The sequence below is a fragment of the Monodelphis domestica genome, chromosome 3 (genome assembly GCF_027887165.1).
Source record: "Monodelphis domestica isolate mMonDom1 chromosome 3, mMonDom1.pri, whole genome shotgun sequence".
NCBI lineage: Eukaryota > Metazoa > Chordata > Mammalia > Didelphimorphia > Didelphidae > Monodelphis > Monodelphis domestica.
In genome coordinates this window covers 320,912,875-321,485,209 of record NC_077229.1, presented here as the reverse complement: position 1 = coordinate 321,485,209, position 572,335 = coordinate 320,912,875, and the positions used below count along the sequence as shown (strand labels likewise).

The 572,335-nt window shown below is 36.3% G+C and overlaps 4 protein-coding genes across 50 annotated transcripts; 1 reads left to right on the top strand and 3 right to left on the bottom strand.

Moving 5' to 3' along the window:
* Nucleotides 1-49,544: 49,544 nt before the first annotated feature.
* On the bottom strand, nt 49,545-75,535 carry LOC103100925 (C-type lectin domain family 4 member K-like). Its single transcript, XM_056821076.1, has 4 exons — nt 75,482-75,535; nt 53,358-53,440; nt 52,503-52,576; nt 49,545-52,233 (listed from the first exon to the last, which is right to left on the bottom strand). The coding sequence occupies exons 1-4, from the start codon at nt 75,533-75,535 to the stop codon at nt 52,040-52,042; spliced, it is 405 nt and encodes a 134-aa protein (XP_056677054.1). The 3' UTR covers nt 49,545-52,039.
* Nucleotides 75,536-106,301: 30,766 nt separating this feature from the next.
* On the top strand, nt 106,302-548,479 carry NCOA2 (nuclear receptor coactivator 2). 47 transcript variants are annotated; one of them, XM_056824067.1, is made up of 25 exons: nt 106,378-106,507; nt 198,849-198,978; nt 283,261-283,340; nt 365,606-365,662; nt 440,201-440,305; nt 442,099-442,271; nt 478,525-478,628; nt 483,468-483,645; nt 487,343-487,531; nt 489,845-489,946; nt 490,031-490,174; nt 493,309-493,456; nt 495,243-496,512; nt 508,226-508,430; nt 510,582-510,788; nt 513,327-513,542; nt 514,800-514,929; nt 518,960-519,125; nt 527,478-527,756; nt 528,529-528,606; nt 529,388-529,622; nt 531,821-531,998; nt 532,752-532,950; nt 535,144-535,233; nt 544,571-548,479. In XM_056824067.1, exons 5-25 carry the CDS (start codon nt 440,220-440,222, stop codon nt 544,580-544,582), a joined length of 4,389 nt encoding a protein of 1,462 aa, XP_056680045.1. In that variant the 5' UTR covers nt 106,378-106,507; nt 198,849-198,978; nt 283,261-283,340; nt 365,606-365,662; nt 440,201-440,219; the 3' UTR covers nt 544,583-548,479. The 47 variants fall into 47 exon arrangements, with proteins under 47 accessions (XP_056680048.1, XP_056680070.1, XP_056680045.1 ...); XM_056824053.1 differs by having other exon boundaries at nt 106,424-106,507; nt 529,388-529,829; XM_007486989.3 differs by lacking the exon at nt 106,378-106,507 and adding an exon at nt 198,309-198,433.
* On the bottom strand, nt 412,258-412,572 carry LOC100618609 (coiled-coil-helix-coiled-coil-helix domain-containing protein 7-like; the record flags this gene model as incomplete). Its single annotated transcript, XM_056821075.1, has 1 exon — nt 412,258-412,572. A coding segment is annotated over one exon (276 nt), but the record flags the coding sequence as incomplete, so codon positions are not given.
* A 1,767-nt stretch (nt 548,480-550,246) lies between the features above and the next one.
* Nucleotides 550,247-552,260, bottom strand: LOC100618703 (NEDD4-binding protein 2-like 2). The gene is given in 3 exon segments (XM_016431473.2): nt 550,247-550,691; nt 550,693-550,901; nt 550,903-552,260. Coding segments are annotated over 3 exon segments (1,428 nt in total). The 5' UTR covers nt 551,764-552,260; the 3' UTR covers nt 550,247-550,333.
* Between the last annotated feature and the right edge of the window lie 20,075 nt (nt 552,261-572,335).

Genomic DNA, 572,335 nt, shown 5'->3' with positions numbered 1-572,335 from the left:
GGCCAGAAGCACATTCTGTACAAGAAACTTATGGACCACATGTCACCATCTGAGCAAGACATCCCTACACTAGGAGAAAAGGGCCAGTGGATAAAAATCAAAATAGAAGCTTTGCTTGAAGAGGATTCTCTAGGCGAAAGTCGGGCAATGGTTAGAGCAGCAGAGCTGTTCACAAATAAGAAGAAAAGAGAGGCAACAAAGACTTCTCTGGTCCAGACAACCAGCACGGCAGCATGGGGCAGGCTCATGGCAACAGCCAAGGCCAAAGCTATGTGGCCTGCCTCTGCCTCTTCTGAGCCTGCCAGGGCTGGCCAGTCAGATTCCCCACGATGGTGTGTAGTGCATGGTGAATCTTTTCCCAATGATGTCCCTGATTCGGTTCCTCTGGAGTTCCATGCTGGACAGACCTGGGTACCTGAAGACAACATGCTGATCCCTCTCCTATTATTGCCTACCTATTCTTTCCCACCACCTGATGTAGAAGACAATTGGTTGTGCCCCAAATGTGTCTGCAGGAACAAAATCAAGATGTACAATATTCTGTAACTAAAAAGGACCAAGGCTATAAGACTGCTTTTCATTTCCTCCAGATACTGGTTTAAAATGTGAATTTTCTTCCTTTCAACTTAAGAGTTTCATTCCCAATTAATCTGTTTCCACTAGGAAATAATTTCCATCCACCCAGGATTTTGGTAAGGATAGAAAAGTCCTTATATAAGTCAACCAGGTAGGAAGAATCTGACGTTGGCAACCAAGTCCGTGTATGATATTGTCAGTAGCCGAAGAGAGAGAAATGTGAAAAATCTTACAATAAAATTTAAGTCTGTTTACTGTTCTTTAAAAAAAATTTCCACATTGGTCATGTTGTGAGAGAACACTCATATAAAGCCAAAACCCCAAAATAAAAATGCACACACATAAAGTGAAATGTATTATGCTTCGATCTACATTCAGACTCTTATCAGGTCTTTCTCTGGAAATGGATACCATTCTTTGTCATAAGACCTTCAGAATTATCTTGGGTCATTGTATTGCTTGGAATAGCTAAGTCTTTCACAGTTGATCATGATACATTATTGCTGTTGCTGTGTTCAATGTTCTCCTGGATCTGCTCACTTCGCTCTTCGTAGCTCTTTCTGAAAGCATCCTGGTGATAGATTCTTTTAGCATAATAGTATTCCATCACCATCCTGTACCACAATTTGTTCAGCCATTCCCCTATCGAGGGACGCCCCTTCAATTTCCAAATCTTTGCCACTACAAAAAGAGCAGCTATAAGTATTTTTGTACAAGTGGGTCCTTTCCCCTTTTTCATTATCTCTTTGGGATACAGATCTAGTAGTGGTATCAAAGGGTAGGTGCAGTTTTAAACCCTTTGAGCCTAGTTCCAAATTGCTTTTCAGAATGGTTGGATCAATTCATAACTTCACCAACTGTGTTCCAATTTTGCCCTGTCCCCTACAATATTCATCATTTCCCTTTTCTGTCATATTGGCCAATCTGCTAGGTGTTTTAGTACCTCAGAGCAGTTTTAGTTTCCATTTCTCTAATCAGGAGTGATTTAGAATGTTTTTTCATATGACCAGAGATAGCTTTGATTTCTTCATCTGAAAATTACTTGTTCGTATCCTTTGGCCATTTGTCATTGAGGGAATGACTTGGGTTCCTATAAAGTTCACTCAGTTCTCTATTTTTGAGAAATGAGGCTTTTGTCAGAGAAATTTGCTGTGCAAGTTTTCCCCCAGTTTGTTGTTTCCCTTCTAATCTTGGTTGCATTGCTTTGTACAAGCTCATCACTTCTAGTCTAATGCTTTTTACTGAACCTTGATTGACACCACCTCCCTTAGCCTCCACTCCCTTCTAATTGGAGTGTTAGAAGGTGGAGTACCAAACTCCTCCCATTTTCTTCCCATATGCCAGGGATGGACACATAGGTGAGATTGATGCACAAACATTGCCAGAGCTAGCTCAGTATTTTGGGAAGCTTGGAAGGAAAGTGTGGGAGAAAGGGGGTATTAGGTTCCCTACCAAACTGAAGGTATACAGAACTGTCATGTTGGCATACATTGTTGTATGCCTGTGAAACCTGGACAGTATGCCAGCCCCATGCCAAGAAATTAAACTCCTTCCATTTGAATTGTCTTAGGAAGAGTGTTTAGCTCACCTGGCAAGCCTTCAAACTCTATAGCAGACAGTGAAACTCCAATGGGTTGGCCATGTAGTCTGAGAGCTAAAAGATTACTTTAGGGAGAATTCACAAAAGGTAAGCAACCAGAGGAAGGTCAGGTCAGAAGGAGGTTGGAAGAAGCAGGACAAAGACACTTTAAAGGCCTCTCTGAACAATTTTAGCATCAATTGTGAGACATGGGAGACAGTGGCATAGGACTATCCAGCATGGAGAGCCCAAATCAAAGAAGGCACTTTGTTCTGTGAGCAAAGAGACTTGCAGTAGCACAAGGGAAACCTGAGATGTGCAAATCTAGAGACTCCCCATCCCAAATGTTGATACAGGCTATTTGTCTATGACCTATGGTAGAACCTTACAAAGTTCATATTGGACTTGGCCCCAAATACACCATATTGTGACCCCAACATCATGATGTCATTGGTCCTCTTCAAGTGCAAACAACAGAGAGCAGATACTGCACTGTCATATCACTCCACTTTGCATCTGCTTCTCTTCCTGATTTCAATTCCATGGAATAAGATGTCCTTGTACTCCATTGCCTTCCCTCCCTTCCTCACTCCTTTTGCATATTGTCCATTAGATTATAAGATCCTTAACACAGGAACTTTCTTTTTATTAATTGCATCCCCAACTCTTAGCACAGTGCCTGGCACATGATAGAAGCTTAATAAACATTTATTAGATTGGATTTCCATCCAAGTCAAAGATTTGGAATGTGGAAAATTATCATTGCATATGACAAATATTTTGTTGAAAAGGAATTCAGAATCCCTATGGTTCAGCTCAGACCTGTGCAAGAATCCTCTCATATACCTAAAGATATCTATTCTATTTAGAAGGAATTCACTCCATTCCAAGTTTGGACAGCTCTATTTCTTAGAAAGTTTTTCCTTGTGTACAGCCTGTGTTGTGAGGTCCCTGTTGCTAAATTTTTTTAAGTTTAAAGTTATCCTAAAAACCAATGAATGGGATCAGCTAGGTTGCTCAATGGATTGAGACCTAGACCTAGAGATGGGAGGTCCTGGGTTCAAGTCTGGCCTCCATGTGGGCAAGCTACTTAATCCCAATTGCCTAGCTGCTACTGCTCTTTTGCCTTTGAATCAATACACAGCATGGATTCTAAGACAGAAGGAAAGAGCTTTTAAAGAGTCAATAATGAAGAGCTACTTGTGGGCATGACCACAAAGAATAACACAGAATTGAGTTCACTTCACCAAGCATACATTGTCTATTGTTTACAGTGCTATGTATTAGAAGTTAGGGATGAAATAAGTTCAAATGAAACAGTACCTATCCTCAAGGAACTTCCGTTCTATTGGAAGGAAAACATTTATTCATAAAAGCAACTACAAAATATATACAAAGTAAAGAAAAAGTCTTTTGATGAGGGCACCTCTTGGAGGAGGTAACACTAAACTGAGTTTTGAAAAAAGATTGGAAATCTAAGGAATGAAACATGAAGCAGGCACTCAGTGAATGTTGATTTGCATATTGCTTGATAGATTATTTTTTCCAATCGTTTCCCATTTAATCTTAGTTTTATTGGATTTGTTTGTAAAAGCCTTTTAATTTATACAATCAAAATGATCAATTTTATCTCCTTTACTCCTCTTTGCTCCTTTTTTGATCATGAAACTCTCTTCTATCCATAGAACTAATATGCAATATTTCCCTTTATTTGTTTAAATTTATTAATGTGTTTAAATTGTTCAATTTAAAGTGTTTCTTTAATTTGCTTATAAGGTAAGCTTTAAAAAAAATTCTTATCCTTCATCTTATAATCAATACTGTGTATTGGTTGCAAGGTAGAAGCACAGTGAGGAGTAGGCAACAGGGGTTAAGTGACTTGCCCAGAGTCTCAGTCAGGAAATATCTGAGGCCAGATCTGAACAACAAAACCTTTAGGCCTGACGCTAAATCCACTAGGCCACCTAGTAGTCTACTGATGAACTTTTATATCTAGTACATATATCTATTTGAAGGTTATCTTGGAATAAGGTATGAAGTAGTGGTCTAAATCTAATTTCTTCCTTACTGATATCCAGTTTTCTCAGCAGTTTTTTAAAAAATGTTTTATTTTATATTAAAATACTTTTTAGATTTTATTTTATTTAAACTTTTCTTTTCCAAGGTTCATGTGCACAATTTTTAAAATCCTTGCCTTTTCTCAAAATAAATATTAAGTATCGATTTCAAGACCAAAAAAAAAAAGGGGGTAAAGGCTAGGCAATTGGAGTTAGATGACTTGCCCTGGGACACATACCTAGAAAGTGTCTAAGGCCAAATTTGAACCCAAGACCTCCCAACTCCAAGCCTGGCTAACTGCCCTCATATAATTTTTAATAATCATTCTGACATTTTATGATCCATGTTCTTTCCTTCCTTCCCTCTCTTCCCTACTTCCTGAGATGGCAGGTAATATGACACAGATTATATTTCTGCTATCATGCAATATATATTTCCATTTCATGATGTTGTAAAAGAAGACATATGTTAAAAAACTCATGAAGGAAATAAAATGAAAAATGGAATCTTCTATTCTACATTCAGACTTTGTCAGTTCTTTCAATGGTGGCAGAGAGCCTTTTTCATCATGAGTTCTTTGAAGTTGTCTTGGATCCTTGCCAGACTTATAATAGTTGTCATATACAGTTGATCATTGTACATTATTGGTGTTACTGGGGAAAAAAGGTCTCTTGGTTCTGCTCACTTCACTTTGAATCACATCACGTTAAGTCTCTGTTGTTGTTGGTGGTGGTGGTGGTTTTTTTATTGTTCTGTTCATCATTTCTTATGGCCCAATGGTATTCCATTACAGGCACATACACATCTTCTTCAACCATTCCCCAATCAATGGCATCCCCTCAGTTTCCAATTCTTTGCCACCACAAAAAGAGCTGCTATAAATATTTTTGTACTAGTAGGTCCTTTCCCTCAATCTTTGATTTATCTGGGATACAGACCTAGTATTGGAATTACTAGGTCAAGGGGTATGAACAGTTTTATCTCTCAGCAGTTTTTATCAAATAGTGAGTCCTCCCAGTAGCTGGGGTTTTTGTGCTCAAGATTCACTGCCTTCTGCATGTTCTATATCTAATCTAATTCACTGATGGATCTTTTTTTTTTAGCCAGTAACAAATTGTTTTGGGGGCAGCTGGTAGTGCAAAGGATGGGGTGCTGTGCCTGCAGTAAGGAAGTCTAAGTTCAAATCAGACCCTAGACACTTACTGGCTCTGTGACCCTGGTCAAGTCATTTAACCTTGTTTTCCTCAGTTTCCACATCTGTAAAATGAACTTAGAGTAGAAAATAGCAAACCATTCTAGTGTCTCTGCCAAGAAAATCCAAAAAAGGGGTTACTAACAGTTCAACACAACTGAAAAATGACTAAACAACAAATTGTTCTCAGAATCTCTTTTATAGGAAAGTTTGAGATCTGCTATAGCTAGGTATCTTTCTCACTAATTTTTTGAGAATTTTTTTTAAACCCTTACCTTATACCTTGGAGTCAATACTGTGTATTGGTTCCAAGGCAGAAGAGCAGTAAGGGTTAGGCCATGGGGGTTAAGTGACTTGCCCAGGGTCACACAGCTAGAAAGTATCTGAGTTCAAATTTGAACCTAGGACCTCCCATCTCTAGGCTTAGCTCTCAATCCACTGAGCTACTCAGCTGTCCTCCTTTTTTTTTTTTGAGAATTTTAAGCATTGATCCTACATCTCAAATTTATTATTATTTTTTTCTAATTTAATAAAGTAATCATTTGGTAGTATTGAATAAATAAATAAATTTAGGTAGTGTTATTATTATTCTTGTATTGATTTGTCCTATCCCTGTGCGATTCATATTTCCTATTTACATCTGTCTTTCTGAAAACTATAGAATGTAAGTGTGTTTTTGTGTGTATCTTGGAATGTAGTTTTCCAACTATTTTTTTTCCTTCTATAATTATTTAAATTTCTTCTATCTCTTCTCTACTGGCTTTTATTGGTATCATATATAAATGCTAGTGATTTTTATGATTTTACTTTATATCCTATAATTTTGCTGAAATTATTGTTTTAATTAATTTTTAGTTGACTGTCTAAGATTCAAGTTACATATTCGCATCATATCATTGGCAAAAAGTGATAATTGGGCTTTTTTAAATTTACAATACTTTTCCTCAATTAAATAAAAATGGTGACAATGAGCATCTTTGCTTCACTCCTGATTTTACTGGAAAGGATTCCAGGTTTTCTCATTAGATATAATACTAGCTCTTGATTTTAGAAATATACTATTTGTCACTTTAAGGAAAGATCCATTTATGTAGTTCAATATTTCCTAGGGTTTTTAAATTCAAATGGTTATTATATTTTATCAAAAGCCTTTTCTGCATTTATTAACACAATTATGTGATTGTTGTTTTTGTTAATAACATTAACATTTTCAAAAACATGAAATAGGCAAATTATCAGAACAAGAAATTAGGAAAAATAGAACAAACCATTAATGAACTTCCTAAGGTAAAAACCACAGGACCAGATGGATGCACAAGTAAATTCTATCAAAAATTCAAAGAACAATTAATCCATTATTGCATATTTGTAAAAAGAAAAGATCCTACCAAATTCCTTCTATGACACAGATATGGTCATATGTTGATTTTTTAAAACACTTTTTTTCAGTGACTAGTTATTTATTATAATTTTTATATTACATTTTGCTCAGAAGAATGCTTTTCTGCATTTGTTTATGAGGTTTTTGTGTTCAAAGACATGATTAATTTTTGTAAATTAAAGAATACTAATTCAGATAAAACTCTACTCCTCTCTGAATCGTGTTCACCATAGCAACCAGCCAAGGTAGGTCAGAAAGGCATTCCCACAGGGCATAGTGGGAATTATTTGAAAACCTGATACCAATTCCCATTAACTGAGCCTCAGGCAGCAAGGAAGCAAACCAACATGAACCCAAGAATCATATCACCTTCCACTTAAAGAAAAATCAGACCAGCCTATGTAAAATAGGTACCTTTTCTACCACATCACAAAAAGTAAGCAGGAACCACAGAGGTGAGGGCTATCAATGCTAAATGGAGGGGTTTGTATTTCATCCTAGAGAAAATAGGAAGTCACTTAAACTTTTTGAATAGGTAAGTGACATAATCAGATCTATGTGCTAGGAATAAGGATTAAGTGGAGAGGAGAGCCTGGAGAATGGGAGATGGGAGGCCATGGAATTAGCCAGGAAAGAGGACTGAATACCTGAATTAGGACTGAGGTAACCTGAGAGGAGATAAGGGGCAAGAGTTGTTGTGGAACAATCTTACTTATTCAGTAAGACTTGGTAACTCATGGGATATGGAAAATGAGAGAAAGAGTTGAGAATGATTCCAAGGCTATGAAATTAGGTGGCTGGAAGAATGACAGTGAGCTCCAAAGAAATAAGGATGTTAAAGAGAAAGGTGAGTTTAACTGGAGAAATAAGTTCTGCTTTGGATATGTTGAGTTACACATCCAGGTATCTATATCCAGCAGACAGTTGGAGATACAGGACTGAAAGACACAAAGGACTGTGTATATAAATTTGGAAATCATCTGTATGGAGGTGGTAGTTGAACCCATGAAAACCATGAAACCATGATGGCATTGGAAAAAGAGAAAAGAAAAGTGCCCCCAAGACCAACCCCTGGGATGCAAGTAAAATGGAGTAGCAGACTCAAAGACGAAGAAAAAAATGGCAAATAGTTAGGAGGACAACCAGAAGAGAACAGTGTCATGAAAACCCAAGGGGGGAAAGTACAGAAAGAAAGACTTCTTTTTTGATAAGAAGTGCTAGGAAAACTGGGAAGTAGAAATTGGATTTAGGCCAACATTTTATACTATGAATGTATGTCCCAAGATCCTTAAGAAAAGACTGGTCTTATTAGTAGAGATGAATTAGTAGAGAAGGAAGTCACTTAACTTTTTTGAACAGGGAAGTGACACAATCAGATCTATGTATTAGGGATAAGGATTAAGAGGAGGGGAGAGCCTAAAGAAAGAGAGACCAAGGAGGAGGTTTTGGAAAGAGAGCTGAATACCTGAACTAGGATTGTGGTCCTGTGAGAAGATAAGGGGCAAGAGTTGTTGTGGACCAAATCTTAATTATTCAATAAGACTTGCAACTAAGTGAAGATGGACACTACTTCCCTGAGGGGGCAGAGGGATTCAAGATTATACACCTTCAAGACAAAAAGGGGAAATTAGAAAAGTTGAGGAGGGGGCCAAAGAGGAGGATTCTGAGATTTGACTGATGGTCTGTCAATAATCCTGTGTGTGAGCCTTAATGTCTGGGGTATAATCAAAAAGGTAGGCATTATCAGTAATATATTTGGGGTGAGAAGACTTGATGTTTGAGGTGTAAGTAAGATAGGTACATATTGGTGAGGTAAGTTATTATACATCACTGTGAGGAGTCTTCCTGGGATGAAAAGGGGCACACATGCATACATAAATATAAAGGACATGTTGTAAATGAATAGATCTTATCATTTACACAGCTGCCTCTTGTTGTACCTGGGCTCTCTCTGACTGCTCCATATTCCTGAGGTCAGAGGCCAGCCTGTTTACCATACATTCTTTAGGGTTTAAGGGTCTCCAAGATTTCTTGGGGGTCCCATATCCCACCACAAGAGGAGCTGGAATTATCCACCATTTCTCCATCTCTAACTTGTTACTCTAGAGACTGTGAATTTCCTTTGGATGAGATCAAGGACATGCTCTAGTTCAATGATGGTGAACCTTTTAGAGATGAGGTGCTGGGCCCTGACCCCCAGAACAAGTGCCATGCCTATCCCCCCCAGACTTAGTGCCTTGCTCCTTCCCCCCTTACCCCCTGCCCCACCTCACCTTACCCCAAGCAGGGGAGGGAGGACTTGCTCCCATTGACTGCTGGGCAGAGGAGGAGGGGAAGTGAGAAATATCCTCAGATGCATGGAGAAGGGGGAGGGGAACAGCTCCACCCTGAGTCCCTCTGACTTTCTAGTTAAGGAACTCTGGTGGGTGATGGCAGGCTTGCCCATGGAGAATGCTCAACCCTTTTTGGACCCATGCCACAGGTTCACCATCACTGCTCTTAGTTGACCTGAGATACCTGACTCCCAAATGGAGAGCTTTTTCATTCTGTGTTGTCAGGTATATATTCTACCCTACATACCTTCTCTGATTTCTGATTTGCTATGATTTGGTTACTGTATTAGCTAAAATATAGTGCAACATTTTTGCACCCAATATGTACCTTTGAAAATTGCATTTGCTATAATGGACTTCTCTACTAGCAGCAATGCAATGATCCAGGACAATTTGGAGGGACTTGTGAGAAAGAACACTATCCATATCCAGAGAAAGAACTGTGGGAGTAGAAACACAGAAGAAAACCAACTGCTTGGTCACATAGGTCAATGGGGATATGATTGGGGATGTAGACTCTTAAGAGATCACTCTAGTGAAAATATCAATAATATGGAAATAGGTCTTGATTAATGACACAAGTAAAACCCAGTGGAATTGTTCATTGGCTATGGGGGAGGGGGGAAGAGGGGAGGGAAAGAACATGAATCATGTAACCATGGGAAAATATTCAAAATTAATTAATTAAATAAAATTTTCCAATTAAAAAAAAGTTGCATTCGCACTATATTCAAGCACTTCCAGCTTTGAAACCATAAATTGTATATTGTGTGCCTCAGCATGCATTTTAGTGCATCTATTTATAATCACTTCATCGTAAATGAATTGAGAATTCATGTTACGATGCAACATTGTTCAAATGTACTGGAAATGTCTTGAGAAGAACACTGAAAAGAGATTTAGGCTAAATTGTTGCAACTTTATGTACATGTTGTCTGGCAGGAATCGTCTTTCACACACGTGTTGTGGTGGTGATAGATCTAATGCCAGTATTTTGGGTTTTGGTAGCTCTTACTCCAAGGCTCTTGTATTTATAATTTCTGAACACTTAACCATTTTTTAAAATTTGATAATGGATGGGTAGAGAAAATAATATTGACCATGTTGAAAAAGGGGCTTCTTCCAAAAGCCAAGTACTTTTCCTCTTTCTGAGTTGCCCTTCAAAATACTTGGGATTGCACTGTATTAGAGGTCATATTAGATATAATTCTAGTCCTATACCCCCTCCACTTTTGCCTCATAAAACAAGCGGTTTTAATTCTATACAATTGAAAAATGAATCAAATCAATTGACTGAATTAGAAGAGAAATTATATGGAGGAAAAGGTGAATTTTCACTAGCTGAAAAAAATTAATTTAATTTAAAAAACATGGTCTGAATCAACAGAAATGCAAATAAATGAAAGTTGGAGGTTTCACCTCATTCAATGCAAATGATACTTAAAGATGGAAAAAGTCAATGTTGAAGGAAGTATTAGAAAAAAGCCACCCTAAGGCATAAAGCACTTCCTGTTGGTAGATCTGGGAAGTAGTCTAACTGTCCTAGATTTCAAGTTAAAATTCTTCAAGAAAAGTAATTCTTCATACTCCTCAACCCAGCAACCCCAATATTGACTATGTCCTCCAAGGAAACGAAAAACAGAAATAAAGATCTAGTATCCCCAAATACTCATGGGAGCAAAAATTACGTGGTTTGATGGGGATATGATTGGGTTTTTGATGTTAAATGACCGTTCTACTGCAAATATGAATAATATATAGCAGGAAAAGAGCCACTGGATAAAGAGTGGTTCCAGCTGGGGTCAGGGAGACAAAGAAGAGTTACTATAGGGCAAGATCCCAGTGGAAAAGGAGGGAATAGGTTTAAGTGTACCAATCGAGGGGTTGGTCTGGCCAAGGAGAAGGGTCACCTCTTTCTCAGAGCCTAGGATTTGATATTTAGGGAACTGGACAGGTCACAACAGGTGTTATCTATTTATTCTACAAAGCAGGAAGTGAGATCCTCTGTTGAAGAGGACTGAGGAAGGATAGTGTAGGTGGTTTGAGGAAAGAAAGTTTGGAATAGATATTCTAGAGTTCAACAGTCAATTAGGAAAGAGTGAAAAGATGACTGAAAAACAGTAAGTGCCTGTTGAGATTTGATGGCAAAAATATATAATGGATCCAATTTGCAATTTGGGGACTATTTACACTCATATCCAACAGCACTTGAATAGAAGCAAAAAGAAAGAAAGAAACAGAGAGGATAACCAAGGATGTGCTCATAAAATATTTAACAACCAGCTTGGGAAACCGGGTTAGATACCACACACTTTTAAAAAAACACCTTATTTTCTCTCCTAGAAACAACTCTTAAGACAGAGGGGCAAGAGCCAGGCAAACAAGGTTAAAAGGCTTGCCCAGGGTCACACACATAGCTAGGGAATGTGTGAGTTAAGATTTTAATCCAAGGCTTCCTGACTCCAGGCCTGGAGCTCTAACCACTGTGTTACCTAGCTGCCTCCCACAATATACTTTTAAATTTAATCTGTTGTGAACAATTTCTTCATCAAGTTGAAACTGTCAACATAATAATAAATCAAGCCCTGATTTTGAAGCTTTCCGAGGTGTAAGTCTCACAGCAGAAATTAAACCTGTTGGATCTGACTCTAGCACACCCTTGAGAACAATCCAGATTTGTTCTTGGTAAAGGTGCGAGCAATGAAAGCACAAAGGGCAAGGAATTTAAGGGCAGAGTACAGTATAAAGTTCAACCAGTAAACTAGGAAGTAGCATAAAATCAGAGAGGTATATTAGGCTAGAAAAGAAGATGGGCAAGTGATGTAGTAAGAGTCAGGGATATGACTGAGGCAGTGTACATACCTCACTAGTATCTATGTAATATAAGATATAGAGGACGCTCTCTCCAGAATAGTGAGAGACCTTTTGTGCAGGATTTAGGATAGGACATAGACTAAAGATTCACAGGATGACAAGGTATGAAGGTGACAAGATCTGCCATGACTCATAAGGATGAAATCCCAGATCCAATGAAGCAAGAAAACCCAAAACTGATTCTCTATAACTTCTAGGTATTGCTCCCAATTCTAACCTTTGAGGGCAGCAGAAAAAAACCTTATAACGCTTCTATATGAAGACGTTGTTCTCCTTCTCTCTGTCTTCTCTTCTCTAGACCAAATATTCCCAGTTTCTTCGACACATTCTTACACAACATAGCCTTGAGATTTTTTTACCACCCAGCCAGCTTCCTTAGATCATGGTCCCCTTTGGCAGAAAGATCTCCAATTGGAGAAGGAAATGGTAAACCAATCCAATATCTTTGTGAAGAAAACCCCAAATGGGATCACAAAGAGTCAGACTCAATTGAAACAAATAAACAACAACAATAATCCCTTTGACAGTCTGGTAAAGCCTAAAGGAATCTCTTCAACTAGGACCTTCCAGTCTGCTGCATGACAGGGATGAGCACCTCAGATAACCAGAGGTTTCCTTGTTCTATGTTTTATGATATTAATGATCAAAAGGTCATTGAACAAGATTACCTTTGTTTTATCTTTCAAGGAATCTTGTATACATTTCTTGTCTGTTTCACTCCCTTATTTCATAAACTCTATTGACTTCCCCTTTCTTCTAGAATCAAATATAATCTTCTCTATTTGGCATGTGCAATTCTTCATAAACTAGTCCCCTCCCACCTTTTCATTCTTCTTACACATTTTTAAATTTTTATTTATTTGTTCTTTTAAAATACCCAGTTAATGGAGGAATTCCATGGAAACTGGAATGACCTCCAGAGACTGATACAGAGCAAAAGGAGTAGAACCAGGAGAACATTGTTCAGAGACTGATACACTGTGGTACAATCAAATGTAATGGATTTCTCCATCAGCGGCAATGCAGTGATCCTGAACAACTTGAAGGAACCTACAAGAAAAACCACTATCCACATTCAGAGGAAACACTGTGGGAGTAAAAGAAAAACAATGGCTTGAATACATGGATCAAAGGGATATGGTTGGGGACGTAGACTCTGAATGAACATCCTAGTGCAAACAACATCATTGAAATAGGTTCTGATCAAGGACACAAGTAATACCCAGTGAAATTGCACATCAGCTACAGGAAGGAGTTGGGGGGTGGGGAGGGAGGGAAATAATATGATTATTGTAACCAAGGAATAATGTTCTAAATTGACTAAATAAATTAATTTAAATTTAAAAAATAAAATAAAATACCCAGTTAACTTTTCCCCTCCCCTCCTCCATTCTAGAGAAGGCATCATTTGACAAAAAGATATATTTATATATAAAATTTTGTCTTATTTCTCTTATCAGTTCTTTTTCTGGAGGTGGACATATGCTAGTCATTCTTCAAAGAATATCTCTGTTGCTGTATATAATGTTCTCTTGGTTTTGCTCATTTCGTTCTTTATAATCTCATGTAGTTCTTTCCATGTTTTTCCAAAATTAATCTGCCTGTTTGTTTCTTATAGTGTAATAATATTCCATCGTAATCCTATGCCATAACTTGTTTAGCCATTCCCCAAATGATGGACATTTCTCCAATTTCCTGTTCTTTGCCAGCACAAAGAGAGCTGCTCTAAATATCTTAGAATATATAGGTTCTATTCCATTTTCCTTGAAAACCTTAGGAAATAAACTTAATAGTGGAATTGTTGGATCAATAGGTATACACAGTTTTATATCTCTTTGGGCATAATTCCAGATATATTCCTTAATTCCATAATGGTTGTGTCTGACTCGTCAAGGCCTCAAGGACCATGAGTTTTTATCTTATTTTATTTTAGTTTATCATGCAAAATGCACTTCCATATGGGTCATTGTTGTAATAGCACATTCATACATAACCCAAACCCCAAAATAAAACCATAAATACACTAATGTGAAAGATAGTATGCTTTGATTTCCATCCATCTGACTCTAACAGTTCTTTCTCTTGAACCATGGGGTTTTCTTGACAAAGATACTAGAGTGGTTTGACATTTACTTCCAATGGATTAAGTCAAACAGAGATTAAATGACTTGCCCATGGTCACAGAGCTCGTAACTGTGTGAGGAGGAATTTGAACTCCAGTCTTTCTGACTCCAGGCCCAGTGCTCTATACACTGAACCACCTATCTTATTCTCCTCCATACTGGCCTACCTGTAGTTCCATTGCCTACCTTTGTAGCTTTGTACTGGCTTCTTCTCATTCCTGGGAGATCCTCTCTCCTTATATCTTCTGTTTCCAATTCTTAATTTCCTTCAAAACTCAGTTCAAGGACCACCTTCTACATGAAAACTTTCTTCATCCTCCAAGCTACTAATAATGCCTTCCTAACTATCTTGTATTCATTTTGTATTCATTATAAAGATATGATACTGGCGTGGGTGGATGATTAAATTTTCACTATGACCATTTCCTCTTCAAAAGCCAGCAAATGCTACAAATCAAGGCTTAATTTATAGTGGTTTTTTTTTTTTTACTGTCTAGATTTTAAGAAAGTGATGGAGAAAATGTGAATAATGTAGATTAAATGTAATAGTATATTATGCATGGGTTTTTTTTTTTCCTGAAGAGAGAGTTGTTAAACATTTTTGACACATCTTTAAAGAACTGAATTCAAAATCAGACTTTCATATATACTAGCTGTGTGATTTGGGACAGTCACTTAACTTCCATTTGCCTCAGTTTCCTCAGCTGCAAAATGGGAACAATAATTGTATCTCCTTCCCAGGGTTGTGAGGCTCAAGTGAAATACTATTTTTCATAACGTTTAGTACAGTGATCAGCACATCATAAAGTATAAATGCCAGTTATCAACATCATCATTATTGTTGTTATTGTTATTATTGTATAGGTTGTCTACCCCATTAGTGTGTAAGTTCCTTGAGAGTAAGATTTGTTTTGCTTTTGTGTTTTTATTGTGTCTGGCATATAGCAGGAGCTTACTACTTTCTGCTTGATTGAATGATTCCTGCCACTGAACAATAGGATTAGATGATATCAGAGATGTCTTTCAACTCCAGGATCCTTTGACACCAATATTTGCTGGGTTGTCATTTTCTGAAGTTATGTTTTCATTGTCTGTAAGACCCAAAAATGAACTTACAAAGTAAAAATCTTTTGATTAATGTAATCTTGATTACTCTCTTGATAAGAAGAAACTAGGTCTCTACCAGCCTACAGTACTCTAATGACTACGAAATGGTTCCTTTTAGACAAAGTCAACCAGACCCAACTGTATCCTGATGTGGAAAAAATATCCACTAGGGGCCAGATTGCAACCACCAACAAAACATACACATATGAGCTCATCCACATTTCTTCTCAGTCTCCAGAGGGAAGGAGACAATTGTCCTCATTACCTGCTCTCCCTGCTGTCACCTCTCATTCTTTTTTGTCCAGTGGCACAAACCTTGCAGATACGTACATTTGGTGCCTGTAACTTATATGTCTGCTTTCTGCTATTTCAGGCACATGGCCTCACCTTCACAGAAACTGTGCTTCCAACTTTCCTCATCCTAAAAGGTTCAAATTTGGGACCATAAAGGACACCAATGTATCTGTGGTTCAAAAAAAGTGACAAGGGAGAGACTCTAGAACTGGATGGGACTTTTAGAGAACATCCAGTCCAGATCCCTCATTGTAAAAACTGGCAGGTGGGAGAAGTACCCAGCCTCTCCCTAGCTTACCATCTAATAGAGGATACACTACATACATTAAAAATAATAACAAGGACCCTGGGCAAGTCACTTAACCCTGGTTGCCTAGCTATTACTGCTCTTCTGCCTTGGAACCAATATTTAGTATTCATTCTAAAACAGAATGTAAATGTAAAAAACTTTTTTTTTTGTTTTTAAATAATAAGGGTCTGCATGTGATACCCAATGGAATCACATGTGGGCTATGGGAGAGGTGGTGGGAGGGGGGAGGGAAGAAAAGAAAATGATCTTTGTTTCCAATGAATAGTGTTTGGAAATGACCAAATAAAAATTAAAAAATAAAAAATAAAAATAACAAGGGTCTATCTAGCTTGAATCCTTCTTTGTTCTGAAGTAAAATAATTCAGCAAAAACATCTGATAAAAGGTCCAATAGTGTATACAGTATTCTGTCATGATAATTTCCCATCTTTCTGCCATGAGAAGGGAGATATTTTTTGTTATCTGTTCTCTAGGACCAATAGTGGTTTTTCAGCTATTGAAAGTTCCGGTTTCTTTTAGTGATCTTTTCATTTACATGTTTGTAACCAATCTGCACACTGGACTTTTTAAAAATTGTGGTTTTGATTGGAAATGCAAATTAAAAAACTTGAAAGCAAAGAAATTAACCCCCCCAGAAGAAAACCAAATTAGAAATCCAAAAATTAAGGGAGAAATTAATAAAATTGAAAGTGATAGAACTATTGAACTAATAAATAAGACTAGAAGCTGGTACTTTGAAAAAAACAAACAAAATAGACAAATTACTGGTCAATCTAATTAAAAAAAGAAAAGAAGAAAAGAAAATTAACAGCATCAAAGATGAAAAGGGGGACATCACCTCCAATAAAGAGGAAATTAAGGCAATCATTAAAAACTACTTTGCCCAATTATATGGCAATAAATATGCCAATCTAGGCCATATGGATGAATATTTACAAAAATATAAATTGCCTAGAGTAACAGAAGAAGAAATAGAATTCTTAAATAATCCCATATCAGAAAAAGAAATCCAACAGGCCATCAAAGAACTGCCTAAGAAAAAATCCCCAGGGCCTGATGGATTCACAAGTGAATTCTATCAAACATTCAAAGAACAGCTAACCCCAATACTATACAAACTATATGACATAATAAGCAAAGAGGGAATTCTACCAAATTCCCTTTATGACACAAATATGGTACTGATTCCAAAGCCAGGCAGGTCAAAAACAGAGAAAGAAAACTACAGAACAATCGCTTTAATGAACAAAGATGCAAAAATTTGAAATAGAATATAAGCAAAAAGACTCTGGCAAGTGATCACGAGATTCATTCATTATGATCAGGTGGGATTAAACCAGGAATGCAAGGATGGTTTAATATTAGGAAAACCATCCAAATAATTGACCATATCAATAAGCAAACCAACAAAAATCAAATGATTATCTGAATAAATGCAGAAAAAGCCTTTGACAAAATACAACACTCATTCCTATTAAAAACACTAGAAAGCATAGGAATAGAAGGGTCTTTCCTAAAAATAATAAACAGTATATATCTAAAACCATCAGCAAACATCATCTGCAATGGGGATAAACTAGATGCATTCCCAATAAGATCAGGAGTGAAACAAGGATGCCCATTATCACCACTATTATTTAACATGGTACTAGAAACACTAGCAGTAGCAATTAGAGAAGAAAAAGAAATTGAAGGTATTAAAATTGGCAATGAGGAGACTAAGCTATCACTCTTTGCCGATGATATTATGGTCTACTTAAAAAATCCTAGAGAATCAACTAAAAAGCTAGTAGAATCATCAACAACTTTAGCAAAGTAGCAGGATACAAAATAAAGCCACATAAGTCATCAGCATTTCTATATATCTCCAACACATCACAGCAGCAGGAAAAAGAAAGAGAAATCCCATTCAAAATCACCTTAGACAACATAAAATACTTAGGAATCTATCTGCTGAGACAAACACAGGAACTATATGAACACAACTACAAAACATTATCCACACAACTAAAACTAGATCTGAGCAATTGGAAAAATATTAACTGTTCATGGGTGGGATGAGCTAACATAATAAAAATGACCATCCTCCCCAAACTTATCTATTTATTTAGTGCCATACCCATCAAACTTCAAAAAAATTTCTTTACAGAATTAGTAAAAACCATAACAAAATTCATTTGGAAGAACAAAAGATCGAGGATATCCAGGGAAATAATGAAAATAATGTGAAGGAAGGTGGCCTTGCAATCCCAGATCTCAAACTATATTATAAAGCAGTGGTCATCAAAACAATGTGGAACTGGCTAAGAGACAGAAAGGAGGAACAGTGGAATAGACTCGAGGTAAGTGACTTCAGCAAAATAGTCTATGACAAATCTAAAGACACCAGCTTTGGGGACAAAAATCCACTATTTGATAAAAATTGCTGGGAAAATTGGAAGATAGTGTGGGAGAGATTAGGCTTGGACCAACACCTCACACCCTACACAAGATAAACTCAGAATGGGTAAATGACTTGAACATAAAGAAGGTAACTATAAGTAAATTAGGTGAACACAGAATAGTATATTTGTCAGACCTTTGAGAAGGGAAAGATTTTAAAACCAAGCAAGACTTAGAAAGAGTCAGAAAATGTAAAATAAATAACTTTGATTACATCAAATTAAAAAAGTTTTGTACAAATAAAACCAATGTAACCAAAATCAGAAGGGTAATAACAAACTGGGAAACAATCTTCATAACAAAAACCTCTGACAAAGGTGTAATTACTCTAAATCAATGGTACAAAAAATCAAGCCATTCTCCAATTGATAAATGGGCAAGGGACATAAATAGGCAATTTTCAGTTAAAGAAAACAAAACTATTAATAAGCACATGAAAAAGTGCTCTAAATCTCTTATAACCAGAGAGATGCAAATCAAAACAACTCTGAGGTATCACCTCACACCTAGCAGATTGGCTAACATGACAGCAGAAGAAAGCAGTGAATGCTGGAGGGGATGTGGCAAAGTAGGGACATTAATTCATTGCTGGTGGAGTTGTGAATTGATCCAACCATTCTGGAGGGCTATTTGGAACGATGCCTAAAGGGTGATAAAAGACTGTCTGCCCTTTGATCCAGCCATAGCACTGCTGGGTTTGTACCCCAAAGAGATAATAAGGAAAAAGACTTGTACAAGAATATTCATAGCTGCGCTCTTTGTAGTGGCAAAAAATTGGAAACTGAGGGGATGCCCTTCAATTGGGGAATGGCTGAACAAATTGTGGTATATGTTGGTGATGGAATACTATTGTGCTCAAAGGAATAATAAAGTGGAGGAATTCCATGGAGACTGGAATAACCTCCAGGAAGAGATGCAGAGAGAAAGGAGCAGAACCAGGAGAACATTGTACACAGACTGACACATTGTGGTACAATCGAAGGTAATGGACTCCTCCACTGGTGGCAATGCAGTGATCCTGAACAACTCAGAGGGTTACAGGAGAAAAAAACACTATCCACATCCAGACGAAAAACTGTGGGAGTAAAAACACTAAAGAAAAACTACAGCTTAATGACATGGGTCGAAGGAGATATGAATGGGGAAATAGACTCCAAATGAACACCCTATTGCAAATACCAACAACATGGAAAGAGGTTCTGATCAAGAACACAGATGATACCCAGTCAAACTGCGCATCGCCTATGGGAGGGGTGGGAAAGGGGAGGGAGGGAAATAAAATGATTTTTGTAACCAAGGAACAATGTATGAAATTAAAAATAATTTTTTTTTAAATTGTGGTTTTGACTGACTTTCTTACTTCATAAAAATCTTTCTTTGAATTTCCTATATTTGTCATTTCTTATTTCACAAGAATATTTCATTACATCCATATATCTTATAAAAAATAAAGTGAGAAGGAAAAATAGGGAAATAATTTACATAGTAACAGCATCATAAAGAAAGACAGCTCTAGACACTTTAATTCTTCGTGGCTCCACTCCAAATTCTCTGTCCTCTTCTACCTGTTCACCAACAGCCTTCTCACTTTGAAGATACTTCTGACCAAGTAAGACCTCTTTTTATCTGCCAATTCCTTCTTTTTCTCTTCCTTCCTTCCTTCCTTCCTTCCTTCCTTCCTTCCTTCCTTCCTTCCTTCCTTCCTTCCTTCCTTCCTTCCTTCCTTCCTTCCTTCCTTTCTTTCTTTCTTTCTTTCTTTCTTTCTTTCTTTCTTTCTTTCTTTCTTTCTTTCTTTCTTTCTTTCTTTCTTTCTTTCTTTCTTTCTTTTTCTTCCTTTCTTCCTTCCTCCCTCCCTCCCTTCCTTTCTTTCTTCTTTCTTCCTTTCTTCTTTCTTTCTATCTTTTTTTTTTTTAAACCTGTCTCAGAATCAATACTGTGTATGGGTTCCAAGGCAGAACAGTAAGGGCTAGGCAAAGGGGTTTAAGTGACTTGCCCAGGGTCACACACCTAGGAAGTGTCTGAGGCCAGATTTAAACCTAGATCATCCTGATTCCAGGCCTGGTGCTCTATCCACTGAGCAACCTAGCTGCCCCCTAGGATCATATTTCAGAACAGCCCAGGCCATCCATGCTTACTTTGCTCTTATAGCTACTCCTGACTCTTGTCCCTGAGCTGTCTTCCTCTCCCTGAAATTGCCATGCAAAGGAACTATATTTTTCCTTGTATTTGTAACTCCACTATTAACCAAATGTAGTCCATAGAAATGATTAATAAATGCTTACTCACTCACTCTACCTACCTACTTGTCTGTTGTCTGTCAATCTATCTATCTGTCTGTCTATCAGTCTCTGTCTATGTATCTATCTGTCCATTTGTCTATCAGTTTCTCTGTCTATCTGTCTATCTGTCTGTCTATATAGCTTTCTATCTACCTAATGACCAGCAATTCAAGAAGACAGATCATACAAACGTTTTGTTCCTCAGGCACCTTAGATTCTTGTTCAATACACAATTTATTATCGACACCATCATTATAGCTCACCAGCCTCCCAGTCACTCAAGCCCACCACCTTGGAGCTGTCCTCAAGTTTTCATTCTCACTAGCCTCACACATCCAATTCACTGTCAAATCCTATCATTTCTATCCTTACATCAGCTCATATACATATATAGATGTCCCCTTCTCTACATTCTCACAGCCAGACCATAATTCAGACACATGTCACCTCTCACCTACAGCATTACAGTACCACTTTCTAACTGATCTCGCTGCCTCAAGTCTCACCCTATTCCAATCCATTCTCCACTTAGCTGCCAAGCTAATTTTTCTAAGGTATGTTGTTCAGTCATTTTCAATCATGTCTGAGTCTTTGTGACCCCATTTGGCATTTTCTTAGTAAAGATACTGGCATGGCTTGCCTTTTCCATTTCCAGTTCATTTTATAGATGAGGAAACTGAGGAAAATAAGATTAAATGACTTGCCCATAGTCACATAGTTATTAAGTTTTTGAAGCTAGAGTTGAGCTCCTGAAGATTAGTCTTCCTGGCTTCAGATTGAGCACTCTATCCATTGAGCCACCAACATGCCCCAAAGGCTATTATATCCTATAATAAATATAAATTCTTTTGTTTGGCATTTAAATCTTTTCATTACCTGCCCCCTTCCTACTTAACTCCCTCCCTGTAAGGTACTATACAGAAATATACATCTTGCTATTCCTCAAGCGTGACTCTCCATCTTCCATGTCTGTACTTTTGCAGCTCCTATCTCCATGCCCGGAATCCTATGTTCACTTGGATTTCCTTCCATGTATCTCAAGTCCTACTTCCTATAGGAAGCCACTCACAGTCCCCCACTGACCTGCTAGTGGTTTCCCTTTTTATCTTTTTCCATATGTCTTTTCTTACCAGTTGTATGACTTTGGACAAGTCACTTAACCCTGTTTACCTCAGTTTCCTCATCTGTAAAACGAGTTGGAAAAGGAAATGACCAATACCATGCCAGTATCTTTATCAAGAAAGTCCCAAATGGATATTAATGAACTGCTGGTGGAGTTGTGAATTGATCTGATCCTACCTTTCTGGAGGGTGATATGGAACTATGCCCAAAGGGTACTAAAAGACTGTCTGCCCTTTGATCTGGCCATAGCACTGCTGGGTTTATACCTCAAAGAGATAATAAAGAAAAAGACCTGTATAAGAATATTCATAGCTGTGCTCTTTGTGGTGGCAAAAAAAAAATTGGAAACTGAGGGGATGCACTTCAATTGGGGAATGGCGAACAAATTGTGGTGTGTTGGTGATAGAGTACTATTGTGCTCCAAGGAATAATAAAGTGGAGGAATTCCATGGAGACTTGAAAGACCTCCAGGAAGTGATGCAGAGTGAGAGGAGCAGAACCAGGAAAACATTGTACACAGAGACTGTGTACATTGTGGTACAATCGAATGTAATGGTCTTCTCCATGCAGTGATCCTGAACAACATGGAGGGATCTATGAGGAAGAACAATATCCACATCTAGAGGAAAAACTGTGGGAGCAGAAACACAGAAGAAAAACAATACCTTGATACATGAGTCAAGGGGATATGGTTGGGGATGTAGATTCTAAATGATCAGCCTAGTGCAAACATCAACAGGAAACAGGTTCTGATCAAGGACACAGGTAAAACCCAGTAGAATTGCTTGTCAGCTACAGGAAGGGGTGGGGGGAGGGAAGGGAGAGAAAGAATATGATTCTTGTAACCAAGAAATAATGCTCTAAATTGACTAAATAAATTTTTCAAAAAAATAAAGTCCTAAATGACCCAGTGGAATTGCTACTCAGCTCAGGGGAGGGAAGAGGAGAGGGAAAAAACATGAATCATGGAATTATAGAAAAATATTCTAAATAAACTAATTAAAAATTGGAGGGGGGGTCCCAAATCGGGGCTGGGATGTTGGTTTTATATGATTATTCGCTTTCAAAAATGAACAAAATGAAAATATATTTTGCATGATAATACATGTATAACCCAGATTGAATTGTTTGCCAGTTCCAGGAAGGGGGAGGGATGGAGAAAGGGAGACAATTTGGATGGTATAATCAGAAAACTTGTGTGGAAAATTTGTTATTACATGTAATTGGTAAAAAAAAAATAACATTAATAATAAAATAAATTAAGGGGGAGAAGCCCCAAATAAGATCACAAAAAGTCTGATGCTATAACAACAATATAAACGCCCCTGAAGTTAACCTGGGTGTAAGTAACGATCAGACAGGTGATCTCCACCATTAGAATGGGAACTCCTTGACGGCAAGGCTGTTTCTTGGTATGCTGGTAGCTCTGCACACAATCAGGTCCATAGTTGTTCAGTTCTCGTCGACTTGAACCCAGCAGGTCTTCCTGGCTTTAAGACAGTAAATGCAAAGTAAGACTAATTCAAAAGAGCCGATGAAAGGGTGGCGGCTTCCTCTAACCATTAACTTGGAGGTCGGCAGAGTCCTCCCCCATTCCCTGCATCCATCCCTCTGGCAAGCTTCCCTGAAGTCTGCATGGCGGAAGCCCAGACTATGAGACTCCTGGATGGCAGAGAGAACTGCATTAGGACATTAGGTGATAAACTAGCTGACAGGTTTTACCCAGCATGAGTCTTGATTTGATTTGAAATTCACAAAACTGTTGCTGGCAAATCAGGGCCACTGAGAGGTTAAGTGCTATGTACAGTGGCTTAAATGTGTTCAGTTCATCTCCCTTTGCTAGCGTCCACCGGGACAAAAAAGGTTCCCGGATCAAATTGTGTTTATACGGTTACAAATCATGGAGGGAAAAAATCATCAAATGGCAACAATTTTATCTCTAATGAAATGAAATTACAGTGTTCCGAGTAGAAAATGGGCCTTTACAAGGTCACTGCATTCCCTCTATCAGCCTGGTCACTCCTAGAGGCGATGGCCAGACGTCAGCTCGGCTGCAAAACTGATTATTGCCAAGGAGATGGCCCAACAGCCCCAAAGTGGCTGCCGCTCGCGGAGGGTGACAGGCAGGCGCTTGTGCCAGGCTCAACTAGTCTTAGCCGCTTCAGCCCCAACTCCCCACCAGCCCCGACACTTGCCCGGAACTGGAATTAATGCGGGGAAGTGGGGTGGGTAAGAGGTGGAAGGGGGAGGGGCGCGAGGTCTTAACCCTCATTAGGCTGGTAAGGTTCTAGCGAGAGGGAGGGAAAGAATGATTCTCTTCTTCCTTTCTTACTTAACATAAATCGAGTGTAGCCATTAACCAGGAGCCAGCAAGGACCCAGAAAATGTTGACTAACCGGAGAATGCAATGATGCAACTCAAACTGTATGTTTCTTCCCCACCCCATTCTCTCCATTCTCTCTCCTTCCCGCATTGAGTCGTCCAGGTGCTTCCATATTTTAAATGCATCTATTAATTTTTTTTCAGCACATTTTTTGCTCATGGCTTTTTTAAAAAATCCTTACTTTCTAAGTAACCACTCTAAGATAGGAGGGCAAGAGCCAGGAAAATGGGGTTAAGTGACTTGCTCAGGGTCACACAGTTAAAAAGTGTCTGAGGCCACATTTGAACCCAAGTCCTCCTAACTCCAGGCCCAACTCTCTATCCACTGTGCCATCTAGCTTCCCCTTCATGGGGTCTCCTTTTCGCTCAAAAATTTGAAAGTTAAGAAGTTGAAAAAGATGAAAAGTAACAAAAAGTCAAATTTTCTATGTCCAATAATTGTGTTCAGCTGTCTTGAATATCCAAGTAACTTGATTTATTAAAAAAAAAAAAAGAGGGTAGGATCAACTCAAATGAAGCCCCAGCTCTCCTCTAATTTTGGAGAGAGAAAAAAAAAAAACTAAGGAAGTGAGAGCTGTGTGGAATCATCCATAGAGTGGGGTAGGTAGGGCACACTCAACCCACATTTTATCCATGCCCACTATGGACTCCAATGGGCATTGTCTTTCTCCAACCCTTTCTCCTCCCTTTAGACTTCAAGAAATATGTGGAGAGGGCTGCACAAGTAGGAATGGCTCATGATTAGGAATGTGCTGAGTTGCAAAATGGGAGGGTTGGTGATGCCATAGACATAGAGCATCCTGGAGTTCCTCAAACATTCTGGGATGTGTAGCACTCACCTCTATATAGATTTGCTCCTGGGATTCCCCTTACCCACTGTATTTGTATGTGTGTATGTATATGTATGCATTAGGAAGAATAGAAGTCAAATATGGGGAACAGGTATAGAAGAACTTTATCCCAAGCAATTAAATTACTTGTCTATGGCTCCTAATAACTTCTGCCTTTCTCTCACACAATACCTTTTGTTTACTATATGTATATTTTGTATATAACTATGTACTTTCATGCCAACTTTCCCCATTGGACAGCTAGTTGGTGACATATAGAGAACACTGGACTTAAACTTAAAAAGATGAATTCAAATCCTACCCTAGATGCTAGCTATGGGACCTTGGGAAAGTCACTTAAGCTCAGCCTCAATTTCTTCATCTGTAAAATGGAGATAATAATAGCATGCTATTCCCTTACAGAATTATTGTCAGGATTAAGAAATGTCATAAGAGGAGTGGGTAGGTGGCTCAGAGGATAGAGAGATAGGTCTGGAGTGAGGAGAACCTGGTTCAGATTGCAAAAATGGAGATTTGAACCCCAGACTTCAATTCCCAAAAGTCCTTCGTAGCTCCCAGAGTTCCCTGTAATCCCACCTGGGCGAGATCAAATTTTTTTTTAATTTAAACTGGTTGTAAAGCCTACTGAGGTCTCTTCCTGTACTCAGAGATTGCAAAGATGTAGTAAGTGAAATTGAGTGGGCCTTTCGGCTCTCCTATGCACATGCTTTCTTATTTTGTATTTTCTTTATTTCTTAATCTCTAATAAACCTCTAAAAAATATAACACTTTTAGTAGAGAAACTAATTTTAACTGTAACAGTTTATGGCAACCCAGATGGGACAAAAACCTCTCAATTTTTTTTTTTTAAAGATAGCCTAGATAATTTCTAAGCCACGTTTCTCCAAACCTTTTTAGCAAGCCTCTTGACTCATCCCACTCCTGGCTCCAGTGCTGGTCTGGCTCCTGCTCCTGGCTATTGTTCTCACTTGGTCTCAGTCCTGCCCACCCTTCTCGCCTGCCTGGCTAGTCTCTGCTCCTGCCTACCTGCTTCTGTGCCCCAGCAATCTCTTGTTCACCTGGTCCAGCCCCAGCATGGCCTCCGACCCAGATGGCTCATTGCCCCAGGCCCAGCCCCAGGCTGCTGGTAGCAGACCCAATTTCTTCAGGATCAAAAACCAGCTGGTAAAAAACAGGGGTAATTTTCCCTTAAGCTACAATTAGCCTCCACATGGACTGGGGGCAGGGCATCACAGGGAGGGAGTAAGAAAGAAAAGAAGAAAGAGGCTTTTCCAAACAGGAACTTACAAGCATGGCTACTTTAAGAGGATATCTTTTGACTATATTGATTCTTTCATTTATCTCACCTGAGTGCCAGGGGAAAAATTCAGCTCCCTGCAACTCTTTAACCAAATTTGGGGAGGCAGCTGAGCGGCTTAATGAATTGAGAGCCAGGCCTAGAGTCGGGAGGTACTTGGTTGAAATATGGCCTCAGACACTTCCTGGCAGTGTGGCCCTGGGCAAATCACTTGAACCCCATTTCCTACCCTTTACCAATCTTCTGCCTTCTGACAATAGGCATCTAAATGGATAAAAACCCAAGGAACTTTAAAGAGACTGGAGGTTATATTCTTAAGGCATTTCAGATTCCAATGTGTTATAAAAATCTTTGTATTCTATTGCATTTTGCTGATTGTTTTGTTTAATGTTTAACTTTGTGATTTTAAGTTCATATATTACTGCATTCAATACTATTCTGTTACACTGAATCATTTTAATGTACTGGTTTTTAACTATTGTTAATATTCTGTTGCTATTTCCCCTATAACTACACTGAACAAATATTGTTGAGTAAGCCCATACAAAAAACAGCTTTTCTATTTTTGACTTTGTAAATTGTCACATAGAGGATAGATGGACTCCATCAGAAAATTGCTACAACAACCTTTGGAAAATTTAAAGAGCTACATATCTCAAATTGATTTTAAGGGTTCTTTAGACATGATTTTTAGAATTTTTCTTAACAATCTCTGGTCATTTTGCCTGCCCCCTACCACAAGGTAAAGCCCATTTTAGTAGCTGAAGTAAAATACAATTATAATCCCCAGCCTCCCGCATTTATAAAAATGTGAATGGAAGCTGGGCAGTTAATCCTAGGGCATGTGCCCCTAGAAACCTCCCAAAGGAAAAAAAAAGGGAGCATCTCTCATTTATACTCTTCAGCTCATTTTACTTCCACCAGAATATCTAGAATTCTTGATGTTCAAAACCCAAAATAAGTTTTACTTTGTTTAAACATATGCTTATCAAAGTTGAAAGATTTGCTACATTTGTAAAAATTGTGACAAATATCCATCAGTTCATAGGCTTTTAAAAATGCCATACAGCAACTTATGTGAAAAAATGATAGTGGTTTGTTTGTTATTGTAATTAACTGGGCTATTGAGAATTTGGGGGATATTGATAACTACATATTTGCACTACTGTTCAATTCATTTGCTTGTACTCACAATGGATCATGGCCAAATATGAAGAGGAAATGGATCTCATTTTTGGTGAGAAAGCCTTGTATTCTATATTTTCTTAGCTGACACAGTGTGTTAATGATTATAAGCTACATTTTTGAATTTTTAAAACTCTTATCATATTTTTCTTGCATGTGCAATATACTATTTCAGTATTTTTTCTCTCCTTTTTATATTTGAAGCACATGTCACCAGTATTAAGGTTTTCTTTAACTTTTTTGATTTTGCAGTAATATAAGTTTAAAATACATTTGCTATAATGTCGATGCATGCCCCCAAAACTTGAGACTATAAAAATGATGCCACTAATTGTTTAAAAAAATTATGGGACTTTACTTAATGATTCTGTCAGATTCCAGGACAAGACATACAAAAGAGCCATTGCATAGGGCCAAAGATAAACCAATCCAGGATGGATTGATGCACTTCTAAGCCAATACAAAGGACTTGAACCTAGTGTGAAGACTCAAGGTTGAGATTCTTAACATATGTTAAGACATAGGCCTTCCTTGTATCCACACTCACTCTGAAAATACTTACAGACGAGTATGCCTAACTTGGCTCCAACTTAGCTTCTATAATCTAGTCCTTTTTCTGTCTTTCGTAGTGTGGCAACTTTCTGTAGTCCTGGCTACTGACTGGGTAAATGCATCATTGCTTAGATCATTTTAATTGGGCCCTGATTCAAGAACCTGTTATAGATTTACTTTTCCTTTACTTGAAATTTTTACACATAAGACTTTGAGAGTCTATATTTTCATACAGAAATTTTCTTTTTTTATTTGGATTTTCTGATGTCTTTTTAATTTCTCTTGCCAATTGATTCATATACCTCATAACTCAGCCATGCATCCCTAAGGGATCCTGTGTTTTTCAATCACCCTCTGCACGGGGATATGTAAAAAATATTATTATTTTAAATTGCAAAGTTTAAATTCCTTTTAAGAAGAATTTTAGGTAAAGAAAGATGCTACCTCTCCAAATCCAGAAACTGAACTGTTTGGAGAAGACACCATGAAGAAGTCTCCAGACCACAAGCTGCACAAGAAGATCAAGAATGAACTTTGGGTGTGGTTGATTGAACATTTATTTGTATCTATACTTTCATGCCAAAGGGGACTGCCCCCTAACTGGCTTTTTGTCAATGTGTCTAGCAATTATTGGTTTTGTTCTTTTTTCTCTTATCCTCAAATTATTGTAATCTTTAAGTTGATTATGTTTTCATGATTCTTTTGGGGAAAAAACTTTTCCCAAATGATCAAACGGAAATATGTAAAAATGGAAATTTGAACCCGGACTTCAATTCCCAGAAGTCCTTGGCAGCTCCCAGAGTTCCCTGTAATCCCACTGAGATCCCCACCTGGGCAAGATCAAAATTTTTTTATTTAAACTGGCTGTAAAGCTTACTGAGGTCTCTTCCTGTACTCGGAGATTGCAAAGATGTAGTAAGTGAAACTGAGTGGGCCTTTCGGCCCTCCTAGGCACATGCTTTCTTATTTTGTATTTTCTTTATTTCTTAATCTCTAATAAACCCCTAAAAATATAATACTTTTAGTAGAGAAACTAATTTTAACTGTAACAAGATATGAACTCAGATATTTCCTAGCTGTGTGACCATGGGCAAGCCACTTAACTTTATTTGCCTAATTCTTACTGCTCTTCTGTCTTAGAATTGAATACTTAGTATCATATTTAGTATCAATTCTAAGACAGAAGGTAAGGGTTTAAGAGAGACAGAGAGAAAGGGAAAGGGAAAGAGAGAGGGGAGAGGGAGAGAGAAGAAGAAAGAGGAGAGAGAAAGGGAAAGAAAAATGGGGAGGTAGAGAGAGGATCATAAGCAAAGTGCTTTGCATAACTTAAAGTGATATATCAATAATAGATATTATTTATTGGATTGAGTTCCTTGAAAACAGGGATTTTTTTGAATTTCATTTTTTGTATCTCTAAGGGTTTAACACATGACTGGCCTCTTATAAGCAGTTAACAAATGGATAACAACTAAGTAAATGTCATTTCAAAAATCATTTATTAAGCACCTACCATATGCCAGGCACTGTGTTAAACATTAGACATACAAAGACAAATAAATGTAGATGCTTCTGACTTCAAGAAGCTTATAATTTACTAGAGGATATAATGTATAGGTAAAAAAAATAGGGTTAGTGACACATTATCCCTTTGATTTGGAAAGTTGGCATAAAATTTTTTGGCTCCCCCTTCATACTAGAGAAGTCTGAATTTTTTTTCCTTTTCTTTTTAAATGGAGTATTTAAAGAACCTTATTGTAAAATTTGAGTTAAGTATTTGGTCATAGGCTATATGTAGGCCAATGTTAAGTAAAAATACTATTTGAAAAAGAAATTTAAAAAATAAGAAATAAAAATGAAAAAAAAATTTAATGTAACAAATTTACTGAACTTACTGTATGTATAACAAAAGACATTTTAAAAAATAACCTTTGAAATTCCCAACTGGTACCCACCATTAGCCTGTGGAACCATAGTTCTTTTACTAGAAATGTATTTATTTATTTATTTTGATTGTGTAGCTGTTCATTTTTGTTATTAAACATATACAGCTAATATTATATGTAACAGTACATACAGTTTATGCATTTATGAGTTACTAAATTTTTAAGATATCTCTTCATTTCTAGCCTTTTATGTGTTATCTGCTGGTTTTCATATTCTTTTTCATATTCTTTTCACAAACTTAAGGTTTTTTATTTATTTAACTGTTAAAAAGAAATTGTGTATATTTATGGGAATCAAGAAAGACCTCTTGTTTTATTGTTCCATGTCAGGTTTTCTTAGCAAAGATACTTAGGTTTGTTGCTTTCTTCTACAATGGATGGAGGAAAGTAGAGTTAAAGTGACTTTCCCAGGGTAACACAGGTAGCATCAGAGGCCAGATTTGGACTCAGGAAAATGAGTCTTCCTTACTTCAGGCCTTGAACTCTCTCCATGGCATCTAGCTGTCCATTACTTGTCTTACTCTGGGTTTTGGAGTATGCTCAGACATTCTATAACTCATTTCAGTCAACTAAACACAGAAGAAACGTACTGTTGACTGGCTGCTGAAATGAAACTAGGGTGCATTCCAAGTGGCCAAAGTGAATCTATCTTTTTCCCCCATGGCCAGCCTTCCAGAAGATGGGCCTCTGGATAGGGGAGCTGGCATGAAGTCCTCCTTTTGCTTTTATCTCCAATGTATTCCTTTATCCAACTTTTACTTGAAGAGTATTAGAGACAGCTACCCTGTACAAGATTCCAAAAGTCAGGAGAGCAAGTCACCAGGAGTCTGGGAGATGAAGTCCATGCCAGAATTTACTGGAAGCCAGATGGTGAGCAGCAAAGTCCCAAACAACCTATTTGACCCAGCCCAGCAGCAGCTCTTCAGAAATGTTGACTCATTGTTCCATCATCTATGCCACATTTGGAAGTGAACTGGTGGGACAAATGCTGATGAAATTGCCTTAAATTTGAGCCTACTGCCCCAGGGACTAAGGAGGGATAGGGTAGAGAATACACTCAGGTGATGAGGATAAAAGACTTTCTGTTCTATCTCTAAAGTAAATATCCCTTTAAAAAAATCTTAGTGATATGAATTGGTTAAACAGGACAGGAGTTCTAATCATTGATGGTTAACATTGGGGACAACATACTAGCATGGGGACTTGAGTTCAGAGTATCAGAAAAGAATCATCCCAGACCTTCAGAGATGAACTAGAACACTGAGATGGAGATGGAACCAGCCTTACTCTGGGAGAATAAATATGGAGCAGGGGTGAGCAAACTATGGTTTGAGGGCCAAATATAGTCTGCTACCAGTTTTTGTATAGCCCACAAGTTAAGAAGGGCTTTTAAAGTTGTAAATAAAGTTTATATTTTAAAATATAAAAATATTTCTTAGCTCATGGGTTGGTGACTGTCTAGGTTTTGGCCCTCAGGCCATAGTTTGCTGACTCTTGGTCTAGAGCAGTGATGGAGAACCTTTTAGAGGAGTGTATGGAGAGGGAGAGGGGAGAAGCCTGGTTCCAAGACCCTTTGGCTTTCAAGTAATGGAACTCTAGCAAACTCTGTGCTGGAGTGATGGCACGTGTGCCCACAGAGAGGCATGTGTGCCATAGATTTGTCACCACGGAACTAGAATATTAAAACAAAGTTTTCTTGTCGTTTCCAGTTCTTCATATTTTTCCCCTCCTAACTTTCAAATCTTGCATTGTACTTCCCCTACCACCACCCTTGTACAATCTTGCTGTGCTGACCTACTTGCTGTTCCCATTACATGACATTCTTTCTTCTTTCCCTGGATGACTGTAGTATTTTCCTAACTTCCAACTCTTGGGATCTCTGGCTTTGTTTAAGACAAATCAAACACTACTTCTTCCAGGAGGCATTCTGTGGTCCCCCCACATGTAGGTATCATCCCTTCCATAAGGTTACCTTCTATCTGCCCTGTATTTATTGTCTTTCTTTTATGTGTTTATATATATATATATGTTCTCCCCTATTAGAATATAAGCTCCTCAAACACAATAATGTCTTGTTTTTTGCCTTCTCTTTGCATTTCCAGGACTTAGCACAGTCCCTAGCAGTGAGCCAAAAAACATTTATTAAGCACCAATTCTTGTGAATTAATCCAACCATTTTGGAGGCAATTTGGAAATATGCCCCAAGGGCACTAAAAGACTGCCTGCCCTTTGATCCAACCATAGCATTGCTGGGTTTGTACCCCCAAATAGATAATAAGGAAAAAGACTTGTACAAGAATATTCATAGCTGAGCTCTTTGTGGTGGCAAGAAATTGGAAAATGAGGGGATGCCCTTCAATTGGGGAATGGCTGAACAAATTGTGGTATCTGTTGGTGATGGAATACTATTGTGGCCAAAGGAATAATAAACTGGAGGAATTCCATGGAGACTGGAACAACCTCCAGGAAGTGATGCAGAGTGAGAGGAGCAGAACCAGGAGAACATTGTACACAGAGACTAATACACTGTGGTATAATCGAATGTAATGGACTTCTCCATTAGTGGCAATGCAGTGATCCTGAACAACTTGGAGTGATCTATGAGAAAAGACACTATCCACATTCAGAGGAAAAACTGTGGGAGTAGAAACACAGAAGAAAAAACAACTGCTTCAATACATGGGTTGAAGGGATATGGTTGGGGATGTAGACTCTAAATGAACATCCTAATGCAAACACCAACAACATGGAAATAGGTTTTGATCAAGGACACATGTAATACCCAATGAAATTGCCATCAGCTGCAGGAAGGGTAGGTGGGGGGGAGGGAGGGAAATAATATAATTCTTGAAACCAAGGAATAATGTTCTAAATTGATTAAATAAATTCATTTAAATTTTTAAAAAATAAAATAATTTAAAAATTAAATTAAATTAAGCACCAACTCTATGCTAAACACTGCTAAGCACTGGGGATACAAATACAAATGAAAACAAAGAAAACTGCCTTCCAGGAGTTTATAATCTAATGGGGGGGGGGGAACATAACTCACAAAAGACAGCTGAAAAATGAGGAAATGTAGGTAGTATGAAGTTCAAGTATAATAGAATAGTCCAAAGAAGTCCAATAACTAGTGGTAAATTGGGAGAAGAGTGTGCCAAGTCTCCTCCTTAAGTAAGGTCCTGGTGCCCACCATCCTGCCCTCTAGGCAGAAGGTCCAATCAGAGAGACAGAGGGTACTGATGAGATATGAGAACCAGGCAAATTTAGTCTTGCAGGATATCTCAAAGAAGAGTTTCCCAAGGAAGGAGAGCAAGACAGAGGTCCAAAGAATATGAAAGCACTGTAGCTCATGGAAATTGAGAAGACTCTGCTCAGTCCCCCCCTCAAATAGAAGCCTTGGAGCCCATGGCCAGTGTCCTTGCCCTGACCCAGAGTGAAAGCTTAATAAACGAATGTTGTTTGATTGACTGTTCCCACAAAGGGCCAGCAATGCTTAGATGAGAACGGATGTTATTTCTGGGATAGCCTTCACAGAGGCAGGCAGTTTCCCATCAGAGCCTAGACATGTTTTGAATCTCTCTTGATGTGGTAAGCAGCAAATGTTGCCTCCACGTTATCTGTAGCCAGCCTAAAATGCAGAATACATTTGGGAATCTTGTCACAACCTGTTCCAGAATGGGCTTCTACGCACTTGATGATACTCTTGAGATGGCATTTTGAAACATAGTTCCCATAATGAATTCAAACTCTGCAGGATTCATAACACAAAGTACAAAGAAGACTAGGAGCCAATAAAAAGATGATCACAGCCAACTGCTGTTCCATTTCTTTATAAAAGAAATCAAACCTAATGATAATTGGATAATAGGGTAAAAGAAAGGGACTCTATTCAGTCCTTGTCAGTCCCTTCAGTATAATTTTCAGAGAAATTCTTATTTGTAGGGGGAAATAATAGATAATGGTAGAGTGGTACAAAGAAGGTTGGACTGGGACTCAAAAAGACCTGGGTTTGAGTTCTGTCTCTAACATGTTTTCTAGCTTTGTGAACCTGGATAAATAACTTAACTTCTCAGAGTTCACTCAACTCTTTTTTTTTAACCCTGGTCTTCTGTCTTAGTATTAATATTAAGACAGACTTAGTATTAATACTAAGACAGAAGAGCATCAAAGGCTAGGCAATGAGGGTTATGTGACTTGTCCAGGGTCATCTGAAGCCATATTTGAACCAAGGTCCTCTAGATTCCAGGCCTGGTGTTCTGTATACTGAGCTACATAGCTGCCCCTTGTCAACTCTCAAAATCAATAAGTTACAGAAAAGTTACACCCTGCACTCATGGAGGACTATTTGCATGCTAGGAATTGCCATACCAAAATATACTATAAGAAACCAGAAGACCATAATAGGGTTCATGGTATGAAAATAATAACAGTTTCAGAGGGGAAAATACAAATGAAGTTTTAATTAAATGGAAAGTTCTGGTTTAGAATTATGTACTTGTGGGTAGGGAAATTGAGAGTTAGGTAGCATGGTACAATGGGAAAAGAACCAGATTCAAATCCTACCTTCTCCACTTATTACCCTTGTGCTCATAGGAAGTCTCTTCATCTCTCTTGGGTCTCAGCTTCCTTACCTGTAAAATGGAAGAATTAGACTAGATGAACTATTTAGTGTCTTGTAGCTCTGGGTATATATCATCTCAAGGAGTCAGGGTATAGGTAATTTGAGATCTATAACTGGAAATTCCTACCCGTTGGGAGCCTAATATATGACCAATCCTGGGTATGCTTGAAGTAGGCTGGAGATGGAGGCCATCTGATCTGATCTGAAGAGGTTTGAATCTGGAAGGTCCACTTACTCAAAAGGGACAGTGGTTGAGACAGAGAAGATTGTGATTTAGATTCCAAACTTATTGGGATGGAGGGATAATGATCTGGAGGTTCATAGCTGGCACTCTTGAGGATACAGTCAAAAAAGGAGTTTTCCTTAAAGGAAGATAGGTGGTTGTAGAGTGATGGTGACAGGAGTGTCTGAAAGTAACTTTGGGATGAAAAAAGTATGCCAGCTCATTCTAATCTTTGTCAGAGGATGTCAGAGGAGAAACTAGGTTCAGAGAAGGTGCCAAGAGATGTGGTATCTCCTGGAGAAAGCAAGCTTTCAGTGAGCACCAGAAGATCAAAGGAACATAAGAAGACAGATCAAATTTTGTTCTTATGTCAGAGGATCTCAGCTCTCCCACACTGTCCAGCAAAGTTCTAAAAACAATGATAATTAAACCTAAAGAGAAAAACCTCTACCCACTCTAAGAAGACTGCCAGAAGCCAACAGAGACGGGCCAGAGGAGATGGAAGCCAGCTGAAGAAGGGAAGATTAAATATCTACACCCACACCCACACCTTTAGACACACACACACACACACACACACACACACACACACACACACACACACACACAAATTTGGTGTAGAAATACATTAAACTCAACAATAAAACAGGGAGGGAAAAGGATGGAGGACAAAATCAGGGAAAGAATACTTATAAGTAAAACAAGCATCAACTTTGAAAGCAAAATCCTAAAGGGTTTTTTTAACCCTTACCTTCTGTCCTAGAATCAATACTATGTTATTGGTTCCAAGGCAGAAGAGCAGTAAGGGCTGGGCAATGGGGATTAAGTGACTTTCTCCACATCACACAGCTAGGAAGTGTCTGAGACTATATTTGAACTGGGGACCTCTCTTCTCTAGGCCTGGCTCTTCATCCACTGAGCCACCTAGCTTCCCCCTAAAGGGAGATTATAAAGAGAGAAAGCATAAGAACTTGATGGTGAAAATAAGAAGAGCAGGAGAGTAGGAGTAGACTACTTCAATGATAGATGAGCAATACTGAGCAGATTTCTTCCCTTTTTGTATTTCAGCAGTCTGGTGAAGAAGCCTAGGGACACTTTCTTAGGATTTTTGGATGTATAAAATAAAGTATATAGAATTTTTAAAAATATATATTTTTTTAAATTCAGATCTCAGAACTAAGGGTTCTACTTCCTTCTTTGCAAAGAAGAGGTAGGAAGAAAAATGTAAGAGGATATAATGGGGGGGGGGGGAAGGTGTCATTATGTATAGTCATAACCATAGATGTGAATGGGATGAACTCACCCAGAAAATGCAAAGAATGGATTAGAAAGCACAATCAGCATTTGTTGTTGGGTTTTGTTTTGTTTTTTAATAGGTGTAGATGGCTCCTACAGTGTATCATTTCATTCTGGGTAAGTCTCTCTGCACTAGTTTCTTCACTGCATTCATCTTGTACATCTGGATTTTTTAAGGAGGAACTACTACTCAATACTCTTTCAGGTTGCCAGAAGTAACCCTGTCGTGTATGGTAGGGTGAATAAAGTTCCCCTACTTGCCACTGTAGCTCCTGAGCCCCTACTGGTGTGCTTCCTATAGACATAAAATCAATTATTCACAATTATGGAACCATTAATTCTTTAAATATAAAACATTTACTAAATGATAATTAACTTACAAACCTGTGTCATACTCTTACTGATTGATGCACACAATTTTCATGGGAAAAACTAGGCAAAAACTTACAGAAAACTAACAGGGAGGAATATCATTAAAGCCATTTTATCACAGCTCTGGACTGTGCTTGATGTCCTTGGTCCCTTTAAGAATAATCTTTCCTTACAAAGATCCTTACTACTCCTTTTCTAGCCTTCATCAATCTCCTTCTGGACAAATCAGCTCCTCTTATGCTCTGAAGTTCATGAAGTAGTGGCATGCTCTTTTAACTCCTAATCACCCTTTAAAGGGTACTCTTGAACCCTTTACATGCAGTGTAATGCTATTGAGGTGATTAGTCATTTCCTTTAGGCAAAGAACTTCAATAATCCTCAGAGAGACAATCTGGGTAATTACTTAAGGGCATGCTGATTTGTCCGATCGGTTCTCAAACTTACTCTAACAGCAAAGAGAATATATCTTTTACCTTTTATTTCACTCTATCAAACCAGAGATGGCAGTAAAAAGTTACCAATACCTCTGAAAGATTTCATCTCTCAAGCAGTAGATGGTACCAGAGTGCAATAAGGAGAATTTAGGTTTCTTCCAATGAGCTTCAGCTTTTCTCTAGCCAATCAACAACAAGCAGCACTACTGAATTTTTTCTATCAAATGATGCTATTTTTCTTCTAATTGCTTCTTGCTATTTTCCAAACTCAACTCCTTCAGTCTAGATCTTCCACTCTCAATGACTCAAATTAGAGTCTTCTACTGCTCAGTGACTCTTAGTTTAAGTAAAACACAAAAAATCCGCATTTCTATTAGTTCTGAAATGGAATTTAACCATTACATAGTCTCTAAAAAGTTATTTGATTTATCATTTTTTGATTTTCCACCTCTCGAATTTTAAATATAGTAAAATGTACAAATAAAATAAGGGAACAAAGTGCAGTCTCAATAATTTTTCTAGCTTCAAAAAGATACTCTTCGTTTTCTTTTTAGTCCTCCAAATTTTCTGTCTCTTTTTATTTGAAAACTTTCTTCGTGTTTGAATTTCATTTTTCATAAACAAACATTTTTCTGCCCTTTTCCAAAACCAGGTTATTCATATATAAAAGAGAAAACATCAATAATCTTTCAGAAGATGATTTGAGGTTTTTCTTTATGGAAAAGTTCATTCTTACCCTCAAGTTTCATTTCTTCCCCCTTCAACAATCAAATAGCTGACATAGGAAAGAAGCAATCACTTATACAAGAAATATACCTGAAAATAAGTATTTACACAGAAGTAAATTGAGGGCTTGTATAAATGGAGATTTTGAACCCCAGACTTCAATCCCCAGAAGTCCTTGGTGATTCTCAGAATTCCCTATAACCTCACCTGAGTCTCCAAGTTGGCGAGATCACAGTTAGTATTTAACTGGCAGTAACACCTCCTTCTCCCTCTTCCATTCCATTGCAATGATGTAGTAAGTAAGCTAAGCATGTGGATTCTGAATTGGCTAATCAGTCATGGACATGTGGTTATTGTTTTGTGTTTTCTTTATTCCTTGATTTCTAATAATCCTTAATAAACCTCATAAAATATAATACTTTTATTATTAGAGAGATAATTTAATTTTTACAGGCTAGAAAACAATGTATTATGCTTTGGGCAAATTTTTTGATAAAAGAGTAGCAATCATGATATTAGATAAGGCAAAAGTAAAAAACAAGAAAAGATGATTTGAAGAGATAAGCAGAGAAACTACATTTTGTTTAATGATACTATAGATAATGAAATAATATAAATTATATATATATAGGTACACATGTATGTACCCATCTATGCATGACTCTATATATAAATGCACATGTGCGTGTATGCACATACACACACCAACAAATGTAGTGGCCAAGTACTTAAAGGGGCAATTAATTAAGTTACAGGGCAAAATAAACAAAAAACTTGACTAGTTGGAGACTTTAATGTGCCCTTTTAAGACCTGGACAAATCTTGGAAGGAAGGAAGGAAGGAAGGAAGGAAGGAAGGAAGGAAGGAAGGAAGGAAGGAAGGAAGGGAGAGAGAAATGATAGGAAGAAGGAAGGAAAGAAATTAAAACATTAAAGACATGAATATAATTTAGAAAAATTAGATATGATAGATCTTGGGATATTATTCAGTGAGAATAAAAAGAATATGCATATATATGCATGGTTCCTTTATAAAAAGAAATCGCATTAGATCATAAAGCTCTCATAAACAAATGAAGAAAAGCAGAAACATTTAACATATATTAAGTATAAAGAAATCTTAAGTAGTATAATAAGATTATAATTCATGAAGGGCTTTGAAAAAAGCATTTAAACTTTAATGAGAAAGTAATTAAATCCAAAAGAATCGTTGGGTCAAAGAACAAATCATAGAAATAACAGGTAATTTCATCAAGGAAAATAATAATGAGACAACATTCTAAAATTTTTAGGATATAACCAAAGCATTTCTTAGTCCAAAAGGTTTATCTCCTGGGGTACATGAAATTAGTGCATTTTAAAATATTTCAGGAGGCAGCAAGGTTGCTCAGTGGATTGAGAGCCAGGCCTAGAGACAGGAGGTCCTAGGTTCAAATCTGGCCTCAGACACTTCCTAGCTGTGTGACCCTGGGCAAGTCACTTAATCCCCATGGCCCAGGCTTTACCACTCTTTTGCCTTGGAACTAAAACACAGTATCAATTCTAAAATGGAAGGTAAGGGTTTAAAAAATATTTCAATAACTATGTTTTAACATAATCAGTTTCCTTTATAATGCTATATATTCTATTTTATACATTTATGAACATTATTCTGAGGAGGAGGTCTATTAACTTGACCAGACTGCTAAAGGGATCCATGATAGTACCCAAAAAAAAATTTTTTAATTCATTCTTTAAGGAAAATGTATATTTCTAGATACTTTACTTAATAAAAGAGAGAAAGAACAGATCAATGAATTAGACATACAATTGAAAAAACAAAAAGCCTCCAATAAAAAATCTGAAAAATCAAAGAAGAGATAAACAAAATTGAAAGCAAAACAAAAAACACCAAATTGAAAAATTAGAGTATAAGTTATTTTTGGAAACTAATAAGGATAAACTATTTAAAATCAGGATTAAAAAAGAGAGCATATCAAATTATCAATTTTGATATTTTAAGAGAATTCAAAAGAAATGAAGAAATGAAATTATTAGAAACTATTTTGTCCAGTTATATACAAATAAAACTGAAAAGACAATGAAATGGATACTTATTTTCAAAAATAAATACTCAGATTGAAAGAATAAGAAATGAAGTTTTTTAAAAACCCAATTTTAGAAGAGGAAATAAATGTCTTTAAATTTCCAAAGAAAAATAAATTGGAGCCTAGACAGATTTATAATTGAATCCTATCAGTTAAAGAGTAATTGCTTTAAGTATTACATAAGTTGTTCCAAAAATAAGGGAGGAAGGGATATACGAAACTCTTTCTATGAGATAAATATGATCATAATACCTGAACCAGAGAAGGAAAATTATAGACCACTGTGGTCTCTAATGAAATAAGATGCAAACAAGGTACAACAGTATATGTAAAAGCTCTTAAACTTAGGTTAGATTTTTATCAGGTATTTCAGGTTAATTTACTACTAGGAAAACTATAAATATAATATGTCATATCACTAACAAAATAGGGGTAGAGATTAAACCTGTGGTTTCACTGGAATAAGAACAAATCAAAATTGCAGTTATATCAGCACATTCAGAAAAAACTGACAAAATACATTTCTTTAGCATTAAAAATGATATTGATAAATAGATAAAAAATTATCACCTTTTGCCAATGATATGGTGGTTTACTCCAATTAATTAAAACAGTAACTTCATTAAAGAGTCAGCATATGAACAAAACTCATAAAAATCATAAAGCATTGGTGAGATAACCCAACAAAATATAGCAGAAAGATGGAAAAGGGAATCCTATTCAAAATAACTACATAATCTATAAAATATCTTGGAGTCTGCCTACTAAGACATAAAGAAAAATTATATGAACACAACTACAAAGCATTTTTTACTGAAATAAAGATAAATAATTAGAAAGATGTTCATTGTTTGTGGTTGGCTGCTGTGCTAATATAATAAGTCAGAAATGTGACTTGTATACAGTATCAAATTTGAAAATGATGCATGGAAATCCACAGAGCTTGTGATTCCAGGACATGGATTACCCACCTAATATGCTGGATGCTCTATGCTATTTTTGTCTGTAGACAAAATTATAAAAGGGACATGAATGCAAAAATTATAATAGCAGGGAGAAAATAACAAATGCTTGATAAATGATGAAATAAAATTTTAATTTAGAAACTAGGAAAAAATGAATGTAAATGGAAAGGAAGCCTAGAATCAGGTCATGGCTATCAAAGAATCATAAAAGTAGAGATAGAAGAAGGAATCTTTGTTGTTGTTCAGTTATTATTCAGTCCTGACAGACAGACTATTTGTGACCCCACTGGGGATTTTCTTAGCAAAGATATTAGAGTGGTTTGTCATTTCCTTCTCCAGTTCATTTTACAGATGAGGAAACTGAGGCAAATAGGGTTAAGTGACTTGCCCAGGATTACAGAACTTTTAAATGTCTGAGGCCAGATCTGAAATCAGGAAAATAGGTCTTTCTGACTCAATACATGCAATTCTGTCCACTGCAGCACCTAGATGAGAAAATTGAAGCCCAAGAGTTGTGACTTGTCAAAAGTCACTCAGGTATTAAATAACAGAACAAATAGCTAACTTTGAAGCTAGGAAGTTCTTTTCCTTTGACACATGTTGGTTGTGTGGCTCTGGACAAGTCATTTAATTTCCCAGAGCTCTAAGCAACTTTTTAAGCCAAAAAGAAAAGATGGCAGCCTACATGGATGGAGAAAGTTCTCTGTATGAAAGAAGTCACAGGTGGAGTTCTTATCCTTGTCTCTATCTTTCTGAGCAAAATAGGGAGGCACTGAGATTTTTGAATATAGGAATGTTTCATCTTTAAGGCATGTTTAGTATTTTAAAAAGATTATTTTGACAGTTGAATGAAGGTCTAACTGCAAAGGCTAATTAGGATGTTATTATAACAGCATTCTAATAATTCTATCCTAATCATACTCCTAATAACTGGGAGACTAGTTAGGATACCACAAAAATAATTCAGGCCAGAGATATTGACAGTATGAGTAAAAAAGGAGAAAGATTCAAAAATCTCATTATAAAAGATGCCTCAACAACTATGCTGTTGTGTTACAAGCAATCCACAAATGAAAGGTCTTGTCATATTAACTCTCTATTTACAGTAGAAATTCAATCACAGTTCTAGACTGGAACTTCAGAGACCATCTAGTTCTTCAACCCCTTCATTTTACAGATAAGGAAACCAGAGAAAGTCATTCATTAGCCCAAAGTCACCTAGTTAATAGTGATTAAAAGTGGGATTTGAACCCAAGTCCTCTGACTCTGGAGACCTCTTTCTTTCTTCCACCACTCCCACTCCTAATAATAATATTGCTCCAGCATATCCACTCAGGCTCTAACCCCAGGACCATAACTTCAGGCACCAGAGCCTCTGATTCTCCTTCTCCCCGTTGCCTTGTTGCTGAAGGTGTTCCTTTCTTTGCATCTCATCAGCCCTAATCTTACTCCTTAATTCTAACGCAAGCGCTCATTGTCTGGTCTTAGTTGGGAAGAATCTCAGGGTCAAACCATTAAAATGACCCTTAAAGCTTGATTACGGATTGAACAGGCTTTTGTGGGCTAGCCTGGGACGGGAATTGTCATCTGTAGCATTGTTTTTATGAATGCATTCTGATTTACAAACTTTTGGAATGGAACATGATTATAAAAGGGGAGATGACTTGTATAGAATTCATTTAAATATATCATCTTGGAACTAAATACTTTACAAAAAGAATGTTAAAAATTATTTTATATATAATGGGGGATAAAATATGATTTAAAACAATATACCATCATAGTAATTACACAGTAAAGGTGAGAACATGTGAGGCAATGGGGTGACTCAATGGATGGAGAGCCAGGACTAGAGATGTATAGTCCTGGATTCAAATCTAATCTCAGACACTTCCTAGTTGTATGACCCTGGGCAAGTCACTTAACCACCATTGCCCAGCCTTGCTATTCTTCTGTATTGATTTTAAGACAGAAGATAAGGTTTTTTTAAAAGAAGAAAATAAATAAATGTAGGGCACAATCCTGATCACAAGAGGTAGTCATTCTTTTTTCTTTTTTTTTTTCAGGAAAGACAACTCTGGGCAGGGGGCTAATACAGAGGCAGAGAGAGATATAACCCTTGACGAACTGGGAGAATGCAGAACATGATACCAAGTTCTTGCAAAAATGAGTCCATTGTGGGAGCAGCTGGGTGGGTCAGTGGATTGAGAGCCAGGTCTAGAGACAGGAGGTCCTAGGTTCAAATCTGATCTCAGACACTTCCTAGCTATGTGACCCTGGGCAAGTCACTTAACCCCCATTTCCTAGCCCTTACTGATTTCTCTTGGAACCGATACATAGTATTCATTCTAAGATGGAAGGTAAGGGTTTAAAAAAATGAGTCCATTGGCAAAGACTTCAGAGAAGAACTTTGAGAGAAGGTCACAAAAGGAAAACAAACTTATGAAGAGCTTCTGGGACTCAGCCCTAGTGAGATGTAGCAGATGCTGGTGAGCCTACTGAGGCTGACTGTCCTTGGGGAGACCACTTCTTCCTTCCTTGGTTGAGCTGAAGTGTTTTATCTTGCTCCAAGTCAAAAAGAGTTCCTTTCTTATTGATTGGTAATTGGTCTCTTCTAATCCATGTAATGTCCTCAGCTTCTGAGGTAGCCTTTTATGTAGCCAGTGTTTGGGGAGAGGGAACACAGTTGCTTATATTAAGCGAATTATTACCTTCACCTTGAAGACAATCAAGGAAAGCAGTGTTTGTCCTGGGCGCTGAAGTACCCTTATAGACTTAGAGATATTTGAAGTTTAGGGGATGGATATAATTCTAACCCCAATCCCTCTTAGATATAAGTGATTCAAGGAGTAAGAGCACCACCAAAGCCTTCCCTCTATTCCCCTCCAAGGCAGAAATTGCAGTCTTCCTTGGGGAAGTGGGGGCCAAATCCCACCTATCTATCTCTCCCTACCACGTATGAGTCAGTCATCTTTATATTTTATACAGTTCATACATATATTGATGAGGGCAAAGACGGTATATAAATATGTATAGGAAACAAGTGTATATAATATAATCTTAGGGACTTGGGAGCTGGCAGGGAAAGTCATTATCCAATTTTCTCATTTTACAGATGAGGAAATTAAAGCCCAAAGAGATTGAATAACTCGCAGAAGATCATATAGAGAGTACGTGTGAGAGCCAGGATTTAAACCTAGGTCTTCATTCTCTAAATTCAGCTCTCTTTCCACAGCACTCTGCTACCAAAATAACAGATAGCCCATAATAACAGTGCCCTGCTGATGTAGTTGCAATAACCTCTCTATGGTGAATAATCTAACTCTGGCATCTACAGTTTAAGTGGAATTTAGAAAGTTTGGAGAGCATCCAAAGGAGAACCACAAAGATGATTAAAGGATTGGAGAAAAATCCAATGTGGGTCTCCACAGATTAAGAGAATTTAGGCCCTGTCTATATAATAGTCAGTCTTTATTGAAAAAGTACCTGATTGTGTACTGTTTGAAGAACGTGTCTCGCTTGCTAATTCGCCATGAAACCATAGAACTGAAAGAAGTCTTAAGAAAGCTAGTTGATCCTCCAGTCTTCTGGGAGGACTAGAATCTTTACCGGCCAGGGAAAAGGCATCGAATTTTCAGAGTCTGTAGAAGGAGATTGTGCAAGTCTTCTTCCTCAGTCTATTCCAGTGTCTAATAATCCTGCCTTATATCACATCTATGACCCTCGTAAATCCATTTTCTCACACATCCTTAATAGGAAAGCTCCCTTCATAGGGTGAAAATAGTCCTTATATCTAAATAAAGTCTCTGCAGATATTTGTTTCAGACATGACTCTGGCCCCTAAAGTTTCCTCTAATCTAGATCATTTAAGTCCCTTGATCCATAATTTAGTCCCTCCTCCATAATTCATATACTCCAAAACATCAATCTTTTTTAGTGTCTTTACTGAGTTATTTCCATATTCTTCCTCTAAAAAAAAAGAAAGAAAGAAATTCTTACCTTCTGTCTTAGAACTGATATCGGTTTCAAGGCAGAAGAGTGGTAAAGAATAGGCAATTGGACATAAGTGACTTGCCCAGTGTCACACAGCTAGGAAATATCTGAGTCCAAATTTGAATTCAGGACCTCCTGTCTCTACTGAGCCACTTAACTACTCTTCATATTCTTTTAATTAATTTAATTTTAATTAATTAAATTGTGGGGACAAAAATTGGACATGGAACCATACTACATTTTTCACCAGTATGGAACTTAATGTTCCTGTGTGCTATTTATTTGTTCCAATACTTTTTTTTTTTTTGCTATGGGCACTGTAATAATGGGATTTTAAGGGAAAGGGGAAAAGGTTTAGGAAAGCATTGACAATGCCAAGCTGACTCCAAGTGCTGTACTTAGAGTCAGGAAGATGGGTTCAGATCTTACCTCAGATACTCAGGTCTCAGTTTTCTCATCTGTAAAATATGAAACATAGTAGAGCCTACCTCACAGGGTTTATTTTGAAGCTACAATAAGATAATGTAAAGTGCTTTATAAACCTTTAAATGTTACGTAAACATAAATGAGATTTACCTTTTTCCAGATAGTTTCTGAGCTGGACATGTTAATATATACCTGAAGTTACTCTGCTGGGGAAGGTGAGGCAGGTGAATTGCTAGAATTTGGGAGTTCTGAGCTGCAATAGGACTAAAGCTGATTGGGTTTCCTCGCTAAGTCCAGCACCAATATGATAAGCCTCCCAACAATTGGGGGGGGGTGGGAGGGAGGCAGAGCCAAGGTGGAGGCTCAATAGCAGTGAAAGCTGAAATTGCTCTTCCAAACATGGAGAACTACTTGGCTACCTAAGGAGGGAGAAACAAATTGGCTCAGACTAGAAAATGGAGCAAGTTAAAGCTTCTGTGTCCATTAGTATTGGGATTGGCCCATGAGAAGCAACTACACTTCCAATCTAGGCAAGATAGAAGACATCCTCAAAATAGATAGATGAATGAATGAATGAATACACAAATACATTAATAGAACCTGATATTTCGTATGTGTTGGAAACTCCTGGTGAATAGCTTCCTCTGAGAAACTTCTCCACAACTTATATCCTTAGAATCACAGAGAGGTTAAGTGATTTTTAGGGCAACTAGATGGCTCAGTGGATTGAGAGCCAGGTCTAGAGATGAGAGGTCCTGGGTTCAAATGTGACCTCACATACTTCCTACCTGTGTGACTCTGAGTAAGTCACTTAAACCTCCACTGTCTTAGCTATCTCTTTTCACTTTCTGCTTTGGAACCAATATGCAGTATAAGATGGAAGGTAATAGTTTTTTTTTTATTTCCTTTTGTATGTGTTTTATACTGAGTATAATTATATTACTAGGGTAGCATATGTTATAATTTATAAATAAATATGCACATAATGGGAGTACCTCTTCAAATTTTGAATTGAAATTTAATCAACAAAAGATTAAACATCCTTCTTAGTACTAGGTGAGAAGCTAGTCAATTACTTAGAGAATTCACACCCTTAGAAATTCAATCAGCCAGGAATCTGTGAATCTTTTTTTATGAGAACTTAACCTTCAGAAGTTGAGAAGTCAATCCTACAGACACTGCCCCCTGTGCAGTGCTAGACAGTTTGTAAACTGTTATTAGCCCCTGTGAAGAAGGGAAGGCACAAGAAAGTCACCATAAAAGCAAGCCTCGAACTCCTCAGGGCAGATTGTCTTTGAGAAGATAGTCTAAAGATATTGTCTTCTGGAGATAGTCTTAGATAGCCTTCAAGGGAGCTTCACAGGAGACTACAGCTTGGATCATGGCCTTGGAGCTTGACTTCTATTTGGACTCTGACTCTTGGATTATTTCATTGGGTGAGTAAAAGGCTGTCCCCTTTCCCAGCTTCTGGAGAGACTAGCTTCCATCTTAGAGGAGGTTACTCACTACCAACCTTCCTGGTTGAGAGCTAATTAATCTCTGCCTGAACTAAGCAGACCTGGAGCAAAACATTTAAGTTGATAGGATAGATAACTTCTCTATTCCCCTCACATTTCTTTTCTTTATTGTTTCCTCTCTATTTGTAAGTATTGGTAAATAAATTTCTAACTCAAGATATAATAAATACTGGTGACCACATAATTTCATATACTCATCATCCAACCATTAATTTTAATCTTTACAGTTATTTATCCCAACCCAAAATCATATTTGCAGGTCTAAGGGAATTTCTCAGTGGTAGGAGCAAGAGATGGTAAGGGACCAAACACAACCATGACCATACTGTCATAATGATTCTTCAAGGTCCTAAAAATAACCCTGAAGTACTGGGAAAGATACTCCTACTACTTGCCATTAAAGCTTCTGAGCCCCCACCAGTGTGCTTTCCATTTATATAAAATTAGCCACAAAAATATCTTTGACTCTTAAACATGAAATATTTTTTTATTTTTAATATAAAGATTTTTTTGGCAAAAACATAAAATAATGTAATCCAGAAATTTATTTAAATAAAAGGAAGTAATCTTCTTTGTGCCTGAAAAGGCAATGGCTCTGTTGGCAGGAGATTCTGAAAATAGTAGGAAGAGGCTCAATTCTACCAAGCTTAGAAAGTTTCAAATATAGGATCTGGGTTCTTACTATCATTCTACCACTAATAGTTGTATGATCCTAGTAAAGTCCTAACACATGAAACATTTATTGAATAGCAAGACAAAAGCAAGAGACATCACATTTATTGAATAGAATGTAAAAATATATATAATAGTCTGACCATAAATCTGAGTCAAACTCTTCCACTAATGCAAACAATATCTGTGCAAAAGAATGACCAAAGCTTTATATAAACCTGGCAGAAGAGAACCATGAGTAAGGAAAATCATGTGTCTGGGACAACTCCCAACTCTGGACTTCAGGACTTAATATCTTGACCCTTTTAGAGAACTGTGTACCACACATTGCTTACTACCCAAATCTTTTCTCTACTATCGGCTCCTTTATAGCCCTTACAACTCTGCTGATAGTAAAAACTACTTAAAGAGAGTCAAGCCCTTTCAGCACACAGCCCTTATTGTGGTAATGCTGAGGAAACATTGCCCTTTTTAAGAAAATATATTTTAGCATAACTCCAGGAAGACCTTTCTTTCCCATTCCTGCTTTATCTTTTTAAGCCATGAAAAGAAGAAAAGAGCCACACAAGCACCCCTGAGAGGTCTCTTCTCTCTCTTCTCTTCTCTTCTCTTCTCTTCTCTTCTCTTCTCTTCTCTCTCAGACTGTAGATATGCAAAAAAAAAAGTAATAAACAAATATAATTTTCAAATAGCGGAAGATTCTGTTTTCTTCCAATTAAATTTTAGCAGCTGTAATGTTCTTCTCCAATCAAATAGCGCCCTCCTGTCAAATGTTCTGAACTCCTGTCAACTTCAATGTTGGTACTACATGAGCCATTTAGAAGTCATTTTTTTAAAAAAATAGTTTACTTAGCACTAACATAGAAGGGATATTCAATAAGGATAAAATAGCATTTAGCTTTCAAAGATGGAACACCTGAACCCCCACCCATTTGTCTGTATGCAGAAATTTGTCTGTTTTAGCAGTTCATGTTGTGGTGACTCCCAGTGGTCTTCAGACATCCAACAAATCAGAAGGGCCTTGCTCCCATGTGGGTTAGACCTTTAATACCTCCAGGTGACCAGGAAGACACAGAAAGAAGCCATCAGAAAGTTATATCAGAACAAACATAACTTGAAACTTGCCCAGCCCCCTAAGCCAATGAAGTTGTGGCTTTGTTGACTTTTCCTATCCCATGTTGTGTGGGAAGGGTGGGGAGCCTTCAGATATATTGGTTCTATCACAACATGGCTACAAACGACCAGCCCAAATACGTTCTGCAGGTGGCCTTATTCAGTTCCTCTTAATCATAGTGCTTTCCCTCTGAGATGACCTACAATTTAACCTGCATGTAGTCTGCTCATCCACCACTGGTGTCCATTTTCCATCTGACTCTCTCACCTGTGACTCCAAGAAGCATGACACGCCTCTGTAAAACTGGCTCAGCAGATGAGCTAAATCAGATTGAGTGTATCCAACTGACAGTCCTGTTAGGGAATCATGAGCTAGGGAGAATCTACCCAAAGCATGTGAAGACTTCCCCAGGAGGAAAGGGTAGATAAGAATAATTTATTACATTGGCCAGGTAGGTGACTGAAGTAGATGTCATGGAGCTCTAAGAGCCTGGTTAGATATTGAAGATCCCAAAGTCATCCATCACTTCCTGGACCCCGGCCAGTTATCATACTTTTATCTTGCTACTGGATTTGGAAGACTCTGAAAGAGAGTGAAGCTAATGACTTCATACAACTCTGCCGCACTTAAATTTAATTCATATGCAAGTTGAGACATCATCCTGTAATGTCCTTTTTGAATATGAAGACAAACAACCATGCATATATCTTGGTGGAACATAATTGTTTGCATCTTGTTTCTCTCATTAGAATGTAAATTCTGTGAGGGCAGGGAATATTTTTGCCATTTCTTTACATCTCTGAGCATTTAGCATAGTGCCTGGCACATAATGAGTGCTTAATAAATGTTTGTTTACTTGAAATTAAGGTGAATCTAGAAAGCATTGCTAAAAATTCTAATGTCCTGAGCAAAAAAATAATGAAAACTTTAGGGGCTCAAGTAGTGTTTTAAAGAAGATAAATGTAGATTTGGAAAGTGAACAGCTGGTTACAAAAATGGCAGCTGAGATCAGCAGTTGGATTTCTAGATCATAGAGTGAGAGAAGTGCTTCTAACAAGGGTCAGTAAAAATATGTTTCCATGGAATCTTGCAAATTTAAACAGAAGGGATTTTAAAACTGAGAAAGAAAGAGAAGGGATAAAACTGGCTATGAATATCCACTGAACTGGATGCCAGAAAGAGTAACCACAAGTTAGAGTAATGGAAAAATAGTATTAGGGGAATATATAACTCAAAATGGAAGTTGTAATAATGGACATGCTAAAGTTCCATAAGCATACCATTGGCCCTGACTGGACCATTGACTGTGGTGGATCTGACAGCAAAGAATGGCTTAACAAGTACTCTCTATTACATAACATTAGGTCACTGATGGAGATGGAGTCCAGTATCCATCCATGTTACTTCTCATTCCAGATCTTGGAGACCATGTAGTACTCCTTCAGTCCCTGAAGTTCATTGCTACCCTATACCATTGTGGGCCAGAGTAGAAAATACACTAATCCTCTGCTCATTCACACTGATACCAAGGCAGGCCATGGAGCAGGAAAGCCCACTGCTAAAGTTATAGAAGTCTCTTATATGTTTGCATTTGTAGCATGGTGTTTAAATATCAACTGAATTGAATAAATGGAATTCTGAGCTCTCATTGTATCGCCAAAATAAATCTGAAGAGCTTTGAACCACCATGTACCCAGAGAAACCAATACTTACATTTGAATTGTTCCTACACTTCAGAATCACAGTTCATTCTTGCAGTGACCCAAATTGCTGTGTTATCATTGAGATACCTGTCCTCTGGCTCTCTCAAAGCCAGGCTGATATATCTATCACTCACTGGGTCCAAAGAGACACCCTTGAGGAGCTGGGGGAGAAGACTTAAAATTCAGTTCAGTTCCTACATAACATTGGTCCCTCCAAGTTCCTGTCCAGTTGAGCATGATTGCCAGGTGAGTTCACCTGAACTGGATTCCCAAAGGATATGCCCAAATCTTTGCTTCCCAGGGCATCAATGCTATGCCAGCTGCAAAACTTGATTCCAGGACACCCTCCAGACTTGAACTCACAAGGTGCTTTGATGACCCTCTACATATAATGGAAAAGGACAGACAGAAAAGCCAAAATCTGGTCCAATTGGAGTTGAGAAAGGACCTGTGGAGGGAGGACGGATGTCAGAAAAGAAGAAAAGGCCCTAAGGCAGTTCTCCTTTTGAACCTGGTCTCTGAGGGAGAAGAAGAGTCACTGAGATTCCCCATATGGAAATGAATCAAAGAGAAAGTAGCTAAGGTAGACCAAGGTCTTTTTTAAAGACTGATATTCTAATTCTATCTATGTGGGCAGCTAAGTGATTCAGTGGATAGAACTCTAAGCCTGAAATCAGACTCATTTTCTTCAGTTCAAATCTGTCCTCAGACACTTACTAGTTGTGTGGCCCTGGGCAAATCATTTAACCCTGTTTGCCTAAGTTTCTGCATCTGTGAAATGAATTGGAAAAAAAAATGGCAAACCACTCCAATGTACTTTCCACAAAAACCATAAATGGGGTCATGAAGAGTCGGACATGATTGAAACAATTGAACAACAAATAGTTACATCTATAAAACCAATGAAACAAGATTCACACACACATACACACACACAAACACACACACACACACACAATGTGGGAGTTACAGAATGTCTACACATGCTCTAGTCTATCTAAGGAATTTTCCTTATATCTCATCCTGCTTCTTCTCCAAGTCATCTTCCTAGCATCCTCCAAGAGGAGAGGTTGGATAAACTAAGCAAGCTGATAGAGTTTGCTCATGCACTAGGTTACTACTTGGTAATCTCTAAGTTCTCCTTTAGTTCTACAGTTTTCTGATTTAATGAACATATGAAATCAAGATGTCCATAAGTCTTAAGAGTGTAACTTACTTCAGAATAGGGTTCAAAAGATTGAAAAAAAATTTTAACCCTAACTTTCTATCTTAGGAGTAACTCTTAGCATAAGTGCAAGGGCTAGGCAATCAAGGTTAAGTGACTTGCCCAGGGACACACAGCTAGGAAGTGTCAGGGGTCAGATTTGAAGCCAGGTCCTCCTGACTCCAAGCTTGATGCTCTATCCACTGAGCCACCTTACTGCCCCTCAACAGATTGAATATTAATAGAGTTCTGGCCTGAAATGGATATTCCTATGAACTATGACTTGAAGGTAAATTCTCTGATTCAGTCCTCTAGAATGAAAGTTTATGAACTTTGGGGATTACCTGGACATCACACTGAATTATTCTGATCTTCCAGGCTCTGAGATCCCGGCAGCTGCCCAAGGCTGACTGACAGCAGGGCTCTAGACTGGAGACCTGGAAGTGTCTGATGAGGCTGGATCTGGGATGAGGCTTCTGGGTGCCGAACTAGTCCTCATAGCTCTGTTTCAAGCTGCAGGCTGCCCTGCTAGAAGTCTAGTTTTTGAAGACCCAAAAGGCTTCTCACAGATGAATTTGTATTTTAGTTGACAGTTCTCATCATTCCAGGCTGCCAGTGCCTCCATCTTCATCTCCACACAGTCCTCTTTCCCCTGGTAGTTGGTGGGTTATCCTGGAATCCAGAACCCTTTGCTTTGGGCAGCGTCATAAACGGTCCCATCCACCCAGGTCCAGGTGTCTTCTGTGTGTCTGTTGTTCAGTCCAATCCAATGTCTCTCTCCCTTCAATGTCTTGTAAAGAAATTCCTATTCTCCCACAGAAGTCACAGTTGCCAGATGGGAATCCTGGGATACACAGAATTGTTCAGCCTCATCCCAGGACTTAATATCACAGGAGAAATAGTCGAGACTTCCATTGTAAATTTTCCAGTTCTTGGAGACTATCTTTGAGAGACTCTCTTGGGAGGAAGAGGAGAAGACAAGAGAGAAGAGAATTAAATCTTAACAGCAAGGAGCCAAGAAAATAGAAGCTGTGAGTGATCACTGCGTATAAACCCTCACATCTTTGGGGAGAGGAAAGTGGGTCACTGAGTTGACTAAGTAATCATATAGTAAAATGGGTAAATACTGACAGCCTGATGGGCAGTCTTGGCTGTTCTCAGCAATGGTCTGGGATTACAGAAGTGAGTCTGTTCCAGGAGCTTGAGTCAAAAGTACCCAGATAGACAAATTCCAAGTCAGCATGAGGCTATTCTGGTATAGAACATACTCTTTTTAAGGAGATTAAAGATCTTCACCTGGGTAAGGTGGGTTCCAAGCCAGGGTTGCTCTGTCCAAGTTAGTCTGGAAAGAATTCCTTTATATGCAATTCATTGCACCAAATGTTGAGGGTGTGAGGATGGATAACATAGTCAAGGGGTGGTAGGTAGGTACAGATAATGGCATTACAAGTTTAAACATGATTAAGGTCATAGGAGAGGCAAAGTATAGGGGCATGAAAGATACAACTATTTGGTAATATGGGAACATTTCCCTAGGGACAAGAAGTAAATTTGGGTGGTACAAGGTGCCCAGAGCTCTCATCTTCACTTGTTTGCCAATAATGGGGACAAACTGTGATTGAGTCCTGTCTGACTTTTTGTGCACATATCAACATGCCACTCTAGCAGCTCCAGAGTATGCTTGGTGTTCATAAAACATAGCATCATGAGAAATGATAAGCAAGATGATTTCAGAAAAAGCTAGAAAGCCTTGTAGGAACTGATGCAGAGCAAAATATGCAGAACTGGGAGAACCTTGTACACAATAACAGCAATACTGGATGAAGACTATCTGTGGAAACTTGGCTGTTCTCAGCAATGCAATGATCTGGGACAATCCTGAAAGACTTATGATGAGAAATGCTATCCACCTCCAGGGAAAGAATTGTTGGAGTCATCTTCCACATCAGTGGATCTCTGGTTTTATTTGGGGTTTTTGGTTACATATGACTTTGCTCTTACAACAACGACCAATATGGAATTGTGTTTTGCATGAAAATTTAAAAATGAAAAATAAAATAAAATAAAATTGATTTGTCATTCCCACAAAAAAAAAAGAAAAGAAAAGAAACCCATAGTATCACGTCAGGATTGCATACAGTAAGCCAAATACACAGGTCATATACAAACAAGAAGCAACATTGAGGTCTGGTGTATATAATAGGTGCTGGTAAGAGGTAATGAGGTGGTTCAGTGGATAGGGCACCAGCCCTGAAGATGGGAGATCCTGGGTTCAAATATGGCCCTAGATACTTCCCAGCTATGTGATCCTAGACACGTCACTTATTTTTACTTTTTTTAAAAAATAATTTTTATTTACAATTTTCTGCTCTTCTGCCTTGGAACTGATACTTGATATTAATTCTAAGACAGAAGGTAAGAGTTAAAAAAAAAAGAGAGAGGAAGAAATGCTATTTGATTGAGTAACATTATTTCTTAGGTTTGAAGTGTATTGGGGTATTCAAGAAGGACTAGCAACTCAGATGTGAGGATTTGCTGAGCCCCTTCCAGGACTGCTCATCTACCTTTGGTGTCCATCTTGTATTCACCAATCACCTGTGGCTCCAAAAAGCTGTAGCATATGAAGAGGTCACTCCCCAGTAAAACTGCTTCTGTAGGCAAGTTAAACCAGACTAAGGGTAACTAACTGATAGACTTCAAGACCATTGTGAATTATGCGGTGTCAATGCCAAGCATGTGAAGATTTCCCCTACTAGAATGGACAGATGAGAAGTATCCATTCCAAGAGCCATGAAGGCAGCTGAAGCAGGAACCATGGAGCCCCAAGGGCTTGGTCAGACATGGAAGACACCAAAGTCATCCACTGTATCCCAAGCCATCAACAGTCATTCTAACTTTGGTCTTTGCCACAGGACTTGAAAGAGTCTAGAAGAGAAAGTGAGGCTGATGACTTTGTACAACTCTGCCTCACTTAAATCTAATTCATTGTGCAATGCCTTTCGTCCTCTTCTAAAGGAAGGATGAACAACGATTACTTCTCAGGTTTGCATAAAGTACACCAAATACAGAGATATTATAAGCTCCTTGAGGACCAGGATTGCTTTATTTTTCCTTTGCATCTTCAGTGTCGGTCACACCAAGCACATACCAAATGTTTAATAAATGTTTGTTGAATTGAATTGAGTGAAATATATAAGATATAGTGTGGCATTTGGAGTTACATAAAAAGTACATTACACATACTCCACTAGAGGGCACCTTCTGGTTAATATGTGTTACTTCTTTACCTATGTATTTGCACTATAGTATAAAACTTTGCTACAGGGTATTATTATATGTTTTCTACATATGATGTAAACCCATGGTCTACTGGACAAAATTCTGATGAGAATGTTATAATACAATGAACTCATATGTGGCATACGTATTTGAGATTATTGACTATGGCTGCTGTATGTGAATTATAATGTATACCTAATATAATTTGTAGGGGCTTCAAATTTGTTTACTGAAAGGAGGATGTCATATGAACCAAGATTGCCTTTACCCTTCATGCAGTGTGACTTTAAGAATCCAAAATGTATAGGTAAGGCAAGCATTCAAGAAAGGAAATTTCAAGAGTCAGAAAATCCAATAGGATTGGATTCTACACAGAAAAATTGCATCAAAAGGCATCACCTTTTGGAAGTGGAAGTAAGTAGTTATAAGTATATGTAGAAAAGACTACAAAATCTGGGGAGTCCTGGAGCATTCCTGAGCTACCATGGGTGGAGATTCAAACTGTTGGAACATGTTTTATTGAGCAGAATAGGCTACTGATACAGCCTATACCATTGATGGTGAATCTATGGCACAGGTGCCAAAGATGACACTCGGAGGGCTCTCTGTGGGCACACACACCACCCCCTTTTCCTAGTTCATTACTAGAAAGGCAGAGGGACTCGGGTAGAGCTCTTCCCCATCCCTTCTCCACCATGCCTGATGACATTTTTAAACATCCCCTACCCCCTGCCCAGCAGCCCAACAGGAGTGTGGTGGGTGGTAAGGTGGTAAGATGGATGGCTCACATGCAGCAGAGCTGGAGGGGAGCAGAGAGCTTGGGTCACTCCCCTCCCCCTCTCTATACTCACTGAGGACATTCCTCACTTCATCCACCCCTCCACCCAGTAGTCCAATGATATCCTCCCTCTATAGGTTAAGTGCTCAGTGAGTGAAGACAGGTGGAGGTTAGGAGTGGGGGTAAAGGGAGAAAATATGATCTGAATCAGGTAAGCAACAGCAAAGGAGAGCAAAGACAAACTTAACCACTTTCACAATTTTGCCTAACAACTATTCTGTAAACATGGCATTATTTTCTGTTTGATGGCCAACACAAGAACTCAATTGAACAGCTATTTCTGGAGCACCCATTATGTGTGAACTTGAACCTTTAGGGTATACAACAAAGTTTTCTCTAGAAGAAAAAGGAAAATATACAACAACAAAAGGGCATAATTCCCCTGGGTTGCAAATTGAATCATTATGGTTAATTGTTTTCATAGAAATGGTCAATATTCTTCAAGTAAATTATTTTTGCCTCCATATGCAACTAACATGCACAAGGACAACTAGGTGGCACAGTGGATAAAGAACCAAGCCTGGAATCAGGAAGACTCATTTTCTTCAATTCGAATGCAGCCTCTGTTGCTCTCCAGGGCAAATCATTTAATCTTGTTTACCTCAGTTTCCTAATCTGTAAAATGAGCTGAAGAAACTTGAGAAGAAACCCCTGAATGAGGTCACAAAGTGTTGGACAAGACTAAAGATGACTCAACATCAACAACATACACATACAAAACATTAAAGGATTGCGAATTTCTTTACAAATATTATCTTGTTCTGACCTCATAAGAACGCTGGGATGTAGGTGCTATTATTGTCTCTATTTTACACATGAAAAACATGAAGATAAGTGACTTGCCAAGGGTCACACAACTAGTAAGTGTCTGAGGCTGGATTTGAACACAGATCTTCCTGACTAGGCTCAGTAATCAATGCACTGGATCACCTAGTTCCCTTTTTCTGTGGTGTGTGATACCTGTTAAAGCTAGGACCCTCCCTACAGAGACAAAGGAACAAAAAGCCTTGAAAAAATGAACTGGATGTCCCATTAGTGTTCACCTTAGAAAAGAATTTAACTGACAAGCTCATTAATGTTACTCTCAATTACTAGAACTCAAATATGTGACCTGTACGGTCGGTCATGGCCATCATCACCATGAAAAATTGGTCCTCTCTGTGAATATACTTCTTGTTTAAACAAACCTTAGGAAAATGTGTAGTGCCAGATTCTTGGAGCCAGAGGCACAATGCATTTTTTTTCTTAAATGTTTATGTTGCAGAGCCTGTAGAAAGTCATGCAACAAAGATCTTTTAGTGTAAGGTAGCGACATGGATGAATAGGGTTTTTGTATGCTCATCAAATGCTGGCCCTCCAAAGAACAAATCAAAAATCCATTAGGAATAATTCAGCTTTATTCAGTGATGGACAGAAATCATGGAGAGAGGAGAGGAAATTATAAGGGACATTATTCTAAAAAAGTATCAGAATCAAATGTCAAAGGACTCTGCTAAACTAAAACCAGAACCAGATTAGTGGGATTTTAGCTGAGAGCTCCCTACTCCTCCTCCCCTCCCCACCCCCCATTGCCACATACAGTCAAAACTGTTGTAGCAAATGGACATATTGAGTTAAGATTTCGTGAGCTGCAATTCTTGAGGTTAACCAAAAAAAGGGGGGGGGGAATTTCCCCCAAAACTTTGGGATTAAATTCTGAAAGGGTAAAGAAAATAAGCTTTGTTAAGACTGTTCTGTCCTACAATAGTCATCCAAACTGCGAGGTGGGCCTTGTTTAAATTGGGCTGGGTGGAATTTCAGCATTTGCCATGTGGCTATTTTAGGTAATCCCTCTATGTGAATGCATTTTCCCTCCCTACCCCCAGTCAGTACAACGCAGGGATTGATGAGAGGCTACTTTTTTTTAAATCTTACTTCCTCCCTACCTCCCACTCCCCCATTCCGGAATGCACGGTCAAGCTCAAAGAGAAGAAAAACGCATCCTAGATATCAAAGTTGTAGAAGGCCGTTAGCCGTTCATCCGAGAACTTTCAAGCTAGGGAGGGGATGACGTAAAAAAAGAAGAAAGAAGAGGAAAAAGAAGAGAAAGTGCTTCCTCCAGCATCAGCCTCAACCTCAGTGACTCTCTCCACTTAAAGCCAAGCTGGGCTTGGAGGGGAGTGGCTCTTGGAGGGATTGGCAAAAGCCACAGCTGGACCACATAATCAGGGCTTGGGGACGTGCGGGATTACTACTCTTTCTTTATTTTGCTACAAACCTACAATTTTTTTTTCTGAATTGATTTTTTTCACCAAAATATAGTCTTTTTTAAATGGTGAAGAGTTCATGTGTATCTCCCAGCTCATGGGAAGCAGCAATAATGTTGGAAGCAGGGAATGTTCATCACTATACGTGATGGCCAGCAATTGTAGCCATATCCGCCCGCACCCGTCCTCAGCACAATAGTCCTCACTCTTCTCCTAAATACTTTACATTCCATCTCTATTTCTTTACATTCATTCATCCTCAGTTCCGTCACCTGAAACGTTCTGTCCCAGCTCACCCATACACCTTTATCCTCTCTCTCTCACGTAACAACCATACTCTTCCTGTCCCAAAGGGATGTAACAATAGCTACCGCAAGATTGTACAAGTAGGAAGTAAAGCCAGACTCAGCGGTGGATACACCAGGTTCATTATGGCGGTCCTTTTTGGCTAAGCCAGACCTAAAAACAAACTTGTGTCTTTTCCTCTCCTCTCCTCTCCTCTGCTCCTTCTCCCTCTCTTCCTCTCTCACTTTGTCTCTTCTCTATTCCTTTCTTCTGTCTTCCCTCTCATCTTCCCCTTTGTTTTCGCCTTCTCTCTCCTTATTTATTCCTCTGCCTTCTCTATGACCTCTTTTCTTCTTTTTCTCCCTCCCTCTCTCCCTCTCTTTGTGTTGTCTCTCTCCCTCTCTGTCTTTTTGTCTTTCTCTCTTTCTATATCTGTCTTTCTCTCTCTCTGTTTCTCTCCACTGTCTCTGTCTCTATCTCTGTCTCTCTGTCTCTCTCCCTCTCTCCCTCTCCATCTCTTTGCCCTTAACTCCCACCAATGTTTTACCAAGAAAGCATATTTCAATGAAAAATTCATTGTATGGTTATAGCTGATTCATCATTCAATCACTTAGGTAAAAGCCCACATAAAGCTACTAACAAAAGACTCTAAGCCTGACATCTTTGTCAGATAAGAACACCACCATTGATCAACCAATTGAACAATCCAGCACATAGAACTAAATGAAGCAGCCTAGTTAATCCAATTAGAAGGAATAGAATGCTTCTAAATAATGTTTCCCAAGAAACCTATTGGTATTGGCTGCAGAGACTTAAGTCAATGACCTATGGGTTTTGTATGAAGTAGTAAGCCAATTTGTAAGACTGCCTCACTTAAATCCAATTTATGCACTGGAAGTCAAGATATCACAAGTGATGTCATTTTAGTCCTCTTCACTCACCAAGGAAACAGACAAGTTAATATGTAACCTGAGCATTTTCAAGTCCCTCCCAGCTTAGTGATGGAAATCATTCCAGAAAAGTCCCTGAAAGGGATCACTTGAGAAGGGGGGTGGGGTTGAAAGAAAAGCCGCTGCCCCCTTTCCCTTTGAACATAGGAAAACCTTGTGAACCCCAAAAAGTTCCAGAAGACTTGTCACAGCCGTGTCCCTTGAACAGCTGATATTAGTATCAGAATTGGGAGCCAAGGACACAGAAGGAAAATTAAAGAAAGTCAGCTTCAGATCTCCAAAGGATGCCCATTAAAATATGAGCTCCTTGACGACAGGGTCTGTATTTTAGCCATTCTATGTGTCTCCAGTGCATCTTCACACAGAGCCTAACACATAGAAAATATTTAATAAATGTTTGTTGGTTAAATGCAGACCACAACACCATATCAAAGGGAAATTTTATGGGCACCTAACAAAGGAGAGAAAAGGACTTCAAACAAAAGGATGTCTGGGAGCTATATGCTCTAATTTACCACATGAGCTCTAAAATTGAGTCCTAAACATTTCTTCTTACACTCTAAATGTATATGTAAAGGAGTATATCCCAGAATTGAAAAGGGTTTTGTACCAACTGCTCTTACGCTACCACTTTAGTACATACTCCTAACTAAAAGTCATATGAGTCGATTTGGTCAATTTATGTCAACTGATAAACATAAAGGAAGCACACCAGTGGGGGTTCATAAACTCTTGTTGTGATCTGCCCCCCTAACTCACAGATGAGTCTGAGGCTTGTCAAATAACCTCAACTTTAACCTAGTTTGGCCTGTCTGCCATAATTTTACTGGGATGTGGCTACAGGGCATGCTACAGTTTTTTGTAGCTACAGAAAAGTTGGGTGACAGGTAGACAGACACCAGGGGTAGACCAACAGCCCTGAAAAGGACTTGGCAAACGCTGACAAAGTTGGTGCCAGTCCTCTCTGAATACACCCCAACAATAATACAGGAGAAACAACCCTCTCCAACCCCAAAGGGTTAGCCCCTAGAACTCTGAGGGAAGAAGTAGTAACCACCCCCTGGGACCCACATTTCCCAGGTAAATAGGGATTTAAGAGATAGCTCCACAGTCTGTGCTACACCAAAAATTCAATTCAAAAGAATAGAGTATTAATAGCATTTCTGTGAGTCACATTTTAGAGTGTGACTATCACAATTTTACACCTTTCTGGCATGGGTGAGACTGTAGACAAGACAGGCTATGAAGGACAGATCAAAAAGCAGCTAGAATTAGTGGAAAACACTGATGTGCTTAATGAAAAGCAGCAATGTGCTTGTAAGAGAAGGGCACTGGGATGCTGAAGAACCTCAAGACCACCACCATATAGGGATCAATTGAAGTCAAAGGGGCTACTATTCCTCCTAAAAAAGAGAAGACTTACTGAAATATGAGTGTTGCTCTCAGTGATCTAAAAGGTGGTAGCATAGAAGGACCTGATTTCTTCTATTCAACTCCAAAATGAAAAATTAGAAGCAAAGAGTAAGAGAGCAGCTACATAGCTCAGAAGAATTAGGCGTAGTAATAGGGGTTCAAATCTGACCTCAGCCTATGTGACCCTGGACAAGTCACTTAACTCCCATTGCCCAGCTCTTGTCATTCTTCTGCCTTGGAACCAATATACAGTATTGATTCTAAGACGGAGGGTAAGAGTTTAAAAAACAAAACAAAACAAAGAAGAAGAAGCAAAGAGCTTGGTTGTTGGGAGGTTGATTTCAGAATATTTCAAGAAATGAACTTCTTAACAATAAAAGTTCTTTCTAAAGTGGAATGAGTTTCTTTAGGTTTTTACCCTTTCTTCTCCATCTTCAAGCAGAAAGTACAGGACTTCCTAAAAGCAATGTTAAAGAAATAATCCTTGATCGGGAATGGGTTGGATTGAATGTCTCCTGAGGTCCATACCACCTCTGGGATTCTATGACTATGAATTGAAATGAAATCCTATTTCCTATAGGAGAAAGAAAAGGTGTAACATGGAACCCATTTAAAAATAACAATTAGCAAGTTTTTTCCTTGAAACTGTTGAGTATCCCTGAAGAAAAGGAATTTCTCTAGGAAAAACTATTGTTTCTTCTTGTGTATTACAAATTGAACGCTATATAATGTCAAAATACACTCTTCTGTCAGAGAAAGTCTTTTCCACTTTCAAATAATAGATTTTTTAGTGCTGGTAGAACATTAGAGTTTGTCGATTATAATACCCTAATTTAACAATTGAGTAAACTGAGGCCAACAAAGATTTTTTTTTTAATGGCTGTCTGATGTCATGGAAATAAAATCAGCAGGGAGTAAGTCAGATCAACAAATATTTTTGAGCACTTACTATTTGTTCAACATTGTCCAGGGTTTTCATACCTTTTAATATTTGGAATGGATATCATCCTAGGCTTGATCTTCGTTTTAGAAATTTGTCTAGGTCATAGATTAATTCCATAATAGCTAATTGTGTGCTAAGATTAAGCAGACAATGCTGACTATTAGCCAGAGTTATGTTAGTTATGCTATTTGCAAAACTATGACATTTCTGTTATGGAAGTTTGGGGCCTGAAATAGCTTCCCTTCTTCCACTCTCTATTTTTTAAAGGCTTTTAAAAAAATTAAAGAATTAAGAGGAGGTATAGTATAAAGGACAACTAGGCAGTGCAGTGAACAGAGCAATGGGCCTGGAATAAGGAAGTCATCTTCCTAAGTTCAAATCTGACCTCAAACACTTACTGGATGAGCAAATCACTTAACCCTGTTTGCCTTAGTTACCTCATCTGTAAAATGAGCCAGAAAAAGAAATGGCAAATTATTCTGGTATCTTTCTGAGGAAAAGCCCAAAAGGGTTCATGAAGAATTGGACTTGACTAAACACCAATATGAAATATATATCATTTCTATGTTATCATTGCCGCTAATTTTGACATGAATGGTGCTTTGTAACCCAAGAAGGGACTACATATGCAGCAAAACAGAAAGGGGTGTGTTAAGCATCTTCTAAAGATAAATATTTCATTTAGTCCTCAATACTTAAAACATGGCCAATATAAAAAGAAAGAGAATTGTACTTCTGGGTTTAAGAGTCGAATTTGTTAGATTTTTTAAAAGATAAATGGAAAAATAACTTTGTTTAAATATACTAGAAATTCTGTTTCTTAGCTATAGACAGATAAAGCAGTACTTTCAAAAAATATCATTACCTTAATCCTGACATTAGTTGCCATAGTCTTCTCTCCTGCTAAGACCATTATTTTGAGACTTGGAAAGTCAGCATAAAGGCATATAGCAACTCCCCAAGAACTGAAACCTTAAAAAAAAATTTAAAAAAACTTACTCCCCTCAGAAAAATAGTGAAATACAGAGAAATCATTCATAATGGCTCCTCAAGCAAAAATTCTTCAACTTTTCTGACACTGGGGGGGGTTGGGGGGGAGGAAACACAGAGAAACACTGTTCACTGTGGATTCCATCTAGCACTTGGTAGTTGAGTGTTACTACCAAAGCCACTAACAGGTCACAGGCTTCTCTGAATGGTTTTTTGTCCCATTGTGGTGGTGGTGTAGTTGGGGGAGGGAAAGAGTTGGCCCCACCAAAATTCATTCCACTGACTTTTTCAATAGCTGGGCATCTGTGGTGAGGAATAGAAGCTGTCCACATGGCCACTGGAAGAAGCTGGTCAGAAGATAATGGAGGATAAAAATAGAAACCCTAAAGAGTAAGTAAGTTCCTCCATATTAAGTGATCTGGGTGGGTGCAGCCATAGAATGAATCACAAAGTGCCCTGGGGAATAGCTGGATGCCTGATGCATAGGTGAAGCATAGCACCTTTTAGATCTAAGATTGTGAGGAAAATTCATGACCGAACAAGGGACAGAGGAGATTACAAAAGACAAAATCATAGAAAATAAAGTTTTTGCACACACAAAAAAAGCAGTCTTACTAAAGTAAGAAGAGAAAGTATTGATCTGGAAAATATTTTTATATTAAATACCTGATAAAAGTATAAAAGAATGAGTTCATACATGAATATATATCATATATACATAGTAGTATGTTGGTAAATGTTTAACAATTACCTCTAAAATAAGTGACTGAATACATGACACTTTTAATTATTAATATTTTCTCCTTCACTTAAAGTCTAAACAATCAACAAAACAAAAAATCAAGCCCAGTTTTATAGTATTTACCTATTCCTGAAATGTTAATGCTCACACTAAAAATTTAACATCATGAACCAGTATAAGCTGGGTCCAACACTCCCCTAAATATGTAAAACAAGTGGTCAAAGGATACCAGGAAAAGTTTTTCAAAAGAAAAATTATTAACAACCAGAAGAAACAATATTCTGGCTCACAGATAAGAGAAATGAAAACTAAAACAACTCTGATGTTTTACTTCCACTCATCAAAAAGACAAAGTTAAAAAACTGAAATAATCAATACAGAAGGAACTGAGATAAAAAGTTATGCAGTCTTCTCTCAGTATATCATGGTTCACTTATCCAGGCTTCACTGTATTGAGGGTTTTTTAAATATACATATCTAGGAGACAGCTGGGTGGTTCAGTGGATTGAGAGCCAGACCTAGAGACAGGATGGTCCTAGGTTCAAATATGTCCTCAGACACTTCCTAGATGTGTGACCCTGGGCAAGTCACTTGACCCCCATTGCCTAGCCCTTACCACTCTTCTGCCTTGGAGCCAATACACAGTATTGATTCTAAGACAGAAGATAAGGGTTTAAAATAAATAAATAGATAGATATAGATATATGCATATATAAATTCAGTATCACGTGGTTACACTTATCATAGTATACTATTGGCTGATGGAATGAAAGGCAACCAACCACAGTGCTGTGTTCTGTATCCTGGGTGCTGATTAGTTCAGTGACTGTAAGTTAATAAGAGTGTGGAAAAGGTTTATAGGAGAGTGGGAAGTGTTTATAAAGTCTTAAAACATACATAAATAATAAAATAAATATAACACCACTATGCAGACTTTCACAGGGGTGTGATATGGAAATCACATTAAAAGACATATATATTAATTTAAGGTCACCAAGGAATTTAGCTATGTAATTCCTAAATGAAAACTCAAGTCAGCAGTCAACCTTTTATGGAGTTTTTAATTACTAACAGGAGGAAGAAAGGTATTAGAGAGAGACAGAGACAGAGACAGAGACAGAGACAGAGACAGAGACAGAGACAGAGACAGAGACAGAGAGACAGAAAGACAGAGAGACAGAGACAGAGACAGAGACAGAGAGACAGAGAGAGAGGGAAAGAGAAAGGGGAAAAGGGAATAGGGCTTAAATACCCACTCTGCTTAGGCTGGGCCAGAGGCCCAGTCCCTATCACTCAGGTGACCAAAATGGAGAAACAGTTTCAGGGCCTCCACCTCAAGCACCAGCCTCCAACAACCTCCTTTCCTCTACCCAGGAAGTCCCCAGACTCCTCAGCTGTCCTCTACCTCACTTCCTGTGTCTCACCTGTGCCAATGGTGGCTCTAGCTTCACCCAGGACTGCCCAGAGGTCTGTCCCCTTTGCACATGTCTGTTGAAGGTCACATTCTCAAATAATTAAATCTTGAGCTTTACTGCAGCTCTTCCTAAATCCTGTTACCTTTAGTAGGGTGGAGATTGCAGTTTCCAAGACCTGATTCTGTCATTCCAAGTATCTCTATTGTTATTGATCAGGAAATAGCCAAATCCCATCCTCTAAAGAAAGGTTTGAACAGGGTTGAGTAGTTTTGAAATTCACAGGGGTCTCTGGAACATAACTCCCACAAAAGGTGAAGGATCACTGTATTAATAAACCATTAAATTAAATTTTCTAGAAAAAAATTTGCACCAGAAAAAAGACAAAATTGTATACAGAATTTTCACCATTGAAATTATACTCCAAAAAAAATTAAGGATAGCAGAAAAGTGCCAGCATTTGTAAAGTAGTATTTTTATTGAAAGCAAAAAAAGAATTAATAAATTTTTTAAAAAACCCTAGAAACAAAGTGGAAACATTTCTGTTAGGAAATGACTGAACAAATAGTCACATATGAATACGGTATTTTTTTTATGATGTGAGAAACGAAGCAAATGAGGAATTCCAAAAAATTTGGGAAAATTTGAATAAATCAATAAAAATGATCAAAAGGTACAATTAAGTATTATCAAGAAAACAATATGTAATATAAATGTATGTGTATATAATATGGGGATATCATATATGTTATATAATTATATCTATATAATTTTCTTCCTTTGAGACATCCATTTCCTTATTCTGGACTCAACTGTGGGGTCATCTTCCTTCTTTCTAGATCTTAATTCAGTGCTTTATAAAAAGTGAATGCTTAATAAATATTGCCTGGGTACATGTAATCTTCAGATAAGGAAACCTACCTCCTTTTTCCCTACAAAGAGATAGGGGACTGTGAAATGTTGCAAACTTTGAGAGGTGGCTGCTGTATCAATTATTTATGTGTAACTGCTTTTTAATTACAAGGGAAGATTCAATGTTGGATTGGAAAGAAGTAGTATATATGTACAGGGCTATATCCAGATATGAAAACAAAAGTCAGATACATACATAGACAGGTAGGTAGGTAAGCAGACAGGCAGATAGATGATCTATCAGTAGATAGATAAATAGATCAATTGAGAGATCAATAGACTGATAGAGAGAGATGGATGGATAGAGGGGTAGATAGTTGGATGGATAGATGAATAGATGGATGGATAGATGGGTAGATAGATGAATGGATAGATGGATGGATGGATAGATGAATGGATAGAGTGATATAGATAGAGAAATAACATAGATACATAGATGCATAGAGAGATAAGATAGATATAGATATCCCTTTTTATTTCACAATAGATATGAGCATATTATTATACACATGTATTATATACTATTAAATTTTTAGTTGGTCTGAATATTTAATTGGTAGTCACCAGGGATACTAAATCCCAAAATGAATTATTAAAGTAAAATGGAATTTATGGTAGTTTACAATAGAAGGAAGATATTAAGGAAGAGAGAAAAGGGGAGAGAGAGAGCTACGGCTTCCTCTGAATCAGTTAGAAATTCTAAGGCCCTAGCCAGGAGAAAGGAGTCTCAAGACAATGGGCCTTTCCTGGATGCTCATGCCTCCAGAAAGGGCAAAAAAGTCAGCCTCTACACTCACCATGGTGACCATCTAAAAAGAAAGCAGTCTGAGGTCTCCTGCACAAGCTCCTTCAGGGTCGAGTTCCACAGCCAAGTGTCCCTCTTCATTTCAAGTCTGGGTGTCTGTCTTCCAGTCTCCTCAAGTGCCTGTCTTCCCTCCAGCTTCAAGTGACTGTCTTCACTATGAGTCCAAATGTCTGTCCTCCAGTCCAATTCCAAGCGACCAATCCATGTGTGCCTCTGTTTCTACTATTTAAAGACCTTTTTCTCTTGTGTCACCTCCCCTAAATTTTACATCTACCAATCACAGCAGATGCTCCTCTCCAGGACTGCCCACTCTTTCACACAGACCTCCCACTCAATGTATGAAATGGGTGTTCATACCTTTTGTGGTCAGTTCACACCTTTTTGTAGTTAGTCCATACCTTTTTGTGGTTAAAATGGGTAGATCTACTTTAAATACTGGGTTTACACTTTGGGGATTAAAATCTAAAAATAGGTAGGGGATTACAATTTAATCTTCACAATAAAGGAAGAGCTAAGTACCTTCATTGTTACAATCAGGGGAGAGCTAAATCCAATCTTCACAATACACACACATATGAAATATGCAAATACAAATTACACACATATACAATATACATACATAATATAGCTAGCTATATTATGTGTACTATTACATATGTATTATGCAAATATATTATATGTATATATCTGCAAATATTATATAAATATACATTGTATGGCTATAATATAGCTATATTACATAAATACATGTATATGTATATATATGGACACACACACATACATACATCTATATAATTAGCACAATAGAATCAAGGAAAAAAAAATAAGTCACCACCTTAAGAATTTAGATCAAGGCATTTCTCAGTCCAGATTCTGGAGAAGAGTCAGTGACCTATCTATACTTACCTCATGGCAGCAAAAAGAGTATAGAGAAAAGCATTCTCAGACATGGGCAATATACTGACTTGCTTGGCTGAACTGTATTTCTTTGTAAAAACGGAGAGGTCTACAGGAAGAGGCCAAGTATGGCAAAGTGACAGTCTTGTAAAATAAACTACACCAATAAAACAATTTAAGAAGATGATGGAAATCCTGGGAAAGGAGTTTCTACTTGGAGTAAGAAGAAAGAGAATGCAAGTAAGGTAGTATTAGAATAAGGCTAAAGGAAAGAACATAACCCTGAATATTATTATAATTGTCATAATCATGAACATAAGCCAAAGAGAACTAACTTGAGAGAGTAGGCTAACATTTATTTATTTGAAAAGAGAAAGGCCTTTTTGGGATGCTTTTTGTTTTCACATCTGGATATAGCCCCGTACAAACATACTATCCCTCTCCATCCCGACACTGAATCTTCCCTTATAATTAAAAACAAAACAGTTAAGCATAAATAATTGGTACAGTGGTTACCTCTAAAGTATACAACTTTCTAGATCCATAGTCCCTATCTCTCTGCAAAGAAGGGGAAAGATTTTGTTATCCAAAGATTACAAGTACTCAGTCCACATTTATTCAGCATTCACTTTTTACAAAGCACTGTATTAAACTCTATAAAAGAAGGAAGAAACAAATTGATCCCACAGTTCTGAGTCCAAAAACGAGGAAATGGATGTCTCAAAGGAAGAAAATAATGAATTTATGTAAGGCACATAGACCAAAGAAATGGAAAGGAAGAAATAGAGTAATAGCATTTAAATAAGGGGAGAGGGTAGAATTTGGTCCAGAGGAAAAGTTAGATACTATGAATACTATTTTCTAAAAAAAAATACCTACAATAAACAGCCATATATTCCTCTCCCAACCCAGACCTCTATCATGGAGTAAATGAAGGGGAAGTAAGACTAGAGGGGGCAGCGGGGTGGCTCAGTGGATTGAGAGTGTAAACCTTAAAATTTCTTAGACTTATAAATGTTGGAAATTTCACCATTGGGAAATTTCATACTTGAAAAATTTCCTATTGATAGTGGGAACACCATTGGAATGTGAACCCGATTGGCAAGGGAGGTTCCTCCTCCTCTCTTCTTAAGATTACTTTAGGACAGAAACCTTTTGCTGAACAATGGAAAGGGCTTTGACCTATGCTTAAGCATAGAACAGGAATTTCTTTGAGTCGTGATTGATTTTAGAATTTATACAATAGAGATACTTGGAATGACAGAACCAGGTCTTGGAAATTACAATCTCCACCCTACTCAGTCCTAACAGGATTTAGGAAGGGCTGCAGCATAGATCAAAATTTAATTATTCCAATCTCTACCCTACTCAGGGTAACAGGATTTAGGAAGGGCTGTAGCAAAGGATCAAGATTTAATTATTTGAGAATATGACCTTCAACAGACATGTGCAAAGCCACAGACCTCTGGGCGGTCCTGGGTTAAGGTAGAGCCACCATTGGCACAGGGAAGACATGGACAGTGATTGGTAGATGTGAGAACTGAGGGGAGGGAACTTGGATGGTTTGCTTAAAGAGAGAGGGGTCTGAGGACTGAGGGGTGGTTGGTTGGAGAGTTTTGGCTCTGAGTGGTTGGAGAGGTGCTCTGAGAAGCTTGCTCTGAAGGAAGCTGGAGGTGGAGGCCCCTGAGACTGTTTCTCCATTTTGATCACGTGAGTGATAGGGACTGATCTCTTTTCTTTGCCCCAGCTATCTAAGGGCTTGGGCCTTTTGGCCCAGCCTAAACAGAAGGGGTATTTAAGCCCTATTCCCTTCTCCCCTTTCTCTCTCCCTCTCTCTCTCTATCTCTAATACCTTTCTTCATCCTGTTTGTAATTAAACTTTATAAAAGGTTGACTGCTGACTTGAGTTTTCATTTAGGAATTACATAGCTGAATTCCTTGGCGACCTTAAATTAATATATATCAGTCTTTTAAAGTGATTTCCTTGTCACAAGAGCCAGACCTAGACAGGAGCCTGGATTCAAATCTGGTCTCAGACACTTCCTAGCTGTGTGACCCTGGGCAAGTCATTTAACCCCCATTGCCTAACTAATTCTAAGGTAGATGGTAAAGGCTGTGAAACAAAGAAAATTAAGAAGCCTGGAAAGATAGGAAGGAATTTTGAAGGACTTCAAACACCAAGCAAAGGATTCCATATTTGATCCTGGAGGAGATAGGGAGCCTCTGGAGTTAATCAGTAAGGAAGTGGCATGGTCAGACCTGTGCTTTATGATCACTTTGACAGCAAAGTGGAGGATGAACCAAGTATAGACAGATACTTGTGGCAGGCAGACCCACCAGCATAGCATTGTAATCGTGCAAGTGCCAGGAGAAGTTGCCTAAACCAGGGTGGTGACAAGTGTCAGAGAAGAGAAGGGAGTATATGTGAAAGATGTTATAAGAAGAGATCAAATTATCAGGACTTGGTAACAGATAGGATATGAGAGAGGATGATGGTATTTTTTTAGAGCAATAGGAAAGTTAGGAAGAGGAACAAGTTTGAATTAAAATAATGAGTTCAGTTTGGGATATGTTGAATTTAAGATGTGAGCGAGATGTTCTGTCCTAGAACTGATACTGGAGAGGCATGCTGGGAGCTAAGATGGCAGAGTAAAAGACACTCCACTCTCCTGATCCCTTCATACTCACACAATGAGAAAAAATTGCCACAAAATAAAGGAAAGCTGAAGGAATATGTCTCACTGGGGTAAGAGAAGAGAATGGCCCAGGCAGCATCTGTGAGAATGGACAGAACTTGGAGCAGCCCAATTTGTGGTGACTCCTTCAGAGAGAATGATCCCAGCCTGATCCACATTCCACGCAGGTAGAGAAGGTAGGAAACCTATAAACTGTCATTTGGTGACAGATCCCTGGTACTACAAGAGAACAGAGAGGGGAATCTAGAACTCAGGACCCTCTTCACACCCAGTGGCAGCAGAGCCCTGGGGATAAAAGGGAGCAGCGAGGGAAAGCTGCAACTACAGTAACCTACTCACACCCAGGGGCAGCAGAGAGCCTGAGGCAGCAGTGCCCAGAGCAGGGGACCTGCCCAGTTCAGGCCACTTGGCAGGGAAGGGGAAGAAGTAGATCAGGGAATTAACAGCCCCCAAACCACAGGGGAACTGGTAGCACAAGGTGCAGAATATAGCTGGACACAACAGCTACAAACCCTCCCAGAGCAAGATAATGGGGCCACCTCCTCCCCAGACACACTGTGAAGAACAAGAGCAGCCAGGTCTACTCCAAGTACCAGAGAAGAGCACTCCCTCTACCCCAGGAACAGAGAAGAATCTCAAGAAATATATAAGGTGATGTGGAGGAGGGGGAGGGGGGGTTGTCAGAAAAACGAACAAAGGAACAACAACAAAAACCCTTGATCTTGGAAAGTTACTTTAGTGACAGGGAAGATCAAAATTCAAACTCAAAAGAGGATAACAGTACCAAAAAGGAAACATGTAAAGCCTCAAAGGAAAGGGTGAAAGGATGTCAGGCCTCAAAAGAACCCCTGGAAGAACTTGAAAAGAAGTTTAAAAAAAAATAAGAGAATTCACAGAAAAATTCAATAGGTGGGAAAACTTTGAATGAAGAAATCAACTTCCTAAAAATTAGAAGAGGCCAAAAGGAAAGTGAGGCACAAAAATGCCTTGAAGAAAATAACTTCCTAAGACATAAAATAGACAAAGAGAAATAGAGACAAAAAAAAGGTAAAGAAAACAACTCTTTAAAGAAAAGGATTGACCAAATTGAAAAGGAAACACAAAATCTGAAGAAGAAAAAAATAACTCCTTAAAATTTAGAATTGGACAAATTGAAGTTAATGAAGCATTAAGACATCAGAAACAATATGATAAAGTCAAAGAAAAAATGAAGAAAATTAAAATACTTCCTTGGAAAAATGACTTAACTGGAAAATAGATCCAGGAGAGATAATCTAAGAATCATCATAATTTGTAAAAGCCATGATCAAAAAAAGAACCTGACACTATATTACAAGAAACCATCAGGGAAAATTACTCTGATATCATCAAATAAGAAGGGGAAATACAAATAGAATGAATCCATCAATTATCTCCGGAAAGAAATACCAAAATAAAATATCCAAGGACTATTGTAGCCAAATCCCAGAACACCCAGTCAAGAAAAAATTACTACAAGCTGAAGACACAATCAGGATTACATGGGACCTAGCAGCTTCTATGTTAAAGGACTGGAGGGTATGGAATATAATATTCCAAAAATCTAAGGACCTAAGGCTACAACCTATAATTACATACCCAGCAAAACTTAGTAGAGTTTTCCAGGGGAAAATTTTGAAGTTTAATGAAGTAAATGAATTTCAGATTTCCTGACCAAAAAATCAGAGCTGAAAAGAAAATTTAAAGAGCAAACTTGACACTCAAGAAAAGCATAAAAGGTAACACATGATTTCAATAGATGCAGAAAAAAAACCTTTGACAAAACAACAGCCCTTCCTTATAAAGACATTAGAATAAACAGAATCTTCCTTGAAATGATGAATAGTATCTACCAGCAGCAAGCATTATCTGTAACGGGAGTAAACTAAAACCCTTCCCAATAAGATCAAATATAAAGCAAGGATGCCCATTATCACCACTCTTATTTAATATTGAATGGAAATGCTTGCTATAGTAGTAAGAGCAGAAAAATAAATTGAAGGAATTAGGCAGGAAACAGTTATCACTCTTTACAGATAATGTGATGGTTCTAGAGAACCCTAGAGATCAACCAAAAAACCTAATAGAAATAATCAACAATTTCAGCAGTTGCAGGATACAAAATAAAACCACATAAATCATCAGCATGTCGATTTACCACCAACAAAATCCAACAGATAGCAAGATAGAAAAGGAAATCCCATTCAAAATAACTCAAGACAATATAAAATACCTGGGAGTATTCCTCCCAATACAAACCTAGCAACTATTGAACACAATTACAAAACACTCTTCACACAAATAAAGTCAGATCTAAACAACTGGAAAAACATTAATTGTTCATGGAAAGACTGAACCAATATAGTGAAAATGACAATCCCACCTAAATTAATTTACCTATTAAATGTCATACCAATCAAGCTAACCCAAATATTATTTCATAGAACTAAAACAAATAACAACAAAGTTCATCTGGAAGGACAAAAGTACAAGAATATTAAAGGAATTAATTTTAAAAATATGAAAGAAGGAAGCATGGCTATATCAGATCTCAAACTATCTATAAAGTGGTAATCATCAGAACAATCTAGTACTGGTTAAGAAATAGAGTGGTGGATCAATGTAATAGATTAGATAATTAACACATGGCCATTAATGTCCTTAGCAACTTAATATTTGATAAACCCAGAGATTCAAGTTTTGGGAGAAAGAACTCACTGACAAAAACTGCCAGCAGAGATTAGGCATGGACCAACATCTCACACCAGATTCCAAGATAAAATCAAAATGGATACTTCATCTAGACATAAAGGGTGACACCATAAATAAATTAGGGGAACTTAGCAAAGTTTATTTGTCAGACTTATGAATAAGGGAAGAATTTATGACCAAATAAAATATAGAGAAAATTTCCAAAAATTAAATAGGTATTTACACTAAAGTTAAAAGTTTCTGTACAAATAAAACCAATACAACCAAAATTAGAAGGGAAACAACAAATTTTGGGGGAAATCTAATGACAAGTGTCTGAGAAATTAGTTCTCAAATATATAGAGAACTGAACCAAATTTATAAGAATACAAAGCATTCCCCAACTGAAAAATGGACAAAGGGGCAGTTCTTAGAGAATGAAATTAAAACAATCCATAGTCATATCACTATTGGTTAAAGAAATGCAGATTAAAACAAGTCAGAGATACCATTTCACCTACCAGATTGGCCAACATAACTGAAAAGGAAAATGATAAATGTTAGAGGGGATGTAGAAAAACTGGGATGCTAATATACTCTTTGTGGAACTGTGAACTAATACAACCATTTTGGAGAGTAATATGGAACCCGGCTCAAAGAGCTATGAAATTATACATACCCTTTGACCCACCAGCAATACCACTACTGGGTCTGTATTCCAAGGAGATCAGAGATAAGGGAAAAGGACCTACTTGTACCAAAATATTTTTATAGCTCTTTTCATAATAGAAGAATTGGAAACTAAAGGGTTATCCATCACATGGAGAATGGATGAGCAAGTTGTGGCATATGGTTGTAATAAAATATTATTGTGCCAAAAGGAACAATGAACATGATGAATTCAGGAAAACCTGGAAAGACTGACATGAACTGATGCAAAGTAAAGTGAGCAGAACCAGGAAAATAATGTATACAGTAATAGAAATATCATGCTAATCAACTGTAAAGGAATATACAATTATCTACAAAGCGCATCACCAAGATAACCACCAGGAATTCATGATGAAAAATGCTATCCATAACCAAAGAAGGAACTGTTAGAATCTGAGTGCAGACCAAAGCATGCCATCTTACACTATATTTCCCTCATGAGATCTCTATTATATATTTGATATGTCCTCTCTCATGCCATGAGCAATATAGAAATATATATTATGTAAAAATATTGAAATAACTTATATCAGACTGTTCACTGCCTAGATGTGAGGGAGAGGAAGGAGAAAATCTGAATTTTAAAATATCAAAAGCAATTGTCAAAAAGTGTTTCTACATGTAAAGGAAAAAAAATATTTAATTTAATTTAATTTTAAAAATGAAAATATAATTGATACAAAGTCCAGATAAGAATTTTTTAAAATATGCAGGCAATTAGATATACAAGTCTTGAGGAAGGGAGAGAGGAAAAGGCTGGATAAATAGTTTTGAGAATCATTAGCATGGAACTGATAATTGAATTCATGGAAACTGATAAGCTCACCAAGTGAATTAATATAGAGGGATAAAAGAACAGGGTAAAGCGGATGACCCTGGTATCTTTGATATCTGACTGAGCTCTAATCACTCCATAATGCCTGCTTTAGCTGCCTTCAGGGCTCTTAGGACAAATTGTTCTCAGCCAGCCAGTCAGCCAGGGTAAGTCTTCTCATGCGTGGAGTAGATGCCCCACTCGATCACCAATTAGTTTGGAGCCAATGGGTTACCTTCAACCTGGTTTTTAACCCATCCACCAAGATGGCTTTGTTTGAGTGTGGTCACTGTGTATGCTATAGCTTCTTGGAGCCACTGGTGAGAGTTGGATGAAAGCTGGAAACCAAAGGTGAATGAGTATCCCTGTTATTGGTTATCTGGTCTTATAACCCTTGTCAAAAAAAGAAAGCAAAGTTATTACAGCATGACCAGTTCTTGGTGAAGCCTTGTTGGCTCTTAATGATAATTGATTCCCTTTCTAAAAGCTCACAAACCACTCATCTTTTAATATAATCCTGAACTTATGATGAAAAATGCTATCCATCTCCAGAAAAAGAACTAATGAAGTTTGAACACCAAACGACACATATTTTATTTAAACTTTTGTTGTTTTTTTTTATGGGGGGGGTGTTTTCTTTCACAACATAGCTAATATGGAAATAAGTTTTGCGTGACACAACATATATAATCTATATCATACTGCTTACTTCTTAAGGAGGGAGGAAGAGAATTTGGGAATCAAAAAAATTTTAAAGAATGTTAAAAATTATTTTTATATGTAATTAGAAAAAAATTTTTGATAAAAGGAAAATAATATAATCCTTAATTCTGGTAAGTTCCAAAGTCAAGTATGCAGACCTATATTTTGGGGACACCAACTTCTTCCCTTATTTGGAAATTATCACATTTGTGACTACCAGGATTCAGAAAGCAGGGCCTCTAGAAAACAGGTGGCCAGAAGGAGTTATTCTTCTGAAAGCTTCTAAGACCAAACAGAAAAATTGTTTAAGGAAGATAATCAGAAAGTAGGAAAAGAAAATGAAACTATTAAATCTGGAGAAGCCTGCAGCTGAGGCATTCTGTAGACTTTGAAACCATTAGAGTTGAAGATAAGATGATGAGAAAACCAGAAATGTTATCAGTCAATCATCCAGCCCAACATGCCTTCTCTTGGCAATGGACTTTAATTTCTAGCAACTAAATTCCAACACATTTTTTTTAAAAACGCAACAGTGGCTTTGTGTGTTTTTTTAGGATCATAAGTCATAGACATAAGTAAGGAACTTAGAGATCACATAGTCTAGCCCCTTCCAGTTTTTTTGTTTTTGTGGGGTTTTTTTTTTTACAAATAAGGAAAAGTAAACTCAAAGTGCTTAAATGACTCACCCAAGGTCACACAGAGTAAGTGGTGGAGCTGAAATATGAACCCAAGTTTCTCATTTGCAGCTCAGAACCCTTTCACCCCATCATATAATTATTATCTGTCTTATGAAACAATTAGGACTTTGAGGGGAAAAAAATTAAGCCATGAACCTAGAATGAGTAACTCTCTTTTTGCCAGGATAGCAATTAAACATAGTTCTTAAGCACTCAGCACCCTTACCACTGGGGCACAGATTACAAAGCGACAAGTAGGGATTAATTTGCGATTAGCCATGTTTGCAGGAAAGATGTTTCTGTTCATCCCAGGTATTAAAGAGCGGAGGTGGGAGATGGTTCAGTTGTACTCAAAGGAAACTATGAACCAGACAAAAAATGAAAAGCAAGTGGGTTTGAGTTCAATTTAGGTAAAGAGAAATAGCATTTGATGGGAGCAAGATGTGTTTCAAGTTTCTCTGGCTCCTTGCATGTTTCTGTAATTTGTCAGGAAGGTGAAAATGCAGTGATGAATATTCTGTCTGGTAGGAAGGAAGAGAGTCAGATAATGAAGACATGATGGCAAGGGTACCTAGGCAGCCCTCCATGGGTTAATTCAAAAGTTCATTGGTGAAGCCCTATGTGGTAAACTAGCATGTTTGCTATTTAGACAGGTGTAGAAGGGAGGTTTAAACTGAGAGCTGCTTATGCAGATGACATACCACTGTTTGTATGTGCTGATGAGATTGCACAAGCCGTCTCCTGAATTTATGAAACATATGTTAAAGCAGCTGGTTCTAAACTCAGAAGAAGAGTAGCTCTTGGGTTTGATTGAACTGATAAACGGAAACAGGTGATAATCTTGGAGGAGGCTGGTGTTAAAAAAAAGTCTCAGCAACTCAGATTCCAGGAGTCTTATTTTAGCATCAAAACAATGAAAAATTAAACAGAGAGAAAAATAGAAGCAACCGAGATGTTAGGGCCCCTCTGGCAGATTTGGAGGTTATTCTATTGGAAAAAGAGTATTGTTAATTAAACCTTTTTTTTTCCATCTCCTAGAGCCATATGGAAGTGATTTACTATATTTTTCTTGCTGTCCATTTGCAAAACTATGTTTGAGGAAGCTGGCAAAATGCCTGCTTTCGGTTTTTGTTTTCTGTGTGTTTTTGAAAGCTTATCTATATAAAGATGCTATAACAAAACAGTAAAAGAGGAAACTCTTTGCAGAGGTCCTGTGGAGGCTTTGGCAAAAAGGATTTTACAGACAAGAATCTAGAAAAACTTTCTTCTGGGTAATTCTGTTGTTCAAAGACATATTTGGGATAACTGTGCATCAAACATACTGACTTCTTACAGCTCTCTGCAGAACTGTCGATCTATGCAATACAACAGCAAGTGGTATTTTAACAATCTTGTGAAGATTTTAGTATAGGAGAAATATTGTTTGAAATGCAACTGTTGGAAGGGAAAAACCCATATGTACACCAGTATTTATAGCGGCAATTTTTGTAGTAGCAAAGAACTAGGAGGACAGTGAATATACATTGACTGGGAAATGGCTGAACAAATTGTGGAATGTGAATGTAATCGAATATTATTGCATTGCAATAAATAACAAATATGTGGAATTCAGAGAAACTTGAGAACAACTGTATGAACTGATACAGAACAAAATAAGAACAAAAATAGCATTTAACGTGATAACAAGAGGGTAATAATTTTAATAACAATTGAAAAACTTTAGAACTCTGATATTTTTTGTTGTTGTCTGATCATGTCCAACTTTTCTTGACTGTGACTCCATTTGAGGTTTCTTGGCAAACACATAGGAACAATTTGCCATTTTCTTCTCCAGATTATTTTACAGTTTAGGAAACTGAGGCCAACAGAATTAAGTGACTTGTGCAGCATCACACAGCTAGGAAATGTCTGAGGCCAGATGTGAACACAGGAAGACATCTTTCTGACTTTAGGCCCAGACTCTACTCATTTCATCATCTAGCTACCTCCAGATCATTGATAAATTCAGTAACTTATTATAATTTCTGATAACTAATATCTAGGTAGCACACTGGAGAGAATACTAGGCTTGGAATCGGAAAGACCTGAATTCAAATCTAACCTCAAACACTTACTATGTGACCTTGAACAATTGACCTCACCTTTGATTGCCAATGGAGAAAGAAATGGCAAACCAGTATCTTTGCCAAGAAAACTCCAGAGCTTCACAGGGCCATGAAGAGCTGGACATTACTGAGCAACAATAGTCAATCAACAAATATTTATTTAGCAATTACTGTGTTCCAGAAACTGTGCTGAATGCTTGGGATTAAAAAGGAAAAAAAAGTAAAAATACAATCCCTGCTTTCAATGAGCTCACATTCTAATGAGGAAGACAATGTGCAAATAACTATGCAGTTACATATATATATATGTATTTACAGGAGATGCTAAGAACTTTAGACATCATCAAATTCAGTCCTTTTCTCTATAGGAAGTGGCAGAGCTGAGATTTGAACCCAGAACTCCTGACTCCAAATCCAGTATCCTTTTTCCTCCACCATATTGGGACTAGCCATCTCTGAGTAATTTAAATGCTGGAAAGAAAAAAGATGATTGATAATCAATTCAATAGGAGCATTCATTAGTTAATTGGAACGTCTTTTCTCTCTCCATATTTAAAACAGATACAGAGGTATCTCTATAACAGACAGAACTAGTTTCCGTGGAAACTGGTTTTAAATCCCTCAATGTTAAGACTACTTGAATGATTACAAAGTTGATTCGAGGACAAACCCCTTTCTGCTTCCTCTAGATCATGCCAAGAGAAGACCCCATTCAGGGCATGGGAGCCATCTTTGCCTTTTGGCTTTGTCATTCCTAAGCTGATTTGCCTTTGGACAACTTTGGATCTGGTCAAAGAAGGACGCCTCTCCTTGTAAGCACAGACAGCCAGAAGCAGAATCCTTTTAGTCGTGGATGGGAATCTCTCCAGAGTGAAGTCAAAGGTTTCTTCTTGAAGAGTTTTTGTCCTTTGGACCACTGACCTGGGGCTAAGCGTGCAGAGATTGTTTTCCTGGGAGTAGAGAAAGCCTTGGAACAAGAGGGGATCTCTCCATCCTTTCTGTTGCTTCATTCTCTGTCTTTCCTAGCTTCACTAAGGGGACCAAGTGGACAGTGAGCTCACCATTGAAGCATCTAGACCCTGCTTTACCAAAGAATAATCTAGAATACCAACTTCTATAGATGCAAAAAACAAACCAACTTTCCAGTTCTCCCTTCCTTGGGAATGAATGATCTAGGATTTGGCAGCAACAACAATAACCGTAATAATAGCTAACTTTTAAGTAGTACTTTAAGGTTTGAGAAGTGCCTTATAGATATTATCTCATCCATTCCCACAGCAAGGAAGGTGTTATTACTATTCCCATTTTACAGATGAGGAAATTCAGACCCAAAAGTTAAGTGACTTGCCCAGCATCATACAATAAATACTTGTTTTGGACTGTGGGATTTGAACTCAGGTTTTCTTGATTTTGAGTTTAGAACCCTATCTACAGCATCTATCATCTTCTTATCTCTTCTCCAAACTCCATCTGACACATTTATGGAACATTTACTATCCACAGTGACTCAAACCAGATGAAAAAGAAAGAATACCCATACTGACCCTTTGCTGTAGCATTGCAAGGACTAGGCTAACTATGAAAATGTAGGAATCCAACTGTAAAAATTAAAATTAGTCTCAAATGATAAAATGTTGTATTTTAAGGGATTTATTAATGATCACTAGAAATAAAGGAATAAAGGATACAAAAATAAAGACCACATGCCCATGGCTGATGAGCTATTTCAAAATCCCCACACTTAGCTTACCACCACCATCATGTTGGCTGCAAGCCCAAGAAAAAGGCCCAACAGGACCACCCACTTGCTAATATCCTCTGTCTATAGGAAGTACAGAATGACAGGAAGTCAGTGGGCTCCGGGGAAATGTAGTTCTTTTTTAGGGTAATAGATTTTCAATTATACATTCCCCTCTGAGATCTGTGGAAGACTGGTCTCTCCAGTGGATCTTATAAACATAACCAATTTTGAAATTGCAACAATTTTGGGGGGCAGCTGGGTAGCTCAATGGATTGAGAGCCAGGCCTAGAGACTGGAGGTCCTAGGTTCAAATCTGACCTCAGACACTTCCCAGCTGTGTGACCCTGGGCAAGTCACTTGACCCTCATTGCCTAGCCTTTACCACTCTTCTGTCTTGGAGCCAATACACAGTATTGATTTCAAGACAGAAGGTAAGGGTTTAAAAACAAAAGAAACTACAATAATTTTGGGATAAAAGGAAAAGAGACAAAACCATTGATGCTAGGCACTTTGACAAAAAACCAGTTAGGGGGCAGTCCCCTTTGGCTAAGAGTATACATACAAAACAAATGCATTCAACCCCACACAGTTCAAATCACCACATCCCAAAGTTCACTCTGGATCTTCTGGTGCAGCATTTGGTCTGTTCAGGCATCTTAATGGTGTCTTCTCCAAACAGTTCACTTTCTGGATTTGGAGAGATAGCGAGTTTCTTACCCTAAAATTACTCTCAAAAAGAATTTAAACTTTGCAATTTAGAATAATAATAATAATAATACACGACCCATCCCCTAGACCTGGGATTTCATCAAGTTAGGGAGCTCTCAGAAAAGTACTGTCTCTATAAAGAGTGATCAAAAATTGGTACCTTCTCTTTAGTCTTAGAAAAAGGTATGAATAAATATCTCATACATACTGTGTGGATAGAATTTGCACCCAGGACTTTCTTACCCAGCATCCCATTTATATGTTTTTGCTACGTGCTCACATAGGGAGGATATATTTTGGTGTGGCCTTGCCTCTCGCTCTTCTTCATGGAATGCTGCTATGGAGGCTGGGGGAGAGCTTGGCAGGAGAGTTTACTCACAAGGTCATACTTAAGCTTCGTACTTCTATTTTTTATTTCTTCTACTTCGAGTAATTACTAATAAATCTTATAAAATGTAATACTTGGAGTTATTGATATTAATTTAAATCTTACAACATAATGCCAATACAATAAATACCTAAATGAATGGGTATATATGATATATATAAATATAATATAAATATCTAATAAATATACATATTTATCTAACCAAACTCTTTTAATATTAGCACATCCTCAGAGTCAATGGCACATGTAAAACATAATCGATTTGTGAATATTAAATATAGAATAAAGCCAATGGGAAATGAAGATTACACAGCAAAATTCAATACAGTAAGGAATTCCTTGTGGAAATTCTTTAGATTGAGGGAGGGGCTGTGAAGGAGGTGGGATGACCATTTCCATGATATCTACTCCCTGTAAGGCCAAAGATCTCCTGCGTGCCCCATCTGGCCTCCTGCTTCAGCCTCTTCCTTGGCTTCCCCACCCCACCCTTTGGGGAAAGAGAAAATTATATAAGTGAGTCTGCCTAAGTGTTGCCAACTATGAGTAAATGAGATGTCTAGCCTGGGAATATTCAAGAAATGTGGGCCAGCTCTTCCAGGAGGGGTTATTAAGTGCTCCCCTGCCCACCCCCACAAAGTTCCTGACTTCTTCAAATAAACACTTTCTCCACAGGCTCCCAAGCTCCGGTGGAAGTAGGGAGGGGGAGAATGGAGGGAGACAGTGGAGGTGGGCAGGGAAGGGAGCTTGTTTTCCTTTTTAATGTGAGTCTTCCAGTCTATGACACGATCCATGTTCCTGTTAAAATATTTTAAATAAATCTTCCCACTATATACAACGTTCTCCTGCAAGCCTTCTGTCTACACAAACCTCCTCATTAAAATGTACTACAATCCACAGAGCCTGTATTTATAGAATGCAGCCAGCATGCTCACTCCCTTCTCTTTTACATGTACTTGGAAATATTTACAGTAAGTTGGGGTTTTTTTAAGCCTAGTCTATACAACCTTCTCTCTAGTAAGTAGATGTTTGGGGAGAAGATGGGCTAATGAGATAGCAAGTGTTAGGAAGTCGGGAGCAGCGTAAGTCGGAAGCCCTGAGCCCTGGTCCTGCCTGCCTGGTCTCTAGACTAGTCCAGGGCTCCGTTCCTGTCAGCTGTGAAGGGAAGGAAGCTAAAAATTGCTGGCCTACTTCCCTGAGGTGGATCAACTGAGAAAAAAGGCACGAGGGCATTTTGGAAAAGCTAACCGAAAGAATTAGTCTAATGTGCTGCCAAGTAAACAATCACAGGCTGTGCCAAGCGAGCACCAAAACATCCATTTAGGATGCCTGGGTGGGATCCGCAGTAGCTAACTAGGTGGTTTTGCTACTTGAGGTCAAACACTCAGTTTGGCCAAATATTTGACTCAATTAAACGAACCAATTAGATACTCTTGTCAAGAAGACAAACACAATCTAAGTTTATGTGATAGCTTCCCTTCTCACATTGTTCACAGTACTTTGCTTGGACCTCCCCTTTCTCCCTTCCTCCTAGTATTATAATTAGGGGAGAATATGTCTGCTTCTCCTCTCTTAGAAGCAAAGCTCCTTCCTGAGGAATATAAAGCACAGAAGGCTTGGAGGGAGGCTGAATAGACAACTTTCTATCCTCTTTTTTTGCTCCTCTGGGGAATAAAATATCCCTAGCACCATGCCCGGCACATAGGCCAAGTTTAAAAAAACAATGTTCATTTTATTGACTTGTTATTGACTTGAATTGAAGCTCAGACCTTTGCCAGGAAGCAAAGTTAGAAAGTCATAAATTTCTTTGCAAAGCTCCGAGAACAGTGTGGCATGATGAGAAGCACTCAGGCTTTCGAGGCAGAAAGCCTACCATGACTCCAGCCTCTGCCATGCACTAGCTGGATAATCTTTGCTGGACACTTAACCACTTTAGGTCTCAATTTCCTAATCTGTATGTAACACTAGTCCCAAAGCCCATTGGTATACACACTATCCTCTTAGGTGGTGATGGATGCCCTGATTTATGGTGGGAGAATCCCAACCTTCTTGAGTCTTCATTGGAACTCTACAAGCTTTTTTTTTTTTTAAATTTAGTCAATTTAGAACATTATTCTTTGGTTACAAGAATCATATTCTTTCCCTCCCTCCTCTCCACCCACCCTTCTCATAGCCGACATGCAATTCCACTGGGTATTACTTGTGTCCTTGATCAAAATCTATTTCCATGTTGATGGTGTTTGCACTAGGATCTTCATTTAGATTCTACATCCCCAACCATATCCCATCAACCCATGTATTCAAGCAGTTGTTTTTCTTCTGTGTTTCTACTCCCACAGTTTTCCCTCTGAATGTGGATAGTTTTCTTTCTCGTAGATCCCTCTGAATTCTCCTGGATCATTGTATTGCTACTAATAGAGAAGTCCATTACATTCGATTGTGCCACAGTATATCAATCTCTGTGTATAATGTTCTCCTGGTTCTGCTCCTCTCACTGCATCAATTCCTGGAGGTTGTTCCAGTCCCTATGGAATTCATCTACTTTATTATTCCTTTGAGCGCAATAGTATTCCATCACCAATAGATACCACAATATTCTGACAATCCCCAATTGAAGGGCATCTCCTCATTTTCCAAATTTTGCCACCACATGAACACAGATATGAATATTCTTGTCCAAGTCTTTTTCCTTATTACCTCTTTGGGGTACAAACCCAGCAGTTTTATGGCTGGATCAAAGGGCAGACAGTCTTTTATCACCCTTTGGGCATCGTTCCAAATTGCCCTCCAGAATGGTTGGATAGATTCACAACTCCACCAGCAATGAATTAATGTCCCAACTTTGCCACATTCCCTTCACCATTCATTACTTTCCTTTACTGTCATGTTAGCCAATCTGCTAGTTGTGAGGTGAGATACCTCAGAGTTGCTTTGATTTGCATCTCTCTGATTATAAGAGATTTAGAACATTTTTTTTCATGTGCTTATTAATAGTTTTGATTTCTTTAACTGAAAATTGCCTATTCATGTCCCTTGCCCATTTATCAATTGGAAAATGGTTTGATATTTTTTGTACAATTGATTTAGCCCTTCATAAATTTGAGTAATTAGATCTTTGTCAGAGGTTTTTGTTATGAAGATTGTTTCCATATTTGTTGCTTCTCTTCTAATTTTGGTTGCATTGGTTTTGTTTGTACAAAACCTTTTTAATTTGATGTAATCAAAATTATTGATTTTACAATTTGTGACTTTTTCTAACTCTTGCTTGGTTTTAAAATCTTTCCTTTCCCAAAGATCTGACATGTATACTATTCTGTGTTTACCTAATTTACTTATAGTTTCCTTCTTCATATTCAAGTCATTCACCAATTCTGAGTTTATCTTGGTTTAGGGCATGAGATGTTGATCCAAACCTAATCTCTTTCATGCTGTCTTCCAATTTTCCCAGCAGTTTATATCAAATAGTGGATTTTGGCCCCAAAAGCTGGAATCTTTGGGCTTATCATAGACTGTCTTGCCAGAGTCACTTACCTCAAGTCTATTCCACTGATCCTCCTTTCTGTCTCTTAGTCATTACCATATTGTTTTGATGACCACTGCTTTATGGTATAGTTTGAGATCTGGGACTGCAAGGCCACCTTCCTTCACATTTTTTTTCATTATTTCCCCAGATATCCTTGATTTTTTGTTCTTCCAAATGAAGTTTGTTATATTTTTTTCTAATTCAGTAAAAAAGTTTTTTGGTAGTTCAATGGGTATGGCACTAAATAAGTAAATTAATTTGGGTAGGATTGTCATTTTTATTATGCTATCTTGTCCTACCCATGAGCAATTGATGTTTTTCCAATTGTTTGGATCTAGTTTTAATTGTGTGGAGAGTGTTTTGTAGTTGTGTTCATATAGTCCCTGTGTTTGTCTTGGCAGATAGATTCCTAAGTATTTTATATTGTTTAGGGCGATTTTTAAGTGAAATTTCTCTTTCTAATTCTTGCTGCTGAGATGTGTTAGAAATATATAGAAAAGCTGATGACTTATGTAGGTTTATGGAACTCTACAAGCTTTGAGTGACTCTGGGTACCTTCAAGAAACAAGATGGAAGAGTCCAATCCCACTTCAGGATGCTGAAGGAAAAGACTCTGGAAAGACAGGAGAGGAGTCTCTCTCATGTCTCTGTCCCCAGCTAGTTACACAAGAAATTGTGGGGAGTCTCCCTTTGGGTGAAATCTGGGTCTCTCTCAGTTGGTGAAGCTGAGTTATTCCATTCCCAGTGGGAAAGCACCTTCACTCTGTATTGTATGGTTTATTTCTCCTATGTTTACCTTCTCTGATTTCTCTTTTGCTACCAATTTGAATAAGTGGTTTTCTTTGCTATTCATTAGGTGTGTTCATTATGGAACTGACAGGAAGAGAATCAAACTTTGGGTATAAAGTTTGGAGTCCTCCTCAATAATGACATAAAAATTAGAAATTACCTTGAATCTAGTCATATCCCCTAAACCAGTGATGGTAAACCTTTTAGAGATTGAATGGCCAAACTGCAACTATCACACTACATGTAAACCCCCTGCCTTAACCCAGTCAGGGGAAGGAGGAAGTTCTCCCACTGGGCTTCTGGGTAGAAGGGTGGGTGAAGAAGAGGAATGTCCTCAGGTATGGTGGAGAGGAGGAGAGGTGCAGCTTCCTCCTGCACCCTCTGGCATGTGTGCCATAGATTCATCAACACAAACCCAGACTAACAATATTTACGGGAGCAGCTATCTATAACTCTAGCTCTATAATCCTTCCGTCTGAGGAGAGTAGGGTGGCCTCTGGCCTCAACTTCCTGCTTCTTCTCTTGGCAGGAATGAAAGTCTCTCTTGGAGAAGGGTATGGGAAGAAAAAGAAAAATGTGTCTATTTAGTCTCCCTTCAAGTCACATAACACCCTCCATGCTATCTGTGAGAGACAGCTCTTTACTACGATTGTATTACCTCCTGCACAGGGTTGATCATGAAGAAAGTGAATATAAAATTCTATTGTAACAACAAAAACTGGCTCATGGGGCTGGGTACTTTGCCTTTTTGTTCTCCACTAAGGGGCCCCTCAGTTCCCTGGTTCCCATGCATGGGAACCAGGTTTAAGCCTTGGAAATACAGCCTCTGAAGAGAGGGGGAAGGAAGGCCCTTTTTATCTTACACATTCTCAGTCTTGACATCCTCATGCCAGAACTCCAGGGAAAATTACTTAAAACATATGTTGGCTCATATCTAAGTTCTCCCGCACCCACCCCCAAAAGAAAGAAAAGTAAAAATGTTCCTCCATGCACAGTGTAATTCATGTATTCCCTCTACACAAAAGAAATACTTTAGAAGACTCACAAGCCTCAGAAGTGACATAACTACTGTGATACTCTCCTCTGATGTTAAGATTTAAAACCATCAAGCACGAAGCCACTTGTAAGAATGCTGAATAGGCATCTCATATTTAATTTTGGCTCAGCGCTGTCCAAACAATTCCCTTAAGAATGTCTCCTGTCAAGCGGGACCAAAGGTGGAGCTCCTCCACCTGCTGGTGATTATCTTCGCAGAGAAGATTACAGCTGCAGAACACTCCTGCTTGCCAGTCACATTTCCCAACTTCTTACGCTCTTGAGGCTGCCTCCCAGGACGGACAGACACACACAGCTCCACATTCGGTCGCTTCTGTTTGGGGACGGCACGCAGATCAGAAGAGAATGCCAGAGGCTCAGGGCCAAGGTTCAGCCTCACCTAAGCCAAAATAGGTGTGATAGCTGCCACGGGCTCACTGTGAGTTCCACATCTCTGCCAAAGCAAACGAAGGAGGTTTTGAGTGAAAATCCATGTATAACCCAGTGGAATTACTCGTCAATTCCAGGAGGGGAGAGAGAAGAGAGGAGGGAAACAACATGAACCGTGTACCTTTGGAAAACGTATCTGTAAATTTGTTACTGGAATAAAATAAAGACAAAATCAAAGTAAAGGAAGGGCGGAAGCTTTCCTCCCCAAGCCTCCATTCAGAGGCTCCCAAGATTAATAGTTGGGTCAGAAGAGAGAGGAGAAAGTTATTCCCCTTGTAAGGGCCACTCAATCAGCAGCTCTTCCTGCTCAACGGTGAATAAGAGGATTGTTTTGTCACCTTAAAGTCTAGGACCTTGCAGTCTTGAGTCACGTGTCTTAGAAGTTGCCAGGGAAACCGAGGTGCGTATTACATGGGATGGTCCCTATAAGTCCATCCCTCCACATGCTCCAAGGGGTACAACACTCTGCCTCCCCCCACCTCGCTCTTGCTCTCTGTCTCTCTCTCCATCCATCTACACACAAAAATGTATATTATCATACATTATACATGTTTGGTTATACATAATAATATATGTATAAAAGTTTATATATGAACCTATACGTAAAAACTGTACCTCTCGTGTAATGTGGGGTGTTATGTATGACTTGAAGAAAATTTTGTATATACGTGTGCATGTGTGTATACATGTATAAATACATGCATGTCCTGTGTGTGTACATTACTCATATATCAATTGTGTGTGTACACATATCTCAAATCTCTTCCTCCATTCTTTCTCTAAGGGTAAACTGATTCTTCCCAGGAGGGGAAACAGGAAGCAGGAGGTTAGGATCAGAGGCTACCACTTGCTTCTCCTAAGAGAGAAGAGGTACCAGTCTAGAATAAATCTATCTTCTCTGTTTTATATAATTAGTCAAAGGGATATAATTTTATGATTCAAGCTAAATTCCTGAGTACTTCATTGATGGGGAAAGGGAATGCCAAGTTCTCTATCCAAGGCTTGACTCCTTTCCCAACAAATATGAGCTCCACAATGAACCCACATAGCAAACAGGAAAGAAATTTCTTTATCCAAATGGATAGTAAAACAAAAATCAGAGCAAAGATATATAAGAGCATATAGACCAGACAGTACAGAGTGAAGGAGCTCCCATTGAGTGAGGCAGCTCAGTTCAACCAAGAAGACTCCCAGATTTCACTAGAAAGGAAATTCCTCAAAGTCTCTAGTGTAGTAAGCTGAGAATAATTACATGAACACAATTCTATATGTCAGCTTTTCCCAGAATTTTTTTCTCTCTTCCTTGCCCTGAAGAGAAGTGGAAATCCTTCACGTTTTCTTTCTCTAAAAGGGAGGCAAGAAAAACTTGAAGAAACCAATCACTTGGGGGGCAACTGGGTGGCTCAGTAGATAGAGAGCCGGGCCTAGAGATGAGAGGTCCTAGGTTCAAATCTGGCCTCAGACACTTCCCAATTTTGTGACCTTGGGCAAGTCACTTGACCCCCATTGCCTAGCCCTTACCACTCTTCTGCCTTGGAGCCAATACACAGTATTGATTCTAAGATGGAAGGTAAGGGTTAAAATTTTTAAAAAAGAAAGAAACTAGTCTCACCAACCCCCTCACCAACTTTACCCCACCCCTCATAGAAGCAAGGGGCATCCTTTTCAAAAAGTGAGGAAAGAGGCTTGGGTTATACACACACATATGCACATACACACAGATATACGTCTCTTCCTCCCTCTTTCCCTCTTTCCCTCTCTCTCTCTCTCTCTCTCTCTCTCTGTATATATATATATATATATATATATATATATACACACCCACCCACACATGAGTTTGTGTTATTGAAACTAGTGGAGACATGGGAAAGCATAGAAAATAAACAACCAATTAGTAATTTTGCCTAAAGTTGACTTCTGTGAGGAATAACTATTCTCCATAATATGTGTATATTTATATTAGCTTCACTATAAACTAAGTAATCTTATGCATATGTGAGTTGTCTGCATATTTCTTTTAGGATGGGCTACAAGCTAATGACAGGAACAGGATAGCCAATCAGGTCTCTTGCAGCTCCATGATTTTGTGCATCTGAAAATATAGATGGAATGTAAGAAATAGAAGTGAGTACAGGGGACAGTTAGGTGGCTCAGTAGATTGAAAACCAGGCCTAGAGATGGAAGGTCCTGGGTTCAAATGTGCCTCAGATACTTCCTAGCTATGTCACCCTGGACAAGTCATTTAACCCTCATTGCCTAGCTTTTGCTATTCTTCTGCCTTGGAACCAATATGCAGTATTGATAATAAGATGGAGGGTACGGCTTTAAAAAATAATAAAAAATAATAATACAGGGGGAAGCTGGGTGGCTCAGTGGATTGAGAGCCAGGCCTAGAGATGAGAGGTCCTGGGTTCAAATCCGGCCTCAGCCACTTCCTAGCTGTGTGACCCTGGGCAAGTCACTTGACCCCCATTGCCTAGCCCTTACCACTCTTCTGCCTTGGAGCCAATACACAGTATTGACTCCAAGACAGAAGGTAAGGGTTTAAAAAATAATAATAATAATACAAAGGAAGAGGTGACTGAAATAGAGAGGGCAGAAAATATGAACCTGAAAAGAAATGAGATTAAAGGAGGATGAAGGAAACCAAGAGGAGTTGAAACAAGTTGTTGCAGGAAATTGAATTGATAGAGACTAAAAGAATACAGACAACAGAAAACTACAGAAAACTTCCTCTATGAAAGTCACCCTAGGGAGCAACTGGGTGGCTCAGTGGATTGAGAGCCAGGCCTAGAGATGGGAGGTCCCAGGTTCAAATCTGACCTCACACACATCCTAGCTGGGTGACCCTGGGCAAGTCACTTAACCCCCATTGCCTAGACCTTACCACTCTTCTGCCTTAGAACCAATATACAATATTGATTCCAAGAAGGTAAGGGTTTGAAAGAAAGAAGGAAGGAAGGAAGTTGCCCTAAACAGTGGATGAAAAAAGACTAATCGAAGAGGTTATGGTCACAGAAGCAGCAGTGGATAGAGCTCCAGATTTGAAACCAGGAAAACCTAAGTTCAAATCCAAATCCATCTTCAGGTGCTTACTAGCTTTGTGACACTGGGTAAGTCACTTAACCCTTTTTGCCTCAGTTTCCTCACTTATAAAATGAGCTGGAGAAGGAAATAGCAAACCACTCCAGTATCTTTGCCCCAAAAGGGATCACAAAGAGTCAGACACAACTAAATAACAACTAAACAACAACAAATGGTCTCAGAAGACTGGAGACACAAAATATAGACCATCAGTTCATGGCTCTCAGGTTCCAGTTTTGGCCAGGAATATGGGAGTTGCAGCTGGAAATCAGTCAAAAAGGTCCTGGTTTTACCAGTATCTAGGCTCAGAAATAGCCAACCAGCCTAGGGGTGAAACATGTTGAAACAGAAAAGGCCAGACATGTGTTAAACTGTGCCAAGAATCTATGAATAAGCTTAGTGCCTGCAATATAACTATCTGGGTATGCTTTATACCCCTAAATTCCTCTTGTTGTGGTAAAGTATGCTTTACCATCTAAGAAGCTACCTTATTTTAGCATAACATAACATTTACTCACTGAAAATGATGGAGAGATTCATAGTTCTAACACTAGTCTAAAAAAAATCCCTCAATCTCTTGGGTAGAATTAGTAGACAGTAGAATTAGCCCCAGTTAAATGTAGAAGGGATGGGGGTGGGGGGAGTATGCCTGAAGGTATCTTGCATGATTTCAGCATATCTTGGCTGGCTCAGAATCTGAAAATGGTCTTACTTTCAAAATTAAATAAATCCTTGATATGAATTTATTTCCTTATCATTTCTGAAAGGAAGGAAGGAAGGAAGGAAGGAAGGAAGGAAGGAAGGAAGGAAGGAAGGAAGGAAGGAAGGAAGGAAGGAAGGAAGGAAGGAAGGAAGGAAGGAAGGAAGGAAGGAAGGAAGGAAGGAAAAGAAAGAAAGAAAGAAAGAAAGAAAGAAAGAAAGAAAGAAAGAAAGAAAGAAAGAAAGAAAGAAAGAAAGAAAGAAAGAAAGAAAGAAAGAAAGAAAGAAAGAAAGAAAGAAAGAAAGAAAGAAAGAAAGAAAGAAAGAAAGAAAGAAAGAAAGAAAGAAAGAAAGAAAGAAAGAAAGAAAGAAAGAAAGAAAGAAAAGGTTTTTAAAGTAAAAAAACATAAATTAGCTATAGCCATGTAAAAAAAAATTCAAAATCCTTAATGGTCAGGGAAATGCAACTCAAAATGATTCTGAGATTTCATCTAACACCTATCAAACTGGCAGGTCTATCTATTAATCACCAAACATGTATTAAATGCCTACTATCCACCAAGTACTAGAAAATCAAATACTAGGAATGAAATAATGATGGGATTAGACCTCTGATTTTATTGGAGGGAGGAACTCTGGGAAATTCCCTCTAGCAATGCACAAACGACACCTTTTTTGAAATCTAAGCATTGGCCTAGAGCAGAAGAGGGGAAGCTTTTTCTATAAAAGAGTAGATGGTAAATATATTAGGTTTTGTAGACCTGGCAAAATTGAGGACATTAGGTAGGTAGGTATTTATAGAATTAGACAAAAAACAAATTTCTACAATTTTTTTGACAAATTTCATAATATAGTAATAATAATTTTATTTTTTTGGTAATACAAGTCTACTAATGAAGAGAACTATGTTCTGTTTTTGAGAATAACATTTCACTTAACTGATATTCAAAGTTAATGCTTAGATCAAAATTGATTGCAAATGTTCATCTGTTAATGTTCATGTATAATGAGATTTTATGTATTTTATCCCTGAAAATGTCTTTTCACACAGGCAGGTACTGCCAAAGACTGATATCATTCCATGGACTATAATTTTAATTGAGTATATTTGCTGTTTGGAAGACATTTTTAGAATTCTATTATATTCTTCTCTTCACATTTACCTTTCAGCACATTGTTATAGTGTAGATTAATCACTTCCAATTGAAAATTAGATAGAAGCTCTTCATTTGTGCCATTGAATCTATTTTGAAATAAGGAAATATCTTTTGCACTTGCGTTGAGATGTCAAAAATGTTACTGAAACTGTAGTTTGAGTTCAGAAAGTTTATCTACTGCAAATTTGTGTGGGAATTGTGGTGTTGCTCACTTGTTTCAGTCATGTCTGACTAGTCATAACCCCATCCTGGATTTTCTTGGCAAGCATACTGGAGTGGTTTGCCATTTCCTTCTCCAGCTCATTTTACAGAAACTGAGGCAAATAGGATTAAGTAAATTATTCAGAGTCACACAGCTAATAAATGTTTGAATCTGGACTTGACTCAAGTCTTCCCGCCTCCAGGTCCAGCTCTACTGCTGCACCACCTAGCTGCCCCTTGTGTGGGAGATATAACTTTTTGTTTTAACTTTGCACAGGATGGAAAGTGCAATTTGACATTAATTATTTGTGATTTAAACATTAGTTGTTTTCTAATTGACCACCAGCATAAGTTTTGCATATAGGCATTGCTTTGCTTTGTAATTTGAGGTTGATTTCATTAAGAAACATTATCCAATCTGCAACAAAAGGTAATTTTCAAAGCATGTTGGTGGTAAGAGTGGCTAAAGGGCAGTCCTTATTCAGAAAAATTTCAATCATGGCCCTGAGTTTAAAAAATCATAATAGGGGCAGTTGGTTAGGTCAGTGGATAGAGAGCCAGGCCTAGACATGGAAGGTTCTGAGTTCAGATGTGACCTCAGACACTTCCTAGCTGTGTGACCCTGGACAAGTCACTTAACCTCCATTGCCTAGCCCTTATCGCTCTTCTGCCTTGGCACCAATACACAGTATTGATTAGGGTTTATTAAAAAAAAAATCACAATGAAACTTTTTTACTTTTTTCAACCCTTTCCTACCATCTTCAAATCAATACTGTGCATTGATTCCAAGACAAAAGAGCAGTGAGGTTAGGACTAGGCAATGAGGGTTAAGTGACTTGTCCAGGGTCACATAGGTAGGAAGTGTCTAAGACCAAATTTAACTCAGGACCTCCCCATCTATAGGCCTGGCTCTCAATCCACTGAGCTACTTAGCTGTCCATTTTTTTCTCTTTTCTTTTCTTGTTTTGACATGATAGGCAGGCCCTAGTATTTTTTTTTTTAATGCCACAGTATGGCAATAAATATGGCCCTTGAGACACTGTAGTTATATAACCCTGACCCTGCTACAACTATAGCCCTGCTCAGCTTTGAGTGCTCTATACCATCTCTGTCAAAACTACCCGTCTGTCCTTGTAGCACAAAAGCAGCAAGAGACAATATATAAACATGGCTGTGCTCCAAAAACACTTTATTTTAAAATGCAAAAAATTTATTCTTAGCTCTCAAGCCGTATAAAAACAGTCACCGTGCTCTGCCCCAGAGCAATGAGAGTTTAAATGGTTTTTGGTTTTTTTAGTTGAGTAGTCATCCCGTCTGACTCTCCATGATCCCACTGGGGATTTTCTGGGTAGAGATGCTAGTGTGGTTTGCCATCTTCTTCTCCAGCTCACTTTACAAATGAAGAAACTAAGGCAGGTATGGTTCAGTGGCTTGCCCTAGCTCTGTGTTGGTGAACCTATGGCAGGCATGCTGGAGGGGGCTTTTGGCTTCCTCCCTCCCCTGTTTGGGGTAAGGCACTGGGTGGAGGGCTCACATCCAGTGTGAGGGTTGCAGTTTGGGCACTCGGTCTCTAAAAGGTTTGCCATCCCTGTTCTAGCTGCTCAAATGGTTTCCTGGTATATGTCAAAGAGGAGATAGATCTCAAAGCAAGAGGCACAGCATCTTTATAGTGTCGGAATCACTTTTCTTCCTCATAGGAATCCAAATTGTTGTAGCAATCTGCTCCCAATTGCTACCTGCAACCCAGTTATCTCTGCCGCATCCATCCATTGCCTTCAGATCTGGCTCCTGCCCCACAAGGGTGCCCAGGCTGTCTATTAAAGACTTAACCTAAGTAAGCAGCTGGAGGGCACGAGCAGCTTGGCTCCAGCCTGATCACTATTCTCTCACATTGCTATTAACCTTCAAAAGTTCCTGTGTTTTTCTAATGACTCACGTTCCTCCCGGTCTGTCTGCACCCACCTCCAGCCACAAACAAGGTAAATGGAATTGACATCAGCAGCTCAGGAGGACCGCCGAGGCTCTTACACTTCTGTCCAAACATTCAGCTTCCCCAGGATAAGATGAGGGAGGCATAGCTTGACAGCAGCTCCACTGAAAAAAGCTTCTGTGGTTTTAATGGAATGCAAGCCCAATATGAGTCAACAGTATGGCATGACAGCCAAGAGGGTTTATGCAACTGGAAGCTGCATTAAGAAAGGAACAGTGTCCCCGACAAGGGGGGTTGGGGGTACTTATGTCCTGATGAGACACACTTCTAGGGTATTGGGCTCCATTCTGGGCACTGTGATTTTAGGAAGGGCATTAGAAGAGGGAATAAAAAAGGAGGGGATGTGGCAAAGTGGGGACATTAATTCATTGCTGGTGGAGTTGTGAATTGATCCAACCATTCTGGAGGCCAATTTGGAACTATGCCCAAAGGGCGATAAAAGACTGTCTACCCTTTGATCCGGCCATAGCACTGCTGGGTCTGTACCCCAAAGAGATAATAAGGAAAAAGACTTGTACAAAAATATTCATAGCTGCACTCTTTGTGGTGGCCAAAAATTGGAAAATGAGGGGATGCCCTTCAATTGGAGAGTGGCTGAGCAAATTGTGGTATATGTTGGTGATGGAATACTATTGTGCTAAAAGGAATAATAAAGTGAAGGAATTCCATGGAGACTGGAACAACCTCCAGGAAGTGATGCAGAGCGAAAGGAGCAGAACCAGGAAAACATTATACACAGACTGATACACTGTGGTACAATCGAAGGTGATGGACTTCTCCATTAGTGGAAATGCAATGACCCTGAACAATCTGCAGGGATCTAAAAAAAATACTACCCACAAGCAGAGGATAAACTGTGGGAGTAAAAACACCGATGAAAAGCAACTGCTTGACTACCGGGTTGGAGGAGATAAGACTGAGGAGAGACTCTAAATGAACACTATAATGCAAATTCCAACAACAGGGAAATGGGTTCGAGTCAAGAACACATGTGATAACCAGTGGAATCATGCGTCGGCTATGGGAGAGGGAAAGGCTGGGGGGGGGGGGGGGGGGGGGAGGAAAAGAAAATGATCTTTGTTTCCAGTGAATAATGTATGAAAACGACCAAATAAAATAATGTTTAAAAAAAAAGAAGAGGGAATAAGCATTTATGTAGTACTAAGTTAAGGGGTTTTTACAAACTTGATCTTGGGGCATCTAGGTGGCTCAGTGGATAGAAAACCACACCTGGAATTGGGAGATCCTGGGTTCAAATGTGACCTCAGATACTTTCTAGCTGTGTGACCCTGAGTAAGTCACTTAACCCCCATTGTGCCTGGCCCTTACCTCTCTTTTGCCTTAGAGCCAATACATATACATAGTATTGATTCTAAGATACAAAGTAAGAGGTTGGTTTTTTTTTAATGATCTTATTTGAGCCTTACAACAATCTTACAAATAAAGTAGGTGTAATGATTGCCTCCATTTTACAGTTAAGGAAACTGAGGCAAACAGGCATCAACTTTGAAAAACATAGAACCAGGACAGAATCAGGACAAGGGAGACAATGCCCTAACAGCCATGCCCAAAATACCACACAGACAAGCTCTGGACTCTGGGAACACTATCTCTGGGAAAATACATCCTGAAAGGGGATCTTCCAATGAACTGAAGAACTTGGGGTCTTAATTACACTTTAGGGAATAAAGGACAGGAAGGACAACTAGTTGGCTTACATGGAGACCAGGGAAGAAGGATTCCAGCCAGTGTCTGGACTACCTGGGAGAGACCTAGATTCAATGGGAGAAACTTCTAAGTCAAAAGGGTACTTAAGATTTGATTATAATTCTATCTAGGCTGAAATCATTGGGTACTTTAAGGTTTAGTGTTCAGTCTAAGACAAGGGTCAGTCTGGGAGTTCCTTGAAGGCAAGTTCCCAGGGGACAAAGGTAAATGTGGGGGGTTCCAGAGAACAAGGCCATAAGGAACTAAGTGATTTGCCCAGGATCACACACACAGCAAGCAGATTTGAACTCAGGTCTTCCTGATTCCAGGTCCAACACTGTATTACTCTGATAAGCTAAAGAATGTCTTAGTTTAGAAGGTAGCTTTCAAAAGACAGTGAAAGGACTTAAGATTTTCCCATATGAAGGGCAGCTGGGTGGACAGAGCACTGGGCTTGGAGTTGTGAGGACCATGGTTCAAAGCCAACCTCATATACTTCCTGGCTGTGTGACCCAAATGTGAGGATTTTATTCTGTTTTGTTCTTTTTTAATCACACCCCGTGAAGATCTGTTGATAGAATTGAAGATGGCAAGCCCAGAGAGGAGAGGACATGAATGGGACATGAGAGTGGTGAGGAATGGTGGAAAGACCCCTGACAGTGGGGTGAAAGGAACTGAATTCAAGTCCTATCCATGATTTTCCTACTTGGCTGACTTTGGACAACTCACTTAACATCGTTTGGACCTACATTTCCTCAGCTGTAAAATGAGGGGATATTGTTCTCTATGGCTTCTTTGGTACACTGTGATGTTATAAAAGCTGCCTTCAAGTATTTGATAGAGCTACTTCTTGGAGGGGGACTAGAATTTTTCCACTTGACCATACAAGACAGAATGAAGAGCAATGAGTAAAAATCTCACTTCTGACAGAAAATAAGGGGAATAGGCAAAATGACCTTTTAGGTATCTTCTATTTTTAGATACTTTGATTTTTTTTATTTGAAAAGCAGGAAATTTAGTCTTGATATAAAGAAAACTTTCCTAATAATTCAATTTGATTCATTTCAACAAAGATTTATTAAGTACAAACCATGAGCAAGGACAGAAATGAAGCAGTCCTTGCCCTCACATAGCTTAGATCTATTTATGTGGATTTCTAAATAATTTATACAGCTAAATAAATAAGAAAATACAAAGTGTATATATAGTAATGTAAACAAAATCATTTCAAACAGGAAAGAGCTCCAACTGAGAGCTCAGAAAAGGACTCCTGAAGGAGTTAGAGCCTAAGCTGGGCTTTGAAGGAAGAGAAGGACTCTATGAGGGGGAAGTAGGGAGGGAGTATATTCCAGACCCAGGCCCAGAAAGAGAAGGTGGCACGTAGAGTATGGTGGCTGAGCATCCTAGTTTGACTTGAATAGTGTAAGACTAAAAATGAATACTCCAAGTATTTAAAGTTTATAAGATTCAGGAACAACAAACTGAGAGAGAGAGAGGTTCCTTTAGCCAAGTGAGCAGAGCAAAGGGCCAGAGACCCAGAAGCCTGCCGTGCTGGAGCCAAAGGGAAAAAAAGCCCCACAGAGTGATTTTCAGCAAATTTATAAACAAACCCATGCCAGGGTGCAACACACAGGGGCGCGACACAAGACAAGGGGACCCCGGGAAGAGTAAAGAATGCTGGGAAATGAAGTCCCCAGGGCACAAATTTTTAAAACACACAACAGAGAGTACCTTGAGAAGAATAGTAAAAAATAAGATGGGAAAGGCAAATAGGTACAATATTGTGAAGAAATAGAAATACCAGATCGGGTCATTTGTATATTATTCTAGATACAAGAAAAAACTACTGAGGGTTTGTGAGTAGTGGTGTGGCATGACCAGATCTGTTTTAGGAATATTCGATTAGCAGCTATGAGGAGTCTATTTTAATGCTCCAGTGAAGAGGGGACAATAGGGTAGGAGAGAAAGAGACAGACATGTCTGACATAGGTAGAGTCAATAAAATTTGGCAAACGATTGGATTTGGGAATTGAAGAATCAGTCAAGGATGACTTCAGGGTTTTGAATCTGGATGACTAGGAGGATAAGAGCATTTTTACAGATAGAGGGAACTTTGGAAGAAGGAAGATTTGACAAATTATACTTGTCAAAAGAAGCTAACATTTAGAGAAAATATATTTATTTATTTGCTTGACAGTCAAGTCAGCAAACATTAAGTACTTACTGTGTGCTGGGCATTGTGGTAAGCCAGTACATACAAAAAAAGCAAGAAACAGCTTCCGCCCTTAACAAGCTCACATTTTAAGGGAGAAACAACTACACCTATAATTATGCATAATATAAGCACAAAGTAGACACAAGATGATCTTAGAAGCAAAAGTCCTAGCAGATGTTTAAGAGGGAAAGGTGACTGGGACAAACCTTTAGAAACAGTTCTTCCAGGTCAGCTAGGTAGCTGGAGTTGGGAGATCCTGGGTTCAAATCCAACCTCAATCACAGCTGTGTGACCCTGGGCAAGTCACTTAAACCCAATTGCCTAGCCCTTGCTGCTCTTCTGTCTTATAATGGATACTAAAGAGGGTAAGGAAAGTTAATCAAGCAAGGAAACCAGGGTCAACAAATACTCAAGCCAAAACCACCTTTCATTGGCTCCTCTATTAGAATGTAAGCTCCCTGAAGACTAGAACTGCCTCACTTTTATATTTACGTCTCTAGTGTCTGAGACAGTGCTTGACACATAAGAACTTAATATATGCTCTTTTGTTCATTCATCCATTGATGGATAATTGTCTGTATGCATGAGTTATTTGTATTGTATGATCACAAGTTTATATATATAATTCTGTATTGCGGAGTTCTCACTATATTGTGGGATTTTGCGGATGAATACTGTACTGTACACAATGGAAATGCAATATGCCACTATCGTTTGTACAAGTTTGCCAACACCAGATTGTACATGGCACACTATTGGCTGATGGAATGAAAGGCGACCAACCACAGTGCTGTGTTCTGTATCCTGGGTATTGATTGGCTTAGTGACTGTAAGTTAACAAGAGTGTGGAAAAGGTTTATAGGAGAGTGGGAAGAGTTTATAAAGCCTTAAAATATATAAAATAATAAAATAAATATAATGCTGCTACTTCACGGATTTTCACCTATGTCTGAAACATAACTTTCCTAATAGGTGAAAGATCACTGTACATGAAAAAATTTGTTCAATCACTCTTCAATTGTGTCCAACTCTTTCTGACCCTATTTTTGGCACAGATAATGGAGGTTTCTTCCATTTTCTTCTCCAACTCATTTTACAGATGAGGAAACAAGGCAGACAGGGTTAAGTGACTTGCCCAAAGTCACATAGTTGGTAAGTGTCTGAAGCCAGATTTGAACTTATGAACATGAATCTTCCTGTCTCCAGGATGAGAGCTCTATCCATTTTATCACCTAACTTCCCCCTATAAGTGGTATTTTACACACACACACACACACACACACACACACACACACACACACACAGAGGTATATATATAATCATATATATGTGCATGTATTTTTATTTTATATATTTAAATTATATATTTATATTTAAATATTAAATCATTTATTTTTGTATATAAACACTTATAGGAATATGGATTTATATACAGAAAGGACCTCAAGAGAGCAAAGAACAGGTATCCCTTCCGTATTCCAACTTTGCCCATTGTGATTTCACTATATCACAGGTCAGCTTAAGAAAATGAATGGGAATTTTGGGGAAGTTTGGAGGAAGCCACAGATAAAATGCAAAGGTCAGATGATGACACAGAAAAAGTTTAGAAACTCAGAAATGCATAGTATATAATATTGTATAATGTCAACATATTTTATTTTTTAATACTATAGACACAATATCTTTTTTTCAGTTAAAATAAGTAAAAAGTTTACGAAAAGAATGTGAAAGCCAACAGATGACACACAAAAGCTAGAAATATAGAGATATCTTTAAAAGTTTAGTAATTCACAAATGCATAAAATGAATGTACTGTCATATAAAATATTACCTATAGTATGCTCAATATCATTCTCCTCAAATTTGTTTCATTTTAATTTTTAAATATTTATTTCATATTAAAATTTTTCTTTTTCAATGAGGGGGCCTTGCAGTCCCAGACCTCAAACTATATTACAAAGCAGCAGTCATCAAAACAATTTGGTACTGGCGAAGAGACAGAAAGGAGGATCAGTGGAATAGACTGGGGGAAAGCGACCTCAGCAAGACAGTATACGATAAACCCAAAGATCCCAGCTTTGGGGACAAAAATCCACTATTTCATAAAAACTGCTGGGAAAACTGGAGGACAGTGTGGGAAAGATTAGGAATAGATCAACACCTCACACCCTACACCAAGATAAATTCAAAATGGGTGAGTGACTTAAACATAAAGAAGGAAACCATAAGTAAATTGGGTAAACACAGAATAGTATATATGTCAGTCCTTTGGGAGGGGAAAGGCTTTAAAACCAAGCAAGACATAGAAAGAATCACAAAATGTAAAATAAATAATTTCGACTACATCAAATTAAAAAGCTTTTGCACAAACAAAACCAATGTAACTAAAATCAGAAGGAAAACAACAAATTGGGAAAAAATCTTCATAGAAACGTCTGACAAAGGTTTAATTACTCAAATTTATAGAGAACTAAATCGACTATACAAAAAACCAAGCCATTCTCCAATTGATAAATGGGCAAGGGACATGGATAGGCAGTTTTCAGATAAAGAAATCAAAACTATTAATAAGCACATGAAGAAGGGCTCTAAATCTCTTATAATCAGAGAGATGCAAATCAAAACAACTCTGAGGTATCACCTCACACCTAGCTGATTGGCTAACATGACAGCAATGGAAAGTAATGAATGCTGGAGGGGATGTGGCAAAGTTGGGACATTAATGCATTGCTGGTGGAGTTGTGAACTGATCCAACCATTCTGGAGGGCAATTTGGAACTATGCCCAAAGGGCAACAAAAGAATATCTACCCTTTGATCCAGCCATAGCACTGCTGGGTCTGTACCCCAAAGAGATAATGGACAAAAAGACTTGTACAAGAATATTCATAGCTGCGCTCTTTGTGGTGGCCAAAAATTGGAAAATGAGGGGATGCCCTTCAATTGGGGAATGGCTGAACAAATTGTGGTATATGTTGGTGATGGAATACTATTGTGCTAAAAGGAATAATAAAGTAGAGGAGTTCCATGGAGACTGGAACGACCTCCAGGAAGTGATGCAGAGCGAGAGGAGCAGAACCAGGAGAACATTGTACACAGAGACTAATACACTGTGGTATAATCCAACGTAATGGACTTCTCCATTAGTGGCGGTGTAATGTCCCTGAACAATCTGCAGGGATCTAGGAGAAAAAACACTATCCATAAGCAGAGGACAAACTGTGGGAGTGGAAACACCGAGGAAAAGCAACTGCCTGACTACAGTGGTTGAGGGGACATGACAGAGGAGAGACTCTAAAGGAAACCCTAATGCAAATATTAACAACATGGCAATGGGTTCGAATCAAGAACACATGTGATACCCAGTGGAATCACGCGTCGGCTACGGGGGGGTGGGGGGGAGGAAAAGAATATGATCTTTGTCTTTAATGAATAATGCATGGAAATGATCAAATAAAATACTATAAAATTTTAAAAAAAATTTTTTTTCTTTTTCATATGGTATTTTTACTTAACATTGACCTACATAGAGCCTATGATGAAATATTTAACCCAGATTTTACAATAAGGGACAGTAAACATGCCATAAAAGAAAAAAGAAAAAAAATCAGATTTCTCTGTGTATCAGAGGGCCAAAAATTTTACAAAGTTTTTCCAGATAGTAGGGGTACCCAGCCCCTAACCCCCACAGTATGGAAGGGATACCTATTGTGAATGTGAAATCCCGTATCCCATCTTATGATTACATCAGTGTTGGCAGTTTTTCTCACAATTTAGTTATTTTGTGACCATAGATCTTAAACTTTTCTGCGAATAATCAAGATAAAATTCTCTCTGGAGTGTTTTCTGTATCTGAATGATATGTGATTTTATATGAAGCATTTTTATTCCTTTAAAAAAAAAAACCCTTACCTTCTGTCTTATAATTAATACTGTATATTTGTTCCAAGGCAGAAGAGTGGTAAGGGCTGGGCAATGGGGGTTGTGACTTGCCCAGGGTTATACAGCTGGGAAGCGTCTGAGGTCAAATTTGAACCTAGGACCTTCTGTCTCTGGACCTGGCTCTCAATCCACTAAACCACCCAGTTGCCCCCTAGCATTTTTATTCTTTTAGAGGTTCAGTATTTTTAGTAGTTTAGTCCTTTTGGAAATGAATCAGCATTCAATTAATAGTTCAGTCCTGTTGAACCCAAACAAGTATTTGATTAGAGGTATTAAACATTTCTAAAAATAGCAATCACTTAATTCTGAAAGAATCATTTCTAAGAAGCACCACACACAGCGGGGATAAAGTTTTCTGTCAGTTCTCCACCCTATATTTGTAAATGGTTCAAACACACCCATGTTATCTGATTTTTCAATCTCCTTTGCTCTAGTTTTTATTTTTATTTCACTTGATTTATTCTTGAGTAACTATAAATATATCTGAAAAATTATCATATCTTTTGTACAGATTTTTGGATATATAAGGAAGCCACTCACAAAGCTCTGGGTCTTTGGTTGCTAACCAGAGTCTGGCTTTATTATGAGACTGGCCCTCTCTCAGTAAACCTATTTCTTTTTTGGCTTGGGAACTGTTTTACTTTTCGGCGTCTCTGCTAATAAATTTTTGCCACACTATCTAACCTCTTTATTTTACAGAAAAGGAAACCAAGGGCCATAGAGAAGAAATAACTTCATAGGATTGTGAAGAACATGGAACCCAGAGAAGTTCACAGGGCCATAGATTTCAAGCAAGCAGAGACTATTGAATCTAAACCCTCCATTTTACAGATGGAGACACCAAGGTCCAGAGAAGTTAAATCAGTTTGCCCAGGGTCATGTAGCTAACAAGTTTCTATGGCAAGATTTGAAGCCAAGTTTTCCTAATATTAATTCAAGAACCCTATTTACTATGCCAAGCCCAAAGCCAAGAAGGTAATGAGTATTAGAGGTGGAATTTTAATCTGGCTACTCCAACATTCTTTTCATTACAAAGTGCTTTCTACAATTTCTGGCTGAGTACATAGTACAGGTATTATCAACCTCATTTTACAGATGAGGAAACTGAGACTCTGAGCTATTACATGACTTATCTATGATGATATAGCTATTAAGTGGCTGAGGCAGGACTTAAACCCTAAAGTCTAGTATGCTTTCTATTATAGCACACTTTATTTCAGCTATACCTTTCTCAGATTTGGGTCATCACATTTGGAATGATGTCTCATATGTAACATCTACATGTTCCTACCAAGCAAAGAAAAAGAAGACTGTCTTTGAATGCATTTCAGTTTTTTGTATTATAAAATGAAGAAATTGGAGGTGTTTTATTGCTTCTGTGTCTAACCAGACTGGAAAGACTGAATTGCAAGGCAAGTTTTTTGCCTTCACCCAGTTTCTCAATTCCTAGTGGCCTCAGAAAAATAACACTGTTCAACAGATATTCTACTGGGCATATTTCCTTTCCACACCTCATCTGCAGAATCTTCCCCATTTCTGTTTACAAAGTGCAGATCCCAGGGTGAATGAGTTGAACCTGTCTCCAGAATTTGTTTGGGGAGTGACCAGGTGTCTCTTTGACTCTCCAGAGCAAATGTGTGACTTGAGATGTTCAAATGAATTTTAATCCTGTTCACCTCTTGCATGGCTCTTCTGTAGATGAAAAATAGACATGATTTTGTTAGGAAATAAGTATGAGGTCCATTATTTCTGGTTTTCTGATCTCTCTCCACAGAATTGCATAAAACAGAGATTTGTAACCTTGCCCCAGTCTTTGGTCAAAATGATATAGACTTGAAATCCAGTAAAAAGAATGCAGGCAGGGGCAGTTCACTCAGTGGCTCTGTGGATTGAGCCAGGCCTAGAGATGGAAAGTCCTGGGTTCAAATGTGACCCCAGATACTTCTGAACTATGTGACCCCGGGCAAGTCACTTAATCCCCATTACCTAACCCAGTGATGGGCAACCTTTTGAGCTTAGTGTGTAAAAATTCACCAAAAAAATGACCATAACTTGGGTGGTGAGTCACCTCAAGTTAAAAAAAATAATTAGTGATATTTATAGTTTAAATAACAAATGTATAATTATAATATATAACTATATTTAATAAACCAAAAACTAATTATTTATCTAACTTACCTGCTTAGTGATTTCTTTGTTCATTTATCAGTCAGTTTATCATTTATCAGAGGTGGATGGGGTGTTCAGGGAGGGGTAGCACCTTGGTATGGAGGGCTTGTCGTGCCCTCCTAGGGCAGCTCTCCAGCCTCTGACCCCCACCTGACACCCAGCTCTCACTTGTGGCTCCCAGTAGCTGCTAGCATGTGGCAGCAGCCACACTCTGAGCAACAGCTTCGACAGGCCAGCTATAAACCTTGTGAGGGTAGCCATCGGGTCGTCAACCCCTGGTGAACCAGGGCTTTGCTCACCCAGCATGTGAAGACTGCTTCAGCGGAACAGGCGGAAGAAACCAATAAGAAGGTTCAACGGCTAAGATGGCGATGCAGCAAAGCACTGTGGAGTGCTTAGGGCGTGTTGGAGCACAAAGGACAACAGGGCCATCTAATGCAGCTGAGGAAGTCTCCAGGTGTAACGACTTTTCGTGCCACTGGACCCAGGCTTCCAACACCGAGAGAGTGGGACTGTCTCTGTGCATCGACTCTTCCACTTAAATCTCCTTCACGCACGAGTGTTTTTGTGCACACTCATCTATCATAGATGAAAACGCACAAAGACAATTGTCATCCTCGGTTACCGAGAGACTACTACTAACTAACTATCAGTCGGTTTCTTTTGTTGGTCTTGATATTATTTAACTTGTGTGGGGTGCTGTGAACTAAGATAAGTGAGGGGGAGGGGGAATTCTTTAACTAACCTGACTGCTAGTGACTTTTTTGTTGCTGAATTTCATTGGCTAAATCTTCAATTGAAGGTTGGTGTTTTGTACACCTCAAGCCCAAGCAGGCACTACTAACTTCATTTATCAATCTCTTTTGTTGGTTTTGATATTATTTAACACTGAGAATAAGGTCTCACAAAAGTATGTAGAGGGAAAAATTGTGAGTAAAGCCATTGCTATATTTTTCAGGGTGCTAAAAGTGTCTGGTAATTGGTTTCAGGCACTCCTCCTTTGCATGTAGGCTGGAGCCCTGCCCCATCCCTCCCCAGCTGGCTAGTCTGGGGGTGCCATGAGATCAGCGGCTGCCATCCACCAGCCTGCTTGCCTGTTTGCACTCCTTCCACATCTGTGCTCCTCCTCCCTGCCCCAGTGGGAGCCCCACGCACCCTAGCCACCTGGTACACCATTCATTGCTTGACATCCACCCATGGCCAGCTAATGGAGCAGCCCTTCTCCTGGGCTGGGCTGGGGCATGGCCACAGCCACAGCTGCGGGAGAGCAGCTCCCAGGGTGGCTTCCAAAATCCAAGACTCACTGAGCCCACAAGCAGCTATGTGTCATTGAAAATGGCTACATGTGTCAGTACTGACATGTGTGTCATAGGTTCACCATCATGGGCCTAACCCTTCCAACTCTTCTGCCTTGGAATCAATATTCCAAGGCAGAAGATAAGGATTTAAAAAAGAAAAAAGGATGCACATGTGTGTCAACTTTTTCTTTCTAGAAGCTTTTGGGACATAAGCAATAAAATGGAATTCAGAGAAGCCTTCTTTTTTGGGGGGGGGGCCTATAGAAGCATATATTTATATTAGGGTTTTTTTCCCTGTCTGTTCCTTTTTTTCAATTGCACATAGAAACAATTTTCAACTATTGTTTTCTGACATTTTGCATTTCAAATTCTCTCACTCCATCCTCCTTACCTCCTTTCCCAGATGGTAAATGTTATAGTTTATATATAGTACTGTCATGCCCTATATATTTCCATATTCTCCATGTCATGAAAGAAGTTATATATCAGAGGCAGCTAGGTGACTCAGGGAATAGAGAGTCAGGCCTGGAGTCAGGAGGCCCTGGGTTCAAATTATGACCTCAGACATTTCTTAGCTATATGATCCTGGGCAAGTCCCTTAACTCTAATTGCCTAGCCCTTTTCACTCTTCTGCCTTAGAACTGATACTCAGTATCCTATCCACTCTAAGCCAGAAGGTAAAGGTTTAAAAAAAGAAAGAAAGAAAGTTACAACCTTCAACCTCTCTGGGAGGCAACTTGGTATACATACATATATATATATATATATATATATGCACATATATATATGTTTATATATATTGTATTTACCTTGGATCAAGTAAGGCATGGATTTAGAGGCTACATTAGATGCTAAGTGCTTCTTAGTGATTTTTCCTTGTTGAGGATCAGTTTCTCCATTTGTAAAATGAGATGAATAATAGCACTTCTCCCACAGAATTTTTGGTGATTTTCAAATGATATGTGGTTTGCCATTATACTAAATTAAGATCCTTATCTTAAGTTTAAGTTCATCTTAAGTTTCTATCTTAAATCTGAAAGGGACTGAGGAAGACAATTCATCTAACTGGTAAATGTCAAGGTATAGATTTTCCAGCTCCAAATCCAGTGTATTTTCCTTTTTTCTTATATTGCACATGCTACACAATATATAATATATAATATTATGTATAATATAATGATATAGTGTAATAGTAATATAATCCTATATAATAATCAATACTATATTAAATCACTATATAATATATTGCATAATTAATATAAACATATTATGTATAATATACTAAAATATATAGTGTATCATGTTATATTAGACAATAACATATAATGTATGGTATTGTTACATAATATAGTGTGTAATCTAATCTAATGTAATATATCATGATATATGATATAATAATATAATATGAACAATAATGCATAAATCAATAATCAATAAATATTTGTAAAAGAGATGGACCACTTCCATTTTACTGATGGAGGTGCGGGGGAGGGGGAAGCACAGAGAGATTACATTGCATCCTATGAAGTAGACTTGGAAGTAGGAAGACCAGAGTTCAAATTCATCTTCGGACACAGGCTGGTATCACTCCACCTGTACCTACCTCCAGTTCCTCATATGTAAAATGGGGATAATTATTGACAGCCCCTTTCTCGCAGGGCTGTTAGGAAGATTAAACCTACCTAATGTTTGGACAGCACGGTGCGAAGCCTGAAACGCTCTGCTCTAAATGCGAGCCTCTGTTATTTTTATTCCCATGGTTCCGAAGGACCGGATTCTTGGGCAGGCTATAGCACCCGCAGCTTCCCAGACTTGCCAGCAGGAGGCGTTGAGCGTTAATTTCAGTCTGAGTATGAGAGTGAGGACGAGAATGACTGCTGAGGCTTTCGTTTTCAGGCTTGGGTGTACTTATATTGCTTGCGTCCATTTTCCCTTCATATTTGAAGGGAAAGGGGGGGAAAAGCTATTGCCGGATAGAGACAGACTGTGTGAAGACGCAGCTAGCACTGGGCACATTTTGTTTTCATAGAACCTTCTGTCTCCTCCAGTTCAAGGTATGTATTTCACAGACATCAAAAGGATTTCTTCCCTTTTTTTTGAAGCTAGTTCATCCATACAGTCCTATGTGAATTTTGTAAAGAACAGGGTATTAATACTTGTATATGCATGAGGGCGCTGAAGCCAGATAGCCTGAGAGTCCAAGGCCATACAAGTCCGTGGGAGAATGGAAGGGAACAGAATGTTTCTACAATATTATCTCTATGTAGCTTTAGCCTGGTACTTTGCACCTAGCGGTATTCTATAAATATTTGTTGAATGAATGAATGAATGAATGAATGAATCCCTGCTCACTGTTAACAAGGAGAAAATAAATGAAGAGAAGTTAAGTGAGATTCCTAGGGTTACTACTTAAAACTGGTAAATCTGAAATACAAACTAAAAATAATATTTATAATTTATTCTTTGTAGTATTATAAGCTTGAGAGCTAAAAGGGAATCTTTTGTAAAAAATCCCTTACCTCCTATCATAGAATTGATACTAAGTATCAGTATCAAGACAGAAGAATGGTAAGGGCCAGGCAAGCAGGGTTAAATGACTTGCCCAGGGTCACATGGCTAGGAAATGTCTAAGACCAGATTTGAACATAGGTCCTACCAACTCCAAGCCTGGCTCTCTATCCACTGAGCCACCAAGTTGCCCCAGAAGGAGGGTTGAGAATTATCCAGCCCAATATAATCTTTCTCCTTTCATCTCTTCCCCAATCCACACACTTGTCTATTGGGGGTTTTCTGTTTATTTTTATTTATTATTTTATTTTCCTTCTATTACATGTAAAAACAATTTTTAACATTAATTTTTTTTTAAGTTTTGAGTTCCAGATTCTCTCCCTTCTTCTGACACTCCGTCCTTCCCTCTCTCCTTCCTTCTCCTCTCCCCGCCCTGAGACTATAAGCAATTTGATATAAATTTTGCATGTGTAATCATGTAAAACAGTTTCCCATATTAGTCATTTTCTGGAAGAGATCTGAAATTTTTTTTAAAACAAAGGAGAAAAAAATGAAATATAGTATGTTTCAGTCTGCATTCAGACTCCAGGTCTTTCCCAGAGGGCTTACTGGGTTTTAGGTTTGTTTTTGCTTTTGGTTTTTTTATGTTCCTTGAAAGCAGGAACTATCTTCTGCATTTCTAGTACTTAACAAAGTGCCTGGTACACTGTCAATGTTTAATAAATGTTTGTTGACTGGCTAACTGACATAGGTAAGGAAATTGAGACCTATAGGAATAAAATGGCTCGCCCAAGGTCATAACAAATGGGAAGTAACAGATCTAGGATTTGAATCCTGATCCCCTCATTTAAAATTCAGTATTTTATTGGGGACAGAAATCCATTGCTAGAACCTAAAGTATCTGCATTTCTGTATACAGAAGAAGGGGAAACTTTTTTCTTTTTTAAATCAAAAGGACTAATCTGGAGGCAGCTGGTGGCTCAGTGGATAGTTAGTCAGGCTGGGAGACAAGAGGTTCTAGTTTCAATATCTGGCCTCTGACATTTCTTAGATGTGTGACTCTGGGCAAGACATTTAATTCTCATTGCCTAGCTCTTACAGCTCTTCTGCCTTGGAGCCAATACACATGATTGGTTCTAAGACAGAAGGTATCCGTTAAAAAAAAAAGTATTAAGCTAGGAACAATGGATGGAAGTCAGAAGGAAGCAAATTTTGGCTTCCATTCAATAATTATTTATTAAGTACCTACTATGTGCAAAGCACTGTATTTGGTAGTCAGGTTACTGAGGGGGGAAATGGAAACACTTCCTGACCTCAAAAAGCTTATATTCTTATGTTTAAAAAAAAAATAAAGGTAGCATTTATTAATGATTATTGTGACTGCTAAGAAAACAACCTAAGACAAAATCGTTGATTGTTCACAGACATAGGTGAGGAAATTTGAGACTCACAGAAGTGAATTGTCCAGAGTACTTTAAGGGGACACCAGCAATAGCAACTGGAGGAATCATGAAAGGTCCTACTTACGTCATGGCACTTTAGCATGGCCTGGAAGAAAGATTCAAAGAAGTGTCAGTGAAAAAAGAAGAGTATTTTAGACCTAGGAGTCAACCTTTGTAAAGACACGGAGGCAGGACATGGATTACTGGGTATAGGGAAAGACTAGAGATGGAGAGTGCAAAGATCAATACATTAGGAGTCATATTATGGCCTTCAAATGCCACCTTTGAAGCCCCAGAGAGCTGTCAAAGGTTTCTGAACAAAGGAGAGATGTGTTGAGATGTGGGCTTTTGGTATGTCCATTTGACATCTGTGTGAAAGATGAACTTGAGGACGGAAAGACTGGAAGCAGAGATGTCCACTAGAAGGCTGTTGCAGCAATACCAATAAGAAGTAATGAGGACCTATAAGAGAGTGACAGCAATGGGACTGTAGACCTAATAGAATCAACAAGATTTCAAAGGTGATAGGTGTGGAGGGGTGGCGAGGGGAGGGCAGAATGAAGGAAGAGTGGAAACAGATGGCAAAGTTACAAACATGATGACTAGAAGGATGGTGTTGCTCTGGAAAGAAATGGGGAAGTGAAGATGAGAAATGGGCTAAGGAGAGAAAGATAATGAATTTTACTTCATTCACATTGATGAGATGGCTGTGGGACATCTGGGTAGAGACGTCTGACAGGTAGTTGTTGATGGGTAATTGGAGAGATGAGAGCTGGGTACAAATATTTTGTCATCTGCATAAGATACCTGATCCTATTTGATATAAGACCACAAAGAAAGAAAGAAGGGGCCCTAAAAGAGAACCTTGAATTACAGCCGTACATAGCAGGCAGGAGTGTGGCATAGGGGATAAAGTGAGTGGTTTTGCAGTCAAGAAGAACCAGGTTCAAATCCTGCCTCATATACTTACTAGCTGTGTGACCCTGAGCAAATCCTTTAACCTCTCTGTGCCTCAGTTACATCATCTGAAAAGTTAGGAGGTAGGACTTAATGACCAAAGTCCCAGTTGTCTCCAAATCTATGATGCTCTGATGATCCAGGAAATTGAAAAGAAGCAGTCAGATGAGCAAGAGAACCAGTAAACAGCAAGGTCACAAACTTGGAGATGAGGGAGTGATCAACAGTTTCACACGCTGCAGAATGATCAAGAAGGAAAAAAAGGAAAACTTCTATAAGGACAAAGGATTTAGTATTTGAGAGATTGTTGGCAACCTTGGAGAAAGCAGTTTTAGAAAGTCAACCTTGGAGAAAGCCAGATTAAATGAAGCTGAGAAGTGAGTAGGGAGTAAGAAAGTGGAGACAATCCAGTACAGATAATTTTTTTTACTCTAGTTTGGCTGTGAAAGGAAAGAGAGATAAAGTATAATAGTTTGAGGAGAAGGGCAGTGATAAGCTGGAAATACTCCAGAGAAGAACAGCCAAGATGATGAAGGGCCTTGAATTTATGCCATTAAGTAGCAGTCCTCAAAGTGTGGAATGGAGACCCCTGAAGTTTCCAGAACTCTTTCAGAGAGGAGTCTGCAGGGTCAAAACTATTGAGAGCAGCAGTAGCTATAGTCCACACAAGCAAAAGCTCCTTGGGGTGTCCTTGGTAATTTTCAAGAGTGTTAAGGGGGGGGGGGGGCCGCTGGGTGGTTCAATGGATTGAGAACCTAGAGACAAGAGGTCCTGGGTTCAAATTTGGCCTCAGACACTTCCCAGCTGTGTGACCCTGGGCAAGTCACTTAAGCTCCATTGCCTAGCCCTTACCACTCTTCTGCCTTGGAACCAACATTTAGTATTGATTCCAAGAAGGAAGGTAAGGGTTAAAAAAAAAAAGAGTGTTAAATGGTCCTGAGACCAAACTTTTGTGAATTATTGCCACAGAGGATCAGTTGAAGAAACTGAGTGATATTTAGCCTGGGGAACAGAAGAGTCAGGTGGCCATGATAACTACTGAGGGTATCTCAAAAGTCTGAAGGCAGTTTTAAACTGTAGTAGCTTTAAAACTTAATAGCTGAAAACTGCCCTAAGACTTTTAGGACACCTTGCATGGGGAAAAAAAAACTTGAAAAGTTGTCATAATTATGAGGGAGCAGACTTTCTCTCTTTGGTCCCAAAGGGCAGAACTCCAAGCAATGGCAAAAAAAAAAGATGCAAAAAGTCTAATTTAAGCTTCATAGAAGAGAGTACTTGCTAATAATTAGAGCTATCTCAGAGTAGACCAAGCTCTCTGAAAAAGTGGTGGGTTTCCCCCTAACTGGTGTTTTTCATCTAAAAACTAGACTGGGGAGCAGCTGGGTGGCACAGTGGATAGAAAGCCAGGCCTAGTGATGGGAGGTCCAGGGTTCAAATTTGACCTCAGACATTTCCAAGCTGTATAACCCTGGGCAAGTCACTTGGCCCCCATTGCCTAGCATTGCCTTACCACTCTTCTGCCACAGAACTAATACACAGTATTGATTCTAAGATAGAAGGTAAGGGTTTAAAACAAAACAAAACTAGACTGCCACTTCGTGGGGGTGTGGTAGAAGGAATCCTTGACAGATCCAGTTTGGAGTGGCTGGTCTCTGAGGCACTTTAGAACTTTGGGATTCTGTATTTCTTTGACCCTGCAACCTGCTGTCTAGATCTTAGTCCTTTGCTACAGTTGTATAAACCTGACCACTGATCATAATGGACCTTTAATGAATTATTAGTAAGATGCTTCTCAGAGGCTGTGGTTTAGGGACTGATCATTTCCTGGATGAAGCATTTGATTTGTTCAATATCACCCATGTATAGAGTGTGTAAGCAGGTTGCAACACAACCAATGAAGGATGCGGGCATGGGGGGGGCGGGGCAGGGGGAAGCCCAGAGTCATCAGGGAAATGTATGATAGGAACAGAAGATGGGCTGATCATAGAGGAAGGAAAAGAATAACAAGTGGACAGCTCAAGAGCTTCACTGGTATCTTCCCAACATTAGGAGAAAAAAATGAAAGGTTTCCAGCATATTAGGTAGACTCTCCTGTGATGAAATTATGGAAAAATATAGACAAGAGGCAGAGGGTGGACAGACCTGGACAGACTGCCATCTACACTGTTGGAGGGAACATCCACATTGATGAGATCATGGATCCATTTGACTGATTGAAGATGATTATCACTGTTTTAGTACATTTATGGTAAAACAAAAAAATCTCAGAGTAGCATCTGGCTTAAAAAATGCACAGTTACCAGCATATGAATGAATTAAATAATTATCACAATTGTTGAATTAAAATAAGTATCCCAAATATAAAAAATAAGAAAATTCTTTGCCCAAAATGGGGCAGCAAGGTGGCACAGTGGATAGAGTGTGGATAGACCCATCTTCCTGAGTTCAAATCTGGCCTCAGACACTTACAGGCTCCATGACCCTACACAAATAATTTAATTCCATTTGTCCCAGTTTTCTCATCTGTAAAATGACCTAGAGAAGGAAATTAATTATAAACTACCCTACAATTGAACACAACTACAAAACTACAAAACAACAAAACAACATACCCAAAATACAAGGATAAATTGGGCAAAAATCGTTTGAAGGATTGGGAAAATTTCTCCAGTCTCCATTTTCTTTTGCTTGTCGTACATTGCCTTCCAGTGTTTACTGTTTTGTTCCAGAATTTAAGTTCAATTCACATCAACAAACATTTATCCAGGATTTACTGGTCTACAAGAATAATGCTTTACCCAAAGTTCCATTGAGTTATGATCCTTCACACATTTTGTAGTTGAAAACTATTAAAACCAGTTAAATCAAGGAGACTTTAATAGGCAGGGTGTCATTTCCATGAAGAAGGGGGAAAAAAGATTCCTTTGGAATGAATTTTTAATTGTATCTACTTTTTCTGTTTTGGACACTTAGGTCCTCTGGGGGCTGGGGAAGGGAGGAGGGGCTGAAAGGAGGAGCAGGCTCTTATAAACAAAGCAGGGGTGGGGAGCCCTACTTCAATCAAGGGTCACCGACCATGGAGAAAAACTACTCCAGGGCTATATAAAAGGCGACTTTTGTTTGCAATAGCTATTTCAAAAGTAAACATACAGAGTTGGAACACTTTTTATCTTCAAGTAACCTGCTGCAACAGGATATGGTCACTGAAGAATAAATTGGGGGGGGGGGGTTAACTCCCTGGGAAATTAAGAACAGGGAACAAAAAATAGGGTCCAATACAGTAACAGCAGTATTACAAAAATAAACAAGAAAACATCTTCACTTCCATATTATGCCCAGTTAAAGTCCCAGAGAATGAAGGAAAAGAGAAAACTGAAGACAGTCTGAGGGAAAGAGAGGAAGACACCCAAAGGAAACCAAAAGAAAAGCCTGAATCAGTACCTACTATAGTTCCCGAGTCCACATCTGGTCAGAAACCTGCTGCCACCCTGGCTAGCATTGGCCAAGACCCAAAACCACCCATTAGCAGGATCTCATTGTCATCTCACATTGAAACTGCCTTAAGTGAGAACCTTCCTCTTTCATACCCTCAAAAATTCTTCCCAGACTGCATAATCTTACTGGTTGGTCTCTGCATTATTTATTTTTAGAAATGAAGTAAAAGTTGTCTTATGTCCTGGACTTAACTCCTAGAAATATCCCCTAATTAAAAATCTCTAAAGGGAGTCGAACCGTAACAGTCATCCCCATGAACTAGAGGTTTCACAAATCCTGAAGGTTAAAGTTTTCTCTGATTACAAATAGCACAGCTAAAAGGCAACAAAACTTCTTCCTCCCAAGCTTCACTCAGAGAAGCCTGAGATAAATGGCAGCTCTCAGTGCAAAGAACCAGTGAGGAGGCAATTAGAAAGAGCTTGCTAAAGCTATCACCAGCCTAACTAAGCTTCCGGATACTCGGTATGTAATCAATCTCTAACATCATGTAGCCCTTTAAGGTTTGCAAAATGCTTCACACACTATTTGACTGAATCCTCATTACAACTCTGAGTGGTATTTTTAATTTTATTGGAAAAGGAAGCTGAGGCCAAGAGAAATTAAATCACATGGCTAATAGGAACATAAAGCATCATTTGAACCCCAGTCTTCCAGACCCCATGGGAACTAGGTGGTGCAATGGTTAGAGTTCCAGGCCTGGAATTGGGAAGACCTGAATTCAAATCCAAGCTCAAACTTTGTGACCCTGGGAAAGTCACCTCAACTTGTTTGTCTTAGTTTCCTCATCTGTAAAATAAGCTGGAGAAGGAAATGCCAAATCACTTCAGTATCTTTGACAGGAAAGTTCCAAATGGGGTCACAAAGAGTTGGACATAACTGAAAATAATGGAACACCAATAACAACTTCCAGACTCCAAGCAATATGGTGGTCTAGCCACTGTATATCAGAGCCTCTAGAAAATAGAAAATAGGTCAGTTAATCTAATACCCCCAATCCAGTGATTAAGTTATTGCCTCTGGAGATGAAAGTTAGCTGACTTAACTGGGACAAGTTGAAGGAGATTACCAGAAAATCTCTTCTAGTTAAAACATTCATTGTTAGGGTCATAATATAGAACCTCCTCTGGGCTCAATCTCCCAAATTCCACTTACCCTGATAGGTTGGGTGTCCAGAAGGCCATTTCTACTACTACTCGGGATTCGAGGGGATAACTAAGAGATTGTGGTCTCTACAACTTTTGACTCACAAATCCTCATCCAGTGTGCTCCCTAAAATTGTTTAGCCAGATCTAAATTATTTTTCAAAAAGGGATATTTGCTCAGAAAGCATAACAATGACCAAAGTACAAAAAAATACCACCCTAAACCAGGATGTACTCTTCCCTCTGCACAAACTTGGTCCTTGGAGAGAGCAGATTCAAACTCATGGTGTTAGGTACAAAGCATTCCCTCAGAGGAGGAGTAGACTCTCTCTCTAGCACATATGCAAGGTCCCTAGCAAGACTGAACTCAAACATGAAGGACAAGGACTGAACACACATGTAGGGAGTATGTGTGACCAAGGATCTCCTCATTATGCGCGCCTCTTCTCCCCCCCCCCCCCTTTTCTCCCTTGAAGGAATCCACCACATTCATGTCTAGTCTCTTTCTCTCAGGATCCAGTGTCTCTAGTATTTCAAATGATGGTCAATAATTCACTGCCAGACTGAGTCAATCCAGCCAGTCCTCAAGTCTTGGCTCTCAGTGACATTGGCTCTGAAACTCCGCTTGTCCATGTGAGTGATCTTAGAGAGTTTAGATGGATCTCCCAGGCTCATAGGTTGCCTGGGTTCTCCATTCTTGAGAGTCAGCCCTTTATGATCAAGAAAGGATGAACATGAAAACAAAAGAAACAGAAGCACGAATCATTCCATTTTGGCTTGGTGGGATATAAGGTAGCCCAAAGTCAGAAGATAGTAGCAGTATTGGAATGGAAATCCAGATCTTCTGACATCCAAGTTTGTACTTGTATAGTAGATGTGCAGCAGTACAAGCAGCCTCAGGGAATGAAAAGAATGGACTAGACATGTCGGTGAAATTTGAAAAAGCATGGAGAATAGGAGAGCAGTGCCACAAGAGTGGAGAAAAGCAAATGTCCTAATTTTTTTAACAAGGATGAGAACAAAGTCTATAAATATTAGAATGGTGGAAATGATTTTAATTTCTGAGAATATTTTAGAATGCATCATTAAAGAGATGGTTGGAGAACATTTAGAAAAGGAGTCAGTAGGGGGCAGCTGGGTGGCTCAGTGGATTGAGAGCCAGCCTAGAGAGGGGAGGTCCTGGGTTCAAATGTGGCCTCAGATACTTCCTAGCTATGTGTTACCCTGAGCAAGTCATTTAACCCCTCTTGCCTAGCTCTTACTGCTCTTCTGGTTCTAAGGTGGAAGGTAAGGGTTAAAAAAAAAGTTACACTAACTATTGTTCTAAATTCTCAGGATTTGTATCCTCCTCAGGGCCTCACACCAACTCCTACACAAAGTCAGCTTTTAATAAGTGTTGATTTGAATTGACTAAATCAAATACATTTATAGTCTAGTTAAAAGAAAAACAAAAGTAACACACTTCTGCCCCAGGGCCCTGCTATTTTGATGGGTGAGAGTCTCACTCACATGGCAGCAAACTCAGCCATGCTTCTATTGGCTCTGTTCTGGCCTGCCTGCATTGTGTTGAACCTGGTTCTTCCCCCACCTTCTTTCCAGTTCTGGAGCCATAATCCAATCCATCCTGCTCCAGCTAGGAAAGGATGTCTCCCTTGATTCTCCAGAGCTCCACTCCGCAGAGATGCAAACCCAAGATTCCTCCCCTGGCCTCCACTTCTCCAGCGTGGATCCCCGCAAATTAGAATGAAACTCTTGTTAAGAGCAGAGCTTGTCTTTTATACGATACGTAACCTCAGGTTTTAGCATTTGGTAAATACTTTTCAAACATTTTTCAGTCTAAAAATGGAATTCAAATGGGATAATGAACAGTCTTACATTTTTCCTCGAAAACTAACTAAACGTCTCACATTTGGGATGACGGGGTTAAAGAGAACGTCCCTGAAGAAGAGCTGGTGTTTTCAGGGATCATGAGCAGTGTGGCAAGGCAACCGAAAAAAGCTGATGGTGTTAAAAGGAAAACTCTTCCTACTTTCACCACAGTTAGTTGTTGTGGGGTGTAGAGGTGTACCCCTGGGGTTCAGAAAGAATACAAGACTCCGGAACTTAGCTTAAAAGTAAAGAGAGAGATTTATTAGTAATGTTAAATCTTAGGCCAGCAAGACAGCATGAGTGGAACAACCTGAGGGGTTGCTCCCAGAATGCCTCTATTCTGGGGATTTTTATATTCTTCTACTGCAGTGAGGTGACTCTGGAGCCAGAGGCTGGGGGAGGAGATTTGCCCGAAGGCATGGGGTGGTTCTCCTGATTTGGAGGACCGGTGGATGAGGTGTGTCTTTATCCATCTCAAATCAATGGGACAATCAAAAGAGGATAATCCTCTCAGGGTCAGATGTTTTGGGTTGGGAAGTCAGAGGGGAAGGGAGCAAAGGAATTCCCTGTTAGTAGTTTGCCTGAGTTTCTAGGGGTACAATGCCCATGCCAGTATGAGGCAAAACTCAGGAAAAGAGAGAGAAAAGTTTACTAAAAGATATATCAAGATAGACATACTGGGTGGCTCAGTGGATTGAGAGCCAGGTCTAGAGACTGGAGGTCCTAGGTTCAAATATGGCCTCAGACACTTCCCAGCTGTGTGACCCTGGGCAAACCCCCATTGCCTAGCCCTTACCACTCTTCTGCCTTGGAACCAATTCACAGTATTGACTCCAAAATGGAAAGTAAGGGCTTAAAAAAAAAAGATAAAAGATAGTCATACATTGATGGGCTCTTCACTAGAGATCAGCCAGAGATTCAAGATGGAACCAGAGTTTATTAATAACTTTAAAAAAAATTAAAACCCCTTACTTTCCATCTTAGAATTAATACTGTACAGGGGTAGGTAATTGGGGTTAAGTGGTTTGCCCAAGGCCACACAGCTGGGAAGTATCTGAGACCCGATTTTAAACCCAGGACATCCCATATCCAGGTCTGCCTCTGTATCACTAACTTTTGTAAAAGATGAATTACTCTGATGGAGGAGTCTGTTCTGCTTAGTCCGAGATCAGAAACAGGAGCAAGGTAGGAAAGGCGTAGAATGACAGATTCTAACTTGAGATCAGGAAGAACTTAATAATTAGAGCTGACTTCTTGGAGGGCTTTAAGCAGTGGCTGGATAAACATTGGTCAGATAAACTATGTTAGAGGAAGGAGGGCTGGAAGGGGATGGATTTGTTTTGATTATTGGTTGGACTGAATGGCCACTGAGCCCCTTCCAACTCTGAAATTTGTCATTAATGATTTTGATTTCCAAAAAAATTGACTAAAGTAAGTGGGGAAGGGTCAGCTAGATGGTTCAGTGTACAGAGAGTCAGACCTGGGGCCAGTAGGTCCTGGGTTCAAGTACAGCTGAAGACATTTCCTAGCTGTATGACCCTGGGCAAGTCACTTAATCCCCATTACCTAGCCTTTACTGCTATTCTGCCTTGGAACCAATACTTAGTACTGATTTTAAGATGGAAGATGTGGGTTTAAAAAAATATTAAGTGGAGAAGAGAAGAGCTTCCAGAAAAGGGGAACAGAGGGCAGAATAAAGTTTAAATGTCACCCAAGTACCTTTTAAAGGATTTCGTTGGGTTTTTTAATTACAAAAGTTCAGACTTTTCTAAACCTGTAGAGCTGTTCTTTCCATTCTGAGGCTAGCTTTAGCATACATACCTCTTTCTCACTTTACTCTCTCCTGGAGTAAGTAGATCTCCACTTCAAGTCAAGCATCATTCAGAATAGAATTTCCTTTCTTCAAAACCCTACTTAAAATGGGCTGCTGGGGCACATCCTTCTCCCCTTGATTTCCTTCTAGCTAAGCCGCCTAAGAAGCTTGTATACCAGAAAGGTAGGGTAAGAGAGGGCTTTCCTAATATGTTTGGGTGAAACTCCTCAGTCCAGGGAAGGCCTGGGACCAGCAGCATCAGAATCCACCAATTCAATCGGAATTCACTGAGTGCCTACCATGGCCTGGCCATTGTGCTGAGACTCCCAGGACACAGAGACAAAAACTGAAACAGACCCTTTCCTCCCGGAGTTGACTTTCTTCTTCTGGTTGGGGGATGGGAATTTTTGGAAGGTAAACATAAAATCAATGCAAAATAATACAAAGGTCAGGTGTCCTTTCCACATTGCAGGTGGATTAGGGGTGTGGTACCCCCATGAGATGGAAAATCTGGGTAAAATGTTTTGTTTTCCCATCCTTTTTTGCAAACGTTAACTTTTTGTTTACTTTCACTTTTTTAAAAAATCATGTATATTTATGGTATTAAAAGATAAACTATGTTGATATTATACAGTACTATACATATGTTTATGCATTTCTGAGTTTCTAAACTTTCTTCTGTATTGTCTGCTGGCCTTTGTGTTTGCAACTTCTTCAAGATTTCCCCAATAACAAAATGTATGGAGGTGGCTAGGTGGTTCAGTGGATAGAATTCTGGACCTGGAGTCAGGAAGACATAAGTTCAAATCCAAACTCAAATATTTAATATCTGTGTGACCCTGGGCAAGTCAAATAATCTCTTCTTGCCTTAATCTACTGTCAAAGGAAATAGTAAACCATTCCAATATCTTTTCCAAGAAAACCCCATGGACAGTTGTACTGGCATGCTATGCCCCACAAAGTTACTAAGAGTTGGATATGACCAAACAACAGTTTTCTAATGTACAAATCATTGCACCTTGCAGGTAATAGGAGCTTTGTTAATGCTTATAGTATTGAATTACTCATTAAATTGAATTACAGCTTAACTGAGCTGATGGTTTTTGTTTCAAAGTGGTGGTCAAGTTGTTTTAATTATAATCTTTTTTCCTATTTTTAAACAAGAACATTCTCCTATCTAGTACATTTTAGGTCCTGGGTCCACAAAGTATGGTCCAAGGACCCCTTTGGGGGAGTCTACAAGGTGAAAATTATTTTCATAATAATGAGAAACTATTAGCTTATCAAAATATCCCTCCCTTTTCCAACTATGTGTCTATACAAGACTGGATTTTATTAATATACTTCAGATAAAGAAATCCCGTTGTCTTATTAAACTATGTGCTAAAGATTTACAAAAATATGTATAAGCTAATGGCAGTCTTTGTACTAATTTTATTTGTTTTTGGAAAATATTTTTCATTTTTAAAATGTCATTTATGTTAACATGTAGTGAGTGTTGATATTATTTTAATGAATTAATAAATATTTTCCAATGTAGGCTTTAATTTCCACTCCAATAAATATTGATAGTGAATCGCAAATATCTAACACAGTAAATAGCAATAACCCATATTAACAAAAGATCTTTGGTCTGCTCAATCATTTTTAAGAGTGTTAAGGGGCCCCAAGACAAAAAAGTTTGAAAACAGTTGTTTTCGGTGATTTTCTAGAATTTAGACCACTGTTTTCTGAGCCTGCTGGGTAAACAACAGTTCTACTTCAAAAGGGAATCATCCTTGACCATCTTGCTCCCTAGGCTCCACCAGATTAGGAAACCAGCAGAGATAAGTACAGATTTGGTAGAAGCTTTGTTAAACTGCAAGGGACAAATAAGTAGTGAATGCTAGTTTCAGTGCTATTCACCAGACAAAATGTTGGTAGGGGCTAAGCCTGAAAGCATAATGGCTCATGCTTCCGGGGTGCTTTAAGATCTACAAAGTACTTCCCTTAGTATAATCACTACAAAGGGAATAGAGCAAGCTCTTTTATTCCCATTTTACAGATGAGGTCATTGAGACCCAGGGAAACTAAATGAATTGCCTAGGTCACATAACTACTAAGTGGTGGAGCAAGGATCCCACGTTATCATAGAAAAGTTTCAGCATAAGTGTATTTTAACACCTAAAAGTTGTTATAAGGACTTTTACCCAGTAGTTGAAATATTTCTTTTTACCCCTTTATCTATACATGGCCTACTTGGACCTAAAAATCACATTGTTTCATACTTTCTGATGCACTCCTTATTGACCTGTGTATATGTCAAATTCCTCTTCTAAACTGAAGTTTTGTGAGGGCTGCTGTCTCAAAAACAATTTCCGTCCCATCCCTTCTCCTAGTGCCTTATGCAGAGCCCCAGAACCCTACATATGGTGACCCTTCAATGTTTGTATAATTAAATTGAACAGACTCCTGGTTTTAAAAAAATAAGCGTGCTGCCAAAATGGTTCCATTTATTTATGTTTATCCTGAATCGTTTTTTACATAGCCCAGGAGTCCCTTGTGGTTCCCCTTCCTCCTCTCCAACTTGAATTGGAACAGGTTGTACTATCTGCTGTGTCCTGTTATAAGGAACAGTTTGACATACAACACAGGATCTTATCAAAGATATGGAGATTAATTGTTAGAATTCCATCTTTCATCCTCAGCTCTATATTTATTAGATTCTTGAAAGATCAATGAGAATTCAGAATTGTAAATTAGCAATCTTTAGTCATTAAGTTGGAGCAAGAGAAAGGAACAGAGATTTTTACCCCAAATCTGGGTCAGAAATCTCTAATTTTCTCATTAATAATAATTGCTCATATTTATATAGTGCTTTGCAATTTATAAAGCCCTTTCTCTCATAACAACCTTCACACTGCACATTTGCACCTTTACTAATTCTATCGAGGTTATTTCTTACAGTGCCACACTCTCAGAGCCAAAAAATAGGACACACAAGCTGATAACGGATATTCTTTTTTCAGCATCTCATTAAATGTCCATTTTCTTTTCTTGAAATCCCTGTTGAAGCAGACAAGTATACAAAGGAGCCTACCTCATATACCAAGCCCATTTGGAAGAAATGGAGTCTCCCCTAAATGCATCAAATATATACCACATGTTCTACTATCTATACTGGTCACAGGAAACCTATTAATTGAACTAAAGGATTTTTTAAAAATTATATTTGGTGAATAGTTCAAGTGATACCTAAATTCTCTTTAGAGACATTTGTCAAATTCCCCACCTCTCAATTCCATGACTCCAAGAAATTGTTTTTACCCTCTGATTTGCTGCAGTGAAAAATACAAAGAAAAGAGAAAGTAAAATGAGATGCTATATGATGTGGAATTCAATTTTAGTGTAATAAGTCTGTCTTGATTTGGTTGGAAAGGTGATAAGAATAGATATTTTTCTATCATTTTTTCCTCCTACCCTTTTCCAATGGACACTTTATTTCCTGCCAGGAGAGGAAGCAGGAGATTGAATCCAAAGAACTGGAAGCCAGCAACTGCTCTGTTCCCATAAGAGCGAGATGCTACTGGGCGACAATAATATCTATCTGTTCCCTTAAATATCATTAGTCTAAGGAATGTTGTTTTCAGCTTTGAATTAAACTCTGAGTTGCGATTTCTTAATGAGGGAAGAACCCCAAGCTTTATATCCAAGGCTTGATTCACTTCCCAACCAATGCCAGTTCCATAATGAACATACACATAGCAAATAGCAAAGTAACCCATTTATCTAAGTAAATAAAACAGAAATCAGAGAAACAAGTATGAAGATGGAATTTAAGAGAACATATAGAAGACAATAAAGAATGAAGGAACTCTCTATATTAGCAGCAAGGTAACTGGGGGAAAGGTAATTGTACAAGGTACATCTAATCCCCCAGGAACTTTATCACCAAAGAGGCTTAAAGAGGGTCAAATTAGAAAGAAGACTTGGATGCTAGTCTATTATATTTGGATGATCTCTAAAGAAGAATAGAAAGGTGGGGAAGAGGATTACTTTTGTGGGGTGGGAGAGGGGAGACAAGAATGGGGGAAATTATCTCACATAAATGGAATGAATTGTTTATTTAGCACATGGGATTGGGAACTGAGTAAGAGACATTTGAACTTCACTCTCATCTGAACTAGTTAAAGGAGGGAAGAATATGCATACACACAATGAGGTACAGAAATTGATCTTACTTAAGAGGGAAGTAGGAGAAAACAGGGTTAGGGAAAAGGAGGGGAGAATAGCTTAAGAGAGTTTTTAGTCAAAAGCAAAAAAGATATAAATGTGGGCAACTAGGTGACTTGGTGGATAGACCTGGAGAGATAGGAGGTCCTGGATTCAAATTTGACCTTAGATACTTCCTACTTGTGTGACCCTGGGCAAGTCACTTAACCACCACCACCCCCAATTGCCTAGCCCTTCTCTTCTGCCTTGGAACCAATACTTAGTATCACTTCTAAGACAAAAGGTAAAAAGTTTACCCAAAAAAAATTTTTAAATATATATGAAGAAGGGACAAGGAGAGAAAATAACATAAGAGTTTGGAGGACAATATACAACAATCATAACTGAAGGTGAATGGGATGAACTCACTCCTCAGAGTGAACAAAAAAAGGATAGCAGAATAGATTAGTAGCCAGAATTCAACAATATGTTTTTTATATCAGAGATGTTAAACATGTGGCCTACATGCTACATTACATCTTATAACACTCATGGATATGGCCCAAACAAAATTAAAATGTAATTGGGAAATATTTAACAAAATAAAATTTAAAAAACATGAATACTGCTGATATGTGGCTTTCTAAGAAGTTAATATGTGCCAACAGAGATTCTCATAGGTGGTTTAATGCCCCAAGTTTTTATGTGGGTTTGACAAAAGTTTAACATGAAGCACACTTGAAATAAAAAGATACTCATGGAGTTAAAAATAATGGGCTGGAACAGAATCTAGTTTGCTTCAGCTGAAGTAAAAAGATATGGATAACAGTCATGACCACAAGCAAAGCAAAAGCAGAAACATTTATATATATATATATATATATATATATATATATATATATATATATATATACATATATATATATATATACATATGAAAACTACATTCTGCTCAAAGGTAGCACAATGAATTAATATCAATATGTTATGAATGACATACCTCTTAAAAGGAAAAAAGTTAAATGAACTATAAAAGGAAATCAACTATGAAACTATAATGGGGGGGGGGGGTGATCTCAGTTTATTGCTATTAGACCTAGATAAACATAACCATAAAATAAACAAGAAAAAAGTTAAAGAGGTGAATAGAATTTTAGAAAAGTTATATATGATAGCTCTGGACAGCATAGAATGGGAATAGTAAGGAATATACCTACTTCCCAGATGTGTTTGGCACCGTCACAAAAATTGACCATGAAATAAGACATAAAAACTTCACTAACAAAAACATGAAAGGAAAAAAATTAAGTGCATTTTTACCATAATACTATAAAATTGCATTTATTAAAGGGTCTTTGAAAATAGTTTAAAAATTGATTGGAGATTAAATAACTTTCTCCTAAAGAATAAGTCGATCAAAGAATAAATCATAGAATTTGATTTAGAATTAGGAATAACAAATCTTATAAACAATCAATAATTTCATTAAAGTTAATGACAATGATGAGAAAATATTTAGAGGATAAAGTCAAAGCTTTACTTATAGTTAAATTTATGTATCTGAACTCTTTCATCAGTAAAAGAGAGAAAGAAATCCAATGAACTAGGAATACAACTAACAAAAAAACTAATAAAACCAGTACATTAAAAAATTTTTTTTGACAGTGTTAAGATTAAAATTTAGGGGAGACTGAGGCAGGTAGAAATTAGTTTCTCTCTGCAAGGAGTATTATATTTTTTAGAGGTTTATTAAGGATTAAGGATTAAAGATAAGGAAAACATGCCTAGGCCAGAGGCCTAGACAAGACCTCACCTACATTATGGAAAGAGCCACGTCTGCTCCAAAACGGAAGTCCAAAAAGAGCCCCAAAAGCCTTTGCAATCAGCTTAAAATCCTTCCTCGATCTCGGCCCACCTCAGAATTGCGTGAGATTACAAAGCATTTTGGGGAAGCGGAGCAAAGGCTTATGGGGATTGTAGTCCTGAGTTCAAATCTCAATTTTACAACGGGAACAGTTAGGTGACTCAGTAACTAGAAAACCAGGGTGAGAGATGGGAGGTCCCAAGTTGAAAATCTGGCCTCAAACACTAACTTCCTAGCTGTGTGACCCTGGATAAGTCACTTAACACTCATTGCCAAATTCTTACCACTCTTCTGCCTTAGAACCAACATACAGAATTGATTCTAAGATGGAAGATAAGGTTAAAAAAAAAAGAAAACACTTAACCATCAAATTAGAAATCCTGAAAATCAAAGGAGAAATTAACAAAATTAAAAACTATAAAAAATTAATAATTAAACTTGGAGCTGTTTTTTTAAGTAATGAATATCTATTGAACTAATTATATCAAGATATGAATCAGAAATCCATAGGGTCAAAATATTCTCTCCTTTTACAATTCCCCAAGATCCATTAGGAAATTAAAGCTTCCCGAGGGGAGAGAAGCTTTAAGGTAGGAAGATAGAGGAAGGATAGAAATTTTGGATACCATGAGGGGGATGGTGGAGCCAAATTAGAGATATGAGGTGGCAGGAATGAGTCAGAAATCCAGGCCTTATTAATTATCAATGAGCCACAGCAATACTCTGATCAGTGGACTACTCAGAAGGCTTGTATCCGCCCAGTGATCCAAACTTAATACCACACAGGTCGGAGAGATGATAGAGAAAAAAAATGCCTGGCCGAAGGCCAGGTTCCAGCTGAGAGAGATAGAAAAGGATTAAAGATGGAGCAGGACAGGCATCAGTGGGAGCTGAGATCCAAGAGGAAGAGAGGAAGAGTGGAAGAGAGAGAGTGGTAGAGCCTGCTGCGGCTATATTTAATCTCTTTGATATGCAAATATACACAATACATAGGGATGATTATCATTGGTTAATGACAAGGTATAGGTGTGGTTTCTCTTAACCAGGTGAACACAAAGAAACCTGTTTTCCCACCTAACCTGGGGGAAGCTGGGGTCAAGGGTCAGAGGCTTTCCTAGCCAAGCACAAGACTGAGCATGCTCAAGACTGAGCATGCTCTCTTCTAAGACAATCTGTACATACTAACTGTTTCCCTTGCCCCTAGACAGGTGTGGACTGCTACAGAAATAATTACTAGTCAGTAGTAACAACCAACTCATTTTCTTTGTTTAAAACTTCTCAGTATTGCTTTAATTTTTCCCAGTTACATATAAAAAAATTTTTGGCATTTGCTTTCTAACATGTTGCATTCTAAATTTTCACTCTTGCTCCCTCATTCCCCCCTCCCTGAGACAATAAGCAATTTGATGTTGATTATAGATGTGCTATCATACAAAACATTTCTATATTTTTCATGTTGTGGAAGATTTTAAAAATACATGAAGAAAATAAAGTGAAAAATCGTATTCTTCTATCTGCATTCATATTCCATCAGTTCCTTCTCTGGAGGTACCTAGCATTTTTGCATTATCAATCCTTTGAGAATGTTTTGGTTCATTATATTGTTGAGAATAACTAAGTCATTCACAGTTGTTAATCAAACAACATTGCTGTTACTGTGTATAATGCTCATGGAGCTGAATTTTTAGGGGGGAAAGATATAAACCATTACTTAATTTGTGTTTTAGAAATAAAGAAGAAAACTGAAGTACTAGTATCAAGAGTGAAAAAGGTGAATGCCCAACCAATGAAGAAGATATAAAAGCAGTTATTAGGGGCTCTTATGCCCAACTATATGCCAACAAAATTAACAATCAAAACTTAAATTGTGAACGTTTATGATAACATAAATTTTCCAGGTTAACAGAATTCAAATCTGAATGCTCAGATAATCCTATCAGAATAAGAAATTAATCAAGCCATAAATGACCTCCAAAAAAAAAAACTCTAGAACTAAATAGATTTACAAGTAATAACTAATTCTTATACTATATAAATTATTTGAAAAAAAAAGTAAAGAATGTATTCTATCAAACTATTTCTATGACAAAAATATGGTCTTGATATCTAAACCAGAGAGAATTACAACAGAAAAGATAAACTATAGACCAATTGTCCTAATGAATATTGATGCAAGAATTTTAAATAAAATATGACCAAGAAGATTACAGCAATATATTACAAAGATCATATACTATGACCAAGGTGATCATATTTATACCTGGAATGCAGTACTAGTTCATTTTTAGGAAAATTATAAGCATACTTGACCATATTAATAACAAAACCAATAAAAATCTTATAATTATTTCAAAGGATGCAGAAAAGCTTTTAACAAAATACAATACCCATTCCTGTTTAAAAGTATAATAATAAGTGGAGCTTTTCTTACTTATCATTTCTTAAAATGATAAGTAGTGTCTATCTAAAACCACGAGCAAGCATTGTCTGTAATGGAGAAGAGCTAGAAGCCTTTCTAATTAGATCAGGGGTTAAGCAAGAATGTCCATTAGCACTATTTCTATTCAATATTATGGTAGAAATGCTAGTATGTCAGTAAGACAAGAAAAAAGAAGTCAAAGGATAAACATAGGCAAGAAAAAAACTGTTACTCTTTGTAGATAATATGATGGCTTAGAGAACCCTGCATAGTTAAACAAAAAAAGAAAAGAAGAAATTAACATCTTCAGCAAAGTTGAAGGATATAAAACAAACTCATACAAATCATCTTCCTTTCTGTGTATTACCAACAAAACCTAGCAGGAAATAATAGAAAGAAAAATTCCATTTAAAATAACTGGATGCAGAGTGAAAGGAGCAGAATCAGGAGAACATTGTACACAGAGACTGATAAACTAGTACAATGGAACGTAATGGACTTCTCTACTAGTAGCAATGCAATGATCTGGAACAATTCTGAGGGACATATGAGAAAGAAAGCTATCCACATTCAGAGGAAGAACTGTGGGAGTAGAAATGCAGAAGAAAAACAACTGCTTGATCGCATGGGTTGATGGGGATATGACTGGGGATGTAGACTCTAAGTGATCACTCTAGTGAAAATATCAATAATATGTAAATAGATCTTGATCAATGATACAAGTAAAACCCAGTGTAATTGTGCATTGGCTATGGGGGGTGGGAGGGAGAGAAGAGGGAAAGAACACGAATCATGTAATCATGGAAAAATATTCTAAATAAAATAAAAATTTTCAATTAAAAAATAACTATAGACAATATAAAATACTTAGGAGTCTACTTTGGAGCAGCTAAATGATGCCATAGATCAAGCATTAGACAAGTTTAGGAAGACTTAAATTCAGATCTAGCCTCAGACTCTTACTAGCTGTGTGACCCTAGGAAAATCTCTTAACTTTTGTTTGCTTCATTTTCCTCATCTTTAAAATGAAAATAATGCCAGAAGGACCAAATTTCAAGCCTCCCAACAAATCTGTAATCATCAAAACAGTCTGGTACTGAGTAAGAAATTGAGAAACTAATCAATGGAACAGATTATAGAGAACACATGAAACACAAAATACAGAAGCAAATGAGTACTGTAGCCTAGTGTTTGATAAATCCCAAGATCCCAGGTAATGGCATAAGAACTCGCTGTTAGGAAAACTGGAAAGTAGCCTGGCAGAAACTAGGTTTAGACCAACATCTGATTTTGTATACAAAGATAAGGTCAAAATGGCTATATAATTTAGACATAAAAAGTGACATATGACAATGAGTGGAGCATGGAAGAAATTTACCTTTCAAATCCACAAATGGGGGTAAGTTTGTGACCAAATAAGAGATAGAGAAGCTCACAGAAGGTCAAATGGATAATTTTTATAACATAAAATAAAAAGGGGTACCATAAACAAAACCAATGCTACTAAAATTAGAAGTAAAACTTGAAAATGGGAAAAAAAGTCTTTGCTACATATCTTTCTGATAAAGGTCTCATTTCTAAAACATAGGGAACAAAGTCAAATTTATGTGAAAAAGAGTAATTTCCCAATGGATAGTCAAAGCATAGGAACATGACCATATCAATAACAAAACTAACAGAAATCACATGATTATCTCAAAAAAACACAGTAAGGCCTTTAACAAAACACAACATCTATTCCTAATAAAAAACATTACAAAGCATAGGAATAAATGGACCTTTCTTTAAAATGACAAGTAGTGGATATAGACTCTAAATGAACATCCTAATGAAAACACCAACAACATGGAAATAGGTTCTGATCAAGGACACATGTAATACCCAGTGGAATTGTGGGTCGGCTATGAGAAGGGTGAGGGAAGGGAGGGAGGGAAAGAATGTGATTCTTGTAACCAAGGAATAATGTTCCAAATTGACTAAATAAAATTTAAAATAAAATAAAATGACAAGTAGTATCTATTTAAAATCATCAGCAAGTATAAAAAAGAAAAGACAATCAAATTACCAGTATCAAAAATGAAAAATGTGAATTTGCTACCAACGAAGAGGAAATTAAAGCAATCATAAAGAGCTATTGGCCCAATTATATGACAATAAATCTGACAATCTAGGTGAAATGAATATTTACCAAAATATAATTGCCCAGATTAACAAAAGAGGAAATAGAATACTTAAATAATCCCATCTCAGAAAAAGAAATTGAACAAGACATCAAAGAACACCATAAGAAAAAAATCCCCAGGACCAGATAGATTCCCAAGTGAATTCCATCAGACATTTAAAGAACTATTAATCCCAATGTTACATAACCTATTTAGTAAAATAAAGAAGGAGACTTGCCAACTTTTTTTTTTTAACCCTTACCTTCCATCTTGGAATCAATACTGTATATTGGTTCCAAGGCAGAAGAGTGGTAAGGGCTGGGTAATGGGGGTTAAGTGACTTGCCCAGGGTCACACAACTAGGAAGTGTCTGAGGCCAGGTTTGAACCCAGGACCTTCTGTCCCTAGGTCTGGCTCTCAATCCACTGAACCACCCAGCTGCCATCCAACCCCGATTCTTTTTTGTGACATAAATATGGTACTGATACCTAAGTTGGGAAGAACAAAAACAGAAAATTATAGGGAAATTTCATTAATAAATCTAGATACAAACATTTTAAACAAAATACTAACAAGGAGACTAGATCAATAAATCAAAAGATCATTCATTATGACCAGGTAGGATTTCTATTAAAAAAAGAAAGAAAATTATCTAAATTACTAATAATCAGAGAAATGCAAATTAAGGTACCAACTTATACCCATAAGATTGACTAACATTGTAGCAGTCCAGCCCATAGGTATTATGGAGAGACAAGGATTGTGAGTGAGCACATGGCCACCCTGCGCATGGCAATGAGCTCTATTCCCAGCGTGACTGAAGTTTAGGCACGAAACCTTGCTTCCCTTTGTCTCACTCACCTGAGGATAATAACCCCACCTTCACCTTGTCATAAGTTGCAATTAGCCAATGGCAATACACCAGGTAACTCATCCATATGTATTGAGGTATCATGTAACTGATCAATATGTATTGAGCTCATTTGTATATCAAAGAGAATAAATGGGACGTGACACAGCCAGCCCGCCCACTTGGAGGACACCGACAGGTTTGCAAAGGAGCAACTTCTCCCCTTTCTCTCTCCTCTCTTTCTCCCTGAGGCCTGGTCTTTAGGCCAGGCCTTCCTCTCTCTCTCTCTCTTCTAATGCTAGTACCTAGCATTATCTACCTCCTTTAGTTTCTGATCTCCTTTCCTTCTGAGCTAGCATTATCCTCTGACCAGTGCAGTGTTAAATTGAGATCATTGGATGGGAATAGCCTGAATAGTAATCTCCAGTGGTTGGAGCAGGCTGTGGCTTCCAAAAATTAATAATTGATTACTGACTCGATTATTTACATCTCTAAAACCGGCTCGTTCATGCCCTTCGCAGAATCCAAAACTTCTATCCTGTTTCTATCCTCTCTCCTTGAAACTTCTTGCGGGCCGGGAGGTTGTAAACATGATAAAAAAGGAAAATGGCCAATGCTGGAGGGCCTGTGGGAACAGTACATTTATGCACTATTGGTGGAGCTATGAACTAGTGCAACAATTCTGTAAAGCAATTTGAAACTATGCCCCCAAATCTCCTAAACTGAGTATACCGTTTGACTCAGCAATTCTAATACTGAATCCATACATCAAAGAGATTAAAGAAAGATGGAATAACCAATATAAAAAATTATAACATCAATTTTTTTAGTGACAAACTGGAAACTAAAGCGATGCCCAAAAATTGATGAATGACCGAAGAAGCTATGGTGCATAAATGTAATGGAATACTATTGTGCTATAAGAAATGATGAAGGAAATGATTTTGGAAAAATCTAGGAAGACTTACCACCTGATAGAAAGTGAAATGAGAAGAACCAAGAGAACAATTAAAATAATGAGAGCAATATTTGTAAAGGTAATCAAGTTTGAGTGACTAACTCTGATTAGTACAATGATCAATCACAATTCTAAGATTCATGATGAAATATATTTGACACTTCCAGAATTGGAATTGATAGATTCTGATTGCACACTGAAATATATTTTCTTTTCTCTCTTTCTTTTTATTTCATTTTATTTTTTGACATGGACTATGTGAGAATTTTTTTTTTTTGGCACAACTACACATTTTGCCTTGGATCTTGTTTCCTTGCCTTTTCAATGGGGAGGGAGGATAAAGAAGGAAGGGAAATAAATTTGGAACTTAAAAATAAGATTGAATTTCACTTGTCTTAGAGGCAGTTAAGTGGTACAGTGAACAGAGAAATGAACTTGGACTCAAGAAATCCTAGGTTTAAACCCAGGCTGAGACACTTTAGCTGTATTATCTGGGAAAGTCATTTAACCTCTCCCTGACTCCATTTTGACATCTATAAAATGAGTATAATAATAGCATCTTCCTCCTAGGATTATAGTGAGAATATAAGAGAGTATTTGTAAAGGGTTTTGGATACTTTAATGTTAACTATTATTATTTTAAAGTAAATTTTTATTATATTTTCTCTTTATGACATTGAGTTTCAATTCCTTATTTTAACTTTTTTTCTTATTAGTCTGAAAATCATTTATATTCCTTGGTAGAGGAAATGAAAATGAACTAGTTATATGCCTAAAGAAGAGTAGTTCTACCTTCTCTCTTTCTTCTATTATTATTTTGCTATCAACAGTAGTTGTATCCTTCCTCTTATCTTCCTCTGGCACTCATCACAAATTTTTAGAAGCCTTTTTTGTCATCCTTAGCGTATATCTCCAGCTGCAAATCATTTTTAGGCTTTAGTCTTTCTAATATTTTAGGAAATAATGAAAAAAACAAGTAAGAAATCATTCCTGTCAGTTGCATTACTGATTATTGTTCCTTGTTAGATGATTTTTGCATTTGAAAAGTTGTATTTTTTTTGTTTATTTCTTTATTGGTTATCATCATAGTGCTGGAGATGAACAGGGCAGCTTCTAGGGATGATACATAATATTAGGGTCTTTCATGGCTCAGTCCTATGGATCCTTTTTACATTTCTAGTGGGGGGGGGGCAGTTGTTTGTTTACCAATTAAAGGAAATTTTCTCCAATCACTCCCCAAACTATAGTCCCAGTTCTTTCATCTTTTCAAAGTTCTGTAGGATGTCAGTAGCCCTGAGATTATTACAATGGGACGTATCATCCAGATTCACCACCTGGCTTTGTACTTTCCAACAATTTGGACAATACACTGATTACTTTCTAATACTCTGCATTGTGTGCATTTCAGTTTTCTGCTGAAGTAAGTCTTCTGTTGGCAGCTTTTTTTCTTTTAATAACAAATTTTCACATAATTATATGATCCATGTTGTTTCCCTCCCTTCTTCCCTCCCCTACTCCTAGAGCTGACAAGCAATTCAATCTGAGTTATGCATGTATTATCATCACACAAAACATTTCCATATTATTCATATTTGTAAGTGAATAACCTTATAAAACCCAAACCCCAAATCATATACCTAAATAAACAAGTGATATGTCATAGATTTTCATCTGCATTGTTGGCAGCTTTAAGGGATTTTAGAGGGTTTCCATTGTAATTGTATTTTCTTCATTAATTCCTTCTGATATTTTGTTTAGCATCTTTTAATTCTAATTTGAATTTAACAAACTGTAATTCTTTACATTCTTCAAGGTCTCCCTTTATTTGATTTTGTGATTTTCTAACCAGTTACAATTTTTGCTTAGCTTCTTGTTGTATCACTTATCCATTAAGTAACATCTCTTAGGGTAGCTTGTGTGGTTCCTTTTTCCATTTCCATTGCTTCTGATACTTTCGCTGATTCAGTAGCTCTATAGTACTTAAAAAATAGTAGCAGCAGCCTACTCTGTTCATTTTAAATTTTGTTTGACATTTATTTTCTGGTGTGTATTTTTTAGCTGATTTTCTTCTCTTTGCTGTTTTTGTTTGTTTAGGGTGGGATATATAAAGACCCTTATACTCTTCAATCTTATTCTAGCACTTAGAACATTTTTTTTCTAAAATATTGAAAACGTAAATTTAAAATTGTTTACACTTTGCTAAAAAAGAATATATGTGTGTGGGGGGGGGTATGCAACATGTCTCAAAAGACTTAGGAGAGTTTTGTTTTAACTATTTCAGAAATCAGAGCAAGCTGGGTGGCTCAGTGGATTAAGAGCCAGGCCTAGAGACAGGAAGTCCTAGGTTCAAATTTGATCTCAGACACTTCTTAGCTGTGTGACCCTGGGCAAGTCACTTAACCCCCATTGCCTAGCCCTTACCACTCTTCTGCCTTGGAACCAATACACAATATTAATTCTAAAATGGAAGGTTAGGGTTTAAAAAGAACAAACTTCAGAAATATAAATAATACAAACTTACAAAAAAGTTGAAACATTATTTAAAATATTTTAACATTTTATTATGTAATTACACATAGATTGTTTATTATTAATTATTAATTTGATATTATATAATATATAATATAAATATTATTCATTCTTATTACTTAATTATTTAATATATTTCTCATTATGATTAAACATAACCACCATTTTGTGTAATATTTAGTTTTAGTTGATTTTCAAACTTCATGAAAATTTCTTTAGCTTCTGCTCAGTGACTGAAAGAATTGCATTTGCAATCTTAGTTTTAAGATCATTAGTGCATAAATGACAGTTTTCATGTATCTCCATAAGAAAAAGTTTGATGAAGACAGGTCAGGTGACTGGTGCAGCAAATCAAGAAGAATCTTCTCTACCATTTTCCTGATCTGAGGAAATATCCTCCAGAAACCATTGTACATGAAACACATAATGATGGGTTGCCTTGACTTTTTTCAAATTAAAATTTTATTATTTAAAATTCACAAAATTAAATAAGTATAAAAAAGATTTCAATAATTAAACTTTCAAAAGATTTTTGCAAATTTGTAGTATGTATTTACATATATATGGGTATACATGTATATCTATTTAACCCTTATCTTCTGTCTAAGCATGAATTCTAAGACAGAAGAGCATCAAGGGCTAGGTAATTAGGGTTACGTGACTTCCCTAGACTGTAAAGGTTAATTTAGGGTTGAGACTGAATGTAATAATTATTTGGTCACCAAGGATTTTATTTATAAAATCCTAAATGAAAAACACGCAAGTCAGAATGGAGTTTTATGGTGATTTAATTACAACAGGAGGAAGAAATTAAGAGAGACAGAGAGAGAGAGAGAGAGGGAGGGAGAGAGGGAAAGGAGTTAACTCAAAACCGCTCTGGCTCAAGCTGAGCCAGGCAGGAGTTTAAGGCCTTGGTGAGCCAAGGGAAAGAAGGAAGTCAGTCCTTATCACTCATGTGACCAATCTGAAGGCAAGCTGTCTGAGGGGCTCCTCCAAGCTGGAGCTCCAGGATCAAACACCCATCTAGACGTCTCCACAGGAAGTGATGAGAACTCCAGAGGCAGTTCTCTACCTCACTTCCTGCATCTCACATGTGCCAATGGTGGCTCAAGCTTGGCTTAGGACAGTCCAGGGGGGCAGTCAGTTGTTTCTGATTTGTCATTTGCTTGCACATACCTGTGTAGTGTGGGTGTGCACATTCCTGGGTGCTAGACCAAGCAAGATGGAGAAAATCTAAAAATCACAATCCCCCCTGATGATGATTGGGGGACTAGTCTCCCCAGTTGATCACTAAACATAAGCATCATGCACCCCAAAAATTCCTAACTGCAGGTGTATACAAAATTTTACCTTCTAAGAGGAAAACTACAATAATTAGAGATAAGGGGGAAATATATGAGAGACAGAAAAACCAATGTTTTGCTGGGCGCATTGACAAAAGCCAATTAGGGGGCAGTCCCCTTTGGCATACGAGTGTTCATTCAAAGTAAATGTTCAATCAACCTTCAATTCAATCAACGGTACCTCAAGGTTCATTCTGGATCTTCCTTTAGTGTAAGGGTTCAGGTATCTTTCTGAAAACAGTTCATTCTCTGGATTTAGGCGTTAGCAAGCTTCTTCTCTGAAGATCTTTCTTGAACAAAAATTTAAATCTTGGATTTATGAAACTAAAATCCCCCCTGAAGAAGATGTTGAAAAAATACCCAGTGCAGCTCAGGATGTAAGGTTTAGTTATGGGGGTGTGTTTCAATTTAAAAAACAAAAAGAAAAAACAAAAGAAAAAATAATGAAAGAAAAATTAAACCCTTTTATTTTGTCTATCTATCTATATGTATATATATACATATATATATATATATATATTTTTTTTTTAAGAATTCAAAGTCAGTATCAAAATATTGAAAACCTATGTATACAAAATTTTGAGTAAGCAAGAATAAATTTCTCACAGGTCCTTATATTAGGGTCCAATTAAGTAATCTCTAATACAACAAGTCTGTAGGACAGAATGCAGTAATATTTCACTTACCCATTTGCAGCCAAGGCTACAGGAAGTTGCCATACTATAGGAGAGAAAAAAGGACCAGATTTTTATTTTGATAGGGAAGTGTCATTCCCTGGTCTGATTTTACCTTCATTCTCAGGGATAGAGGGAGCCAGAATGATAGCCAACTTTTGGTACTTTTCTATAAGTATTTTCTTGAAGAATGTGGATACAAAGAAGGCCTACATCTTAACGTATGTCAAGTGTCGCAACCTTGAGTCTCACATAGGCTCAAGTCCTTAGTATTGGCTTACAAGTGCATCAATTGGTTTTGTTCTCTTTTCCTCTTATCCTCAAATTGTTGTAATTTGAAAGTTGGTATGTTTACAAGACCCAGCGGAGAGACTAGTCTTCCTCGGGCCTCAGGGGGAGATGTAAAATGGAGATTTTGAACCCTAGACTTCAATTCCCAGAAGGCCTTGGTACTTCCCAGAATTCCCTATAATCTCACCTGAGTCCCCACCTGGGCAAGATCACAATTAGTATTTAAACTGGCAGTAACGCCTACCTCGACCTCTTCTATGCTCTTCTATGCTCTCGCTCTCTCTGCTCGGCCATTTGCAAGATGTAGTAAGTAAGTTTTGAATGGGCTAATCAGCTATGGACATGTGGTTTTCTTATTTTGTATTTCTTTATTCCTTGATTTCTAATAATCCTTAATAAACCTTTTAAAATATAATATTTCTATTACTAGAGACTAACTTAATTTTTATAAGAGTCACCTAGCTAGGAAGAGTCTTAAGTCAAATTTGAAAGCAGGTCTTCCTAACTCCAGGACTGACCCTCTGTCCACCGTGCTACCTACTTGTCCCTCATTTATTTATATCTCTAAAAGTTGTTATTAAATTTAATATTAATATGTACATGTTAGTTATTAAATTTAATATTCACTATATATGCCATTATTAAAGTTGCACTAAGAATTCTGGGACTCATATGAAAAAATATATGAGTGTATGTGTATGTGCCATACATACAATACTCCAAAGGAACCAAAATCTTGTCAAAATTGATAGCTCCTCCAATGATGCAGATTGCAACCTGTCCATCCATGCCTTATCATACTATGGAACTCCCAGTCATATCCTCCCATAAATCCTTTCCATAAGAACCTATTCAATATGCAACCACGTGACATTATGTGCAGTATAACTGGCCTCCCGCCTTTTACCTAAAACAAAAGAGAACAGATTTTGAGGCCAAAAACTGAGGCTCATTTCCCAGAGTGACATGGCCTCAGAGAGACGACAGCCCTTAAGGTCTCTTTCCTTAAGAATTATGTTCAAGGGGCAGCTAGATGGCTCAGTGGACAGAGAGCCAGGCCTGGAGATGGGAGGTCCTGGGTTCCAATCTAGCCTCAGATACTTCCTAGCTGTGAGACCCAGAGGGCAAGTCACTTACAGCCCTCTCCCCAATGCCTAGCCCTTAGCACTCTTCTGCCTTGGAACCAATTCCTTAGTATCAATTCTAAGACAGAAGGGAAGAGTTTTAAAGAAAAAAACAAAAAACAAATCATGATTTCCCCACATTACTTGAGAAAGGAACTGGACAAAGAACAGAGCAGTCAAAATAATTGAGACAAAAGAGTCATGGCAAAAGTTGACATATGATCAAAAAGTCTTCAATGAGGAAAATAATTTGGATCTTACAACTTCAGAAAAGTTATGTGAAAATTTATTACATATAAATGGTAAAATATAATATATATTTTTAAAAAATACTCATTTGCTTGATCACATGGATTAATGGGGATATGATTGGGAATGTAGTCTCTAAATGATCATCCTGGTGCAAATATCAGTAATATGGAAATAGGTCTTGATCAATGACACATGTAAAACCCAGAGGAACTACAGGTTGGCTGCAGGAGGGGGGAGGGAGGAAAGGAGGGAAGAACATGAATCATGGAACCATGGAAAAATATTCTCAATTAATTAAATAAATAAATACTTAAAAAGAAAAAGTCTTCCCTCTACCTCATGGTTAGCTGACTAGAAAAGGTTCCAGACAGCCTTCGAATGCTCCAACCTCTCCAAAGCTTTTCTCTTATGTGTCATTCCATTTCTCCACAAAGCAAGGTCTCTAGAACCTACATGTGCACCCGCCTCAAAAGCTGATGGGCTTTTGGCATACATCAAACCCCCATTAGACATATTCTGTACAATCAACAATCTGAAGCCATAAATAATATTATTGTCTCACTGTATGGATATTATAGCCTGTAAATTACTGGCATTTCCTCTGTCATTTTTCTCTTTCTAAGTCATAGCTGCTCTGGGACATGGCGTAGAATGTCGACATGGGTGATTTTTTTTCCTTTCTCCTTCATTTTCAGTTTAAATTACTATTGCTTAAATCTACAGGTTTCCTGGAAAATGTGTTCTTCCTGATCTTTGTTAGATAACAGCAACAATTAAAAATAATAATAATACTCTTATAGTCATTTAGTACTTTAAAGTTTATAATACGTTTTGTTACACTTAGAGATAATCAGTGCAAGCATTTTGTACCATTTTAGAGAGGAAACTGGGACTTACATCAATTAATCAACTTGCCCAGGGTCACATAGCTAGTAAGTGTCAAGAATTAAGTATTCAGTTTTAGTACTCCGGGCTCCTGCTTAAGTGTTCTTTCAGAGATAGGTTTACCAAGCAATTTCCTTCATCAAAAATCCATCATTCCTGTATCTTTAGTTCCATTGTTTCTTATCTTCCAAAATCTCTACCTTCAGTAGGTGGCTATAGTTACTACAGTATCTAATCACTTGTATTCATCTGAATTCAACATTTATCAGTCACACCTGACCTTTTATGTCAAGCCATTAGGCTTAGTTGCTGGTGATGCAAAAATACTTTGGTCCCCACTTTCCAAGAGCATTGTAATGGCGGTGGAGATGGTGGTAGAGATAGAGGCATAATGTGTACTTGAACAAGTATAATACAAAGTAGGAAGTAATGGCAACCAGAGAGAGATTCAGAGAATGTGCTTGAAGAATAACGAATGAGAAACAGAGCATAATTTTAGATGGAAATATCAAGGAAGACTACATGGAAGAAATGGATTCTGAGTTAAGCCTTGAATTAAGAAAGATCTTGGAAAGTGGAGAGAATGGTCAATGTTCAGAGGCTGAAGGTACAATAATAATTTGTCCAGCTTGACTAAAAGATAGCATGTATGAAGAATACTAATGTGATATAAGCACAGAAAAGATAGACATAAGCCAACTGAACTTTACCCCTCAGTTAAGGATGAGTTTAACAAATATCAACAAAAATCAAGGGTTCTTGATAATGGTTTACAAGATATGTTTATAGGGTCTTGAGTCTCTATGGGAAGGAGAGAGTCATTAAAAAAAGAAGTGTGGGGTAAATAGGTAGCACAATGGGTAGAGAGACAGGACTGGAGACAAGAGATCTTGTGTTCAAATGTGGCCCCAGACACTTCCAGCTGTGTGACCTTGGGCAAGTCACTTAATCCCAATTGTCTCTAGGCTTGGCTCTCTAACCACTGATACCTCTAGGTTTTCTAGTTTGTTTGTTTTTTATACATTAGTGACTGAAAGTTAAGTGGGTCATATTTCTGGTTCTCTTTCTCCTATAGGATAATGGAATATAGGCTAGATCTTATATAGAATACTCTAAACTACGACTGCACTAGAATACTTAATGATTCTATTTAGGCATATGATTCACTCATCAATGTTAGATGGTGAAAAAAGGAACTCAAAATAGTTCATATAACAAATGGGAATATCCCACTTACTAATGGTGTTGTGAGAAGGTCATCATAACAATCAAAACACAGGGCTTCTTTGTTCTGCTGCCAAAGCTAATCCCATCAATTGCCTTAGAATTCATGTAGTTGACTCAGAAGGACCAGTCTAGAAAGTCTGGGAGAGTTTAGCATGAATTATTGCTGTAATTGAAAAAAACAAATCAATTAATCTGCTAAACATGGCATCCCCTACATTGAGTAGTCTGTGAATATTATCTAACATTCATAAAGCATCTTATCAAGAGATATAGTGTCCCTCTCAAAACATAGGAAAACGCTGGACTTCTAGAGTAGGCTCCATAATAGAAGGTAATTTTTTTTTTTTCTGATAAAGGATTTTCGATGCTTGATAACCTGCAAAGCCCAAGAGCCATCTTGGACAGTTACACCACTGTGCCTGCTAAGACCAGCATAGAAGGAGGCCAAGAGGAGGGGCCACCCCCTGAGAATCTAATTGCCAAGGGGCAATGCCTTGACCTCTCTGATCAAGGAAGGAATCCTTACTGTCTAATTGCAAGTGACTGAGCCTATAGAAATATATATGGGAGGTTTGGAAAGTATAGTTATTTCCCACAAGCTCAGTTTTATGGGGGGTTTGTTTGTTTGTTTGCTTTCTTCAAACCACAAATAGAAATTTTCTTCTTTCCATTTTGGGACTCATTGGCTTACAATGGGAAATGATAACAATAACTTGGACTTCATTATATACAAGGAGTTTCCCAAATTTTCTAGATGGGAACAATGAGCTAGAGAGATCAACATCCCCTAAAGTATCTTACTCTTTGTGCCACATCAGAGTCCCTGACACAAAGGTTAAAGCAATCCATTTTATATAAAGAAGGAGGAGAAAAGATGGCATTACCGTGTTTAGCACAAAGATAAGCACATTAATTTTTCTGACAAGGAACTTTCAGGCCATTCAGATTTCTCACCTAGAATAGGATATATTTTTTATGATGTGAATACACTTGCTTATACAAATTAGTTCCTAAAACATACCCACATAGACCTCTTGTTTACTTGTTTTATAAATGAAGAAACTAAGGTGTAGTCTTACCTGTGACAATTCAGAAATTCAGCTGCAGTCAGTAGCAAAATGCAGAGGAAGGTCTGAAGGGTTCTGTGTGGGTGCAAGTGAGGATTTGGTCCAATGTTACTAATTTATCAACTCCATTACCAGTTAGTTCATCCAGTCACATTCCAGATCCTTTGGCACCTCTTGGATAGAATTTTCTTTTTCACTATTCTGGAATGGACAATGTGTTTCAAGTAACAGACATAAGAAGTTCTATATAATTAAAGGTAGAACTGTCAGGAGAACTAGAAATAAGATGGACAATGAAAGAAAACTAATTTAGAGAATTAAGAACTAAGAAAATAGGATAAAATTTCAAGAGATAATGGTTTTCATTTAAAATGTTATTTTTAACATTTTTTTCTTTTAAATTTTGCATTCCAGATTCTCTCCCTTCCTCATACCCCTCTCTCACCTACTGAGAAGTCAAACAAAATGATATTAACTATGCATGAAAAATCATATAATACATTTCCATAAAAATCATATCACAAAAAAATGCAAGATAAAATAAAGGGAGCAGGAAAATTAGGCTTTATTTTGCACTCAGAGTTCATTAGTTCTCTTTGAAAGTGTATAGCATTAAAAAAAAAATTTTTTTTGAACCCTTACCTTCCATCTTGGAGTCAATAATGTGTATTGGCTCCAAGGCAGAAGAGCAGTAAGGGCTAGGCAATGGGGGGTTAAGGGACTTGCCCAGGGTCACACAACTAGGAAGTGGCTGAGGCCAGATTTGAACCTAGGACCTCCCATCTCTAGGTCTGGCTCTCAATACACTGATCCACCCAGCTACCCCCTGTATAACATTTTTTTATCATGAGTTTTTTGAAATTGTCTTAGATTATTGTATTTATCAAAGTAGCCAAATCTTTCATAGCTGATCATTTTACAAAATTGCTGTTACTATGCACAATGATCGCCCCATTCTTCTGACTTCCCTTTGCATCAGTTCATATAGGTTTTATCTTTTGCTGAAACCATGCAATTTTTTAAAAAAATATTTTTATTTTGTTACTGTGAACTTGATAATCATTAACAAAAATTATATTTACTTACATATTCAAAGAATAGAAAAAAGCACCACATATGAATTATGAATCTCTATTACATACAGCTTTTAAAACATATATATTTCAAATTCAAGATGATAGCTCCAACACTGCTTTGCTTATCATTTCTTATAGCACAATAGTACTCCATCACACTCATGCACAATTTGTTTGACTACTCTCCAAATGATAAGCATTCCCTCAGTTTTCAATTCTTTACCATTGGCCAAAAGAGCTGCTATATTTTTGTACACTCTACGTCCTTTTCCTTCTTCCTTGCTCCCTTTGGGTTATAGACCTAGTAATGGTATTACTGGGTTAAAGGGTATGCATAGCCCTTTGAGAAATGGTTACAAATTGTTATCCAGAATGGTTGGACCAATTCACAACTTGACCAACAGTTTATTAGTGAACCTATTTTCCCCTCATTCACTCTAAATTTCTCATTTCTGATTGATGTGAGATGGAACCTCAGAATTGTTTTAATTTGTCTCTCTAATCAATAGTGATTTTTTTTATATGACTATAGACAGACTATAAACAAAGACAGCTTTCATTTCTTCATCCAAGAATTTCCTATTTATATCCTTTGACCATTTGCCAATTGGGGAATAGCTCTTATTTTTATAAATTTGGCTCAGTACTATACTAAGTATATAATTGGGAAATGAGACCTTTGTCAGAGAAACTTGCTATGAAAACATTTGCTATTACTTTATTATCTATGGAACCTTTTAGAAAAATGTACTTTACTTGTTTGTCCTTTTTAATTGGGTCTATTTTTGCTTTTGCTTTATTTGAGATCATGATTGTTACCCTCTGACTCTTTTATTTCTGCTGAAGCACAATAGATTCTGTTCTAGCCCTTTATTATTTATATCTGTGTGTATCTTTCTGTTTCAAGTATAACTCTTGCAAAAAAAATATTGTTTGATTCTGCTTTCTAATCTATTCTGCTTTCTGTTTCCATTATAGGGGTGAGTTATCCCATTCACATTCACAGTTATGATGAATAACTGTTTATTTCCCTCTGTTCTATTTTCTTCTGTTTATCCTCTCTTTTGATCCTATCCCTCATCAAAAGTATTTTGTTTCCTATCACTGTCTCCCTTAACCCATTCCCCCTTTCATCATGCCTGTCCCCATATCTCTTTATCCTCTCCCCCTCCTATTTCTATATTGCATAAGATAGATGTCTATACTCAACTATGTATACATATTTTTTTCCCTACCCTATGCCTCTCTTCATTGAAAATAATTACCACTGAAAGTGGAGGGAAGGAGCAGCTAGATGGCATAGTACATTAAGAGCCAGGACTGGGTTCAAATTTGGTCTCATGTAATTATTAGCTGTGTGACCCTGGTGAAGTCACTTAATCCCCAATTCCCAGCTCTTGCCACTCTACTTTTTTGGAACCAATAGATAGTATTGATTCTAAGACAGAAGGGTTAAAAAAACATTTTTTTATTAAAAGAAGAGTGAATAGAATGGGACAACCAAGTGGCACAGTGAATATATAGTGACAGACCTGGAATCAGGAGCACTTGGGTTCAAATGTGGCCTCAGATATTTCCACTGGCAAGTCATTTAGCCCTGTTTGCCTGGCCCTTGGTCTTCTGTCTTAGAATTGTTACTAAGACAGAACATAAGAGTTTTTTTTTAAAAATGGATGGAACTGGATTCTGGGGCCCATACCTGGCCATTCACCTGCACTGGGCAGGCTTTTCCCAAGGGAAGAAAGCAAAAAATCCAAATATCTCCTCGAAAATATGATTTGTATTAATGTATTTAAAATGGGACTCTGAGCATATTGACATAATTTTTTAAAGCAGCCATAGCAATCTGTTTGTAAAAATTGTTAACCAAAGCTCTTTTTATGGTGGCAAAGAACTGAAAACTGACAGGATGTCCATCAATTGGGGAACGGCTAAACAAATTGGAGTATGTTGGTGATGGAATACTTTTGTACTATAAGAAATGATGAACAGGATGATTTCAGAAAAAGTTGGAAAAATCTAAATTAACTGATGCAGAGTGAAATAAATTGTTCGCAGTAACAGCAATATTGTATGATGGTCAACTGTGAAAGACTTAGCTTCTCTCTGCGATGCAATGATCCAGGACAATTCTGAAGGACATGACAAAGGATTCTGGCCAACTCCAGAGAAAGAACTGTTGAAGTCAGATGCTGATAAAGCATACTATTTTCCACATTAGCTTATTAATGGATTTATTTGGGGGTTTTGACTTTGTATGTATATTTTCTCACAGCAATGACCAGTAGAGAAGTATATTTTGCAAGATAACACATATATAATGCAGATGAAATGACTTACTATCTCCAAAAGGAGGGAGAAAATGGAAGGAGGGAGACAATTCAGATCTTTTAATTTCAGAAAATGTGTGTTCAAAATTGTTATTGCATGTAATTGGGAAAATAAAATAACTTTGAAAGACAAAAACAAAAAAAGCTCACCACCAGGGGTCCACTCAATGTATGGAGACCTTCCTTATTTTCTCCACATGCCCTGAGGACACAATAATACCCATAATTGCTTCCAAATGTGTTTGGGATTTATTCAATCCAAAATTTTGAGAGGTTTCTCAAAAGTCTTAGCAGAGTTTTAAGCTACTAAACTTTAAGCTATGAGACTCTGGGAGGCATACATTATAAGGCCCATGTAGTGTTCATTATGATCAACTAAGATAATGTTTGTAAAGTACTTTTCAAAAAATATAAATGCTAGTGATGATCAGTATAAATCAATATCATCATTATTATTATCATTAAGATACTATTTAAATATAAAAAAGATAGAATAAAGATGAAATAATATTTGATCCTAAAAAATAATTGTTAGCCAAGGACAATTTTCTTAATCATAATGGAGAACAAGACATTTCCCCTATTTGGGCTCCATTCCTCCAGGCAAAGAAATGAATGAAATGACATTTTATGTCCTTCCTCCTACTCCTTCTCAAGATCAATAAAACTAAAGTCCCCTTTAACACAACGATTTACCAGAGTAGAAAAGAATTATGAAAAAAAATCTAACCAATAAACAAAGGGGTTTTTTGGTGGAGGAGATTTAGAGCTCCTAAAACTCCTCCTCTGTGCTTTTGACTCACTGTGTATCACTGGAGGAGTTAACCAGTTAGTACAAGCAAAGCCTTCAAACACTCCTGACATTGCATCTGGCTGGGTCTGCACAGTGCTAGAACTTTGGGTCAGTGTGTGGAGTTTAGGTAGTTTCTACATTGTGTCTTGACTTGTATAAATGTTGAAAAGTTTCATCAAGAATACAGATGCTTTTAATATATATTTATCTATTCATTATCAATTGCATGTTATAACAAATTTCCATACAAATTTTCCCAAGTTATGTGATCAAACTTACTTCCCTCTCCTCCCTTCCCATTCCTGGTGCTGGCAGGAGATTCAATCTGGGTTATACATGTATTATCATGCATAGCATATTACCATATTGTTCATTTTTATAAGTGAGTAATCTAATAAAACCAAAACTCCAAAACATAAACCCAAATAAACAAACGAAAAATGTTATGCTCTGATCTGCTTGTCTCCAACAGCTCTCCCACTGGAGGTAGATACCATCCTTAGGCTTAAGTCCCTCAGAACTGTCCTGGATCATCTTATTGCCCGATAATAGCTAAGTCTATCACAGTTGATCTTTCCACAGTATTGCAGTCACTGTGTACAATGTTTTCCCAAGGATCCAGATGCTTTGATAATATGTGTCTAACCCGACTCAAATTGTTGCCACCTCCAAGAGGGAGAAGGGAAGGGAAAGGAAGGGAAGGAGGGAGACAATTTGGATGTCGGAATGTCAGAAAACATATGTTGAAAATTATTATTATATATGACTGGGAAAATAAAAACATTATCACGCTACTGCAAATATAAATAACATGGAAACAGGTTTTGAACAATGATACATGTATAACCTGGTGGAACTTCTTGTCAGCTTCAGGAGGGGGGAGGAAAGAGTGGCATGAGGGGGAATCATGTAACCATGGGGAAATATTCTAAATTTTTAAAAAACTTTTGAAAAGAAAAGAAAATATCTTTGATTTTAAAAGAAGAATCTAGATGCTTTGTGGACACGTTGACAGATCATTTGAAAATATCTAGATAATTGACCATTTTTCAATTTTTACCTAGTTTGTTTGATATCAGAAGGGGGAAAAAAAGCCCACAGCATTTCAACTTCAGTTCTTATCAGGTTTTTTTTGTTGTTGTTTTTTTAAGTTACTCAATTCAGGGTGAGGGGTGGGGGAATGAAAGAGTGAGGAATCTAAGTATGTCATTGAATTAGCCCAGTCAAGTTTAACTTGTTTTGGAAAAGGAAACTAAAAGAAAGCAGGGCCAGAGTAATGCTTGCTCACTTTTATAGGACTCGTTAAGATTTTAAAAGTACTTTATTCAGTGGGGGTAAGTGACCTGCCCTCAGCTAACAAGCCAGGACTTCTGATGGCAAGTCCAAGGCCATTTCCACACTCACATGCTGGCTAAAAAGTCAGCTCTGTGACTGACTAAACTATGTGTACACACAACAGGAAATAGCTCTTTTCACGGACTTTTTTCAGAAAATTGGTTGCTTTTTTTTTGGAGGGTAAACTGTTTTTACTGTTCTTTGAAATATCACAGCTTTGTACAGTTCTGGGCACAGAATAAGCATTTAATGAGTTCTTTTTCATTAATTGGTTGATTTTAAAATTGAATTGGTAGGTTATTTTGGCAGTAAATACAATTTATATTATGAATGTCATTTCTTTACTTATTGGCATAGTTGTTTACATAAAGAGTTTGTGCTATTTATTTGATCTTCAAACGATTATACACCACACACACACACATCTGTGTGTATATGCGTGTGTGTTTATACATCCATAGCCCCCTGGGGTTCCCCTTCTTATACATGAGTTCTTTAGAAAGCAACCCCAGATCTGAGTCAGTCTGGGTCAACACCTACTCTGTACCAGAACTTGAAAGTGCCCTCACATGTGTTTACTTTTACTAACCAATTAGAGGGCACATTATTTCAAATAAAAAAATTCAATCAAATAACATAGTGAATAGAGTGAGAAGAGTCCCTCCCGCACACATGGGGCATGCAGGATAACACCACCAGTGGGTAGGACAGAGAAAAAGAGAATATAAGTAGCCAGGAACCACACTGGAAAGGAACCCATATGACCAGGGTAGCTCAAACCTCTGCTGAGGGCTTCTCTGTTATTCTTTGCTGAGTATCTCTTCTCCCCCTGAACACATCATCTCTGCCGAGTATTGGATGTTTCCACTGGGTAAGTAAGTGGTTGCTAAGATTCTCTCCACCTTTGACATCTAGACTCATCTTTTGTGGGCTATTTACTCTCTATCTCAACTTTTGTCTGCTAGGATTCAGGGACTAGAAAGCTTCCCTTGTGTTTTCCCTATAAGAGGAGACCAACAGCTAGCGGTGATGAGCCGCCATACCTAGCTAAGGCATTGCCCAAGACAAACCAGGCAGGGTGTCCCATGCTAAGATTAAGCCTTTTCTTTTGACTCTTTTTGTCTTGGGTTAAATCGAAATCTATCATCCCAGATCACTCTGGTTTGAGGTTAGCAATTTACAGGATCCTCTCCTTTGCCATGAAAAGGAATCTGAATGAGAGCAGAAGTTAAGCAAAGAAAACAGAATCCTTACTCTCCCTCACCTTCTTTCTGGATTTTTGTAAAACTGCTCTCTTTCGGGGTTCCTCCTACCTCTTTGCCTTTTTCAGTCTCCTTAAGGCCCTTGAAGACAGGAGTTGTCTTTTGTCTACTTTTGTATTCCTAGCACTTTCTACAGTGCCAGGCACATAGTAGGCAGTTAATAAAGACTGATTGATTAATCCTTTGCTAGGAACTCTAATACCTCCTAACGGTGTGTATACCCCAAAGTTCTGTCCTAGACCCTCTTCTCTTTACACTTTAGTGACCTCAGAAGCTTCCATGGGTCAACTGTTATATTTATGTAAATGACTCCTAGATCTTATATAGCCCTGAGCTCTATGCTGACATCTCTAACTCTGTCCTATCCTCTTGTCCTTCAACACACAAATGGCCTATTAGTCATTTTGAAATGATTGTCTTGTAGACATCGACATTGTCTTGTAGGCTCAGCGTATCCAAAATGGAATTTGCTATCTTTTCCCTCTAATTTAGCCCTCTTCTGAACTTCTCTATTACTGGAGGACGGAGTATCATTATCTTTCCAGTCACCCACATGTACAAACTTTTTGTCATCTTTGAGTCTTCCCTTTAATTTATCCCACATATCTAACCAGTTTCTAAATCTTGTCATTTCTACCTACACAGTATCTCTTAAACACTCCCCCTTCTCTCCATTTAAACAGTCATCCCTCTAATTTAGGCTCTCATTACCACCGTCAACTATTATAATAGTTCGCTATAATACCATATAATAGTATGGTCTTCCTGTCTTAAGTCTCTCACCTCTTCCAGCCAACTTCCATGCAATTGCTAAAGTGATTATACTTAAGTTCAGATCTAATCATGTCACTCCACTAGGTGACACTAGGTTTTCCCAACCTGGGTTTTTCCTATTTTCCAGGCTTTTTTTTTTTATGACTTCTCTCCAAATACTACAAACACTACAGTTCAGCTTTACTGGCCTTCTTGTTTTAATCATAGATTTTTTTTATACCAATTACATTTAGATACAATTTTTAATAATCATTTTCTGACATTTTGCCATTTACGTTCTCTCCCGCTTTCCTTCCCTCCCTCTTCTCCGAGACAGCAGGTAATATGTTATGTATGCGCTATCATGCAATACATAATTTCCATGTCCAACATGCTGTGAAAGTAGGCACATATAATTTATATGAGAAAAAAATTAAGAAAGAAATGAAGTGAAAAATAATAATTTTTGATCTGTATTCAGACTCCGTCAGTTCCTTCTACTTACTGGCCTTCTTGTTATTCCTCACACAAGATGTTTAATTCCCATCTCTCTGCCTTTGCATTGGTTCTCCTGTCTTGAATGCTCTTTTTTTCCCCCATCTCTGTCTCCTAGAATCTCTGCTCTCTTTGATGACTCAGCTCTAACATCATCTACTTGTAGTTGACCTTGCCAGTCTCTCCAGCTATTGCCTAATCCTCCAACGATACTTGGTTTTGTATACATTATAGATGTATCTAAAGAGATTTCTTTCCCTCTAGTTATCTAATATATCCATCATCAGATCTACCCCATTAAATATAAGCTACTTGAGGGTAGGGCTTTTTTTGTCTTTGTGTCTCCTGCACCCAGCACAGTGCTTGACACATAGTAGGCATTTAATAAATGCTTGGAGGTCATTGTTCTTCACCCACCTGGTTTATATTCAGGCTTTTATTTTGTATATGTGTGAGTTGCAAAACTTTGTAACCTTGGCAGCTAGGTGGTTCAATGGATAGAATGCTGGAGATCAAGTCAAGAAAACTGTAAAGATTAAAATTTAGGGGAGACTGAGGCAGGTAGAAATTAGTTTCTCTCTGAAAGGAGTATTATATTTTTTAGAGGTTTATTGAAGATTGAGAATTTAGGAATATACAAGTAAGAAAAAACATGTGCCTAGGCCAGAGGCCTAGACAAGACCTCACCTACATTATGGAAAGAGCCAAGTCTGCCCCAAAATGGAAGTCCAAGAGACTCAAAAGCCCTTGCAATCAGGTTAAATACCTTCTCGATCTTGGCCCAGGTGAGATTACAAGGCATTCTGGGGAAGTGGAGCAAAGGCTTGTGGGGGTTGAAGTCCAGGTTCGAGTCTATTTTTTAAATTCCCCCGTTTGAGCGTTTGAAAAAAATTAATTTTTTTCCAAAGGATCATGAAAACATAATCAATTTAAAGATTACAATAATTTGAGGATAAGAGAAGAAGAAAAAAAAAGAACATAACCAATAATTGTTGGACACATTGACAGAAAGCCAGTTAGGGGGCTGTCCCCTTTGGCATGAAATACATACAAATAAACGTTCAATCAACTACACCCAAAGTTCAATTTTGTGCAGCTTGTGGTCTGGAGGCTTCTTCATGGTGCCTTCTCCAACAGTTCAGTTCTGGATTCAAAGAGGTAGCATGTTCTTTACCTAAAATTCTTCTCAAAAGGAATTTAAACTTTGCAATTTAAATAATGATATTTTTACATTTCCCCCGTTAAGAGGGTGATTGAAAAAAAAAGGATCACTTAGGGATGCATGGCTGAAGTATGAGGTATATGAATCAATTGGTAAGAGATTAAAAAGACATCAGAAAAATCAAAAAGAAAAGAAAAATTTCTGGATGAAAATATAGACTATCAAAGTCTTATGTGTAAAAATTCCAAGTAAAAGAAAAATAAATCTATAACAGGTCCTTCTATCAAGGCCCAATCAAAATGATCTAAGCAATGATGCATTTACCCAGTCAATAGCCAGGACTATAGAAAGGTACCACACTATGAAAGACAGAAAAGGGGACCAGATTATATGAGCCAAGGTTTCCAGGGATACTCATCTGTGAGTATTTTCAGAGTGAGTGTGGACACAAGGAAAGCCTATGTCGTAACAATATGTTAAACACAGTAACCTCGAGTCTTCACACTAGGTTCAAGACCTTTGGATTGGCCTAGTAGTGCATCAATCCATCCTGGATTGGCTTTTCTTTGGCTCTGTGCAGTGGCTCTTGTGTGTATATCTTGTCCTGGAATCAGACAGAATCATTAAGCAAAGTCCCATAATTTTTTAAATAATTAGTGGCATCATTTTTATAGTCACAAGCCTTTTTGGGCATGCATTAGTGAATGTATCTTAAACTTGTAGTGCTGAAAATCAAAAGGTTAAAGAAAATCTTAATGCTGGTGACATGTGCTTCAAATATAAAAAGGAGAGAAAAATAATAAAAAAATACTTGAAAAAGTATATTGCACATGCAAGAAAAATATAATAATAAAAGAGCTTTAAAAAATTCAGAAATGTAGCTTATAATCATTGACACTCTGTGTCAGCTAAGAAAATATAAAATACAAGGTTTCTCACCAAAAATGAGATCCATTTCCTCTTAATATCTGGCCATGCTCACTGTGAGTAGAAGGCAAATGAATTGAACAAAGTAACAATTTTTCATTTTTAAAATAAAGAACAGTAGTATAAATAGGTAGATATCAATATCCCCAAAATTCTCAATAGCCCAATTAATTACAATAGCAAACAAACACACTATCATATTTCACATAAATTGCTGTATGGCATTTTTTTAAAAACCTATGAATTGATGGACATTTGTCACAAGTTTTTATAATCATAGCAAATCTTTCAACCTTGGTAATAAACATATGTTTAAACAAAGTAAAACTCATCTTGGGTTAAGAACATAATCAAGAAATCTATATATCATTCTGGTGCAAGTAAAGTAGTGAGCTGAAGAGTATAAATAAAGGGGTGCTCCTTTTTTGGAGGCTTATAGGGATACAAATGCCCTGAGATTAACTGCCCAACTTCCATTCACATGTGGGAAGGTTGGGGTTTATAAAATGTATTTCACTTCAGCTACTAGAATGGGCCTTACCTCGTGGTAGGGGCAGGCAAAAATAACCAGAGATTGTTAAAAAAAATTACAAAAATCATATTTTAAAAACCCTTAAAATCATTTGAGATATTTAGCACATTAAATTTTCCAAAGTTGTTAATACAATTATAACCAGTTCTGAAGACCATCCATCCTCTATATCAATTTACAAAGGCAAAAATAGAAAGGCTGTTTTTTCTTTTCATATGGGCTTAATTACAATAATATTTGTTCAGCACAGTTATAGGGGAAAAACAACAGAATTTCAAAATTCAGTACATTCAAAATAAATTCAATCAACCTTCAGTGTAACAGAATAATATTCAAACCAGTAATATATGAACTTAACATCACAAAGTAACCTTAAACAAAAAATGCAATAGAATACGAGATTTTTATTAACCATTGGAATCTGAAATGCCTCAAAATTTATCCTTTATTCTCTTTGAAGTTCTTTAGGTGTGTTTTTTTTAAGTAATTATCCATTTAAATATCTATTGTCCGAAGGCAGAGTGGTAAGGACTAGGCAATGGGGTCTGAGTGATCTGCTCCAGGCCACACGGCCATGAAGTGTCTCAGGCCAGATTTCAACTAGAGACCTCCCATCTCTGGGCCTGTCTCCCAGTTCGCTGGGCCACCCATTTGCCCCTTCAAAGTTAAAGTTGAATCTTTGGGCTGAGCCTGCTCCCTGACAGGTAGGTGAAGTCAATGAAATTACCACAAGAGTCAAAAGGTATCCTTTTAAACAGCCCGTTGCTATTAAGTTTCTGTTTGAAAAATCTGTTTCTTCTCCTCTCCCTTTTCTCTCTCCCCCTGCTCTGATACCTCCTCCTGCCCCAGTCCAGTGGAGCCAATACCCTCCCCCACCCACCAAGGATCTGGGTTTGTTGGACATGCAGGTCACCAGGTGATTGCAATCTTGGTTGAATCAGGTGGGCCAGATGAGCGAGAGAAAGTCCTCTGGGGTGGGCAGGGCCAGGGCCAGAGCCGGAGCGCAGACAAGCAGGGCCGAGTGGAGTGGGCATCTGGGGTGGGGCCGGGAGAAGCGGCTGTCCAAAGCGGATGGTGGCGGCAGGCAGGCAGGAGCTGATCAACAGCTTTGCGAGGGTAAAAAAAAAGACAAGCAGGGCTGGGAGCTTGGGCACCAGGTGAGAGGCCAGGAGCAGAAGCAGGGCCCCAGGCAGGAGCTGATCAAGATAGTTTTCTAAAAAGCATCCTGGTTTAAAAAAAATTCTAGGCACTGGCTATTAAAAATTAAATCAGAAGATTGAGAGTTTTTTCCCATTAGGTTGCCAACTGTAAAGATTAAAATTTAGGGGAGACTGAGGCAGGTAGAAATTAGTTTCTCTTTGAAAGGAATATTATATTTTTAAGAGGTTTATTGAAGATTGAGAATTTAAGAATATACAAGTAAGAAAAAACATGTGCCTAGGCCAGAGGCCTAGATAAGACCTCACCTACATTATGGAAAGAACCATGTCTGCCCCAAAATGGAAGTCCAAGAGACTCAAAAGCCCTTGCAATCAGGTTAAATACCTTCTCGATCTTGGCCCAGGTGAGATTACAAGGCATTCTGGGGAAATGGAGCAAAGGCTTGTGGGGGTTGAAGTCCAGGTTCGAGTCTATTTTTTATAAAACATGGGTTTGAATTTGACCTCAGATACTTACTAGCTATGTGATCTTGGGCAAGTCACTTAACCCTGTTTGCCTCAGTTTCTTTAACTCATCTATAAAATAAGCTATAGAAGAAAAATGGCAAATCATTCCTGTATCTTTGCCAAGAAAACCCTAAATGGGGTCACAAACAGTTGGACACTACTGAAACAACTCAACAACAGCAACAACATTTTTTACAATAATTATTATTATTGGTGTTATATTTTTTCTAGGCAAATCCTCAGTTTCCCTATATTTTCTCCAAGTGATGAATTCTTGATCCTGAAAAAATACATGGATTATACTCAAACATCTATGAACATACATCATAAGCATTATAACAGCATATAAATATTCACAGAGCATCCCAACTACACAGGATAATGAACATGCAGCACCCAACATGTGTCATTTACATTGAAATTACTCTCAGTTAACAGTGCATGCAATGAACCTAGTACATAGCATATAATTAATAGCATATATAATACAAGTACACAGATTAAACAAAGACACAAGTCTCATGCAGACTATATGCTGAACAAATCATTTAATGGGAGGGTTGGTCTAAATACTCCCTGAGCTGTTTTCCAGCTCTCCATCTTATGAATAAAAAAAGAATTTCACATAATAACATACAAAGGTCACAAAAAAGAAATGTGCTACATATATGTGTATCAAGAATGTACTGTATTTTTCTTTTAAATGTTTATCTTTTGTCTTAGAATCAATACTAAATGTTGATTCCAAGGCAGAAGAATGATAAGGGCTAGGCAATGGGGGTTAAGTGACTTACTCAGGGTCACATAATTAGGAAGTATCAAGTCATTGCAGAACCTTCTGTCTCTAAGCCTGGCTTGCTATTTACTGAGCCACTTAGCTGCCCCAGGAATACTGTATTCTAATGATACTATATTCTAAGATAAATAGCATGACAGCAAGGTAAGCAGATTACATAGCAAAATACATAGGCAATGCCTAATACATAATGGTAGTTATCTACAAAACACAAATCATATGTATTCTAATGATAGTTTTCCTTCAGTGATAATTGATCTGGCATATATGTATGGTGACCTTCTCAACTTAAGGATGGTTCAAGCCAATTATTACTATTTCTAGCCTCCACGATTATTCTCTGACCTCTAGGAATTGGAGTATTAGTTTGAAGAGGAGCTTGCTCTGGGTTTAGCCTTTCACCCCCCTATTCCCTTTAAACAGAGAGTCTCTAAGATTGGAACAACTCCATTGATTTCCTTAAACTTTGGGAGAGTACTAAATCTCTGTTTCTTCCTTATCTGAGTCATTGTCTTTTGAGACTTTATCAAGCTCAGGCAGTCTCTGCAACAGGTGAACAATTGGACTCTGAGTCCATTTGGCTGACCCTCCTATTCTCCTTTCCTCCTTCTTATCAGGAAGTCCAACTATCTCTTCAACAGAAAATGGGTTTTCGCAAAGTATTGTCTTTGCAGGTTGCCAACAGCTCTCTAGCAAGTCATCTTATGTTTTAACCACGGGAAAGCTTTTTATCCATCTGCTATCTTGTATACTCTCCAAACACCAATGTTTCTTAGCAAAACTCTATTATCAAGATTTCTAGTTGATGATCAATCATCATCACTAGGATATTATGTAGGTTTTTCTATCTCCTTCTAGAGCTTCACAAGTCTATATACACAAGCTCCAAAGATTCTCCATGAATACTTAGACACAGCACAAGTTGGTAGCACTTTCCTTTGAACACATCAGATAGAAGTATCAGATTTCTTCTAGATATTTGCTGCCAGTTGGGGCTGTTTCTTTCTGTCACCCATCTCTATAAGACTCAAGTGTCCAAAGTCACTGTATAGTGATTGCAAGACTAGAGAGCAAAATGCCTAGGATGGTACCAACTTCTTCCTAGTACCAAGTGAGAAACCTTTACAATCTAGTGTACATAGTGAATAGAGTACTGGATCTGCACTCAGGAAAGCTTGAGTTCCATGGTAAAATGTGATAGACTTGGCTACTAATAGCAATGCAATGATCTAAGACAATTCTGAGGGAGTTATGACAAAGAATGCTATCCACCTCCAGAAAAAGATCTGTTGGAGTAGAAATGCAGATGAAAACATGATTTATAATTTGTTTATTTGGGTATATGTTTTAAAGTTTTGGATTTACAAGATTATCCATTTACAAAAATGAATAATATGGAAATATTTTGTATGATAATATATGTAGAAACCCCCCCCAAAAAAAAAACAGGAAAAAAAATCTAGAAGACTTGAGTTCCAGTCCTGCCCCAGACAGTTATTAGCTGTATGACCCTGGGCAAGTCATTTAATCTCTGTGAGACTCGGTTTCTTCATCTGTAAAATGATGATAGTAATAGAACTTAATCCAGGATCATTGTAATGATCAAATCGTATTTGTAAAGTGTTTCACAAACCTTAAAGCACTATATAAATGCTATAATATTATTCTTATTAGCTATTAGTACCCTACTTTTAAAATTATTCAGCTTCTGTCATCATTAACAATAAGCCGTCCATTGGGGAACAAAGGTAAATTGGTGTCATTCCATAATTTTTTGTCTTGTATCACTTTTTGTAGCTCTTAACTAACTTAATTACACAGTTACTCCCATTGCCTATCATTCAAGGACAATTGAAAAAAATAATCTGTGTGATGCAACAAAATTCACAAAACCTAAAGTCATATTCTGTGATAAAAGTCTCAAACTCTCAGCTGAATTTTCACATTATAAAATCCTATCCCTCTACAAATCACACACACACACACACACACACACACACACACACACACACATCACATCTCATCACATCACATTTTTTCCTGGAGACTTTTCTTGCTTTACATTCTTAGGGAAAATGGCATCGGAATCTGCATTACTCTTCCTTCGCCTATAGTACACATTGAATTCATAAAGGTTTAGTTCCACAACTGTGAAAATTAAATTTATATCTCTAATATTTTATCTATATTTTATGAGGTTTATTAAGGATCATTAGAAATCAAGGAATAAAGAGGGTACAAAATAAAAATCACATGCCCATGGCTGGTTAGCCATTTCAGCCATCCCCACCTTACCACTGTCACTGCTGATGCTACGTCATGAAAGAAGAGAGCACGCGGTAGGCGTTACTGCCAGTTAAATGCCAATAATGTGATCTCGCCAATGTGAAGACACAGGAGAGATTATAGGGAATTCTGGGAAATACCAAGGACTTTTGGGAAATGAAGTCTAAGGTTCAAAATCTCCATTTATACACTACCCATCTCTGGCAGATATCCTTGGATTTGGTATTAATCAAAATGTAGGAGTTGATTGTTGTCACTTTCAATTTGAAAATGAGCTATATCTTTGATGGGGATATGATTGGGAATGTTGACTCTAAATGATCAGTCTAGTGCAAATATTAATAATATGGAAATAGGTCTTGATCAATGACACATGTAAAACCCAGTGGAATTGCTCATTGGTTATGGGAGGAAGGAGAGAGGGAGAGAGGGAAAGAATATGATTCATGTAACCATGGAAAAATCTTCTAAATTAATTAATTAGATAAATACAATTTTAACAATAAAAATAAAAGAAATAAAAATAAAAAATAAAATAAATTGAGCTATATCTTCATAATGTTAGAATTTATCAGTGATGACCCATTTTAAAAACCAAGCACTTCAATTTATGTATGGTATAACAAGTTTCACTTTCATTAAGTCTTTTATTGGCCAATCTGATAGGTTTCAGTGATCTTCACTCTCTTGATATAAAACTTCCCTTAAATTTTCCAGATTAGCATTAGTGTACCTCACAAAGGGCTTGTTTCTATCCACTTAAACGAGCTTTCTAGATCAGAAAATGAGCTTTTATTTGAACTGGTCAAAAGAGGGAAGATTAGACATACACACACACACACACACACACACACAGAGTAGGGTGCAGAAAATTATTTCATTTTCCTTTTTAAAACCCTTACTTTACATCTTAGAATCAGTACTGTGTACTGGTTCCAAGGCAGAAGAGCAGTAAGAGGTAAGCAATGGGGGTTAAGTGACTTGTCCAAGATCACACAGATAGGAAGTATCTGAGGCCAGATTTGAACCCAGGACCTCCCCTCTCTAAGTCTCCCTCTCTAAGTCTGGCTTTCATCCACTGAGCCATCAAGTTTCTTTGAGAAAGTGATGTTTAGGAGGTGGATTCTTTCTATTTCTACTTTGCCCTCTCCTTTTTGGAATTTACTTCATTACATTAAAATGTCCAGGTAACTGCCTCCTTCCTTCTCCTCCCCCCATGAAAGAAGGCATCATTTTACAAAAAGACATATATATATATATCTATGTGTGTATATATATATATATATTTTTTTTTTTTACAACTATGTCTTGCTTATTTCTATTTCAGTTTTCTCTCTGGAGATGTACATATACAAGTTGTTTTTCAAACAACATTTCTGTTTCTCTATATGTTCTCTTGGGTCTGCTTATATCACTCTTCATAATTGCATATAGGTCTTTCCATGTTTTGTTGTGTTTTTAAATTAACCTGCCTGTCATTTCTTTTAGCTCAGGCAGTATTCTATAACTACCATATATGCCACAGCTTATTTAACCATTCCCTAATTGATGGGCATCCCCTCAGTTTCCAGTTCTTTGCTATCACAATGGGAGTTGGTATAAATATTTTACATAGGGTTTTTTTTGTTGTTGTTTTTTCATTTTCTCTGATCACCTTAGAAAATAAACCTAATAGTGATATTGCTGGGTCAAAAGTTTTATAATTCTTTGAGCATAATTCCAAATTGTTCTCCAAAATGGTTGCATCAGTTCACAGTTCCACCAACAGAATATTGATGTCTCCATTTTTCTATATACCTTCTAGCATTTGTCATTTTGCCTTTTTATCATTTTAGTCACTCTGAGAGTTGTGAGATGATATCTCAGAACTGTTTTATTTGCATTTCTCTAACCAGTAATGATTTAGAGCAGTGGTGACAAACCTTTTAGAGACTGAGTGCCGTGCCCTGCCCCTACCTAGAGATCAAGTGCCCACCCCCATAACTTGGACAGGGGAGGGAGGAAGCACTCTCATTGAGCTGCTGGGTAGAGGGGCAGGTAGAGTAAAAAATTGTCTTCAGGCATGGTGGAGAGAGGGAAGGGAGCAGCTTGGACCCCAAGTCCCTCTGGCTTTCTAGTAATGAACTCTAGCAGGTGATGATATGTGTGCTCTCAGAGAGGACTCTACAATGTCCTCTCTGGCACATATATCATAGGTCCACCACCATGGATTTATTTTTTAATATAGTTACATATAACTGTGATTTCTTCATCCAAAAACTGTCTATTCATACCTTTCAACCACTTGTCGATTGGGGAATGGCACATTTTCTCATAGATTTGACAAAGTTTTCTATAGATTTTAGCTATGAGACCTCTAGCTGAGAAACTCTATAAAATTTTCCCCCCTACTTACTGCTTTCTTTGTAATCTGGGCTACATTAATTTTATTTGTACAAACCTCTTTTAATTTAATGCATTCAAAATTATTCACTTTATATTTCACAATGTTTTCTGTCTCTTGTTTATTCATAAACTCTTCTTGTTTCCATAAATCTGATAGATAATATATTCTCTGTTCTAATTTGCTTATGATATCTCCCTTTATGCCTAGGTCATGTGTTTCCAAGACATATGGGCAGTTTTCTTTTTTGATTTCTTGACATATTAGGTTCTTTTTTGTTCAAGGTTTTCAGGCAATTCAATGAGTCTTAAATTTTTTCTCCTTCATATATATTCCATGTCATCTTTATTTTGTGTTATTGTTGTTTGTTTTGTTTTTGTATGAGAAATCTTATATTCTCTTCTAGTTTTTCAATTTTTGGACTTTGTTTTAATATTTCTTTTGTCTCATAGAGTCATTGACTTCTATTTGGTCCATTATCATTTTCAGGGAGTTTGTTGCTTAAATAAGCTTTTATCCTTCTTGCCAAACTGTTAATTCTCTAATTCTTTCTTCCATAACTCTGTTCTTTTTCAATTTTTACCTAGTGCTCTTTATAGAATCTTTGATTGATCCTTTTCACAGAAAGAAAAAATTCTAAAGCTTTTTTCTCTTTTGTGAATGCTAATTAGCTATAGATTTCTTCCTGGCTCTCCAAGTCACCAAATTGCCTTTATAATCCTTACCCTGACAGTACAACTTCAAAATATGGAATCAAATGCCAGTACCTTGAGACTTTTCATCAACCTCTTCCTTGTCTCTGATTCCATTTTCTGCCTCCTGTTAGAATGAAAGCTTCTTGAGGGCAGAGGCTGTTTTGCTTGTATATTTGCACCCCCCCCCTCCCAACACTATGACAGGGGACTAGCAGCTGTTCAGCAAATGTGTTTCCATTTATTCATGTTGTATCTAATATTTAAACACTAAATCAGTTATTTTATACTAATATTCTAACTCTTGGACAAACAACTTTATTATTGACTGATTTTTTCCATGCTTTCATAATTCTTCCCAATATTTTGGCACTCGGAAGCTATAATCAGAGAAAGTAAATTAAATCCTTCTGTATTTATATTTGTTAGTTTAAAGTCTACATGATATGGGTATGCCTTAAAATGTGTTTTTAAACAGAGCTAAATTGAAGTGCTAATCTTATTACTAATTAAGATTATATCCTCTGATTACTTTCATGCTCCAGTTTTTTTCTTCTTTAAAATAAGAACAAGTGTGTGCAAAGTGCATGGAGCCTCAGAGACAGAAGACATCATGAAACAGTCAGCATAGTCATAGTGAGGAAGCAAGACTCTGGACTTACTCTCCCAAACCACACATCCTTTACTAGACTGAGTGCCCAGAGCATATATCTTCCCTCAGGGTTCTAGGAATAACCTTGCCGGGTCATGGCATCTTTCAAATGCTATTGGTTTGACCATCCATTCAGGTATGTTCTCTCCAATCTAATTTCACCCAATGACAATTAATGTCTTTAATGTCATCAATACCAGTGATTATCAACAACAAGTTAACATCTTTTCAATGTCACAGATAATCAGTTAACATTATTTAGATTTTACAAAGGGGTACTTACTGAAAAGATATAGCAAGAACCCTCTCCCCCAAAGTGCAAAATGTGTCTATGAATTGGGGCATGCTGTATCCTCTACACCTTGGTCTCTGAGGAAAATGGGCTCTTACTTAAAGTGGCATACACAGGGGCAGCTAGGTGGCTCAATGGATAAAGAGCCAGGTCTGAAGACAAGAGGTCTTGGGTTCAAATATGACCTCAGACATTACTTAGCTGTGTGACCTGGGCAAGTCACTTAATCCCACTGTTGCCTGGCCCTTACCACTCTTCTACCTCTGAACTGATACTTAATGTAGATTCTAAGACAGAAACTGAAAGAGTTTTTATTTTTTCAAGTAAAAAATAAAGTAGTATATACAGATAAACCTTTCTGCCACCAAATTCATTTCCAGGTGCCACATATCCAATAAGTAAGATGCTCCCTTGCTTGCACAATATGTCATCCAGTTTCTGTATCTATCCAATGCTGGGCTAGATGAAATGAGTCACTGTTCAGGGCTAGTGGCTTTCCAAATTTGGCTGCTAGCCCTCTGGTGACTCTTCTGATCTTAAGAGGTGTCACAGGGCTGTGTACAAAGGAATAAAGATGCAAACAGGAGAGAGCCCCATACCAGGCACAGGCTAACCTAGAAGGGCTTGTGCTCAAAGGTAGGCACAGTAAAGGAGAAGAGCACAATCTGCTCCTGGACCTTAGGAGCACAGAGAGTTGATCTTCTACCTTTCGGTCAGCACAGAGACTAAAGAATTCTGGCCCGTTGATGCCTTTTGTATGAACTCTCAGTTGTGACTCAATAGCCAACTGAAAAACTTTCATGTGATAAGCCAATCAGAAACAGTAACAGAATATCTGTGCATTCTCTGAAAAGATGGGCAGAGCTCTTCATTCCACTTCTCTGAAAGCCAACTCCCCGTGCATCTATTCAGGGAGCTCCCAGGCAGAACAAACTGTGTTTTCCGAAGACTGGGTTCTTATTAGGCTCCCTATAATTATAAAATTTCTATTTTGGAAATGTGTTTTGGAGTAGTTTTAAACTCTAGAATTCTACTACCTGAAGAAAGTCAGGCAAAGAGAACTTAGTTGGTGTCTCCAGTCAAATCTCAGTAAAAAATGTGGATACACAAAACAGTTGTTCATGATTGTGAAATCATGTACAGTGTCAAAAGCAAGATAAGAAAATACATCTCCTTCCTTTTGAGTGTGGGGTGCTGATATGCTATCTGACATGGTTTATGTTTTGGTTATTTTGTTAAACTAATTTTCTTTTTAATCTTTGTTACAAGGGAAGGTTCACTGAGTAGAGGGAGAATGTAGATTTTAAAATCAATATGATGTAGAAGTAAAAGACATCAATAAAACTTCAAAAATTGGGAGGCACAACCAGAAGTTTTAACTACTTTAATCTTAAGAGAGAAAGAATGGAAAGTTGTCAGCAAAATCTTGATTATAGATATAACCAATATGTTTAAAACAAAAGAACAACAGTACTATCTACAGCCATCTTTTTTTCCCAGCCTTTTGATAGAATAAGCAAAATAAAAGCAACCATGATTCATTTGTGTGTCACTAGTAGGCAGCTGCTATTTGTCTATAAGAAGCTATAAAATAAACAATATTTACAATAAAGAACAACAGTGTACTTTTATTTTAAAGTTCTTTATATAACCAACATAAATAGACTAAGCTCTATAACATTTCCCTTGGTGATCTTATCAGTATCTCTGGATTCAATTATCATTTCTATGCAGAAGATTCTCAGATTTATTTACTCCTAATATCTCTTCTAACCTCCAGTCTCATTTCCTAAACCCATGTTGGCAAACCTATGGCATGCGTGCCAGATCATGCTGGAGGGGGCTGCTCCCCTCCCTCTCTCTGCATGCCTGAGGACATTTCTCCCATGACCTGCCCAATAGGAGTGCTTCTTCCCTCCCCGATATGGGATAAGGGGGAAGCTCACATGAGGTGTGAGCTTTGCAATTTGGGTACTCAGTCTCTAAAAGGCTCCCCATCACTACACTAAATCCTACTGGACAACTCAAACTGGGTATTCTATAGACATCTTAAATTTAAGATGTCCAAAATTGAAGTAATTCAATTTCACCCCAAACTATCCCCTATTCTGAACTTTTCTATTACTGTCAAGTAATCCTCCCTATCACCAAGGCTCACAACCTAGGTGTCACCCTCAGCTCCTCATTCTCTTTTCCCCCTCATATCCAATCTGTCATCAAGGCTTATTGATCCCTCCTTTCCTACATCCCTTATGAATGCCTCTTTATCTCTACTAACACTACCACTAGTCTGGTACAAGCCTTTATCATCTCTCACTTAGCTTATTGCAGTTGTCTACTGCTTGGGCTGCCTGCCACAAGTCTACCCTCTCTAGTGAGTCCTCCACTTAGGTTCTAATCTTCATAAAGTCAGTTCTGGCCAGGTTATTATTCCGCAATTCAATACATTCCAGTAGTTGCCTATCACCTCTAGGATCAGATATAAAATCCTTTGTTTAGCTTTTAAAGTCAATTATAACTGTACCCCTGCCTGCCTTTCCAGTCATAACATCTTCCCTTCATGTAATCTATAATCCAGTGATACTGGCCTCCCTCTTATTCCTAAAACACGGCACTCTGGCTCCCAATTCACTGAATTTTCACTGGTTGTCCTCCATGTCTGTAATGTTCCCCCCTCCTTATCTTGGCCTCCTTCCTAGCTTCTCTGCCTTTCTTCAGGTCTCAACCAAAATCTCAACTTCTGTAAGAAGTCTTTCCTGATGTTCCTTCCTGTTACTAGCATCCCTTTGACACTCTCCAATTTATCCTGTATATATCTTGATATATCTTGTTTGAACATAGTTGTTTGCCAGCACCAGGAATCCTAATGGGAAGAACGGACATATTGGTCCAGTCAGAAGTGGAAAAAGTTAAAATTCCTATGTTGATCAGTAGTGGAATTAGGCACATGAGTGACTGCTACACTTCCAGCTAGGCAAGATAGAGACACCCAACCTAAATTATTTTTCTTAAATACATAGTTCAGGGATGGACAGGTGGCACAACAAATAGAGCTCCAGACCTGGATTTAGGAGGACCTGGATTCAAATTTGACCTCAGAGATTTCCTAGCTATGTGACCTTGGGCAAGTCACTTAACTCCAACTGTCTTACCCATGCCCTTCTGTTTTAGAATTGTTAATGACACAGAAAATAAAGGTTTAAAGAAAAAGTACATGTTCTTTGTATGTTATCCCTTCTCAATAGACTGTGAGCTCTTTGGGGGGAAAGACTGTCTTCTTTTCTTTTCTTTAAGTCCTCAACATTTTTATCATGATACTGTCAACACAGAAATCTAGAGGTCTCCAGTTTATTTAGTTGGGAGGTAGAAACCCCAGGTTTTGACCTTGTCACAGGAGAGGTTTCCCCCTGAGGGAAGATCCCACTTTCCCCAGACAATAAACATCCACTTCAGATGGGAGGCAGACCTCATCTGAAGTCAAGTAGCTCTTTTGTCTCCAGAAGCCTTTCCCAGTATATCACACCCTCCTCCTTCCAGGATCGAACTCAGGACCTTCAGCTTGTGAGACTGACAAGTGGATGTCTATTGTCTGGTGGAGTGGGACCTTCCCTCAGGGGAAAACTCTCCTGTGACAAGGTCAAAAGGTGGGGTTTCTACCTCCCAACTAAATAAACTGGGGACTTCTAGATTTCCACATTGACAGATCCTAACACATAATAGGTGCTTAATAAGCTTGTTGATTTGATTTGACTATTGTGCAGTCTTGTCCAATTCTTCTTCATGGTCTCATTTGAAGTTTTCTTGGCAAAGATACTGGAGGGGTTTGCCATTTCCTTCTCTGTTTCATTTTACAGATGAGGAAACTGAGGCAAGCAGGATCAAGTGGCTTGCCCACAATCACACAGCTAGTAAAGAGTCTGAGTCTACATTTGCTTACCTAATTCCAAGCTCAGTGCTCTATCCACAGTGCCACCTAGTTGTCTCCTGACTTGATTAGAAGTATGTGAATCTTGAAATTTCTCAGACTTGTGAATGTTAAAAAATTCCCCCTTGGGGAATTCTCCATTGGTAAAATTCCCTATTGGGGCCATTCACCATTTGGACAGTGAGAACTCTGCTTAGATCAGGAATGTGAGACCTCTACTCCACCCATACTTAAGCCTACTTTAGGGGAGAAAACTCCTTGCTGAACAATGAAAAATACTTAAACCCATACTTAAGCCATGCCTATTTTTAGAATTAATACAAAGGGGTGCTAAGTACCTATAAAGGTCAAGCAAACTTACATGGGACAAAGAGGTGAGAAACTTGCTCAGAGATTCTAGCCTACTCAGGTGTAGATTACTAAAAGGATTAATCTACTCAGGTGTGAATTCAGAATGGGCTGTCCTTTGGAAAACGTCTACTGTGATTGGTAGATGGAAGAACTTAGGGAGGTGACATAGGAGAAAACCCCCTATATAAGAAAAGGACAGACTGTTGAAAAAAGGCAGTCTCTTGAAAACAATCTCTTGAAAAACAGTCAGCTGGGAAAGGCTGCCTTGAAGGGTCTCTCTCAAGACTCTCTGGGGAACATTTCAGATTGGAGGATTGAGCTGGTAAAGCTGGCCTGGTGTCACTAGAATCCTTGCTTGGACAGATCTTATGGTGAGTGATTAAGGACTGACTGATCTTTCTCTTAAGGGCTTAGGTCTGGGTTGGCCAGGGCTGCCCTGGACCGGTCTATCCTTTTCTCATTATTCCCCTTTTTCTCTCTTTCTCTCCTTTTCTTTAATTCCTCATTTGTATTAATTAAAATTTCTATAAAACCCAGCTGACTTGGGTATATATTTTAATAATTGGGAATATATTCCCTGGCCACCACCTTATATTTGATTTAAAAACAAAACACTGTAGTGAAAACATATTTCCTGCAGTCACAACTTACTCATCCACTCTTATATCTACTACAATTTATATCATCTACTATTTTAATCACTACAGTTTATAACCTCAACCATTTTAAATCTTACAAGTATACAAGATAAGCAAGCAAATGGCTTCCCATTTTGGATTTCCTTTAATATCCCGTGGTTTAAGGAGTATAAGTTGTTCCCACGAATTGTAGAGTCCTTTCTCTAACACCTCCCACCAATGTATGGTACTAATAGAGAAGGAAACAAGGAGAAAAGGAACAACGAATGCCATTTTAGGCATTGGCTCTATTGTTTTCCTCTGGTCAGAACAAATCTGGAGTGTATTTTTCAAGCCTGGGGATTGTATCTTATAAAGGACAATGATAAAGCTAAACACTGTCCAGAGGAGGCCATGCAAGATAGCGAAAGGCTTCAGTAAATGCCATTTAAAGATCAGGTGAAGGAACTGGGCATGCTTAGCCTGGGGGGAAGAAGCTCTGGTAGGGACATGATACCTATCTTCAAGTATTTAAGGCTTTCACATGGAAGAAGGATTAGATTTGATCTGCTTGGCCCCAGAGGGAAGAAGAGGAGCAAAGGGTAGAAGTCCCAAGGAAACAAGTTTGGACTTATATAGGGTTCTTAACCATGTGAAACCATCCAAAAGCAGAATGATCTGCCTTTAGAGGTAATGGACTCCCCTTCCCAGGAGGCCTTCAAGTTAATCACTTAATCAACAAGTATAAAACAGGTAGATAGTCATCTAATATACAAATGGGGATTCGGTGTGTATGGCATGAAGAGAAAGGTATCTGATCTGAGATCTCACTCGCCCTACCTCCAAGGGATATCGAGGTTCCCACCTCTTTGAGAAAGAGAGAACTCTGGATGGGTGTTCACTTCTTCGGTGCCCTATTTCCAGGAGGAGTGTTAGAATTATATCTATCTACCATCCTTTAAATATTTTTAGTCTTAGAGCACCAAACTCCCTTTTAGAAACTCAGAATAAAAGCCATTATCCCCTGGTCACTCTAAAAAAGACAAAAACCACTTACTATTCAACTTAGTTCCCTCCCACCAAATGTTTACTACATAGAAAATGTTCTTGGAGAGAAAGCAAACCCATTTATCCAAGTAAAGAGAAATTGGGGAAACTGCACAGATTAGGTTAGAAGAAAGACTGAGCTCTATAAAAGGGAAATAAAATCTCAGGTCAACCAAAGAGAAAAGGATCTCATCCAGAGAATTCATTCTTTTTTAAAAACTCTTACCTTCCCTCTTAGAATCAATACAGTGTATTGGCTCCAAGGCAGAAGAGTAGTAAGGGCTAGGCAATAGGGGTCAAGTGACTTGCCCAGGGTCACACAGCTGGGAAGTGTCTGTGGTCAGATTTGGACCTAGGACCTCCCATCTGGAAGCTTGGCTCTCAATCCACTGAGCTACCCAGCTGCCCCCCAGTACAAACTTATTTTTAAGAAAGAGAGCTCATTAGTAACCTTGGAAAGAGCAGATTTAATTACAGCATGAAACTAGAAGTCAGATTATAAAGGAAGATTTTGGGGTCTTTGCCACTAAAGGTCTTTAAGCAAAGACTACATGAGGATTTTTCTGAATTTTAGAGAGGATTTTTCTTCCTGCATGGTTTAGATAAGCTGGCCTCTCCGTTTCTTCTAATTCTGTGATACTGTGGTAGAAACAATTCAGGTAGAGAGCCTCAGGGAATCTAGGACCTGAGGCACGTATGACCTGTTCAACTAACCCCTGCAGAGCTCTTCCTTAGAAACATTTCCACATAATAAATTCATAAGAAACATGGGGTCAGCCTGTTCTGGATACTCTCTAACTCTTAAAACTTCTGGGGCTTTTGGGGTTGCTTAAACCAGGATCATTGCGAAAAGTAGGAAGTTAATCTTTAAATACTCAAGATTTTCAACTTCTCTTCAAAAAAAAAAGCCCTCTTTATGAGCTATGGCTTCATGCCAACAGCCTACTAGTCGGCAGGCTCATTACTACTGACTACTTCTGTAACACTTTCTATTTTCAAAGCATTTCACCATCATTAACTTCATGTCAGTGAAGCAGGAGATTGGTCTTGATGGAAAAATGACCTAATCCAGAATGGAAAATTCTGTTCCTACACCCTGCACCTGAGGCTGGAGAGTTTTCTTTTTCCATGTGAGAACTTAAAAAATAAGGGATTGAGTTCATTTGTCTGTCCTCAACCTACAGATTTTATAAGTGAAGCTCGCTTTGTACATTCCCAAGATGAGGGCAAATGCAGAGAACACAGAGAATTTGGGCGACTCGGAAGGGCTTCTTTTCTTTCTTTTTTTTTCTCCAGAAAGGGAAAAAAGGCCTGGTCAAAGAGCAACACTTGGCTAACTGAGAACCACAGCCTGCCAGAATTCTGAGATAATTTAGCTGGTGGCTTAATACTCCCTCAGAACTGAAAGCAGAGTCTTATTAGGAGTGAAGGGAAGGAAGTAGTAGGGATTACAAGGCCAGTGGTCTCCCAGATGAAGGTCAGATACACTCAAGAAAGCCCATTAATAAAGGAAAGCTTAAAAAGCATGCTTTGATTTAAGGAATAAATCAGTTATTTGTATCATTTCTGTTCTGTGACTCTTATCACTTGCTTTCTTTTCCAAGCTAGCTCAGCACTGCTGAGCTGTCATGAGGATGTCCTGGTTCCCAGGAACTGACTGTATTCCAAAACCTCATTATTAGAAATTTTGTATCTTACATAAGCAATGTATTAAGCTGAGCTATAACTAGGGCAAGGCAACCAGAGCCTTGCTTCAGGGCACTGAAATTTAGAAGGCAAAATGCTTTAACACATTCAAATCCTTTAGCAGAATAGAAACCACTACAATAATTACTCCCTCCTTATTCAAGTAAATTTCTCTTAATTACTTCTTGAAAAATTTCCCATCGTGAATGTAAAACTGGTTTGAGGACATGTTTTATACTGTAGTGTTTGAGGTGTCCACGATGATGGTTCTAGTGTTAAAGGTCAAATACAGCTAACACAAATTTGAAGAGGCTCTGTGTATCTTCTGTCCTTGTTTGTAAAAGTATTTTAATTTACCAATTCTTAGCAATAACAATTTTCCACATAAGTTTAATGAAGTAATATGATCCAAACTGTCTTCCTCCCAGCCTCCTTTCCCTCTTCCTGGAGCTAGTAAGCAATTTGATCCAGGTTATTCATGTATTATCATGCAAAATGTATTTCCATATGGTTCATTTCATTGCTGAAAGAGAATTTTCATAGAACCAAAACCCCCATAATAAAAACTAAAGTGAAAATCATATCCTTTGATCTGTATTCCAACTCCAGCAGTTCTTTCTCTGGAGGTAGTTAGCATTCCCCATCATAAGTCCTTCAGGATTGTCCCAGATCGTTTCATTGCTGAGAGTAGCTAAGTCTTTCCCAGGTGATCATTCCCCAATATTGTTACTGTGTACAATGTTCTCCTGGTTCTGCTTATTTCACTCTGCTTCAGTTCACCTAGATCTTTCCAGCTCTTTCTGAAATCATCCTGTTCATCATTTCTTACAGCACAAGATTGTTCCATCACCATCACCTTTTGTTCAACCATTCCCCAATTGACGAATGTCCCCACAATTTCCAATTCTTTGCCACTACAAAAAGAATTGCTATAAATATTTTTTGTACAAATAGGTCCTTTCTGGTTTTTTTATATATATCTTTGTTGTATAGACCTAGTATTGGATCAAAGGATATGCATTGTTTGGGCATAGTTCCAAATTTCCCTCCAGAATATTTGAATTAGTTTATAATTCTACCAGTAATGATTCGTGTTCCAATTTTGCCACAACCCCTCCAACATATATCATTTTCCTTTACTGTCATATTGAACAATCTTATGGGTGTGAAGTGACACTTCAGAGTTGTTTTAATTTGCATTTCTCTTATCAATACTGATTTAGAACCTTTTTTCCATATAATTATTAATAGTTTTGATTTCTTCATTTGAAAACTGCTTATTCATATTTTTTGTCTGTCCCTGTTTGTCTGCCTGTCTCAGTCTTTACTATAGTACTGAATTTTTTGACTTGGGTCAAATATCATTACAAGAAGAAAAAAAAAATTTTCTCCCAGCCCTCATAAGAGGCTTTTGATTTCATTCAGTCAGTCAGTCAGACAACAAGCATTTATTAAGCACTTAATTTTAAACACTTAATTTATTTGTTGGGCACTGTTAACTGCTAAAAATACAAAGAAAAGCAATAATACAAAGAATACAAAAATAATACAAAAAATAAAAAAATACAAAGATCCCTACTTTCTCGTGGGGGAGCTAACAAACAACAGTATACAGACAAGATGCCTAATACAGGAGAGACAGACAGACAGAGAGACAGAGAGAGACAGACAGAGACAGACAGAGACAGAGAGAGAGAGATGGAAGATTATCTGAAAGTAGAAAGTGAAGATGCTGACTGTGGATAGGTTGGAGAGGATGGGAAAGGCCTCTCACAGAAAATGGCATACGAACTGAGGCTGACAGGAAGACAAAAATTGAGGTGAAGGAGAGAGAACATTCAAGGTATAGAGGACAACCAGTAAAAATGTCCTGAGTCAGAGATGATTGTCATGTGCGAAAATCAACAAGAAGATCATTATGGCTATATAGTAGAATAGATAGAAGTGAATAAAGTACAAGACTAGAAAGGTAGGAAGGGGTAGGTTATGAAAGCCATATAGAGGATTTTATATTTTATATTTCATCTTAGAGATGACAGGGAACCACTGGAGTGACTGAAAAGGGGTGGAGGTGACATGATCAGTGTAACATGGTCAGACCTACCCTTTAGGAAAATGACTTTTGTGGTTAATTAGAGGGTGGATGACAGTAGGGAGAGATGTTTTTTATACTTGTTTCTTCAGTTACATGTAGAAATAATTTTTGATAATTGTTTTATGATATTTTAGGATTCAGATTTTCTCCCTCCCTCCCTTCCCCATCCTCCTCACAGTGGGGTGGTCTGATTTAGATTATACCAGTACCTTCACACAATAAGGGAGAGATGTGAGGCAGGGAAAAGGATGGTTTATATTAGGACACACTGAGCACTGGAGAGATTGGAAGCAAAAGTCCAGTATCCATAACTGGGGAGGATAGAATGCATATTGACCCCTCTGCCCAGTCAGTCCCACTGGACAACCATGTGAGCTTTGGGAACATCTGAATATATAGAGGGATGAATTTGGACAACTTAAGGCACCCATCTGAGGCTTGGGTTGGTCTTTATGGACTTATGCAGGAAATGGGACTGGCTTATTCTAATGTAAATCAAACAGCAAAGGAAAAATGTCCTCAGAGTGTTCATGGAGAATTTTAACATCAAGCCACCAAATGGGAAAGTTATAGCACACTGGGCTTAGGTCTGCCTTAGACAAACATGCATATATGCATTATAGGCCAGGGGAGAAAATTTTAGGGGTTGACCTCTGGTCTAAGACTACTCAGTGACCAATCAGCAGGTTATTGCACCAGGATGTTAGCTATGTGAACAGAGAGAAGGGAATATAATTGAGAAATGCTTGGAAGATAGAAATGATACATGACAACAGAATGGACTATGGAGTGAGTATCACTGAGGAATGGAGGAAAGCACCAATGCCACAAACTGTCAATTATAAAATCATTTAGAGTTCATTATGATGAAATTTAACTTGTGCTGAATTTTATCTCAAATAGTGAGCCTAACTGGTAGTATAGTAATGCCTTGAACAGTAAAAAAAAAAATTCAGGAGAGAATTTGGGGAGAAAGATAATGAATTATGTTTTAGACAGAATGAATTTGAAAAGACTATTGGACATCCAGTTAAAAATGTCCAGTAGGTAATTGGTGTTTCCAGACTAGAGGTCAGAGAAGAGGTTAGGGCTAGGTATACAAATCTAGGATTCATCTTCATAGGAATGATCATTGTACTCATGGGAAATCACTGAATAAGAGTATAGAGAAAGAAGAAAAGAAGGCCCAAGACAGAGCACTATGAGATACCCACAGTTAATGGTTATTTGTGGATGAAGATTCAACAAAGGAAACTGAGAAAGTAGTCAGACAGGTAGAAGAGCCAAGAAATACCAGCATCATGAAAACTTTGAGAGGAGATGGTATCCAAAAGAGAAGAATCAACTACATCAAATATTTCAGGGAGTTGTAAGAAGGATGAGGTCTAAGAAAAGGTTATTAGAGTTAAAAAGAGATCATTGGTAACTTTGGAGAGAGTAATTTTAGCTGAATAATGAGGCTGAAAGCCAGATTGCAGAGAGTTTGGAATTCATTAGAGAAGAGGAAGTAGAGGCACTGAGTGTAAATGGTTTTCTCAGAGAGTTTGGCTAATAAAGGGAAGAAAGATAGAACAATAGCTATCAGAGATGATTAAATCATTAAGCTTTTTTTTTTTAAGGATTGGAGTAACATAGGTATATTTGTAGACAGCTAGGAAGCAGCTATTAGATAGGGAGGGGCTAGAGATATTTCAATAACTGATGTAGCAAATTGCCAATACAAAAATTTAGAAAATCATTTGGAGTTAATTATAATTGAACTTAACCTTCATCTAATTTCATTTGAAACTAATGAGCCTCACTCTGGACAAATTATGGAAATATTTTTATCATATAGAGATTTTGATTTAATGAGTCTTTCTGTAACAGAATTTATGCTACAGATAATTACTGAACAAATAGTTATGTCTCTACATTGACAAAACCAATTTAGTCAACTGAGTGAAAAGTTCAGTCAAGCCTGTTTTTTGATGGCATATTGATATAACCACCAGATGCTTGCTTTGAGTTTTCATTTCTCTAAATAATTACTTTGGCATCATACTCTAAGCATATATTTAATTATAATCAATATGATCATAAAAATATAGAGAAGCTTCATTGTCATCATTCTGCTATTTTGACCCATATTGATCCTCTAAGTTTGTGCTTGTTATATTGCATTTGTTTCTCTATTTCCTATTTTCTTTTTTCCCATATTAAGAAGCAACTTTGTTATTTTTTTCTTCTCAAAAACTATTATAAAAATTGAACATATTTGTGAAACAAGAGACTGACAAACTTTAGGTACTAACAATGCATTTTCATTTAAAAACTGTAAAATTCTGGCAAAAACATCAAATCTTACTTTTACTTTTAAAAATTTAGATATTCGCTATTTGTGAAAAATCTAATTGTTAAAAAAATTATTAAATAGATTCCTTGTCAAAGAAGACTATAAATTATTGCCCCATTCATGATTCCTTGGTAGCCCATTTTTTTCTCAATCCAATTTCCATAACTGAGATTCCAAGTTCCTTTGCATTTCTGAGAAATTCTTCTGTGTCTATAGAATTAAGTAGAGACTGAAAAATAAAGTCACTAAATTCCTATGGAAAGTCCCATTTTCCTGACCACTGCTAAAACTGGAGACCTTATCCTAAAATAAAAAGCTAGGGCAACATAATAGAAAATATAGCTATTCTAGGGGCAGATAACTTAGATTTAAATTCTGGTTATTATATTTACCATCCCTATGGTCTTAGGAGAATTACTTGGATGGCACAAAACAGAGGAAGAGCTATGAAAAGAGAGACACATATAAAAGTTTTTCTGGAAAACAACTTGAAATTACATGAGGAAAACTCACAACACTCTTAAATTTGGGCCAGCAATGACACTGTTAGGAATGTGTTCCAAGGTCAAAGGCAGAAAGGAAGGTCCCATTTGTATGAAATATATATGAAAAAATGCCAGGTTTACAACCCTAGAAGGCTAGAACAGTGATGCCTTCAATAAATAAATGAGGAAATCTAGAAGTGTCCTGAGTTTGAGTGAAAAGATATGAATTTGGTTTTTGATGTTGAATTTGAGAGGTCTCCAGGACATCTCAAAAGGCAAATGGTGATACTAGACTGAAGTTCGGCGGTTGAGAGATTAGGGATAGACCTATAGATCTGAGAGACTACACTATAGAGATAATTAGCTCTATAGGAATTTTTTAAAATAATCTTTTATTTTTCCCCTTTAATAACATGAAAAAACAATTTTTAGCTTCCCTTTTAAAAGTTTGAGCCAAATTCTCACTTCTATCTCTGCCCTCCTCCCTCCCTGAGTAGGCAAGCAATCTCATAGAGATTTTACATGTGTGATGGTGTAAAACACATTAGTCATTTTGTGAAACAGGACTCGAACAAACAAGAACAATTAAATAACGTGAAATATAGTACATCTGGGTCTGCATTCAGATTCCCATCAGTTCTTTCTTTGGAGGCAGATGGCATTTAAACTCAGAGGCACTGATGAAGTCACCTAGAGAGAGATTTTAGAAAGAGAATTGTAGAGTCTGGGTGAGAACCTTGGGGAAAATGCATAGGTAGGAAATGTGAGTCAGCAAAGGAGATTAAGAAAGAGGGCTTGTAGAAAGGGAATCAAGAAAGGACAGTGTCAGCAAAGCCAAAGAGAAAGGAAAGTGTAACCAGGAAGAAGGGTGACCAACAGTGTCAAAAGTAGCAAAAAAATTGAGAGAGATTAAACCTAAAGAAAAACCTTTAGATTTGACCATGAAGAGATTGCTAGTAATTTGGGAAAGACTACTTCCAGTTGCGTTAAGCCAAAAGGCAAAGAGTTGAGAGGTAAATGAGTGGAGAAAAAGAGGAGGCAATAATTTATAAACAGCTTTTGCTCAGAGTCTGACTAAGAAAGAAAGGAGAAAGAAAGGACAAAGGCTTGAAATGATGTAAGCTCTAGTGAAGATTTGGGGATGGGGTAAGTAAGAATGTATTTTTCAAAACCCATTCTGATTAATATTAACCTGGAAGGTCCGGACTAAGAGACTGAGTCAATCATCAATCGATCAAAATTATAAACTAAATGCAATCAAGTCTTTAATACTTTGCTGTGATCATTAGATGAGAGCAGACAAGACTCATAGAAAAAATCTCAGTAGTTGATTAAAGATAATCAATCATGCTCTGCAGGATTGTGGATACAACAGCAAGCCAATTTGGAATCCTGTATTCCAGCGGCAAGCCAATGTAACTTTGGAGCCAAGCCCCTTAGAGGGAATTGTTTGGAGAGAGGAAAAGGGAGAGACAAAGATATAATGTCTCTTTTCCTCTTTGTTGCGCTTCTACTTGGGATGTATGGAGTGTTCAGGGAAGACTAGAACCTCTGCTGTGAGGACTTGCCTAGCCCTTTTTAGGGTTGCTCATCCTCCTTTGATATCCACCCGCCACCCCACTCTTGCTTGTGGTTTGAAGAAGCTGTCTCATGCACAGAGGTCATACCCAAGTTAAACCATCTTGGCAGCTGGGCTAAACCAGGTTGAGGGGAACTGACAGTCCTCAAAGCCTTTAATGAGTTAGAGGGTTATCTGCCCCAGGCACGTGTTTTCCCTTGGTAAAAGGGGTAGAGAAAAACAATTTGTTGCAATGGCCTCGAAGACAGCAGAAGTAGGCACTGTGAGTGCTTAGAGCTTGGCTAGATATTAAAGAAGCCAAGGTCATCCAATGCATTCTGAGCCATCACCAGTTATCTGGACTTCTGTCTTACCAGAATCGGAAGAATGAGGTGGGCAACTTTGGCTAATTCTGCCTCAGCAGTCCATACAGGAGTCAAATCATATTATCCATGATTCATTTTGGTCCTCTTCATGTGCAAAAGACAACTACCTGCATACCCCTTCCAATCCCATACCTCCGGAACTATGTGCTGAGGAGATCCATTGGAGTACTTTATGGATCCATGGAAAGGTCCCATCAGCCACTGGTGCTGAAGTAGCAGTTTGTTGGCTGTGTCTACTTTAGAAGCTGAAATACATTTAAAGCAAATTGGATACACCAAGGAAGGCCAGGACTCTATGAAGACATTAACTTTCAGAACTTTACAGATCTAAAGGGAACTTCCTTAGGATTCCATGAAGATTTAAAAAAGGACTTAAAAAAAAAAGATTCCATGAAGGGAGAACAAGGTTTCCCATAACTCAGAGTCATTGCCCCTTTGCTATATGTATTCTTGTTACCATTTTTATACTTTAAGGTTGTGCCAACTCTCCACATGAACCTGAGTGTATTTGTGACTCTGTGTGCTACTAGTTTGGGAGATGCTTTGTATTGATTGTTCTTGCCATATGACAATGGTAAAACTTACTAAAAAGCTAATTAAATCTGTCTGGCTGATAATCTATGGGGAGAACAGCACTTGACTTTGTACATCATACCCCAGATCCTCTGGGTTAACCCTAGAATCCTGAAAGGAGAAGTGGTCAGTCTCTATTTATTATCCACACACACCAAAGTGGAAATTGGGAAAGTAACCTGAAAGGGTTATGACATAAAGATTAGGAAGCCAGGCATATTACAAATTGTAGGGAAGGAACCAGTACACAGTCAGAGGGGTTGGAGATGGAGGAAATGGTTGCTGAAAGACAAGGTTGCAACCTCTCTCAGCTGAGAAAAAAGAGAGGAAGAGGAGGTATGGGAGACTCATAGAGAAAAGATAAATTTGGGAAAAGCCTTTGTGGGACATGAGTTAGGGAGTCAATTAGGAAAAGAATCAAAAGATTGTCTACAGTGAGGGTCCAGGTAAAAATGGATTTCATGGGGGGAAGCTGAGTGGCTCAGTAGATTGAGAGCCAGGCCTAGAGATGGGAGGTCCTAGGTTCAAATCTGACCTCAGACACTTCTCAGCTGTGTGACCCTGGGCAAGTCACTTGACCCCCATTGCCTAGCCCTTACCACTCTTCTGCCTTGGAACCAATACATAGTATAGACTCTAAGACTGAAGGTAAGGGTTTTAAATTTAAAAAAAAAATTTTTTTAATGGATTTCATGAATCCATAATGGACCCAGGCAGGTCTGGTCATGTGACTTTCCTAACTACAATCAGCTGCATCTGAATGAAAGTGGAGGAGATGAATGTGGAAGTAAGCTAAAGCTGAAGGTTAGCCTGTAGATGAGTGAAAAGATAAACAAGAGAAAGCCTTTATGGATTGATAAAGACTGAAAAGAAAAATACTACACACAGTCCTAGATTCATAGAACTTAACATTATAACAGATTTTAGGGACTATCTGGTCCAATCCAGCCTAGAGGAAGAATCCTTTCCACAGTATACCCAACAAATGGTCATCCAGCCTCTGCTTGTACCCCTCACCTCTTGAGAGTGATTACATTGGTAGGAGAACTTAGAGAGATTAGTGTCATGAAAGCCCCAAAAGGCTATCCATTTATGGATAATATTAAATGTTAGAAAGTTTTTTGTGACATAAAATCTAAATGTTTGTTACTTCTAGCCATTTCTTCCTTTTAAGACCAAACAGGATGAATCCAATCCCTATTCCTCATGCCAGCCCTTCAGATTCTTCCTTCTAAGTAGCTTCTTCTCCAGGCTGAACATCAATTCTGTTATATGGAAAAATGTTTTGTATGATGACTGTGACTGCACATGTAAAATCTATATCAAATTACTTGCTTTCTCAAGTAGGGGAGAGGAGAAGGAGGGAGAGAAATTGAAACTCAAATTGTAAAAAAATTATGTTAAAAATTGTTTTTAGGGGGCAGCTAGGTGACTCTGTGGATTCAGAGACAAGCCTACAAATGAGAGGTCCTGGGTTCAAATTTGACCTCAAGATACTTCCTAGCTGTGTGACTTTGGACAAATCACTTAATCTGCTCCTCTGCCTTGGAACCAATATATAGTATTGATTCTAAATCAAAAGGTAAGGGTTTGTTGTCGTGGTGGTTGTTTTATTCCAACTACTTATAACTGGGGGGGAAATGTAAAAATTAAACAGCACTTCTTTCAACTAATCCTGGTATGACATGAACTCAAGGCTCTTCCTCCTTTGGTTATCCTCCTTTAGACAGTCTCATTTATCAATCACTTTTCTAAACTGAGGCTATTAGAACTGACCACCAGCCTCTATCTGCTATCTGAGTGTGGCGAAATATGGGAGGACCATTACTGCCTAAGTCCAGGAAATATTCTCTGTCAATGCTACCAAGATCCCATGTCATATTTTATCTGCCATAGTACATCATTGACTCATACTGAGATTGCAGTACACTAAAATTCTGATTTATTTGTCAGACACAAGACTGCCTAACTATACCTTCTCCATCTTGTATTTATTTTTTATTTTTTTGGCATTGATTTTTTTGAACTCAAATGAAAACTTAACATTTGCCCCTACTAAATTTCACCTTATTAGATCTAGTCCAATTTCTAGTCTCTCAAAGACTAAAAGGACTATAATAACATAAGTGAGAATATTAGAAAGGAGTTGAACTTTTAGCATTTGGAAATCAAAGCTAAAATTGTCTCTTTGTAACTTCTGGTTTTACATTCTGGAGCCAAGCACAACAAGTCTATTCCCTCTTATAAAGACATTGATTAAGAAGTGGAAGGCATTGAGAGGTCACCTATTTGAACTCGTTCCTTTGACCAATGAAATTGAGACCCACAGAAATAGACTGACCCATCCAAGGTCATATATATAGAAACTAGCACAGGCAAAATTTGAGCACAAATCCCATGGCCCTCTATATTGTAGTCCCTGTACTGTAAAGGGTTCAAGTCATGGAGCATTAGTCTCTGAAATATTGAAATTGGCAATATCCCAAAGGGCAATGATACATAGTGGGCAAGCACTTGGAAACACACCACAAAGAAGGAAAGTGGAATAAGGAATGCCATCAAAGAAATTTATAAGCAAAAAGAAAATGGGTTGATCTCTTGGAGAGAGGGAATGAATAGCTGTTAGCCTTTGTTGTTATTGTTATCAAAAGACCTTGATGGGGGGTTGCAGAATATTGGTAGGGCTTAATGTAGCCAATTTATAGGAGACAGACAAAATTTTCATAAAATGAAAAGGGATCTGTAGATATTGGTCTCTGACATTAGGGGAAATATCCAGATAAATGAGATCACAGTTTCACTGTAGTAATAGCTGACATTTTATTGCAGTTCAAAGTTTGCAAAGCACCTTACAAACATTATCTCATTATCGTGCTTCTTCTACATTTTAAGGAAGGAATGAAACTAGAGACAGATTGATAAAAATAAGCAATAGGAGAGCAAATGATTTGGAAATGCCAGTTTCTATAGGACACTACTGGAAGCCAGTTTCTAAACCTCCCATGCAATAACCAATTTTGGTTCTGGAGAATTGAAGATTAAATGCCCTTCCCTCCTCTCCATAGGGTGTGGAATATATCTATTGCAGTCAGCCCTTCTGTCCCTTTTTGCTTACCTCACTTTCTTGGTTGCAAGAAAGGATTCCATGGGAGGGATGGGACTATATTGGGAAATGCCTAAAATGTAAAAACAAACAAACAAGCAAACAAACCCAAACCAAAGGCTTGAATAAAACATTTCTTTAAAAGTCAGTTTTCTTCTTTGGGCCTTGGTTTCTTTATCTTTATTTAGAACTAGAAGAGACCTTAGAGATCAAGTAAAATGGGAACTTGGTGATCTCTAAGGTTCCTTCTAGTTCTAAATCTAATAATCTATTTGTGAAAAAGAAAAAAAAAGAATGTTATGCCTCAGTTCCAAAGAGTTGATCAAAGTACAATCTCTTTCTTTTCTCATAGCTACCATGGAATCTGTGAATTTGGTCCCAGTAACATAGCCAAAAGAATGTGCCCAAGGATTAAGGACTGGAAAGAAATAAATTATTTGGGGCAGCTAGGTAGCTTATTGGATAGATAGAGAGTCAGTTCTAAAGCTAGAAGGATTGGTTCAAATCTGACCTCAGATGATTCCTTATGGCTACCCTAGGCAAGTCTTTTGCCTTGGAACTAATACTTGGGAAATAGAGGGGGGAGGGAGGGAGAGGGAGAGAGACAGATGGACAGACAGAAAGACAGACAGAGACAGAGACACAGAGAGAGACAGAGAGACAGAGAAAAAGAGACAGAGACAGAGACACAGAGAGAGAGACAGAGAGACAGAGAAAGAGAGAGGAGAGAGAGAGAGAAAAGGAGGAAGGGAGGATATGTTCAAAGTCACATAGGAATATACAATAAAGCACTTAGCACAGCATCTGGCATGTAGTAGGTTCTCAGTATATGCTTGCTCCCTACCATCTTTCCCTTCTGCCTCCAAATCGATGCACATTTCTTACTGCTTCTCCCCTTTCCTCTTAACTCAGGTGTGCCTCTCTCTCCCATCATGCTGTGGGTGGACTGAAATATTTTCTACTGATTCTCACCAGGAAGAGGGTGGAGGTAAATAAAAGAATATTGAGTAATCCTATTTGCCATGGCCTTTCAGAATTGTTGACCAATATTTTAGTTTTGGGGAACTGTATCTGACAATACATTCATAATGCATTCCATTAGAATGCTGTTGAGACAGTCTTTGAGAGAGCAAGTTAGATAGAAGGAAGCAGCCCAGATAACTAGTGAGGTAGAGGCACCCAGAAGGCTACAAAAGGCTAAGGAAAGGGACAGAACTCTTCTTGGAACATCTATGCTAAATGAGAAATAAATCAATGGACTTCTTTTAGATTGCCTTCAACACTGTAGAATAGAATAGAAAAAGAGCACCCTCCTGAACCTGAGAGCAGAGAATTGAGGTCACTATGCACAGAGTACCGGATAAGAATCATTAAGCAGATGGAATGAACTTTATACTTTTATCTGGAATAGAAATAAAGTGATCAATATATTTTGCTTCTCTCCCCACCCCCCCCCAAAAAATTAAAGTAGTTATCAAGAACCTTTTATGAGGAGGCAACTAAATGACTCAGAGGATAAAGAGCCAAGTCTGGAGATGGGAAATCCTGGCTTCAAATCTGGCTTCAGACACTTCCTAGCTGTGTGACCCTGGGAGAGTCCCTTAACCCCCATTGCCTAGTCCTTACCACTCTTCTGCCTTGGAACCAATACACAGTATAGATTCTAAGATAAGTTAAGGGGTTAAAAAAAATCTTTTACTACTCAAAGGTACTCTAAACCAACTCTACACAGAGCTACAGGAAAAACTTTTCACATTCCCATAGGATAACCTTTATAAGGGTAAAAGCCATGTGTTAATTTTCTTTGTATCTCCCAAAATGCCTAACAGTGTTTTATATATGCAAACTTAATAAATGAAATAGTTGATGAATTAATGAGTGGATGGATGAATGAATAGATGAAATGAATGTCCTTCATTCTCTACTTTTCTGTCTTTGTGATTTTTTTGCCTTGGGGAATGATATATGTAAAATGGATTACATTTTTAATCAGAAGGATATTCTAATTCTTTTTCCTATCGCTAACTGGCTAAGTAACATTAAACAAATTTTTGCATTTCTCTCGGTTGTTTTCTTCATCTGTAAAACTAGAGGTTGGTAGTGGTAGTGTTGTGGTTGTAGTGGTTGTTTTTGTTATTTTGTCTCTGACTCTTCATGACCTGTAGCTATCTATGAGGTTTTCTTGGCAAGGAAAGAAGAGTAGTTTGCCATTTCCTTCTCCAGTGAATCCTTCTGTCAGGTAATGAGAGATTGTGACTTGCTCCGGGTTGCTAAGAAATGTCTGAGCCTGGATTTGAACAGACTCCAGGCCCATCACTCTATCCACTGAGCAACCTAGTTGCTTCCTAAACATACAGAGATGAAGTGACTTGTTCAAGGTCACATAGCTAAGAAGTGTCTGTGGCTAGATTTCAACCCAGATCTTCCAAACTCCAGGCCCATTGCTCTTAACCACTGAATCACATCTGCCTTCTAAAAATAAAAAAACTAGGGGATTAGAGATAGCAAGGAGGCTCACTGGATAAAGATGGGAGGTCCTAGGTTCAAATCTGGCCTTAGACACTTCCCAGCTGTGTGACCCTGGGCAAATCACTTAATCCCCATCACCTAGCCCTTACCACTCTTCTGCCTTGGAACCAATACTTATACTTAGTGTATTGGTTCTCAGACAAGAGGGTAAGGGTTTAAAAAAAAAATGAGGAGATTCCTCTATATTAAGAGATATAGAATGAAGCATATTTTGTTAGATACTACCAATGAGCTGATTCACTTTGCTTAACTTCCCTTTTTGTTAGAAGAAAGAGTTCTCCTGGGGAAAACAGAGTCAATAGGCAGGTGACAATAATGTAAAAAAAGGATCAAAGAACCTTTAAAATAATAAGATGAGGAGATTCACAAAATTATGCTAACTTTTCTTGGATTTTTTCTTAATTTTTATCTTGTTTCTTCTAGATCATAAGCTCCTTGTGGGCCAGGACTGTGGCTGATGCTTCTTTGTATCTTGTACATAGTAGGAGTTCAGTATCTATTTGTTGAAGTAACCTTAATCACTTCAATGCACTGGGGAGAGGGTAACCCCATTGAAAGTCTGATGGAATCGAAACATTTACTCAGCTGGGCAGAACACAAAGGGTTAACAGACTCATTATTACTAAGTAATTTATTGCCCTTCAAGTAGCAATCTGACCCCAGACCAGGCTCCTTCTGGAGAGTCAGGAGATTTCGGTTTAAGTTCCCACCCGGAGTCTGCCAATAGCTAGCTTTGTGAACTTGTAAAATTCATTTTTCCAGGGTCAGCTGGTGACTCAGTAGATGGGAGAGCCGGGACTAGAGACGGGAGGTCCTGGGTTCAAATCTGGCCTCAGACACTTCTCAGCTGTGTGACCATGGGCAAGTCACTTGGCCTCCATTTTCTAGCCCTTACCACTCTTCTGCTTTGGAACTAATACTATGTATTGATTCCAACATGGAAGGTAAGGTTTACAAAAAAAAAAAAAGATTGTATCTGTGGGGGCTACTAGGTAGCTCAGTGGATTGAGAGTCAGGCCCAAAGTTGGGAGGTCCTGGGTTCAAATCTGGCCTCAGACATTTTCTAGCTGTGTGACCCTGGGCAAGTCACTCGACCCCCATTGCCTAGCCCTTACCACTCTTCTGCCTTGGAATCAATACGTTCCAAGACAGAAGGTAAACGTTTTAAAAAAATTCCTTTTTCCCAGTTTCTTCTCCTCCAACTATAAAATAAGGGCCAAAACACTCTCCCAGCTCTATTAGCTTGTTGGAAAAGAAGATAGCATAGTGGCATGAACTCTAGCATCAGAGGACCAGGGTTCAAATCCTCAAATCTTCTGGTTTATGCTATCTTGGGCAAATCACTTATATTTCCTGTAAAGTAAAGAAGCTGGACTTGATGACTTCTTAGATCACCTTTAGCTCCAGATCTCTAATGTTAAATAGTACATATTCCTTGGAAATAGCCCAATAACCCAACAGCATTATTGTTCACTCTAAATTTCAATGCATATTTATAACCCTTCAATGTTATCATTGAGGTCTTGGCATATATTCACTTTAGTCTTCATTCTCCAATACTGTCTTTGTTCCTGTTCTCATTTGCTCCCTAGTGATTGGCCTATGGATGGTTAAATTAAATACAATTGTTTCAGTGCCTTTTCATTCAAAAAACATTATTTTGAGCACCTGCCATTGCAAATCACTATGAAGGATGCAAAGAGTCATACATAGTTCCCTCTGCACTAAGGAGTTTCCAGCCTAACTGTGAACATGGAACATATAGATAAGAAAATATCACTAAAGAAAATAAAACAGAATACTACACCATTCAGAGGTGCCCTTTCCTTCCTCTAAGCCTTTATAAAAAAAACATTATGCCCTTTTGCTTTAACACAAAGTTATGTGCCTACGACATCTTCTTTCCTTCATCAAACTGTAAACTCCTTGAAGGCAAGGACTCTTATATATTATTATATCCCCGATAGAACCTAGACCCAAGCCTTGGGCATTAGGGGAAACAGTCCGGCATAGTAGAACATTCAACTCTTTTGATCCTGGGCAAGTCATTTGAACCGTCTAAACCACAGTTTTCTCCTCAGTCAATAGGGGATAAGATTTGATTATCAAAGTCATAGGGTTTTTGTGGGAGCCAAATGAGATTTTAAATATATACCTAAATACATATAAACACTACAATGCTGCAATGTAAGTCATTCAATTCCATCAAAAATAATTATAAGTACCTAATCGAAAGGCAGTGTGCTTAGATTCTGAAGTACAAAGATAAAAAAAAAGATGGTCTCTGCTCTCAAGGAGTTTGTAATATAAGAAGGTAAAATATGTGTAAAATGTATAATGTATAAAAAAAGTAAAATGTAAATAAGCATGTAACAAATTAAAATTTGAAAAGTACAGGAAAAATCAAAGAAAGAGACGTGAAAGATTCAAGGAGGAAGGGGTTGCTTTGGGGGAACATGATTAGGAAGAGTATCTGAAATGGTGTCTCAAACATAAAGTAATATTTATTGAATGAATGAATATTTATGGCTGCAGGCAGATAGATCTTTCTCACTTCTAAACTGAATATTTTTCTCTATGGGAAGTTGGTCTAAGGTCAAGATTTTGTGAGGCGATCTTTGAATTAAGTTTCTCATTTATTGACTCTGTTTTCAGATTTTATTTTACACCATAAAAAGTTGGTTTGCACACCACAGCATACAGTAGTTTGTCTTATCTCATGCTTCTGAGTCATAAATGTGTATTTTTCAGAAAGTCAGTGAAGCAGATGTGACTCAGAAGATACAATAGGACTGTAACAAAGTCTCATTTTTATAATCTCTTTTCTAACCAAAGTCATCTGCTAGGAATTTTCTGTACTTCATATCTAGGCTATTTGTTTCAAAGCAGGAAGGAAAGGAAAGCAAGAAAGCAGGAAAGAAAGAAAAGAAAGAAAAGAAAGGAAGGAAGGAAGGAAGGAAGGAAGGAAGGAAGGAAGGAAGGAAGGAAGGAAGGAAGGAAGGAAGGAAGGAAGGAAGGAAGGAAGGAAGGAAAAGAAAGAAAAGAAAAACAAAATGCATGTAAATGATGAGATGCACCTTTTAAAATTTTTTTCTTTGGCTTTTCTTTTGTGATTTTCTTCTTGGTCACTGTCCCAACTCCTTCCCTTGCCAGTTGTCACACTGAATGCTTCTGATCACAGGATGATATTTTAGAAAAAGCCCTGGGGAGAAAGTAAACTAAATGTTAACTTTTATCTCTTTTTACTTTGCCTCTGCTTTGCCCACTCTCTTGTTTGTAGCAAAAATGCATTTAATTTTTTTTAATTGCTTGCCTGTGATCACATATCTATGTATATACATACTTATAATCTGTGTATACATATTTGATTACAGGTAAGAAAGCACCTTCTGAGAGAGAGAGTATGTATTCAGATGTACTCCTCACAGACTGATTGTGAGTCTTCATTTAGCCCCATACCTCTCCTCCACTTGGCCAACAAGGACCAATAAAACTTTAGATCTGCCCACATTGTTAATTCTCTCAGTCTCTTTATTTCCTTTAGATCAAGAATAAATTGTAAGAACATTAGTCTCAGCTTTACCCTTCAATGCCACAGGAATGGTATATTAAGTTGGAAAAATAACCTTTAAAGAAAGCTTTTTCTTGGTAAACAATATATGAATTATAAATTGCAAGAATGTCTAAATAGATCCTCCTAAGTCATTATATGAAAAGGAAGTCCTAAATCACTCTAATCTCTAATTTAATCTCTAGTTTAAAGACTGAGAGGCCAGAAAGATGGAGATCAGCCAACAAGAGAGCAATAGCTGGGGAAGAAAAAGGGAGGAAAGTAATCACTTCAATCCAAAAAGTCAATTCAATTCAGCAAAAGATTTAAAACTTTCAAAGCACTATATTGTTGTTCAGTCAAATCTAACTCTTCATGACCTTATTTTAGGGTTTTCTTGGCAAAGATACTGGAATGTTTTGCCATTTCCTTCTCCAGCTCATTTTACAGATAAAGAAACTGAGACAAACAGGGTTCAGTGACTTGCCCAGGGTCACACAGCTAATAAATTTCTGAGGCCAGATTTGAAATCAGGAAGATAAGTCTTCCTGCACTTTATCAACTGGGCCACTGAGCCTTGAATGATGATGATGATGATGATGATGATGATGATGACTAGCATTTACCTATTTCCCACTTGATCCTCACTACAGCCCAGGGAGGTAGGTACTATTATTGTCACCATTTTATAGGTGAGGAACCTGGGGCTTTCAAGTTAAGTGACTTGCCCAGCATCACACAGCTAGTTAGTATCTGAGATGGAATTTAAAAGGATAAATGTTATACATAATCCTATCCTTATTGAATTTTACACTTTCAAAGGAACTTTCCTCATAACTACCTCCCTATTTTAAAGAAGAGGAAAATGGAACAACTACTTTGCTCAGTGGATAAAGCACTACGCTTGGAGTTAGAAGGACATGGGTTCAAATTTGACTTCAGATACTTCCTAGCTATGCGACTCTGGGAAAGTCACTTAATCCAGTTTGCCTAATCCTTGCTCTTTGGTCCCATTACTAAAACAGAAAGTAAGAGTTTAAATAAATTAATTAAATAAGAGAAACTGAAGTTTCTGTTTCCAAAGGTCCACATTCTTCCATTATGCAGGACTGCCCTGCCCTTAAGTGGTTAACAGGATGGATAATATATAGAGATATCACAATAAAAGTCTGAATGTGAGGAACAAAACCGAGGTACACAGTATTGTGGAAAAGGTTAAGAAGTAAAGATCCCTTCCATTTAGGAGAATTAGGGCAGGTGTTACAAAGGAGGCACAGAGAGGTTTCTTTATGGAGAGAGGAAAGGGAATGGTCCATTCTGGGTATAAGAGACAGTTTGAGCAGCAACAAGAAGATGGGTGAAGTCAGGGTGAAAATGCTGAGTCAATAGTTTTGCTGGAACAAAGAATAAATAAAGGGAAGCAATGATAACAGGAAGCAGAAAGATTATTCAATTCCATTCTTTTCTGGGCTCCACTTCTGACTCTGTGGACTTTTTCTGCAATGCCAAGCAGCCTTTTTATATTGGAAGTATGCTTTTCTCTGAGACCCCTTCTACTGATTAGTTGGTTATAATCCTAGATCCTCCAGATCAGTTATTTCCTCATCCTTTTTTCCAAGCTCCACTCCTAACTCTCCTACTTTCTCTATTATGTCCTTCCCCTATCTAGTTCCTCTGTTTTCCCTCCCTGTCTCTCTCCCTCCCCTCTTGTTTTCCCCTATTAGAAAGTAAGTTCCTTAAAGGTCAGTGGTTTCTAGGGCAGTTGGGTGACACAGTGGAGAGAGTCTTGGGTTTGGAAGACAATGTCTTCCTGAGTTCAAATCCAGCCTCTGACACTTAGCTGTGTGACCCTGAGTAAGTCATTTAACCCTGTTTGTTTCATCTGTAAAATGAGAAGGGAATGGCAAACCACTCCAAAATCTTTACCAAAAAAACCTCACTGGACTCATGAAGAGTCTGAAATGTTTAAACAACAAACCTTTCTGCTTTCTTTCTTTTCCTAAGAATTACCCAGGGAGGGCAACTGGGTGGTTCAGTGGATTGAGAGTCAGGCCCAAAGATGAGAGGTCCTGGGTTCAAATCCAGCCTCAGACACTTCCCAGGTGTGAGACCCTGGACAAGTCACTTAACCCCCATTGCCTAGCCTTTACCACTCTTCTGCCTTGGAACCAATATACAGTGTTGATTCTAAGGCAGAAGGTAAGGGTTTTAAAAGAAAAGTTATCCAGCTCCTTGCACAACATCTGAGGCAAAATAAACACTTAATACTGCTTGCTGACTTTTGAATCAGAGGACCTAGGTTCAAATTCTTGCTCTCCATTTACTGCCTTTGTGACCTTGGGCAAATCCTATTTCAGGTTTTAAGTTCTCACATATAGCTGGGAGCAGCCAGCTCATTATCCAATAGGCCAGGTTCTCTGATGAATTAATATGCAATTAGAAATCAAAAACAAATCAGAAAAAGGAAAAAGATGAAAGACATTGCTTATGATTGCAGCAACTTTAAGTCATTCTAGTCAGACAAATCATTGAGAATCTAAAATGGGACATAAAAAAGGAGATGTAGAATTTTAATAAAAATAAAATAGTAATGAATGATAAGGTTAAAGTTTAAAAAGGGAAAAGCTTTTTTTTTAATCACCTTAAACCAGCAAACACTTGATTCCTCCCTGCCAAGTGGAGAGACCTGGCAGTCAAGTGTAAAACCAGTTTAAAATACCAACTTTTTAAAAGAAGATACTACAGAGGAAGATTATGAACAGAATTGCCTCATAAAACATGAAAAAAAAAAGAAAATAAATCTCCAGATAGCTTGGAATGAATCCAAATAAAGCCACATCATCCCAAGAGCAGTCAGACATAAAAATGGTAGAATGAAGGGGAATAGAAAATAGAACAAATATGTCATTATATATATGTGTGTGTGTGTGTGTGTGTGTGTGTGTGTGTATATATATATAATTATCAATTTTTGTTATCTATGAAGGCATAGCACCTTACATATAGTAGATACTTAGTAAATAAATGTTTGTTGAATGAAATTGAATCAGTAACAGTGGAAATGGCACATTTGTACTCAGATACCGAAGTCCTTGATGTGCCACATGAGGAAGTAAAAATTGAACTAGTAAAAATGGAATCAGTAAGAATAACTTGGCTAGACCACGTACACACCTAGGAAACTGGCACAGGAAATGACATATTTTTTGATGTGTCAAGGGATCATTTCACAACATATGTCAGGGAGGGAAAAATACAAAATAAAAATAAAACAAATGATGGACATGTTACTGTCCCAAAAAGGTCCATTAAAAGGATCCCTATAAACTACTAACCCATGGGTATACTTTTTCATCTTTATAAAGTCTTTATATGAGTAGTCTACACATATATCCTTGATGAAAAAGAAAAGAAGAGATTAGGCAATCTTTTGTAAATGATTTTCTATTGGAGTACACATCTTTCAAGTTTCAAGACTGAAAAGTGCAGAGAAAGCAAAATCCCAATATTTAATGTTTATCAATTATATATTTTAAAAAAGGAATTTGAAGTGGTACAGCAAAAGGCTTTCCCCCATCAAGATGTCTCTGATGTTTGCGATAAAATTATACAAGATTCCTTGATAAATTCATTCACAGAGAATTCTGTTCAACTACCCTTTCATCACTGACATCAAGCAAGGTATAAAACATCAGGAAAATGCCAGACATGTTTGCCTTTGCCAAAGGAGGAAGTCCTATACCAGGTCCAAATGAAATCGATTTTCTTCTGGGAATCTCAGGAGGTATCAAGGTAGTCCATTTGGGGACTGATATTTTATTGTCTACATTAAATTCATACATTAATCCTTCTTAGTGAGATCCATGATTTTTTTAAAACCTTGCCTTCTGTTTTAGAATCAATTCTGTGTTGGTTCTAAGGCAGAAGAGCAATAAGGGCTAGGCAATGAGTGTTAAGTGACTCACCCAGGGTCACACAGCTAGGAAGTGTCTGAGGCCATTTGACCCCTGGACCTCCCATGACTAGGCCTGGCTTTCAAACCACTGAGCCACCCAGATGCCCCCAAATCCATGATTTTTTTAAAAGAGAAGGACCTGGGGCAGCTAGGTGGCTTGGTAAATAGAGCACCAGGCCTAGAGTTTGGGGAGTATTACATTCAAATCTTGCCTGACACTTCTTAGTTATATGACCCTGGGCAAGTCACTTAACTGCATTGCCTAGCCCTTGCCATTCTTCTTTCTTTGAATTGAAATTAAGAGAGAAGGTAGTATTTTTTTAAAAAGAAGAACCTAAAAGTTTATACAGAAAAAAAAAACTCAATTGAAGAAAAATACCTATTATCCACATGTATCTGGATAGTTGATACAATGAATTAGAATACTCTATAGATGAATGCTGACTTATGATCAAAACTAAATAAGAGGAAGAGAAAAGGTTGAATGGTATTTGGGAAATTATGTACTAGCTTTTATTGAGTGGTACAGTACCTGAGAAAAGTCCTGGATTTGGAATCAGTGGCCTAGGTTAAAATACCAACTCTGCCCTTGATGAGCTGTATGACCCAGGTAACTCAAGCTTCCTGAGCCTCAGTTTCCTAAAATGATGGAGTTGGACTAGCTAACTTCTTTGGTCTCTTCCAATTCTATGCCTATCAACTTTAAAATGAGCCCAAACAATTTCCCAATCCCCAAACTCATCATGTTGGCAATGTTTTCAGGTAATACTATATGTTTACAAATCTTGTGACCCCCCCCCATCTCTGAAGGTCCAGGTATCCCAAAGGGGAATGGAAGGAGAGTCTGCAACATATTTCCAACAAGCACCACTTTGAAGGGGTGCTGTGGGCAAATATCATAATGGAAATATATGATTGAAAAGAAGCTATGCCCATCATATCACAGGACCAAGGAATAACAACTGGATGGTACTTATCTGAAACTCATGAAAATGTAAAAGATATGGAAGAAGACCTCAGTTCTAAAAGATATATGGAAGATTATGAACCAGACTCGCAGAGCTGCAGAATACGAGTCTTGGGGAAAACCTCAGTAGTCTTCTATTCCAATTCATCAGATGAGAACATATGTTTGGGTGACAGTCTGCCCCAGTGGAGGGAATACCCATATTGATGAGATTTCTGCCTCACAGAGAGACTGAAGACTAAACAGGTGGAATTTCTTTAGCTTTTTAAGGTTTACAGAGCCCTTTCCTTACAACAATTTTGTGTGCTAAGCAGTATATATGCCAGTCTTCCCCATCTTACAGAACAGGAAACTGAAGCTGATAAAGTTTAGAAGTTTAAATAAGTTTAGATCGGGTTAGTAATATATAATCACTAAGTGTCAGAGGTGTTATTACAACCCAGATCTCTCCAGGTCCGGGTCCTATCCTGCCCCTCTTAGTAATGGAAGATAAGGCTATATAAATGGAGGGGACAAAAGATATAAAAATCTTAATAGATCAAATGACTGGGATTTTGTCAATGTCATAAACTATCTAGAACATTTAGTCTACGAGAGTCACTTGAAGCCTAGGGATCAGCCAGTAAGTGTTTGAGGCAGGAAAGAGCCCACTTCTTCTGGACTCCCAAATCCAACAAGCCATCTATTATGTGCCACACTACCTTGCCAGAACATAAATGTCAAGGAAAATGTTTGTCGAATGGATCCACCAGAATCCAGTGCCTACTCAGTGAGAAGATATGACCATCTGTATTTGCTACCCCCTACATATCAGACTTACTTTCAAATCTTACCCTTGTCCAAGAACAAGTATTAGTGAGTTAGTTAACAAGCATTTACCAAGAACCTACTATGGTCTGGAACTATATTAAACATTGGGAATACAAAGAAAGGAAAAAACAAACAAACAAACAAACAAAAACAGTCCCTGCTGTCAGAATGCTCACAGACTAATGGGGGAGGTAAATATATATATAAACAAAGAAGATATACATACATATGTATGTGTGTGTATATATTTTATATATAATAAAGAGAGGGACTAAATTGGAGATATCAAAGCAAATCAATGCTATCATTGTTAGTAAAAAGTATATGATAATTTACTTCCCTATGATTCCAATAACAGTAACTGAATAAACTCCTTTCCCTGGCCATTATCTCCCTGTGTCTCCCTGGTAGAACGTAAACTCCTTGAGTGCTGAGATCCTAGATTATCTCAGTTTTTTAATGGTGTTCCTAGCACTTAGAACTCTGTCTGGTATAGAATGCTGTTATTGTTGAGTTGTTTCATATTTGTGACCCCATTTGGGGTTTTCTTGGCAAAGGTACTGGAGTGGTTCGCTCTTTCTTTTTCCAGCTCATTTTACAGAGAAGAAAACTAAGGTAAACATGTTAAATGACTTGCTCAGGGTCACATAAGTATCTTAGGTCAGATGAAGATGAGTCTTCCTGATTTTAAGCCCAGTGCTCTATTCACTGTGCCACCTAGCTGCCTGTGGAATAAAGTAGGTGCTAAAAAATGCATGGTGAATGGTGGTTTGATGGTAGGATGCTGTCATAAATATCTGGGTCAGGTGCCTAGAGGCTTTTCATGACTTCATTTCAGCAAACATTTATTAAGCACCTGCTATTTGTCAGGTACTGCGTCAGACACTGGGGATACAAAAACAACAAGGAGTCTGCCCTCCAAGAACTTGCAGGCTGATATAAGAGTATGACATGTATAGGATATAATAATAAGATCAAAGGAAAGACTCTTTCAGCTCCTCCCTGAAGCCTTCTCTGATCCTCCCACTCGCTAGTATTTTTCCGCTCCTTAATTTTCCTTATACTTACAAGCTATGTAACATTGGACAGTCAGTCTCCTCATCTGTAAAATGAGCTAGAAAAGTAAATGACAAACCACTCTAGTATCTTTGCCAAGAAAACCCCAATTGGGGTCATGAAGAGTTGGACACAAATGAAAAAACTACCGACCAACAACAAAATATTTCCTTATATTTAGTTATGTATATGCTGTATCCCCACAACCTGACAATACGAGGGTCTTGAGTGACCATTTCATTTGTGTATATTATCTCCAGTGCCTTGCATACACTGGCTTTTGATAAATAACTTCAGAATTGAACTGAACGGATTCATTGAAAAAAAAAACAACCTCTAAATACTTTACCTATAGAGAAGGTTTAGATGATTATTCCAGTGAACCATGCAATAAAGAATGCTTTAAAATTATTTTATTGATCCCTTTGTTTTTTACATCACACATTTCCCAAATATCACCTCATGTCCACACAACTCTTCCTTTAGCACAAAGAATAATGTTTAAGCAAAAACAACTGTTCTGACAACATGTACAACATGAAGGACCCATAGTCTCTACCTCTCCAGGAAGGAGACAGGGACATGCTTCATTATCTGCCTTTTGGAACCAATATTGGGCATTGTCTTCAAGTGGCATTCATCAACTTTTTGGTGCTGTTTTCATAATGAGACTTGCAGAATTTTTATACATTTTTTAATGTATGTATCCAAGCTCCAAAAATGCAGGGATTATAGAAATGTATACTATACTTCTCCTCCCACCCCCAACAACTTCAGTTCACTTATCCTTTGAAACATTTCACAGAAAAATAACAACAAAAAAACCCTCTTCTTTTAGGAGACCAATTTAAATGATCTATCCCTATAGCTGGAAAAAACTAAGCGAGGTAGGAAAATAGCTAAGTTAATTAGAATATTTCCTGAGGAATCTCTGGGGATGGACAAGGAGAAAGAAACTATGAGATTTTCCATGGATTTAGAAGGAAAAAAACATGATGATAATCAAGGACTTAGAAATGATAGACATTGGACAGAAAACTATAGAGAAAAAATTACAGAAAAGAAGGAAAATAACTAAAGATTAATATTCCTTTAGTTCTTTTCTATAATTTTTGTATATAATTTTGTTATAGAAATAAATAATCACTGAGGTGAGGTAGATAGCTTTTGATTATTTTCTGGATCAAGTAGTCAGAATGTTTTATATCCTTATACTCTTCTAGAAACATCTGTAAAGTACTTAATGGGTTAAGTTAACAATAAAACTATGCCCAACACCAAAGCTATTAAAGGAGCCCATGGTTACATGCTTAATTCTGGTGCAAAACCTTGGATTCACAATTCCACCAAACTGTAAATCTTCCTGAAGAAGACCCTTTGGAGGGAGGGACAGAAATAATCTTGAAAGGAAGGGGGGTTTTGTTCGCCAGTGCTTTCTGTCTGATAATCCCTTATCTGAACTAAAGATAATCTTTGTTTAGCTTGTATGTTTAACTTGTGTCTTGAAAAAAATGTGGAGTTACAAGTAAGTTAGTGAGCAAACCCATGTTATAGGGTATAATTTCACTTCATGGGATGGACAGAAAAGGCCAAATCAGCAGTTAGGGTAGAATATATTTTTTTCTGTGCTCTCTCCAAACCTTTCGGCAGGATAATTTTACAATTAAAATGCTGATTTTCCAGCAGTACTTGATACAAACTTGTTACATCACTTGTGCAAAAAGCAACCTTATTTGAAACACGTTTTTGATTACTGTACATTCTTTGCCGACTTGACTGATAAAAACTACAGGGGGATTCAAGGACTGGGAAGCCCAAGGCTGCAAGGAGGCAGAGAAGGATTTAAATATTTAGTGTCACTCAATCAGTGAAATACGATTAAAGAAGCTCAGGGAGTACACCGGCTTTCATGAGAAAAAGAGGGGGCACCGCAAAGTTCTGGGGGGGGACGCATTCTGGCTCTTTAGTGATAAAAGGCCCAAGCAAATTCCCAGAGTCGAAACTGTCTATTCTATCCCAGTCCCTTATTTCTCCTCAGTGAGATCCAGTCCTCCCATTTCTCTCGTTACAGGCTCAATATTATTGAAGTCAAGCCAACAGCAAGTTAGCAAAGCAGCAGGGGAGCAAATTGATTATACAGTTAACTGTGGAAAAAACTGAAATTCTTTATTAAGGGAAAATGAAATACAGCTAATTTATGCTTCACCCGAGCCCCTCCCCACGTGGCATTTACTCTGCTGGCTCTCTGACTTGACTCCAAAACTGTAAGGCAGCCAAAAAATGACAGGCACTTTACTGATTTAAAAATAAGGCAGGTTTTGAGCTTCCCCCCACCCCTTTGCATGATGATTTTTCCAGCTACAATTACTGTAACTCACTCATTATGGAGGATAAGATGGCAGGCAAACAGGCAAGAGGGGAGGGGGGAAAAGTGTGGTAAAACAGTTGGCAGGATGTAAATTGAAAGACTTTGCCATCTAATTTGAAGCAGTATTTATATAGAGAACCCATAATACAGCATTCAATGTCTGACACAAATCTTTTAGCTTCTCAAGGAAACATTTGCTGAAGTTGTTAACAGAACTAGTGGACGCTTACATGGAAATGAGTAAAATACTGGGCTGCTCCAGATTAAAAAAAAAATATATATATATATATATATGAACAAGTTTATGTTACACACATTCACTGTAATTTGGGGGGAAAGAAACTCAGGCTGGAAGAGCTATGACAAGACCAATAACTTGCTTTCATAGAGTATCATTTTCAGACTCTGTTGGATGGCAGATTTTATCTAATCTCATGTAACAACCATTCAGGCAGGCAACGCTCATAAACTCCTTTTCAAGGAGGGGACAATTGCTGTTTCTATATAATAAAATGTAGAATTTGCCAGCATACTAATGCTAATATAATATATTTCATTCCATTTAACTCAAAGACATTGTGGCAAAGTGGAAAGAGCCTAGAATTTGGGGTCAGAAGACCTAGGTTCAAATCCTGATTCTGTTATTAACTGCTTGTGTCAACAAGGGCCAAGGGGATGGAGCACTGGACTTGGAATCCGGAAAACTCATCTTCCTGATTTCAAATCTGGCCTTAGACACTTGTGATGTGACTCTGGGCAAATCATTTAACCCTGTTTGTCTCCGTTTTCTCATCTGTAAAATGAGCTGGCAAAGGTAAACCACTACAGTATCTTTGCCAAGAAAAACCCAAAATGGGGTCAGGAAGAGTCAGACACAACTGAAACAACTCACCATCAATAATAACAAACTTAACTTGGACAAATCATTCAGGCTCTCTCTGGACCTTTATCTCTCTGGTTTCTTTATCTGCACAATGGGATTAGAGGATCTCTAAAGCTATGTTTACCTACCAATTCTGTGATCCTAGGATGAGCTGAGTGTTCATTCAACCAGAATCCAACAATGAAACAATTATTTTTTTTTCTACAGGAGCTGTTTTTATTAACATTTCTTTTTTTCCCCCATTTGAATAAGTTTATTTAGTCAATTTAGAACATTATTCCTTGGTTACAATCATCACATTATTTCCCTCCCTCCCCTCCACCCATTCTTGAAACAATTATTTTTGAAAAATCATTGCATCTCAGAGTTGGAAAGGACTTCAGAGTTTCATCCAGTTTGATACCCATCTGCAGGAGGAATTTTCTCAACCAAATGCCCAACTGCCCTCCAAGACTTCTAATAAAGGGTAGTAATAATAATGTATATTTATATAAACTATATTATATAACAAATTCTGTAAACTCCTAAAAGATAGGGATCATTTTAATTTTGTTTACATCTCTACCACCTTACACAGTCTCTGGTGCACATTTGCCAGTTCTTTTGCCTCCCTGGTCAACCTCTCCTTCTTTGGTTTATCAGTAGCCTAACATGTGACATCTAGACCTGAACACAGTTATCCAGGTGTCATCTACCAAGACAGAAAGTGATAACATTATGATTTGCCTCATTTTGGATATTATTGTTCTCCTAATGCAGCTGACCCCTCCTTTTTTTTTTGCCTCTCATGTCATACTGTTGACTCATATCTAGTTTTCAGCCCACAAAAAAATCCCAGATCTTTTGCACATGAACTAGCCATATTTTCCTCCTCCTGTACTTGTATTATGTTTTGTTTTATTTTAATTCTAAAGTAGGACTTTTCACTTTAAATTTCATCTTATTAGGTTTAATTCATCATTCCCGTCTGTCCAGGTCTCTTTGGATCCTGACTCTTATCCTTACCTAGCTTCATATTATCAACAAATTGGATAAGCATGCCATTTTTGCCTTCATACATTTGACCAATACAAATATTGCACAACATAGGGTCAAGGTTAGATTTCTGAGGCCTCTCACTAGAGAAATCCTTTTAAGTTTTATTGATCCATTAATGACTAATCTTTGGGTCAAGTCAAGATTTCGTTCTAAACCCACCTAATTGTACAATGATCTGACCAATACCTTTTCATCTTGTCTACAAGTATAGTAAGGCTTGTCAAATACTTCACTAAAATACAGGATTCTGAAATGAATCCAAAGCTCTGTATTTATAATTTAGGAAACTTTTTTCCCCTCATTTCCTTTTTCCAGTTAATTTTGTTTTATTTGGGTTTTTTATACATATCAATGCACTTTTTAATAATCATTTTCTGTCATTTTACTATCCATGTTTTCTACCTCCTTCCTTCTCCTCCCCCTCCTGAAGATGGCAGGTAATGTGATATAGGTTATATGTGTGCTATCATGTAATACATATTCCATGTTTCTCATCTTGTGAAATAAGACACATAGCACTTATAGAAGAAAAAACTCATAAAGGAGATAAAAGGAAAAATAATATGCTTCATGCTAAATTCAGACTCCATCAGTTCTTTCTATGATGGTGGGTAGCTTTTTTTTTATCATGAGTCTCTTGAAGCTGTCTTGGATCTTTGCATCACTGATAATAGTTTACTTATTCCCAGTTGATTACTGTACATTATTGCCGTTATTGTGTATAATGTTTTCCTGGTTCTGCTTACTTCACTTTGCATCACTTCATATAAGACTTTCCAGGTTTTTTTTTTTTTTAATGATCATCTTGTTTATCATTTCTTATGGCAGAACAATATTCCATCACAATCATATACCACAACTTATTCAACCATTCCCTGATTGATGGACATCCCTTTAGTCTCCATTCTTTGCCACCACAAAAAGAGCTACTATAAACATCTTTGTACATGTAGGTCCTTTCCTCCCATATTTGATCTCTTTGAGATACAAATCTGGGGGACTTCTTGCAAGTCATTCCCTTTGACTCATGTCCTCATCCAGAATTTCCCCAGGAAACATCATAATTTAGTTTATATCTAGAACTCCATGAAAAATGAAAAGTACCATCTGTTCCTATGCAAGAACACAGGCTAACATTCAACCAGTGCAGGGTAAGCTTTATGTAACTTGCTCAAAACATAAAACAAAAAAGATTCACAAACCTATGAATAGTTGAAACAACTTTCCTTCCCAGCTTCCTCAGGGACATATACAACCCTCCACACTTAATAGTTGTCTTTTAGATTGTAAACTCCTTGAGGGCAAGGACTGTCTTTTGCCTCTTTTTGTATCCCCAGTGCTTAGTATAGCGTCTGACACAATTCAGGCACTTAATAAATGTTTATTGAATGAATGAAAGTTACCTGCAATAGAAAAAAAAATTGGAATTACTAGGAAGTCAAGAAGCAATCTTCTCTTCCTTCAATGAGACTCACTTCTCCAAGGACCTATAATCCTCCAGATTTAGAATATTCCCTTAGAGATGAAGCCTGCTATTATTGAAAAGGAGTAGTGGATAGAAAGGGAAGTCTGGAGTCAGGAAGACATGAGTTCAAATTCAAACTCAGACACTTACTATGTAAACCTGAGCAAATCATTTAACCCTGTTTGCCTCATGTAAAATAAGCTAGAGAAGGAACTGCTCCAGTATCTTTGCCTAGAAAACCCCAAATGAGGTCACAAAAAATCAGACACAACTGAACATTATTGTAAAGAATTAGAATTCACTACAAAGCTGAATCCTTTTCTTCTCTTCTGTGGTCTTCATCCACCACCCTTTATGGGCATCTTCTCCCCTAGAGCCATGTGGTGACCTGATACATAACGTTTTCTGGTTCAGGCACTTCCCTACAGGGAAAGCCACAGGGTCACCCTGAGACCTGGAGGTTTGTTTTTGTGTATGATTAGATCAAGTTCTTTCCATCCTCCTTTTAAAAGCCAAGTCCATGGTTCTAGCTCAACAATGAGGTATTAACTGAGTGGTAAGTACTCATGAGCCTCATTTTTAAGGAGGGGTTAAGTCCATTATACCCAGGGCAAGGCAAGCTTATACCTTGCCAAAAAAAAGTATCCTAAGTGCCAAAACAAAGACTTCAATTAAGTTAACCTTGTTAACAAGGAATAACTCAACTAGAAGCTTAGCACTCTCTTAGAGAGATAAAAGAGATATACCCTACTATCTGTATTTATAGCATCTCCCTAATTTACCAGTCTGATAACCCTGACAAAAAAGAACATGAGATCATTCTGAGATGCTTTCTTCTTGATGAAACTCTTTTGGTCTTTAGTGATCACCATTTCCTTTTCTAAATGCTCACAAACTATGCCTTTAAAAATGGTTGGGTTTTTTTTTTTCTGGGAATCAATTATTAGACTGTAGTTTGAAGACTCCATTGCCTTCATATTATCATATGAGATAGTATTTAAAAATGTTTAGCAGACTTTGGTTAAATGTTTATTCTTTTCTCTCCCTTTTTTTCTTCTTCCTTTCCTTTTTATGAAAAATGAAGCATTCAACCATTTACTGTCTTCTAGCACCTCTCCAGTTTTCCACATACCTGCACAGATATTTGTCAGAGGCCCAGCAAATGCTGGCCCCCCCCCCCCCCAGATTTATATGTTATAGGGGTAAAGAAGTTTACAGAGTGATTTTCTCTAGCCCCAAGACTGGTCCTGAATTTAAGAGACAGTGCAGACAGGGAAAACAGCAGATTTAAGTCAGTGTACCATCGAAGAACTGCCACTTACTTTTAAGATGACCTTGGGCCCTTCTAGACCTCAGTTTCCTCATCTGTGAAATAAAGGTTTGGGATGATTAGATGCTCTCTAAAACTCCCTTCTCAATTCATATGATTCTATAATCCCTAAAGTACTTTCTGTCCTCAAAGAGTTTGTAATTTAATTGGGGAGAGGGAACAGCTAGGTAGCTCAATGGATAAAGGACCATGTCTGGATTCTGGAGGACCTGTGTTCAAATCTAGCCCCAGGCACATCCTGGCCAGGTGACGCTGGGCAAATCACTTAACCCCAATTGCCTAACCCTTCCTATTCTTCTGTCTTAGAAGTGATTCTAAAGGTAAGGGTTTAAAAAATTATAATTGAAGAGACAAGTACTAGAGTTATGCAAAGATAACTTACTGAATATGCTACTGTATATAATGTTGACGATTACTATTGTATATGCAGTTTTAAGAGACACAAAGCACTTTAAATACATGATTGTAAATTTGATTCTTTCATCAACCCAGTGAAGTAGGACTTATAGTTTCCTTATCCTTATTTTACAGACTAATAAAGTGAGGATGAATGGGAAGTTATTAGGGTCTTCAGAGTTGATTTAAGGAAGAGCTCCTAGGGTTCTCCATCCTTGTTCTGTCCTTGTTCTATCCTCTTCCTCCTCCACAAATAATTTATTGAGCATTTATTGGTAGGTATCGGGGACTCCATGAAGAATAAGAGATGAACCCATCCTTAAAAAGTCTACAGCATTGTTTGTATGGAACTCCTAAATCTGTCCACTGCTTTTGCAACATTGAAATCACTTTAGGTAAAATGCAGCCTGAGATGCCTATTAAGTCCACTGATTAAATGGCGTGACCAGTGTCTAGGCTTGTATGTTGCATGATCAAAGCCTTACTATCCCGATAAATCACGTTTATCAATCAGAGGGAAAGCGCATATGCATAAGGTGATGAAAATAACATAAGGCTGATGAGGGTTAAAGGCATGGGACAGACAGTGCTTCTTTAGGTCAAAGAAGGCTGTAATCAGTGCAGGATGAGATTTGTAGGATGAGTGGAAGAAACAGGACTTGAGCTGAGTAGGAGTCAGATAAGGCAGGGTTGGGGAGGATTATTCAAGGGAACAGCCAGGATAGTGTATGCAAAAAGTATCAAGATAGGAATGCACATGGCCTGTTCCGAGAACAGTGAGTCCATCACTGGTCACAGAAGTGTTTCTGTTCTTTGAGAAAGTATCCAAAAAAAATCAGAATTAGTAACAGAGTTTGATCTTAGCCTATCAGAGCCCTGACAAATATTGTTATAAGAAGTTAGGTTTTCCTCCTGATGCTGCAGTATAGGTGGAAGGTTGATCAGGAGAGCCAGTTCCACTTCTTGACTTTGAAGGGGTGAGGCCATTATTTGGGACTTAGATTATGAGCTAAAGACTCTTCAGATGCCTTTTAGATACAGAGGGTGATTCTCAGCATTAGGATGATTTGACAGGCTCAGGCTACTGGGTGTCAGAGGTAGATGCCCTTTTGGAGTGGGTCTATAAAGGGGGAAAGTAGAGGGTAGCTAGATCTTCCATCAGTCTGAGAAAGTCATGCAACAGAGCAGAATCCAGAGACTTGAGAGTAGATCTAGGTACTTAGGAGGTGGTTTATCCTTCCACATAACTTCCAAAGGGAAGGTCACCCCTCATCTTAGTTCCAGAGTTGGCAGCAATGAGAAAGGAACTACTGAGTCCCTGTGCTTGCATCCCTAGAGTCTGGGCCATAGTTGACAATTAATAACTGCTTTTTCAATTTTATTTAATTCTAGAACAGTACCAAGAGTTCCTGAACACCAAATTTCTGGAGGAGCATCGCATTCCTGCACCTAGGATGGTGCTTGTGGCTGGGGAACTGGATCAAGATGTCTAGGGACCCAACCTTTGTCCTCTGCTAAGACTGTAAGTTACTCTGATAATGAAATTCTGATGGAAAGGGGCTGCTTCTCCAGCAACCTCAAGTTAATTCCTTTCTAAAAAGAGCCAAACCCTTCAAGAAGAATTAAATCTGCATAGTGTGGGATTTTTTTTGGGGGGGGGGTGAGGAAGCAGGGAGGGAATTGGGATATACGGAAATATACAGGTAGACCCTCTAGCAATTCCAACCTTCTGTGGGAGTTCCAGTTCTTAGGGTAGCACTATAAAATGAGGCCAATATAGGTCTCTTGGGTAGAAAGTGGGAGTCTTCTCAGGGAAGGATATTCTTGATTGTTATGGGCTCTGGTGGGTTCTTTGTGTTTCCTGCATTTTCTCTGTGGGATGAAAAAGAAAAAGCTGTCCTGTATCCAATATTATCACTTTGAGCCCTGGCATGGGAGTTAAGATTCTTTTGCACAAATCTGTGGAGACCCAAGTAAGGATTATATTTTGAGATTCCCAGAAGATATTCTGGGTGGTGACAAAATAAGGCAAAGATACATGATTTAGGCGCCGTCCCCCGAGATTGGACCTGATTCCTATTAACTCCAGAAATTGGGGGCGGCTTGGACCCTCAATGATACACAATTTCCATAAAACTAAATAGTTCCCTCTTTGAAGGAGCATGTCTGTCTAAGATTCCCTGACTTAAAATTTCAGCAGTCTGGGTGATTTTTTTTTTCTAACTCACTTGCTACAATTTAGATTCCCACTTCTGTGGTGTACAAGAGTACAACCAAGAATGAGATTACTAGAGGTAGAGTAAATAGGATAGTCCAAGCAGATAATTATACATAACTGCAAATACAACCATGGCTAACTTACCCAAACCAACAACAACAACAACAAAAACAAAAGGAAAAGGTGCCTTCCTTTTGAAGTGTCTGGAGGACCTTTGTGGTGTGGCAAAGTGGATGGAATTCTGCACTTTAAGTCTGGAGATCTGAATTCAAAACCTGCCTATAATGTCACCATAGCTTGCATGACTCTAGGCAAGTCAAATTCCTCACTGAATTCAGTATCACCTATCTAAAATGGAGATATCATCTTACCCCCTCCCCCAGTCGTTGATAGGAATGTATAAATTCTTTGCAATTCTTAAAAGATTATGTAAATTTTAGCTACCATCATTATGATTACACATATCATTAAATGGATTCTCATATTTTATTCTGCTAAGGCTTTGTGAAGGTTGGGAAAATAAGAGAGTATCAAAGGATAAGGAAGATAGATAAAAGGTAGTGAAGTATTAGAAAGCTAACACAAATAGGAAAAGGCCATTAGAGCAAATGTTGCTATTTTAATTGTTTTAAATTTACTTTTTTTGACTTAACTATCTTTTCTCTCCTTCCCACTTCTGCTAAAGAAGAAGAAACAAAACCAAAAATCTTATAACAAATATGCATGGTCAAATGAAACAAATTCCCACACTAGCCTCATCCAAAAATCTATTTTGTTCTGCACCTTTGTCAGATTAAAGGGTAGCACAATTCACCTTCGTCCTCTGAAATCATGGTTAGTCATTGCAAGGGTCAGAGGTTGTTGGGGTTTTTTTAAAGCATTTTGACCATTACTTGTCTTCTTGCCTTTACAATGTTTTTGTTGTTATAAATTATCCTCCTGGTTCTGCTCCTTTCACTTTATAGCAATCCACACAAGTCTTTTTAGGTAACTCTAAAACCATTCTTTTCATCTTTTTTTATATAGCACAATAATATTCCTTACATTGATATACCATAAATTGTCCAGCCATTCGCTAATTCATAGGCATTCTCTTAGTTAATAGTCCTTTGCCATCATAAAAAGCTATAAATATTTTTGTACATGAGTCCTTTTCTCTTTGGATGTGGACCTAGTAAGTAGTACCTCTAGATAAAAGAGTAGGCACAGATTTGTGATTTGTGGGGCATAGTTCCAAATTGCATTCCAGAATTGTTAGACCAGTTCACAGCTCCATGAACAGAGCAATAATGTGCCTATTTTCCCACCATCTTCCAACATTTGTAATTTTCCTTTCTTATCAACTTTGTCAATCTAATGGGTATTAAATGGAACTTCAGAGTTGACTTCATGTGCATTCTTCTAATTATTAGTATCATGGAGCATGTTTTCAAATGATTATGGATAATCTGATTTCTTTCTTGAGAATTTCATATCTTTTGAACACATTATTTGAAGAGTGGCTCTTATTCTTATAAATTTGGATCAATTCCTTACATATCTTGGAAATGAGACCTTTATTAGAGAAACTTCTTATAAATTTTTTTCCAACTAATTGCTTCCCCTCTAATTTTTGTTACATTGGTTTTGTTTGTGCAAAACTATTTCGATTTATGAAATAAAAAAATGTCCCTTTTTCTTTTTTTGATCCTCTTTATTTTGTGTTTGGTTATGTACTATCAAAGAAGTTGTATTTTATTGGAATATAATGAGGGGAACTATTAAGAGCTTGGAAAACAGTTTTTGGTGAGCTTTATCCCCTCTCCACACTGACTCCATTATCTCTAATCCAGAACCCTCCCTTCATTTTTCATGAGTTAACAGGTACAGAAAAAACAAGTGATTTCTCTAAAGACATAGTATGAAACTAGTTGAGGACTGAATTCCAGATTTCTTGACTCTCAATATAGTGTTCTTTCCGTAATACCATAGAATACATGTAACTCTAGTTGTAAAATAAGCATTAATTATATAAAAATAAAAAATGTTAAAGTTAATTGTGTCTTAGGGAGTCAAAATTATTCAGAGACATGGAATTCATACAGGTTCTATTTAGTTCCTCTCACATAGTGCATGTTTAATAAATGCTTATTGATTGACAGACATAAATGATAACACTGTAATAACCACTTTTTGGCAAATAACTAATGAGTAGACAACTTAAACATGAAGGTAGCTAAGTAATATAAGAGGAAGAGATGATATTTAAACAAAAAGGCATGTTCAAGGACAAAAAAACTAGTATATCATATATCATAATGCCTGAGATTAAAAAAACATAATTTATACAAGAAGTAAATTTTAAACTCTAGAAAAATATCATAAAGAATAAAGTGAAACAAACCAACATGAACTTATTATAAAAAGAATTATTCTTTTTATTCATATAACCTGAGGATCTTAGAGTACTTAAATATAAATCTTCATAAAATCTTTTTCTATTCATTTTATAAATGAGTAAACTGAGGCAGAAAAAAAGATCCTTCTTAAAAAGAAAGCAAATGGGTAAAAACTTCAGGCTTCTGTTAACCATTTCATGAAAAGAATGCATTCTTTTAACCAGGCTTTTCAAAAAGAATATTCTTTGCTAAGCTATACACCCATATTTCTAATTTGAAAATATGGTCTCCATTTCTTTATGACTATAGGATTACAAGTTTAACACTGAAAGGGACTCTAGAAGTCACCTAGTTATGCCCTTTCATTTCATTAAAGAGAAATTAAATTATTTGTCTGAGGTTACACAGGAATTAGGTGTCACTACTAGGATTAAATCCCAGGTCATTGGACTCCAAATCCAGTTCTCTATCTACTCTTTCTTCATGGGACTGGGTTCAAAAGGGAATAGAAGGAAGAGAGCAGATTGGATAATAAGGGGCATTCTGCAGCTCTTTCATGATGACATATTGATCCCAACCCAATCTTTTTTTTTTTTCAATTTCTTGTTATATTCCCTTAAATTTTTTTTTAATCCATTTGTTTGTACTCCTCCCTTTCTCCCCTACCTGCACAAGAGAAGGCATTTGATTTTAAAAAGTGTGCATTTAAAACTATGTCATGAATATTTCTGTTCATCAATTCTTTCTCTGGAGATGGGCATTCACTATCATTCTTCAAATGATATTTCCGTTGCTGTATATACAATTTTCTTTTGGTTCTGCTCATTTCACTCTTCTTAATTTCTTGTAGATTAATTTTTTTTAGAAATCAGGTTAGTATTCATGGTAGTATTCCATCACAATCATATGCCATAGCTCATATAGCCATTTCCCAATTGATGGGCACTCCCTCAATTTCCAAAACCAACCTTTTGAAATGATGATAATTTACATTTGATATCAAATAGCTACAAATCTTGAAATACTATAAGCTCCAAATAATCATAATATGGGTAAGTACAAAAGACAATGGCCAGAGGTATGGAGGGAACAAGAAAGCCACAACATGCTATATTACCAACAGTAATTTGTATGCAAAAAGGGGCATGAGGAAAATCATCCAAGAAATGTATAATTGGAAAAGTAGGTGGGTAAAGTAAAAACTGATGTACAACCTTAGTGATCCAACCTTAGTTCTACACTAGAACCCACAAAATGTTAAAGTTGCCGAGGAAGGGCTTCAGTGTGTTGGAAATCGATTGTAGTCTTCCCTCATGTAGGAAATACCCACATCAATAAAATCACATATGCTAAAATATTGAAATATCTCTCTGAACATTAGTAGATTTCTAAATAGCGACCAAGTGAATTGATATTTTTCATTTTTCATACAGATGTTTTATGTCACACAGACATGGCCTAAATGATTTGACATTAATAAGTGACAAGAACAGAAAAGATCTTGGATCATCAAAGCTGTTTTATGCAATGCTACTGCACAGTCTTGTCCAAAGTTGATGTAATTATTTTAGAAATGTTACCTCAATGAAAATTGACTTCTCTATGTGCAGCTCCCCAATCATGCCAAGTTAATCTCTTAAAATTTTCTCAACTCTGACAACTTATAAAACACCTAAGCCAAATGAAATAAATCAAATAAATAGAATGGCATAATGGAGGGTTAAATATAGACCAAGACAAATGAGTAAGATTCAATTAAGTAAATGCTATACATATGTCTAGTTTTGGTGGGCTAAGCTAATACATTTTGAGTTATTTTAATATAAGGCTGAATTGATTCATCTAACAGTGCAATTGAACAAAACAGAATAAAGGAAAGGACTAGAACTAATTTCTTAGAAAAATACAATGGAAAATAATTTCTTTGTCAAAACTAAAGCTTAAGTTATATACTTTAAATAAAAGTAGATGAAGAAGACCTGAATTTAAATCCTGGCTCTGTTATTTATTTCTTATGTGACCTTGGAAAAGTCACTTAATTGCTTTGGATATATACAGATATTTAAACTTGAATATTCCCCCCACAGATGCCCCTTCCAACTTTTCTAGCCTTATTATATCTTACATTCCCTTAGGCATCTTTCAACCAGTAATACTGGCCTCCTGGCTATTCCACAAACAAGACCTTCCACCTCTCTGCTCCAGGCATTTTCTCTAGCTGTTCCTCATGTCTGGAATGCTTGCCCTCCTTATCTCTTCTTCCTGGCTTTGCTGGCTTTCTTCAAGTCCTAAATAAAGTTCCAGTTTCTATAGGAAGTTTTTTCTAATCCTTCTTCATTCTAGTGCCATTCCTCTGTTGATTATTTCCCGTTTATCCTGTATGCATTTTATTTGCACAGTGCTTGTTTGCATGTTGTCTATTTTGTTCAATTGTGGTTATACCTCCCCAGAGCTTAGCACAGTGCCTGGTACATAGTAGGCAGTGAATAAATGCTTATTGACTGACTATATACTGAAAAACATTTCAGATATTTGGAATCATCTGGATGATAGTCTAAAGTTTTCACTTCTCATATCAATGTTTGCATCATTTAGTTTCATTCTTATTCCTGGTATCACTTCTCACATTTTGTCAATGGAAGTTACACATTTAATGATGAGTACCCAAAAAGTGCATTGGACTAGGCAATGTGGGGAATTACAAAGGAAGTAGAAGACATAGCCCCTCTTCCATGCTTACTATTTATCTACATTAAAAAGGCTTCACATGAAAATATGCAATCCTGGGGACATTTTAGGGTTGCTTTGCTTTTGACTAAGACAAAAATTTCCTTTAGAGATGTAGTCCTGTGTCAAAATGATGGCAAGTAGCTGGATTCTTTGATTTTTCTGGTTGTGCATCTATCATGAAAAACTTTGTTAAATGTCTTGCTGAAATCCAGATATAGGATGCTTACAGCATTCCTTTGTTCTATTAATCTAATAACAACATAAAAAATAGGAATTATTATAACGTGATATAACTTTCCAGTGAATCATTGTGATAGTTATATGGAAACACTGATTTTCTAATTATTCCCAAACTATCGCATATAGTCGTCCATATTTAGACAGCCTAAGCCATGTTTCATTCTATTCTTCCCTCCTCATCTTTCTGGTTGCCTTGATGCCTTATCTGTCTTCTGTTTTTCTCCCTCCCCTCTTCATCCTCCTAACCCTCCTTTCCAGTTCTGGAACTGTAATCAAAGAAATACCACCTTTGGTATTGTAAAGGATCTATTGTCTTCTCTGTTACTTCACTCACCATCTCTGTAACTTTCTAACCCCAAATATACCTCTCTAACCACTTCTTCCCAATATGGGCTATCTCCCCCTTTTAGAATGAAAGCAGGAGCCATCTTTGTTTTTGCATTTTGTTCTTAAACCTTTATCTTCCATCTTTGAATCAATTGGTTCTAAGCCAGAAGAGCTGTAAGGGCTAGGCAATGGGAGTTAAATGACTTGCCCAGGATCACATAACTAGAAAGTGTCTGAGGTCAAATTTGAACCTAGGACCTCCCTGCTCAAGGCCCTGCTCTCAATCAGCTGAGTCTCATAGCTGCCCCTTGTTCTTTGCATTTGTATCCTCAATGTTTAGAGTACTTGGCATATAGTAAGCATTTACTAAATACTTTTTCATACCTTCTTCCATCTGTTTAGTGATCTGTTTTAGAATTTTGTCAAAGATTGTAAGACATTTGTTAGTCTTCAACCTATTTTCCCTGTCCCCCATTTTTACAGAAAAAGAATACTAGTTCATCCTTCAAGGCTTTTGTCTTCTTTCATTCTTCCTGGTCACAATCTCTAGAGATTTACATTACTTCTACTTTTCTAACTAGTTATTTTAATTGTTGGATATTGTCAAGTTTAGAGGGGCTATTCTAGTTATACTTATTACTTTCTGAAGTATTTCATGCTTCTAATCAAGATGTTTCCACAGCTTGGACTAAAAATAAAACAATCTATTACAGCATTCTTGTCACATAAGAATCCAGCATCATGAAGAATAGAGACCAAAAATACAAAAATGCTGATGTCTAGGGAAATAATAGCAAAAGATAAAATATGTGTACTATAATCTCTCCGGAATTAAATTTCATTGTAACCTTGTTTCTACTGAAGCCTGGGGTCTTTGCCTCAGGGACACTCCTTTGACATTTTTAAGGGGATGTGCCTTCTGATTGTTGGAGAGAACAGTGTGCCTCACAACTATGTAGGTGGAGAAAGGACGCATTTCCTTCAATCATTTGGATACATTGTTTGAAAGAGCACAGAGTGACAAAATTCAACCTTTCACAGACAGATGGGAAAGCTTGCCCTCCTCAGACCTACAGAGTGGACTCCCTTAGTTGGAATCATTTCCCTCTTCTTTGGGTGAGCTAAACTGTTTATCTTAATCCAAGATTAAGAACTCCTTTAATATTCTAGATTTTGCTACCTAATTGCATAACTACTTGGATTTCTATTTGTTGTTTACTTTGATAAAAAAGAAAAAAAGGTTTATTAGGTATTGGCGATAGTCTTTTGTGAAAACATCATCTTTGAGAGAGATCAGAGATAGTAGTTTGTATTCTGAACCCAGACTCCTGTCTTTAGACTAGAAATATTTGAGAGATGACAGGTAAACATAGCTCTATCCTAATATCTAGCTTGAAAATTGGAGGAAAGATCTTGATCCTGGGTCCTACCTAACTCTTCCCCTAGCTAGGCTGCTGGTGATCCTGGAATGGTCTTTTTTTTCTATTCTGCAAAGGTGGGCTAGATCCCAGCTTATATCTCTTGATGCCACCAACAAACCAAGTTTATATATTAGATAGCTACCCACATACATATATCTAACAAATAGAAAACAACATAAAATAAGATATGTAAAGTACAAACATGAAATTACTGTTCTAACCTTGTCCTGGTAAAACATGAGTTGTTTCTTTTCAAGGGAGGGAAAAGAATCCAAAGTAGCAAAAGGAAATCTAGACTTGAGTGAAGAGTTTTGGAAGGTAAACAAAAGTGATTCAAAGAAGGAAAAGAAGGAGGACCATGGAACTTTTTCACATTGCTTATTCATAGTTCATAGGTTATTCCAGGGAAGATAAAACTATATCCTCTGAATATAAAGCAGCTTCATGTGCTCCACAAAATGATGAGGTTCCTAAGATTCTGACTTGGCAAAGGGTATTTAATATAGTCACTAGAAACTTTTTAAAAGAATCTAGTTGGCCTTTAGGTCCTTGCTGTTCAGCTATTTAGAAAGGAACCATCAAGATCAATGCTTTCTTCGTAGAAGGCATATCTGGACTATGACAAAAATTGTCCCAAGATTTGTCAAATGACCAATGACCTATAATCCACTTCTGATGGTTCAGGTTGGGACAAATAATATTGTCAGAAGAATCCCAGAGAGGATTTCAAAGTCCTGGATTAGTATTGCTTTCATCATAGTTACCAATCAAAGTAGTGTCTTCAGAAAGAAAAGGAAGGTGGAAATAAAGGGGTGGGGAGAATAGCATTTTATATTATGAAGGTGTGTACCTACTCACTTCTTTGTGGAAATCCATGAACCGGATGGGTTAAGTACCAGAGGAACATCTGGGGAAAGACCAGGGATGGGAGAAACAGAAGCAACATTGTGGTGGGAGTATACTACTAACTTCCTGGCTAAAATGAGGAAATGAATGAGGAGTTTCAAAAGCAGATTAGAATATTGGCACAGAATTGTTATAGGGACTTCAACTCCTCTGACATCTGCTTAGAGTTTCTCTGCACAGCAAAGCAGTTGGGAAATTCTTTGCTTGTCCTGCTGATGACAATTACATCCTCCAGAAGGGGGAGGAAATGACTATGAAGACTGTTCTTCTCATCTTGATTCTCACTCATAAGCAAGAATAGGTTGCCAAAGTAGAAATGATAGAAACTTTGGGAGAAGTGATTGTATTATCTTATAGTTCCCAATACTATCAGTGGGAAAGCAGTTTTTTTAGTGGGTTAGGAAAGTAGGACAAAAGTGACCATCTTCATCCTGTTCCCTCTAATACTGCTAAGTGATTGATCCTGGTAATTTGTATGACTCAGGCATTAACAGTCAGGGGCATGATGGAATTTGAAGGGAATTTTCTCATTCCACTCATATCATTATGTAATATGAAAAAAAAGAAGACAGAAGAGGAGGAGGGGAAAAAAGGAAGAGAAATCCAAGAAGACTGAACCCTAAGGTATAAGCAAAGGATTTCAAAAGATAAGCTTGACCTAAGGGTTCTTTTTGTTGGTCTGAATGTCACAAAAGAGCTGGAAGAGCCTTTAGGCTTTGGACTTGATGCAAAGAAAAAGCTATGACAGCTTCCCTGTGGGGAAGAAGCCACATAGTAGCTATAATTCAGAAGAAAACCAGAAGATGTAACAATTCATTAGAGAAACAGCAATAGACAACCACTCACAACTCAATGGAGTCCAACTTTGGTTTGGTAGAGAAAGTAGACCAGCAGGGGACATCAACAACTTTGGAAGCAGATTCCATGAGTGGCAGCCCTAGGACCATGAGTTGTCCTAGTTATGTATTTTCCCTGCATGTGTTTCCTAGCTATATGTGTTCCCTATTCTTGTTCTTTTTCCCAGTGGTAACATAGGAATCTCTGGAAGGGTGTGCCTTTGCTTGTACGACAAAAGATTTTTCTTATTACTTTGTGATTTTACTTAATTAAATGCCTTTTGTTTTGAATTAATATTTCTTCTGGTTTGATCTGGTGAAGAAGAAATATTAGACTCTTCAACTGTTGGGTCTTTTTAATAAATTCATTTTTATTTTTATTCAGAATTTAACAAACATCAAATAGGATGGACATTTGCATATGCCTAGTAGGATAGGAAGAATTGAATATGAACTGTAGGTCTCTAGATTAATCAATTTTCTTTTTTTAAGTATAGAATAAGAACAAAACCTATGGCTTTCAAAGTTTTCTGATTGTCTTGTGTTTCTGGCTTTGTTTTTCTTTTTCTCCCCATATTGAAAAAAAAATGCCCCAAAGAGCCTCTTTTGTTTCTTTTTCTTTCTTTCTTTTTTTTTGGCTACACTATCCCTATCTCTCTGCTCTCCCAGTACTATCCCCATTGGGTAAAAAGAAAGAAGGAAAGCCCTTGTAACAAATACACATTGTTAAGTAAAACAAATTCTCACATTGGCTGGGTCCAAGAATGTATGTTTTATTTTGCATTTGGAGTCAATAATAACCTTTCTGTTAAGAGATGGTTAAAGTTAGTTCTCTCTGGAATAGTGGTCTTTTATTGCATTGATCAGAATTCAAGGCCTTCAGTTGTTTTTCTTTATAATATTAATGAATAAATTATTCTTCAGGTTCTGCTGACTTCATTTTGTATCAATTCATACAAGTTTTCCCAGGTTTCTCTGAAGTAGTCCATTTCATCAATTCTTATGGTGCAACAATATTCTATTATATTCATAGTGTATATAGATACACACATACCATAATTTGCTTAGATATTTCCTTGGTTTCCAGATCTTTTCTAAGCCGTGATTTTGAATAGATGTTGATCCAAAAATTTACCTTAAAGCTATTTAAAGTAGAATTTTAAGGGGACCTTGAAATCTCAAGGTGCACATTCTTTAGACAATATTCAAAAAGATTGAACGAAACTATCTTTAAAATGAAACAGTTATTGAGAAAGAAATGGGAAGCAATGATTCACATTACGGACCCAAGGCAATGTTCCCAATATTTACAGAGAGAAATGTGTGGCCATGTCTCAGGTCATAGACCAGAGACAGACTGACCTCTGGCACAGCCTAATGTGGGGCACCACCTCAAGTCATTGACCCAAGACAAAATGCCCCAAAATTCACAGAAAAAAATCCCTTATTTATAGGAGAATCCTGATTTAGTCAAACCTCCCTGAAGGGATTGAAACAAATTTACTACTGTTGGATACAGGTTTTAATCCAGAAATAAAGGGCAGGAATATTAAATTGTTTAGCTTTAGGTGGATACAAAGAGAGGAGGACCTTAGGGCTGGATTACCTGGGAGGCCTGAACAATGGATACAAGAAGATTATTCTAGCCATTGGGCTTTTACCTCCAGAGAGAAGCCTCCTATACAATGGGAGAGATGTCTGAGACACCTAAAACAAAAGGGGATTTAAGATTTGATCATTGAGTACTTCAGGGTCAATCTGGGATATCTCCCTAAGGCAAGTTCCCAAACTAACTCCAAAGACCCAACCTAAAACACTTAAAGCTGTAAAGCTTTTGTCCTGTTGAGAGAAGGATGGGGATTGGATAATCTTGTCTTGAAGAGAGGATGGGGGGAGGGGCAGGGAAACAACTTCTTGAAGATATTGATAACTATTAATAACTTGAAAATAACATCCCAGTTTCTTACTCCACACAAAGCTGAGGTAACTCTCAGGACTCTACAGTTAAGGAGGACCAGAATTAAATTAATAAATATGTATGGGAGCAGCTGGGTATCTCAGTAGTTGGAGAGCCAGGTCCAGAGACTGGAGGTCCTGGGTTCAAATGTGGCCTCAGACACTTCCTATCTGTGTGACCCTGGGCAAGTCACTTGACCCCCATTGCCTAGCCCTTACCACTCTTCTGCCTTGGAAGCAATATGCAGTATTGGTTCTAAGTTGGAAGGGAAAGGTTTAAAAAAATAAATAAATATGTATAATGCTAAACACAGATTGACACACATCTTAAAAGAGTGGGTTTCAGAGCCATGGTACAATTCTACAAAAAAGATTCTACAGAAAACATATTTATGAATGATATTAAGAAAAAAATTCTGATAACAAAACAAATTATGAAGAAAATTGGCAACTGTCTACAGAGACCCATATGGCTGCATGGGGAAACCTATTGGCCTGCTAGATTTATTTAAAGTAGGTTTTTTAAAAAACATTGAAAATGTTTTAAATTAAAAAATAAGTTTTTGGAAGACTTACTACAGCAAGGAGAAATAAAGAGAGACAACTGGGAATAAATATGAGAGGCAATATAATACTATAAAAAGAAAAAGAATGTCAAGAATGAGAAAAGACTAAATAAATCAAGTTTGCACTGAATGATTAGGAAAACATAAAGGGCTTTTTTGTATCCTAGATCTATCATTCAACTTATTTAATATGCCGAGGTCAAGAAGATGGTTAAAGAAAAGATAGTACAACTAGGAAGTAGAAAGGATCATCAAGGACAATGGAAAGAAAACAGTACTATTCACCTATTTTCCATCTGGTTTGGCTACCAAAGATACACTGGGGGAGCCAGTGAATAGAGAGCCAACCCTAGAGATGAGAGGTCCTAGGTTTCAATCTGGCCTCAGATACTTCCTTAGCTATGGAACCCTGGGCAAGTCACTTGACCCCTATTGCCTAACCCATACTGCTCTTCTGCTTTAGAACCAGTATACAATATTGATTCTAAGGCGGAAGGTAAGGGTTTAAAAAAAAATAGAGGTCTCTGTGACCAGCCTGATAGACCCTCTATCAGCCCCTCTCCTATATTGTACTTTGTCTACTATATTGTGCATTATTATATATAATGTGTGACATTCAGTATCAAAGGATGCTCTGGGGGTATAATCCAAAAGTCGTAAGGCTTCTCAAAATCTCTGCAATATAAAAGACATAACTTGAGATATATATAACTGGAAAAGGAGATGCTCCACTCATAAAACAATTGTAGAGGATAACAGATGGACAACTCCAAGTGTTGCAATAGTATCCATGAAATTTTTTTTTAAACCAGATGAAGCTCTTTAGTGTATTAGGTTGATTATGGGGGAATTATGGAAGATGAAGGACAAGAATTGACTAGTGAAACAAATACTCCACATGATGAAATCATAGATCAGTTGAAGTAAAAGCAAATGCCTACTTTGGGAAGTTCTTCAATCTATTTCAGGAATGGATTTGTACAACTTTGTATTCCTTCTGGTCTCTCTCACTATTCCTTACACATAGTAGATGTACCACAAATATTTGTTGAATGAGTAAGTCAAATTCAGAAATGTTTGTTGTACACAGTTAATGTGGAATTGTTTTATATGATCATACATGTACACCCCAGATGGAGTTGTTGCCGTCCAAGGAGAAAGAAGGGAGGGAAACAAACTTGGATCTCGAAGTTAAAGAAAATGTATGTTGAAAATTGTTATTACATGTAATTGGATAAGAAAAAATCTTAACAAAAGAAAACAAGGAAAAAAAGAAATGTTTATTGTATAAGTTAGTAGGTTGTGATATGCTTTTATCCTGCAGAAATTAAAGGTCATTTTGGTTATTATTTGTTTGACAATATGGATAATATATACAGTTCAAGCAGGGGTGTGCTGGTAAATGTTTATACCTGTTCTCTCTGGGGAGAGGGGGGTGGGGAATGGTGATACACTTTAAAGTTTTATCAGCTTTAACATTTTATCAGTTTCTTAAGTCTAGACAATCAACAAACAATAAATCACACCCTGATTTATAATGTTTTTCCATTTCAAAGATGTAAATGTTCACACTAATAATTTAACAATCAACTCTTGAGCCAATATGAACTGTTATGAGTACATCCCTGAATTCAAGTCAAAGTAAATTTGGGACTGTAAATGATTTTTAAATATTATAAACCTTTGAGTTAACAGTGCAATATAATATCCATGAAAGCTAAAGTGATCTTTCACATTGTGAGAGGTAAAAGTTCCAAGAATTAGGGAGTAGTAACCTCATAGTTCTCTACCCTTTTTAGTCCACATCTAGGGCATTTCCTTTGCTTCCAGGTACCAGATTTTAGGGAGTAATAGAGACTATCCAGAAGAATGTGACCAGGATGGTGAAGGACCTTGAGTTCAGGCCAAATGCAAATCAGCTCAAGGAAATGGAAATGTTTAACCTTGAGAAAAGAAGTTAGTGGAGAGAAAGGTGAAAGAAAGTTGTGTGAAAATATTTGAAGGGCTGTCAAGTGAAAGAAAAATTAGACAATCTGCTTGACTCCTTGAGCTGAATTGGAGCAAGAGGCAGATTTAAACTTTACGTAAAGAAAAAAAAAACCCTCTTAACTGACCAAAGATGGAATGAGGTGCCTAGAGAGGTAGTTGTCTTCAGGCAAGGGCTGGATGATTGCTTTTTGAGTTTGCTATAGAGAATATTCTTATTCAGGTATGCATTGGACTAGACTGTATACACACACACACACACAAACACATAAAAAACACATAAAACCATAACTTTCTTTCTTAGACTCAATACTAAGCCTCTGTTCTAAGGCAGAAAAGTAGCAAGAGCTAGGCAATTGGGTAAGTGATTTGCCGGGGATCATACAGCTGGGAAGTATCTGAGGCTAGATTTGAACTGTCAATGTGTAATCTAGAAGCCCCCAAACTTGTAGCCTAGAAAGATTTAGTGAACCCCAGTTTACTTAGCTTAAAGGTGAAAACCTCAGGCTTGACCTTGTCACATGAGAGTTCCTCCCTGAGGGAAAGTCTTACTTCACCAGTCTCAGACTAACAATAGACTTTAAGGTAGTTTGAGGGGGAATAGCTAATCCCAGCAGATGTTAAGGATCTCTTTTTGTCCCAATGGTTTTCCCCCTTAGGCCAAAGTCCTTTACCCAGATGGTTGTAGCCCTGGCCTGCATCTTTCCCATTTGGGTCCATTGTAAAGCATCAGCCCCTCACTGTTATTCCTGTCTGGAACTCCTCATTTTCCTTTCTTACCATTGTAAAGTCAATCTACTGTCCCTCTCATCCTCAGCCCCCTTATTTCACCTAGAAAGGTATTTAAACTCCCCAACTTTAATGGCTCCTTGAAATTGTCCAATCTAGCTCGGTTTGCTTTCCCAGGGGTCAGTGTCCAGAGCGACCAATGTTCAATCCTGGGACTCAACCCCTTTCCTTTAATTAGAGAGTGTTTTTTCTGACTATTTAGTAGTTTTGGGTTTTTTCTAAGTCAACAGAACCTAAGACATCCTGTCTCTAGACCTGGCCCTCAATCCCCTGAGTCACTTAGGTGTCCCCTACTCTTCTTCACATTTTCTGTGCCAAACTGATCTGCTTATTTTTACAACACCAAGATCTCCATTTAAAGGCTCCAGGCCATAGCCAGGCAGTCCCTCATGCCCAAAATACACCCCTATTTCACCTCCCACTCCAATCACTTCTGCTTCTCAAAATCATTTTGTTGCTTTAAGATTCTACCAAAAAAATATCCCTATGAAGGCTTTCCTGAGCTCACAATTGTTAGGATCCTTCACTTTTCAGATCATGTCATGTTTATTATACCTAACTATGTAAATTGTGTCTTTCAAGTAAAATGTAAGCTCTCTGAGGACAGGGACTACTTCATGATCGCCCTAATTAATGAAAATTAAGGTCCTAAAGGTTTAGCTGTGAATGGAAACTCAGGAAGTCTTGGGCAGGACCATAGAACTTGTTAGGCTTGTTTATGGGTCTGATGGTGGATGAGCTGACTTGTTTGTGGGTCTGGCTATAGATGAGTGACTTGTTCCACCTGTTCCCAGAGTCAGTCATTCTCTTGAAGGGAAACAATCTGCTCTCAGAGGAAGCTTTTTTCCTACCAAGGAATGGCCAGGCTGATGTTGTTGTTGTTCATCCTTCATTTTTGAAGAAGACCAATGATAACACGTTGAAATGAGGGATGTCTTAACTTGCTGTAAATTGGACTTTAGTGAGGCAGAACTGTGCAAAATCTCCAGCCTCCCTGCCTTTTCCAGAGTCACTGAAGTCCAGTGGCAAGACAAAAGTGAGGACAAAAGTCAAAACTGGAGCCCAGAGCCAGTGCTCATATGCCTCCCCCCATCCATCCCATTTTTGACCCTTCTTATTCAGTGTTCCTGCAGCTCCATCACATTCTACTGAAATGCCTGAAAGCCAGCAACCAGGTCTCTATCATTTCTAGGCCACAGAGTCCAAGTTTATAGTCTCCTGTTGTGAAACCCTATGGATGGGACTGGCATGAGTACAGAAGATCAGAGACAGGTCACGTTCCTGGAGAATGAATCAGTCAAAGGCAAAGCAGCAATGGGAATCACCGAGACTGTAGAGGGGAAAGGAGGCCAGGTTACTAGAAGTCCTGGGAGCCAGGATCTGATAGCTGGAAGTATTTGATGCTATGCTGGCATTGTAGCCTTTTACCCTGGGGGACAATTCTTCCCCCTATCCTAGAGTCCTCAAAACGCTGTACAGATCCCCTGTGTGACTCATACATTAATGATTGATAATTTGTCTTCTGAGTTTTCTCCTACACTTGGTCTTGAACTGGGACTTGGATCTAGTTAAAATTTTTATTGTATACACAGAGTATTCTGTCTATATCATTACAACACATTATTCACTTGGAAGAACTTGTTTTTATTTTATTTTAAGAGTAGTTATTATTCTTTCCTTTATTTGGGGGTTTATTTTTTCCCAACATTGTTACTTAATTTTTTTTTTAAACCCTTAACCCTCCGTCTTGGAGTCAATACTGTGTATTGGCAGAAGAGTGGTAAGGGCTAGGCAATGGGGGTCAAGTGACTTGCCCAGGGTCACATAGCTGGGAAGTGTCTGAGGCCAGATTTGAACTTAGGACCTCCCATCTCTAGGCCTGGCTCTCAATCCACTGAGCTATCCAGCTGCCCCCTGTTACTTAATTTTTAAAAATTTAGTAACTTTTTTTCTCAATTGCATGTAGAAACAATTTTAGCATTCATTTTCATACAGTGGGATTCCATCTTCTTTCTCTCTCTCCCTACCATATCCCCTTCTTCAGAGGGAAAGCAATTTGATATAGGGGATACATGTGCTATCATGCAGTACATCTTTCCATATTCATTACAATACTGTGACTTTAAAAGAACCCTAAATCCAGAGGGCTTACTATGGGAATTCAGGGATTTTAGAGTTATGTTTATTATAGAGATCAGTAAATACATTCTTCAGTTGTTTTGTACATGAAATTATGCACTTATCTAAAAAATTTCAGATTTTTCAAAGAGATTAATCTTTTAGGGCAGATTTCTTGAAATATATCAAACTTCTGCCTCCCTTTCACAATGCTTACTTTAGTGCTCCACATACCATCTCTGCTCAATTAAGGTTTTGTTTTTTTTTACTAAAGAACTATTAAGTTCCAGGTATTTATTTTTCCTTTTGGAAATGTGATTTTAGCATAAGTATGAAGAATTTTTACCCATAAAATTTGATGGGAGAAAATATTAAAATAAGCTATAAGTTTAGTTTGCTAACTGTCTTAAAGAAGAAATTGAGATATGGTAAAAACTTTTAAAAGTATAGGCTCAGATTTTTAAAATAAGGAATACAGAAATAAGAATATTTCTTTTTGACCTTTTCATCAGTTAATGTGGAATGTAATTATTAAAGCATGTTTCTTAGTATATGTAAACTACCAAGTTCCCAGTCAAAGACATACATGAGTTTATCATTTTAAAAACACATACCCACCACACATGAATTTCTCAAAAGAAGCTAAGGCAAATTAATTCATATTTTCAGATTGCTTTTTAATTTCCAAGAGATTGAATTAAGTTTTAGGAGAAAAAGGGCACACTGAGCCCTCTCACTGATTATTCTAAAGATATGCAAAGTCAGGAACATAAAGTTGTGTGGGGCAAAGATGTCATAACTTGGGAAAAGTGGTGGTTTGTGTTATAAAATCTTTGTCCTATATCATCCACAGATGTGAATTTAAATAACTTTTCACATATGGTAGGAAGAGAGCACCTTCCAAAGGTTAGGTCATTAATAAATACTTTAATGTTTATAAAATTATTCTTTGGAAGAAATATGTAACATGTTTTAAACTTTAAAAGTCCAAGGGGCTGTTGTTTTGCTTTTTGCAATTTTACTCTTTCTTTTGTAACCGTAGGTAAATTCAAGTTTTACCTGAGTAAGGAGCTGTTAGCACTTATTGGAAACAGGCCTGGTTATTAAATCCCTATCTTCTATTACACATATTAAGGGTGTGTTTGTGTGTGAGAGTGAAAAAAAATGCTTTCTTGGGTTTTTGCTAGCAATATTTAAGTTTTATATTGTGGCATTTTTAGATTACTTGGAAAACTTTTTCATTTTATACTTTGACAACATCAATTTATGTTGATGGATTTATACTCTCAATTGTATTAATACTACCTCCACTTAAGCAAATTGCAAATTGACTATACTTTTGTCATTATCATCCCAGTCTCTCTAGACATTTTCTATGGAGGAGAAGTTCTTAACCTGGTATCTGTGAACTTGTTTTTAAAAATACTGTGATAGCTCTATTTCAGTGTAATTAGTATCCTTTGAAATGCTGTATTTATTTTATTTTATGCACTTAAAAATATGATTCTGAGAAGAGATCTATAAGTTTCACCTAATATCTGCTGCCATGTCTGATTTCAACTGATTTCAAGCTGCCCCTCCTTGGATAAGCTCCTCACCTTTCTGCTAACTCATCTTGATTGACACTACCTCCTTTAGTCTCCTCTCCTCTCTGAAGGAGGGCTAGAGTGGAGTACCAAATTCCTCCCAATGCCTTTCTTTTTTTTTTTTAAACCCTTACCTTCTGTCTTGGAGTCAATACTGTGTATTGGCTCCAAGGCAGAAGAGTGGTAAGGGCTAGGCAATGGGGGTCAAGTGACTTGCCCAGGGTCACACAGCTAGGAAGTGGCTGAGGCCAGATTTGAACCTAGGACCTCCCGTCTCTAGGACTGGCTCTTAATCCACTGAGCTACCCAGCTGCCCCCATGCCTTTCTTTTTAAAGGGCAGAAAATGGATTTTTCAGCGCACTCCACTCTATATCTGCAGCTCTTTTTAGTTACAATTCCACCCATCAATATGACACAGCCTCAGGTACTACTACCTGGTGTCCCCTGCCCCCTTTCCTACTTCCTTTTGTGTATTATCTCTCTCTGTTTAGATTGCAAACTTATTTTTTTTTTAAATATTTTTCCATGATTACAGGACACATTTTCTTTCCCTTCCCTCTTCTCCCCCAACCCCAGAGCCAACAAGGAATTTCACTGAGTTATACAAATGTTATAACTTGATACCTATTTCGATATTATTCATTTTTGCAATAATCTTTTGAAACCAAAACCCCAAATCATCTGCCCATATAAACAAGTGATAATCTTGTTTTTTCTTCTGCGTTTCTACTCCCATAGTTCTTTCTCTGTTACGGATAGCATTCTTTCTCATAAATCCCTCGGGATTATTCTGGATCATTGCATTGCTACTTGTAGCAAAGTCTATTACATTCAATTATTCTACAATGTTTCACTTTCTGTGTACAATGTTCTCTCATCTCAGTCTGCATCATTTCATGGAGGTTCCATTACAAACTTCTTGAGGGCAGGGACTATCTTTTTATTCCCTTTATTTCTATACATCTTCATTCCAACAATGAGAAATAGCACTCCAACCAGGCAATGAAATCAACAGAATATTTGGAAAGTCAGAGAAAGTCCTCTACTATATTGGGTTTTTTGTGTCATCTAGTTGAAAAAAAAAAGACTTAAAAAAGAAAACCCTTACCTTCTGTCTCAGAATCAATAATGTATAGTAGGCAATAGGGGGGTTAAATGACTTGCCCAGGGTCACACAGTTAGGAAGTATGTGATATCATATTTGAAGCCAGGACCTCCCTTTCCTGGCCTAGCTCTCAATCAACTGAGCAACCTATCTACCTACAATCCAATAAACATTTAATAAGTGCTTACTATCAGTCAGACATTTGTGCCAAACCCAGGAATGCAATTAATAAAATTAATAAAAAGAAAAATAATCCCTGGACTCTCCTAACATCTACTATGTGTTTCTCTATTGCCTTTTTTTTTAAACCCTTACCTTCCGTCTTGGAGTCAATACTGTGTATTGGCTCCAAGGCAGAAGAGTGGTAAGGGCTAGGCAATGGGGGTCAAGTGACTTGCCTAGGGTCACACAGCTGGGAAGTGTCTTGAGGCCAGATTTGAACCTAGGACCTCCCATCTCTAGATTTGTCTCTCAATCCACTGAGCTACCTACCCAACTGCCCCTTTATTGCCTTTTGAGACAGATGAAATTTTTATTCTTCTGGGATCACAGGTTTCTACAATTCACAGTCATATGAAAAATAAAAGCATTATTAGAAAGAAGATTCTGTATAGCAGAAGTCAATTTGGGATCATTGAAAGCCCTGAACAATTTCCCAATTAGACCTAGCCCAATTTTCTATGATTGGATTCTGAGCCCAGTTCATTTTCCATCTGCAATATCTCCCCTATATATATATATATACTTGTTGAGTTGTTTTAGTTGTGTCTGACTGTTGGTGGCCCCATTTGTAGTTTTCTTGGAAAAGATAGCAAAGTGCTTTGCCATTTCCTTCTCCAGTTCATTTTACAGATGAGGAAACAGAGGCAAATGAGGTTAAGAGATTTGTCCAAGTTCACAGAGCTAGTAAGTGTGAGATTTAAAATGGTTGAGGTCTTAAACTGTAGTGAGTTAAAATGGTGGAAGATATAAATTGTGATAGATATAAGAGAGGGTGAGTAAATTTGACCACAGAAAATATGTTTCACTACAGTGTCTTGGTTTTAAATCAAATATAAGGTGGTCGCCAGGGAAATATTCCCAATTATTCAAATACCCAAGTCAATTGGGTTTTATAGAGATTTTAATTAACAATACAATGAGTAATCAAAGAAAGAGAGAGAGAGAGAGTAAGAAAGGAATAAGTATGAAGGGCCTCAAGCCAATATGGCCTAGACCTGAGTCTTAAAAGAGAAATCAGTTGGTTTTTTAACACTCACCACAAGGTCTGACTAAACAAGGATTCTAGTGACACCAGGCCAGCTCCATCTCAGCTGACTTCACCAGAGAGCCTTCCAACCAGAGACTGTTCCAAAGGGCCTCTCTCCAGAGCCTCCAGAGGGACAGAGTCCCCTTAGAGAAGCTCCAGGGAGACCTCCTTAGAGATTGTCCTCCAAGAGCTTCCCTTCCCCAGAGCCTCTCTCAAGAGATTCTTCCCAAGCGGTCCTCATCAGAGATCCTCCAAAAGGAATTCCTCCAAAGGGATATCCTCAAGAGATTCTGCTTTTTCTTATATAGGGTTTTTCTCCCATGTCACCTCCCCTAAGTCCCTACATCTACCAATCACTGTAGATGCTTTCCAAAGGACTGCCCATCTGAATTCCTGCTAAGTCGACCAATCTCCTCAGTAAGTCTGAATCAGAAAAAATACTGCTGTGTCCACCAAGATCCTCAGTAAGTCTGAAAGAGAGAAAACACAACTGAGTCAGCTAATCTCATCAAGAGAAAACTTGCCCGACCCTTTTAGGTACCTAGCATCTCATTGTATTGATTCTAAAAACAGGCCTGGCTCAAAGAACTCCCTGCCTCATCATAAGCATGGTCCAAGTACTTTCTTTGTTTAGCAAGGAGTTTTCTCCCTAAAGCAGTCTTAAGTACGGGTGGAGTAGAGGTCCTCCCATTTCTGATCCTAGCGAGTTCTCACATCAAAATGGGGAATGTTTCTCAGTAGGGAATTTGTTCCAATTAAGAATTCCCTGATGGAGAAATTTTTAACATTCACAAGTCTGAGAGATTTCAAGATTTACATAAGTATTTGAGGCCAAAATTTAAATCAGGAAAATGAGTCTTCCTTTTAGTGCCACCTCACTGCCTATATATATAAAATATATATGTACACATATTTATTTATGTGTACACATATTAGACATATGTATATAAGATAAAGTATATATGTATATATATATACATACATACATACATACATACATACACAAATAAACTCTTCTATTCTCATTGATTGCTTAAATAGACTATATCTAACTAGATGTTACAATCCAGGCAATATATCTGATATCAGCCATCCTGAGGGAGTAGAATCTTGGGAGCTCATATTATATAATAATATAGTATTCATCAAAAATATTTGGTGCTAGTTAAGAAATAGAAAAGTATGCCAGTGAATCTGGCCTCAGATATTTCCTTGCTGTGTGACTCTGGGCAAGTCACTTAACCCCCATTGCCTAACCATTATCATTATTCTCCCTGGAACCAATACATAATATGCATTAAAAAAGAAAAAGTAAGCCAGTAGAACAGACTGGATGAAGAAGAAACAGAAACAATAGAACTTCATAATTCAATGTTTGATAAGTCTGAAAACATAAATTTCTGGGGAAGAATTTCTTATTTGACAAGAATTGCTGGGAAAATTGGAAATTGGTTTGGCCTAAATTCAGGTTAGATCAGCATCTTATATACCAAAATGACCTGAAAAATGATAGTGTCTTGAATACTAAAAGTCATATAAAACTTTTAGAAGAGAATCACATTATAGATTCTTCACAGTTATGGCTATAAGGAAAATTGATAGTCAAGTAAGGGGAACTACAAAAATAAATTAATAATTTTTATTTTATGAAACTGAAAGCTTTTGCATGAACAAGTTAATGTAACTAGACTAAAAAAGAGAATTTGTTGAAAAGGAAAAAACAAAACTTAAAATATCTCTGACAAGGGCTTGTTGATATATCATAAGAATACAATATTTAAAATCAAAAGTCATTCCCCTGTAGGCATGTGGTCAAAGCCTAGGAACAGTCTAAAAAACCCCCCACAAACTAATAACCATATGAAAGATTGTTCCCTATTCACTAATGAAAAAAATGCAAATAAAAATAATTATCCTCAGGGACAGCCAGGTGGTTTAGTGGGTTGAGAGCTAGGCTTAGAGATGGGAGATCCAGGGGTCAAATCTGGCCTCAGACACTTCCTAGATGTTTGACACTGGCAAGAACCAAAGACAGAAAGTAAAGATTAAAAAATAATTAACCTCACATCCAACAAAGATTATATAAGAATAAAACAGTCAATCATAGGGTGCCTATAGAATGTTGAGATGAGAGTGAGGCTCATCTTATTCCTATTCTCCCCCACTTCCTCATCCATGTTTGTATACTATTCATATCATGTATGCCAATTAAGAGAAATAGAACATTCCACCCCCTTCTTCCTCTTTTCTATACTAAATGTATTCCTCTTTTTATCCTGCCTTCTCTTTCCCCTCTTGAAACTCTTGTAACTGAACCAATCCACTCCCAGGGCCTTTATTTTTGTTTTTTATTGAACTTCCTCAAAACCATTTTTATTGAGCTTATGAAGGGCCACTTGTTTCCTCTCACTATTAGAATGTTAGGATTACATGATCACACAGCCCCTTCCAAATAAATTTACCTTTCTGGATTTTGCTGGATTTTTGTTTGTTTGTTTTTCCCAAAGTTCCTATTCAGGTCTGGTCTTTTCATAAGAAATGCCAAAAAAATCTCTTATCCTTAAAGATCTATTTTCCCCCAGCAGGATTATAAATTATCCAAGGTTCTTAGGGAATGTTTTTACCTTTTGCTATATTACATTCCAAAATCTCCTCTAGTTAATCTTAGAAGTCAACAGGTCTTGTGTAATCTCATAAAGGTGTTGCATAAACTACCTTCCAACTAATTGCAATCTTTTTGTTTTGGTGTGGAAGCTTAGAATTTGGTACTGCTATTTCTAGGACTTTTCTTTGGGGATTTATTTAAGTAGATGATCAGTGCATACTTTCTGTTTTCATTTGACCCTCTGGCTCCAAAAGATTTGGGTAATTTTTCATTTGTGGTTTCCTGAAATATAAGATCCAGGCTTCCCCAAAAAACAAATATGGTTTTTGTATAGTGATCTCTTATTGACCATTTTCCAGATCAGTTCTTTTAGGAAGTAGATGTCTTAGATTTTCTGCAATTTTTCCTATCTTGATTTTCTTCTACAATTTCTCGCTGTTTCATGGAGTTTTTGACTTTCAGTTGACTTATTCTTTGTGTGTGTCTGTTACTTATGTAAAGTTAATAATTTTCTCTTATGTTGTTTCTTATCCTTCCAATTCTTTCTTCCTCTTAATGCTATTTAAATCTCTTGAATTTCCTTTATGTATTCAAGCAACTTGTGAAAATTCAGTTTTTTGCTGTAAAGATTATTACTTGTATTTGGTATGGAGTCATTTCCTGAGTTTAGGCTGGAGATTTGGGCATTTGAGATCTAGAATAATCTTTTTTATTTTGCTGAATATTTTCTTTGATTTTTTTCATCTCTAGCTTTAATTACTGAATCAAGGGTTTGGGTCATGGCCAGGCTTTGTTCCCAGCTTAGATGCTTGGTATCACATATGAACATCAGTGATGCCAGATGAAAAAATGCTGATAAGTTGCAATGTTCAATGTTAGAGGGAGTATCTACACTGAGTATCCAAGGATCAATTACCAACATCTAATGTATCAATCAATCAACAACCATTTATTTATGATGTGCCAGATTCTATGATATATCCTGGGCATACAAACAGTCCCTGCCTTCAAAGAGTTCAAGAAGATAACACACCAATAGTGTATGAAGGTAATGAGGCGTAACCCATGGGGGAGTATGTGCAGGGAACTCATGTGAATGTTTGATGAATCTTTTTATGGGCATGGGTAATGGAAGACCCTGTTTTTCACTTCTGAGCATACAGAGATATTCTAGGATTGTTTCCAGGTTGCTTACAGTCCTTTTTTGACTGGATGCTGAACTGGGACTGGATATACATCCAAAAGGTTGTCCAGGCAGTAAATCAGTCTCTTTCTTGCCTGTCTGGGTTTGAGTAGGGAGAATGGACTGCATCCAGTTAACATCCAGGTGGGGACTAGCTCTCAAGCCTTGGTCCATGGGCCAAAGCTAGTCCCCTACAATATAAAACATACAAAAATAGATATAAGGTAACATTAGAGGAGAAGGTACTAGTATCTCGAGAGGGGGGGGCCAGGAAAACTCTTATTGGATGATACTTGAATTGAAGCTTTTGAAAGAAACCAGAAATTCTTAGAAGCAGAGGTAGAAATGGAAAACCTCATAAAGAGGGACAGTGAGTGGAAAGGTAGAGAGATGGGAACATGTAGTGGGCATGCATGAGGAAAAAACAAGTTGATTGGTGGATTGGACCACCACAGAGAGCATGCAGGGGAATGATATGCAATAAGCTGTAAAGGTAGAAAGAGGCAGATTATAAAGAGGTTTTTTTTTTCTTTAAACCTTTACCTTCCTCCTAGGAATCAATACTGTGTTTTAGTTTCAAGGCAGAAGAATAGTAAGGACCAGAGAATGGGGGTTAAGTGACTTGTCCAGGGTCACACAGCTGGGAAGTGTCTAATATCTCATTTGAATCCAGAATCATGTCTCCAACCCTGGCTCTCTATCCACTGAGCCATCTAGTTGTTCCCAGCCAATCTCTGCTAATAGAAGCCTTTTGAGATAAAGGAAAAACATAAAGATGAAAATTTGATAATGCTAACATTTCCACATTCAATGAAATTAAAATGATTAAATATTCATATCTACAAAAATAATAAAATAGGTCTTCCCCTACCTCTAATATTCTTGTTCTGGTCGTGAAAACATGTAAAAATGTATACAGAAACTAAATACAGGCAGCTATGTGACATGGTTGATACCATGCTACACTTCTAGTAAAGAAGACAAGTTCAAGACCTTCCTAAGGCATTTATTAGCTATGTAACCCTGGAAAAGCATTATAGAGAGCTTAGTTTTCTCATCTGCAAAATGGGCATAAGAATAGTGCTTGTTTCACAGGGTTGTGGTAAAGTTCAAATGAGACTGTGTGTGTGTGTGTGTGTGTGTGTCTATCTATTTATCTATATTACCTGAACATGGCCCCCTCAGTAGCAACTTTACTAGAAGAGAGAAAACATTCCCTGCTCCTGGGCTGATATACAGGGTGCTTGATAAGACATTTGATCATGCTTTAGGTCAATCACCAAACTGAGTAATTCCCTGATCTTCTTTATTGAAAGCAGACCAGATGGAAATTAAAGCTCTAGAGGCACACTTTACATGAAGAAATAAAAAAGTATTCCTTCCTCTTTCACTGAAATAAGTCAATTTTGTTGATTTCTAGAGCATTTTTGTAATTTGTAACATTAGTGGGGCAAAGAAAAGAACACCAGTTTTGGAGTCAGAAGACTTGGCTATGAATCCTTATACTTCTACTTGTGACTTTGGGCAAGTCACAGCCTCTCTGGTCCTCAGTTTCCTCTTCTGAAAAATGAGGGAGTTAGACTAGATTTCCTCTGATGCCTATTCCAACTTTAAATCCATTATCTCTTTATCTGTGATATCTTATCTATTTTTGAACTTATCTATTATCTTTTTATCTGTGAACCTAAGAATTTATGTCATTAGCTACAAAACCCCCAACTATACCCTTTCTTGGTTCAGCCTTCTTTAACAAATTTACATGGATTGGTGGTTTCGGATGAAATTTCATATAATGTTTCATGAGATTGGATACCCAATCACAGAACACAATGGAAGCCATTTTCAAGGTATTTCCCCCTAAGGATAATCTTTCTACCTTAATAAGGAATTCATATTTCTATGAATTGCTGTTGCTCCAAAGCAATACTCATATCCTGGTCCTTCTATAAAGGGATATTCCTTGTTGTTGAGGAAGTCAGCTGCTACCTCAGTGATAATAGGAAAGCTTTTTGTTCCCAATGAATAGGCAAGTCTGTGGATTTATTTGTGCTATGTGGACATATCATTATTCATAATTTCAATGTGTCTGTTTTCTTTTAAGAGATAGTACAAACTTGCATATAAGTTCAAAGGATCACAAGTTAAATTTTTACTTTGCTATTTTAGATATTTCTAATTTTTTTTCACCTGATTACTTCAGTAACATATTTTTAAACTACTTCCAGATATTTGAAAGTCTGAAATAAGCTATATTACAGCATTTTATAATTTTAAAAATTTCCTGTTATCTAGCTTTGTCAAGAGTTGGAGTAATCTGGCTAATGGAGAGAAATCATGTAATATCACATATAGACGGCTAATCTTCAAAGAATTAAGATACTAGAATATATAATTAACATTGAAATTATATTGAACATAATTTTATTTTTCTCTTATGATTCAGAGGCAATTCAGTATCTCGAAACCTTAAGCAGGGCTATCACTGCGTATATCTGTGATCAGGGTATAGGGGAAGCATGAAAGCACTGATGACTAGAGATTTCTGGTTGATACAATGCTAGATAGCTGAAGTTTATAGTATTAGCTTCTCAGTAGCTTACAGTGTGACTATTTCTTCAGAATAGCCCTTCAGTTAGTTTTTAGTTTACATGACAGTGTTCATATCTAAGTCAATTTAAATTGATTTAGCAAGGGAAATTTCATGTAACTGCATTGAATGCTTTACTAAAATCAGGACATATAAAACCTAATGTATTTGCTTCATGTACTAATCTTATAACTCTATTAAAAAGCAATCAATTTTGCCCAACATAATTTTTAATGTATTACAAATGATTCGTATTGCTCAGGAGTCTAGTATTATGACATTTATACATTTGGTTTATCTTAACATCTATTTCATACTTTTAGTAGGATGCCAGACAGCATGTAAGTGTGTACTGGGATCAGAGTCATCAACTCATTTTCTATATCTTTTATTTCCCACTAGGAAGTGCCAGGTAATTTTTCTTCTCAGAGGGCATAAATTTCTCAAGGGTAGAGGAGGAAAGAGCTTCCTCAGTCCAACTAGGTTCCTAAATGCTTTCTTCCAGCTAGATTTATTCCTAGATGGAGAAGATATTTAATAAGGCACCTTTGTAATACACATTCCTGACTTAGCAGAAGATTCCCCTAAGCAAATTTTTCATTAATAGGAACAATCTATCTCCAAGGGCTGGATAGTACAAAAGAAGATGCTCCAGAGAATCATGGGTGAGTGTGCTCTTCAGTCTCATTCTCACCTACTTTTGAGTCTGTGTTCCTGAAAACCAGGCACAGTTGTAGTGACTGTGAGGTGGTGGGCAAACTGGACCTTCTAAGTAATTCTTATTTCCCTCCTCAGAGTAGAAGGGCTATATTAGAACGAGTTCTCACTAACTCAGGACAAATCAGCATCACAATTTAGTAAGCCTCATTCCCTCTAGGACTCAAGTTATTTCTTTGAAGTAAGTTAGAGACAAATTGACTATTTCATGTCGCTAAGGTACCATTTAATACACTGAAGGAATTCTTAAACAATTATTTCATTTTAACATTATCTCCTTATTTCCAAGATGGATCCCATTAGAAACTGGAAACAGAACACAGACTTCTCAAGGGGCAAGGCAAAGGAAATGCATGGACAATCACTGAATATGGGTAATTGGACAGATACTCAGAAGCATCAGCAAGAGTTCTTTCCAAAGCTAGACAAAACTGAATTAATTCTGTGTCTACCTCTTGGACCTATATTTACATACCTGAATATAGTTTGTTTTCTTATCCTCCAGCCAGAAGTGAGGCTGAATAACAGTGGAGAAAGCAGAAGGTTCTTAGGAGTTTTTGGTGGTTGGTTGTTTTCCCAAATGTCTTACATTGTTTATTTACTTTAGGGGAAAAAACTTAGAATTAGCCTGACAACTAACAAATATGTAAGACCTTCACAAATAGAAAAGTAGTCAAAGGATATGAACAACAGTTCACAATACAAATACAAATACAATACAAAAGACTACTCTAAATCACTAACTGTAAGAGGAGAAATTCAAATCAAATCTGCTCTGAGGTTTCATCTCAGATTAGCAAATTGGCAACAATGGCAACAAATAGTGATAGTCAATGTTGGAGAAGTTGTAGAAGGATAGGCACACTAATGTACTGGATAGAGCTGTGAATTGAATCAACTAATCTGGAAAGCATTTTGAAATTACTCTATTCTATTCTAATTAAGTGACTAAAATTTGTATTCCCTTTGATCCAGAGATCCCATTGCTAGGCATACACCCCAAGGAATTCAGTGACAAAAAGAGACCCTGACATAACAAAATACTTAGAGTAGTACCTTTTTTTTGCAGAAGCAAAGTTAGAAAGAAAGTAGATGCCAATCAATTGAGAAATGTCTCAATATGGGTGGCAAATAAATGTAATGAAATATCATCATGCCTCAAAAAAATGATGACTAAAGAGAATCATGGGAAGACTTATTTGGACTGATACAAAGTGAAACAAGCAAAACCCAAGAAACAGTATACAACATGACCATGGATGGAAAGGAAAACAATTCAAACTGCATTCTATGAAATTAGAATGGTGATGGTTGGCCCTAAAGATGATGTATTCAATAAAAGTGGATTATAAGTACCCCACACCAATCTGTGTGAGATATCAGTGTCCTACTCACTCAAATAAACAAAACCAGAGTCAGAAAGTAGGAGTACAAAGAAGCAGTTGTTTCTTTCCCTTCATGAAAGAGAGCTCTCCACTAATGGGCTAAGAAATACCAACTGACTAGGCAGCCAGCAGGCAATATATACACAAGGCTCCCCCCTCCCCTGTCAGGCCTCCACACTAGGCTTTAACCTACAAATCAAAACACCTGTGCTTTCAACCCAAATCAGGTGAGACAAGGGAAGCAATTGAGCTGTTCATTGCTCCTTCTGTCCTTCATCAGTCTCACTCCCAAGCTTGTCACAGAGTCTTCAACCAACAAAAAGATAGCAAACCAGTTTTTATAAGATAAATGTTCATTCTGAGAATAGCACACTCAATTCTGTCCAACTCAATGAGATATAAGAAGGTACCTCCTCAATTTCTTTGTAGAGGTGGAATTTTCCTTGTTTTTTTTTCTTTGTTAAAATGGACAGTTCTGTGGGGGACTGGGGAAAGGGATATATTGGAAAATATAGGTGATGTAAAAGCAAAAGGTCTCAAAACATTTTAAAGACTATTTTTAAAAATTGGCCTGAGAATGTGTTGTGGTTGCTGTAGCAAGGAGAGGAGAAGATAAGGAGGAACATCATAATCCTAAGGTTATAGAAAAGGCCCTCCAAACCTTGGATAATTCTGTAGCATTCTAGATGTCTACTATGACAACCATCACTTTAAGTAGATATAGGAACTTGAACGAATCCACTGAACCATTTTGGAACAAAAATTTTCACCTTAGTTATACTTTGTAGATCCAGCCTGGGTGAGGCAAAAATTTCTAGTCACCACAGCAACCTAGACCTTCTAATTTTCAACTTTTACCCTATATTTGCTATCCACATAAAAATCTATATAACTCTGCTTTGTTGAGAAGGCAAGAGAAATTCTTCATAAGGAAATTCTGGTAAGGTTAGCATTAACTGACCTACTTAAAAGAGGTTCTGGAGGAGAATGAAAGAGGAAGATAAATTGAGGTGAGAGGCATTGTAGCATCCAAAAGAGGATCTCCACAATTGTTTCTATCTCCATTTCTCCATACTTTCTCCTTGCAGGCTATAACTTTGAGTTCTGCAACTACTATTACTTCTAAGAAAGGTTGACCTGGAACAGCCCCTACCCTCCTTTTATAAAAGCAAATCAGACTGGTTATGACCTTTACGTGCTACTTTTTAATGTAGATCTATATATATATTGCTTCTCCCCTCTTCTTAGCTCTACATGGAGCATTAAGGCAGGGACTTTTTTTTTATACTAACTGGCAGTGAACTATTTTCCATTAAAGAATTAAATAATGATTTCTTTTAATATAATGAGATAGGGAGGAGGGCAGCTACGTGGCTCAGTGAATAGAGAGGTAGGCCTAGAGACAATAAGTCCTAGGTCCAAATCTGACCTCAGACTCTTCCTAGCATTGTGACCCTGGGCAAGTCACTTAACCCTAGCCCTTACTGCTCTTCTGCTTTGAAATTAATACTTAGTATTGATTCTAAGAGGGAAGGGAAGGGGTTAAAAAAAGGATAATGTGATAAGGACTATTAGAACTGAAATTAGATTTATCCAACCTCTAAACAAATTTAATTGGGGGGGGGGGGGTCTGGGGATGGGCACAAAAGTCAGTCCATACTGGAATGCAGTCATTCTGGGAGATAGGATATCCCATCCTCAGAGAATCAATCACTTGTCCCTGTAGCATGGCCAATGATCATTGGTTCTTTAACCCTATCTATCTCCTCTCCTTCCTCCCACTCCAGGGGCTGGCCAGGATAGGGAAAAGAAGAGAACAGGACCCCCCCCCCCCCTTGTTTCCCAAGAGAAATATGCCTTGGGAGAGAGTCACCAAGTGATACCCTGGAAGTCATTGAACCAGCTGAGAGAACAAGAATTTGTCCTGCCAGGTGGGAAGATCAGCAGAGGACAATGAGATACAAAGACAGTGGGTTCAAGGACCATCATGAAGAGAGGGTCTATCCACTAAAAGTTGGTGCCTTGTTGAAAAGTCCTGTCCCCCCCCCCCCAGTTATGGCTTTTGGAACTACTTGATACTGATGGGGTGACTCCTCATGTCAGACTGAAGTATCTAGGTCTTCCATTATCCAGCAGTCCTCTATTAGAAAGTCATTTTTGGAACATGAAGAAGGTATTCAGTATCTAGTATTCCCCAGATAATGTGGAAATTTTAGGAATAATGTATTAAATCATTAACACCTGAGAATCAGTTAATTTCTGAGATTAGTTTCTAAGGTATAGCTGAGTATAGAACTTTGAAGGAATAAGTAATCAGGAAAGTGGGCCTTGATGGGGGGAGGGGAGATAGAAGTGAGGTATTAAGTGAGGGGGAGCAGTGTTGAGTGAGACATTACAGGGTGGGAGGGATATGTGGACAAAAGGGGAAGAATGTTGGAAGAAACATAAGAAGGGTGTCTGGGAAAGGGCATACCAGAAGAAAAAGGGAAGAATAGAAATTAAAAGAGCTTTGCCTATTACACACTTTGGGTTGTTCTAGTCCCTAGGAGCCCCTTTATACTCAGACATGTTTTTCTTATGCTGACAGTTAGTGACAACCAAGTATTTTTTTAAACAGCTGTAACAAAAAAGCTCTTAAAATGTTTATATAAATAATAATAGCATGCAGGTTTTAAATGAATACAGAGAAAAAGTGAAAATTGGTATTACTATTTCATTATGGGATTTAGCATATATAAAACAGTATTTTATTATTATTTTAAAGTGGCTTTTTGCCTGTGAATAGCTAGATTACCCTTTCTTGGAAGCAGACTCTTGCATATTTCTCAATTCTAGGTCATTTCTTAATTTATATTTAACTTTCCTTCTAACTGTAGACCTTGAATACTTTGATAGATGTATGATCTTGGCAATGGGGACAAACTGACTCCAACATAATACACTAAAGGAGATGATCTACTCACAAATCTTATACTTAAATACCATTTACCACTTCAGCCCTAATCTCCTAGATGAAAGGACTCCCTCCTTTGGGATAGATCTCAAGCATCCATGCCTACCCAATCTATAAGCTTCTATTCATGCCTTTCCAAAGATCTTCCAGAAAGGGTCCACTTAGCCTTTAGTGGGGGTGGGGGGGGAGGGGAGGGTTCTACTATCTTGGGACCTTGCATGTTTCATATCTATTTTGCTAGGGCTCTTACAGAGACTCAAGCAGATATCTCAGACTTCACTAGTGGGCGACCATTGAATTTGGATTCTTGGGACTGTGTTGTTGGGGAGCTTCCTGAAGAGAGAAGCTAGAGGAATAGACCACTTGTCCTGTTGTTCACCATGGGAAGAGAAAGGCAGACAGCATCAAATAGGGGCCCTCATCCCTGAGTTCTGGTTCCTCTTCTTTCTCTAAAATCCAGTAAACAGACAATGGAAATTAGATGCCAAGGAACAAAGGATGTTCTCCCCACTGACTTAGAACTGATGAGTATGCATGAGGGAGACTATAGAGGGGCCAGAGGGAAGTGCCCATTTTCTCTTACCTCTCTCTTAGGGATGGGACTGTTCCAAGTTCTTGTCTCTGATAAATGGGTAGATGGTTTTCTCTTCTTTGGGAGAGTGCTGAAGTCAGGGGGAGAAGCCAGTTCAGCCTAGGAAGCCAGCAGCACAAGCTCCTCACTTCTCCCTTTCCAAATGAATGTCCCCTCAATTGTTCACTCTTCTTTCATTGCTTTTGTTTTATAGACCTTTCATGGGAAAGAAAATCTAGTGATTGCTAATCCATATTTGATGTGGGCAGGGGCTGGGTGATAATAGCAATAGCCAGCATTCACAAAACACTTTGAGTTTTGCAAAGCACTTTCCAAATTTCTTATTTGATTTTCACAATCCTAGGAGGTATGTGCTATCATTAGTTCCATTTTACTGGTAAGAAAACTGAGGTAGATAGTTTAAGTGCTTGCCTAGAGTCAGAAAGATAGCCTGAGGAAGTATTTGAACTCAGATCTTCCTGACTCCAGCTCCAGTGCTCCATCTACTATGCCAATCATGTTCATTTTGGTGATATTGAAATTATTGTTCGGTTTCCTGGACAAAGAAACCAGAATGGTTTATCACTTTATTCTTCAGGTAATTTTACAGATGAGGAAAATGAGGCAAGCAGGGTTAAATGATTACCCAGTAGTTCTAAGTTTGAGATAGAACAAAATGAGACACTGGCAGTTCATCTAACAGTTAATAAAAAGAGGTTTATTTAGCCATAATAAGAGAGAAAAGTTCAGCAAGGATGTGCAGAGAGGACAGACACAGTGGTGATTGGGCTGAGCTCAGCACCCCTATCTCTGAGCTGCCCAAGGTGCCCCAAGGTCCAGTATCTATGCAGGGTTTTCTCTAGGCTCCCCCCCCCCCCTTCTTTTTAAGCAACCAGGAAGTAACATCAATGGCCTTGGGCGGATTGAGTTTCTAGAATTGTTTCAATACTTTTGAAGGAAAGGGAGTAGCCCAGCCCCCATGGAGGGGATTCTGGGAGTTATTCCTCCAGCTGCTATCTCTAAGTAAGCACAAGTTTCCTTAAACAGGAAAGTCTATAGGCAAAGAGATATTAATATTATAAATGTAAATGTACCTCTAGATTTAGTCAAGATGAGGCAAAAGTTAGCCAGCTTGCAAATGAGGCTAAAGGTAGGACCCACTTCTAAACCCTCTGTGTGGGAGACAGCCCTCTTCAACTGTGTATATTTTACACATGGTGACCAGTTTATTATTTATACTTGGATGCCAAGAGATGAGTTCTTTTCCATAAGTTATTTAAACTATGGGACAGATTTATTTTTTCCTCAGTTATTTCTCTCTGACAGCATCCTTCATACCAATTTTTGCGTGCAGTTTTCCATTTATATTTATATTTGTTGCTGTCTGCTTATGCCCACCATAGATCTCTCCACTCTTTTTTTTTTAACCCATAACTTTTTCTTAGAATGAGTACTGTATTGGTTCCAAGGCAGAAGAGTGATAAGGGCTAGACAATGGGGGTTAAGTGACTTGTCTAAGGTCATGTGGCTAGGAAGTCTCTGAGGTCACATTTGAACCCAGGACCTCATGTCTCTTGGTCCTTGGCTTTTAATCCACTGAGTCACATTGCTGTTCCATGTCCATTGTTATTTGAATGTTTTTCATTTAAAATTCTTCTTTGGATCAGAGTTATCAACAGAAAATCTCACCAGAAAAATGACTTTATATAGATGGGCCTTGATTTCAGGGAGAAATCTGGGGTCACCAAAAACCCTGTAGTTTTTCAAAGGTCATCTAGCCCTTTCTTCTTGTCTCTTTAATTTCTGATCCCATATCATTGCCCATTTGTGGTCTCCATCCTAGAGAAGGTTCTGAGTAACCACTTCCATGGGTTCCAACTGCACATCCTTATGTGGATTACAGATATAAAATACTTAGGAATCTCTCTGCCGAGACAAACACAGAAACTATATGAACACAACTATAAAACACTCTCCACACAACTAAAACTAGATCTAAACAATTGGAAAAACATTAACTGCTCATGGGTGTAGGACAAGCTAATATAATAAAAATTACCATCCTACCCAAATTAATTTACTTGTTTAGTGCCATACCCATCAAACTACCAAATACCTTTTTTACTAAATTAGAAAAAACCATAACAAATTTCATTTGGAAGAACAAAAGATCAAGGCTATCCTGGGAAATCATGAAAAAAAAATGCGAAGGAAGGTGGCCTTGCAGTCCCAGATCTCATACTATACTATAAAGCAGTGGTCATCAAAACAATATGGTACTGGCTAAGACAGAAAGGAGGATCAGTGGACTTGGGGTAAGTGACCTCAGCAAGACAGTCTATGATAAACCCAAAGACTCCAGCTTTTGGGACCAAAATCCACTATTTGATAAAACCTGCTGGGAAAATTGTAAGACAGTATGGGAGAGATTAGGTTTGGATCAACACCTCACACCCTACACCAAGATAAACTCAGAATGGGTGAATGACTTGAATATAAAGAAGGAAAGTATAAGCAAATTAGGTGAACACAGAATAGTATACATGTCAGACCTTTGGGAAAGATTTTTTCACTTAATCTTGATCATGTCATAGGATTATAGATTTCAAGTCAGAAGGGACTTTAGTCAAGTCAAATATCTTTATTTTATAAATAAGGAAACTGAGGCGTAGAGAGTTTGAGTGATTTATCCAATTTCACACGGCTAATAAGCAGAAGAAGGAAAGTTGAATAGATGTCCTGATGCTGAATGCTATACTGTTTCCACATATCATGCTCTCCTCATATTGGTCTTCTCTTTTAGCATGAATTTAAAAGACAGTGTTTATTTTTGGCTAGAAACTATATTTCTAATTAAGCAAACAACAGCAGGCATTCAGGGGATCCTTTCTTATAGTCTATAAATTTGGCCTGGTTGGCATTCCTTATCAGCATTTTCTATATTGGGGGATGATTCTCATATGGCTATATACTAATTTTTTTTTTAAATAAAAGCTTATGGGGGCAGTCAGGTAGCTCAGTGGATTGAGAGCCAGGCTTAGAGATGAGAGGTTCTAGGTTTAAATCTGGTCTCAGACACTGCCTAGTTGTGTGATCCTGGACAAGTCACTTAATCCCCATTGCTTAGCCCTTATTGCTCTTTCTGCCTTGGAATCATTGTTTCCAAGATAGAAGGTAAGGGTTTAAAAAACAAACAAACAAAAAATAAAATTAAAGCTTACCTTTTTAGGGTAACCTCATAATTTTATAGCTTCTCTATTTTTGCCTCAGTAGTTTCTTTTTGCCATTTGTGATTTCCTATAGTCACTTCTGAATCCAAACTTTTCTCACTTTTATACTTTATATCACTGCCCCTTCTGGTACTCAATGCTTTAACATTCTTTGCTTTTTCTCCTTTCAAATGAATTTGTATTTTATTAATCACAATGGCAGCTACGTGCATTCAAAACTAGTAATGCATTGGTGTCTTGTGAGACATTATTTATTTAGTATGCTGAAAGTATGTTTGCTTACTTATCATAGTGAGCTATACTTTATATGTTGTTTCAGTTTGATTCAAATGACAGTGCTTGGATTCCCTGGCAAATCCATTGCAGAAGAAATTACTCAGGTCCCAAGGGTCTGTGGCACACAGCTAGAAACCACTTTTCTAGGTCATTGTCTAGTGCCAATTATCATTTTAATACCATAAAAATTGTCGAGGTACTGTTTTGAGAGGTAGCAGAGGTGTGTTGGTAAATTTATAACAACTGATGGAAAAAATAATGTACTCACAACACTTCTTTTAGTTTAGTTTGCATTATTAACATTTTTTCAATCACTTTATAAAGTGTAGGCAATCAACAAAGCAATAAATCAAGCCTTGATTTGTAGGTAAATGCTCACACTGTAAATCTAACAATCAGTTTTCAAAAGCTGGTATGAGCTGGTTCCAAAACACTCCTGGCCCAAAAGGCATTTTTATATCCTCCATGATATGTTTTGGAGAAAAAACAATCTTTGTCACTAACTTAATAGATTAATTTCTGAGTTAGAAGAATAGGTCTATAGAATATATTACATATATGTTTAGTTATTTTCAAGTGTGTCCTACTCTTTGTGACTCCATTTGGGGTTTTCTTGGCAAAGATACTGATTTGCCATTTTCTTCTCCAGCTCATTTTATAGATGAGGAAACTAAGGCAAAGAGACTTAAATGGCTTGTCTAGGGTCACATAGCTGATAAGTGTCTGAGGCCAGATTTGAACTCAGGAAGATGAATCTTTCTGAGTCCATGTCTGGGACTCTTATCTACTGTGCCACTAGCTGCCCAATATCATATTTGTATCTCACGTAATTCTGTTGATTGGTTACTAAGCTAACAAACGATTTCATAGTATCATAGCTCATACCATCATAGATGTAGAATGGGAAGAGCTCTAGTTTATTCCCTGCATTTTATGAATGAGCAAACTGAGACCCAGAGAGATTCATTGACCTGCCCAAGATCACACATTCACTTGTGCAGAACATCTTTGTAGGAGTAGGCACTCCCAGAACAAGGATCCCCACTTCCCACCCCTCAAGGATGATATCACAAAAGATATTTACTTCCTGGAGTAGTTGAAATTTGCCTTAGCTAGAAAGGAAACGAAACAGAGCATTGCCTAGCACTTGGGGACTGACTGAACTGACTGAATGATATGAATGCCATAGAATTGTAAAAAATGAAAAATAGGAGGAATCCAATGAAATATGGGAAGGCAATAAACTGAAACGGTGAAGTAAGGCAGAACCAGAAAAATCATCTCTGTGGTGATTATAATAATGTAAATAAAAAGAAAACTAAAATAAAGGCATCAGAGAATATAAAATTACGTAAGTATCCTATGGTATGAACTAGAAACAGAAAACAGCATCATAATAGTATAACTTCATCTTTGTGGAATCCTTAATTTACAGAGTAAATTTTATTTCCTTCATTCCTTTCTTTCTCTTTCTCCCTTTCTCCTTTCTCCCTCTCTCCCTCTCCCTCTCCCTCTCTCTCTCTCTCTCTCTCTCCCCTCTCTCTCTCTCCCCCTCTCTCTGTCTCCCTCTCTCTTCTGTCTTAGTATGAATTCTAAGACATAAGAGTGGTAAGGGCTAGACAATGGGGGTTAAGTGACTTGCCCAGGATCACACAGCTGGGAATTGTCTGAGGTCAGATTTGAACATAGCCTCATCAGTCTCTAGATCTGGCTTCTCAATCCACTGAACCACCTAGCTCCCCCCATTTTCTCATTTATTTCACAACCATCACATGAAATAATTAGGACAGATAGCATTGTTCCTCTTTGACAAATAAAGACATTTACCTGAAAAAAGTTAAATGACTTGTACAGCCTCAAACAGAATGGGCAATCAGGTGTCTGGTGAAGGAGAAGGAGAGCTGGACTTGACTTTAGGAGACTGGAGATCAAATCTCAGTGACAAAGGTGCTTTAACCTGATCACTAGGAATTATGGAATATTATAATTGAATTGAATTAGAAGGATGGAAAAGTAAACGTGAACAAGGAAGTAACTTAAAATCAGTCATCTTCTGGAGATCTTCTATGGCTCAAAATTATTCAACACCCAACTGGCAATGGAAAGATGTATGATGAGTGTAAACAGGCTGCCTCAACTTAACAGTGATGAATTCCAAATGAAAAATTTTGCAAGAAACTGACAAAACAAACTGTTGCATATGACTAGAACAGAATATTATTTTAAGAGATGATAAGGACATGGAATGCAGAGATTTATGCAAACACATGAATAGATTTAGAGTTAAATAAGCAGAACCTGCAACAAAAATAACCAAAACAATGACAATAACAATATAAATGAAAGGAACAATAAGAAGTAGTATTTCTGTGTAATTACTGTGACCAGTCTTGGCCCCAAGGCCCCGGGAAAGAGTATCTCCTTTCTTTAGAGGTGAACCAAAGGTGTGAAATACTGCTTGCTTGACAGATTGATGTTATCAAGTTGATTTCACTTACCTGATTGTTTTTCCTTTATCATAAAGGAAAAATGACTGCTGGGGCAGGAAGTAGTAGTGGTACCGCTAGAGGAGGAGGACTGTGATATAATGCCTGTGGTATAAAAATGAAAGCCTCTTAGTGTTTTACCCCTAAAACTCTAAAAAGAGTAGTCATCTGTTCTCTGGGGATCTACTCTGCCAATTAATTTAAAATGAGAATTGGAGAAATTGCTCTGGATGGGCTATTAAAATAGGATCTTAAGGGGGAAGCTGGGTGGCTCAGTGGATTGAGAATCAGGCCTAGAGACTGGAGGTCCTAGGTTCAAATCTGGCCTGAGACACTTCCCGGCTGTGTGACCCTGGGCAAGTCACTTAACCCCCATTGTCTAGCCCTCACCACTCTTCTGATTGGCTCCAAGACAGAAAGTAAGGGTTTTCTTTAAAAAAAAAAAAAAGATCTTAGATTTAGAATCAGAAGGGATCTCAGAAAACATCAAGTCCAACCCCCTATTATAGATGGGAAACTGAGGCCTGAGGAATTTAAGGACTTGCTTAGAGTCAGAAAGATACTAAGCCTCAGAGGCAGTATTTGAACCAAGGTCCTTTCTCTGATTATGTTCTTCAAATTTTGATCAGTAAACTTTTTGTCTTAAAAAGGGGGAAAAGATGGAAGGCAGCACTTCTGGTTTGGAATATGATTATTCATTATCTTCCTACTTGGTGTGCAAGTTTATTTTTACTCCTAAACTGATTGCTGTGTAGCATTTTGTAACCCCTACTTTTATTTCCCCAAGGTTGATATTACAAATGAAATCTATGTCCTAGAATAGTTTCAACTGATTTTTTTTCCTCCTAGTCATTCATAATGTTCTTTTGGATTATTGACTCCTATGTTCTCCCCTAAACCATGTACAGTATTTGTATTAGAGTTATGAATTGGATCATTCCTTTCAATTTCTGAGTCTGGAAAGTTTTAGTATTCTTTGTGAAATATTTTTAGATTTTGGATGAAAGCCATTATGAAGTAATATTACAATTCTAATTTTGTACAAACCATCGGAAAAACAATTGGTATAGTTTGTATGAGAATGTGCTTAAATAAATCTCTATTTTGGAGGGGTTTGGGGGGGGAATGGTGTTTTGTCATGAGGTCGAAGACATCTCTCAAGGCACTGTTTTGACTTAGACCTCATAATCATTTAGGAGTACAATACAAGGGGCTTAAGCATTCAATTAAAGAAGTTGAAAAATGACACTCATAAATACCAGACCAGTCAAGGTATGATGTTGGCTCACCCTATAAACATTTTCTATAAAAACAGGGCCTTTCTATTTTAAAGCTTAGGAAATACTGCTAGTATGAGTACTCCAACCTGAATAGAAATGTTTGTCGAGTGGTGCACATTTACAAAGGCCCATTACATTAATTTCATAGAAAGCAAAGGGAGTATTAATCTTGAGAAACCAAATCTTCCATTAGGGGGAAAAAAAGGGCTCCAGAAATATTTATTCAGACTGTATGTTTGTTTTGTGAAGACGGCTCTTTCACTCTGGCTACAATTGAGAAGAGGGAATTTTACACAAACCTTGCATTATAGCATAAATGTTCTTTTCCACTTCTAGCAGAATTTTGCTCCCTATTATGCAGTCATAGAATGTTATTGCTGGAAGAGACCCCGTAGATCCCCTAATCCAACCCCCTCGTCTTTCAGGCAAAGAAAAACGTGGTCTAAACAGTGATGGGTCTCAAGGGATATGGCCAAGATCACCAAATTAGTTAGTGGTAGATCTGGGACTAGCACCGAGGACCTTGGTTTCTTGTCCAATGCTCTTTCCATTGCATTTATCAGCCCTGGGGTTTGGTACCTAGTGGGAGGAAAATTTCCCTCATCTTGGGAAGAAGCACAGCTTTTGACTGACCACATGTCTGATGCTCTATCAACACATACTTATAGAGGAGCACCGATATAGTAGCTGTATGATCCTGGGCAAGTCACTGAGCCTCAGTTTCATCTGTAAAACATGGTTAATAATAGTTGTGCTGTCTCCTTCACAGAGTGGTTATGAGGCAGGTCCTTTATAAAAGTGATGTTTATATACTCTGAGTTGTTCTTAGTGAGATGTGAGTTTTTGGTAGTTTAAGACATTAAATCTTCAAGAAGCTATAATTTCACGGGACCATTTCTTCTAGTGATGCTTCCTATGATGTCTCTATATTTTAGTGGATTGGCTTTGAGAACTGCTGCAGCTGTCCTTTACCCAACCTGGTGACCAGGCTCCTGTACTTAATTCTTACTCGGATTACTATAATGGCCTCCTCATTGGTGTCTCTGCTTTAGGTCTCTCCCCTGTCCAATCCATTCATACCGAGCTGCCAGTGATATTCCTAAAGCACAAGTCTGACCATGTCATTCTCCTGCTTGAAGAGTTCCAGTTTCTCCTATGGGCTAGGATACAGCACATATTTTTCCTCTGGCATTTAAAGTCCATCATAATCTGACTCTGGGACAGCAAGGTAGCACAGAAGATAAGAGTGTAGGGCCCAGAGTCAGGAAGACTAATCATCCTGAGTTCAAAATTTGGCCTCAGACACTCTGGCTATATGGCCCTGGGCAAGTCACTTAACCCTATTGACCTCAGTTTCCTTTTCTGTAAAATGAGTGAGAGAAGGCAATAGCAAACTGCTCCAGAATCTTTGCGAAGAAAACCCCAAATGGGGTCCCAAAGAGCCAGACATGCTTGAAGAAAGACTGAACATATTAGAAGAGATATCCTAAAGTATGAATAATTGTGGTTAACCTGTATATTGACAACAGCTGGATTTAGAGCTAGAGAAACTAGTTCAAATCCATCCTAGGTTTTTAATCTACATGACTTTTGGCAAAGTCATTAACTTCTTTTGAGTCTTGGTTTTCCTCATTTATAAAAAGAAAGGATTGATAGAGGTCAGGCTTTCCCATTCTCACATTCATTTGCTTATTAACAAAACTACCATGCTAGTGTCCAGAGACAACGTTAATTATTGTAAATGAAATTATGACTCGAAAGTCCAAGGAACTTAAAAAGAGGAAAGTAAAAAAGGTATACAATGTACAATAGCAATCAAGTATTTGGGCAGGTAATTTATTCTTACAAAAAAAGGAATGCTAAGCATAAAAATAAACACTGTACATTAATAGAATGATCAAAACAGAATTTGTTTATAATCAGCTGAGGCTAATATTTAAACCTTATCTGAACATAAATCAGTTTTGCAATGCTGCTAATTAGCCATGTTACATTTCACCTAGGCTTGGTTTTGTCCAAACCACTCCTAATACTTGTGTTCTGGTAAAAAGTCAATCTTGTTAGTGGCCAGTCCCTAGGAGGAAGAAGCTTCTCAGCTATCAGCTATTGTAGCCTGGGGATCTTGGAGCTGCCGCATTTAACAAGCCTCCCTGGCTATTTGGAATCACAAGGTAAACTGCTGAGGAAAGGAAAGGAAAGGAAATTTGCAAAGGAAGGGATAAACTGGGGCCCAGGTGCAAACTTGCATGGTTGCTCCCCCCATTCCATAAGGAGCTGGCATCTTATGGGGGGCAGAGTCTAGCCTATGGCCTTACCCATAGGTCTCTAGACAGAGTGCACTATTTATCATGCAGAAGAACCCAAGCCCAAAGCTTGAGGACGAAAACTGCCCTGTTGAGTTATAGCCCTTTCTCCTTTGCTGCTGTCACTGGGCTAGGGGAGGACTAAGGAACCACACGTTTCCATGTCACTCTAAAATGCCAAGTTCTTTCAGCACTGGGCCACCACATGGCCAGAAGTAGCCAGGAAGTTAGTCAGCATGCAGAAGCCCAAGCAGTGAGTCACTAGGTCTTTAGAGTCCCCAGAAGTTTCTGGGGGAGTTCTGGGCTCATGCTCCATGGAATATCCCCTATAGATCTACTCAGTTTCCACTCTATTGCTGAACTCACAAACTATTAAAATATTTCAGAGAATGGAGATCAGGTTAAGCTCATAGGGTCATGAAAAAGTGGATGTATTTGAGCTGTATCTTGAAAAATGAATAGATTTGAAAAGAAGTCTATTCATGGAAAGGAGAGGTTAGTTGGCAAGGCATTCTAGGTGGGTTGGACACCACAAGCAAAAGGGCAAGGGGTCTAAGGGACAGTAAAACAGTATATCAGAGGTATAGGGTTCTAGTCCAGAAGGAGTGGAAGATGATGCTGGAAAAATAGGTCAGGGCCAGTCTGCCAAGAGCCTTAACCAGACTTTTTAGATGATGCTGTAGGCACCAGAGTGATTTTAAGCTGCTCTATTGAGTGGGAAGAAACAAAATGAAAATGAAGTTTTAGGAAGATAAATTTGGTAGGGTTCTTCAGGAGAGCCTGAATCCAGGAGAAACAGAAACTGTGGAGATCAGTTTGGAGGCTATTGAAGTGCCAGTGTGTGGGGTAAGGCCTTGAACTAGGTTGGTGGCTTCAAGAATGGAAAAGCAGGGACACTAAGAGAGGTAAAATTTTTTTAATGACCGGATTATGGGGAAGAGTAAAGGGATGAAGAAAAGGGTGGGGTAGGAAATAACTCAGAAGTTTTGAGACTTGGATAATAATAAGCTGCCATTTATATTGTCATTCAGTCCAACTCTTTATGACCTTATTTGGGATTTTCTTGGCCAAAATACTGGGATGGTTTGCCATTTCCTTCTCCAGCTCATTTTATAGTTGAACTGAGACAAACAAGGGTAAGTGACTTGCCCAGGGTCACATAGCTAGTAAATGTAAGAGGTGAAATTTAAATTTATGATTCAAAGTCCAACATTACTATGTTAGAGTATTTCCTGATCTTTTTATTAATTAAAAAAATATTTTAAAAGTCAGGAGAGAAGATCAAGTTTAGAAGAGTAGTTTGCTTAGAGCTACTGAACTTCATGTAATTGAAGTAATTCAAACAAAAATAACCATCTGGAAATGTGGAACTAAAGCTAGAGGTCAAAGTTGAAAGTCTAGATTTTAGGATAATCTATTAAAAGTGAAGGTTGAAGGTGTATGATTAGATGAGATATTCCAAATACTTAAGGATCTTTGAGAGAAAAAAAAGGGAATTAGACAGAGCCGAGGAATAGTAGAAAAGACAAAAATTCAATCACCAGGTTGTTTTTATTAGAAAGATGTCAAACAACTGATTTGACTTAAAAAAAAAACAAACCTTACATAACTGAATTTTTTTAAATGAAAAGACTGGTGTTTTGTGTCATAGGAGACATAGCCAAAGAGGAGAAAAGCCTACTAGAATAGAAAATATCTCATGTAAATTAATTTATAAATTATTTTCTAATAGCATATTTTCCATTTTAATATTCTCCTCCCCCTTCATTAGAACTAGATGGGTAGGCCTTGCATTTCTTGAGCCTTTGGTTTGGGATTAACCTGTTTTCTTCCTACCAGTTCCTTCATGTATAATCTTCTAGGTCATTTCACTTACTCCATTATTTTTCATTACTGCTTGTCAATAAGTTTTTCTTTTACTTGTTTGTCTCTTTGTACACTTGTTCCATAGTCATTCATTTTTCTACTGAATTAGTTTGTCAGTGAGCCAATAAATATTAATTGCCTACTGCTAGGTGCTCAACAATGAAAATTCAAAGAAAGCCAAAGATTCCTTCCTGCCTTCAAGGAGTTTACCATCTAAAAGGAAAAGATAAGATACAAAATGGAAGGTGTGTGTGTGTGTGTGTGTGTGTGTGTGTGTGTGTGTGTGTGTGTGTGTGTGTGTGTGTGTGTGTGCTCAGTGCTTGACTTGAGGGAAGTCTAAAAGTCTAAAAAGTCTAAAGAAGTGTAGCCAGCTGGGAAATGGAGAGAAGATTGTTCTGGGCTCCTTCCTTAAAACTGAGGATCTAGGAACTCTACATCCTCCCCAATTAGAGAGAGGGAGGGGCCCCAAAGGTAAAAGGTAACTGATGAGGTGTGTCTCAGGGTTGAAGTGATTTCAAAAGATGAAGACTTTCCTGGGACTTGAATGGGAAGTGTGGGGGGGGTGTCATTTCATTGGGTGTATTGTGTGCATCTTGTCAATATTCCCAGCCCCATGCCTTTGCTTCCCTTTCTCTTTGCTAACATTATTAATGGCCATAGTAGACCACTTTTACATGGCACTTGCCTCTCAACATTCTGTGAGATAGGTTGTAGTTGTATTATTATTTGACTTAGAGTGAGGGTTGCCAGTTAAGCTATGTGGCTAGGCTCTTATAAAGAAAGGTGGCTCTGTCAGAATTCAAACCCAGGGCTTCTGATTTCAACTCTAGTATTCTTTTCTACACCATTCTGTCAACTATTTGACTACTTCTAGGTTGGTCTTCTTGCATTCATCACATACAACTGGGTCTCAATTAATGTCAATAATGAATCTTGTGAAGTGGTTGCATTTTTGAATTTGTACTGCATTATTTCCATTGGGTTGGAACCAGTTGCCATAGTTTATGATGACATGATGACAGCTTCCAAAAGTGTGAATTTGAATATATGCTGGACTTAGCTGTATTCCCTATTCATCATATTCTCTACTGAAGAAAATTCCCGCCCCCTTATCTCTTGACTTCTGTTTTTTGAGCTCTGATGCAGTTCTTTATCAGTGAGATTGATAATTGTGGCCAGAGCTAGTAAAGTTACTGTTAGGCTTGTGAACCATTCTTGTGTCTTAAGGATGGTTTTGGGGGTCTGGGGAGGGGTTTAGCCCAAAAGGAGGTGGGAGTAGAGGATATGAGAAGTTTTAAAAGGGAATAATAGAATAGGTTTGGTGCTAAGGAGGACCCTCAAATGGTACAAGAGGGAAAAATACACAGGTAAAAAGAACAAGGCATATTCCAAACATGATCATATTTCCTTATGCCTCATAATTCTCACAGTACAATGGATTAATGTTTATGGTTCCTTTTTCCATATTGCTGTCATTTCCCAACATCTCTCCACTCTAACAGAACCTTTTCTTGTAACAAAATACAGCTAAGGAAAAGAGCCAAACATTGGTTATTTCAGACATATTTTTGCCTTCTCTATCAAAAGGCAGGAGGCATATGCTTTCACCACTTGTCCTTTGAAGTAATGTTTAGTCACTTCATTGATCAATTTTGAAGTCTTTAGTGTTGTTTTCTTTTAGGGTCACACATTTAAAACTAAAAGGAACCTCAGAGGCTATCTAGTTCAAACTCCTTATTTCAAAGATGAAGAAACAAGGACCTTGGGAAGTTAAATAACTTTGCCTAAGGTCACACAGGTAGAAAGGTCACACAGGTAGTAAGTACTCTGTGTACTACCTGTGTGACCTGCCAATGTGTCACTGACCTCAAAGCCACTGTTCTTTCCCCTAGACCAGCACTGGTGAACCTTTTAGAGATTGTGTGCCCAAAGGATACTTTCAAGGTGCCTATGAGTCTCCTCACTCCTCCCCCCCTCCCCCATCATTAGCTCAGACAGTAGAGGAAGTGCTTGCATTGAGTGGCTGGGCATGTAAACATTGTCTCCAGGTGTGGTGGAGAGGGGGCACAGAGCAGCCCCTTCTGGCATCCTGGGGCATGTGTGCTATGTCTTCTCCAACACAGCTGGATCATACTACCTGTAGAATTGTTATCCTGCTTTGGCAGTTCTGATCAGACAAGTCTTTGCCAGGTATTATTACTCCTATTTTACAAATGAAGAAACTAAAGCACAAATTTATAGGACTTCTCAGGATTATGAAGCAAGTAACCCACTTTTCCTGACTCTCGCCAGACCACACTACATAAGTTACTTCTTAAGTTTAAATATTTCATTTTTTCCCAATTACATGTAATGACAGTATTTATTTTATTTTTATTATCATGCAAAACACTTCCATATTGGCCATTGTTGTAAAAACATACATACAAATATAATCAAAACTCCAAAATAAAACTATAAATACATTGAAGTCAAAGATAATATGCTCTGATCCACAGCAATTGGATTCCTATAGCTCTTTCTCTGGAGGTGGATAGCATTCTTTGTCATAAGTCTTTCAGAATTGTTCCAGATCGATGTATTGCTGAGTAGCCAAGTTTTCACACTTGATCATCACATAATATTGCTGTTACTGTGTACAATGTTCTCTTAGTTCTGCTTATTTTGCTTTGCATCAGTTCCTACAGAAGTAATTTACCTCTTAAAAAAAAAAGGATTGAAGCCTTTTGAGGCTTAAAAACAATAATCCTTAAGTTATTTCTCAATATCTTTTCTCCATAGTATCTTCCCTTGAAGAAAAATAGCAGTCATCCATTTGTCAGGGCATTGGATAATCAGCATCCATAGCCCCTCATCTCTGAATGGAGAGTGTGTTGTCTCATATTACCTGTGGAACCAGTTAGTAATTTCATTATTTTAGATGCTTTTTAATATTTTTTAATTTATTACTGCCATTGTGTTTAAAATTTTTGATTCTTTATTTTAAATCTTTGTCTTCCAATGTTTCTCTGAATTCCTCATATTACTTGTCTTAAAGCATATTATAACAGGATTCTTTTATATACCATAATTTATTCAGCCATTCACCAATTAATGGGGAACTGACTTTCCAATTTTCATTACTACAAAAAGTGGTGTTATGAATATTTTGGCATGTATGAAATTTTGGAAACATATAGTCATAAGATTGTTCAAATTGTTAGTGACTTAAATGTGCCCTGAACATGTAAACTGAAATTTTCTTACAATAAAACTAATCACCATTACCTAATGGTGACAAGAGTTCAGAGTATAGCAATATGCCAGTATCACCACTATCCATGTTTCATGGATTGCCATGAATTAGAAAAAAACAACAACCATCACCAGGTGGCCAGTCTATTGGTACCTAGGTTATTCTTCTGAAAACAGACTCCATCTGTTACCAGAGCCTTTCCAGCTTGGTAGGATCTGCCAGAGTTTACATTCTGCTGGCACAGCCTTTGAGAACCCAGGGTCACTCCCAGGCCACAATGAGGCACTGGAGAATGTAGAATTACCACAGGACTAGGATTGCTGGAAGTAGGCAGGCTCTGGGTAGGAAAATTGAGGTATTTAATCTTTTTGTCATGTCCTGCTTTGGCAATCTGGTGTAGCCTACTCCTTAGAATATTTGTGCTCTACTTAATAATTGAAGGAAATGTTCAATTCCAATTAAATGTTAGGGAAAAATTGTTTTGAATCTAACTTCTTGTACCCTTGGTTAAGACCCTCTGTTCTTGGAAATGTATCTTTTCTTCAAGGGTCACCAAAGGAACCTTATTTGGCTTGTCTGTGAGTGTCCCACTTTAGTTCTCACCATTCTGAGCTTCTAGAGAAGTGCCCAGGATTCTTCATAAAAAGCATGAAAATTTACAACACAACAAACCTGATGCCCCCTAGGGTTCCTCTCCCCACGACCCCCAAGCCAGTTAGGACAATCTTTTAGCTATGATTTAAATTAAAAGGTGCCAGTCCATTCACTGCACAAGAAAACTCAGAGGTACCTAGTGCCCCTTCTAGGTTCTTCCTTGACCTCTATTTAGCTGTTTTCAGTTTCTATCTTTCTTTACCTTCCTACTTATGGTTAAATAATTTAGTAGATTTCCATATGAAAACCCTGGTGGTTGTGCTAGCTCAGTTCAGGTGGTGGGTGGTTAAATGCTCAGTTTTTGTTTTGTTTTTGCTTTACCCTAATCTGGTGGACTGAACTTCTATTGAAGTTGGCCTCTCCTTTGCTTCCTTCCCCAGCTTTTTTTTTTTTTTTTTTTGCTAAAATGCACGTGCAATTGGGAAGACTCTCTTTTGGAGATGATGAGATGGGAAAGGGTCGTGGCAGCCCAAGGATGTATAGAGGAGGGTTGGCAGGAAGAAGATGGGGGGGGGGGGCACTGAGAGGTTCTGCCAGTGGAATCGATGTTTGGCCCACAAGTGATACAGCCACCCATTTCAAAGGGCCTGAATTACCAAATCTAACGTTTTCTCCATGGGTTGTAGCAACACCCTAACTAGACAGCAGCCCTGAAGTTGCCCATTGTCTTCTAATTGCCATGCAGGCCCTTCCTTAGTTCTCCCTCTCTCTTCTATTTTTTTTTGGCACTGCTTTTTGCCTGGCCGCGGGGTCATCTCTTCACACTATCAGAAGCCCACAGGATCGGCCACCCTTTCTCAGTCCCGTTCTGCGTCCCTCCCCCTTCCCCCTCGCCACCAGCCTTACGCTGCATTTGCCTCCCCCCAACCCTCCCCGGTAGACTTGGCCGCTTCGGACACGTCGACCCTCTCCTGCCCCTTGCCCCCCAAGCCCGGCGATTCCAGTGCCCCTTCTGCCACCTTTGCCCCCTCGCATGGGCGATGTTGCGGAGCTGAGGGAGGAGGGAGGGGAGGGGGAGGGAAGTTTCCTCCTCTCGTCCTTCCCCCAGTGACAGGACTTGGCTGCTGCTCCTGCGCCTGTAGTGGGGGGGAGGAGGAGGAGGAGGAGGAGGAGGAAAGAGGAGGAGGGAGGGAGGGGCTGGCGGCCTTACGGTGCCCCCTCCTCGGCTCACTTGCTCGCTGTCTCCCTCTCTCTGTAAGTGAAGAGAGGAGGAGGAGGGGAGTCGGGGGGAGGATCTCCATTGAAATAAACAACCAGGCAGCAGTTATTAACACGGGAACATGGCGGCCACAGCCTCCGCTCCAGCCGGGAAGGTCAGCGCTGTAGGCAGCCGCCACCTGATTGACTGACTGACCCACCGACTGTCCGGTAAATGCACCTTCCCGGCGGCGGGGGGTGGGGGTGAAGGGGAGGTGCACCATCCCCATCCCCATCTGTGGCGGCGGGGGAGCCCCTGGGAGAGCCATCCGCCCGCCGGTTGCGCGTCTCCTGCTCTCTCCTCTTCCTTGCTCGCCTCGTCTGGGCGGGTGTAGTGCGTGGGGCCCCCGTGGGGTTGCTGCATCCCAGGAAGCTGCGGAGTTAGGGAGTTTTTGTTTTTGGTTGGAGACCGGGGAGGGGGGAGTTCCTGGTAGAGAAAGGAAGGTTCTCCCCACCCCCCTGCACACACATACACACACACGCGCGCGCACACACATGCACTCCCACATATGCACACACACGCGCGCACCTCCCTCCTGTGAACTGGGACAGCGAGTCCCAGAGCGAAAGGCGGGGGGAGCGGCCCCAGCTCGGGAGAGGGGGCGGCGGCGGGGCTGCGAGGGGGAAGCCGCAGCCCCGGGAGAGAAGGAAGAAGAGAGGGAAGGAGGTTCGCGCCTGGGAGGAGGCACCGGGCACTACTGCACGCCGTAATCGGTGGGCAGAGGGAGCTGGAAAAGACGGGAGCCCCGGGGGATGAGGGAGGTGAGATCGCGGAATGGGCTGGCCGGGCGGGTGGGGGAGCCGTCGGGGCGCCGGCGAGGACTCGGGAGAACTGCACCGGGAGGTGTGTAGGGGAAGCCAGGGGTCAGACCGGGGGGCGAGGTCGGGACGCTCTGCCCGGCAGGGGATTGGAGGGAAGGTGAGGCAAGGTTACATGGAGAAGTTGCACCTCGGGGTGGGGGAAGAGGCCGTGGAGCCAGCGGGGAGGAGGGGAAGCTGGAGCACAGGGAGGCTGGAGAGATGGCAAGGGGGAGTGGGTTGGGCTGGGTGAGGGGAGCTCTCCCGATGTACGATGGCAGCTGAGGAAGGAGACAGATGCCCTGTGCTCGCACCCGAGCCCAGCTCGCGCCCTACACTTAACTTTCTGGGTCGGAGCTGGTGGGCTGGCAGCGGGCGCGCCGGGGCCGGGGGCGGCGGCGGCGGCCTGAGAAGGTTCCGGGTTGGCTCGCCAGCGCCCCCTCCCCCTGGTCCTCTGCTTCCCTCCCTTCTCCACGCCCCTGGAGTGACTGGCCTCCGGGCCCCAGGCGGGAAGCGGGGAGGGGCCCTCACCCACACCCCGCCCAGCGCCGGGGGCTCGGCTCTCTCTCTGGGTCGCGGCTGGGGAGGGGCCTGAGCCGCCGGCCTAGTGCTCCCGCCCCTTGGCCATCTCTCCTCCCCCTCCTATTTCTCCTCCCCGAGTCCCGGAGGCGCCTCTCCTCGGATCGGGGGTGGGGCCGGTCTCTGGGTTGATGGCCCCGCCCTCTTTCCCTCCGCCCCTCTGGTTTCCGGGGCCTGTGGGATGCGGGGACCGGAGCCGCCGGCTGTACTGTATGTATGTAGCTCCTTCCTCTGGGCCTTGGGGTTGAGCTGTGATTGCCTTTCCTCATGCACAGCCCCGCCGCTGGGGCAACTTTTTTATTCCGGAGACTCAGACCTGACCACCGACAGACTGACGAACGGACGGACTGACTGACGGACAGACCAACCAACCTCCCTCCTCCTTTAATCTCAATCCCACTCCACCTCCCTCGCTGCCTTCCCCTCCCATCGACCCGGATCGCGCTGTGTCTGAGTGATGGGGCAGCTAGCCAGTCGGAGGAGGGGAATCTGACTGACCGGGTTTTGGTAAGCCAATCGCAGGAGTGGGAGGAGGGAAGGGGCGGGGTTTTCTTTGAGCCTGTTAAAGAGGAGTTGCCTTGGGGCGGGGAGCTATGGAGACGCCAGCTAGAGCCTTCTTGCTCCTCTCCCAGACCAGGCGCCCTACCCTGGCTCTTGTGTTCCTAGCTTTAGCGACAGAGCCCCCTTGTCTTGGGAAAAGGGGTTCGCGTGTGCGAAGCTGAGTGTGCTGCTCTTGGTTAAAGGCATGGGTGCCTTACAATTGTATGATGAAATCTTAAGTCACTTTGGGATGAGGCATCGTTTTTTTGAGGCAAATGTCTAAAATGACATGTTGTGAGGATGCTCTTTATGGGAGAGGTTTTGGATCTGGACTCTCCCTGGATCCTCAAGGGTTCTGTTTATCGACCTGCGTTATATTTCCTAGCAATGCCAGCATATGATCATTGAAACCAGACTTTAAGAGTATTTTGGTATTTAAAAAGCTGTTGGTTATAGGTTTAGGTCAAGATTATCCTAGAAACACAAAGTGAAAAATATTACTACTTTTTCGTGAATCTTAACTTGTTTAATTAGACTTCCAGTTTCCAAAATTTGCCTGAACCTTGGTTATGTGGGGATGAAGCAGAAAATATAGAAGATTGTGGTTTATGGTATGCATTTTCTTTGGCTTCTTGGGTAAACAGAATGTAGTTAGAAACTAAAGCATCACTGTGTGAAACATAAAAGCTTTGGTATTTAAGCTGGTCAAAGAATATTTGTGTGTAGGGGGAGTTTTGAGTAAAATGTAGTTTGACAAATTACTCCCACAATCTTTAAGAAAAGATTCTTAAAAACAAATCTTTTAAAATAGCTTTCTCCTTAAACACTGTTAAAATGTAGATCGAGTGGGTGCTTCCCTAGTTTAAGCAGGGTGAGAGACAACTTTCATGGTGTGATTGTTTGTCAAATAAATGACTTAGTGACTTTTTAAGGGAGAGAGAGAATAGTGGGTCTTATTCTCTATACAGAACACAGGTTACCCTGCAGAAATAACAGTCTTTAAAAAAAGACAGCAGCTGCTGCAATGCTTGGTCTCTTGTGCTCTTGTTCTTTGTTGGTGAGGTTAGTGGCACATTGGTTGAAACTGTATTCTTGTTCTCAACTGGAGTTTGTGAAGACTTTTAATCCCAAATTTCAGGAGTTCAGAGAGTGTATAAAATTAGGTCAAGAATAAATTTATTTTGTGATTAGATTCCTTTAATTTTACTTGAAGACATTCTTTAAAAGTTTTATATTTATATTTTAGTTACCTTTTCTCATTAAACTTTACCATGAAAGAATTGAAGCAAAGCTACAGCTAAAAATAAGGAAAAATACTTGCTAAATTCTATTAATGATACCATTTTATTAGTCCAGTTTCAAATGCAGAGCAAATAACCTAGTGCAATTTTTGCATTTATGTGGAAAAGGTTAGGTCTATTTTGTTTCAGTTTGTTACTTTACATTTTATTGATAGAATAGTTCTTTTCCCTGATTTATAGTTTGGTTTTACTTGCCAACTGCTTACAATAGTGGAGAGCAATCTATAGTATTGCTTCAAATTTATCAACAATCTCCCCCATCCTCCCAACAGTTAATTTAGTTACAGATGGTCACTGACATGTGCCCTCCTCTTTCTTTTTGTATGTTCAAGAATAACACACTATTGTGTTTGATTCACTACGACAATCCTTGAAAATGTTCTCATATTCCTTGTGGCTAATAGAGAGGCAAGTCCCTTAATGCCTAGTTGGGGGGAAGGAACTCTTGAACATATGGAGACATCCAGAAAAGATGTGCATCGTCAGCTGTGATTCCATTGTGTGCTCTTAGACAGGATCTGAACCTTTTTTTCTCCTGGGAATTTGAATCTTAACAGGAGTTCTTTGACTTAAGATGTCAAGATACTGAAGCCAAGGGTAGGAGATATTTCACAAATAATGCGTTTTAATATTTTTCTGAATGCTTTGCATTTTTAACTCTTGTGTTCAGGAAAAATTTCTTTTGCATTGCTTTGAGTAGCATCTACTGAAAATATAACCTCAAATTGTCAAATGGTGCTATGGGCAAATGATAAGTGTGGATAAAGGGATAATATTTGACTTAAACTAGTATTTTTTTATGGCTGTCTACTAACCTCAGTAAACTTGAGGAGCTTCAGGAATGTTTCTGTTACACACCCCATATTTAAGGATTCAATAGCTTAGCTATTTCCTGTCACATCAGCTTGAAATGTGACATATAATTCAGCAGCCTGAATTTTAAAAAATTGTCAGTGTATATGAGGTTTATCAGCAATTCTTTTGAGTGTTCCTTAGTTTTGGTGAAAAAAAAGCTTGTTTAAAACAATTTTTTTGCTGGAAGTTTACTAAAAGGTTAAAAAAACACGAGGGTTTTAGTGAAATTGCCTCTTTTTTGATATTTAGAACTTTATTGTGAGAAAGAAATTTTAAACACCAGATGCCAAGAGCTATGATTAGCATTTGAACAATGACTACTTTTTCCTTTCAATGTTAGGTTTGTTAATGTGAGTTTTGTATGTCAGTTTTTAATCTTCATTTTAATGCATTATTAATTTAGAAAATTTAGCAGATTTTGGATGTTATTTTACCACCAGAAATAACTAGTTCTCATTTTTAAGGCAAGATAATCATTACATGTAATATTTTACAACATAAGCCTACAGAGATATACAAAGATTATAACTAGGATCTTTTCCCCTAGTGGTATAATGATAAGACTGTATTTACATGCCAATTATGGAAGCCATTTCAGGAAAAGCAGGACAAAATCTTTCCTTTTTTCATACCTTTTAATGTGATCTTGAGCTGATTTGACTGCTTTGCCCACTTTACCTTTTTCTGAATGATAGAAAATGTTCTTCCCCAGGACAAAAATTAACCTTTATTGGTTTGTTTATATTTTTAAAGCTCTCTTAAAGGGGTTATGTTTTGCCTAGTATAATGTGAAATATCAAGTCCTATTTATTACATTACTTTTGGATCAATCTGTGAAATCTATTCTTGTAAAAAACTCAATGTGGGCCCTGAAATTTAGAAAATGTAAAGATATAGAATATTTTATAGAGTTTTCTAGACTTTATTTTCTAATAGGGAGTAGAATTTAGCTCTTTTTTTGAAAATCTAGTATTATCTTACTAGCTGTTGTAATGCTGACAAAACTGGTTGTGAGAAGTTGTTAGGAGTTAAATATCGGTTGATAATATAACTGGAAATTGGAAGTAAGTTATACTTTGCACCTTTAGACTAAAGATCACATTTTTTTTGTTGACAAATGACAAAAATTTTTGGTTTCTGATTGTATAGTGAGAACAATGATATTCCCAGGGAAGTGATCAGGAAATACCTGGATCAATAATTCCTGAAGGGAGATTAAGAATTGAGTGGGAACAGTAACTAGTGCAGAATTCCCTTTTAGATATTGTTGAAGTACAAGAGACAAGAGTCCAAATTTTAAGGAAAATATATCAAACCCAAAGTTCATAGCCATTATTAATTTGCTGCTATTTGCAGATTTTGGAGGAAGAAAAGAGGGGGAAAAGCTATTTTCTGACAAATATAGTAGAGAATTGAGGCAGTTAACTGAGGTAGGGTTTTGCAGAAAATTCAGGCAAAAGGTTTTTGTTCCTTTGGTGAGAGGATTTGTCTGTAATGTTGTTTCCCCTCCCAAATCTTTGAATTCCTTCTCATCTTTTAAAAACTGTCTCAAAATGCTACCTCCTTGATTTTTGCACTCATGGTCACTCTTCTGTAAAGATCTTATTACCCTCACTCACTCACAAAACAATTTTACAACTTTCTAATGGTCTCCTTATATATAATTTTCTATTTGTTTTATGTATTTATTTATTTTTTTATGTTTTATGTTATATGTTTTATGTTAATACATAAGCTCTGTTAAAGCAGGAATTATGTTTTTGAAACTTTGGGCCTTCCACAGAGCTTTGCTAAAATAGTTGCTTGGCATACAATTGGTGCATACTAAATGTTTCTCTTTTTTGAAACCTTTACCTTTTGTTTTAGGATTGAAACTAAGTATCAGTACCAAGGTAGACAAATTGTAAGGGTTGGACAGATCGATTAAGTAGTTTGCCCAGAGTTTTGAGGTTAAGTGACTTGTCCAGAGACACAGAGCTAAATGTCTGAGGCCAAATTTGAATCCAGGACCTACTATTTCCAGGCTTGGCTGTCAAACCACTGAGCCAGCTAGCTGCCCCACCAAATGCTTCTTTCTTTCTTTTTAAATAACCCTTACCTTGCTTCTAAGGCAAAAGGGTGGTAAGGGCTAGGCAGTGGGGGTTAAGTGACTTGCTCAGGGTCACACAGCTAGGAAGTGTCTGAGGTCATATTTGAACTCCCATCTCTGGGCCTGGCTTTGAATCTAATGAGCCACTTAGCTGCCTGACCCCCCACCCCCAAATGTTTCTTAAAGGACTGAATGTTTGAGATCTTATCTGAACAAGGAAGATAACAGTCCACATGGGGCTTTATTAGTTGTCTCTAAAGAAGAAAAGGTGACTTGATTCCAAGAGGTGTGTGGTCAGCTTAATTGGAGGGTAGGAAGATGAATGGGTAGTATCTCCTCTTGACAGCCCTTTATGGAGTCTGTTTCCAATATAAGTATACCTACCCTTCACTCAGTTTAGTCTAGAACTCCTTGCCTTCCTCCTTCTGAACTAGGCTTTGGGCTCTCCCAGCAGTTAAAAACTAATCTGGATCTGGTATCTATAGCAGCAACTATGTAGATAGCATTGGGAAATTATTGGCCATTTTCCACCCTCCTTTTTTCTTCCCCATTATATCATCTCCCTCCACCTACACCCCCCCCCCCCCCCCCATGCTCATCAGATTATTGTTGTTTGTTTTTAGATAATAGGGATGCATGATGAAAAAGAAAAAGGTTTGGAGACCACTTATCTAGACACCTAGAGGATCAGAGGACATCAAAACCAATTTATGATACTTTACTTTGTTTCATAGTGTTGGTCTTTTAGGAAGTCTTTTTTGTTTCTGTTTGTGTTTGTATTTGCTTCAATGGGTGATATTCTCAGCTTTTTGTTTTGTTTTGTTTTTTTACTTTGCTATTCATATCCTGGAGCTATATTATACTGGGGAGCCTACAATGGCTATCTAGTTTCAGACCCCGATTTTTTTTTTTAACTCTTTACCTTTTTAGGATCAACACTGTATATTGAATACTGTCACACTGCTAGGAAATGTCTGAAGTCAGATTTGAACCTAGAACCTCTTGTCTCTAGGCCTGGCTGTCAATCCACTGAACCACCCATCTTCTCCCAGACCCCAACTATTTTTAACCCTGACCGTCTTCCTGCCACATTGCTTTGCTCCCTTCGTGGTCCCTTGTAACTATCAAGGATAACTTGACAGTTGGTTGGCTGTGCCTCTATTCCTCATTCCTGTGACTTCCTAGACCAAAACAAATCTAACCTGGCTACCAATATCTCTTTCTATTAGAATGCAAGGACTGACTTTTTTTTGTATTTTGTACTTAATTCACTTTGTACTTAATGCACAATTCCTGGTACAGAGTAAGAATTTAGTATTTAATCATTTCTTCTTAGTAGATATCTAGCTATATGAAACTGATGTTAATAGGAGAAACAATATAATTGGTTTTATTTTTGCTTGATTTATTTGGATGAATGAATGAAAAGTCACTCAAAATCATGAAAAGCTCTTACTGTGTCAAATGACTAGTAAGAGCTGGAGATAGAAAAGAGACAAAGTGAGACCATGAGACAGGTCTCAAGGAACTCATATTCTCCATAGCTCATAGGGAGAGACAAAACATGAGATCAGGTCCAGGACAAATAGAAAGGACCAGAGAAATTTAGAACTCAGTGGTAGATGGTAAAGTCCAATGGTCTCATCTGTGCAAAATAAGTAGCCCTGTCTCTTGCCTATAGGATATCAGAAGTAGACAGAGTAAAAAAGTAAGATGAAAGGAAGGCGAGGACAAAGCGTGACTGCCTTGATTCTAAAATTTGTTTTCCAATGAAAACACAAATCTATTGAAGCTATCTTAATTGTATAATTAAAAAAAGTTTTGATTTTGATTCAAGTTGTGGTATGTTTTTCTTCAGAATTATTTTGCTTATGTTTTTTCTTCTGCATCTTAGAATTAGATTCACATTTGAATAGATTACCCTTAAAACTTACTAAAATTGAATGTTTTTTGCTATAACTTATTTTGGGATTTTGAAATCAGGATGACTTTTGGATGTCCTTTGTTCAGATCTCTTAGTTTTAGGGGACTATCCCTTTCATGAGTCTACCTATTGTGGATTTTAATTGTTCATCATACAGGCTGCACCAGAATGGGGTGGAAGGCCCATCAGGATCCTTTCTCTTGGAGTATCAACCTTTGTGGTATATTTTGTTTATCTATATCCTGAACCTTAGCTTATAATGTATAATATTTAGTACTACAAAGAGGCTTTAAATTTTACAGGATGTATGCCCTTAAAAGGAAGATTCTTTTAAGAGAGTCTAAGAATTATGAACTTCTAAGGAATTTTCAAAATTTGATAGTTACTCAGGAAGAAGAGAAAAAAGCAAGTGCAGAAAAAAATTAAATAGGGTCCTCAGTCTACTTGTACAGGGCATAAAACTGAATATATGCAACACCTGTACAGATTTCATCTGAAAAACTAGAATAGTAGTCCCCTTAAGTCTTAACCCAATAACAATTAGGAAGTTCTTCCTTGCACTTTTGATGTTGAAAAGTTAAAATCAGAACCATAGTATAGTGTGTTAATTTGGTCTTTTGCTATGAAGTGATAGTAAGGTAATAAGTGACATAAAAAATTATGTGATTTAGCTACAAAAGTAAGTAAAGATTTATGTAATAATTACTTTGCAGTTTGGGGTAGGAAACGTATAACTTTATTCTTTAGTAGAGAACAGAAGACTTGGTTGAGTTAGACATTGTACTCTCAAGAAGAGGTTGGTCAATGTATTAATTGACCTCTGCTTCTGCTCTATTACTCAGTGTGGAATTCCTTTGCCTACTCAATTGTTTGCAGTGAGTTTCTAGTGAATCGTTTGGCCTAAACTTTAATAGGAATCAGTTCACTATTTTAATTTTCGGATTTCAGGAGAATGAAGATCTGTTGCCATAGAAAGAAAAGTGTTATTTATTTAAATAAGCTCATTAGAACTATAATTACAAAGACTTGGGCTCAGTTCATAATACATTATTGATGGCTGCTATTCATGCTGATGACCACCTTGCATTCATCCCAGGTACCTGTCAAGTGAGAATTACCTTTTCTGGCTTACTTTGACATCATTAGGGCTAATAAAATGAATCTATTTTCCTCAGTGCTATTTTCCAGGTATATTTGGCCAGGTGGACTATATGTCATTTCTTTGGTTAATTTTTTTGAGCAATTAAACATTAAAATACTTTCCTTATTCCTGTTGAACTAAGATTTGAAACACAAGTATAAAATTGATAAAAAGGTTATCTTTTCTCTGACTTCTCTTTTTAGATAATGTGCTATTGTAGTGTGAGGTGGATTTGGATTTGAAAGATCTGAATTCTAGTCCCAGTTCGGCCACTTACTGATCTTGGGCAAATAAATGGCCTATTCTTTCTGGGGTCTCACTTTTCTACTCTTTAAAATGGAAATGATGGAGACAGTCAGATGGTTCAGTGGATTGAGAGCCAGGCCTAGAGACAGGAGGTCCAGGTTCAAATTTGGCCTCAGACACTTCCTAACTGTTACCCTGGGCAAGTCACTTAACCCCCATTGCCTAATTATATCTCTTCTGCCTTAGAAGACAGAAGGTAAGGCCTTAAAAAAACAACAAAAAACCGGAGATGATAATACTGGCTTTTCCAGGCAACTGATTAGTGTTTCCTAAACCTTAAATACTATGTAAATATCAGTTATTAACTGTAAGAGCTTTATTTTTTTTTGTTACTGTTGTCAAGAAAAATGGTAATTAATGTATCATCACAAATAGAACCAATAACTTACCTCTATAGAAATGTCTGAGGTCTCCAGAGTTAAATACAAAAGGAGACTTTAGACAATTACTTGGATAATTAAAGTTATATGTAAGTTAAACCTTATTCACCTTTTACTCTTTGAAATTACAAATTTTGCAGATGCAATTGTATCTGATACCTTTCCTCATACCATGATGAAGACATCAATTCTGTTTCTTTCCTTGAGTAGGGAAAGTCTTTCCTTTTTCCTGCTTTTCTTCTCTTCTTTTATCCTTCCCTTATGCCTCTAAGAGAACATGGTGGTTGTTGTCTTACTCTTGTTTGGGAAAGAGTAGGAAAATTAATTCTCATTTTTAGTTAATATCACCATACTTTGTCAAGTTTGACAAAGATCTAATCCTTGGCTCACTCATCATACAATTTTGGTACATGAAAAGCTTTTATTTGGTCAATCACCATTCACTTAATAAGCCTATAGGTTGAGTACAGAAAGCTAACATAGGTTTAATCTATTAATTTCCTGATTATTGTTGTTTGCTAGACAACTATGTATCCCAGCAGACACTGGCATTGCTATTCGTTATTTAAAGTGCCTTATGTTCTCTTCTACTTAAAGATATGGTTACAAACTGCATAGTTGTACCTGGACAAAGATATCTGGGAAAAGGCCAGTTGTTTGAAATAACAAGAACAGTATAAAAATAGGAAAAAACAAGAGTTCATAGTGTGAAAGTAGTTTTAGACTGGTGAATACTATAACCAGATTGCTAAGACTTTTGGAATCCCTGCTTCTATAGAATTTTTGGCAATGTGTGTTATATTTTACCTTTCTGTAATTTTGAGTATAGGATCTTAGAAATTATATCATTAGAGGTAGAAGGGAACTTTGAGGTCATCTGGGTTAGTACCCCCTCCCTCTTCATTTTTCAGAAATGAGGAAACTGAGATCCACATAGTGTTAGTGTTATTATTTTAAATAGTCTCAATGTTAGCCTTTTTAGCATGATTTTTAAAATCAGAAAATAATATTCCTTAAAATATTTTAAGACTGATTTAAAAAGTTCATTTTATTGTGTGTAGGGCCTCAAATATTCCCTTGAACAGCATTGGTAAACCTTTTTGAAATCATGTGCCTAAACTGTGTAACTTCTAGCTGCTTATGAGCTCCCAGAGAATTGAGGGAGAAGGTACTCACATTGGACAGCTGGACAGGGGAGTGGGGCATGCAAAAAATGTCCTCAGGCATTCTAGAGAGGGGGAATGGAGTAGCCCCTTCCATGTCACTGGGGCACACTTGCCACACCTGCCAACAGGGCCCTAGATCAACAAAAATTTCATCATCACATGGAAAGAGCAAGATTACCTCAATAGACATTTGTTTTTATATTCGACTTTAATTCATTGCTTTTCTTTTAATTTTTTCCTGTCTCATCACTGAATACATGTGCTGATAAATATACCGGATGATGATTTTCATGTTATTTCATTGTAACGTTGGAAAATAGAATCATAGATTTAGAGATGGAAGGGATTATAGCCATTTGATTCAAATTCACTCATAAGGAAATTGAGGCCCAGAGAGGTTAAGGGATTTGCCCAGAATCATACAGGTCAAAAATTAAATTGGAAGTTAAACTCTGGTTCATAGATTCTGTCTAGTACTCCCATTGCAAATCACCCCCCCCCCCCCCCACACACACACACTTCTGAAGGTATTTCTGTGGTATTATCACTAACCAGAAAATCCAACAACATATTTGGTAGATTCCTGGACTTGGAATGAGAAGATCTGGATTAAGTTCTGATTCTGCTACTTTGCCATGTGGACAAAGCACTTAGTTTCTGAGCTTCGATTTTCTTACTGGTTAAATTGAGACAGTTGTACATTCTACATTATGAGGTTATTTTAAGGCTCAAATGAGATGATTAATGTACGTAAGGGTTTTTTTAAACTTTTAATCTCTATAAAGTGAGAGCCACGATCATCTTTAGCAAGGTTAGTATTAGAAACAAAACCAGAATTTGCCCAATTCTGGTGCAAAACCAAGGTTTAGCCTTATCTTGGAATATTGTGTACTTCTTATGACCTCACTTCAAAAAAAATCTTCCAAGGAACAATAGAAAGACTTTTTAAAGGGACAGGGGACCTCCATTTGAGTTTAGAAGGTTTGTCTAAGTCAATAGATGATGGATTGACAGAGGAATAGGTTAGGAATTGAAAAAGAATATTGCAGGGGAGCATGTTTTGAAGTTTCATTTAATGAAAACAACTATATCTTTCCATAACATTTCTTGATGCCGACTATCAGAAGCAGCCCTACTGCTAAATGGCAAGTGTCCAATTCCATAAACATGGGTATGATCTGTGTATGGAGTATGATCTGTGTATGGAACAATTTCCTGAACATTATTATTATTACAGTGTAGTTTTATGATTTATAGTTATCATATATAAATTTTAAGCTCTGTAGGCAAACAAAGGAAAGAGAACCATAGTGGCATGAGGCCTGGATTTAAAATCTGAGGAGCTGGGTTTTTTTAAAGCTAGTAACAATAGTAACAACTACCATGTATTATTTTAAGGCTTGTCAGTTATCTTGCATAAATTAGATCTCATTTAATCCTCAAAAGCTCTTGAGTTAGGTACTACAGGTATTAGTGTTCTCATTTTACAGAAAGAGTTTAAATGACTTACCCATAGTCTTAACAGGGAATAAAATGGGAGTTGAATCTATATATTCTTGACTTTAAGGCATCAGTTCTATTCCTTTGCTACTTACTAGCTTTGTGACCTTGGACAAGTAAATTAACCTATTAGCATCAGTATTTGTATCTGAAAAACGAGGAAAACCAGGTAATTCTATAAGGTTCCTTCTAGTTCTAAATCTATGATCATATGAAATTTTGACAATCTGCCACATAATGCGAACTGGTTAACAGAGAGAGAGAGGGAGAAGGAGAGGGCAAGTGGTGATACAAAGGAAAAGGAGTTGAGATGTATAGCAGTGTGTATAACAGGGAGGGAGCCAGAACTACTTGTCATTTCTTCTTGACTTTTCCTTCTCTGTATCTTTGCCTGAAATGCTACTCATTTTGAGATATTGACGTCTTTCCTTTTCTTTAAGGCTTAATTCAGATGCCATTTCTTTTGTACAACCTTTTTTGATCCTATTCTTCCTCCATCTCTCTCTTCTCCATCTTTTTCTCAGCTTCTCTCCCCCGCCCCTCCCTGATTTTATTTGCTTTTTGCTTTGCATCTCAACCATTAGGGTGAAATCTTTGTATCCTCCAAGCCTGGCTCTGGCTTTGAACATAATAGTTGCTAATAAATGTTTGTTGAATAGCTAAATAGGCATGGTCTTATAGGGATGGTGGTAATGGTGGTGGTAACTCTCCTACAGTGTTTTCTGGGAGAAAAAGCTTTCAAAGCAAAATTAAAAAGGGTATGTGCATTTGGTGACTCTGCCAACTCCTTTTCTGTTTATCTGAAATTGTCCTTTCCTTCAATATTTGATAATAAAGTGGCCCTTACTGGTAAAGCCAGTGCCTCTCTCTATATGCTCTTGAGCCCATCTCTTTCCTGCTTCTCCAGCAGATAACCCCTATTATCTTTACCATCTTCCTGTTTCAAAATGCCATTCTCTCCGATTCTGAAAAACTCTTTGCTAGATTACCATCAGATCCCTTTTTTGGTTAAATTTATAGAATAAGTGGATTGTCTTCTTACACAAATCTATACAATCTAACTTTTATAATACCCTCCCTACTTTACTGAAGCTGCACTCTTCAGAGTTATCAATGATTTTTAAATTGCTAAATATGTTGACCTTTCTTCAGTCATCTTCTTGACTGTCCTGATGATTTTTATTTCCCAATTGCATTTGGTAATATTGGCCATCCTCTCCTGAGTTTTTATGACACTGTTTTCTTGTAGTTGTCTTATTTGTACTTCTGAATCTCTTTTGCTGGCTTAATCATCCATCCTTCCTCTGCGTAACTTGGGGTTTTTCCCAAGGCTCTTTCCCTCTATTTCCCCCCTCCCCTTCCCCCCTTCTAGTTTCCATGGTGATATTTTCTCTTATTTGTCTAATTCCTTATACTCCTTTGCTGGCTCCTGTATTATCCCCTCCCCCACTCTACAATTGTGCATTTTTCCAAGTCTCTTTCTTGGGCCTTCTTTCCTTATCTTTTTTCCTTTTCTTTTTCCTCTTCTTTCCCTTCCTCCTTCTTCATCAGTTACTTATGAACAGGACACATCCATCATCATCATCACCATCATGAAAATAGCTAACATTAGACCTACTATGTGCCAAGCATCATGCCAAGTAAGCTTACACAACTTTGTGTCATTTGATCCTCACAACCCTGGAGGTAGATGCTAAAATTATCATTTTCTAGGTGAGGAAGCTAAGGTAAACAGAAGTGACTTGCCTAAGTTTACATGACTAGTAAGTGTCTGAGACTGAATTTGAATGCAGATCTTCCTGACTCCAGGCCCATATTACTACCCATTATAATTGAATCTATATATCTTGTTTAGCTTTTCCTCTTCAATCTCAAATTACTAACTTTCTTTAGACATTTCAAACTAGATATTCTGGAGATAGCCCAAACTCAACATATCCAAAACAGAATTATTTATTTTCCCCTTAAAATCCATATCTCATGTAGATTTCTAGATTTCTTCTTGAAGGCACCACCATTTTTTAAGCTATTCAATCATTTCCCAAATTTTGCTATTTCCACTCTATCTTAACACATAGTGTTCTAGTTTTTTGACCCTCATCTCATCTCCTCTTAACTCCTAAATGGCCTCTTAGTTGACTTCTCTACCTTAAATGTCTTCCTACTCCAAAGGACATTCTTCACCCTACTGCCAAAATAATTTTACTTAACTACAGATATGACTGTCATTTCTTTACTCAGTTTGCTCTGTTTTTCTTTTGTCTCTGGTGAAATAGAAACTCTTGACTTGACTTAATTTTTTTTTTCTTTTTAAACCCATACCTTGTGTCTTGGCTTGGTTCCCAGGCAGAAGAGTAGTAAGGGCTAGGCAATAGGGGTTGAGTGACTTGCCCAGGGTCATACAACTGGGAAATCTGATTTGACTTTAAAAGCCCTTTCCAAACTGACTCAAACCTACTTTTCCTACCTTATTTATATTCCTTTTCATGCATTCTTTAGACCATTCTTTAAACTGGCATTCATTCTGTTCCTCATTCAAGTCTCCTTTATTTGAGCCTTTACATTGATTCTTCTCTGGGCTTGTAATACATTCTTTTTCTTCACCTCTGCCTCATAAAATCCCTGGCATCCTAGCTCAAGCACCACCTTTTGCATGATATTTTTCTTAATCCCCCTATCCCCTATTGCATGGGTGCCTTTCCTCCTTAACTTTATTTTGTATTTTGTATATAACTGTAACTTGTATTTAGTATTTGTCTTATGTATATTTGTATAACTACATGACCTCTCCCTTGATAGTTAGGTTTAAACTCTTGAGGGTAGGGATTGTTTAATTCTTTGTATCCTACTGGGTCGTAGCACAGACACTTTATAAATGTGTGTTGAATGATTGAAATATATCTATGGGACCTGCAGTATGTTGGTATATTACTTGAATTATTTAGGTAATTTCATAATTCCTCTCCATTAATATGTAATGCAGGAATTTTTAACCTGTAATCTGTGAGCTTGTATTTTTTTAAAATACCTTGGAAATTTTTAATAAAATTGATTTTCTTTGAAATCTGTGTATTTTATTTTGAGCATTTTATTATATTCTAAGAAGGGGTCCATGTCACGCAAAAAGATTAGCTACCAATTTAATGATTGGGATATTTTTCTTTCTTTAGCACTGTGACATCATCCAGTTTTCCAATTTTAAATATTATTTTAGACTGACACCTGTGAATCATCAGTGATTCACAGACTGGTTCTTACCATGGTATTTGAGAACTTGAAGTATGAGATTCCAATCTAGATTATTTTAATTTAAAATTTTGGGCCTATTTCTCACCATTCCCCAATTCACATTTAACCTCAGCCAAAGTAACCCACTTCTTGATATCTGTACCCCTACCACACACACACTCTTTCTCTTTCTCTCCCCCTACCTCCTTCTCTCCTTTGTGTCTTTGCTTATAGTCTTTCCATTATCAGGTCTGATCATTGCCACTTCTTTGCTCAAGAATCTTTGGTAGTTTTCTGGTGCCTTTAGATTAAATCATAAACGCCTAATCTGACCTTTCTAAATTTAATTCACATTTCTATCCTTTGAGCCAAAACTTGATGTTTTCCTGAATTTGGCATTTCATCTCCTCCTTTGGTGCCTTTTCTGGGTAAATGCCATTTCCTGGAATGGATCCTTCCATTCCTTTCCCTCTTAGAAGTCTTTAGCTTCTTTCATCATTCAAATCAAATGATGATACCTCATACTGGAATCCTTTCCTGGTTGCTCTAGTTGTTCTTTCCTTCTTGCAGTTACCTTTTATTTGTCTCCTCCAACAGAAAGTTAGTTTTTTGAGGACAGAGACTATTTTGTGCTTTTATTTCCAGGCCCCAATATGGTCTTCACAAATAATAGTGTAGGACCTTAACAAGTGTTTGACTTTAACAACTGTTTGTTGTATTGAAATAGTGTATCTCTTCACCTGGTTCTCCCATGCTCCAATGCTAATAACACTTATAATGTACTGTCTAATTGAAATTGCTTGTGTGCATTTCTAGTTCATAAATATCAAAAGTGCAAGAATTGTATTTTCTACAGTTTTGTATAATTCACAGTACCTTTGACATGGAAAGATAAACTTCATTGGCCAAATGAATGCTATTAAATGTAGAATCTTTCATATTGGGAAAATCTTTTGCCATAAACAAAGACTGTCAGGTTCAAAAGATTTTTTATAAGCCTTGAAGGATCACACATTTATTTTCTGAATTAGCTTCTTAGCTGTGAAAAGTAGAATGAGCAAAGAATACATTAGATAGACCTCATGCAAACTGGACTTTGTGCTTGAAAGCCAGATTGATATTGAGATCAAATAGTTGAAACTAGTAGTAGGCAAGGTAGGTATGACATTTATTATTAGTTTTACTTAATAAGACATTCCATAACTAGAAAATTCTTTTTTTCTTAAATAAGTCAAGGCAAGACAAAGAATGTGCTAAATAGTAACATTGTCTCATTTGTAAAATGAACTGGAAAAAGTAGGGCCCAACTACTTCTTTGACAAGAAAATCCAAAAGGGATCACATAAAGAGTTGGACACCACTGAAGCAGTATTTCATTGTATACTATGCTGTGGGTATATAAAAGTGGGTACAGTAGCCATCCATGATCCTTGGCTGCTTCTTGAAGTTCATAATCTTCTCTGTCTGCTACATTAAAGATTATACTCTGGTAGCAGTTATTACACAATCCAGAATCCATTTGTATCATAATGTAAGATATTTTATAAATTCTTCAATGTGAGGAGACAGTTCTTTGAAACAGAATCCAATATATAAAAAGAAGTCAAATTTAGTGGTTTCCACTAACTCCCAAACATGAAGATTTAGCATTTAGCTTTGTAACTCTTTGCTAAAAATTGAGTATCCTTTGGGTCTAGGCCTATTAGGAACACCAGGTTTTTCTTAGCATCCTATTTTGACATTGTGGTGAAAAGAGCGATTAACAATCTCAGTTTATAGTAGAAAGAGGAGAAAAGGGCAAAGAAAACCTTGGGGAAATACAGTAGCTCTGGAAAGGTAATAAAACAACACCAAACCTGAAAAAAGAACTGTATCAGGCTTGGCACTTTAAATACTCCCTTTGAAGAGGTGATAAAAAAAAAAAGAGAATGAAAGCATCACTTGAAGGGCAGATATCTCAATGGGAAAATAATGAAATTTTACAAATACCCAAAGAACAAAGACTTCTACAGTCAACATATTATATAAATGTGGCAACAGCTATAAAAAAATAGGTCAACCTCTAAATTACTATTCCTTAGAGTAACTTCTTTTTGTACAATTATTTTATTTGCAAAATAAGATACCTGTATAAAAGCAGTGTTTTATATTTTCTCATCTGTTCAATGAGGCAGTTGGACTAAATGATTTCTAAGATATGACTCAATATTATATGATTGTTTTAATTAAGTCAGACAGTAGAAGGCCCTATTAGGTTGGAAACTGGAGTGGTTCTTATAGGACTCTTGTGTTTTCGAATTGTTGGGGGAGTGTGATAGCATGTGTCTTTAGCCCTTAGTTGATATTAGCTTCATTAATAAGGCACTGAGATTATATGATATTCCTCATCTCTAAAGAAAGAAATTACTTCTATGTTTTAGGAAGTTTATTGACTGGAACATTGGTTCCTAGGTTATTTTGACCAAGGACACTCTTGACATAATACTAAATTGTTTATCCTTTTCTATTTATATACTAGAGTTTTTCCAAAGGTATTATTAGGTAATGGCCTGTAAATCTGTAAGCTCTAAACATACACTAGAGTATTATTAATAATGATTATTACATGGTAAGGTTATTAGCATTTAATAGTACCTTAGAATTAGCTTGACTTTATGGAACTTTTGTTGTTTGGAAAAGTGCTTTCCTCAAAATAGAATGTAGTGAAAGTTATTTTCATTTTACAAAATTGAGGTTCAGAAAAGCCAAGTGGCTTCCTTAGAATCACAGAGAGTAGGAAGTGGAAGAATCAAGACTTGCATTTTAATCATCACTCTTTTAATTTCAGTGCTCTTAACCAGCTTTATAACATAAAATGGAACCATATTGTAAGAAAAATGTTTTATCCTTATCCGTAGTTTGTTTTCCACCATCCATATTTCCCAATGCATTCCATTCCTCACTCTCCCTCAAGCTATGCATCATCATAAAGAACCAAAAAAGACTTTTAAAAAACAAGTAAAACTATATGGATGTCACCAAAGTCTGGTATTATGTGTAGTATTCCATATGCATCCTCTGTCTCTTGAAAGTACTGGGGAGAGGCGCTTTCTTCTTTATCTTTTCTTTGGAGTTAAGTTTGGTTCTTATAATTTCACAGCTTTCACTTTCACTTTCCATTATTTTGCTGTTCCTTCAGTTTATTTTTTTGGCATTGTATAATGCAAAGGTGTCAAACTTATCCTTGGAGTTCAGCCTGAGCCAGAGTAAAATGCAATTGGGAAATGTTTAATAAAATGAAAATACAGTAAAACACAGATAATATTAATTTGTAGTTTTCTAAACCTATATACTCACACACAGGGATCCATTTCTATTTGAGTTTGACACCACTGGTATAATGCTTCTCTTTATTCTACACAGGCTTCATTTCTTATGGCTTGGGAATGCTTCATTGCACTCATGTTCAGTTTTTAGTCCTGGATTGGTGCACAGTGCCTGGCACATAGTAAACACTATATAAATGTTATCCATTATTATTGTTATTATTAGTGTGAATAATGAATCATCGAAGAGGTACATTATTAGAATCCTTTTTGCCTATTTCCATTGGACTGAAGCTAATAACCATATTGTATACATGATAATTCTGAACACATGCAATAATTCAAAGATTTTTTTTCTCACTAATTAGGACCTAGCTGTATTTCAATTTGTTTAGCTATTCCCTAAGTGATGGTCATTTTCTTTGCTTCCATTTCTTAGCTTTTTAAAAAAAATATTAATTTTACTTTAAATGTGATCAACTTTACTTAATACAGAAGAGCACATAGATTTAGAAAGTATTATCCTTATAAGTTTTCCTGGTATATTTTTAGGCACCCTCACCCCCATTTTATTCAGACTTCAAAAATATCATCTACCATTGTTGGTTAGTCTGAATAAACATTGTATTTGTTCAAGATCTTGTAGTAATAGTAGCTATAGTACTTTGAAGATTTTCGTAGTGCTCTACCTATTTTATTTAATTCTCAGAACAGTCTAGTTAAATAGGTGTTCTTATTTTCTCCATTTTACTAATGGGAAATTTGAGGTTGTAACTTGCCCAATACCACAATATCAAATACCTTGAGGCAATATTTTTCTGATTCCGTGTTCAACACTCTTATCTGTGGTACCACTTACCTGCTTTAATATATTAAGTGCTGGGAGAGCTACAAATGAAATAGCACTTTCTGCTCGCTTTTAAGGAAGGAACTGCTCATGGAAAAACTTATCTTTTCCCTAGGAATAAGATATATTTTCCATTTAGGCATGGAAGATGGAAGTGGGACATGAGGGAGGAGAAAGAGGGGAGAGAGAGAGAGACAGAGAGATTATGGACAACCTTTCCTTGATTTCTTTTTTTCCTTGTCAGCTATAAAAAATATGGTATTGCTGCAGCATTGTGGACACTCTGTGGTTACTAAGCTTTACTTTAGGAAATGCTTTGCTAAAAATCATCTAGAATGTTTCTCTAACTATTAAATGCTAGAGAACTCTCATTGCCTAATAATTCAGTGAAGAAAAGGAGATAAGGAGATTCTTAAAGTTGATACAGAAGTTTCAGTGTGGAGTTGTAGGGTGGGGAAGATTTCTCACATCCAAAAAAAGCAATAAGGAATAACTCATGAGTTCAAATAGTCCCAAATAGCCTTTTCAGTTTGCAACCTTAGTTTCAACCTCATCTTTTTACAAAAGTATGTGTTTGGGACAGAGAAATAGTGTAGACCAAACATCAAGGTTAGAGACTTCCATGGAAAGCTTAGCCTGTGTGAAAAGCAATTTGCTTTTTTAGGAGACATATGGAGATCTAGAATTTTTATTTTCTTGGCAGTTTACTTAATGAAATCTTGCAATAACTATTGATAATGAATATTGCAAATAATTCTTTTTATGGAATCAGTATTTCAAACTAGAAGTTAGGTACGTCTTAAAGCAAAACAAACATCTGGAACAGAAAGAACATTTTTTAGGGTAAATAATAAAATAACAGCAGTTTTATATCTAAAAATCTGAAAGACTTAATATGTAGAATGAATAGACCATAAAACAGTGTGGAATCATTTGAAGAAAAATATTTAGGAATATAGTATATTGGCATTTTGGAATGGTTTCCCAATTGATGGCATCCTATTTTCTTTTTTGGGAGGGAGGGCATAAAGGGAATCTCTCCTCTTCAATCTCTGTGGAGTGCTGGAAGAGGTATTGGTAGATAATCAGCAAATATTTATTAAGTGCCTACTATGTGCCAAGCACTGTTCTTATGCACTAGGAATATGGAGATAATGGAAAAGACAACATGCAAACAAATACATTGAAAGTATATCCAGACTAAATAGGAAATAATTAACAGAGGGAAAGCTCTAGAATTAAGAGATATTGGGAAAGGCTTCCTGTAAAAGATGGACTTTTATTTGGGATTTAAAGGAAGCTAGGGAAGTCAGTAGGCAGAGTTGATGAGGGAGAGCATTCCAGACATGGAGGATGGTTAGAGAAAATTCCCTGGAGCTGAGAGTTGCAGTGGCTTATTTGTGAAACAGGTCGAGGCTAGTGTCACAGAATGAAAGAGAACATGGCAGGGAATAAGATAAGAAGACTGGAAAGATTAGGGGACTAGGTATGAGAGGTTTGGAATGCCAAACAAATCCTGGAGGTAACAAGGAACTAATGGAGGCAAGGGAGTAACAGACCTGTGCTTTAGGAAAATCACTTTGGTGGCTGAATGGAAGATAGATTGGAGTGGAGAGAGACTTGAGAGCAAGTAGACCTACAAGCAGACAGCAACAAAGACTTTTTTATTCATCATTTATTTATTTATTCATTCATTCATTTATTTTTATCCATTCATTTATTTATTTTTGTTCTTGTTTTTATTTGAAAATTTTTATTTAGTTGATTTAGAATATTTTGCCATGGTTACATGATTCGTGTTCTTTCCTTCCCCTGTCCCAAACCCCCTCCCATAGCCAACGAGCAACTCCACTGGTTTTACATGTATCATTGATCAAGACCTATTTCCATATTATTAATATTTGCATTAGGGTGATTGCTTAGTCTACATCCCCAATCATATCCACATTTACCCATGTGATCAAGCAGTTGTGTTTTTTTGTGTGTGTTTCTACTTCCACAGTTCTTTCTCAGGATGTGGATAGTGTTCTTTTTCATAGGTCCCTTAGAATTGTCCTGGATTCTTGCACTGCTGCTAGTAGTAGAGAAGTCCATTACATTTAGTTATACCACAGTGTATCAGTCTCTGTGTCCAATGTTCTGGTTCTGCTCTTTTTACTCTGTATCAATTTCTGGAGTTTGTTCCAGTTCATTTCTTTGAGCACAATCGTATTCCATCACCAACAGATAACACAATTTGTTCAGCCATCCCCTAATTGGAGGACATCCCCTCATTTTCCAATTTTTGGCCACCACAGAGAGTGCACTATAAATATTTTTGTAAAAGTCTTCTTTCTTATTATCTCTTTGAGGTATAAACCCAGCAATGGTATGGCTGGGTCAAAGGGCAAGCCAAAGACTTTATTTTTAAAACATGAGGATGGGTGGAAATAATTTTAGAGTTGTTGGGAGTTCCTAAACATGTAACTAACAAAAGAAATTGGGAATAGTGTAGGGAAAAATTCTATACTAGAATTATAAAATGTAACGTTAGGTAAAACTCAACCATCCATGTTCATAAACTCTCACATTCATCCATCACTATTAACTATTCCACTTCTCCTTTGCATCCCCTAAGCCTATTGTTCCTTCTTATGTGATCTGTTCCTTCCATCACTTAGTTCATTCCTAGCTCATAATCACCCCATTGCTGTTTTTGACCTGCCAAACCTCAACTGCCATCATTTCTTGTCTTTGTTTCCACTCATGATTCTGCCTAGCAAAGATGGAGAAAATAACAAAGTCTTGCTAGGTCCACTAACAAATGTATAGTTATGTGATCTCTGATTGGACCCTTAACTCTGCTATAAGGCAATCCTTTTACACCTCCCTAATTGAATCATCATCCCATTCATTCCAGTGGATTTTCCAAGCCTTTTGATCCTTTCTCAAACCTTCCTCCTTTTTTTTTTTTAAACCCTTACCTTCTGTCTTGGAGTCAATACTGTGTATTGGCTCCAAGGCAGAAGAGTGGTAAGGGCTAGGCAATGGGGGTCAAGTGACTTGCCCAGGGTCACACAGCTGGGAAGTGTCTGAGGCCAGATTTGAACCTAGGACCTCCCATCTCTAGGCCTGGCTCTCAATCCACTGAGCTACCCAGCTGCCCCCTCAAACCTTCCTCTTACCAGAAAACTTTGACTCGTATTTCACTGAAAAAAATTAAAACTATTGGCATCTTCCTCCGCCCCCTCATTTCTAAGTTGTCTTCTTTTATAAATTTCTCCTACCCATTTCATATGAATAAGTTGAGACAAATAGAACAAACCTAGTTACTGTTCCACCTGACAGTCCTTCAAATACTTAGAGACAGCTGTAATGTTCCTCCTGAATGTCTTCTCTCCTACCCAGTTCCTTCCTCATATGACATGAACTGAGACCCTTCGATATCCCTACTGCCTTCCTGCACTCTCTCTGACTTGCCAATGCCTTTCTAACCTGGCACTCAGAACACTACAGTACAGACTAGGTTTAATGAGGGCAAGTTTTTTTGAAGAAGAAATGAAGTTGTAGGCAGGTAGAGATAAAGGAAGACCATGTAGGAAGGTAGTATTTAAATTGGGTATTAAAGGATGAGTGAGAACTTAGTGTTGAAGAGGATAGTCTAAGCCTCTGTGTGTAAAAGTGCAAAAAACAAAGCTGACTTTTGAAGAAATGAAAATAGACCGGTTTGACTAGAGTTTTTGGTTGGGTAAGTGAGGCTGATGCTAGATTGTAGACGGCCTTGAATAGTAATCAAAAGATGAACTTCTTAAACAGGTAATTGGGAGCCCTTGAAGATTTGTGAGGAGAAAAAGCAATATGACCAGATCTTTGTGTTAAAGATCAGTCTAGCTTTGGTATGACAAAGGAATTAGGCCTGACTCAATCCACTGAGCCACTCAGCTGCCCCCTATTTTTTTTTTTTTAATCTTTACCTTCTGTCTTGGAGCCAATACTGTGTATTGGCTCCAAGGCAGAAGAGTGGTAAAGGCTAGGCAATGGGGGTCAGGTGACTTGCCCAGGGTCACACAGCTGGGAAGTGTCTGAGGCCTGTCTCTAGGTCTGGCTCTCAATCCACTGAGCCACCCAGGTAGGTTTCAAAATCTCTCATAATAGTTTTCACATAATAGGACATTATTTGAACTTTCTAAAGTTAAGTGTTCCATTCTAGGATTACTTTTAAGACAGGAATATAACTTCTGTATTTCTCTTAAAAGCTGCTGTTGGGAGGGTGAGGGCTGGTGTTGACAGAATAGCCCCTAACAAAACAACAGGGTTGGGGTAGGGGGTGGCAGTAGAGACTATAACATTAGACTATCAGAACATTTCCTTCTCTTTTCAGAATCCCAGTAATGGACAATGAGGAGATATAATAATGATCAAGCATGATCTTTTGGTCATTGAATTCTATAAAAGTGGAAGATATATGAAACACCTTTGAGGAATTTGTAATTAATTGAAGCAGAGATAGACCAGGTAGGGTATGGTGTTTCATGGAGTGGAAATGAAGCAGAGCTACTGATGTTTTGAACGTGGAGATTTAACCTCAAAAGTTCAGATTCCAATCATCTGAAAAAGGAAGGCTTTGGGGAGAGTTTACTCCTCTGTCCTCAAGCCCTCCAGTCATAGAGAAGAGACTTACTGAGGCAATTGAGTTGTTGAGCATCAAAAACTGAGTCTGGCATGCAGAGAAAATTGCAGGTGATCAATATGTCCTGGGTGGGCCATGATGTTCTGCAGAGACTTAAATAAGCATTTATTTTGTATCAAAAGTGATTATACATAGAATCACAGGATTCTAACTACAAAGGATTGTAGAGGTCTAGTCTAACTCCTTCCTTTTATGTAAGGAAATTGAAGCTCTTGAGAGGTTAGGGGCTTCATGAATAAAGAGAAAGAGTAAACCTGGTCTGCTGCTGGAATCTAGATCTCCTTAATCCTTTCACTATATCACATGATAATGTGGTCAGTCAAAATCATGGTTACCTGCTTATTATGGAACTTAATCACTACATAAAACTTCTAAGGAAAGTCTTTTTACTCTGCAACAAAATGCTTATTGTTTTTGTTTTTAATTTAAATGCCCTGTGGTAATAGCATATAGTAATAGTTCTTTTTTTTTTTAACCCTTACTTTATTAAGTAATTAATTGATTCTTAAAATCAATGCTAAGCATTGGTTCTAAGGCAGAAGAGTGGTAAAGGCTAGGCAATTGGGGTTAAATGACATCCCCAGGGTCATACAGTTAAGGAAATATCTAGGCCTGACTCTTATCTACTGAGCCACCTAGCTTGTCCAGTAATAGTGGATAGAGTAGATAGTAAATGTTAGTTGAAGGAGCAGGATTCAAATACCAGTTTTTCTTTGAATTTCTCTCGTTTCATTTTATAGAAGTCAACTATGGGCCTCAATTTCCTTATTTCTTAAATGAGAGAGTTGGATGAGATGACCACCTTAGTGATAAATAACATATAATCTTAGGTCCAATAATTCTTGATTCTGTGAACTACTGTAAAAATTACCTGCTAGTTGCATTTCCAGGTTAGAATGGAGAAACAAGATACAGAGATTTAGAAGTCATGTCCAATAGATAGAGGGAAAAGTTTCCCAATAATTAAGTTTAACTACTTGAGCAAAGGATAAAGGAAATTTGGAGGTTATGTAGTTTACCTCACAACCTTTAAAATATAATTATTTTATAGTATCTTTAAAAGTAATTAAGTCAATTATGACTTGTTAACCTTTTAACACTGGTGATAACATTTAGATTCCATTTATTTTGTTTAAGTCAGAATTCTATATATTTAATTGAATTAAAACCATGTATAATAGCTAAACAATTCTTAATTTTTAGTCCTTGCTTCATATAAAATCTTTTGTTTCTCCTGTTCATTTGGAATTATTAAATAAGCCTGTTGGCAGAGGCATGTGGAAAATGGTATAATCCTACTGTTTATTTCTCCTATGCCACCTGGCCTATTGGATGGCAGTACAGTGATAGAAGATGCACATATATGAACATTGACACCAATAGTAGCTATTTTTTCCCCCTGTGATGCTCATGCACAATTTATATAATTCAGACTTTTAGGTGCCAGTAACTGGGGTCAGATCACTGATTTGGATTTGAAAATTGTATTACTTTTATGAATTCTCCATATTAATTTTTGTCTCAAAATAGGAACATTTATTAGTAAGTCAAATGAGCTATTCAATCAGAACTATGGAAATTGTGGAGTACCATCTGTGTAGATCTGCAATGTGCCATATCAACTCATATTTGAGCTCTTAGCAGGAGAAGTGATAGAAAAGTGCAAAGTATTATTATTAACAAAGCTGATGAAAATGAGCCCCTGGGGATAAACTGCTTTTCCATGTCAATTAATATGAATTCTTCTGTAGCATATAATAAACTATTTAGTAATTTACCTTTTATGATATACCTTGAATTTAGTACCTTAATGCCTGCCTGATTCTTTAGAATAAATTCATACTAAATTTCTTGGATTAGAGTCATTATTAGGATTAAGGTGTTGAAGATGCTATTAATTTGTAGCAACAATTTTCAAAAGTGTGGTCTATGGGCCCCTCTGGGCCCTTGAGACTTTTTCAGAGGGAGTCTTTGGGGTCAGAACTATTATAATAATACGAAGAAGTTATTTTCCTATCAAAATATTTCTTTCACCAACTATACATATATCTGAATGCTAATTTTTTTCCACTGAAAGCAGTATCACAATAGAGTGAATGCAGAGTAGATACAAGATTCCAGCTATTCTATTAAACCAGTCATTTAAAAAGACTTGTAAAAATAAATAAAAGTTATACTCTTCTCATACTTTGAGGGTTAAACTTTGATGGTAAAACCAGGGTTGATTATTTTTCTTCATCAGAATGAGTTTTTAACATGTATTAGGTTTATTATTATTAAAATGAATATTAATGGGTACAGCCCTCATTAGCAAAAACTCTGGAGTCTTCAATTTTTTTTTTAAACCCTTACCTTCCATCTTGGAATGTGTATTGGTTCTAAGGCAGAACAGTAAGGGCTAGGCAATGGGGATTGAGTGACTTGCCCACTGAGGCCAGTTTTGAACCTGGGACCTCCTGTCTCTAGACCTGACTCTCAATCCACTCTGCCACCCAGCTGCCCCCAGAGTCCTCAGTTTTTAAGGATATAAAGGGGTCTTGAGAAAAAATTTGAGAACCACAGATTAATAGATCATAAGGCATAGATTTGGTTAGGTCCTCAAGAGGTTATCTAGATACTCTCCTCTCTGCCCCTGCCACTTAATTGACTGATGAAGCAACTGAGGTCTAGAGAAAATAAGTGACTTGCTAATAAGATCATTTGGTAACAAGTAGAACCAGGATTTAAATTTTGGTCTCTTGTCTCTAAATCCAGTAGCTCTCTGCACTGCCTTGTGTTTCTTCTTGTTTGAAAATTGCAGAATTTTAGTGTTGAAAAGGACTTCAGTGGCAATCCTACTAATTCATTTTACCTATTTATATACTTCCTTTCATTAAATTGAACTTATATTGTTGTGTGTTTTCCTAAGCAACAGTGTCTGAATAATAGGTCTGGAGCACCAATTATTTAAGGATTTACCATCACAGAATTCTTTATGCACAGATATCGATATTTTAGTTAAAAACGCCTATAACTTTTGAGCTGGAAGGGGCATTAGAGATCATTACCCTGCTAGAAATAGACACTCATGACTTAATTGATGATAATTTATTTTGCACATAGGAACTAAGTAGCATTAGAAAGAAAGGAATCTTCCATAGTGTTTTAGGAAGGCATCATTTGCTGTCATCTATACTTCCTCACAGCCTCCTGTGTTCCAGACCCAGGGATGAAACCTCTGTGAACAATGATAACTATTTTAATTCAGTTTTCAATAATTAACAAACCTGGGGGGCAGTTGAGTGGCTCAGTGGATTGAGAACCAGGTCAAGAGACAAGGTCCTAGGTTCAAATCTGACCTTAGATACTTCCTAGCTGTGTGACCCTGGACAAATCACTTAACCCCCATTGCCTAGTCCTTACTACTCTTCTGCCTTGGAAGCAATACACAATATTGTTTAAAAAAACAAACAAACTGAACTTCTATCTTGCCATACCTTTTCCATCCAATAATTATGAAGCCTAGGCTAACATTCAAGCCTCATTTGCTATTCTCTCCTGACTGCTTATTCCCATCACCCTTAACCTTCCCTTTCCCCAATATCCCACTTTATAGGTACCTACACTGTACCCTGTACTTTTTTGAAATGCCTATTCCATAGGTCACAAACTAGCTTTCATTTTAAAGATTTTCCTTTCTCCTTTCTTATATTCATCTGGCTCCCTTTTGATGACACAGCTTTCCTGGTTACCCTTTATATAAACACTGGTTCACTTTTATTCATTCACCTAGACTCACTGGTCATGGTCTGGGGGTAGGAGTATCACTGTGTATGTTCAAGTCCCTCAAAATGATGTTTACCTAGGAAAAATCATAATTAAAAACCAGGGCTTTCAAATTAAAAAAAAATGCAAGCAGCCAAAAAGAAAGAAGTATTGAAATCAAGTACTGAGAGCCTCAGCCAAGATTATAAAGGATTTATCAGCCATTACTTTAAACGAATGGAGAACTTGGAATACGATATTCCAAAAAGCCAGAAGCATAGGGTTACAGCCAAGTATAACATGCCCAGCAAATCTGAGTATAATGTGTAATGCTACAAGTGAAAAAAAATGGATCTTTAATGAAACAGAGGACTTTGAAGTGTTCCTGATGAAAAGACCTCAGCAGTATAGAAAACTTTTAAATATTTTGTTTTAATCAGTTAAAATCTATTTTCTCATCCTCCCACTCTTATTGTATTCTTTTATCCTTCTCTTTCCATTCTTCTCTTAAGATCCTTAAAGCATGACACAACAACTCCATGTTATTAGATTTCTTCTATAAATTTGATGGCGATGCTAGAGTTCAGAGAAAAAAGAGATATCAAATAATATTTGAATATAAGTAGATTATTTTTGTTTAGTCCTTTATCATTGCATTTTTTAAAAAGCACAGAGCATGGAGCAGCTAGATGGTTCAGAGGATAGAGAGCTAGGCCTGGAGACAGAAGTACTGGATTCATATCTGGCCTCAGATACTTCCCAGCAGTGTGGCCCTGGGCAAGTTACTTAACTCCCATTTCCTAGCCCATGACTTGGAACCAATACACAGTATTGATTCTTTAAAAAAAAAAAAGCATAGAGTATGAGATTAAGTATTATGTACAAGGGACAGTGATGTGTGTGAAGGGGAGTAGTAGTAGTTGTAGTACTATTAGTAGTCACAGGGTAATGATGATACTAGTAGCTAGCATTTACATAGTACATTAAGGTTTATAAAGCCCTTTACATATATTATCTTATTTAATTCTTAGCATAACCCTGGGAGGGAGGTACTGTTGTTATCTCCATTTTGAAGATGAGACAGGCTGAGAGAGGTTAAATGACTTGCCACCTAGTGTCTAAGGAAGGACTTGAACTCAATTTTTCCTGACTTAAAGTGTGCCTAGATACAATAAGTTTAGAAAGGCAGAATGGAATCAGAATATGAAAGATTTTGAAAACTACTGGGGTTTGCTTTATTTTTTCAATCTTTGAAGTAAGTGGTAGCCATTATAACTTCTTGAGTGTAGACATCATCAGATCTATGCCTTAGGAGTATCAATTTCCCAACTATATGAAAAAGGGATTGTTAAGAAGGCAATTTACAGGTTATTATTATTATTTAGGTGAGGGGCAATATAAACCTATACCATTATGGTTATGATGGTAGTGGAGAAAAGGGGGCATATATGCAGGAGATGTTTTAGAGGCAAAAAAAATGACCAGATGAGCCAACTGTTTGTAAATGGGGGCAAGGGAGAGGTAGAGGTAGTGGAAGACCTTGAGTGTTTGGAAAGATACCTTCAACAGAAATAGGGAAGTTTGGGGAAAGGGTGGGTAGTAAGAATTTATAAGATAACAATTTTGAAATTCAGTTCCCCATTTTTTTCCACCCATACCACGTTGCCTTCTGGACAGTCTGTTTCATTTTTGATATGTTAAGTTTGAGAGGGCTATTATGGAACATCTAGGGCGAGATGTCCAACATGTATTTTATGTGAAATTGGGAGGTTGGCAGAATTTCTGTGGTTGTACAGATAGGGTCTGTGAGTTACCTGTATAGAGATGATAAATTATAGTACCATCAGTTTCTCCAAAAAAGTCTATGATGGTCAGTTTAGTCTTAGAGATTAGCTTCATTCTTGATGGCCATTGTCTATAAAAGAAGTTCCTCTTTTTGAATCCTTTGTCATTTTCAGGATGATATTATTAAAACATGTCAAGAAATTGTTTTGCTTCTAGATGATCTAGAGTGTCATGAAAGTCAAAGGATCATGGATCAAAACCTGGAAAGGGTCCTTTTTTATAAAAAAAAAATTTTTTTAAATTTATTTAATTAGTTTAGACTATTTTTTCCATGGTTACAAGATTCATGTTCTTTCCCTCCCCTTTCTCCACCCCCTCCCATAGAAGATATGCAATTCCATTGGGTTTTACATGTATCATTGATCAAGACCTATTTCCATATTATTGATATTTGCACTAGGGTGATCCGCTTAGGATCCCCATCAACTCATGTGTTAAAACAATTGTTTTTCTTCTGTGTTTTTATTCCCACAGTTCTTCCTCTGAATGTGGATAGTGTTCTTTCTCATAGATCCATCAGAATTGTCCTGGATCATTGCACTGCTGCTAGTAGAGAAGTCCATTACATTCGATTGTACCACAGTGTATCAGTCTCTGTGTACAATGTTCTCCTGGTTCTGCTCCTTTCATTCATTCATCCATTCATCCATTCCTGGAGGTCTTTCCAGTTCACATGGAATTCCTTCAGTTCATTATTCCTTGGAGCACAATAGTATTCCATCACCAACAGATAACCACAATTTGTTCAGCCATTCCCCAATTGAAGGGCATCCCCTCATTTTCCAATTTTTGGCCACCACAAAGAGTATGGCTATAAATATTTTTGTGCAGGCCTTTTTCCTTATTATCTCTTTGGAGTATAAACGCAGCAGTGCTATGACTGGATCAAAGGGCAGGCAGTCATTTAGTGCTCTTTGGGCATAGTTCCAAATTGCCATCCAGAATGGTTGGATCAATTCACAACTCTACCAGCAATGTATTAATGTCCCAATTTTGCCACTTTCCCTGGAGAGGGTCCTTTGACACCATTTATAGATGAAAAAACTACTACTCTACGATGGTCACATAGGTAATGGGTATTAATAGGCAGAATTTGATTCCAAGTTCCCTAATTCCAGGTAGGTCTCCTTTTCCTCTCTCACACTGCCTCATCTTACTTTATATTATACACCTGTGTTAGACTTGTGGTCTGTTTTCTGAATTTTGTAATTTTTTCTACCCTCTAGTAGCGTATTGCTTCTGTTTTTGTGCCTATTTTTTTCTCCACTTGCCCTTCACTGCACCCTTTGGGTTCCTGGATTTTCTCTTAGGAACATTAATACTTATTTGATTGGGTCTGTACCATTTTCATTTCACTTCCTCCTTTACCTGCCTTTTGAATAATGTACATACCATTTCAGTCTGGACCCATTCCATCACACTAACTCCTCTTTCTTAATAAAAAATTTCAGGGCTCTTTAAAGGAAGAATTTGGGTGTGTATAGTGAAGAAGAAAGATTAAATTAGTGCTTATATCTTGTTTCTTCTCTAATATCTCCACTTTGGTTCTTCTACTATAACCAACCTAGTTCAGTCAGACATCCATCTCTTCTGTCTTAGAGCATTGTACTATTGGTTGGTCTTCCTGCCTCCATTATTCAATTTAATGCCCAAGTCAGAGACATATCTTTGGTGTTAATTCTCCTGTATTGGAGGTGATAGTCACTTTTCAAGAGTGTTTTTTAGGTTCTATAAAATATAAACAATCAGGCAAAACACTTAGTCTCCATTCGCTTGTTCTCTGACTACTCTCCTCTCATATTACCTGTCTTCATGAATTCTGAGTTCCAGATAAACTGAGATTACTTGATGTCCTTTGTTCTTGTGTCCCTTATTCTCAATCTTCTCTTTGTTATCTCTGATTTTGCTTCCTCTCAGGTTGAGAATGTCTGCTTACTCTTTCCCCACTCTTCCACCTCCTAATCTCTCTTTATTCAAGTTTAGTCAGTCATTGAAAACACAATTCAGGTATCACCACCATAAAAATTTCCTGACCTGCCCTCCAAGTGAAAGCTCTCCTTCAGTAATCTGCTTTGCAGTAATTTAATTTTCTTTTATGGTATAAGCATTTGTGTACTTATGTTGATTCTCTTCATTAGATTGTAAGTTCTTTCTGAGTAGAGATCTTTTGGTATATTTGTGTTCCCATAGTATAGTGCCTTGGATATAGAATTATAGGATCAACATTATGAAAGGGATTTAGCATGTTCAATCTAGAGGTGGAAAGTAGTGTAGAGATCATGTAGTCCAATGTTCTTGTTTTACCCTTGAGATCCCAGAGTGCTGAAAATTTAACTGAGTTGCCCAAGTTTACATTTGTACTTGAGTAGCTAAAACTGGATTTAAACCCATATCTTGACTCTAATCCTATGATGTAATTACTATGTAGTAGGGATGAGACAAGGTTGATTGACCATATGATTTCTTTCCATTTTGGTGCTAGGAAATAGGGTTACCATAAGCATAGTGTGTTGAAAATCATTCTTTTTGGTTGTAGAGTGTTGTTTCCAGTAATAACTGAAAACTCTTCTAGTATTGTCTGAATGTCTTAGACAATTTACTTATTCAGTGCTATACTAAACAAACTTTTATAAAACTTAAAGAGCTAAGGGAAAAACCCAGAATTCACATGGAAGAACAAAAGGTCAAGAATCTGCAGGATAAACGACTTTAAAAAATGGGAAGGAAGAGACAGGGTGGCTTTCAGTACAAGATCTCAAGACTGCTATAAAGTAGTAATCATTACAATGATTTGATGTTTTTTTTTTTTAATGATCACTGGAACAGATGAGGTACAGAATAGATGATACAGAAACAAACAAAGCAGCATAGTATTTGATAAAATAAATGTGCAATAATAAATATATAAATATAAACATAAGGACTCCTTTTAATGAGGGCAAGGCATTTGACAAAAACTTAGAGGAAAACTAGTCATCAGTCTGGCAGAAATTATGTTTAGACTAACACTTCAGACCATATACTAAGTAAGGAAAGATTCAAATCATACATCACTTAGATATTTAAAAAATCATATCCCAAATAAATTAGTTGACAAGAAAGAAATTAAACATTTTATTCATGTATAAGGGCTAAATTGATAACCAGATGAAGATCATATAAGATAAAATGAATAATTTTGATTATTTAAAGTTAAAACATTTTAAAATAAAATATATAATAGTAAAAATTAGAATGGAAACAAGTATAACTGGGAAGAATCTTTGTAACTTTTTCCCAAGTAGAGTCTTATTTCTAATATATATGTAAAGAAACCATTCAAATATATAAGAATAAGAACTACTCTCCAATAGATAAGTGAGCAAAGGATAAAATAGTCAAATTTCAAAGAAAGAAATCCAACCTGTCGATAGTTTTACAAAAAAAATGTTCCTATTCAATAATAATCAGAGAAATGAAAGTTCAATTGCTTCCATTTTTTTCCACATTCCACAAACATTTGAGGATCTATGGGAAAACAAGTACACTAGTATACTTTGAGTAGAATTTTGAATTGGGTCAACTATTCCAGAAAGCAATTTAGAACAATGCCCAGAAATTGACCAGATTGGACTTTAACTCATTTGTGTCACTGGTACAAAGAAGAAAATAATCTATACATTAAAAAAAAAATTGGAAATTTTTTCATGGTAGTTGAAGTTTAGAAATTAAGGATTGTCCCATTGGGGGAATGATATTAGCAAATTGTTGTCAACGAATGTAGTAGAATATTATTGTGCCAAGGGAAATAATGAAATGGACAGTATTAGAGGAAACTCGGAAAACCTTCCAGAACAGAGGAAAGTGAACAGAACTAGAAGAGTAATCTATACATTAATAATAACTGTATAGAGAAAAGACTAGTTTTGAAAGACTTTAGAATTCTGAATAATGAAATGAGAAATCAAGAACCAAACAAATAAACATGAAACATGCTGTTCACTCCTTGCCATTTTTTTGAGGTAATATGGCTGATTTGGGTGTTTATTTTGTCAGACTTTGTTAATTGTATTTTGAGGGATTTGTTTAAAAATTAAAAAAAAAAACATTTTCCATAGTGGGAAGAGTAGTTGAAAGAACAAATTAATTAAAAATCCTTTTTACTTGAAAATTTGAAAAATAGACATCAAGGGCAGAAGAGTCCTGTGAACACAGTATTTAAAAATACAAAGAATGTTCATTAAAATGTAACCAAGTGAATGACAATATAAACTGCCAACCCCAATCCTTTTCAATGTTTTGATGTGCTCTTTAAAGTGGAATTATTGTCACAGTCTGTCAGGTTTTCTACTTGTTTTCAATGTCCCTTAGAAGTTAAACACTATGTGTGGGATACTATTAAAATTTTCCATAAACATCTATTGGCTTTTAAGTACTGCATAGCATTTCATTTAAAAGGTTGTGAGGTGTATGAGGTGGATATAAGACACTTCCAGTGACTTCACTGAGTTTTATACAGTGAACTGAGAAGAACAGATGGTTTTTTAAGTGCGTACATTTAAGCAGTAATTCAGCCTCTAAAAGCTATTATACTACCGCATCATTAATACTTTTCATTTTTCATTTTCACAGTACAAAATTGTTTATACCACTATTTTCTACTTATAGGAGGCTTGAAATGTATCAAAGTACTGAAGGTCATATACGCACAACTGGTAGAACTGATCTGATTACTTATTTGAATCTTGGTGAGTTATCTATAATTTTTATATTGTTTGTACTCTTCTTCCTTCCATGGATAATTTAAAGCAAGGAAGTAAAAGTTTGTTTTCACATAATTTTTAATGGAAACTTTACTACATTTAGTTGATTTTTGCAAGGTAATAACAAGCCAAAAGGAAATTTTCATTGTCATATGTTTACTTGCTTAAAATTGTGTGTATGTATAAGGAAAATTCTTATGTTATTGCTAATTTCTAGTATGGATTATGTAATATTTGATATTTAATAGCAGCCTATTGAAGGTATTTTCTGTTCATTGTAGGTTGTATATAGCAAACTTGTCTAATATAAGTTGTTTTTTCCCTGGCCCTTGTCAGTTTTAAGTTGTTACCAAAATAGATATAATTGTTCTCAAGATTTGAAGATTTACTGTTTGTGCAGGATTGAAAAACTCATGGCTCCATCAGTCAGTGATAAGCCTGTCTTAAACTCATTGATGAAAAAAGATAACTATTTAAGGAGTTCTTGCATTTTATATGAGATTGAGAATACAATTGGTTCATTTTAATAGGCAGAATCAGGTTACATTATGGGACTAGAACATTAAACAGCTAAATTAGGTTTATGTTATTCTGTAAACATTTCTTTCTGAAATTTACTTTCCTAACATAGGATTATTTTTATTTCCCATATCTGTAAAAGAGCTTGTGCCTTTTGTCTTACTTCATATGCTACATAAAATACATTTCTAAAGCACTGGTGGCTTTAGAAAATACTGTATTTGCTTAATGAATGTATACTGCTTGAGTAATAATAAGTGATGTTTTTAAGATCTTTTTTTTTCTTTTCTTTTTTAAATTTTATAATATTTTATTTGCATTTTCTTTTCCTCCTCCCCCCACCACCACCCGTAGCCGATGCGTGATTCCACTGGGTATCACATGTGTTCTTGATTCGAACCCATTGCCATGTTGTTAATATTTGCATTAGAGTGTTTGTTTAGAGTCTCTCCTCTGACATGTCCCCTCAACTGCTGTAGTTGGGCAGTTGCTTTTCCTCAGTGTTTCTACTCCCACAGTTTGTCCTCTGCTTATGAATAGTGTTTTTTCTCCTAGATCCCTGCAGATTGTTCAGGAACATTACACCGCCCCAATGGAGAAGTCCATTACGTTCGATTATACCACAGTGTGTTTGTCTCTGTGTACAATGTTCTCCTGGTTCTGCTCCTCTCGCTCTGCATCACTTCCTGGAGGTTGTTCCAGTCTCCATGGAATTCCTCCACTTTATTATTCCTTTGAGCACAATAGTATTCCATCACCAACATATACCACAATTTGTTCAGATATTCCCCAATTGATGGGCATCCCCTCGTTTTCAAATTTTTGGCCACCATTTAAGATCTTAAAAAAAAATAACCCTTACCTTCTGCCTTAGAACCATTATTGGTTCTAAGGCAGAAGAGCAGTAAGAACTAGGCAATGGGGGCTGTGTCACACAGAGCTAGTAAGCAGATACATTTTTTTTTTTAAACCCTTATCTTCCATGTTGGAATCAATACTGTGTATTGGTTCCAAGGCAGAAGAGTGGTAAGGGCTAAGCAATGGGGGTCAAGTGACTTGCCAAGGGTCACACAGCTGGAAGTGTCTGAGGCCAGATTTGAACCTAGGACCTTCCGTCTCTAGGCCTGGTTCTCAATCCACCGAGCTACCTAGCTACCCCTACAGATACAATCTTAATGGAGGCTCCTAAGCTTCCTCTGAAGTCAGCACACTAGCTATTATTGATATCCCAACTCAAAGAAGTCCCTATCCTCAGGCAGGAGATAAGTAATATATATATCTTGGAACTCTATAGTACTTAGATTCTGGCATTCTGGATTAAACCATGAATAGTTTATTTAGCATTTTTGGAGTGAAGAAACATTTTATCTGAGTGTTTGAAAAGAACACTAGTTAGTTTTGAATATTTAAAGGATCAGAGTGAAACTTAAACCATTGAAGAATTAAACTGGTAAAGAATCAAAAGATCGATTCAGCAAATACTTAATAAGTACTTACTATATGTTTAATAAAAGAATTTTACCTGTCCTCTATTTTTCAAAATTATTTTTGGTTATATTATCCTGCTATTATACTTAAAAAATTATTGATATGACTTCTTTTGTGTTTAATTATTCTTTGGGACTTTATCTCCTTTTGATAAAGCATGTTTTGTTTTAATTCTTTCTTTTGTGGAAGTTGCTAACTTCTTTTCAGGTCTACATACTTTTTAAAGCTTCTAATAATGATTTAGACCAATTAGAAGTGAAATTTTATAAGTCAGTAGTGGGACAATTAATTGAATTGTGAGCAGAGGATCTGGTCATGGTAACTTAGTGATTAAAATAATAGCTCACCAGATTGAAGCCACCATTTTGTCTGGTCTCTGGGGTGGCATCTGTGTCCCAGTTTCAACTTGGGGCTAAACTCCATATTTATTCCAATCTAAACTGTAAATGTGGCATGGCTAATTGGTCCAAAATTAGTGCATGAAGATTAGCCTCAGGCTTATCTTAGTTAATTAAAAAAAGTTGGTATAAAGGCTTTCTGGCATTTCATTTGCTTGAAAAACAAAAGACCAGTTCTTGTTTTTGCCTAATTTATTTAACTTAGATTTATAAGCCTACTGCTAATGAGTTTGTTTTAATACTTTGTGTAAAAAGGCACTTTTTTTTTTGATGTCCAATAAGTGTGTGTGCTTTGTAATTCAAGGATGTGATTTACTGTTGAAAATCTGTTTTATAAAAAGGTATTTATAATACTTTGCAAATTATATCATTCTTTATTTTCACAAAAGGCAATCTACCCTACACTAATAATTAATTTTATGCTAAAAATTTTTTCAGAGTGCCTTTGATAATTCATATAGGATTCTAAATGTAGTTCAAATGAGATAAAATATAGTGATATTTCCGATTATACACATCATCCATTATTATTATCACATAATTACTGATAATGGAAAGAAAAGGAGTTGTCTATGAGATTTGAACCCATGCCACCTGACTTTGAAATTTCTCTCATGTCTTGTTGGTGAATGATAGCCAAGTGTGTGAAAAGGTGTACATCTGAAGTCCATGGTACAGATCCTGGAAAAAGGCTTTTGAGACAAGTATATAGTCTATAAATGCTAGTTATTAGTTATTAAGTTGTTTAATCAAATATCTCTTGATTATTCTTCCTGTGGAGTAATGATAGATTTAATAATAACTAGTAACAAGTATTATTTGAATAAATTCCAAGAGTGTTATTTTACATAGTGCTATAGTTTGTTTTTCTACCTAATAAAATTCCTTCTTTTGGAAAGTATAAATGGCATATTTAATATTAAGGACTAAAGAAAGCATTAATATCTGTGGAGTACACTCTTCTGCCTTGGAGCCAATACACAGTATTGACTCCAAGATGGAAGGTAAGGGTTATTTAAAAAAAAAAATATCTGTGGAGTAATTACTCTTTTAAAGTGACAAGTCTGTCTTTTATACCCTAAATAACTAGATATTAAAGATTGATTTTAATGATTTTTTTAAATGAATGTTTAAAATATCTTTAAACTTTATTTACATTCATTGCCTTTGTCATAATGGTGACTGCAGGAAAAAAAAACAGACTTCTTTTCTCTTTCTGTCTCTCTTTAGAAAATATAGATTGATGACATGGTGCCATCAGTGCTAGGCAAAGCAGACAGTTGCTTGAAGATTCAAAAGCAGGACAGCTAAGCTTGAGTGTCATCAATAAATATCTTTAATTAGTCACATTGTTGTGACTGCTTGCTCTGAGCTCTTTTAGGATATCTAGAGACATACTTGAATAAAATTTTGACAGTTAAATAGTATCAATTAAATACTGAGTCTGTCAATACAACTGATACCTTCGACTAAAGGTGTCAAACTGGGGATAAGGAATAACCAGATTACAGTGTAATTGGGGATATTTAACAAAATAAATAAAAATATAGCAGGACATAGAAAATGTTAATTTGTAGTTTTCTAAATCCGTATGTACTCTGCCAGGGATCCTTTTTTTTTTTGACACTTCTTCCTTTCACTTAGGCCATCATTATCTTTCTTATTAAAAAAATTTAGTTTGTTTCCTTTTTAAGGAAGGTTATGGTAAATTAAAAAAAAATCCAAGCAAAATCCTTAAGCTCTCCCTTTCTGTCATGGAGGTGATTGTCATTGAGTTCTTGAACACTATACCATCATATTGTAAGGTCTGGAAGGTTTTGTTATGGTGGATTGGCTTAAAGTATGATTCCAATAATAGAATACAGAATGAAAGACCAAAGAATTGTAGATTACACCAAAACCTAATGTCAGTCAGCAAACATTAGCAAACTTAGCCCAGTCCACTTGACACAAAAAGTACCTAAGTGCTCTTGGTATAAAGAGGCAAACAAAACAAAGTACAACAGTCCTTGTTTTCAAGGAGCTCACAGTCTAATGGGAGAGACAACCTGTAAACAACTATGTACAAATAATCTATATACAGAATAAATTGGAGAGAATCAACAGATGGATTGGGGAAAGCTTCTTATAGGTGGAATATTAGCTGGAATTTGAAGGAATCCAGATGAGCCAGGAGGCAGAGATTGAGAAAAAAAGAATAGGAATATTCTGAAATATGTTCTGAGTCAGGGAAAGGAATATCTTGTTTGAGGAACAGTAACCAGGTTAGTGTCAGTACATTGAGGGGGCCAGGTTATGATGGACTCTAAATGCCACACAGAGGATTTTTTTATATTTGAGCTTTAAAATAAGCATTGTAGTTATAGAATAAGGGAGGTGACATGGGTCAGGCCTGTGCTTTAGGAATGCCATTTTGCTAGCTGAGCAAGGACTATAGCCGGAGAGACTTTAGGTAAGGAGACTATCTGGCAGGTTATTGAAATGGTCTGAAAGTGAGGGCCAGCACCAGGGTGATGTTATTGTCAGAGGAGAGAAAGTAATATGTAGGAGAGAAGATATAGACATTAAATGGATAAGACTTGGCAACAGATTGAAAATGAGGAAGGAAGGATGAGGATTTAAGGATGACATTTTGTTTGGGAGCCTGAGTGACTCAACAGCATGAGGGAAGTTAAGAAAAGGAGGCTTTGAAGGTAAAAATAAGTTTGAAGGTAAAGATACGATTTTGGACACATTGAGTTTAAGATGTCTGTTGAGGCATCTTGTTTGAGATGTGAGTCTGGAATTAAGCAGAGAATCATTGATGATAATTGAATTAATAGCATCTGATGAGATCACTAGTCTAGAATTTTTTTTAAAGGCTTCTGCAATATTTTGTTTGACAAACTTTTCTTATTTTTACCGAGAATTTTAGTCTTTACATCATAAGTTTCTGGTTCTAGAAAATAATGTATATTTACAGGTTACTTACCATTCATTTTCTTTACCATTCCATTTTTCTCCACTCACCTGACCCTACTGTCCTAGTATCACATCTTGCCTGGACAATTTCAGTAGCCTTCCAGTAGTTGATCTTTCTGCCTCAATTAGGCTCCCATTCCATTCCAATCCTCTTCTCAGCTGCCAAAGTGATTTTCCTACATTGCAATTCTAACAGTGAATCACCTTCCACACAGTAAACCTTAATGGCTTCCTAACTCTTGGATCTGATACAGACTCATGTGCTTGGCAATTAAAGATTTTTATAACCTGATCCCTTTTCACCTTTCCAGTCTTCTGAAAATGTAGCCACTTCCATGTTACAGTAACCTATTTGGCTTTTACTTGCACCTGCTGAATTCCTCTTCTCCCATTTTTGTACTAGTTGTGTTCCAAACCTGGAATACTCTTTCTTAGCTTAGCTTCACTGATTTTCTTCAAAGTTTGATTCAGTAGGCTGTGCTGCTAGTGCTACTGCTTTCCACTCAGATTTCCTCCATCTACTCTGTATTTAATAGGGAGTTTGTGTACTCCCTATTAGAATGTGAGCTCTTTAATGGCAGGGATTGTTTTTAGATTTCTGTAAATCCTCAGTTACTTAGCACAATATAGGGTACAAAGTTAACACTTAATAAACACTTTGTGTTATCAGCCAATTTCTTCTTTAGCATTTTCATTAAAGAGTACAAGAAGCAAAATAAGAGAGCGTATGCAGAATTTTTGGTATACCTTACAGTGCTATGTATGTCAGTTTTTACTCCAATATATTACATTGATCTATGATCTTATTGATGGGGTATTCTTCCCATATATTAATCTCAATGATGATGGGAATATTCCATTTAATAGTAGACTACGATAACCTGTCAGTACTAATTCACCTTGAAATGTACAAGAGGACATTTATGATATGGGATTGAATGAAAAGGGAAAGGCATATTTACAGTGTCCTAATATGTTGCCAGGCACCAGGCTAAGCACTTTGCAAATATTATCTCATTTGATCCTCATAACAACTGTGGAAGTAGGTGCCTTTTTCATCCTCATGTTACAGTTAAGAAAACAGGTAGAGAGATTAAGCGTTCAAGACCACACAGCTAGAAAGTATATGAGGTTGGATTTGAACTCAAGTCTAACAGATTCCAAAGTGAGTGTGCCATTTATAATTATAATTGAATCTATGAGAGTTTGATAAGATCTTTAAGAGATATAGTGGTATCTTGACACATGAGTTTAATTCCATGGCCAAGCTGGTAACTCAATTTGCTCGTCTGTCAAATTGAATTTCCCCATTTAAATTAATGGAAATGCAATTAATCCGTTCCAGCCCAAAAAAACCACATGGATTTTTTGTTTTATATGCTTTTAAAATACGAAAATGTACTTTATCAATAACAAATGTATTTATAGATAATAAGAAAGCATGTAAAGAAATAAACTTGCTTATGAAATGTTATTTACCTTCTAGGTCAGGCGAAGATGCTGGCAGAGGTTTTCATTTCGTGCGCTATATTGCTTAACGTAACTTACTCTCTACATACATAATTCTACATTTAAGTGCATAATTGACCTTACACATTACTTATGATATGTAACTATTGCTAAACTTAATTGCTACTTTTTTACTTTACTTAATTATCATCATTTTCTTCATTAAATTTTGGCTATTTTGCCACACTTTTCTCAATTTTACTTAGAGGTCATTACAACAAAAACCTTTCCATGGAAGTTTGTTTCTTTCTCCCTTTCATAACGTTTCAATAATGTGTGAAATAGCTCCAATGCATGCAACTTTTTCTGGGTGTATCTTTTCAACAAACTTGAATTTTTTCCCCAAATCCTCAACATTTCCTTAATCTTGCTTGTACTGATTACCTCATCCACTTTGGGCTCCTCCCCACTAATTTCCTGCAAAAGCTTTGAATGCTGCTGCTGTAACTCCTTCAACTTCTCTATCATCAGGTCCGTTGGTTAAAAGTTAAGAAAATTGCCCCCAAAACTGATGATAAAGAAAAAAATAAAGAAGAAAGCAAAAACAATTCAATACAGGTGCTCACACAGCCAGATAAACACTGCACAAGATAGTCTCATATAACTTGTGAAACTGAATGTTGGGCACACTATCTAGTAGAGGGGTAGCGGAAGCTTGTGATCCAAATATTTGTTCTTGACTTAAAGCAAAATATGGATTGTGACTGCTTGTATCTCAAATTGTTTGTGACTTAAGGTGCTCATGTATCAAGGTACTACTGTATAGCATAGTTAGGGAAGAATAATGGCTTAGGATAATTAGATATGGATGATCAGTCAGCAAAGTAGACAAAGGAAGATTAGTGAACTGATTCAGGAACGGGATCAGAAAGAATGAATGTTAAGAAAGCCTAGTGAGAAGAAATTAGGAGTTAAGTTAGAAATTATCTAGTTAGATTTTTCAGTTGATGCACAGATTTGCTTGGTTTTTTAGATATTCTTAAATTCTTCTAGTGTTAATTGTTAAACAGCAAATAGGCTGGAACGTATAAGACCTGAAAATAGACCATCATATTTGGCAATTAAGATATCTTAAAGACAATAGCTTCATTTGAGCACCGAGGTTGTAGTCTAGATTGCAAAGCAATGAGAGCTTAGTGGAAAGAGAAAGTGGAGGCAGTGAATGGAGTGTGGCAAAGAGAGAAGAGAGTAATAGGATTGCAAATACAAAAAGTGCTCTTTTTCCCTGAAATACCAAAATCACTAGTTTTTCTAGGTATGGTAGATGGATCATGAAAACTTTTTCAATTTTTCTTTTCACAATTCACACTTTGTGTGAATCTGTTGTTAGAGGCAGCTAATTAATTGGCAAAATGATATAACATTAGGCCTGAGTCAGGAAGACCTGAATTCTAATGTAGCCCATGTCATTTCCTAGTGTATGATCCTAGGTAAGTCAATTGACTTATCACAGGCTCAATTTTCTGAATTGAAAAATGAATATAATAATAGCACCTACTTCATAGGGTTCTCATAAAGATAAAATAAGTAATATTTGAAAAGGACTTAGCACCAGTGTTTGGCATATAGTAGGCACTTAGTAATTCTTATTCCCTTCTCTTTTTGGCCATCTTTAGGCTTCCAAATTTCGTTTTAACTGAGAAGGTATACTTCACCCATTTTTTGGCTTAGGGGTGGAGTACACGTGCAGGGTGGCCTATGTATGGTAGATATACATTCTGACACCTGAGTCTGATTGCTATATCCTGCCAGAGTTTATATTTCTTTGGCATAATCTTTGAGAACCAAGATTACTTCAACCTCACCATAGGACGTAGAAAATATTTTACAAAATAGGTGAAAAGAAATTACTTACTCAGTTTTGTATAGTACATGCCTAAATTTCTTTAAATTTTCCTAGCATAATTATTTTATTTGAATACAGATTTTCTGAAGCAGTTGTATAAATCAAGCTACTTTTTAAATAAGGAATTTGGTATTTCTGCTTTTTGGCATTTCATGGAAAAAGTGAGAATGCTTTTTGTATTTGGAATCAGAATATTCTACGTGGAGGATCCGTTCTACAACTTTTGCTTGAAGTCATCTATTGAAGGGTAACTCTTGAGTTACTGTAAGGCAAGAAATTCTACTTTTAGAAAGTTCTGATTTTTTTAATGGATTCATTGTAAAGGAACTGAATTGGAGATGTGAGGACTTGAAATGAAGGTGAGCTGACGGTTTAGTGGAGAGTAAGGATAGTGCAATGGGTAACCATTTTGTGTGATGAAAGCTCACTCCCATCTGCAGTCAGGATGTGGCCAGTCTAAGGATACCTGAGGAAGGCTTGTAACTTATCTTTGCTGCCAAATGGAGTACTTTTTTTGGGAAAAGATCACAGATCCAGGTGTCCTAACTGTAATGTATAAACTGTTAGGGGAATTGGGAGACACTATCTTCTTGTTTGCTCTGGTGGTTGTTGCTGTTTGAAGCAGTTGGCTGCCAGCTGAGTTTGAGCTGAGTCAAAAAATGGTCAAGTAACACTCCTTGGAGATAGGTTAACAAAATCTAGTTTAACGGACCTTAAAGATTTAAGGTAGGAAAGGATGGGTATGGGTAACAGAGGATGGAGAATTAGTTTCCTAAATCTAAAAGGGCCTAAACTTTCCCCACTCCCTTCTGATTTGTGAGAATCTGCTTCTTGCTTGGGTTTCCCCAAAGCCTCCTTACAACTCCTTACCACTGAACTAAATCCCTGGGTCTATGCTAAATATCCTATTCTAATCAATAATCTCTTTAAATATATATTTTAAAATCATTGCCTCCTTGTATTCTTCCTTCTCACCTCCTCTTCCAACTGTCAGCTCTTTCTGGGCCTAGTCTGGTTTCTGGGTCTGGTAGGCCTAAGAGGCCTGCCCTACTCTGAAGTCACACAGAGAGAACAAAGCAGTTTTTTCTTCCTTCTTGCCTACTGGTCTTGCCTGTTGGTCTTTCTTCAGTTATTTTCTCCTCTCCAACTGCCATTTGGTTTTCCAGTTTTTCCCAGAGAGCCAATTCACAGACTGCCTCCCCAGGCAGACATACCACCAGGAGTGAGTTGTTAGTCCAACAGACTTCGAGTTCCTTCCTTACTAGGAACCCTTTCCGAGATTCTAACTGGACCTTAAAAAGTCATCTGACAGTCGTTAGCTGCTAAGCTCTTACCCCAAAACGCTTATCTTAACCCCAATATAACTAAGCAGGAAGTTTGTACTTGTTGAACTGAAATGTTGGTTTCCTTATAATTTCTAGCTACCTCATCCTCATGCCCCGTGGGGGAAGGATACCACCTTCAAATACTTAGATAGCTTGAGATAGATAGGATAGCTTGTCATTTTCATTATTAAGAAAAAATAAAGATTGTGTATAAAGTGCCGTTAGTTTAGGGTGAGAATCTGAAGGACCAGTCTGATTGTAACTTAGAGCACAAAGCCCATCTTATACTGCCAAATGTACTTTTCTTCATTTTATTGTTATTCAGTTATACATGTATGGGAAACTATATGTATCAGAGAATCCTGAAACTTATTCTTTCTTCCCAATTTGGAAAGCCCCTAAACTTTATTCTAATTAGAAGTTATATTACTTAATTTTGTATCCTGGTTAATTGTTTTTTGTTATAATTAATTCTTTACACAAATTTGATTTGGGGGGGGGTATAATAATTTGCTTTACTCTGTACTTGACATATTTGAACTAACTGGGGAAATCTATTGACCACTGCTTTTTTAACTGTGGTCAATAAATCACTTATAATCAAATTTTGTTCCTGTTATTAAATTTTCCATTACACCGTGATCTTCTCTAGAGTAGATGTACTAGATGTCTTCAAATTGGTCCTTTTTTTGGATTGCTTTTTGAATTCCCTTGGCATTCTGGTAATCTTCCTTCAGCTATTACTCCAGATAGTCAATCTCTCTTTCTTCATTTATTTTTTAAAATTTAAAAATTTTCAAAATCCTCACCTTCTTTCTGGGAACTGTATCAATAATGGCTATGCAATGAGGGTTAAATGACTTCACTGTAGTTTAATATATCCTGGTAAAATAGACATAACAACATTAAATAACTAACATTATTTTTTTGAAAATTTTATTAGTTAATTTAGAATATTTTTCCATGGTTTCAAGATTCATATTCTTTCCCTCCCCCCCTTTCACCCACTTCCCATAGCTGATGTGCAATTCCACTGGGAATAACAAACATTAAACAAAGGGGTGGGGGAGAGATTTAAAATACATCTTATTCAACTCTCAGGTAAATTCATGATGTTTGCTAATTTGATTATTATGACTATATTTACTATCTACTTTCCACATTTTTAATTATATTGATAAAAGATATAGGAAAGACCTATATTCAAATCCTACCACTGCTATTAGTTAGGTTGCTTCTTGGCCTCAGTTGCCTCATCTATAAATTGAGGGAAATGATATAGTAGAGTCCGATCTCTGAGGTTTCCATCCACTGTTTCAGTTATCTCCACTGGGGAAGTCTAAGTCCAGCAATCTCTTCTGCTTTTACTCTCAATTTTTCAAGGTTTTGTGTAAGGTGGGGGAGGAATAGGAGGGAGAGGGAGTACATATGGGTATTCGCTTCTGTCTGCAGTTTCAGCCATCCCTGGTATGTCTTAGAATGTATCCTAATGTATTTGTAATAAGTACTTCATAGAATTCCTGTAAAGCTCATAAAAGATAATGTATATAAATAAATCACTTTGAAAAGACATAGTTATTTTAATAAATGCAAGTTTTTCTGAAACAAAGACTCAACTTTTTGAGAACAATATTATTCCAATGATCACTTGTAAAACATGGAATGCTATAACCTCCAAAGAATTGAAGTTTGTGATCATCCAAAGTGCACTGAAGGCAAACAGTGAATGATAGGCATAAGTACAGTAAAAGCACAGGTAAGGATGAAAAAAATACATTAAAAAGGTATGATGATGGAGCAGCCAGGTGGTTCAGAGGACAGAGTGTCAGGCCTGGAGCCAGAAAGTCCTGGATTCAAGTTTTACCTCAGATACTTACTACCTGTGACATTGCTTACTTTGGCATGAAGGCATTGGGTGGAGTTGGTCTGCCTGCTGCCCCCTACCCCTTCTAATGCCTTTAAAAGTTAAATTTGTACCCCAAAGAGATAATAAGGAAAAAGACTTGTACAAAAATATTCATAGCTGTGCTCTTTGTGGTGGCCAAAAATTGGAAAACGAGGGGATGCCCTTCAATTGGGGAATGGCTGAACAACTTGTGGTATATGTTGTTGATGGAATACTATTGTGCTCAAAGGAATAATAAAGTGGAGGAATTCCATGGCGACTGGAACAACCTCCAGGAAGTGATGCAGAGCAAAAGGAGCAGAACCAGGAAAACATTGTACACAGAGACTGATACACTGTGGTACAATTGAACATAATGGACTTCTCCATTAGTGTCAGTGCAGTGATCCTGAACAATCTGCAGGGATCTAGGAGAAAAAACACTATCCACAAGCAGAGGACAAACTGTGGGAGTAAAAACACCGAGGAAAAGCAACTGCTTGACTACAGGGGTTGAGGGGATATGATTGAGGAGAGACTCTAAATTAACACCCTAATGCAAATACCAACAACATGGAAATGGATTCGAATCTAGGACACATGGGATACCCAGTGGAATCGTGCATTGGCTATGGGAGGGGTGGTGGGAGGGGGAGGAGGAAAAGAAAATGATCTTTGTTTCCAATGAATAATGTTTGAAAATGACCAAATAAAAGAATGTTTAAAAGGAAAAAAAAATAAAAGCTACTCTTATTTTGTAAAAAAAAAAAGTTAAATTTGTTCCAACGATGCCTTAAATGGCTGAAGAGATGGCCTAAAACAATCAAAGCAATCCATGAAACTGATTTATTTCATCTTCACTCATTCAGACTAGATGTATTTCTGTAAAGGGTAAATCCCAAATAATAAAATACCCAAGTCAGCTGCCAAATTTTATGGTGATTTAATTGATATATCAGAGAATAAGGAGGAAAGAAGGGGCTAATACTGGGCAAGAAGATAGGAGATCTAGAAAGTAAGGGTTTGACTGTGAAGGAGGAAAGAATCAGCTTGACCTCTAAAGTGGCTTAGCTAAGATGCCCAAACCTGAAGTCATCTCCAGGGTAAATTCACCATCTAACACTCCAAGATGTTAGAATGCTTAGCACACTGCCAGACAGAGTCTCTCCAGGGAAAGAGGCATGAGGCAGAAAGTGACATCCTTATATGGACGTTTTTACATCATCTTTCTGTGTCTCATCTGTACCAATGAGGACCTAATAGGGCAGCCCAGAGATCTGTCCTTTTTTTTTTTGCACTTGTCTGTTGAAGGCCATCTCCTCACACAAATTAAATCTTGAGTTTGATGCAGACCTTAAAAATCTTGTCAAACTGAGTAGGGTGGAGAATGCAGAGTTTCTAAGACCTGATTCTGTTATTCCAAGTATCTCCATTATTACTGATCAGGAAATAGCTAATTCAGATCTTCTAAAGAATGGTTGATTAGGGTGGAATAGTTTTGAAATTCACATTTCCTGTATTTTAATGGGTATAGTTAAGTGATATTAAAGAATAATTTAATGTGCTGAAAGATTTCAAGGGAGTAAATATTATACATGTAATCTATATCTTTATAGGCAAAGAGGTATGGGGACTTGAGTAGTTTCTTGGTAAATTTGATCAATGTAGATGTCCAGTTGGAATTATTTAGGTCAGAGCTTTGCTTTCTTTGAATTAACTGAGTATTTGCTAGAACTCCTTATACTTTGAATTCTTCAGCATGTCAGCTTTTCTTGGCCTCCCTCTATTTTTCCCTACCTCAGGTTACCATCTTGCTTGCTATCATCGTCTTGTGCAGCATCGTGGCTTAGTGCTAGCACATTGGATGGAGTGTTAAACCTATAACCAAGAAGATTTGAGTTCAAATTCAAACTTTGTTCACCTCAGTTTCTTTAATTGTAAAATGGAGATGATAATAGCATCTCTCAAATAAAATATTTGTATAGTACTTAGCATAGGACCTGGCATATGGTAGGTGCTATATAAATAGCTTCAGAGGGGGCAGCTGGGTAGCTCAGTGCATTGAGAGCCAGGCCTAGAGACTGGAGGTCCTAGGTTCAAATCTGGCCTCAGACACTTCCCAGCTATGTGACCCTGGGCAAGTCACTTGACCCCCATTGCCTAGCCCTTACCACTCTTCTGCCTTGGAGCCAATACACAGTATTGACTCCAAGATGGAAGGTGAGGGTTTAAAACAAACAAACAAATAAATAAATAAATAAATAGCCTCAGAAATCCTTTTGTTTCTGTATTACTTATAAGGCTCACATTAGGTATATATTTCTGATGGGAGTCTTGTTAATTAGTGTCTTTCTATATGGATAATCAGCATTTCTCACTTCTTATGAAAGATTTTTCACTACTTAGAGAATTGTGTTCAAATTCTGCTTATCTTGCTTAGCCCATATGTTTATAGCTTTCCTTTGCCAATCACATGCTGATCTTATGAGTTTTCTTCATTGCTACTTAATTTCTGTGTGTCTTATTTTTCCTAACAGAACTGTTTTTAGAGCAATGACATTGATCCTTATAGTTTTTATAATATAAACCTAACTTTTGTAATTATACCATAGTACCAGGGCAACTAAGCTAGGTGATGCAGTGGATAATGCCAGACAGAGTCAGGAAAATTAATCTGAGTTTAAATCTGGCCCCAAATATTTAAGGTGTGACCCAGGGCAAGTCACTTAATCCTGTGTTCCCCTACCCCCACTGTGTGTGTGTGTGTGTGTGTGTGTGTGTGTGTGTGTGTGTGTGTGTGTTTAGCTGTGCTTTGCATATAGTTAGTAGATTCCCACTCAGTAGTTCACAATCACATAGAATTGGAAAGAGCTTGGTCTAACCTTTTCATTAGACAAAGATACTGAAGCACATGTGTTGATTGTGGACAGGACACTTAAAAACCATCATGATCCAGAAAGATTATTATTATGTCTCATTTTATTTTTAGTATCAAATTTATTCTCTGCCCACATAATACATAAGGTATAATTCTTTTAACTTTCCTTTTTAAATTAGAAACTTAGAAATTTAAAGTTAAGTAGAAACTTAAAGAATTATTTAAAGTTTTTAAAAAGGGGATTACACAATGCATCAAAACTGATAATCAAACATTTACTTTGCAGCTGTTTATACCTGTAAACTTACCTGCCCAAATACAGGAGAACTATGTTTATTGGTTCTTTTGTGTTATAACTTCAGAATCTAAATTATCCTCTCAGCAGTGCTGGTTTTTTTTTTTAATTGGTATAATTATTACCCTGTTGGTAGTCTTTTCACTGTATCTAGAAATGTAGTCTACCTCCTAAGGACCAAAGGGAAAAATGTAGCACTTAATATCATTATTCCCACAGAGCTTGAGAAATGGGGACAGATTTTTTTTTTCCCTAGGTAATCTTACAATTGCTATTATTTTAAATTTATTTTATCTCAAAACATGTTCAGTGTCTGCTTTGGTAAAATGTAGATGCTAAAATAAGGTCGTTCTTTTGGAAGAAAAAGTGGAGAATTGTCTTAATAGTTTTAGTGGATAAAGGTCCAATACTTTTTACTTGATAAAAGTTATCACTATTGGAAGGGAGAAGCTGGGATACCAATATCAACAACTCTCCTTTGTTTTATAGGCTCAAAAAAGAAATATTTTTTTAAACCTGTTCCCCTCTTTTTTCTTTTTGAGTTTTTTTTTTTTAAACCCTTACCTTCTGTCTTGGAGTCAATACTGTGTATTGGCTCCAAGGCAGAAGAGTGGTAAGGGCTAGGCAATGGTGGTCAAGTAACTTGCCCAGGGTCACACAGCTAGGAAGTGCCTGAGGCCAGATTTGAACCTAGGACCTCCCATCTCTAGGCCTAGCTCTCAATCCACTGAGCTACCCAGCTGCCCCCTGAGTTTTATTTTTTAAGAGAGAAAAGGATAGGGACAGCATTATGCTTCTACTTAGTTTTCCTAATAAGGGGCTGAGAGTAGATTTTTATTGTATTTTATTAATTAAAAGTTATTTCTACATAGATTTACTATTTATTACTCTTCTTGCCAATGGTAAAAGCTGTGTTTCTGTCTCTTTTCAGTTTTGAATCACAGAATTTTGTGCCAAAACATGTAAATTATAACATTTACTAATTTCTCTTAAGACTTCATTTTGTGCTTAATTCAGACTCATAGAAAAGTAGCCATTAGTTCTCTATAATCTTAACTATTTTTAAACAAAACCTTTTGACAGCAATTGCTGCTTTCAATAAGTGGAGAAGAGTTTTTCTCCCTAAGTATTTGCTATCTTGACTTTTATGGATATAGTATGTACCCCTCGAGGCATAAGGATACATTCTGAATTGATTATTACTAGAAAAAACTCACTGTAATAGAGCATCAAGAACTCTTTCATCCATAATTTTTTAAATATCCAATATTTGCTTTACTATCTGACTGATTTGTTTTTCATCAATCACATTCTAAATTGCAACCAATGTCATTTGTAGAAGCCAAGTTTATTTGTGAGAAGTAGTTATTATTTCTATTATTACTGTTTCAAATTTGTTGTATTTATTTTCTGTACAGTATGTCATGCTGTGTATTTTATGGAACATAGAAGTTGCTAAACACAGCTGCCTTTTCACTATTCTTTCATTTAGGCTTCTTCCTCTCAAAAATTTAGCTCATTCTCTTAGAATCTGTTGTATCACAGTTGGTTTACCATTTTACAATTCAAAAATATAAAAACCACATTCATAGGTTTAGGGTTGCAATAGGAGTTCTGGTGTAATGTTAATGTGTTTTGTATAGCTCTTGTTTTTCTTTTAAATGTCATTTTGATACCCTCTCTTACCATCTTGTTACTTTTCAAAAACTAGCCCTTGCTCCCTCAAAAAAGAACCTTTTGTCAAAAAGAAATATAATTGTGCAAAAAGAAGTTAATAAATGAATGAAACATTGACCACACTCAAGAATATGAACCTCATCATGCACCAATATATAACGTTCTTTCGAAAGAGCTGCAGGAGTTTGAATAGTTTTCTAAATGCTTTCACATTCATTATCTCTTCAAAACAAATGTAGAGGAAATCCGGAGTCAGCCTTTATTTCTTTTGAGACAAAACTCTGATACTTGGTTGCTAAAAGTATCATTTACAAATATTGGTTGATGCTTCTGTCTCATGTTGGCCAGATCAATTTCTCTCTCTTATCTTTTTTAAACTACCTCCTATTTTGAATGAAAATGGAGAAAAATGTGTTGAGTTGCAGTGTTTTGATTTTTTTGGTGTTGAGGGATGTCTAATTCTCCACAATCCTACCCCCAATCCTTGTTTTGTGTCTTTGAAATAAGAATTTCACTGACAACAGAGGAGAATTAACTTTTCTTTCAGGAAAAGCAGCTTGGTGTAATGGAAAGAGTCAGCCTGGGAGTCAGTAGAAACTAGGATTTGAATCCTGACCCTAGTACTTGTAAGACTGTGAATTGCCAAAACTGTAAAGGTTTCAGCCAAACTGTAAAGATCTTTTTTGTGTCTTGATTTATATTAAAAATAAGTTGTCGCCATGGGAAAATTCCCAAATATGAAAAATACCCAAGTCAGATGAGTTTTATGGAGATTTTAATTAATATAGATGAAGGAATTAAAGGGAGGGGGAGAGAGAGAGAGAGAGAGAGAGAGAGAGACTGACTCTCTCAAATTATTTATAAGTATTATCTTCAACTTGGTTTAATTTTGATCTTTGGATTCAAGGTCAAAACATTTGATTTGTCCTTTCTTGGCCTATGTTAAAATTTTAATATAGGTATACTTGTTTTATTACACTTAGTTTTATAGTGCTTTGCAGGTTCTTTTTTTGTGCTTTATAAATTGAAGGTTTGTACCAATTTTGGGTCAAGAAAGTCTTTATCAACACTTTTTCTATCAGCATGTGTTCACATCTGTGATTCATTTTAATTTTCACAGTATTTCAACCCTTTTCATTATTTTATTTGTCATGGTGATTTGTGATCAGTCGTTTTTACTTATGTTAATATTATAATTGTTTTGGGGTGCCTTGAACCTCACCCATATAAGACTGAATGAACTTAATTGATTAAGGTTATATGTGTTGTTACTCTTCACCAACCTGCTTGGTCTTCACTGTCTTTTTTTTTTTTAAACTCTTACCTTCCTTCTTGGAGTCAATACTGTGTATGAATTCCAAGGCAGAAGAGTGGTAAGGGCTAGGCAATGGGGGTCAAGTGACTTGCACAGGGTCACACAGCTGGGAAGTGTCTGAGGCCAGATTTGAACCTAGGACCTCCTGTCTCTAGGCCTGGCTCTCAATCCACTGAGCTACCCAGCTGCCCCCGGTCTTCACTTTCTTACTCTCTCCCCTCTGTCTTACTCCCTCTCCTCAGGCCTCCTATACCTTGACACATAACAATCATTTGAAAATTAGGCCAATTAATAACCTTCTAATGTAATCTCTTAAGTGTTCAAGTTAAATCAATGAGGCAAACTTCATTGTTGTCTTAATGTAAGAAATTGCCATAGCCATTTCAACTTTAAGCTGCCACCACCCTGATCACTCAGCAGCTGTCAACATGGAGGGAAGACCCTCTACCAACAAAAAGATTATGGCTTACTGAAGGCTCTGATGATGGTTAGCATTTTTTAGCACTAATGTATTTTTAAATTAAGTTAGCTATGATAGTGTTTAAAAATATATTTATTTTACCCCAATATCTTAACATTCATTTTCTGAAATTTTGAATTACAAATTCTGTCATTCCTTTTCCCCTCCCCCATACCTGGGATGGTAAGCAATTTGATGTATGGTATGTTCAGTCATGCAGAACATTCCCATATTGGTCATAAACATAAAACATAAACAAAACGTGAAGAAATTAAAGTAAAAAATAATATGTTTCTATCTGCATTCAGACTCCATCAGTTCTTTCTCTGGAGGAGGACAGCATTTTTTGTCATAGAATCCTTTGGAATTTAGACACAATGCCAATTGCACCCTTAATAGATTACAGTATAATATAAACCTAACTTTTAAAGCCCTGGGAACCCCCAAAATTCATATGACTTTGTTTATTGTGTTTTTCTGGAACTGAACCTCCAAGGTCTGCCTGTATGTATTGAATAGAAATGACATTTTAATATAATTAGAGAAAGATTCTACATCCTGAAGGAGCTGTTTTTGATGAAGCTAATAGCTTGATGTCATCAAGTTATTTTATAAAATGCTTTCATTTAACTTGTTTTTAATTTGGAACTCACATTTCATTATATTTAGATGATATATTGTATTTAAGGTTAGACAGCATCATAGGGAGTTAACTATTTCCTTAAAAATGCTACATTTTACATGAATTGTTCTTAACATTACTGTTTTGGTGATTTTAAAGATAGGTTTTCCATGTAGATATGAAATTCTTTGGCATTCTCATTATGTATTTCAGTCTGCTTATCTATTTGTTTATATATGTGTTTATGTGTGTACTCACACACATGGATAGGCCATGAATGTGAAATGGAGGCATAGGATGGTAATCAATAAAGGCAGTTTAGATGTTATAGCACTTTCATGGAGCTTGTTCAGTAATTACAGAATCAATAACACATTGTACATCTGGGACTTTCTGGGCCACTTTTTGGTCCTCAGCCAATATATTGTTTTCTTGTAAATATTTATAGAATTTTTAGGAAAGTAATATAATGTGTTGTAACATTGTTTTCTTGTAAATATTTATGGATATTTTAGAAAAAGTAATACAATTTGATTTGTATAAAGCAAATAAATATGTAATTGGCCTGTATTTGGAAGAGGTCCTGTTTTGTTTGTTTGTTTGTTTTGTTTGATTTTGTTTTGTTCTTTATAAAACCTGTACCTTTTGTCTTAGTATCAATTCTCAGGCAGAAGAGCTGGAACAGCAAGGAGTAGGCAAATTAAGAGTTTATTATATAATTTATACAGCTAAGAAGTGGTTTGAATTCAAATTTGAGCCCATATTCTTATTCCAGGCCTTGGTGCTCTATTCACCTTGCCACCTAGCCGCCCCTTTTGATACCTTTTGTTAAGAAATACAGGATTAGACTTCTTGCATCTGAGAGAACTCTGTTAAAGTGCTACTAATTCATATACCACTATGAAGCATTTGAAGCAATAATGATGGATATTTTTCTTTTTTTTTAGAGTGGTAAGGGCTAGGCGATGGGGGTCAAGTGACTTGCCCAGGGTCACACAGCTAGGAAGTGGCTGAGGCCGGATTTGAACCTAGGACCTCCCATCTCTAGGCCTGGCTCTCAATCCACTGAGCTACCCAGCTGCCCCCAGGAGAGTGATTTTTAAAGAGGATGTTGATGTACAGTGATCCTTCACCTTTTGCAGGAGTTATGTTCCAGAGATTCCCGCTATAGGTGAAAATCTGCAAAGTAGAGGTGTTATATTTATTTTATTATTTATATATATTTTAAGGCTTTATAAGCCTTTTCCACTTTCCTATAAACCTTTCCCACACTCTTATAGACACGGAGCCAATCATCGCCCAAGATACAGAACACAAGAGCTGTGATTGGTTGCTTTTAATGCCATCAGTCTACACTGCCATGTACAATCTCACTTTGGTAAATTTGTGCAAGCTATAGTGGTGTGTGCTGCATTTCCATTGTGTACAGTATAGTATTCAACCACAAAATCCTGCCATGTAGCAAAAACTCTGATACAGAATTAGATATACATATATATTTTTAAAAACCTGTGACATAGTGGAGCCACAATAAATGAACCACAATATAGCAAGGGTGGACTGTATTTGTGAAACAAAGATTGAGATTTAAATGACTGGTGAGTTGTAGAAAAGAGGGGGAATACATGGCGTTTGCTTGATTTTTTTGAGAGAAGAAAGGAGGCAGATTTCTATGTTGATCATAAACTGATATTGTTGGCTATATAGTTTGAATTTCAGATTAGGGATGAAATGATGTCAGGTGGGCAGATTAGCCATTGGGTAGAGGTTTAAAAAAGGAATTTGGGAGGAAAGAAGACATCCTGTGATTAGTTCATATATGATACTTTTTGACAGTTAAATTCAACAAATATTTATTTTAAATCCCAGTTATGTCCCATCTACTGTGTTTGCATCACAGAGGCAAAACTGGAGGGGTGGTCTGCCCTTTGGGGAAAGGAGACAAGGAGAAAAGACACATAGAAGGATACACAGAGAAGTAAATACAAAATATAAATGAAAAGTAATTTGAGGAGAGGATAGAAGTGTTAACAGTTGGAGTTCACAGTAGTCCTGTAGGATTTGGCATTTAGATTGAACTTTGAATGGAGCCTTGGAATATTAGCTAGTCTCATAGTTCCCTATGTTGGATGATTCAGGTGTGGAGTCTCAGTAGGCCATTGTCTCAGACATAGCTCTATTGTACAAGTATTATCTGACTATCTGTGCTAGTTGCTTCAGTAGATAATACAGTGACTATTTTATTGTCTCAATAGGCTGAACAGACAAGTGAGGGTTCCCTTGAGGGAGATGGAGAAGGAAGAGAAAAGGTCCCTAAGTGAGCTCTATTCTTCCTGAGATAGACAAAATAGCTTTGAATAGTAACTGGGAGTTGGGCCCTAACTATTGACTAGGACATATATTTCATAATTCAGTAAGATCTGAGCTAGATTACCAGGTAGTTGTGAGGAGGAAATTTGTCTATTTCACATAAGGCTGTTCTAAGATTACAGTTGGCTGCTAAATACATAAGCATTAGAAAAGCGCTGGAAGCTTCTAATGTGTGTACAATACATATATATATATATATATTTTTTTTTTAATTCTAAATTAAATAAAGCATTTTTCCCCCCATGGTTACATGATTTGTGTTGTCTCTCTCCCCTCTTCTCTCGCACTCCTGGAATTGATAAAACTTCTAATATTTGGAGACAGCACGAATAATGAAAATCGCTGGTTTGGTTTTTATAGATTTTAGAATGCTTATATTCCATTTAATTCCCTCAGCATGAGTTTGTTTTTCAAGAATTACTGAAACATAGTTTTTGGTAGAAATTTATGTTTTAAGTCTGAGAATTTCTTAAAAGTAACATTCACTAACTTAATAACCAAATAGGTTAAGAGTAAAGCTTTAAGGATTCGGGTTTACAAGTATCTTCATTCTATCTATATCTTATTTCACATTATAGATTTTTATCCAATTCATTTCCATAAAAATTTATTTAAAAGTTAACACTTCATGGAGTTATTTAAAAGTTAACAATGCAAGGAGAGTATTAGTCATAATTTCCTTATTACCTTTGTCTTTATTACTATAAGAGTTCTAATTTTTTTTTGGTGTAATTGTAAGGTTGACCTTTTCTGTAACCCTCCACTTCTCCAAACTCTCTGAATTCTCCCCCATTTGATTACTTTAATGCCTCTTTCTGACCTATTTTTATTAAATCATTATGTGTATGCTTGTGTGAGTGGATTCATGCATACAGACCACCAGAATGCCACACACTTTTTCAGGTGTGGATAAACTATAGTTTTCTTACAATGTAAGACTGCTTCATTTTGTTTCCAAATGCTTTCTGATGATGATAAATATTTTCTTGGCCTTTGTTGTTGGAGTAATAGATATTGGACCAGTGTCTTTACTACTGTCATGGCTCTAATGCACTGTGTAGTAAAGCTGCCAGGAAAAGGAAGACGTTTTTAAATTTTTTAAGGCTCCGTGATTGGAACTCTTGCCTCTTCATCTAGATATGCTGTTTTCTTCCCTTACTTCTTCAAGTCTCTATCCAGTGTCTCTTCTTTGAGAAGCCTTTAATCTTTAGTATCTTCTCTCAAAAATTACTTGCAAATTAGTCTATCAGTCTCTTGTTTATACACAGTTTGCAGGTTGTTTCCTCCATCAATTATTTTCTTAGACTCCCTTTACTCCCTTTATACTCTTCTGTTTGATGTTCCTGGCCTCCTTCTTCATCCTACCACTAGCTATTCTGATCTCTATTCTGAAAATGTTAACTGACTGTTTTATATGCTTCGAACTCTTTCCCTCTTTATCTTGGCCTTTTGGCTTCCTTTCCTTCCTTTAAATCTCTGTTTACGTTCCACCTACAAGAAACCTTTCCTGACACTACCTCCCATCCCCACTGTGTACTTCTGTTAATTATCTCTAATTTTTCTTCCGTGTAGCAATTTGTATGTCTCTCCTGTTAGACCAAATTGCTTGAGGCAGGGGTGGGGGGGTGTATGTGTGTTTTAGGAAGTGTTTTCTTTTTTCTTTTTTTTAAATCTTCTGTCTTATTATCATTTCTAAGACAAGAATGGCAAGGACCAGGCAATTGGGATTAATGATTTGCCCAAGGTCACACAGCTAGGAAGTATCTGAGGCTAGATTTGAACTCCCAAACTTCATGCAGGTGTGGCACTCTATCCACCATGCTACCCAGCTGCCCTGGTTGGGGTCATCTTTTTCTGTAGCCCTGGATATAGTAGGAACTTAATACTTTAACAACTGACTTGATTGTACTACATACCTCTTTTGACAGCATCAAATGAGATAACAGAGGTAAAGTACTTTCTTTGAACTTATGATTTCATTGATGACTGGGAGAACTCCCAGTGTAGCAGTTCATACTACCAGTACAGATCAACTTGAGTGTTTTTGGAGGCAGCTGAGAATTTCAATACATTGCTCTCTGTGTCATGTTTCCCCTCCAGTACATGTGGGTGGGACTTAAACTTAGATTTTCTTGATTCCAAGTCTGGCTGTTTATCTGTTATATTATACTGCCTCTTATTTTTTTATATAAGAATCATTAGAAGTAATTGATAAAAACAGAATTTTTAGTTCCTATTTTAAAAAACCTATACTTAGTGGGCAATGGTAAATCTATTTCAAACCCCTGATTGGGTGGAAAAGAATATATTTGAACTAGCACAATGTTCCACCTCGCATAGTAAATAACATTTTCAGTATAAATAGTCTTCCTGTGACTATTTTCTAGAACTTTTTCAGGGTCTTGATTTAAATAAGGGGGTCTTTTTTGTAATACTATTTAATTTCAGCATCAACAGTGGTAGGACAGCCTTCTGCTATGTGACATTTTATTTTGGGACTTGTGTCTTGGGTGATGATTTAATTGTTTATCTTTAAAATTTCAAAAGAGGACAAAAATCTGAGGCAATTATCAAAACATCTGAAAACCTTATCTTGAGGACAAAAGCTCAAAACAAAATATATATTTCATTTTTTTTATCTATATAGATTCTTGATTAGAAGTCTTGAATTATTTCAAATTGGACTGCTTATCCACAATGAAAATTCATGTGTCTAATTTTTCATTTACTTGAAAGTCTGCTGCTGACATCTTAAAATTTTATAATCTTTAGATCTCGTATTTTTTATTGTCTATTAATAGTTGTAAGCAAAGAGCATTGTCAGGGAAGAGAAAGGAGCTATAGGTATAGAATTAGATATGTTTTAGGTATTCAGGATAAGCTTCTGCTAAACAGGGATTGTTTCATTTTTTTGTATTTATTCCCCAGCACCTGGCACCTAGTAAACACTTAGTTCTTATCATTAATAAGTTTGAGTTAAGAAGATTGATCTTTAATACTGAAATCATCTAGTAGATTGGCTAACATGACAAAGGAAAGTAATAAATGTTAGAGGGGATGTGGCAAAATTGGGACATTAATACATTGCTGGTGGAGTTGTGAATTGATCCAACCATTCTGGATGGCGATTTGGAACTATGCCCAAAGAGATAATAGGGGGAAAGACTTGTACCAAAATATTCATAGCTGCGCTCTTTGTGGTGGCCAAAAATTGGAAAATGAGGGGATGCCCTTTGATTGGGGAATGACTGAACAAATTGTGGTACATGTTGGTGATGGAATACTATTGTGCTAAAAGGAATAATAAACTGGAGGAATTCCATGTTAACTGGAATGACCTCCAGGAATTGATGCAGCGTGAAAGGAGGACATTGTACACAGAGACTGATAGACTGGTACAATTGAACATAATGGGCTTCACTACTAGTAGCAATGAATGATTCAGGACAATTCTGAGTGACTTATGAGAAAGAATACTATCCAAATCCAGAGAAAGAACTGTGGGAGCAGAAACACGGAATGAAAACAACTGCTTGATCACATGGGTTGATGGGAATATAGACTCTTAAATGATCGTGCTAATGCAAATATCAATAATATGGAAATAGTTCTTGATCAATGACATGTAAAACCCAGTGGAATTGTGCGTCGGCTATGGGAGCGTGGTGGGGGTAGGGGAGGGAAAGAACAATAATCTTGTAACCATGGAAAATATTCTAAATTAATTTAATTAATAAAATTTTAAAAAGATATAATCTTTATAGACACTTGCATTTCTGTTATACAGGTAAAATATGTGGTCAGTAAATATTGAGCAAAAGGTAGCGAATATATAGGAATATTTGGTAAGACTAAGTACCTAGTCTCTATTTCTTGATTATGGATACCATACATATTTTTGATACCAGATTTTAGTATCTCCCATTTATTCAGATACCTTAATAAATACTTACTTGACTCTTTGTTGTTTTCTGTAGCTGGGCCCAACCCACATAGGGAGCAATTTTAGAGAAAGAAATGGGAAAGAAGAGATGTTTTTGTCAGCTAACTTTGTAAAAGTTCTACCTAGATACCTGCACTGTATAACAAACACATACATCAGATGCATTAATTCCCCAGTCCTATACACCCCCTCTCAACTAGTTGTCAAGTTGAATCAAATCTGCTTCCATTATATCTCCCATTTCTATCACTTTCTTTCTACTCATATCATTGACTTTAGTTCAGACCTTGATCACTTTTCTTTCTTTTCCCTTAAACTTTTATTCTATCTTAGTATCAGTTCTAAGATAAAAGAGTGGTGAGGGCTAGGCAATTGGTGTTAGGTGATTTGCGAAGGGTCATCCATCTGGGAAGTGTCTGAGGCAGGATTTGAACTCGGTTCTCCCTGGTTCGAGGTCTAGAGCTCTATTAGCTTCCTTAATTGCATATGAAGATGACAGGGAGAAACTGACTCTGTATAGGGACCATGTATCACATTCACACATTTGTGTTTAGCCATTTGTCTATATAAGATTCTCAAAGGATTCTAGGAGGTGAAAATGATTGAACTAAAACTAATCATTGTAAGGATATATAAAAGAGCTTATTATAAAGGAAGAGACTTTTGATCAAGGAAGAATTTATTGAAAAACTAAGGATTGTTGCCATTGTAGGAAGAGTTAGGTAAAACTCTAGCTGACGAACTGAAAATAAAACTCATCTTTCCACTCTCCTATCCAGTGGCTGAAGGTAGGAAAATGGGAAAGTGAGTCAGGGAGCAGCAGGTTCAACTGCTCCAGCAAAGATGAGCACTGAGAAGAGCACAGTTGTTGACTAAGCTGCCTAGCTCAGGCCATGATAATAGCTGCCCTGGTAGGAGCCACTATAAGCTTAATTGATTGATAGCAAGCACATAATATCGTGTTCCAGTTACAATACAAAGCACATATTATATGCACTCCAAAAATGCTTATCTTTCTACTTTTTGGGTTACTGTTTGCCTTTTTTTGTGCTAAAGCAACATAACTATGTTTCATCACTGGTCTAACATGTTTGGTTTTTCTGCCATGATCTTCTGAGCTTCTGCATGGCCCAGTCTCCACACATGTCCCAGTGTATAATTCTATTTCTAGATTGGTGGTTGCTCTTAGCCTGATTTATTAATGTCTTGAGTCTTCCTGGGTTCCCTCTATTCTCTCACTAGGTCTGCTGTTGAAGTCTGTTGCTTGGAAAGGAGATGTCCCTGGGGTCAACCTTACATACTCCACCCATCTTTGGGATTAGACAGCTCTTTCTGCCTTCTGCTTGGTTGATGGTAAACCCCTGGGAGTCATGGCATGATATGCCATTTTGTAATTCCTGGTGAAACTTGAGTTTCTGAGAATCATGTCCTTGCATTCCCCCCCCCCCCCACCCCAACCCATATCTTCCATCTTAGAATCAATACTGTATTGATAACAATACAGTTCCAAGGCAAAGGAGAGGAGGAAGAGCTAGGCAATGTAGGTTAAATGTCTTTCCCAGGGTCTCACAGCTAGGAAGTGTCACAAATGAATCTAGAGCCTCCTGTCTCTAGCTTTGGCTCTCAATCCACTGAGCCATCTTGCAACCCCCCCCTCCCCCAATCACTTTTTATAGTCCCAATTATTATAATTAATCCTAGTGCCAACCATCTAAGGACATCTATGGTAAAATTATCTGCTCCTTTATTCTGTGATACTATTTAAATTTATCTTTCTAAGGTTTTAATTTCCTTCTTTCAGTATGAGTATTACATGTTCAAATGACCAGGTTTCCATAAAGTTATACTCCTTGTTTTCCTTTAGTACCCAGTGAAACCAATTCTACTAACTTCTGTATTCACCTTCTTGAGTTAATTTTTATATAGCTGACTAGCTTGAATGATAGTTTAATAATAGTAAGGTTTGTTAAGTTATTTTAAACTTTACATTTACCTTGTAAGTAGATTCTATAATTATTCTCATTTTTCAGATGGGAAAATGGAGGCCCAGATATGATAAATGATTTGCTCAGGATCATACCGCTACTAAGTATTAGAGGCAGGATTCAAATGAAGGTCCTCCTGACTCCTAAGTCCCAAGCTCTATCCACTGTCCTCTAGCTGTCACTATGTACTTTATACATAAATATAAGAAAATAAGGTCCCTATTTTTTAAAAATTCCCAGGCATCTCCTTACCTTCCCTCTCTGTATTACCTGTATTAGAGAAGTCATCATTTGACTGTCCCTCCCCCCATAGGTGTGAGATACACACACACACACACACACACACACACACACACACACAATGCTGCGCTTGAACGCCAACACCAGGCCACAACTGCACCTCCCGTAACAACTGGCGTCCCATGCCCCGTGTGCCACAAACTGTGCGCCTCAGCCTTTGGACTCCAAAACCACATGAGGGTACACTGTAGATGAAACTGCACAAAGACAATAGTCATTCTTGATCACCGAGAGACTACCACTATATAAAACTATGTCTTAGCATGTTTCTAATTATTATTTCTTTCTCTGGAGACTTCAGAGATGGGAGTGCTGTTTTTAATTTTTTTAGATGGAGAGAGTTGAAATAATGAAGTTCAGTGAACATTTTACAGGATTGGTATGGAGGCCTCCAGGTTGGAGGCTTAACTCTGCTTAACTAGCTATGTGATTTTGGGATATACTATATAAATTTAACTCTCTGATCTACTAGTATCTTCATATTATCAAATTAAGAGAGTTAAGTCTATGGTGTCTTGGGCCTCTTCAGCTATGAAGTTCTCTATTTCTAATAAGATTTGACAGTTTGTTTTTTTTTTCCTACCCCCAAGCAGACATTTCTAATCTCTTGACTTTTGAGAGATTTTAGTCTCCAAAATTCTTTATTCTGGAAAAATGTGATAGCTGCCCTTATATATTTTCATAAAGGTGTTACTTAAGCCAGAGTGGTATTCTTTTTTTTTTTAACTCCTACTTTCTGTCTTAAAATCAGTACAATGTTTTGACTCCCAAGGTAGAAGAGGGCTAGGCAATGGGGGTTAAATGACTAGGGTCACACAGTTAGGATGTATCTAAGACCAGATTTGAACCTAGGTTGTTTCTAGGCCTGAGCCACCCAGCTGTCCCCCAGAGTAGTATTCTTTTAAGTTTAGATTGCTGTATTTTTTTTCTTAGACTTTAAAATAAAGAACTCATTGATTTAAAAAAAAAAAAGGTTAACATCCTAATAACCAATTTTGGGGATGCATGTTGCATCTATAATTTTATAAAAATTTTAAATCCTTTTCTATCGAATATGAGAAGAAATTTAGAATGTTCACCGTTCATAAGACAAGTCTATTTGCCTGCCTTAGGACCCGCCAGCTTTCTAGTATTGGGTATAGTGTTAAAAAACTTCAAAATATATTGGTTCATTTGAATGGATTATAATAGTATTCAAAGACATAAGCGCAAATTAAAATTCTTTGACAGTCTCTCTTAATGTGGTTTCTACAAAATTACCTAGAACTAGATGTCACTTCTGGAGAATGTGAACTTCTTAAGGGCCAGGGCAGCCTTGTTTTTATATCCCTAGCACAGTCCCTGGTGAGTAGTAGGTGCCTGAAAAATGTTTATTGGCTGACTGAATCTGTATAAGACAAGGAACTTTTAGAAAGACTCTTTAAAAATTAAAAGATTAATGTTGCCTATGTACCCCAGCTACCACTGGAAGGCTATTAATAATCTATTCAGAGATAATTTTTTATTTTTAGCAAAAAAATTTGAGACCTATGAATGCTAATGTAGAAATTAATGTTTTTTAAAAGTGAAACCTATGTTGTAACATTCATTTGCCTCATTCTTTGTGGTAAACGTTGTAGAAATGAGATGGTGAGATATAGGAAGAAGCCTTGCTCTGGGGAGCTAAGAGGATTTACTGTTGCAAATTTACCTGGAGACTTTGGGCAATAAGATTACTTATCAGTTTCTTTAACTGCAAAATGAAGGTGTTGAACAGAAGGTAACTGAATTTGTAAAGTTAGGATTATTTAATGATTGATTAGATTTAGATTTGAGCTATGTATTTTTTAAGATAACTTGAGGAGAGAACCATTGAAAATGTTTCATATATTGGTTTTCCTGGAGTTAAATTTATATTGGGGAAATTATTTTTTATTAGCTTGTATGTCTTCTTTTGATAATTGCCTATTCATATCCTCTGAACATTTTTAAATTAGGAAACCATTCCTGGTATGAATCAGTTATGTATATCTTAGAAATGATATTTTTATCAGAGAAACTTGCTTCCAAGATTTTTCCTTCCCTAGTTAATTGTTTCTTTCTTTTTTTTTTTAAACTCTTACCTTCCATCTTGGAGTCAATACTGTGTTGGTTCCAAGGCAGTAGAGTGGTAAGGGCTAGGTAATGGGGCTCAAGTGACTTTCCCAGGGTCACACAGCTGGGAAGTGTCTGAGGCCAGATTTGAACCTAGGACTTCCGGACTCTAGGCCTGGCTCTCAATCCACTGAGCTACCCAGCTGCCCCCACTAATTGTTTCTTTTTAAATTTTGCCTTCATTGAGTTTCTTGAGGCAAAAACTTTTAAATTACCCACAGTTATGATTGTTACTTAAAAAAAAACAAAACAAAACCAAAAAACCTTACCTTCCATTTTAGAATCAATACTATGTATTGGTTTCAAGACAGAAGAGTACTGAGGGCTGGGCAATGGGGGGTTAAGTGACTTGCCCAGGGTCACACCGCTAGGAAGTGTATTAGGCCAGATTTGAAACTAGGATCCTGTCTCTAGGCCTGGCTCTCAATCCACTGAGCCACATTACTGTCCCCTATGATTGTTAATTGTATAATTTCCTTGCTTTCTATTCTCTTATGTTGTATTCCTTTTAATATAAAGAAGAGAATGGTAAATAAAGAATATGCAGGGTAGTGGTATTTTGTATATGATACAGTCTCCAGAAGTAAACTTTAGTAGTAAAGTGTAGAACCCTCCTCCTCTCCTATTCAATTAAAAACATGCCATAGTAAATGCCAGGTGTAACAGTTAAAAGTGTGGTTGCCATAAACTGTGACCACGAAAATATGGTTTCAAGACTTTGAATTGTCAAAAGCATAAAGATAATTTTTTGAGTTTTGATTTTATATTAAAAATAAAGTGGTCGCCATGGGAAAAATTCCCAAATATGAAATCTCCAAGTCAGCTGGGTTTTATGGAGATTTTAATACAAATTAAGGAATTAATGAAAGGGAGAGAGAATAAGAGAAATATAGTATGAAGGGCCTTGGCCAATATAGCCTAGGCCTGAGCCTTAAGAGAGAGATCAGTCAGTCTTTAATCTACTCACCACAAGATCTTTTCCAAGCAAAACTCTAGTGTTCAGAGAGACCCTCCAGTTTAGCTCAGGAAGCTGAACTAAGTTCAGCCACCGAGAGAGTGCCCAGCCTCCAATTCAGCTTTGGCAAGCTGAAATCCCTCAGAGGCCTTTCTGACCTCCTTTTAAAGAGAATTTTCTCCTATGTCCCCTCCCCTAAGTTCTCACATCTAGACGTTTTCACAGGACTGACCATTCTTAATTCACATCTTCTTTAGTTCTCAACTTCTCTGGGTAGACTAAAAATTCTGAGTAAGTTCACACCTCTTTTGTTAAGCTTGTCCCTTGCAAGTTTGCAAGTTGCCTGACCTTTTAGTGATTAATTTGACCTTTTATAGGTACTTAACACCTTTTTGTACTAGATCTAAAAATAGACTTAGCTTTAGGGCTTTTGTCTCACTATAAGTATGAATTAAGTACATTTTCATTGTTCAGTAAGGAGTTTACAAGTTTATCTTCCCCTAAAGTATGCTTAAGTATGGGTGGAGTAATGTTAGAGTTCTCACATTCCTGATCAAGTACCTTCATTGTTTAAAATGGGGAATAGCATTAACCAAATGTTCTAAGGTAGAGTCTGAGAATTTTTAACATTCACAAGTCTGAGAAATTTTAAGATTCACACAGGAATAAGGTGTAAGAAGACTTGAAAGATAGGAGCATGCTAGATTTGTACATGATATGGTCTACTGAAGTAGACTTTATAGTAATATAGAGTAGAATCTTCCTCTGTTCTCTCCTGGTCAGTCAATGAGTTGATCAATTAATAAACATTTATTAAGCACTTAACATGTCAGTGCATGGCAGGGAATAAGGTGTAAGAAAATTAAAAAAAAAGATCAGAGGGTGCTAGATTATGAAGGGCTTTAAATATAAATTAAATATCAAATGGAGCATTTTGTATTTTGTATTTTCCTCTGGAGGTAATAAGGAGTCTGGAGTTTATTGGGTAGGAGTGTGACATCGTTAGAACTGTGCTTTAGGGAAATTACTCTGATGGATGATGATTTGGAGGATGAATTAGAGTGGGGTAGAGACTTGAGACAGACAGACCCATCAGTGGACTATTGCAGTAGGACACATGTGAAATTACACCCTGTCAGAAAAGAAATGGGAGGAGTATTCAAGAGATGTTGATAGCCTTGGTAACAGATTAAATATCTAAGACTTGTGAACATGAGGGATTTGGGCAGATGGTGGCCCCTCAAAGGTAGTAAAGTTACTATATAAGTATTTTAGGACATGTAATGCTTTTCCTTGATCACTTTAAGAAATGAACCAGGTTTGGTGGGGTGTAGTGGTGGAAGGTTTAGGGCAATGATGACTAGCATTTTAGAAATAGAGTACCTGTCTTCATCTCTTTTTACTACTAGACACTGTCTTCATCTTTTTTTAATCCCTTACCTTCTGTCTTGAAATCAATACTGTGTATTGGCTCCAAGGCAGAAGAGTGGTAAGGGCTAGGCAGTGGTGGTTAAGTGACTTGCCCAGGATCACACGTCTAGGAAGTGTCTTAGACCAGATATAAACCCAGGACCTCCAGTCTCTAGGTCTGACCCTCAGTCCAGTGAGCTACTCAGCTGCCCTCTCTTTCCTCATTTTAAAAGTCTTTTTAATTTCTTCCAGGTATTCATGTTATCCTTATGGAAAATATGTTTTCCTCTTCAGTCAATTTTTATATTTGTACTGGGATCCATCTTTTTTAGGATCTCAGGATTTAAAATAATTTTTGATATCTGTCAGTGGTTTTTTTCCCATTACAATATGAACTTTTTGAAGCAGGGAGCATTTTCTTAACTTCCATTGCTTAGCACTGTGCTTTGCAAATATTTAGCATTTAAATGCTCCAGTCATTCATTCTTTGAAGTTTATTCAACTCTTCAGCTTTAGTTCCTGAATTGAGGTTTGGCTACCCACCATGCTTTTTGCTTCTGGAGTGTTAGCCCTCCTCAATCTTGTAGATTCCCTTGGATTATGGTTCTCTTCTCTATCTTTAACTCTGTGGGCTTCAAGGTTCAGAACATCAGATCTGCTGGGCCCTCTCTAGAGACTAAAGAGAAATGTGTAAGACACTTAAACTCTTTGGCCTTATTATATTCCTAACTCAATGGTACCACACTGGCCCCCTGTGCCATTTGTTTGTGGTAGGATGAGGCCTGTGTTTCCTATTACTTTGGGCCTTCTGACTTACTTTTTGTGCAGTTTTGGAGTGGAGCTCCAACTACAGTATTGTTTCTCATTGGATTTCTTGATCATTATTCGGTCTTGGATGAATTTTAGGGTTTTTCTAGAATGGATATGTAAAAACCTGCAAGTCTCTCTTCTTCAGGAAGTCATCTTGCCCTCTAATCTCTCCTTGGATTTCCTAATAATTCCTTAGGCTATTGTTCATTGAACCTTGTAGTTAATTGTATTGCATCCTCTTATTTCACCATATTTTCTGATTTTCGCTTAAATAATTTTTAACAAATGACAAACAAAAGGAAACAGTCTTGTAGGCAGTTGTTTTGTATGTGAATGGATTAATTTTCCTTTACTATGAGTTGCTGTTTTTTTTTTAAGTAACAAGCTTAGAATTAGCCTGCTGTAAATTTTTAGTTCATTTTTGTAACTACAGTGAGTATATTTGTGTTTTAAACTACACTTACACATAATGGAAAGATATTGGTATAATAAATCAGAAAGTATGTATTAGGCACCTATCATGTGCCTGACACTGCTTATAGCCAGAGACATAAAAAGACACAAAAAGCAGTCCATGTCCACATGGAAGTGAGAACATAATGTGGTATAGAATATTATTTTGTCCTTCAAATATAATTCATATGAAATATACTTCAGATATATGGTTGCCTGTTATAGTGGGGGGAGGAACAACATTCTATATTAAGAAAAATTTGTACTTTTATATAATCTTTTCTGAAGTATATTTTATCTGTAGCAAGATGTGAATTGTAACTAGTAATCGTGTAGGAGACAATTTTTATGTCTATATGTCTCTATGGAACTGTGAGACACATATCCCACACCTGATGATGGAGTGTGTCACACTCCTTAGTGGATGAATAAACTGCAGTGAACTTGTGTCTCCCTCTCCCCCCAATAAAAAAGATTGTTAACTACTAAATTAGTCCAGTAGTCTCTTTTATGATGTGATGAGTCAGTTCTTTTAGGAGGGAGTTATGCAAGTACCTTCCACCTGCAGTCTGTCCTAAAACTGACTGTAAATTTCCAGAATTTTTTTCTTAATTGAATCATAGTGTAATGGCAATAAATGTTTCTACGTAATAAAGATGGCTATGTTATAGCGACCAAAGTTTACATACAACCTCTCCTCTGTAATACAGAATGCCTTTTTCTTATTTTGGCTCTGCATAAGGCAAGTATTTCCAAACTGAACTGTATTGTTTGGCCCAAAGCCCAGGCTACATTACTATTTAGAATTAGGGTGTTAATGACAACATAAGAGAGTGAGCAGGCATTTAACTAAACTCAAAAGTGATATACAGACTTAACTGTAAGAACCATGAGGATATAGACTTAAAACACCTTTTTAATTCCCTCATTGCATCAGTGATCAGTATAGAGTAAGTGCTTAGTAAATGATAGCTAATATCATTAGCTTAAAAACATTAAGTGAAAAATAAATTCATTTCTGGATGGAAAAATATTTCTTATAGTGAACAATCCTAATCGATGAGTAGCTTTATTTAACATAAAATCATCAAAAATGTGTTTTGCACTATATAAAACATTCTATTAGGGCCTGAAGCAGATAGATAAATATGACATGATAGCTTACATAGGGTTGTTTGTTGCTTAGTAAATGATGTGAAAAGGAATGCTACATTTCTGAGAGGATGCTTCGTCTAAGTTAGTGAAACCCAGAATCAACTACAGTGGACTTCTTGGAAGCCTCAGAAGGCTCTGTGAATGGTGTGGTCCTATATAAAATAGATGTATTAGATGGTAGTTTCAGAGATAGAGTGCTGGGCCCTGCTCTTCCTCACCATCCTATTACCCCCATGTGCTCCACCCTCTCCTTTTACCTCACATAGGGGAGGGACAAAACTCCCACTGGGCTGCTGGGCTGAGGGACAGGTGAAGTGAAGAATGTCAGTGAGTGGAAAGAGAGGGAGGGGAGCAGCTCCTTTTTTGTAACAAATTGTGGAGGGGCAGGGCAGTGCTCATGCCCATACAGAATGCTCTGTGTGTCATCTTTAGAACTTGTGCCATTTGTTTGCCATCACTGCTCTGGAGTTTTTTTTTCTTTTTTTGATCTTTTAAATGCCATTTAAAAATTCTTAACTTAAACACTTCTTCCAAAGAAAACAGGAAAATGATGGCATAGAAAGCATGAGCCTATATTTCATACTCCTAGCCTTCTTGAAAAGTATATGTTACATGTTCCACACATTACATTCTACTTGTAAAATAACATTTTATTTTCAAATGAAGATCCATTTTATTTCCCTCCAACCTTCCACCCCCCCATTCACATTAAGAAAGTTAGAAAAACAAAACCCCTTTTCATAAATGTTATTTGTCTTTACAATATCATTATTGTGATATCACTTTCAAAATGGTTATGAAGCTTACTTCTAAATTTGCTTCTGTTTGTTTTATCAGTGTTTCAGTGACCCTCCTCCCCCTTTTTTTGTGTGGTATCACTATCACCAATACTTTTCCTCCAATCTTAATATCTTATCCCAAAATTCATTGTAATAGAATGAGCATGGTCAAATAAAATAAATACATATAGTGGCCTTCTTACCCACCCCATCCCCAGGGGGCTTTTATGAGATTTGTGTGTGTGTGTGTGTGTGGCAGAAGTAAAGATTCTAATGGAAAGAGGATCCTTTACCTATAGTCTTTAGTAGTTTTTGTCATAGCAGGTACATCATATTTTGTTTGTGAAATTGAACTGAGGATTCCAACAGAAAGCTGGAAATCCCAGTTCCCATTGACGGGACATATTCCTAACATTCTGTATTGGAACTTGGGTTGTATTTGTTTTTAGGTTTAATTTATTAATGCCTTTTGTCTTTTATACCTACAGTCATTTTCTGTGCCTTTTCTCCTCTCTCCCAGCTAGTTCCTCACAAAAACCTCCTTTTAACAAATAAAAACAAGTATAGTATAGGGATCTTGTCAATATTTGAATATATTTTCTCTTAGAATGTCAAAAGTGATGGTTAAGCCCTAAAGTTTTATCACTGAAGTTCAGCTTCACTGTGGGTTAGATAGACTTTTATGTGTAAGTCTAGGAACAATCTGACTACCGTTTGTGTATCATTATTACTCTGGAAGATATCCTCCAATAAACAACCCATTATTGAGAAACTGGTGGTGACTTATATTTAGGCAAAATAACTTGGTATTGAAACTATTAACTCCAGACTTTCAGTTTTGTTTTTGTTTTTGCCATGTCAGTGTTTAACTGTGTGACTGTTTTCATCAGTTTCTCAATGCCTTAGATTTCCCAGCTGTAAAGTGGAAATAATGTGGTCATTCATTTACTTTCTAAGAATATTCTCTACATAAATGGAATAGTGACATATGAAGTACTTTGGGCCCCTTGTATTAAAGGAACTATGTAATTTGGAGATAGTATTATTACCTGAAACCATAGTTTCATATCTTGGGGATTGGACTAGTGTAGCCCCTTTTCCCTTTAAGATGTCAGAGATTTATATTCCTTGCTTTTATAAAGAGCTTTGTGTAATGTCTTAAAAACCAAAGCAAGGACTTTTGTGAACGGTGAAAGGTATCATTACTTGGACACGTGTCTTAGTTTATGACTGGGATACAGACTAAAGGCAGACTGGCATCCTGCTCGTGAGAGACATATTATGCACTTATTATGTACTGTGTTGTACTCCGGAGATAAAAACACAAGCAGAAAAGACAGTCCCCATCTTTTATAAACTTTACCTTCTATTGAAGGTAAAAACAAGAAGAAAAGTGAATGAGTCTGAGCATGGCCTGGGCATCCTTGGGGATCCTGGTCATGAATTCTCCAATTAGAAGGAAGTGCTGCAAATGAGAGGCACCTCCATGGAGAAGATGGAAAAAATTCTAGAAAATTAAGAGTGAAATCAGGAGTGAACTGAGTATAGCCTAGTATCTATCATTTGTTGTAGAAATGTTTGGTTTTGATTTTATTCTTTGTAAATGGATTTTAAAAAATAATTTAGAAACCTTTTTTTATTAATGGATTTATTTTAAACTTTTACCTTACATTTTAGAATCAATACTGTGTATTGGTTCCAAGGCAGAAAAGCTGTAAGGGCTAGACAGTGGGGTTTCGTGACTTGCCCAGGGTCAGTCACACAGCTAGGAAGTGTCTGAGACTGGGTTTGAACACAAGACCTCTGGTCTCTAGGCCTGGCTCCCAATTCACTGAGCCATCCAGCTGCCCCCTAGTAATGTCTTTTGCTTCTTAGCTCCTCATAGTTTTTTTCAGTATCTTTCCTCTTTCCCCTCCCAGAGATCCATCCAATATGTCAAAGATGAGAAAAAAGAAAAGGAAAAATAAGCACGACTGATGAATAAATTGAAAAATATCTTTAAAACTTGTACAGTGTGCCTCAACTACTAACTTCCCACCTACATCCACTATGGGGGTGTGGTGCTTGGGAATGTCTGTCTTCTCATTTCCTTCTTTAGAAGTGGTGGTGTCTTGCCTGATATAATTTTGGAACATTTACTTTTGATTTTTGTTTTTGTAGTTCTTGCCATTTATGCTTGCGTCATTTTGCTTCAGTTCATATAGGTCTTCCCATGGATCACTGTGTTTATTGAATTTATTTCTTATTGCACAATAACATTCCATCACATTCATGTTCCACAATTTTTTAGTCATTTCCAGCTTAGTGGACTTTGAATCCCCCAAAGTGCTGTTTATAAATTCATTGATATATATAGGGTCTTTTTTCCTTATCAGTGGTTTTCCTTGGGATATAAGCCAAGTAATGGAATCAAACATATCATTTATGATGTTACATCATTAGATCCTACTCTTATTCATTTTTTTTCTCTTTTCATTTTTTAATTTTTATTTGGTCAATTTCAAACATTATTCTGTGTTACAAAAATCATATTCTATCCCTCCCTCCCCTCCCCCTGCCCTTTCCGTTGCTGGTGCAGTTCCACTGGGTATTACATGTGTCCTTGATCAGAAACCATTTCCATGTTGTTGGTGTTTGCACTAGGATGTTCATTTAGAGTCTACATCTGATTCTACATTTCTGATCTGACCAAGGAGCATTGTTTTCTAAATATTCTCTTTAAAGTGTTACATGTAAAGTGGTGTCACATGTAAAGAGGAATACTTTAAGGGAATACTATTCTTTTTCCAGAATACTTTAAGGGAAACTATTCTTTTTCCAGGATCTTTTGTATTCTCTCTTGACACTATAATATCATAGGATGCTTACAAATGAATATATAGGTGTATTTAATGGAGAAAGGACTATATGTGTACACACACACTTTTTTGGTTTTGGATGTTATAGGTGAGTTCATAGGTATAAGAAACTCCTTTTCTGCTAGTACAAATCAGCAGCTCTGCTGCAAATTCATAGAAGCATCTATTCTCACCTTCCCTACTAAGTAAAACTTCTGTGTTTCCCTGTTACTTCTAAGATTAAATATAAATGCTTTGGTTGTGCAAAACAACCCTTTTGTCCCTTTCTAATCTAATTATGCTTTACTCCTGTCATCAGTAATCTAGGGACACTGCATACTAATCATATGACATTCCATCTCAGACTCCATGCATTTACCATAGCTCTTTATGCCTGGAATGCTTTCCTTCCCCACTTCTGCGTCTTGGCTTCCTGACCTCTTTTAAGATTTAATTCATATATGTCCTTTTTAGAAGACCTTTCCTAAACTATCCCTTATTTCCCCTCTTGTGAATTCCTTCTAAGATTATTCACCATCTACTCATTGTATATAGCTTGCATGTGCATCTTTATATATTATTTCCTCCATTGGAATGTGACCTTGAGGTAAAAGACCTTTGATTTTCTTTTATCTATAGTTCCTGTCACAGAGTGTTTAATAAATACATGTACCACTACATTGTGGAGGGTAGGGATGCTGTGCAACATCTTCTCTTCTCCTCCCCCCCCCCCCCCCCAATCTGCAAAATCTATGTAAAGTTTTTTGGCTCTCTTTATATCAGAGAATTCTGAATATTGTCTTTTCCTTTTATGGAATGTTTATAGTACCTTAATGTAAAATTTGGTTTAAGTATTTGGTTACAATGTTGATTTTCTACGTACATTTTATGCATTTCTGAGTTTCTAAACTTTTTCTGTCATATTCTGACCATTGAATATCATCTATAGCTTCTGCAAAACTACCCCTGAAATTCCCATTTACTTTCTTGTGTGGACCCAAGATATATTGAAAATAGTTATAGGGAAAGTTCTGATGTGGAAGAGATAATTGTACCTATTTAGCATTATTAAACTTCAGACAGTTACTCAGCTGTGTGACCCTGACAAGTCATTTTATGTTTTTTGCCTCAGCTTCCTCTTCTGTCAAGTGAAATGGCAAACTACTCTGTAATCTTAAAAAAAACCCCACTCCATCCTTAATGAGGTCATGAATCACAAAACAATAACAGAACTCACTAACTCAAGACACCCAGCCAGTATTTGGCCTGAAGTAATTGAACCTGTGGTCTTTTCCTGGCTACAAGACCTGCTGTCTAGTCACTATGCTCTGCTTACATTAAATTTAAAACTTATTAAATGAATGACGTTGGAAACTTATCTAGATTACCTATTCCTTTTTTACTGATAAGAAAACTGAGGCTCCCAATATAAATGATTTGCCAAGTTTGCCCCTATCCTCTGACTTGAAATTCATTTTTGTTAATGTACTAGTGACCAGTAGGAAAGAAATTTAATGTTGAAATAAAAAATGATAGATATTATTTAGAGTAGGAGTTCTTAGGGATTTGCATAATAGATCTCTTTGACAGTGTGGGGAATCCTAATGGACTTCCCCCTTCTCAGAATGTTTTTAAGTGTATAAAATAAAATACTTAGCTTTATAAAGGAAACCAATTATATTGAATTACAAGTTCTCAAAATACTATTTAAAAATGAATTAGTGTATCCCAGTTTGAGAACTCCTGATGTAGAGTTTCAGAGGATGTAAAAACAATCTGAAATCATTCAGACTTGGAGTTCAATTATAGGTAGACACTTTATTTGGATTCTCACCATTTCTCCAAACTTTTAAAATGTTTACTTGCTTCTCTTTTCATTTTCATTTTCTTTTGTATCACCTCTTAGAATCCCATTATCCTTAAAGATTCAAAGACATGGTTGTTACTTTTAAGATCTAACATTTTTAAAAATTATAATTAAAAATAATTTTTGACAATTTTCTGACATTTTACAATTCAGGTATTCTCTTAACCCAATCCTGGGCCAGTGAATAATATGATATATGTTATATCATTGCTTCATGCAATGCATATTTCCATGTTGCTCATGTTGTGACAAAGATAAAATAAATCACACACAGAATAAAAAACTCATGAAAGAAATAAAGTGGGGCATGCTTTGATTTGTGATAAGGACAGCAGCAGTTCCTTCTTTGGCTATAGATAGCATTTTGGCCATGAGACCCATATTAGAAACTTCCTTTGCTGTTAATAGCTTAGCCCTTCACAGTTGATCATCATATAACAGTTCTATTACTATATACTATATACAGTGCTCACTTGATTCTGTTTATTTCACTTTGCATCAGTTCATAAGTGTTACCAGGTTTTTCTAAAACCATCCCATCCTATTCATTTCTTATGACACAATAATATTACTTTTCAACCACATGCCACTGCTTATTTATTCATTCCTCAATTGATGGACACCCAGTTATTTCTCTTCTAAACTTGGTTTTGTTGTTTTTATTTGCACAGATATTTTTTAATTTAATGTAATCAAAATACTCCCCCCCTTTTTTAATAATGTTTTCTATGTCTTGTTTGGTCATAAGTTCTTCCCTTATCCATAAATCTAGTGAGTAAATTGTTCCCATAATTGTTTAAGGGATTGCTCGTTATTTCTAGATCAAGTATCCATTTTGACTTTATCTTGGTGTATGGTGAGAGATGTTGATCTGTGCCTGGTTTTTGACTTACTGTTTTCCAGTTTTCCCAGAAAAAATTTTTGTCAATGAGGTCTTCCTCCCCCAACTTCCCCTACCCTGCCCTCCCCCCAAAAAAACAAACAAACAAACTTGGATCTTTGCTTTATCAAACACTAGGTTACTATGGGTTTAACTACTGTGTTTATTACCTAACCTATCCCATTGAACCTTTACTGTTTCTTGGCCACTAGCAGATTGTTCTGTTCATTACCACTTTGTAGTATGGTCTGAGATCTGGTATGGCTATGCCGCCTTCCTTCATATTTTTCCTTTTAATTCCCTTGATATTCTTGACCTTTTGTTCTTCCAAATGAATTTTGATATTATTTTTTTCTAGTTCTATAAAATTTGGTAGTTTGGTATGGCACTGAATATAGGTAAATTAATTTGGATAGGATTGTCATTTTTATTATATTGGTTTGGCCTATTTGTGAGCAATTAATATTGTTCCAGTTATTTAGGTCTGACTATTTCTGTGAAAAGTGTTTTGTGATTGTGTTTACATATTTGCTACGTGTGTGGTAGGTATACCTCAAGTTATTTTATATTGTCTACAGTTATTTTTATTTATTTATTTATTTTTAAAGCCTTTACCTTCCGTCTTGGGGTCCAAGGCAGAAAGAGTGGTAAGGGCTAGGCAATGGGGGTCAAGCCCAGGGTCACATAGCTGGGAAGTGTCTGAGGCTAGATTTGAACCTAGGACCTCCTATCTCTAGGCCTGGCTCTCAATCCACTGAGCTACCCAGCTGCCCCCTACAGTTATTTTTAATGGCATTTTTCACCAAGATTTTAAAACCAAATTGATACCTATTAAGGCTGATTCCTGGTTTGCCCTGGTAAAAAGTCCAAGCTAAAAATAGAACAATTTAGACTATATTTTTTCTGTTATTTTTCTATCATAAATAAAAACGATCCACTTTTATTTACCGATTGATCATCTCATTCCCATCATGTCATTATTCCTAAATACCCATGTTTTCTAATAAGGACTTATATAACCAGTAAAGATGTTGTAGCAGTTTTAAGGTATCACATTTCTGCACATGATTCCTGGAAGAGTTAATTTGGCTCAATCTCCTGTAGCCATCTCAATTTAGACATGCCCAATACTAAACTCAGCACTCCCACTCATTGCAACCACACCTCTTCTAAATTTCTTTTCTTTTCTTTTCTTTTTTGGGACAAAGCCTTTTCCAGCTCACAATCTTCTAGGTTTTCATCTTTTGAATTATCTACCTTCTTGCCCACCTTAACATTTCCAGTCCATTAGATTTTATCATTTCTCCTTTTATGCTTTATTTCAGATACACAGTCCCTTCTTTCCACTTAAAAAATTACTACCATAGTACAGGCTCTTACTGTTTCTTGCTTGAACACAATTCCTTCTCATTCTCACAACCCCTTTAGTCAGAGTTTCCAGAGTAGATTTTTCTAAAGCATGTCACCTCTCTTACTCATAGTCTCTGGTGGTTTCCCATTGCCTCAGTTCCTCAATTTGACATTTAAGATTTTTCAAATGTCGGTCTGTTTTAAAGCATTGTTTATATAGACACCCAAGGATCCTGCTGCATTGCCCACTTGCTTTTGTCTGCATACAAATCCTATCGTGTTTTTATTCATTCATTCATTCTTTTATTTATTTTTAAAATTTGGTCAATTTCAAACATTATTCCTTGGTTACAAAAATCATATCTATTCCTCCCTCCCTTTCCCCCCACTGTTTCCATAGCCGACAGGCAATTCCACTGGGTATTACATGTGTCCTTGATCAGAACTTATTTCCACGCTGTTGATGTTTGCAATAGGATGTTCATTTAGGGTCTATATCCCCAGTCATATCCCCCTTGACCAATGTAATCAAGCAGTTGTTTTTCTTATGTGTTTCTGCTTCCACAGTTTTTCCTCTGAGTGTGGATAGTGTTTTCTCATAGATCCCTCTGGGTTGTTAAGATCACTGCATTACCAATAATGGAGAAGTCCATTACATTCGATTGTACCACAATGTCTCAGTCTCTGTGTACAATGTTCTCCTGGTTCTGCTCCTCTCACTCTGCATCAATTCCTGAAGGTTGTTCCAGTCTCCATGGAATTCCTCCAGTTCATTATTTCTTTCAGCACAATAGTATTCCATCACCAACATATACCACAATTTGTTCAGCCATTCCCCAACTGAAGGGCATCCCCTCATTTTCCAATTTTTTGCCACCACAAAGAGCACAGCTATGAATATTCTTGTACATGTCTTTTTCTTTATTACCTCTTTGGGGTACAAACCCAGCAGTGCTGTGGCTGGATCAAAGGGCAGACAGTCATTTAGCGCCCTTTGGGTATAGTTCCAAATTGCCCTCCAGAATGGTTGGATCAATTAACAACTCCACCAGCAATGCATTAATGTCCCTACTTTGCCACATCCCCTCCAGCATTTATTACTTTCCTTTGCTGTCATGTTAGCCAATCTGCTAGGTGTGAGGTGATACCTGAGTTGTTTTGATTTGCATCTCTCTGATTATAAGAGATTTAGAGCACTTTTTCATGTGCTTATTAATAGTTTTGGTTTCTTTAGCTGAAAACTGCCTATTCATGTCCCTTGCCCATTTATCATTTGGAGAATGGCTTGGTTTTTTTGTACAATTGATTTAGCTCTTTATAAATTTGAGTAATTAGACCTTTGTCAGAGGTTTTTGTTATGAAGATTGTTTCCCAATTTGTTATTTCCCTTCTAATTTTGGTTACATTGGTTTTGTTTGTATAAAATCTTTTTAATTTGATGTAGTCAAAATTATTTGTAACTTTTGCTTGGTTTTAAAATCTTTCCCTTCCCAAAAGTCTGACATGTATACTATTCTGTGTTCACATAATTTACTTATAGTTTCCTTCTTTATGTTCATGTCATTCAACCATTCTGGTTTATCTTGGTGTAGGGTGTGAGGTGTTGATCCAAACCTAATCTCTACTGTCTTATAATTTTCCCAGCAGTTTTTTTTTTTATCAAATAGTGGATTTTTGTCCTAAAAGCTGGGATCTTTGGGCTTGTCATATACTGTCTTGCTGAGGTCACTTACCCCAAGTCTATTCCACTGATCCTTCTTTCTGTCTCTTAGCCAGTACCATATTATTTTGATGACCACTGCTTTATAGTATAGTTTAAGATCTGGGACTGCAAGGCCAACTTCCTTTGCATTTTTTTTCATGATTTCCCTGGATATTCTTGATCTTTTGTTCTTCCAAATGAACTTTGTTATGTTTTTTTCTAATTAAGTAAAAAGTTTTAGGTAGTTCAATGGGTACAGCACTAAATAATTACATAAGTTTTGTTAGGATGGTCATTTTTATGATGTTAGCTCGTCCTATCCATGAGCAGTTAATGTTTTTCCAATTGCTCAAGTCTAGTTTTAGTTGTGTGGAAAGTGTTTTGTAGTTGTGTTCATATAGTTCCTGTGTTTGTCTTGGCAGATAGATTCCTACGTATTTTATAATGTCTAGGGTGATTTTAAATGGAATTCCTCTTTCTAGTTCTTGCTGCTGAGATGTGTTGGAGATATATAGAAATGCTAGTCTTAGGCGGTTTATTTTGTATCCTGCAACTTTGCTAAAGTTATTGATTATTTCCACTAGCTTTTTAATTGATTCTCTAGAATTCTTTAAGTAGACCATCATATCATCTGTAAAGAGTGATAGCTTGGTCTTCTCATTGCCAATTTTATTACCTTCAATTTCATTTTCTTCTCTTAATTGCTACTGCTAGTGTTTCTAGTACAATGTTAAATAATAGCAGTGATAATGGGCATCCTTTTTTCACTCCTGATCTTATTGGGAATGCATCTAATTTATCCCCATTGCAGATGATGTTGGCTGATGGTTTTAGATATATACTGTTTATTATTTTTAGTAAATGCCCTTCTATTTCTATACTTTCTATAGGAATGTGTGTTGTATTTTATCAAAGGCTTTTTCTGTGTCTGTTGATAATCATGTGATTTTTTTTTGTTGGTTTTTTTGTTGATATGGTCAATTATGTAGATGGTTTTCCTAATATTGAACCATTCTTGCATTCCTGGTATAAATCCCATCTGATTGTAGTGAATAACCCTCGTGATGACTTGCTGGAGTCTTTTTGCTAGTATCCTATTTAAGATTTTTGCATCTATATCCATTAAGGAGATTGGTCTATAGTTTTCTTTCTCCGTTTTTGATCTGCCTGGTTTTGAAATTAGTACCATATTTGTGTCATAAAAGGAATTTGGTAGAACTCCCTCATTGCTTATTATGTCAAATAGTTTGTATAGTATTGACATTAGCTGTTCTTTGAATGTTTGATAGAATTCACTTGTGAATCCATTAGGCCCTGGGGATTTTTTCTTAGGGAGTTCTTTGATAGCCTGTTGGATTTCTTTTTCTGATATGGGGTTATTTAAGAATTCTATTTCTTCTTCTGTTAATCTAGGTAATTTATATTTTTGTAAATATCCATATCACTTAGATTGACATATTTAGTGCCATATAATTGGGCAAAATAGTTTTTAATGATTGCCTTAATTTCCTCTTCATTGGAGGTGAGGTCTCCCTTTTCATCTTGAATATTGTCAATTTGGTTTTCTTCTTTCCTTTTTTTAATTAGATTGACCAGTACTTTGTCTATTTTGACAAACCTTATCTTCTGATTTTCTGTCTCAAATGCCTGTAATGTTTTTCCCCCTCCCATCTCTGTAGAATCTGTCTTCCTTTAAAACATAGTTCAAAGGCTACTTTCTCTAGGAGGCCTTTTTTCTTTACCCTCTTGTCTGTTCCCTTCCCTTGAAATATATTCTGTTTTTTTCACCTTTATTTTTAATGTAGAAAGGGATGATGTATGAGAGTGTTGGTGTCTTAATTCAAGAGAAAATATCAAGCTGGCTCTCATTGAAGCTAAATGCAGATATCTTTCAGATGCAGATGCAGATAGTTTTCATCTTTGTGTTTTCTCCTTTGTAAATTGGGATAATATAATTTGTGTCCAGTGAGAAATAATTACTGTTTATTGGATACTTTGAGAGGCAGGCCCTAAAGGTGTAAATAGTCATCAAAAAGGCATTGCATCAATTGGAATGCCTAGTTCACACTGCCCCAAAGAGGATGGATGAAGACCAAGAAAGCAAAGATCTTGCATACATGAAGGCTTGAGAGTGTTAAATATTTTATTTATCCGCTTTGATATCACACATCATTCAGAATTTTATTTTTATTATAATTGTGGTATCATAACTTTAAAAATTCAAAAAAAATTTTTTTTAATAATGTGTTTTCATTATACTTTGACACCACAATCAACTCCTAGTACGCTGGCTATTTCACAATTTGCTTCTTTTCTGATGATCATTTTACTTAGAAAAGGGATGCATTTGGTACCTTTGTCTTCTTCACCAGGAAGTCTTATACAACCACTCTACCTTCCTCTTTTTGTAGTACTTTGTTTGAAAAATTCTTCTCCCCCCCCCTTTATGTTTTATTTTGTACTTTGATTATTTGTTTTTTATATATATATATATATATATATACACACACACACATACACTTATATTTATCTATCCCTTTGCCAGACTATAAGCTCCATATGGACAGAGATCCCATTTTATTTAAATTATATTTTGCATAGGGCCTAGCATACCTCTGTGAATAATAGACCCTTAAATATTTTAAAAATGGAATTAAATTCCATATCTACAAGCTTCCAGAGAGTTCATGGAATATATGTCTTTTCTGTTTGTGAAGTACTATATCTTCTATGATGTATTTCTTGTTTACTAGATTTATATGTTTTATAGATAGTAATTTAATATGTTACCTTTAGCACCAAATTCTCTTAGTAATTATTTAATTTGAGAAGACTACCAGTGAGGAAGATCACTACCCATGCATATATTCTTATCCTTTCTTCCTCTTATATTTGTTCCAAATCAGCCACAGAGGACCCAGCCAATTGGCTGTGGTCCTTCCTCTGATCTTTAGTTTTGTTAACCTTTGACAAGTGATTATAAGTAGTTTTTGGTACTTTTTTTAAAACATTGCCCAAAATTTTCCCAACATTCCTTCTCTAAGAATCTATACAACCTAGAATTTTGTTTAAAAATAAAAGTAAGAGAATGAACAGTTAAGAAAATTAATACTACAAAAAACAAATCAGAAGGTATATGCATTGAGCCATGCCTGTGGACCTCTACAGACTGTAGAAGAGTACTCATATCTTTCTTAGTGGCTATGTTTGTTTCATGTAATTTTTAAACATTTACTTTATATCACCCTCATCATACCCAACTTCAGGGGTTATTTTCTCCATTTATTTTTTTGTAGACATTGTTTCTGAGTAATTATTTCTTTCTTTTAAAAAATACATTGTTGGTTTGGTAAGTATTTCCCAATTACATATCAACCTATTTTAACTTATTTAAAAAATTGTGGGTTTCAAATTCCTTTCCTCTCCTCCTCCACCTCTTGAGAAAGGAAGCAATAGGATGTTGATTATACATTTGAAGTCATGCAAAATGTATTTCTATATTAGTTATAATGGGGGGGGGGAATACACACACCAATAAAACCTCCCAGGAAAAGGAATGAAAAAAAAATAGTATGCTTTAATCTGTTAGAGTTCATGAACTCCTACAAACTATCTTGAATTCATTTAATATATATTGTGCATGTGTGTGTGTGTGTGTGTGTGTGTCTGTCTGTCTGTCTGTGTACAAATGAAAGTATTTCCCATTAGACTTGGCTCCTTGAGAAAGTGTTTGACTTTTGAGATAGGTAGGTATAGTTCAAGTGGAGAGAGTGATAGGCCTAGAGGCACAGACAATCTGAGTTCATATTTGACCTCAGATACTTAATTAATAGTCATATGACTGTGGGCAAGCCATGTAACTTGTTTTTTTTTTTAATTAATTTATTTATTCAATTTAGAACATTATTCTTTGGTTACAAGAATCATTATTTCTCTCCCTCCCCTCCCTTCCCCTTTCTCGTAGCCAACGGACAATTTCATTTGATATTACATGTGTCATTGATCAAGAACTATTTCCATATTATTGATATTTTCACTGTTGTGATCATTTAGGGTCTGCATCCTCAATCATCCCCATCAACCCATGTGATGAAGCAGTTGTTTTTCTTAGGTGTTTCTGCTTCCACAATTTTTCCTCTGAATGTCGATAGTGTTCTTTCTCGTAGATCCCTCCAAGTTCAGGATCACTGCACTGCCACTAATGGAGAAGTCCATTACATTCGATTGTACCACAGTGTATTAGTCTCTGTGTACAATGTTCTCCTGGTTCTGCTCCTCTCGCTCTGTATCACTTCCTGGAGGTTGTTCCAGTCTCCATGGAATTCCTCCACTTTATTATTCCTTTTAGCACAATAGTATTCCATCACCAACAGATACCACAATTTGTTTAGCCATTTCCCAATTGAAGCGCATCCCCTCGTTTTCCAATATTTGGCCACCACAAAGATCACAGCTATGAATATTCTTGTACAAGTCTTTTTCCTTATTATCTCTTTAGGGTACAAACCCAGCAGTGCTACAAGCCATGTTACTTTCGCCTTAATTTCCTAACCTCTCATTTGGAGGTAATAGTGACTTCCTTCTAAGGCAATTGTGAGGATCAAATCAAATAATAATCCCAAGGTTCTTAACATAGTATATGGCAGATATTAAATACTATATAAATCCAAATGATGATGATGATGATAATGGTGATGGTGGTTGTGGTGGTAGTAGTGATGATGTTGATGATGATGTCTTTGTATGTCCAGAGCTTATTAAATAGCCTGGCACATACTGTAGTAGATTTTAATGTGTTTGTTCATTTATTGATTCAAATCTAAGCCTTGATATTTGAGGTAACTTGGGCAGCACTTTTGATTTGGAATTTCATAGTTCATCTTTTCAATATTATTAGTGCTATGTAACCCAAAAGTTGGAGCAAAGTGTTTTGTAAATCATAACACTCTCTATATATATCAACTTCATAACTCTGGTTACTTACAGTAATTAAATGCTTTTAAATATTAAATTATTAATTCATTGATTCAAATTAATTAGCAAATACCCTATCTTAGAGCTTGATCTTTTAAGAACAAAACAAAACCAAAAAAAAAACTCCTTACCTTCCTTCTTCAAATCAATATTGTGTATTGGTCCCAAGGCAGAAGAGAGGTAAGGGTTAGGTAATGAGGGTTAAGTGACCTGCCCAGGGTCACATATCTGGGAAGTGTCTGAGGCCAGATTTAAACCTAGGACCTCCCATCTCTAGGCCTGGCTCTCAAACCATTGAGCTACCCAGCTGTCCCCAGCTTGATCTTCTAAATTTGTATATGACTCCCGTGAAGCTGATGACAACCCAAACCATGCCTGTCTATTCTTTATGAGTCTTTTAAATGATCCTTTCAGTTCCATGCCCTCTTGGCTAGAGTGCTTTTTCAAGATCTGGAGACTGCTTTGCTTTTACCACTTGACCAGTAATGTAATACAATTTAAACAGTATCAGATGGCATTTTGATGCCATGACAATGACAAAAATGACATTTTTCCTTGGTTTGGTTCAAAGCTAGCAAAGTTAAATTTTTGATGATTCTTTAAAATTGCTTTTGGCCTCATTTTATTCAAGAGGAAAAATTTTCCGAACACTAGGAGAGGCAAAGCCATAGAACTCTTTTTTTTTTTTTAATTTTATAGTATTTTATTTGATCATTTCCATGCATTTTTCATTAAAGACAAAGATCATTTTCTTTTCCTCCCTCCCACCCCCCGTGGCCGACACGTGATTCCACTGGTATCATATGTGTTCTTGACTTGAACCCATTGCCATGTTGTTAGTATTTGCATCAGAGTGTTCGCTCCGAGTCTTTCCTCTGTCATGTCCCCTCAGCCATTGTAGTCAGGCAGTTGCTTTTCCTTGGTGTTTCTATTCCCTCAGTTTGTCCTCTGCTTTTGGATAGTGTTTTTTTCTCCTTGATCCCTGCAGATTGTGCAGGGACATTACACCACCACTAATGGAGAAGTCCATTATATTCGATTATACCACAGTGTGTTTGTCTCTGTGTACAATGTTCTCCTGGTTCTGCTCCTCTCGCTCTGCATCACTTCCTGGAGGTTGTTCCAGTTCACATGGAAATCCTCCACTTTATTATTCCTTTGAGCACAATAGTATTCCATCACCAACATATACCACAATTTGTTCAGCCATTCCCCAATTGATGGGCATCCCCTCATTTTCCAATTTTTGGCCACCACAAAGAGCGCAGCTATGAATATTTTTGTACAAGTCTTTTTGTCCATTATCTCTTTGGGGTACAGACCCAGCAGTGCTATGGCTGGAGCCATAGAACTCTTAATGAATGCTAAAGGAGACATCTTGGGATTCTAGAGCGAAGCTTAGCCATTAACTTGTACTTTGTGAGAAGTGAAGGAAACCAGACTTGAGATTTATAGCTGGAGGATTTAACACTTGCTCAGTATTTTAGATTTTGTAATGAAAACAATTGAAGAAATATGTCATAATTTTCAGATTTGAAGATATATCTATATCTATAGATAGATAGGTATGTTGAATTATTTTGGGCTCATATTCTGAATTAGAATATACAGAAGGTATTCTAGTTCTGGAGTGTAGAAAAAGTGTAGTCTACCTTTAATTGTATATAACTCCTTACTCAGGAGTTGAGAGAAATGATATAAAATAAGTTCAATACTGTGTATTGGCTCCAAGGCAGAAGAGTAGTAAGGGCTAGGCAAAGGGGGTCAAGTGACTTGCCCAGGGTCACACAGCTGGGAAGTGTCTGAGGCCAGATTTGAACCTAGGACTTCCCGTCTCTAGGACTGGCTCTCAATCCACTGAGCTACCCAGCTGCCCCTTTAAAATAAGTTCTTTTTAATGGAAATTCCTGGTTGGAATTAATTTTTCCACCATAAAAGACAATGCAGCAAGTTTGCATGTAATTTGTTGGGTTTCTTTTACAAGTTTTGCCAGGGTTTTAGTATGCGTAGTTAGTTGTGTTTGTGTGCCCATATATTACCCATTGCCTTGGAATAGCAATGTTTTCCCATGGGACTATCTGTCCTACACCATGCTGCTTTCTTTTTAAATTGCATGAAACAGTTATTTTAATTTTGCACATGTGTCTAATCTGCCGGTCTTATTTTCTGAGTATTAACATATATGTCATGGCAACCTTAAATGTTTCCAGGTGTGACCAAGAACATAGACATAAAATTACTCTTAGATCATCATGGTCCAAAGGAATTACTACAGAATTTCAGATTTCACGTCTTACAGTAATTGGAAAAAGAATGTTTATACTGTACTAACACTGCTTTGTACATATTCTCTCTGTCTTTTAGAGATTTATAAAATTAAAAAAAAAATGTGTAATCTAAACTTCTGATTGAGCATTTTGAGCAATTTGGAAGTAGGCTTCTGTTTCTGTTTGGGAACTATTTTTGAGCTGATTTTTTCTTTTTTCCACTTTGTCTCAGGGCAATTCATAAGCAAAATATGTTCTTTAGATGCCCTTTAGTAAAAGGAGATGTTGAAAACCCTGTGATTAAATTTTCTTATCTATCAACTATTATAAAATGGTATTGGGATGCTTGTTCTTTTGGACAGTCTTCAGCAGTGGAGTTGTGACTTTTTATTGCTAGGGTCAAGGGAAATCCTAGAAAGAAAATTAATATACTAGAACATCCCTTTCAGTTAACACAATTCCTCAAAGTAGAAGAAAGAATGACAATTAAAGTAGAAATCTGATGATAACATCTATGAAGAAGGGAACTTTTGATCCCCCAAAGCAAGTGTCTTTCAGTTTCCAGTAAATAAGTACTGAATGATCATGATTGTAAATATAACTTGCATTTTCTTATAGATTAAATGTTGCCATCAAGTAAAATAATGCCTAAAATGTTAGTGATATTTTCTCTTTAATTTTTAATGAATTTGCATAGAATCCTTAACTATTGGCGCTTGATAATTTTGTAGCATTGGCTGTGACAATTCAGATAAGTTGTGTAACTTCACCTTAAGTCCATAAATATCTAAGGCTGTGACAATTCAGATAAGTTGTGTAACTTCACCTTAAGTCCATAAATATCTAAGAAAACAGTTGTAATTAATATTAATTAATATTTTGGGGGGAGATACAGTGTGGGACATGTACCTAGATGACTAATAATTTTTAACAAACTTGTAGGTTAATGCAATCTATGTGTTAACATTATACTGTATTTTTGATGTAAATACACTATCTAATGTCACAGAATGGTATGAAACAGGCATTATTCTACACTTGATAATATTTAGCAGTCAGGTTGATTTATCATATTGAGATGTATACTCAGTGAACAAATAATTTGCATATGAAGAATCCCAAAATTGACTGAAAAGATAAATAACATTATAGGTTTATCTGACATACTGCTTGCATTAAATTTTAAGTATTGCAATACAAAACTTCATGAATAAAATGGGTTATAAAATTTCTTTAAAAAAACAAATGTAATATTTGAAATGTATTTCATGTGTAGACAGTGATATAATTATGAGTTTTGAGGCAGTAAAGGGCACAGTGGCAGTCAGGATGATCTGAGTTCAAATAAGGCTCCAGAGACTTAGTAGTTTGACTCTAGGGAAATTAATTAACCTCTCTGTAGCTTAGTTTTCTCAACTGTCAAGTGATGATAATACCTACCTCCCAGGTTTATTGTCAGGCTCAAATGAATTAATATTTGTAAGGCTCTTGACAGAATAGTAGATGCTTAATAAATGCTTATTTCCTTCCTTCCTTTTGTAGAAAATTTAGGATAGCATGTGGTTAATTGTGGAATTCGAGTAAGCTGACTCCATTTCATGACTCAGTTCTGGAATTAGGAACTAAGGTTCCTTTTCCATTCAATTATGGGCTTAGTCTAAATTCTGTCCTGTGGTAAAAGTTTATTTAATTGTGGGAAATAGAACATGTTATTTCATTATTTGATCCTAGCCTTGCATGGCTGGGAAAATGGGTCACAAATACCTGCTTTTTAGAGACCTATAAATAAGGTTATCTTGACCAGAAATAGTCAGATCAAAAGATCTTTTCTTTTATTTGTACATCTCAAGCAACTCATAATGTTTCATCTGAAAACTGTTCTTTTGATTATTATAGATGCTTGGGAAGGAGTGGATCATTTCCCCTCTGAATTTAAGGAATTAGTACCTGTTCATTCTTGCCTCTCCCAATTTGAAGTTGTTAATCTTTTCAACCATCTAGAAATCAGATTTCTTAATGTTGTATTGTTATCTTTTAATTAATTTGTCTCATTTGATATTATGTTCAAAGTACAATCCTAAACTGAGAAAGTGTCCTGTTCCAAATGTTAGGCAATTGCCATGCATAGCTTAATCAATATGCTCAGAAGGAGAAACCTTTGTTTCCTCAGTCATTTCATCTTCTCATCACAGTCTCCAGAATTATTGGATCAGTATTTCTCCAATCAATGGTGATTTGGAACATTTTTTCATATTACTTATTTATTGCTTTGATTTTGGCATCTGAAAACTACTTGTTCATATCTTCTGACCATTTATCAATTGGGGAAGAACTTTGTATTCTTAAATTTGATATATTTCTCTATGTATTCACAAAGTTAAACCTTACCTCTAATGTTCACTGCATTGGTTTTGTATGTGCAAAACCTTTTAATTTAATGTAATCGGACTCATCCATTTTGTGTACCCTGTCATGCCCTCTATCTCGTTTAGTTATAAATGTTCCTTATCCATAGATCTGACATGTAAACTATTCCACATTCCCCTGATTTTCTAATTGCTTCACATTTTATGTCTATATCACATACGAGTTTTCAGCATATTTTAATATATAGTGTGAGCTGTTGGGCTATAACTAGTTTCTGCCAAATTGCATTCTAGTTTTCCCAGCAAATTTTGTCAAGTAATGAATTCTTGTCCCCAAAGCTTTGAGCTTTGTATTTGTCAAACACTAGATAACTGTGATTATTTACTAATATTATATACCTAATCATTTCTACTTATCTACCACTCTATTTCTTAACTTATACCAGATTATTTTGGTAATTATCATTTTATAATTAATTTCTATATCTGGTATTGCTAGTCCACATTCCTTCAAACCCCTCCCCCCGTCTCCCCACTACCCTATTTGATTCCCTTAGTATTCTTGACCTTTACATTTGGATGACTTTAATGTATTTTTTTTCTAGCTCTGGAAAATAATTTTCTGGTAGTTTGATTGTTATGGCACTGTATAAGTAACTTAGTTTCTGTAGGATCATTGGTTTTATTATTTTGGCTTACCCTATCTTTGATCAGTTAATATTTTTCCAGTTATTTAAGTCTGACTTACTTTGTAAGGAGAAAAAAATGTTGCAAGTTTTTTCAAATAGTTCATACATTTGTCTTGGGAGATTGATTCCCAAGTAGTTTATATTGTTTGCAATTATTTTAAGTGGTATTTTTTCCTTTTGCTGTTGAACTTTCTATGGTAATATATACAAATATTGGTGATTTATGTGGGTTTATTTTATAACCTGCAATTTTGCTGAAATTGTTAATTGTTTCAGTTAGTATTTTTACTTCATTCTCTAGGATTCTCTACTTATACCATCATATCAATTATAAAGAATGATAGACAACAAGGAAACAAATCTATCATCTTAAATGTTTCAGCCTCTTTTTTCCCACTTACTGCTATAGTTAGCATTTCTATTATAATAGTGAATGATATTGATGATAATAGGCATCCTTACTTCACTTCTGGTCTTATTGTGAATGTTTCCATCTCATCCCCATTACAGAAAATACTTGCTAGTGATTATAGAACAATATGATTTATTATTTTTTTAAAAATCTACATTTATTCCTATGTTCTTTTGTGCTTTTACTGGGAATGAGTATTTTATTTTGTAAAAAACCTTTTTTGAATCTACTAAGATAATTATATGATTTCTGTTGGTTTTGTTTTTGATATGGTAAACTATGTTGATAGTTTTCCTTATACAGAACCAGCCCTACATTCCTGATATAAATTCTACCTGCTCTTATTGTATGATTGTGAAATATTTCTGTCATCTGTGATAGTATTTTATTTAAAACTTTTGTATGAGCATTTGTTAATGTAATTGGTCTAGTTTTTTTAAATCTCTTTTTGCTCTTCTATTTTTCCAAATAATTTATATAAAATTGAAATTGGTTTTTTTTTTTAGGTTTAGAATTCACTTGTGAATCCATTTGATTCTGGTGATTTTTTTTTCAATTTCTTTTTCCACAATAGGGTTCTATAAATGTACTATTCCTTCTGCCAATCTGGACAATTTATATTTTTGTAAATATTTGTAAATTTCACTTAAATTATTTGCTGTAGTGACATATAATTGGGCAAATTAGCTCCTGCTTATTGCTTGAATTTCCTCTTCATTGGTGGTGAAGTATCATTTTTGATGCTAGTAATTTGGGTTTATTTTATTTTATTTTATATTTATTTTTTTTAAAGCCCATACCTTTCATCTTGGAATCAATACTGCGTATTGGTTGCAAGGCAGAAGAGTGGTAAGACCTAGGCAATGGGGGTTAAGTGACTTGCCCAGGGTCACACAATTGGGAAGTGTCTGCGGTCTGATTTGAACCTAGCACCTCCCATCCCTAGGCCTGGCTCTCAATCCACTGAGTTACCCAGCTGCCCCCCGGTTTCTTCCTTTTAAACATTCAAAATAACATATTCTTATAAAAATCGGCTACTATTTCTTTTTATTAGCTTAATGGGTTTTTTTTCCGTTTTATTCATATCTCCTTTGATTTTCTAGATTTTCAACCTATGTTTAACTGGAAATTTATTTTATATCATCTCATTGTCATTCTCTTAAGTGAAATAATTTATTGTTTCCATGATTTGTTCTTTGATTTTTTCATTCTTTTGTTGTAGATTATTTAGTTTACAATTAATTTTTTATCTGTAGCTTCATGGCCTTTATTGAATGTAACTTTTATTTCATTATGATTTGATATTTTTGCATTTAAGTTTTTTGCTTTTCTGCATTTTATTTTTAGGTTTTTGTGCCCTAGTACACAGTCAGTGTTTGTTTAAGTGCTGAGAAAGAAGTATATTTTTTTCTATTCTCATTCAGTTTTCTACAGAGGTCTAGCATATCTAGATTTTCTAAAAATATATTAATCTCCTTTATTTCATGTATGTGTGTGAGAAATTTGTTTCAAATGTTTATTAGTGTTCATAAACTGGTACTTAACAAGATAATATGTTAGATGAAATGGAATAGTCATGGATTGCTTCTGAATTTCTATCCTGAATGACTTGAGAGAATGAATGGGAATGCCTTTAATAGGAATCAATAAATGAGACTTTAGAAAAGATGATGAATTCAATTTGAGATACCTCAAATTTGTGGCAGGATTAGGTATAAATGTACCAAAAGGTTTTGGAGGTGCAGCTTGGAACTTACAACATAAAAACCTGGCAGTAATAAACAAGAGATGTGATAATGGAACAATGCATAAACTCCTTAAGGGAGGAAATGTCTATACTTTTGATAGCAGTGTGCTGTTGGCTCCATGCAGGAGGCAGGGATAAGAGAAAGTACACCTGTCCTACACACATTCACTGAAGTTATTTGACAGGAGGAAATCATTCCCTAGAATGAAGGAGAATACTTCCTCATGGATTATCAGAGGAGGAAGTTGGTATAATCTCCTGTAAGATGCTACACACAGGCTTCTCTGAAATGAAGACCATAGAATCTTGGGAAAGACTGTTCAGTGTTCATGTAAGAGACTCATCTAATCATGAGAGTATAACCCAACAGAGCCCTTGATAGAAAGAGGGCAAGACAGTGGAATTGCAAGTCAGCTCTGGGAAGGGGTGGGGAGAGGGGAGGGAAAGAATATGATTCTTGTAACCAAGGAATAACGTTCTAAATTGACTAATTAAGTAAAATTTTCAAAAAAAAAATTAAAAAGAAAAGAGGGCAAGAAGCTGAAAGGGGAAGGTGTAGTCTGAAGCTAGAATGAAAGCAGATAACACTTTGTTTCTTTATGACAGACAGCCTTGATCCCAAAAAGCCAAATGACAAACTTGCTCTTATTCTGCCAATCTAGCCCAACCTCTTGCCTTTGCTTTGGCAAGGAAGATTTGTAGTTTATTCCATAGTAAAGGTAGGATTTTGGGATCTGAGAATCTCTACTGCTTTGGGAAACTTTTTTTGTGTTAAGTCAACATAGTTTCTGTGACACCTACTCATTTGGATCCTCCTCATTTTATATCCAGTGTATTTCTTTTCTTGAGAGAATGGGAATTGATTGGAAGGAGATTTCTTTATTTGGGATAGTTAATGAGACCTAGGGGGCTTGTCTGAAAAAATTTTTTGAGAAGAATATCACCTCTGATAATCAATCAGTACTAAACATTTATTCATTGCTCTTGTGTTTCAGGCACTGTGTTAAGTGCTCTAAAAGTTCTGGTAAATCATGGTATCTTAGTATGCCAAATTGACTTTTGATAAAAGGACTGGCCTTGGCGTACCCCCTTAGTTAATTTTTTAGTTTATTAACTGAGAAGTAAGAAACCTGCACTTAGAAACAGCCTACCAAGAACATACGATGATCTTTTTTAAAGAAGAACGAGTGATGAGAGAGGCAGAAAGACAAACAGAACAATTCTTGGAAGCCAGGGAGCTATGTCAAATGTTACATAGAGGTCAAGGATGAATTGTTAAGGAATTGATATTGAGGACATGTCAGATTAGGCAAAGATTTCAGAGGCAAAGTAATTTCAGTAGGTAAGATTTGTATGCCACGTTTGGGGGTATATATATAACAATGTGTATGCCTAACTAAAAATTTAAGCAATAGCCACATAGGTTTATAGTTCATATTCTGGGTTCACTCTTCCAGCTTCCAGTCCCAGTGGTCCCTGGCTACTCTTCCCTGGAGAATTTTAAGGATACCAGGTTATATAGTACCTAATACTATTTATTGCCTCTGAGTCTGCATTCGGTATTCTCTCTGTTATCAGTCAACCTGTAATCTCTTAGTTTTTAGTAAGGAGTTTTTACTGAGAAGTTACAGACAAAATAGTCCTTAGAAAAAAATGTTCCCTCCATCCAAAAGGGCACATTTTCTACTTGTATACAGAAAGTCTCTATAGAATTGGCTCAAATTTGTACACTGGATATGAGGCAGCTATGTACTGAACATATATGTTTGAGAGGTAATTAGAGTCATCTGGAGACACAATGTAGAGAACACTGTGTTGAAAGTTAGGAAGATCTGAGTTCAGATTTAGCTTCTTGGCTCCTTCTTTGGAGGTGAGAGTAGCGCCTGTTTATCTCCATGTGGAAGTGCCTCCTGTATTATTTTCCATTGATCTGTCAGGCTCTGCTACTGACTTTGTTGGTGGGACCTTTGATGACTTTGGTGAACATCTTAGTCAGCTCCCTCCTCCTCCTCAATTATAATTGTAATTATTAGTGCTGAACATCTTAATTAAAATAAGCCAACAAATAAAAGACAGTGAACAAAAAAAACGCTTTGGGGGGTGGGTTGGTTATGACACAGTAATGGAAGCAACATGTCCAAAGTACCCAAGTATATCATCCTCTGTTTTCAAATAGGGCATTCAGTAAAAGTTTATTTAATAAATAAATAAAACTCATTTCTTGTGGTAGGGCTTGGGCGGGAACATATTCTCATTCTTCTAAGTAAACTTTCAGAAGAATTATTCACTCTCTGCTCTGTCAGAAAATAAAACGTGATTTAGATATTGGTTGAGGAGGTGTTAAGGGAAGAATTACTGGAGAGGGCAAAGAGATTAAAAAGGAGAAATTGTTTCTTTGGATTTCAAATTGTGTTCTCTTCTCCATTAACACTTGTGATCACAAATTATCTTTATGCATACTTGAAAATATATTCTTTTGTCATCATATAAAACTATGTGATATTTAAATGTGGAAGAAATTTAAATAAATACATTAAAATTAATTTAATTAATTAATTTATTTTATGATTTAAATTACACATAAAAATTAATAAATAAATAATAACCAACCAAAATATTATTAATTATTAATTTAATCATTGACATTAATTTAATTATTAATATTAAATAAATATAGTTTGAAATAATAAATAGAAGATTATTGACTTTAATTTTTCCTTGTGTTCTGAATCTGTATCAAGCAGTTATTTCTCAGCTTTTGAAAAGCATGTCTTTCTGTGGACTATGGATCTGTGAAGTTTGAACTTTTAAAATGAAACAAGAGCAATCAAAACAAGAAACTATCCACATTTTAATTATCAAAGGAATGTCAAATAGTGTTCTCAATGAAATTAATATTTACATCTACGTTGGCTGTGATATATAGCAAATAATCTACAAAGTTTATGGCATTAAAATTATAGCCTCAAATTTTCAGAAAAAATTTGCTTTTATATTTATTTAATTTCTTATTCAGGAACATGAAAGATCCAAGATAAATTTTCAGAGGCAGAAGCGTTTAAAACCAGCCCTGAGGGGGCAGCTGAGTGGCTCAGTGCATTGAGAGCCAGGTCCTAGGTTCAAATGTGACCTCAGACACTTCCCAGCTGTGTGACTCTGGGCAAGTCACTTGACCCCCATTGCCTAGCCCTTACCACTCTTCTGCCTTGGAGCCAATACACAGTATTGATTCCAAGACGGAAGGTAAGGGTTTAAAAAAAAAACAAAACAAAACCAGCCTTGAAAATGAGTGTTGAAATCTTTTAGAATGAGTATGTTTATAGGTAGGTGTTTTTCTTTAATTATTAAGGATAGTTTTAAACTTTCATAGACATTTTAATTCCCAGTGGCATAAACTTGACACCAAAGTCCTGCCTAAACACATTTGTTTCATAAATGGGAAAAAAAATTTACTTAAGCTAGTTTTATTAATTCCTATGAAATTAAAAAATCCTGGAGCATTTATTTTGTACTGTTCTTGTGACAAAGGGTTAAGTGGGCTTTTTACTTAACCACATCTAATTCCATTTTGTCTCTTAAGTTACATATTTGATTTACATTATCTTTAAAACGGTTTCCATTCAGACAGTAGCGATTTTTCAACATTAAAAAAAAGATACTACTAATAAAATACATTCAATACAGTTAGATGTAGGAGTAGTCCCAGTGACCTTAATGGGACTTTGTTCTAAAATTTTCTGTACTTCTATTCAAGACATACCTATTGTTTCAAAATGTAGTTTTAGTCAGTGTGTGTGAAGACTGCACTTTACACCCTCTTCTGTTTTTGCCAGGCTTTTAACATATTAATGCAATTGTTCATCTTAGATTTAATGGCTGCCTTTTCAGAGTCAGAATTTTACAATAGTCTTCATAAAACTCACTGTATTTTTTTTTTAATTTTTAAAAAATTTTATTTGGTCAATTTTATTCCTTGGTTCCAAAAATCATATTTTATTCCTCCCTCCCCTCCTCCCACCCTTCCCAGAGCGGATACGAAATTCCACTGGGCATTACATGTGTCCTTGATCAGAACCTATTTCCATGCTGTTGATGTTTGCACTAGGATGTTCCTTTAGGGTCTATATCCCCAATCATACCCCTCTCTACCCATGTAATCACATATGTTTTTACACACACACACACACACACACACACATACACACACACACACACACACACACACACACACACACCCATTGTAGGTAGAACAAAACAAAAGAAATACAGTGAAGAAATACATTTCACTTGATTGCTGCAAATCAGTATGTGATAGGACATACTCCGTTTTGATGCTTCAGTTAAAGCATAATTGTAGATTGTGAAATGAAAAAAAGTATACGAATTAAATAATATGCCTTACATAATATGAAATTCTAGATTCATAAAAATTCATAGCTTGAAATACTTTTATGTTACTGGGTTTTATGTATTTGGTTATGAAAGTTGTAAAAGAGAAGTTTTTAGTAGGGGTTAGGGTGTGTGTGTGTGCATGTTTACATATATTTGGTATTTACTTTTGATTTGAAATTCTATTGGCATGTTAGAGTAAATTTCAGTTTGTTACATTGAAATGTTAGATTGTTCTGGGAAAGAATATTTATTAAATATTCTGAAAATGTCATGCTTATTTAAGTTATAAAATGGAAACAACATACTTTTTACTCATAGCATTTAAAAGTAATGTTCGCAACATTACATAGTTTTTCTTTTTTAAAAAACCCTTTCCTTTTGTTTTAGAATGAATAATAATTAGTATCAGTTCCAAGGCTGAAGAGTAGTAAGGACTAGGCAATTAGGGTTTAGTGGCACCGAGGTCACACAGGTAGTAAGTGTCTGAATCCAGATTTGAACCTAGGCTTGGCTCTATTCCCTGAGCTATCTTGCTGTCCCTCTATCATTATATTTCAATTTAATAAGATTATTTTATTGGCCAAAGAATTAGGTCATTGAAATTTTAATTGACAACTCACATAAATGTAGCATTTTAAGGGTTGGTAAAGCATTTTTGTTATAACAACACTCTGTGATATTTTGGGCAATATTATTATCATTTTATAGATGAAGAAACTGTGACCATGAGCAATTAATTGAATTGACTATGATCTTATAGCTAATAAATGCGCTAGTTAAGTAATCAGTTTGCGGCATTTTGCTTAGCAGTCATCTTTGCCACATTGCCCACAGTTTGAGAAAAGTAGATAAGAAAGAGCCTTATTTATTTGTTGTTACAGTAATTTAGCAAAAATTCAGCCATAAAACCAGTGCTTTCTTAAGTAAATTTTGCATTATGCTTAGCAATTTTAGACGAAGAAATTTTTTTAGTCTATACTTTTTTAAATGAAAAATTTTCTTTAAAATATTATGTGCCACTGTTTTTGTGAATAGCATGTGGATCATAATTGTTATTATTGATGATGATTTGGAATTATTTGGTACAAGTTAATAAAAAATAGGTGAGGTCTTAGAGATGATTGAAATTCAATTGAACAATTGCTGTGTTTCTACCCAGTGTAGGGGACTCAGAATTCAAAGAGAAAAAGAAATACATCATATTTACATGCAATGTACCTTTTCCCCTCTGTTGGGGAAAATGTGTACAAAAATAAGTATAATATAAAGTAAATTCAGTTGAAATATTATTTATTAAAAATAAATCATTACCTAAACTTTCCTCTATAATTCTTCCCCTTTACTTCCTGCCCCAAGAGTCGTTCCATATAACAAAAGTTTTCTCCCCTAGAAAAAGAAAGACCGACAATAACATGGAGAGAAGAATCTTGCAATATATACAAAATTACACATCTGTGGACATGGGAGGAGGGAGAGTGTGGCTCCTCTGCAAAGGAGTGGGAAGACAGATGCATTTTCTCAAATCTCTTTTTGGAGCCAAGGTTGTTCACTTTGCATTTTCTATTCTATTGCTTGGTGATAGTTCTTTCCCCTTACATCATTGAAGTATGCTGTCTTTTTTGTCTACTTCACTTTGGAGTATGTCATTTAAATCTTTACATTTTTCATTATTGTCGTCATATTTGTTGATTATTATTGTATGTTTGTCCTTCCATATTTACTTACCATAATTTGTTTAGCTGTTCTGTAATCAATGGGCAATTAATTACTTGTTTTCATTTCTTTGCTACTACAAAAAGTGCTGGGCTAACTGTTGAATATAGGGACTTTATTTTAATCGGATTATATGCCTAACAGTGGAATGATATTGGCCATTTTAGTTATTTCATTTGCATAATTCTAAATTTGCATCCTAAGTTGTACAGTTTCACCAACAACACCTTAGCTTTGGCCATATTTCCACACCTCCTCTAGGAATGACTTCTGATCCCATGCTAGAAGATAGTTTGTTTAGCCTCACATTTTATTTGATTTCATGTTGGTTTATTGTATTTTGCTTTACGGGTTCATCAAGATACATATGGAGCCATTTATTACCTGTACAGAACATTAAATCTTTTCATGCTTTTGGCACTTTCATGCTTTTTCATGCTTCATACTTTTTAGTAATTTCTTATTTCTTCTTCTGACTTCTAGTTCTTTTGTAATACGGTAGTCTACCTCTTTATTGTGACTATGTATTGGGCTTGTATTTATAGTAAGAGTAAATAGTCCTTAACTGTAATAGCCTGAGGGGCTGCCTAAAATGTAGAGCCATGCATCTTTATTTAATGACTTTGCATCATCTATTTTGTCACTTCTATGAAATCTTACTTTTCTTATGTCCTTGACTGTTTTTGATTTAAGCTTCATGTTAATATATAGTATACTTTTTTACTTCATTAAATAAAATGTAATATTTGCACATATATCATATTTCTGTTCATTTGTAGATGAGTAATAGAATCTATATGTATCTATACAGTCAACTTCTTAACTAAGTACTCCTGTTGTTTATTTGTCAGTCTTGGTTGCTTAATCCTTAAGCACACACATTAACAATGTCCTTCATGTAGCAAACATTCTGTTGTTTGATTTAGAATTAATTACTGTCATTCACTGATAACATCTAACTTCAGAGGCTAAAACATTTCATATTAGAGAGTGTTGTTTTGAAAGGGTCTTATATATTTGAGAAACAAAGTTCATAAGTGAAATCTATAGAAGAGGGAAAAAATTTGAGATTTCTGGGCACTAGGAAGCTCATAGCTTTGAGTTATACTAGCTTTTGCTTAGAGAATTTTATGACTTTTAAAACATTTTTGCATTTTTTGCTTTGAATTTCAAGTCATGTGTAATCTACAGAAAGCAATTTAATTTTTGATGGTAATTTATGCTTTTGAATAATTCTTGAATTGATTAGATGTTCTTTTTATAAGTTAAGTTCCGTATACTATATTATTAGCCTTTTTTTTTTCCCCCTCTTCCATGTCTTCAGGTACGATGATTAGTTGGGCAGGCTCATTTGAAACTAATGGATAATAGCTTTTAGTTGTATAACTTGCTATACCAGTTTTACAATGTTTTTGTTTTGCTTGAAGTAGATGAAAGGTTTATTTAAGTATGGCCACACTAGTACTGCATTCCTGATGATCTTGGTAGGTTAATGACAATCTTTGTCATCGAAATCAGGAAATGTGGGTTGAGCTTCTGGGATACTTATATGGTTGGTTCATTAAAATGCTTTCTACAGAAGGACAGGGATTGTTGGAAGCACTTGATAGGTAATGCTACCTTTTATGTATCTAACTTGATCCTGATTTCTGTTTATTTGATCTTTTAATACTGAAATGTTTTCTGATATGCTCTGAGGGTCTAGATTTTTAGATAAAAGTTATTTCAGAAAATTTAGTTACAGCTTTGTCTGAGCTTTAGTTTCTTTTAAAAGTGTATGTTTTGGCTAGTCGGTGGTTTTGTTACACTGTCAAATTGTATACTTCCTCTTCTGAAAATACATTCCACATCAACTGTATTATCTTGATTTAAATGAAGCAGTTTTGGTAGGCATCCTTATTGTTAACGAAGTTGTTGATTTTTAACTTGGATTGAATTGAAAAGTTGCTAGAAATGAACCTGAGAGATGTTACCAAGTTTGAGTATTTAAAACAACTGAAACATCTGGTAAACTCAAGGTTTTTTTTTTTTTAAGGTATAGATTTTTTGTTTCCTAGTCATTTTTGAAGGGCATATATAATAATGTATATACTTAAATTGAAGAATAGTTTTGCATCAGTAGTCCTTTGGGGCCTCCTTTAAAATGTATGTCCTTTTTAATACTTAGAAATTTACTAAAAATGAGCTTAAATAATTAAAGTCAAACTTATGGTTCATTTAAAGAAATGTATCAATGGAAGAGAGTAAAGACTTAAAGAAATATTTTAGTCCATTATAGCAGAGTAGTTAGATATATTTGTAAGAAATCAGTGGCATAAATATAAGGGTAAAGTAATTGTGATCTTTGGCAAGCTATACTTAAAAAGGGGGGAAACAGTAAAAGTACCTTCTTTTCAGCAAAGGCTTTTGAAGGGTCTGTCAAAGGAGGTAAACGTGGTTTATGATCTCCTTCCTTTTCTATTAAATATCTAGTAGTAGTGTTGACCCCACTGCTGCAGTAATTTGAATCTAATGAAGTTGCTAATTTAAAATGTTCATTTTACTGCTATTGTTTTTAAGATATTGTGTTGAATTCAGATTTGTTTTTGAGGTGCTTTATACATGTTATCTCATTTGATTTAAAAAATAAGCCTGAGGTGGGTAGTAGACACATTATTCCCATTTAAATGATGGAGCATCTGTTTGTGATTATTTCATAGCTAGTTAATTGTCATGTATAAGATTTGAACCCAGGTTTCTCCTCGCTATCTGATATCTTTCCCATTATTTCATAACTGAATCCCTTAGGATATTGAATGGGATAAAGATTTTCTTTTTAAGAGAGCAGATATATGGATGGCATAAACACTCTTCTAATAGTATTGTTGTATACTATGTATATGCTTATTCTCACCATGATCTTAAAGAGTTGAAAATTGCTTCAAAAAGTAGACATAATGTGACCAGTTTTGGCTTGAAGAGACTATATAATAGGCTTAAAAGGTATAATGGATATAGTGTTGAAATACAGTCTCTTTTATCTTCATTTCACTTATCCATGCTCAACCCCCGGGCTCTACCTGCAAAGTGCTACCACCTATGAATCACTTAGAAGGTTCTTCAGTATAGTTGTCTTCCTGTGACTGATGTCTCTTGGGTTTTCACTTCCATCCCTTACCCTCCCCCCCTTACCCCACATAAACATTTTTTTACTTTTTAAAAGTGTTTTTGTTGGGGGGGGATGGGAGGGCATGGAGCACCAAGATGAGGGGCAGAAGTGAGGGGTAAGAGCACATCTAATTAGCATGAAATAATTTCTTTAAACATTTAAAACTTTCTGTCTTAGTAACAATTCTAGGTAATTGAGATTAAGTGAATCACAATTCACAAGGAATGTCTGAGGTTAGATTTGAACCCAGGTTGTGCCACCTAGCTACACCTAAATGCTTTTATATATCTGCAGTTTCAGCCATTTGTGGTAGGTGTTGGAAATTATTATATTCGGAACCCCTACTATGTTTATTTTATTATGACTATTGCATTTTGTAGTTCACCACTGTTGAATAACATAAAAAGTTTGAAAAATCAGTAACATAGCTTTCAGTTATGACCTCTCCCATTTGTGTACTATATTTCCCTTTGAGAATTATTTTAGAAACATTTTTCTCATTCTAAACTTATAATTTTCCTTATTTTTTAAATTAATACTAGTTTCCCCCATCTTGTTTTTTGTAATAGTCATGGTGGTTTTTGCTATGTCCATTCATGTTTAGAGTGAATTTAAAGTATATATCCATATACATATATGTTATTAACTATACTGTCTATCGTAATGAGAAACACTAATCACAGTTGCTTTTGAATGTTTCAGAAAAAACATTTAATTGAACCATAGGAATTTCTATGGAACAATCTAATGATATCTTAGGCTAGTTATTAGCAACTTGCTTTGGTTATGTCTAATTGATCAGGGTCGGAGGGGCCAAGGATGAGAGAGGGTAAAATTCAAAAGTTTCTGTAATTTCTGTAAATCTATTTCAAGTGCAATATGTCCTATAACAGAAATTGACAAGCAGTTTGCCCCTCAGGTAAGAATAGAGCAAAGAATAGGTTTTTACATAAAAATCCTTAGTTAATTCACTCCAACTAGACAAAACCTTGATTCCCAAGTGGCAAGAATCTGCTTACCATGTTGTTGATGTTGACATTGCTGTAATAGGTAAATAGACAATAATTCTGTAGCTTATAAACTATTTATTATACTGAGGTACCAGCTATATTTTACATCCTGAGAATAGCTTTATCTCAATAACAGTTTGACACCAAGTAAATTACTTTATTTTAACATGGAAGTTCTCTAAAGCTGATAAATATTTTATAGTTTGCCTTTTTGACCTTTTTGAAAAGCAGCCTTTGCCTCTGTTGATGACCACTTTTCTCATACTGAATCTCTTCACTGAATCCATCACTGTCATACTGAATCTCTCCTCTCTAGGTTTTCATAACATGTTTCTCTGCTGATTTTCATCCTAATTGGCTGACCATTCTTTTTTAATTTCCTTTGCTGACTCTTCATCCATATGACCCATTTCTATTAACCGTGGATATCTCCAAGGTTCTATCCTGATTGCTCATCTCTTTCCCTCTCTCTATACCTTGGTGATTGTGTTAACTCCCATGGGTTTGATTTTCTTTCTCTATCCAGATAATTCCAAGATTTGTATATCTATCCTTAATTTCTAATTCTAATTTTGCTAATTCAATTTTGAATATCTTGAATTGCTTGCTCTAGAGACATCTAAAACGTGAGGTGTCCAAAATAGAACTAGTTCTCTTTATCTGAAAAATGTCCTTTCCACCTTCCCTTTTATAGACCACATATTACCTCCATCCTACCAGTCACACAGGCTAAAAACCTCATGGTGTCACCTATTTCTCATTCTCATGCAACCCACATATTTATTAGCTTGTAGGGAAAAAAATCTTGTCATTTCTGCTTTCACAATACCTCTTATATATAAGGTATTTTATATATATCCTAGTCTCTTTATTCACAGAACTGCCCTTTTGTAGTTACTCCTCTTCTTGGTCACTTTTTATCTGTTTACCTTATTTCACTTCCTCAAGTTTCTCTCCCTTCCTCAATAAGCTCCAGTGGCTCCCTGCTACCTCTGGAATCATACATAGTCTTTTCATAGCCTTCTGTTTAAAGCCCTTTACAACCTAGCTCCTGCCAATATTTCTAGTTTTCTTAATATTTTATTCACAGCCTGCATTATGTGATCTAACTACATTGGTCCATTATTTGATGTTGCCTTTACACAACATTCCATTTCTCAATTCTTTGCTTTTGAACTGGCTGTATGCCATAAATGCTTTCTTCTCTTCTATCCATGCTCTTGCTTCCCTTTTTTTTTTTTTTGGTCAAGACTCAGCTTGCATCTAATAAAGGCAAAAGACTGATCTTGCTCTCAAGGAGATGTAATGGGGAAAAACACCATTACCAACTATATACAAGTAAATTATAGAGCAAAAAATTGAATATAGTCAACAAAAGAAAAGAATCACCACTGAGGGGAATAAGAAAAAGGTTTCTTACAAAAAGGCAAAGCTTTATCTGACGTTTGGAGGTTGCCAGGAAAACTAGGAGGTGGAGATGAGGAGGTAGGGCATGGAGATCAGTCAGTAGAAATTTTCAGAGGGAGGGGATTAAATGCTTAGTGTTAGAGAGAGCAAAAAAAAACAACATTGTGACTAGATTACAGAGTAAATGGAAGAGACTAAGGTGTAAGAAAATTGCAAAGGTAGTAAGGGGCCAGGTTATATTGGGCTAAAGCCAAAGAGAAAATATTGTATTCGATCTAGAGCTGATCAGAGGGTAATGGGTGGTGACATGGTCAGACTTACTCCCCAGGAGATCAAATAGACAGTGACATTGGATGGAAGGTGAACTGGAGTGGAAAGAGACAAGCAGTAGAGAGGCCAACCAGCAAATTATGGCAGTAGTCTAGGTTGAGGTAAGGAGGGCCTACACTTAGGTGGTGTCAGGGTTTGAGAAATGAACCATACAAAGATAGAAATGACAATACCTGGCAACAGTTTAGATATGGGATGGTGAGAAAGAATGAGGAATAAGTTTTAAGAACAGGCAACTGGGTGAAAGATGATATCATTAACATTGTTAGAGAAGGTTAGGAAGAGGAGGAAAGAGTTTCAGAGGGAAGATGAAGAGTTTTGGACGTGTGGAATTAAAGATGTTTGTAAAGCATCCAGTTTGAAATGTATAATAGGAAGTTGTGGGGTGTGGGTCTAGTGGTTGAGAGGTTATAGGACTGGAAAAATTAACCCCAAGAATCATTTCCAGATAATATTTGGATACATGGCCCTGATAAGGTTCCTAAGTGAAATAGTATTTATAGAGAAGACAGGGTCCATCACAGCTTCAGAGAACACCCACAATTAGCAGATGTGTCTGATAGTTAATAGGAGTCCCAGATGTAGTAGTCATGAAAGCCTATGGAACAGGAAAGTATCAAGGAGAAGACATTGATCTACAGTGTCATAGGCTACAAAGAGGTCAAGAAGGGTAAGGATTGAGGAAAATACGTTAGATTTGGCAATTAAGATATCATTGGTAACTTTGGGAGAACTGTTTCACTTAAATGAGTTTTGGAATACAGATTACAGAGAATAACAGGAGTGAAAGGAAAGAAAATGGAGGAACTAAGTATAAAGAATTTCCACAAAAGGGAGACAGGACTAGAACTAAAAAGGATGGATGGATTTTAGATAAAGGCATTTTGTGGATGGAGGAAATGGCAAAGGGTTTGTTGTCAGTAAAGAAGCAACCAGGTAGTCATTAAATTGGTAGAGTTTGGAGATAGATGAAAGAATGGGAATCACTAAGGGGATAATCTGCAGGATAAGCTGGGATGGAATGATATTACTTATGTGTATGTTTAAGTGGTTTGCCTTGGCAAGGGGAAGGACCACCTCTTCACCTGAAAGGAAATAAAGGGGAGGAAATGGTAACTTAATTATGTGAATTGGGGAAGAGAGTAGAGGGAACTCACAGCAAATGGCCTTAAGTTTTTCATAAATATATATGAGGTAAGAGTCTCAGCTGAGAATGAGAGACAAGATTGTTATGGAAGGCTTGAGGTTAGATGAGAAAGTTTGGGAAATTTATTGTGCTGGTAAAAATAGTAAATTGAAGGGGTTTGAAATCTGCAATGCTTTGCTGCAGTGAGGGCTCAGTTGTGATTATGTATTAAAAATTTGTAGTGAATCCAGTCAGCATAACTTTGTGATTTTCTCCAAATTCATTCAGTAATAGGTGAGTAGGAGTGAATGGTAGGTGGTAAGAATATTTTAGGCCTGAGGCCTAACAGGGTAAGATCAGGCAACTAAGATAAGGGTTTAAGGGATTCTAGAGAAGAGGACAGTATTGAGTTGAACTGGTTTATTAAGCATTTAAGAGTGGAAAAGTAGGAAAATATAAGTCTGTGCAACTCCTTGGAAAAAAGTAAGAGGTAGCAGAAGTAATATCGAGGATGGAGAAAGGGTTTTTTAGCATTGCAAGGGAGGACAATAAGGCATAATGGCAACAGGTTTGTCATCAGATAAAGCAATTTCAGAGTTTATGAGCATGCAAGTGGCACATTTGTGGGTGAGGGTAAGATCAAAGTTATGACTGTCCTTGTGTATAGCTGAGCAAGAGGAAGAGATCATAGGAAATGAATAAGTAGAACTGACAAGTTAGATTATTTGAAAATAACTTCATAGATATCCAAATTCCATTTATGAGCACAGGAATTTGGGAGGAGATATGCTTTAAGGTAGGCCTTGAAGTCATTGAGAAAGGATTGGGAGTGCCTTCTTTCTGGAGTTTGGTAGACAGTGGCCACCAGAACCTTGTGGGAATGGTGGTTAAAGGGAGATCCAGGAAGTGGCAATGAAGTTACAAGTAATGTTTCAACTCTCCTGCCACAACCAATGACGCTGGATGAATGAGTGAAAGTGTAGCTAGTAAGAGCCAGGTCTCAGTGTATGAAAGAAGATGGAAGAATCAAAGGAATAAATTTAAAATGGAATTTTGTTAGCTATGGAGCAGACATTTCAGAGAGCATAGTGGTTACAGATAGTTTTCCAGTGAAACATTGCAGGGATTAGATTGAAGAGGTTGTATGAGAGAGTGATCAGTGGAGGAAAAAGAACAGGGTTTGAAAAATTGTAGGGAGAATTATTGGAATGGGTATGGATTGATGGGTCTGTTGCATGTTAATCTTTGAAGAATGAGTTCAAGTAGGTTATCATCATCCATAATTCATAATTCAGCCTAGGGCTGCAGTAATTGTTCAGTAAGTTCTTGTTGATTAATTGAAGGTTATCCTTCTTGCGGTAAATGCTTGACATTAAGAGCTTCATGTGATTTTTTTTTTCAGCAGCTAGGTGGTGTAGTGAATAGAGTTGAGACTGAAATCAGAAGACCTGAGTTCAAATTTGGCTTCATGTACTTGCTGGGTGAACCTGGGCAAGTCACTTAATCTTTTTGCCTCAGTTTCCTCATCCATAAAACGGTTATAATAATTAACGGTACTACATCTCAGGGTTGTTAGAAAGAGCAAACAAGATAATTAGCAAGTTCTTAGCATAGTCACTGGCACATAGTAAGTACTATAAATGTTAGCAAGGAAGAGAGATTTCTTTTGTTTCTTTCTGTATGACTTCAGTTTACCTTTCTTGGACCTTATTTTCTTCATATCTACTATACAGAAATTTAATTAAAAGATTTCTAGTCCCTTTCAGTTCTAAATATATCATTGTGTTATTCTATATACTATTTGCATGATTGGATGAATATTTAAGCTTGCATGGAATGCAAATAATTTCAAAAAAATTCTTATTCTTTTTTTTTTTTTAAACCCATACCATCTGTCTTGGAATTAATATTGTCTATTGGTTCCAAGGCAGAAGAGTGATAAGAGCTAGGCAATGGGGGTCAAGTGACTTGCCCAGGGTCACACAGCTAGAAGTGTTTGAGGCCAGATTTGAACATAGGATTTCCCATCTCTAGACCTGGATCTCAATCAAGAAATTCTTATTCTTAAATGAAGGAACTTCTGGCCTTTTTGAGCCTTGTCTCAAATTTTTCAATGTCTCCCTTGAACCAATTAACTCCTCATTACTTAAACCTATGGAGGATAGTTTGGTACTTGTTGAGTCATAGTGGATGTTAAGACATACTAGAGTTGAAGAAGATGAACCTTCTCTGTGGGAAATAAATAAATGAGACATTGGGCAGGATGAAGATAAGTATTAATTATTTATAAGTTCCAGATAGCTCTAAAATGTTTGTTTTTTATGGAAAATTCTCTCAGTTAATTGCTTCCAAAGCTATATTAACTGTATTTTCTTTTATATGTATTGCATATGATTGATCTTTTTAATTCCACAGGTCCTTTTTTCTGTAGTCAGATTGAAGTAGCATGGTTTCTGGGTTCTGTTGCTAAGAGCATGGATTCTGCTAGCCATTTGTCATCATGAATAGTGTTTGTGAGACATTCTAAATTATCAGTAAGCAAAGAAAACTGAAACCATTTCTGCTATGGGAAGCTTAATTTTACTGTGTGAATAGGAGATACACCAATTTTTAAACATAAGATGAATTGAACAAGAAGAGAGAAAGCTGTCATCTTAAGAGATCTGGGAATTGTTTGAAGTGCCTGAGCTTCATATTAAATGAACATAAGGTAAGGGTAGTTGAAGTTAAGGAAGGAATTCCTAGAATTCTGGTATCCTTAGAATATGACAAAGCAGTATTCTAGGAATAACATTGCTTGCCTTTGTGAATGCTTGGCTTCAGTTCAGGAATCAGCTAGTCATTCATTTTTAGCTATAATATAGTTATGTAAAGGGGAATAATGTAAAGTAATGCTGAAGTCATGTTGGAAATAGACCGGAGAAGGCTTTAAATACTATGGTGAAAAGGTTGTGTTTTTGGTACAATATCTAAAATTTTAATTACTGAAAACTTGGAAGATAGGTAAATTTTGATAATATGCAGAAATAACTAGATTCTCATGTAGACAGCTTTTCTCTTTGTATTGTTTAATATGCTAATTTTATAGTAAGTTAAGCATTTGGGAAAATGGAATTACTTCTTTTTATTGCTTAAATGTGTGAAATGTTTATCTTTGGTCTGCCATTTTCAGAAGCTCTTGTTGCCTCATACCAATCTGCCAACCTTTATTCTTTTCCAAGTTACTGTTTCCTATGGCTAATGTAGTTGCTGTACTAAAATTTGTTTTCTTGTTTTCATTTGGTTCATTTGAAGATTGCCAGGTAAACAAGCTATCTAATACTAATTTTTCTCATAATTCCTATTTTTAAGGCCTATTGCCATGAAACTTTTCTTAGTTAACTTTATCTACCATCATAATACTATCAATAATTTGCATATATACATATAAGTTGATTTTGTTTTAATTTGGTTGGAATTAGAGGGAGGATGGGGTATGTTTATATTAATGTTCTATCCTTGATATAGACTGAGTGGGCTTTTAATAAGTACTGAGCTGCTAACTATTACAGTTTCTTAGAGCTCTGCTTCTTTTTTCTCTATTCACAGTTAGTATCTTATATATTAGAAATTAGCAACTCATTTAAAACTATCATTCTATATTTTTGTCTTGAATCATGTTGCCCATCTTTACCCCTTGATGAACCAATTCAACTCTACCCTATCTTTACCTCAGCCCCTTGCTTACCCTACTAATTCTTGCCTTACTCCTATCTTCGATTACCTTGATTATAATTCACCTGCTTCTGCATAAAGATGGAGAAAATCGGGGAAAAAGTGCTGACTATATTCACTGCCGTTTTGATATATTCACTCACCACAGTGGCATTTCCAAATCTTTTTCATATCCCTTTAAGCCCTACACAGGTCCCTTTCTGGTCCCTTTCCCTGCACTTTCTTAGATGAATTGTTTGCCAGGTTTTTACTTTAAAACTTGAGGCCATTCACTGAAAGGTCCCTTTTCTATTTTTCCCCTTACATCACTAAGATCCTTCCCTCCACTATCCTCTTTTTTGTTTGCTCTTTCTTCTAGCCTACATCTCTACTTTGGACTTCACAATAGTGCAAGTCTCTATACACTTTCAGAGGAGAGGTCTGGCCTCAGCTTATGCCCTTTAACATCCTTCTGTTTGGTTTCATAGCTCTAGCTGAAGGACAGGCAAGCTCTCATTGCTTCCAGATTTGTGTCATTTGGGGTGAGAAGTTTGTTCATTGCTTTCCTAGTCTGAGATCTGTAAGTTTCTGATCCAGGTTTGAGTACTGACTTTTATCTGATTGAATCAACTGTTGCCTGACAGCCACTGCTAGACTGCTGGAAGGCTCTGCAAGTTAAGCAATTGGGATGCTGTGCTCTGTTTTGGGATTAGATGCACTCCTCCAGCTATAGTAAGTGTCCTCAATTTATTCTGCGCTCAGTTTACAGCTCAAGTCAACACTCATCATTGTTCCTCTTCATCCTTAATCCATGATCTAGAATTAGATAGTGGATGACATAACTGCCAGATGGTGGAACCTTTCCTGCATCCCGCATTCAGTCAGGGATCTCCAAAATTTTCTTTGTTCCCTGACCTTCCTGCCCTTGAGCCTTCCTCTCTCCCACTCTTGGCTACAATGTCTTCAGGCCTTAGCTGCCCTAGACTGGAAAAATAGCTCATTGTGACTTCTTAGCTTTACTGATCAGAATTTGGTCTAGTTTATTCTCTAGATCTTTGTAGAGGACAAGTAGGAGACTGAACTTTATTTGATGTCTCTCACTTCTGCCATCTTGACTCCTCTTCTGCCATCCCCATCCCCATTCTCTCACATACTTAGAATATCTCCCTTTATATTTTTTTGTTTCCTTGATACTTACAAATACTTCTATATTTTTCCTCATTCTCAGAGTATTTTCCCTTGATCTTCCATCCCTGCTATATGACATCCTATATCAATTTCCCCTTTTGTGACTAAAATTTCTTTTTAGTATATATAAACATAGACACATTGATGCATTATTAGTGGAGATATGAACTGGCACAAGATTTCTAGAAAAAAATTGGTATTATGCAAATACTTTGTTGTCTCCCAGGACCATCTTTGGCCTTTTTTTAATATCCCTCACACTTATTGTGGGGCCTGGCACATAGTAGGCACTTAATAAATCTTTATTGACGGAGTAACCTATCTCATGTCCAGAACATTGCAACATCTTTACAGTTGTAACTTTGAGTCATGGCCTTCATTACCTCAAGCCTGAACTTAGGGACTTCAGGTTTGTTCCTAATCTAGTTCATCCTTCATTCATCAGTTTGTTTTTCCAAAAGCACCATTTTGGCCACATCTTTCCTTCCTTCTCAGTAATCTTCCTTGGCTCATTTTTATCCCCTTGAAGGAATATAAAGTCTTTGACTAATTTTTTAAGTTCACCATAACCCATCTCCTTCCTACTGTTCCAGTTTTATTACTTCTTAGTTCTCTTTATATACTCTGCATCTAGTGATACTGGCCTCTTTACTGTTTCTTGGCACTAAAGTATTTACTTCATTTTACTGTGTTTTCTTTTTTCTCTTTTTCTCTTTGTGTTTTCTTTATGTGGTGGTTGGTGTTTGTTCCTACTTTGGAGTAGTCCCAGAAGTATGCATAGTTATGCAAAACAAATTTCCTCAATTGTTCATTGAAAAGTATATAACCTACACTGTCTTCTGAATCCATCATCTTTCTCTTTTGGGTTTTTTTTCTTGGTCCTGTGGAATTGTAAAAGGTTGTTATGTTAATCATTTTTGTAAAAACAGAACAAAAAATCAGTGTAGATTAATACATTGAATATGTCAGAAAACGTGTGATGCAATAGGTTGGGAGTATCTTTTCTTAGGAGCCTTTCTAACTGTGTAATTTTTACTGCTTATTTATGTGTGATTAGGAGTTAGGTGGCTCAGTGAATAATAACCAGGCCAGGAGATGGGAGGTCCTGAGTTCAAATCTGGTCTCCTTGTATGACCCCAGGCAAGTCATTTATCCCCCACCCACCCTCCACCTCCCAATGCCTCACCCTTATTGATCTTTTTCAAAATCACTGCTATAAATATTTTGGTATGGATTTGTGCATGCCTTGCCCTTGTGCGCCTTCTCCGCGCGCTGCCCCCCCCCCCCCCCCCGCCGCCGCCCCCCATCATGCTTTTGCTTTATTGGTTTACTCTTCATCTTCACCTCTTCACCTTCATCTTCACCTGGCTTCCCTGAAGTCCTAAAATTCTGTCTTCTGGAAGTTTTTCCCCAATCCTCATAATCTTAATTGTCTTCCTCTGAGACTACTTGTTATTCATTTTGTTTGTATATAATTGATGGGATGCTGTTTTCCTTATTAAAATGTGACCTTGAGAGCAAGGAGTCTTTTTTACCTTTTTATATCCTCAGTATTTACCAGAGTACATAGTAACATAGTTGGTGACATAGTAACATAAATGCTCGTTGAGTTTTGTTCACTTAAGGTAAATATGATAAAACATAAATTTAGGAAGAAGGTTGGTTTAGATATGGGAGACATGGCTTATTAGGCTTCTGGTATTTATGGAAACTTGAATTTACAAAATGCTTTACAGATTGTTGGTTTGGTTTTCCTTTAGTTATGTAGATGAGGACTTTGCCCTTCAGCTGGTATATTTTGACCTTGGTCTTAGAGGGTCAAAGGTGTGACCTGAATCTGAGTCTATCTCAACCCCACCCAAAGCATTTTACAACTTTGAGCAATATTGATAAATATACATATTACTTTCTAAATGAATAGTATTATTTATGATTATAGAACACCTGATGCCTAGCTCTCATACCTACAAATTATAGAAGTCTTCAGTTTTCCTGGTTGAAATGAATAATAACTGCTTACTCCTTCAATATAGTCTAGGCACTTGTCACGGCATGTAGATAGAATCATCTTAAGTATCATTCATTCTTCATATGACAAGTCAGTATATCTTATTAGGAGCCCTGATTTAAACTTAAGGTATTTCTGTCACTTTTTAAAGAAGTAGCAGATTTCAGACTTTAGTATTATCTGATTTGACTACATTTTGGATGATTCAGGTTACAGTAAAATTTAATCCATATCCAGATTATGAAATGGAACTAATTTTTTAAAAAATGATTATATCCCCTATAATTATTTATAACTTCATTTGGATTTTGTGTTGGAGAGCAACAACCATTTGAGAATTCATTTAGCTATTATTCTAATGCCATCTCTGAAATTCAATTCATTAAGATCAGTAAAAAATTCATCAGGAGTGAGTATCCTGCCCACAATGAGTATCACTTCTTTTAGAACCAACTAGATAGCTGTCTTTGCATAACTCATCAGAAAAGATGTTAGTTTTTATTGTTCATTTGAGAATAATGAATCTTCCCTCAGTTCAATTTCTGAAGGATTTTTGAAAATTCTGCCTAATATTATGGAATAAAAACAAATAAATAGATAATTATATACACTATATTTTGAGATGAAGCATTGCCAAACTAGTGTATATATTTAGTTGTCCAGAAGCATAGTCTTGAAAGTAGCCCACAGTTTTAAGAGGTGGAGATGATGAAGGGGTGGATTCCAAGTGTAGGAGTTAGTCAGTTCAAAAGAATGAGTGAGTGACTGGATTCCCTACAGTAAGTAGATTAGACATTTCCCCCTTAATTTAGTTTATTAAAATGGTTTAATTCAGAAATTAACAAGTAAGTTTAGCATTTCTATATACATGATAGAAAAGAAAAAAGATTTTCCTTAAACTGTATGTCTTTTTAATATCTTCACTCTATTGCCATCTAAACTGTCTAGTTTATGCTTTTTCTCTGGATTTTCTTTTGTTCTCTTTTGTACTTAAAAAAAAAAAATGCCAACAGGTAGTCTTTGTACTTTGATATAAATAGAGAGACCTAATCCTTAGGTAGGAGGGTGGCGAAAAATATGATTGATATGTTAATTTGGCAACTTTTATTCATCACATGTAAATTTTAGCACTTTTAAATAGTTTAGGGATTAGAAAATTAAAACAGTGAAGAAACTATATAAACTAGCATTAACTAGCATTTTCTCATTAACTTAGCATAAAAGGATGTTTTTTTTAACCTGAACTAAGATTGTTAGCTGTATAGAAAAAGTTCCAGGAATGTGTTAGTAATGGCATCATTTGCAGAACTTCAATGACTCATATAAAATCAGAGGCCAACATATGCTTTATAGTTATTAATAACACAATAACATGGGTTCAGTTAATATGATTTATCTAAGATTTCCCCTCTCCCTTGAGAAAGTATTAATTCTTATCTTCCTTTATAGAATTCCTTACATAAATTCTAGTAACTTCAAAGTCGATTTACACAGCTATTGCCTCTTGAGTATTCATGTATCTTCTCAGCATGCCATTTCCTCATAATTAATTGAGAGATTAGTTCTAGTTTGGAGTATGTCCATCTGATACTGAGGGAAACTTTTTTAAAACAATGTCATTTGTATGACCAAAAGTGTAATTTATTAACAATTTAGGTGTTGTATTGTTACTTTTGCATAACTACTTCTGTACCCCCTTCCTTGTTAAAAAAATATATCAAAGGATGTATCATAGGCCAAGGAAGATAGGAATGAAATACTCAAATAGTAGTTCTCATTTATATAGTGCTTTAAGATGTATAATCTTATTTAGATTATCTACTTTGATTGTCACACCAGACTTGTGAGATAAAGGTGCTATTAATATATTGCCTACATTTTATAGATGTGGAAACTTCAGGGTGAGATAAGTCAAGTGAGTTGCCCAAAGTCACACTGCTCATATGTAAAGATTGGCACTCAGGTCATCTTGCCTCCCAAGTGCTTCCCTGTACTCTATTCATTGGGTTCTGTAGCTGTCTCCATTAAAGAAATGAAAATTATATTAAAATTATAAAAAATATATTATATTATATTATAACAAAATATATATTAGTACTTCCCTAAGGAAACTTAAATATTTGGAAAAGTAAGTTTGCAATTCCAATGAATTCCAATGAGGGGAAAAAATCCTTGCTGTATTCTAACCATTAACAAAAAAGTGACTATTATTAAACTACTAACCCAGAAATCCTTAAGACATGACTTGTAGACCCAACTCTGTCTTTCATTAGCTGTATTATTTATAGGCAAATTACTTAACCCTTTAAAATTGTGCTTTTATTCATTTTTCTAGGACTTATTGGAAAGATGTGATCCTACATTCCACCCACATCCCCCCTCCATATTAAATCTAAATTTGCCTCTCTGCATCTTCTTCATTATTCAGCTCTTTGAGAACAAACATAACAAATCTAATCCTTTCTTTACATAACAATATTTGTTTAAAGAAGGTTTTTCTCTTTTCTCTTTACTCCAAGTTAAACATTCTCTTTTCTCCAAGTTAAACATTCTCAGTTCCTTTTTATCTGATCCTTATATGACACACTCATGGACCTTTTCTATCTAATGATCTTCATCTGGGCACTCTTTAGTATCTTTCGTAAATATTGTACCCCAAACTGAGCCTAATACTCTACATAAAAGGTCTGAAGTATTAAACTATAGCCTAATATGGAGGAAAAAAACAAAAGAAGCCTGTTGTGACTACTCTCCCCTTCCCCCCCCCCCTTAGCATTTGACTAATGAATATTTATTTATTGCTTGGTTTATAAAATGTCAATCTTAAGAGAAATTTTTAAAATTCACAAATTGCCTGGTATCGTTACTTCAGTTTCTAGGTCTACATCTTAGCTTAAGAGCTTCTTCTGAAAGAAAATGACCATATAACACTATTTAGAGACTTTTGGAAGTCTAACATTCTTGTGAAAACATTGTTTCATTCAGCAATTATTACTAATATAATGGGAGTACTACTTCTTAAGATAAACTACTAATTAGCTTGTTTGAAGTATAAGACTTTAAAAATGCTTAAAAAGAAAAACAACCCCCACCACCCCAGAAAATAGATTTTACTGTCAGACATAATTGTGGGTTATCTTAATATAGATCTCTCCTCTAGGATGCATCACAGCTACACCACTTAGCAATGCAACAGTGTTTCACCCATTCTCTTCCATACCAAAATTTGAACTATAAAAGGAAGCTTGGGTAATAAAACAAACCATAATAATAATAGCAAAAGTTAACAACACTGTTATAATGAACACTTGAATCTTTTCCCTCCTCACCCTTCCCCCCCTCCCCTTAGAATCAGTACTGTGTAATTAATCAAAGCAATTTCACATTGGTCAAGTCCAAAAACATATGTCTCGTTCTGTACCTAAAATCCAACACCTCAAAGAAATGGGGTGAAATGCTTTTTACTTACATCATCATAATATTGTTATACACTTGTTCATTTGTGTCTGATTCTACCTTGACTCCGTGAAAATTCCATGGCAAAGATTTCTTGGCAAAGATGTTGGAATAGTTTGCTCTTTACTTCTTCAATGTGTCCCCATTTTATAGATGAGAAGTTGAGGCATGTTACATGACTTGCTCATGTGAGGTCATACAGTTAAGTGTCTGAGGCCAGATTTGAACTTAGATATTCCTGGTTTGAAGCTCTATCCCCATTTGATTGATATCTCCTTAGGTTTCATTAAAAAAATTATTAGAAACACTTTTGAATCCTGTTAGTAATTTTCCTTTTTTAGGTGGTGGGGGTGGGTATGGGCCTTTTACAGGTGTATCAAAGGTTACCTGATCCAGACCTTGATTCCATAACCTAAGCCTTTACTGTATAACCCCAAGATAGCTTTTCTACCTACTGTGATAGTCATCACTCTTTAGCAGAAGTCTTTGTTTTTTCCGTAGGCCTTCTATTTGTACAACACATTTAACTAAGGACATTAGAGCATGATATCAGGATGGATCAGGAATTAACAAATGAAACCAAGAATGTGCAGTCTGATCAAGTTGAGAATTGGGAGATTTTTTGAAACCTAGAAAGGAGGAGGAGGATCCTTAAAAGCCAAGCGGGTTGTTAGCAGTGCCAACAGATTACTGATAATAGACATAAGATATGAACATTTAAGGAGGGACCATTGCCAATTAGAAATAATTGTTTCAGTGATAGTGATTGTATCAGATGGAAGCCAGTATAATTATGTTACTTGTATTTCCCTTCCCCCATTTCTAGGTTGCATATATGTATACTGTATGAGGCATATATTAGTATATAGAGACTTATAGTATATAGAGATGTATAGAGACTCATGGCATATATTAATACATATTTATTTTAAAAGTTTCATTTAATTGTAGGCTAGAAGACTGATTCCTATCATTATTAATAATTATGTTTTGATTGCTGTACATTGTGTAGTTCGTGAACAAGGAAATTATCTTTTGAGAATATATATTTTGTAGACTGTGATAATCCATAATTTTCTCTCTGATAAGGGTGAAAGCAAGTGAATGCTATTTCATGAAAGATTATTGGACACTTCAGTGACACTTGATTAAAATTTGTTATAAAAGTTATTGTGTTAGCCTTACATTTGCATAGATTTCTTTTTTATTTTTCATGAATCAACTTAAGAGCAATACTCTGATTAGCATTTAATTATTAATACTTGTTTAAGAAAATTGAATAAAACATTTCCTATTCTTTGTACTTAACAATTGAATCAAATTCTCCCATTGTTAAAGTTGAACTTTAGTCCCTAAAATGTTTACTTCCACTCAGAAAATAACCATAATGATCTGAATTAATAGAATTTTCAAAGGAACCCAATATTAATCTGAGGAGTATAGCTAATCTTAGGACTATATACCTCAATTTGGGTTCTCCTACATAAAAGAAAGCAATGTGTCCTTAAGGGTACAAAACCTTTATAACTGGGGAAAAGTGCTATGTATATATATATATGTGTGTGCGTGTGTGTGTGTGTGTGTGTATATATATATATGTATATATATATGTATATATTTTTTTAAACCCTTACCTTCTGTCTTGGAGTCAATACTGTGTATTGGCTCCAAGGCAGAAGAATAGTAAGGGCTAGGCAATGGGGGTCAAGTGACTTGCCCAGGGTCACACAGCTGGGAAGTGTCTGAGGTCAGATTTGAACCTAGGACCTCCCGTCTCTAGGCCTGGCTCTCAATGCACTGAGCTACCCAGCTGCCCCCTCTATGTATATATTAGGTATTATTTTTCTTTATGGGCATAAATATTAGATTTAATAAATTGGGCTAATTTATAAATTATCTTTGATCTTTTTGATTGAAATAAGTTTCTGAAACACATAAAAGCATAAAAACATAAAAAACAAAACAGACATAAACAGAACATTACAGTAAAATTTTTTCATTTAAAAACTTTATTCAGAAAACAGTACTCATTGTTTTAATCTCATCTGTATTGTTATATTTCCTCCATTTTAAAGTACATAGAAGTAGTGGTTCACAGAGATTTTTGAGGGGAACATTAAGTGCGATGATTTATATTTGTACATTAAAAATTCACATCTAAGTATGAATCCAACCTGATTTTCCAGATACTTAATATCTTTTTTCTTTGTTTTGCAGTTTTCTCTTGTACCTTGATACAAACTTACAGATCTTTCATACTGTGTACTGAATCAGGTAAGTTAAGGAAAATGCTGTGTTACAATATTAAATTTTTAATGAAGTGAATTTTTAATTTTTTAATTAGATATTACTTTTGAACAAAAATGAAACATGAAAATACTAAATGCTGTTCCTAAAGCCTGTATATTAATTTTATTTTTCTTATATTTTTGCAACTACTTAATTTTAGGGTAGAAGATTTCTACCCAATTTTATTTTGTAAGTTTCATTTTAGAGCAAATATATATTATATGTTGGACTTACATTTGACTATATAGTATGCCACTGAGTATTATGATTTTCTATTAAAATTTTTAATTGTCAGATTTTTCCCCTTTATAGAAACCACTAGATTGATAGAAATTATTATGAAATTAGGTGAATAAATAAGGTAGAGAAAAGGTAGTTGAATTTCACTAGATTTTGAATCAGAATATTTATACTTGAATCTAGACCTGACTTTATACTATCATACTATTATTATGTTGGTTAAGTCTTAATCTTTCTGTATTTGTTTCTTCGTTTATAAAATGATGGGTTAATTAGCTAATAGAATGAAACCTAGGACGTAGACTTAAGGTCCATCCAGAAAAGAGGCATACTCTTTAGGGAGAAAAACCATTGACTGATAATGAGGAACCTTGTGTTTAAGGTCCAATTCTATTACTTAATAGTGAAATCTTTGGTTAGCTAAGCGACTATGGAAATTAATTTCTCTTAGCTATAGTTTACTCATTTGTCAAAAAGAGGAAACTTCTGTAGGTCCCTGTCTGTTGTTCCCCCAAGTAGTTTGGCTTTTGATCAAGGAAATGGCATAAAAACAAGATTAAGGTCTTTGATAATCAAACTTTAGAAACTGTGCATATATAACTTAAGTTAGCTTTTATTATGTTTGTACCCATGATACCCTGGAAACTTAAAAGGTAGTTGTATACTTTTGATTGTATGTTCTAGAGATAGCAGGAAAGGCTACCTGTAGTCTTAATCTTTGGTGAGAGATCCCCTTCTCAGAAAAGAAATAGACTGCATACCAAGAGATGATGTAAAAGGAATACATGCAGGAAACACCCCCCACCCCTCCTTTTGGGAGGAAGTTGCAAGAAGAGAGAGAATTTTGTCTTTATCTTTTTTGTCGTTTTAAAAAAATTCAGTGATACTTTTATTTTCTCAATAAGATAAAGTCTTTCCTACCTTTGTTAAGAAGTGGTAAGCAATTTGATCTGGATCATATGTGTATTGTCATACAATACATATTTACATATTAGTCATATTGTGAGCACACACTGGTACAATAGTAAACCCCAAAATAAAAGCATAAGTACATTGATGTGAACAATAGTATGCTTTGATCAGTATCCTTCTGCTTTTTTTGTTATTCTTGAGCAGATTAGTTGCTGTAAGAAAGAATGGCTAAATTTTCTTGTGCAGCTTGAATTCTCATCTGATTCTCAATTTTGAAAAGAGAGTCCTAAATTAGATTCTTTTAAAGTCGAATGGAAGAAAAATTTGGAATGGGCATGTTTGTATCTTCTGAAAATAATTCTATATTAGATACATTTGTGATGTTTGTACAATAAGAATTACTGAATTTGGTAGGCAATTTGACTAGAAATCATACTTTCTGAGTGTGTGCTACTACCATCCTCAATACATTTGTTGTTAGGGAATAAAGCTAATTTAATATTTGTTAGGGGGAGAGGGTATTATTAGAAAGATAAATCAATTGGATATATATATATATATATATATATATATATATATATTTAAAATTTTATTTAGTCAGTTTAGAACATTATTCCTTGGTTACAAGAATTATATTCTTTCCATTTCTCCCCCCCCACCCGTTCCCATAGCCGACATGCAATTCCACTTATGTTTACATGTGCCCTTTATCAGAACCTATTTCCATGTTGTTGACGTTTGAACTGGGATGATGACAAGGATGAGTCTACAACTGGAGAGAATTATAATTCAGTAAATTCCATAGTCAAATGTTTGTGACATCCGAATTATTTGCTATTTTCATTTATTTTCCATTAGCTTAAATGCTAGAAGTTGAGCATATGGAACATATTTGAGTCTCTGAAATAGAAGTAGCATAGATATATTGAAAAAGAGATTGTATTTTTTAAAAAGTTTTAAGACATTCACATCTGGGGAGAATATCACAGGCTGTCCAGTTCACTCTATGTCAGGGGTCCCCAAACTACAGCCCGTGGGCCACATGCTGTCCCCATTTATCTAGCCCCAACTGCACTTCCGGAAGTACGTACTGTATGTGAGCAACACCTTGCTTTGTGGTGCCATCACATACAGTGCTCCTCTCATTGACCAGCAATGAAAGACGTGCCCCTTCCAGAAGTGCACTGGTGACATAATCCTTTGCGTGGCATATTGTTCTGAGAGTAACTAAAGGAGAACAAGGTGTCCTGCAAAGGATTATGTGGATGCACAATGGAAGACATCAGCATGGTGAACAGGATCTGATGGAGGGGATTCTGCACTGTGTATATTGCTATCTGGTATAGTGGTGGCCATGATGGGCCTGTGTAAGGTGTGACACGGGCCCATCAAAGCTAATGCTGCAGCCTTTGTTATCCCAGACAGCAGTATACAGATTTGTTCATAGTTTTTTGTTTTTTTTTTTTTTAAACCCTTACCTTCCGTCTTGGAGTCAATACTGTGTATTGGCTCCAAGGCAGAAGAGTGGTAAGGGTAGGCAAGGGGGTCAAGTGACTTGCCCAGGGTCACACAGCTGGGAAGTGTCTGAGGCCAGATTTGAACCTAGGACCTCCCGTCTCTAGGGCTAGCTCTCAATTCACTGAGCTACCCAGCTGCCCCCTTTCATAGTTTTTTTAATAGTCCATCCCTCCAACAGTCTGAGGGACAGTGAACTGGCCTATGTGTAAAAAGTTTGGGGACCCCTGCTCTATGCCATAATAGGTCTCCCTTTCAAGCTCAATATCCCCAGTTTCCTTTATGTGTTCCAGTACCACAATTTTCTTCTTTCGGATATTATTTTTATTAATATCTTCCTTAACACATTACTTATAAATGAACCCAATATTTTAGATATAGGAAACAGTAAAGGAGGACTGTCATTACTTATTCCTGTAAACTATTTCTCTCTTGATTTAGCTTAGATTACATTAGCTTTCTTGATTATTTATATTGGTACTTTTTTCACCTAAACTATACCAATGTTTTCCTCATCATGTATTTAGGAAGATGATTTTTTAAACACGCGTGCGTGTGTGTGTGTGTGTGTGTGTGTGTGTGTGTGTGTGTGTGTGTGTGTGTGTGTGTGTAATTATTCATCTTTACCAAATTCCATTATATTAAAATAACCCATTTGACTATCTGTATGGTGGCAAACCTATGGTACTGTGCCAGAGAGGGCACGTAGAGCTGCTGTCACCACAGCACAGAATTTGTGGAAGTTTATTACTAGAGAGCCGGAGGGACTCTGGACTCTGCACCGGACATGCCCAAGAACATCATTCACCCCTCTAAAAGATTCAACATCATTGGTTTAGAACTTTAAGATCTTTTTGAATAATGACTCAAAATTCCAATTTATTAGTTATCCATTCCAGGTTATTGTATGAGAAAATTTTTTATAAGTAAGCCTTTAAAAGTTTTAAATGGTATAAAGGCAAACACAAATCCCAAATACCCTTTCCCATAATTTACTTCCAATTTGTCATTAAGTTGTTAGTGGTTACCGTTGAGTCTGGCCATTTAACCAGTTCCAAATCTTCCTAATTGTATTTTCATCTAGTCCAAATCTCATCTTTCCCAGAAGATTATTAGATAATATTGCTAAAATCTACGTTAAATTATGTGTATACAACATTTTTCCTTTTAATAGAGAAATAAGATTAGGCAGCCTAAATTCAGAAACATATTCTTCTCAAAATATCAACTTCTAGTTTGTGATAAATCCCAAGGGAGCATGTTATCTTCTGGAGAAAAACTTGAAAGGTATTAGAGTTATTTTCTTATTGACTGGATGAAAGCATATGGTAAAAATAAGACTCTGAATATGCATTTTTTCCACAATAGATTTTTATAACAATAGGTTGCTTTATGCCTTCTTGGACCCTATTGAAACGTATTTCTATTACTTGTTGTTTGACATAAACTATATTCACCCCAATTCGATATCCATTCTCTCACTAAAGAAAATTGTTTTCTTGCCTCATGATTGCCTCAAAATTATTATAAATTGGGTCTTTGTACCAAAGGGAGTTGTGGGTAAAAGTTATGTTGATAACTATTACCAAGTGCTGCTATTAATATCTAAGAGAAGCCAGATCTACTTTTCTTGATTTTAGTTGCTATTATTTGCCTAACAAATTATAAGCTTTTTGAGGACAGATTTTTTTTTTAGATTTCTTTTTTATTTATCCTTGTCACAATTTGTCCTATTATAGATTATTAATAATTCCTTTCTTTGATTGTATTGTATTTATTTCTGTTAGTACTACTCTAGTGTTCCTATTTCATCATCTTTAAATAGCTAGGATTACAACCTGACTGACCCATACTCTTTAAAAGTCATTCATTCATTCATTCATCCATATATATTCGCCCATTCATTTATTTATTTATTTTCTAGAATTTTCCCATAGTTACATAATTCATATTGTAAGAATGGCAAGGGGGATCTTGGCAGAACCTGTGTTTTGATGGACAGGCACAGAGGTGGCAGTTTGGAGACCAAAGATACACTATGTTTTTTCCCTCTCCACCCCCAACCCCCCACCATAGTGAATGAGCAAATTCCATTGGCCTTTATGTGTGTCATTGATCAAGACCTATTTTTATATTATTGATATTTGCAAAAGAGTGATTTTTTTTAGAGGCTACATCCCCAATCATATCCCCATCGACCCATGTGATCAAGCAGTTATTTTTCTTCTCTGTTTCTACTCCCACACTTCTTTCTCTGCATGTGGATAGTGTTTTTTCTAATAAGTCCCTCAGAATTGTCCTGGGTCATTGTTATTGCTGCTAGTAGAGAAGTCCATTACATTCAATTGTGCCACAGTGTATCAGTCTCTGTGTACAATGTTCTCCTGGTTCTGCTCCTTTCACTCTGCATCAATTCCTGGAGGTCTTTCCAGTTCACATGGAATTCTTCCAGTTTATTATTCCTTTTAGCTCAGTAGTATTCCATCACCAACATATATCACAATTTGCTTAGCCATTCCCCAATCAGAGGGCATCCCCCCATTTTCCAATTTTTGGCCACCACAAAGAGCAAGGCTATAAATATTTTTGTACAAGTCTTTTTCCTTATTATCTCTTTGAGATATAAACACAGGAGTGGTATGGCTGGATCATAGGGTATAGTTCCAAATTGCCCTCCAGAATGGTTGGACTAATTCACAACTCTCCCAGCAATGTATTAATGTCCCAATGAACAGTGAAATGAGTATAACCAAGAGAACATTGTGCACAGCTACAGATTTAATACTTGAAGATTAAATTGTGATTGTTAACTCCAGAGAATGAAATGAAAAGTAAAAAATCATAGAAAACATAATCGATATATACACACCTGTCTCCTTCATAAGGACTTCTATGGTACAAGGAGGGATGGGAGGGTCCGAGACACTTATAAATAAATTCTTTTAATTAAAAATTTTTTTCAGCTGTGCTACAAATACAAATTAATTAACTTTTGGGGCATATTTAGTACTATTTTCCTTCATCTATTCTATATTCCAGCCAGTCAGCACTACTTTTCCATCCTGTATTCTTTTTCTGTCTTTACACACATTCAGTGAACATTTGAATAGCACAGAAAACTGAGAAACTTATTAGATATTCGTTTTGTATCAGATAGGTACATCATGGCATGGTAGAAAGGAGGCTGGCATGGCATTGAGCATAGAAGACCTGGGTTAACTAATACCTACTAGTTTTGTAAGCTAGTTCCTTAACATAACCCCTTAAGGACTCGGGAAATTATTTAGTTGGGCAACTCTCCTGGATATTAAGGAAAGTGTATATCTTGCTTCTCCTCCCTAGTTTAGTTAATTGCGACAGTACCTTCATCAGGTTATTAGTATTCTGTCTCATTCTTGTCATTCAGTAACAAAAAGTGAATTTTCCTGGCCCCAAAGAATGATCTAATTTAGTATTATCAGAATGTCCTTTAATTAATTTTGTTTATATGCTAGGTACTCCACTTCCAGAGAAGGGAATATAAACTTTTTTTTTATAAGGTAGTTTGGACAGATTGTTTGGAAATTTTTTTCTCAGCTAGTATATGTATCTTCAGCTTTAGGAACTGAGATTTTTAAAAGATGAGGAAAGATGATGCATTAATGTTCTTTCAAAATTAGACCCACTTCTAATTTTGAATTATTCTAATATTGAATACTATGATGAATATTAGCTTGCTAATATAACCTGTAACCCATTTTTCTCATCTGTACAATATGAAGATTCCTAGAAAAGAGATTGAATGTTATGCTTCGTTCCAAAGTGTAGAACTAAAAATAAAATGGACATAACTTCTAAAGAAGAAACTTTCAGAGAATTATCTAAAAGTGCAGCAGGGCTATGTAGGGAAGTAGTGGGTTTCTCTCTTACTTTTAGGTCATTAAACAAAGTCTGTAATTTTACACTCTTCTAGACCTGGCACTCCATGATCCTAGGAGGAAAAAAAATTACATATAAATTGCTGATCTCTGTTGGTGGGAAGGTTTTCTACCTTGGAAATTTTACATGCCAACTAAATCACATATCTGTACCAAAAAAACCCAAAACCAAAGTAACAGCAACAGAAAAATAGCACTGTGAATGAGAAAAGTAAAAGCTTTCAAGGAGCTTGACTTCTATTAGTGGGATATAACACATACTTCAATATTTTAAAGTTCTGTAATTTTTGTAGATAAGGATATTTTCTTCTTTCACTACAGATTTCCAGATCCATTGTTATTTAATAGGTGGCACTCTCAACTTGGGATCAGTCTGTTAATGATTTACTTATCAATCTGTACCTTAGGTCCTTTTTATTCATTCGTTTGTTTGTTTGTTTACTAATTTATTGATTGATTGATTGATTGATTCATTTATTTATTTATTCATTCATTCACTTATTTATCTTCATTTATTTATTTGTTTATTTATTTTCAGTCCTTGCATCTCTGATAGGCAGTTTATCATTGCCAAGTTCAAAACTTTTCTTCCTTATAAAACAACTTGTAGCTTTCCTGCCAGAATCTGTGCTATGATAGCATAACCTTCAGGAACCCAGTGTTGTTCATACTGTTGACACCATAATGAGGTATCAGAATTCTAGATAGTGGTCATACTGTCTTCTGTGCCTCAAATAGAATCTCTTTTTTTGCCTCTCCCCATTAAAGTTTTAACCTTTTTCTCAGGGCTGAATTTTTGATGCCACCTTTTCCCTGATTATTCCTCCAACTTGCACTAGAAATTTATGTCCTTTTTCATATTTTTTATTATAATGTTTTTTCTTAATCTCACCATGGATGGATTTATCACAATCTTGCTTGTATTATTTAGGCATTGTTTACTGTGTGCCAGACTGTTGTGTTGGGAAATTATTTTTAAAAGACATAATATAGTGGAAAAACTCACATTGTAGTGGAAAAGAGAATGAAAATAAATGGGTGTGCATATATATATGCATAAATATAAAATAGTAATTATTGCTAGCTTTCATGTTCAGTTTTGAGTTTCTTAGAATACTTTACATGTTTTCTCATTTGATACACAGTAGTTGGAAATTAGCTGTATGTATTTCTTTAAAAAATCCTACCTTTTGTCTTAGAACTGATACTAAGTATTGCTTCTAAGTGGTTAGAGCCAGGCAATGGAGATTAAATGACTTTGAACCCAGGACCTTCCATTTCTAGGCCTGTCTCTCTACTCATAGCACCAATTAACAGTCTGCCCCAAGGCCTATGTTGTATTGATTTTTGTTTCTATGGTATTCATTTTTTTAAGCACTTCAAATTTGCTTTTTAATTGGATAATTTAATTGAATAATCATCTATTGAGGTTGTGCCCCATTGTGTGCTTTTATGCTTAGAAACTATTTATGTTTATGTGTAGTATAGTGGTAAATATGGCATATGCACATTGCAGAAATTCTGTGCCTTTTTTTGTTGTTATTGTTGGTTACTTGAATTCTCCATTTCTTGATAAAAGTCTAATTAATAGGTATTTCCTAATTCACATAAATGCAAACAACTTGACATCATGATTGACAGACTTTCTGCACTTTTTATAGGTTACCGTTTCCACATATTTGTTATCTATTTAGTTTAGATTATCTTTAAACTGATTCATTTTTGAAATTTGAAATTTTCTTTTGGAAATATTCACATTTTCCAATATGGAGAAGGGCAGTTGTTTGCTAAATGTTAGTCCTGTTAGCTTCAACAGAGTATACTTACAACCAAAACAGCAAGAAATTTCATACTAATGCCAATATTATATCCTTTCCCAACCTATTGTGTTTGGCATGTGATTGCCATTCTCTACTTTGTTATAAATATTAGACATGATAGGATGTGATAAGATCAATAATATTGCTTTAATTCTTTATTTCCTAATGAGATTTCGCCCAGTATGACGTTCATTGTTAGCTACAAACTCAGTGTTACTACAGCGAATACAGGGAGATACTCATAATTTCATGGCCCATGTCCAGTTAATCTAATTGTTATTTTAACTTGTCTTTCATATTAAGTTGTCTAAGTATTGACATATTTCATGAATGAATCATAGGAATTTATAGGCAAGAGAATGTGTTAGCTCTTTATTCACTTGACTTCTTGTTTCCTATTACATAAAATGTGGGCAGTGTATAGTATTTAATAATTGTTAAATGTAAAATTAAATTTAGAGTATGAATACTCATATTCTACTTGAAGTTAAATATATGTGAATATCAAGTATTTCAGTTTATGAAAGGATATTTTTGTGGCACTGAGGCCTTTTAGAGCTAAATGTTGCTGTCTAGAATAGCAAAACTATTTAATTTGAGTACTTTTTTAATATCAGAAGTTTCTTGTGTCAGCATGCAATTACTTGAATTTCACCAGCAGAAACTATATAAATGGAAATTATGCAATTGAATTGATGCAAGGTCCCTATTACAAAATCAGGTCACAATTTTGCTTTGCCTACTCAAGAAAGGCAAGATATTGGAATATCAGAATTGTGATAAGTCAAACTCAGTTGTTTGCAGATTTTGAGCTAGTGGACAGAATATTAGCACTAGAAAACTATTGCAACTGAGTTTTGGTCCCTTCTCTGCCACTAGTATTATTTGAAACTTTTCGGGAAAATCACTTAACTCTAAAACCTCAAATAATACTAGAAAGCAGCAATCACAACCATTTGGTACTGTTTAAAATTAGAAACATATACCAACCAATTAATCAAGAAGCATTTGTTAACTCTTCCTAGTACATCATACTTTGGCGCTGAGTATACAAAGACCAAAGAAAAACAGTCACTGCTCTTGAAGAGCCTACATGATAACATAAGAAACAGGAAAACTTTGTTCACCTCTAAAACTTAAATTACTGTGGGTGAGCAATTAAACCAGGGCCAAGGGGTGGCCAGCCCACACCCATATTGGAGTTAGCTTTTGAGACTTTTAGTCTTTTAGGTATTTAAAAAAAAAACAAACTGAACAAGGCTGCTTTCTAAAAAAAATAAGCCTTTATGATATTATTGGATTGGGAATTTAAGTTAATTTCGAGAGGCCAAAGAAAACAAATGAAAATTCAATTTTGTAGAATTCTGGGTGATGGAATAGTTATTTAATCCAGATTCTTAAGATCCTTCATTTTGATGGAAGTTTTATTATAGTTCAGAAATTGTTTTTTGTTACCTGTGGTAAAGGTAGAGAATAGAATGATTTTGAGCTTTTGTATTTCAAAATTGTTTCCTTCATAATAATTATTCATGCTTTTGCATTGTTAGAATAGAAGAGAAATACAATATCCCTTTGGGGTTAACTCAACATCTGTTGGACAAATTGGTTCACTGTCACATGTCTGTTATTAATATCCAACACAAGATACTGTTTTAGGAACCTAGAGGAATTTTAGTGCCTTTATTTTCTTTTTAAGTAATAAACTCTGGTGCATGTTAAATGTAACAACCCCCAAACTATTGGGATGGTTAATATTCCTATTGGTTTAGATTTTTAAAGTTTCTTATTATCTTTCTTGAACAGCAAAGGCTTTCCTTTCCTGACTTCTTCCCAATCTTTCATTTTTATTCTACTTCTGGATCATCATGGTCTAGATATTTCTTAAAAGATGTTGAGAAAAGCCATATTTAATGAACGGATATTTTTCCTTTTAAAATCAGGCATAGATATCTGTTTAGCAATATAAAATGTCAAAAACTCTTATTTGAATGTATTTATGTTGTCTATTCTCAGCATTTAGTTTTTCTGATCAAAAGAAGTGGGGAAAGATAGTTTTCCTCTCATTTGGAACAACTGAAGTGACTTTTAGCAGATGATTACTGTATTAGAAGCTTTTAAAAACAAACAAAAAAAAACTTCTCACCTTGCCCTTCTATATTAGCATCAATTTGAAGTCAGAAAAGTGTCATGCACTTGGTAATCAGAGTTAAGTGATTTTTCCAGGGTCACATAGCTAGGAAGTATCTGAGGCTAGATTTGAACTCAGGACCTCTGGACTTCCTTCTCTTTTCATTGGAATTCCTAACCACCTCTGCAGTTGAGGTCTTAATAGCTCATAATCACAGAACAATTTTTTACAGAAGATTGACCTGATTGCTAGTCTTAGTATAAACTTTGGAGTTGAGTTTTGGTGGTATAACTTTCATTGAGAGGAATTAAGGACATTTCCTATATTCTTCTTTGGGGAAAATATCAGCAATGGCAAGAATATTATTAAAATAATATATTAACATTTTTGTGATGATATAAGGCCATTTGACTGACTGCAAGAAGGAGCTGGTTTACATACACAGAATTTTTTTTACTTCTGCTCATACTTCATTATATAAGATGCTGATACCTATATGAATGTTGTTTGTAAAGCACAGCAATAAATCTTATCTCAAAACATAAGTAACTAGATTATTTGTGTTTCTCTGCCAAAATATGACGTATGTTTTTATTACATGTCCCATTTCACTTTCTTTAGAAGCCAAAATTAAATATTTTATTTTCAAAATATTCCATTTTTGAGTTGGGGTTAATTTTCTATTGAATGAAAATATGCTTATCATAACCCACATAGTTTTAATTAAATGATCTAAAAATGAAAACTCATTTTGTGCCTCTTGTCCCACTGAGATGGGGAAATTATTGTCAATGTAGATGAGGAATTCATTGATCAATTGATTGCATCATATTTTATTAAATGAACTTTGTAAAAATTTTATGCTTCTTTTAAAGTTAGCCCTCTCCTAACATTCTTTTTGGGTTTCTTTTTATTTAAATTTAAATTTGTTTTTTGAGCACCATTAGCTATTTATGAAGGCACCTTGAGTTTTTTGTAAATTGCTGTGATTTAAATAGCTTTGTACAAAACTCTCTTTGCACATTGGGCTTTGAAATATATTGCAGGAATTTATGTGCACAGAAGTTCCTGGTCAGAAAACTAATGACTATGTGGCTTACCCATAGCCAGAGCTGTGAGGAAGACAGTGTTTTTGAAAGTAAGTAGTAAAACAGAGCTGCCTCTGTAGCTCTCTTTGTCTTCTTCATCTCCTTCCATTTCTTTTACTTTTTTCTTCTCTTTCAGAAATTTCTTTTGGAGATGAACAGGATGATAAATGACTATCTTTGAAGGCATGTAGATAACAGGTTTAATGTAGGAAGCATTTACTTTTGAGTAGTTAAAATGTTTCAAACAGTGACTAATCCTTAATATAATCAATATACTAATTAGTACAAATGATAATCATGTCAATTAAATCAGGTTTAACAGTGTCAGAGTTAGAGGTGGCCTTAGAGATCATTATCTAATACAAAAATGTCCAATTTTTTAAAAATAGTGAACTGTATGGTCATAAGTTATGAGTACTGCATATGCATGAATTTAGTTATTCAATTAATTATATTGTTTCAGTTACAATGTCTAATTCCACAATATAAGCTATTGTGACACATTGCAATCAATTACAAGAGCAACAGCAAAACTGTGTTTTTTCCCTAACATTTCTTCCTATGTCTCTCCAGGTTTAGGAGTATTATTTTATCTCTGATATTTCCAAGTCATTAGGAAAACGTTTCCCCCTTCTTCCTTGATTAAAAAATTTTTAAGATTTGTTTTAAATATATCAGAATAATTTTTAGCATTTTTATTTTAAATGTAAGTAGACAATGATTTCAAGTGTCTTTAAAATAGTTTCATTTCTAAAATTGTTTGCTTTTAGTCTCAATTATTTTAAAATATATTTTATTGATTTTTGTTTTTAGATAATTTACATTTCCTAGTGAATTTATCTCATCTACCTTCCATACTTCAGAATTTTTTTTCATGAGGGTAGAAAAGTTCACTAAAACTCAATTCCTTGAAAAAATTTTACAATATTTTTCAGTATTCCATACCCATCTATCACCTTCACAAAGAAGGGTTGGGATCAAATTTAGTTACTATAATTTTATGGCATACATGTAGGTTTTATGGTTTTGTTCCTGTTATGTTATTGCAGTGATTTCCTACATTTTTTTTTGTTTCATATAATCACTTTGTTTCAATCATGACTCTTCCAATTCTTAGGCATATTTATTATAATTCATTGTTTCTTTTGGCACAGTATTTTTCACCTTATTTGGTACTATATTTTAAACTAGAACTTAGTTTTACCCTAATGGATAGGTATCTATTTTGTTTCCATTTCTTCCTATTACGAACAAGTGGTGCCATAAATGATTTGGTACATCTGGCACTTTTCTTTTGTCATAAATGTCTAGCAGTCAAGTAATTTCCTCAGTCAAAGAGTATCAACATTTAGTCACTTTATTCTCTTTTTTAAAAGACATCTTAAAATTAGCAGGCTTTAATTTCTTTTCCTATGAACTCCAGTCCTTTTTTTTCTCCTGATAGCCCTAGAGTAGAGAATGAACAAGTATTTATGACACTTTTTCACAATTTTCACAATCAGGCAAAACTGGCCATTAAAAAAAATGGAGGTCTCATTCCACATATTAGTTTTCCCCTCATTTCTCTGTCAGAAGATAGATCGCATATTATTTCATAATGATTTAAAATTTTAGTCTATAAAACATTTCTCATTCTACATACGCATATGCACACATTGGCCAATCTATATTTATTCATCAATTAAAATGTTTACACATGAAATGTTGTGCAGATAGGTTTCAATTAAATAGAGATCTTTCTGAGGTGTCCCCTTCAGAATGGGCTAGAGTATGAGGAAGGTATCATAAAAGGATACAAAATTAAAAGCATCTGGAGGGAAGGTTCTAAAAATCAGAATTTTTTAAAAAATTTACCCAATCTCTGCTTCCCCCCACCCATCCCATATTAGTTCTTCTTTTGGGGATAAAATCTTAAGGTACTCTTGTGTGTTAGAATCATACCCTTTTTTTGAGGGTTTGATAGTTTTAAGCAATAGTTTGGAATAAGAAGTTGTTTCAGAATGGTCTTGTTTTGTAAGGATGATGTTAGAAAATAATTATTGTTTTATTAACTTAGAGATAAGTAGAGTTCTGGCTTGCGAAAAGAATTGGAGTTTGAAGCATGGCTGAGAGAAGTGTGTTGATTTCAGATGTTGGTTTTTTTTTTTTTTAAGTCTAGGCAATTTATATTTTTGTTAATATTTGTCCATATTGCCTAGATTGGCATATTTATTGCCATATAATTGGGCAAAGAAGTTTTTAATGATTGCATTAATTTCCTCTTCATTGATGGTAAAGTCCCCATTTTCATCTATGATACTGTTAATTTCCTTTTCTTCTTTCCTTTTTTTAATTAGATTGACCAGTACTATTTTGTTTGTTTTTTCAAAGTTCTAGCTTCTAGTTTTATTTGTTAGTTCAATAGTTCTATCACTTTCAATTTTATTAATTTCTCACTTAATTTTTAGGATCTCTAATTTGGTTTTCTTCTGGGAGTTTTTAATTTGTTCACTTTCAAGTTTTTTGATTTGCATGTCTAATTCATCGATCTCTGCCCTCCTTAATTTGTTAATATATGCACTCAGGGATATGAATTTTCCTCTGAGTACTGCTTTGGCTGCATCCCATAAGGTTGGAAGGGATGTCTAGCCATTGTCATTTTTTTCAATGAAATTATTAATTGTTTCTATGATTTGTTCTCTAATCGATTTTGGAGTATCATATTATTTAATTTCCAATGGATTTTTAATTTGGCTCTCCATGTACTCTTGCTGATCATTATTTTTATTGCTTTATGATCTGAAAAGGTTGCATTTATTATTTCTGCTTTTCTGCATTTGTTTGCCATGTTTTTATGACCTAGTACAGTACATGGTCAATCTTTGTGAATGTGTCATGTGCTGCTGAAAAGAAGGTTTATTCCTTTTTGTCCCTATTTATTTTTCTCCATATATCTACTAACTCTAATTTTTCTAATATTTCATTCACATCTTTTACCTCTTTCTTATTTATTTTTTGATTTGATTTATCTACATTTGATAGTGGTTGGTTCATGTCTCCCTCTAATATAGTTTTGCCATCTATTTCCTCTTTCAATTCTCCTAGTTTCTCCATTAGAAATTTGGGTGCTATACCATTTGGTGCATACATGTTGATTAGTGATATTTCCTCATTGTCTATATAATCCCTTTTATCAGGATATATTTACCTTCTCTATCCCTTTTAATCAGGTCTATTTTTACTTTGGCTCTGTCAGATATCATGATTGCAACTCCTGCCTTCTTTCTATCAGTTGAGGCCCAATAGATCTTACTCCAACCTTTAATTCTGACCTTGTGAGTATCTACTCCCCTCATGTGTGTTTCTTGAAGACAACATATGGTAGGGTTTTGGATTCTAACCCACTCTGCTATTCGTCTACATTTTATGGATGAGTTCATCCCATTCATGTTCAAAGTTATGATTGTCACTTATGACTTCCCTGGCATTTTAATCTCCTCCTGTAATTCTGACCTTTCTTTTTAGCTATGACCTTTTAAACCGGTGGTTTACTTTAAATCAGTCCCCCAGTCCCCTCCCTTGATATGCTTCCCTTTCTAGCCCCTCCCTTTTTGTTCCCTTCTTTTTTTTTTAGGGTCTGTTAATTTCCCTCCCCCCTCTCCTTCTCTCCCTTTTTTTACTCCCTCCCACCTACTCCCCTTAATTTTCCCTTCTCCCTTACCCTGTTGGATAAGATGGAATTCAAGATCCCAATGGGTCTAGATGCTCTTCCCTCTCAGATTTGATTTCACTGAGAGTAAGGTTTAAGTAGTACCAATTATCATTCTCTTCCTCTCCTTCTTATAAGAGAATTCTTACCCCCCCCCCCCATGTGTATCTTTGTGTGACAAGGATTATTCTATTTAATTTATTTCTATTACTTAAAGTATATCTTGAGTTTTAAAATTATTTTTAAAATAATCGATTTCCCCCCCCTTTCCTCCCCCTCCATATCATCTTTATGCCCCAATCTTTCCCTGTGAGTGATTCTTCTAATTACTCTAATAATGGATGTTGACATTTATAAACCGTTTTTCTGTGTCAATTACTCTCTCTGGCAGTTGATAGAAATACTCAGAGACTCTCAGGGCTGGAGAATAGAATGGTTTGAGTGCATATCATTTTTATACTGGTTTTTATGAAGATGTTAAATTTAATTTTTTCCTAGAGTCATTAGATTATGCCTTGTTCTCCTCACTTCTTTTTTTTTTGTTGTTATTTTGCCATCTTCCTCAACTTAAAACTACGTTTTTAGTTTATTGATAATTATTTAAATAAACCACATCTTTCAGTGAAACCTCTGAAGAACCAGTAGAATATTTGTTGCTATAATAACAATATTGTAAAGTCAACATTGGGCATTTTAGGAACTCTTTATCAGCATAATGACCAACCTCAATTCAAGTCAGCTCAAGATGAATTATGCTGACCACTTCCTGATAGAAAAGTTACAGACTTACAAGAAAGAGTGAAGTTTTTAAAAAACATAACAATGTGGGAATTTGTTTGCTTGACTGTTGATGTTTATAATAAGTTCTTGTTTATTTTGTTCTTTTGTGAGGAAGGTGGATAGAGTTAAGATAGAAGTGAGAATGCAGACATGAAAATGAAATAATAATTAAGTATAGAAATATATTTCCAAAGTTCACATTCTTCCTTCTTATGATTTCTTGTTATTCTTCCTAACTATAGTGATGATTCTATTCTTTCGGAATTGTCTGTGAATAACTGAGAAAGCAAAGTTTGGCAAGAAGCCTTAATAATTTAAAAACTCAAGAGTTCTGATGACAATATGGTGAACATCTGTTGTTTGTCTAAACAAAATTAAAAATTATTTTACATGAAGCTCTCATTTCTGGAACTGATTTTTTATCATTTTAATAAGATGTTCTTTTAACAAATCTAAAAAAGGACGTACTTTGAAAAACAATGATAGATTTATCAGCAGAAAAAATACTTACACTTATATAAAATAAATACATTTACAGATAGATACAAACTTCATGTAAAATTAATCCAGAAATAAAATAAAAACAGAAATTTGTGAGGTAAGAGGGTATAACAGCAGCTGTGGGAAATACGAAAGGGCTCAGGTAAAGAAAACTTAGAGTAGCTTCAGGAAAGTTTATTCCAGAAGATATAAAATTTAAATTTGAATCATTTGCCAAAAAATTAATATATAATATTACCTCAACTCACAAAAATTCTATCAACTAATGGTGACAGATGTATTTTAGAAATTTTGTTATTGTCCCACTATTATATTCTTGAGGATATTAGCTAACATGTATGAACCTGAAATGACACAGTGAAATACTGTAAACTTTTGAGTATCTTACATATAGAAAATCATATAAAGTATATATAGAGAAGGTAAGATCTAACATATATTGTATTTTCTTTTCATTGTTTAAACTGTGTATTGGTTTTAAGACAAAGTAGCGGTAAGGGCTAGACCAGAGATGGTGAAACTTTTAGAGACCAAGTGGCCAAATTCCGACCTTCACGCTGCCTTCCCCCAGACAGGATGTACCCCCATTGGACTGCTGGGCAGAGGAGCTGGTCATGTGAGAAATAGGAGAAAAATCCATTTTAAAATATTTTTGAAAGTTTTAATATTAAAAAAATATTTTTACATGATTGCACATATAAAATCTATATGTGATTGCTTGCCAGCTCAACAGGAGTGGTGGGATGTTAGAGTGAGAGGAGTTGTGACTTGATATTGTTTGAAAAATATTGGATAATAATTTTAATTGTAATTTGGGAAAAATAGCAATTTAATAACAAAATATATTTTTTCAAAATTTTTAATTAATTTATTTTTTCTGCTTTCCAGTATTTTTCTTTATTCTTTTTAAATAATTCTTTTGAAATTTGTATTGAATTAGTTAATTTAGAACATTATTCCTTAGTTACAAGAATCATATTCTTTCCCTCCCCTCCCTCACCCTTTCCCGTAGCCGACGCACAATTCCACTGGGTTTTAATGTATCCTTGATCGGAATCTATTTCCATGTTGTTGATGTTTGCACTAGGATGATCATATAGATTCTACATAATGTCCCCAATCATATCCCCCTTGGCCCATGTAATCAAGCAGTTGTTTTTCTTCTGTGTTTCTACTCCTACAGTTTTTACTTTGAGTGTGGATGCTGTTCTTTCTTATAAATCCCTCAGAGTTGTTCAGGATCACTCCATTGCCACTAATGCAGGAGTACATTACAGTGTATCGGTCTCTGTGTACAATGTTCTCCTGGTTCTTCTCCTCTCACTCTGCATCAATTCCTGGAGGTAATTCCAGTTCACATGGAATTCCTCCAGTTCATTGTTCCTTTGGGCACAATAGTATTCCGTCATCTACATATGCCACAATTTGTTCATACATTCCCTGATCAAAGGGCATCCCCTCATTTTCTAATTTTTTGCCACCACAAAGAGTGCATCTATGAATATTTTTGTACATGTCTTTTTCCTTATTATCTCTTTGGGGTACAAATCCAGCAGTGCTGTGGCTGGATCAAAGGGCAGACAGTCTTTTTGCCCTCCAGAATGGTTGGATCAATTCACAACTTCACCAGCAATGCATTAATTTCCCAACTTTGCCACATCCCCTCCAGCATTCATTACTTTCCTTTGTTGTCATGTTAGTCAATCTGCTAGGTTGTGATGTGATACCTCAGAGTTGTTTTGATTTGCATCTCTCTGATTATAAGAGAAATATTTTTATATGCATACACATGTCTTTAGAAGTTCTTATCAGATTTGCTTTTGGAGGATTATGCTAAGATTGGGCAGCTATCTTGCGCAGTGAATGTAGTGCTAGACCTTAGGTCAGGAAGACTTATTTTCAGTATCTCTGTGATCCTAGGCAAATTTGCCTTAGTTTCTCATCAGTAAAATGAAATGGAGAGGAATATGGGAAACCAATTCAATGACTGAACCACAATAAAAACAAAAAAAAAATTATTAGTAGATTTTTTTTTTTGTTCCCAATATATGTCATTCTGTGGCCTTTTATGGGGGCATGGCAGTCAATTAGGAAAAATTTAAACAATTCCTTTGATTTTGGTGGATTTCTCATTTTCATTTACTTATAGTCATTCTATATAATTATTACTCTTTAATTTAAATATTTATGATATACTTCTAACAAATGGAGTAGAAACAATATTTACTGATATAATTTCAACATATGTGTAAGTTATTAAGAGAGTGGTTCATAAGTTAAATTATGAAGTTATAAGCACAAATAAACATAAAACTGAGGAAGATACTGCCTTGGGCTTGATTTTAACAATAGTAATCAATGCATTACCATTTTGTGGTTGTAATTTTTTCTCCATTTTAGTTTAATCATTACTTGATAGTCCAAAGTAGAATAATAGTTTCATGTTTAGAATTTGAGAATCATTTTCTTTGCTTTGTACAATAAACTGTTAATGTAAACAGTATAATACTAATTTAGGAATCTCATTTTATAGTTATCAAAGGTATTTGTAGTTAAGTAGCCATTCAGAGTTTTATGTTTTTTGGCTTAGTGGTTATTCCTGTTCTCATCAAATAAAGAAAAACAATTTCATAGTTGCTATTTGCAGTCTCATCAATATTATTTGCTTCTCTGTGCCTCTTCCTCTCACCTTTATTCCTTCCATTTGCTAATTTGTAATCTGACCCTTGTGCCAGGTGTTTGAAGGTGGAGATTAGTAGATCCCAATTTGTAGATTAATCTGTTGACAGATTGCTATGTTAAATCTGTGATCCGTTTTTTTAAAGTCCATATTCATCCACAATTAGTCTTATTCTGATAAAGTAAAAAAAAAAGCAATCAACTTACAGAAAATGAAATTAAAGTGAGGAACCACACAGACAAAATAAATTTAGATTACTCACATTGTTTTGAAGGGGTAAAATATTTTTATTTTTAAAATAGCATCACTTTGATTGAATTTGTTTTAATTTTATAAAAATCTCTCCACAGATGGAGCAATGTATTTTAGTCATTCCGTGTCTGTTTGTAAATATTTGAGATAAAAGATTAAAGTTTGTAAAATGAAAATTGAAAAATGTTCAAATGTGTTGAATTAGTTGATTAGTATTTCTGAAGTTGCTTCTTCTATATGTCAGAAATTTTGTTAGGCTTCAAAGGAGTTTAAATTTAGAGGAATGAAGAGGACTACTAATATATTAATAAATATATTAAAAGATATTTTAAGGAGGGAGAAATATGTATCATTTGTTTGTGAGCTCAGCATAAGATTCATTTGGAAAGTAGTATTTGACTTGCGACTTGAAAGAGGTAGGGTTCTTTGACCAGATGTCTGGGAGTAAATTATAGGCATGAGGATGTGAGCTATGCAAAAAGTTATGGTGATGACAAATTAGAAAAAGAGTGGACCCAAACCAAAAATTAATTGGAAATTAAATAACATGATACTCCAAAATCATTTAGTTAGAGAAGAAATCATAGAAACAATTAACAATTTCGTTGAAGAAAATGACAATGGCGAAACATCCTTTCAAACCTTATGGGATGCAGCCAAGGCAGTACTTAGAGGAAAATTCATATCCCTGAGTGCATATATTAACAAATTAGGGAGGACAGAGACCAAGGAATTGGAAATGCAAATCAAAAAACTTGAGAATGAACAAATTAAAAACCCCCAGAAGAAAACCATACTAGAGATCCTAAAAATTAAGGGAGAAATTAATAAAATAGAAAGTGACAGAACTATTGAGCTAATAAACAAGACTAGAAGCTGGTACTTTGAAAAAACAGACAAAATAGACAAAGTACTGGTTAATTTAATTAAAAAAAGGAAAGAAGAAAGGCAAATTAATAGCATCAAGGATGAAAAGGGGGATCTCACCTCAAATGAAGAGGAAATTAAGGCAATCATTAAAAACTACTTTGCCCAACTATATGGCAATAAATTTACCAATCTAGGTGATATGGATGAATATTTACAAAAATATAAATTGCCTAGACTAACAGAAGAAGAAATAGTTTTCTTAAATAATCCCATATCAGAAATTGAAATCCATCAAGCCATCAAAGAACTGCCTAAGAAAAAATCCCCAGGGCCTGATGGATTCACCAGTGAATTCTATCAAACATTCAGAGAACAGTTAACCCCAATATTACACAAACTATTCGACATAATAAGCAAAGAGGGAGTCCTACCAAACTCCTTTTATGACACAAGCATGGTACTAATTCCAAAGCCAGGCAGGCCAAAAACAGAGAAAGAAAACTATAGGCCAATCTCCCTAATGAATATAGATGCAAAAATCTTAAATAGGATACTAGCAAAAAGACTCCAGCAAGTGATTAGAAGGGTCATCCACCATGATCAAGTAGGATTCATACCAGGGATGCAGGGCTGGTTCAACATTAGGAAAACTATCCACATAATTGACCACATCAACAAGCAAACCAACAAGAATCACATGATTATCTCAATAGATGCAGAAAAAGCCTTTGATAAAATACAACACCCATTCCTACTAAAAACACTAGAAAGCATAGGAATAGAAGGGTCATTCCTAAAAATAATAAACAGTATATATCTAAAACCATCAGCTAATATCATCTGCAATGGGGATAAACTAAATCCATTCCCATTAAGATCAGGAGTGAAACAAGGATGCCCATTATCACCTCTATTATTTGACATTGTATTAGAAACACTAGCAGTAGCAATTAGAGAAGAAAAAGAAATTGAAGGCATCAAAATAGGCAAGGAGGAGACCAAATTATCACTCTTTGCAGATGACATGATGGTCTACTTAAAGAATCCTAGAGATTCAACCAAAAAGCTAATTGAAATAATCAACAACTTTAGCAAAGTTGCAGGATACAAAATAAACCCACATAAGTCATCAGCATTTCTATATAATTCCAACACAGCTCAGCAGCAAGAACTAGAAAGAGAAATCCCATTCAAAATTACCCAAGACAAAATAAAATACTTAGGAATCTATCTCCCGAGACAAACACAGGATTTATATGAACACAACTACAAAACACTTTCCACACAACTAAAACTAGACTTGAACAATTGGAAGAACATTAACTGCTCATGGGTAGGACGAGCCAATATAATAAAAATGACCATCCTACCCAAACTCATCTATCTATTTAGTGCCATACCCATGGAACTCCCAAAAATTTTTTTTACTGATTTAGAAAAAAACATAACAAAGTTCATTTGGAAAAACAAAAGATCAAGGATACCCAGGGAATTAATGAAAAAAAATACAAAGGAAGGGGGTCTTGCAGTCCCAGATCTCAGACTATATTATAAAGCAGCGGTCATCAAAACAATTTGGTACTGGCTAAGAGACAGAAAGGAGGATCAGTGGAATAGACTGGGGGCAAGCAACCTCAGCAAGACAGTATATGACAAACCCAAAGATCCCAGCTTTTGGGACAAAAACCCACTATTTCATAAAAACTGTTGGGAAAATTGGAGGACAGTGTGGGAAAGATTAGGCTTAGATCAACACCTCACACCCTACACCAAGATAAATTCAAAATGGATGAATGACTTGAACATAAAGAAAGAAACTATAAGAAAATTAGGCGAACACAGAATAGTATACATGTCAGACCTTTGGGAAGGGAAATACTTCAAAACCAAGCAAGAATTAGAAAGAATTACAAAATGCAAAATAAATAATCTGGATTACATCAAATTAAAAAGTTTTTGTACAAACAAAACCAATGTAACCAAAATCAGAAGGGTAGCAACAAATTGGGAAACAATCTTCATAAAAACCTCTGACAAGGGTTTAATTACTAAAATTTATAAAGAACTAAATCAATTGTACAAAAAATCAAGCCATTCTCCAATTGACAAATGGGCAAGGGACATGAACAGGCAATTCTCAGCCAAAGAAATCAAAACTATTAATAAGCACATGAAAAAGTGCTCTACATCTCTTATAATCAGAGAGATGCAAATCAAAACAACTCTGAGGTATCATCTCACACCTAGCAGATTGGCTAACATGACAGCTATGCAAAGTAATGAATGCTGGAGGGGATGTGGCAAAGTGGGGACATTAATTCATTGCTGGTGGAGTTGTGAATTGATCCAACCATTCTGGAGGGCAATTTGGAACTATGCCCAAAGGGCGATAAAAGACTGTCTGCCCTTTGATCCAGCCATAGCACTGCTGGGCTTGTACCCCAAAGAGATAATGGACAAAAAGACTTGTACAAAAATATTCATAGCTGCGCTCTTTGTGGTGGCCAAAAATTGGAAAATGAGGGGATGCCCCTCAATTGGGGAATGGCTAAACAAATTGTGGTATATGTTGGTGATGGAATATTATTGTGCTAAAAGGAATAATAAAGTGGAGGAATTCCATGTGAACTGGAACAACCTCCAGGAAGTGATGCAGAGCGAAAGGAGCAGAACCAGGAAAACATTATACACAGAGACTGATACATTGTGGTACAATCGAAGGTGATGGACTTCTCCATAAGTATCAATGCAATTTCCCTGAACAATCTGCAGGGATCTAAAAAAAAAAATACTACCCACAAGCAGAGGATAAACTGTGGGAGTAAAAACACCGCTGAAAAGCAACTGCTCGACCACAGGGTTGGAGGAGATAAGACTGAGGAGAGACTCTAAATGAACACTATAATGCAAACTCCAACAACAGGGAAAAGGGTTCGAGTCAAGAACACATGTGATAACCAGTGGAATCATGCGTCGGCTATGGGAGAGGGAAAGGCGGGGGGGGGGGGGGGGGGGGAGGGGAGGAAAAGAAAACGATCTTTGTTTCCAGTGAATAATGTATGAAAACGACCAAATAAAATAATATTAAAACTTAAAAAAAAAAAAAAAAAAAAAGAGTGCTGTGTTTCAGGAACAGCCATGCTATTCCAGATAGTGCCTGGCTTAGGAGAAAATATTTTAAGAAAACTTGCAGCCTGTTTGTAGAGGACTTTGAATGTGGGGGCTTACAGTTTATTCCATAGGTAATAGAATTAATTAGGATAGTGATGATCTAAAGCCTGTGCGTAAGCTGAGGCTCCACCTCAACACATTTTATAAGTGAAGATTACAGAAAAAGAAAATGACATGTTGGAGGGAATTTGAAAATGAGCACGTTAGTGCTTGTTAATTTAGAGTTGTGAATTGGTATAGGCATTCTCAAAAACAATTGTAACTTTGCCCCAGTTCACTAAACTGCATGGGAATCCAGTGGTACTACTATTAGTCCTTTGCCCAAAAGAAATCAAAGAAAGAGGAAAATAATTTAATTTATGTATAAAATATATATTTATATCAGCTTTTTTTAGGGACAAAAACTTGAAACTTTTGTTGCATGAATAGAACTTAATACTACTGTGTACTGAGATGAAAAAGATTGTTTCAGAGAAATCTAGTGATATTTATATTACTTGATATTGATGCAGTGTAAGTATGAAGTATGTGAGAGAGACTTTGTTTTACTAGACTGTGTGTATTTGTTTTTAGGTTTTTCTTTTTCCTCTGTTCTTGAAATTGTTCTTGAAACAGTTAAAGAACCTTCGATAGAAATAATTATGTTTGGTAAAGATAGCACTGATTCTTCATTTGTTATCCTTTTCTTATCATCTCCCCAATATATACTTCCCTATAATAATATCCTTTAATTGTTTAAATTTTCTGATTTGTTAAAGGACACACAGTCTTTTTCCACATCTCACTGTCATATAGTAATACAAAAAAAAATATTTCCTATTAAATAGATCAAAGAGGTAATGTCCCCAGTCCTATGACATCTCACAGGAAGATGAGGTTATATCCATTCTCTTCATGGAGAAGTCTGTTTGATCAGGCCTGGGTAGTGCCTCCAGTTGAGAAATGTGGAGGTGTTGGAACGAAGTTCTCTTCTTAAATGGAGTTTTGGAGTATTGAGGTGGAGGTACTTAGGGCTGATACTATCATATAGCAAGATAAAGCTATCTTAATAATGAGCTTCCTGAGGCATAGAGGCCAAGTCAGCTTGAGAAATCTCAGAGTAGTGCAGCTAGTGATAAATAATTTTTTGATTTTTAAAAATTATCCCTTCCCGATTCTTATGTTTATATTTTGTTCCGTGATAGTTTCAATATATTTTTCACTACACTGGTATATCTTGTTTTTCAAGCAGTTCTTGTTGAATAAATATTTCTTCTGCCGAGAGTGTTTCTAAAATGTGTTTACATATACTTGTTTAGTAGAATGTCATACATAATTTAGCCTTTTCTTGATAGTATTGGGTTTCCAGAATTTTTTTGCTTTATTAAAAAATGGGGAAAGGCAACTCTTTTTGAATCTTACATTGCATTTTTTTACTTTGTGTTTTCTCTTTTCTTAATTTACCAGCTGACTCTTCCTCATGGTATCTGAATCTCTTGATGCCTTTTTAATCTACCACTTTGTCCAGAAAAAAAATTAAATTAAGCTTTTCAGAAATGTCTGCAAATTATATTTTCACAGGGTGTATGGGAACCAAAAAAATCTTTGATTATTTAAATATTGTATTTAAGCTACCTGGAGTCTTTGAATTTCTTAAACATTTATTTTCTGTTTCTTGACCGTTAAATTTGCTAGTATACAACTTCTAGGCAATTGAATTATTGCAAATATGCAGTAAACATTACATAAAACAGCCTTCACACCTCAATAGGAGTAATTTAAGATTAAAAATCTAAATTTAGAAATAGGTTTAAACAATTCTATACTTGGAGTTCTATCCAGGTGTTGTATCTAGGTGGCCCAGTGGAAATCAGAAGAGAACAGGAAGAAAGGAAGTAGAGGCACATTCTATACATGCTTCTGAAGGAGTTTAGCTATTGAAAGTAAGATGGCTGGCAAGGATCAACTGAGGGTTTTTTGGACCCATGGGAGAAGTGGTAACTTGGGTGTGTTAGTAGACAATAGGGAGAGGACAGTGTAGAGTTTAACCGATCAACTATAAGATTAGAATAAGTAAGAAGGAAGATGACAACACATTATGTTTTTAGGAAATTCTTAAAGTTAAGTTTTTATGCTTGCTCTCCTATGTTTTCTGTAACTAATTTATAACTCTTTGTTTTCTGAGGCCAATTATAATGTATGTCTTTCATCTCACAACCCTTCAGCTACTGAGACTTTCATTACTTTATGTCCCTAAATGTTCATACCATAAATTCTTTCAAAATCTCTCATAAAATGTGGTTTCTAATCACTTTTACTAATACTGGTTGTCTTCTCAACTTGTTTGAGATTGTTCATCTATCTTCAGAAGCAAGACCCCCAAAACTAAGCAGAGTATTGTAAACATCCTCTGCTCAGTAAATCAGTATGTTGGAATAATTATGGATTGTTTCTTTCTCTTAATAAAAATTAACATCACTTTACTTTTTTTGCTACCCATGTTAACCATTTTTTGGAGTTAGCTATAAGTCCTCAATCATATTTACTGTTCAGTCATGTCTTCTCACACTTTGTTTCTGCTCTGGATTTCTTAATCTAATATTTGCTCCTTCATAGAGTTGAAAGTCATTTGGTCTACCTGTCTCCTTTCTCATATTAAGGAACTTAAGTCTCAAAGAGAGAAAAATGTTTATCTAGATAACTGTAAGTGGCAGAGCCAAAGTATTTCCTATTCCAAAAATAATATTCTCATATTGTTAAACTTGTTGTTAGTTCACCTATTATTCCAACTTATTTCCTGAAACTGTCATCCACACATTTTTCAAGTATATCGTTAATGTCTACAAAATACTTTTAAAAATTATAAAGAACACAAGGATGGCTAAGGACATAGAGCCTTATGTCATACTATTAATATCTTCTTCTTGGTTGGTTTTACTAAATTCCTTTGATTAAAAAACATTATTTATGTGCACCTTTCAAGAAGTCAGAGATTTATTTGCATTTTGTCCAAAAAGATATTGTGAGTTTTATACAATTGTTACTTTTTAAAGTATCACATATATATCATATTCTCCCCCCCCCCCCCCACATGTAATAAATTTCCAGTCAAGTTTTTCTAAGTTATATGATCAAACTTATCTCCCTCCCTTCCCTTCCCTTTCCCCTCCTGGTGCTGGAAGCCAATTAGATATAGGTGCTGCATGTATTCTAATGTAAATTATTTCTATATTATTCATTTTTGTGAGTATTTTTTCCCTTCCTTTTAAACATTATCTTATTTGGTCATTTTCAAACATTATTTAATGGAAACAAAGATCATCCTTCCCCCCTCCACCCACCCCACCCCTCCCCTCCCAGCCATAGCCAATGTATCACGTGTCCTTGATCCAAACACATTTCCATGTTGTTGGTATTTGCTTTAGGGTGTTCATTTAGAGCAGTGATTCTCAACCTTTCTAATGCCATGACCCCGCAATACAGTTCCTCATGTTGCAGTGACCCCAAACGAAAAAATTATTTTGGTGGCCACTTCAAAACTGTAATTTTGCTACAGTTATGATTTGGAATGTAAATACCTGATATGCATTATGTATTCTCATTGCTACAAATTGAGAGGTTGAGAACTGCTGATTTAGAGTCTCTCCTCAATCATATCCCCTCAACCCCTGTAGTCAAGCAGTTGCCTTTCCTCGGTGTTTTTATTCTCACCATTTGTCTTCTGCTTGTGGGTACTGTTTTTTTTCCTAGATCCCTGCAGATTTTTCAGGGACATTGTATTGATACTAATGGAGAAGTCTATTACTTTTGTGAGTATTCTTATAAAATTGAAATCCTCCCCTCTAAACCCAAATAAACAATTGAAAAATTAGATGCATTCAGCTGTGTTCTGCCTCCAACAGTTCTTTCCCTGGAGGTTGGATAGCATTCTTTGTCCCCCCCAAATTTTCCTGGATCTCTGTATTCCTAAGCTATCACTCTTTGGAGATGATATGATGGCATACTTAGAGAGTCTGAGAATATTAACTAAAAAGCTAGTGGAAGTAATAACTTTAGTAATTGTAAATATTTTTCTATCTTTCTTGATGAAACTACTGATGTCGTATCACATGCTCTGTTGACCATTATTGGTCAATATTCTGATGGTCTCACAATGAGAGAAGAGTTGATAAAAGTTAGTATCAGTGCCAACAAGTTCATCAAGAAGCGAAATATGTAAGGTTGTTATACAAACATTCCGTGACCTAAGCACTGATATCTCTAAAGTTGTGTCAGTGATGACAGATGTGGCTCCAAATATAGTGGAGAAAATTTTTGGATTTGTCACATTGTTTCCAGAAGCTATCAGACATCCAATTGTGCCTCTTAATTGTATTATCCATCAGGAGGCTTTATGTGCTAAGTCAGGATGCACTGACTTAAAAGACTTAATGTCAGTTGTTATAAAAATAGTTATTTTAATAGCTTCTTGCCCCCTTCAGAAGTGAAAAATTTTCTGCACTTTTACTGAAGGTTGATTCCACCTACCGTGGACTGCTGATGTACAATAATATAACATGGCTGAGTAGAGGCAAAGTTCTTGAGCACTTTGTAGTGAGCTTTGAAGAAATTAAGGTATTTCTTGAGGATAAGGATCTGGGAAACTTTCCTCAGCTTGATGATAAGTGAAGTGGGTCTTTAACACCCTGATATTTTTTTACAGATCTCTCCATTCATATTAATGAACTGAACTTAAAGTTACAAGATTTTGGCAAAAGTATTGACATTATGTTTGGATACCTAAAAAGCTTTTGGAAGTAAACTTAAAATTTTCAAGTATGATGTAGAAACTAAAATTTATAAGTATTTTCCTCCTATAAGAAAGTATTTTGAGAAGGCCAGTGCAGCTGTAGAAAATGAAATGGACCCCTTGCATATAAAGTACCAGCATGTTTTAGACTTCATTACTTGACCAGTTCAGTGATAGATTTAATTAATTTAGAAGCTTAGAACAGACCATGAAAATAATTAAGTATCCTGATGTAGTAGTCTACAGTAGTTTGGAATTAAATGGATTCCAATGGATGCAAATTGATGATTTAGCTTCTGGGCTCAGGTGTTTGTCTACTTGAGGTCAAATCTTGAGAATCTGGAAAGGTGCCTCTTGGAGAATCAAGAGGAGTGTCACTATGAACAGGAAATTTGGAGTGCCTGGAACTGATTACCAGACACTTTTAGCACCCTGAAAAATATAGCAGTGGATTTACTCAGTTTTTCCCTCTATGTACTTTTGTGAGACCGTATTCTCAGCATTAAATAATAAAACCAACAAAAGAAACAGATTGACAGATGAAAATAGTAGCACTTGCTTGGCTTTGGTGCGTACAAAATACCAACCTTCAATTGAAGATTTAGCCAATGAAATTCAGCAACAAAAAAGTCACTAATACACAGGTTAATTAAAGAATTCCCCCTCCCGCTCACTTCATTCCCAGCACCCCATCCAAGTTAAATAATATTGAGACCAACATAAGAAACGAACTGACAGATGAGCAAAGAAATCACTAAGTAGGTAAGTTAAATAATTAGTTTTTGGTTTATTAAATACCGTTATATATTACAATTATACATTTTTTGATATTTAAACTATAAACATCACTAAATTAGGTTTTTTTTTCCCTCAAGGTGACACACCACCAGAGGTATGCTCGGTTTTTTGGGCAAATTTTGACTCACCAAGCTCAAAAGGTTGTCCATCACTGAATTAGGTTTAGGTCAACATTTCATACCCTACACCAAGATAAACTCAGGATGAGTGAATGACTTGAATATAAATTAATTGTACAAAAATGGGCAAGGGACATGAATAGGATTTTCAGTTAAAGAAATCAATACTATCAATAAACATGAAAAAGTCTTCTAAATCTCTTATAACTAGAGAAATGCAAATCAAAACAACTCTGATGTATCACTTCACAACTAGCAGATTGGTTAACATGACAGCAAAGGAAAGTAATAAATGTAGGAGATGTGGCAAAATAGGGACATTAATGCATTGCTTGGTGGAGTTGTGAATTGATCCAACTATTCTGGATGGTAATTTGGAACTATGCCCAAAGGGCTTTAAAACATTGCCTACCATTTGAATCCAGCCATACCACTGCTGGCTTTATATTTAAAAGAGATAATAAGGGAAAAGACTTGTATAAAAATATTTATAGCTGCACTCTTTGTGGTGGCTAAAAATAGGAAAATGAGGGGATGACCTTCAATTGGGGAATGGCTAAACAAATTGTGGCATATGTTGTGATGGAATACTATTGTGTATTCTTGCCTTCTGCATAGATCTGATAGGTAAATTATTCTATGTTCCCCTAATTTATTTATCACCCTTTCAGTCCAAATCATACCCATTTTGACCTTATCTTGGTATAGGGTGTAAGATACTGATTTATGCTTAATTTTTTCTGTACTGTTTTCCCATTTTCCCAGGAAATTTTTTCAGGTGATCTTTGACTTTATAAAACACTAGATTGATAAGGTCATTTACTCTATTCCATTGATTCACCCTTTTCTTATCCAGTGCCAGATTGTTTTGATGATTACTGCTTTATAGTTCAGTTTAAGATTTGGTACCACTAGGTCACCATCTTTTACGGTTTTTTTCCATTAGTTCCCTTTTTGTTTTTGTTTTTCTAGTTCTACAAAATAGTTTTTTTTTTTTGCTTTGATTGTTATGGCATTGAAGAAGTAAATTAATTTAGGTAGGATAGTCATATTTTTATTATATTAACTCAGCCAGCCAGGAACAATTAATGTTTTTCCAATTGTTTTGATTCATAATTTTATTCATATGATTTCTGTATTTGTTTTGATGAATAGGTTCCCAAGTATTATATAGTGCCCAAAGTGATTTTAAATGCTATGTCTCTTGCTTCTAGACCTTATTGGAAATATATAGAAATGCTGATGATTAGATATTCTTTACTCTTTCTCTCTACCCTCCATTTTCCCCTTTGTCATTTTGGTAAAGTTTATGGAACCTTTCTCAGAATTATGTTTTCAAATGTAAGAAATTAATGTGTCCGCAAAAGAAATAAATTAGATTGAAGTATAGATATCAAAATATTTTTTAAAAAATAAGTTCGAGTCCTGATTTAGAGATTGATGAGACTTCACTAGACATTCCCCTTTCCCATGTATTTCTAAATGAACTTAATGTATTTCTACACTGTGTTCTTTGCATGGACATGTAAAAATAAGAATATGGGTCTGAATATTTTAAACTTCCCTTTTCTTGAGTGTCTTGGAATGCTTCTTCTACCATGCTCTATTGGCACATACTTTTATGTCATGTTCCCTTTTTGGATGGTCTGCTTTGTTGGTTACCCTTCTTTCCTTTCTCCTCATCATAGGTCCAAGCTATTTCCTAGGCTTACTGTTTCTTTAATCCTTGAATATATTAAGATTCTTAGAAGATTCTTGTATCTTTTCTCTCTATATTAGAATGATATACTAATTTATTTGTAATATGGTAATTTATCTTTATCTTGTCCCTTCAGGTTGATTATATAGATTTACTTCTCTAGGTGTTCCGTTAAATTTATTAAATGTATCAAATCATTCCATTGTCTTTTAGAATTTATTGCCCTCTCTATTATTCCTATTCGGTCACTTAAATCTTCAGTACCTCCTTGACTTTGCCTACTGCTCATCAACCTGTCCTTCACTAGAAGGTCACTTGATCTGTCCACATTTCACTAATTATTGGTCTTATTTTTTTCTCTTTTTATCACTAAAAGTCTTTGCAAAGTTTAAGAACAGTCAGTTCTTTGACTTCTTTTTCCATCACGGCCCTATTTTTCTGAAATTTTACTTTCAAGAAGTGGTTTGTGTTATATTCCAACTGTTCTCCAAAGTCACCATTGATCTTTTTATCACCAAATCTAATGGCTATTTCTCTCAGCACTCTTCAGCTTCTTTGCTGAATCTTTACCCACTTTATTAATATGGCCATTAACTGGAGTTATCCCCTTAGCCTCTTTCCTGGGCCTTCTGTGCTTCTCCATGTCTTCTCTATTTCATTTGTTAATCTCACCAGCTCCCTTGGTGTCAGCGATTATATTCCCTGATGAATAGTCTGAAATCTATCCAGACCTAACTTCCTTTCTTTTTTCCAGTCTTGCATCTCTAACAGCTTCCCACACATATTAAACTGGATGTCCCATAGACACCTTATAAGAATTCCAAATCCGACCTCATTATCTTTGGGTCCCTGCTCTCCCTTCTACCCCCCATAGTCTCTCTTCTTTATATCTCTTCTCTCATTATAATCCATCCCACATTAAGCTATTAAATTGGTCTTAATGCACAAGTGTGACTGTATCAAACTCTCCCCACTCCCATTTAATGGGAACCACCATTGTCTCCCTACTTCTCCCAGGTTCATATATACAAAAATTTGTTAAGTACAGTACCTGATCCCCTCCTAGTTTTCTTTCCTTCATCCAACACCCCCCCCCCATTTCTGATTCCTTGATTCTGGCCTAGGGCTAGGCAATTGGGGTAAATGACTTGCCCCCAGGATCACACCCCCTGCAAGTGATTGAAGCTGGATATGATCTTAGGACTTACATCTGTAGGCATTACTGTCAATCTACTGAGCCATCTAGTTGCCTCCCTGGCTCCTTTTCTTTATTACAAAACATATTTATATCTCCACACTGGACATTTGTAGTGATTTATTTGCCTGGCTCTCTGCAAGACAGTAAAAATGTATATTTAGTACCTACTATATTATGCCAGGTAACTGTGCTAAGTTCCAGTGATACAAAGGAAGACAAAAGACAGTTTCACTCTAAAGGATCTCATATTCTAATAGAGGAGTTGTCATGCAAAGAAATTTATGCAAAATAAGCTATGTATGGAAAAAGAAGAAATAGTTAAAAGGCATTGAAATTAAGTAGGTTTTTGGAAGACTTCAAGTAAAAGATGGGATTTTAGTTGGGATTTAAAGTAAGACAGACGAATCTGTAGTTTGAGTGGAAGAGGGAGAATGTTCCAGGGAGAATGCCAGCAGGAGAGAGACACTCTCTCCTGGAATAAGACACTCCATGTCTTATTCCTGGAACAAGCTGGAGAACCAGCATCATTAGAGAGACAGACAGACACTGTGTGTATATGTTTAAAATAAAAAAGCGGTAATTGCACCAATGATCATGATAGCTAACATTTCTATATTGCCGCCTCTCTGCAAGACCCTGTGCAGACATTGTGGTAAGCAATTTATTATTATCATTTTATTCAATCCAGTTTTTGTTTTACCTGTCAATTTGATAACAACTCTAAAAACTTTTAATTTTATTCTAACAAGAAACAGTTAAACCAGAACAAAAAATAATATTCTACATGAAAAGTAATCTTCATTTCATACCGCTTGTATTTTTTTTTAATTTAATTAACTCAACACATTTGTTTCAAAACTGGCTGCTTGTGCATTCCTGAGCTTTTCTGATGTTCCTTACTTGTTAACCTAACTCCATTCCTCACCTGACCACCCCGTGTGTGTATGTGTGTGTGTGTGTTTAATAATATTGTCATTATACAAATAGGGCTCCTATTTCTTCTCCCTTCACTCTTGGCATTTTGTATTACCCAGCATTCTTTTGGGATTGTCCTTTTCATCATTTCTTATAGCTCACTAATATTCTCTTTCATTCATATATTACAATTTCCCATTTCTCTAAGAGGAAATTTAGGAACTCCCTGTTTAGATCCTAGGACTTTGTGTGATACCTTCTCCCCAATCCCAACTGCAGTCACTTCTCCTTCCCCTTTCAAATTAGGAAATTTTCTTTAATTTAAGACAATTCCCTCTCCAATACTATTCATGTTCTTAATCCCTTACCCCTTCTCAACTCACAGCTCTGTAGATTTAATATTTGTGCCTGTATCTTCAACCCTCCTTTGTCTGTTTCATATAAAGAATGAACTTTCTCTGCCACTCATTCTTCTCACCTCTTCTATATTTGTGTGTGTGTGTGTTTTTTTTTTTATAACATTATTTTATTTGGTCATTTTCAAACATTATTCATTGGAGACAAAGGTCATTTTCTCCCCCACCCCCCACCTCTCCCATATCCCAAGTCCTTTTTACAGTAAGTTATTCCTTCTACCCTTCTTTCTCCTTATCCTTCATTCACTTTACCTTTATAACTGGTTTTATTTGTTTTTTTTAAAGTTGATTCTTTGAATACCATGTTAAGATATTAATGTTATGTAGAGGCTCTACTCTGTCACCTCATATTAAAATATTAGTGTTACATTATCAACTTCTTGTAGTTCTTAAATAAATTTACCTTTTTAAGTTTTCATGAATTCTTGGATTTACATTTTAGAATTCCTACTCTTCTGGTCTAGTCAGATGTACTTTACAGTTCTTTTTCATTAAAGGTCTGCTTTTTGTTTTTCAATATAAAATTACACAGGTTTTTTTGGGTAAATTACATATCTTGCTTTTGGAATATTGTATTCTAGCATCTTATCTATTTTTTTTATTAGAACCTGCTAGGTCTTTTGTGATTCTAATTATTTTCCTGGGACTTGGTTTCTTTCTAAATACTTTGGTGTTTGTTTTGTTTTTGTTTTTTGAGCTCTGAATTGTTTTGCTACAGTGTCTTATCTGTGATGTTTCCTTTTGCTGTTCCCTCTGTGTCAAATATGTCTGCACAGTTTTCAGAGAGTCCGATGATTCTAAAATCTTTTCTTGACCTATTTTTTTTTTCAGGATAATTCTTTTTAATAGGAGATATCTTATATTCTCTTCTATTTTTATATTTTAGTTTTGTTTTAGTTTTACCATCCACAGTCATTGATTTCTATTTGGTATAGGCTAAATTTCATAGAATCTATTTTTTTCTTTTTAACCCTTACCTTCTGTCTTAAATAGTCAATACTGTTTATTGGTTCCAAAGCAGAAGAGTGGTAAGGGCTAGGCAATGGGCGTTAAGTGATTTGCTCAGTCACATAGCTAAGAAGTGTCTGAGACCTGATTTGAACCTAGGACCTCTTATCTCTAGGCCTGGCTTTTAAGCCATTGAGCCACCCATCTGCCCCTGATTCTTATTTCCACTTTTCTATTGTTCTGGTAGAACCCTTCCCACCCACCCCCCACCCCCCTTTTTTTTTAGCCTTGAGTCACCCATTCCTTCTTTTTGTGTAATTTCTAGATTGATTACAATTTTTAATATTGGTTATTATTTTCCTTGATTTCCTCACCTCAGAAGTTGAATTGTGCTTTATGTAGGAGTGGGACTACTCTCTGTCCTCTGCCTCTTGCTGCTGTGTCTCTAAGACCCTCTCCAGTGTCTGTGCTGGCTATTCCACTATTTGATACTGCTTTCCAGTGTTTCCAAAGTTCCCATTCTGGGGCTTTTTATGGGGTACCTTTTGAACCCCCCCCCCTTTTTTTTTCTTTCCCCTAAGCCTTGCTTTTCATTTTAGAATTGATACTGTATATTGCTTCTAAGGTAGAAAGAGAAGGTAAGGGCTAATAAAAGGGGGGTAAAGTGACTTGCCCACAATCATGCAGCTAGGACGTGTCTCAGGCCTGATTTGAACCTAAGACCTCCTATCTACAGGCCTAGCTTTCCATTCCCATAGCCTCTGAGGTGAGCTGCCCTGCTACCTTTTGCTCTTTAGCTCTGAAAACAGTTTTATAAGCTAAATTTCTAAAGTTCTTTCTGGTTTTTTTTTTTTTTTTGGTAAAGCTATCCTGTACTGGCAGTGGGTCTTTTTTTTTTTTCTTTCTTTCTAATTAATTCATTCTGATATCAACTTCAGAGTTGTTTGTGGGTTGTGGTTTTGGGGGAGGGAGGGATAGATAGGTGTTTTACCACCCATGCAGCTAGCCCATTTAACCAGTTAAATTTTCAACCTATACCTCAGGAATGAATTTCAGTAATTGCTCTTCAATATGTCTTAATTTACTTCTGAAATATTAGAAGGGTCTCAGCATTTTATGTTTACATTTGTTCCTTTTATTGACATTTCTGATTCTTGGGGATGACAAAATTAATCACTCAGCATTTATTAAGCACCTTTTCTGTGCCAAATAAGAGACAAATTCTGATTGTGGGTTCTCTACAGTAATGAAGTTGGCTTTAACTTTTTTTATTCTTTAAAAAAATGCAATCTCTATATATTGATTTTCTGGCATGGCAAGCTTTTATATTACTGTTGGAATTGAAATCTTTTGGGGAACCTTACAAATATTAGCTTTTGGGGAAGGGATATTTTCAGGAAACTTACAGAAAAAAGTAAAATTAGAACAAAAATAAAAGCAAATAATTCATTCTGTTGAATTCAGAGCTGTGGATCAATGAATCTTTTTCTCAGAGCTGTCTTGTACATTGACCTTATGTTTGTGATTTTTAATTGTATGTTCTTACCCTGGACACTCTTTAATTCATCAGAGGCTAAGCCTAGGTTTTATGTTGAATTCATAAATGAAAGCAAATTTTACCATTACACAAAATATAAATAGAAAATTAGTCCAAATATTTAATATCATAATCTAATAAAACTTGGGGAATAGAAGGTTAATACTTAATTTTTGAAATAGCATGAAATACATGTAAAATGCTTTATAAACATTAAAGTTATGGTTGTTATTTCCTTTGGATTATCCACAGTACTCTGCAAACCTTCCTAGTCTTTAACAGAGGCAGCTGGTGGTGCAGTGTATGGCTGGGCTTGAAGTCATAGAGACTTTAGTTCAAATCCAGCCTTGGACACTTATTAGATGTGTGATCCCAGGCAAGTCACTTAACCTTTATTTGCCACAGTTCTGTCCATTTCAGGTTAAAGATAATATCACTACCTACTACCCAGAATGTTGAAGATTAAATGAGATAATATTTATAAAGTGCTTAGCACAATGCCTGATACACAGTAGGTCTATATAATTTTTTTTTTTGTTTATATAAATTTTTGTTACTTCCTTATTCCTGGCCTATGAATATGGTAGTAATGGAAGGAGTTAATCAGCACTCTGTAAGATTGTGCAGTCAAAATGTTTGGCAAATCAAAACTTATATGCTCAGAGAAAAAAATCTCAAGAGAACAAGATAAAGAACATGTTTCCTACTATCACACTTAATATTACATTTCATAAGAAAGTGTTTATAGCTAGTGAAGTGTTCCCTAGTGAAAGGAAGACAGTGCATCAGAATGTTTGTTTTGAGTAGCTATTTTTAGCAATAGCGCCAGGAATTGTTTACATTTTCATTTTAGGATATACTGTTACATAATTTATTTTGCTAATTCAAAAAAGAGTAAATTGAGAGAGAAGAGGGCGGGGGAGGGAAAGAGCTGAAGAAATCCTTTATAGCAAGAGGGGATACAGGCTTACTCAGTCTATTATCATAAAGCTCTGCTAATGTAGCTTCTGAGTCATGTGACTGCAGAAAAGGCTATTATCTCAATGAAAAGGAAACTGCTTTTTAGAGCAAGCAATAGAACAGAAGCAGGAGGAATTTTCGAGTGCTCCACCATGCTGGATTGTCAAAGGAGATCTGTGTGATCAGCAGCTAGAATAGGATTTGTGTGGCTAGTTTTGTCATCTCTGGTTAGGAACAGATGATAGAGGAGATAAGCAGCTGTGTACTCAGCATGTGCTTAGGTTTACTTCAAGATGTAATAATGGTTTGCTTTAATAGAGGGTATTCATCCTGAAAGCAATAAACCTATTGCTCATTTGTCTTTTTGAATATTTGAATAATGATGTATTTATTTAGATTACTGTCAGAAGATAAAGAGAACCTACAGAAATCTTGATTTGAATTACAAAGACTGGAAGATTACAAGGTGTGTGTTTTAGAAATGCTTTGAATTCATATTTGAGATTGTTCTTAGAATTGTATATATGTGTGCATATAAGCGTGTGTTTGTGTGTGTGTGTGTGTGTGTGTGTCTTAGTGATAGTAGAACTGTACATAATCAGGCGTATTAATACTCTAAGCTAACAAATAGGTGGGATTTAGGCCAAATCAATTCCTCTGTAATCAGTATCATTTATGTTATCTTTACTTAGTGATTACAGATGTTATTTATTGATGTCTTAGGTGCCCAAATCTCACATGCTTTTAATAGTAAGCATTTTCTGATGTTTGGAAAGAAAACTGTGTAACTCAGAATTATCAAGGAAGGCTGCATTTTTTCCCATTTTTTTCAATAACATGATTCTAAATGAGTTTTTTTATATCAAAGCTTTGAAATTCTTTAGGTTTTAGATTAATGATGAATGAAGCTTTTGGCAGGAAAGAAAAAGACCTTAGTGAAAATCCAAAATGAGGGTTTTTTTGTGTTAAATGTAATTAAAAAATTTTTTTTATTTTATTTCATTTCTACCCTGATAATACTATATATAAAAGATTTGAATGACATTTACTTAATTTACTATGCTTGTCTACTGGCTGTGTTTGTGTACCTTTTAACCTTGGAGGAGGATGTCATGGAAAAAAATATCAGATACATGAGCTTATTTGAATAGGGTTAACTAGTTTTCAAAACTGGTAGGAGGAGGTCTTTCATTATGTTTTTCTCATTTAAATTCTAGAGCAGCTTGTTCAAACCCCCTCAAAAGTTTATTGTGGTATGTGCATACAGTATACTTGGAAAGTATGCTAGAGTTATATATATTTTTTCTTTGAATTGACATTTTAGGAGATATGAGACCTTTTAGATTGTAATTAAAGGCTACAGGCAACTTGCAGAAAATTAGTTCATGTTTTTCTAATAGGAGGTAATAAAAGCATCTCAAAAGCGGAGAATTTTTAATTAAACAAAGTGCGATGAATTCCTGAACTTCCTGTTTTTCATGTCATTTATACTTTTTATAGGATCATGTGAAGCTTTTGTGACTTGTGGGTATCGTTAATCCTGTCTTGATATATAGTTGCACAATTTTATTAGTCATCGATGCTCATTTTTTTCTTCACTTTTATTATAGGCTTAAAGGTTCCTTGTTTGGTCTTGGTGTATTTGTGTTTTTTTCCAAGTTTTGTAACTTAAAGTAACTTACAAATGTAGTAAGGAATTTTGGAAGATCTTTGAGTTTTTTATAAAGGAAGATATTTATAACTTGTGAACATGGTTTCAAAAGATATACTTGTCCTATATGTGTAACTATATGGAATAATAATGAACGGAAATATTTCTTAACAGAGTTCTGAATTTTCCTGTTTTTTCCTGTGTGTGATATCTCTGATGAACACATCTGAGCATAATTGTCATTAGTTTGTAGCTTTAATTGTTTGAATTAGCTTTTAATTCCAACCCAAAATATTTTTTAGTCACAAAGCAATGTTACCGGGGACAGTAACAGGACTTGATTTGGAGCGGGTAGGAACATCTAGTCTAACACTCTCACTTTTGTAGATGAGGAAACTGAGACTCCAAAAGGTCTAGAGAACTACTTATTGTCACACAGATGTAGGCCAGAAGGAAAATTCAAATTGAACTGCTGATTCCCATAATGTTTAGTAAATTTTTTTGTCTACATCATATGGTGCCTTAACAATGAAAATGATACCTATATTGTACTATTTAGGAATTGCTATAATTATACCTCCATTTCTATTCCCAAACTTAAGTATCATATATATATAGAGGCTGGGAGTCAGATGCAGATTTTATAAATGTACTTAAAAGACAAAAGTTTTATGGTCAGTGTAGTATCTATAAACAAGCCAGTTAACTAGCTTGCAGATCCTGCTACACTATAGAATTCCAACCACAGTAATTAACTAGGAGTACTGTAATCAAGTCTGATCTTGTCAGGCTGTCTTAAGGATTTGTACCTAAAACAGTTTTTCATTTTAAGAAAGGATATAAGGAAAAAAAAAACTTTAAATAACTCAAAATTTAAATATCTATGTAATAGATTAGAAATTTGACCAGCCTCTCTCTTTTCAGTAGTACCTTTTTATTGTTGTTATATTTCTCAAATATTACAATAGATTTAAAAAATATCTCTTGCTCTGAAGTTTTAAAAAATTGTTGGCTTTTGCTAGTATTGGATATGTGCTTTTTTCTTTTTTCTTTCTTTTTTTTTTAGTTTTTTAGAACATTATTTTATTTGTTCATTTTCATACATTGTTCATTGGAAACAGATCATTTTCTTTTCCTCCCCCACCCCACCCCCCTTCCCTAGCCACAGGCAATTCGTCTGGGTATCACATGTTTCCTTGCTCCAAACCCATTTCCTTGTTTGTTGGTATTTGCATTAGGATGCTCATTTAGCATCTCTCCTCCATCATGTCTCCTCAACCTCTGTAGTCAAGCAGTTGCTTTTCCCCCCAGTGTTTTTACTCCCTCAGTTTGTCCTCTGCTTGAGGATAGTTGTTGTTGTTGTTGTTGTTGTTGTTTTTCTCTCTTAGATCACTTCAGGTTGTTCAGGGACATTATAAAGCCATTACTGGAGAAGTCCATTGAGTTCTCTTGTACTACAATGTGTCAGTCTCTGTATACAATGTTCTCCTGGTTCTGCTCCTCTCACTCTGCATCACTTCCTGGAGGTTGTTCCAGTCTCCATGGAATTCCTCCACTTCATTATTCCTTTTAGCACAATAGTATTCCATCACCAACATATACCACAATTTGTTCAGCCATTCTCTAATTGAAGGGCATCCCCTCATTTTCCAATTTTTGGCCACCACAAAGAGCGCAGCTTTGAATATACTTGTACAAGTCTTTTTCCTTATTATCTCTTTGGGGTACAGACCCAGCAGTGCTATGGCTGGATCAAAGGGCAGACAGTCTTTTATTGCCCTTTGGGCATAGTTCCAAATTGCCCTCCAGAATGGTTGGATCAATTCACAACTCCACCAGCATGCATTAATGTCCCTACTTTGCCACATCCCCTCCAGCATTCATTACTTTCCTTTGCTATCATGTTGAACAATCTGCTAGGTGTAAGGTGATACCTCAGAGTTGTTTTGATTTGCATCTCTCTGATTATAAGAGATCTAGAACACTTTTTCATGTGCTTATTAATAGTCGTGATTTCTTTAACTTAAAATTGCCTATTCATGTCCCTTGCCCATTTTTCAAATGGAGAATGGCTTGATTTTTTGTACAACTGGTTTAGCTCTTTATAGATTTGAGTAATTAGACCTTTGTCAGAGGTTTTTGTTATGAAGATTATTTCCCAATTTGTTGTTTTCCTTCTAATTTTAGTTACATTGGTTTTGTTTGTACAAAACCTTTTAAATTTGATGTAGTCAAAATTATTTATTTTGTATTTTGTGACTCTTTCTAAGTCTTGTTTGGTTTTAAAATCTTTCCCTTCCCAAAGGTCTGACATGTATGCTATTCTGTGTTTACCTAATTTACTTATAGAACTATTGACTTAATAAATAAGACTAGAAGCTGGTACTTTGAAAAAACAAATAAAATTGACAAAGTACTAGTCAGTCTAATTAAAAAAAGGAAAGAAAAAAACAAATTGACAGTATCCAAGATGAAAAGGGAGACCTCACCTCTAATGAAGAGGAAATCAAGGCAATCATTAAAAATTACTATGCCCAATTATATGGGAAAAAATATGGCAATCTAAGTTATATGGATGAATACTTACAAAAATCTAAATTGCCTAGACTAAAAGAAGAAGAAATAAATTACCTAAACAACCCCATATCAGAAAAATAAATTGAATAAGCCATCAAAGAACTCTCTAAGAAAAAATCTCCAGGTCCAGACAGATTCACAAATGAATTCTATCAAAAATTCAAAGAACAGCTAACCCCAATACCATACAAACTATTTGACAGAATAAGCCAAGAAGGGGTTCTACCAAATTCTTTTTACAACACAAACATGGTACTGATCCCAAAGCCAGGAAGGTTAAAAACAGAGAAAGAAAACTATAGGCCAATCTCCCTAATGAATATAGATGCAAAAATCTTAAATAGGATACTAGCAAAAAGACTCCAGCAAGTCATCACAAGGGTTATCCACAACGATCAGGTAGGATTCATACCAGGAATGCAAGGATGGTTCAATATTAGGAAAACCATCCCACATAATTGACCATATCAACAAGCAAACTGACAAAAATCACATGATTATCTCAATAGATGCAGAAAAAGCCTTTGACAAAATACAACACCCATTCCTATTGAAAACACTAGAAAGTATAGGAATAGAAGGGCTTTTCCTAAAAATAATAAACAATATATACCTAAAACCATCAGCAAACATCATCTGCAATGGGGAAAAACTCAAAGCCTTCCCAGTAAGATCAGGAGTCAAACAAGGATGCCCATTATCACCTTTATTATTTAATATTGTGCTAGAAACACTAGCAATAGCAATTAGAGAAGAAAGAAATCGAAGGTATTAAAATTGGCAATGAGGAGACCAAGCTGTCACTCTTTGCGGATGACATGATGGTCTACTTAAAGAATCCTAGGGAATCAACCAAAAAGCTAATCGAAATAATCAACAACTTTAGCAAAGTTGCAGGATACAAAATAAACCCACATAAGTCATCAGCATTTCTATATATCTCCAACCCAGTTCAGCAGCAAAAATTAGAAAGAGAAATTCCATTTAAAGTCACCCGAGACAATATAAAATACTTAGGAATCTATCTGCCGAGACAAACACAGGAACTATATGAACACAACTACAAAACACTCTCCACACAATTAAAACTAGATCTAAACAATTGGAAAAACATTGATTGCTCATGGGTGGAACAAGCTAACATAATAAAAATGACCATCCTACCAAAACTTATGTAATTATTTAGTGCCACACCCATTGAACTACCAAAAAAACTATTTTACTGAATTAGAGAAAACCATAACAAAGTTCATTTGGAAGAATAAAGGATCAAGGATATCCAGGGAAATAATGAAAAAAAAAATACAAAGGAAGGTGGCCTTGCAGTCCCAGATCTCAGAGTATATTATAAAGCAGTGGTCATCAAAACAATTTGGTACTGGCTAAGAGACAGAAAGGAGGATCAGTGGAATAGACTTGGGGTAAATCACCTCAGTAAGACAGTCTTTGACAAACCCAAAGACCCCAACTTTTGGGACAAAAATCCAGTTTTTGATAAAAACTGCTGGGAAAATTGGAAGGCAGTGTGGGAGAGATTAGGTTTGGATGAACACCTCACACCCTATACCAAGGTAAACTCAGAATGGACGAATGACTTGTATGCTTATTTCTAACAGTTGTTATACATTAATTCACATCACATTCAAACATTACTGTTAAGTAAATATACCAATCTTTTAAAGTACTGTACCATGAAGAAAAATTTATACTTACCACCAATGTTTGAATGTGATGAATTAATGTTTAGCAACTGTTACAAATCTTTAGGATCTTTAATTTTACCTTTATTTACGGGCATTTGTGAGTGCATGTGTATTCACATACTCAATGCATTTTTGTTTTAAATCAGTTTTGGTGAAGCTGCAATAGTGGATTTCCCAGAATATGGGAATTCAAGTTGCTAAGTAATCACAACTGAAAGTAAATAAGTAAATAATTCATCTTCTAGGTAGTGGAGTATCATAGTACATATCTACACTATGAAAGTAGTATGTGATATTTACCAGTGGATTGATCAGTATATTTACATATTCATTTGTTTCTGTTCGATATATTTTATTATTATTTTTTTTTCAGTCAACATGTATATTGAATTTGCAGTCAGCACAAAGCTAGTTGGCGTGGGGGGAAGGATAAATAACACTGTTTCGTTACTAATCTGACTTTATTTTTTTAAATTTAAATTACTTTAATTTAAATTTTTAAATTTTTGAAATTTTATTTAATTAGTATATAATGTTCCCTTGGTTCTGCTCCTTTCCCTCTGCATCAATTCCTGGAGGTCATCCTAGTTCACATGAAATTCCTCTAGTTCCTTATTCCTTTGGGTACAGTAGTATTCCATCACCAACATAAACCACAGTTTGTTCAGCCATTCCTCAATTGAAGGGCATCCCCTCATTTTTCAAAGAGCGCAGCTATAAGTATTTTTTTTTTTGAAAATTTTATTTAGTCAATTTAGTATACTTTTCCTTGGTTACAAGTCATGTTCTTTCCTTCCCCTTCCCCCACCCCCTCTTGTAGCTGAATCACAATTCCACTGGGTATTACATGTGTCCTTGATCAAAACCTATTTCCATGTTGTTGGTGTTTGCATTAGGATGTTCATTTAGAGTCCACATCCCCAATTATATCCCCATCGTTCCATGTGAACAAGCAGTTGTTTTTTCTTCTATGTTTCTACTCCCATAGTACTTCCTTTGGATGTGGATAGTGTTCCTTCTCATAAATTCCTCCAAATTGTTCTGGATCATTGCATTGCTACTACTAGAGAACTCCGTTACCTTCGATTGTACCACAGTGTATCATCTCCTCATTTTCCAATTTTTTGCCACCACAAAGAGCGCAGCTATGAATATTCTTATACAAGTCTTTCTCCTTATCATCTCTTTGGGCTATAAACCTGGCAGTGGTATGACTGGATCAAAGGGCAGACAGGTTTTTAGTGCCCTTTGGGCATAGTTCCAAATTGCCCTCCAGAATGGCTGAATCAATTCACAGCTCCACCAGCAATGAATTAATGTCCCAATTTTGCCACATTCCCTCCAACATTTATTACTTTCCTTTGCTGTCATGTTAGCCAATCTGTTAGGTGTGAGGTGATATCTCAGAGTTGTTTTGATTTGTATTTCTCTGATTATGAGAGATTTAGAACATTTCATGTGCTTATTAATAGTTTTGATTTCTTTATTTGTAAATAGCCTATTCATGTCCCTTGCCCATGAATTGGGGAATTGGTTGATTTTTTTTTTGGTACAATTAATTTAGCTCCTCATGTAACTTTGTGTAATTAGACCTGTGTGTGTGTGGGGGGGGGGGGGGTCTGTTACAAAGATTTGCTTATAGTTAACTTATTTATATTCAAGTCAATCACCGATTTTGCATGTAGGATATGAGATGTTGATTCAAATCCAATCTCTCCCATATTGTCTTCCAATTATCCCAGCAGTTTTGGTCAAATGGTGGATTTTTGTTCTAAAAGCTGGGATCTTTGGGTTTGGACTGTCGTGCTGAGGTCACTCACCCCAAGTCTATTCCACTTACTCTCCTTTCTATGTCTTAGTCAGTCCATATTGTTTTGATGACCACTGCTTTAGACTACAATTTGAGATCTGGGACTACAAGGCCACTTTCCTTTGCATTTTTTTCCATTATTTCCCTGTATATCCTTAATCTTTTGTTCTTCCAAATGAACTTTATTGTGTTTTTTTATAATTCAATAAAAAGGTTTTTTTGTAGTTTGATGGGTATGGCATTAAATAAGTAAATAACTTTGGGTAGGATTGTCATTTTTATTATGTTAGCTCATCCAACCCATGAGCAATTAATGGTTTTCCAATTATTTAGACTAGTTTTAATTGTATGGAAAGTGTTTTGTAGTTGTGTTCATATAGTTTCTGTGTTTGTCTCGGCAGATAAATTCCTAAGTATTTTATATTGTCTCGGGTGACTTTAAGTGGAATTCCTCTTTCTAGTTCTTGCTGCAACATGTGTTGGAAATATATAGAAATGCTGATGACTTATGTGGGTTTATTTTGTATCCTGCAACTTTGCTAAAGTTGTTGATTATTTTGACTAGCTTTTTACTTGATTCTATAGGATTCTTTAAGTAGGTTATATAATCTGCAAAGAGTGATAGCTTAGTCTCTTCATTGCCTATTTTAATACCTTCAATTTCTTTTTCTTTAATTGCTACTGCTAGTGTTTCTAGTACAATGTTAAATAATAGAGGCATCCTTGTTTCATTCTTGATCTCATTGGGAATGCTTTAATTTATCCCTATTGCAAATGACGTTTGCTGATGGTTTTAGATATATGCTGTTTATTATTTTTAGGAAATACCCTTCTATTCCTATACTTTCTAGTCAATAGGAATGAGTTTTGTATTTTGTCAAAGGCTTTTTCTGTATCTATTGAGATAATCATGTGATTTTTGTTGGTTTGCTTGTTAATATGGTCAATCATGTGGATGGTTTTCCTAATATTGAACCATTCTTGCATTCCTGGTTTTGAAGTCTGATTTATGTTGTTGATAGTGGAATGAATAATCATTTTTAGCTTAACTGCATGTCTGGTGCCTCATGGGTTAATGAGAAACTGCACCCCTGATGAGAATGCATATATCTTTTAAGCTTTGCATTTGTTGTTAGAATCTATAGGAACAAAGAATGTAGGATAATTATAGAATGTCACTTAAACAACTTGTTAAAAGTTAATGTATGACCTATTCCATTAACTGTAAGGAAGCATGTATGTTGAAAAATGAAACTGTGTCAAAATATGTAATTTTGAGGGCATAAAAATAAAAATCAGCCCAAGCCAAGGCGGAACAGTGCTTGTGACGCCTGGCTGCAGGTGAAAACTTTTAATCCAAGCTGTCTGACAACCAAGGAGGGGAAAATAGAGATGGGAAAATGAAAAACAGAATATGGATTGGGATCTAGTACAGTATCATATGGTGGAGGAATATTTTTCATAACTCCATATTTTAGGCTCTGTTATTATATCTCTTATTAAAAAAAAAAAAGAAATAACCCTCCCATGGCTCCTATTGATTGCATTTCTTTGGTTTAGTTTTCAGCTATGCCAACAATGTAAATCTAATTCAAGCCCTGTGGCATTAGTTAATTATGAGTCCTCATGGAATGCATAGTACTGTTCACTTAGGACTGTCTATAATGGTATGTTTAAGATGAATGCTCCATTCTCCACAAAATGGTAGGTTTTTAGTGGATTATTCAATACAATTTATCCTCAGAGAGGTTATATTCAACATTTTAAGTAGTGAAAACATGCATGATCAACAATGAAATAGGTGACATAATTCTGGGAGCTATGTTTCATATATTTGGACTTTGATAGGGGTGAACAAATGAACTAAACTCAATAAAATAAAATTTAATAGGGATGAAACATAAAGCCTTGGACACAGGCTTTTTTTTTTTGTTTTTGTTGTTGTTGTATATAATCCTTTAATAGGGCATCTTTCCCATTTCTCCCAAGATTTTTTCTCTTTCTGCAGCTGTGGGCATATGTGGTTTAACTTCATTTCGTCGTCTTTCAATCATAATGGCATTCCAAAATTTCCTGCAGTTTTTATACTTCAAGAAGCAAGTGGTGCACATTTCTCTGTCATAATTATTTTCATCCATACATCTGGTAGAAGCATCTGACTCCAATAAACAAGGATTTACATCAGGGTCTCTAAGTCTCTTGGTAACAATGGACACAGGCTTTTTACAAACGAATTATATAAAGCATAGGTTAAATTGACAAGCATAGATTTATAACAATTTATGTAAGAAGAAAAATCCAGACATTTTAGTGTATGGGTATCATTTTCACATTGTGGAAATCAGAGGGTCTAGCAAGCACCTGAAAAATTTTTTTGTCCACATTGTACCAGAAAAGTCTGTGTTTTTTGTTTGTTTGTTTGTTTGATTTCCCATTTCCTTTCATGTGATGTTTACAGGGAAAGGAATTGTGGATATTTAAAGACAACCCATATTGATATTGTATAATACTATACATATATTTGATACATTTCTGGGTTTCTAAACTTCTTGTGTCATCTTGTGATTTTGAGCTGTTCTTTATTACTTTCATAGAACAACTCCACCCTCAACTTTCTAATTTAATTTCTTATGGTGCCCCCTGATATATATTGAATCCATGATGGTAAAAGTTAATGAAGAGGAACTCAGTATGACTCTGTATTGTTAAATCAAGCCAAAAACACTCACATGATCTAAAGGATTAGGTAAATAAAGACATTATCCAGAGAAGAAGGGAGGTGAGATATCTACTCTTTTCATTGTATTGGGCAAATGGATCATGTTTAATCTGAAGCACCTTATTGTTGAAATCCAGTGTATTTCTTTGTTAATAATCACTGGTTTTCTCATTCTACCCTCTCCCCTCCTCTGCCATTCACCACATCACTTACTTCACCCATGGCCTAATGAAATAGCCTGTGAGTCTGCTCATCCAAGTCTCTCCCCACTGGAGATCATCTTTAATGCAACTACTCTTGATTTTCTAAAATGCAGATTACACCATGTTATAATAAATTGCACTGGCTCCCTATTGTCTCTAGGATCAAATACAAAATACAAATAATTGAAGAATTAGGAGTTCAATGTACTTTCTAATCTCTTTCCTCCCATTTTTTTCGATTAGATTGTGAGGAGGGACTGCCACTTGCCTTTTCACATCTCCAGTAGTTAGGACACATTGCTTAGATGGTGGAAGACACTTAATAAATGTTTGATATGGGAGTGAAAGTTGTCCCAGGAGGGCGAGATTAAGCTTGTTCTAATTGGCCCCAGAGGGTAGAATGAGAAAAGCAGTGATTGTCAACAAAGAAATACACTGTAGCTCAGTGCTAAGAAAAACTTCCTAATAACAGTTGTGCATCAGTGGAATTAACTGTTCTAGGAAACAATGGCTTCTTCACTATGGACCCTTAAGCAAAAATTAAATTACTACTTATCTTGCTATTCCAGAACTTCATATTCTTTGAAGTCTCTCCTAATACTGAAATTCCATGATTTCTTTCCTTCTTTTATTAATCTGTGATTTCTCTGATGAACAACTTTTTCCAAAAAAAATTTTTTTTAAATAAATTTGTCCCTTCTGTTTTAGAATCAATACTATGTATTGGTTCCAAGGCAAAAGAGTGGTAAGGACTAGGCATTAGGTGTTAAGTGACTTGCCCAGGACCACAGGTAGGAAATATCTGAGGCTAGATTTGAACCCAGGATCTCCAGTCTCTAGGCCTGATTCTCAATATACTGAGATACCTATGTGCCCTGAAATTCTTAAGAATTTAAGCTTTGCAGAATGTGATTCACACTGTTTGAGATCACCTAAGACTTGTGATGACTTCAGGCTTTAGAATTTAGACCACTACAGATGATCAAACAGGAGGAAATATTTAAAGAGGTGGGGAAACATTACAAACTTGTCCCAGAATTGAGATAGAGGGAGAATAGGAAGAGAGAGCAGTCGGGGGGGAGGGGGGGGAGGGGGGTGGCTGTTATACACCAGATTGCCCAGAATTTTTGAATTCTTCATCACCAATTCTGTAATGGAGTAGTCACATCTTTCAGGTTTTATATCATTTCCACTTCAGCAACCTCTTCTCTTTTTTGGTCAGGTTCTAGTTCAGATTTGCAGCTTCTTTCAGTGTATCTTCTACCTTTCCCAGAATTAAATTTTCATTGACATGAGTAAGTAAATTTTACTCAACTAACCCAACTATTCAGATTCATTTTGGTAAATTAGTGCCAGAAGATGTCTACAATGCTTCATATATGTAACAGATAGTTGTGAGCTAATTATACTTTTGGTGGCTTTTTACAGGTCACTTTATGCATAAATTGGAATTTAATCTGTTCTTTTTTCTCTCTGTGTGTGTATATATGTGTGTGTGTGTATGTGTGTGTGTATGTATATCTTCCACTTTTACCCCTATATTCCTTTCTTTTTTTTTTTAATTCTTTCTCTCTTAATATGAATTCCAAGACAAAAGAGCAGCAAGGGCTAGCCAATTTAGTTTGTGATTTGTGCAAGGTAACACTGCTAGGAAATATCTAAAGCCAAATTTCTACTCGGGTCCTCCTGACTTCAGACCTGGTGCTCCATTCGCTAACTGCCCCTATTCCATATTTCTTTTAGAATTATCGTTGTCTTCTGGATAGAATCTAAACTAATTGTCCTATGGCATGATTTCAATATTCTTGCCATCCTGGTCACCTGGACTGAAATAACTCCAATTTCCCCCCAAAAATGTTGTGTCCTGAACTGAATTAATGCTCTGGATGAGTAATATAGAATTGTAGATTTTCAGAGATAGAAGGAAACTGAGACATAATCTAGTCCAATCCCTATCTAGTGTCTGGAAACCTGTATGGAATAGGAACTCGTCAGATAATGTTTTCCAGACTCCTGATATTATTTGTCCCTAAATATATTGAAGGTTCTAAATGTTTATACAGTGTATCTTATAGAGCTATATGATGATATTCTAGATATGTATTTTCAAAAGGTCAGAATTTGATGGAGCTCTCAACTTTGTTATTAAAGATAATATGCCTCAATACCAGTCTGAGATCTTTCTAATTTTTTCATGTGTGCTATTCTGCAGTTACTCTTTGGACTTACTTTCCTTTAAAATTCTCATTTTTTTATCATATAAATTATAGTAACTTTGGTTAGTTTTTTCCTTTTAATATATGGAATGCTTTAGAGACTTCTCTGGTGTATCAGATGGAGAACTGGCCTTAAAGGAAAGACAACTTAGGTTGAAATTCCATTTCCCACAGAATTGTTTATGTTACTGGACAAGTTGCTTAATATCTTGACTTCTCTTAATTCCATGCAACTCTCTAAGACTTTAAGTGAAGGAGAAGGTGTCACCTTTTCTTGCATTGAGAACATTTTTCACTTCTTGAAATTCTTTATATCAGTGAACTCAGAAATCTAACCCGTCCTTTTGTAGGACTTTACACTTACATCTTAGAAGCATATCTTTTATACCTAATTAGTCTTCTGCTCAGATCAGACCAGCCATCCTACATGAGGCATCAAAGTACCTTGAGATATAGATAGGAGAAAACTATTTTCCAGGCACAGTAAATTACTACCATTTCAACTGTCAGATCTTCTCACCCTGTGATAGCCTAGTACAATGATCCTTGGAAATAACTATGCCACCTAAGTCTGCTAATGGCCCTTTCCCTGCATCATCAATAGTGGTGAGGGAACCCACTCTCATTTTTACTTTCCTTAACTAATCATTGACTAATTGCCTCTGATGACTAAAGACCAGTAAAATACAGAACTCTCCCTGCCCATACTATTGTACCTGTTTCTAGCTCAACCCCATACAAGGAAGCAATCCATGTCAGTCTATTAAGTGTTTACTAGATGTCAGGCATTATACTAAGGGTTGGGGATACAAAGAGACAAAAGACAGTCCTTTACAAACAACTATGTAGAGAAAAGATAAAGAGGAACTAATTAAAAGAGAGAAAGTACTACACTTAAAAGAGATTGGGAAAGTCTTTCTTTAGAAAGTGGGAATTGAAGGAAGCTTGTACAGTGAGGATGTAAAGGTGAGGAAAGAGAGAATTATTGTAGGGCACAAGAGACAGTCAATGAAAATGCCCAGAGTTGGAAGATGTTTTGCTCAAGAAACAGCCAGGAAATCAGTGTCACTGAATCACTGACTATATCAGAGGTTATATTGTTTAAGAATTCTAGAAAGGCAGGGAGAGAGGTTATGAATGGCTTTGAATGTCAAAAGATTTTTTTATTTGATTCTCAAAATGATAGGGGGCCACTGAAGTCTCTTTAGTTGTGTGTGGGTAGGTGTGTGGAGTGAATGGATGAATGTCCTTGTAGGACAGTCTTTAAAAAAAACCTATTTTTGCAATTCTGTATAGGATGAACTGGAGTAGGTGGAGAGTTGTGGCAAACAGACTAACTAGCAATCATCCTCAATGGTTCAGGCTTGAGGAGATGAGGGCCTGCACCTGGGCAGTGGGAGTGTCAAAATTGGGCAAAGGAGAGATATTACAAAGGTTAAATCAACAGGACTTGGCAATGGATAGGATATGGGAGGTGAGAGATAATAAGTAATCATGAGCAATATCTAATGTTTTAGCCTGAGGGACTGGAAGGATGGTGGTGCCCTCTGCTGTAATAGGAAAATTTGGAGCAGGGATTCTTTGGAGGGAAGTACAAGAAGTTGTTTTGAACATGACTCTAATAAGATTTCTTGATTATGTTCTTAACCCAAAATGAGTTTTACTTTGTTTTAAAAATATGTTCACACACAAGTGTCTTTGTGCACACTCATCTATAATAGATGAAAGCGCACAAAGACAATCATCATCATCCTCGGTTACCGAGAGACTACTACTACTACTACTAAGATTATAAGCCTTACATTTTGAGGTATCTTTGCAAAACTGGAGGTCATTGGAGAAATTTGATTTCCTTGTGGATATAGGACCTTGCAGCTGTTCTATTTGTGCTACTAAGGCACTGCCCTCCCTAGTAGCTCATTACTCTTCTTTTTTTTAATACCTTTTATTTCCTGTCTTATTTAGAATCAGTATTAAGTAAGGTAGCTGAGCAGTAATGCATAGATAGTTAGGGTTAAGTGATTTTAAGTCATTGGTGCCATCAAATGATTCGCCATCAGAACTGATTTGATTTTATTTATTAAAGAAGTAGCTGAGTGGCTCAGTGGATTGAGAGTCAGCATAGAGATGAGATGTCCTGGGTGGACACTTCCTAGCTATATGGCCCTGGGCAAGTCCTTTAATTCCCATTGCCTAGCTTTTAGCACTATAAAGTATTGATTTTAAGATAGAACTTAAGGGTTTAACAAATAATAATAATTTTCTTTGCTGCATCAAAGCCATGGAATCTTCCATCTGACTTGGAGCTGAATATTTTGTATCTTGATTCCCCCATTAGTATGTTAGTTTCCTTAAGACTAGAAACCCTTGCTTTTCTTCCTATTTGTATCTCTACTACTTAGTGCATAGGAAGTCCTTAATAATGCTAATGCTAGAAGCTTCCCCCCCTGTGATTATCTTAAATTTGTCTTATATATTTCTAGTTTGTACAAAGCTCTTTGCATGTTGTCTCCTACATTAGATTGTGAATTCCTTATGTGCTGGAAGTATTTTTGCCTTATATTCCCAGCAAATAGCACGTTTCCTGGCATATATAGCAGGTACTTTAAAAATGCTTACTGACTTAAATTAACTAAATGCTTTTAAAGATTGTTTAATTAATTCACTAGTTTTCTTTTTCTTTTTTTTTTTAAACCCTTACCTTCCGTCTTGGAGTCAATACTGTGTATTGGCTCCAAGGCAGAAGAGAATTCACTAGTTTTCTTAAAGCATTGCTTTAAAAAAAAAAACAACATTACCTTCCATCTTGGAATCAAGACTGGGTATTGTTTCCAAGGCAGAAGAGTGGTAAGAGCTTGGTAAATGGGGTCAAGTGACTTGCCCAAGGTCACACAGCTGAGATGTGTCTGAGGCAAGATTTGAACCTAGGACCTCCGATTTCTAGGCCTGGCTCTCAATCCACTGAGCTACCAAGCTGCCCCCTAAAGCATTGCTTTTGTCATTTTACAATGCTACAAATGAATCTACTGTCTGAATCCTTTGATTCCAAAGTTCATATTTTAGGCTGTCTTTTCCTTATATCAACAAGAAATTTATATTAATTGAGGAATTAAGCTCATGTAAAACCAAATTTTTCAAAGCACAAATATGTTTTTGCCCCAAGGAATAAAGCTCTGCTTTGTTTGAAAATATTGACTTAAAAGAAAGTACAAAATGGAAGTAATTATAGGTTTCTGTATATATGAGCAAATGCTAGTAATATAGCTTTGCAAACTGGTTTGGTGTAGATGCATCATATCAGAAATGTCTGGAATCATATTGTCTAAGTAATAACTTGTCTCTTTGACTTGCTTACGAAAGGAATATTATTTAGTTAACTATTTGGGAATCCCTGAAGTATTGGATAATTACCTTAAAATAAAGGTAAGAGTATTTTCCTTCTGAGGTTGCTTCTCTACTGGTTTGTCATTTATTAGTAACAAAAACAAAAATTAATTTATCCTTTAAAAGTCCTTATTTTTTTTTTAACTCTTACCTTCCATCTTGGAATCAATACAAGGCAGAGGAGTGGTAAGGGCTAGGCAATGGAAGTAAGTGACTTGCCCAAGGTCACACAGCTAGGAAGTGTCTGAGGTTAGATTTGAACCTAGGACCTCCCGTCTCTAGACCTGGCTCTCAATCCACTTAGCTACCCAGCTGCCTCCTAAAGGTGGCCCTGTTGTCCTATATCTCAAACTATACTATAAAGCAATGGTCATCAAAACAATATAATATTGACTAAGAGACAGAAATAAGGATCAGTGGAATAGACTTGGGGTAAGTGATCTTGGAAAGACAGTCTATGATAAGCCCAAACATTCCACCTTTTGGTTCAAAAATGCAGTATTTGCCGAAAACTGCTGGGAAAATTGGAAAACAGTATGGGAGAGATTAGGTTTGGATCAACATCTCACACTTTACAACAAGACGAACTCAGAATGGGTGAATGACTTGAATATAAAGAAGGAAAGTCAATGATAGGTCAATCAAGTGAACACAGAATAGTATATATATCAGATCTTTGGAAAAGGAAAGATTTTAAAACCAAGCAAGACTTAGAAAAAGTCACAAAATATAAAATAAATAATTAAATTGCATTAAATTAAAAAGGTCTTGTACAAACAAAACCAATGCAAACAAAATTAGAGGGGAAGCAACAAATTGGGAAAAAATCTTCATAACAAAAACTGACAAAGGTCTAATTACTCAAATTTATAAAGAGCTAAATCAATTGTACAAAAAATCAAGCCATTCTCCAATTGATAAATGGGGAAGGAATACGAAGATAAAGAAATTAAAACTATTAATAAGCACATGAAAAAATGTTCTAAATCTCTTATATCAGAGAAATGCAAATCAAAACAACTCTGTGGTATCACCTCACACCTAGCAGATTGGCTAACATGATAGCAAAGGAAAGTAATGAATGCTGGAGGGGATGTGGCAAAATTGGGACATTTATGCATTGCTTGTGGAGTTGTGAATTGATCCAACTATTCTAGAAGGTAATTTGGATCTATGCCAAAAAGGCACTAAAAGACTGTCTGCCCTTTGATTCAGCCATACCACTACTTGGTTTGTACCCCAAAGAGATAATAAGGAAAAAGATTTGTATAAGAATATTCATAGCTGCACTCTTTGATGGCAAAAAATTGGAAAATTAGAGGCTATCCTTCAATTGGGGAATGGCTGAACAAATTGTGGTATATGTTGGTGATGGAATACTATTGTACTCAAAGGAATAATGAACTGGAGGAATTTCATGGAGACTGGAACAACCTGCAGGAAGTGATGCAGTGAGAGGAGCACAACCAGGAGAACATTGTGCACAAAGACTGATTGATACACAGTGGTACAATTGAATGTAATGGAGTTCCCCATTAGTGGCAATGAAGTGATCCTGAACAGCTAGGAGGGATCTATGAGAAAGAACACTATCCACATTCAGAGGAAAAACTGGGAGTAGAAACACTGAAGAAAAATAGCTGCTTGATTACATGGGTTGAGGGGATATGATTGGGGATGTAGACTCTAAATGAACATCCTAGTGCAAACATCAACAAAATGGAAATAGATTTTGATCAACGACACATGTAAAACACAATGGATAGTTCAGTGGATTGAGAGCCAAGCCTAGAGATGGGAGGTCTTAGGTTCAAATCTGGCCTCAGACACTTCTTAGCTTTGTGACCCTGGGCAAGTCACTTGACCCTCATTGCCTAGCCCTTTGCACTCTTCTGCCTTTGAACCAATACACAGTCTTGATTCCAAGATGGAAGGTAAGGGTTTAAAAGGGGTGGGGTGTGGAGCAGCTGGGTTGCTCAGTGGATTGAGAGACAGGAGATCCTAGGTTCAAATCTGGCCTTGGAATCAATAACTACTATTGATTTCAAGATGGAAGGTAAGGGTTTAAAAAAAAAAAAAAGGAAGGGGTGGGGGGTAGGGGAGCAGGGAACGAATATAATTCTTATAACCAAGGAATAATGTTCTAAATTGACTAAATAAAATTTCCCCAAAAATAAATAAATAAAAATTTGAATAAGAATTAGAGAATGTCCTTATCTTTAATTTTTTAAGTTCAGAATGTTAAACTACAAGCTCAAGAAGACACAGAGTCCTAGAGTGAAATTTATATTTCTTAATGCAGTGGCCTATAGTTTGAAATCCCTGCTTAATGTGAAGCAAGACTCATGCTTTTCTATTTTTATTTTATTTTATTTATTTATTTTTTAAACCCTTACCTTCCTTCTTGGAGTCAATACTGTGTATTGGCTCCAAGGCAGAAGAGTGCAAAGGGCTAGGCAATGGGGGTTAAGTGACTTGCCCAGGGTCACACAGCTGGGAAGTGTCTGAGGCCAGATTTGAACCTAGGACCTCCCAACTCTAGGTCTGGCTCTCAATCCACTGAGCTACCCAGCTGCCCCCTAAGGCTCATGCTTTTCTAAAATGTTATTAGAAGAAATGGTCAAACATAGTATAAGTGTGGCCCACAGAAAATATGATGGTATAGTTAAAGTGTGTGCACTTAATCTAATATTTTTGGTAATTCCTATTTCTATTTTCATTACTAATGCCAACCTGTCAAAAGTTAAGTGAAAATGTTGTCATATCATCATAGGCTTTAGTTGTAAGGTACCATACAGATAGCATTAAAACTACTGTTGGAGGTTAAATTATTTCCTCAATGTCACATAGGTAGTAAGAAGGAATTTTGTATTTGTACACATTTTTTTATATTCTTACTCTATTATTCTTCATAAGCATTATACACAATGTCTTCCTGTCCATTAAGAGGGTAGTAATGGCTATAACTTATATGATTACATGATTATGTTCTTATTTATTGAATAGGAATTGAGCTGGTTGTTGAAAGGAATCCAACTGTTATTTCTTTCATAAAGTGAAGCAATTTCTTGTAACTAATGATTTTTATATTTTATATAAATTAAAATTTCAGCATATAGCATTTAATCCAAATAATCTCCATCTATCCTGGATATACTAGAAATATTTAATAGCTGGATTTTTATTTCAACCATGTTTTTTTTTTTCAATAAACATTTTCCCCTATGGTTGAGAAGTGATTCAGATTCTCAGTCATAAATTTTGCTTATACAAGGAATTAACTTGTAATTATGGAATTGTATTTCTTTCTTGAAATAGGAATTTCTAATTGTTGTGATCATTCACAGGTAAATCATTAGAATGCTTTTTAAAGTATGCTAACTTTTGTGGAATAAGACAAGAGCTATACATTTATGAGAGCAAACTGTTCCCTTTCTAATGAGTGTATGAATCTTACACCCCACATGTAACTTTGGTGTAATGTGTTACTCTATAGAAAAGATTACATGTTCATTTTTATGTAGTTTTATAATTGCCAGAAATCATGAATGTAAGAATAATTTGTTCATAGAGAAAAATGCTTACTTGTGGGATCTCAGCAGGTTTTTCCTTGCAAATTACACAGCCATGTTTTTATCCTAATAATTGATATACTAATTAGTTCTTTGAACAAAAAAGATATTATAATAATTTTTATTTGAGAAGTTTTGTTACTGAATCATAAGCATAATACTGTTCTCATTTTGATAACGTTTCTTTTGGCAATGCTATGCTTTCAGTCAAATCTATTTGGTATAATATTAAACACTAATAATGATGGGAAGTGGAAGAGGGGAATAATTTACATTGTATAATGAATGCACCTTTTCCCCAAGATAAGTTTTTTCATCTGAAGTCTTACTATTCTTTGGCATATTAGAACAGACTGACATAAAAATAGGTCAGTGACTGGCTATATAAAGTGACTTAGGCTATGGTAATATAGAAAGCAGCAGCTATCTTATGGCACTGATGTCAGATTAGTGGTTTTTCCCCTCTTTTATACTGATAGTTTAAAAAAACTCTCCACTTCTTTATATATTATGTATTTTAGTTTGGTAAAAGTAACATTTCAAAAGGGACTTTTGTTACTTAAAAGATAGGTAGGTCATATATGAAATACAATGAAGTAGCTATGTAAACATGGATTTTAGCTATTCATTTGATTGCTGCAGCATGTGCTAAAGAGCTACACCTGCCCACTTGCAGCCTGATGTGTTTATTTGAGTTTCTCAATGGCATCTTCAAGTATTTTTCACCTAAAAAATTCATGAGTATTATTGACTTTCAGTCAGAAAATTGAGAATTATTCCAGTACTCCACTTGTAGATCATTACACAAAATCAAATCTAGAGAGGGAAAGGAACTTTTAGGTTAAGTATTTGTCCATAGTCTGAAAGGCAAGTGCTGGAAGCAGCTTTAACTATTGACCAGTAAAGAAAAAATTATTGTAATTGTTGGGCATTACAATCATGTGGTTACCTTTAGACTTTGCATTTGTTTTATTTGCAAGTTAGGTTTTTTAGTTTATTCTTTACTTTTTTTTTTTAACAAACATGAAATTAAAGCTTCAGAGTGAATTTGAATTTTTCACCCAGTATTCAAGTGTTTTTCAAAGCAAAAGATTCAAGTATAAATTTTGGTAACATCTACTCTGTGTGATTTTTTTATATAAAGTGAATCTTTTATTTCAAAAATTTACCACCTAATTGTCATGAATAACTGACTTAGTATGAGCAATTAAGAGCCTAAATGCACATATATCCTTGGTAATAATGAAGCTTAAAATATTCTCTCTGGAATGTGAAAGACAATGCAATGTTATATAAGGACAAATATCTGCTTGAGGTTTCTTCATAATTCTGGCAAAAGTAATAACATTTTGGATTGACTACAGTAATTTTATTTCTGCAATGTTGGATATGTTTTAGATAGAAAATTTTGTCTTACTACAAATAGAAAATGTTCAGTATTGCTATATTTCGTTAATGTCTTTATTTCAAATGTATACATTTTGTGTTGCTTCTTTTGGGTTTAGCAGTGGATCATTTTGTTGTATGAAAGTATACTTTCTCAAATATTAACATTAATTTTCTATAGAAACATGTAATTCATTATTGTAATACATTATTTTGCATGAAAGTCATCTGAAGGACATGGTAGAACAGGATAGCTAAAACTTGCTGTATTTATGCTTGAATATATTCAAATTATCAATGTTGTTATCTCCAAAGGACTTTATGTATCTAAATGGAGTCTATTATTACCTTATGTAATCTTTCCAGATTTGTACTATAAGGAATTATATGCTTTGATTACTCATGGTTAAACCATTTGTCAGTATGAATATAACTTTAATGTTTCCTTTTCCTTTTTAAATTAATATGCAGATTGATCAGGTGATAGGGCACTAGGTCTCTTTTTCCTTCCTTTTTGAGCCTAGTTGCCTACTTATATATCTAAGGCAAGGATCGGAAACCAAAATCAATAAGTTAAATTGAGCATTCTTACTTTGGTGAAGACTACTGTGGTGCTCAACATAGGAAAATATTATCATTCCAGCTTGGGCAAGTTATTAACTTCTGAGCCTTGGTTTCCTCATTTGTAAAACAAACACTTTGACCTAGTCGACCTCTCACCCTTTCTGGATCTAAGATTTCAGCTGTTGCCCATGTCAGGATTTGTTTTGCTTCATTGTACTTGTTTTGAACAAGAATTCCCCCCCCCCCTTTTTTCCCCCTTCTTTCCTTCCCTACATTCTTTCTATCCTTAATTTGGGGTTAGGTGATTGGATAGCCAGGAAAGAGTACAACTGAAGCATTTTAACAATTTGCCAGACAGAAAACCAAAAAGAATCATGGTAACGACCACTTTGAAAGTTAAATGTTGAATTGTAGAGATCAACCTGTAGTTTCACTTAGAATCATTTTTTTGTTGTTGTTGTTCTTATATATATATATATATATATATATATATATATATATATATATATATATGAAAGTGCCTTCCCACTTCTCCTTTCCAGGTATCTTTTATGTATTTCTTTACAAGCTTCCTTAAAAATATATTTTTTGGGGTAGGGGGGTTAATCTAAACCCTGCTTCCCCAAATTGAAAGAAAACTAAAACCCCGGCATCAAATATGATTGGGAAGAAAAAGGCCCCCTCTCCTTTCACCATGGCTAATTCTATTCTTAAGTTTTATTACTTTGCAGCCAGGTAGATATTGTTTCCTTACTGGCTGAGTTTTGCTTTGGTCAGCGTTCTTTAAAACCATAGTCTTTACAATTCTTTTTGTTTGTTTGTTTTTTTGGAGGGCAGGGAATATTTTTGCCTCCTTTTTTTACACTTGTGGTAGAACTGTGCCTTGCACATAGTAGATACTTTTTTGGTTTTTGTTGTTCACTTGTTTCAGTTGTGTCCTGACTCTTTGTGACCCATTTGAGTTTTCTTGATAAAGATAACGGAGTAGTTAACATCTTATTTTATACATGAGGAAACTGATGCAAACAAGAGTAAGTAATTTGGCCAGGGGTCACACAGCTACTGTTTACTTAATTAGCTTACTAAATTATTCTCCTAGTTTCACTCCTTTCATTCTATATCAGTTCATACAAATCTTCCTAGATGTTTGACAACTTCTGTCTTCTTACAATATTTTCCTTTTAAATTTCATTTAATTCTGATTATTTATGTTTTGCTTCTTCTAATACTTCAGTTTCCCTAATGCCTTTTATAAGTAGGAAATTGTACACTTGTTATTGCTGTTCAATTGTTTCCAATTCTTTGTGACCCCTTTGGGGATTTTCGTGGCAAAGATACTGGACTGGTTTGCCATTTTGATCTCCAGCCCATTTTACAAATGAGAAATTGAGGTAAATATTGGTTAAGTAATTTGCCCAGGACTTCATATAGCTAGTAAATGCCTACAGCCTGATTTGAACTCTTGAAGATGAGTCTTCCTGACTATGCCTGGTATTTTTTCTACTGTGCTGCCTTGTTTCCCAGAGGAAAAGATTGTAGAGCTGCTATCATTGCCTCAGGTCTTTATTAGACAACATTTTAAAGATGCTGTCCTTATTCTTCAATTGAATTTTACTGGGTTTATTATGAATCTGTTGTTTTAATATTCTTTGTTTAAAAGATGACCTTATAAAAGTTAGTTTTTATTTTTTGTGTATAATTTGAAGATCTCATTGGATTTGCTAATTTATTACTATGTCATCATGGTCCAGTGGAGTTAATAGACATGCATTCAAATCCTCACTCTGTCTTCTACATGTGTATATTACTACATACATACTACATGTGTATAACCCTGGGCAACCTCATTAATTTTTCTGTGACTATGTTTCCTCAGAAAGGGGCATAATAATACCTATTTTGCCTACTTCACAGGTATTAATGAGTTAAAGTGTAAAGTTCTTTGTTAACCAGATAAATAGCTGTTATTTATTAACCAAAATGCTGAGTTAAGAAGTGGAAAAGATAGATCATTGCCGAATGGTATAATCAGACAGCGAAGTGCAATGGATAACAGGGCCCAGGTTGATGTCAGAAAGAATTGGGAAGGAGGAGTAAGCTGCAGTCCTTCCTCTAGCTTCACATGAATTCTAGGACTGAATACAAACCCCTCTAGGTTAAGTAGTTACTGTTCTCTCTTTAAACATAAAATTGTCGGTTTGGTACTTACAGTTCTTCAGTAGTTGGTTCTAATCTCCCTTTCCAGACTTGCATATGACTTGTTTTTACCCTTCTGTGCTCCAGTAAAAGCTGCCCTCTAGGTACTTCTCACACAGTCCATATCCCATCTTTGTGCCTTACACAAGCTATTTTCTGTGCCTAGAATTGCATTCTTGCTTACTACAGTTATTTCTTAGAATCCTCCCACCTCTGGCCCCACCACCCCAATACCCCCAATGTTAGCTCTAGGGCCACCTCTAATACAAATGCCTTCCTGATTCAATATCTGCTCTTGCTTTCATGCAAGTGCCTTTTTTTTTTGTTATGTGTGTACACACACACACACACACACACACACACACACACACACACACACACACACACACACACACTCCTTCTTAGAATCAATACTCTGTATTGGTCCCAAGGCAGAAGAGTGCTAAGGGCTAGGCAATGGGGGTTAAGTGACTTGCCCAGGATCTCGCAGCTAGTAAGTGTGTGAAACCAGATTTGAACCCAGGACCTCCCATCTCTCGGCCTGACTCTTAATCCACTGAATGACCCAGCTCACCTCTTGCAATATAAATATTTTATATATATATATATATATATTTTTTTAAATAAACACATGCTTTTTGTATAATTCATGATACATTTCCTCTCTCAGGAATGAGAGTTGTTAAGGGTAATTTTATAGTTGTGATGTAAAAAATCTAAGTTAATTTGGTCGTCATGGAAAATCCCAAATAATAAAATACCCAGATCAGCTGGAAATTATGGTGACTTTCATTAATATAGAGAGAAGGAATTAAGGAAAAGAGAGAGGGAGAGAGTTGCATTTAAACTGCTACAGCTCAGGCTGAGCCAGGCAGGAGTTAAAGGTCTTGGCCTCCCTGAGCCCAAGGGAAAGGAAGTCAGTTTTACTCAAGTCACCCTGAGACTGTCTCAAGGAAGTTGTCTGAGTGAGCTCCTCCAGGCTGAGTTCTACAACTGAACTTCTCAGACTGCTCATATAGGCCTCTTTTTGTGTCATCTCCCCTAAATTTTCACGTATACCAATCATAGCAGACACTTTTCTCCAGGACTGCTCATTCTTTAGTTCTCACCTTCTTTGATTAGATTTTTGAGTTATTTAACACTTCTTTGTTAAGTTCATCTTTTGTTAATTACTTGACCTATTTGTGATTAATTTAACCTTTATAGGTACTTAACATCTTTTTGTATTAAGGTCTAAAATTAGACTTAACTTGCCATCCTAGCTTCACTATAAGGTGAAAACTATGTACCTTCATTGTTCAATCAGGAGATTACAACTTTAACTTCCCCTAAAGTACTGTGTAAGTAGGGTGGAGTAATTTTAAAGTTCACAGAGTCAGGGTCCTTTCATTTCTGATATCCAGTCCCAGTTAGCCTGGAACCTAGGAACTACTGTGTAGTAACTTGATGAATGAATGATTACTACATCTGCTACATGAGGGAAAGGACATTCAAGAAAAAGGAAAAGGAATGTACAGAAAGTGATAGAGTTTGGAGGAAATCATTTCACTAAAAGTCATGTTGTATATTATGGCAACCCAATTTTAGGCACTAAAGAAAAATGGAAAATGACTATATTACTTATTTGGTTCAGTATGCTTTTACTCTTAAATACTTTAAGGCACTCTTTTTAATCCAACCTTCTTGGTTCCAACATGGGTGCAAAGGATCCTTGGAATAAGTGATAATTATAATCCCTTCCTTCAAACTCCAATGGCACAAATTTAAGATAGGGAACCATCCCTTCAGAAAACTTCTCAAGTACTAGCTTATTAAAATGATGGAGTTAGGCACTGTCTTTATAATCCATATATACTTTCATATATAAAAGAGATTTGAATTTTTTGTTTTTAAGTTTCTTTTAAAATTATGCCATCATGTACCCAGTGGAATCGTGCGTCGGCTTTGGGAGAGGTGGTGTGAAGGGGGTGGGTGGGAGGGAAAAAAAATGATCTTTGTTTCAAATGAATAATGTTTGGAAAAGTCCAAATAAAATAATGTTTAAAGTGAAAAAAAAAAAGAATTAGAAGACAAAAGTCAACAAACTGTTCATGATCTTTGACTCAAATTCTCACTGCTATCCATATATCTCAAGGAGAGCAAAACCAGAAAGAGTCTATGTCAATGTATTCAAAGCAGTACTTTTTTGTAATAGCAAAAACACTAGAAACAAAATGGATTCATTGATTGAGATATGGCTAAACAAAATGCAGTATATAATAAAATGCAGTATATACAACAAAAAAAATTATGCCATCATGATCATTATTTTTCTGTAAATGGTATCAATTCCTCAAAAGGGAAAAATGGCATAAGAAAGGAGATAACATCTTTAAATCTAAGTATAGTAATCTAACTGAAAAGGCTGTTTGTATTTGATTTGTACCTACTCAAGACTGATAAGTGTCAAACTGTTTCTTTTTTCACCCCATCATAATGTAATGGTACCTTTCTTGGAAATCTACAACTATCGAACCACAAGCATATTTTACTGCTATTTTTATTCCTGTTTATTACACACATCCCTGCAATCATTCCATGTTGATAAAATCTTTATAAACACTTCTTTTCTAGGTATTTAATAATCAGAGGAGTAATACTGCTTTTTTAAAAAGGGTGGAGTGTATGTGAAGTTATTTACAAAATGGATGTTTTTTAATTAGGTGGCATTTAAAGTTGATTCATGGACAGGCAGTTGTATAGTTCTGTCTCGCAAATACACAGATACTTTTTCTCAACAGTTAGAGGTGCACTAAGACTTCAAACAGATGACTAAAGGATCTAACCTTGTTTCTAGCCCTCAACACACCAGTAAGAAGTGGCAGTTAGTTAGGCATAACATTAGCAGCCAATTGGGGTGTGTGTGATTGAAATTTCGAGAAAGATTGTATATGTTAACACTAGAGAAATAAGTGCTAGTTCATTCTCATTCTTAACTATCCCACCTCTGCCAAGGGAAAGGGGTAAAGATTGTGTATTCAGACGTCTGACTTTTATGCAAAGTTTTCCCAGAAAGACTTTTCTTAGGCCCTTTAAGGAATAGTAGTACTCTTAGAACTGTGCTTTTAAATCTAGTCTATTGAAAATATTTTAAAATTTGCTCCATTATTTTTTAAAATTTTGCCTTAGTACTTATAATATATCAGAAGTATAGTTCTGTAGGTTTGCATCCTATATATATATATATATGTAAATTTGTTTTGTCATCTGGTTTTAACTACCAAGATAGGCTAAAAGATACCTCATAATAAAATGAGTAGAAATAGAAGAAATTAGTTGCTGGCTGGATTTCGTAAAATATGACATTTTGATTTTGCCTTTAAAAAAAAACCACCTTACTTTTCAGACGTGGTATTAAAAGTATATATGGATTCCATTGAAGAAGAGTGGTAATGTTAAGGGTAATATTAGGGGTTATTGACTGAATATATTATACTAGTGGTCGCCAGGGATTAATTTAATCCCAATAAAATGTTCAAGTCAGTTTGGGATTTTTATGGTGGTTTAATTACAATAGAGGGAAGGAATTAAGAAGTATAGAGAGAAAAGGGTATACGTTTTTCTCCATCCTAGCCTAAGCCAAGGGAAGTTCAGAGAACTCAGTCAGGAGGCCTCCTCAGAAGATTAAAACTAGCTTGGCTTCCAGCCACGAGGTCTACTCCGAGATGAGGGGCCTCCTAAGAGGATAGTGCTCATTGGTAAAGGAAGGAGGAATCAGCCTAACCACTCACCCAGGTCGTTTAGGGAAGATACCTCACCTAACCCATGCTACGGAGCTTCTCCCAGTTAGCTCACCAGCAAGCTGCAACCATCCAGCTGCCAACTCGCCCAGCAAGCTGCCACCAGCCAAAGGAGCCAGAGAGAACCACGTCTCCATGAGAAAGGCCAGAGAGAGGAAGTGACACAAAATATATAAACCGTTCTTTATGTCACTTCCTGTGTCTCACATGTACCAATGGTAGCTTTAGCTTGAGTTAGGACAGCCCGGGGGGTCTGTCAGTTGTTTCTTATTTGTCACTTTCTAGCACATGTCTGTCATAGGCCATCCCTCTCAACATTTTAATTCTTAAGTAGGGATGTATACATTCCTGGTTACTAGGATTTTAAAGACTGATTAGGGTGGAGAAAATCTAAAATTCACAATCCCTCTTGATGATGATTGGGGGACTAGTCCCCCCAATTGATCACTAAACATAATCATCCTGTACCTCTAAATTCTTCTAACCGCAGGTGCATACAAAATTTTCCCTTCTAAGTGGAAACTACAATAGTTAGAGATAAGAGGGAAGTAGGAGAGAGAGAGAGAGACAGTGGGCTTTAGAGGTTCCCTCATCTCTGATGTAGAATCAGGATTGATGGTGGTGAGTGGGGTTGACTAAAAAACCAGCCATGGGCACGTGGTCTTCATTTTGTATCTTCTTTATTCCTTGATTTCTAATGACAAAAAATCTCTTAAAATGTAATATTATTGAGATTTAATTTTAACTTTTACAGTATGGGCTAGGTAATGGGGATAAGTAACTTGTCCAGGGACACACAGCTAGGAGGTATCTGAGGTCAAATTTCAACCCAGTGCCTCCTGTCTCTAGGTCTGCCTCTCAGTCTTCAGAGTCACCTAGTTGCTCCTTACATTCATTTTTATACTACCTTTACAGATTACACATAGGTGTAAATTGAAATTTACCCAGTAAATTTTAATCCTCAGTGATATCTGTAAGCTATTCTTTGAAACTAATTTAAAGGCTTTAAATTTGTACATTCTAAATAAAGGAGTTAATGAATCTCTGAAACCATACATTTTTTAAATGCTAGAAAAATTTCAAAGTATATAAATGAGTTTTTATGAGTGATATTGTTTCCTTTTCAAAACAGGCTTAGCTTCTAAGAATTTTGATAATTTTTAAAATTTCATATTCTAATATTTCAAGACAAAAAAATAATATTTAAGGCAAGTTTAATCATACCATTGGGTGCATGTCTTTTGCCTCTTTTTATAATTCCTGCTTGGTATAGAGCAGCGATGGCAATACTTTTAGAAATTGGGTGCGAGTCCCCATCCCCCATGTCTCCCCAGACTAAGTGCCATGCCCCTTTCCCCCACTGAATCCCAGGCTTACCCGACCCCCAACCCCACATAGGGGAGGGAGAAAGGGCTCCTATTGGGCTGCTGGGCAGAGGGAATGGGTCCACAGCAAGTGTAGAAATGTGGAGTGGATTGGCCCCAGTGCTCCCCTTCCCTTCAGCTCTGCTGCCTGTGAACCATCCACCTTACCCACTGTGACCTCAGATACACTGCTGGGCAGAGGGGTGGGGCATATGAAAAAACACTATTAGGCATAGTGGAGAGGGGGAAGGGAGCAGCTCTGCCCTATTCCCTCTTCCTTTCCAGTAAAGCACTGGGGTGTTGGCAAGACAGCAGGGAAGCTGACTGCTTTGTCATCTTTGGCATCTGTGCCATAGGTTCACCATCACTGGTATAGAGTATGCCACATAGTGAGATCTTAATAAATGCTTATTAATTGATTGATTGGATATAAAGCCTCATTTTAAATGCTCTTGCTAATTTAGATCTTACAGTGGCTTTATTTCTTGTCATATACTTTCATCTATTAGGATATATTGTATATGATTCATGTCTCATGACCATCTGAAATTAATGAAGCAAGATTTGGCACAGGAAAAAAAAAATTCAAATACTTTGTTCAACTGAACACATTTTATACTCAACTTTAAGGATCCCCATCTAGATCACCCTGGCTTTGGCTGTGCAAATTACTGTTTTAGGACTAAATCCCTAGCATAATCCTTACTTTGTAGAAAATTTGTAGGTAGAAATTTTTTTTCTTATATTCCTTTCAAATGGGAATAAGTTGGTTGAAAGACAAGTCAAAATGTATCTACTTATATCTTGATATATCACAATAAAAATAACAATCTATATCATACTTAGACATCTGATAGTTGAAAGAAATCTAAAATTCATTTGCATTCATAATTATAAAGTAGACCTAAAGAATCTTAAAGAATTTTATTATGATATTCTATCATTTATATATATATACTGCTTTATAATTTAATATGAATTTAAAATATTTTCTATTGTCTGTTTTCAACATTTACAATGTGAATGTCAAATTTCTTTGAGACTTTCAAATCAGAGATTGTAACTGCTCAATATATACTACAAATGAGAAAATTACATAAGCAGTATTTTCTGATAATTTTAATCGCTGAGAGTGATCAAATTGCTACCAGATGTTGGGAAGTTGTGAAAGGATGCAGGGGAGGGGAAGAGATTTCAAAGGATATGTTCTTGGTCATTATCAATAACAAAGTGACTTTCAGCTTTTAAATCTTCTAGTCTACTGTAAGTATTACAAGTTATAAAATAAAAGGGAGTTTTAAAATGTGATGGACTATATACATAGTGGTAGTCTAGTGTCTTTGTGCATTATCATCTATTGATGTACCCTCATGTGGCTTTGAAGTCCAAAGACTGAGGCGCAGAGTTGGTGGCACATGGGGCCTGGGATGCCAGTTGTTACGGGAGGTGCAGTTGTGGCCTGGTGTCAGCGTTCACGCGCAGCGGCAAGACATCGACGTCGCTCATCTTCAAAGGTGGTGGCGGCATGGTGAATGTGGGTTCGCCAGCTGCTTCTGACAGAGGCAGCGAGTTCTAGTTGCTTTGGTGTAATGCCAGCCCACTTCAAGTTGGACTTTAGCTGATCCTTGAATCTTTTCTTTGGTCGGCCTTGTTTCCTGAGTCTAGCTGACAGTTCACTGTAGAATACCTGTCTTGGTATTCGCTGTGGGTCCATGCGGATGACGTGTCCAGACCATCGTAGCTGGGTTTGGAGGACCATGACTTCGATGCTGGTGGAGTTGGCTCTGTCGAGGACTTCCTGGTTGGTGATTCGGTCCTGCCATCGGATCCTCACGATTGACCAGACGGAGCATTGGTGGAATTGCTCCAGCTGTTTCATGTGCTTCCGGTACAGTGTCCATGTCTCACAACCGTACAGGAGCGAGCTGAGGACCACTGCGTTGTACACTTTGAGCTTCGTCGCAGTGCTTACACCGCTGTGTTGGAGGACTTTGGAGCGCAGCCGCCCAATTGCCTAGCTGGCCTTTTGGATCCTGGCATTGATCTCGTGGTCTAGGGACCCGTCGTTGGCGATGGTGCTCCCCAGATACTTGAAAGTGTTGACATTAGAAAGCTGCGTGCCATCGATAGGTATGCAAGGCTGGTTAGTTGGCCTCCCTGGTGCAGGTTGGAACAGCACCTCTGTTTTGCTGAGGCTGATAGTCAGGCCAAACAGTTTTGTTGCTATAGAGAACCTGTCCACAATGGTTTAGAGATGATTTTCTTGGTGGGCCATGAGAGCACAGTCATCTGCGAAGAGAGCTTCCAGGATGAGTCTCTCTATTGTCTTTGTTTTTGCAGTCAGACGGCGAAGGTCAAATAGTGAGCCATCCAGTTGGTATTTGATGTAGATGCCCAGGTCTAGATCCATCACAGCATGTCGTAATACTTGGGTGAAAAATAGGTTGAATAGTACCGGAGCGAGGACACAGCCTTGTTTCACGCCATTGGAGATGTTGAAGCGATCGGAAGCCTCTCCACCAGATAGGACTTCCCCTGTCATGTCGACATGGAAGAGCTGGATCAGTTTGATGAATTTTGCTGGGCAACTGAGCTTGCTGAGGATCACCCACAATGCGTCCCTGTTCACTGTGTCGAACGCCTTCGTCACGTCTATGAAGACAATGTAGAGACTCAGGTTCTGCTCAAGGCATTTTTCCTGTATTTGCCTCACTGTGAAGACCATGTCAGTGGTGCTGCAATCTGGTCGGAAGCCACATTGTGATTCAGTCAGGTTCTGCTCTGAAACAGATGACAGGAGTCTGTTGAGTATAACATGGGCGAGGATCTTTCCAGCAGTGGAGAGTAGTGAGATGCCTCTTTAGTTGTCACAGACTAAAAAGTCAAACAGTGATGGGCGGTTGGTTTGGGGGCAGAATTCTAACCAAATCCCATCATCATTCTTTAGAAAATAGCCAAATAAATTTCCAATGTGATTCAAAAATGTTTTGATGGTTTTTATTTGAGTTAAAAAAAATTCCATCAGTGTAATCATCTGCCACTTAAGGTTCATGGTTTATAATATCAACTCTAAAAAAGGAACTATGAAATGATAAAACTCAGCATTAGCTGTTACTAGTATATTTTAGAATTCTAGCTATATCACTTGCGTCTCATCTCTTTTAGATTCTAAGCACCTTGAGTTCTGAAAGCCTAAAGAAACTGTTTGCTATTGTCCTTGTCTTTTCATATGTTGGTTACCTCTTCATCTTTCACATTCAGTTATCATCATTATGAAGACCATATCCAGATCAATATTATCTACTCCTAATCTTTGCATCATCAACTACCTTTCAAACTAGATGTCCTGCAGCCATCTTCAATTTGACAAGTCCAGTACCGAATGAGTCATGCAGGCTTCCTAGTTACTGTCAGGGATATCAAAATCACTACCACTTCAGTCACCTTGATTCTCAGATTTGTCCTTCTTGTCAGTTATCCAATCTTGCCATTTAAACCTTCATGACATCTCCAGCATATATTTCTTTTCAGTATACACAGCTGTTGCCATAATTCAGAATCTCATCACATCTTCCCTGCTCTATTGTACTAGTTTCCTATTTGATTCTTCCACAGCTACTAAAATGTTTTCCCTAAAATTCATGTTAGGTTATGCTGCCTCCTCCTCTTCCTTGTTTTCCTCCTCTTCCTCACAACCAGTTATCTCTAGTTTCCTATTCTTTTTTTTTAAATAATATTTTATTTGATCATTTCCAAGCATTATTCATTAGAGACAAAGATCATTTTCTCCCCCTTCCCCCCCCCCCCAAACCTCCCCATAGCCGATGTGTGATTCCACTGGGTATCACATGTGTTCTTGATTCAAATCCATTGCCATGTTGTTAGTATTTGCATTAGAGTGTTCGTTTAGAGTCTCTCCTCTGACATGTCCCCTCAATCGTTGTAGTTAGGCAGTTGATTTTCCTCGGTATTTCTTCTCTTACAGTTTGTCCTCTGCTCATGGATAGTGTTTTTTCTCCTAGATCCCTGCAGATTGTTCAGGGACATTACACCGCCACTAATGGAGAAGTCCATTACATTCGATTATACCACAGTGTATTAGTCTCTGTGTACAATGTTCTCCTGGTTCTCCTCCTCTTGCTCTGCCTCACTTCCTGGAGGTTGTTCCAGTCTCCATAGAACTCCTCCACTTTATTATTCCTTTTAGCACAATAGTATTCCATCACCAACATATACCACAATTTGTTTAGCAATTCCCCAATTGATGGGCATCCCCTCGTTTTCCAATTTTTGGCCACCACAAAGAGCGCAGCTATGAATATTCTTGTACAAGTCTTTTTCCCCATTATTTCTTTGGGGTACAAACCCATCAGTGCTATGGCTGGATCAAAGGGTAGACATTCTTTTATCACCCTTTGGGCATAAACATTCCTATTCTTGAAGGGTCAGCATAGAGAGCCAGGCCTGGAATCATCAGGAGGACTTAGGTTCCAATTTGGCCTCATACACTTCCTGGCTGTGTGACTAGGCCTGTCACGTAAAAACACAGTTGCTTCGCCCTCATTCTCTGCCTTGAAGTCAATATTTGTATGACAGAAGGACACAAGAAAAATCCTATTCAAAGATCAAATATGAAAACTCCTCTTTTTAGCATTTAATGTTCATCACTTAGTCCTTTCCAGTCTTGTTAGGCATTACTCCTGTTATGCATTCAAAGTCTAGTCATTTTGGCCCAGTTGCCAATGTGATGCTCGAGCATTTGCACCTACTGCACCTATGACTGGAATATTCGTTTTCCTTACCTGTGGTATCTAGAATCCTTGGGTTCAAAACTCATCTCAGTTGCCTTTTCAAGGAGGCCTTTCTCAGAGGGCTAATAAGGGTAAAAAAGTAAATTCCTGGAGGGCCAGATCAATTTTTGAATTTTCTCTGAATCCCCAGAATTTTGCATAGCATCTGACATGTTATAAGCCCTTTAAAAATGCTCCTTTGCCTGATTGATTTCTGTTCTCTGACAGGACTTCCCTATCCCTGACAGAGAAGAACTTGGATTTGGTGACAGTGTGACCCCATGCTTCAACACAACTGTCCCATTGCAATTGGCCTCTTGAGCTGAATATATAATTGTTTCCACTTTCCTTAAATGATTGCATTTATAAATTTTAGATTTGGGTCGTAGCTAGGGCAACAGCAATATTTGTACATCTAGAGCAATGCCAAATGAAGCAATGTGCTATTTTATTGATTTAGGTAAATGGCTACTAATGGGGTTTTCTGCTATTATGAAGGAAAGAGGGGAAGCAACAAGTAAGCCTTAAGCCTATCCTATGTATAAAGATGCTAGGGATATAAAGAGATGAACTCTGCCTTCGGTGAACTCATTTTAATGGGGAAGACTATCAATATGGTAATTTCTTGCTTGAAATCAAATGGAAAGATCTCAAGATTCTTAGACAACAGCAGCAAAATAGATGACATCCTTTTCATGTTATTTCCACTGATAAAATTGTATATTTTTCTGATGTCCAAACATATGACAGTGCCAAAGACATTGATGATAAGAATGTTGTTTTGGGGTTTTTGATAATGTCACTGGAGCACCTGTGGAACTCTTTGGTAAAAGACTACATCTCCACAAGGGATGCTTCGCAGACCTCATTCACTGGCTTTTTGGGGGGGACACGTATTTCTTCTCTGCCATTCTTCTTGTCTCACTTCTTTCATTTATATGATCTAACATTTTTATAAGACTTAGATATTTGGAAAACACGATACACATATATTATCTTGTTTGATACTTACAACTACTCTGTAGAATAATTATTATTATCCTTATTTTATAGTTAAGGTAATTTAGACTTGAGAGAGTTTACATGCCTTGACCAGGGTTACATAGCTAATGAGTATTTGAGGCAGAATTTGAATTTTGGTCTTTCTGATCCCTTCTGTAATTTGTGGTGTCAATGACCTGATCATGAATCACTCTCATAAACCCTGTCTCTTCTTTTAGCATATGTGTATGACTCAACTATTTGTTCTTTGGCACTTATTATTGGTTGAGTTCATACGGATGTCACCTTGGTGTAGAATGTCTTCTACTCTTGGATCTTAGTCATTTAATTGGCTCTCAGGAGAAAAACCATTTTTTGGTCCATTAGAGAAATCCAATGGCACATTGGCAACTTTCATAATTACTTTATGAACTGATGTCTCTTCCAAAGTATTTCTATAAATTCTTAATTCATTTATGTTGTGTTCTGTGAACATTTTTTAAAATTCTTTTTTGTTGGCAAAGAAAATCTTATATTAGTTTTGTTTTTCTTTTTTTATCTTGGTTAGATTGGGAAAGAAAGAAAATACCTTTATGTTAATTGAAAAAATATAAATTTAAAACTTTTCTCATTAAAGTTATTTTAGGAACCAGTGAATCTCTTAAAATATTCACCTTCAGATTTAAACATGTTTAACCTTATATTATCCAGATATTTGCAACTTGTTAGTCCCACCTTTACCCACTGGTTCAATTTGTTGTATGAATTCAAATTCACATTTAGTCCCTATCTTTCTTTGGCACACTTTGAGATTTTTATAGTTTAAGTTCAAATAACATTTTTATGTTGTTGTTACTTTTCCTGAGATACAATAGCTATATAAGGTACTTTTCACTGAAGTCATATAACTTGATCATCCATCTATATCGAGTGATTATATGATATTCCGCTACACTTTCCACTGTGTCTTGAAAACTATGTTAAGTTCTTTTCAGAAGTGATCATTGATAATGGATTTTGTGCTGTGTTGAACATTAGTAGACATATACTCTCTCCATTAAAAATGACAAACTTTTTATAACTTTTCCCCAAATATTATGTTCATGCTACCTTTTAATTAGATGGTAGTGTTCTATATATCAAATTCTCTAATGGCATCACTATGATTATATCTATTTTATGAATTTGTATTTGAAGTCATTTCAGTAGTCTGTAATAGTTATTTTTTGTTTCATAACAATTAAATCAGTGAATTGTACTTTATATCTTCAGCCACCCCCATTCTCAGTTACTTTTTGACATCTCTTTTTGTACTATTGCTAATATATTGTTGTTTGTGTGGTGTTCTTTTTGTTTGGAGCAAGAGAAATAAAATATGTGGATATATTGTGTACAGCACATTAACTATTTAGAGTGGTTACTGTGTCATTTTGATTTGGCTTTAAATAACGTTGTTAAAACGAATTAATATTTTTATAGTGTTTTATAATTTTCCAAAATTTTTTCTTTTTTTATTCACTAATTTACATTAAACAGATATGGATAATATGATTAAGACTCAAGTCTTAATGATTACCACTCTCATGTTTTGCCATTGTCCTATGCTATATTTTGACATTTTAAAATCTATAAGTCTGAGATGGCATTCCTCTTATTTATTCATTCTTTTATTTATTTTTGTTGAGTTGAGTGCTGAATAGATATTTGGATATTAAAATGAATGTAAACACACTGATTCTTCTTTCTGTCTTGTATGGTCTGTTCATTTTTCTAGTTTGAAATTATTTCAACCTCAGGACACAGTTCTTTTTCTGGAATTTGTGTTTGCTTTACTGATCATTTATTGAAAACTTAGGAGAAGGAATAAAGTCATCACAGAATAATAGATATGATATGCTAACTGCCTTTCAATGCAGGGGTGGGATACAGAGGTGAATTTAAGGAGGGAAGGAGAGCTTGCCACAGAAGGCACTAGGAAGTGAGAGGGGTAGGAGAGCCCAGAGGAAACCCTTTACCATGGAGAGAGAACTTTTTAAAAAAAAAATTTATTGGGGGTGGGAAGGGCACAGCTAAGTGAGTCAGGCCCAGAGATGGGAGGTCTTTGGTTCAAATCTAGCTGTATGTATTCTACACTTTCTAGCTGTATGATCCTGGGCAAGTCATTTAACACCCATTGCCTAGCCCTTACCACTCTTCTGCCTTGAAACCAATACATAGTATTGATTATAAGGTGTAATGTAAGGGTTTTTTTAATTAATTGGATTAGAAACAAAGGAGAGTAGCTTCATGTCTATATGTTTAAAAGTCTTTAGTTGTTCAACACTCCTTCATTTACTGGTCCTTTACATTGACTGACCCAGAACAGAGACTGGGAGGGGCCCATTTGCAACACCCTGTTTCCACATTGTGTCAAAATTACTACCGAAACTAGGACAAATTGTAGTGACTTGAGTGTTAACCAGGGAGGATGCTAATTCCAAGTGTTGCTGGAATGTATCTTACTTTGAGACCTTATATTCCAATGTAATAACATTTTTTAAATTTCTTAAATACTTCACTTAATCTTTTTATGTGAGCCAAAAAATATCATTTGGAGGTATATAGGCTTATTAATTGACTTATTGATTTATACTTGTTCTCTGCTATACAAATCAAACATATGTTACTGTTCTGATACATCATCCTTACTTGTTTTTCTTTCGTTGTAGTTGCTGATATGTGTTCAAGATGAGTGGGATGGGAGAAAATACCTCTGACCCATCTAGGGCAGAGACAAGAAAGCGCAAGGAATGTCCTGATCAGCTTGGACCCAGGTTCGATTCATTCTAAGAAAAAAATTTGTGTTAATCTAATGTTACATAGCTTTTTCATTTCTCAGGTTCCTGCCACCTTAAAAAGTATGATTCTAGAACTTTTAAGTCAAGACTCCAAATATAAATTTGCTTATTAGCAATTCTTTCAGCAAAATATGCATAAATTTTATATTCTGCACATGCAAAAAGTTGCAGTATTATTTTTTAAATCAGGAGAACTAAGATTATTTCTTCTCAATCTTTCAAATAACCCCTATTTAAACTGATTCTCCTTGGTTTTTACCCCCCACCCCAACCCTGTTTTGGAGAAACAGAACACCAAGAGGTTTATGGCATGCAATAAAAAAAGTTACGGGGGGGGGGGGGGGGAAGTTAATGTATGACATATTCAATTATCTAAGAAATCATGTATGTTGAAAAATGAGACTGTGTACCAAGGAAATATGTGACCCCTGAGGTATAAAAATAAGGACAACTCTGTGTCTTGTGGATAAACAAATTAGAAAAAAGTTATGGAGTTTAATGTTGGGATTGGAGTATATACTCATAATTTGTGTTTGAGAGAAATAAAGATGGAAAATGTGTATGTATTGTCAGTCTATAGTTCAATTTCTTGGGGTGGAATAAAAAGAAAAAATAAAAGGAATTGTGAATGTTATTAATATTCTAAAATTAGCCCCAAATTATAGGAAGTTAAAAGACCGAAAAAAAGACAAGACTTAGAAGAATTAGAAAAAGTGATTGAGAATAGAGAATGTGATAGACTCCTACTTGTCCAGACCTTTCCTTTGGCTAGTGTTTGATTCATTCATCTCTTCCTATTTAGTCCCTGTCGTCTTCTCTAATCTGATGTTTTCTCACTTCCTAGATGCCTAAAATTTCCTCATTGTTTAATCATGCCTAATACTGAGAAGGCCTGGAAAAAGATGCAGGGTGTTATAGTAGAAAAACAATTAGATGTCTAAAAATGTCTATTTGGTCCCACCTCTCTCAAGCATACTTCGGGTATGTTAATTCTATTGGACCTCAATTTTTTGGTTGCTTGAAAGATTAGGTGTTTGGTCCCAGTAATAATATCTCAAGTCTTTACTAGCATGAGTAGGATACTCTAAAAATTAACTCAATGCAGTATTAGAGGCTTGATTATTTAATTCTTTTGAATTATCAGATTCTGATGGTTCACATATACATAAATTGTTTTTATTATAATCTCAACCAAAATAAGTAATTTAAAGTATTTTAATTTGCTTTCCATTTTGGGACTGGGAACTTCATTGTGCTTTAGGAAGGAATGATATTAATTCTACGAAGTAGTTTCCAAGGAAAATTTTTGAGTTTCCCATCTAGTTACAATAGGCACGCGAAATTTCAACTAATATTTTTATTAAAGATTAGAAACCTAAAATATGTCTTGTTTATTTCCTTTTTTTATATTATTTGGTTTGGACAGTTTACAACCATTTTGGTTCAGTTTCACTTTTATTTTTAGCTAACTTCATTGTCCTGGTTTTCAAATATCCTCTTGTTCCAGAAGTTTTTCAAAAGATTATCTAGCACTCTAAGGTAGAATGTAAAAAATTATTCATTTTCTTTTCAATTTTATGATATTGAAATTTTTCTTTTATTATTTAATTTATTATTAATATTATTTAGTTTAGCAGTTTCCTCCTTTCCTCTCCCCAATAAATTTTTCTATGAACATTTGGATTCTTATTTTATTTCAAATGATGTTATGTATATGTATACATTCATCTTTACAAAAAAAGTATTCATTGTGTTCATTTCCATCTTAGCCCTAAAAGGAGCACAGAGAAACGCAACCGTGAGCAGGAAAATAAATACATTGAAGAACTTGCCGAGCTGATATTTGCAAACTTCAATGACATTGATAATTTCAACTTTAAACCTGACAAATGTGCAATCTTAAAAGAAACTGTGAAGCAAATTCGTCAGATTAAAGAACAAGGTAAGAGCTCTGGTTGATTGTTTTGGAGTGTTCTTTCTGTTTAGTCTGCATCTGATGGACACTTCAAACTCTGCCCATTTCTTATGCTTACCTAATTCAAGTAATGCTGATATGTCACAAGATACAGTATAAGTATCATCTGACGTTTTTTACAAATTCACTGTATAAAATTCAGTCATTCTCATAGATTAAGATACAAGTGTTTTCCATAATTCGCTAAGGAAAAGCCAGTTTAATGGAAACCAGAATTGTAGAACATGAAGTAGCTCCTGTTTCAACTAGTCAGCACATTTGACTTGTCTTTGAGCCTCCACTTTTGGTGTCACTTAGTTTAGAGCTTCATATCCTAGATGATACCAGATCTGAAAGGCCCTAATCTCTAGTCAGAATTCTTGTGTGAGGTTTAGATACAGTACATGACAGCTTTGTTTCGGTTTTTTGTTGGTGGTGGTGGTGGTGGTGGTGGTGTGAGACCAGTTTTCTGACTCTCTTCCTTTGATATTTTTGCCTGTTGGGGAAAATAATAAAGAAGTAATATTTCTTAAAAATACTTTTGACTTTGTAGTGCCAAGAAGACTTTGTTGGGCAGGCATGAACAGTGTCAGTCCTTGAGGCTAATACATGCTCATGAAGTATGTGTGTGCTATTTTACTTTAGGGCTAAAACGATTATCTTTTAATCTGTTTTTGAAGGCATCCTCAGATTCCATACTCTTTCATCTAAACCCTTTCATATGATATTCAAGGAGTAAATCCTTTAGAAAGATAATATTTATTCCCTTTTACATGTTAGTTATATTAGCCTAAAACCCTTATTTTGACCATTCAGCCCTCAAATTTCCATCTCCCTGCCAATATTATCACAGAATTTTCTATTTTTAAGTGCATGTTTTTCTTCTAGATTTTGTTTAAAGCAAATGACCAAATGTTAGAAATTTAAAGCTAGCATGATTGACAAAATTGGAAATTGAGGGGATGCCCACCCATTGAGTGGGGAATGGCCAAACAAATAATGGACAGTGAAATGAATAGAAACAGAAGAACATTTTATATAGCCACAGAATTTATGCTAGAAGAATAGTCTGTGAATGTTAAGCAGAAAGGTGAATCAGGAAAGACTTTTGTGATGCAGGAAAGCTGGAACAATTATGTAGGTATGAAAAAAGCAAGCTAATCCTATAGTTTTTCTTTGAGTATGGAAATGCTGATTTTGCAAAATTTGGAACAAATAAACAAACAAACAAATAAATAAGAGTGGTGTGGACCTGAGAGAATATCTAGTCCCCCACACTTTTCTTATTCTTAGCTGAAAAGGAAACTAAGGTCCAAAAAATTTTAATGATCTGCCTCAAGCTATTGAAGCCAAATAGGGAATGAGATTGAACTAGAATTAAGTGTCCTGACAATTTTCTTTGTCACTTAAATACCCAAGACCGCATACTTGGCTTACTTTTATTTTTCTTTCATCTTTTTTTTTAATTGGAAAATTTTAATTTATTTAGAATGTTTTTCTATGGTTACATGTGTAAAAAATAGACTCGAATACAGGACTACAATCCCCATGAGCCTTTGCTCCACTTCCCCAGAATGCCTTGTAATCTCACCTGGGCCGAGATCGAGAAGGTATTTAAGTGGATTCAAAGGCTTTTGAAGAGGTCTTGGCTTTTTTTGGACTTCCGTTTTGGAGCAGAGGCGTCTCTTCCATGATGTGAGGTTATTTTGTCTAGGCCTCTGGCCTAGGCACATGTTTCTTACTTGTATATTCTTAATCTTTAACCTTTAATAAACCTCTAAAAAATATAATACTCCTTGCAGAGAGAAACTAATTTCTACCTGCCTCAGTCTCCCCATATTCCGTAAATTTTAATCTTTACACATGTTTCATGTCTGTTCTTCCCTCCCCCTCCCCCCATAGCCAATGCACAATTACACTAGGTTTTTGGGTATAATGATGTGATATAGAAATCGCATTAAAAGACTTGTATATATTAATTTAAGGTCACCAAGGAATTCAGCTATGTAATTCCTAAATGAAAACTCAAGTCAGTAGTCAACCTTTTATGGAGTTTTTAATTACTAACAGGAGGTAGAAAGGAGAGAGAGAGAGAGAGGGAGAGGGAGAGGGAGAGGGAGAGAGAGGAATAGGGCTTAAATACCCCCTCTGCTTAGGCTTGGGCCATCCTTAGATAGCTGATGCAAAGAAAAGAGATCAGTCCCTATCACTCACGTGACCAAAATGGAGAAACAGTCTCAGGGCCTTCACTCCAAGCACCAGGCTCCAACCAACCACACTCTCCCTCCACACAGGAAGTCCCAGCCTCCTCAGCTCTCCTCTACCTCACTTCCTCTGTCTCACCTGTGCCAATGGTGACTCTAGGTTAACTCAAGACCTCCCAGAGGTCTCTCCCCTTTGCACATGTCTGTTGAAGGTCATATTCTCAAATAATTAAATCTTGAGCTTTGCTGCACCCCTTTCTAAATCCTGTTACCTTGAGTAAGGTGGAGATTGTATTTTCCAAGACCTGATTCATTTCAACTATCTCTATTGTTATTGATCAGGAAATAGCCAAATCCCATCCTCTAAAGAATGGTTTGAACAGGGTTGAGTAGTTTTTGAAATTCACAATAGTTTATCAAAACCTATTTCCATATTATTGGTAAATGCACTATGTAGAGTCTATGTCTGTGTTCTGTATTTCTACACTCTCAGTTCTTCCTCTGAATGTGGATAGCATTCTTTCTCATAAGTTTGGTCTTGCTTTTAAATTAATAGCTTTTCATTTTATGGTTTCCTCATCAAAAACATAAGTAGTCTTAAACTTAGTGTTTCTTTTGCCTCTTCCTGCGGTTTTCCTCTCCCCTCACAGATTTTTGGAACCCCTGTGTCAAACTCTAAACTCATACATTCCTGGAATGTCTTTGCAAAAGCTTAATGTTCTACCTCAGTTTCTTTGCGTAGAATTTTGATATGGCTGGACTTTAGTTCACAAGGCTAATGTGAGATTTAATTTGTTTAATTTTTCATGCTTTTAAGATTAACAAGGCTCTGAGAATAGTTTTGGTTATAAAAACTATGATTTATCCAAGTGAAAAAATCATTAAGTTTACTTAGGTTTCCTCAAAGTCTGGAAGAGATTATTCCTCACATACTATACATATTAAATCTTACATTTTAAAACAGTCACAAGTATTTTCTATTGCTGTATACCTAAATGGAAGTTTTCAGAACAGCATAATTCCTCTTCAAAAAAAAAAAAAGACAGGTTAAAATATGTTGTACTGGGATTTTTTCATAACTTCTCTATATTTTTGGTCAAAAAGTGCCATGTTGCAACCCCTCAAAAGCTTTAATAATAAATAACCTATTGTTTCTTATTGTCCTAACAATACTTATTTTCAAAGTAAATTGTGTTTGGAGAGAGAAATAATACTTTAAAAACAAACTGAAAAAGTTGAATGGTAGAAATTAAATTCATTTTCAAGCCATTTTATAATTTTATCACTTTTCTTATTGAATGCTTTGTGAACTGTCATTTTGCAGACTTCTTTAACTGAAGCTTCATTCAGCCTTTTGACCCAAAGGTTTTATCAGTTGGCAAGTGAAAAGAGTATTTTGATATCTTAAAAATAGGAAATTGTCTATGACAAATACTGGTCAAATTTTCATTATTCTCGAGTTCAAGTGACAGAATTAGCAGTTTGGAGCACCCCAATAGGAATGCCCTCTTCATTTGATCTCCCCATATTCACATGTTCATAGCTCTTTAAAGTTATCACATTTTTCTTATAGTAACATTGTGAAGTAGATATAGATAAGGTCCTCATTTTTTACATCTGAGGAAACTCGGGAATAACTGTTTAGGAATTTACCAGGGGTCACATAGTAAGAACTGGAACTCAAAACCTCAGGTCTTATGACTAGCTACTTTCATCACCTTTTCTAGTAAATCCCATTACAAACTGCTAGCCTGTAATTAAATAAAAGCCCCATAAATTAGTCCTTTCCTCATCTCCCTTCCTTTTGGGTTCTACTTTTGAGTATCTAATTTATATTTTCCTCCGTTATGTTCTATCTCCTTTGGAAAATAATTGCAAAATTAACAAAAACAACTTAGAGTCACTTCTCTTTATCCTTTGTTAACTATTAATATCTTTTCTCCTCATTTTGGTTTGCTGAAAACCACATAGCAACTATGCTACAGAGGGCATTTATGTTTTGTTCTCTCTCTGTTGCATAAGACCTGAATTATGCAGCCGAAAATTGCTCTAAATTTGTGTTGGACACTGAAAGAAGGGATCCCAGAGAAGTAACCCTTCAGGCTAAAAGCAAGACTATCAAGCTAATCAGTTCTTTCTACTCTTACCTCTTTTGCTCTAAACTTAGCTAGATTGTTCATGTTGTTTTACAAATAATAGGAGAAATGATAGGGTGAAAGAAAAGTGTTTTGAAGAACTGGGAAAGAGGATCAGCATCACTATGAAATAGTAACTTAATAAGCATCCTCTTATACCTAGTATTTTGCAAAATCTTAAACAAAGTTTTCTTAGACTTTAATCCTCCGATACACAATTCAATACAATAGATAATATATAAATGTGTGTGGGTGTGGGTATGCGTTGGAGACTTTCTGAAGTCACCTGAAGCACAGAATTTTCTTCTAACTAAGCAAATGAAAATGGGACTTGGAATGTTATGAATGACATAAGCATTCTCCTGAATAGTTCAGGACCTATACGAAAAGAATTAAAGTTATTAAGGAAACTTGGACATGAAATTATTTGCTATAGTAAATTGTTTTTGTGACTTGGGCCTAAAATTTTGAAAAACTTAAGTCTGAATCATTGATCATCTTTAACTGAAGTAAAATGTGGAGAATGTTATTTATTTCCTTAGACTTCATTATGGGGGACATTATATAGGGCAAAAAACATGATTTCAAATAAAAATCTGTTCAGAGAGTATATTCAGCAAATTGTCATTAGCTAGAATCTCAAATCCAGAAATCTATGAAATTTTAATACTGTTGTAAGGGGAAAAGGAAATGTTAATAGTTACTTCTAATGAGAAATAATATTGAAATTGGAATGAACTAAAATTCCTTTAGGAAATGGTAAAGTAAGTAAAGATTTCTATCATCCCTATATCTCTGCTCCATATTAAGTAGTGCTTCTTTTGTTTCACAGAATTAAACTCTTTGCTACTGCATTTACCACCACATTTGTATAATTTATTTGTACAATGCAAGAAGCATGCATTATGGGCAACTAAATGGCTCAGAAATAGAAGCCAGGAGTGGTGATGGGAGATCTTGGGTTCAAATTTGACCTCACTGACTTCCTACCTGTGTGTCCCTGGGCCAGTCACCTATGTTGTCTAGTCCTTATCAGTCTTCTGCTTTGGAAATGAAACTTAGTATTGATTCTAAGAGAGAAAGTAAGGTTGGTTTTTTTTTTTTTTTAATTTACATTAACTTGAACAGACTTGGTTAATCATTTGAAATGCTACGTGTCTCAAGCCAGATTCAATCCAGGACTATCTGTCTCTAGGTTTAACTCTGTACTCTGAGCCACCTAAGTACCCTGCTAATTATTTTTTAAAGAATGGTTTGGAAAGCATTTTTACTTTACTCATTTTTTGTTATTGTTTTTTAAGGAATCTAGAACTCTTATAAATATAATTGTAGGAAGGATTTTTTTTCCCTTAAGAGGTTGTTTTAATAGTTAATCTCTTATCATAGTTTAGTTTCCTTTAGGCAATAATAGTTTCAGTTTTCTTCTATCTATTGCCACACTCTGCCACCCTGCCTCCCCCAATTTCAGCATAGAGTTATTCCATGAAGTAGAAAAATATCAAGCTGATTGTCAATGGTAAATAGTTTGTTTCCCTTATCTTGAAATTTAATGCTTATATATTATTATAGTTGAATTTATGAATACTGTTTTTTAAAAATAGTTGTTTTGTAATTAAAACTGAATTGGCAGAATTTTACTTTTTTTTCCTATGATGCTATTATTGAAAACTAACTTTTTTAATGTGGAAAAGTATCCAGAAATGATAAAAGTAGAAGTTACCAATTTTCCTATAAGCTTTATTACACCCCAAATCCCAAACTGAAAGTTTTCTCATTTTTAAAGATGTAAAGTAAAATAAGTAAAATTATGTAGAACCTAAGAAGTCCTAAAAGATTGAAGAGTCATTGCAAGTAATATTGCTGTCTTAAATAAACCAGTTGAGAAAATATTCTACTCTAAAAGTATAAAGTCTTTTTTTTTTTAAACCTTTTCCTTTCATCTTAGAATCAATACTGCATATTTGTTCCAAGGTAGAAGCATGGTAAGGGCTGGGTAATGGGGGTTAAGTGACTTGCCCAGGGTCCCACAGCTGGGAAGTGTCTGAGGCCAGATTTGAACACAGGACCTCCTCCTCTGGACTACCCAGTTGCCCCTTAGAAGTATAAATTCTTGATTTTTACATGCAACATTTTTATTAAGTTAATGATCATTGTTAGTAAAATAAGAACTTCATTCTTAGCATCATGGGATTATATGCTCACAACTAAAGTCATTTAGTGCAAGCCTCATCATACTTATTTATGAGACTGATGCTCTGAGTTGTTATGTCATTTGCCTAATATCACATGAATTTAACAAGTATTTATTATGTTTCGCTATGTACCATGTGGTGAAAGTTAACACAGACAAAATTACAATACTCTTAGCTCCAGAGGGAATTCCAAATGTAGAAATCATCCTGTTCCAAGGCAGAGTAGAAGACCAACTATTGCATATCTAAGCACCAAAAGTTATCCATTTTTCCCTATAATGCAGAGTATGTGAAAAAGGAATAATGTGTAGGTAGCCTGGACTGGTAACTTGCAGGCAGATTTTAAGGGCTGCATGTAGAGTATGTAATTTGCGTTATATCTTAGATCCAATAGCGAGGCATTGGAAGGTTTTGAGCTGGAGCATGTAATCTTCAGACCTGTGTTCTACCATTATCAATATGCCCTTTTTTCTGTAGAAGTCTATAAAAGATAAGACCCACCTTTCATAAAGTCCCTCATCACCTTTTGCATCAACTGCCTAATTAGCCTTCCTGCCTCATTTCTCACCACTCCTGTCCATCTTAAACACTGCTGCCAAAGTAATTTTCTTTTAAGAATAGTTCTGTTCATGTGATTCCAATACTCAACCAGTGCTGGTGACTTCCTATTGATAGGATAAAGTATAAACTTCTTAGCTCATAAAATTTTTGACAATCATAATCCAACTTTCTTTTCCAATATCATTGGATGTTTCTCTCTCTCTCTCTCTCTCTCTCTCTCTCTCTCTCTCTCTCTCTCTCTCTCTCTCTCTCTCTCTCTCTCTCTCTCTCTCTCTCTCTCTCTCTCCCTCCCTCCCTCCCTCCCTCCCTCCCTCCCTCCCTCCCTGTGCCTCATAAGAGTCCTTCATTTCCTTTTAAGATCCAGGTCATGCATCATCTTTTACATGAAGTATTTCCTTATTCCTATCCCCCAATTGCTAGTGCCTATGCATACTTATTATTTAATTTTATGTATACTTTTTTTTTTAAACCCTTACCTTCTGTCTTGGAATCAATACTGTGTATTGGCTCCAAGGCAGAAGAGTAGTAAAGGCTAGGCAATGGGCGATAAGTGACTTGCCCAGGGTCACACAGCTAGGAAGTGACTGGGGCCAGATTTGAAACTAGGACCTCCCGACTCTAGGCCTGGTTCTCAATCCACTGAGCTTTCCAGCTCCCCCTTTTGTATACTTTTACTTTATACAATTGTCTCCATGAGAATGTAGACTCCCTGAGTGTAAAAATTGTTTCATTCTTTATATTTGTGCTTTGTACCTGTATTGTCAGTGCCTGGCACAAAGTAAGCACTTAATACTTATTGTTTGAAAAAGTTTTTAAGTACCAAGTGCTGGGCAGAGTGATAGATGCTGTGGTTACAAAAGACAAAGGGACAAGCCTCATCCCCCTTACAGTACTCTCATTCTACTGGGGAAGAAATATGATGTATAGAAATAAATACAAAGTAACTGGAAAAATTTGTTGCGATCCTTTAAAGCTGAGGCTAAAGATTATATGATTTTCTTAGTGCAGATACCCACCCCTTTCCAAATTTTTAAGCCCTCTGACTTAGAAGATATTCTTCAAGAGTTGCTGTGTATAGGCTATGAACCCCTACAATTTTGTGATCCTATTGTGACCACTTCCTCCTCTCTTCCTTTTCCTTCTCTGGAAAATTAAGTGGACTGAATGATATGTGATGTTAAATGCCTTTGAAATATTAGATTATATTTTTTAGCCATGAACGTAAATGCTATATTTTGAAGTGTATCTAGAAAGAAATTCAGTGTAATGATTTTTTAAATAAATTTTATTGAAATCTTATTTTTCATTATTTCTATTTCAGTGCTCTGAATGAATTGTAATTCCTGCCTAATACCAATTTCTACTTCTCTTAACCCCTTTAGATCTATAACCCCTGGGGTCTTTATCTTCCTGTGTTAGTTGATTTGGATGCAAGATGTTGCCCTGTGATTTTTTTCCCCCCTCTCTTGGATTTTTTTTTTTTCACAACTTAGTTTGGTGCAATTTTTTAGAACTTTGTGGAGTCTCATGGAAGGCTCTGATGGTCTTTTTTGATTCAATTTTCATGTCATGCCTGTTTTTCCTTTGCCTACCTTCTTTCAAAGGTGCTACGAGATGGTAAACGGTTAAAAGGCAAATAAGAGGAAAAAAGACATAGTTCATCATTATAATGTTATATTTATTTGTATACCAGTTTGACCTTTCAAAAATCTAGTTTACCAGCGTATCTAAATCTAACAACCATGAATGGTGTCATCCTGTCCCCTTAGGAAGTTTTTTTTACTAATGACATGAGAAACTTTTTGCCTAATGCTTCAAAAGAGGTGTTCATTTATATTTTTGACTTTTCATCCCTGAATTTAAACCATTCCAGTTTTTCATTCTAATCCAGCCATTAAAGGGGCATCATCTTGGAAGGGGGTGTGGGAAGGACAAACCCTGCTTTCTTTTTAGTCACAATAAGAAATTAGTATTTGATCCATCTATGCCTGAGCAGTTGACATGAGTATCATCTTCCCTGATATTGTCTGTCCCTTTCTTGTATACATTGATATATACAAGAATTAGAAGAATTTTTCCTCTCAATAAATCTGATTGACAAAAAGAAATCTTTCAAGTTCTGTCTTCTCTCACACAGTTTACACAGGGGAGGTGGTGTGAGGATCTGGTCAAATGAGTCTCTGATACATATAAGAACCTGATGTTCATTTTACTGTTGAAAACCTGAACTGGCATGTCTGTTTTGTCTCTAGACATGACTAAAATCATGCAGACTTTTGAAATGTCAACAGGGTATTGGGAGAAACATGGTAGCAAAGAAGTTTAGGCAAGCAATCAGGAACTTCAGTCAATGAGTAGAATTGGGGACTGCTCACTGAATAGAATTCTGGGCCTATTGTAAAAAAAATCTGAATTCAAAAGTGTCTCAGACATTTGCTAGCTGTATGACCCTAGGCAAGTCTTTTAATCTCTATTTTCCTTAATCAACTGGAAAAGGAAATGGCATACCACACTAATATCTTTGCCAAGAAAACTTCACAGCCAGTATGGGCCACAGTGTCATGACATTCATTCACAACTGAAGAACAACAAATGATGGATGCAAGAGGATGTCAGCAATTAGGATATAGAAAACAAGGGTATTTGAAACAGAAAAGTACTGATGTTAATAGTAAAAACTTTTGCATGGCATATTAAGGTTTTCAAAGTATTTTTTATATATCATCTGGTTTGCTTGTGATAACTTTGTGAAAGAGACAGAGGAGCCCCAGTTGAATGAATGAATTCACGACTAAAAGTGAATAAAGACATTTCTGGGAGGTTTAGTCCTATGGCCTGTATTTCTTTCTGAGAATCCCCCAGGAATTCTTTGTCAGTCCAGCCACCACTGAGCTTGGCATATTAACCCGAAGCTTTTCCAGGAGCCTCTCAGTTACACATTTCATCCTCTTTACTTCTTTCCTTGTCTGCAGGGCCCCTTTTTCCAGTGGTTATTTCTGGATCAGATCTACTCCGAAAGGAAAGATCTTGCCTCCTATAAGATAATGCTCTTCATATTCACAGTACACAATGTTACCACTTGGCCTTAAACAATCTAATCATCTCCCTTCCTCTGTGGACTTCCTTTACTAGCCACTTAAATTATGCCTGGACTCATTCTTTAGTGTTTTATATACTGAAACTCCTTCATATTCTCCCAGATCAGTGGTTCTGAAATCTGTGGCTATTATAGATTCCTGCTTATTCATCTTTCACTTTTTATTCCCTTTATTTCCATTCTCCTGTAATCTCTCCCATTTAAGATCCAACCACCCCATGCACAGTGCTCCTGGAATGCTTATTTAGTAGGTAACTAACTTACTTTCATCTTGTCTTTTCCTCACTTGGCTTACTCCTGACATGCATCCCAGCTGCTGGTGGTAAGAATGTTGGAATTGTCCTTTCTTCTCACTGCTACTTCCAGGCTCTTCCTCTGTTACCAACTTCAGTAATTTTCTCTTCTCTGAGTGTTCATTCAAATCACATTTATCACTCTCCTTAGATTGCTATAGGTGTTATCTACCAATCCCTGGATCATTCATTTTCTCCTCAGTGAGTTCAGATTCTGCCTCCTGTCTCCCCCCATGCCTGTCCTCAACCAAACAGAGGTCAGTATACACATCACTAGTTCTAACAACCCAATGACTCAGTTCTTTAATAATTTCATGTGACTTTCTCCATTCCATATCGAATACACACAGAGAGTATCATATCCTTGACCTACAAGTATCATACATGGATGGATATGATACAAGAGTATCATATCCATCACCTACAAGTGTTTACTCTTGATCTCTGAACTCTGCTCTTCTGATCATAATTTTTAACCCTGTCTTTCCCTCTGCTTTATAACTCCCAAACATGTTCAAACACACCTTAACCTCTAATCTCTCCACCATTTTGTTGAGCCTGTTCAATTCTCTATTATCATTTTTGCCCCCTTATCCTATCACTGTTTTATGCCTGGCCAAGCCCCAACCTCCAATCCTACTATCTATGATTTTACGTCCTGTTTTCCTGATGTTGGACAGAGCTAGAGAAAATCTTGAAATTGTATTCATTGATTTACTTTCTCTACTCAACATCTATGGGTTTTTTTTATCTTTACACTGTTTTATCTTTCCACAAGCCTGCAAAACCTTTCCCCACCCCAATTGAAGCCATTTGGTGACAACTCCCTCTCACATCACTCAGATTTCTTAAGGTAGCTGGGAGGCACGGATGATACAAAATTGTAGTGTCATTGGATACCTGTGTTCAAATTTGGCTTCAGATACAAGCTAGTTATCTGACCCTAGGCAAATCACTTTACCTCTATAAAATGGGGATAATAACACCTCCCTCATAAATTTGTTGTGAGGATCAATCGAAGATCTATAAAGAACTTCACATAGTGCATGGCATGTAGTAGATGCTACATAAATGTTTATTTCTTTCATTCCTCTCCTGTTTCTTTGCCTCGGTATCACATGAAGAGATTCCCCTTCTTGGCAAAGCAAACTTCTCTACGTGCTTGTGATCACTTCTACCCCATATTCTCCAATAGATTTTCCCTCCCACCTTGTAATCTTTATTCTCTCTTTTATCTGCTACTTTTCTTTCCTACTGCTTAAAAACATGTTTTTTTTTTTTTAAATAAAAGAAAAAATCATAATGCAATCTGACTACTGTTCCCTGTGAATTTTACCAATCCAATTGGAGGTAAATCTCTACTGTGTTAACTCAGATTTTTGTAATTTGAAGCATTTTTCTTATGATTTATATTTCTTCCCTTGAAAACTTCCTATTCAAATCTGTATCAATTGAAGAAAGATCCTTATTTTTGTTTGAATCAGTTTGTTAGAAATGCAACCCTTTATCACAGAAACTTGCCAGAAAGATTTTTTAGAAGTGATATAAGTATCTGTTCCAAGGCAGAAGAATTATAAGAAATGGATAATTGGGGTTAAGTGACTTGCTCAATGTCACTCAGCTAGGAAGTGTCCAGGACAGATTTGAGCCCAGCACCTCTCAACCTGACTCCTCTATCTATCAAGCCACCACCTTGTTTTCCCTAGTATGTCATATGTTAGATTGGTAACCTATAGCTCAGTGTTTATGACATAATGGTTGTTCTTACAAGTTAAATATTCAAAGACCCTTAGTAAATGTTTTCCCCCTTCAGCAGTGTTTTATTTTTGTCAATTGCATGTAAAACACTATCATTCTTTTTCTAATATTTTTGATTTCCATATTCTCCCCCAACAGTAAGCAATTTTATATTGTTTTTACATGTGCTATCATAGAAAACATTTCCTTCTTTGTCATTACATGCATGAAAACATTAGATTAAAACAAAACTGCTTTGTTCTTTATTCAGACTCCACCATTTATTTTTCTGGAGGTAGATAGCATTTTCCTTTGTGAGTCCATTGGAATTGTCTTAGAGCATTGTATTGTTTGGAATCTCGAAGTCATTCACAATTGTTCATCATATAATATTGCTCTTACTGTCTATGCCCTTCTACTGGTTCTGCTCATTTAAATCATCAGTTTATGTATTTACAGGTTTTTCTGAAATCCTTCTGGTCATCATTCCTATGGCACAACAATATTCCTTTAGTGTGCAGCCAAGTGGCTCAGTGGATTGAGAGTTAGGCCCAGATCTGAAAAGTCCTGGTTTCAAATCTGACCTCACACTTTCTAGCTGTGTGTCCCTGGTCAAGTTACTTTACCCCCATTGCCCAGCCCTTACCACTCTTCTGCCTTGGAACCAATACATAGTAGTAATTCTAAGATGAAAGATAAGGGGTTTTGTTTGTTTGTTTGTTTGTTTTTAAGTATTCCATTACAGTCATGTCACAATTCATTCAATCATTCCCCTATTGATGGACATCCCCTTAATTTCCAGTTCTTTTCCATCATAAAAAAATGCTACTATAAATATTTTTATATAAGTAAGTCCTCTTCTCCCACCACCATGCCCCCCCTTTTGTTTTTTTCTTAAAATTTCTTTGGAATATAAACCTAGTAGTGATGGATCATAGGGTATATATCATAGTTGTGTTGGCATAGTTCCAAATTGTTCTTCAGAATGGCTAGTTGAATCATTTCACAACTTTACCAACTCTTCTCTTAGTGTCATTAGGGAATTTTCCCATATGCCCTCCAACATTTATTTCCCATTTCTGTCATTAACCAATCTGTTAAGTGTGAGTTGGTACCTCAGACTTGTTTTAATTTTCATTTCTCTAATCAGTAATTATTTAAATCATATTTTAATATAACATATAAATTTTGTTTCTTTGCCTTAAAATTACTTACTCATAATCTTTGACCATTGGTTAATTTGGAAATTACTTGTATTCCCCTAAATTTGAATCAGTTCTCCATATATAGTTGAAAAATGTGTCAGAGACACCTCCCCCCACTTTTGTATTTTCAGTCTAAGTTTGGTTACATTAATGCAAAAGCCTTTTAACAAAATCTAATCAGAATTATCCATTTTATCTCTTATAATGCTTTCTATCTCTTTGGTCATAAATTCTTGCCTTATCCTTCTTAGACCTCACAGGTAAAACTATTTCATCTTCCCCCAATTTGTTTATGGTAGCACCCTTAATGTCTAAAATCGAGCATCCATTTTGACCTTATTTTAATATATTGATTTAATTTAATTTAATTTAATTATTTTATTTAAATCTATTAATTTATATATAATAATTAATATTAATAAAATTAAATAAAATTTAATTTAATATTAATTAATTTAATTTACTATATTGAGATGTTGGTCTGTACCTAATTTCTGCATACTGTTTTCCAGTTTTCCCAGCAGTTTTTGTCAGGGAGTTTTCATAAAAACTTTGATCTTTGTATTCATCCAAAGATTCACAGTTCCTAGGTTAAGAACTCATGACTTAGATTCTGTAGGGGGGAAATAGTATGTATAAAGTTACCATAGCAGGTCTTTGGACATTCAAAATACTTGTGTGACCTTTCCTCAGATGAGAATAAAAGGGTTATATTTACATTGTACTTTGAGATTACATAACATTTTCCTCTGGGTCATTAAGGGACCATTTTGCTGTATTTCAGGCATTGAACTAAACACTGAATATGAAAGAGGTAAAAGATAATTGTTGTCAAGGAGCTCACAATCTAGTGGAAGAGGGAACAAATTAGATATTATAGTTAAAAGAAGGTAAATACTAGAATTAAGAGATATTAGGAAGGACTTCTTGAGAGACTTGGATGTTATTTGGCAACTGAAAGAATCTGGAAGTGGAAGTGAGGAAGAAGAGGGGCACAAAAAAAAATTCTCGAGTGTCTTGTCTTTGCAAAATCCAGTTGGCCAGTGTCACTGGATCAAAAAGAGTATGTGACAGAGACTAAGATGAGGAAGTTGGTGAGGAGGGGCTGGCACCAGGGATTAGAAAAGCTATTAAGCACCTTGAACACCAAAAAAGGATTTTGTTTTTGATCCTGGAGTCCATAGGTAGTCAGTAAAGTTCATTTGAGCACAAAAGTATCATGGTTAATTGAATCTGTACTTTATTAAACTCACCTTGGTGGCTGAATAGAGGATAGATTGGAGTCTACAGTGGGAAGGTCGACCAGAAGACTAATACAGTAATCAATGGGTGAACCAATGTAACCAAGATTAGAAGGGAAACATCAAACTGGAGGAATTTTTACCAAATTTCTCTGATAAAGGTCTAATTTCTCAAATTTATAGAGAACTAAGTTTCATTTATAAGAATATAAGCCATTCCCCAATGATGGATGTTTAAAGGATGGTAACAAGCAGTTTTCAGATGAAGAAATCAAAGCTATCAATAATTATATGAAAAATAACAAAAAAAATAATAATATAAAAGTTGATCCAAATCACTCTTCATTAGAGAAATGCAAATTAAAACAATTCTGTGGTAGCAACTCAGATATATTAGACTAGCCAATATGACAGTAAAGGAAAATTATAAATGTTGGAGGGGTGGCAAAATTCGGACACTGATGCATTGTTAGTGGAGTTGTGATCCAATCATTCTGGAGGGTAATTTGGAACTATGTCCAAAGGGCTATAAAACTAAGTACATTCTTTGATCCAGTAATATCACAAATAGGTCTGTATTCAAAAGATACTTTTAAAAGGTGTGCAGAGACCTACTTATGCAAAAATATATATATTTATATCAGCATTTAACTGGATGTTGAGTTGATATCCATTAACTGGCTAACGGCTGAACAAATTGTGGTATAAAGGATGGTGATGGAATACTATTGTACTGTAAAAAATGATGAAATGGATGATTTCAGAAAGAACTGGACATACCTACATGATTTGATGCAGAGTGAAATTAGCAGAACCAGAAGGACACTTTACACAATAACAGCAATATAGTGGAATGATCAAATGTGACTGACTTTGCTACTCTCAACAATATAATATTCCAGGACAATTCCAAGGGACTTAGGACAAAGAATGCTGTCCACTCCAGAGGAAGAACTGTAGGAGTTGGAATGAAGATCAAGGCTGAAGATTTTTCATTTTAGTTCATTCATGTTTTTATTTCAGAGTATTGGTTTTAAATGAGTATTCTCCTATAACAGTGAACAGTGTGGGAATGTGTTTTGCATGTTAATACATGTATAACCCAGATCAAATTACTTACCTTCTCCAGTGAAGGAATGGAGAGGACAACAAATTGTATTTTATAATTTCAGAAAACATATGTACAAAATTCTTATTGCCTATAATTGAGAAAATAAAATATATATATTTTTTAAATCAAGGGATGAGATATTGAAGACCTGTACCTAGAAGAGAGAAGGAAGCATAATCAGAAATGTTGCAAAAGTGAAATCAACAGGCTGTTGTATCAGATTAGATATGAGGGATACGGGATAGTAAGGAATCAATCAAGAATGACACCTGCATTGTGAGTCTGAAAGCCTGAGAAGATGGTGGTTATCTCAGAGTGTTGAGGATTGAGGAGGAAAAATCCCATGTTGAGTTTAAGATTCAGTTTGAGTTGTCTGAAAGACAGTTGTAGATATAAGATTTGTAAACCATCAGAGAGATTAGGGCAAGATAGGTAGATTTGAAAATAATCAGCATTATATAATAATATGGAAATAGGTCTTGATCAATGATACATATAATACCCAGTGGAATTGCTCATAGGCTAGGGGAGCGGGGAGGGAGGGAGGGAAAGAATACAAATCATGTAACCATGGAATATTCTTAATTAAATAAAGAAATTTAAAAAGAAAATCAGCATTAGAAGTAGTTATTATACCTCTAATGAAGGAGAAATTAAGGCAATCATTAAAAACTATTATGCCCAATTATATGGCAACAAATATGGCAATCTAGATAATATGGAGGAATGCTTACAAAAATATAAATTGCCTAGACTAAGAGAGGAAGAAATAGCTTACCTAAACAACCCCATATCATAAAAAGAAATTGAACAAGCCATCAAAGAACTTCCTAAGAAAAAATCCCCAGGTCCAGATGGATTCACAAATGAATTCTATCAAACATTCAAAGAACAACTATTCACCATATTATACAAACTATTTGACAGAACAAGCAAAGAAGTAGTTCTACCAGATTCTGTTTATGACACAACTATGGTACTGATTCCAAAGCCAAGCAGGTCAAAAACAGAGAAAGAAAACTAGACCAATCTCCTTAATGAATATAGATGCAAAAATCTTAAGTAGGATACTAGCAAAAAGACTCCAACAAGGGATCACGAGGGTTATTCACTATGACCAGATAGGATTCATACCAGGAATGCAAGGATGGTTCAATATTAGGAAAACCATCCACATAATTGACCATATTAACAAGCAAACCGACAAAAATCACGATTATCTCAATAGATGCAGAAAAAACCTTTGATAAAATACTACACCCATTCCTATTGAAAAACACTAGAAAGTATAGGAATAGAAGGGCTTTTCCTAGAAATAATAAACAGTATATATCCATCAGCAAAACATCATCTGCAATGGGGATAAACTAGAAGCCTTCTCAATAAGATCAGGAGTGAAACAAGGATGCCCATTATCACCTATTATTTAACATTGTACTAGAAACACTAGTAGTAGCAATTAGAAGAAAAAGAAATTGAAGGTATTAAAATTGGCAATGAGGAGACCAATTTACCACTCTTTGCTCATGATATGATGGTCTACTTAAAGAATCCTAGAGAATCAACCAAAAAGCTAGTCGAAATAATCAATAACTTTAGCAAAGTTGCAGGATGCAAAATAAACCTGCATAAGTCATCAGCATTTTGATATATCTCCAACCCATTTCAGCAGCAAGAATTAGAAAAAAAAATTCCAATTAAAATCACCCTAGACAATATTAAATACTTAGGAATCTATCTGCCAAGACAAACACAGGAACTATATGAACTCAACTACAAAACACTCCACACGATTAAAACTAGATCTAAACAATTGGAAAAACATTGATTGCTCATGGGTGGGACAAGCTAACATAATAAAAATGACAATCCTACCCAAATTAATTAACTTATTTAGTGCCATATCCATTGACCTACCAAAAAACTTTTTTACTGAATTACAAAAAACCATAACAAAGTTCATTTGGAAGAACAAAAGATCAAGGATATCCAAGGAAATCATGAAAAAAAAATGCAAAGGATGGAGGCCTTGTGGTCCCAGATCTCAAAATAAAGCAATGGTCATCAAAACAATTTGGTATTGTCAAAGAGACAGAAAGGAGGATCAGTGGAAATAGACTTGGGATAAATGACCTCAGCAAGACAGTCTATGATAAACCTAACGATCCCAGTTTTGGGGGCCAAAACCCACTATTTTATAAAAACTGCTGGGAAAATTGGAAGACAGTATTGGAGATTAGGTTTGGATCAACATCTCACACCCTACACCAAGATAAACTCAGAATGGGTGAATGACCTGAATATAAAGAAGGAAACTATAAGCAAATTAGGCAAACACAGAATAGTATACTTCTCAGATTAAAACCAAGGAAGAGCTAGGAAAAAATCACAATATAAAATCAATAATTTTGATAACATCAAATTAAAAAGGTTTTGTACAAACAAATCTAAAGCATCCAAAATTAGAAGGGAAGCAACAAATTGGAAAACAATCTTCATTATTACAAAAACCTCTGACAAAGGTCTAATTACACAAATTTATGAAGAGCTAAACAAATTATAAAAAAAAATCAAGCCATTCTCCAACTGATAAATGGGCAAGGAACATGAATAGGCAATTTTCAGTTAAAGAAATCAATACTATTAATAAGCACATGAAAAAATGTTCTAAATCTCTTATAATCAGAGAGATGCAAATCAAAACAACTCTGAGGTATCACCTCACACCTAGAAGATTGGCTAACATGACAGTAAAGGAAAGTAATGAATGCTGGAGGGGATGTGGCAAAGTTGGGACATTAATTCATTGCTGGTGGAGTTGTGAAGTGATCTAACCATTCTGGATGGCAATTTGGAACTATACCCAAAGGGCACTAAATGCCTTCCCTTTGATCCAGCCACAGCACTGCTGGGTTTTGTATCCCAAAGAGATAGTAAGGAAAAAGACTTGTACAAAAATATTCATAGCTGCACTCTTTGTGGTGGCAAAAAAATTGGAAAATGAGGGGATGCCCTTCAATTGGGGAATGGCTGAGCAAATTGTGGTTTATGTTGGTGATGGAATACTATTGCACTCAAAGGAATAATAAAGTGGAGGAATTCCATGGGGACTGGAACAACCTCCAAAAATTGATACAGAGAGAGAGGAGCAGAACCAGAAAAACATTATACACAGAGACTGATACACTGTGGTACAATCAAATGTAATGAACTTCTCCATTAGTGGCAGTGCAGTGATCCTGAACAACTAGGAGGAATCTATGAGAAAAACCACTATCCACATTCAGTGGACAAACTGTGGGAGTAGAAACACCGAAGGAAAACAACTCCTTGAATACATGGTTCAAAGGGATATGATTGGGGATGTAGACTAAATGAACATCCTAGTACAAACATCAACAACATGGAAATAGGTTCTGATCATGGACACAAGTTCCAATGAAATTGCGCATGGGCTGTGGGAAGGGTGGATGGAGGAGAGAGAGGGAGAGAGGGAAATAATGTGATTATTGTAACCAATACATACAATAATGTTCTAAATTGACTAAATAAATTAATTCAAATGGAAAAAATGAAAAATTAAATTAAAAATAAAAAAGTAATTATTATAGTCTTCTTGAACTAATGAGATGATAAAGTGACTAGTATAAAGGGGAAAGAGAAAAAAAGGATAGAACCCAGTAGTTTACCTGCTTAAATACCATGACCTGGATTAGAATCTTACATAGAAAATTGAGCAATGGGGAAAGGAGCCAGTGAACAGGATGAAAAAGAACAGAAAAATATAAACTCAATAATTAAATGAGTTGTTAAGGAAGGTATAGAAGAATTGCCTAGAGGCATTGGAGGCCCAGTTGAGGTTATATAACATAAATTTGTAGTCGGCACAATGAGAATGGTTGTGATTCTCCAGTCTTTGTAGGAGTGTAGTTGTGAAGGCAGTGGATGTAAAAGAGATCAAGTAATTTATACAGCTAATGAATCTTTGAGGGAGTGCACCTACCTAGATCTTTTAACTCCAAGACAAGTACTTTCTTTTCTGTAGAAATTGATGGAGAAGGAAACAGAAGCCCAAAGAATGATTTCGTGTGACGTGTTCAGTGACATCATAAATTAGGTCTGTGGAAGACTGGGATTACCCATGGCATTTGGCCTGGTCTTTTAACTTAATTCTTATGAATGTACTTGTCAGGTGTTTTTGTTTTTGTTTGCTTACTTCCTTGTTTCTGTATTGTTTCATTTTTAACCAATGGAATAAAAGGTCTTTGAAAGCCGCCATTATTTCCTTTTGTCTTTGAATTCCAAACTAACATAATGTTCTGCATGCAGTAGATAATTAATGTTTAAGAAAACATTATTTAAGTAATGATGTTAAATACATTTTCATTGAATCAGATGAATTTTTCTCTTTGGTTGATTTTATAAAGATAACAGGAAAAAGTAAATCAGCACTTTGACAGAGAAAAAGAACAATTATTTTAGTTTAATCTTCCTAGTTTTCTCATGCTAAGAAATTTTGACTTAAAGCTTTAAGGAAAATCTGTTATCAAACTTGAACCTCACTCAACTAGTGAAAAGAAGGAAGAATATATATACATATACAACGTTGGATGAAGAAATATTATCATAAAAGAGGAGAAGGAAGGAGGAGGAATTAGAGTGTCAGTAAACTAAGGGAGGGATCAGTACCAGGCAAAATGAAGGGCATACAAAAATATAACTCTTTTTGAGATGGCAAGGAATGGGGGTTTTGAACATTTACTCATAAATTAGGGAATAGATGAAGAAATTATGGCATTAATAAATGAATACTTTTTGCTGAATTCTTATCAGTATGATAAGATATGATATGACTGGCCAGGCTTCCAGAGGAGTAATGATGAAATATGCTATCTACCCCCTGATAAATAGATTAAAGGAAATTTTTTGTTTATGTAGTCATTGTGGATATATTGGTTAACTCTACATTTTTGTAATGGCTTTTGCTTTGATTGTGTTCTCAATGGAGATAGGTTTGGGGGTGGCTTTTGGATGATAAATGATGAAAATTTTTTAAATTTTTTTTATCTTGTATATTCTCAGAGTCTGTGTTTTGGTTAGGGTTTTAGAGATGCTTTTAGAGGGGCCACTCTTTAGCACAATAGAGCCCAATCTTGTAATTCTGAGGAGCTGCTTCAAATGTGACCTCAGGCACTTTTTTAGCTGTGTGACTCAGGGCAAGTTACTTAACTTCAGTTGCCTAGTTTTTATACTCTTCTGCCTTAGAGCCAGAAAGTCAGAAGATGGGGGGTGGGGGAGTCAGAGGAAAGACAGACCAAAAGATAGATATGCTTTTAGGTATGGGAACATCCATGATGTATTTCTTTTCTTATTACACTTCTTAGAAATGTTTTCTTCCTTCTTTTAACATGACAACTCTATCAAAGTCTATGCCTTTGTTATATACTATCTTCTATACTTCTCTACTCCAGTTCTTAGTCACCTAGGATTTGAAGTTCTGTTTCTCTATTTCACATAATTTCACATACATTATATAGATTATTTTTAAAACTTTTTTGGTTTGCTTATTCTTTGTTTTGTTCTCTTCTGTGCACACACCCTTCCCCTACCCCTCTCTGTTCATCTCTCCTTCCTTCCTTTCCTTCCTCCCTCCCTCTCCTTGATATCATAGGTCCTCTGGAGATTCAGTTGCTTAAGCTTTCCTGAGTTGTTTTTCATTATAATATTATTACCTTCATATTCTGTCCTAGTTCATACTGCCCAATATTCTTTTAGACCTTGAATTGGCCTGAAAACTGAAACTAACTTTTGCCTGCTATGTATGGCCCATTACCTAAGAATGGTTTTTATGTTTTAAATAGTGGGTAAAAAACAAAAGGACTAGTATTTTGTCACATTTGAAAGTTATTTGAAATTCCTATTTCAGTGTGTACAAAGTGGTTTTTGTTATTTGGTTCTGTTTTTTTTTTTTTAACACAGACACTCATGTATTTTAAGCATGTATTGTGTATGACTGCTTTCACACTACAATGGCCAAGTTGATTAGTTATGACAGTGACTGAGACAGAATATAACCAATCTTCTGGTTTCACATTGCTGCTTCTCAGGGTATTATAGTTCACCATGAATGTTTAGTGCCATGTATATTACCATATTGCAATATTTAAAAAATGTCACTGGTGTTTCCTGTATTAGAACTGTAAAGATTAAAATTTAGGGGAGACTGAGGCAGGTAGAGATTAGTTTCTCTCTGCAAGGAGTATTATATTTTTATGAGGTTTATTAAAGGTTATGGATTAAAGAAAATAAAGAATAAGACAGCACATGCCTAGGCCAGAGAGGCCTAGACAGGATAACCTCACATCATGAAAGAGACGTGTCTGCTCCAAAACAGAAGTTCAAAAGAGACTGAGCATATTCACAACCATGTTTAAATACCCCATCTTGCTCTCCACCCAGGTGAGATTACAAAGCATTCTGGGGAAGTGGAGCAAGGAATTCTGGGGATTGAAGTCCTGGATTCAAGTCTATTTTTTACAGAAGTAGGATACTGTGGAGATATTCTAGTTGTAATAACTGAGATACTCTGACTGACTAGAGAGATACTAGGAGAAACCTCAGGGTTCTTAGTTGTAATGGAGATAGAAATACTTTTCTGAGAGATAGAGAGATGCTAATAGAGGGGATACTCTGGGGTTGCCTATTGATCACTACTGATGGCTAATAGATCAAGATATTTCCTACCCTCTACCCTTCACTTCCCAGTTTTCCACCCATGCCCTCCTGTCACCCTTCCCCTCCCCCCCGTTAGTCAGACACCTTTCTTTGTAACTCAAAGGTGATCTGTGAGGTTTAGAGAAGAAACTTTTTCCCTTTTTCTCAGGTAAGGAGGTTTATTGGGGAAAACAGGACAAGGATGGAAATTGAGATGAGCAGGATAGGGTTATCCCTAATCTATAAGAAGGGTTAGGAGGATTTTAGAAAATGTCAGTCCTGTCACAGCTATGACACAAGTCTGTCAAGGAGATGGGAGGATAACTGTTTAATCTTTCTTCCTTCAAACTCAAATCTCAAATATACTTTTAGTTCTTCACACTCTAAGCCACCAACAAAAGTTAATTTCTTCTCAGCCTATCTCCAGAAGCCCCCCCTCAAGGGTCCTTCAGCCTAGGAAAGAAGCTAACTGGGGTCCAGTTCAGAGCTTCTTCCCCCTTCAGCCTGGCTTAACTCTCCAAATGAATTTCTTGGGAACATTCCATTTGGAATGTTCTTTCTTGATTGACAGCTGCGGTCCTTTACTTTGTTTTGCATGGTTGAAATTGTCTCTTCCTTCATGCTTCTTCCACGTTCCCCATCATGTCAAAAAAGTGAACATTGAATGTTATGCTTTTAAGACACAGTAAAATGTGAGTATTTTTAAATCTTGGATGATAATGCATTGTGTTTATTATTCAATGACTCTAGTTGTGCTAAAAGAATATAGTACTTTTATACTGCCACGATTATCAGTCATAAAAATATTTCCCCGTCACAGAAAAGAAAATTGTTAGAAAAATTAGAAAATTAAAACAAAATGTCTCATCACACCAGAATTTATTGACAAATAAAAAAATGAAAATGAGACTGCAATGAAATTAAGTCATGTTTGATTGTAGGAGTTCAAGAAACATGTATAGAAAAATTAAGCTTATTTAAAACGATTTGCTTTTATTAATTAAAATCCTGTACTTGTGTTTTGTTATTTTTTAGTAGTACCTATTTTTCTAAAAAGACATTTTCAAAGATGAAAGTTATAAAATCTTGTTAAAGATGAGCATTAATGGATTTGTAGTTGGAAAATTATTTTGATGATCATGAACACTAATTTTGACACGCATTTAAGCAAAATTTTAATCCTTCAAAAAGAATTCCATATTTCTTAATAATTGATATGTATTACCAAAAAGACCTTCTTTAAATACTTTGAATTTCATCAAAATTTATGGAAACTTGTTTTCTTCATCGTTATATAAGTTCCTATTTGATATCCTTTATTTTGCCTCTTGGCCTTCAAAGTTTTTAATATTTTCTTTCTGGCACTTTAATATATAATGTTACTGATTCATCTTGTCCGTTTTTTTCTTTTCTTTGAACATTCCATTTACATATCTCAGTCCAGCCAATCCTTTACTATCTTTAAACAGGTAGCTGTAATACTCCTCTCCCCTTGCCCCATACGTTCTGTTTCTTTCCTTCTCAAACTTCTCTCCCCTCTCCTCACCCTTCCATTATTATTTTGCTTACAATTATATTCTCCCTAGTTATTTAACTTTTGGATTCTATATATTTCTACACTAAATTCTGTGCCTGGATTCTACTTTCCTTTGGTTATTTCAGAGAAGGATCCTCTGGTACCTTTTTTAATACCTTGTCCCAGAGGTGGAGTCAAGAAGGTGGCTTTAGAGGCAGCAAAAGTTCAGACCTCTGCAAACCCTTCCTTATTGATCAAAAACACAGTGCTTTGAGGGGACTGAAAACCAAATCTAACAATAAGACTGAGCTAGGGAACCCTTCTCCTGGACCCAACTTAAAAGGTACCCCCCCAAAAAAAGCCTGAACTGTAGGACACATGGGTTCAAGGGGAAGGAAGACAGAAAGTCCCTCCCCTACCTAAAGAGCTGAGCCTCCAGTGTTGGCAGGAATCTTTGGCCCAGCAAGGGCGCTAGTCTGGAGGAAGAACCTTGCTGGCAAAGTTGTGTCAGGCTCAGGGCTTAGAACACAAGTGGTGTAGAGGCAGCTAGAGGAGAAATGTAGAGCAGGCAGCCCAGTTGCAGCCAAAACTCCCCATCTTGCCCCTGCACCCCCTCTCCCTTTCCCCTTTTTCTGGATGTATTGGCCTAAGGGCATAGCCAGCTTTGCAGATCAACTCCCTCCTGGGCCAATTTCATCAATAAGGGCAGATAGGAAGCCTTCAAAAGACAGGGAAGCTCCAGCTCCAACATCCCTCCCCCACAGACTGATCTGAGAGCCTCACTGACTGAGCTCCAAGGGCAAAGGCTGCAACAAACTACAAGCAACAACCTTGACAACAGGGCAGAAAGCTCAGCTCCTTTTCAGCTTCTGCTGTCAGCCAGGGAAGATCTGACTACCTGATCAAACAGCAGAACAGAGAAGAAGCCCCTTCAGGACAGAGCAACCCAAACTCACAGATCCAGCGCAAAATTAGAATAGTAAGACTATAGGCTACTATAGGGGGAAAAGAAGTGGGAAATATGAGTAAACAACAGGAAAAAAAAAGAAATTAAAATAAACAGTTTCTGTCCAGCCAATGAACAAAGGGCACATGAAAAAGAGGAGGATCAAGGAACATCAAAAAACACAGAAACTCCAACAAATTGGACACAGGCTTTCGAAGAACTCAAAATATAATTCAAAAAACAAGAGAGGCTGATGACAACTGGGAAAAGAACTTAAAAAGCAAAATTAATCACCTGGAAACAGAAAATAGTATCTGGAAAGCCAAAAATAATCAACTTGAAAATGAGGCAAAGGAAATGAAAGATCAGGCAAAGATGAAAGATGACCTCCAAATAAAATCAGACCAGGAGAAGGATGACCAAAAATCCAGGGATGAAATTCAGTCTTTAAAAACTAGATTCCAACAACTAGAAGCAAATGAGTTCACAAGGCAGCAGGAAACTATAAAACAAAATCAAAACAATGAAAAAATTGAGGAAAATATGAAAAACCTCATCCACAAAACAGAAGATTTAGAAAACAGGTCGAGGAGAGTGAACTCAATATCTTGTCCATTCCGTGTTTGTTTATTCTTTTCTTCATGTATCCCAGTTATGAGAAATAGAGAAGTTACACCACTTCCATTCTTCTTTTTACATTAATATATGCCTCCTCTTTTTTTTCTTATCTTTCCCCTCTTCAGACCCTCCAAATAGAACCAATCCATTCCCAGGATCTAAAGTGTTATTTTTTTATTTTTCTCATTTTATATACTTAGTACCCTTTGAATATATTAAGGTTCCTGTATATGTGTTTAACTCCTCCTGTTAAAATACTAGGACTACATCAACATTAAGGTCACATAAATTTCCTTTCTCATGTTCCACTGGATATCTGAGTTTGTGTTTAAAAGTATCTGTTCATTGGTTTTTCCGACAGAAATTTTTTTAATTCCTCCATTCCATTAAATGTTTATTTCTCCCAGTATAGATTATATTCTGTTTTGAGGATTATTTTAGATTGTTACTATATCTTTTGCCTTTTGGGATACAGTATTTCCAAATTTTATATTATTCCCCATTTCCCGGTTTCAATTTTTTTTTCCTTTTGTTGAAATGGGGGTAGTAATTCACTATCCCTCTCCTCAAAATTTACCAAATCACTTGTCTCTCTGGTACTTTGTAGTTTGGACAGCCTTTTGTATTTTTGCTTTTCTCGGTCATTTCATTCAACAGGATCATTTGTCCCTATTAAGTTAATTTGGGGGACTCCCTGTTTTTGATTTCTAGTGCTTTTATTAGATTGTAGTTGTTAAATCAGCCCACAGTTAGAATTCTGGATAAGTGACAAGCAATATAAATGACAGTGCCAAAGAACACAGTGCTGCCATTTAAAGCCAATTGGGTTTGGTTTTTTTTTTTTTTAATAAAAGTGAGTATGGAAGCACAAAACTGAGCTTCAATGCCCCATGTTGTTCTGCTTTGGTTTGTTTGTGGAGACATGCCTTAATCTATATTGAGAAATTTTGGTAATTTACAAAAATCAACCACGTCATCCTTGCAGTAATAGAATGGGGAAGGGTAATTATAATTCACCAGGAAGGAAAATTTTGTTTTATCCAGCTATAATCTTCGTTCTAACACATATTAATACTAGGAGGGACATAATCTCACTGTGCATTTTATTCAGGACTTGATTTTAAATGTTGGTAATTTATTTCACATAGAAAATTGCAAAAATGTATATATATATGTATATATGTATAGACACATAAATATATGATTAAATTTAACTATATACATATGTCTAAGTGTATTTCAGAACAGGTTTAGATAGCACAATTTTTCTCCTTTGCCCACTGCATTTTTTTTTAACCTTTACCTTCCATCTTAGAATCAATAATATGTATTGGTTCTAAGGCAGTAGAGTGATTAGGGCTAAGCAATGGAGATTAAATGATTTTCCCCATGGTCACACAGGTAGGAAATATCTAAGACCAAATTTGAACCCATGGCCTTCAGACTCTAGGGCTTGACTGTCAAATCTACTGAACCACCTTACTGCTCGAGCCATAACTACCCCCACTCCCATCCAAGATAATAGGTAAAGTGGTTGATAAATCAAACTTTGAGTCAGTATAGTTCATGTTTAGGTCCCAGCTAAGACCAATTTTATCCTAGTCACTTAATCTTGGTGCTACTTTAAGAAATTGTTGGTTGCAAATTATTGGTAGAGTTCTTCACGTGTCTCTCTCACTAAAGAAATTCAAGCTCCAGACAGGAAACAAAAACCTAAAACAAACAATACATTTTTTTCTCATTTGATTACAATATTTCCTCATTTTTGTTTGGATGTCTTGTTTTTGTATTGATAGTTTCTGATTTGGAGACATTATTCTTAATTTTTGCTTACTGTTAATTTTTTTTTGATCCTTCATCTTTATTGAAAATAATTTCTTTTAGTTTCTGCTTAGTTCATATGAGCTATCTTTCTAAAATTAAGACTCTTAATATTTGAGTTTTTCTATGATTATAAATGTGAGATATTGTTACTTGGCATTTTTCTGTAAAGCTCAACATGCTTAACCTGTATTATCTCTTAAGTCTAATACCATCCATGTAAGGTATGCACATAGATGGAAGAGATTATGGATATCTTTGCTAATTCAGCATAGTGCATTGTCATTATGATAAGCTTGAAAAAGATTGAGGTCATGTACCAACCTGCATTTTAGAAATACTGTAGGCAGTCAAATATTTTCCTTGGATATAAAGAACCAGTCGTTGTTGTTACTCTTGTGCCATCTGGAAAGCATATTGTCCTGTGATGCACTGTTATCAGAAAAGCAAAGAGTTGCTTTGTGTAGCAAGCAAGTGGTGTATTGCATGAATATATCACTAGCCTGGGATAAGAGTTTTACATCTGTAGAATAATTACCTTTTCCGACATTTTCAGGAACTGAGAGAGTGGGGTTTATTATCTTTAAAAAAAAACAGCTTTATTCTTGTAGGAAGATGCTGAATATATACAAAACAAATGCAAAGTAGTTTAGGTAGAGGGGGTCTCAGTAATTGGACAGGGAAACCAAATAATGCTGTATAAAACAAAAAAAAAAGTGGTACTGGGGCTTCTGTGAGTTTCAGGATTGTACTAATTGTGTTTAATTGAAAGAAATCAAGGGTTCCAAAAGGCAAAGATAGGAAGAGGTTGATTCTTGCTAGAGCAGAATCAGAGTCCTGTGATAAAGCAAGTCAGTGGTCAAGAAAGCTAATGGTCCATCCTGGAGTGGCACAAAGAATTCATGGAGAAGAGTAACTGCCAATATATAAAGGTATTATCTGGTGAAGAACTTTAAATGTCAAATAATGAAGTTTACAGTTAATTTGGGGGGCAATAGGGAACCCATGAAACAACTCAAAGCATTGTTGAAGTATTTAGTAAGATAGAAGTGACATGTTCAGATTTGGACTTTCAAAAAATTACTTTGGCCTAGTGTGTGGGCTAGATTACAGAAGGGAGAGCTTTGAGGCATGGAGTCTGAAAAGGAGATTCTTTTGGTTGTAGGGGTTAGATTTCTTGTAAATAGCATATGGTAGGGTTTTGGTTTCTAATCCACTCTCCTATTCGCTTGCATTTTATGGGTGAGTTCATTCCATTCACATTCAGAGTTATAATTACCAGCTATTTATTTCCCATCATTTTGATTTCTACTCCTAGTCCTTCCTTTTCTTCTTTCTCTTATTTCCTTCTACACCAATGTTTTGTTTTTAATCAGTTCCCATTCCTACCCTTATTTTACTTCCCTTTCTACCCCCCTACATTCTTATTCCCCTCTTTATTTTCTTTACAGTCTTTTTAACCCCCTCACCCCCCCCCCCCCCAAACACACACACACATGCTCTCCCTCCCTTGTATTGCTTCCCTCCCCACCAGGAAATGTTATAACTTACAAATGCTGAAAGGTTTTTTTTAAAGGTTCAATACTGATCTTTACATTTTTGTATCACTTGTAAGTTAGATTGGTGACTGAATAATATTTGAAATTGATCATGATTCTTGCTATTTTGACTAAAGAAAGTAGCAGAATGATCTTATCACATTTTACTTCTGATATTCAACAAAGTATTATTCATATTTCTAATGAAAGGTTAAAATGAAACCATGAGTGTTGTAGAAAGTAGTGGGAGTTTAGCTGTGTAGGGAGTTGAGATTCTGGTGCTAATGGGATTGGTTCATTTTACTGTTTCTTCACAGCTGAAGGAAAACCATGATTTGCTAACACCAGGCTTGATAGCTAGAAGAAAGTAAGGCAAGGATTTACTCTTAGCTGTCTTACATTACTAAAGAAAAAGCAGCTGTGCTTTTTTAATATGCACGACAGGAGATTTTAGCAGCTTGATGATATATAGTGCATTAATGTTGAAAAGATAAACACATTTGGAGAGTCCAAGATAGGCCTTGTGTTTTTATGCTAATAGAATGCTTCCTAATGAATAAGAATGTGCTGCAGGCTTCATAGAGCCATATGGCTCTTCTAATTTTAGTTGACTTATTTTTTTCTTGCTGTTTTACCTCCTGAAACCATGAAAGGCTATTTAATTTTGCCTCTAATATTTGATTCAAAATAGTTGTCTTCAAATTACTTATTCTTGTTTCAGGGGCTTCCTTACTCTGTGAATCTATACATTTTTATTTTATAATCATGTGACCTTAGACTCATTAATGTCATCTAAATTTTTTTGTGGTGTTCTCATCTGAATCTTTAACTTTGTTGTGGAAATGGTTAGAATTTTGTCTAATGACTGTCTCTTGAAAATTTTATAGTTTTCACAATAAGTGACATTAATTTTGAAGGAATAAGAATTAATTATGAAACTAGCACAAAACTAGCATGTTTAATTTTAGTTAAAATTCTAGTGTTGAATAATACAGCTAGAAGAAAAAAAGAGCTACCGTCATGTAACTGATATATTACACTAACTTTACCTTGCTGTATTTGTTCTTAATATAATAAGTATGATGGATAAAAGTTTAATTTACTTATTTTTAAATTTTGTAAATATATTAGTATTCCCTTATTTTATTCACCTCACTGGTATTTAAACATTTAAAAAAATTTTTTAGGTCATCAGTGCTAGTTCATATTGCCACTGCTACAGTTGGAACAATTAAGGCTATCCCCTGAGCTTTGATTGATGTGCCTCTATTCTGATACATTTTTTTTTTTTAAGAAAAGCCCCTGGGTTTATGTTTTTATGTCATAGTTTCCAAATAAACAAAGTTTTCAAGTTGTATTCCATACAATAACTATTGTTAAAATTGCAAATCAGCTAACTTAAGCTGTAAAAAGAAAATGAATGGGTTTCTCTCTTTTCCTATTATTTTAATTCTATTTTTAAAAAATAAGATCTTTCTTTAATTAAATTATTATTTTTCTGGAGACCCAGATTCTGATCTACTGCTATTCATATCAAAAAGAAATTGAAATTTTGCTTTCAAATTTATACATTTTGCCAGTGATGTAGAGCAATTTAACCCAGATGCTTTTACAATGCCATTTTCTGTTTTTCCTTGGATTTTTAATTCATTTGTACTGCTCCATCCATCACTAATGCTTTTTGTTAACCTCTGGGTAGAATGAATAGCAATTACATGTATTAAAAACATGTATATAATATTAATTGGGGGGGGGGTTGTGATGTGACTCATCCCAATGTGTGTTCACTGAAGAAATTGGGTTTTATTCTTTGCCTTGAAACTGAAAATCTAATTCATTTTGCATTAAATTTCTGGATTGTAGGCATAGAGGTGGTCAAGGAGGGATTGTTTCTTCAAGGAGCAGGGGACAGCCTGGAGAAGACAATTGAGGCATTCTTGATTAGTCCTTCCAGTCTTGGTTTTGTGTGTGTGTGTGTGTGTGTGTGTGTGTGTGTTGAGATTGGATTTGGGGCAATACTTTTAGATAATAATATAGGATGAAGAAGGCACAGGGAAAGATTTTTTTTCTTTGCTTTAAGAATTCAATTTTATCTTTTCTCTTGTTCTAATTTCCATCTATAAGACAATAATGTGGTTTCATAAGTTTATTTGAATCTGATTAAGCTTTTTTTTGTTTACTCATATTCTTCCAAAAACAACAAAAATGTTTAATAATTGTAAAATAAAGAGAAATTAATTTAAGAATGTGAAGGGAAATACTTGCTTTAAAATTATTAAATACTCTTTTATTTGTAGTATTATTCCTAGTGAAGAGTAAAGATTTGAATATATCTGATGAATGAATAATAGATAGCATATGAAACATTGAAATGGGGCATGACATAATTGTATGAATGTATATTTAGTTATCATAATAATACATCTCAAAGGGGCCCCCTTTTTACTTTTTAGGATTCAAGGCAAAATTCAGCCATTATGAGGTAGCAGTTACTTTATAAAATATCCAGATGTCATAAATATGGTGCCAGTTTAATTTAAATAGTTACATTGGTAGAGACAACATTTTTTTTAAAATGGATGATGCCCTCATTTAGTGTTCTACATAAATGACTAGTAAGGAGGCACATATACCAGTAACAAGTTTTGTCAAAAAGAGGAAAGAGCAACCATGAATTAATTCATTTCATCTGTGATAATGCAACATCTGGCTAACTTCATGTTCCCCTTCTGCTATTTCTAATGTGTAGTTTCTAAATACAAAGTTCTTTAATGCATATTACTCCTCTAATCAAGAGTCTTAGTCAAGACTATCTCTTAAGTAGTATCAGAAACACATTTCTTCATATGAACTTTGTTAAAATCCTTGAAGAATGACATCTTTAATGTGTATTGTTGACGAAGATGTAGAAATATTTTTGTTTGAAATTTTTAATTTAGTTAATTTAGAGTATTTTTCCATGTTTACAAGATTCATGTTCTTTCCCTCTCCCTCCCCCCAATAGCCCACAAGCAATTCCAAAGGGTTTTACATGTGTAATTGATCAAGACCTATTTCCATATTATTGTTATTTGCACTAGAGTGATCATTTAGAGTCTTCATCCCCAGCCATATCCCCATTGAACCATGTTTTTCTTCTGTGTTTCTACTTCTATGGTTCTTTCTCTCATTGTGGTCTCTTTATTTTATTAATCACAGATACAATAAAGGCAATAAACCTAAATTGATATAAAATATATAGATTACAAAACAAATGGAAATGTAAATATGTGTAATATAGGAAAAAGTATAATGAGAACTATTATGAACAGCTTTGCATTCTTGAAATCTGTATTCTTAACATTTATTTACCTATCAGTATTTCAAGTGAATTTATGCTTGATAAAGTAAAACCAGTACTTCGAGGGTTGTCCCTTTTCTGCCACCTGTGTGGCCTTTCCTACCATTATTACCTCTCTGGGTTTCTGGAAGTGTTTCCATGTATGTGAGGTAAAGAGATTAGACCAAAATATCCATGTAATTAATTATAGCTTCAAGATTCTATGAATTTAGGGAATTCTTCCCCTCAAATTATCCATTTAATTAATATTTTAGCAATTGTAACCATTGTTATTTTTAGTATACCAAATGTGATGTAAGATATGCTTTTTTTCCCAAATCATTTAGACCATAGTTTGGTTCATCTACCAGCTTTTCGCATGCATTTACATACAGAGAGTTTTCAAGTTATTTCCCCCCTTCATTTTTTGTAAGTAATGTCACATATTGCAGTTTTCTTCATATTAAAGAAAATATTCTTTGATGTGTTAGCAAAAAAAAAAAATAGTAGTGTCCTTCCTAACCTATCCTTCTTCTCTCTAGCTCCCTCCTGGTCCAGTTAGTCAGATCCTCCATACCCCACCAACAGTTTTCCTTTCTCCATGTGTTTGAAGACTATTTCATCTCCTGTTGGTTTAGTTCTGTACTCAGCTTTAATCTCTCCTCTGTGTCTATCTTGCTTCAGATTGCGTATTGGCCATTTTGAACTGAATGCCCCATGGATATCTCAGACCCTATCCATCCAGAACAGAATATATTGCTTTCCCTCAAAACCCTCCCCTGTTTTGAGTTACCTTATTCATGTCAAAAACATCAATCATTCCTTTTCAGAACTTAAGCCATCTTAAACTCCCCATTCTCCCACACTCCACATTTCCAGTCAATTGCCAGATGCTGTTTTTTACTTCTATGGCATCTCTCGTGTGTCTCCTCTCCAAGTATACAACTATCACTCTAGGTCAGGCCTGACCTAGGTCAGTCTCACCTAATTGGCTTCACTGCCTCAAGTCTCTTCTGCTTAATAAATTGATTCAGTCATTAAGTTCACAAGATGATTTTCTTAAAGAGGAGATCTGATCATGCCTCCCTATTACTTCCGGTGTCAGAAGAACTGTCAATTTGGCATTTATTATCTTTTGCAAACTGGTTTGTGGTTTTACCTTTTCAGTCATATTGTGCATTACTTACATTTACCCATTTTACAATTTTACAGCTTTATTGCTCTTTCCTTATGCATATCACTCCATCCCCTCCCTTCTCTGCATTGTTGCCTTTTTTACCCTAGTAGGTCTGGGTTCTCAGAAGCTCTTTCACCACACCACAACACTTAGGTTCTCTCAGGATTCCCTTCTTGTGGGGAAATATCTTTCCCTACTCTCCAGCTTAGGTGTTCCTATTAAGGATAACATCATTACATTAAAACATAAGCATTTACAGGCAAAAGCAATAATGATCAAATCAGCTTAAAGACAAAAGCTTTAAACCCACATGTAAACCAAGGTTACATTTTCCTACCAATGCACTTGGCTTTGTGGGCAAGAGTGGGCATAGAGAAATTTGGATGGGTGGCACCTGAGTAAGGGGAATTTACCTGTAGCCTGTAGACCTTGATGTCATTTGCCCACTTTAGGATAGCTGCAGCACACAGAACCATTTTTGCTGTTGACTGGTGGTCCTTACTTCTTTCATAGTTGGCAAATTATCTTTTCTTCTGTTCTTAAATTTATCACACCTGTTTTTTAAACTCACACGAGGTCTGGGGTAGTCCTGTATTGGCTTTACATATAAACATGAGTTCAAAGCTCAGTTGGCTGGCTCTCTATGGGTCAATAGAAACTAGCTCAAGCCTGGTTTTCATTTTAGGAGGATTTTGTATCATTCTGCCAGTTATCTGTCAGCCCTGCTCTCTAGCTGAGACCATCACTCCTCTGCTTTTCTGTCACATGCCAGAGAAGGTAGCAAAGGATGAGAAGCCCTTCTGAAAGGCACTACCTATCAGTTTAAATCTCAGGGCACTTGGGCTTTATAATACACCTGTGGCTACTGGCTTTCCTCACTTCCATCATCCCTTATTAATTCTTCCTCAGTTGTTTATTCTCACTCCATCCAGCATCTTCTTAACTCTCAGTAATTCAAATAAGAGGCTCCTGATATTCAATGCTTCACCTTTGCTTTATGCCTTTAAACAAAAATCTCCAGTATTTCCTTTTTCAGTTAGGTATAAATCAGTCAGTTTTTATTTGATCCTTGTCTCTGAGCAGTTACTTGCTTTGCCATTTTTAAAATTTTAACCACAGACTTTTAAAAACAGAAAACATAGTTATATGCAAATTAGACCAACAATCATGATGCCCTATAAACCTTATCCCTTTCTCAAGCCATAAACAAATCCTGTTAACATTTGGCATCTCTTAAAACTTTTTCTTGACACTTGATTTTTTTGTAAGTTTTTACTGCAGAGGGGGAAAAAATACCTCTCTTTTAGCTGTCATACATTTTACATACAAAAGAAATGTTGCTTTTCATCCTTTGTTAGATGATTTATCCCTTATTTATCAATCCAGAAGCCCATTTTCTGTCCCTTCTAGCAAGCAAACTCCTCATGTCTTATTTGTGAAAACTTGTTTCTTCATACAATTTTATTAAACAAAAGATCATCTCTTTGGAGCTAGTTTCATCACTTTTGAAGGGGATATTTACCAATTATTTAATATACATTAATATGAATTTTGGGAATTAAGTTTACTTCAGTATTTTGAACGTTTTTAAAGACTTGGGGGGAAAACCCCATCTATCGAACTTTAAAATTGTTACTTAGCAGCATACAGATTTCAGATGATAAACATGCATGTGAGTGTGGGTGCTTTCCAATTATATAGATATGGATATATCTGAATATTGATATTAGAGTTTAAAGGGAAAATAATCTTCTCTTTGTCCCATTCAAACCCTGTTCTCCTTCAATTGAGAACAAAAGAAATAACTACCAGTAAGAATCACATATAGTCAAGCAAAACAAATTTCAGCATTAAGTGGGCAACTATCATTCTGCACCCTTGAGTCCTTCACACCTTTCTCTGGAGGTTGATAGCATAATTCGTCAATATTCCTCAAGAATTGTGCCAGTTGTTTGTCTTCATTATATTGTTGTCATTGTATTAATTGTTTCCTGGTTCAGTTCACTTCACTCTTGTCTGTTCATATATCTTCCCAGGTATCTCTGAAACCATATTCTTTTTAATTCCTTACAACATAATAATATCACATTTACATATTGCAACTTGTTCTTCTATTCCCTAACTTATGGGCACCCCCTCACATTCCTATTCTTTGCTGCTTCAAAAAGGAACTATTAATATTTACACATATGTAGAGTTCATTTTGATATCTATTCCTCAAAATATCCTCTAACTTATTCCCCTCTATTCTATTTTCCTGTTGAGTGAGATATATTTTTGTACATAAATGTTTGCATATATAGTCTTCCTTTCTTATGAAAGGAACATCTTCATGCAGATTTGCATCTTCAAATAACTACTAGTATGTAAATTCTGTACAGGTCATTTATCATTCCTAAATTACAATAGAAACTGAGGTGTGTAGCACTTGCTTGCCTTTTAAATATGACCTTCCATAGTACCTATTCCCTTCTAAGCAGTACATCTCCAGTTTAGGTGTCTCTTGAGTAATGACTAATTATGGCAGAATGTTTTTGCAATCTAAAAAGATTCCTAGGAGGAACTAACTAGGTTGAAACTTCTAAACTTATTTTATCTGTGGTCTAAAATGGAATTTAAGGACCATAGACCATAGGCGAAAAGTTAATGTACTAGCTCCACTTCTAACTCACTTGTCCCAGTTTAGTGTTAGTGATTATGTCCATTTTTATAACTGTCTGAATGCACTAGAGACTTGAAAATCTTACAATAAAATATCCTGTGTCATTTTATCCTTGAAAGAACATTGCCATTTAATTCTCTTATGTTTGTTACAGAGAAAGCAGCAGCTGCCAATGTAGATGAAGTACAGAAATCAGATGTCTCGTCTACAGGTCAAAGTGTTATTGACAAGGATGCACTTGGACCAATGATGCTTGAGGTAAAAATATACAAATTTGTATCTTGTCTTTATTAACTTGAAGGTAATGTTGGTAAATATAACTTCTTGAATAGAAGAATTGAAGTAAAATGTACATGTTTAACTTTCTTTTATTTAGTAAGAACTTTGTACTTTTGAACCCTTTGGCTCTGGCCTATTTCTTAATATTAGATAAGTCTGTTAAAAAGATGATTTTGTTGTTGTTGTTGTTCTTGTTCTTGTTCTTGTTAAGTAAATTGAAGAGCAGTATGTCTAGTACTTCTCAAAACCTTTTTGGATTTAGTTTCTTAGATAGTTTTTGATAGTCTTACAAATCATTGAGGAATTGTCAGAGGGCTTATATTAATGTTGGCTGTGCTTATTAATATCTACCATAATAAAATTAAAACATTTAAAGAATATTATGAATATTTCTGGCCTCATGGACTATTTATAGTTAAAGAACTTCAAGAACAGCTGGTATACTGAACAGAGTGCTGTCCTGAAGGGATGCCTCTAACATATACTGACTGCTAACTAAGACTTAAGTTTCAAATGAGATGTGAATGCTTGTCTGTGTTTGTTGAGTGCTTTTTCACATTTCACTACATTCCTGAGTTAACAATTGTAGCTTCCCATCCAAAATTCCCCTCACCATTTCTCCAAAAACCTAAACTAAAAGTAACAGGCATTGACAGACACCACAGTAGTAAAAGCACTGAATTATAGATGTGTGGCTTGGTGTTTTGTTGCTTTTATTTTTTGACTCCTGCTATGGCATATGACGTAGAGTGTTTGGTTTTCATAGAAACATCAATTTAACATTTATTTTGGAATTCCTTCTTTGTGATGACTCTACATTAACTACTGTAATAGAGTGTATTTTGATGAAAGTTTTATCTAATAGTCTTGCATTTTATGTAGTTTTGGTTATATTCCTAAGGATATACTATGTGGAGGGAAAAAAGTATTAAAGCCTAATTAAAGCAAAGTTTTATATTCATGTATACTTCCCAAAATTTTAACTTATGTATAAATCATAAAAGTAAAGAATGAAATAATGAACACCAAAAAAAAAACCCTTCTTAGATAAGAATTAATCAAAGTAGTATTTGGTCCCAATTACCTGATCCTACACTGTTTTTCAGTTAATCCTAAAATATAAGCTTTCACTATAAGCTTTCACTTTTACTTAGTCTTCTAGTAACTTAGAGTTACCTGTTCCAACATTAAAGTCCACTTAAAATATAGGCCATGCCTGAGGTGATGAAAAAAATGTGAGCATTTCTGAAACAGAAGACCAGATATATTCATTTTACAAATAGCCATTTGGATGAACAAATTATGTCAATACTCAAAAAAAAATACTCAAAAAAACAAAACATAGATTGTTGATTCATTTGATGTTCTACCATACCCATATTTTCCCAGTCTGTTTATAAAAAGATATTCATTTTTAACAATTAAATAGATTTAATGTATTTTTTTTTGTTAACAAAATCAGGCATTTTTTGAGGTAAAAACAACTTGAATATCTTATCTGGTCTCCTAAACTATTCAGACTCACAGACTTTTTTTCCCCAAGATCATAGCCACAATTTGGTCTAGAGTCCACAAGGAAAGAGAGAGAGAGAGAGAGAGAGAGAGAGAGAGAGAGAGAGAGAGAGAGAGAGAGAGAGAGAGAGAGAGAGAGAGAGAGAGAGAGATTGACAGAGATTGACAGAGATTGACAGAGATTGTCAGAGATTGACAGAGATTTCCAGGAAGTGGCCAAAATTTGGAATACTTGAATCTCCTTTCCCTGGCCATCAAAAGCAATGCATGAGTAAAGTCTCCTTCACCTTCTTACTTAATCCCCACATTGCTGCTTTTTAATATGGGCCTAGGAGATGCTAATGCTGTTTATGTTTCAGGTTTTGTTTTGGGGGGGGGGGTGTTTGTTTTTTGAGAGGGTAGTTTATTGTTTACCACATTATTTAAACAAATGAAAAACCTTTCCAGCCTCAGAAGGGGCCATTGCCAAACATGTTTTGATATTTCAAACTGAATGACCCCTTAAACTTCTGTATACAAAACAGATTCATTATCTTTTCGACCAAGGACACTACTATCTTTCCACTCTCAGGTTCGTAACTTTATGTTCTTGCTCACACCATTGTAATAAACTCTCATCTATCTCCATAACCAATAGGCATTCCTGAAGGTTCCCCTTAGTAGCTTTCTAGTCACTGCCAGAGTATCCATTACCACAACCAGTAATAGTTGTCACAGATTATCTTTTTTATTAAATACACCATCTATATAAACTGTCAGTGGTCTCAAGTATTGCTGTTTCAAAATAGTAGGTAGGCTTTTAAGTCAAGTCCTATGAGAGTTCAGCTCATGAATTACATAAATCAGATTTCCAAATTGCCATTTTCAATATCATAAAAAATCAAACCAGACCTTTTGTTGTTGTTATTTCATAATAGTAACTTGAGAATTTCAACAGGCACCTTGTGTTGCAGGAGTTCCCTGCAGAGTAGTAAAAGCTAATGCTTGACTCCTATGGTTTAAAATTCAATCATTATCTTTGTTCATATGTCATAAATTGAACTGAAAAACAACTTATTTGTGGTGAGATATTCCCAGGCATAGATGCACAATCATGCTTGCATCATTAGCATCATTGTTGCAAAGCAACAAAACTGAATATCAACCTTTTTTCTTAGGAGATTTTCTTAGTGGACTTTTAAAAACACATATTGTTTCAGGAAATAAAAGTTTCTGTTTTTTAAAAACCACAGGAAAAACCGGTAAGAAGCAAAACACACTTTCAAAAGTGTATAGCAAGGAGAATTGCCACTACTATTTTCCTAAATGCCATCTCTCCATGGGTTTACTCAGTCATATGGAGTGTTAAGACATATCTTCTCAGTTCCTTGGGGAACACAATTATGAGATTCATGCCTGGTCTAGACAATGCTGGTCATCACTTGTTCACAATTACCCATGTTCAGTAGTTTACTGTAACTCAATGCACCAATGCGAGAGAGAGAGAGAGAGAGAGAGAGAGAGAGAGAGAGAGAGAGAGAGAGAGAGAGAGAGAGAGAGAGAGAGAGAGAGAGAGAGAGAGAGATGGTACAAGTTTTTAGAAACAAATACATTCCCTTCTAGATATAGTATGTTTTCAAACCACTTTTTATCATAAAGCTAAGAATATGTTTAACTAAGAAACTTTAAGCTATAATGCTAATTAACTTACTTTTGTTTCAAACTGCGGAGCATATGACGGCTATAACTTTGTATCTTATTGGTTTGGAAAGAGATGAATTACAAGTTGTTTTCTGAAATACATGAATCTCTTTTCAAATCCAATACATATGAATATTTAACTGACATCATTTTGTGGAAAATTGGGAACATTAATTTTAATCAAGTAGCCCAGAATAAGGATGGCCTCAGTTCATTCTTCTTTTACTTTCGTACAGTTTTATTGAAATGAAATCTGTATATTTCTTTGTTTCTATTCTATTATTCTCTAGGGTTCTAAGTATGCCATCATACCTTCTGTATCAAGTGATAAGTTTATTTCCTCATTGCTTATTCTAATTCCTTCAATTTCTTCACTTATCACTATAACTAGCATTTCTAGTGCAATATTGAGTAATAGTGGTGGTAATGGGTATCCTTCTTCACTCCTGATCTTTTTGGGAAAGCTTCTAGTTTATCTCCATTAAGGATAATGTTTGCTAATGGTTACAAGTAGATACTGTTTATCATTTTAAGGCATTTTCCATTTATTCCAATGTTCTCTAGTGTTTTTAATAGGAATGAGTTTTTTTATTTTGACAAGATTTTTCTGCATCTATTCAGATAATAATCGGGTTTCCATTAGTTCTATTATTAATATAGTCAATTATTCTTATAGTTTTTCTAATATCGAACCATACCTGCAAACTTGATATAAAGTCTACGTGGACACCATTTATGATTCTTTTCATATAGTATTACTAGCATTTTCTTTAGGTGCTGTATATTTCAGTATGTAAAAATGTATGAATTGGTTCCATACACTTTAATGAAAATTGGGGGTTGTAAAAATAAAAAAAAATCACGGTGAGCTACATAAAATAAAATATTTAGATGGAAAAACTGTTCAAAACATAATTTCAAAACTTTTCAAAATGTTTAACTTGCGAATCAGGTTCAAACTGTTCAGATACTTACGATAGAAGTAATCAAAAGTATCATCTTCAGTGATGAAGTGGTGTTCAAATGTGAACGTCCCTTCAGGGTCAGGTAAGGCACAAGGACGCTAAAGAGATTCTTATTATAAACATATTTATTGAAAATTATAAGGGTAAATAAAGGATTTCTAAATCCACCCAAATAAACTCCCAGGTTCCACAAGGAACTGCTTCTCCTGTGTTTCACAGCCTACATTAATCCTCCCAAATTGGGAAAGGAAAACACTGAGCACTTTCAGATCTTTCCCTCAGACAGACAGACAGAGAAACAAAGATGATACCTCCTCCAGCCCTGAGAGTGTGTCTTTGCCAACTGCCAGAGAGAGTAATTGACATAGAAAAATGGTTATAACTATCACATCTGAAATTAACACGCTCTCTCAGTTCTGCTTCAAACTAATTCTTTTCTCAAGCCAGCCACTTTACTTCTTATCCCCAAACTAATAAAACAATACTTATTTTCTAATATCATCCTTAGGTGCATTACTATGACTAAAGTAAATGTGCTCCCTCTTGTATGAAAGTGTGCATTGTATATTGAACTTAATAATAAGAGCCAACAATTGTACATTTCTTAACAATGCATGTGTGTTTACAGTGCTTTTTAAAAAAATTGTTTTTTCTCCTATAGGCTCTTGATGGCTTCTTCTTCGTAGTGAACCTGGAAGGTAATGTGGTATTTGTTTCTGAAAATGTGACACAATACCTAAGGTATAACCAAGAAGAGCTGATGAACACAAGTGTATATAGCATCCTGCATGTAGGGGACCACGCGGAGTTTGTCAAAAACCTGCTACCAAAGTCTTTAGGTAAAGTCTATCTCTTCGTACACACACACACACCCCTCCCCACCCCCATGTTCTTTGTTGACTCAAGTTTAATAGAAATATTTACAATGTAATTTTTAAAAGAATAATCTCAGAAATGATTGCATTTAAAGTATATTCTTTTGGTCTTAAAAATTCTCCAAGCATGTGCCACATATTGTAATTTAATACTTATGCTTCAATTGGGGTAGGCAGGTGATAAAAAGAATAAATTCAACAGCAGGCCTGGTGTTAGGAAGATCTTAGTTCAAATCTAGTCTTAGGTACTTAATAGCTTTGTGATCCTGGCTTACCCTATTTCCCTCAGTTCCTCATCTATAAAATGGGGACATACCAGAGAAGAAAATGCTAAACTCTTCCAGCATATTTGCCAAGAAAACCCAATGAAGAAGGTCCATGAGGGTACATATAGGTTGATATGACTGAACAACAACAACTTAATTGAGAATTCAATGCATTTTTAATATGATTACAATGTATTCCTCTATATATCATCAGGGAATTGATTACAATGTATTCCTCTATATATCATCAGGGAAATAATGGGTTTATTTTCATCATCAAATTTTATTTTATCATCAAATACCTTATCCCTTCAAGTTTAGTAGCCAATGGTACATTTTCTGCCTGCCTTTTTTCTACTCTTAAAAGTCATCAGAGAGGTTTGGGCTCAGAGCTAAAACTATGGGTTTTTTTTTTTAAGTAGGATCTAAAGAGGCAGTGCATGTTAATTTACCATAAACTCTATAATCTTAAGCAAACTTCATGATCTTAGCTTCCTTAGTTCTTTTCGGGCACCCCATATTTCACCTTATTTGCCTCAATTCATTCATCGAATTTTGTGATTCATCCTACTGTTCTTTCTGGCCTGCTGTTCAATAGATACATGATAACATAAAGCTATATTTAAAAGTAGATGCTACATAGCATGGCTGCAAAATGACAAGATTTAGTAGTCCAAATTACAAATTTTTTTTTCCCTTTTCACCTAGACTATTGATGATAGAAACTTACAGATTCAAAAGTAGTGCCTATTTTAGGACAGAATAAGATCAAGATTCCCGAGTTATCAAATACTGCTATTTTGTTGTTTGGGTTTTTTTTTTAAGCTGTTTATATAATTTCATCTCTTTGGTAGCTATAGTATAATCAAAGAAAATACCCATTTATTACCATTTCTATATCATAACCCTTTGTTCATTGTGACTGAAATAAATATTATATATATATATATATATGTATATATATATTATATGCATTTCAATGAAATTCTGTTATCTCTTAATAATTGAATAGGGATTTAAGCTCACTGGTTTCTAATAAGTAGTAGTTTCAGGTATGCACAATTATTTCTTGAATTTATCACAGGACTTAAGTCCATTAATTCACTTTTTTTTTTTAATCTTTACCTTCTGCCTTAGAATCAGTACTGTGTATTGATTCAATTTGATTCTAAGCCAGAAGAGTGAAAAGGGCTAGGCAATAGGGGTAAAGTGACTTGCCCAGGGTCACACAGCTAGAAAGTGTCTGAGGAGAGATTTGAATACAAGATCTCCCATCTCTGGGCCTGGCTCTCAATCCACTCATCCTGCCCCCTAACTCAATTTTAATATTTCTTTGCTGCTATTCTTCTTATCTCTCTCTTTTTAAAAAGTTCATATAGCAGAATATGGTTATTTATAAAATTGCAAATCTCTTTGACTTGTGGCTTGTTTTTTATTTTCAACACTGCTACTACAGTGTCCTCACAGCCCCTTTAAGAAAAACACCTTACTTTTTTAGAGTCAATACTAAATACCAGTTCTGAGGCAAAAGAGAGATAAGGGCTAGATAATTAGGGTTAAGTGACTTACCCTGGGTCAAACAGTGAAGAAGTATCTGATGCTATATTTGAATGGAGGATATCCTATTTCTAGGCCTAGCTATCCATCCATTGAGTCACCTACCTGCCCTCAGTTCCTTCATGTTTGACATCTCTCTTACTACTTCCCTACTAAATTCCCTCAAAAGAATAAAAGCCCTCCTCAGTTAAAAATCTTGCTTTTTAATTCTTCAGTAATGTTCTGGGTTCTCCAGAATTCTTCTCTGATCTCTATAACTTTTAATATGTACATAAGTTCTTCAGTGTTCATCATGACAAGAACTTGACAGATATCTACATAGAGAACAATGGAAATGGTTCCTCATGCATATTAAAAATAATTTCCCCTTGCTTAACTTGGTATTTATTCATGATCTTCCTCCAGCTTTGTTTCCTTTTCTATTTGTCCTTAAAACAGTAACAATGTGGGGCGGTGTAGGGTGGTGCTGGTGGCTCAAAATATAGAGAGCTAAGCCTAGAGACAGGAGGTTTTGGGTTCAAATCTAGGTTCAGATACTTCCTAGCTGTGTAATCCCCATTGTCTAGCCCTTACTGCTCTTCTGCCTTCAAACTGAAGGTAAAGGTTAAAAATAAAACACACACACACACACACACACACACACACACACACAGAGTAGCAATGGTTTTAATATTTGGTTCACCTCACACTGTTTTGTAGCAAATGATCTGAATGTGTTTTTCTTTACCCCTAGGTTTATTGTGATTTTTTTTCTAGGTTAATTGTAGGTTCTCATTGTCTTGCTGATCTTTATGTTTCTTAGAGAAAAAAGTAGTGACAGATGCACAAGACTAACCATAAGGAAGCCTAGATTCTAGGTCTAGGTCAGCCAATTAGCTATGTGATTTTGGAAAAATTCTATAACCTATGTAGATACTCCTACTTTGAAAGTTTGAAAGCAAAATCAAAATGAGTTTTGAAATTATTTGTGTGTGTGTAACTTTAAATATAATATTTATGTGAGAACTATGAAGTATATAATATTTGTTCAGTGTGCTGAACATATTGTTCATTGTTGCATAATTACTCTGTGTCCAGACTTTTCTAGAATTTTGGGACACGAGTACCTGAAAAAAAAATTGAAGAGCAAATGTTAAATCATTTGGTGCGGATAATAAAATTTTTATATATGTTCAGAGAAGAGAAAGGGGATTATAACTTGAATGAGTAAGAGAAAGCATTTTAGATGGGACCTAATAGAAGCAAAGGAATAAATGCTCAAATGCATATGGAAGGAGATCATGGGAGACTGTACTTACTGGTGCCTTTTTACTAGGCAGTGGAAAGAAAATGACTTTCCTTTGCTCTATTTCAGAAACTAACATTAGTTCCTCCTGTACCAAATCCAAATTCCATGAATGAATGTTTCCTGCAATAGTTCTTGAGCAGAGGGATGGCACAATATTGTTTAGGAAAATTTGTCTCGCCTTTATCTATAAGATACATTGGAGCAGTAAGGGATGGCCCAGATCCAAAGACATAAAATAGGAAGCTATTGTAGGAATCTTAAGAAGTAACAGAGTACTGATATGAGAATTAAGATATGAAGAATTGGAAACAAACTCAAAAACATGTTTTGGCTTTTTTCAGCTTCCACATACTTAAAAATGCTCATCTTGATTAAAATAGTGGGCAGGAGGAAAGGTATTAGTAAATATTTTGAAAGTACGATGTCTTTGTTAATTTATATTTACTTAATATTTATTCTACTAATTAAATAATTGAATGTTTGTGAACCCGATGTTATCTTCTTTTAAGATGCTGGTGGTTTTTTTTTTTGTTTGTTTTGTTCTTGATAGTTAATGGGGGACCTTGGTCTAATGAAGCTCCTAGGCGGAACAGCCATACTTTTAATTGTCGAATGCTAGTAAAACCTCTCACTGATTCTGAAGAAGAAAGTCATGATAGCCAAGAAGCACATCAGAAATATGAAACTATGCAGTGCTTTGCTGTTTCTCAACCAAAGTCCATCAAGGAAGAAGGGGAAGGTAAGGCAGCGAGATAATAGTTAAATGTTTATTTTATGTTATATTGCTTTTACATCCCAGTAGTTTGTTGATAATATGTTTTAATTAAATTAGGACTCTATTCCTTAGATTTTAATAGTTTATTAGGATTACTTGGATAGGTAAAAGAAAAGAGAGGTGTTGATCTTTTAGCAACACCCTCACCCAGCAGGGAAGTTCCTTTGCAGACAGAGAGTATGAACTTCCTGCTTAATCCTTTTTTATCAAAGTCAAATTCAGGCTCAGATTTGCACATGTAATCAGGCAGAAGTCACCTCCAAAACCCCAGCAATGACGGGATAAACTTCCCTCTCACAATTCCTACCCCTCTGATTCTTTAGGAGATTAATATGTCAGGTCTTCCTCAAAGAATCATTCTACATAGGAAGCCTATACATTTAAAAATCCTCTTACAAGAGGTATATAAAATATTGCACCTTACATAGAGAGAATTGTGACAATTTGGGGGTAAGAAGGGGAAAAATAATTGATAGGTCCAGTGACAAAATGCCAATTAGGGAGCACTCCACTTTGGCATAAGAATTTACATTCAGAATAAATGATAGGTTCAGTTCAGTTCATTATATCCCAACATTTACTCTGGGTGTCTTAATGGTAGTGTGTGATTTCTGTAGGCATCCTTATGGCTTCTTCTACTGAAAACCCACTTTCTTGATTCCAGGTGTTGGTGATTTTCTTTTTTCCTAAATTGGTTTAAAAGATCTTAAGCCTTGGATTTTAGGATAATTATACAATCTATTTTAATAAAATATAATGAGGATTTTCTCATTTTCCTTTTTCTTCTAGTCTACATTGCAGCATAAAAATGAAATTTTGCTATATAACCCTTTGAAAATATTTTAAAATCATTTTAATAATATGTTTATAAGTGAAACTGAATTATAGATATGTAAGAAGGAAAAATATTTCAGCTGGAAAAAATAGGAAAAATGGAAATTTGATTTTATACTATTTTTAAAATTAATTACATTGAAGATGATTTCTTCCTATTCAATGTAGTTGTAAACTAATCATTACTTTTCCCTTATTGTAATTATAGAATGGCAACAGACCAAATGATTTTAATTGATGTTTGAAATATAAATATTTCCTTGCTGAAACTCCTGAGAAACAAAAATTCCTCCATTTCTGAATTTTTTAACTTTTTCATGTCATAGACCCTTCTTGAAGTCTAATGAAACCCATGGAAACTTTACTAATAATAATGTATTTAAATGCATTTATTTAAATTTAAGATGATAATAGAAATCAAATTCTATTAATATATGATTATCAGTATATTAAAGGAAAAAAAAAGTTCACGCACTCCAGATTACAAATTCTTGATCCAAGAAAGATATATTACAGTATTGTAAATGTTGCATAATTATTCTTCCTGCGAGCACCCATGGTCTGTGCTCTTCAGCCTGCTGGGGTTTCAGGTGTAGCTGCTCTCAGGAGTAGGTCTTTGGTGGCCTTAGTCAGCTCCCAAGGACCTGGAGGTGCCCTTTGCTCACTGGCCGATTTGCGCTGGCTCTGTTGGTAGGGTGGAGGAGGGGAGATCAGCTCTCAGTTTTGGTGGGAGCTTTTTCTCACCCCCTTATAGTGTGGAAATGCCCAAATCTCATGTACCTTCAATGCTGTGGCCTACCGTAGAGTCCCTTCGTTCTTATGGATTTGGGTTTTTTGGTCTTTTGAGGTAGTCTATATCGGTGGGTGCTGAAGAGAGGAAGAGTCTTGCGGCTAGACTGCCGCCATGCTTACCTGGAAGTAGCCTAAGTGTTGCATAATTAATTAGACTTATTTATGATCATTTGTGTTCTAGTCATTTTACAGTGTAGAAAGGAATAGATTATTTTTAATTCCCTACTTTATAAAACATTGAAGTTTAGCTAAGCCAAATAGCACATAGGGATATAAAAGTAGTTTTTTGTCCAAAATAACATTGAATATTTTGATTAACCAGTAAAAATAAGAAAAAAAAACTATTTCCTTTAAAAGAAATTATTACTCTCTCTTGCTATCCATACATTAATGAAAGACATTTAACATAGCACATTATCTCCCACTCTGGGCTGTGTCATTTATTGCCTCCCCAATTTTCTCAATCACATCTTAATTTGGTACTTTTGGATGGTGAGGAAATTAGTAAATAAAAATGATAAGGGTTTCATCACTTTTTCCTTCACTGTTTTAGATAGTTGTTTTTTCATTAGTGTATTTATTTTTATCTGGCTCACATTAAAAAAAATACACACACACTGACATTTCAACCATAAATTTCTTTGATCCAAGATTTGCACTCCTGCTTGATATGTGTGGCAAGAAGAGTCCCAATGAAGGAAAGACCTGTTCTTCCCTCATCAGAAAGCTTTACTACTCGCCAAGATCTCCAAGGTATGTAATTATGATGCATAGTTTTAGAACAATTGTTTTCTCTTAGGGGTTTGTATCAATGACACCCAATATGTTCATGTGTAGGCAAGATCACTTCACTGGATACTAGTACCATGCGTGCAGCGATGAAACCAGGCTGGGAGGATTTGGTAAGAAGATGTATTCAGAAGTTTCATGCCCAGCATGAAGGAGAATCTGTATCCTATGCCAAGAGGCATCATCATGAAGGTAAGCCTCTTTAAATTAAATCTTTGATTTGACAGGAGGGTTTTTTGTTTTGTTTTGTTTAATTTTTACTTTTAGTGAGATCACCAAGGAGAGAGAACTCTTTCACAAATAACGGTTTCTAAAGTGGAATTCATGACTCCTGATTGTTCTCCATAATTTATATTTGAGCATGATGATCAAAATAACCCAAAAAAACTTGGGTCACAAGAATTAACAGAAAATACAATAAGTAAGATACAGTTATCCGGTCGTGGTTGGTTATCAGTTGGGTAGCATCAGGGAAGGAAAGGAAAATAATTGGAATCCTATTATGCAGAAAAGTCAGAGGACACGATGGTAATTCATTGATGAGACAGAGAAAAGGAGGCAGGGCAAACATATTAGTAAAATAATCTTTTTAAGTGCACCATGAGAAAAATCTAGAAATGCAAATTAGTTAATATTTTATTAGTAAATTAGTTAATATTAAAAATAAAATTAGTTAAACTGACAAAACAAGAGGCCAGTAATTGTGATTCTGAAGCATAGGATCAAACCATATTTTAGTCCAGTTTTATTACTAACAAAGGATACACAAAAGCTTTTTAAGTCATCTCCACTTCCATTTCTGAAATTTTTATAACATAATTAGTTTCATGTAACATTCTTATCTTTTTGAGACCAAAGTAGAGGAGATGGTGAGAAGATGGAAATAAACATTTCTTGAACATTCATTTTGTGCTAAGTACATTACAAATAGTATTTTATTTGATTTCTACAGCAGTTGTGTGGTTTAAATGCTGTTATTATCCTTATTTTACAGTTAAGGAAACTGAGATATACAGGAGTTACATGACTTACCCAGGGTCACCCAGTTAGAAAGTATCTGTGACTGTCTTTCAACTTAAGTCTTCCTGACTTCAGACACAGTTCTCTATCCACTGCACCCAATAATCTTCTTGACATAGGAATAATCATTATGACCATCAAAATATGTATACTTCAAAAGATATTTAAGTAGATGGCTATCTACTTGTCTATAAGACTGTCTCAATAATTTTATAAATTATATCCATTTAAAATTAAATTTAATTAAATTTAATTTAATCAAAGGCTGTTATATAAAATTTTTTAGCAAATGCTGGTTTTAAGCTTTAAATACTTTTTTATCAAGTATATTTGTGTTTTAGTCTAAATTTAACAACATATTTTATAAGGGCATAGTGAACTTCAAAGAAACAACATTTAACTCTTCTTTGTTAATATTTAAGTCAAAATTTAATATCCTTTTGTTTTTCCTTTTTTATAAATTTGATGAATAGGATAGGCTCTGTAACTATAATTTGTCACAAAGAATCCTGAAACTGGCTGAGTCTCTAGAAATTTTGTCGTTGTACTTTATAAATAAAGTTTGCAGACTCTTCAGTCTTGATAATTTACTTGCCATTGCCAGTGCCCTCTATGCTTATGTACTCTTCTACAAGGCAGAGATTAAAAACAAACAAAAAAAAAAACACTTTTATCTTGATTTTTCTCTGGCTTCTAGTATAGTTCCTGGCATATGTTCAGTTGTTTTCAATCATGTCCTAAATCTTTGTGTCCGCTTTTGGATTTTCCTGGCATAGATACTAGAGTGGCTTCCCATTGCCTTCTCCAATTAATGGCATAGAGTGGGGACCGAAGTGCTTATTGATCAATTGATAACAAAATCTTTTAATTCGTAACAGCTTCCTATTTTTTCAAATGTTGAGTACTACTTTTGTAGTGGATGAGGAAGAGGAAGTAAGAAATTAAATATCTACAAGAACATCTTCAGAAGAATAAATTTAAATAAAAAGTTATTAAAAATAAAAAAATTAATATAGTGTATACTTATTTTTACTTTTAGACTCTATCTAGTGCTTTCATCATCCTGCTAAATATTATTTTTTAAAGCTCTCTGCTAATAAAGAAGCTTTCTTGAAATAATTTTAGGATTGACATTTGTACTTTTGGTTTCTTTAACTATGACACTTTAAGAAAAAGTACCTTTCAATCCAAAACCCCACTTCTCTTAACCACCTTGTTTTGTGTTATTTCTCAGATTGGTCTTGTTTGTTTTTTTTTTTCAAATAAATTATCATCTATTTCTCTAAGAGTCTCAATGAGATACAGTATTTAGGGACTTCGTTGCTCTAAACTGTTGTATGAAGTCGTTAGGTACTGTCCTACAAGTTGCTCAATATTCTATGTAAAAGAATATTTAAATAGTAGTATCTATACCTGTTACTATTCCTTTTAAAGAGTGGTACATTACTATTTACCTTGGAACAACTAAGGTCAAAAGAACAAAAATTAGGGACTAGAAAATAATTTTTTCAATCTAGGCATCCAACAGTCATAAATTTTACATTTTTCAATATGGAAAATTAATGGGGAAACATTTTGCATGTTTAGGCTTTAAAATATAAACATTCTTTTATTTACTTTGTAAAGAATTTTGTGATAAGGTATTTTCTGTCAAGCTAGGGGAATATAACTGTAATATTGGGTACTGGAGAAGGTGAACCTGGTGAATCTCTCAATTTATGAGCTTTACCAAACCTTTGGGTGTGTCTGAACCAAGTTCTGTATTCATATAGTGATTCTCAAGGTGTGGGATGTAAATAGTGGATGTAAGGAGAGACAAACTGGCCTAGTTAGGAAGTACAGTAATTCAAAGTTTCTTTGCTGATTAGGTCCATGCATAGCCCCTATGTTTCTATCATGGGTGAGAGAGTATAGATGTTTTTAAAAAATAAAATTTTATAGAAAAGTTATAACCTCTTTTACAACACAAGAACTATAGACTTATACTACCAAATAGGCCAGCTAAAGTTATTTCATTCTTTGTGCAACCTCTAGAATGCTAGATATTGTCATTTGTTATCATAAGTAAATTTCATTTTTAAAATTCTGTTTTAATTGCATAGTTTAAAACTCAAATTCTAAAGTATTGATATTGATCATTTAGTAGTTATTTATCACCTATGTACCTGGCCACAATGCTAGGTTCTTACAACCTAGCAAATATAAAGAATGAAAGAATTCCTACTCGCGATGCATGTTAATGTCACAAATGTAATGTTCTCTTTTCATTTTCTAAATCTACTTCTTGTTTGCTTGCTCGCTTACAGTGCTGAGACAAGGACTAGCATTCAGTCAGATCTACCGTTTTTCCTTGTCTGATGGCACTCTCGTTGCTGCCCAAACGAAGAGCAAGCTCATTCGTTCCCAGACTACTAATGAACCTCAGCTTGTAATATCCTTGCATATGCTTCACAGGTAATCTTTGTTCTAAGAATTGCCCTTCCTTCCCAAGTTAATGAGAGATATTGCAAAGAAGGTCATCTTAGTACTTGTCTAGTTTAATAGACACTTCTGCTGATTAGCACCATGTCCTAACAAAGTAAAATTCAGTATTTCATTTATATCAGGAATATCTTTCAGGACTTGCTGTCATGGAATTCTTTTTACCGTAAATCTTCAATTAAATTTCAAGATTTGTTTCGTATTTGTAATCTTAATTTTATTCTTTACTAAGATATTGAGGAAATTCCATCCCCTTCAATTTTGAAATGCCTATAGTGATGACATTGGGGGTCTTTTGAAATATTAAAGTGTTCTTTTAATCCCCCTAAAGGAGCATGACCCACAGAAATTGACTTTGCTCTGACATGAGTACCCATTAAATTAGAGAAAGAAATTTCTCCATTTCACAATCAGTTAACAGGCAAGATGAATCAGACAGTGATGATACTACTTTCTATATGCTTGAACCAACAAATTCCCAGTTAGCATTCATAGAAAAGACCTTTCATGGCATTGGCCTTTAACCCAAAGGAATGTAAACACATCATAGTTTAAAGTGAAAGTCAAAAGAATAGCCCTTAATATAGAATCTTTTAAAAGCCATAACATTACTCAAGTTCCAGCTTATTTAGTTTTATTTGGGGCTTGGTTTGTTTGTTTGTTTGTTTGTTTGTTTGTTTGTTTGTTTTGATGTGTTATAGAGCTTTTCAGGAAGCTTTGAAAAGGTATATAATGTGGCTATAATTAACAGATCCTGTTTATATTTTTCTTAATTACATGTTTTTTATTTAGGAAAAATTAATATCAGGAAATCCTTTGCCAACTGTTAATAAATCTGATGTAAAACTTAAAAGCTCCCAAAATGATTACAGATGTACTAAATTGCACACACATAAATGAAAGCTATTGTTTGACAGTTTTTGAAATGTGTTTCATTTGGATTGATGGACACATTTGGTAACTCAAAAAGAGACTGCCAAAACTTTGGAGCTTAAGAAACCATCTAGCTTAGAAAACCTGCTTGTGAGGAAAGTAGGAGAGGATTGAAAGCTATCTAAGGGGAAATCTGGCAAAATGAATTGTTCCTTATGAAGCACACTCTCCATGTTGTCTGTCAGTTGCATTCAAGCTTTAACTCATATAGGGAGGTAAATGTTTAAAATTGACTTATTGACAACATAGTCTCATTCTGGATATGTTTTCAGTAACTTTTTTGTCTCCTGGACTTTGGAAGTTTTCTACCAGCTCAGGGCCAAGGTTTTATTTGTTTTTAAAATTTACTTTTCATCATGAGCCAAATGGTGAAACATTAGTAAATCTCAAGGCTAATGAATATCTATTTTGAGGAATGAGAATATCTGACAAATAGCCAGGTATCATTGTATTGTAAAATGTATACTTGTTTGGGTCATTTTAAAATTATTGTTAATAACTTCCTATTTAATGAGAGAAATGTATAATGTTAAGTATGCAAACTTTTGACTATTTTATATAATGTGCAATTTAAAAGAGATGGGTTTTTTATCTGTTCCTTATTCCCTTTAAGTTCTTGAACTGCAGACATAGTAATTGGTTCTACTACAAAACTATTTGTCCCAAACTGCATGTGTTCACTCATGTTGGTTATTGTAGATAGGTTTCATCCAAAGTATTATTTCATCTTTTAAAGGGAAAAATGAATCATTTAAAAACATTATCATTAATAACCTGCTAGATTTTTTTCTCCTACTAATATGTTGTATCTTTCCTCATTATACAGAGAACAGAATGTGTGTGTAATGAATCAGGATCTAACTGGACAAGCTATGGGGAAGCCATTGAACCCAATTAGCTCTAGCAGCCCTGCCCATCAGGCCATGTGCAGTGGGAACCCAGGTCAGGACATGACCATCAGTAGCAATATAAATTTTGCCATAAATGGCCCAAAGGAACAAATGGGCATGCCAGTGGGCAGGTTTGGTGGTTCAGGGGGAATGAACCATGTGTCAAGCATGCAGGCATCGACTCCTCAGGGTAGTAACTATGCACTCAAAATGAATAGTCCCTCACAAAGCAGCCCTGGCATGAATCCAGGACAGCCAAACTCTATGCTTTCACCAAGGCATCGAATGAGCCCTGGAGTGGCAGGAAGTCCTCGAATCCCACCCAGTCAGTTTTCCCCAGCAGGAAGCTTACATTCACCTGTGGGCGTTTGCAGCAGCACAGGAAATAGCCATAGTTATACCAACAGTTCCCTAAATGCACTACAAGCTCTCAGTGAGGGGCATGGAGTCTCTTTAGGGTCATCGTTGGCTTCACCTGACCTAAAAATGGGTAATTTGCAAAATTCCCCTGTGAATATGAATCCTCCCCCACTAAGTAAGATGGGAAGCCTGGACTCTAAAGATTGCTTTGGACTCTATGGGGAGCCATCTGAAGGTACAACTGGACAAGCAGAGAGCAGCTGCCATTCTGGAGAACAGAAAGAAAACAGTGATACCAATATACCCCAGGCCGTTAGTGGTGAAAGGTCTGATGGACAGAACAGACTTCATGACAGCAAAGGACAGACAAAGCTCTTGCAACTCTTGACCACCAAGTCTGATCAAATGGAGCCTTCACCCTTGTCAGGCTCCTTAGGAGAAACTAATAAGGACTCTACAGGTGGCTTGGCTGGTTCTGTATCAACACATGGAACCTCACTCAAGGAGAAGCATAAAATTTTGCACAGACTTTTGCAGGACAGCAGTTCTCCTGTGGACTTAGCAAAGCTTACGGCAGAAGCCACAGGTAAAGAGCTGAACCAGGATTCCAATAGCACAGGTCCTGGTTCAGAGGTGACTATCAAACAGGAACCAGTGAGCCCCAAGAAGAAAGAAAATGCACTACTTCGCTATTTGCTAGACAAAGATGATACTAAAGATATTGGTTTACCAGAAATAACCCCAAAACTAGAGCGACTGGACAGTAAAACAGATCCTGCCAGTAGCACAAAATTAATAGCTATGAAATCAGAGAAAGAAGAGATGACTTTTGAGCCTAATGAACAGGTAAGACTTTTCTTCTTTCTTTTTTTTCCCCTTTCATGTTTTATTGTCATGAAAAACACATTTCCATATCGGTCATTTTTGTAAGAGCATACTCCAAATCGCCAAAAAATACATTGATGTGGAAGACGACTTCAAGAGTTTTTTCTCAGGAGGTGGATGGCATTCCCCATCATAAGTCTTTCAGAATTGTCCCAGATCATTGCATTGCTGAGATAAGCCAAGTTTTCCGCAGATAATCATCTAATATGGTTGTTACTGTGTATAATGTTTTCCCAGTTCTGATTATTTCACTCTGCATTAATTCCCACAGATCTTCACAGCCTTTTCTGAAATAATCTTGCTTGTCATTTCTTATTGCACAATAGTATTATATCAACAACACGTACCACAGTTTGTTCAGCCATTCCCCAATTGTTGGCCATCTCCTCACTTTCCAATTCTTTGATGCCACAAAAAGAGCAACTATTGTTATTTTTGTATAATTGGCCCTTTCCTAGTTTTTTATTATCTCTGTGATACAGACCCAGCAATGGCATTACCTAATCAAAAAGTATGCATAGTTTTATAGCCCTTTGGGCATAGTTCCAAATTGTCATCCAGAATATTTGGATCAGTTCACAAGTTCACCAACTATGCATTAGTGTCCCAATTTTGCCCAATCCCCTCCAACATTTACCACTTGCTTTTACTGTCATATTGATCAATTTGATATGAGTGAGGTGGTACCTCAGCGTTGTTTTAATTTGAATTTCTCTAATCAAGAGTGATTTAGAACAATTTTTCTTAAGATTATTGATGGCTTTGATTTCTTTATCTGAAAATTGCTTGTTCATATCTTTGACAATTTTTCAACTGGGGAATGGCTTATATTTTAAATTGGACTTGGTTCTTTATAAATTTGAGAAATTATACTTTTATTAGAGACATTTTTATAAAAACCTTCCTAGTTTGTTGTAAGGCTTTTCAAAGATTTTTAAATATTTGTCCTAAATGTTATTTTCAATTTTAAAATGCTTTCTCTACAGTAACACAAATGGCATTTGGGTGAATAATTATTAAAGTTAGCCCATATGATCTTGAAAAAAAATACTAGACCTGTCTCACCTGGAGCAACCTGAACAAATTATTTCATCTTCTCAATTTTTCATGGTCAAAATTAAGGGGGTTTTCAAATTTTTGTGGGGTTACCGTATCGATTTTAGGTTCATTCAGTCAAAGCAATGAGTACTTACTCTGTGCGAGGTATTGTGCCATGCGTAAATAGGCCAAAAATGAAACAATCTTTGTTCTTTAAGTGTTCTAAGTGTTTACAGTCAAATGGGAGAAACATTCTACACATAGAGATCTATCTAAAACACATACAAAGAAGGTACAAAGTAACAGGGAGCAAAGCATTCTGTGGGGGAATGGAAGGAAATGAAAAGCAGGTGTTTGTACCTAAGCTTTGTCTTGAAACCAGAGACTTCAGGAAAAGGGCAAGCGTTCCAGGCATATAGAACTGCTCCTACAAAGGTTCAGACAGAAAGGGAACATTCCTGGATAAATGATAAATGGCAAGAAAACTAATATGACAAAATTGTAGAGTACTTTTCTGAGGGTCTATTATTTAAGAATACTGAAAATATAGGTTAAAGCCAGGTTACAAAGAGCATTAAATGCCCCAAACCCTAGAGATGCCACTAGAATTTATTTGAGAATAGAGGAAGTGGACTGCAATCAGGTGAGATCTACCTTTTGGGAAAATTACTTTGGCAGATATGTAATGGGTAAATAGAGCTAGGAAGAGCATTTATAATTCCCACAAGTGAGAGATGACTAGAGCAAGGAAGCTGTGTGAGTAGAGAGAAAGAGAAGTTTATGAAACCAAAACATTGTAGACATAGAAAAATTAAGATCTAGCAAACTGGATATGTAGGGATGACTCAGACTGAGTGCATTAAGGATCCCCAAGAGATTGCAAGTAGGAAGACGGTGTTACTTTCAGTGATGTAATACGCAAGCTTTTGAAGAGGGAATGGGTGAGGAAAGCGATAATTGAACTGGGTTTGGAACATTTTGCATTTGTCATACCTGTGAGATATCCCAACTGGGAAAAATCCCAGTTGGCATTTTTGGTGATGTAGGAGAGGAGCTCTGGAGAACACTAGAAATTGATCTATCAACCTATCATCTGAATATAGATCCATCCCCATAGAGATGATAATTGAACCTATGGGAGCTAATGAGATCATCAACTATGAAGTCTATTAAAGAGAGATGGAGACCAAGAAAGAACTTTAGGGGGACACCAGTAGTTAAAATGCATGCTATGGATGATGATTCAGCAAGAGTTTGAGAAGGAATGATCATAAGGAGAGACCAAGAACTAAGAGAGAAGTATCAGGAAACTCAGAGAAGGACCAGTCAGAAGTGTTAGATGATTCAGACTTAAAGAAAAGATAAGTAGGCCATTAATAAATCATCATATCATCATGAATTATCAATATGCTACATTCCAGTGCAAAAATAAATGGAAGGAATTGAATTGATGGTATTGAAAAGTATTCCCTGAAAAAGTAACCAAAGTGATGTCATTCAAAATTGTCTTCCTGCCACACTGGAGGATAATGACACCACAGGAAAAAGTAAAACATTTAATGATTTTCTTTAAAAAAAAAAAAAGGTTATCCCTACAATAACAACCTTGGCATAGAGCATTTCCTTGGAAATTAATGACTGGTTGGGGTTAATGATCCAAGACTTCACCCTGCACCATAAACTCTCCCTGCTGATCATTAATCCCTATACATTGCCCCTTATTTCAAATGCTTCTTAAGTTCTGATTGGCTAGGAAATTTTATAGTGGCATATAGCTATCTTATAGCATAAATGTATTACTTAACTGTTCAATAGTTTTTAGAATTTACTTTGCATAAGATTATTGTGTTCTTATTCCATACTGGGTGGGGTGGGGAAAAGATAGTATAAACATCATAGTCTGAATATAACCTTAAATCACCGCCCCAGGGATTTGTAACTCTGCTTTGTCAGCAGAATCTTAAGCCATAGGCAGTTCTTGAATTGAAAGCAATAATCATGGAAGCAGAGGCCAAACATGCTATTAGAGCTGTGCACCATCCCACAGTTATAAGCATTCAAAGCAAATCATTTTCTAAGGTTTTTTTAATTTCTTTCATTCTAATAAGTCTTGACAGCTGCTGCTGTTCCTAAGGGGTAACTATCGTTTTCCAGTCCTTCATACCCTTCAGGAGAGAAACTGAGCCAAATTATACTAATTTTTTTTGTGATTAATCCTTAAACTTAGATGTTAATACAGTTCTCTACACAGCTAATATTCTGAATCCCTTAAATATAGCTAGAATGGGAGCAATCACACTCAGCAGAAAGTTAATAATGAGAACTGGCAGAATAGCAGATGAACTGTAGTGCAAAATCATGTTGACAAGAATGGCTTTTAAATCTTTTGAGGTTCACATTCACTAGAATGTACAGTAAAGACAGTGAAATACTTGAATATAAAAAGCAAATGATCTTGCTTCATCCCCCTATTCATTTTCAACTTATTTGTAAGCAATTTTAAAAATTAAAAATAGGGTAATTTGGAAGAAAATTTACCCACCAGAAGTGACTAACCTTAGATTTAATTGAATGTATGAATGAATAATAAAGCACCTATGAAACATTATGTGCTGCTAGGCATAAGCACTAGGGGAGATGCAGATATAAAGAAGATAAACAAACCCTGCCCACAAGCATTTGACATTCTAGAGGAGGAGGAGGAGGAGGAGGAGGAAGACAACGTGGTTGAAGAAATTAAGGATGATGGCCAAATGTAGGCAACATGGTGGTGATTAATGACCTGAATACTGAAGTATACCTTACTCAAGGGAAGTTAGGGCAACAGTTCCCCTCTCAGATTAAGACTCTGGATCTTTTTCTCACGTTCTTTTTGCACTGTTCCCTTCTCTTATATGCTTTATTCTAGCTGTGTCCCATTTTAACTTTTACATTCCATCATGTCCAACTCTTTGTGACTCTTAATGGGGTTTTCTTAGCAAAAATACTGTAGTGATTTGTCATTTCTTTCTCCACTGGATTCGGCAAATGGAGTTTAAGTGACTTGCCCAAAGTCACACAGCTAGTGAATGTCTGTGGTATAAAAAAATTTTTTTTAATGATAATGGCAAACTACACAAAATATAGATAGAAAAACTGTTTAATATAGGTTCAAAACTGTTTAAAGCTGTTTGGATACTTTTACTTGCCAATCAGGTGCAAACAGTTTAGATACTTTAAATAGAGGTAATCAAAAGTATCATCTTCATTGATGAAGTCAAGTTCAAGTGTGAACTTCCCTTCAGGGTGTTATTGTGAAAATCACCTTTAAAGATGTTATAATATTAATTTATGGTCGCCAAGGAATTCACCTATGAAATTCCTAAAATGAAACACTCAAGTCAGAATGGAGTTTATGGTGGTTTAATCACAATGGGAATAAAAAAAAAGGAGAAGGAAAGAGGAGGAAAGGGATAAAAGGTTAACTCAACCTTCTGGCAGAGCCAGAGGGAGTTTAGGCCCGAAGGCCAAGGTAGAGAAGAGTGAGTCCTTGACCCATCTGAAGGAAATCTGTCTGTGGGCCTCCTCCCTGCTCAAACTCCTAGCACGAACTGCCGCCTAGCCCTGTCCACAGGAAGTGAGCGAATTCCAGAGGCTGTTCCCTACCTCACTTCCTGAGCCTCACAAGTGCAAATGATGGCTCAAGCTTGGCTTAGGACAGCCCAGGTGGGCAGTTCTTTATTTCTGATTTGTCATTGACTAGCACATACCCGTGTAGTGTGGATGTGCACAAATTTGGGTGCTAGACCAAGCAAGATGGAGATTTTAAAATTCACAAGGGCCAGGTACAAGGACACTAAAGAGACTCTTATTATAAACATAAAATATTTATTGAAATATATAAGGATAAATAAAGGATTTCTAAATCCACTCAAATAAACTCCCGTGTTCTGCAAGGAACCACTTCTGTTTTTTACAGGCTACATTAATCCTCCCTGATCTGACTAACCCAAATTTATACTATCCAAATAAAAACTACCACTATTATCCTTATACTTCTTAACTTTGCCTTCAAATTATAAAATAGCAAAGGCTAGCTGGTTGAGTCTCAACAAGAATCCAGTTAGGATTCTTGAGTCTGTTAACTGTTAAGTCTCAGAGTCCCAACCAAAGACCAGGTTTTTCTTTGGTCTTCTCAGAGTTAAACAATCTATAAAACCACAATAGATATTCAGTAGTGTTTCCCAAGTTGGGAAAGAAAAACACTGAACTCCTTCAGATCTTTCCCGCAGACAGAAAGAGGCAAAGATGTTACCTCTGCCAGCCCTAAGAGTGTCTCTGCCAACTGTTAGAGAGACTGATTGACATAGAAAAATGGTTAAAATTGTCACATCTGAAATTAACACGCTCTCTTAGCTCTGCTTCAAACTCCAGTTCTTTTCTCAAGCCAGTGACTTTGCTTCTTATCCCTAAACTAATAAAACAATACTTACTTTCTAATATTATCCTTATAGTGGCTTGACTTGGACTCAGATCATCTTTATTCCAGACCCAGCTCCTTATCCATTAAACCATATAGCTTCCTCCTGTCGCATTTTAACTATTACAAGGCAAATCCTTAGTAAGGTTGAACTCAGTATAAAGAAATTTGTTGTTTTCATGCAGAAAGAAGAGCCATTAGATGTGTAAGAATACATGTGTGTTTGTGTGCATGTGTTTACTCACATGTGTATGGAACCTTAATAATTAACTTTGTCTGAATAAGTGTTCTTATCTGTGCCATTATACTAAAAATAGCATTCTTATAGTTGGTAGAGAATGCTTAAACAACATGTATTCCACTTTTAATTTTATAGATCTTGTATATTTTACAGGTAATAGTCATAATTCATTTTCTTCTTGAAATAGCATGATCATTTAACTTCTCAAAATGATGTAGATAATCAGAACATTCACATAAATGTCTAAGCAAATGTTGTAAGCAGTTTTGCAAAACATTTTCAAGGAAGGCTCTGATCTATCTGTGTTGTACAGAAATCATAATCTTGCAAAAATGGGCAAAAAAAATTGGTGTATTGATTAACTATTTTAAGTGTTTCTGCCATTTTTATTATGGTGAATTTGTAGACATTTAATATAAACAACATCACCTCCTCTACCTCTAATCAGATATAGAAAGAAGTTATTGGCATATTAAAATAGGTTGAAGGTAAACAGGACCCAGGAAAATAACCACATTTTCACAGACGAAGCTGTTTTCACAAAAATCTGCCAGTTTTAAATGTTTATGCAAAACATCACCGTGGGTGGTGGTGGAGGATGGACCCACAGAGAGAGAGAGAGAGAGAGAGAGAGAGAGAGAGAGAGATACTGTAATAGTAAGAAATGTCATTTTTAACTGTTTGGGTTATTAATTTACTGAGCATAATTTCTGTCCATAAATTTTAATCTCTCCAGAAGCTATTTACATACTTATTTACCTTTTGCGGGCTAAGTAGCTAGAGTGCCACATGTGTTCCCTTTCATAACATAAAATATGATTCTGTTATTTCTAGAAAGATGTGCAATTGACTCAAAGTTGAAATGGCTTAGTTGATGCAATCTTTAAATAGCAAATATACTACAGTTTTATTTGAGGGATATAAACATTTCTATATCCAAAAAATGATTAATTTTATTTATTAAAATTATTTATAAGGCAATGAAAGAAGAAGACTGAAACATATTAAAACTATCTAAATTTGTTAAAAGTATCCTAACTTTGTTCATCTGTCATTTGGCTTGTTAAATTTAGTGATAGGTTATAGAGAAAGGATGTTGAATTCCATTATTAATTTTTGAAGTTAGAGTAGATATCTATGTAGGATGTTTATGGTTTGATCCTGTTTTTGTATGAAGAGAGGGTAACTCCAGGATTCAATTACTTTATACATTAAAACTGTTCTTGAAGATAGGGGAAGGAGTGGCTTTTTTTTGGTTTTGTTTTTTAAAAGAAGAAAATGTTTCTTGAATGCCTCTGATATGCTTTATTTTGTTATTGATTTGAAAATGATCGTTTCAAGGGCATTTCTACTCCTAAAGAATGGAAATCTTTTCTCAAGGGGCAGATTATTACAGCTTCCTCTTCAACGTAAGCTTGAGCAAAAGTACTTATTTATATATTATGTAGGTCCTTATCTGGACAATTATATTAGAATTATATTTATATATTTTATATATATGTGTGTGGTTGTGTGTGTGTATCTATAAATGGTTTATAAAGGAACTTCTATATGATCTTTATTACTAACTTTAAAGCATTCATTAGGGATACAGTAGACATAGCATCGTTGGGAAAAATCTAAATTACCAGGGGTCTTAGAATTTGTCCAGAATCTATTCATTATAAGTCCTATTCAGGGAGAGCATCAGCTGATGGACAGATTCAGTTCCACAAATAGATACTCACTGTCATTGTCCCTTTCCCTTACAACCCCTGCTCCTGTTCTCTGCCCTCACTGGAACCTCCAGTCTCTCTATCTCAATTTTTTCCCAGATGTTACCCCTGCATTGGCTATACTACACTCTCTCCCATTCCCCATTTTGACCCCATTTATGAACCTGTTTAGTTCTGTTTTGTCCTCTTCTTTTCCTATTTTCTTGACTCCTTTTCTTTTCACCAGTATTGCTTTGCCAGACCTCAAACTTTAATTACCCTACCTCCACCTGTTCCGTTTCCCCTCAAGTGCTGCTAAACAAAGCAGTTGAAAAAAAAATATCACAAAAATGGCTTAGTTGATGCAATCTTCATATTTGTTACTTAATCTCAACTAGGGTTTTAATGCACTAAGGCAGTCTTTTTATAAAGACTTATTGATTCAGTTTCCCACACACTATATAACCTTTTCCAGATCTTTTCATCCTTCCTAAAACTTCCCTTGTCCTCCCTCCTTTCCTGCTCTTGACCAAGAACCTTGCCCCATGCTTCACTAAAGCCATTGAAACTCGACCCCAAAAGATCCCTTTTGGCCCTTCTTCATTTCATATCATTCAAGTGTCTTTTTCCACCATCTCCTGCATCATCCCTGTCTCCCATAAAACTATGGTCTTTCTTCCTCTACAGTCATTAGTGATCACATTTTACCCTGGTAGAATGCTCCCTCCATCCTCTCTGTTTTGTCACCAATTTTCTGTCTCCCTGTCTGCTTGTTGCTTCCCCACTGCTTATATAAGCACCTTCCCTGCTAGTTATCTAGCTTTCTTCCTTGAAAAGCCTATTCTCACTTACTTTTTTCTAACTTTTTAATTCCCTGCTATATGTCTTCTGGCTGTATTATGCTACTGGAACTTCTTTCTCTAAACTTATTGATAATCTCTTTATTCCAAATCTAATGACTTTTTCTTAGTTTTCATTCTTCTTGACCTCTCTTCATCCTGAAACTCTGTTGATCTGTCTAGGCTTCTAAAATACTACTCTCCTTATTCTCCAACTACCCATCAATCTCCTTTGCTGGATCTTCATCCTTGTTACTCCTATGTCCAGTGCAGCATCTTAAACTGCCTCTTGGATATCTTGAATTGAACTCTTATCATTCCCAACTCTCCCCTCTTCTTAACCTCCCTATTAATGTATAGGGCCATATTGGCAAACTTATGGCCATTGTGCTGGACTGGTTTGCTCCCCTCCCTCTCACCATGAGCCTGAGGACATTTCCACATGACCCACCCCTCTGCCTGGCAGTCCAATGGGAATGCTTCCTCCATCCTTTGTCTGGAATAAGGTGAAGGCTCACATGTAGCATGAGGGTTGTAATTTGGTCACTCAATCTCCAAAAGATTCATCATCCATGGTATAGGGTATCACTAACCTCCCGGACTCACAGTTTAGCCGTCATCTTTGAATCCTTGTTCTCATACCCCTTCTCAGGGGATCCACTCTATTGCAAAGTTTTACCCTTTATTCTTTGACATCCCTTGTAGACTGTTCCCCACACACATTACCACCACCCTGGTACAGGTTCCTCATCACCTCATACCTGAACTGTTGCAGTATTTCTCTTCATTCTATTCTGTCCTTCTCTCAGTTGTCCAAGTGATCTTTTTTAATCACAGATCTGCTCCTGTCACTCCTTTGCTGTTCTTTGCATAAGTACTTCCCATTCCTGTTTGTCCTTTGAAACTGAAAGCGCAATCAGCAAGTGCCACTCAGAAGGAAAAAGGAATGTTTAGCTAGTAACCTTGAAGTTAATGGAATTACTCCCATCACTAAAAAAAAAAAAAAAAGGTGTTTTTGGTGTAAAATACTGAAAACAATTTTGAAATTGAAAAAAATATTTTCTTTGTTGAAAAATATGAGGAAAAATTAATTAAAAGTATTGGATTAGTATTTTCTGTAACATATTAACCTAAAGAAATAATTTAAGAATCACTACGTGTTAAATTAAAGAAACTAAGTCAATAAAAATTGTAATTTCCCTTGTCTTATCAGAAATTTAGCCCATTAACAAGTAGAAATTCCATTCTGTTCAATAAGCTTGTATTGAGTTTCTCTTAATGTCCAAGCAATGTGAATGGTCCTCTTTGCCTTCAAGGAACTTGTATTTTTACTCAGAAGTGATAAACATCCAAACAGAAAAAGTGATTTGAAAAGGGTAGAGCACTGTATTGGATCTTCATCCAAATCTTGGAAAAAAATCAATGGATTCTAAAAGGGTAAAACAGGAAATTGTTATAGACTAGGAACTGTTTTAAAAGTGCAAGTGTACAAAATCAAACAATGCAAAAAACTTTTAAAAAGCTAGCTTCTTCAACTATAGACTACCAAATTCCCCATTGCCATTATGTAGAGTTCTCTTAAAATATTTAACCACTAGCAAATTAAATAAATCACTTAATATTAACAAGAAAATCTCTGCATCCTTTACTGTATTGCTAGTTGAGGTTTGGTGAAAATAAAATTTTAAATTGTTCTTCAAACTTTAAAACAATTTTCATCAGATTTAAAATGTTTTATAGGCTTCTGTGTTGAAGATAACGATATATATATATATATATATGCAAGCTTATAATAATTTTTCTCTTATTCCACAGGAGTAATTCTCATTTTGATTGTTTGAAAAATGTATAAGGTTTATTTTCCACTTAATTTCTATTGATTAAATTCAAAGTACACACAACCTTATGTAGGGTGGGTTACTGGCAGCTGGGATCAGGAAAGACTTCTTGAGGAGAGTAGTAACTTGAACTGAATTTGGGAAGTAATGAATTCAAAGCATAGGAGAAAGCCAGGACAAAAAAAACGAGAATCCTCAAGGATAGTCAAGAGCAATGAGACTCTAATGGTATTTGGAGGCCAGGTTTGGAGAACTTTAAAAGCCAAACATAGGAGTTTATCTTTTATCCTAGAGTTAAGTGGGGGCCACTGGAGTTTATAGAGTAGGAGACGGAACATCATAAGAGGTATGCTTGTGGAATATCACATTGGTAGGTGAGTAGGATGGGATAAAGAGATACTTGAGGAAATCAGGTGAATTAGGAAGCTGTTATAATAGTCCTGATGAGAATATGAGAGCCTGAAGTGGTAGTTGTGTGAGTAATAATAAGAATGTCTAGCTAAAAAAGTCAGTTCCTTATTTATGTTGATTATCTTGAAAGAGGCAGAAGTAGACATGGCAAGATTTGGCAACTGATGGGATAAGTGTGGTACCAGAGTGAGGAATTGAGTCAATACTACAAATCTGAATGAACAGAAGTTTGACCAGAACTTGGGACATAAATGGGAGAGTTTGATGGGTAATTGGATGTGTTGGGTTTTTAAGATATCTCTGACATTCCGTTTCATTAGACCAGTAGGCGGTACATGATGAGGCATTAGAAATCAAGAAATGTCCTGGAGATAACAAATATAATCAGCATGATAACTAAAACCTATGGCACTGGTGGCAGCTAGGTAGCACAGTGGATTGAGAGCCAGGTCTAGAGACGGGAGGTCCTAGGTTCAAATTTGATCTCAGACACTTCCTAGCTGTGTGACCCTGGGCTAGTCACTTAACACCCATTGCCTAGCCCTTACCAAAGTATTGATTCTAATATGGAAGGTAAGGGTTTAAAAAAAAAAGAAAGAAAGCCTAAGGCACTGATACATTTGTGTGATCGGAAAGCACAGAGAAAGAGTAAATAGAGGATTTATTAGGTGCTTAGTGTATTTCAGTAACCATGCTAAGCATTAGTGATAGAAGTAAAGCAAATTTTTAGTGGAGGAAGACAGCATATAGAGGGGTAGTAGAAAATGAGGAAGAGGTTGGATTGTATGATATGGAAGTGGCATAGAGGGCCTGGATCCTGGATAAGAAAGACTTTGGGTTATACCCATAGTTAAGCCATATTTCTGGTGATCCAGTAAAAGTAGTTTTGAGAAGGATGGTCAGACAGGTAAAAGCAGATCCAAGAAAGAATAGTGTACCAAAAACTATGAAAAAGAAAGTGTCCACAAGGGAGCATTTAGTTTTATGGCACAAAATATTGTTTTAGAGTATGCTTTCAATATATATATATATAAATCTGAATCCTTTTTCTGATTGAATTCCTTTTGGGTGGGTGGATGTTTTATAGTACTATTGTGGGTGTTTTGTTTTGTTTTGGAGTGATATTGGATAAATTCTGCTGATTGTTAATACAGCCTGGCAGTGAGCTGGACAACTTGGAAGAGATTTTGGATGATTTGCAGAACAGTCAATTACCACAGCTTTTCCCAGATACCCGGCCAGGTGCCCCAACTGGATCAGTCGACAAGCAAGCCATCATCAATGACCTCATGCAACTCACTGCTGAAAACAGCCCTGTTGCACCTGCCCAGAAACCAGCATTGCGGATTTCACAAAGCAGTGAGTTTGGGCAATCTCTGTTCCTGCTGAGAAATATACATGCCATCATGATAAGAAGCACAATTATGGCAAGAATGCTCTTGGGATTACAAAGACTTGATTATCTCAGATTTCCTATGATCAGACAGCACCATCTACTGTGCTTGATCATTCAAAACAGCAATTTCAAATTAGTTCTAGCTAATTTTATTCCCTTCCGAGGTGAGGGAAGGATTAAATTGGCCAACCAGCATAAATAACTATTGAATTTAATAGTTAGATTACCTACAATCAACCATTTGTGAGATAATTATCCAAATCGCCAGTTCACTTTATGCTCCATTGACACAACTTTTAGAAGTTAAAAAAAAATTTTGTGTTAGAACTGATTAATAATGACAAATACATCAGAAATGGTTCACCATGTTGATCTGAACAATTGGAATCTTTTCATTAAAAATATCGTAAATACTTAGTTTATATTAGCTAAAATAATTAACTTGGAATTAGAACCCTATGCTTGAATAGGTTTTAGATATTATATAACCTTTATGTAAGTCTAAACTTACTTGGCAAAGTAAATGTCCATTTGAATTTTTTTCTCATCTATTTAAGACCTGAAAATACTCTTTTCCTATATAAAACTTTATTACCTTTAGGTGCTTAAGAGTCTAGTTTTGTATGACTGTGATAAGAATGACAAGGGCCAGAATTCCTAGACAAGTGATAAATGACCTCAGTGTCACATTGCATTCTTTATAAACTTGATACCTCTATCCTTACAACTACCGGGTAAATGATTAGAATGTTTTACTTAAGTGAGACTCGATTAATTTCTAAAGAGAAAATTTATGGTTCTTATCTCCTGGATAGCTAGAGAATTAAGGCATACCTTTTGGAGGTAGGGGCCAGAGAGGGTCATAGTCTCAGTGTAAGAGACTACTTTTTTAAGCAAATAATTGGTCCCTCATGTTTCAGAAGTAGTTTTCAAGAATTTTTCTTAATCATTTTTTTAAATAGTGAGATAAGATGGGGCAACTGTGTGGCTCAGTAGATTAAGAGATAGGACATCCTGGGTTCAAATCTGACCTCAGATAGTTCCTAGCTGTGTGACCCTGGGCAAGTCACTTAACCCCCATTACCTTGCCCTTACCACTGTTCTGCCTTGGAACTAATAAATGGTAGTGATTCTAAGGCAGAAGGTAAGGGTTGTTTGGTTTTGTTTTGTTTTTTAAAGGAAATAAGGGACTATAAGTGAACATTCTAGGAATACCTCACCTCTGTACACATAAAAAATAATGTACAGATGTTAGAGCACTAACACACTAATGAACAATAGGAAGAAGTGATGAATAATTTGCATTATATTTTACACATAAGAAATCATTATATCCTAAAATTCAATTATATGCCCCTCTGAATTATCAGACTTTGCAATCATTACCAAAGTACTATACTTGAGATAGCGTACTCATCACATAATAAACACCCCATTTATGCTTGTTTAGTTAATTAGATAAATACTCTCAGGTTAAACCTTAAAATTAATACTTTGACTGAATTCAGTGAATTAAGTGGCATTTTATCTCGGTATTTCTTTAAAGAAGTCAATTTCAAATCTAAATCCTTTGTATTTTCAATTCAGTGATATCAACCACTTGCCTTTTAAAGTAATTCCTATTGATGTTGGGGAGTTGACGGGGACCTTTTATATGCCAAATCTGTAGGTATGTGTGATTTATACATGTTAGAGGGTGTGTGTGGTGTGTGTGTGTGCTTGTGTAACCATGTGTCACAAGGTACAAGTAATTTTGAAACATATATAATCATTATGCTAATAATGAGAAACACACTAAACATAATTATTATTATTTCATCCTAGAGATTAACATTTAGATTAAAATAATGGTAAGTAAAACTTTTCTATCATCAAATGTACATACTTTAACCACTCTGCAATATTGGCATGGTCTGATAATTAGGGAAGAATTATCATAGGTAAGCTCTTCACTTTGGCATTATTGTGTATGTTTTTAGGCTGAGTTTTCTTTGTTAAACAAACAATTGGTCTCATTTTTGTTATGTTTCAGAAGACTTTGTCGTAATCCTTTCCTATAATTCTTATTTTTCATTATTCTATTTTAACTTCATTTTCATCTGTTTTCTCCTTAGCTTTTAATAACCCACGACCAGGACAACTGGGCAGGTTATTGCCAAACCAGAATTTACCACTCGACATCACATTACAAAGCCCAACAGGTGCTGGACCTTTCCCACCTATAAGAAACAATAGTCCATATTCAGTGATACCTCAGCCAGGAATGATGGGTAATCAAGGGATGCTAGGAAACCAAGGAAACTTGGGGAACAATAGCACAGGTAAGGGTATGCAATTTTTTAGTGAATTATTTAATTTATTGGCCATGTCATTATGTGACATCAAATAAATGCATTTTTCCCCAAGTGAATTCTTCATAGTAAACATAAAGATTTATTCATTTAATTAATTGTTTAGAATATTTTTCCATGTTTACATGATTCATGATTTTTTTTCCACCCCTCCTCCCCTCCCCTTCCCAGGGCTGTCAAGTAATTTCACTGGGTTATACATTTGTCATTGATCAAAACCTATTTCCATTTTTTTTCCATGAATTTCCATTCATATCTGGAGTGATCTTTTAAAGACAAAAACCCAATCATATCCCCATTGAACCATGTGATCAATCATAAAAACAAAGATTTTTAAAAGACATTTGAACATCCAGAAAAATCTATAAAATTATCATTAATGAATCATTTTTGTTGTGTTTGATGTTTTAAAGGAATTTCTAATCAGTAATATCATTTTTCAATCCCATAAATTGAATGTATTGCTATACTTAAAACTCTGAATGATTATTTTCAAATAATAGTTCTGAGAGCCCTTGTGAAACTTAACAAACAGGTAATGACTTGTTCCTTTTGATTTGACAGACATCCCTAAACTTTCCTAGTCTATAGTAAAAAATTAATTAACTTCACACTGGGATAACAACCCAGCCAGGACACTGAACATCTTAAATCAAAGCCAACTATAATATTTTTAAAGTATATAAAAGTGTAACACTTAGAATTGACTTAGTTTATTCTCTGTTATCAAATGTATGTTAAGATTTCAGTCATCCAGTTTGAATTTGCCTATGATACAATGTTAAATATCTACCATTATCCTCACCTCCTTGATGTCTTAAGACTAAAAGGGACAAGGACTATTCTTTTCACTGCTGTTATTCTGATCCAATATTTAGATTCATGTGATTATTAACAACTTACCATTACCACATAACTTTTAATTTTCATGAGGAAATGAGCAGTAAAGAGTTGCGTTCCTCTGTTTTCCACAAATGAAGAGTGACAAGACAAATCCTTGGTTTCTACAAACAGAATATTTCAGATTGTCATAGGAAGAGGGAATTTGAACTATTAACTACCTCCATGAATATCTATGCAGAGAAGGAAAGTCTTAACCAAAAGTCTTTACATAGTTCACTAAACATGGTTGTTGTGTACTGGAGAAGGTGCTCTAGCCTTTCCACTCTCACTATCAGTGTGATAGTATTTGCAGTAGTAGCATTTTAATTGCAAATGTATTCCAGAAAAAAAAAACATGATAAGGTTTCTCAGAAGAAAAAGAGTAAAGGACCAAAGTGATACTTAGGATAATCTCTTTTGCAAATAGCAAGTTTTTTAATCCATATGTATATAGTATCCTAAGTAGTTTAATCCATGTTTAAATGTGGGTAATCTTTATGAACTATGATGGAAAAATTAGAGAATACCAATGACTTCAAACAGTTGAAAAATAGTTTACAACTAGGTCCTAATTAGTGTGATACACTCATGAGTTGCTTTTTAGCTGATCTCTAAAAGTATATTAATACATAGCCAAAAATTAAAATCTTAATTTCGTAAAATAGCATTGGAGATGGGTAATATATAAATTTTTATCTTTATTCTACATCTTTTTTAAAAAATAGCAAAAGGGTTTTGGGTTTGTTGGTTGTTTTTTTTTTTTAATTTACCATACTCGTCAATGGATTTTCATGGCCTACACATTTGTGTACAACAAAATAAATGAATTCTGAGTTATTTCCTCCACCTTTAAAAATATCTGATACTTGGCCAGTCCCAGAAACCAGAATGCCAGACCAGATGGATCAGGGACTTGATATCATTTGGAAAATATAGTAAAAATAATTCCCAATATGTTCTAAAGGGATGATTTTTCTAAACATTATGATGCCATGTTACATCTCGAGATGTTCAATCAGGAGTAAATAGGTTGCCCTTGCAGGACTTCTAACCTTAACCATAATGAATTGTAGTAAATATCAGAAAGTTCTTGTTAGTAATTTCCCTATAGTGTGCATAGGCTGCCTAGATATATTGTGTAGTTGAAATAGGTTCTATCCTGAGGGTTGGGAGGGGCACCAGTTTTTTAATATTTAACCTAGGTTTTGTAGTATATTCTTTGAGATTTTCCTTTATAAATAAAAATCCATTATTAGTTAACATCTATTTCTTAGTCTTATCCTAATCCTTTGGAAAGTGAAGCACTGACATGTATGCCAGCAAATGTGATTCACTTCCTGAGGAAATTATCTACACACCCTCAGCACCTGTTATAGGGTACATAGGGAACAATTTTCACAGCTTCTCTAAACCATAGCCAGCAGCAGGTCTATATCATGTTAAATTTATAATAATCATGAGTCATAACCTTACAGCTAAGGATATACGTCTACTTATATGTGATGATTTGTCCAATTCTATAAACTAGTAGTTTCATTGTGAAAAGTAGGGTTATCTCTTTGATAATTACATTATGAAGATATTTGCAAGGAATATACTTCTCTGCTTTCTCTGGCTTTACCACAGGAATGATTGGTGGAAATACTTCCCGACCTGCAATACCATCAGGAGAATGGGGATCCCCGGGCTCTGCAGTGAGGGTCACCTGTCCTGCCACAACCAGTGCCATGAATAGGCCAATCCAAGGAGGTATGATTCGTAACCCAACTGCCAGCATTCCTATGAGACCTAGCAGCCAGCCTGGCCAAAGACAGATGCTTCAGTCTCAGGTCATGAATATGGGTAAGCTAGCTTCTGACACTCTCAGTCTTCTGTGACTTCTTGAAGGGAGTGACATTTCTCTCAGTACATTCAGGAATTGCCCATAGCTACAATTAGGTACTCTTTTCCCCATGATAAGCCAGTATGAATAGCAGTTAACAGAAAGGAGGATAAGATTTTCTTTTTAACTATGTTAGCAAAGTCTGAATTATTTGTAGGATAATTGACCTCAGATAAATATATTAAATAAGCATTCTAGAAATAAATTAACAGTCTCTGAAGATAGTAAGTGAGTATTGCAATTGGATTTGGCCATATGTTGAATAAATTAATAATAGGGTGATGGGGGGGGGGGTCAGCTGGGTGGCTCAGTGGATTGAGAGCCAGGCCTAGAGATGGGTAGTCCTAGGTTCAAATCTGACCTCAGCCACTTCCTAGTTGTGTGACCCTGGGCAAGTCACTTGACCCCCATTACCTAGCCCTTACCACTCTTCTGTCTTGGAGTCAATATTGACTCCAAGACAGAAGGTAAGGGTTTAAATAATAATAATAATAATAATAATAAGGTGATGAATACTAGTCAGACTACAAAGTTTCAAGCTTTTTTAGTTTTATAGTTCCATTACTCATTATCTCATCCAGTATAGCATGGGACAAATCCATTTATGTTCCCCTTTTTTTTATATACCAAACAAGCAAAAGTCTTAAGGATCATTTAATGAGAACACAGAGTTCTACAGAACTTATTTTCATATGATCTAGAGATGGAAGGAACTTTGGATATTATCTAGTTCTGTCTTAAAAGTTAAGACCACAACAATTTGAGTGATTTGAACTGAAGTGCCCGCATGTAGTAAATAGCAGTGATAGAATTTGAACCAAGATTCTCTGTCTCAAATCCCATTTATCTTTCCATTAAAATGCCAACCTCGGTAGTTTTAAATCTTAGACAAGGACTTATAGAAAGTTATAAAATGATGATGAGTCAAGTCTCTGCTCTAACCTTGCCTACCTCCATCTAATAATAGATTATAATGGAAAATAAAATGGTTAGTAAGTGGGCAGGCAGAGAAAGGAGGAAAAAAAGCGAAGAATCTCAAGAATCCACAATCTGAATAATCATCTCCTATATTTTTTTCCTTAATCAGGGGAAATGATTTATTATCTTGTTTCCCTCCAAAGAATTGCTTTTCTACCTCTCACACCCCCAGTCTTTTCCAGTTTTTCTTGGCCATGAAGTTCACTTGCCTAAAATAACCCTTTGCTTTCTCTGTTCAGGACCAGCTGAATTAGAGATGAATATGGGAGGACCCCAGTATAGCCAACAACAGGCTCCCCCAAACCAGACTGCTCCATGGCCTGAGAGCATCTTGCCTATAGAACAAGCATCTTTTGCTGGTCAAAACAGGTAAGTCATATTGTCACAGAAAATTTAAAACAATGACACCATCACCATCATTTTATGAGTGTGTCGTGTTTATAATGTATTCTTTTTTGTTTGGGTGGCATTTTCTATGTGGCAGAAAGGACAGACTTAAGGATGAATTCAGTAAAAATCACGAGCCAATTTTCTTTGATTCATTCTACAAAAATTTTATTCTTCACTTATTTAATTTGAGAAGCTTTGAGGAATACAAGAATAAATGAGACATTTCCTTCTATAGAAAACTTCAAAATTGATTGCAGATGAGACATAAAAAGGATTGTATATTAATTACAATAAAGATAGTTGCAAACAAATAGTTACAATCTTTCTTGAGAGAAAAATCATCTTTCTGAAATAATCTGAAAAGATTTGTGCAGAGCCATTAAAATATAAATAGGATTTTGACTGGAAAATTCAGCAAACTTACTTAGGATTTAGATTGAACTATATGGCTACTAAAGTCCACCCACATTTCCAGCGTTGCAATTTCTGTAACTAAAAATTACAGAAATTGTTCATGAAGTTCTTCCTGAATTAACATGGTCAGGAACAAGTCAAGTTCTTGCTCTTAAGGATTTCAAATGAATACTGCTTAGAACAGGCACAACAGAAAAGTTCTTGGGAATGGTTTGCCCTAAATTAAGAATCTTTGATGTACTACAAATTAAATGTTTTATTTCTTAGCCTTACTTGGCCCCTTATTTAAAAAAAAATCCAGACTATTATAAAATCATTAGTATACTTTATAGGGGAAATATATTTCATATGATCATTTTTTAATATAACATTCAGTTTGGTATTCCACATCCTGATGGGACTATGAAGAAATTGGAAAGCAATTACAAAGGCTTTGGCTTGAAAATACGTTTAAAGAAATTCGATTTAGTTTAGAGAAAGGATGTGAGATAAGTTCAATTCAACATTTATGTGCACCATAGGAAATGTTTGGCACCTTAATTGTCTTCCAGTATGCAACAGTTATAAGGAGGTTGCTGCTTTTGGGTTTTTTCTTTCCTCTGTTACTATAGATAAAAAATGAACTTGTGGATATATAGCAACAGGAATGCCCAGAAAAAAAATCTTCAACATGTGTTTCAACACTGGAATGGCTACCAAGTGATAGGATAGAATATAATCTTATTCATAAATTAATGTAATAGTCTTTTGCATAGATGATCAATTTGAGATTATTCTAGGTCTTTAATTATAATTCAGTGGTGTCATTAAATGTATTACCCATTTGCAAAATAATTTGACTTGATTCTTTTTACTGCCTTGTTAATATGCAAATAGAGTATGATAGTTAAATCAAGTATATTGATAGTTATCTTTTAAAAAAAAACCATTATTCATAAGAAAAAAGAACCCTTAAAATTAAAGTCTGCCTTACAAACTAATGTTCTCCTGAACCTGGAATTGGGTATTTTAAATATAAAGCCTTCCTGCTTGTCGTCACATTTTACCTATGTTCCAGCTTTTCTTATTCTTACCTTTTCATGTATTGCAAAGAATTCCTCCTGGGGAGCTGGAAATAGTATCAATCTTCTTATCTACCACAGTTTATTTTCCGATTTTCCTTTCTTTTTATTTATTTTTTTTTAGGGTATTGCCTTCTGTCTTAAAATTTATACTAAATATTGGTTCCAAGGCAGACTTCCAGCAGGTTTTACATCCAGCCTCACCTGCCTATTGGGGTGCGAACCAGATGGGGGTAGGTGCAGGAGCAGATCTTTTAGGGGGTGGTGCCAGGTTGGCAGGAGAGAAGACCTCCCTAATCCCTGATAGGAGAGGAGAGAAAGTGAGGGAAGTTAGTGCAGAGGGAAGGGGAGGCATGATGGAGAGGGTATGGGAGCATCTCTGCCAGAATCCCTCTGCCTTTCTAATAACTAACTCTGTGGGGGCTGGGCGTGCCCACAGAGGTCTGTACCTGCCATTTCTTCACCATCACAGCCCAAGTGGATCTGACCTGGGCCTCTCCTTTTCTTCTCATAAGTTTCCTGGAGTTCAGTTATTATCTTTGTGGAGATGACTTCCAGATCTATTTATCCAGCCAGCTACAGCTCCCCATTATATTGAACTGCATGTCACCCAAAGATCTCAAACACTCTTCCTTCTCAAATCTTGCCCTCCCTCTGACTTTCTTATTACTTTAGAGGTCACTGCCTCAGTTCCTCATTCACACTTTCACCCATGTTCTATCTGCTTTTCTGATATTTTATCAACTCTTATTTCTATCTTCACATTATCTCCCATGTAAATCCCTTTTTTTACTCACACAAAAACCAGAGCTCCTTACTCATTCCTCCTTCTCCTGATAGGAATAGGGTGTCTTCTGAGGGAAGGCTACCAAGGGCCAGGTCATACTTTTTCCACCTGCCCCCAAGGACTTCACTCAGTGCAGGGGATCTGTCACTTCTGCCACTTCCTAGCCAGCTTCTTCCTCAGTTGAGAAGGGAGCTAAATCTCAGGCTGCATGCCTGGTACCTTTCATTCCCTATGACTATGAATGAAGCAAACTGAAAGCAAGTGTGGGGTTTGGACATATCCTTGGGAGACAAGGGTCTTCCTGGATAAGTGACCCCAGCAAAAAGGAACACAGAAGTAGAAATGTAAGTGACTTTTAAGTGGTTGGGTGGAGGGTTAATTTAGTCCTTCAACAGATTATCTCAAGGACAACTTGCTCCAATTCTGAGGTTTTGTGACTGAAAGAAATGTGAAATTTCATAGTAGATTTGGGTTCAGAAAGTATAGTTTTAGATTAATATCTGCTATATTTCATCTATAGTGACAATAGTACAAAAAAGATGTGCAACCAGCCTCTTAGAAATGTAAGATTGAAACTTGAGAGAGACAGACTTGAAGTGTATTAGGAAAAATTACAGCCTGTTATGGGTTGTTATCTTTTCAAATAATTCACGCTAAAGAGAAGTTACCATATTTTTTTTAATGTGACAGATTGAAATTTGATTTGTTGGTCATTTCAGTATTTATTATGTGTGACTTCCTTATCCTATATCATATTACCATGATTTGCTGTTGGCACCCAAGTAATCTAAAATTCTATCCTACAAATATTTATTAAACATTGGATACTTTAACTGGCTTAATAACAAGAAGTTCTTGTTATTAATAATCTTATGTTCTACTGGAAATAGTTTTATAAACTTAAGTTTATATTTTAATATTTCATGTTTATCATATATATCTATATTTGAATTGGATACTTAGCTTCATATCTTGATTAATTCATTTTCAACTTCTTGAGTTTTTTGCTTGTTAACTGGAACCTGTTATAAATGATTTATTTCAGAAAGCGCATTCTGATGATGTAACAGTGTAGAAAATTGTTTATGAAAAGTCAAGTAGGTATTTGTCATTGGCATTGCATTAATTCATAAGTTCTCTTAAAATAAAGTTTCCAGAGAATTTTAGCTTTGATGTGAAAGTGAATTTCTCACCTGTTAGTTCTCAAAACTGAATAGTATTAACTTATTTATGGCCTACTTTTAGCCCAGGAATTTACTTTACATTGAGCCTATATATTTAAATTTAGTTATTTAAAACTTAGTATAAGCCAACATTTAAAAGTTCTGAGAGGGCAACTATTTAGGTTTTTGACAAACTTAGAATATATTTCTTTTCCTCAATAATAATCCTCCATTCTTCACTCTCAGTTACATCATGGCTCCAGTTTTAATCATATGGTTAAAGTTGAAATAAATTTTGTAGATCTGTTGATTTCTTCTCTCATTTTTTAGAAAAATTGTATTTATCAATAAGTACATTATTAAAAGACATAAAGGATTCAGCTTACAAACTCTTTCTGGTTCTCTTTCTAGTCTATGGTGAGCCCGTGAAATGGTTTACTTAGCCTGCCTTCAGGGTAATTCTCACCTTGACTAGCTTAAGTTCCTTGATACTTTTGCCTCTGGTAGTCATGACCTATATAATGCAGTGTATGTTGTCCTTCAAACTGTTGACCAAGGTTATATTTCTATTCTATTCACTGCAGGCAACCATTTGGTACTTCTCCAGATGATTTGCTGTGTCCACATCCTGCTTCAGAATCGCCAAGTGATGAGGGAACTCTCCTAGATCAACTCTATTTGGCATTACGGAATTTTGATGGCCTTGAAGAAATTGACCGAGCTTTGGGAATACCTGAACTAGTTAGCCAGGTACATGCATTGACTTTAGTTGCCTGAGAAAGTGTCCTGATTTAGAATCTAAATATTTGTTTTATTTTAGTTCAAGAACTTTGAAAAGAGCTACTGAGAAAGCTAGGTGACTCAACAGATAAAGTGCCAGGCCTGGAGATGAAAGATCCTGGGTTCAAATTTGGCCTCAGACACTTCCTAGCTTTGTGACTCTAGGCAAGTCATTTAACCCCCATGGCCTAGCCTTAGCTCTTCTGCCTTAGAACTGATACTTAGTATTGATTCTAAGATGGAAGGTAAGGCTTTAAAAAAAATAGAGCTACCCCTTCATTCTTTCTCAAAAAGTATTTTATTGATAATTTTTGGTATTGCTGTTGCTTCTCTATTACTGCTCCTTTGCTACAAAGAAGTATTAAGCAGTGCAAAATGACCAACATTAAAGTCTGTCAGCATTTTGGTCAACCATTCCCCAACCACTGGACACCCACTTTTTCACCTCAGTTCTTGTATTTGAGAAAAGCATCTTGACACCATGGAATGGATTTGGACAGAAAAGTCAGTTTGCATCCCACCTGGGTGTAAGGCAAGTCACTTAACCCCTCTGACCCTGTAAAACCTGGATAATGATCTGTAGTGCTCACAGATTTGATAGGAAGCTCTTTAAATGAAATGCTGTTAGAAAAGCATTTTTCATAAACATTATAAAATATGTCAGTCATTATTATTATTCTGGCCAAGAGTGAGTTGGGAAGTATCGGAAATGTTAGTTTTGTCCCTTGAAAGTTATACTCAATTTATTATGTAAATAAGATGTGTACGAAAATACTTTTGGTTCACTGTAGAAAAATCTGGAGGAAAAAAGTAATTTTTCTCTCTCAATCACCCCCTCCCCTCCAGCCTAGTATCTGCATGAATCATTTTTATTTCTAGACACACTAACTCATCACCAAAAAAATAGCTCTTTGTGTATAATCCATTTCTTAGAGTGAGTTAAAAAGTCAGCTTTTCTCTTCCTGTCATTGATGTCTATTGGAGAGGAGATGATGTAAAGTCATGGAATACTTGAAACTTTTAAAACTTTATAGTTTCATCATAACTTTCACTTCATTTCCATTTATCAGAAATAGATGAGAGCTAAAGTATCTCAATTCATATTGAGAACATTAGAATGGGAGAAATTACTATATATTTAAAGTTATGGCCTAAAACAAATCATGAGGGAAAAATAAAAGCTAAATGTTTCAATATGACATGTTTGCTTTGCTGTTAAATAAAATTAGAACGCAGCATATGGAATTACTACCTCGATAGTCATCATTTCTGCTTTAGAATATTTGATCCATTTTACTGCTCTCTGGCAGTGCTGTACCATCCAAACTAATGTTACGTTATCAGGTGCTATTTTAGTTCCTTTCTCACAAGTTTATTGAGCCTGTTGTATTCATGTTCTTATTTTAAAAAAATTTAATGTTTTTTAATACATTTATTAAATTAATTAATTTAGAATATTTTCCCATGGTTACATGATTCATGTTCTTTTTCTTCTCTTCCTCCCTCCCCACTCCTGTAGCCAATGACCAAATCCACTGGTATTTACATGTATCATTGTTCAAAACTTATTTCCATATTGTTACTATTTGCAGTAGTGTGTTCATTTAGAGTCTACATCCCCAATCATATCCCCATTGAACCATGTGATCAATCATGTTTTTCTTCTGCATTTCTACACCGTCAATTCTTTCTCTGGATGTAGATAGCATTCTTTCTCCTAAGTACTTCTGAATTGTCCTGGTCATTGCATTGCTACTAATAGAGAAGTCCATTCTATTCAACTGTGCCACAATGCATCAGTCTCATTGTACAATGTCCTCCTGGTTCTGCTCCTTAAATCTTCCAGTTCATTATTCCTTTGAGCACTATAGTATTCCATCACCATCAGGTACCACAGTTTGTTCAGCCATTCCCCCATTTTCCAACTTTTCGCCACCACGAAGAGAGTGACTATAAATATTTATGTATAAGTCTTTTTCCTTATTATCTCTTTGGGGTACAAACCCAGCAGTGATATGGCTGGATCAAAGAGTAGGCAGTCTTCTAAAGCACTTTAGGCATAATTCCAGATTGCCTTCCAGAATGGTTGGACTAATTCACAACTCCACCAGCATTGTATTAGAGTCCCAATTTTGCCACATCCTCTCCAACATTTATCACTTTCCTTTGCTGCCATAATGGCCAGTCTTCGAGAATACCAAGGAACTTATGAGAATGAATGCTATCCACATCCAGAGAAAGACCTGTAGGAGTAGAAATGTAGAAGAAAAACATATGATCAATTATGTGGTTTGATGGGGAAATGATTAGTGTTTTGGAGTTAAAAGATCATTTGATTGTGAATATGAAAAATTATTTTCAACAATGATACATTTATAACACAGTGGAATTGCTTGACGGTTCAGGGAGTAAGGAGAGAAGAGGGGTGGAAAAAATAATAAATCATGTAACCATGGAAAAATATTCTAAATAAATATATTTAAATTAAAATAAATAAATAAAAAACACATGGTGCCCCTATGTGCGGTCTGTATAATAGCCAAGATGGAGGTCTAGGAAACCAAAAACTATATATAATAACAAATCCATTTTGGGACTTCAAACACCTGAACGGTTGTCTGATATTTGAGGTGTTTTGGGAGACTAAAAAGGTAAAACAGACATAAAGTAAAAAGAATTTGAATCCTTCACCATAGGGAATTTTCCCCTCTCTAGGCCTCAGTTTTTTTCATTGAATGAAAGATTTAAGCTAGATGATCTACAAGACCCCTTCTAACTTCTAATCCTTTGAATAGAGCCATGATTCCAATTCATCCCCAAAGCTTTAGTGCCACCTCTTAACAAATTAGAGCTATCTTTTGTTGGGGGTGAAGAGGAACCTTAAGCCAAAAATACTCACACTGGTAATCAAATGACTCAGTGCTCCATTACTGGGTCTATATGTACACAAATATTTATTTCATTTCTTTTTATGGTGGGGAAAAATATTAACTAGATAAAGGTGGTGCCCATCAATTGAGGGAATGGCTAAATAAATTATGTTATATGAATGTAATGCGATACTATTGTGTTGTAAGAAATGATGGAAGAGATGTCTTTAGCAAAGCTTCAAATGAGTGATATGAAATATTATATCATGAATTGCACAGAACTAAGAGAATAACATACGCAAGGACTAGAGATGAAACCTGCCACTCTTGTTACAGATATTAGTCTTTTTTTTTAATTTCACAGCAGTAGTTTGTCAGTTCTTGAAATGTTTGTTTTTGTTTTTAATCACAGTTTCCTTTGCTCTTCAGCATGACTGCTTTGGTTTAATTTTGGACTTTAATTATCCTGAAAGGATTGACTTCCACAGAACAAAAATTGCTGTTTGAAGTGTGCTTTTTAAGAGCTATCACTTTCTTCATATATTTCTGTGGAGCATTATCTAATCTGAAAATCCTCAGAATTAAAAAAAAAAAGCAGCATAATAAAATATAGCTATGAAATCTAGCTTTTGATTGATAACTGTCATTTAAGAAACTAGCTTAATCTGGTATCATGTGATCAAGGTTAGTTTTATAAATCAGCCAGTGTCATTTGAAGATGATCATTGCTGTTATAAAATGAAATCATGTTATAATTTTTGCTGATTCCTGGTAATTCACACACCACTGTATTAGGCATGGTTCAAGCTATAATCTAGTCTAGTTTTTTTAATGGAATAATCTTTAGTACTAAAGTCACATCCTTTTTAATTTCTTGTAGATTATGATATAAGATGTTAATCTAAATCTAACTCTTGCTAGACTGCTTTCCAGTTTTCTCAGAAGTTTTTATAAAACAGGAATTTCTTTACTAAATTTTTATCTTCTAATATATTGTCAGTTATTGTTTACAATCTATTGAATCGCATTTTCTATTCAGTACTACTAGTCTATTTCTCTATTTTTCGCCAATACCAAAGAGTTTTGTTGACTACTACTTTATAATATAATACAAAATCTGGAAGTACTGTTCCCTGTTTACCCCTTCCCTTTTTTGCTTTTTCCCTTGTTATCTGCATTCTTTTCTTTCTCCAAATACATTTTGTAATCACTTCTGTAAAATACCTCTCTTGTAGTTTGATCACTTTAACACTAAAACTATAAATGAAATTTGGTACTTTGCCATTTTTTTTTTCATTCTTATAATCCAACCATGAGCTCTGAATGTTCTTCAAATATTCATTTGTTCTTTGTTTCTTTGAGAAGCACTTTGTCACTGGATCTATACAAGCATTTTCCCCCCATTGGTAGATTGCTCCCCAAATATCTCAGACTCTTTGTTATTTCAAATATGTTTTAAGTTTCTATTATTACCATCTCTTGAGTTTTTTATCATTATGTGAAAATATTTATTTTTGCAAGTTTATTTTGTGTACTACAATTTTACTGGTTATTTTCTTTCCTAAGTAAACCATCAAGTCATAAGCAAATATGAATAATTTGATCTCCCCATTCCATCCCATCTCTCCAAGAAATTGCCCTCTTTTGTCATTTCTATTCTTTCACTTATTTTTAGTCTCTCCTATTCTGCTGCATATTCCCTACTATCTTTGCATTTTACTAAAAAGAATACTTTCTTTCTCATTTTAAGGAAATCATAAGTGTAGTATTTGTAGGAATTGTTCTTTAAAAGTGAACCCAACAGAACCAAGAGAATTCTGTCCCTTCTTTTTCTCATTTCCCCACTTCCTACCTTTAGTTCTTTTTCAACTCGTTAAATTTCTTTTTATATTTACCTATTCAAGATCTCTATTTAGACAACAAAATCTTATTTTGTGTTCCCAGTTTGGGTAGCTTTTAACAGTTTAGTTCGGGAATACTAAAAAGACCAGGTACATCAATTGACACAAAATATTATAATGTAATTTTTAAAAAATGAACCATGTCACTTTGATGCAGCTTGGTCCCTTGAGATATCCTTAGGTTTGAGTTCTTCCAGATTTTAGATTTTTTTATTATGTTTTTACAGATATTCCCTCACCATGCTGCTTTAACTGCATGGGGGGGGGGGGGAGGAGACAACAAGTCTAAGAGTATAAGAGGGTGGAGAATTTTACTTCATTACTCATGGGAAGGAGGAAAAAAGTTGATTAAGCATAATGACTGAAGATATTATACAGTGTTTACAGAGGAAGAACAGAGAGAAATCCTAATTTGTAGAAAAAAATAATAAAGACAAATGGTGGAAAAAGTGACAGGTCGAATAAGGAAATGTGACCTATGCTCTATTTTAAAAAAAAAAATATACCTAAAAAGCAAAGTCACAAAGAGAATGAATTAGTACAAAATTTACCATGGATCAAGTGAGTTATAATCAGCAGGAATTACAATTATGCAATCATAAAAAGCAAAAATATAATTTTCACTACAAGAAGAGAGATAAACAGGGAAACTATATTATTCTGAAAGAAAACATTGACCACAAACCAATATCACTATTAAATATATATGATATATATATATATGCTCCAAATGGTTTAGGGAAAATTTGCTGAATTATATGAAGGCATAGTGATATAATCCTCCCATTTTCTTAGTTCTGGTCTGAATCTATGATCTTAAGTGTAATTTCTGCTGAAGAAACTCTTTGGTTCAAATTGCCAAATTGTTTTTTCATCTTTCATAGGTAGGACTTGAACTCAGGTTTTACTGACTCCATGGTCATCCCTTTCTCCACTAAAGTATATATACTATATACTGATTTTTAGTTATCCTGCATCATATCTGACATGAGTTTGTAAATCTAAAACTTTTGAGGCATCCTTGTTTTAATAGTTTATTTTTTGTAGCACACCATTAATTAATGTTTACAGAAGGCCTAAAAACTATGATTCTTTGCATTTCTTTTCTATATCTTGCCCACCCTTTTGCAAAAGCAGAAGGAAGACTCGGCCAAGGACCATTTTGTATTTTCTTTGTTTCTTGAGTTGTCATTGCAAAGAATTCTTTACCATGTGGCTATTTTTCTAGTAAGAAACTCTTTTCTTAGTCAGGTTGTTCTCAGACAACGCACTGAGTCTCCCAAAACAGAGCTTTTCTAAAATGGCAGAATCTGCCAGTTTATTTATGCTTGTCCTCCAGAAAAACCCATAAGAATCAGAAGTCATCTCTGTGCCATGCATGATGAGGCTAAGATATGAACTATCATGAATTAGTTAGATTGTGCTATATTATGTAACTGTAGTTGTCATGATCATTAAACTATTCAGAAATGTTAAGCCATTAATTTCAGATAGCCCAAAAGAAAACTGACTTCTACTCACAAATATTATCTGGCTCTGAAAATTTTGACCTAGAGGCATAAATAATTAATTGAGAAGATGAAGCCAAAAAAGATCTTGCTTTGTTCTTTATTAACATAACATGTAGATCTGTTGTCATCAATTTCAAATACAATTAATCCTCATCTAGTAAAGAAAGTATATAGTATACAGCATACATACCTTTCCCAACAATTATGATAAGGTCAAAATGGATATATTACTTAGATATAGAGTGATACCATAACTAAATTAGGAGGACACAGAATAGGTTACCTGGCAGATCTTTGGAGAAGGGAAGAATTTATGACCAAATAAGAGATGGAGAGGAATATAAGTTGTAAAATTAATAATTTTAATTATATTAAACTAAAAATATTTTGTCCAGACAAAACTAATATAACCAAGATTTGAAGACAAACAACAAACTGGGGGGGGGGGGGGGTTATAACATATTTCTCCGACAAAGTTCTAATTTCTCATTTATAGAGAACGAAGTCAAATTTATATCAATACAAGCCATTCCCCAATTGACAAATGCTCAAAGCAGTTTTCAGATGAAGAAATCAAAGCCATCAATAATCATTTGAAAAAGAGTTCTGAATCTCTCTTGATTAGAGAAATGCAAATTAAAACAATGCTGAGGTACCACCTCACACCTTTCAGAATGACCAATATGGAGGGAAAGGACCTACTTGTATAAAAATACTGATAACTGCTCTTTTTGTGGTGGCAATGAATTGGAAATTGTGAGGGGATGTCCATTAATTGGGGAATAGCTGAACAAATTGTGATATATTTTGGTGATAGAATACTGTGGTGCTATAAGAAATTATAAAAAAAGATGATTTCAGGGGGGGAAAAGGATCTACAGGAACTGACGCAAAACAAACCTGGGAGAACATTATACACAATAACAATATTGTACAGTGATTATCTGTGAAAATTTTGCTGCTCTCAGCAATAAGATGATCGGGAACAAGACTTATGCTATGCACCTGTCGAGAAAAATCTGTTGTAGTCATCTTTCACATGAGTGTATTTATGGTTTTATTTTGGGGTTTTGCTTCCAAATGACTTTGCTCTTACAAAAATGACCAATATAGAAGTGCATTTTGCATGACAATGAAATAATTCTTTTAAAAGAGAAAGTATATAGCAAACATACAAAGAGAAGCTTTGCAAAACACTTATCAAATCATATGTCCTAATTTTTGGTTTCAAAAAATGCTGGGCCCTGGGCATTGGGTTACACAATTTATACCCATAATAGTAAGAATAAATACCACCTCTATTCTTAACTTGTTACATTAAACTTTCCAGATATATCTCTCCCACTCCTCCCCATACTACAAAAATATCATTTGATCCCCACCCTCCCACCCCCAATGTATATGTGAAACTATGTATTCATTGTTTCTATTTATCAGTTCTTTTTTGGGAGGTGTAGACATAATTTTAATTAACTCCTCAGTAGCCTTGACTAAGCAGCCCTGGAAGAAATTGCAAAAATTAGCCAATTTTACCTCTTGCACTTAACTCAAAGGCTATTTTTTTTAAAAGTTGTATTCATATGAATCTGTAATTTATGACGTATACATAAATATGTAACTCATGAAATGAAAAAGGAAAGATTTTTTAGTAAAACAAACTTTTGAATCTTTTGGAGAGAGATTGGATTTTTCTCAAAATGCAACTCTAGAGCAAGTGTATAAATATACTTCTGCACTAAAAGGATCCACTATTTATCACCTAATTGTATGATTTTCTGTGGTTAAAAAAATTATTGAACCACCTTTCTTCAAGACCCTCTACTGGGATTCTTTCAGTTTTGTAGGATCTACCAGAACTTGCTTTCCACTTAACATGACCTTCAAGAACATAGGTCATCTCCATACTCAAATGCAGCTTAAAGGATTGTGTAAATATTTCAGAATCAGTGATCAAGAGGAAATGTGCTCAAGTTATTTAGCTGTTGTTTTCAAATATTTATGACTTTTTTCAAAGTTATTATTATTTGGATTTCTTCATAGAGCCAAGCTGTGGATCCAGAGCCATTTTCAAGTCAAGAATCCAGCCTCATCATTGAACAAAAACCCCCAGTTTTTCCTCAACAGTATGCATCTCAAGCTCAAATGGCACCTGGTAGCTATACACCCATGCAAGATCCCAACTTTCATACACTTGGACAGCGACCAAGTTATGCCACACTACGTATGCAACCTAGACCAGGCCTTAGGCCAACCGGCATAGTACAGAACCAACCCAATCAGCTGAGACTTCAACTCCAACACAGGCTCCAAGCACAGCAGGTATGTTATTTTATTTTGCATATATGTGATACATCTGGACTTGAGGTGACTGGTGTCAAAAAGCCTCAGTATCAACCTACTTTTAAAAAAAATGAAAACTACTCTGGTGGGTCCTAACAGTTCCCCATCTTCTACCCACTTTGCTTTTTTCTCTTTTCTCTCTTCCATCTTTTCCTTTCTGGCATAGTCCCAGTTCATTGCATAGTTTGAGGCTTAGGAGAAGGTGTTCCTTTTTTAAAAAATAAAATAAATTATAAAATTCCCACTTCAGGATTCATATGGCCATTGTTTACTAATAGGTAACAGGATATACCACATGATAAAGCAAATGTGTCTATAACTTCACATTATATTTAATACAGGAGAATGTTTTCTCTTACTATATATGACTTACTACTTACCATTAAAATAATAGCACTGAGCATTTTCTGTAGCAGAGGAAAATCCAAGTCTCATTTTTATTATATTTGTTAAACCTTATCCTCTATCATTGGCCACATTTTCTAATCATCTTCTTCCCCTCCCACTTGAATACTTTTAATTATTTAATAATTCTAATCATCAAATATTCCAAAATACTTTCTGAATTGTAAGCAGTGTGAAAACTCAAGGATTAAGAATCCTAAGAGAGTTCAGCTGCCAATAATATGATTTTAATTTTAGACTTTATCTTAAAGCTTGCACCTTGCCTGCAGCTTGTAAATTTTTTAACAGGGCTGAAATAAAATGTATTTTTTCCAACTTTTTATGTTTGGTATATGTGTGCATTTAGAATCGCCAGCCACTTATGAATCAAATCAGCAATGTCTCCAATATGAACCTGACCCTGAGGCCTGGAGTACCAACACAGGTGAGGGAGCGGAAGCTACAAAATTCTTCTATTTTAATACTTATCTATTTTATCCCTAACTGTGTTGATCAATTCTTCCTCTTTAATATCCTGGGCATAGTAACCTCTTAAGTCATGGGATATGAAAATTGACCACACTGGATGTGTAATATCATCTGGTTATCCTCCCATCACTTGCTTTCCCATTCTCCTAATTGCTACAGAATTTGTCCTCTCCAATATAAATCAAACCCTAATACCCCAGTTAAGATCCATTTAGTTGCCTACACCTATTCCTTATGCCTCGTCCTTCCTCTGGCTATCACCATTTGTTCTTTTTCATTCTAATTCCTCTCCTTACATTTGTCTCGCCTGCCATCTCCTCTCTTCTCACTGCCTCTTCCCTCTGTCTCACCTCTGCTTTTAGGGACCTGTCTGGGAGAACACAGTAGTTAGTATCTAAGGTCTGATTGCTCATATTTTTGAGACCTTAGAATATTTTAGTGAGGTATTAAAATGCCATCTTAAGGATTCGTCGGCGATATTCTTATTATCCTTGAGACCATATTTTATTGAGGTTTGTTTGGTACTTCTGATGATCTATTCCATAGCAGGGTATATTATACAAGACTTCATTGTGATTATTTCTATGGAACATGGATCAAATGCTGGCTTTCTTGGCAACTTTTGTGATTTGACTTGAGACAGTTTAGAAGAATTGTTTCACATCTAGTGTTTGGTATATATAGATTTTTACCTTTTTGTGCCTGTCCCCAATCTTTACCACCTTTCCTTTTTTTAGGGACCTATTAATGCACAGATGCTGGCCCAAAGACAGAGAGAGATTCTCAACCAACACCTACGGCAAAGACAAATGCATCAGCAGCAGCAAGTTCAGCAACGAACTCTGATGATGCGAGGACAAGGGTTGAATATGGCACCAAGTATGGTAGCCTCTGGTGGCATACCAGCAACTATGAGCAACCCCAGGATTCCTCAGGCAAATGCACAGCAGTTTCCATTTCCTCCAAACTACGGTACTGGACTTACATCCCCACCACCTTTCACCAGTCCTTTCTCCCCAGTGTCCCCCAGTCCTGGGTCACAGCTCCTCTCTCACAGCTCCTTGCATGGCTCCCAGATGAATCTGGCTAACCAGGGAATGATGGGAAACATGGGAGGACAGTTTGGGCCTGTCATGAGTCCCCAAATGCAGCACAATACCTTCCAGTTTCCCAGCTCAGGTACCACCTTTTCTCTGAGTGCAGGTCTTACTTTAAGAATGACCGAATTAAGTGTGTGTGTGTATGTGTGTGTGTGAGAGAGAGAGAGAGAGAGAGAGAGAGAGAGAGAGAGAGAGAGAGAGAGAGAGAGAGAGAGAGAGAGAGAGAGAATGTGTGTGGGGTGAATTTAATATATGTAATTTATATGTCTGGCTATGTCTATGCACAAGTATATATGATATATATATATATATTTAAGTCTCTGGGACTGACTCAAACAAATCAATATATTTCAGTAACTATATGCAATATATTTAGAGAGAAACTAATTTCTCATAACTAAGGTTTTAAAGGCAAGTTCAAATCTTTTCTGAAAAAGTTATTGGGTGCTATCCTATATATACACTACAGAAGGCCTTAATATTGATTTGTTTTTGAACATCATTCTCAAGAGATTATCAGATATGTAATGTTATAAATATTAATATTTTGTATGCATGCGACAATGTTAAATTAACAGCTTAATTATTGACAGAATTAGCTGATTATATTGACTTTATTTTTTTAATTACCTTCTTTTATCTAGAGCTTGCCAGAACTGTCTAATCTTTCTTTGCATTAACTAATTTTAAGTTTATTAGGACAAAAAGACATTTTTAAAACTTTTGTTCTTAAACTCATTTTATAGCAGATTTAGTTACTAATTATAACAGCATGTTGTACTAAAGTTCTGCTCATGAATTTGATTAACTAAATATTGAAATTTTTCTGTGTCCCTTCTTTATACACAGTCCTTCACACCATATTGTGAGAACCCCAACTACCTTCCTTCCTTCTTTGTGTGATAATTTTGTGGAATCTAATTAGTTTTAGCTCTGCTTTCATTTAAATAAAATCAGAAAAACAAGAATACCCTTTTCAAAATGGAGGTTTTTGTTTTTCTTAAGCTTTTTTTCAAGTATCTAAGCAAGCTATTGTAATAAAGATAAAAGATGTCTTGAATTCATAGTTGTTTTTAAATAATTATATATACTATGTATATGTATGTATGTGTATATATGCACATGCACAAACATACATGCACTGCAGTTGTTAGTATCCTTTAATGATAACTGTGTCTAATTACATATACAGGCAGCTCATTTAATTCCATGGTGGTTTTTCAAATGTATGGCGTCTTATTCAAAACAAAACATTTCCAAGTATAGGATAACTAGATTTTTTTTTTCAGTTAACTATAGGTATATATTGCAATTTTAGGGATATATAATAGTTGGTAGAGGCAGTATGGGATAGTGCACAGACTGCTCTCAAATGTTGCTTTTGCAACATTTTCGTTACAAACATTGCAGATGTTGCTAATAACATTGTGTCAGTCACTTCACCTGTCTTCTCCAAGAAACTCCCCAAAACATCAGCAGGATTGAGATGTGTATTGGTGCATGTTTCTGCAACTGTAGTTTCCTAAGCTGATAAAATCACAACTTCTCATAATTGGGTAATAATAGTAGTAACTTACATTTATTCAGTACTTTGTAGTCAGTAAAGAGGAGATGATTTTTGTACCTGTTTCTTTGGGTGATTTTTATTTTCCACAATTTGGAAAGAATTGGCAATGTGGGGTCTAAAATTTGAGTATTCATTAGTTCTAACCAGATATTATGAGAATACTAAATATATTTAGGTCCTAGCAACTGTTGAAGCTAACTACAGTCTTATGGCAAGATTAGACAGTAGAAAATGGTGGGGACTTATTTTGTTTTCTTTTCTTTTATATAAATCTAGCTTTGGTGGTTAATTTGGTAACAATGCTGCTGCTTTAACTTTTCTAAAACAGAATGTCAAAGAATTTTTTCTTAGTTTTTCTGAAATCTTTTATTAAGGCAGTGTAATTAGCCATAGTATTATCAGACACTTGAAAGTAATTATGTATAAGCATTTAATTTAAAATTAATTATTTTCCAACCAATATAGCATTACTAAATATTTATTTGCTTTCTTTTCATTTCTAGGAATAAGTCAGCAGCCTGATCCAGGCTTCACTGGGGCAACAACTCCTCAGAGTCCCTTGATGTCCCCTAGAATGGCACATACCCAGAGTCCCATGATCCAGCAGTCTCAGGCCAACCCTGCCTATCAGTCCTCATCAGAAATGAATGGGTGGGCACAGGGAAACATGGGTGGGAACAGGTAAAAGAATATAATTGATGTTCTGTCTCTATGTCCAGCATATTAAACATTGTATAGAAGATAATTGGTTATAAGAAGCTAGTCTTGTGTATTATTGTTTTTATTATGTTTTCATCATATTTTATCCAACATAGGTTTCTCTTTCCTTCATTTCGGTATTTTGCGTAACCAATGATTGATGCTGCTCTTTCTAGAGCAGAGAAAAGTTTATACAAACCTGAATTTGACCAAAATGAGATCAATATATTAATCTGTACTTTTTTATTTTCCTTCTTTACTATTTATTCAGTGCCATTTTTCATGGATTGAATTTGAGAAAAGTGTAAAAATGACATCTTTTTATTTTCCATCTGTTTATATAACTTAAGCACCTATAGAAAAGGAAAACCTAGTCAGTCCTTTTATGCATTTTTAAAATACAAGAACCTTTATAGTCAAACTAAATGCCATCCTGTGACTACTTCTAAGCCTGAACCTTAATAAAATGACCTTAATAAAATGCTCTCAAGGTACTTTACATGCTACTTGGCCCAATTTCTACTCACTGTTTTTCTCTTCCCCCTTCTCACACTGGCAGGTAAAATAAGTGTCAGTGAGTTGCTTTTTCTGCAAAATTTATGAATACCTAATATAAATATATTCAAAAATTCTTATAGCTAAATTCCTATGTTAGAACTTTTACGTGTGTACGTGTGTGTGTGTGTGTGTGTGTGTGTGTGTTAATACATATCTTAATCTTTCCTGTGTTTCCAGCATGTTTTCACAGCAGTCCCCACCACATTTTGGACAACAAGCAAACACCAGCATGTACAATAATAATATGAACATCAGTGTCTCTATGGCGACCAATACAAATGGTATGAACAACATGAATCAGATGACAGGACAGATCAGCATGACCTCAGTGACCTCTGTGCCTACGTCAGGGTTGTCCTCCATGGGTCCTGAGCAGGTGAGTCTTGAAGAAGAAATAGCAGCAGAAGCAACATCAGCCTCTAATGTTTGCTTTGTCTAGTTTTCTTTATAAGTGCATTTTATAGACAGTGTCTGCTATTAACTTCCAAATCTATTTGAAGAGTGTGTATACAGTGAGGTTAACAGAAATGTTTGTTAATGATTAAACATGCATATTAAAATCTCCTAAGTCTGCTAAAGAATCTTTTAATAATCATTCTTCATTTTCTTGTTACTTTTATTATCTTTAAGAAATTTCCTAAAATAGTGCCTTCAATTAAGAAAGTAAATTTTCCCAACTATGACAGTTAGCACTTTTTTGTTTTCTTTATGACTTACTTTACATTTTAAATTTAGTCACATTTTTATAAACATTTTAAGTAGACAACTTGCGTTTCATTCATCTAATAGTTATTGAGTGCTTACTATGTGCAGAGTACTGTGCTAGGCCCTGCTAGAGATAATAAATCTAAATGAGTTAGTTTCTGCCTTCTTGGAACATATCTAGTTATTGAATATTATGATAACTTAATATATAGTAGTCTATACTAATTAAGTAAGAGCACATTTGTGCTATGTGAACTATGATATGGATCAGAGAAAACTTTTTGAGGAAAATGTTTTAAGGATTTGGATTGGATGTTAGCAGGCAAAGAAGGAGCAACCCATCATGTTCTCTATTCAATGGTGGAATAAATCATAGGCTCTTTGCAGAGCATGTATCTTTTTCCAGAAAGGTATTATTTTATTGTATTTTGTTTTACCTTTTTAAAGAAACATTATGGCTTTATTTAAAATTTTTTTAATAAAAGAAATTTAAAGTGAATTTATAGGCTCCAATCACAAATTTGCTTAGTGGTTTGGGTTTTTGGGTTTTCTGTTTTCATCTTTGTTTCTAAAACATTTACCTTCTGTTTTAGAATCAACACTGTGTTAATGGTTCCAAGACAAAAGAATAGTAAGGCCTAAACTGTAGGCATTTAGTGACTTGCCCAGGATCACATAACTAGGAAGTGTCTTAGGCTAGATTTGAACTCTCAACCACCAGTCCTACTTAGATGCCCCCAATTCACTTAGTTTTGAAATATCTTCATTTTCTCTCCAAAAATAATGGTGTTGATGTGAAGTTAAATCATTAGCTAATAAAACATGCAAATGTCCGTACAGATATATGTGTGCCTGTGTGTATGGAAGTACCATGCATGTCCCCAGTAATAAAAAAGTGATGGTGTATATTTTGATAAGGTATATTATATAAACAATGGTATATTGTTTAATATTAAATAATGTTTTGTCATAAACTAATATAAATTGAAGAAATTTGAATTTCCAAGAAACAGGCCTTTGGAAAAATGCCCTCCTGAGTAGACCGGCATTACTTCAGTATTAACACAAGTCATTCAAAAAGAAATTTAAAAGATTGTTAGTGATGACAAAATTGGTTTCAAATTCTCTATACTTGAGATACCACTTACAATCAAAAGTTCATGTGAATGCCCTAAAAGCTACCACACTGTGGCTATTCATTAGCATGGTGGTTTTTATGTGTGCTGATAGACAAATCGTTTTGTCAGAATAGACGTTTGAAAATTTTAGTTGTGTTTAGTTTTTTGGTGTTCATACTTACTTATACTTGCTAGTGAATAACTTCCCAAGTGTGGTAGTTAATAACAAGGCTCCCCACAGGTGACTTTAGGGTCTCAGATGTAAGTGAACTCTAGTTAGAGCTAAGTGAACTAATATAACATTAAAATGATCCTTTTATACCTGGAGTGCAGTCCTAGCTCTGCTGCTAACTAGCTAACTTATCCTTAAGCAAGTTATTTCTAATCTCTGAATTTCAGTTTCCTCATCTGTGAAATGGAGGTAACAACACTTGTCCCACCTATTTCATAAGACTGTGACTCAAGATATCTGTGAAATTAGTTTTTAAACTCTTTTACCATATAATCACAAGGCATCAATTTGTTGTCTGATAAATACTTCATCATTAGGAAGAATTCTAAAAGTTGAATTCTTTTAGAAGTCTGTGTGTGCATGTGTTGTGTGTATTATAAACGAGCCCCTAGAAAACCTGAAGGTTGTACCATTTTTTAAATTTTTAATTAAGTACATTCTGGAAAAGAAAGTTCTGTGCAGTCTAGACACACACACATATCTGAATTCAGCTACTTTACTTTCTTGTCATTAGGTTAATGATCCTGCTATGAGGGGAGGCAATCTTTTTCCAAACCAGCTGCCTGGGATGGATATGATTAAGCAGGAGGGAGATGCATCACGGGTAAGAAACAAATGAATATGTTAGCAAAGTGAGCTATAAATGTTAGAAAGATGAAAACTGATAAATGATCATCTCTCAATCTAAAGTTGAACTTTGTCTTTTTTTTTTTTTTGCTGTAACCTGATTTTATGTGACATACCATGGTTTAAATGTGTAACGGATTGAATTTTTTAAAACCGATAGTGACATATAACTTAACCTAGTTTTTAACTCAGAATGGTTATGTAATGTCCATTAAATAGTTTTGTTTAATTCTATTTGACATAGCAAATTGCCAGTTGTGTTAGGAAAATACATTTGTCTGTTTTTAATAAATCATAGCATTAGTTTTGAGGAGGTTAAGTAGGTACTTATGGTATTACTTCTCTTTTTTCCCCAGAAACAACTGAATAATTAGTACTGGGAACCAAACTGATTCATATTATAGGTAGCAGCTTAGTAAAGAGCAGCTTCTATGGATTGTTTAGCAATAGCCAAATAAGCAAAAATTGTAACTTTTTAAAAAGAGAGAACAGAGCTGTTCTACAATTGATAGTCAAATGTATAAATAAGAAGTTTGAAGAAGAAATAAAACTTTTCAATAGCCATATTAAAAAGTGTTCTAAACCACATAATAGAGAAATAGAAAAAATATTTTTGAGGCACCACTTCATACTCATCATTATTGTCAGTTGACCAAAAAAGGAACATGACTAATACTTAAAGAACTATGGAAAAATTAATGTACTGTTAGTGGAACTGTAAACTAAAAACTATCACTTCTGAAAAACAATTTGGAATTATGCCCCAAAAGCTGTTAGACTCTATATACCCTACCCTTTGACCCAACTATACCACTATTAATAAATCTATACTCCAAAGAGATCAAAAAAGAGGAAAATTACAAAGATATTGAATTGAAAACTAAAATGGGGATTGTCCATCAATTGTCATATCTAAAAAAAATGATAGAAAACTTTATACTGTAAGAAATAATGATGGTTTCAGAGAATCCTGGGAAGACTTGTGTTGGCTGATGAACAGAACCAGGAGAAAAAAGATTTGTACAATTTTATAAACAACCTTTAAAGATTCTGATTCAATACAAAGACCACCCACGTTTCAAAGGACTCTTGAGGAAACATCCTGTCCAACTCCAGATAGAGAGCTAATGTTCTCAGAGTGTAGTTTAAATGTCTCTTTCTTTTTTCTTTTCCTTTGGGCATGGTTAGTTTTGTCTGACTAAACATCTGTAATTCGATTTATTTTCCTTGCAGTCTCAATGAGTGTGAAGCACTAGGAAGGAGAGAAGTCACAAAATTAAATCTAGAAAATAAATAACAGTAGGAAGATCTGCCTATCCCAGAAAGTTGTTTGTTTCTGAGAATTATCTTTAAACATATGTGTGTGCGTGTGTTTGTACACACATGTACTGAGGGGGATTGCAGGGGACACCAAGCTTTAATAACATATCCTATGTCTTTTCCGAGCTGTTTATTTAAAACAACAAAGCCTGCTCTTCCTGGAAAATGTTCTGTAGTGTTTTGTATTTATGCTGTGTTTGTGTGTGTCTATGTTACACATGTCCATATTTGGTCAGGCTTGTGATTTCATCAGTTTTGGGGACCTTTTCCACTGATGCAGATAAGCAGTTTCTCTGTACCTTGGAGTCATAGAGAGTTGTCTTCGGACACTGAAGTGTCTCACTTGTCCATAGTTACATAGCTAGTATAAATCAGAGAAAGCCAGCCAATTCATTGTCTACGTATAGTACATATAGGCATTTACATAATTGTGTATATTGTTAAGTAATTACATATAGCTAGATAGTCATCCTTCCCTATTTTAATGCCTGGCTATCATGACATGGTGATGACTGGGTTCTCTAAGCCAAAATGTAACATTTTATAGGCCTTGCAACAAGGGAACACCCTATCTGATGTTAGTGAGGATCATCAGCATGGCTTAGGATCATGAAATTTTCAGGCATAACAATTCTTACAAACCCTTTTAAGTCATAGAGGATTTCATATTAACAATCCCACATGTGTGCGATAAATGTCTATATAGAACTATTGTGAAACATAGCTTCAGTCTTTGCGAGGTAACAGAGCAAAGTGGATACAAAGTCAGATTTAGTCAGGAAAACATAGATTTTTCTCATTCTTCCCTTACCTCTGATACTTAAAAGCTATGTGACCATGAGCAAGTAATGTTTCTGAATCCCAATTTGCTTTAGTCGTAATGACCGATAGCACCTTCTCTTTAGTTTGGTGTTAGCCTATAATCTCTCATGAAGCGATGGCTTTTCTACTGGATGAGGCAAGCCCCTCTGGACTTGTCCTTTTTCTGATCCCATCCCATCTGCTCCAACAGGTTGCACTCTTTATCATCCCTACTGTCTCCATTCTTCCATCTCTCCCTAACCACCACATACTTTCCCTGAATGTTCTTTTATCTTCCTTGTCCTTAAAAAAGAAATTCCTTATTTGATCCTGCCATTTCTGCTAGCCATTGTCCTATGTCTTTTCCTCTTCTCAACTAACCTCTTCAAGAAAGACATCTACAATTGATGCCTCTATTTCCTCTCCTTTCACTTCTAAATTTGCTACAATCTGGCTTCCAGCCTCATCATTACACTGAAACTGCATTCTCCAAAGTTATCAATAATCCTTTAGTTGTCCAATATGTTCTTAATCCTCATCCTTCTTGACTTCTCTGCAGCAGCCTTTGACACTTTATCACACTCTCTTCTCCTGTACACTTTCTCTGCAGACACTGAATTAATCACTGGGATACAAATGCAAGCAACAAAATAATGACAACCCCTGTTAAGGGGAAGATAACACATAAATGAGAGAAGAAATGTCAAAGGGATTGGGTTGAAGAAGATAACTGTGCATGGTGACAAAGGCTAAAGATTCAGGAATACAAGTTATGGAGGAATGAAATTGTAGAGGAAGGGAAGAAAAAGAATGGATATTGATTCCTAAAACCACAGTGTAGTTAGAGAAGTATAGCTTATTTCAAAGGTCTTTAACCCAAGATCTGGAAATTTAAAATATATGTATATATATTTTCATAACTTTTATTTCAATATAATTGATTTCCTTTGTAAAAATCCCATTGATTTTATGCATTCAAAAACATTATTATGCAAGAGGTCCGTAAATTTCAGTAAACTGTCAAAAGAATGCAGAACCAAAAAAATGTGAGAAGCCCTTCTCTATACTTTATACTTTATTGATTTGTGATCTCACCAGCTCCCTTAGGTTCTCTTGTTATCCGTACACCTGTGATTAGCCAGCCTTTCTCTTCTGAGCTCTAGCCTCTCATTACCATTTGTCTCTTGGACATTTCAAAATGGGGGTCCTATAGGCATTTCAAACTGAATATGTCCAATACAAAATTTGTTTTCTTTTTTTCTTTTTTAAACCTTTACCTTCCATCTTAGAATCAATACTGAGTATTGGTTCCAAGGCAGAAGAGTGGTAAGGGCTAAGCAATGGGGGTTAAGTGACTTGCCCAGGGTCACACAGCTGGGAAGTGTCTGAGGCCAGATTTGAACCTAGGACCTCCCATCTCTAGGCCTGGCTCTCAATCCACTGAGCTACCCAGCTGCCCTCTAAAATTTATCTTTTACCCCAATAAAATTCTCTCTTCCAGACTCTCATTACCTTACACCTATTAGTTTCCCTCAAATCTCTTTTAGTCCAATCCATTCTCCCTTCAGCTGCCAAAGGGATTTTTCTAAAGATAAGTCTGACCTTTTTTTTCACATGCACATGAGCAAACACATACACACACACAAAGCCCATGTTTAATAAGGCTCCTCAAAGCAAAGTGTACTCTCTCTCATACTCACACTTCCATCTCCAGGCCTGCAATACTCCCTCCTCAACTCTGCCCTTTGGTTTTCTTGGCTTCCTGGAAGGAAGCTTTCCTCACAAGTTTTCCTTTCATTTACCTTAATATGTTTTGTCTATACCTGGCCATTTGCTTGTTGTCTCTCTCATTAGACCCCGAGTTCCTTGAACACAGAACATGTTTCTTCCTTTCTTTGTATCCCCAGCACACTGCCTATCACATAGTAAACATTAACAAATATTTGTTGACTAACTGAATAATGTATACAAAACTGCAGATTTTAATGCTTTATATGTATGACAATTATTTTGTTATCATGTCATTCTCAGGTCAGAAGCAATATCAATACTTCCCTGATTGCCTATTGGCTAAAGTTCCATCTCCTTCATTTGACATTAATTATCATATATAACACATAATTTAGTCCTCAACTTCTTTTTATTTTTTTATTTTTTTAGCCCTTACCTTCCAACTTAGAATCAATTTGAACCTAGGACCTCTTATCTCTAGGCCTGGCTCTCAATCCACTGAGCCACTTAGCGGTCCCCTCCCAACTTCTTTTTAGCCTAGTTCCCACACTCTGTTACTGTAGCCAAAACTGAATTTTTTAGCATGCATCCTAAACTATGTCCTGCTATTTTTTCCACTCTACTACCAAAGTCTTTGTTCATATAGCTCCCCTTGCTAAGGGGACCTGTATTCCTAGTTTTGCCCATCTGATTTCTACCCATTCTTCCATGTTCAGGTCAAATATCTCCTATAAAATGCCAGTTAGATTCCTCCTCCTGAGCTCTCACTTTATACCAGATATATGGCACTTTGCACATATAGTCCTTGTGTGTGTGTTGTTTATTATATAAATCATCTTCCCTTAGTGCCTGAGCACAGACCTAGCCAAATAGACAAGCTTAATTTGCTGAATTGAATGGCCTTGTCTCCATCCTCATTCTCCTTGACTTTTCTTCAGCCTTTGGCACCATTGAACATCCTCTCCTCCTTGATACTTTTCTCTCTGGATTTTTAGGATGCCCCTCTCTCCTGGTTTGCCTCCTGCCTATCTTATCTGAACATTCCTTTTTCTCCTTTTTTGGTGGATCCTCCTCCAGATTATGACCTCCACCTACAAGTGTCTTTCAGGGTACCCTCCAGGGCCCTCTTCTCTTCTCCCTCTATACTACTTCACTTGGTGCTCTCATCAGCTCCCAGGAATTAATTACCATCTCTACATTAATGATTCTCAAATCTGCCTATCCTGTCTCAAGCTTTCTGCTCACCTCCAGTCTCATATCTCCAACTATATTTCAGACTTCTCAAACTAAATATCTAAAACAGAACTCATTATCCTTTCATCTAAATCCTCTCCCTGTACCTTTCCTATTATCGTATGAAGACAGCATCATCCTCCCCATCCCTCACACTCATAATGTAGGAATCATCTGGACTCTTTACTATCCTTCACTGTTGCTCAGAAAACTCCAGTGGTTCCCCAGTGCCTCCAAGATTGAATACAAAATGCTCAATTGGACATCAAATGTCCTTCATAACCTAGTCCCCCTCCTGCTTTTCTAGGTTTCTTATACCTTACTCCTTATAGGAAACCTTTCCTGGCCCTTTTCTTTTTCCGAAGTTATTTAAACAAAATTATCTCCCTCTCTTCTTCCCTCTCCCCTTTCGGAGCTGGCAGGCAATTCAATCTGCATTATACTTGTATTATCATGCAAAACATTTCCATGTTACTCAGTTTTGTGAGTGAGTAATCTTATAAAACCAAAACCCCCAAAGATGAACCCAAATAAACAATTGTAAGATTATATGCTTTCATGCTAGATCTTACTCTTTGTCATAAGTCCCTTAGAATCCAACCTTCCTTAATTCTAGTAGTATTTAATAAATATTTATTGATGATTAAATGATTGTGCATAAAGGGCTAGTGGGCTTATGCATGAATACAAAGGACTGGCCAAACCTCATCTAACCAACATTTGGAGGTCTAGAACCAGATGAAGCAGTATAATTTCAGATTTACCATGATGTGATGTGAATTAAATACACATCTTAAACACTGAAGCACCTTGTAATATATATGGTCATTTTCCTGGTTTCTTATCAGCCTTCCCTCTCAGTCAGCCTAGGGCCCAGAAAGATACCTATGTGGGTACTTTAAAAAAATTTTTTTAACATTTATGGTCAGTTAACAAGTAGAAATTTCCATTGAAAGTGAGAGGCAGTGTATTGTATTGGGCTTAAAGTTGCTGGACTTGAGATCAAACTCTACCTGGGACACCTGGCACTCAGACACTATTTCCTCATCTGTAAATGAAAGGGTAAACCTCTAGGACTCATTCTGAAAACTTTAAACCTATGGTTTTATTGAATGTAATCAGTTAAAACTTCTTACTCTTGCCCAAGAACTACTGTTAGAATTTATTTAGTTAGACTTTTCTAAGGGCTGTCACCTAGTTTTACCAGGGTCTGGATTACATCAACCTCATCTCCCTTCTTTGCCTGTTCCTCATCATCTGTACTTTCATCTTCTATTAATTATTATGGTTATGCCTTCTCTGTCCCTCCCTTCACCTCTCAAATGACTTTGTACATATTATCCTTCCACTGATATCTATTCATTGGAGTATTGGCAGCAGGATTTTTATTCAGTATCCTTCATCTGCTGTTTTAGCATAATATGTTGGTAAGAATGATGATGTTTAGTACTAAGTTCTAGTTATTATTGAAACATGTCTGAAATTCACTAGACAATGGCATCATTAATAAAATTAAACTTATGGAAGTTAGTGGTGTGCTTTGCTTAGAAAATATGTATGTGTATAGATTTACAACTATAGGAAAGTGACTATTAACTTTTACAAAAGGATTCTGTGATTTAAAACATTTCCCCACATAATTCCTTTTAGTGACAAGTTCTTTCAAAAAATAAAAGAAAGGACATGCCTCCAATAATAAATATATGGTAAATTCTTTTTATAATTAAAATAATTCTGTTTACCAAAACTAATTAGATCCACAGTCATTTTCACTTAAGTTTCATAAAGAAGGCACTTCCGTATCTGTCACACTAGGATTAAATCACTACCCAAGAATTCAAATGTACTTTATTATCACTTGTTGATATATATAGTAAAATGTCTCCTTAGCTTTAGCCAATACCTTGATTGCCTTCTCTCCATTTATAGGAAATATAGCAGTAAGTTTTTTACCCACAGCAAAATTTTGGGGAAGTGGGGGCAGGTCCAGACTTCTGATTTTATTGGTGTAAGGCTTTTTCAGTGAGGAAACTCTTTACTAACTGCAACCTTTTGTGACCGAGGTGACACGTGAACCCACTCCAAGGCCAGCTCCATCTACTGCTGCCTTCGTATTGCTGTCAACCATAAAGTTGATGGAATATAAATATATTATAGGGGAACTCTTTTTTCAAAATGACTGGGGAACTGAGGCTTTTCCCTTCATGTTCCAATCAAGGGAAATAACTTGTTGTAATATAACAATAAGTGTTATATGATAGTTAAATGTTATGGTTAACCCAAAATAAAAGATGCTTAGGCCATTAAAGTAGCAAATAACCAACTTTACATTACAGAAAAGTAAGTTTGTAAAATTCCCTTTAATATTTTGATGAATCTCTGATTTCATTTGATGAGGCATTTCAAATGGATATTGTTCTGGTTGTTTATGAGAGAGTTACAGTAGAATTGGGATGCCTCCAGAACCTCTTGTGACCACTGTAATTGATGAATAGGTCCACCAGAAATTTGTTGAATAATGTCAGCTGGGCCTTCTCTGCAAGGCAGTCATTGTACTCCTCCCAAATTGATTAACTATCTCATTTCTTCATAGCTTTTTTTTTTTTCAAATCATCTCATAATACTCATATTGGCTCCCACTGGTTCTCTTGTAATCTCCTTGCAGATAATAATTCAAAGATAAATATTAGCCCTAATTTTTCTCCTGAGCGATAGTCCTGTATCACTACTTGCCTTTTTGATAATTTGAACTAGATGCTCTATTGGCATCCCAAACTCAACCTGTGCAAGACATAACATATTATTCTTCCCCTCTGGAACTTCTCTTGTGCCACTATCTTCTTATTTACCCAGACTTGCAACCTCAATGTAATCTTCAAATAGTCTCTTTCCCCACTCACACAGTCACCACCCTAGCCCATCACTTCTCCCCTGGAGTATTGGTCTCCCTATCGCTCCCTTAATATGATAAACTATTCTCTGATTATTTCCTAAGGTGATGTTTCTCAGATATAGGTCTGACTGGCATTCTGTCCCCTCTCAATAAATTCTTTTGGCTATTAGCTCTTGGTTTAAATGTAAAGTCTTCTGTTTGACATTTGAAGTTCTTCAAGGTAAAGTCCCTTTCTGCCAGATATGTCCCTTTCACTTCCTTTTCCTTCCCTGCATCTGTGATTCAGCTACACTAGCCTACTTGCTGTTTGTCACACATAGTCCTTCATCACCTCTTACCCCATCTTTGCCATGGGTCCTTCCCACCCCCCACCCCCAGTATCTGAAATGTTCTCCCTTCCCACCTGTGCCTCATAGTTTCCCTAGCTTCTTTTAAGACAACTCAAAATCCCACCTTTTGTCAGAGGCTTTCCTGAATCCCCCCAGCTGTGCTTTCCCCTCTTGAGATTACCTTCATTCTAAATAGCTAGCTATTTACATGGTGCATCCCCCATTAAGATGGAAGTGCCTTCCTGGAACTGATTTTCTTTTCTAATCTCCAGTGCCTAGCATATGTTATCCATTTATAATATACGGTGTGTTTATTGGCTTTCTGACACTCCCCCCCCCCCTTTGTTAAAGCCCTATGGTGATACAGGATATTAGAGCATTGGGTTTGAAATCAGGATGACCTAAGTTCAAAGTGGGCTTCAAACACTACCCGTATGACCCTGTGCAAGTCATCTTACCTCTATTAACAGTGGTTTTCTCAACTACGAAATAGTGTCTACCTCCCAGGGTTTATGCGAGGTTGAAATCGTATTTGAAAAAGCACTTAGCCCATTTCCTGGTAAAGAGTAATTTTTTTAAGATGAGGAACTATGCCTCAAAAAGCTTATATGGCATGCTCGGACAGATGCAGATTTTGAACCCAGGTCGTATCTCAATCCAGACCCAAGTGTTCTATTCACTATTCCATGTTGCCTCAAAACTGTTAAGCCTAAAAAGTCATAACAGTCTTCAAGATAAGATTTTAACACATCCTCTCAGCAATTATTCTATCTTTTGTAATAGCCCTTGAACTGTTTCCTGTTTCTATGACACGTCTAGGTTTCTAGAACATATAATTCAGGGAGAGTGTAATCTTCCATTTGTATATACCTCATCATTTCCTGCCATGGGGATCATTTGTGTTTGAGAAAATAGCCTCATGTTTGAATACCTTTGTGCTGAACTTGTTGCCATTTTGGTTGTTTAAAAAAGTCAATAATATTTCATGACTGTCTCTATTCTTACAGAAATACTGCTGACCCTGAAGGCTGCTGGTGGCTTTTTCTTTCTTCAGCTACCTGGGCTCTTACCAGTTTTTAAGAGCTGGCTGCCTTTGTTTTGACCCAGCTGACCTACAAGCCAGTTTTGCTGGAGTGAGCTCAGCTTCCTAACTAGAGATGGGACTCGGCTGATTCCCAAAGTGGAGTCAAAACGGCTGTTGCAGGAGGAGCAGCCTCTTCTTTGACAGTCTGAAGCTCGCGTACAGACATTGCTCAGTCTGTTCACTGCATTCACCTTAGTGCAACTTAGATCTCTCCTGCGAAGTAAATGTTGACAGGCAATTTTCATAACCATGTCAGATTGAATGTATTTAAATGTATGTATTTAAGGAAAACAACCATGCTCTTGTTCTGTTCCTGTTTGGTTCTAGACACTGGTTTCTCACTCAATTTTCCCTGGCTCATCAGTCTGGTGCAAAGAATTGTGGTTTCATTTGGAAAACCGTGTTTTAAGCTAAAGTCTGCAGTTGGGGAGGGAAGCAGGGCAGTCGCTGGGGAGGGCACTGTATGCACAGAAATGCCTGGGGAGAAGATCAGTTTCCACAAGGTCTTAGAAGATAGCCTCTATGAAAAGGACCTCTTTGAAAGGGCTGAGGCTCCTTCCAGAATGGGTTTCTATTCACCCAACAGGTAGCAAAGAGCCTATGGTTGGGCTCTTCCTATTTAGAAGTAATTAATTTTCCTTTTTTTTTTTTCCTATGATAGAAAACCAGCCATCTCATAGTAATCATGAAGCCAAAAGAAATGTCTGTTTTTCTCTCTTCTACTCCCCACCTGAGCCCACCCGATTAAGTTATCTATTGATTTGGTTCGGAGATCTTTTAAATCCACTTGAATTAATGTTTGCTTTGCTCCTGGCTTTGAGATCTTCTTTACCCCAGAAGACCCCCCTCCTCAGCTCCACAGTAAGGAGGAAACCAGGTCAACCTTTACATGTCATTAGGTATTTGAACAGGTGCCAGCACCCTATCGTGTCCACCCACTGCTGAATCCTGAAATTCAGAAAACAAGACAGTTCTGTGAAACATGTTCATTCCTGTTCTCAAACTCTCCCAGCCTAAGGTATTGGGGGAGGCTTCGGGTGGGGGGAGGGGGACAAGGAAGGTAAACAGTGTGTTCAGAATTTATGGCAGAGATCACTACAAATTTAGCCGTCATCATCATCATCATGTGTTTTTATTTTGTTTCTTAGCCGCGCTGATTAAGCTGAAGTTTTGTAAGGTACATGAAATCCAGTTTATATGTAAACAAGCAATAATTTAAGTTGAGAACTTAAGCGTTTTAATTGTATGATTTTTTTTTTGTGAGGTATACATGTTGTGGAATTGATTCAAAATGAGGTACTTCAGTATTAAATTAGGAATCTTCATAGCAGTGTGTCTTCTAAAGGTGTTTTGTAAAGGATCCCAATGCCTTGAATAGACCTAATTTGTAGGCTTACAACTTTTTATTTTCTAAACCTTGTGATTCTGCTCATAAATCATTTATCTAATCTATATGATATGCAGCCACTGTAGGAACCAATTCTTGATTTTTATATGTTTATAATTCTTTCTTAATAAATCTTAGAGAAACTATGTTACTAAAGCCAACCACTTTTATGGTGGTTTTTCTTGCCCACTGTGGTGCATGAGTAACCTTTTACTAACTGGCATCAGTTTCTGAGGACTGAATACCAAGAAACTGGAGGCCTTTGAGGGGAGCTCTTTCTTCCCCAGTCCCTGACACAAATACTTTCTTATCTTATTTCACCTTCAGAGTGATGTCTTTTTTGATGTCTAAAATGCAGTGCATTTTATATCTGATTAGCCAGGCCTTTTAGGAACAAAGTAGTTCCCTTGCAATTTGATTATTTATCTGGCTGTGTGAAAATCACCCCTATTATATCTCTCTATATAAATGTGAAACTAGGGAAAGTATATAGCGAGATATAAGCCCAAAGAAATGATAAAGACAGTCCCAAAGTGTTGGTCCACACTAAGGAAATTTTCTGGAATTCTGCATTTCAATACATTTGTTTCTGATTGAGGGAGATGTGAATGATTCTGGGAGGTGGCTAGGGATCAGTACCTCAGAGAGGTCACCACTGGAAAGGCTGAGCTTAGGCAAGCCATGGGATGGATGGTTGGATGGATGGTCTAGCCGAGGTAGGAAAGTTAAGCAGTTGTTGGCCCTGAACTCCATGACCTCAATGAGATTTAAGTGAATCTTTGTTAATGTGACCAGGTTAAAACTTTGTTTATAAAATGAGAATTTTGGTTTCCACATACCCCAAGAAGAAATAGGGTTTTAACATTTTCCTTTGGGGTGGGGGTGGGGCAGACAATTCCTTTTTCAGTTGATGCCGTCCATGAAAGGCTCTCTTTTTGCTAGTTAATGATTGCCAACCTCATCGTGATATTGGTTCCAATCCATCTAAACCTGCAGGCCTGTTTTATTTGCAAAGTAGGCAGTTTCATAACCGTTGCTCTTTTAAAGGTAACACGAGATTGTATGTAATCTTTCGGCTCAGATCAAGTAATGGAGCTTTCCTTTCTGTGGAATTAAGGAGGAAAAAATTGAGTGAAGGAATCATCTGATCATATTGATCATACTCAAACCGAAAATTAAAGCCAAATCAATTCCCTTCATTATCAGTATTTCCCATTCTACACACAGTAAATTTGTTTGATAAGAGTACTTGGTTTTTGTTTAATAGAACAAATAATCACTGTTCTACTATATTTACTAAATGTGAAGGACACATAATGTGAAAAGTATACATACATAAACTTGGTTGTTTGACCCATTTAAGTGTTCATGTAATGTGGTGAGTTTAAAACGTGAAGTGAGCTGTTTTACTACAATGAATTAATTTGTTTGCACTCAACGTTGAAAATATTGCCCCCTGCCCCATCTTCTGCTATCTTTTTTGGCCTGTATTAAATGAAAGCAATGTTTTTGCAGTTTATATAATGCAATTTTTAATCTGTTTTAAAATGGAGTTCGTCTGGGCTTAACACATGAAATGGGTGGCACAGTTAGTTCCACTTGCAGAACCCAAAGATACACAATCAGTTTTGAAATGCAACTTAAGCCATTAATTAATTGTTGGTGTGAATTTAAAGTTTTCTAGTATTTGTATGGTAGTGTGCTGCCTAAGAGCAAAAGCATTCTGTGCACAGAAAAGAAAATTACTGTAGTGGCTTTGATTTTAATTAGAATTTTCTCCCTGGTGTTTCTTTATAGACTAAAACAAAACCTTTTAAGTTTCATACTACAGGTAAAAGCTATGTGCAAGAACCTCAAAATGCTAAAATCTAGCATAATGCCTTAGATCTGTTTTTAAGTCTTGTATATTCCTACATAGCTGTCTGATGTATTATATTTGTATAGTGAATTGTGTACAATTTTGGAATAAGTGCATCATCACTTACCTTTATGTTGTGAAACAGTGATGATGACACATTTCTTCAAACATTTAACTGTCCTTTTTTTTCCTTTGTCATTTGTGGGTTTTATTTGTACAGTTCCTCATGAAGTTGCATCTGAAATGTGTGTATATGAAAAGATTATACAAGGGTAAAATTAAGCAATATATTAACTATGGTTCTTCAGGAGAAAGCTTACAATGTTTGGGTTGTGATTTACTTTCAAAATGGAGTTGACTCTGAACATCACCTTGTTCACCTGCATCGATGTTTGTATTTCTAGTGTGAGCAGTTTATGCAAAGGTAGATATATTCAGAGAAATTTTAAATACATTTATGCAAGTTAATATTGCTTTGCTGATGCTATTTGCTTATTTGATGTTAAATAATGCTATTGTAAATAAAGACTGTTGTTATTGCATCATTTAATAAATTTTAATGCCTTCGGGTTTTACATGGCTTTAGAGATTGTAGTGTGTTTATATTCATTTATTTCAATCTGCTTCAAGTGAAATCCACAAATATAAATGCTATTCAGCATGTTTTTGTCATGGAAGGAGCTACAGACTTGGAAGTCAGAGGAAAACAAGCTTTGTGCACACAGGCACATCACTGAACTTTTCTGAGCTCTAATTTCTTTTGTACAGTGAGGATAAATACCCATAGTATTTATCTCATGGGGACATTATGAAGATGAAATGAGATGATATAAAGCACTCCCCCCCCTTCCATGTTCTGTTGTGTTTTCCCCCTAATTACATGTAGTAACATTTTTTAACATTTATTGTCTAACCCTTTGTGATCCAAATTCTCTCCCTCACCCTTCCCTCTCCTCCCTCCATCCTGAAACAGCAAGTAATCTGATATCAATTACATATGTGCTATCATGCAATACATATTTCCATATTTGTCATGTTGTGAAAGAACACAAACAACATACACATACAAGAAAACTTATGAAAGAACAAAGGACTTTCACATCCATTATTTCCTCTGTGTAACCTGGCACTATTTTCTACTGAAGCGTGCCACTGTCCATCACAGAGAATTACTTAGAATGTTTAGGTTTTACAGGAACACCAAGAGGAAGAATTTGTAGTCATACATGGCACTTTATATGGTTGATTGATAGATCTCCTAGAGAATTAATTTGTAGCTATTGATAGAAAAGTCCAGTTTCTTTGCACCCTAAGTTATACATTTAAAAGTGATCCTGGTTTAACCAGGCCAAAAACCATTTCCATTGGCCTTTAGGAAAGAAGATTCCAGTAAGATTTTTACATATAGGAATATTTAGATGAAAGAATGTGGGGATAAAGGGCCTGCCCAGGAAATTGTCCCATCTACTTCACAACCATCAATCATCTCAAGTTCCCCTCTATCTTGAACAGTCATATGATTTATCATAATACCAACTTTCAATTCTTTTCTACTTAACCTCATTGTGAGAATCTTTCATAACAGTCCTAAGAACCAAGTAAGAAATTATGACAAATCCTGGTCTGCATCCTTAATGCTTATGTGACTTTAAACAAATCATTTCACTGCCATCTCATCTCTAAATCGTGATTGATTTAGCTGGTAAGCTTAGGTTGTCTACTCAAAGAAGAGGAAGTCATATTTTGTAAAATAATGAACCTCAAATAAAAATTTTAAGCCACATTCTTTTAAAAATATCATGTCTTCTGTGTTTGAATCCTCTTTATTTCCAAATAGACCCTTTTCCATCCACTCTCCTGTCCATAAGTTTTTGGGTTTTTTTTCCCCTGTGGTCAAAATTTATTACAGCCAAAACTAAAGTATTATTTAATTTATTTTTAAAATTAAAATCTATTCGAAATAATCGAGCCATTGGTTGGAGTTTAGAAATGTTTAAATGGATATATCTGTAGAAACATTTTACTCATATAAAGAGTACCATATAAAATATTAGAATACACTGTAACAAGTTAGCTATGTTCTGTATATTCCAAGTTGTTTGTGGGGGAGCGGAATAGTCAAGATTTTATCTGTAACTAATTTTTTTAAGAAGCTTGGGAAAATTTGCTCAATGGTTCCTACTTTGGAAATCAAAATTATTTTAAGATTCAATTGAAGTAAACGTTTCACATCACACTATTCAGATGTTTTACTAAAACCAAAATTAGTACAATAAAAATTATTTTAAAATAAAACAGTTTTCTGGGAACAAACTCTGTGAGGTAATAATGGTTCTTTTTTTTTTATTAGAGTTGAACCTATTTAAAAACCACCAGAAAGTCTCAATTTATTTTTTAAACAGTAAGCCACAAGCTCATTTTAGTTGAAAGCAAACTGAATATTAGTTATTTTGCAACATCAAAGTGATTCCATGAGTAGGGCAGCCTCCCCACCTCTGTCTTTGAAGCCTCTCAGACCTTCTATGTGGAGGTTCCACTGAATTCATTACAATAGAGATGGACATTTTAAATTCATAGTGATCCAACATCTGAGCAATCTTTTCACGAGACACCCCATGTTTATTCCTCTTTTCTAATTCTTCAGGATCAAATTTTCACCATGTTTCAGGTTCATGGAACTCCACTCGGTATCCTTTGTCTATAGCCATTTCCACATAAGGTTTCATTTCCCAAGCTTGAGTATTAGTGTTATCTATTATTACTGGAGATCTTCCCTGATCAATAGCTTTCTTTGCTCTGGTTCCAGTCATGAGTATCACCAAGTTGTTTAACATTATATGTGTACCCATTTCGATGCCGAAAGTAATCATCAGTGCTGAAGACGATGCCACCACGATTCTGACCAAGCAGAACACGAGACAGTGTTGTTTTCCCTGATCTAGGCAGACCTCTTAAAAGGATAAGGAGCCTCTTTAGCTTTTCCTCATGGAACTGCTGGTTTAAATAAAAGCCTGTCTGTTTTTTCCATCTGGAATAGAGAAGGGTCTTCCCAAGATTCTTCTCTTGTTTCACAGAAACCATTACTCTCTCGTCCATCTTGCTCATTGCATCCATTTCTAGAGGCCTGTGTGCTACTATTACTCCCATCACAATCAGAATATCTGTTAAGCTGATCAAATGTTGGACAATTCCAATTTGTGTCGCCACTGTTTACATTATATCCATTGTATATTTCACATAATTTAACATCTTGAGCATGAAAAACATTTGGTGGTGGAGTTGGAGAGGGGTTAAATCTTTGAACATTTAAATGATAATTGAACCCAGGAGGAAAAAGGCCATGAGGAACTAAAGAGGATTCCAATGGTAGCCATTCTGGCCTAAAAGAAGGAATTGGGTTGTTTAAAAATGTAGGTTCTACTTGTCCATTAATTGCATATTCAGTATTCCAACCAACTGGCTCCTTACTAAAATATTGCTCAACACCAGGAGGTGATTGTATAGTACTAAACCAAGTATCTTTCTTTTCTTCATCAGATTTTAAGTTTTCATTGTAAAGGCCTTGATCACACAAACTAAATTGTTCCTGAGGGAGTTTAAATTCCTGGCAATTGCCTTCCAAATCTTTTTCACTCTCAAGCTCCTGAATTTCTTTGTAAAACTGAGATAACTCATTGTCTATATCCAGTTTATTAGAAGAAAGGCTCTGTTTGTTTTCCAGTCCACCAGTGATTTTTTGTGTGTGATGTTTTCTTTTATCTCCTTTATTTTCCTCAGGACTTTTGTAAATAGGTACTATGAATGCTTTGCTTGTGCTATATTCCACTTCTTTTGCGCTAACTGGGATAGATAACTTGTGATTTCTTTCCATTCTAATTTCTTTAATATTTTCAGAAACGTAAGTATAGTTATTTAGATACTCTGCTGATGTTCATGGATTCTACTATAGAATTTGCATCCACTAGGCCTTCCAAATGAAATGATTCCATATCTGTCCTATTTCAAGGGATTACAATCCTCAAAAGTTTCAATAAATCTGTAGTTTCAGTCTTGCTCTCCTGAGTTTTTCCATTTTCCTTGTCATCAAAGATGGATAAAGGTATCCAGTTGTTCTCTGTTTTCTCTTAGGATCTGTGGTCACCACCATCATGGAATATAGTATATGCCTCTTCTGTTGATTTCAGTTTTTTATTGCATGTTTCACTTGCTAGTTTTTTTGTTTTTAACCTTGTCCCAAAGACTTAGCTTAATTTTCACAATAAGGCATCTGTGATAAAGGAGAAAAGCAAACCTGGGAGGTATCGACTCTCCAGGCTTGTGGCCACGGGTGGGCCCTGAGGGCTCCGTCCACAGCCAGTAGAACCTCTGCTCTCTTGTCCATAAGTTTTTAAAAGAAAAGGAAAACATCAATTTAGCAAAACCAATCAAACATCAACAGTGTGGCAGTATATGCAACATGCCATACTCACGATTCCCCGCCACAGTAAAGAAGAATCATTTTACCTCAGCTTAGACTTAATTTTCTTCTGGATAATAGAGGTAAAACTATTCTCTCAAACGTGAAATAATCAAGATGGCCTCTTGGACTTCTCTCAGGAAAACTGGTTTCATTCAAGATGTGAGAGAAACAGTTTAGCTGAAAGCTGCAAAGTTCTTCCAAGAGAAATTGGTTGGTAGGATTTCCACCTCCCACTTTTCTAAGTACAGTTATTTCTCCTATGGAGGTTTAAAAAAAAAGGGGGGGTTGCAAATAAGACTGCCTTTTTTTTTTTCGGTGTGCTGACTTAAAAAAAAAAAGATTTGTACCACTTACAGTGCATCATTATTTATTGTATTTGGGGGAAAGCGGGGCTTCATGAAGAATTTGTATCATTTGCATGGAGAAGTCAGCATTTACACAGAACTGTCACATATAAATCCTGAATTTCTCGAAGCACTTTTTCCCCATCTGAAATTTAGGGAGTAGCTATAAACCCTCCCTAAGCATTCAAGAATTGGGAAATTAGAGAAATGCTTTGTGAACTTGGTATTTTATTTATTTGTTGTGTCAGAATACCCAGTTAACTCCCTCCCTCTCCTCCAAGTTATCTAGAAAAGTCACCTCCTTTTGACCTTTCTAAAGTGGTCTTTTTGTAGGTTTATTTTGCACTAAGATCATTCCTATTTGGCAAAAACCTAGTTTTGCTGCAAGACTAGTTAGTAACCACTAACTTTTTTATAGCACTTTCCATTAAATTATCTCATTTGATCTGCACAACCTTACTGCGAGACTGGTGGATAACATCTCTGAGACTGGAAGGTTAACTGGCTTGCCAAGGGTCACAACTCCTGTCTGACCCTTTACCATCTGATACCAACTACCATTCTTCCCACTACACTACATATGGGAAGGATTAAGCACAATTCAATGATCTTTTTAGACTATTGTCTTTTTGAGCTCCCATCCCTATACTCAAATTACAGAGCCTTGGCAAGTTCTGACACATTGAGCTCAGAACTGTCAACTATAGAAAATTCAACAAAATTGTTGTCTGTTCTACAGAGTGGAGCCAAGATAGTGCCTTAGTAGCAGCAAAAGCTGAAACTGCTCCAAGAATCCTCCCAAATCATGTATAGAAAATGGAGTCAAGTTTACTATTTTGGTCAGATTCCATGGTACATTTATGAAACAGGGAGAGGCTATTTCCCAAGAATGCAGATCTTGCAATCCATATAGGTGGTGGCAGCTAAGCTGCTGGGACAAAGGATACCTTCTTAAATAGTGGTAAAGGGGAAGCTTTGGGAGTGAATCTTGTTCTTCAAATTATACCTTAATTTTTACCTTTGGCAAATTCCATTTTGCTTTCCCTGAATTTCTCTGTCTGTTTCTCCCTGTTTCTCTGACTCTATCTCTTTTTATTTCTCTTTCCTTCCTCCCCCTCTCTTTTTCTGATTCTTAAAGGGAAATGAGTCAGGCTTTGTAATGTTACAGTTTGTACTCACTTGGTGGACAGTTTGATTTTTTTATTCTTTAATTGATAATATTTTTCTTTGGTTACAAGATTCATGTTCTTTGCTTCCCCTCCTCCCCATCCCCCTTCTGTAGTTGATGCACAATTCCACTGGTTTTTACATGTATCATTGATCAAGACCTATTTCTATATTATTGATATTTGCATTAGAGTGATTGCTTAGTCTATATCCCCATCAACCCATGTGATCAAGCAGTTGTTTTTCTTCTGTGTTTCTGCTCCCTCTGAGTTTTCCCTCTGAATGTGGATAGTGTTCTTTCTCATAGATCCTTTCAGGTTGTTCAGGGACACTGCATTGCCACTAATGGAGAAGTCCATTACATTCGATTGTACCTCAGTGTCTCAGTCTCTGTGTACAATGTTTTCCTGGTTCTGCTCCTTTCGCTTTGCATCACTTCCTGGAGGTTGTTCCAGTCTCCATGGAATTCCTCTACTTTATTATTCCTTTTAGCACAATAGTATTCCATCACCAACAGATACCACAATTTGTTCAGCCATTCCCCAATTGAAGGGCATCCCCTCATTTTCCAATTTCTTGCCTTGGTGGACAGTTTGAAACATGAACTGTTTATTTTTATTTTCTGGAATTTTCTAAGTTCTCCATTTTAAAAAATACACACACACACACAGAGGTTAATTACGGTTAACCTAGTCAGTGAATATGGGGCCCCTACTGTCCTTTATATTGTGTCTTTGAGGCAACAGGAACTCATTGGTGTTCATTAAGTAGGGTAGCAACAAAGTTAGGCAGCTAGATGGCACAGTGAATAGAACACTGGGCCTGGAGTCAGGAAAACTCATCTTCACAAGCTCACATTTGCCCTCGGACCCTTACTACCTGTATGAACCTGGGTAAGTCACTTAGTCTTGTTTGCTTCAACTCCTCATCTGTAAAATGAGCCGAAGAAAGAAATAGCAAACAAGTCCAGCATCTTCGTCAAGAAAACCCTAAATGGGGTCATGAAGAGTCAGACACAACTGAACAGTCAGATCTTCACAGATTATCTTCAGCAGCTATCTGGAGAATGGAAAGGAGACTTGAGGCAGGGAGAATGATTAACAAGCATTTATTTTATTTTATTTTTCACCAGTGAGTGAAGTCTTTTTCCCCCCTATGGTTGCATGATTCTTATTGTCTCCCTCCTTTCTTCCCTCCCCCATCCCAGAATTGACAAACAATTCCACTGGGTTATACATATATTATCACTCAAAACCTACTTATATATTATTCATTTTTGTAATAGAGTGATCTTTTAAAACCAAAATCCCAAGTCGTATGCCCATATAAACAAGGGATAAATCATGTTTTCTTCTGGATTTCTATTAATGAACATTTATTAAGCACCTACTATGTGTCAAGTTCTGTCTGTTGCAATAGTGTTAGCAAGAGACCATGAAGGCCCAAACAAAGGGTGGTGGCTCTTGAGAGTCAGTTGTGAGAAATATCTTGGAGGTGGACGGTGGAGGTAGATTTAGCAACCAATTGGAAATGTGGGGTGAAAAAGAGTGAGGAGTCAGTGTTGCAATGTATAGAGTTGCCTGATGGTGCTGAGAGGCAAGTTGACTGACTAGCCCAGGGGCACAGAGCTCATTCAGACCCAGATTGTTCCCTATAGTGCTAAGAAGGACTACAGTCTCCAGCCTCTCCTGGCTAAACCATAGATCCATAAACTGTTAAAGCCCGTCCTAGGTACTACAGTTGCAGACCCTAAGAAGAGAAGTCACATCCCTGCCTTAAGAGGGATTATCATCTACTGGGACACAAAACAGTCCCTTTGCAGTTAACAAATACACCTATTTCGTCATTCACAGAGAATGCATCATAACCCATGTTTGTTTTTTAAAACAAGCTGACTTTCCTTTTCCAAGATAAAGCACACACACACACACAATCATTTTAATAGCGCAGTGCCTCCTTTGCTCCTTCAGGGACCTCATTGGGTCTCGGAAACTGTCCAAATAAAATTCTTCAATGTGGCTGACTAGCGAGCATTCCGTTGGGGAGCTCATCCGCATTGGATTCTGGGGGCACGACACGTTAGCTGGATGAGATCATCTTGATGTTTCACTCCTAAGCGAGGGACTGGCATTTTTGTCACTGAAGGGAGCACCTGGTTTCAGTTAGGAATTAGGGAAAATAACGTATAATACTTTTCTCGAAGTGACTCCTCTCCACTCCTGATCTAAGTTGTTCCTCTGCCTAGCTGGTTTTTCTCTTTGATGGCAACTGTAGTATCCATCATGTCCGGCTTCCAGCGTAGCTGATGCCTTCAGCTAAAGCAATATCATCTTCTTTTAGGAAATGCAATGAAACCTATAACGATATTACAAAAACCATTCCTGCTTCCTCGGAAGGGCTCTTGTTCATCTCGGCAACAGGTGACAATGCCTAGAAAAATCTTTCATCTTCTCCGCAACAGCAGATGGCAGTACAGAGCAAAGCATATCCTCTCCATTACTCAGCAACCCGTGACCAAAAGAACTTCAGCCTTCCTTCGGCCAGCAGTAAATCTGCCTGGTAACAAATTCCAATTCAGGGAGAGTCTGGCCTCCTTGGCACAACTTGGGAATCTCTTCTTTTATCTCCCTAAACTCACCACCTGGGCCCTCCCTCTCTGCAAGGAATCACGTTTTAGCTTACCAAATTCTCTCCTCTCACACAGCCATCATCAGTTAAAAACACGTTAGTCCCATAACTATAAAACAGTCCTGGGGTTCATGTTCCTCCTTAAAGTTCCTCAATTTTCATAGGCAAATAAATCTTTGAAGCAGAATTTGTCCAGTTTAGTTCATGAAGTGAGCAATTGCTGTCTAATAATCCCTAAGATCAACTTCATTTAGCAGCTCCTTTCTTCGGACACTAAAGCCAACTCACGGCCCCAACAAATGAATTGTCAAGAGTCACCCCACACTCAAGAGGGAGGCCTCTCCTCAAGCATAAAAACCTCTCACACATGTATTTAGTGTCCATAGAAATAGAATAGGTAAACTGTGGGGAAACGATTTCTTTTGCAATGACTTCTTTATTATCTGGCTTGTGACTAGGAGAGCTGCTACAGGAGCCTGAAACTGCTTATTTGTAATGGAGGTAGGAATGAGAAATGCTGAAGGATGCTGGTACACAGATGCTGCCACACAGGGGAATTGCTCTGGGGAATGCTCTGGGGTTTGCCTAATGATCCCTACTGATGGCAGATAGATCAGTATATCTTTCTAATCTCCTCCCCCCCTTCACTCCCTCCCTTCTCCAACCCTCACCTCCCAATTCTTCTTGAAGCCTTTAGCTTTTTCCCTTCCCCCTTTAGTAAACTATAAAGATATTCTTTTCTTTTCCTTTTTCAAGTCAAGGGGTTTATTGGGATGACAAGGCGGGAAACTGAGGTTAGAGGGATGAGGATGACCCTAATCTAAATGAGGGAAAATTGAGGGTTTGAGAAAGTAGTCCAGTCACAAACTATGACTCTAAGACAATTGGAGAGATGGAGGACAACAGCTTTTAAATCTTCTTTCTTCTTCACAAAATCAGCAAGGTCTCTCAGCTTAATTTCTGAAGCCCCTCCACCCCCAAGGGTCCTTCAGTCTGAGACAACTCCCCAAGAGTTGTCTCAAAGTCCAAAATCTCTCCTTCAACCTGGCTTTCCTCCAACTGTTGATCAATCTAATCTCAAAGAGAACAGAGGTTTCCCCTTGATCAGAGAACCCCAAAACCAAGGCAACCTCACAAGGGTCTTTCACCCAGCTTCAACTCCAGAGAGAGACAGAGACCAAGTCAAAAGCCAAAGCCAAGTTTTTTCTTCTCCTCTCTGTGTGGCCAGAAGCCCTCAACTGCCACTCCTGGAAACATTCCGTTTGGAACCTTCCTCTTGATTGACAGGCAGGTTAGGTCCCCAGCTTGTTTCTTGCATCTTGGCTTATAAATCCTCTCTCTCTCCATTCCTCTACCACAGTACCTAGCCCACTGCCTTTTCTCTTCAGCCATCAACATAAAAATTCAGATATATTTCCCATATCCCAGACATAGTGCATAACACATCACATGTTCAACAAAGGTTGGATTGTCTCTCTGAGTGATGGTAGGGACTGGGTTGTTTTTTGTTTGTTTTTTAACTCAGTACCATTCTTGGTGGTGGCAAAACATTGGAAAATGAGGGGATGTCCTTCAATTGGGGAATGGCTGAACAAATTGTGGTATATGTTGGTGATGGAATACTATTGTTCCATAAGGAATGATGAATCAGATGATTTCAAAAAAGAGCTGAACTGATGCTCAGTGAAATAAGCAGAACCAGGAGAACATTATTACACAGAGACTGTAACACTGTGGGATGATCATATGTAATTGATTTTGCTACTAGTAGCAACGCAATGATCCAGGACAATTCTGAGGGACTTATGGAAAAGAATGCTATCCACATCCAGAGAAAGAACCATGGCAGCAGAAATGCAGAAGAAAACATGATTCATCACTTGTTTATATGGGTATATGATTTGGGGTTTTGATTTTAAAGGCTTGCTCTTTTACAAAAATGAGTAATGTGGAAATGGGTTCAAGTAATAAAATATTTATGTATAACCCAGTAGAATTTCTTGTCAACCCTAGGAGGGAGAAAGCATGAATCATGGAACCAGGGAAAAAAGTTTTTAAAAAATTCAGCATCATGCACAGTGTTTCACACACAGTAGGCTTGTTGATTGATTGAGATAAATCTAAACTTCCTAGTGAATTGCATATCTCTCAGACTATTCAAAGTAGTCCCAACCTTTGGCTCTGAGGCAGGCAGAGATTATATTTTTGTTCAGATTTCAGAGGATATAACTGGGGATCTTTCAGAAAGGTCAAGCAGTGTTTTCAGACGCTCAGCAAGTAAACGATAAGATGAATCCCTACTGTCACTAATAACTAGTCAAGCGTTATTAGATATACTGAGCTTCTTTCCAGCAAGAATAAACAAAGAAGTAAGAGAAAATAAAAATATGTGGACCTACAAGTTAGAACAGATGGAATTAATACCTTGTCCTTTTTTTTCCCTTTAATAAAGTCAAAATACATTATTTCACTTCTTCCTTCCATGCTCACTAATAAGGTCCTTATATGTGATGGGGAATTGAGAAATGGGTAAATTAATCTCAATGTATAAGTTGCTTCCTAAGTACAGGTTGACAGCAACCACCCCTCCCTAAGCAACTGCAGCATTACAGTTACTATTCTAATGATATGTCGTGTTACATCCTGACTGGCAGGAAAAGCTTAGGGTTACCAAATGCACCCTGGCAAATACAGATTTGTGTCCATTGACCAAGACAAAACTACTCATGAGTTCTTAGGTTCTTCTCTCTTTTCTTTTTCTATCTATCTTCAAACCAGGGAGAATCCATCTGAATTGTGGAGTTTGGAGATGGAGACCTTAGGAATCATTGGTTCAACCCCATCATTTTGACAGATGGGGAAATGGAGGCTAAAAACAATTAAAGGGATTTGCCTGAGGTCATTCAGGTAAAGGGTAACAAGTTGAAATTAAAATCCTGGTCCCTCTGACTCTAAATCCAGTGTCCTTTCTACCCAGACTGCCTTAGAGTTCGTGAGCAATTTCTCTTCTCCCAGAAATGCATTGGACAAAAAACAAGAAAACGAAGATGAGGGGATGTTCACTCATAGAGTATTTTCCTGGTGTTTATCAAAGTTACTTTTTCATTGCCAAAGTCTGAACATTTCCTCATCACTGACCTAGTCTTAACATGACAGAATCTGTCTGGTGGTCTGTCTAACTCAATCTCAATAAGCTTTAGGGAAGAGTGCTTATGGATTTTCCCACTGGGGGGCCCCAAAGCCTAGGCTAACTTCGAGTTAAGTCATCAGACCCTGACATACAGGAAAAAGAAGCATCTTCTAAGGTCATCAGATTCCCGAGGGAGGGTCCATTGCTTCCAAGCCCAGTAGGAATACTCATTGGAATGTTCATGGGTTGGCAATCTCTCTCAAGAAGCAGATGCCAACTTTTCTCCCCCCAGATCCAGAAATCGAATCAGTCCAAAAGGCAACTGAACGGCCTTTAATGGATGTGAGAGTCTAATTGGTGTTATAGCTTTGCTATTATTGGTTGTCTTCTTTCTGGCAATATACTGAGCAAGAGAAACCATTGTCCATTTATCTATCAGCAACTTTTTGATACTTCCAATAAGCTTCCCATGCTATGTTTTGGTCTAGACTTGTGATTTCATCAGTGTGTGTGAATTGGCCAAGTGGAATCCAATCTATCCTCCACTCAGCTGCCAAAGTAATATTTTCTCCCAGTTATCTCACTCAAGTTATCGCAAGTGCAAAATATAACTTCTTCTGGTTGGCATTTCCAAGCCCTTAACAGCTTGGATTTTAACCTACTTTTCCAATCTTACACATTCCTCCCCATTCATGTACTCTAGTCCAGCCATTCTGGCTTTCTTGTTGTTTTCACACATTTAGCATTATGTCTCCCTTCTTTATATATGCCTTTGCACTGGCTTTTCTCCAGGTCTTAAAAGCACTCCCTTTTCATGTAATTTACCTTTTAGATGTCTTCAAAGCTCAACTCAGAGGCCTTCTATGACTTCCACATCTCCCAATGTCTCCCCTAAAACATCTCCTTCTATTCTTTATTTTTATTATTTTCCAATTATATATAAAAACAAATTTTAACATTAATTTTTAAAAATGTTGAGTTCTCTTTTCCTCTCTGAGATAGCAAGCAATTTGATTAGGTTGTACATATATAGTCATGCAAAAAATATTTCCATATCAGTCTTGTTATGAAAAAAAAGATTTTTAAAAACCCAGAAGTAAAATTTAATATACTTTTATCTACATTCAAACTCATCAGTTCTTTCTCTGGAAGAGTTAACATATGATGATATATATAGAAAATTCTAGAATCTGAACTCAAAAATTAATTGAAACCATCAGATTTTAGCAAAGTAGCAGGATATATATTAAACCCACATAAATCATCAGCACAAATATATATCTATATCACTAATATATGTATAATAATATAATATATATAATCACTAATAATGTCCTGTAAGAAGATATACAGTAAGAGATCAAATAAACCATAGATAGAATTAAATACCTAGGAGTATATTTTCCAAAACAAAACTAAGAACTATATGAACATAATAGCAAAACACTTTATACAAATAAATTCAAATTTAAATAATTGGAAAAATATTAATAGTTCAAGGATGGGCAGAGCCAATATAATTAAAATAGTAATCTTATCTAAATTAACCTACTTATTTAATTCATTCTAGGTAAATTACCCAAAATTTATTTAATCAAACTAGGAAAAAAACAATAAAATTCATTTGGAAAAACAAAAGGTCAAGATATATTTTAAAATTATTTATTTTGAAATTATTTTCCCATGTTTATGTGAATCATTTTCTTTCCCTTCCCCTTTTACCTCTCCCCTCCCAGAGCTGACAAGGAATTCTACTGGGTTGTCCAAAATTTTAACACTTGATAAAAGATCAAGAATATTAAAAGAAATAATGAAAAAATGTTAGGGAAGGAAGTCTAGTGGTGCCACATATCAAACTATGTTATAAAGCAGTAATTATCAAAAATATCTGATACTGGCTAAGAAATAGAAAAGTAGATCAGTGGAACAGGATAGATAACTAATAGGCGGTTGTAAAAGAGTACAGTAGTCTTATGTTTCACAAAGGTGATCCAAATTGTTGGAATAAAAATTCACTATTTGGTAAAAATTGTTTTGGAAAACTGGAAAATAGTTTGACAGAAACTAGAGACAGACCAATATCTTATACCATTTAGCAAGATAAGATCAAAATGGACATATGGTCTAAGTATAAAGGAAGTTAATATATACAAATTAGAAGAATAGGTAACGTATTGTCTATAAGATCTTATGAACAGGAGAGGAATTTATGAATAAAGAAAAGATAGAAAGTAATGGTGAAATGTAGAATGGAAGATTTTTAATATATCCAGTTGAAAAGTTTTGTTCAAATAAAACCAGTGTAGCCAAGCTTAGAAAGAAAGCAGTAAGTTGGGAAATTTTTTTAGAGCACAGTTTCTTGGATAGAGATCTTGTATCAAAAATATATAGAAAACTTTTTCAAACATATCAGAATATGAGCCATTCTCCAACAGAGATATGGCCAAAAGATTTGAACAGTTTGAGATGAAGAAATCACAACCATATATAGATGTAGAGACAAATGCTCTAAATCATTATTGATTAGAGAAATGCAAGTCAAAACACCTCTGATATTTCATCTCATCTATCAAATTGGCTAAAATGATAGTAAAGCAAAATGACAAATGTTTCAGGGGATGTGGAAAAAATAGCAACACCTATACACAGTTGTTGGAACTATGAACTGATTTTAGAGAGCAATTTGGAATTATTCCCAGAGAGTTATAAAACTGCATATATCTTTTGACCCAGTAATAACATTATTACATTTATTAGGTGATCAAGAAAAGAGGAGAAGAACCAATATGTTTTAAAATATTTATAGCAGCTCTTTTTGTGGTGGCAAAGAACTAGAAACTGAAGGCATGTCCATCAACTAGGGAATGGCTGAATAAGTCATATATGATTATAATGGAATACTGTTGTGCCATAACAAAGGACAAATAAGATGATCTCCCCAAAACCTAGAAAGACTTATATGAAGTGATGCAAAGTGAAATGAGCAGAACCAAGAGAACACAGTACACAATAATAATAATGAATGGTTGGCTGTGAATGACTTAACTATTGTCAACAAGATCCAAGACAACTCCAAGGGACTTGTGACAAAAAATGATATCTACTACCATAGAAGGAAGAGTCCAAATATCACTCTTCATTATATTTCCTCCATGAATTTTTATCTAGTGCAAGCAATATGTGTCTTGTTTCACAACATGACTAATAGGGAAATATGTATTATATAATAATAGTTTAACAACTTCTATCATATTTCCTGCCATCTTGGGGAGGTAGGAGGGAATAGGGGAAAAAAATTAAAATAAAAGAATTGTCCTGGATTTTGGTATTGCTAGGAATAGCTAAGTCATTCATAAGTGATCATCATACAATATTGCTATTAATGTGTACAATGTTCTCCTGGTTCTGCTCACACTTCACTTTGTAGCAGTTCATGTAAGTCTTTTTTCTTTTATTCTTTTTTAAATTCTTACCTTCTGTCTTTGTATCAATTTTAAGACAGAAGAGTGCAAGGGTTAGGCAATCAGGTTTAAGTGACTTGCCCAGCATCACACAACTAGGAAGTGTCTAAGGTCAAATTTGAACCCAAGTCCCCTGATTTCAGCTGCTCCTCATGTAAATCTTTCCCGGCTTTTAATAGTATTCCATTATAATCATATAATACAATTTGTTGTCATTCCCCAGTTGATGGGCATTCTTTCAAATTCCAGTTCTTTGCCACCACAAAAAAGAGCTGCAAAAATCTTTCTGTGTAAAAAGGTCTTTTTCTTTTCCTTTAAAAAAATACCTTTGAGACATAGACCTAGTAATAGTATTTATGGATCAGAGAATATGCACAGTTTTTGGGAAGAGTTCCAAATTGCTTTCTAGAATGGTTGCATCAGTTCACAACTCTACCAACAGTGCATGATTTTCCCATGTCCCTTCTAACATTTATCATTTTCCTTTTCTTTTATCTGTTATGTGTAAGGTAATACCTCAGAATTGTTTGAATTTGCATGTTTCTAATCAATAGGGACTTAGGGGGGCAATTAGGTGCTCAGTGGTTTGAGATTCAGGCCCAAAGATGGGAGGTCCTGGGTTCAAATCTAGTTTCAGATACTTCCTAGCTGTGTGACCACAGACACTTAACCTCCATTGCCTAGCCCTTACCACTATTTCACCATGAAACTAATACACAGAACTGATTCTAAGATGGAAGGAAAGGGTTTTTAAAAAAAATAATGGCAGCATTTTTTCATATAACTATAAATAACTTTAATTTCTTTGTCTGAAAACTGACCGTTCATATCCTTCAATTATCTTATAAATTTGGCTCAGTTCTCTATATTTTTGAGAAATGAGGCTGTTATCAGAGAAACTTACTGTAAATTTTCCCATCAGTTTTCTTCTTTCCTTCTAATCTTGTCTGCATTCATTTTGTTTGTGAAAACCCTTTTTAATTTAATATAATCAAAATCAACCTTTTTATATCTTGTAAGGCTCTCTAACTCTTATTTACTCATTAGTTCTTCCCTTATCCAAGATCTGATTGGTAAACTCTTCCATGCTCCCCTAATTTGCTTATGGTAGCACCCTTTATATAACACTGTGTACCCATTTTGACCTTATCTTGGGATATGGTGTAAGATGTTGGTCTATACCTAGTTTCTGCCAAACTGGTTTTTTACCAGCAGTTTTTGTCAAATAGTAAGTTCTTGTCCCAAAAGCTGGGATCTTTGCATTTATCAAATACTAGATTACTATGGTGGTTATCTACAGTGTATTGTATACTCATCCTATTCCACTGATCCACCACTCTGTCTTTTAGTCAATACCAGATTGCTTAGATGATTACCACTTTGTAATATAGTTTGAAGACAGGAACTTTTAGGTCATTTTCCAAAACAATTTTTTCTCTATTAATTCCCTTGATATTTTTGATCTTTTATTCATCCAGATGAATTTAATTATTTTTTTCTAGCTCTATAAAATAATTTTTGGTAGTTGGTATGGCACTGCATAAGTTAATTTAGGTAGAAATGTTTTTATTATATTGGCTTGGCCTACACATGAGCAATTAATATTTTTCCAGTTGTTCAAATCTGATTTCATTTGTGAGGAAAATGTTTTGTAATTGTATTCATATAGTTCATAGATTTTCTTGGCAGATAGATACCCCCCCCCCAAAGTATTTTATACTATCTACAGTAATTGTAAATGAAATTTCTCTTTCTTTCTATTGCTGCTAGACTTTGTTGGTAATATAATATGTAGAAATGCTGATAACTTATGTGGGTTTATTTTATATCCTGTCACTTTATAAAATTGTTAATTATTTTAGCCAATTTTTAGTTGATTATCTAGAATTCTCCCAGTGTACCATTCTATCATAAGCAAAGAGTCTCCATTACTTTTATAAGCATGATTTGTTTATATGTTGTCTCCCCTTTTAGGGAAAGGTAGAATGGGGAAATTTCTTACTTAAAAAGACATTAGGAAATTTACAATGGAGGGAAAATGGTATCCCTGAATATCATTTTCATCAGAAAGACTATATATACATACATTCAATTGGGTATAGAAATGTAATTTATCCAAGGGCAAAATTGGAGTGGAGGGAGATAAGAGAAGGCGGGGAGGGGATAATGATAAAGAGGAAGGTGGATTAAGAGAGGCAGTTGTTAGAAGCAAAATTGTCTCTTAAGGAGGGACGGGATAAAAAAGAGAGCTAAAGAAACAGGAAGATAAGGGGATGGATGGAAATATATAGTAATCATAACTGGGAATGTGAATGAGATGAGCTCACACAAAAAAGAAGTATATACGTGAATGGATTAGAAAACTAGAACCCAGTGGTTGGCTATTTTCAGTAATGATGTAAGGTTTCTTTCAGTTGCTTTCTAAAGTTGAATTCTCATGGTCTCCCTAAATCTTGGTGCAGTTTTAAAGTTTAATACTTTCAGAAATATAAATGTGATAAAACTTACAAAATACAAGATTGTTTCCATTTTAAAAATAATGATTTTGTAAACAATTGAAATTCAACATAACCATTATTTTGTGCTAAACGTTGTTCTAGCAGACTTTTGATTTTGTAAAAATATTCATAAGCTACTATTCAGCAACTGATAGAATTTAATGTATGGTCCTATTCTTAAGATTATTTAAAGAAGAAAGTTGTGATGCAATAACAATACTTTTTAAATGTTCCCACAAGAAAAAAGTCTAATTGAGATACCAAGCAAGAGGAATTCTACTGATATCCACCCAGCTACCAACCAAAGAATGTCATGCAGCACATAAAATTACAAGTTTATTATTCAAAATGAACAAAGTAAAATAAATGTTAATAAATTATATTAAAATAAAAGAAACTAGAACCTAAATAAAAGGCTGGAATATTTTCCTGTTGTGATATACTATACAGTTAACTAGTTTTTTTATATGAATAAAATGATAGTCCTCAATCTGTCTGAAACATAAAATTATACCATAAAACAAATTTTAAATAAATAATTTACTCTATTCACACAAAGTAAAATAAAACAGAGGGCTGGAGCAGAATTTAATAATTTTGCATCAGCTGAAATAAGAAAGGACAAGGGTAGCAATCATGGGGCAGCTAGGTGGCACCATGGATAGAATGCTGGGTCTAGAAGACTAGTCTTCCTAAATTCAAATTTAACCTCATATACTTACTATCTATGTGGCCCTGGGCAAATCACTTAACTTGTTTACTTCAGCTTCCTCATCATGTAAAAATGAGCTGGAGGAAAAAACAGCACGAAACTCTAAATGGGGTCACAAAGAGTTGGACCGGACTGCAAGAACAAAAGAGATAATTAGTGAAACTATTCATTTTGCCACACGGATGATGAAGTAATTATCAAAAATATATCCAGCAAGTTTCTTTGATAAAGTTCTCATTTCTCAAATACATTTATTTGTCTCCCCCTTTTAGAACATAATTTCCTCGAGGGCAGGGACGGTTTCAGTTTTTTGTTGTTTGTGGTTCAAGTATCAGTTTGATCAGAAGCTCCTCCCACCGATTCAGATCAGCGTCTGGTCTGTAACTTATTCGTCTCACAGACTAGCCTGGGGCACTAAGAGATTACTAGATCACACCACTAGAATTGTGTCTCAGGCAATTCTTGAACTCAGGTCCTCCCATTGGAGAAGCCAGCCCTGTCGCCATAACTAAAGTGTCTGGAACCATCTCTCTCCTGGATGCTCACTTGCCTTTTCCCCAGAGACTTTTCCTCGAACTGAACAACACATTTTTGCTTTTAGTCACCCTTCGCTGAGGGAGAAGGACAAACTCTCCAGACTGAAGGATGATGGGATCAGTTGCTAATCTTAAGCACCGCAGGGGCAATTATAATGCTAGGTTGGAAAGCAGCTCTAGTTCTCCCTCCTTTCCTCTCCTCTAGACTCCCCAAGGGAGGCTCTAAATTACGGTCCATAACAATGGCTCCCATTGCCACCTAGATCTACCCCTCTTCTCGTTTTTCACACTTTGAGTAGGCTAATTCAAGCAAACCCAGAAGGGGGCATAATTAGCCCTCGGCCTCTAGCCACCGGGAGCCAGCTCGGGAGCCTGGACTGAATTGAACTAGTCCGAGAGCTACGGAAACCTTTCCCCTCCCTCCGTCCTAAAAGCCCAAGTGGCGGCTTGAGGGAGAGTCTTGTGGAGGAGGACCGCCTTCGGGCAGCCACCCTGCCCCAGCAAGTGAATAACAATGGGTCAATGGAAGTTTGGTATTAAAATTTAAAATAGATATGTTTTGCATGATAATTCATGTTTAACCCCGATCGAATTGGTTTTGCCAGCTCCGGGAGTGGGGAGGGAAGGAGAGAGGGAGACACTTTGGATCACAGGTGGAAATTTGTTACTAAAATAACAATGAATCCGCGAGTGAACCTATATGGGAATGGGTTTTTTTTTAAGGCTTATTAAATTTTAGTCTTTTATTTTAAGTATTTATAATTATATATTAATATTTAATATTAAATGTAATGCTTATTAAACACTACGCGCCAATCATTGTTTCCGACAGAGAGGGCACAAGTACGAAATCAAAGCCATTCCTTGGCCTCAAAAGGCTTAGGTTTTAGCTGGGGACGACAATACATCCTTGAGAGTAGAGACAAGGGAAGAATATTTTTGTTTGGGGAAGTTACGGGCCGGAAGTGGAGCTCTTTAGAACTAAACTGACATGCCCATACCAGGAGCAAGACAGAGTGGATTTGATTACAATTCCAGAACTGGCAGCAGGGCCAAGAGGAACCACAGAAACTACATTTACAGCCACAGGGGAGGGGGACAGCGGATTGGTTAGAAATTTGAGGAGTAGAACAAGTCTGAGAAGAGGAGGACAGCCAGGGAGGGACTAGACGTCTTGGGCAACTGAGATATGCACCACGGGATGAGGGTGGGGAGTTTCAGATATGTATAGGTCGGTTTGCAATAAAGAAAGCTGTAGCCCGTTGAATATATATACATATATATTCTTTTTTTTTTTTTTTAATAAACCCCCTAGGAGGCAGCTGGATTGCTCAGTGGATTAAGAGCCAGGTCGGTCCTGGGTTCAAATATAGCCTCAGAAACTTCATGGTTGTGCAACCCTGGGAAAGTCACTTAATCTTCACTGGCTAGCTTTTCCTGCTTTTCTGCCTTGGAATCAATACACAGTATTGGTTTCCAAACAGAAGATAAGGGTTTTATTTTTTATTTTTTAAACCCTTTTAAACTAATTGTTTCTGGACATGGCTCTTAACGCACTGAGTCACCTAGTTACCTCCTTTTTTTTCCCATTTTTTCTTTTAACTGTACCTAATATTCTCATTTCACATATTCCTCTTTTTTTGGTTCCACTTTGTTTATGCAAAAGTTTCTCTCTCTTTAATCCTAATTATGTGGTTTAATTCTAGATTGTCCACAAGGAGATTTCAATCTCTATGTTAATGTCAAATCTTATTTTCTTTCTAAAACTATTCAAATCCTTCCTAAAATCCTTTTTCTTCACCTACATACATTAGGTTTTATTTAAACAAAATTGTTTTTCTACTCATTACATTTTATGATTTAAATTATATTTTCTACAAAATGATCATGAGTCACAAATTGGGTGACAGTTTGTAAAAATCTTTTCTTTTCTTTTTTAAAATGCTTTTCTTGTCCTTTTCGTCTCTAAACTACTGTTTGAAAAGAGCTTTGGGGGGTAATATATTTAACTTCTCTCTATCTCTTCTCTAAGAAGAGGACTTCTACCTTTCAAGGCTATATATTTCAAAGGTAGATTTGGAATTGGAAGGACCCTTCTTTTTCCCTGGGCTTCTTCATTGGGGATTTACACACAGGCTGGCAGATCAGAAGACCTTTTTTTCCAGAAGAGGAGTTGGTGATGGGCACAGCCATGCTGCATGTCCTAGGAACAATTGCTACATCTCTCTTCTGTCTTTTGGCTTATGATGGCTTCTGCCAAAAGCTTCTGTCATCATGTTCTATGTCTTTGGTCCCTAGCCTCTTCTGATTTCTGCTCTCATCTTCTGACACCATGAGCTTCAAAACAAGGTCTCATCATGAGTAGTGAACCATGTCTTACTCATGTTGGAAGACTCAAAGCCACAGTTGTCTTAGATATGGAACAGACAATTTGTACATTTCCCCTTAGCCCATGAATTGTTCTTTGATTTATAGTTTCTTAACTCTAGCCTTCAAAACTATGAAAGCAGTTATATGTAAATGATGGACTGTAATACACTGTCTCCTCAGGTTTTGGTCTTCCCTTGGAGCTGCTTTCAAATAGTAAGTACAATTATTCGAGGCACTATTTTCTCTCAACTTCTTAAAAATGGCCCAAGTCGCTTTTCTTCTCACAAATAATCTCTTTTCTGCCTTTCAGCAAACAAAATTTTCATATACAAAAGAGGAAACGCCTCATATAATTGAAGAAAGTAAGACCCATAGGGGCTAAGTGACTTGCCCAAGGTGACACAGATCAAAGAAGGTGAAGTCAGGGCTTGAAGCCAGATATTGGCTCCAAATCTAGTACTTTCCAACGAACTTTAGTTTTAGCATGAAAATTAATATCTTTCCATGAAATCTCAAAGTCCAACTAGTCCAACCTATACCCAAGCTAAAAAATCCTCTATAACTTCTCTGTAAATAGATAGTATTTTATTATGGAAAGAGCTCTGGAGTTAGAGGTCCTGAGTTCAAATGTTGATTCTAATGCTTACTATCTAGATGACCTGGAGCAAATTACTCAGCCTCACTCTCCTCCATTTTCTCATCTAAAAAATGAAGAGGTGGAACAAGATAGCCTTAGAGATGTCTTTCATATCTAAGACAACCTAAGATCCTGTGACAAGGAACTCACTATTTCCTGAGGCAGCCCATTCTACTTTTGGATAGCTCTAATTGTTAGGATATTTTCCTTATTTTGAATAAAAATCTGCCCCTTTCCAACTTCTAACCATTTGTCCTCTAGGTACAAAACAGAACAAGTCAAATCTTTTTGCGCAATAACCCTCTAAACATTTGGAAAGAGCAATTATGTTCTCCTCCAAGTTATCTTTTCTCTAGGTTAAATAAATGGAGTTCTTTCAAATAGCTCTTCCCATGGCAAAATTTCAAATATCCCACCAACACTCCCATTTGGTTCTTCCTTCTCTTAATATGCTCTTTCCTAAAAGTGGCACATAGAACTAAATATGTTGTTGTCTGGTCATTTCCATCTTTTGTCTAACACTTTGTGACCCCACTTGGGGTTTTTGTTGCAAAGATACTGGCATGGTTTAGTATTTACTTCTTTTACTCATTTTACAGATGAAGAAACTGAGGCAAACAGGGTTAAATGACTTGCCCAGGGTCACACAGCTACTGTGTCTGAGATCAGATTTGAATTCAGGAAGATAAGTCTTTCTGAGTCCAGGTCTAGTACTCTAGTCATTGAACCTCCACTAACTGGCTTTGTTCAATTTGTAGATCCTTATTACCAGAAGTTTGGTAGCCAGGTGATAGAGTTTTTCAACCACAGAACTTCAGGAAAGACCATCCACTGAGACAAGGAGGCCTGTGATTTATGTTGGGGAGGCAAACACTAATGAAATCACATCCTACATAAAATGTCAATTTGTATTAGTGTTGTTATTAGGAGAAAAAAAAGCAAAGAGCTTTGCATATCCTAAAAAGCAGTATAAGGATGGATTACTGTATTATTATTACTGTATTGTTGTTATTCTAATTTATATATTTCATATCTCTAATTAATAACATATTAGGGAATGGTTAAACAAGTTGTGGTATATGAGTGTGATAGAATACTACGATGCTGTAAAAAAACAAGCACGTTAATTTTGGAAAAACATGGAAAGATATACATGAAATTATGAAGGGTAAAATGAGCAGAACCAAGAGAACATCATATACAGCAACAGAAATATTGTTTGAAGAATGACTTATGTTTGTCCATCTCCAGAGAAGGAACTGACAAACAGGAACAAGCAAGACATAGTTTTATGTATACATATGGCTTTTTGTCAGATGATGCCTTCTCTAATAGGGGAAGGGAAGAGAGGAAAGAGTTAATGGTATTTTAATGTAACAAACAAAGAAATTTAAATTTAAAAATATATATAGGGGCAGCTAGTCGGCTCTGTGGATAAAAGAGCCAGGTCTAGACAGACAATTCCTAGCTATGTGACCCTGGGAAAATCACTTAACTCCAAATGCCTCGTCCGTTCCCCTCTTCTGCCTTGGAACCAACAGATGGAAGATAAGGGTTTTAAAAAAAAGTCAATTCTCATTTGCCTATTTCTCTTGATTTAAACATTTTTATGCTATTATTCCATTTGTTTATTTATTGGTTTTATACATTTTTAAAATTCCATAGTAATTTGATTTATTTTTTCCATTTTGTTGATATATGATCTCAATGATTTTTTTGTTTATTTCATATAATTCTTAATATCCATTGCACTCTTGAAACTTTGACAATCAGTCTTCCATCTTAAACACAATAATAATGAAATAATAATGAAACAGCAGATAACAGGTACATAGCACCTACTATGTATTAGGTGCTGTGTTAAGCACTTTACAAATATTATTTCATTTGATTCTCACAGTACCTAGGAGGCAGGTGCTATTATTATCCTCATTTCACAGACAAGGAAACTGAGACAAAAAGAGATGTAATGATTTGCCCAGTCATATAGATAGTAAATATCTGAGGTTGGATTTGAACTCAAGTCTTCTTCACTTTAAACTCTGGCACATCTAAGTGATTCTCTCAAAAGATATCATTGGCATTTTTATTGTTCAGTTGTTTCAATTGTATCCATTCCTTCATGACCCCATTTGGGGTTTTCTTGCCAGAGATCCTGGAGTTGTTTGCCATTTCTTTCTCCAGTTCATTTTAGAGATAAGGAAACTGAGTCAAGCAGGGTTAAGTGATTTGTCCAGGACAACACCACTAATATGTATTTGAGGCCAGATTTGAACAGAGGAAGATGAGGATCATGTGCTCTATCCACTGTACCACCTACCTATCTCTATCATTGATATTATCTTGATCAAATTTAAGGTCCTTTTGTCACAAAATGAAGAAAAAATAAAGTGTTTTTGAAAAATTAAAAATTATAATCAAATATTATCTCATTATTATCCTTCTTAAGCTCTCTATTCAATCCACTGAAAGAATATATATAAAGTGCTCTGTGAAGCTTG

Coding starts and splice junctions, on each gene's coding strand:
- NCOA2 (XM_056824058.1), top strand. CDS start 440,220: ATGAGTGGGATGGGAGAAAATACCTCTGACCCATCTAGGGCAGAGACA. Junction 487,532..489,844: donor CATCAAGGAAGAAGGGGAAG/GTAAGGCAGCGA, acceptor CTTTGATCCAAG/ATTTGCACTCCTGCTTGATA. Junction 513,543..514,799: donor GTCTCAGGTCATGAATATGG/GTAAGCTAGCTT, acceptor TTCTCTGTTCAG/GACCAGCTGAATTAGAGATG.
- LOC103100925 (XM_056821076.1), bottom strand. CDS start 75,535: ATGGCTAATCGCAAATTAATCCCTACTTGTCGCTTTGTAATCTGTGCC. Junction 52,577..53,357: donor TTACTGTATGCAATCCTGAC/GTGATACTATGG, acceptor AATTCTTTCCAG/ACTAACTTGGACAGAGCAAC. Junction 52,234..52,502: donor CTTTAATCTCCTTAAAAAGA/GTATGTTCTATA, acceptor CTTGCTGTTAAG/ATTTAATTCTCTTCTCTCTT.